Source organism: Lissotriton helveticus, chromosome 2_1 (genome assembly GCF_964261635.1).
Source record: "Lissotriton helveticus chromosome 2_1, aLisHel1.1, whole genome shotgun sequence".
Taxonomy (NCBI): domain Eukaryota; kingdom Metazoa; phylum Chordata; class Amphibia; order Caudata; family Salamandridae; genus Lissotriton; species Lissotriton helveticus.
Genome location: NC_136059.1, coordinates 1,256,323,057 through 1,256,816,639, shown reverse-complemented (window position 1 = coordinate 1,256,816,639; position 493,583 = coordinate 1,256,323,057). Strand labels below are relative to the sequence as shown.

Genomic DNA, 493,583 nt, shown 5'->3' with positions numbered 1-493,583 from the left:
CATGCATAGTTGTGCCCCTTTCCCATTTCTACTTTTTTGAAGTGTAGCCTATTGGTGTTAGGATGTTGTTCGATGGCAGATGGGTAGACAGGAGGGCGATCGGTATTGGAGGGATTTTATGGGCTTGTGAGTAAGAGAGCCCCATTGAACGTCACTATCTGACTTTGGCGTTCTGAGTCCCCGCTATTCTCAATCTTTAAAAAGATCAACCCGACAAAAAAAAAAACATGTGGGGTGGGCCTTATAAGCCAGAGGCTCGAATCGAAAAGGTTTCTTGGCAGAACTGCATCATGCATGGGCAAAGCCCCAAAAGAATAGTGCTATCAGAAGGCTTTGATGCATCCCAGGTAACTGTCTGCAAATCTTGGAGAAAGCCCCTAATGTGGCCGTGGCGTCCGCGGAATATGCACAGAAGCCTTTGGAGGTGGTCGAGCCAACAAATTAACAGGACGAGCAGTGGCGGCTGGCATGTCCCGAGGGTGGTAGGGCGGGTGGGACATTATGAAAAAAATCAATTGAAACAACTTACCTGCGAGCGCGTCCTCCTCCTCGATGGTCTTCTCTCCTCAAGGCAGGCAGACTCCAAACGCCCTTCACCATTCCTAGCGCTGCTCTCACCAGCATGAGAGCAGTGCTAGGATTGGTGGGAGCGGCCTCAAACTGGACTCTACAGCGCTCAGGAGACTTTGGCTTTCCCTAACCCAGCTCAGAGGTTTATAGTAGGCATGTGTGGCTGGCCGTCGCAAGACTTGCGTCTAAAAAGACATGCGCACTTTAAACTGAAAGTGCCCTGCTCTCTCTGCTGCTGTCATTCATCAGCGGACCGCCCCCGTCCTGACGCTTCATGCAGGACAGGGTGAATTAAAATAAAATGGTAATGAATTCACTTCATTAACTTTTTATTTTTCTCTCTGGGGTCATTCAGTGGGGGTAACGCTTCTCTGCTCAAACGCAGGAGCCACCCCTGAGGACGAGCAGGGCCAGAGCAGAGCCAAGGGTCTGGCTTGTCTCTTAGAGCCAGTGTACAAGCTGACCCCTGAAAATGTTTTCTATGTACATTTTACAACAAAAACGCGTTAAATAGGATAGTCTCTTCAAAATTCGAAAGTGTATTTCCTTAACATGTGGCAGCTTTGACATTAAATAAGTCACATTATAAAGCACTTTACGGAGAAGTGCATATTGAAAGTGATAGTTTTTAAACATCACCCACCAGTGAATTAAGAGGAAATGTAAACTATGTATGCGACCCACATTGTTATAGAACAACATTATAGTCTATTTAATCAAGCAGAATACACATTTGTACAACTGTTATTCTGAACTCAAATATTTGAAAGTGTTTCCGTGCATGATAATGAAGAAAAAGGAGTTTTGGTGGAATAAAATATTTGTCTACGATCACACAATTTAAGTGAGGAAGCCGTGATTTTTTGCCAGGTTTTCTGGATTCACTTTATACAAATCAACCAATATATGGGTATCTATTTGTCTTTCCTTATAATAAGGCTTTGTTTTTACCGTTTTGTGCCTTTTTCTGCAGTTTCTATACTATGCGAACTCGACCCAAAGGCATTGGAGAGCTTTACATAAGCACAATTTTCATTGCACAAGGTCACATTTTGTTTTTTTACATACAGAGAGAAGAAGTTATTTGCCCAGAATCACAGGATAATGACCTGATGATGAGACTCGTACCTTGTTCCCCAGTTCCAAAGTCGGTACCTCCGGCTGCAGTGCCATATCCTGGTTGGCGAGAGGGTGGCAGTCAGAAGCACCCATTTGGCGATCTCCGAGACGCACACACAGCACGCATGACACAATAGGCATCAGCAGAGAAGTCTCCGTTATCCAATTCCTCTAGCGAGAGATAGAAACCGCCTCAGCTCAACTGCCAGTGCAAACAGGACGCCATGTAGGAGTGTCTTTTTAATTCTAAATCTAAGGCCTCATCAACATGTGGACCAAATATGTGCCACATCATACACTGAATCCGATACAAATTGTTGTATCCCAGCCCGGAACCTGGAAAAGCTTAGCAATGCATGATAACTCAAAATGACGCCGGTGTTGACCTTGCGGCATTCCATATTAGCTGCATCTGAAGAAGAAAAAAAACACGTTTTCGGCTATTGTAAATCCTTTTCCATTCAGTAATTATTTACTCTGCTCTCTTATGGTTTAACTCCATTTTATTTAAAGTTTTTAGGTAGATTTGCATATGCTCACCTACAACCATTGGCCGGTGGTGTGCGTGAGCCAAGCGGTTGTTGATTTAGAAGGGACAATAATATCCTCCCCAAACTTCAATACCCCCCACCCTTTACTCTGGTGCATTACTGTAGACGATACGTGTGGTCACCAGACAGTGGACCCTGATAGGTGGTCTACATGTGATGGGTCTGGGTTCAGATTGCAGTATTGCTGCCACTCTCCCCCCCTCCAGCCGCGAGATTGTCCGATTACCTATGAGGGTCGTGTTGGCTGGAGTACTATACGTTTTTCAGCCAAGTTTGCTCCCAAAACTCCTCCAAGAGGAATTGTATGTATGAGGCCCGCATTTTTTTTATATTTAATAAAAAGAGAGCCTCTTTCCCTTCCAGGGTTGCGGACAACTTTTCCATCCCCAAGAGTCCCAGAGGCTTGTAAGCCAGGCCTGATATGTCCATACTTAGTCTTTTCCACGTTGAGTGGTAATAGTTGTTTGGCTGCGCAGAGCGCCAATATGATCTCCTGGGAAACAACCCTTACAACGCAACTATTACAACGCAGACCATTACAACGCAGGGTCCGTTACAACGCATGACATTACATAGCAGATGCTATTACAACGCATGCCATTACAACGTAAGTATTGGCAAGTATGTTATTTTTTTTAATCATTTTAAAAAAAATGTAAATTAAATAAATTAATTTAAGTTATAGTATATATTTAGTTTTGGGTTATGGGGTACAGGGGTATTTTTAGGTTTCAGGGCTAGGTTTTGGGGTACAGGGGTATTTTTAGGTTTCAGGGCTAGGTATGGGTTTTGGGGTACAGGGGTATTTTTAGGTTTCAGGGCTAGGTATGGGTTTTGGGGTACAGGGGTATTTTTAGGTTTCAGGGTTAGGTTTGGGTTTTGGGGTACAGGGGTATTAAGTTTCAGGGCTAGGTTTGGGTTTTAGGGTACAGGGGTATTTTTAGGTTTCAGGGCTAGGTTTGGGTTTTGGGGTACAGGGGTATTTTTAGGTTTCAGGGCTAGGTTTGGGTTTTGGGGTACAGGGATATTTTTAGGTTTCAGGGCTAGGTTTGGGTTTTGGGGTACAGGGGTATTTTTAGGTTTCAGGGCTAGGTTTGGGTTTTGGGGTACAGGGGTATTTTTAGGTTTTAGGTATGGGTTTTGGGGTACAGGGGTATTTTTAGGTTTCAGGGCTAGGTATGGGTTTTGGGGTACAGGGGTATTTTTAGGTTTCAGGGCTAGGTTTGGGTTTTGGGGTACAGGGGTATTTTTAGGTTTCAGGGCTAGGTTTTGGGGTACAGGGGTATTTTTAGGTTTCAGGGCTAGGTTTGGGTTTTGGGGTACAGGAGTATTTTTAGGTTTCAGGGCTAGGTATGGGTTATGGGGTACATGGGTATTTTAAGGGTTCAGGGTAACGGGTATTTTTAGGGTTCCGTTTTTAAATAAATAATTTTAAATAATTTTAATAATTAATTTTAATAATTTTATTATTTTTTAATATTAGTTCTTTAATAATAATTGTTCTTTTTAAAATAAAATATTTTTTAAAGTATATATATTTACAAATTAATTAAAAAATAATTTAATTTATTACATTAATTAAATTTTAATAAATTACATTTTTTTTTAAAATAATATACTTACCTATACTTGCGTTGTAATGGGATGCGTTGTAATAGCATCTGCTATGTAATGTCATGCGTTGTAAAAGCATTCGTTGTAAATGTATCTGCGTTGTAAAAATTGCGTTGTAACGGTGTGCGTTGTAAAAGTTCGCGATGTAACGTCATACATCCGATCTCCTCCGCGCTCTTACAGTTTTTTTCAGGAAGGTGTTAAGAGAAATGCTTACATTTCTTCTGATTGAAATGGTAAAACCAGCTGAAGAGTGCTTCAGAGTTCGCAATATGCCACAAGGTAGTGGTGCCCAGCGCTACTGTTGTCATTTGGATGAAAGGGCTAACTATCAGGAGCTGGACCTTCTGTGGCCCCTTGTGTAACAGATGTTTTCCGATAACTACGCAAAGCCACAGCTTTTTACCTAAAGGGGTTTGGCTCTTTTAAAAAATATATATATTTTCAAAGATTAAATTTGGTTCTTGGCTTAGTGCCATTTTGATTGAGCTACTGGAAGAGTCAAACCAGCCTTTCTGATTTGGGATTAATAAGCAACTCCTGCAGCAGATCATGGAGAAGCTTTCCTTATCTCTCCTGGGGCATGAAAATTCCTGGCTTGAATTCGCACCGTATGGTTGCATAACTAAGGCGTTTTCATAAGCCACTCGTAGCTTTCTTTCTGAATGCGCCTCGGACTTACAATAACTTTTTTGTGGTTTTTGCCCAGACTTAAAGCAATGGCTAATTTATTCCAAGACTTCCTTTTAACTATATTCTCATTATTTATTATGGATCAGACCATTTGTTTTATTTCCTTTGTGACTGTGTTATTCGTCCCCTTTTCTGCTGGTCTTGGTTCGGCTGAATGGGTCACCTTGTCTCTAGCTTTTGGTTCCTTCTCTGTCCACAAGTTTTCTGTACATTCATAGTCTTCCCTAATGCTGTGCCTATCGAATCTTTGATATTAGTGCCATAAATGTCAGTGCTAATAGATATTTTTCTATCAATATATTCTGATTTTAAACGTTTCCCTGAGTTGATTTTTGTGGTTGTCAAATTCTTCTCTTAGCCGTATAAGTTGGCTATGATAGGTTCCTTTGTCCTTCATAAACCAGGCTCTTGTGGTGGAGTTCATATTTGGTGGGCCAGACATTTTACTTGCCATACGTTCTTCCGGGATGTACGATTTTCGAATCCATTTTTATCTCTGTCTTCATTCACCTTACATCATCCAGAGTAATTCATTTGCTACCCAAGTCCACAGAAGCTGTGCTACTTCTTTCAAGGGCCCTGTAACCTACATCAATGTGATCTTGTGCAATGTGGCAAAGAGTTTCGATTTTTCTATTTTCCTGCAGCAAGGTTTACATTACACCTTGGGCTCTTATTTCAGTATACTCTGTTTCTGCAAATCCCTCTCTGGTACTGGTCTGAATATCTGGTTATTGTCTCCTACCAAACAATGTATTTGTTTCCTGCAGCAGAATAGGCTGTTAGTATGATGCATTAGGGAGTAGGCTTTCCAATGTTGAAGGAGGTGTGGAGTGTTTTCAAGTATAAAGCAGCTGGAACAGCTGGCTGAATCAAAGAATCTGGCAGATTCAACCTTTCTGATGTGGTCTTCATTTTCCCCTCATAAGTTGGTTGTGCTGTTGTCACGATTACATAGGCATTCTTCTAGGTTTTGAGGGGTCTTGTGCTATAGCAGGGGACACGACAGAATTAACTCCTCACCTGTGGCCGTTTGCTAAGAGTTAAAATTTACTTTCAACTTTGAGAATTAGGATGGCTCAAGAGGTCCAAGTAAAAGTGAATTTTCCAATCTTTTTTTATGGTGTTGATCATTTTCTGACACGTTGTGTCTTCTGCTTTGTCCGTATAAACACATTAGGCGGCTAGATTTATGGCCTTTCTTTCCATCATCAATTTTGTCATCTTTCAATTTCTGACCCTTGGGACAGTTTGGAAACCACTCGGGTATCTTCACTGTGGGCCGGAATTGTCCTTAAGTTTGACATGTGGCTTTTGTGGCTCTTGCATTATCCAGTAGATTGCTAGAACACTTGTATACTTCGATTTCCTTGAAGTATTTGTTAAAGCTGCTACTGTCTGATTCTGCGTCTTTATTTAGTTCTCCGTTCCCTTTTATCTATTTGAGGACTTGCTCTTGAACCAGGGAGTTACACACACCAACTCTGCCAACTCCTCATTGGCAAAAGCAGTCAAAATGGCCACAAGAAGCTGAAGAAAGCAAGAAATGAATGAAAGCCAGCAGATACAAAATGCCAGCAAATTGACGCGGTAAAAGAGCAAATGGTAGGCGCGTAGAAGGCAATGATGCTTCAGCATTAATGAGCTGCTTCTTATACACCTCTATCCTGTAGAAAACAATGGTGGCAACCCCGATAAAGGAAATGGCCAGTCGAGATTGCCAACTTTCCAAAGCACTGCGTTCAGTAGCTGGGCACCAGACATGAAATCCTGTAAACCACTGCCTCCCTCTGTACGCAAACCTATTTTGTCATATGGTTGACTGGGGAGGAGCGTCTGGTTGATTTGGAAAAGTTTACAACCCTAAACAAGTAATTTGGAGATTCTGCTACAATATGGCCTGTGTCAAGTTCAACTAAAATGCTTTTAGTCTTGAATCCAGACTATCAAGGGGATGTTCATGTGTTAAGTGTAAGACATTCTCCAGTGTGTCCTGTGATTCTTTTCACTGCCAACGATGTTCCTCCGATTATGACCTGCCCTTGGTAATAGCCTTCCAAGGGTGATCTTCAAGTTGTAAAGTTACGAACCCTACACAAGATGGCAAGCTAGTGCAACTCCTGCTGCAAACAGGGTTTGAGCAATATGTAAAGTTGTTTACAATTAACAAATGTATTTTGGATAGTCAATTTTCTAGTATTTTGGACACTGTAATCGATTTCCTAATAGCACTTCAAGAAATTAGAATTGTTTACTTCTTTAAAGGGACTTGTTTGAAGTATATTTGCAGACTTGTATAGCACAAACCTTGAAACAAAACAACTTGGTGCTATACAGTAGTAGGGGGTAGAATGCAATATATGTGGGTGTAGGGATGTGCTGGAGAGTCAGAAAAGAGGGAGCAACAGTGGTGGATACCAGAGTGCGTCTGTGAGTGGTGAGCCAACAGAAGTGATCAGCATTGTGTGCGGTGCATGGAGGAGCTGGCCTCAGAGAGTGTAAGGTAAGAGGAGAGGACCTATTGGGACATGCTTCAAAAGACTTCCCGAACCAGATTCCACTGCAATGAAGTATTGTTTGAAGAAGAGAGTCCTGAGCACTTTTTTTAAGTGGTAGAGAAGAAGTGCCAGGCGGATTTCACCTGGGTTGGAGTGCCACACCCTCAGAGCACTGCAAGAGATTTCCACCCATCTAACCTTTTACTTTCTCGACTTCCTGGATTATAATAAACTGGTGAAGTTGGGATTAGGCGTCTTGAGAAGCTCTCTGGATGACTTCTTAGCATATGTGGGAGCATAAATATGATATTGAGCAACTGTTTTCAATGTTGTGTCTTCACTGTGATTTCATAAGCCATGTACAAACCCTGGCATTTTGTGCATAGGTCAGACGAGGCTAAAAATCCGAGAACTGTTTGTGTTTGTTAAGATTCCCATTTCTTTTCAAGAACTGAAGGAACACAGAGATAAGAAAGAAAGGTAACAGCAGATGTTAAACCAGCACCTGTCTTCACACCATGAGAATGTATTCATGCTCTGCTAAGATTCCAGGTTGTGACTGTATAAGGCTTAACTTTCAAAACACCCATCTGCATACACGTCTGACTCAGTTATTTCAATGCATGTCAATATAGTTCAAACAGTATATAACAATTGGCCCAGCTGTGTCTGGCAGAGCACACTTGGAAGCCAACTGCTGTGTATCTCTCAAGCTTAAGCTTAAATAAATATACCTCCACAACTATGTTTGATTTCAGTCTCGCATTAACAGACAAGTGAACCTGACTTGTGAGTTCACACGAGACTCAATCATAACCTTACTTCCTTCCAAAGAGAACTCACCTCTTCGGAGTCCACCTATATACTATGTCTCTGTTCCCTCTTGTGCATTGTTATATTTTAGTTACGAGAACTTTAACGTGCTCTTCTGCCCAAGTTACTAGGTCCACTCTATATCGGTACCTACGATAAATAAACCATCTGGAAAGAGTGTACGTGAGGAAAAGGATACATCAAACAGACGATAGACCACAAATAGACCTTAGTACTAGCTCTAGGATGTGTGTCCTGGAAAAGCATTTCACCTTACCCTATAAAGTATGGGACGAGTAACAGTGTACAAATTGATTGTGTGCTCAGTAAGCAAGCACAGCACCGCAACATTGAACCATCTTTGGTCCAGAACAATGGCTAACTTCCAGATGATATGCCAAGTTCATCAAACACTCTGTTGGAATTAATCATTAATTCCACTACTCCTGTGCAAGTTCCAATGTGTGCAGCTGCAACTGAGGTGTTGAACTAGTCGGTCCACCATTCAATTAACAGAAGTCTACTAACAAATCAATTTCCGGTAACATGCAAATGAATAAAGTCACAGCGCAGCACAATAGAAAATCTGTAGAAAATAGACAGCTGAATAAACTAATAGTAAGCAGGCAGTCACCGTCAAAGATGTAGGGCACTTGGGTAATAAGGTCAAAGTTTCACTACTAAGGTAAATGATTTGATGGCTTTCATAAAACCAGTTTAAGCACAGCGCAATATGGGCTTAAAAGCACGTACCAATGGGAATGTTTTGTATGCTTAACCACGAATAAAAATATGCTTTTATGGTTTTGTAAAAGTCACTGGCTTGAATGTGTACATTTATGTACATCAAAATGTAAAGATCAGGGTTTCAATTGGATCTCATACACTCCAGGAAATTAACTACTGTTACAAAGGCAGATCATTAAAGTACAACAGCAACACAGATAAAAACCAATGAAGCTTTGATGACAGACTACTGTAGATTCTAAATTTAAGTACAGCCATTTTATTAGTTTTAATTCCCAGAGCCTAGCTCTAGCCCTAGCATTGTGCAATAGACTCAATATTGTCAATGAATAATAAACGCAATATAATTTCTGTAACAGATCGTATTTTTCATTGAAAGCTCATGCTGTGAGCTCCTCCCCTAAACAGAAGACTGGCAACGTGCAGTGTTTTGGGGAAATTAATCTTTTCTCTACAAGAAAAACACACTAACATTACTCAACATCCAACATAGGACAAAGATCGCTTGAAGGCCGGAGAAAAACTTAGCATGGCAAGTAAGAGTAAACCACGTTTATTGAAATTTTTTATTTTTAACACTTCTGCCAGTAAAAATGAAACTTTTCACATTGCCGTTGGTCTTTAACACTTTCTTCCTGCTGATGGGAATGGGCCAGTTCCTCAGTCCCACTGTGGTCAGGGCAACATTGCAGGATTGCTTTGCAAGCGCGAAGTGGGTTGCCTCTGAGAATGAGATGACACAGCTAAAGTTCAGGTTTTAAAAAGGGAATGCATAGAAGCAATATATTCTGCCCAAAACATAGCTTAGAAGAATGTTGCTGATTTGTTTTTTTGGAGGGGACAAGCCAGTGAGGAGTTGTGTTGAACTAAACAAAGGATTTAATTATAAAAACGAAACTTCAAGGACAAAATTTCACAAAACAAAGGAATGAGACACACATTAGTGACACTGCATTGCAAAACACTACCTGTGCATACCCATGATGCACTGCAGCACTGGTCTCTGCCTACATGTAGAAGGTGACTTGGAGTTTCTCTGGTACCATAGATCAAGTTCTGAACTCAGTCAGCGTTATGAATATCCATCTGTAATGTTCTTTCGCCTGAAAGTGGGCTACAGAGTATCTAGCAGCTGTGTAACGCCTCAGTCAGCAAAATGGCATTATGTAGAAGCAGAGGGTTAGTATTCCATGCAAAGAGGTCCCTTCATCCCTAGATTCATGGTTTTTGAGTGAAACATGCAGAAGTTCTCTGATGCTAGAAACATGTCTTTATGGCTACTTACACCACCCATTAAGCTAAAGCACATAAGGTCCAGCAAATACACTGCATCCAGTGGCAAATTATCCTGATCAACAATCAATGTTTGTGTCTTTTCTTGTACTAAGTGGAGTATGCTGGGCCTAGTACCAAACTCCAATTACCTTCCAGCCACTCAAGAAACCCTTATAAATGCAATGCGGGGCTCCTCACACATATGGCTTAAACAGTAATCCGTGCCACCCCGAAATCAAAAAGGACCCTTCCTTCGGAGAGATTCTGTTTTCAATGCAACTGGTCTATCCTCATGATGGCAAAATGTATTCTGTCAAAGACATTTGCTGTGCGAGCGTAAAAACAACTTTTGATGCAAACTGCTGGACAGAGTGGCGTAATTGATGTCCTTTTTTAGCATGCAGCTGCGATGCATAGATAGGCTAAGCGGCCGTGTGCGGCGGGGTGATTTTTGCATTGTGCCAAAAGAAGTAAGCTTTCCTGAGTGTTGTACCACTACCCAAGGGACACTGGGCAGCAGTGCTAAAACTGTGCACAGTCTTTGGTGCCTGGTACCTCACATTTCTCCTTTTTGAGCAGGTACAGAAAACCAGCCTTCTATGAGAAATTAGCTGTACTTGTGCCTTTTGTTTAAGGAGGTATAATAAAGAGTGGTTGTGTTCAATTAGTTAATTGTGTGATTTCCTACTTTTTTGTGCTGTCCTGATTTTTGTAACAATTTATGAAAGCGACGAAATGGTGATTTGTTGAAGTAATAGACCTGCAAATGAAATTCAATAAAACAGTTACTAAGTATCTGGAATACTAGGGGAGTCACAAAAACTAAGCATACATACATTATCCACTGCGCCCCCAAATATCAATGCGTGTTTAACAGATCTCCTCACAAAGCTGATGGCATAAAAGAGTACCTGACCTCCTCCTCTTTAGCAAGTATCCTTGGAGAGATGGGCAGTGGGCATCAAAAAATGTGTCACATGAAGAATAAACAGTGCTATCCCAAAAAAATGGCGTGGCTTTGATTACAATCGCACGTAAGACCACAGCTACAGTAGACATTCACAGCTCACCATCTTAAATATTGGTGATTTCCAAATAAAAATACACGAGTGAGCAGCAGGCACCTGGCTTTCCTCTTCTCAGCCCACTCCCTCCGTTCCCCAAAAAATATTAAAGTTCCGGGTGACTCCAGCATCTAGAGTGGAGTGCTGCTCCCAGTAGACTGGTACTCTTGTCCCTAGGGCTCAATGTCTGTATGGCAGGCCAGAGTTGCCACAGGATTGAAATTGTCCAGTGTTTTTTTTGTAGCTTGAGGTCAGTAAGTCTGAAGAGCTGCTTTACCAGCTGGCTCGCACTGCTTCAATGTCGCTGACCAAGTTCTGGGCTAAGCATATGCCAAATATCTGAAAAGCAAACAGACAAGAGAAAAACGATTTACTCGTTGTTGGCGGACCAGCGTTCCTGGTTTGTTGGTGAGAAACAATTAACCAATGATCTATTTCAAGACAGTGAGTGAAACTATGTTCAACAGGGTAAATGTTTGGCCAATAACCGATAGCCTCTATCTTTTGTATGTTGCGGGTCAGAGCTCGTTACTGGTGGTAGTGCCACACCCAATCAGCAACCCTTCAATGATCTGTGTTAATCAAGTTGCAGCACTCTTTATTTTTTATGGGTTCTAAATAGTACTTTGGCAAACTGAGCCGAGACTCAGGATTAACCCCTTAAGCAGTGCTTCTCAAATTTTTAAGAACCACAACCAAATTTTTATAACCACAAACTTTGGCAAACCACCTATCTTTAAGGGACATGAGGCGAGCAATTTTTTTAATGTAATTAAAGCATCATGTAGTAGCGCACTGTCATTTGCAGACAGCACATTCTCCACTGAAATGGCCAGTAAATATGCACTGACATACATGTTTAATTATAAAACTATACTGTACTCAAATGATAAAGCGTGGGAATCGGGTTTCTGAGAATAGTTGTCATTTGTGCATAACCAAGTAAAGTGTCTTGATTTGTTTTGATCCTCTTCAAATCTTTCTTTCATTCACAATGCATAATTACAATAAAAGGTGCTTCACTTTTGCTGTCCTAACTGCTGAATGAATATACATTTAGCTGTGGTTTACAAAAAGTGACATCCTACAGCCTTTCCTGTCTTTTTGAAATAGAACAGAATGCGAATGTAAGTCAGTTTCCCTTTTTTTGTGTGGCCTCATTTTGTATTCGGAAAGTTAATAGTTTATCCAGATATATTCCTAGGTATTTGTAGCTGCTCACTACTTTAAGATTCGAGTTACCAAATTTAAATGAGGTTACGTTTTGAATAGTTAGACTTATAATCAAGGCCTTGGTTTTTGCAGCATTTATTTCCTTTTTTTTTTTTTTCAGCATTTATTTCCAACAAATTCTTCCTGGCGAAGATCCCTAGCTCATCAATTGCTCTTTGGAGGCCAAGACTATGTCATCAGCATACGCTTACATTCGCATTCTGTTCTATTTCAAAAAGATGAAAAGGTCCCTCCCTCACTCCATTGCTATCCAACATGAAGGCAAAACTACTCCCCACCCTTGCATATGGAAGTGAAGTTCAGTTTGGGAAGCATGCTGGGGTTCTGGATAGACTCCAAACGTGCGCATACAAAAAAGTCTTCACTTCTGCATAATGCCTCGCCTGCGCAGGTTCGACTAGAATTTGGTTTACAACAGCAACAGCTTCATAGAAGATATGCCACGATAAGAGCATGGTATAAAATTTGGCGCAATCGAGATAATGAACTCAATAATGCACTCTGGACTACGTTACAAAATGATCCGCAGTCCGCCTAATATGCATATCTTCAAACTTCATTACAGGTCAAAAACATCGCAGCTCTTTGGCAGAAGAACCTTCCTAATTCAACTTTCCAGCAAATCCTGAAGAAGGGAGCAAAGCAACTCTCATTACTTGAGGACAAGGCCACCCAAGCAGACGGGCACACGCATAGATGGTCTTGCAATCCTATGTAAAACTGCAACCGGCGGCATATTTGGATCAGCCATTTTCTTACCATCTAAAATCTAAATTCATAGCAATACACTTTGGTAAATTGACATCAAATGCAGACCAGCCAAGTTGGAAATATCAGGGTCCAAAATCTTGTCTCTGTGGAGCACTAACGCAGGATTTTGTTCACTTAGTCTGTATCTGCCCAGTGTTAGGCGAGGATCGCCGGAAATTGTTAAGGGGGCCACTGAATACAAGAGGCGTTCGCTCTTGCAGAACTGCAATAATTAAATGCCTAGATCCGGAAGATCCACATCTTAACTGTTGTTTGACCAAATTCCTAATTAAATATGAGGAAATATCAAATACAGATTAGTGGCAAGGCTAAATGGTTACAAGACGTATTATTGGAGACTAAACAGCCTTTCCTGTCATACTCCCTGTACCCCAGCAAGATTGTCACATAATTCACTTTACTTGCTCTGACTGCAAAGTGAGAGGAGTTCGTAAACTCCAGTCCCCATGTTAAAGAAACTAGTGGAAGACAAAGCCTGACAATTGACTTCAGTCTTTGAAACGCAGCAAATGTGACAAGAACAGAATTTGAAGGCATCTTTATTTATTGCTTTTACTACTCACCAAGAATAGGCTTGTGACCCACCAGTAAGTTGCAACCCACAGTTTGGGTAACCACCTTTTAGAAAACATAGAGGCTAGTTAACTTGAGTCATCTGTCTTGACCCCCCAAACATCACTGATAGTGTGAAGGGAAGAGAATCTAAACAAATGTTAGACAAGATTTTTTTATCTAATTTCTAATATCTTATTGGGGGCAAAGAAGTGTGCTGGCAGAGAACTGTGTGACGAGGTGGGGTCCCATAAATAGCAGATCAGCATATTAAATGCAGTCTGTAACAGTAACTGCTATGCCACGTATATATACGTCTGCAAGATGCACAAGAAACCCTTCCCTATCGAGGAACCATAAATTCAACAACATGGCATAAGACAAAACACAATCACAGGTGTGACGCTCTAAGAACACACATGAAAATATAGGGCTGATGTATCAGAGAAGCAAACTGTCACTGGGCTTTTATGACGTTAATATGACATATTTGACTATGTAAGCCTCAGTAACTCTAGCAATTTTTATCTCAAAGCGACCTCCATGATAACATGCAGATGGAAGCCCTCTCGCTTTGCCGGTTACCTGTGTACCTCCCTTGCCAAATAGAGGGTTAGCACTATACATTTGGCCTCTGCATGTGTTACCAAGAATATACCAGTGTCTAAACAAGAACACTGTAACCTTTGAGATAGGCATTGTGAGATAGGCATTGTGCAACCCCGACAGCCACACAGACCAATGCCATCTAATAGGGTGGCAGAGCGCCAGCATGTGTGAAAGTGTAACATTGTTCCCGAATGGGGCTCAAGTCAAACACCCACTAGGCAAGCTTGGATTAGAACTGCTATTTTTGCCTGGTAACATAATTTCTACACATTGACTTAGTAGAGAATCAACTTCAATAAGGCAGCTGCCTCTACCTGGACTCTCATGCCCAACAAATTAAACGTACAAAACATGAAGCTCATCCTTCTGCTGGCTGCGTATTTTGATTCCAAGTGGCTCCAGCAGTAAAACAACTTCAGCTCTAAAAAAAAAGTTTCATACCCTCAGTAATATTTCTGTTGGATACAGAATCTTTCAGCACATACCTTACCTTAAGACTATCCTCCCAGGTGTCAGACTGATCTGGAAAACGTTCTTCTCCTGCAGCAACTCTCCTGTACTATTAGGTAGTGCACTGCAGCTTCAGCCCCGAGTCAGTCCACTGAACATTCTGATAGTAGCACATAATAGGGACCAGTCTGCACGCTTAAATCAATTCCTGAAACTTTTTTCATGCCCCACGGAGGTGTGCAGAGAGGAACTGAGAGCACATAACATGTTGGAATGCCTTGGGATCTTAATGTACACATCAAGGAGGGAGGTGGTGTGGTGAAAGATCTCCAAGATCATTAGGTATCCATCAGAAATAACATTACTGAAGGAAAAAAACTTTTATATCTGATGGATATACTTTTCTTGCAGATTTTTAACTTTAAGAAAGAGTCCAAAGCAATATCCCCCAGGGGTTGTGACTGAGCAGTGCTGATTAACCAAGGAATTCATGCAGCATAGCCTTAGCAAAATATCCATCGCTGTGTGCATGGGCTGTTAGGCAGTAATATTTAACAAACATATGCGGGGATGACCATGTGGCTGCCCGGCACATGTCAGCCACCAAGACACATTTGGCAAGAGCAGCCATGGTGCTTGTGGAGTGGGCACAAAGGCACTCTGGAAGGTCTTTTGTGGCCAAGGCATAGCAGATTTTAATACCTGGGATGACCCAACATGAAATGGTGTGTTTATTCGCTGCCTTTTAGTTTTTTATTTTAATAGTTTTTAGGTCTTGCTAGCGTAGGCTACGCACATGCACAGTCTCGCTGGCGAGATTTTATGTTTTTGAGGAAGTTTCACTAGCGGGCTTTAAGCCTCGCCCCTCTTTCCCATTGGTCGGCGTCACCATTTATGCTAAACGGTGGCCAGCCATTGGGAAAGAGGTTTTGATGACGTATAGTTTTCTCTTTGGCAGACGGCTCACTTGGATGGGCTCGCCTGCATTACGGCTGTCGTAAGCTATTTCTTATCTTTATTAGGCCATGTGTTTCAAACACATGGCCCCATAAAGATAAGAAATAGCTTACGATCGAGGCTTGTTTTTTTATCTGCTGTATACTCTTTCTGCACCTCGAGGTTGCTCCCAGCTACAGCTACGCTCAATACCGACTTTGCACTTTTGTTTACAATGACAGTCATGTCTAAACCTCAATCATTTATCTGTATGCACCACTCATATATATATATATAGGGCATCACATAACAACTGTTATGTTAAGTAATGTGTTTTAACTTACACCGGGTATACTGAGAAATATGCCCTTTTCTATTTTCCCTCCTTTTCCCTTCCTGCTTTCCGTTCTGCTTTTCTCCTACCCAAGATAGAGCCCGTTAATTTCCTGCTTCAGTCTAGCCCTTAGTGTTACGGCACGCATGTGCGATTTCACTGACAAGCACTTATACTTGCGCTGCATGAGACCTCTGTCTGCTTCCCTCGAGAGTGGTTCCACCGGCTCCTGTCCATTCTGCCCGATCTTCCCTTGAAGGTGAGTGCGTCTGTTTCCTTGAACCCGGTGCAACGCTGACGACCCCCGCCCTATTACTATTCTAATTTTAGCCGCTCTCATCTCCTTCCCTTAGATCGTTTATCACCATGACTGCTTCCGGTTCTATATACTCCCATGTGGTTGGAACCACAGGCAACTGACCAGACCATTGTGTCTTCTCATCACCAAACAGGTTAGCACACCCGCTACCCAACACCCGGAGTAGTTTCACCGGCCCTCCAACTCCACCAGTATGTGCTCTGCCGCCGGTAAGGTGCCTCCATGATCTTGCTCCTACATTGACTGCCGGGACCGCTCCATCGGGACCATTCTTTCCAGCCGGCTGACACTGGTAAGCCTTGCCCCCCTTTTCGTGCACTCGCCAACCTTGTTTTTTCTCGCCCCCCTCCCCGCCACACTCGAGTGAAAGATTCCTCACATAACCCGCCACTCCAGCTGTCTCTTCCTTCAGGCCGCCAGCCTGGGGAGGTGGGTCTGCACACACTTTCTGTGGCCCGCTGACACGTCAGGGCATGCTGGCCTTCAGAGGCCGCCCTCCGCTCGGTCTTTCAGTGTACTGCCTGTCATGGCCACTTTCGCTGCGGACGAGCCCGAGCCTGCCTACCTCCAGAGGCAAACACCTGTCTGTCAAAGGGCAGCCTGACCTACGAGAGCCCCCGCTGGCTCACCAACCCAAGGAAAGCTGCATCTCCCCGGGTACGAGAGAGACGTGTGCCACTCACCTCATCTCTTCCTGGAAGCCGGACTGTGGTTAAATGCGGCCGTGGGAAGGCCCCATCCTACCTCAGGTTTAAAATATAATACTGGGCGTGGCTACAAGCGTCGAGATGGCGTTCGCACCTTAAGTGTGCTCCGGACCCTTCCGTCATCCGTTAGGCCATCCGCGACCACCGGGACTCCCTGCTCACCTGTAACGAGAATATTGCTGATGGGGGGCCGTCAGAGCTCCGCTGGGGACGGTGGTGGCGGCCTGGAAAGGTGTGAGCGGCCCTGCCGCGAGGCATTCCCAAGATGGAGGCGCGTGCAGCGAGGGCTCAGAGCCCAGAGGCAGCCTGATGCTGCAGACTGCCTGTGATCGTCTGCGCGGGGGTGGCCCATGAGGTACCTGGCTCCCCCTCCCTGCTTTTGCGGTCTCTGGCTAGTCCACCCCCCCCCCCCCCCCAGAGGGTGCCAGGCGCAGTGAACGCGGGTGACCAACGCGAGCTGCCACTGTAATCGGGCGGCAGAATTAGCATATCATATTTAGGGCACCCGGCGCCCCTGCTTGGGGTCGGCCCGCAGTTTGATGGCACCTGCTGCTGTGTGGCTAGGCGGGGGGCCCTGAGCCTGTCGTCGGGGTCCTGGCAGTGGACGGGCCTGCGGCTTTACACGGGGACGTCTGGGCCTGGTTTGGCGGGCGCTGAAGACTACCGCCTGAGGCAAACCCCGCTGGGGGCAAGGATTGCTGCTGCCCTTGGTTAGACCGGCGTGCCCGGCGCTGAGAGCCTCAGACGGAGGCTTGCTTGTGTGGTTGCGGTGGGGGCCCACTTTCCAGGAATGAGGGCATTGGCTCAATGGGACCCCAGTGCATCACAGCTGTTGGACTTGCCGGGACATCATGACTGGGCACCTGGGTTGCTGACCTGGGCACCATGGGCCCCATTCCATCGCGGCGGTGGACTGGCTTGGCTGGTGCCTGCCGGGGCCCGGGCTGGTTGTAGTTGACGCCACAGTATTATGGAAGCAGCTCGAATGGGGCGGTGCTGAATCCTGGTGGAGTGTGCCTCTGCTTGCGGTTGATCCTACTGGGACTGTGGTCACCCATGGGAGGTCATCGGAAGTGCCCCGGGGCGGCCTGCTGGGAGCAGGGCTTCCCTCTTTCGCTATTTCCTGGGATTGGGCGCCATTCCTGGTGGTGGAGAGCCTGTGGAGGTCACGTGGGGTGAACTGCATGCTTCCGGACTACCTCCTGTTGCGCCTAAGGCCTGTGCTGCCGCTGCAGGCCCTGCGGGCGGTTAGTAGAAGGATGGCTGGGGGCTCCTGCGCCCTGGACTGGAGGTAAGGTGTGGGGGTGCCATGGCATCTGGGTTGGGTGGAGGACTCAGCCGTCGGTCGGGCGGGAGGCGGGTGTGTGGGGCTTTGGTTTGCATGACCTCCTTACCCCCCACCCAGTCTATTCCCCCTCCCCCCCACTCCTGGCGCAACCCCTGCGATTGAGGGGACCTGATCCAGCTGGGCCTCTCCTCCCTGGGCCCGGCGATGCCCGTCATTGTGCTTCTGAGGTCATCTGTCATGCCAGCTCTGGTGCTGCTGCTATTCCAGCGGTCGCTGTGTGTGGTCCTGAGTAGGATCCGGCAGGGGGGTCCTTGGGACCCCGTTTCTCTTCAGGGGCCAAACATGGGCAGAACAGACAGATCAACGAAGGCCCCTGCTACACAGACCAAAATGGAGGGGGGGCCACTGGGGGAGTGGCTGTGCAAGAGACACCTCCGTCCGCTTAACTGTCTACCATCCTCCAGGCCATACATACGTCCCAGACCTCGGTGGAGGGCAAAATCGCAGAGGTGAGAGTGGATGTGACTCATTCGGCAGGACCTTCGCAAAGTGAACGCTCGGATTAAGGAGGCGGAGTCCAGGATCTCCTCGGTGGAAGACGACGTGCAGCAACTCAAGGGGCAGGTGGCCCGTCTTCAGTCTCACACTCAAGAGTTGCACCACAGGGTGGAGGATGCTGAAAACAGAACAGCAAGGCTCTCGCACACAATAAATTAATAATTATACATGTTAATCAAAGTTGAAACATAACAACAATATTAGTCAAGGATAGAAGCCGAGAGAGAACGGAAAATGGCGCCGGGAAACTTAGGAGGAGGGATCACGCTCACACGCAACAACCACGTTAACGGTGGCTACATTTGTCCCAATGATGAAGAATAAGACTATACAGTGGATCCCCTCCCGGTAACAGCTTCATACACACACGTATTAAGCCCACGGGTACCGCTTTCAACTTGAAGTGCACACAACCTTTAGGAGGCATACACACTTGCCATACCTCTCTACTTACCAACCCCTGATGTAAATGTGATCTATTTCCATACTAAGTCTAATCCTAACAAACCTGCTCACGTGCAGAAACGCCACAAGCCCTGAAGAGTCGTTGTGGACTACACCTACACGACGAAACCCGTGTCGGCTGATTGTTGACGTATCAAATACAACCCACCTTGATATACACGCTCAAGACTCGGCTTCTATCCTTGACTAATATTGTTGTTATGTTTCAACTTTGATTAACATGTATAATTATTAATTTATTGTGTGCGAGAGCCTTGCTGTTCTTCAGTCCAGTGGGATTTTCGAATTTCACCTTTGAGCGGTTAGGGGCTCTTCCGCTCGCTCTTAACGCACCACTATCCAACCTAATTGTTATAACGATTAGACGTACACACTAGGAAGAGCGCTGCAATTTACTGAGTTCTTTGTAAAACCCCTATCTCTGCATGATGCTGAAAACAGGTCCAGACACAACAACCTCCGCCTGGTGGGCTTTCCAGAGGGAGTGGAGCAGGGTCGTACAGTAGACTTCCTGGAGAGGTGGCTGAGGTCGTGGGTACCCGAAGGATCTCTATCCCCTTGGTTTGCGATCGAGCGTGCCCACCGGTCCCTGGCCCCCAAGCCTCTGCCGGGTGCTCCTACCCGCCCGATCATAATGCGGGTTCTTAACTTCAAGGACCGAGACATAGTCCTGTCTGAAGCCCGCAAGCAACAACGGCTCCTCTATGACAGTTCTAACATTATGATCTTCTCTGATTACACCCGTGAGGTTCAGGGCCAGCGTCTCTTCTTTGGAGAGGTCAAACAGAAGTTGAGGGTGCTCAACATTCAGTATAGGCTCCTCTTTCCGGCTCGCCTGCGGGTTGTCATTGAGAACAAGACAGTGTTTTTCCACAACCCGATGGAGGCGTGGACCTGGGCGACGGAGGAGCGCCCTCTGCGGACTGGGGGTTGTGTCCTGGACGGGGGGAAGCGGGGAAGCAGGGGGCAGGCAGGCAGGTTCCTTAATGTGTCCCCTCTGGTTAAGAAGGCCAAGGAGGATCTCCTTAAATGGAAAACGCTGGCTTTGAATCCCCTGGGGAGGGTGGCCTTGTTTAAAATGGTGATCCTCCCCAGATTCCTTTACGTCTTGCAGAATACCCCCTTCTGTTTTTCCAGGGCATGGTTCAGAATACTGGACAGTCTAATCACCAAGTTTCTCTGGAGCGGAGGACAGACCCGCGTGGCTCTGCTGACCTGCCAGATTCCCTCCTACGACGGCGGTATGGGGATGACGCATCCGTATTTGTATTTCTTGGCAGTGCGTCTACTGGTTATCGATGACTGGTTCAATGGGGGCTGGTCGGACCCACCCTACAGGCTCGAATTGAGCGAACTGGGACTCATGGACATCCAGGCCATGATGTATGGGGGGCCAATTCCGACACGATTGTCGGATGTGACGTGCTCAGTGTTGTTGGCCAGGCGGGCATCGCTCCGGCACACCGGCTGGACGGGGAAGTTTACCCAATGTACTCCCCTCTGGCAGGGGGCTTGGCTCCGGGAAGTTAGCAGATTGCAGGGGTTCAGAACCTGGGATCCTATTGGTATATCCCAGCTAGGGGACGTATGGGCAAGGGGCCATATGCTGTCATTCTAGGAGCTCCGCACTCGCTACTCCCTACACTCATCCTAGTTCTGTAAATACTTGCAACTGATACACGCCCTCCACATACATATCACGGACGGCACGAGACTTCCTGAATACAGCCCCACTGAGGCCCAACCGATGTTGGGGGACTTGGGAAAGGGGAGGGGGGTTTCCCACATTTACCATACCCTCATTAACAACACTCCCACATCTCTAGACAAGTTACGGGAGCAGTGGGTGGGTGGGCCCCCTAGACAAGGTGGACTGGGTGATGCCCTTATGGACCCCAGAATAGTCACCGTTTCTGCCAAACTCAAGCTGGTTCAGCTCTACTACTTGCATGCGGCGTACCTCACTCCCCTTCGCCTGTTCAGAGCGAGTTTGAGCCCGGATGCTTCATGCGCAAGATGCAACTATGCTCCGGCAGATTTCATTCACATGGTATGGTTGTGTCCCCGCTTGGGACAGTTCTGGGGATCCATTGAGGTGGAGCTAACGGAGGTGCTGGGCTGGGAGGTTCCTCATGACCCACGTCACTCCTTGCTGGGGATCACTGACGGGCTGGATGGGTCCAGGAATGACAAGTTGTTTTTCAACACGGCCATGATGGTGGCCAAGTGGGACATTGCGGCGGCCTGGATAAGCCCTGACCCACCCACCCTGGAGAGGTGGCGAAGAGGGGTAGACTGGTGTGCCACCCAAGAGAAAGCTCTTTATAAGGCTAAGGGGTGCGTAAGGAAATACCGCTAAGTGTCGGGGAAGTGATGGGGAATGTGGAGGGACTTGCCTAACCTGGTTTTGAATTCCGCTTATGTATTTTTATGGGGAACGTGATTGGGGGGTACAGTGCTTGTGCAAATGAACTCATACCTGTGATTTTCGTGTATTGGCTGATATGTTCCTGTGTTTTTGAAATCAATAAAAGTTTGTTTATCAAAAAAAAAAATGTAATACTACACCTCTTGAGGGTTCCGTGATTAACCAACCAAAACCTTGCTGCCGAGCTCATAAACAGACTGAAACGGAAGCGGGGGAATTGCCGTGTGAATGCTCTCCGGAGCCTGCAAGTCAGCTGACCACCTCTTAAAAAACAAAACATCACAACTCGTCGGTGGCTCGACCTTCGAATCTCTGCGGTGTAAAGGTTTATTCATCAATTCATTCAAAGCGGCATTCTATAATCAGCCGTTTCTTGCCCGCTATGTGGATTCATGAACATCTCAGCTGCAGTTCCAGTATCTCTTTTCTCATTTGCGAAATGTGACCTGCCTGTTATACCTAACCCCCTGACGAAATCTGAAGCAAAGGCAGATATATATTCAGATTTGAAATTCTTGAATCTAAGAGACCTTTATTCCGTAATTGACCTGGACACGGAGAAGGAAAGCGTAAAAATGTCTTATTTTGGTCACTTACATGTCTGTATTTTGTCGTTCAACACATTGTGTGATGGCAGAGCTCTGTCTCCCCAGATGCTGGGGTCAGATTGTGCTAAAGTCACATGTGTGTCCACGCCGATGCTGTGGCAGATTGTGATTTAATTGGACTTGAGTAGGCAAGGGACGAAGAGAGAAAGGGAGACACAAACCAAGGCACAAACACTTACTGAAAGGCAGATGGGAATATAGATTGCGAATGATCCGAAGGCAATAAAGATACATGGGCACACACACAATCTGTTAATGATGGATAGTTCATAATTAGATTTATTAAAACGTCGTTAGAAGTCCAGTGTGTGCCCATCTCTCTATTTCTTTCCTGTGCTCTAACTGTCTTTGTAGTGTGTCCATCGCTCCTTTTCTCTGTCCTCCTTCTCTGTTTTTTCTTCCTGTAACGCTCTCTTCTGGGCTTTTAGTATGTCTCTTCCTGTCTCTTTCGCCATTTTTCTCCCGTCCTGGCTCTGTCTTTCTTAGTCTGTCTTTCTTTTGCTTTCTCTCTTTCTATGCCTCTCTGCCTCCCTTTCTCTCCTCATCTTTCTCTAGCCATCTGTCATTATGACTCTCGCTCCTTCCTTGTCTTTCTCTGCCACTTCCTATCTGTCTTCTTTTTCCCCTCTCTCTGTATCTTTGTGTATCCTTGTCTCTGATTTTCTATTTTCTCCCTATCTTAGACTTGTGTCCTGCTCTGCCTGTCTCTTATGATCTCTCTCTCTGTCCTTATCTGTAATTCCTCTTTCTGTCCCTGATTTTCTTTCTTTCTACATCTCCCTCTCCCTCCCCCTCCTGTTTATTTCTCTCTCTCTTCCAGGCACCGAGCTATGGGTGTTCTTAATGTCCTGGACAAACTACAAATGTTTGGTGCAAAGTGTTATTTTGGTGGTGCACGTATAATGAACAAGCATTTGCAATGTAATAGGTCTCGCATTTGCGAGAGTTGGAGCTATTAGCATTGCAAATGACAATGCATTTTATTAATTTGTTTTGAAAACCTGCAAGCAGTGCATAAACACGCACTTTGTACCTATAATCCTTGATTACGAGAAGCAAGGCTCAGTAAAAGACTGCCAGCTTTGCTTCTCATAAGCAAGGACTATAAGTACCAAGTTCTTGTTTACGCCCAGCTTGCAGGTTTTCAAACGCATAAATAAAAGGCATTGTCATTTACAATGCCAATAGCTCAAACTCTCGCAATTGCTAGACCTATTGCATTGCAAATGCTTGTTTATAGTGTGAACATGACCCTTGCGGATATCAGAGTGGTTTACAAATTTGCGGAGAGCAGAGTAGCAGAAACAGTAATATCAAATTCACTACAAAGATCAGGAGAGGGTAGTACACCAAAAAGGGACGGTATTACCATGTTCAGAGAGCAAGGGAGATAAACTAATAACAGAATATCATATTTCAGACAACTGCATGTACCAGGCAGTGTTGAGAAGCAGGAGGTTAATGTCGGTACTGATGAGATTAACGGACTATGGAAGCCAGTGATAAATAGTCATGCGAGCGACTGAGGAAAATAGAATCTTGGAATCTAGGGAAGAAACTTGTTCATAAGGAATTCTTTGACTTCTTTGTTGAATGATATGATCGAGGGATTTGTTCTGACTTCAGGAGGAAATGTGTTCCAGATTCTTGTGGCAATCCCAGAGAATGATCAGTTGTAGGTTTTCTCTTTGTGGAATCTTTGAGGCTTCAGAAGAAAGGTGTTGGAACTTCTGATTACATGGAGCCACCAGATGAGCTTCTGGACGAGATATCTAGTGGTATTGTAGTGGAGGGCTTTATGCGTCATGCAGGCGATTTTTAGCAGGGTTCTTGCTTCGTAAGGAAGCCAGTTAAAGGATATGAGACCATGGGGTGTTGTGGTTGTATCTTTTAGAGCCAGTGATGAGTCTAGCGGCAGAATTGAGTAAGGCCCTTAGAGGAGCCAGTTTGGATCTGTGTAGTCCAGATAGGATTGCACTACCATAGTCCAACCTGGGAATCACTAGAGGTTGTAGTGCATGCTTGAAGGGTTTGGGGGGGAAAGGGGGGGTTATTTTCTTAAAATATTCCTTTGGTTATTTGCTCCTTTGGTGGCGGCACTGATGTGCTTCTGCATGTTGAGATTCTTGTCAAGAGTTAGGCCGAGTGATTTTGCAGATTCAAGGATTTGTGGTGTGCAGTTGAGGGGTTAACTGTTTCAACCATTCTTTGATGACCAGGGACTAGTTGGGTGGGGTGATTAGGAGGCGTTCAGTTTGAATATTTAGTTTGAGGTGAATGGTTGCTAGCCAATTTCGAGTTTTTTTAGTGTGTTGAGGGAACTGATGTCTTCCAGGGCAGAGACTTTTAGGTATAATTAGGTATCGTCAGCATACATGTGATAGTGCATGTTGGATGAGCTCAGAATTTCTGTTAAAGGCTCCATAAATAGGTTGAAGAGAGTGGGTGAAAAAGATGAGCCCTGTGGGACCCCATATGTGATCGCGTGGTCTGCGATAATGAGTCATTAAGCTTCACTCTTTGAGACCTGTTTTGTAAATAAGAGGACAACGAGTCAAGGACTGGGCCTGTTAGGCCCATACGAAGTTCCCAAAGGTCTAGGAGGTTTTCAAGCTTAACCCTATTGAATGGCGATGATAAGTCAAGGAGGACTAAGAGACAAGCTTGGTTCTGATCCAGCATTTTTAGTGCATCGTCACTGTGCGTGTCATAGCTGATTCAGGGCTCTGCCCTGCATCGAAGCCAGATTGAAATTGGTCTAATAGTTGGAATTGATTAATGTGATATGTGAACACATTTTTCCGGGAGCTTTGCCAGGGTAGGAATATTGGAAATAGGTTGGAAGTTGTTTATGTCAGATTGTTCCACTTTTTGTTTTTTCAGGATGGGGGGTAACTTGACCGGACTTTAGGCAGTCAGGGATGGAGCTTGAAGGAGGGAGGCATTAACAATCTTGGTCCAGATTGAGTGTATTGCTGGTATGATTTTCTTGAAAAATTTAGAGGGAAGAGAATCATTGAAATGGTTCGAGGGTCCCAGCCTAGCTAAGATTTTATGAATGGTGCCTTCATCGAAGGTTTTGAAAGAGTTCCATGAGGCGTTGTTTTTGGTGAAATGTCCAGGAGAATACGCTGGAGCAGTAGTCCTGGAGGCAGAGGGGCTGGGTTAAGGGGGGATGAGGACATCTGCAAGTCAATTCTCATGGTTTCTGCCTTCTACACAAAGGAGGAGGCAAATTCCTCACAATTTGGTAGTGAACTAGATCCAGCCAGTGACTGATTGGGTGCGTAGTACGAGTCCGCTTTTATGAGAATAAACAATTTTTGGACTTTACTGGCTTGATCTAGTTGGTTTCTGAAGAAATTTGCTTTTGAAATTCTGATGTTTTTGTAGTATCTGTTCCTCAAGGATCTCAAGAGCTGGAGGTGCTCAAGGGATGGGACTGACCTCTATTGACGTTCAGCTAGTTTCAAGCTGCGTAGTTCTGTGTTGAGACTACCACTGTACCACGGTTTAGAGTCTTTAGTGAACATTCTTTTTAGTTGTCTGAGAGCTCTTCCGGGGGGGTCAGAATGCTGTGACTGTGAGGAAAGGGAGCATTCCCGTCGATGTTGTACAGGCTCCTTTTCCAGATTTTGGGCTTTGACCGTTGAGCTGTGTTGGCTATCAAAACTTCTGTGATGAGGAATGTGATGCAGTGGTGGTCGGTCCAATCACAGGGTAGGATAGATTCCAACTGAATTTAGTTGGGCTTTGCAATGATCAGATCAAATGTTGATCCTTTATTGTAAGTGAATTGTGTCAAGTTTAGGTCTGCAAGTAAAGTTTTGAAACTGTTGACTGTTGGATCATTCAGGTAATTCCAATGCAGATCGAGGTCTCTGAGGACGTTTCGACACCAATGCTGATCAATGTTTGTTCCAATAGTTTCCATGATTTGTTCAATAAAATCCAGATTGTCTCCTGGAGGGTGGTATATCGCAGTCAGCTTGCATAGTGATTTATTGTTGCATGAGATAACAAGGCATAGGTATTTGCAGGTCGGTAAGACGGGAGTTTGTGCGTGTATGACTGATAAGTTGATGCAATGTATGCAAGTGATGCCTCCACCTGGTTTACTGGGTCTATCCAGTCTGGTAGTATCATGGTTTGGAGGGACTAGAATGTCAATGATGGGTGCAGAGGAGTCATTTAGCTAGGTTTCCGTCAGGATTAGGAAGCCAAATTCATGTATGAGGATTAGGTCAGCAATATCTCTAGAATGTCTTGCGGCAGATCTGCCGTTGATTAGCCTGCATTTCAGTTAGGATTTTTTGGTGTACTGGGGCGGACTGTGTTATGTTAACTCGTCTGAGGTTATGTTTGTTGACAGCTTACATGCTGTAACAGTAAAAAAGAAAATATATATACATATATATATAGCGCACCAGCTATCTTAAAACTGGCTTCAATGTGCGCTAATGAAAAAAAAGTGTGCTTCATTTTCCTTTCTATGTCTGGTCTAATGACTGCTGTAGTTGCCTCACCAGTATGATTTCTTTTTTAAAATCAAAGTAAAAATAACGTAAATATGTAACAGAAGCATTCATTCAGCCATTTTCATCCACTGGTCTGTTCCAAGTGTCATTCACTTTTTGCTTCCGCCTACCAAAGCATAAAGCATAGGCAATGGGTGGGCATGCTTTATCCATACGCAGTCTTACACTGAGTGATTTCATATGTTCAGGCATCAGAAAAACTGCACTTTAGCACCAAATCCGGTGTGCCTTTGTTACTGGGCCATTCTTTTATTTAAATTTTTTTGCCGATTTGTTTAGGCAAATTGCATATGTTTGCAAAAAAATATTTCAAGCTTGCTGAGGCTTTGCCCCTGCTTGCTTTTGGTTCAGGTATGATCCCCAAAAGACGCATTTTAGGGTTGTCTAGAACTGTTTGGCTAGAGGCTGGAAAAACATTGTATACTTCCTTTTAAGCTCTCTCAGTATGAGGGTATTGGCCTATTAAATTAAATAAAGTAAACCTGGGAGAAAAGCATTTCGGGCAATTTACTCTTTCCCATGATTAGCATGAAGTGGAGGCCCAGATCAAAAGCTTTTGATATGAAATCTCAGGGAAATCCCGCCTAAGTGTCCCTAGAGCCACTGTGAGTCTTTAATATAGTACAAATTGACTGCTGGGTATTCCTATATTCCATTGCGCCTTTTGAAACATCAATACATCATTAATGTAGAGACAGTGAATGTAAAAACCTATATTTTCAACCCATTTTGGTAAATTGTTTGCAGCCTTCCTAAGGTTGACAAGACTCCATAAGGAACCCTACTGTGGACACTGGGCTTGCCAGTGATCATTTTTGTAACGCACTGCCAGGCATCAGATAGACAGGGCCCTCTTGGCCACAGATTACCCACCAAGTACCGGTAAGTAATGCTTTCTTAACATTGGGTCATTTGGGGAAGATACACATGCATACTTATATACAATCACCTGGAGTGCATTAATGCAGTAACAACTGTGGGCACCAGGCACCGTGGGAACCCAGGTCTCTCACAAGTGTCTTCCTCCTTCACACCTGCTGAGCAGCATCACAGCGGCAGCTTTGTAGGATTTAATATCTGGTGGGAAGACAAAGGGCAGCTTGGTAGGGCCAAACTGTATGTCATTTCACTTTGGTGGTAGAGGGAGCTCAGATCAGACTGTAGCCACCAAATCAAGGATGATCTCTTTACCCAGACTAGAGGGTTCATCTAGTCCAGTGATCCCTCAAGATACTCGAAGGATGGATGTCTGACTGGTTTTGTGTATGGAGGGGCATGAATATTTAAGGCAGTTGATGTTGTCATTTTAGGTATGAGTACTTAGTGGGTTTAATACAGCCATTTTGGGCATGAAGAGTTGGAGGAAATTAATCTAAGAATTTGAAAGCACAAAGTAAACTTGTTGAGGCAATTTACTAACATTTGGCAGAGTAGACACTAGGAATTTTAGAATATACATGTTGCAGATAGTGAATGTTCCCACTTTTTTGGGACATGAATATTTATGTGAAGTTTAATGTTGCCATGTTTAGCATGAGAGTGTAAGAGGATAGATGATGCTGGCAAAGTGGGGGTAACAATAGTTAAAACAAATAGTGTTGGAATGTTGATGGCATGAATAATTGGCACAATAACAGTAAGAAAACTATTTTAAAAACAAAAATATTTGATGATGATGATGATATGGGGCTTAAGCGCTAGAATGCAGGGGCGTCTTGGTGCTGGTGTGGGTAGGCAGGAGCAGGGGCGGAGCTAGATCTACTCAGGAGTGAACAACCAAGTTTTCAAGGCTTTCCTAAAAGATAGGTTAGGTTGCAATCTCAGCGCCACTGGAAGTTTACTCCACAATTTTGCTGCACAGCTGGACAGGGACATGCCCCCCCAACTGGCCCTTCGAAACTTGGGAGTACAGATCAGGCCAAGACTAGCCGACCGTAGGTTTCGTGAGGGGGTATAGAGCCCAAACATTTCCTGACAATCATCTGAGCCCCCACCATATTGTACCTTGTGCACCAGGCAGAGCGCCTTAATTCGATTCTCTGCTGAACGTGGAGCCAATGTAGTGCTCTTATTCCATAAGACGTAGGATGACCCTTAGGGAGCTATAGGATTAATCGTGCCGCAGCATTCTGCAATGATCGTAGTTTGTTAATCTTAAGTGTCTCTGGGCATTGATAAACATCGCATTACAATAGTCGGATTTGGACAAAAAAGGGCAACCATTACCGTCTTCTGTAGTTTGGGGGGGATGAAAGGGAAAATTTTACGAAGGTTCTTTAACAGGAAAAAACTGGCAGACGTTAAACTGTTGACCTGTGCCGACATATTGAGTTTATCGTCAAAAATAATTCCAAGATTACTGACTTTTCTAACAGGGTGAGGACATTCCCCGGCCTCCGACGGCCACCAGGAATTATTCCATAATGATGATGTCCCGTTGCCGAACTCAATCGCTTCTGTCTTTTCTGTATTAATCTTCAAAAAGCTTAAACTCATCCAATTCATGATGTCCTTTAGACAGGAGTGAAAACTGGCCGCTGTTATCTGAAGCCTATCCTTTGTCATTTTTTAATAAATAATTTTTCTTACCTTGTTTTCGTTAAAAATAAAGAAATACGATAACTGTTTTCATTCTCTTTTTCCATTAATTATAAATAGGTGCAGACAGTGATATCTCCATCAAGACTGCCCTGTGTTTTTAGTTGAAATTAGAATATTGCTATCCCAATATCGTATACAGATATTTGAATATAACATCTACCATGTTTTAAGTAAGTTTGCATCATTGGGTTTCAATCCTCATTAAAACTTAGACGTTATGAAATAATAGGGTTGTCATTTCTCGCAATAAGGTGTCTCACTATACAGGTCTTACTGTTGAGTTAGAGAAGCATTATTTATATATATTCCATCACTGCTGGCCCCTATGATATGAAACAAGGTTAATCCACCTTTGTTCCATTACTAATTCGATTTTATATTTTCAATACACCGTATTTACAATATCTTTACATGCGGTGCTACCTGATGACGAATGTTCCCTATATTTCATTAAATGCAGCTGCTCATTTTGTTGTTGAAATTGAATAATTTTTTTATGAAATCATTGTTGGTTATTCTAGGGGGAAAAAGGTTGTTATGTCTTAGGATGAAACTTAGGCCGGAAAAGATTTATTATAGATGTTTTTTTAAACTTTAGTTATATTTATTTTTGGGTTTTTTTCAGAATTATTTGTGGCTCCTGAAGAAGGCGTTTTTCCCCAACGCCGAAACGCGCGTCGACACTAATCTTTGCCACTGTTTTGATTTTAAATTGATTATTTTGACAAACCGTGAATTTTCTTATGTATTTTATTGTATATTATTGGATATGTTTATTATGAATTGTAATTTTTATTATATGTATGTTTAATTAAAAATAATACAACTTTTTAATATATATTTTTTGCCTCAATTGTTCTCCTCCACTGCAACCTTAGTTTCCTCTATATTGGTTTAATATGCCTAGGTTTGATTCGCACAATCTCAGGCCTATCCGACAGGGATATCACCAATTGTGAGTCGTCGGCGTACGACACAAATGTGAAACCATGTTTCCTGACAAGTCTTGCCAGTGGCTTCACATAGACGTTAAACAACGGCGGGGACAGAGCTGATCCCTGCGGAACACCACAGGGGAGATTAAAACTGTCCGATTGTAAGCTGTCCCGCCTCAAACTCTGTTTCCTATCCTCTAAAAAGGAGGAAAGGAGGGCCAAAGCCGAATCCCCGATTCCTACTTCCCGTAGTCGCCGCACCAACACTGTGTGATTCACGGTGTCGAATGCGGCCGACAAGTCAAGGAGAACAAGAATTGCCCTGCCCCCGCCATCCACCACTCTCCGAATCCTGAATAACTGAAGTTGGCCTTCTGAAGACAGGTCTTGGAAGACAGTTGATGCTGCTATATTTTGTTAGAGTTCACACAGGCATGTTTAAACTATTTCATTAAGATGTGGACAGTAAAAACTGCCATTTTGCAGTATTTTACACAATCTGGAGACAGCTACATTTGGAGTTTTGGTCAATTGATACCACTTTTGGGAGATGAAATGTTGTTCTTTGGTGGAAAATTATGCTGGCATAATATCCAACATTCTGACCTTGTTTATGCTCGCTTGATCAGGGTTGTTAAGTGAAGTATGGGAACAACAGAAAAGTTTTGTGGCATGCAAGCATAATGTAATGCTGAGGTGGGGGGGGGGGGGGGGGAGGAGTAAGGAGTTCACGACCCATCTGGGGACATTTCCTGGCCTTTTTTTGTGCAAATTTAGTAGGCTAAATGTCAGCGACTGTCATTATAGGGTAGAAAGTAAATGTTCATGCTTTGCTCACTTTACTGAGCAAAAGGTTAAGCTACTTTAATAGCCTGTAACTTGTGCAGGACTACGGTAATCATCTCATATTCACACTTAAGATTAAAAGCAGTCAGCAAGGGGGTAAAAGTACAAGAACCAGGCCCTCACTGTAAGTTCCAAAACAAGATTAGCAGTAAGTGAGGGAAAGGGACCGGGGCGAGTTGGAGTAAATATACAGAGGTTGGATAGCACAAGTAGAGGAGTGTTGGGGGTGTGGATTGACAAGATGGCAACTCAGTAGCATTTCCCCGGAGCCACCGCTGGCAAAATAAGAATCCTGCACTAATCTGCCCAATCCTGTTCACATCGGGCGGTGTTGACCCCAAAGACCGTTGCATCTGAGTTGGGGGGTGCCTTGAAGTGTACAACACCCCATAGAGTAGATACACGACTGAGAAGGGGCTGGCGTGGTAGTAGCTGGGCCCCAGACTTGTTGCTGCGCCCATAACCCTCAATCAGAGGGCAACCAAAGTGTGCGGGAGCCACCTGGTGCACGCCGAGGTCAGAGGTGCGTCCTTGAGGGCCCCCATTGTAACCTGATTGAAGCCACGGGTGATGCTAACTCGAAGGACACCTCAGTGGAGTAGCAGTGGTGCGGTCCTACAGCTGTTCGAACCAAGGTGGCCCGCAAATGACAGAGAGACACAGATTGGCCCCACTGCATCCTGAACAAGGTTGTAGGTGAAACTAGTGTCGAGGGACAACTGACTAGGGCATCAGCGATGTGGTCCTGCAACCATGGTAGAGGCGGCCCGTGAATGAATGAGAGACAGTTGCCGAAAGAGGGGCGGGAGCTGGAACTGGGTGTCAAGACGGGCCCTGTGGTGACAAATGACTGCATAATTGCTCCAGCGCAAGGTGGAGGAGTTGATCAGGCAGGCCCAGCAGCTGTAAAATCGATACCAAAGAACTGAAAAACGCATAGAGATTGACCTAGACCAGAAATACAGAACAACGCCATAAATTGACGGTAAAGGAGGCCTGGAGCTCTGGCACCGGGGGCTACAGTGGGGAGGAGTGGATTGACGTTTAGTAACCCAGTGCCACATCTTCGGAGTCACAGTCCATGGACATATAAATGAATGGCAGTGAGCAGGCCCTGTAGACTGCTTCCTACCTTAGGAGGAGGGCCCTGACAGAGTGATAGGGCCCTGGCAAAGTGATAGTTCCCTAGCTCGTCCCCTGGACACTGGGGTGTGGCCCTGTGACTCCTCATGAAAGGAAGGCATTAACAAGTTACCACTTCTCTGCGTGATGTGGCCTGTGGGTCCAAGCAACAGGGCCAGTTGGGGTCCTAGGTGTCAGTGGGCTAAGAGACGGATCCACTCACCATTTTAGACAACGTGATCCAGATTCATGACCTGAGCCATGCGTGGTGACATTGCTACATCCTGAACCGCCCTGCCTGGAAAAGTCTAGACCCTGAGGTCGAGCCCCTGATGGACATTGGACTGGGGCCAAGAATCAAGAGTATTGCACGGAGACATAATTTGGGGGTGCAGCATGGTGAAAGATAAGCCAACTAAGGCTATATAGTTCAACAAGATTGATTACTAAGCCTCAGGAAGGCACAGTGGAGGGGCAGACAAAGCAGGCTCTCCCAGAAGACTCGGGTCCTCCACAATGGTGGATATCATGGCATAATTAAAGGATCCGAGTGAAGTTATGCTGGTGAATATTGACATGGTAGTGTTTGAGGTGGGCCTGCTCCGTGCTGATTTCCGTAAAATATTAGAGAGGGTTACTGAATCAGAGGGGCATGTTTCAGAGCTACAGCAACAAGTGGATTCTAGAAGGAAACCAGTGTCCAAATACTCATGTCATGCATGAGAAGGAGTAGTTTCTGTCCTGTAACTCCAGTTCTGTAGTAGGGGTATCTCTGTTATAGTCATAATCTAGTGAATAGTCCCGCCCATGTGCGTGGACCCCAGAGCAATCAAAAATATTCTCTTAAAGTGTCGAAAAATGCAGAACTGCACAGACACTTAAGAGAGAATTAAAGACAGATAATGCAGCTTATATCCACAGGCTACACTGTCCAGTATTTCAACTATAAATTCCACCAAAAAATCTACAAACAGCAAAGCCTGTCCAGATTTCCCTTGCTTTAACAGCAAAATCCCTCTGGAATGATAGAGAGGAAGACATGAACAGACAAGCCCCATAGGCTGCCATTATGTGGCTCAGAACAGGATACTGTGCCTTTAAGAGACCTTTCCAGAACTTCACAGTATCCCAGAATGCACTGCAGGTCCCTTTTACTTTCAGTTCTTTTTGAAGGCGTAACACGCCAGTCCTACAGCATTCCTTACATGAATATCTCTCTCCACCGGGGAGGAGGGCGGGCGCTTATGACTATAACAGAGATACCCCTACTACAGAACTGGAGTTACAGGACAGAAACTAATCCTTCTAGGGGATCTCTGTGTATAGTCATAATCTAGTGAATAGAATGGCAAGCCCATCCCCACACCAAAGCGGCGGTGGAGAAAAGAGAAATAACACCACTACTGTGCGAACAGATTTCGCAGCGAGGCCTGCCCAACCTGAGCATCTGCCCTGGCATCAGTGTCCAGGCAGTAATGCTTAGCAAAGGTATGGACCGACTTCCAAGTGGCGCCTTGCAGATTTCTGCAATTGGAACATTACGGAGCAAAGCCGTCGTGGCAGCTTTGCCCCTGGTGGAATGAGCCTTAGGCTTACCCCCAGGTCTTACCAGCTTTTTGGTAACACAACTGTATACAGGACACAATCCACCTAGAAATGGACTGTTTAGAGGTAGCAAGACCTGTCCTGACTGATCCATAATTGATAAACAATTGGTCTGACCTACGAATATCCTTGGTTTTATCCAGATAAAATTTCCACACCCTCCTGACATCCAGGGAATGTAGAGACCTTTCAGCTGGAGAGGAAGGATTCTGAAAAAACGTAGGTAAAGTTATGGTCTGGTTAACATGAAAGTCGGATATAACTTTAGGAAGAAATTTAGGGCGAATACGCAGAACAACCTTAGAAGCATGAAATACAGTATAAGGTTCTTGGCAACACAACGCCTGAATTTCACTCACCCTGCGGGCCGATGTAACGGCCACAAGGAACGCCGCCTTCCAGGACAGGTGCTGCAACGAAGCCTTATGAATAGGTTCAAAAGGCTCCTTCATCAATCTGGAAAGCACCACATTCAATTCCCATGAAGGCGAAGGAAGCCGGACAGGAGGGAACACTTTCTTCAAGCCTTCGAACAAATCTTTGATCACAGGGATCTGAAAGAAGGAAGTCTGTGAAGGGCAATTCCTGTAGGCAGTCAATGCAGCCAGATGAACCTTAATGGAATGGACATTAAGGCCAGACTGCGCCAGATGCAGAAGATATGGAAGGATGACATCTTCCTTACATGTCGTCGGGTCATAGTTCTTGGACTTGCACCAGATGCAAAACCTCTTCCACTTGTAAGCATAAGAAGTCCTAGTGGAAGGTCGCTTAGCCTATTTCAGTATGTCCATGCAATCTTCTGGGAGATTCAGATGGCCATATTGCACTATCTCAGGAGCCATGCCGCCAAACTCAAAGACGAGAGGTTGGGGTGCAACATCTGCCCCCGAACTTCGTGAGCAGGTCCGGCCTGCACGGCAGCCGCATGTGAGGAAGGAGAGACCGGTGAAGCAGGTCCGTGAACCACCACTGTCTGAGCCATTCCGGGGCAATCAGTATCATCCGCGCCCTGGACTGGGACAGCTTGATGAGAACCGTCGGAATCAGGGGAATGGGTGGAAAAGCGTACAGAAAGCTGTTCGACCAGTTGATCCATAACGCATTCCCCAGCGTCCCCGGCTGGTAGTACCTGGAGGCGAAGTCTCGTTATTTGCTGTTTTCGGCGGTGGCGAACAGATCTACGTCTGGAGTTCCCCATCTTGCGAAGACTTCTCCTAGCACTTCGTCGTTGATAACCCATTCGTGGTTTTCCTGAGTCAGTCTGCTCAGTGCGTCTGCCTGAACATTCTGCACACCTGGCAGATGGGTAGCCGTTATCGTCAGTCCTCTGGCCAGAAGCCAGTGCCAGATCGCCTGCGCCTCCTGTGACAGAGTGCGCGATCTCGACCCCCCCTGTTTGTTGAGGTAATACATCGTGGTCGTATTGTCCGTCTAAACAAGCAGAGAGTTGGTCCGGAAGGACGGATGAAAGGCCTTCAGTGCCAAGTGAACAGCTCTGAGTTCCAGGAAATTGATGTGGTACGCGGACTCCGTCGGGGACCACGTCCCTTGAATCTGTAAATCTCCGGAGTGCGCCCCCAGCCGTGGAGAGACCCCTCTGAGGAGATTCTCCGCTGAACACCACCACTTCAGAGACTGAAGAGCATGCAGAGACAGTCGTATCTTGTCGTCCCAAGATCCTTTCCTCTGATCCGACTGGTCCTCCAAGCACTCCTGCAATGGTCTCATGTGCAGTCGTGCGTGAGGAAGATACAAGAGGCCATCGACCCGAGTAGAGAAGACACCGTCCTCACGGTTGTAGAGGGAGCGGTCAAAAGAGCCTTAGCCTTCCGAAATAGTGATAATCGTTGCTCCTCCGAAGGAGACATGCTTGCTGACAGCGTATTGATGGAGGCCCCCAAGTACTGTATGCACTGGACCGGAGTCGGGACAGACTTGGACATGTTGATGTGCAACCCCAGCTTGTTCAAGAAAACGCACGTCTTCTGGAAGTGCGCTTGAGCTTCCGAGAAGGAGGAGGCCTTGATCAACCAATCGTCCAAATACGGGTAGACAAACACCTTGTTCTTCCTTAGGTGTGCGGCTACCACTGCCATGCACTTCGAGAATGTCCTGGGCGCAGACTTCAATCCGAATGGCAGTAATGTGTACTGATAATGATTGGCGCCGACTTGGAATCGCAGGAACTTCCTGTGTTTGTGTGCAATGGGCACATGGAAGTACGCATCCTGTAGATCTATGGCACACAGCCAGTCTCCCTGTTGCAGCTGAGGATAAATCTGATGCAACGACAGCATGCGAATCCACTTGTTTGCTTGTCGCAAATCCAGAATGGGCCTGAACTCGTTCTTGTCCTTCTTGCGAACCAGGAAGAACCGGGAGTACAGACCTCTTCCTGTTTGAGACAGAGGCACGTCTTCTATCGCCCTTTTCCTTAACAGGATATCGGCCTCCGCCTGGAGCTCGCGCAGCTGAAACTGCGAGCTGACCGGAGGAATTGATGGAGGCGGGCTGGTGAACCGAAGACTGTATCAATTGCAAACAATATTCAGCACCCACTTGTCCTGAGTAATTTTTCTCCACTCTGCCAGAAAAAATTGAACACTTCCCCCCCACCGGAGCGGGTAACGGATGTAGGGGAAGTAACCGCTCAGGGTCGAGACCCAGCCGTGCCCTTGTTCACTGTAGAGGACTGTTTACCTCCTCTACCCTTCTGGCGCTTCTGGAAGGGTCTCCGGAACTGTTGCTGTTGTTGCTGCTGCTGTACGGAAGACTGCCCTCGTCCTCTTCCTTGTGCCCCGAACCGTCTCTGAAACGGGCGGTAGGCCTTCTTTTCTTTGGGCTTCTCCAAGCCCACAGCCGTCAGGGTCTCTGCCTCCGCCTTCATGCGGGCCATCTTATCATCGGCATGTTTTCCGAACAGGGTTTCCCCCGAGAAGGGCAGATTGGCCACCCGCTGCTGGGCCTCTGGCTTGAGTGATGTGAGCCTGAGCCAAGCATGGCGCCGCTGGTTGATCCCATGACAATACCCATGGGCAGCCAAAAGAGAGACATCCACAGCCGCGCTGATGACCTGGTTTGAAACCAGCATCCCCTCTTTGAGTATTACCTGGAAGTCCTCCCTCTTGTCTCGTGGCAGGAGTTCCATGAACTGTTGCAGGGATTCCCAGAGGGCACGGTCATATCGCCCTAGTAACGCCGCATCGCTGGATGCCTTCATGGCCGTGGATGCAGTCCCACAAGCCTTCCTACCAGCAGAGTCGGTCCATCGGCTTTCTTTATCGGGCGGTACGGTGGAGGACGGAGAGGTAGAATGTAACTTCCTGGCCGCCGTCACTATCACAGAGTCAGGCACCGGGTCTATCCGCAGGAAAGCCGGGTCCGAATCCGGGGCCCTGTACTTCTTCAGAAGTCAGGAGGGAGCGGCCTTCACCACCGCTGGCATGAGGAACAGCTCCTCCGCAGGCTCTACCAAACCAGGCACTAGTGGCAGGAGAGAGCGAGACAAATGCTTCTTGTGAAGCATCTCAAATATCACGGACGTCGTGGGTGTTGGAGCAGTCACCGTGATTCCCAATTTTGCAGCCCTCCTCAGGAGAACATCCTGGAACGCGCTGATGTCGTCCACCGGAGACACCCTTGTCCCCGGGGATTCCGACAAGGTCGGAGAATATGACTCGGTCCTGGACCTGGAGGTGTCCGTGCGGGACCTCGATCCACGCCTCCTATGGCGACGTCTTGAACTGGTGGAGGATCTACGTCGACTCTTCGATCTCCCTCTCCATCCGGAGCGTGATCTTGACTTCCTCGGCTTTGGTCGAACCGCCGGTTCCACCGGAGCGGGTGACTTTGGCGTGGCCGGGGCCCGAGGCTTAGAACGACCTCGGAGGAACCGGAGGCGGCTTGTCTGCTGGTAGCTGAGGTAGAGGCATAGTGTGAGGCAGTGGCGGTAGAGGAGGAGGAGTAGGGACCCTCGGAGGGAGACCCCTCGGCAATGGAGGCTGGGGTGTAACCGGCCTCTGTGACGGAGTATACACCATGGAATACACCGAACCCGGTGATCCGCCTTCCTTCCCAGCCTGGGACGTAGGTGAACGCCCCATGGCGCCAGAACGCCTTCTCCGTCTCCTCGGCGTCGAAGAACGGCGACCGGACGGCGAGCGTCGGTCCCTCGACGTCGAGCGTCCTTTCCTCGACGTCGACCGCTTCCCCTTCAACGGCGAATGCCTTCGCCTTGACGTCGACCTCGTTCGCCTCGACGGTGACCTCCTTCGCCTCGACGGCGACCTCCTTCGCCTCGACGGCGAACTTCTCCTCGATGACGAGGATCCCCTTGACGACGATCTTCTCCTTTTCGCCAGTGGCGAACGGCGGTGTCGCCTCGACGGCGAGCGCCGACGCCGGGCCTTTCGACGTCGATGACTCGACGTCGACTCCGACGAGGATGACGACGAAATCGACACAGGAGACCTCGACGGCGGTCTGTTCAGTTCCTTCGACGCCGAGCGTCGACGGCGCTTCGACCCAGAGCCCTGGGGAGACGGGGAACAGACTGTAGTCATCCCTCTCGACGTCATAGTCGGTGCAATCGACCCAGACGGAGAATGGTGATGCTTGCTGGTCTTCCTGCCCCTGGGGAGCCCCCCAGAGGCCTCAGCACGGGCAGAGGAAGCCCCTCCAGACCCACCTTGCGCCTTCAGCCTTCTTTCCTCAAGGCCCTGAAGCCTGATCTTCTTTCTGTCCTTCAGGGTCCTGGCAGAGAAGCCCTGACAAATCCCACACTCCTCTGGGACATGGGAAAAAGGAAGGCAGAGGATACACACCTCATGGGGATCTGATTTGGCCATCTTCCTGGAGCACTCCGGGCATTTGTCAAATAATGCAGGCATTATTATTATTATTTTTTAAATATTTTTATTGTGGCATTTGCATGTAAATACACGTAGTACAAGCACATCCGTGATCAAGTAAGCAAAAAACGAAGAGCAAAGGGCGAGCGGAAATGAAATACACAGCCTTCCGGTCCACAACCCTGAGGGCGGACGGCGTCACAGTTGAATAACTCAATGTAGGGTAAATGTCGGTGATCACGATGGACACAAATAAAGCAATCAAACCACAACTTTTGTTGGAACAGAAACAATACCAAACGAAACAATAAAAAACAGCAGAGCTCGTCAGGAAGATCAGCAGGCCCGTTGAATGGTCCAGTACTGATCGGTCGTAGCGCTTCGTGCCTGGTCCACTGATACATAACACCCTAAAAGAGAGGACCCCTGCATAGGAGATAGACATTGGATGGTCCCGACAGGGACAAGTCACAAACCCCTCAGCCCACACACAGCGTCTCTGGAACCTCCTCAGGGCATAGCCAACTCCGTCGTTGGAGAGTCACACAGTTCACCCCGGTAAGTGTTCCAGTGTCCCCATTTCCTGTCCCACACCTTGGGGCAGCCCCTCGTTTTATGAACGGTCTTCTCTGCTATCATGCATTGGTCCACTGCGGCTACCCAGCCCACCACCAGTGGTCTTTCAAATGCAGGCATATTTGACATCAAAAGAGTGCAAAAAACAAGAAGAAAGGCCCCAAAGTACTTAGAAAGCACTCAACTTGACAAAAAAGTGAAAAAATCACCAATAAACCCTTGAAAAGGGAGAGCTCAATGCTCCAGGGTCCTGCTTGCAGGAGCCGGAAAAAAGAACTGAAAGTAAAAGGGACCTGCAGTGCATTCTGGGATACTGTGAAGTTCTGGAAAATTCTCTTAAAGGCAGAGTATCCTGTTCTGAGCCACATAATGGCAGCCTATGGGGCTTGTCTGTCCATGTCTTCCTCTCTATCATTCCAGAGGGATTTTGCTGTTAAAGCAAGGGAAATCTGGACAGGCTTTGCGGTTTGTGGATTTTTGGTGGAATTTCTAGTTGAAATACTGGCAGTGTAGCCTGTGGATATAGGCTGCATTATCTGTCTTTAATTCTCTCTTAAGTGTCTGTGCAGTTCTGCATTTTTCGACACTTTAAGAGATTATTTTTGATTGCTCCGAGGTCCACGCACATGGGCGGGACTATTCACTAGACTATACACAGAGATCCCCTACTACAGAAAAGGATTGAAAACATGGAGTGGTGATACAAGAGGAACAATCCTGCCTGATGAGCCTCCGAGGCTGCCCGAATGGAGAGAATAAAGGTGGGAGTTTCTGGAGACTGGGATTGTTTAGACAATTTTGTGTGCACTATTCACAGGCAGAGACTACATATGGAGGGCGATAAGGCTGACAAACTACTTTCACACTTCTCCAGAATGACACCCGTGGTCCTCCGTGGTGGGAGTCCGCAATGCACGGGGATAAATGATACACACGCAGCGAGGCTTTACGGAAGTTTTTGCCACACACTTGCAGGATTTTTATGTGGCACCACTGAGTGATGCTGCACAGGACGGTGAAGTGTATTTTGCCGGCCTGAGGATGGCCTCCTTAACACAAGAGAAAAGGGATAACATAGACACCCCCTTGACAAGTAAGGAGATAATGGTAGCAATATTCAAGACTGCTAAGGTTCAAGGCGGAGACAGCCTGCTTGCAGAATTTTACTAACGTAGGCAGGAAGAAGGAAGACTGACTGCTGGAAGTGTACAACGAAGCATACAGGGAGGAGATGCTACCTGACTACATGAGGGAGGCACTAATAGTTACGCTGCCAAAATCAGAGAAAGATGCAGCAAAAGTAACATCATATCGCCCCATGGCGATGCTCAATGTAGATGAGAAGATCCTTAGTAAAGTACTAGCATCCAAATTTCTGAAACACATGCCCCCGTTGATAAATGAGTACTAATGTGGATTTATCTCACGTAGGAACACCCTTTGCAATTTACGCACACTATCACTGGTCATGCACGCAATCACCCCAGAGGAAGCACCATGTGTGCTGGCACTCTTTGACATCGAACAGGCATTCGATCCCCTGTCATGGGAATACATATGGAAAGTACTGCATAAGGTAAGCATTGGAGATTGCTTCCTGCAATGGGACCAATTATTATACAGAGACCTGACTGCGAGGGTGTGAGCGAGCGGAATGGTGTTGCGGAGGTTCTCCCTACACAAGGGACCAGGCCAGGATGCACTCTGTCCCCCTTGCTATTCACGCTTGCGATAGAGCCGCTGGGTTACCGGCTCCAGGATGTGCTGTGGGGATGGGGATAATACACAAGTGGTCTACCTGTAAGCTGACAATGACTTGATTTTTCTGTGACAGTCCTTTACTCAGTCCCCATCATGCTAGCTCTCTCCGCAGAGTTCAGTGAGGGGTCTGGGCTTCGCGTCAACTGCACGACATCTAAACTGTTCCTATTGGGAGAGTTGACTGGTAGACAGGCCTCTGATCTTCCTAGACTAGATCTCCCCTGGGAAACGGGGAACATCCCGTTTCTGAGGATTAGACTAACACACGGGGAGCTGGAGTTTGAGGCAGCCAATATAGGGAGGGTATTGGAAGGATTAAGGCCATCAATAAAATTCTGGAACACACTACACCTATCCTTGATGGAGAAGCTGGCGTTAAACTGATATTTCTACCCAGATGTCTTTATATATTCCAGGAGACCCAATTTGAGATTCCTAGAAAGTCATTCTCAGAGCTAGATAAGATGATTGTTGCACTCCTGTGGGCCACGGGTAGGAAATGGGTCAGCCAGTCTACTCTTAAATTCATATGGCGCATGGGTGGTCTAGAATCACCAAATCTGGAGCTCTATTACTTTGCAGCCTACCTGCAACATTTGGTGTAATAGTTGAATGATCATGATACTTTGGAATCCAGATTACTGAGGGACACCTGTGACGGCATTCAATTGCCGGAATTACTAATAATGGGCGCGAGAGTTCCAACTTCGATGCCACCACACATAATTAGCCAGGTCTACGGGACCTGGGAAAGAGCGATGCGGATGGTGCTGCATAGGGCCCCGTACGATGTCAGTGAACAAATGTCGGGATGGAGGTCTGAGACACCTTGCGGGGCCTGTACACTGACAACCGCTTGACAGGTTAATTCCTTCAGTATGTGAAAATATCGGTGACAGCCCGTGGAATTTGGCCCACATTCCCCAAGGCCCTCCAGAGTCTCAGATTCTGGCAGCTCTGTTTAGTCTGGCGGGGTGTCGACAGCTAATTTCACACATCTACATAGCACTGAAAAGGGACCTACCACAGGTAGATCTCCTGATACAGAATAAACGGCATGAAGTCATGGGGCAACTCAAGACTGCCAAGGAATGGGAGGGAATCCACATGGGGTGAAGACCGTTTCTTCAAATGCAAGAGTTAAATTAGCACAATTTAATAGAATTCACCAGGTTTACCTTACTCCTGCCACTCCACATGAAATATAGCCTGCATGTCCCCCTTATTACCGCTATTATGTTGGGTTAAAGGCAGTCTTTCTACAGATGATGGGGGACTGTCTCAGGTTCGATGGTTACTGGGAAAGAATGCTCAAGGCCATGAACAGGACTATGGGTTGGTCCAGACTTAGAGATAGGACAGTGTCTGTTATGTTAGATCCCTGTGAAGAAGAAAAAGAAATTGAGCAGGAAATGACTTTTGCTGGGGCTCATACAGCCAAGCACAGAATTGCCATTAGGTGGTTATCCCGGTAGCTTCTACGTCTGACAAATGGTTTCGGGAGAGGACTGAATGGGCGAATGCTGATTAACTGCAAAGGGGGCTAATAACATATTGTTTCCTATAACTGTTATGCAAAATGTATCCTTATTCTGCCTTAACACTATGCAAAGCAATGTCTGTTGTTCTATTCTAACACATGAGGAAGAGAGATTGTAACTTTGGAATAGGGAGGTGGGATTAGTCAAATCTCTGTAATTCAGCACGTTAGTCTGTATGGTTCTAACAATACGTCACTACTGTTCCATGAATTGTACAAATGCCGATAAAAACCTATGCATGAAATAAAGTAGAGGGGTGTTTTAAAAGTGTTATTAATATTGCATTTTCTTCAGGTGCTGTGTTACCTTTTCCTTGGTTCCCATTCCAAGAGTGAGATACAATTAACATTCCTTTATTTGTATGGTGGGATTTCATCCCGTGTATACCCTTAAGACAAAACCCATGAAGATCATGCACTCAACCGGTTGAGAAATGTTGAGGTAGTAGGAGATTGCACGCCTAGGATCTATTCGATGCAGAAACTCCTCCTCTCTGATGAAATGAGGGTGAGAGAAGAAAGATGGAAGAGTGATAGTCCTATGAAAGGCAAAACCACCTAGGCCAAAAAGGCTGGTACGGTATGTAGGTCCTATTTGTCTTACCAGCTTTTTGTCTGGGTGGAAAACTGTGAAGGCGGATAAACTGGGAGCGGCTGAAGTGCTCTGACTCTGTGTGTTGAATTGATCACTACTAACAATACAGTCTTCAAAGTAAGAAGTGCAAATGTATAACTGTTCATCCTCTCGAAAGGGCGTGCTATTAGGAAAATTAACACACTTTTATGCACAGTGAGGCGGCATTGGTGACTACAGTAGCTTGAGCAGTCAGAGAGTTGAACAGACGACCTACTTTTATATTGGGGATTTCCATCCATCCATGCAAGTCTGAGTGGACTGACTGGAATATCGGGACCTGGGCCAAAAGATTCCCTTGGTGCTGGAGTTGCTGTTGTCACAGACACCACTGTGGAACCCTCATCCGTCATGTGGCAAGTAGAAACAAAAGCATGCACAAGGCAATGTTGCTGAGCAGATGCAAGACCTATAGGACTAGTAGATGCAGTGGAGTCAAATCTCTGAATAACCTCCCGAAAACCCAAGATTCTCTGAGGGAGCAGAAAGGCCTTCATATAGGTCATGTTCAGAACCACATCTAAGAAGGTCAGTCTCTGCGCAGGAGTGAGGTGGAACATCTGTGCATTGATGGTAAAGCCTAAATCGTGGAGACGTCCTCATGCTCTGAATAAGTTCTTAAACCAGCTCTGGGGACCATGCACTCACCAACCAATCGTACAATACATGGGCTCTCAACCATGTCAATGAAGCTGCCGCAACTGCCAGAATTTTTATGAAAACAAGAGGAATGGTCATCCCCCCAAATGGCAAGATAATGAACTGACTGAATCCCATGGTGAACCTCAGGTTGATGCAGGGAGTGGGAAGAAATGGCAGATGGAAGAAAGCATCCTGAAAATCCAGGTACATCACCCAATCCCTTGCATTCTGGCCCAGAAAAACTTGACTCAGGCGCAGCATCTTTAACTTGTCCAGCCAATGAACAAGCTCAGACGTTGGAGATCCAAGATGCATCTAAAACCTCCACCCTTCTTGAAGACTACTAAATAAAGGGAATAATATCCTGTATCCCTTACTTCCAAAGGCATAACCTCTGTGGCCTACTTGTCCAGCAGGGATAAGAACTCTGCTTTCAGAATCTAGAAGTGTGTCAGAGAGCATGCCCTGGTGGAATAAGGGTGATCTGGAGGAGGAACAGCAAGAGTATGGGAAAGCCTTGAGCATCAAATGGATTACTCGGGGCCCATTGTGATATTCTCCAAACTGATGGAAAAGTGGGAGACCCACCACCACCAGAATATGATTGTGTAAAAAGGGGGCAGACAGAATAACTTTCTAGTGGATGGAAGCAACACTTAGACCCACCCCTGCCACTAAAGGAGTGGTACATTTGCTAAGGCGCCTGGACTGGTAGAAAGAGTTGCCTCTGCTACGAATGCTGGGCTCTGAAATAGCCAACAAATTTCCTGTACTGCTGATGGAAAAGCCTTGGTAAAAAATTGTATTAAACTAAATTAAAAATATATTTACAAAACCCACTAAAACCCGAGGGTGGCCAAGCACTTAGGCAAGCAGCAATAGTATCCAACAAAAGTCTGCGGGCCCAAGCCAGAATTTATGATAACAGCCAGGTTTTAAGGGCTTTCTTAAACAGTGAGAAAGAATCTAACTTCGAATTGTGAGAGGGCAGCATGCTCCAAACTTGGCAGTTGCATCCGAGCGGGAACGGCCATCTCATCTGACTTTATGAAAACTATGAATAATCACCTTTCCGCCTGAGGAAGGTCTGAGAGTTCTACCTGGTGAATACCACTTGAAGAGAGCGGTGAGATGTCTAGATCCTACATAATGAAGGGCTACAAAAACCAAGCAAAGTGCTTAAAAGAAGATACACTTCCTGAAAGGAAGCCAGTGGAGGGCATGAATACCCTCTTGACTGAAAGACATTTAGGAATGTTCAGAATGAGGCGAGCAATCGCATTCTGAACCACTTGAAGCTTGTTCAGGGATGAACTGTTCATGCTCAGATATAATGCATTACAGTAGTAAAGGCATGAGGCAATCAAAGAGATGACTACCGAAAGCCACATTTCCAACTGAATGAATGGGAAGATTTTCCTGAGAGCTCTGATTATGTAAAAACATGTACTTGTAGTACAGTTAACCTGTAACTCAAAGTTAAGAGTTGTGTCGAAGATAACAGTGAGACTTTTAGCAGACTTCACAGGAGTCGCAACAAGGCCGCTGGCCTCCGGCCATTAAGTATTGGTCCAAATAGACTCCTGTGCCCCAAACACCAGCACCTCAGTTTTTTAGTTGTTGAGCTTTAGAAAGCTGCCTTTCGTCCAGGTGCTAATGCTGGTCATGCACCGATTAAACGTATTACCTACCAAAGTCAGATATGAGAAAGAGATGCAATGATTTGTGTGTCATCCGCTTACGAAAGGACTTGCAAACCAAACAAGCGTACCCGTTCGGCAAGAGAAGTGACATACAAATTAAAGAGGGTTGGGCTAAGAGAAGCACCCGGTAGAACCACGAATAAGAGACTAACTGCTTTGGCTTTGAAGCCGCCACAGCTAACAATTTGCACCCTGTCAATACGCCCACTCCAGCTTGGTGAAGAAGTTGTACCAGGCACAGGGGTGAGACGGTGTTGAAGGTTGATGAGAAGTCCAGAAGCACCAAGACAGCCGCCTGATATGGTCAGTAGCTGCAGTAAGTGATGTCTCCGTACTGTGGACACTCTTAAACCCATCTCCTAAGGGTCAAAATGCCACAGGTGTTGATCAGCTTCACCAATTCCGGATTAAGATACTTTGCCAATATTTTAGCAGGTGTGGGCAGCAGCGAGATTGGGTGAAAATAGATCCACATTAGGTTTTTTCTGTAGGGTTACTTCCAGAGATGAGGAAAAATACCAGTGTCAATGGTGTGATTGCTTTACAGATACTCAGCAGGGAGTGCTCAATCTGAGGCCGGCTGCAGAATTATGGGCGAGCAGGGGTCAGCTGGAGACTCTGAATAGAGACTCATTAGGAGTTCCTTATTTTCTGCACTAAGATAAGGGGTAAGACAAAGCTGTGAGGGGTTGGTTAATATTACAGACACTTCAGTGGACAAATACCATCCTGCAGACGTGTTAAATTCAGAATATAAGCTGAGAGTTTGATCTCTGTAGTAGATGATGAGTTTGTCACAAACCCTTGCGAAGGATCCGTGCGGTCTTGAGTATAAGGCTGAGACAACTCTTTGACCACTTTAAAGAGTTCCTTGGAAGAATTTCCTGCCAATCTAATTTTTTCAGTGTGGAAAGCAATTTTGCTAAATTAATAGTTTGTTTATACCAAGGTCTAAGGGCTTTATGCGTTTCCTTATGTATAGGATTACAATGCATACTCCATCTCTGCTACGGTCTGCAACAGAGTTATCAAAAGTTGTAAGATCTGGGAGCCAAGGGGCTGAAGGTTTAGCTCTAGTGTAGCATTTCACTTTCAGCTGTGCCACAATGTCAAGGGCTGTTCTGATACAGTCCTGAAAACCTTCAGTCGTACAATCAAGCGGATCATCTGCATTGGTATTGGAGATATTAAATGCAGTCTCCAGACCTTGGAAGGTGATTTTCTTACAATTCCTGTTGGGTACGCTTTCGGTTTAGATGGAACCAGGGCCACCTTTGGCACAGATGGAGGGCAATGGATATTAAAAGTAACCTCCTGATGATCCACCCAACTAAGGGAAATTACTTTATCAAAAGAAAGGGTGTTTGAATTGGAAAAAAAGCCATCCAGGGTATGTCCCACTATATGGATGGGAGCCTTAACCACTTGAGTGAAGCCAACATTTATCTTAGATTCCAGCAAAGAAATGGAATACTTATTGGAAAGATCTTTTTCAGAACAGATTTTATTGGCATACATTCAAATGTTGACATATTTATCCTGTGACAAATTTTGGGGGAATGTATACACGTATAAACAAATCATATGCTTACTACAAACCAAAACTTTGCAACAAAAAGTTCCTATGCAAAAGAATGGTGAACTTTTTTTGTAAAATTTTTATTTGTAGTTTGAGGAAACAAGATAACACAAACAGGTTACCAAGGCACCATACAGAGCCCATAAGGGCGCAATAAAACATCACAAGGTATCATAAGCATAACGGAACCCAGAAGAATGTCTCAGGAGTCATCGATCAGGACCATGCGTCCAGCTATATGGACGAGCGTTGGAAAGTTCAGGCAGGCGCAGTTCCGCATTCCATAACTGCATAGGCTCCGGCCTTGTTAATATGTACCTCAGTAACCCATGAACAAGAAACTCCCCCCCCACCCCCCCCCCCCCCGGCGGCGACTCCATTCATACCCACACTCGTCCCATCAACAGTATTAAACTTGAAACAAGTGCAGGGACTGTATAGAAGACGGACATACAGCGGATGGCAGGCCTTTGGAGAGGAATGAGACTAGAGGGCCCCACTGAAACTGGAAGTTTTTAAAATTGTCGAGGAAGATGTCCGCCATTCTCTCCATGCTGAGGAGTTTCCAAAGTCGAGCATGCCACAATGATATTGCCGGTGCTTCCTTCTTTTTCCACGCAGCAGCCAATGTAATCTTGGCAGCTCCAACACACAGCCACAAGATTTTCTTATCTGCTCGTGTGTGATGTTCAAGACCGGGATCGCGTAGACCCAGTAGCACCGAGGCCATAGAGTCCTCAATAGGATATCGAAGAATGTCCCTGATGTGTGAGAGGATTTCTTCCCAATATGGGCGAATTACTGGGCAGTCCCACCAAATATGCTGGAAGTCCCCTAGGAGCCCACATCCCCTCCAACATCTATCGGAGGTATCCGGATAGAAGCGATGAAGCCTGGTGGGGCATAAGTACCATTGCATAAGGGTCTTAAGGTGGGCTTCCCTGAGATGGAGCGAGTGATTGAATGTTGTCAGATCGCGCCATAAGGCCGACCACTCACTGTCGGAGATATCTTTCCCTATCATTTCTTCCCAATGCTCCATGTAGCGTGGCCTAGGCGATACCGCTGATTTAAGCAAAAGTTGATATAAGAAAGAGATGACGCCTGTCATGGCCGACGTCCGCAGTATAAAGGCCTCGAAGGGCGACGGAGGTCTCGTAGCTGCTTCTAGCACCCCAGGCGACATAGCCCAATGGAGCAATTGTACATGGCGATAGTGGTCTGACCGGGGTACCCCATAATCCCTCATGCAGTTAGCAAATGTAAGTGGATCCCGACCATGAAACAGATGGGTCAAAGCCCTACAGCCACCCTCTCTCCAAACATCATAGGCTCCCTCCTGAGACGCCGGTGGGAAAGCCGGATTAAAATGCACAGGCGTGAACGGTGATGGGAACGTAGTCCAGCGCTCATCCGTTGCTAGGGTATCCCACACCTTGAGCGTGGTACCCGTGGGCGTGCTAATATAGGCGTTCAGGGGCCGATCCTTCTTCGGCTTCCAGGCCAGGTCCCATATCGACCTGCCCGCCACACTCCGGTCCATGTGTAGCCAGTGTTTTTCAGACATTTGCTGCGACCACTCCACCAGGACCCTCAATTGCGCCGCTTTATAATACAGCTGTAAGTCAGGCAGTCCCACTCCACCCTCTGCTTTCGGCCGGCGCAATACTGAAAAAGAAAAACGCGCCCGGCCCCCTTGCCACACAAATCGCAGAATCTGCGTCTTAAGACGCCGAAAGTAGTCACTGTCTAAAGGTATGGGCAAGGCCTGAAATAAATACAAGATTTTAGGAAGGAGAACCATCTTCACAGCGTGGATCCTACCCAGCCATGACAGGAACTTAGGTTTCCATCTCTCCAGCTCCGCTCGAAGTTTTGCCAGCATGGGTGGAAAGTTAGCCGCGAATAGTTTGCCCACAGTCGGAGTCAAATGGACCCCCAGATAGACAATGGAGGTATCGGCCCAAGCCAGAGGCGTCAGCGGACGCAAGCGGTCTATCTCAGAACGCGATAGAGTAAGGTTCAAGATATATGATTTGCTATAGTTCACCTTGAAACCCGCTACCTCCTCATATCGCCGCAGGGTCTCTGCGATGCAAGGCAAAGAGCCCTCTGGATCCGCTACGGATAAGAGAATATCGTCCGCAAAGAGCGTGATTTTATGCTGCTCTCCTGTGAACGGAATGCCCCGAATCCCCTCCTGCTCCCGTACTGCCATAGCCAAAGGTTCAATGCTTAGCGCGAACAGGAGAGGTGACAGAGGGCAACCCTGTCGAGTGCCTCTAGAGTGCGGGAAAAACGCCGACATGTGACCATTCACAGTTACGCGGGACCGAGGGTTGGAAAAATTAGCCCTTACCATGGTGATAAACCTCTCCGAGAAGCCGAAGGCTACCATCGTATGAAACAAGAAGCCCCAGTCCACACGCCTTTTCGGCATCCAACCCGACCAAGACCGCCGGTATGAGGAACCGGTTAGCTTTTTCTATCAGGTGTACCACCCTGCGTGTATTATCGTGGGTTTGACGCCCCTTGATAAATCCAGACTGGTCAGGCTGAATTATCGCCGGCATCATATCTTGTAACCGACGTGCCAGGATGGCCGAGCACAGCTTGGCATCGATGTTGAGGAGTGCTATGGGGCGATAAGACGCACACTGGGTAGGGTCCTTCCCCGGCTTCGGCAAAACCGTAATCACCGCCTCCGCCAATGAGCCAGGAGAGGAACCAGACTCCGCCATGTCATTGAAGAGGGATACCAAAAAGTCGCACACGTCAAGGGCGTATATTTTTTAAAAAGCGGCAGTATAGCCGTCCGGCCCGGGGGCCTTGTGTAGTTTTAACTGCTTGATAGCCTCTAGTACCTTGTCCCGGACAATCGGGCCTCCCAACCGCTCGTTCCATTCTGCGGATATTTGGGGAAGGGGTAAGCGCCGCAGATACTCCTTCTGTGCATCTACCTGTAGGCTGTCCCCCGTGTAGAGGTCCGCATAAAAGCGTCCGAAGACGGCCGCCTTCGCCTCGTCCCTGTGCTGCTCCTCACCCGTGGCATCCCGAATACCCCCGATGTACTCACGTTCCCGCCTATCCCTCAGATGCCTCCCCACCTTGTTCCCACCAGAGTAGGATTGCCTTCCAAGCCTCAACAGCGTCAGTTCGGCCCTATTGTTGTAGTGGGCCCTCAATTTCCCCCGGACCGCGGTCAGGGGACGGAGGGTCACCCTCGAGGGTTTGAGTTTATGCGCCCGCTCGAGGCTCGCCAATTCGGATTCCAGTTCTTCACGGTCCTTACGTCGTAACCTGTTGAGGTTAGCATTGAGACCCAGGCACGTGCCCCTGATAGACGCTTTAAAGGCGTCCCATGTATTGGACACCGAGGTGTCGGCTACGGGGTTGAGGTCGAAAAACTCCCTAATGGCCTTCCGCAATGCCTTATTAGAGGCGTCATCCCTCAGCACCGAGGCCGGGAAATACCATTTCCGTTGTCCGCCGCCGGACGACGACCAACGAAGGCTAAGAACCAGCAAACTGTGGTCAGACACCGAAAGTGGAAGAATGGTGGCATCGAGAACATCTCCTCTAAGGGCCTGGCTAATGAAAATATGATCTAAACGGGAGTAGGAGTGATGTACATGTGAAAAAAAGTGTAGTCTCGTGTGGTAGGATGGAAAAAGCGCCAGCCATCAACCAACCCCAGCTCCCCCACCAGCTGCTGCGAGGGAGCCGAAAACACCCCCGTGTCAGTTCTACGAGACCCAGAGCTATCTACATCCTTATCCCACACCAGGTTGAAGTTTGTAAAAACTGATTTTGGCCCGCATTGGGCAGGTAAGTTACCACAAACGTACTCAGCCGTCCCAGGACCAGGCCCTTCGCCATCAGCCAGCGGCCCTCCCTATCACCGCACACGTCAATAGGTTGGAAGTGCAACGCAGCGCGGAACATGAGTGCCACCCCCCTATGTTTTGAAGATGCAGATGCCCTGTATATAAGGGGATATGCCCTATGTCGGAGGCGCAGCTCATCTTTGCGTGCCAAATGGGTTTCTTGTAGCCCTACGATATCCAACTGGTGGTCATTCAAATACTTCCATACTTTCTGACGCTTCTGCGGCGAATTCAAGCCCTTAACATTCCATGACCCTATACTAACAGGCATAGTGGAACCATAAGATCAAAGCTTTCAGTAGGCATTCCAGGGACCCCCCCCCGTGTAGACGAGCCCACCCAACAATGTTGCCTGGTAAGACGATCCATCCCTCCTCCCCAAGTACCAGCACAATGATCGGCAGCCTCCAATAACGCTAACAATCCCACTTCTTGTTCCACGCACTCCCCCGACACCCCCCCAACACCACCATACATGCCCCACATCACACATGTCGCCGCCATCACACTCCCCTGCACTCCCCCCCCAGGTTCCCCACCCCCTCCCCCGCCCTCAGCCCCCCCTTCAAACCGGAACCCAATAGAAAACAGCCCAGAATGTCACATCTAAGAGCACAAGCCCCCCAACTCTAGAACCCCCCCCACCCCCTCTCCCCCAACAGAAGAACAAAAGGAAACCCATCCAGGTACTAAACCTGAGTCGGATAGTCATCATTCCAACAGACCGTAGTTCGTCAGGCCCCCTCGGATTGATACAGGAGCAAGGGGATCCACCCAGTGACCCCAGGCCACGGTTCGGGGTGTCTTCTCTAAAAGTACAATCGATCCCCCAGAACCTCAGGGCCTGAGCCCCTCCGACGGCAGTCAGCGAAACATGGGTCAAGCCGCTCCAGAGCTCTCCTGAGAATCAGCCATGGTGGCGGAGGCCACCGAAGCCACCGCAGCTCCCCTCTCCTGCTCACTGGACGTGCGGTCCGGCCGTCTCCGCTCCGGGGAGGAACCAACTCTATGCCAGGAAGAGGAGCGGCGTCGTCTCCGCGGTGACGAGTTGCGGGTCACCTGAGTCGGCGCGATGTCCTCAAGACCCAGAAGATCCTTTGCCGCTTGCAGGGATCTGATCTGGACCAGCCTATTCTGCCAGCGAAATATGATGCGGAAGGGATGACCCCAGGAGTAGGAGATATTGCGGTCCCGTAGGAAGGCGGTCACAGGTCGGAACTCTCTCCGTTTCTGAAGCGTCGATGCCGCCAGGTCCTGTTATAGCTGTGGACGATGGTCCCTAAATTAAAGGGAGGATATGCTTCTAGCCTTCCGCAAGATACGCTCCTTCACCTGAAAGTCATGCACACAGACGAGGATATCCGGAGGCGGTCCCCCCCCTCTCCTGGGCAACCCCACTCTGTGCACTCTGTCCATCCTTATTTCTGTAACATCCTCCTCATCCAGAATCTGCACGAACAAGGCCTGAACGTACCCACGCAGGTCTCCTGCCTCTCCCTCCCACGGCACCGCCTTGATACGAATGTTATTCCTTCGGGAGCGGTTCTCCAGGTCCTCTGCGTGGGACTGCAGATCCAGATTTTGCTCAGTAAGGCGGATGACATCTTGTTGCAATTGATGCACATCGCTCGCCACACTCAAATCGTGGTCTTCCAATGTCGCCACTCTCTCACCGATCCCATCGACATCCCGTCGCACCTCCCGAAGATCGGAGGCTAATTGCGAACGGAGTTCGGAGATATCCTCCTTAATGGAAGCAAAGAGCTCAGTCATTAATGCCTTCGTGGCGGGCGTCTTATCGTCCGATTGTTTCGACGAGCTACTGGCTCCTGGTGAGGCCGGTTGTTGCGAAGACTTGGAGGCACCATCCTTCCCCGGCTTCCCCCTCCGCAATGCGTTAGACATCGTGGGTCCCCCGCTGTTGTACACGATCAGGCTTCTCCTCCGCACCGGATGCCCAGTTGGGGGGCTCAGTTGGGGGGCGCAAGCAGGGCCCGCACTGGCAGTTGGCGTAGCTCACCCACCCCCGGGGGAATCCTAGCAGGCTTGAGACCACTCCTCCAGTGATAGGGCACTTCTTGTAGCTATACAGCAGGTGAACAGTTAACCCGCAAGCCAGAGAGTGTAGACGGCGGGGGGGGCTACCTCCTCCGGCCCTAAGTTCACAGGGGGGCGCACTGGAATCGCAAAGCCCACCTGACAGCAGCCCAGGCCACAGGAGCAAGCAGGGCCCGGCCGCCCGAGATGGCGCAGTCAAAATGGCGGCTCAATACCGCCACTCAGCCTCGCACGTAGAGGTGAGGCAGCCGTGCGGCCAGGCCGTTCGGGCCGCTCAGGTAGCTGTGCAGGGGCCCCCCCGATAACGGAACCAGAGTCCCCTATGGGCTTCCGCAGCTTGTCCCAGAGATGTAGGCAGATGAACGAGGCTCAGCGACCACCCCAGGCAGAGGTCGCGGTAAAATCCGAATAGGGTCCGCCCGTGCTCCAGGCCGGCTCCTGCCAAGGCGGCCCCCAAGCGTTAGTCCTGAGCCCCCAGAGCCCCTGCTGTCTTCTCCCCCGCAGTGCCGGCACGCTCAATGGTCTGGATGGGGGGGGGGGAGCAGCTCACCGTCGTCTTTCCGGCTCTTCCGATCTGCCGCTCCGTCAGCTGCCTCCAGCGGGACCTTGAGCGCTGCTCTCCGTTCTCCTCCGCTCCGGTGGGCCAGCGCCGCCGGGCCTCTCCCTGGGTGCTTATGGGAGACCCCACGGCAAGACGCGTCCTCCGCCCCTCGGCAGGACCACAGGCCGCAGCAGGAACGCCAACGCGGGTCGCCTCTTCTTCGCGCTTGGCACCGCCCAGATCGAGACCGGCCCCTTAAGCACGCAAGACCGGTGCTCCACAGGCCGCAGTCCAACTCCGTGTCGGCGAGCGCCGCAATCCCTGCTCCGCTCCTCCACCAACACCGGACCGCTCCTCCAGGCGTCGGTGACCTCCGCTGTCCGTCTGGTGTCGGACAGCACTGCTTAGACCCAGCTTTCAGGTGCTTTGTTGGGACGGCGTCGGAGAGGCTCAAAGAAGCGTCCTACTCCGGCGCCATCTTGGCCACGCCCCCCTAGAATGGTGAACTTTTGATGCACCAAAAACTCCTCCAAGACCTGATGCCCAGTTTCTAGAAAATTAGAATGTGGGACTGGTGGGCGATACACCAAGATACCATAAAGAACATGGTCAGCAGCATGTTTCAGTCTAAAAAATGCCACTTCAGCAGCCTCTAAGGAACACATCATGACCGACTCTAGTTTACAATTAAAAGAATCTTGAAATAGAATTGCCAGGATGCCTCCTTTCCGACCGAGGCGATCCAGTCGAGAGATTATATAACCCAGAGGAACTGCTGCAACCAAATCAGGTCCCAAATCTTCTGTTGTCCAGGTTTCCTTGACAAACAAACACTCACGATGGAGAGACATTATAAACCCACGGACTTCGACTTTGTGTTTAAGGAGAGACCTTTTTATTTTACCACCCTATTATTTCAGCTTTCTTAGATGGGAACGCCAAGATCTTCTCTGAACGCTGTGCCATGGTTGGCACAGGATGAACAGGAGATGACACAATGGTCTGTGGCATTTTATATGCCAACAAGAACATAGTCTTTGGAGGTATCAGGATAAGACACGAAAGGTACCAGAAGTCTGAATTCAATAGATTCAATGGAACCTAATAGTGTCCCACATTCATACTGAGACCACAAAGTTAGTCCAGAGAAGTGACAGCGTTGTGACTCTGAACTATTCTTGGAAAGAGATCATTTCTTCAAGAAAGAAAAGGATGTCATCTTCACAAGGTGCATTTCATTTTATTGTGCAAAGATTTTTAGGGCAATCGTTACCCATTAGGAGACTTACCTGTAGGGAAAGAGGCTTCTTCAGCATGCCCTTGAAGACTAGGCCAAAAATAACTTTGCTTCCCACTTCCTGATGGCCGCAGGTGCATCTGGGTAATAATAACACCTCACACTGTGGAGTTGTGATCAGAGCAAAGACAACATCGGCAGATGTTTTTGCAGATTTGAATTGACTTGCAACACTTATGATAGGGCTTGAATATTGAAACCTTTGGAAACAACATTTGATCTAACTGATGCTGAAGTGGATGAATCTGTTTCGGTGAAGCACAGAGAGAGAGACCTCCATCTAGACTGCCTCAGCAATGTGCCAAAAAACAAGAATGGATGTAAGTGCAAATGGAAGCCCAATTGCACACCTGTAGCTGGAGGCCAAACTCGTGGCTCGAGTCAAAAGGAGCCACCTGGTGGAGCAGAAGAGGTACTGCTTTGGAAGGAGTTCCAGCCAGATGCTTGCGAGCATGTTCTTAAGATGAGTATTCTGAAGGAAGATGTATCCATTTGAAGGAGCCTGCGTCATACACAAAGTCCTCCTTACAAGTGGCCTGGTTTACTGAATACCTAAATTAAAATCTTCAACCTGAGTGCTAGACTTCCCAGATACAAACTTCAAGAACAGAGGATTAAAACAAAAAGCAGGCAATACGTTTTCTTATCCCTCAACGTAACTTTGTTAAACTTGTGGCGACTCAATGCCGCGAATCTCACTGACTTCAAATATAAATCTTTAAAAAACGACCAAAAAAACGATTTCATCTTTGGGAACCATCTACCTCTCCTTCCACAGTGTCATCCTACTCACCTCCATTTTGTTAATGCTGAACTGGAACTGCATCTGTGCTACGCAGTGGCTTCAAATATGAACACAATGTAAACATAAGCCATCATCAAGCAGCACATTACAAATATAGAACAGATATTAAAAAAAACTAAACTATCATCTTTAGCATTTAGTAGGAACTGATACAAGCTTGCCACACCATGAGAATGACCAATACATCATCTACTTCCTCATCTCTACTTTGTCCTTTACCCAAAGGTGGTACCCCAGAATTTACTCGTCATGTGCAGCAATGTGAATTCTGCGTGCAGAGTTTAGAAGGAAAGGGGACCTGAAGATATATATGATAAAGAGATAGCATATGACCATTTACATACTGACTCGATTCAAGAAATCTAGTTATCCCATACAATTTGTGTAGCCAATTATATTTTTGACACCACACTAAGGTTTCAAGTTGAAAAGTTGTTAGTTTAGCATAACCTTGACTGGGGATTAAACTTGGACCCACTCTTACTCTATTTTATTATTTATACATCATGACCGAGGGCAAGGTTTTTGTTGCCAAACGTAAAGTACACAAAAAGCGGGCCCCTGTCTAGACTGGCACCGTGTGTGGGAAACAATGGATTGGGAATGCTACCCAGAGCTTTTGCAGCGATTTAGAATATTTGCAGCATTCCTCCCATCAAATTGTGTGTTTGATTTAACATCATAAGCAAAGCAACATCTTAACCCCGTTTCCCTCATCCAAAATTGCAAAGCGTAGGGGCAATCTAGTGCCAGCACCACAATCAGACACTTTGTATGGCCCTGCTTTAGTAACCAGACCTGTGTACACGCGGAGTACTCTAGCAAACAATTTACCAGCTGTGCATCCCAACCCAATATGAATGGCACTAAAGGGAAGTATTTTGGAAAAGGACAGGTTTTCCACATTGCTGTTGCCCCCCCCCCACATAATGAAAGTATGCCACTGTACCTGTAGTAATGCAATTCCTATAAAAACACCAGCCACAATTGTTAGATTATCCTGCAGCCACTTCTCGAACTGAGGCACGCAACCTTTGGTGTGAATCGTGGCCTGCTGATCCAGTTCCTATACAACACAGGAGACAACGAAAAGCAGCCTATGTAACTTCAAGTACAGGTAATAATCAGACACCCTATAAGACACCAAACCTACTCACCGATTTTTGCCGGACATCGTAGCCACACTGTGTATTTATGACATCCTCCTAGAGAGAAGAAAAATAATCCAGTGTTACTTGCAACAGTCTACAGTGCTGCGTGGGGACGAACTGTACAGATGTACTGTACAGCGGGCCACATATAACTTTGCGAGATTGGATCAGGCAGTAACCAAAGAAGGGACAGTGGGCCTTTGGACAGGTCAAGCATAAAGTCCCAAAGACAATGATTTCCACAAAAAGATTATGCTGTTCCTCTGGAATGAGAGACAAAACACAGGGAATTATGAACCAACCTGACCACTGTGATTCAAAGTTGGGAATCCATTATATTGGATTGTAATGCCCTCACACACCCTGGCGAGTGTCATGCTTCATCATCGAGCTGCTCCTCGTCGGGTCGGCGGTGCAATACCCGACGGTCTCCCTATAGTAGGGGCACTTTAGCAGAGATCTTTTTCCAACAGCCGTTAGGTGAAGTGCGGGTGGGGGGCCTCGTGGGTGGATAGATGTGTGTTAACCGCATGCGCGCTAGCGGTTTTCCCGCTGCGCTCTTCGTTTTGCAAAAAGCCGCGTTACATGACGAGCTCAGCTCGTCATCAGCGCACGGCAGGTTACGCTCATGACGAGCTGAGCTCGTCACCAGCCCCGAAGGGGTTAATGTTGGAAGTGAATGCAAAATAGGGTTTTTATCACACATCTACACACACGAGGCCCCCACCCACACTTCACCTAACGGCTGTTGGAAAAAGATCTCCGCTAAAGTGCCCCTACTATAGGGAGCCCGATGATGAAGCATGACACTCGCCAGGGATTGTGAGGACATTATAATCCAATACAATGGATTCCCAACTTTGAACCACAGATTGGATCAGGCTACATATGGAGGTTCCTTCTTGAAATCAGACATATTTAAGTGAGTCCCCTTCTTCGTCTAATTGCCTCTTAGAATATGCAGAGGTTAGTAGGTACAACGGACCGAGAACTGGCCTATGACATTTTTTGTGATGCTTGGACAGAACCTTTCAAAAACGGTATCTTCCTGTGAGTGGGGAGTGAAGTTTTAATGTGATCTATTATATGCACGAGTTCGGTTAGTGCATATAGCAAGCAGAGCACATCCACACCACACTACTTTTCACTTCCCCCCTTCGGATGCAATCTACAATGACAACGACCAGTGAGTAAGTCACTTTTTATACTCGTCTAAACCCGCAATTTCGATAAACTTAAAACCACTGTGGTCAAGGAGTAAAGGGGACGTAACACAATTGCTTCCTTTGTTACACGTTAAGAACATGTCCCCTGCTCAGTTGTTAAACTGTACAGAGCACCAACGCCAAAAGGTGCAGCCACACTATACAAGAAAGTACAACCAATTGAAGAGCTAAGAGGGAGACTGAACTGAGAACATGCCATTCTAATTAGTATTCCCATCAGGGATGCCAGCTGCTGGTCTCAGTTTTCAGTATGTTTAGCACACTAACTCGTGACGCGACTCTTGCTAACGTATGCAAGCCTGGCAGTGTGCACAACACAGTGATGCATAAGAGGAGGACAGCAGGGCGAGCTGTACAAAAAGAAAGACACAAAAGGAAAGCGGCACCTGTGTCAACTTACAGCAGGATCCTTGGTACAGCAGGAGAAAGGCACGCCACATCTTTCTCGACTTGCATTGGCATCTGTGCAATTGAAGTAAATGTTTAAATTCCAGTCGTCTGCTCCAAACGCCCCACAACACTGCCACTACAGCAGGGAACAGAACAGGAGAATACAAATCACGATGTAGAAAGTTTACAGCTGAACATGTAACAAAGAGAGCATGTGTAAATTCAGTCTGCAGCTATGGTAAGTAAAGTGCCTGGTTTAGTGCCAGTGAACAATGCAACCAGACCACAATCCAATACCCAATAAAACCTACAAATCATGCTTCCAAAGCAGTTCCAGGGCTTTGGCTCCACAGAGAGCATTTGCTTAACAATCATAAAATGACATGAATGCTCGAAGTCATATAGAGAATGTGTGATGTGTTCATAGCAAAACCAGTTTATCCAAAACCATGCCAGCTCTGATACTTCCATAGTAATCCTCCCCAAGATCCTACTGCAAACGCTACGAAATTCAGAGCAGACAGTCTAAAATGTTATAGCTTTTGAATAGTACCTATTAAACTTAAAAGAATAGTTAACAAATTCAAAAAGACTGCTTCCTGTGAGGTAAATTATTCAGATTTCTATATAGTAAGGCTTACATCGTTGCCCACACAGCTGTCTCACACTCCTGTTCTTGTTGGCTGTGACTCGAGCCTATTTTACACTACTAGCTCAGTTCCTACGGATATGTCCAACATCATTCATCCTGGGGCCCCCCTCATTTGATCCACAGCGAGCCGATTCCCAGAAGTTCTCGGATGGCTTGTTTTTTAGGTCGAGCCTAGAGCAGCGCATGTGCTGCTGCTCGACTTTTAGTAAGGGCCTTTTCAAAGTGCTACCCACAAGCTTTTCCTGGCCTAAAGCTTGCGTGCATGTGCGCGTGAACGCGCGCAGCCGCCATCTGCTTTTCTCATCTCATTAAGCCTTGTTCTAATGGCTCCTCTGCTTGCACTCCCCCCTCCCTCCTCGTCAGCTTTGATGTTCTCAGTGAACTGCGTTACTTTTACGGTCACTGCTTGTTTGAGTGGCCCTCACTCACGAGGCAACATATTTTGATTTATAGATTTTTTAAAAATTTCAGTTTACCTGATTATATCCACTAGATGGCGCAAGATGGTGAGCTGTCTCCCTAAAGATCATATTTAACATTTTGAAACAAGTTCTCCACCTCTAAACAAATGGTGAAAGAAATATATGGGCTGGGGTGATTCAGCACCCCAGAAATGCTGGAGAGGAGTGGGGGGGGGGGGGGGAATCAGCTGGAAAATGAACAATTGAGAAGCGCTCAAAGGCGTTGTTAGGTCTTGCCCATGCAGCGAGTTCCCTTTTTCTTAAGCTCAACCATGTTTACAGTGATTTTCAGTTTCCTGCTTGAAATCTGAAAAGTAAACACGCCTTTTATAGCAATTTGGAAAAATTGAATTCAATATGAAAGAGTCAAGATAGCTTTAGAAAACGGTTTCCTTTATTTTTTTTATCTTGTGTCTATTCCTAAAATGCCACCATTGGCAATAACTTAGCACTTGGATTCTTAGAGGACAGCTATTGGCGTTACCATTGCTTTTTGAAAACATTTTTTAATTCAGCTTTGGGACTTCAAACACTTTATGGCCAACCTACTTACATAGTTACCACAGTATTCAGCAGTCTTGAAAAAGGACTGACATTTTTGGTGTCTACAAGGGAGCTCCAGTAAGTGTAAGACCTATTGGCTATGCCAATGCTTGTCTTCCCAGCAGCAGAGGTTTCCTCTGTGTTCCTGCCTTCATTCCAGAGGCTAGGAGGAGGCACTCAGAACATTCTGACAGTGGGTCAGTGTTGCTCGCCTCTGAAAAAGGCAACTCTCAGTGGAACTCCTTAACATGATGTGTGACTGGATGGCTTCAATTTTCTAGTGGACATGCAGCTAAAATGGGGAAGGCTGGGTGTGCCACTGACCTGTACAGACAGAACCCCACATTCTGGCTCAACTGTATGAGTCAATGACAAGATCCTACGGTCACAGTGTGAAACCTGGAGTACCTTTAGGAAGCCAATTGTCAGTAGTCAGTTTCCTGAAGACATTGAATAAGATACTTTTCGTTTTGCCTAGAGGTTGATTCCAAGTTTGATTGTCATGTCTTCCCCATGTTGTTACTGTCAATCAACTATTTTGGAATGCCATCTACGTCCTGTATTGGTTACAGAAATTTCCAATGCCTCAACCTTGCTTCTGTGAGGTCTAGAAAGAAAAGAGCAGATCTAACCTGTCCTGGTTATCCTTGATTGGCTTGCAATCATTCCAGTTACAGAGAGGATTTTTCTTAAGACATTGATGCGATTGGTCTTTTCTTACGTCCTGGCTCCAGTGATCCACGATTTCGCACTTCATAAGACCTCGGTTATTATGACTATTACCTATTCCATGGTATTGTTGTCCCTTGACATGCAGGGTCATAACAACTGTGGAAAACACACCCTATGTATAGCAGTGAAATAGATTGCTTCCTAATATTCCACAAGTAGGCGAAGAGCACAGCAAAAACTGTTGGTCTGCTTCTGTTATGTTGGTGATCTTAATGATGAGCAAATTGTCACTAGTGGAAAACGAATCAACATACGAACACACCACAACACACCATAGCTTGTGAACCATATTACTACAGTGGGGATGTACGACATTACAACGCATGCTTTTACATCGCATGCTTTTACAACGCGAGTTTTACAACGCATACCATTACAACGCATAGTGCTTTGGGGCGCTGGATAGTAAATTATTTAATTTACTATTCCAACTCCAGCCCCCGTGGATAGTAGGGAAGGTGTTGGATAGTAAATTTAATATATTCCCTATCCTAGAGCGCCCCCCAGCGCAATGCGTTGTAATGGTTTGCGTTGTAAAAGCTGCGATGTAAAAGCATTGCGTGGTAAAAGTTGCGTTGTAAGTGATGTTTCTCCTACAGGGGACATGTTTCTCTCACACACAGCAATAATAGGGATTTATTTTTCAAAAGCACTAGAAAAACAGCCCCCAATTGTTTTTTGGGATGCTGAAAAGTATAAACACTCAAGTAAAATCTGTTAAGGAGCTGCTTACTCGGTTTCTCACTGAAAACTCTGGTCATTCTCCTGGTGCTGCTCTGTCTGCTTTGCTCTGAACTTTGATGTTTCTCTGCTACTGCTCTATGGTGATTTTGCCTTTCACCTACCTTTGCTTCCATTGTTTTGCCACTCACTAGTTTTCCTGCTCTGATCTGACCGTAAAGCATGGGGACCAGGAGTTGGAGGTTTGAAGCAGTTTGTGACTTGAGATGGGTGGATTGTGACTGGCTCAAGAGGGCACTGGCGGGAGCGGAAGATCGTTGCTTCACAGGAGCTAGGCGGTGACTGGTGCAGTCTGCAGTCCCTCAGCAGACCTTCACTTGCCTTTTCAACCTCTGCTGTGGGTCAGCTTTGGGCTAGATCCTGGCAGGCTCCTGAAATGATCTGGCCCAGATAAGAGCACCTGGGCATTCCTTACTTCTAACAGATTCATGCCTATGGTCTGGGGATCTGTAGAGTGGTGAGGAAGTGAAGAGTTGAAAAGGCACAAAGCTGAAGTGGAGGAAATATGTGATGCAACTCCAGATTGTGCTAAGTGGTGGCACTGCACCCATTTAGTCTGCTACACTAAAAGTTCTGCTGAGTAACCCAAATTCTAGCAAATGTAGCGTTGACAATGAATTGCAGAGTTGTTTTACTGCTACATATTTCAGCATTACAGCCGCGCTAGCTAAGCCTCATTATCTCCTCCTATTATAACAGTTAGTTGCGTATTCACCCACCTATAATGAAGATAGAATTAGCTGTTGTTCTCAAACTTATATTACTATGCAGTTTGATAAGCTGCAGCCCTCTGTCGCTCCGTTTACGTCTTTCAAATGCTATCACACTTCTTTGTTTTACTATTTCACTATTATCGGATTTCAACTCTAATGACTAACTAGGAGCTCTTGCTTCACTAGGGCATATTGTTATCTACACCATGTTTAACCATCTTAATGGACGAACTGCATTACCTTTGAGGTGAGATGGACATGAATGGTTCATCCACCACATTTACTTGAGAAAATCCTTCTGGTGCAATCATAAGAAAGACTGCCTTTTAAAAGAATACATTTTGAGGAAGTTTCCTTCACATTCTATTTTATTTTCTACTACTTTAAATGAGTTCCAGATCATTTTTTATCATCAACCTGCCTACTCCACCACAGAAAACTATTTAACAGACAGAAATACATTCCTTTTACGTAAGATTACACGTAAGTATTTTTAACCAGTGCAGCTTAAACTGATAGATCAATCTTGATCAGGAAAATGCCCTAAATGGCAAATTTTCCCTGTATCTTAGGGCACTCATTTTGTCTCGGCCCAATATTTCTTCAGTATTCGGAACAGTTCCAACCATATTGAATGACCTCACTGTTCACTTCATGTGTGCATAGTTGCATACATAATTTATCTAGATGCTTATTAAACGATAATGAAGATCTGGACAGATAAAGACCAACCTTTAACAAGTTATCTAGATGATTCTAAATTTGTTAGTTACATTTAAATAATAGAGTCTCCTTGGGAGCCACTGAGAAAATTTGTTATGCAGTAAATTAGAGTTATTTGTGACTCATTAAGTTTATATAGCAAACGTCCTTAGAGAGGCTGTATGGATTGCGACTACGAAACTCTATAGAGAAAGGTGTCAATGCAACTTTTGTGACTGATGCAATTTGTATAAAATCATTAGGGAAAACGTGTATTACAGTTAAGATCAATCCTATTCATTGTGTTAATAAAGGTCTGAACTTCGAATTGCTATTTGTGAAGCTTATTTTCGCCTATTTGCAATAAGAGAATGCTCAAGATTTCAATTAAAAGTGAGGAGAAAATTAAAGGCTGAACACAGTGATTACTGACCACACAATTTTGCATGAGGACTGATTCGATGGATTCATGAAGCAAGTTGCACTGCACGATTATGCTACATAATCAGAAAATATTAACTTTTCAAGGACATCTGAAAAAACTATCTTGCTTCGTATGACTGGACAAAATACAGAAAAATGATTAACCCATTAAGGCTGACGTAGAGCTCGATTTGATTGTGGTTGAACAGTGTTTCATACCCCGCGCGACTTCAGTTGCCCTGTCGTATCCCAATTTATATTTCTATTACCCACGCCCTTTAACTTATAGGTATTAATCAAACTGGAGTTATTTACACTTTATAGATTATGAATAAAAGGACCTTCTGCTCCTTACACATAAAACGTTGATGCGTCATTCATTTGTGCTGGTTTAGATATTTTGAATAAAGAAAGTTAAAAAGATTTGGCTTTTCCGTACAGCTACAGTAATCTAAAGGGCCGATATCCTCAACAAACTAAATGTGAGCAATTTTTTAAGTACTTTCATGCATCTCCTTGGTGACTTTACATAAATTGAAATCCATTGGATGTACTATATTCACACTTCCAGTGCCTATGACACAAAAAGTAGCCGTGTGGTCCTTATTGCATTAACTAGCAGTTTTGATCTTATTTTTAAATGGCAAATATAAACTAAGTCAAAAACATAACCAGCACAAACAGCGCAAAAGAGCCATGTGGAGTGAAATAACAATAAAAAAGCAGTGAAGTAGTGTTGGAATTGCTGTAAACTATTTTTTAGTGACAAAAACATATCTCTGCAAAAGATGTGCAGACACACACAAATCTAATATAAAGCACAATTGAAACAGCTGGCTAGCAGAAGTCATGACAGGCACCTGGCTTTTGCTCTGGACACATCAGCCAGGAACAGCCCTGAATGTAGGTTGAGACAAGCATTCGTAAAGACAATAGGTCTTGCCTATGCAAGAGCTATTGGCTTTGCCAATGTGTTTTGTCCATGTTGTACACCAGCATTGCTGCTGTTCAGCATGGCTTAAAGCTAGTGGTGTAGAGGAATGTGGAGTGGAGTGTTGTAGAGTGGAATGGTGAAGAGTGGAGTAGAGTGAGAGAGTTGAGAGGCATACAGTGTCGTGGTGTGGGACAGAGTAGAGCCACATACAGTGGAGTGGCGCAGAGTAGAGTGTTCTGACTTAGAGTGTTGCTGAATAAAGTCGCATAGAGTGCAGCGGCACAGAATTCAGCGGCATACAATGCAGTATCAAAGGATACAGTGGCATAGATTAGAGTGATGCATAGTAGAGTGCAGTGGCACAGAGTGGTGTATAGTGAAGCGGCATAGAGTGGTGCAGAGTGCAATGGCTTAGAGTGGTGCGAAATGCAGTGATAGAGTGCAGTGTTGCAGAGTGGAGTAGAGTGCATTGGCATAGAGTGCAGTAGTTCTGAGTAGAGTGGCATAGAGTGCAGTGGCTCAGAGTGGAGTGGCGCAGAGTAGATTGTTTCATAGTGGAGTGGTGCAGAGAAGAGTGCTTTGGCATAGAGTACAATGGCATGGCGTATAGTAAAGTAGTGTACAATGCATTGGCAGAGTATGCAGTGGTGCAGATTAGAGTGACGTACAGTGGATTGGCGAAGAGTGCAGGGGCGTGGAGTGGTATGGAGTAGAGTGCATTGGCATAGAGTGTATTGGCATGGAGTGCAGTGTTGTAGAGAGGAGTTGTGCACAGTAGAGTGGCATAGAGTGTAGTGACTTGGAGTGGTCTAGACTGGAGTGGTGTAAAGTTCAGTGGTTAAGAGTGCAACGGTACAGGGTGGAGTAGTGCGGAGTACAGGGGCGCAGTAGGGTGGCATAGAGTGCAGTGGTGTAGAGTGGTGCAGAGTAGAGGATACTGCCGTAGAGTGCAGTGCCACTGCGCCTCTGGCCTGGTCGCCCCCCCTGCCTACCTGCTTACCTGCTGCTCCTGATGCTCGCCGCTGACGCTGCCCCGGCCGCCGCAGGGCCGCCCTCCGAGCCTCGGCCTCCCGTTTTCCCGCCGCTGCGAGCCCGCGGCCCCGCCCCCCGCCAGCCGATTGGTCGGCCCGCTCCCGCCTCCCCGCAGACCCTCCCTACCGGCTCCCTTATGACGCCCCCGGAGCGACCGCGCAGCGGACGCGCGCAGCGGACGCGCGCAGCGGGAGCACCGAATGAGCGCCGAAGGTGCGCCAAAGGTAAGCCCGTCTGCGCCCGTCCGCGCCTGGACCGCGCCCAGTGCCAGGACCCCTGGCCCCCACCGTCGGAAGCCGACCCGCCGGACCTACGATGCCACCGAACTCAAAGCACTCAACACCGGCCGAACCCCGGGCTGCTACCGAGCCACACCGAGACGCACCCACGGATCCTTCAGCTGACACTCCTGTAAGTTCACCTGCAACCGGACCCACGCCACACCAGCACCCACCAAGCCGAACACCAGCACCACCCACCTGAAGTGCATCCTGATCAACACCCGCTCCGTCCACAGACACGCCGTCGAGCTCTGGAACCTGCTCGACACCACAGACCCAGACGTCGCCTTCCTCACGGAAACCTGGATGAATGACTCCTCAGCGCCCGACATCGCCATCGCCATCCCAGAGGGTTACAAGATCACCCGAAGAGACCGCGACAACCAGACTGGAGGAGGCCTCGCCATCATCTACAGGGACACCATCCGCATCAAGACCAACACCGACGACACCCTGACAACCGCCGAACACCTGCACTTCCAGATCCACACGGACCCCAAAACCACCCTCAGAGGCACCCTGATCTACAGACCCCCGGGACCACGCACACAATTCAGCGAGGACATCGCCGACTTCATCAGCCCGCACGCCCTCCCCTCCGCCGACTACATCCTACTCAAGAATTACCGCCCCATCTCGCTGCTCCCGTTTCCAGCCAAAGTCATCGAGAAGATCGTCAACAAACAGCTGGCCACCTTCCTCGAGACGAATGGATCCCTCGACCCCTCACAGTCTGGCTTCCGAGCCAACCACAGCACCGAGACCGTCCTCATCGCTGCCACTGATGACATCCGAGCCCTGATGGACAACGGAGAAACAGCGGCCCTCATCCTCCTAGACCTCTCCGCGGCTTTCGACACTGTCTGCCACCGCACCCTAGTGCAGCGCCTCAGCAACGTCGGAATCCACGAGAAGGCACTGGAATGGATCATCTCCTTCCTCGACGGAAGAACACAGAGAGTCCGTCTACCACCGTACAAGTCAGAGGCCACCGGAGTCATCTGCGGCGTCCCTCAAGGATCCTCGCTGAGCCCCACTCTCTTCAACGTCTACATGAGCCCCCTCGCGGCCATCGCACGCCAACACAACCTCAACATCATCTCCTACGCCGACGACACCCAGCTGATTCTCTCCCTCACCAACGACCCCGCCACCGCCAGAGCCAACCTTCACGAAGGGATGAAAGACGTAGCCGAGTGGATGACAACCAGCCGCCTGAAACTGAACTCAGACAAGACGGAAGTCCTCATCCTGGGCTCCTCGCCCTCCGCCTGGGACGACTCCTGGTGGCCCCCCGCCCTGGGCACCGCACCCAAACCGACAGACCACGCACGCAACCTGGGCTTCATCCTGGACTCCTCCCTCTCCATGACCAGACAAGTCAACGCCGTCTCCTCGTCCTGTTTCAACATCCTGCGCATGCTACGTAAGATCTTCCGGTGGATCCCCACCGAAACCAGGAAGACGGTCACCCAGGCCCTCGTCACCAGCCGTTTGGACTACGGCAACGCCCTCTACGCCGGAACCACCGCCAAGCTCCAGAAGAGACTCCAGCATATCCAGAACGCCTCGGCGAGACTCATCCTCGACGTCCCCAGACGAAGCCACATCTCCAGACACCTGAGAGACCTGCACTGGCTCCCGATCAACAAAAGAATCACCTTCCGGCTCCTCACCCACGCACACAAAGCCCTACTCAACCAAGGCCCAGGATACCTCAACAGCCGCCTCAACTTCTACGCTCCCAAACGCCACCTCCGATCGACCAACCACGCCCTCGCCGCCGTCCCCCGCATCCAAAGAGCGACAACAGGAGGAAGGTCCTTCTCCTACCTGGCCGCCAAGACCTGGAACTCCCTTCCGACCCACCTCCGCCTGACCCAGGACCACCTCTCCTTCAGGAAGAAGCTCAAGACCTGGCTGTTCGAGCAGTAGCAGCACCCCCCCCCCCCCTAGCGCCTTGAGACCCTCCGGGTGAGTAGTGCGCTCTATAAATGTCTTTGATTGATTGATTGATTGGCATAGAGTGGAGGGCTGCGAGTGCAGTGGTATAGAGTAGAGTGCTGCAGAGTGGAGTGGTGCAGAGTTCAGTAGCATAGAGTGCAGTGTTTCAAAGTAGAGTATCGCAGAGTGCTGTGAGAGTAGAGTGACAGAGTGCAGCGGGGTAGAGTGGCGTAGCGCACAGTGATGCAGTGCAAAGTGAAGTAGCAGAGTGCAGCAGCATAGAATTCAGCGGCATACAATACAGTCGCATAGATCAGAGTGGTGCATAGTAGAGTGCAGTGGGGCAGAGTGCCGCGGCATCGAGTGAAGAGTGGAATGATTCAGAGTGCAGTTGCATAGAGTGCAGTGATGCAGAGTAGAGTTCGCAGAGTGCACTCGCATAGAATCCAGTAGAGCTGCATAGAGTTCAGTGGCGGAGAGTGCAGTGTTGCAGAGTAGAGTGTCATAGAGAGCAGTGTTGTAGAGTGGTGTCAAGAGCAGAGGTGTAGTATGCAGTGGCGTACAGTGCAGTGTTTCAGAGTAGAGTGCAGTGGCATCGAGTCTAGTCGAGTGGTGCAAAGTAGAGTGGACTAGAGCAGCGTAGAATGCAGTGGTTTAGAGTGGATTGTTTCATAGTAGAGTGAAATGGTTTGGCAGGGTGCAGGGTAGAGTGCACTGGCGTATAGTATAATGACAGAGTGTAATGGCCTAGAATGCAATGGCATAGAGTGAAGTGGTGCACAGTAGATTATGGATTTGCGTATAGCGCATGGGCTATACGCATGAGAGGGATGGTACAGAGTAGAGTGCAATGGCTTAGAGTGTACTGGCATAAAATGCAGTACTGCAGAGTGGCGTGGAGTTGTGCAGAGTGGAGTGGTGCAGAGTGGAGTGGCGTAGACTGGAGTGGCATAGACTGGAGTGGCATAGACTGGAGTGGCATAGACTGGAGTGGCATAGACTGGAGTGGTTTGAGTAGCAAAGAGTGTATCAGCATAGAGTAGAATGGTGCAGAGTAGAGTGGTGCAGAGTAGAGTGGTGCAGAGTAGAGTAGAGTGGTGCAGAGTAGAGTAGAGTGGTGCAGAGTAGAGTAGAGTGGTGCAGAGTAGAGTAGAGTGGTGCAGAGTAGAGTAGAGTGGTGCAGAGTAGAGTAGAGTGGTGCAGAGTAGAGTAGAGTGGTGCAGAGTAGAGTGGGGCGGTGCAGAGTAGAGTGGGGCGGTGCAGAGTAGAGTGGGGCAGAGTAAAGTAAAGTGGCGTAAAGTGCAATAGAGTAGAGTGGAGTGGCGTAGAGTGGAGTGGTGTAAAGTGGAGTGGTGTAAAGTGGAGTGGTGCAGTGAACAGTGCAAGCAGTGCAGAGTGGCATGCATGGTGTAGTAGCACACAATCATTGCAGACAACGCATTTTCTATTGAAATAACCATTACAATTGCACAGACATACAGTTTTACTGATACCACTACACAGCGCACAAGCGATAATGTGCGGCAATGGCATCACCTAGTGTATTGATTTGTTTTGATCATATTAAAGTATTTGTTTCCAACAACTCTTAATTCTAATATATCCTGAAATACTTGCACAGTTCATTCAAATGTTGCTGTGTACTAGGAAAAAAAACTCCTACCTCTACTATGCAGCAAGATTTCCACATAAATCCTCTCGCTCTGAAGTCAGAGAAAGAAAAGCAAACACCAAGCTCCCTTGAAAGACAAAGCCTGACATTTGACCACTGTCTTTGAACGCAGATGTGACTAGATAAGAACAAGATTTACAGGCCTGTTCAGAGAAAGGAGCACTCGTGGAAGAATACAAGAAGAGGTAGTGTGGAAAGGCTTTGCTCCTTGGGAGGGAGGAACTCAAGCTGGACAGCCTCAAACACATAAAGCCATCTACTTGAAAGCCAGGAATGTGAGTTATAAACCCCAAAGCCAATGGTAAGCAATGTATGCTTGGGTGGAATGCACCCCCAAGGGAACCTTTCAGAATGTCCCAAAGATGTCTTTAGCAAATCAGACATCTGTGCTGTCTGGTGGACTTTGACCTACAAGGAATGTCAGATCAGAAGGAAATAAAGAATACTGCTTACATATTCCTGCGTGAAGTCTATGAGGTTTTGTAAATCAATGTCATCTCGATAAGCCCGGATGTTGCTGTTGATAAAGGACTGCAGCTGATCTTTGATCCAATCTTTGAAGACGAAGGCTAGCACCCCTGCTGTAAGCTCCAGGAAGAAAATAATCCCAAGGAAAACCGAAAACTGAAAAGAAAGGAACATGGCATGAAAATGGTTAGTTCAAGGAGTAATGCTTAAAAAGCACTGACTGGTTGTGCAGCACCAGTAATCGGCAAACAATGAGAACTACAATGGCATTGCAGTACAACAGGTATGGCGTGGGTGGCAGCAAAGCAAGATATATATATACACAGAGGACATAAACAGTCTTCCACACACACCTCAAAGATTAACAGAAAAATGAGTATCGGTGCAGCTCTGGGTAGTCTCTCTAGGCAGGTGCACCCTCACCACTATTGCGGCGATTCAGTAGGTTGCAGGAGAGAGAGCGCGCCACGTCAAGAGCTGCAGAGTGCCAGCAGTGGCACGGAATGTGGCATAGGACCCGGTGGAAAGCCACAGTGCTGTGACGCAAATGGGGGGACTTGGCAGAGGACAGAGAGAGAGAGAAAGAGATAAAGACAGAAAGGTGGCGATAGAGATTTGAGATATGAAGGGGTGGCCAAAGATGATGCTCTTGTGACGCTGCAACACTCTGCACTGGAGGGGGTGTTTAAAGTGGATATTGAGGTGAGCTGCACCAATCATGCCCGCAGTAGTGCAAGGTTGTGTGCACTTGCTTAAGGCATCTCACTGTGCCATGCTGCATTGCAAATGGATGGAATAACGTCAAATGCAGGACAATTATGCAAGAGAAGGTGTTTCACAAAAGGGCTTGAAGGAAGGATAAGGCGCCTTATTTACATAATGCTGCTTTTAAAATCACTGCAACATTTTGGGCCATCTTGTAACTGCTCTCAAAGACCAAAATGTAAAACCATTATTGGCCAAGTCAACAGGTCGTGCCTTTGGGACCGATAGGCTTTTCCAATGCTCTTTGGAGATGCGTTCAGCATCGGTAATAAATGAAAAAACAAATTTAAAACAAAACATGATGTCAGAGCCGCTGTTGGCGGTTGCATCATTCTATAGGTGCAAGTATACATCATTATGTATGTGTACGTCTACAGAAGAGCGGCAGACGCAATTTTTCGTTCAAAATAAATGCTATTTTACACATATATATATATATTATATATATATATATATATATATATATATTCACTGGAAAAAACCATAGGTTTCAGGCCTTATATAGTTAGGAATTAGCATTTAAAAAACCTTGCGAATTCACTGAAAAAACCATAGGTTTCAGGCCTTATATAGTTAGGAATTAGCATTTAAAAACCTTTGAAATTCACTGAAAAAAACATAGGTTTCAGGCCTTAGATAGTTAGGAATTAGCATTTAAAAAAACCTTTGAAATTCACTGAAAAAACCATAGGTTTCAGGAGTTATATAGTTAGAAATTAGTTTTTAAAAAAACCTTTGAAATTCACTCAAAAAACTATAAGTTTTAGTGGTGTTATAGTTAGTTGGACATTTTACTCATACAAAACCATTGAAATTGCTCCTATATAGTTAGTTGTACTAACTATATTTCGCGCACCCGCAATCCACTGCTGATGATGTCACATATTAGATCATTCATGACATGGTCAGTGACATCACTGATGACATCTCAAATGACATCACTGATGACATCACTGATGACATCATCCACGTGACAATCACATACACCTTTTCATACACTATTACAATTTTTCATCACTCTTTGTAAAATACAGAGTATCGTATTTAAATCCATTGTCACAGCAATACAAGTATCTAAAAATCCACTCAGTGATTCATAGATGTATACACACATCTAATCACTTACTAACTATATAAGGCCTGAAACCTATGGTTTTTTCAGTGAATTTCAAAGGTTTTTTAAATGCCAATTCCTAACTATATAAGGCCTGAAACCTATGGTTTTTTCAGTGAATTTGCAAGGTTTTTTAAATGCTAATTCTATTAGCGGATAACGTTTAAATATATTAATATCCTAGTGGGACCACCTGAGCAGCCCTAAGGGGTCAGGGTGTTTCTACCCTGCCCCCTTTTTGTGTTCTACAGGTTTGTTTTTCTGCTTTCTTGTGCCTAATTCCTAACTATATATGGCCTGAAACCTATGTTTTTTTCAGTGAATTTCAAAGGTTTTTTGAATGCTAATTCCTAACTATATAAGGCCTGAAACCTATGGTTTTTTCAGTGAATTAGCTAGGTTTTTTAAATGTTAATTCTATTAGCGGATAACGTTTTTATATATTCAAACTTTTTTTAATGCTAATTCCTAACTATATAAGGCCTGAAACCTATGGTTTTTTCAGTGAATTTCAAAGGTTTTTTAAATGCCAATTCCTAACTATATAAGGCCTGAAACCTATGTTTTTTTCAGTGAATTCGCAAGGTTTTTTAAATACTAATTCCTAACTGTATAAGGCCTGAAACCTATGGTTTTTTCAGTAAATTTCAAAGGTTTTTTAAATGCTAATTCCTAACTATATAAGGCCTGAAACCTATGGTTTTTTCAGTGAATTTCAAAGGTTTTTTTAAATGCTAATTCTATTAGCGGATAACGTTTAAATATATTAATATCCTAGTGGGACCACCTGAGCAGCCCTAAGGGGTCAGGGTGTTTTTACCCTGCCCCCTTTTTGTGTTCTACACGTTTGTTTTTCTGCTTTCTTGTGCCTCAGTCTACTAAGACCCAAGATGGATGCCAACACTTCCTGGTTAGAAGTGTTGACAGCCAATGAGCATGCAGCTTTCTCGGGAAGGCATGCTGATTGGCTGTCACTGTCAGTCAACACTAGCACAAGATAGATGCCAACACCTCCTGGTTAGAAGTGTTGACAGCCAATGACCATGCAGCTTTCTCGGGAAGGCATGCTGATTGGCTGCCACTGTCTGTCAACACTCAAAACCAGGAAGTGTTGGCAGCCATCTTGTGCCTTGTTAGAACCAAGGCACAAGAAAGCAGTGAAACAAAGGTGTGAAACTCGCAAAGGGGCCAGAGTAGAATCACCCTGACCCCCTAGGCCTGCTCAGGGGGTCCCACAAAGACCCCAAAGGCAAAAAAAAAAAAATGTTTGAAAAAGTCAGGGTACGCGTACGGTACGACGCGTACCCCGCGACTTTTTTAAAAAACAAATTTTTTTTTTTTTGCTTTGGGGGTCCTTGTGGGACCCCCTGAGCAGGTCTAGGGGGTCAGGGTCCTTCTACCCTGCACCCTTTTTGAGTTCTACACGTTTGTTTTTCTGCTTTCCTGTGCCTCAGTCTACCGAGGCACAAGATGGCTGCCAACAGTTTCTGTTTTGGAGTGTTGACAGACATTGGCAGCCAATCAGCATGCAGCTCGTGCACTAGAGGTACTCGTACGTGCGCGTACCGTAAGCGCACGGGTAAGCTCACGGGTAAGCTGCTATAGATATATAAATTTGTTTGAACCTAAATTACTCAAAATCCACTTGAGCACATATCTTGAGACATAGCAAAGGCACATCGGGCTACCAGTCCCTACAATTTTGCCAAGTTTGGTGGAAATCCATTCAGCCGTTCGAGCTAAAAGTGAGTTTGACCGCCCTATGGAAATTAACATGGGGAAAACACGTTTTGGGACCCCCCTTTTATCGCGGCCCCCGCTTGACGAATCCCCCCCAAACTTTCAGGGAAGGACCGGAGCGCCGCGAGGCAAAGTTAAGGAAAAATTCAGGAAGATTCCTCAACCGGCGCCAAAGTTATTCCCAATAGAATGTTGCGATTTCCCTATGGAAAACAATCCTAACTATTGAATATGCTACTTACCAGTATGCATCTGTTCTTGGCATGTAGGGCTGCTAACATTCATATCTTAGCATTAGATCGCCGCCTAGTGTTGGGCTCGGATGATCGCACATTGTTGTCCTGGAAGAGTCTTCGAAGTATCCTGAGATAGGTGGCTCCTCCCCTGGACTACAGTGCGCATGGGCATCGGCTCCATCCCCAGATTGTTTTTCGCCATTGTGGCAGAAGATGGAGTGAAAAGTGTAAAGGATGTCCATGCTAATGAGTAAATACAATAGTATATCTGCAGCTGCGACAGGCACCGGGGAGGAGGGCGGGCGATATGAATGTCAGCAGCCCTACATGCCAAGAACAGATGCATACTGGTAAGTAGCATATTCAGTTCGAGGCATGTGGGCTGCTAAATTCATATCTTAGCATAGAATACATAGCAGTCCCTCCATCAGCGGCGGTTGCCCGTGCCAGCTGCAGAAACCTGAAAAAGTGTTTTCAGAACAGCCTGTCCTACAGCAGCTTGCTGCTTGGAATGCACATCAACACAGTAGTGTTTTGTGAAAGTATGTGGTGTAACCCACGTAGCTGCTCTGCAAATATCCTCTAAAGGAATGTTCCCTAGGAAAGCCATGGATGCCCCCAGTTTGCGTGTGGAGTGGGCTCTGGGGGGTATTGTTAAAGTGCGCTTGGCTTTTTGATAACATATCTGGATGCACTTAACAATCCATCTGGCTATCCCTGCTTTGGAAATCGGGTTGCCTTTGTGTTGTGGTGCGAAGGCAACAAAGAGTTGTTTTGTTTTTCTAAAGGGTTGTGTTCTGTCTATGTAGTACATCAACGCCCTTCGTACGTCTAAGGTATGGAGCATTCTTTCTGCCACCGTTTGAGGGTTTTGAAAGAATGCTGGTAAGTCAATAGTTTGGTTTAGATGAAACTGTGACACCACCTTAGGAAGGAATTTGGGGTTAGTGCGTAGCACGACCCTATTTGGATGAATTTGAATGAATGGCTCTTGGATTGTGAGCGCCTGCAGCTCACTGACACGCCTTAGAGACGTAATAGCTACAAGGAAAGCTACTTTCCACGTAAGGAACTGAAGTTCACACGAGTGCAGTGGCTCAAATGGTGGTCCCATCAGTCTGGTGAGAACGACATTGAGGTTCCACACCGGAGCCGGTGGTGTTCTTGGGGGAATGACTCGTTTCAGACCTTCAAGGAAGGCTTTAATGGCGGGCACTCTGAAGACAGAGAGGTGCTGCCTGTTTTGAAGATAAGCCGCTATGGCGGATAGATGTATCCGAATGGAAGTGTACGCCAGATTGCACTTGTAAAGATGCAACAGATAGCAGATGATGTTGGGGATAGATGCATCCAGCGGGTTGATGTCATTGGCTGTACAGTAAATGACAAAACGCTTCCACTTTGCAGCATAGCATGCTCTAGTAGTTGGCTTCCTTGCCTCCTTGATGATGTTCATGCATTCAGGAGGTAGGTTAAGGTATCCAAACTCTAGGACTTCAGGAGCCAGATCGCCAGGTTGAGCTGTTGCGGATCTGGATGCTGAATTTCTCCATGGTTCTGCGTCAAAAGACTGGGCGTGAGGCGCAGTCTTTGATGCGGCACCACTGAGAGTTCGAGGAACGTGGTGTACCAAGCCTGGCGCGCCCACGTTGGAGCAACTAGGTTGAGAGTCATCTCGTGCTGCCTTAGCTTTCTTGCGACCAGCGGTATTAGAGGGGCTGGCGGAAAAGCGTACGCAAATTTGCCTGACCAGTTCATCCATATCGCATTCCCCTGCGACTGTGGGTGAGGGAACCTGGCGGCAAAGTGTTGGCATTTTGCGTTCTCTTTTGTGGCAAACAGGTCTATCTCCGGATGACCCCACTGCTGGAAGTACGGGTGGAGGACAGATGGGTGTAACTCCCACTCGTGCATTTGATGGCTGTACCTGCTGAGCAGATCCGCCATCTGATTGTCCTTTCCTGGGAGGTGTTCTGCCATGAGGAAAATGTTCCTCTGAATGGCCCACTTCCACATGCTCTGAGCCAGATGAGACAGCTGTGGCGAGTGGGTGCCTCCCTGCTTTTGAATGTAGTACATCGCGGTCATGTTGTCCGTCCGGAGTAGCACGACTTTGTTGCACAGATGTACAATGAAGGACTTGAGCGCCATGAAGATTGCCATCAGTTCCAGATAGTTGATGTGCATCTTCTGTTGCTGCGTCGTCCATAGTCCCTGCACTGTGTAAGTGAGCACATGAGCTCCCCATCCCTGGAGAGATGCGTCCGTTGTCAGGACAATCTGCGGCACAGGCTCTTGGAACAGTCGGCCCTTGCAAAGGTTGTGTGGAGTCCACCAATGCAGAGAGTCGTATGCCCGACTGGTAACCAACACTAGGTCTGTCAATTGCCCACGAGCCTGTGTCCACTGATTCGCTAAGCACTCCTGTAGCGGACGCATATGTAACCGTGCGTGAGGGACTATGAAGATGCAGGAGGCCATCATGCCTATCAACTGCATAAACACTCTCGCTGGAAGCGAGTGTTGTGGCCTGAACTTCTGGATCAGAGCCTGCATGCTGTCTATCCTGACCTGGTTTGGCTGAGCCATGGCCGTCAGGGTGTTGATTGTGGCACCTAGGAACTGCCGGACATGTTCCGGCTGAAGATGCGATTTCGGGTAGTTCAGGGAGAAACCCAAATCGTGAAGAAGGTGAATTGTAGTCGACATGTCTGCGGCGCACTGTTGTTCTGACTTGGCCTGCACGAGCCAGTCGTCTAGGTAGGGGTAGACATGGATGTTCTGCCTCCTGAGGTGCGCCGCTACTGTCGCCAGACACTTGGTGAACACCCTCGGGGCTGTGGTGACTCCGAAGGGTAGGACCTTGAACTGGTAGTGCTTGCCTTGAATAGTGAACCTGAGGTATTTCCTGTGTGACGGGTGTAGCGGAATGTGGAAATAAGCATCCTTGAGATCTAAGGTTGCTAAGAAATCTCCCTGGTTTAGCAATGGAAGAATTTGTTGCAGTGTAAGCATGTGGAAATGTTCTGATAGTATGTACAGGTTGAGGGGACGTAGATCCAGAATAGGTCTGAGAGATCCGTCCTTCTTTGGAATAAGGAAGTACAGGGAATACACCCCTGTACCTTCCTCTCCCGCCGGCACGAGCTCGATTGCTCCCTTTTGCAGCATCACCACTACTTCCTGCTGCAATAAGAGCAAGTGCTCTGCGGACATAGGCCTTTGCCTTGGCGGGATGTTGGGTGGAGTGGACTTTAACTCTAGGCAATAACCATACTGGACTAGTTGTCGCACCCACCTGTCTGTGGTGATGTTTCTCCAGACGGGCAGGAACTGCTGCAGTCTCCCCCCGACAGGTGTTAAGTGGTCGGGGGGCAGTGACAGAGAGTCACTGTTTGCTCGGGGTAGAGGAGCGGGAGCTGTTGTTTCCTCTGCCGCGACCTCTGTTGCTGTTATTTCTGTAACCTCCCTTGGTCTGTTTCGTGAACGAGGATTGTGCTCCACCTTTTGAGAACTGGGATTGTTGACCCATTTGTCCTCTGGTGACTCCACGTGCACCTGAGCGACGAAAATTGCTGCCGCGAAACTGTTGTGACTGTAGGGCCCCCATGGACTTAGCAGTTTCTGTGTCCTTTTTAGGTCTCGCCCTGGAACAGGGACGGAGACTTATAGTCGGCTGATGCCGGGGAATGAGGGACACAAAACTGGCACGATTTTTAGCAGTCGGATTTGGCTGCGCGAACGCGCACGTTCCGTCCTGCGCCGCCCTCCCAGCCTACTGCGCATGCGCCGCCCTCCCAGCCTACCGCGCATGCATGCATGCACACAGACACAGACACACACACACACACACATCGCAGACAGACACTCGCTCACACACACACCCCCTCCCCCACAGTCACACACACGCACTCCAAGACACATACACACACGCACGCACACACATACACACACATACACAGGCCGCCCCCCCCCCCCGCGCCTACATGCTCCTCTCCCTCCGCCCGCCCGCCGCTCAGCAACGCACTCACCGGCTTCCTCTCCTCAGCTGCAAGGCCCGGCAGCAGGACTCTTCTTCCCTCCTTCGGCACCGGGGCGCAGGGTAGGCTCCTGCCTGCTCCGGTGCTCCCTGCTCCCAACACGGCTCCAATCGCGGCTCTTCCGTGGGAGGCGGGGTAGGCTCCCGCCCTCCTACTTCCTGTTTCCGGGTGTCGCGCCGGCCTGCCTGACTTCCTGGTCGCAGGCCGGCAGAGTAACGATGATGTTTTGCGGTATGTATTTATTTATTTAATTATGCATTTTTATATAGCGCAGACTTTACCCGAAGGCGGTATTTATTTATTTATGTATTTATGCATTTTTATATAGCGCGGACTTTACCCGAAGGCGGTATTTCTTTATTCATGTATTTATGCATTTTTATATAGCGCGGACTTTACCCGAAGGCGGTAATGCTTGCCTTAGCGTAATGGTGTTCCTTCTTAATTTATTGGTGGTGTCCCTGTTAGAATTATTCCCACTTTTAGTCTAGCAATGCTTGGCATGATGTTGGCATCTTTGGCATTATTGAGCCCATCCCTGGTATAATGGGACCACAACGTATTGTGGGCATTCTTGACCCAATTGTGCTTCTCTTCACCAGCGGTGATGGTCATCCCTGGCATGCGATGGGTGTTCATGGAATTGGATGTTGATATGTAGACATGTAAAGCCAGACTCTGTCCATGGGGCAGTAATATTCATGAGTACTTGATGACATGGAGATCAAAGATACAACTAAAACTGAAAAGCCATTATTTTGAGAGACTGTCATATTTGTTTTTGGGAATCAGAAATATTTATTAAAATGAAATGCTTGTAATAACAAGCCAATGCATGATTACCAGCTGTGATCGTGTTTTCAAAATGTTTGTAAAGTTGATATTAAAGTGATAATTCATGCTAATTTCTGTAGTCTTATTTACATCTTGTTTACAATTATACTATACTACTAATGTATGTTTACTAGCCATAACTGTACTGTTATATGTTACATTTTAATTACAGTGTTTGCCTTTTACAATCATTTTCTTACAAACTACCTAGTAAAACAAAAATATTTATGGCTAAAATATTTTGCACTGTTTGCACAATATATTTGTGATGTTTACACTTACCTATTTGAAATTAAAATGTACAAATGGACATTTAGTCAATTACCATTAAAAAGTTTAACTTTTTTGCTAAGATATTCTTGTAATCTTTTATGCAAACAAATTTAAATACTGCATAAATAATTTTAACAACAAATACTTTATATGTAGCTTTTTATGTACATGAGAAAACTATAGCATAAAGCAAAAAACATTGCCATTTACAATAATAATAGCTCAAACTTAAATAATGCGAGACCTATTGCATTGCAAATGCTTGTTTATCTTCTCTAGGGTGGTGTCAACATCTGGACCAAACAGACTATCAGGATTGACTGGCTGATTAAGAATGGTTGTCTGGATATCCGGTTTAAACCCTGAGATGCGGAGCCACGCTTGTCGTCTCAGCATAACGCTAGTGTTAATCGCTCTAGCAGCTGTGTCTGCTGCGTCAAGTGCACTCTTGATGGCTGCGTTTGAGATTAGCTTCCCCTCCTCAATAAGCAGTTTGGTGCCCTCTTGGAACTGCGGAGGCAGGTGTTGTACAAGCTGTTCTAGGGTGTCGTAGTGCGCCCTATCGTAACGCGCTAAGAGTGCCTGTGTGTTGGCAATGCGCCAAAAGTTTGATGCCTGTGCAGCTACTCTTTTGCCCCCTGCCTCTAGCACTTTGGACTCCTTATCCGGGGGAGGAGCTTCACCCGTCGTCTGGGAGTTGGCACGTTTCCTGGCATTGGCGACCACAAGAGAGTCCAGTGGCAACTGTCCCCGAATGTATGCGGGGTCTGCAGGTGCAGGTCTGTACTTTTTCTCAATACGAGGGTTGACCACTCTCGCTCTCGTTGGCTCCTTAAATATGTCCCCAGCATGCTTGAGGACGCCTTTCAGCATAGGCAGTGTCTTTACTGTCCTTTCAGAGACTGAGAACGTGTCGAAAAGGAAGTCTTCCTCAACTGGGTCAGCGTGCATGTCCACATCGTGATTGGCTGCCGCCCTTTCGAGTAGTGCATGAAAACCTGCTGAATCCTCAGTCGGGGATGCACGTGCATTAAAAAGCTGCGGGTCCTGCCCCACACCTTGGGTGTTCTGGTCACCAGTGTCATCATATGAATCCGGTTGTGAATCTGGTTCATTGATGGGGAAATTGTACTGCTCGTCCTCATCATACCCCTCACCCGCAGAGTGTTCTGGTGAGGGAGTAGGGCTACGTCTTGGAGGAGGCTGGATGGGTTCTGTGAGGCCTGAGGCGTCAAGGGGCACCCTCTTCTTCTTCAGTGGGATGACATAGGGGTCCACAGGCACTGAAGTTATTTTCCTCTTGTAGAGGGTCAGTTTGCCCGTATCTGCGTCGATGAATTGCTCTGAATCATCCTCCGATTCGAGTACCCGACGTGGAGGCGGGCCAGCCGGTGAAGAAATCACCTGTTTCGGTGCCGATTTGGTTGAAAATGCTTTCGGCGCCTCCTTTGGCGGCAAAATAAATAGAAGTTTCCCAGAGTGCTTTGCCGGAGTGTCCTTTTGCGGCAGCGGCGATGGTATCGGAGCCGACGGGGCAAAGGCCTTCTCCCTGAGTCTCTGTAGCGATTCGGCTATGGGGGACGCCTCACTCACGGTTTGTTTTGGCGCCGACGAGGGTGGTCTGACCTTTCCATCGGATCCGACGTCCTTGTGGGCCTTGTGCGCTTTGGGCGCGGATCCCGTCTTCACCGGCTCCGATTCCTGTGTTCGGGGCGCAGACGTGCCAGACTTCGTTCCGTGTGCCTACGTAGCCTCTTTGGAGCCGACTTTGGCGGGCTTGGACGGCGTCGTCGCCGCTGACCCATGTCGACCATCCTTCTTGGAGGACCCCTCTTCTGGCGTCGTTTTCGATTTTGCAGCATCGGAATCGACGGACTTCTTCGACTTCTGCGGACCGGAGGTCGACGGAGTCGATGGGGTAGCGGGCACCGTTGTTTTCACCGGCACGGCAGCAATCTTAGGGACACTCGAGTCCTTAAGTTTCGGTTTCGTTTTCGGGTCGGCCATTTTAGATGTTGTCGATCCCGATGGTTTCGGTTTCGGTTTCGAAACAGTCTGCTCAGCAAGTAAGTCCTTGGCCGGGCCCGAAGGCGGGGCTGTGGCTTGCGGCAACGGGTCTTGGGTAAGGCCGACAGGCGATCCCGTGACCCGGTCGGTATCCTCGTAACCTTCGGGGCAGAGCTCGTCTCCCGAGCTGTCTGCCGCGGCCCCATAAATCTCATCGTCGTCTCCTACCTCGTCGACGTATTCAAGGCCTTGACCCACGACTCCGTCGTCGTCTCCCGGATCCGCCTCGACCTCCGTCTCGGGTGGTGAGATCTGAAGATGGTGACCCTGGTCCTCTTCGTCCTGGTCGCCGAAGATGTTCTCCGGATCCGGGGCCGCTTGTTTAGCTTCCAAGCGCACCGCGCGCCGAAGCTTGAGAGTCTTCTTCGAGCGGAACTGTGCACATGCCTTGCACTTGCCGTCGTCGTGGTCAGGCGAAAGGCATTTGTTACAGACGGGGTGTAGGTCGATGTGTGGGTACTTGGACCCACAGAGCGGGCAGTACGGGCTCCGCTCCATGTCCGAAAAGTTTTGCAGTCGTGTCGCGATGAGAAGGCCTCAAAGTTCCGAGAGCGAAGAAATGTCCGCTTATTCCGGCTCCAAGAGACGGAAGACTCGAGACCGTGCGCAGACAATACCGACGCAAGAAAATCGAGGCCTTTTGGCCGCTAAAAGTTAGTTTTTCTTGGTTCCGACAGTAAGACGTCGAGACCACATCCGAACCCAATGGCGGAAAAAAACAATCTGGGGATGGAGCCGATGCCCATGCGCACTGTAGTCCAGGGGAGGAGCCACCTATCTCAGGATACTTCGAAGACTCTTCCAGGACAACAATGTGCGATCATCCGAGCCCAACACTAGGCGGCGATCTAATGCTAAGATATGAATTTAGCAGCCCACATGCCTCGAACATATACCTACTGACTATCGCCAGTAGGTAATATTTAACCGTGAGGGTAGTGGAGAGCAATGGAAGAACAGATGAGACGAAGCAGCAAGGCAGGCAGTCAAGTCAAATCAAAAAGGAGGGCAAAAGCAACACACGAGGGAGAGAGAGCAACATGAGGTGCAGGGGATGGGGAAGGGGGAGATGAGTGGGAGCAACACAGAGAAGAATGAGGGAAGAAGGACAAGAGAGAAAGCAGGACAGGAGGGGGAGAACAACACTGACTCATGAAGTGCGTAACCAAAAAGAAAAAAAATAGGTGTTCCCTTAAAGTGAGACGTGGAATATTGCAAGTCAACCACGCAAAAAGCTGTTAAAAGATGCGGTGATCCAAGGGAGGGACAAATACAAGCCTGACAACCTAGAAGGAAATAAAGGCATTGAGTAAGAAGGAAGCAATTAAGAGTGACAATAAAGCCATCCTTGGTAAGAAATTGTCAAGCTCTAAGCCCACTAAGTTCTTGGTAAGCCCACATTAGGTATTTTACAACCAGACAGCTCGCTTTGTTAGTGTATGAAGCCTTTAAAAGGGCTCCAGGATCTGAGATTCAAGAACAGAAGTGTGCAAAGTGACAGAGCAGATTTTTGTATGGAGACTGATTACTTAACGACAGTACAATAGAATTTACCTACACATTTCTGAAATTATGAGCATACTTTCCAGACAATTATGTGCGAACCACTATGAAAGGGGCTTTTGCTCCACCCACATGACGGTACTCAGGAGTACATGTTGTGATTAAGCAGAAGTTGTGTGCTTCCACAAAAAAAGCGCTTGCCCTCCACACAGCTGTGATCATTTTGCGTTTTTATCCAGCTCCCTTAGGTTGAACTTTGAGGAGCATACATTAATAGAATGACAAAGTAATGTGTGTCTTTGATAATTAGATAATTTATGGTGTTTTTCTCTGGCAGCATCACAGATGGAAGGAGACCAGTCATTAACCTGCATGACATTTTAGGTCTTGCTTGACTGTGCATACTTAAACATGTCCTATTGGCATTGCCAATGCCTGTTTATGTCTAGAAATCAGCTAAGTTTCAAGTTTAAAATTTGTATAGCGCACTACTCACCCAGAGGGTCTCAAGGCGCTTGAGGGAGGGAGTGGGGGTACTTTACTTATCGAATATCCAAGTTTTTAGTTGTTTTCTGAAGGAGAGGTGGTTCTGTGTAAGGCGGAGGTAGGTGGGGAGAGAATTCCAGGTCTTGGCCGCTAAGTAGGAGAAGGATCTTCCTCCCATGGTGGAACTATGGATGCGTGGAATTGCGGCGAGGGCTTGATTGGATGATCGTAGTTGGCGGGTGGGGGTGTAAAAGGACAGGCGCGTGTTGAGGTATTCGGGTCCTAGGTCGTAGAGGGCTTTGTGTGCGTGTGTGAGGAGACGGAACGTTACTCTCTTGTCCACTGGCTCCCCGTCAACAAGAGAATAACGTTCCGTCTCCTCACATACGCACACAAAGCCCTCTACGACCTAGGACCCGAATACCTCAACACGCGCCTGTCCTTTTACACCCCCACCCGCCAACTACGATCATCCAATCAAGCCCTCGCCGCAATTCCAAGCATCCATAGATCCACCATGGGAGGAAGATCCTTCTCCTACTTAGCGGCCAAGACCTGGAATTCTCTCCCCACCTACCTCCGCCTTACACAGAACCACCTCTCCTTCAGAAAACAACTAAAAACTTGGATATTCGATAAGTAAAGTACCCCCCCTCCCTCCCTCAAGCGCCTTGAGACCCTCTGGGTGAGTAGTGCGCTATACAAATTTTAAACTTGAAACTTAGCTGATTTCTAGACATAAACAGGCATTGGCAATGCCAATAGGACATGTTTACGTATGCACAGTCAAGCAAGACCTAAAATGTCTTGCAGGTTAATGACTGATCTCCTCCCATCTGTGAAGCTGCCAGAGAAAAACACCATAAATTATCTAATTATCTAAGACACATTAATAGAATGACAAAGTAATGTGTATGCCCCTCAAAGTTCAACCTCAGACAGCTGGATAAAAACACAACATGATCACAGCTGTGTGGAGGGCAAGTGCTTTTTTTGTGGAAGCACACAACCTCTGCTTAATCACAACATGTACTCCTGAGTACCCTCATGTGGGCGGAGCAAAAGCCCACATGACTGTCTGGCGACAGCTGTGCTGTCAAACCAGGCCCTAAAAAAAACATTCTGCCTGGACCAGGTAGCGCCGCAGTAGAGGTGGCTCCTGACTGAAACCTGCAATACTAGTGACACCAACGTATTTATTGTATTGCAACGTCAGCTGAGTTGTAGGGTGGGTGCTGCATAATTTACATGTACGATTAGTCCCCCTTCTATAGCCCAGGTCACTAAAATGACCATGACCCCAGGGGGCTCCTATGCCCTACGCGTAGAAGATTCCTTCCACTATCAAGCATAAGTTTGACAATGTTGAAAACTCGTGCATTGATGGTGTCAAATAAAAGTAACATTTTAAAGTAAAGTATTTCAAATAGTTTACTTTATGAACATTCAGAAATTTTAAAACAATTAAGAACAGAAACTACAGTTTGTTATTCAATTAAGAAATAATAATTTACGTTTGTCGAAAGCACTTAATATTCAGCAGCCGCTCATTTGTGTTGGTTGGAGGTCAGTCTACCGAAACAAAGTCTGATGATCCTTTACTGTTCTACCTATAGAGGAACACATTTAGGCTTGAATACGTTATGTATGAATAAATCTCACATCCCAAAAATATATAAACACATTATGTACACGATGGCCTTTAGAAAACAGTTTCCCTAGCGATACACGTAGCACGACAAAGGCCCCGACATTAGCCGGCAATGCACGGGCGTGAATTCAAATAGCCTCACTTAGGAATTCACACGGAACCACTACTTACATAAATATCCACATTACAGTGAACAAAATAGACTGCTGGTGATGACTGTAATTTTGACAAATGGCAGCATAAGTGCTAATGGCCCGTCCGCATCATTAGGAGAGGCGCCAGCCAACTTGACTGTGGTTCAAAAACTGAACGCTCTTAAAACGCAATTCTATATACAGCATAGGCGGGTAAAAAGGTTTATTCTTGGCTTCCTGTTGAGTTAAAACACGCCAAGCATTCAGCAATAAGCAATCGGCACACCCTCTGTGATCTGGGATTTTAATTCATTCGTATGTGTTTTTCTTTGTACTTTTCTTCTGATGTTGCTTTTCGTTTTAAGCTTGTGCACAGGAACAGAGACAGTAACGGGAGTAGAGCCTGGCAAGAAATCTACCTTAATCTACATTAAGGTTATGGCACACCCATGGAGTAGTATTCTACCCATTCGTAAGCGCCTCGCCTGGAAAAAAAGCGCTATATAAATTAAATGACAATACAATAAAATGCCATTAAAGAATCAATGTTAATTTGTGTCTATTTAAACAAGGACGTGCAAATTCTGATAAAATACTACCATCAACTTGCTATGCACAGACAGAAAAAATTCCGTAAATGTTTCTCCATCTTTAAAGATCCACATCAATTTATCCAAAATGGGGTCTTTGGGCACAACCTAACCAGAAGACAGCAGTACTCTAGCCGAATCACTCCCTTTAAGGAGGAAGTAGTTATGAGAGTACAAGCTGGGTCTATATTCCCAGGATAGACGTCCCCACTCGCAGAACAGACGGATCCTTGCCTGTTGGATCTGAAGGCATGGAGACCCTCGCTGTCCCGAACACGCGGCTTGATCAATGAATGAATAACCAGCAGTCTCTCGTGAAAAGCAAAGCATTCTCTCAAAGTAAACTTGAGCCGACAGGTGGCATAACCATAGAAGTACTGACCAACGAGAACCAACCTACAGGGACCCAGTGCCATGACCACCAGGGAGAACCAAGTACATCTGCCCTGTAGGAACCCGGCAGAGCCCTGATGATGCTGCGGAGGCTCCCAGAGGCGACCCCAAGGCGCTGGAGGGTATCCAAAACAACTGATGTACCTGCCCGAGAAGCATCCAAAGACTGCTGGGGAGATCTCCTGGAGAAACAGAGAGAAGATCCAGTCCCCCATATATCCAGGTAGATAGAGACAAACATTTCGTCTTCTGGTTATACAATGATTACTACCAGGAGTTAGGAATGGAGTCACTGCACACCTGCCATCATCAATGCCATAGTCTGGTAACACCAGAATGCCACTGACCCTGGAGAGTGATGGCTCTGCCATGAGCGATCTCTGGGAATCTTGTCTATGTGCTATGCTAGAACAGCGCTGTGCCTGGGAACTCCTTGATGAATTCTCGCCAGGAGAAGACAATGGTCAGCCGATGTCGAAGTAATACACAAGATAGACAGCCGCACACAAAACGAATAGAGATTTACAGAGGTGCATCAGTGCAAACACAGCTCTGTAGGTGTTAAATCACATATTGGTATGCAGTGCTCTATATGTTCTTATAAACACTTGCAGACCTGTATTAAAGTCCAAATAATCAGAGCCAGCCCAAACATGTCTAACTGGAAAGATGGGTAGAAATCTCCAAACTATCTGTGATTCAGAGACTAATGAAAATTGACACAAGCGATCTCACAATTCTGCTTGAGATAGTTTGCTAGCTCCAAAGAAAACTGAAAATGAGTTCTTACACAGCCATTTTTGGAGAAATAATGTACTTTTATTTCATTTCCCCAAGGAAAACCCTTTTCTGTCTGTCTGGTGTGTATTTCAACTGCCTGCGTGAAGCAGAAAGAAAAGAACCCTACCCCCACCACCAACTCAATTTTGCATGCCATTTCGTCACATGACCATTGGCCCCCGAAGCTGCCTAGATGCTATTAAATGCTATGCTTTTGACAGAGAACCTACATTTGTACACTCTCACCCATCAAATTATTTTTAAATTAAACCCTTTAATGTCTGTGCCGTGTGGTGAAGCTATGCTTGAGAGACGGCCTCCATGATGTTCAAACAAAATGAGGCCTGGTGCTTGATGTTAGGAGAGTGATGTCTTAACATCTGCACTCAAGGTCTGATTCTCAGTCGGAAGAACAAATTACAATGTTTACTCCATTAGGATTCCAAACACATGAGTTGGAGAACAAGATGTGGTACTCGGTGAGCCATCACTATCTGATCTAGTGACATGAAGATCCACTTTTCAAATAGCACTTTTATTGCAACTTACTCTCTAAATAAGACTTCAATGAGCCACACACCAGCTCTGGGACAGCAACAAGGTGTATCTTTAGGGCTGCCTAAAAACTTAGCCATGGACTGTAGGTCTCCAGGCGATATAACCGTTAGTATATCAAAACAGCAACCACTTACCTGCTGGGTCTAGTAGTATTTAAGGAGAAAAATGACCTGATCAATACCAGAGATAGAAAAAACAGGGCAGAGAATAGGGAAGTCTTTCTGTAACCAACCACAGAGGGTCTCAAAATTAAAACATAAATAAAAAGTAAACTTTAAGGGTCTAAGGGAAGGGCTTTTTTTCTGAAGGAAAGTAAAAAGAGGGCAAGTAATTAATTTTTAATGAAATAATGCTTATAATGATGCAGCAAAGGACTTCCATAGATAGAAGATAAAAACTGTCCAGTGAACAAAAACAGCTGACACGTTTCACTACTTACAAACTTCAAAAGGTAGGTGTTCTCCCGTAGAGCTCCAATGCATCCTGCGAATCCCAGAATGAACATAACTCCGCCTACTACCAGGAAAAGCCATACAGGATCAAAGCCACCCAGGTCTGTGATCGAGGAGATGTTGGAAAGAACTCCCTAAGAGGGGGGAACATAAAAAAAAAAAGAAAATTATAACTTCCCTGTTCAAGTTCAGATACAATGTATACCGTGTTTTTCAGGAATCTCAATAATTGGCAGCATTCGTTTTCTATAAACAGCTGTCGATAGGACTATTAGAGTGCAGTTCTTACCTAGCCAGCATCCCAGACGGCTCCAACATTTTTAAAATCTCTACCACAGAGATACGGCATTTTTGAAGGATTGTAATTATTGAATAGTGCATTCAGAGCAAAATGGAGAAACTGTGTGAAAAAGATCGCCTTAGCGGCTCACGGCTGAAATTCACCATTTATGCTATAGCTGTAGTAAGATCAACCTTATTTAATATCCGCCTCTTGGACTCATGAAGCATCCCCCATGTCATTATAAGCCACTTCATTTTACTATCCCAAACAACCAACACTGGAAAAGCCAATAGGTGGGGCCTATTCAAGATTTGCCAGCTTTGTCACTGTTTCTAGCCATGTTGTACAGTGGCTGAAAGCAAAAACGAAAAAAAGTGTCCAGCCTGCACACTGACCCAAAAAAGAGCAAGCAACTGTGACAATGAAGCTAACCAATGGTAAGCAATAAGTGAGCTTTAAACACAATGATAGTAAAAAAAAAACAAAATGCCTCACAAGCGAAGACTATGCGGTATCTCAGCCTAGGGATATTTGAAAAACGATCTTTTACAGCAGTGTCACATTAGAAATAGTATACGGATATTGCGATGGTGCCAGTACATCAGATGAAAGGCGCAATATAATCAGCAGTCCACATTCGCCCAATTCACTGGTCAGACCACCACATCATTCTATTCAACATTAACCAAGCTACAGCGCCTACCAACCTAGCCCGGACTACCCATCAATGGGGCAAAAACCTCAATCCTATCCCTCTCCCTGACTAGGAATAAAAAATATCATCCCTACTCCCACGAAACACAGACAACCTCAATACTGATGAGCTCACTACCCTCTACAACGCAGCAATGAAAACTGCCCTTGACCAACTAGCCCCCCTGAAACACAAAAAGGTCAGAGATACCCCGTCGCCTGGATCAACAAAGTCCTCAACCCTTAAAGAAAACAACTCGGAGCCGCTAAAAGACTCTGGAGAGCAAACCCATCCCCAACCAACCCCCTCCAACTCAGAAAAGAATGCGGGAACTACAAAAAACACATCCTCAAAGAGAAAGCCATCTTCTTCCAAATACCCTAGACAAAACCAAAAAACACCCAAAAGAGCTCTTCAACACACGAAATCAAACCTCCAAACCTCCCAAAGAAAATCCTCCCGCCTCTAAACTACAATGCGACTACCTAGCCAAATTCTAAAATGAGAAAATCAACAAAATCGAGCTCTCCTTAGACTATCACACATAAACTCAACCCAACAACTCTTAACCCAAAACCGAAATAACCCCAACCCAAGCTCACTTCATAATCCTCAAAACTGAGACTCCTCCCCCTTAAAGAACCAGACCAACCCAATACCAAAGACCATCCTCCATACTCAAGAGTTTGAAGGTCTTCAAACCCCTCACAGAATAAGACATCTCCATGGTGATTGCCAATTCCATATCCTCACCCCACTTCGCAGATCCACTACCTGAGGCTCTGGCTAAAAACCTCAAATGCACCCTAACCCATCTATGGACCAAGATCATTAACAACTCCCTAACCAACGTGCTGATACGCGACTGCCTTAAACAAGACTAAGTCACCCCTTGCTAAAAACATGATGGAGGCCAGAACAAGCCAAAGAACTTTAGACCCATTACCAATCTTCCTTTCCTAGCAAAAATCCTCAAAAAATGTATTCTCTCCCAACTCAACCAACCCCTAGACACCAACAATTTACTTGACTCACACCAGTCGGGTTTCAGGAAGGGATGCAACACTGGCCTTCTTGACCTCCTTGACCTCTATGCGGCTTTCGATATAGTTGATCAGAAGTTACTTCTAGATGCCCTTCAAAAACTTATCAGAGCTGATGGCAATGTTCTGAAATGGTTTTCTAAATTTCTACTTAACCATTCCCAACTCGTTAAAATCAACAACTCCATGTCCGACATCTCTCCCATAACCCGAGGCGTACCACAACGTCCGGTCCTCTTCCCACACTCTTCAACATTTACATGGAGCCCCTCACCACCATCCTAAAACAAGCACATATCTCGTACCACCTATATGCGAATGGTACCCAGCTTTACCTATAAATATTCTCTCTTACCGACATTCACTGACTTAACCCCACACTCTCAAAAGTTCAAAACTGGCTATCACTCAACCACCTCAAACTCAACCAAGAAAAAACTGAAATTCTGGCCTTCTCCAATCTCAACACCACACACAGATCCAAGAATGGATAAACAACCTGGACTCCCTAAACTAGAAGCTCACACTATCCGACTCAGATAAATCTCTGGGGATCTCTCTAGATTCCAAGCTAAACATGAGATCTCACATAAGCTCCACTGCAAAGAATGCCTTCTACAGCCTAAAACAGCTCAACAAAATCAAGCCTTTCCTTACAACCAATGACCTAAAAACAGCAACACAAGTTCTGGTTCTATCCAGATTAGACTATGGTAGAGCCACACTCACTGGAGCACCAAAAGCACAAGTAGCCCCCATGAGAGCTACCCTCAATGCAGCAGCACAAATGGTCAGAGGAGCTAAGAAACATGACCACATCACCTCCCATGCTACAAAACCTAAAGTGGCCCCCAATCAAAGCACGATGTTGTTTCAAAACGGCCTGTCTCACTCACAAAGCTCTACACACTAGCAAACCAGACTACCTCGCAGCCAAACTCACAAAAGCAGGTCAATCAAGAAACCTAAGAAGCTCCAATACGCTCCTTCTCATCCCCCACAAAAGACACAAACAAAAAAAACCTTCTACGCTATTTCTCAGGCAATGCCCCTAGAATCTGGAACTCTGCCTCAATACATATCAGAACCAACCCCTCCTTCACATGCTTCAAGAGACTACTAGAAGAATTTCTCCTTAACGTAGGTTAGAAAGATGGTTGATCAGATGTGTGGTTAGAGTGCTCCGCTGCCCCGAATCAGAATCATGCCAAATACTGAAGTAGTGAGCCACACTTGAAAATAAACGGTATTAAGCAAAGACTCAAGGAGTTGCTGCCCCCGCACCCCCACCTATTGACTGGCAAACCGAGCTGTGGGCGCATAGAGGCCAGAACAATTTGGTTCGGCCTATCTATGGTGGGAGAGCCTGAGGTCTGCCTGGGCGTGGCATGCATTAGCCTGCCTCCCAGTTGAAAGTGCGTCAAACTGGAGCCTCTGATCAGTGATACCTGAGCTGCTGCTGCTGGTGGTGATCTGTGAGGCGTTCAGTGGTGGGGTCTGACGACTGGGCCCACTCAATCTCGTAGTGGGCCCGTAGCGACTTGGGCTTGCGGTGCATGTGTCGGCACTAAAGTTGGAGCTACGCTGGTGGTGCCTCCCTTGCAGGCAGGATGTGGGCACAGAGCCTGCAAGTGACCCTCTGTGAAGGACCTGTGGGCTGGTGAGTAGCCCCTCGGGGGAGAGGAAGAAGAGGCGGCAGCGTGAGCCGCTCTGGAGGAGCTGTGGAGCCCAGCAGGAGAGGGAAACATGCAGAGACTGCTTGGGCCTGAGGCAGTGAGAACCCGGGAGCTAGAGGGCATCCTGAGACTGGGCGGAGAGGAGGTGTGCAGCACGGCTCTACAGCAAATGTAAATGTAAATGTAAATGTACAGGAATTTATATAGCGCAAATCACCAAGCGGTTTCTAAGCGCTTGCTTAGGGAACCCGTCCTGGTATTCCCCTGTGAGATAACCCCGGCAGGGTATCCGCAAGGTGAAAGCCAGGCATCCCGCCGCGAGGGGCCGTTGTGCAGTCCAGAGATTTTAAAAGGTGTGTTTCTCTGACTATTCACTTCCCACCCTTCTATTTAAGGATGGCGAGGATCCGGAGCTGCACAGGACTGGAGGGGGACACCTGGGCTTAGGGGAGGAAATGCTGTGATTGGAGTGGGAGGATGGAGAACCCCCTCCTGCGATTTGGGCCTCCTGCAATGGGGAAGGACAAGGATGCCAAGGGCTCCCAAGGCAATATGATCACAATATACTACTCTGCAGGACTCAGTCACGAGGGCTGCAGGGCTGCTGGGGGCAAGTGCGCCACCACAAGAGGAGGAGCCATCAAGCGCTGCTCTGTTGGACGCCATACAGGGCTCACGCACTGCGCTTGAGAGGAAGATTGATGTGGTGTCCATAGATGTGGGCTTTCTTCGTGTGGACCTTCCGCAAGGTGGCGGACAGTCATCACAGCTGAACACACCATTATCGATTTGTAAGCTGAGGTGACGACACTCAGGGCGCGGGTGTCCCACCTACTGGCCACTACTGAGGCATTGGTAACCATAGCAGACTAAGCAGATGCCACTGATGGAGGCCTTCAAGGAAGCAAGGTGGCGAGGGCGGAAGGAAACTACCTCCTACACTCCAAGTAGGAGTGTTTAGTATGGTACTAACACTGGGCGAGGAATCAACTGATTCAGCAGCTTATAGGCCCATGACAATGCTGAATGCAGACACAACGGTGCTGTGTAAGGGGCTTGCAGAATGGGTGTGGGAAGTGGTGGGGACACTAGTGCACGAAGATATGTGTGGCTTCATTCTGGCCCAAAGTACGTCTGTGAACTTGCGCAGGTTGGCTCATGTGCTGCATGCTGTTGAGGATTGTCGTGACACACCTTTTGCAGTTGTTGGAACGTATGGGGTCTGGTCCTTGTTTTCGTGGCTGGGTGAAACTTCTTTATAGTGCATCTCTGGCCCGGTCGGTGGTGGTGGATTGGTTTCTGAAGATTGGCTGGTGGAGCGGGGTACACGTTAAGGGTGTCCCCTCTCCACACTGCTGTTTACACTGGCCATGGAACAGCTGGCGGTGAGGCTCTGCAGGGACTTAAGTGACTTTGGGGTACAGATTTTTAACAGTATGCCTTGGATATCGCTCTATGCAGACAATGTACTGTTTAATTTGAGAAACCAAAGGGAATCGGTGCCCTGTTGCTGAATAAATTCAGAGCTGTGGCGGGTTTCAAGGTCAATAGACATAAGACAGCCTTGTTTCTGCCGGGGGAGCTGTGCGAATGACCAGGGCCTGAGCTCCCCCGCTAGAGTGGTAGTGGGAGACGAAGGCCTTACGGTATTTTGGTGTTATGGTGGCGCGTAATGCAGAGGGCCAGAGACGACATTACATGTATAAGCTGATGGAGGGGCTGGCAAAATCGGTCATATTCTGAAACCTGGTGCCACTGTCAGTGGCGGGTCGGATCTCGTTTGCGAAAATGATTTTTCTTCCTTGTTGCCTGTGTATTGTGCAGAACTCACTCCATACAATTGCATGTAGCTCATTCAGGGCGCTGGATAGCATGTTGATCTCACTTGTGTGGGTTGGCAAAAGGAGCAGGTTGGTACTATCAACACAAACTATCAGGAGGAGGGGGCAAGAGATTGCCAGACACTAAGTTGTATTATTATGCGCCTCAGCTACAACACGCAACAAAGTGGGCAGCAGAGGAGAATAACTGGGAGAAGAGGCTGTTCCTGGGGACGTATGGGTTCATGACACTGTTGGGAGTTATTGACGTGGGGGGGTAAGAGTGCTGCGGCACCTCCTCTATTTGATGCGGCAGACGGAGGCGATATGGGAAAGAATGAAAAGGCTGCCATTTGGGACTGAGCTGACTTTCTGGTCGCTGGTGGCGTTTAAACGTATAAGCGAGGCCATGTCTGTAGCTTGCTGGCGAGAATGAGTCTATGAGACGTTGGGAGACTTGTACCTGGAGGAGCGGTTAGTCAAGTTTGAGGCAGTATGCGTGGAGTTCTCGGTGGGGCCGGGACAATTTCTATAGTATGCAAAAACTGCTAGTATGGCCCCGGAGATTTGAAAATGGTTTCCGAGGGCTCCTCGAGGGTCAGAAGCACTGCAATTGTTGATGTCCATGGGCGATACACGGTAGCGGGTGTCTATATTCTATGGGGCGCTCAAGAGGGACACCGGGCTAGGGGGAACTCTCCGGCTAGACCGGCCTGGGAGGAGGAGTTGGGAGAACCCATCACAGAAAGGAAATCTGTGGAGACAGGCGAGCTTACTAGGCCAGTTTCAAGCAACGCTAGGTTGAAGCTGATCCCCTTCAACTATCTGCACCGCTCCTACTTGACCCCAGTTAAGTAGAAGGTATATGGGTAGGTTGGCAGACTGCCTGTGCTGCGGAATGGTGGGAGCTTTCTTTTTACATATGGCCTAGCTGTGCCCCAAGGTGCGCGAGTCCTGGGCAAGTGTTGCGGTGGGACTGAGGCGGGTGATTGGTATTGGGATTAAGGAGGCCCCTGGACAGCGACTCCCGAGTATGGTGAAAAAGCCCCACAGAGAGGGATTGCGCTGGAAATTCTTGCTGCTGGCATTGGTCATTGACTTTTGAAGCATTGCAATCGGATGGTTGGAGCAGCGCGCTCCCCTAGTCTCTCTGTGGAGTAGAGACACAGTGGAGTGGGCCCTGCCGAAGGCGACGCACATTTGCTGAGTACAACAGATGACGGGTAGGATAGGATCTAGTGACAAAGGCGAAAATGCTACAAGACATTCAGGGTCTGAACGTGAGTGGGCAGTACTTGGTGGAGAGCACACAAGACACTTACATGGAGGTGTACGGGCCAGGAATGTAAATAAGGAGGGCAGTCAACATGATGGGGACAACGTGATTAGAAGCGCCGGGAGGCGGAGGGAGGGAGGAGCTCTCTGATGACTCTATGGACCATGAATGTGACATATATACATGTAATTATTTCTGTGGGGGGAGGGAAAGAGGGGAGGGGCACAATGGTAAAGAGGAAAGTGACCAAAGTAAAGATTGGTTGTGCCTGTGTTACTGGCGATCTAACTACTACTACTGTTTATGCAATATATCAGTGAACAAACAACACAAAAAAACACTATAAAAAGTAGACTTTTCAAGATTTACTCTTACAATGTGCTTTCCAACAAGCAGAATGTTACACCTACTGTACGCATCCGAACCGCAGAGCCAATTTTAATTGTCTTAAGGAACAAAATGGATACTGTAGATATAATCCCTCATGCACCACGTGCAACCACATTATTCCAGTGCTGAATAACAATCCAACTACTGTAAATTCTTTTTCTACACGTGAAACAAATGTTTCCACTTTATGAAGTGATGTCACACTTAATCTTGCAGATGCCATAAACCTCATTTTAAATTGCGCTGCACTAACGCCAGAGTCCTCTTTCTGACTGATTCACAGTGAACAAGGATATGTCAGGAGGCGGAGGATTAAGGTGTCCTTTGCCATATTCATAAATTTCCAGCAGAATGACAGCACACTAAGAGGAACTCTGTGAGCTTATTGGGTTTTGTTCAGGTTGTCTCTCAGCCCAGGTCTGGATAGGGCCAAAGAACCCAAACTTACGTAACATAGTTCAGACACTGTAAAGGAAACAGAGGGCCCGATTCACAAAAGTAATCTGATACAAAATCCTAACTTTACGACTTTCGGTAGTCACAAAAGGCATTTAGGAGTAGTAAAGTTCCTAACTGTACTACTCCTAAATGCCCTTTGTGAACACCAAAAGTCGTAAAGTTAGAATTTTGTCTCAGATTACTTTAATGAATCGGGCCCAGAATACGCAAAGCTATTTTGTTAGCGCATACTCAGGTTGAATCTTCAGAGACAGGCAAAGCGAGGTTCCAGCTGCAGTGTGTGCAGCCCAAGATTGCGGCCCTTTAATGAATTTGTTTGGCTTCCGCTCAAGTCCATAACTCATATGTCTAAGACTAACTTAAATTCTGCTTCAAGAATACAGGATGCGGATAAAAAAAGCCTTTTAAACTACCCATACCCTTGTAGACTAAAAGTGTTCATGTACAGACCTAAGATATAGGTGGTCAGCAAAGGCCCGGTACTGATTTAGTGCACCAAAGTCAGATCACCAAATTATAAACTGCTGTGTGAGTTTAATACACTAACTCCTGTAAGGAAGGAAGCAGCCTAGGACTTTTGACAAGCTCTGTTGTACTTAAAGCAACTTCAGACTAAAGGAAGGAGTTTATCTCGAATCTCTTGTTATGGGCATTTGTAGAAGACTAGATAAAATACACCAAAAATGCCGCATATACAACCACGCGGTGGCACCGCCAAAGCCAATATTTAGGTTTAAGAACATATTTGGATCCCATACCAGCCTCTACCGCAGGTCCTCCAGCAGCAAGTCTCCAAGAACAGGCACACATACATCTGGAACTGCAGGAAGTAACAAGGCATCTTCTTGCTTGGGGCTTTGTATATAGCCTGATGGTTACGCTCCCAGGACCAAAAAGAAGCATCCTTTAAGTCAAGATTTTTTTAAGCGTTCTGTTGCCGGTGTGCCAACTTGCTTGTAAGCCCGCCACAAAGCAAAAAGGAATTAGCACCAGGTCGGCCAAAAAAAAATATGTTTTGCCTGGCAGTATATATGTATATGAGAGACAGTTTTGACAATCCTTTGAATATTCCACCCAAAGAAGGGACGGTTTGTTCTAAGGACAAATGCTTAATTACAAAAGGTAGGTACTGTAGGAACAGGGTGAGGGTTCCATTGGATACTACATTTCAGGGCATTGTGCAGAAACATTCTTGCCTTTAAATGGCTCAGTTCAGTTGTCTACTTTATTCACAATGTTGTCACAAATCAGAGACTAATCCAAACATCATTAAAGTCAGTGAAAAGTAGCACAGGTCCTTGCTGGTAGTTCAACAATGGAGGACAAATTGCTTCAAAACCTTTCTTTCATATCCATGTGGGTGCAGACACTGGACACCTTCATTACTGGGCTGTGGTAACCATTTGAGATACTATTTGGTTTTAAAGCATCTGAGCAGGAAAAAAGATATCGACTCCTGCATGCAGATGTTACCTTTCGCTCTTGAAAAGGGTCATTCAGTTGCTGAAGTGAAAAACGTTCAAATTAAGAGGAAAGACAAAATCATGTAATTAACAATGATGCCTTACTTTTCTTCCTTAGTCTATGTTTGAAGCTCTGTGGAAAAATGTGCAAAAATTGTACTTCAATAGCCTGTTTGCCTGATCTTCAATTGGCAAAGCACTTTGAAAACAAAAAGCCACTCTGCATCCACCTAGCAAGGACAGACAACACACAAATATTCGGCATAAACAAACATGGATTGAAACGTTCTTGATCACTCCATGGGGTAGTTGGAGCTCTGAAAAGTATCTCTTGATCGTTGCATGACCCTCTGCGGTGCTTTAGTAAAACGGAAAAACTATGTGAACAAGCTGAGCAGGCGTAAGCCACACATGGCAGAACATGCTTCATGGGATAGAGATAATGCTCCCAATCTGGATATACTCACAGGGTGTATAAGTGAAAAGTGATGTATGGCTTCATTAATAAAACTAAGAAAGGGATCCCTACAGCATACCCTTCTACTCAGATGTTTCTCTCCAATATCTATGCATACACATACTTCTTTTCTGTGGTTGCCAAACTGCTGCTCCCTATGTCGCAGGAACACTGCCTCAAAGTAGAAGAGAAGACTCATGCTTTGCCTGGAACATCCCTAATGCAATTTTTATGATTTGTTCACACAGAGCTCACGCCTCTTGCAGTGGCGATGAGCGCGAGTATGGCAAGAGAAGGCAGGTATTAACACCTTCATATGCCTTCTCATACCTTCAATTAAACCCAGAGGTGACATTTCAAATCCTAGCCCAAAATCAATGTCAGACTTCTCCAACCCTGATGGGATAAAGGTACTACTTTCAATCAAAACTGTTTTTTCTGACTCCAGAAAATTGGCAGTTTTGGAAAGCACAATGAAGCCTAATTTCATCCAAGTCCTTAGGATACCCAATATTCCCCACCTCCTGTACTGGACTCAACCGCTTCATCTCTTCCTAAGATTGTAAATGAAAGCAACCTAGTCAATCATTTCCATGTCTTACAACTGCTTCTGTATATGAAGACCAAGCAAAAACAGTAGCACAACACTGGAAGCATCTTTACTATAATTAACGTCTGGATAGCAAGGTGCTTAAATTATAACTTTAATTCTAAGTTAATGACATGATCCCTCACTCAAAGTCTGCCACTTATCTGAAAATACACAACTGATCCCAGCTCTAAATTAAGTGCTCATGTGTGTCGACTCTTTTTCCATTGAAAAGCTCGATTTGATGGAAAAGGGTTATGTGTGGATCGCAAAAGACGAAAGCCCTAGACATAAAAATACAGTAGAGCTCAGAGAACCCTCATCGTAAAATCCACACAAGTAATCCGCACTAGAAAATCCACACAAAACGGAGTTCTAGTACAAACCATGAACATTTATTTAAAATGATAGAAATCATTACAGAAGGCAATAGCTAATTAAAAATATTAATGCTATATACAAGATTCAGCATAGCGGTGGACACTGTGCCCTATCCTGGTCAATAGCCAGAACCAAATACGGTCCATTATAAACCAAATAATAAATCAAAGAACTAACTAATAGAAGGTCGGAATACATTCAATGTATGTTTTCAGACAAAGAAGTCATACGGACAGTGTGGTATGAAGCGTAGGTTTCCTCCTGTCATCCAACCGTTAAATAGAAAATACAACATGAAAACGTCTTTTGTATTACTTCCTATGAATAACCATACATTATGTCCTACAATAGAAAACAAAAGCATTTTCAAACAATAAAAACAACCTCCGTTCGAAATGGGGAAATGATAGTCAATTGTGTTCCTTCCTTCAGCAACATCTCGAAACAAAATAAATACATTCTCCAATTGTTACAGCACGAACCATAAAACTAGTTGAATTAATTTTAAATACTGAAGGACTTTTGTCCAACCTAGTGTCCAGACAGAAAAACCAGAACACGTTACCTTTCAAATAATATGCAATATGCAAGTGAATTCAAAGCACAGCTAGGCCCACTCATGTCAACTTTAAAACATTGTCGTGCTAAAGCAGTCATTTCATTTGCGACCTGTTCATGTCAGTAAAAAACGGAATCATTAATTTTTTTTATTTGCTTTGTCAGCCGTAACCCTCAAGCACAAAATTAATCTTGTTGTGCAGTCCAAACAGTTTGCACCTCATATTCCACCATCAAGATTCATCCTCCTCTTTACCCTAGGGACTTTCCAGCGGTAGACGTGGCTACCATCAATTTGAGCCTTAACAACACGAACGGTCTAGCCAAAAAACAAACAACTTGAACAAATCGGTTCCAGAATCCTATATCAAATCTAGTAACTTGGAAGAAGACATGAGACAGACTCTCCCAGACAATAAGTCTCTCAAACTGACCCCTGGGTAAGCACCCACTCCACCATCAAGATCCTCTACTTTGCCCTCGAACGATCTTAACCCCTACCGCGCTACCGCGTTTTCCCGCTGTGCGCTGATTTTTCAAAATCGCGTTGTTTATGACAAAGCCAGCTCGTCATCCGCGTAGCGCAGGTAACGCCCATGACAAGCTGGCTTTGTCATTAGCGCGGACGGGGTTAAAGAATACTTTTAATTTCAATGCTGCTGTCCTAAACACTTGCTGGTTTCATCAGACGAGTGTTCTTCATATGCCCCTATCCAACTTCAACTCAAAAGGATGCATACACTGAACCAAACCCTCCTTAACACCATCTTAAAACCTACAGCCCCACTCAATGTCACAAACTCAAGAATCCTAGGCTGCTTTATAGCACCCCCATCAAATTTGAAGGACATTCTCGATTCCCAATCAAACCCCATCAAAATGTTCATAGAAAGGATAAAAATATTCAAGACAAACCCACTTGTACATATCATAAATCCCAATCCCCATGATAATAACAGGTCGCAGTCATAAATAATTTGAAACACGATAACATAACCAAGTATAGTAATCTTCATATGACCTAGGCCCGTGCATGCTGGAACTCATTCCTCAACTATCTATTGCTGGAAGAACTTTTCCAAACCGACAGGTCCAGAGAGGAGGTGGCTTATCTGTAATGCATAGATTTCACATCAACCTTATTCACAGCAAGCAAACGTATTCTGCGAGAAGTTCTCCACCCAATGAATATAAGAATGCAACGTAAGCTAGTTTGTTTCCAATCCAGTAAGTATAAAATCTGAAAGTACGTACATTTAATTATTTCCTCTCCAAGGTCATAGCTTAAAGGAGCAACGTCCCTACTGACTTTTCTTCTTCAATCTATAGGTAAATCTGATCATAGACAACAATGCCTTATCGTGCAGAGACCACTTATGAGCCATGGGACTTTAACTAGCCAAAAACCAAACTCATACCCAGGCACATATAATTATGCCTCTATGATAAACACACAAAGTGATGGGTGTAATGCTTTAACTAATATCAGCCACTCATCATTACTCGTGGCTGCACCCCAGTCCATCGCTTGGCCAACATGAAACCTCAGACAGAAATCAACCATCATCTTTGGTCGTGCTCTAATAGAACAGTCCAGCTCAAACTGCCGGATTCTCTCTGAAGAGAAATACAAGCAATAGTTAGTTGTGATCAGGGAGGTGCAGTTGGTAGTCCTGCAGCACAGTGAGGATGTGGCCAGATCTTGACATACCTATTCTACATGGGACACTGCATTGATGAAAACAAAATGTGATGGTTGCGATGTTGGAACTAATCGCAGCCACTGGCAATTACTTCAGGGCACCATCAGAGTCCACTGTTTAAGGTCACCAAGCCACACCGAAAAGCAAAACCCATGTCCACCAAGAAAGACCATATGCATAAGAAAAACACTCTTCACTTTCCCAACCTACCCTTTCATGTCTATGTGTATCATCATTGGTATCCAAAATATTTCGAGGACAAATTCTCTCAACATGATCATCCTTCAAGCTCTGTTAGCCGGAGACATGAAGTATACAATAACAAAATAACTCGTATATGGGTTACGAGTCAGTGATAGGCAGGCATCAGAAAGGCAAAAGAGCCAAATTATCACAGAGACATCATCAACGATGCGTACTCTGGCAATACAATCCACTTAAAATCTTTTTTAATTTTAAACATTTTATTGATAACATGAGGTCATAGTAGCAAAACAACAATATATAAATCCCAGAGAGAAAAAAAAAAGACAGGAAAAAGAAAAACAAAGAGAAAATGGTTTTGTGGCTCCATAATTCCATATTATACAAATTATTCATATTATACAAACTAGATACATGAAGGGATAGGAGAGTAGATCAGTAACCATAGGGAAAAAAAAGTGGAAAGATTTTATCTCTACATTTGCACAGATTCTCCCCAGATTTTTTCAAGTTCATGCAATGACTTGGTCCTCCTAGTTTTGCTAATGCTAATTCCATGCTATATAAGTCTTTGACAGTATCCCACCATTCCACCGTCACTGGTGGCGATCGTGCAATCCAAGCCCGCGCTATAGACAGCCTAGCACAAGCCAGTAAGATATTTATAAGATCTCTTTGATCACCTGTCTGTAGGCCCAATTACACATCTGATGCTGAGAATAAAACAGATTTTCCGAGTTTATGAGACATAGTTGTTTGGACCCCCTGCCAAAAAATGTTCAATGATAGACATTGAAAAAACATGTGTGGCAGGTCAGCTGCTAATAAATCGCATTTTGGGCATTTACTCCGGTCACTAATAGGATTACCTAGTGACCATTTCGATATCCGTTCAGGGGTATAGTATATTAGGCAGATAGTTCTATACAACTGCAGCCTCAAATTCGAGGAATGTACTTACTGACTTACATATATTACTAAGTGCAAATGAGATAGTGTTAGCATTAATAGTAAACCCCATTTTCTGACTCCACCTACCGGCCAATCTTCCACAGTCATCTTCTTTATGTGAGTTGAAACCTTTATATCCGGGGGGAGGAGCCAAGCTCGCGTCCGAGATGGCCGTGCTTTAGCTCGGCTCCGTCTACTTTCCTGTTCGAAACATAAATCCTGCCTTTATCCTGCCCCGGGAAGACACTTTCTGCTACGCTGTAGATCTGCGACGATCTCTAGGCACTTACCGTCTGTTCTGGTTGTCTCTGGGTGCCGTGGTTCCGGAGCTGTGCCTTCGCTCGCTTCGGGGCCTTTGGAGCGGACTGGCCTGAGTCTCCTCTGCGGCGCCCGGACGGGGCGCTACGCTATGGCCGGCCTTTGATGGCGCAGTGGGCTCGGCCGACGAGGCGGTTGTGCAGATAGGCCGGTTGCGGCTTTCTGGCCTGATCAGGCGGTCCCGCGGCCTGGAGTGGAGGCGCTGCCTTCCGTTGACGGGGCTGACCGTAGATGTGGCTTGTCCCCCCCCTTTGTTCTCCGGTCCGGCCATTTTGAGTGCCTCCGCCCGGACTCGGAGACCGGGGCCGGTGGCATTGGGGGGCCTGCGATCCTCCTTCTTCTGGTGGCCCCCCTTCTTGCTCTGGATGTACCTCTGCTGGTGGTTGGCTGAATTCTGTTTGCCCTGCTGCGGCCCGGGCCGGGGTCGAGGATCGCCGCGACCCCGCCGGGCTTCCAAAATGGCGGCCGACCCTGTATATCTCAGCCGGGCCGAGATGGGCGGCGGTGGTCCACGATGTGGCACAGAAGCCGGATACTGTAAAGGTGTTCCTACACTTGCCAACGTCCTCGCCGCCCTGCGCTCCTGGGGTGCTCCGGTGGCCGCACCCGCTGATAACCTGGAGGAGGCTCGTTTCGCTGGGCCGTTTGAGCCCCCCCTGGCGTGTGCGTCTACGTCGCTACTGGGTGCGGCTGGAACTATCCTGGAAATTATGGACCCGGTGGCTGCCGTTTCTGCGGATATGCGGAGTTCCGCTGCCCTCCATCGTGATGTGTCCTCTCCTGGGCTGTGGGTCGGTAGGCCGGGTCCTGTCCGGACCGGACTCGGTGGTTCTTCCTGTGCTTCATCTCCTCGAATGGCCGACCGTAGATCCTGTGCTGACTCCGCTGGGTCGGCTTTCTTCAGATCATCTTCGGAACTGTGCCTGCATTGTTTACAATGGTTTCTGACTGTTCCGGATCATCCAAGTGGTACACGAAACGTCTTCTGCGGATTGAAGTTTGACCTCCCTGTTCTCTGCCTCCTGTTCCTCATGGTCTGGTTCTTCGTGAGGCGGACTGCCACAGATTTGGAAAAACAAGGACAGGGATGAGACGATCTTGCCTTTGTGGACTGGTGTTTTGTAATGGTTGGATGAGCGGCTGGTAACGGTATGACCTTGTCGGATTCTTGTCGTATTCCTGTAATGTGTCCTTAGAATCTTTGTCTTCCCGTGGGCACTGCTGTTTCGGACGGGAGGGTGGGAGCCTATGATTCTGTTTTATGGCCCTCTCCCGTGTGCTTTCCTCCCTTATTCCTTCTTTTCCCCTTTTTTGTCTTTATGGTTCAATCTTGCTTTAGTTCTTCTATATTTCGGGTTCTGATTAGGGCGACAGGCACGCTGCTGGGGGGTAGGCCATAGCCTTCTGCAGGGGTGCAGGGTGGGCTTGTGGGGTGGGGGGGGGGGGGGGTCTGTCATTTCTTTGGGGTTTTTCTCCCCTCATTTTCTTATTCTTTGGTTCTATGGCTCTTGTGTGTCCTCTTTTTCGGGGCGCGGTCTCAGCATATGTCCCCCTGGGTGGGTTATTTTTGTTGCACTAACTGTTTGGTCTTACTGTGACTTGGGCTCACTACGTAATTTTGCTCCGATTACTACTGGTTCTGTATATCGATTTGTGGTTCCCGATCTCGTTTGCCATGGGGCGCATGCTTGAGGTGGCGTTCTTCCTTTCCCCTTTTGTCCCCTTCTCCCTCTTTTTCTTTCCTTCCTCCCCCCTCTCGTGGGGTTTTTTTTTTCCTTATTCTTTGGGTTGTGTGACGGAGGGCTTTATTGGATAAGCTTTTTTCGATTCTGTTTGTTATGATATGTTCTTGTTGTGGTGGGTGGGCGCTGAACGGCGGTTGCCACTGTTTTTCTGGCGAGACTCCTACTCTGCCTTTATCGATATGTGTTTGTCATTATTGCGTTATCCTGTATCTTCCAACGCAGCTTGTTCGCGGCCCACCCCGGCCCTCCGAGACTTCCTACCTGTTATTATTCTGTCATTCCCGTTTCTATATTAGAAAATCAACCTTCACGTATCCTGCCCCTGCTGGTTGCTATATGGCTTTTAGCCCTTATTTCCTGTATGCTTTGTTGTGATATTCTGTATGCGTTTCGGTGCTGTTGACTGTTTCTTATTTGTGGTGGCCGGCCCGCTGGGTTGTAGGCCCGTATTTGTGAGCCTTCTCTGTACAATAAAGGTTTTAAAAAAAAAAAAAAAAAAAAACCTTTATATCCGACCTTCATATCAGTGATCTATCTTTAACTACATATATACAGTCCCATATATCAGAATCTGATAGTTTAGCAAGTTTCATGCTACGTAAAAAATAATCACGAATTTGATAATATTTGAACCGCATGCTCTCTGTGACATTATATAGAAGTTTCAGACTGTCAAACGTTGAAAACCCGGTGGAATCATACAGATCTCCTAAACTTTTGATGTCCAAATTAGCCCATTGTCTCCCACCCCCCTCATGAAAGATACCTGGAAGAACTGGGCTGTCCCATAAGGGGAGTTTGGGGTGATACATTAATATTTTATATTTATGATAATAGCCCTCCAGATAAATGCTATGTCCCGTGCGGTCTTGAATTTGACCCGCTTAATGTAATTCGGGTCATTAATGCGATACAAAAACATTTTAGATTCTGCTCCCAACATAAATACATAATAAAAAAAGGGTTATAGCTAGGGTTTAGCAAACAGCGAATACGTCCTAAAAAATCCGACCAGTAATACCCTTTGAAATGTGGGAAATCGAGGCCCCCTTGGCTAAATGAAAGTTTCAGTGTATCAATCGAGCAACACTTTTTTATAGCTCCAAATGAAACTACTTAGTACACATTCCAGTCTTTTGAAAAAGGTGTTGTTAATACGAAAAGGAATAGACCGAAATAAATAAAGGAATTTAGGGAGTATCTTAATTTTAATTAAGATTATCCGCCCAAATATGCTAAGAGGAACCTTGTGCCATTTTTTCAATGAGTGGATTGTCTCTTAATAACAATTCGTAGTTTAATATGGCTATTTCTTCTATATTAGCTGAAACTTTAACCCCCAGATAGGTAGCAGCCTTGCACACTCCTTGTATCAGAGTCTGAGTTTTATAGTTCATTACTACTTTGGTCTTATTTGTATTCAGTCGATAGCCAGAGACAGGCCCAAATTTCTCAGCTTCCATTATGATACCTTTCATTGCTTCTACTGCATCGACTGAGTAGACTGTAATATCGTCTGCATACACGGTTATTTTAAGGATATTTAAACCTGAAACAAATGGTATTATGCATGGCTGAGTTTGTAGCGCCGCTAAAAATGGTTCCATAGATAAGGCAAATAATAAAGGTGACAAAGGGCAGCCTTGGCGGGTTCCCCTAGATACGGGAAATAGCATTGATTGCATCCCTGCATAGCAGACTTTGGCACAAGAGTTGTCATACAGGGCCTGTATCCACTGTAGATACTGCCCTTTAATCCCAAATATTTTCAGTACAGCCCAGAGGTAGTCCCACCCCACTCGGTCAAAGGCTCTCTCAGCATCTAATAATATCATACCGAGTGGGGTTGACTTAACCCTGGCAGCATCGAATGCTATGAAGGCCATGTTTATGTGGGTCGTAGTATCCCTGCCCGGGATAAACCTGTGTTGTTGTGGGGACACCAATCCCCCTATTATCGGGGTGAGGCGATTAGCCAATATTTTGGCGCAAATTTTCGCATCGGTATTTATGAGAGAAATAGGTCTACATGACCCACATTCATCAGCTATTTTATCTTTTTTGAGGAAGAATACAATCTGCTTGAGATTCCATGATTCAGGAGCTTTTCCTCCCCGCCCGATATGTTCAACTACCATACTAAATAGTGGGGCTAATTCCTCAATGCATTTTTTGTACAGATTGTATCTTCCCCAGACCCTTTGCCTGATGGAAGAGCAAAAACTGGCGATCTTATTTCGGACAATGTAACATCGTTATTCAATACATTAGATTGTTCATCCTCGATACAGCTCACCGAGTTAGTTTGTAAGTATAAATAAATATCACCCAACACCGGTCTACTTTCAGGGGTATATAGATCTTTGTAATACTTAGCAAATTGTTCGAGTATTTGCTGAGAGTTATTATATGCCACATTATTAGGCCCTTTAATGGATTTAACTAGAGTTTTGGCTCTATCATCTGCCACCTTATAAGCTAATATTTTACCTATTTTTTCTCTGCTCTCATATTGAGATAAATGGGGTTTATTCATTTTGATAAGACTTTTTTTCCTCAGCTAATTTTTGAGGGAGGATTTAAGATCGACTAAGATATAGCACAGTTCCTCTATTTCAGTAGAGCCCTGCAAAAGCGCTTCAGCCATCTGTCGTTCTGCTAAGAGTATTCTAGCAATAGTTTCATCTGTCCTTTTTTTACATTCATAATTTTGTCTGAATATATACTGTTGAGCAAAGCCCCTAATGCTGGCTTTACAAGAATCCCAGACTACAGTATGTGAGGTTGAGCCAATGTTAATTTCGAGAAATTCTCTTAAATGCAACTTAAGTTTTAATATAAAATCCTCATTTAACAAAAGGTGCCTAGGGAATGAAAAAGGACGGGAGCACTGCTTCCTAGTCTTAATTTTGAAAGAAAGAAGAATGGGGTTATGGTCAGATGTGACCCGTGGGCAGATCTCCATATGGCTTGTCTCCAAAATTCTATCAGATACCCAGGCCATATCTATACAAGAGCATAATTTATACGCAGCTGAGTAATAAGTATAGCCAGCAATATCAGGATGTAATATCCGCCAAGCATCTTTCATATAGTGTATTTTTCCTATTTCCCTAATTGCGGCCCTCGTTTTACGCATCCTCTTAGATGCCCCCCGTTTAGTAGTGTCGATATCGTAATTCATAATACAATTAAAATCTCCCATCACCAACCGTTCCCCCTCCCAACCCAATAATTCCATATTAACCTTATCAATAGCCGTAGGATCATCTATGTTTGAGACCTACACTACACAAAACGTGTATTTACTACCTTCAACAAACAGCTGAGCGATAGCATATCTCCCATTTTTATCTGAGTAGGTTTTAATAATCTCAGCTTTGAATTATTTATGCTGCAAGATTGCAACGCCTCGTATTGAACCGTTTAGCTCAGAACTGACAACTACATCATAGCCTAGTTGTTTTAATAAGTTACGGCCCTTATATGAGATATGTGTCTCCGAGAGTAGAGCTATGTGTGGATTATACATCCTTAGTTCTTCAAAGACCAGCCTCCGTTCATTCCTGCTATTCAATCCGGCTACATTCCAAGCTAAACATCTTATTCTATCCAATCCAAAGGAAGTTTCCCCCACCCTTTCCTATCCATCCTTCCTACTACATCATACATTAAGAGAGAAAAGAATAAGAAAAACAAAGAATTCCTGCCGCTTGTTTTCTCACTATATATTTCCCTCATGTCATTTTTACTGATTTTTACCCCTCCCCATACACCCCATACACCCCCCACACCGCAGCACCCCCCGCACTCCCACATCTTCTCCATAGAGGAGGATTCCTCTAACCAGCTGCCGTTGGTTTATGCAGCCATGAGACACAGCAGTGGTGGCCCCTCTCCTCCAGATTCTCATCATATTAGTGCCTTAGATAACGCTATATATGTTTTTCATAAGAATATGCATATTCTGCTTCATAAAGTAGATAAAACAAGAAAAGCCCTCCCAGCAAATTAAATTAAAGTACTATATATCCTTATACCACTTGTCCCCTAGTGGGTTGCAGATAGCAGGCATCTGTATTCTATCCTACTGCTTCCTCTGCGACCCCCGCCCGCCTTTGGGCTAACATCTTTTCAGCCTCCTGATAGTCCGTGAAAAAGTATATACGACCTTTCTTAAGTAGTTTTATCCGAGCTGGTTCTTGAAGAAACGCTTGTCCTCCGAGGGCCTTAATTGGATCAATGTACTGTCGCAGTTTCCAGCGTTTCTCCATAGTGATCTTACTTAAATCAGACCTGACAAAAAAAGTTACTGATTCTGTTGTGAATGGATTATTAGGGCATGCCTTCAGTTACACTGCGTGTCTTAGCAGGAAATTCCCCACATAAATGAAGAACGGCGGAGGGTTTTTGCTAACCTTATTCCGTTGTGTTAATGGCAGTCTATGAACCCTTTGCAAATGTAAGTCCCAATCCCAATCAGAAATGTCTGGAAATGCCTTCTGAAAAAGTTAGACCATGTGCGCTCTTGGGTCTCACCCCTCCGTCCTTTCTGGAATACCAAAAAGTCAAAGGTTTTGTCTTCTTTGTCGGTTTGCCACATTCTCTACTTTAGCTTGAAGATTTGTGATCTGAACTTCATGTTTATTTACACAGACCTCAGTACGGGAAGTCAATTTTTGATTATCCACCACCCTTTGTTGGAGATCTGCCATCACTTGCGTCAAGCCTCCCAATTTGCCTGACAGCTCATTTAATGAGCGCTGCATCTGGTCATTATCTACCCGAACCTGTGAGTAATGTTGCTGTGATTCATATCTATGCGCGCTAAGAAGCTGAACTTTCAAACCAAGTGATGCATCATCTTGACTAGCCCCATTTTCGATCCATGACCGCGCGGACAGCTTACTCAGATCCCCGGTCTGATTATCTCTATCTCACTTGTTAGTCATATCATTGGCTGAGAATATAGCAGGGGGTGTAACTTGGTCTGGCAGATCTTACTTCGGGCTCTCAGATACTGCTGCTACCGTTATTGCTGCTGTGTGAGCGCTCAGAGAGCCTCCCTCCGGCGGGCTGGTACCTGTTAGCCGAAGTACCATCGTTTTAACTCTACCCTTTGCTTGCACCCACTTCCGCAGAGGGCTATTATCAGCTATAGCTTTGGTTTTTACAGCAGATTGCACACAGCCCATTTTTTTGGTCTTATTCTTAAATGTTCCTCTGCCCTTCTTCCCTGCCAAGCCTTTACTCATTTTAGTGGGGGCTCTAATTGTGGTATCTTCCACCTCTTCAAATTGATCATCAGGACAATCCAAGAAAGTTAAATGTTCTTTACCTATAAGTTCTCCTGCCAGTGCCAGCGTATCAGTTATTGCCCTCGAATCATTGATCTGCACTTTATTTGTCTCTTCTGTCCCCTTAACAGGAGCTGGAGTTAGAGTTCGAGTTGAGACTGGAGCTGGAGCAAAAGCTGAATCTAAAGCTGAAGTGCTATTGTGGCATACGCCATTGTTGCCCTGTATGAAACTATGTTGCTCAGCTGAATTATAGCTGGAGTTATGATAGCATTAGTAGCATTGTCCCGAGTAGCAATCTTCTTTTCTTTCTGCTCTTTCTCCTTTCCGTTTTTAACACCAAAATTCTCAGAGCCCCACTTTAGAAGTTGCGGAGTACGTGTAGAAGAGTTGCTATAGGTCTGACCTGTTTTTTCCATCGTAGCATCTTCCGCTCCGTTTACACTCGTTTCATCATGAGCAGCAACCTTGCCAGCTCGCGAAGCCATGGCTGGGTTCTTTGGTGCCATCTCTAGTTGCAGCAGAGCCTGTGTTCCAGCCTCCTTCGGAATCTGCAGTATGGCGGGAACAACCGAGACCAGCAGCTGTGGCCAATCAAATGCAGGTCGTCCCGAGACTCTCACCGCCGGCAGCTGTGCAGCTTGCAGCAGCCACCAAAAGCGAGCCCCGCCTATCCGCCACATCCACCGTTTCTCCGTTCCTGCCGAAGTGCCAGATCCAATGTCCACAGGTAAAATACTGCTTTCGGGTCTCAGCTCTTGACTCGTAGCAGCAGCCGAGTATAGACTGCATCCGCCTTGGCTTCAGTCAGCCGCCGTAACAGCTTCCCACTCTTAGCTAAGGTGGCCCGCCTTTACTCGTTTCTTGCTAATATCTTCGATAGCTCAATCCCTCGCAGGTCACTTAGTTTTTTACTTCGATGCTAAAGAAAATGTGAACACAGAAAGCATTATCTTTTCTTCAGCCTCCTTCTTTCCGTGCCAGCGAGAGAGGGTCCTCCACTGCAGTTGGCCGTGGCGGCTTCAGTCCGCCATCTTGCTCCTCCCCGTCATTTCACTTAACAAAATCTTAAAGCATTTTCACTGATGGAATGCCAGCTGACCTTCAAAATATTATACAATCCTCTCTACAACCTATTTAATGTAATTTCGAGGCACTAAGCTCCATCAGTCTAAACCCTACCTACCAAAGTACAATAATTCTATTAAAAAAACTATAAATATTCTTCATCAATAAAATACTCATGATTTGTGATGACATTCAATAGAAAAGCAAACCCCCAACTAAAAACAACAAAAAGGACCCATAGAACACAAGTAAGTCACTGATAGCTATTTTTCTCTCACACACCCATCATCTAACCCATAACCATTGATCAGTCATCAGAATCCTCTAGGGAAAGCTTCATTCTCACTTATATCTTCACCACCAAAAGAACACAGACATTTTGACCCTGCTCCATAATCATTTAATAAAAGTACTAAAAACATATCTGTTACATTCAAAACAAGCCATACATATTCAAAAATGTTAACCAACACATTACCATACAACTCCTCACTGCTACCAAAATCATTGTGAAAACAATTCTTGCTGGTCTGTAGCTCTGGCAATCCTACAGTGATGACCATCAGCTGTACATCACACGACCAATAAATCAAACGGATACTGTATCCTAAAGACCGGTCTGGCAGACATCTAGCCTCAATAGCAAAGAGCAGCCTGAATCTTAATGGGAGGAAAAAAGCAAGGAGCCATACTCTTCCCCCCAAAAACACTGACTGGACCATGGTCATTGAATTGCTCTGCTCCCCCACCAACTATGACACATCACCACCAGCCATGGTGAGATCTCCATTAACTCAAGACCATGCTAACTATCTCAGCTCCAATTGTTCAAGAATGTCATGACGAAGCTAGTAGCCTTCAGACTCAAACGATCGAGAGTAACATTTTCACTGGTTGACCCATCAACATGTGCTTCATGTTCAAGATCTTCTACCTATTCCACATATACTATCAAATGACACCTCCCACTGACCAGACCATTCTTTTCTCAGTAACAAACTATAATATTAAGTACATCTACAGCAGCTACTAGAAAAAGCATTCTACACAAACCCCTTAAATCGCTGTAGGCAGATGAAAGGAAGGCATACATTTTACAGTTCAAGGACTTCAGTTATGGGACTTTCTTTTGCACATCTATACGAAAGATAACTGGTTAGCCTTCTGTATAATACTCAAGGCCTCTTTTTGCTAATCCTTCACAAGCACCCCATTAACAAGAGGCTCCTTGAAGCAATGACTTAAAATCCGTTTACACAACAACCAGGCCGGACACACTACTCATTCTGAAGGTGGCTAAGATCTCTTCATCTATGTTATAAAATACAATCTTGGTGAAAACTGGATTGTGACAGTTTTCATACAGTGCCATAATTCCCAGATTTTGGGCACAAAACAAACAAACCACATCTTAGGGAATGTGTGATTAAACAGTCATGCTTTTACTTTCTCTCGGAAAGGTTGCAGAGGTCCCTTCTACATGGCTGCCTTCCAAAAGTACTGTGTAGTTTCCAAAATATGCAACGTGGTTGTGAGAGATTACTCTCCGGCTAAACGTAGTCGGTTTCTGAGATCTTGCAGCTAGCATGGTCCAGTAATGCATCTGTTTGAAGTCATCAAGCTCCAAACTGTCTTGTGGGCAACATTGATGTCTCCGTGCAAATGGTGGACTGTGGAGGCCCTTCATAGCAGGTTAGACCTGTTTGGACACTACCTAGACCAAACATGTGGGGAAAATCTAGAGGAGAGAGAGCAGAGTGCTATTATGCTTTGTGAGGAGGACCATCGATTGGTGGTTGGAATAGTCGAGTTACGATAGACACCCTGCAGGTATTAGTACAGGTCACTTGTGAGACAGGAATGTGAGAAAAATAGTATTTAAATTAGACACAGCGGAGGCAGCCGCATTATTGGTCTTGGCATCAGATCATAGTTACACGTCCCCGTTTTCCTTTTAAGAACTGGTTTGAAAGGTGGATTGAGGCAGGGTTCCCTAAGTAGTACTATTGGTATGGATGTGCCATTATTGCCAGGAATAGCTTAACTTTGAAACAGAACTTCTCAGCATTATTCAAATAAACACTACTTATTGTACACTCATTCGATTTTCTGGACGTTAAAGTCTCACCATGGAAGTCATACATAAGTCAGTAAGTAGTCCATCATTTAACTTACACTCAATGAAACATTAATAAGAACAGATTGTTAAAATGTGTAGAGAGAAAGTTTCTCATAGCATCTTCTTTTCAGATTAGTACCAGGTAAGAGTAAAAACACTTAAGGTTATTTGGCCTTCCTGTATTTTAGAGCATTGCCCTTCACGATGCCCCATCTCCAAGAAATCCCAATTGGAATTCTCCAGGATGTTCACAAATTCCAAGTGGACCTCAAAGCGTTGCCTGATGTACTGGTCACATTTCAGAGTCACAATGTAAGGTTCGAAACAGGTATAGTTTACTAGGGAGTGCTGATGAACTATTCAGAGACACAGGCATCCACTGCCACTTTGACATGCCAAGAACACATATTTCCGTCAATGAAGTATGCAATGGAGAGACTAAGGGCAGGAGGGCAGCTTTCAGTGTTTATTGACCAGTGAGGCCCAGTCGTGAGAAAGATCTTATGTGGTTTAACTTGCTGATACAGAGGGTTCCAAAAAGAGGCTGATACCTCTAAAATGCATTCACGTTTGAAGGACTTTGCATATTCGCTCAGTAGAACTGTGAGAAATAAATGTCTTTCCACAAAGCAGTTGGAATGGTATTTTCTTAGGTAAACTCAGGAGGTTTGTTGGCCTGTTATGGTGACATTTTGCACCCAGCTTTAGTAACTCTAAGTGAACATCCGGCATTTGAGTTGTATTGGACATTTTAAAACATATTTTCAGAAACCTTAGCTTGGTGTCCAAAGGCATATCGTTTAAAAAAAAAAATCAGATGTGCTTTGCTTTTCAATTGTGGTGTAGTTGTTTTTGCTTGATGGGGCCACGTTTTAAAGGAGGAGGGCGATACTGTTAGGTGCGTTCCTACCGATTCTCCTTTGGAAGGACTTAAGGTTTGAAGAAAAGTTGGTTTAACTCATGGATACTATAATGTATGAAATCTAGACTAAAGTTTGCTCCTGGTTCTGTCTGTTAATTCTATAATGTCTACGATTTGAAACATGGCAAAACCACAGAACAGAAAACAGAGACCGGACAAAAAATACCTAGAAGAATATACCTAGGTCTCCAAAACTAGTAATTTCTTAGGCTGAAGGGACAATAGATTTCAATTATAATTTGGAAGATGCCTCCTGTTACCCCTTCATTTTTAAACGTTAATAGGATGGCCCAGGACAGGCAACGTCAGTGTCAGCAACACTTTCCATCCGCGGTGTACACAAAAGCACAACAAAACTCAAGACATGGCTCTTCCCCTAAACCCAAGTGCTAATAACTTCCATCCTGCACCACCTCAGCGCAGAGATGTCCAAGGGTAGTCATGCGCTTTATAAATCCCCTAAACCTAAACCTCTTTTCATGGAGAAAATTAATGTTTTAGACCAGTGGTTCTCAGTCTTTTGACTTCCGATTGCAAAACTCAATAAATAGAATTGGGGAAAAAAAACGTTGACTTCTGTGGACCCCCACTTAAATCACTGCTGGGGCCCCTACTGAATTATTATTGGACTCCGGGGATCCCCACCGAGTCATTACGGAAGCTGAGGATCCTGGCCTAAGCATTTTAGATGCCTTGAACTGCAAAACCATACACAAAGTATACAGAAACAAACATTGGTCAAACAAATACACAAATGATGAAATAGTTTATCTAATTCACACACATTTTAAAAAATTCAAAGTTTACATTTTAATGGGAGGATTGGAACTTTTCTAAATTCAGTTAACGCTACTCATCGTCCATACAATATTTTATTTGATGCACTGCTCCCATGAAACACTCTGAAAATACTAACTTAATTTTTAGCCCCCTATTTTTCAAAATGTATTCCCATCTACAGAACTTTCTATAATTTTCTTTTTTAGATCTTCCTTCTTTATTTATATATACTTTATTAATCGGATAACGTTAATTTTTTAAGTAGTCGTGAACCCCCTGAGTAGGCTCTGCGGACCCCCAGGGGTCCCCAGACCACAGGTTAACAACCCCCGTTTTAGACCACGGTTAAGTAAACAACATTAGGCCTTTTTAAGGCTATAAACAATGTATATTATATATAAGTGTTCTATTTAGGAAGTAGAAAGCAACATTTGTTTGAAACCTTTTTGTAAATGGATAAGTCAAGCTATGTTTTGTAGTCGGGTCTTTAATTTTTGCCTAAGTGTCATCATTGTCTATAAGATTTTACCCTGTGGGCCTTATGGAGGCTTGTGAAGATCAGCTGACCTTGTCGAACTGGTTGTCTCTACTACTGTGGCACTCCCCTAATATGGCTGGTGGTCCAAAGACAGTTGCGTCCTTGTGGTCTCTGTGGGAAAGGGCGGAACTGCTCAGTCCAATGGAACGAGATTAGAAATGCAATGAAAACAGGTAACCACATTGACTGGCCTTGCAAAGAAAATTCAGGAGCTGAGAGTAGACCAGGTAAACTTTCTTGCTGCTGCTGACAACCTTTGCATGTCTATCCAGACCCATCATATCAGACTTCAAAACTAAGAGCACAATACAGTGACGTAGCAAGGTCAGGTGGTACTCGGGGCAGAACATTTCTGGTCACCTCTGGCTTGACAAAATGTCAAAAATATGTGTTTAAAACAAACTTTTTTTCCATTTTGTCACCCATCCTCAGTGATGACACCTGGGGCAGCCGGGAACCCAGCGCACCCCTCTTCCTACGCCACTGTCACAATGACACACTAGACACCATTTACTTTTGGCTGTCTTGTATGAGAAGAATATGTTAGCTGCTAACTCTAATTGCTGACTTTGGGTGAGCTTTTTAATCACAACGAGATGACCCGCTAAGCACATCCTTTGCACTATGCAAATACGGTCAATAAATACATGTTTTTGTGCCCAATGCTGTGTTGCTTTATTATCTGAAACCAGAGATCAATTTGTTAGTTTATTCCCTTAAAAGCATTAAGTAAGAAAAGCTTCGAGATTGTGTTACTTTAAAATGTGAGGTGTTTTAGGACATGCTGTTTTCTTTTTTTACCACAGCAGAATGCTCGTCAGTCCAGTGGGTGAGCTAATGTGGATCATTATCATAGGTTTCTCAAGGGTAGTCTAGTCCAGACTACTTCTTGGGCTCTTTTTCTGGGTAACGCCAATTTAGATTTGTTAGCAGAATTGGACAGTACCACACTGAATCGAAGAGTGCACATAAATTGAGCCATAAAAGTCTGAACAATAGTCTCTATAGGACCATTTTCCAATTGTTGGTGAGCAGATGGGTTGTGCAACAAATATCAAAATATATAGAAGGTACTTAGATACATTAAAATCAAACTTGTCCTTTCTCCATACATTTTTGTTTCACACTTTCCTGAGCTATCAAACTATGGTTGCGGTAGTATGCTATTCTCCTACACTTGTTAAAGTGGACAGAGAAACGTATATGGAAGACTGAGAAGCACCAATGTTTCAGGAAACTTCAACGGTAAAGAGGAGAACATGGTAGATGGGAAAGCGTGGTTGGGACAGGATTAATTGTGGCAATTTCTGGGTAGATGTATATGAATGTAAACTAGAACTTTAAAATGGACCTGACTGTTCGCAATCTCAGAGCGCCAAAACGGACATCTTATGAAAAAAGGCACATTTCAGACCTTTTCTATCCCAATTTTGAGTAGATGGTCCCACACTTTAAGTGACATTTTAAGTTGCAAGTAAATTCATCAGCCACAGAACTGTGGGTTAGGGGAGGACAGTAAATTATATGTTTTCACTGGATACATTTTTCTACCGCACATCAAATGGTAATTGCCCTTCATTTCTTCTGCTTTTTGTGGCCACACTATCTTAGCTGATACTTAAGCTTTTTGCTCACAAATTACATCGGATATACTACTCTTAAGGGACTCAAATAAATAAAATATGTCTATTATTAATGAACATCTTTGAGGGATGCCTGTCTTTAGCAGACAAACTCATGTTTAAAGTGCTACTGTACTTGGTCCCAATGGTAGTATGAGTTTTTGCTTGACACAATGGAGCAAAAAAAGTAGTGTTTTTTGCATTAAAATGTGTATACTCATAAAATCTGCCTCAATTTATTTGAACTTTGGCGGTGATATGGAGTCCGTGTAGCCCATAAACACAGAATACTGGTCCAAATCAAATTTTTCAAGCCAGCAAAAGGTGGCCAAGCAGGGCTGTGAGACTTTTTAATAACTGATATGTCAGCAGTGTGAGAACAGACCGCCACAGGCCAGTTTTTTTTAGGCCTGGCCTTTAAGATAGTTTTGGCTGTTTTGTCAGACTCATGTTTATATAAATAAAAACATTAATAATATACATCCATAGAGGGCCTTTTGGTTAGGAGTGTCAGCTATTTATAGTTTATATTACTATTCATTTTTTGCTCAAGCACACCTCATCACAAAGCAAGGGACAATGAGTCAGCCCACTTTAGCCATTGGCTTCCTTCTCTTCGCGTAACTGCACCAAGCCTGTGCACTTTGTTCACCTCCCCTAAAAATAGCACTTTGTTCCCCTCCCCTAGAAATAGTTCCCTCCTCTTGAGTGCCAAAGCTTGTTGGGTGCATATTCGGTTGGCGATTTAATTTCGGTTTCGTTTTTAAAGTTATTATGAAGAGTGCAAGTGACGCTGCAACATTGTAGCTGCCTACAGTTGAGTAATGATAAAATGCACAGCAACACTTAAAGGCTTGTGATTGAAAATATATGACTAGTAAATAAATAAATGGGTGGCAGTATGAGGATGGGCAAGTGAGCAATGGAGGTACTTAAGGCTGGGCCAGGGGAGCCCCCACCCAAAAAAATGGAAAAAAAACCATTAAAAAACCTCCTTTACAGCTTTTTAGGTATTGTGTACCAAACCGAATTTGGTAGGTGAAAGCCTCTTGTGCACTATACCAGAATCCTAAAGTGATCTTTAAGGCGGGAGTGCAGATGCCAAAACGTAACACGTTGTAAAAAAAATTGAGCTGATCCTCACCAATAAAATTTTGAATGTTAAATATATGGATTACATTTTCTGTTTTTTAAAACAAATTTTGTCTGTAAACAGTGAATAGTAATAATACTCACTTTTTCATTCCAAGCCCACAGTCCGATACCGAGAAATGCAATTCCCAGAAACTGAAATAAAAGAAGGAAACTTAAGTATGCAACACTATTATCATAAAACAGCGAACATAACAGTAGATTAAATATACATCTGAGACCATCAAGTTAGACCAAGGATAATTAACGGTAATAGTGAAAAACACAACAGAGCTAAGATAAAAGTTCATGGAAAGGCTATTAAGTCTCAATAGTTTTACATTTCCCTTGATGTTTCAATATTCAATAAGGTAACACGCCTGCCTATAGGAAAGTTTGCATAAAATATTGAAAATCACGGTTTACACCTGGCCACTGGGATGAGCTACATTAAGTATAATGACAGGCGGAAGTGTTCAGAGGCTGTAGGGGTCTAACAAGTGCATTCATTGGAACTCGCAGGCTATGCACGTGACACAGAACCCGCACCTATCAGAGACCTTGGATTTTATCATCTACGAGTGCAGTGGGAAACAGAGTTGATTTATTAGCCACCTGTTAGCAACTCTATTCCATTAACCATTGGCTGACACCCTACCCAGCCAGGCTGAAACGTAGGGAGAAGCCTTAAGGGATATTTATACTCGCATAGCAAGGTGGCGGCTTTTCCCCAACATGGCAGGAACAGGGAAACCTCTGCGAAGAAGGTTCAAGTGATTGTAACGAAATGCATTCATTATTTACTGTTCTGTTACTGCATGTGTGGCGAGCACTAACTTATAAATCATGCGAAAGGCACAAAAAGCTATAGAAATGCAATTACAACACAAAACACGGTGCCTGCAGATTTTAAAACCACAAATATCAGCAATCGTGACCTTGTATATAAAGACGCTCTATTAGAGAGCCATGCCTTGATCAGATGTCGCCAGTCTAAAGCGGTGGTCTTTGAACTTTTTCATCCCCCCCCCCCAAAGGAAAAAAAATAAAAATCATCTGGGGCCACCCTCTGAATTTTTGACAATTATTTAATTAAAATGGCATTGTTTAAATAGGTCTAAACGTATTTAAACATGGCAATTCAGATCAGATACCCCATCCAAAAATGCAATTAAATACATGATTGCCAAACATACTTTTCTGATCAGGCAGGCTTTACTAAGGTCTAAACTAAAGGTAACCATAGTGTGATTATTAGAAATGGGGGCAGGGGCTTTGAATATTATTTGGAGTCGCTTCCCTTTAGACATCTTCTACCAGCCAGGATATAAATGACAAACAATGTTAGTGATGGCCCATTACAGAGCTGGTTACTGCCACTTATTTTTTTCTGCTTAAAACAAAGCACTGGTATCAGCATAATGGTTCTTTTGGCCAGAGCCTGTCCCGCCCGATTACTTGCGGCCCACAGTTTAATGACCTCTGGTCTAAAGTATCAAAGTACACATTTATTTGTGTCTTTAAAACAGAGTGCACTCGATTTTTTCGAGTCTCTGAAGGCAAGGTCAGATGAATAAAGGGATAACAAACCCTCTTTAGAAAGTTCCGACAGAACTTCATGTAAGTACTGCACCAGTGCATGCAAAACATCCAGAAACAGAAATAGAAGCAGGGATTTTACGAAGGTGCCTTTTATATTAAATATCACTTTACACCTCAATGTATTTGATTCAGGCACACACTGTCTAAATTTCTGGGACATTTTAATTGTTTTTTGGCAGATTTACCACTATGACGTCTACTATTAGCAAGCACCTCAAGTTGGCACCCCTCAAACCTGAACATTTTTTTTCTACAAAATATTTTTCTTTTGATTATTTCTGCATTCACTGGAAATTTGAGTTGGCCTAAATTATTAAGTTAACAAACGTAAAGAAAATTATGTTTGCGCACATATTTGCATATTTACTCCTGCTTTATGTTTTTAGGGCTCGCCTGCTGATGCGCTTCAGCGCATAGCTGGCGAAGCTCTATAGGGGCTTATCCAGTGTTTATCCACTGGCGATTCCACTGGCGATTCCTTCAAGTGCATGTGCTTTTTAGGTCATTGCGCTTGCGCAAGCCCTAAAAAGCGCGTGCACAATGCCACCAGCCGCCTGCCTGCCTGCCTCGCATTACCACATCAAAGGCAGCCCTCCGAGCGCATTTCTCACCCCCTAATTATTCACGGCCGGCCGGCAGGCACATCAAAGGCTGCTGCTGCCGTGACTCGCATTTCTCCTCCCTCCTCCCCTATCACTGCCCAGGCCGGCCGTACTTTCTCTTTACAAGGGCGCCCATTCCTGAATCACTTGAAATCTCTCCACATTATTTGCATTTTGTTAATTAAAAAAATTAACTTCAACACAGCGTTGCACATTTTTCTCGACTTCGGAAGGATGAGTCCCAATCTCATTTGTACAAAGTGTTGTAATGGGATTATTGGAGAGTTAGAGAAACGTGCTCACAAGTTACATTTTTATGCAAATCATCTGAGTAAATAAACAATAGCATGGTGCCGTTTGCGTCCTTGACTTGATCTGGTTTTTATTTTTATTTTGCTATTATTCTCACAAAGGCTAAGAAGGTCTGCCTACTTTAGTATTAAGTGCTATACGTCGCATAAGCAACAGCTAACCATTCACTCACCCACGCAACGCCACTCACCCATGCAACGCCACTCACCCACGCAACGCCACTCACCCACGCAACGCCACTCACCCACGCAACGCCACTCACCCACGCAACACCACTCACACACGCAACGCCACTCACACACGCAACGCCACTCACACACGCAACGCCACACACGCAACGCCACTCACACACGCAACGCCACACACACATGCAACGCCACACACACATGCAACGCCACTCACACATGCAACGCCACTCACACATGCAACGCCACTCACACATGCAACGCCACTCAACCACGCAACGCCACTCACACACGCAACGCCACTCAACCACGCAACGCCACTCACCCACGCAACGCCACTCAGCCACGCAACGCCACTCAGCCACGCAACGCCACTCAGCCACGCAACGCCACTCACACACGCAACGCCACTCACACACGCAACGCCACACACACACGCAACGCCACACACACACGCAACGCCACACACACACGCAACGCCACACACACACGCAACGCCACTCACACATGCAACGCCACTCACACATGCAACGCCACTCACACATGCAACGCCACTCACACATGCAACGCCACTCACACACGCAACGCCACTCACACACGCAACGCCACTCACCCACGCAACGCCACTCACCCACGCAACGCCACTCACCCACGCAACGCCACTCACCCACGCAACGCCACTCACCCACGCAACGCCACTCACCCACGCAACGCCACTCACCCACGCAACGCCACTCACCCACGCAACGCCACTCACCCACGCAACGCCACTCACCCACGCAACGCCACTCACCCACGCAACGCCACTCACACACGCAACGCCACACACACACGGCCACTCACACACGCAACGCCACTCACCCACGCAACGCCACTCACCCACGCAACGCCACTCACCCACGCAACGCCACTCACCCACGCAACGCCACTCACCCACGCAACGCCACTCACCCACGCAACGCCACTCACCCACGCAACGCCACTCACCCACGCAACGCCACTCACCCACGCAACGCCACTCACCCACGCAACGCCACTCACACACGCAACGCCACACACACACGCAACGCCACACACACACGCAACGCCACACACACACGCAACGCCACACACACACGCAACGCCACACACACACGCAACGCCACACACACACGCAACGCCACTCACCCACGCAACGCCACTCACCCACGCAACGCCACTCACCCACGCAACGCCACTCACCCACGCAACGCCACTCACCCACGCAACGCCACTCAGCCACGCAACGCCACTCAGCCACGCAACGCCGCTCAGCCACGCAACGCCGCTCATCCACGCAACGCCGCTCACCCACGCAACGCCACTCACCCACGCAACGCCACTCACCCACGCAACGCCACTCATCCACGCAACGCCACTCATCCACGCAACGCCACTCATCTATATGCAAAACGAAAAATGTCAAACTCTTCTATTGCGAGACCTATTGCATTTTCAATGCTTGTTTTAAGTTTCATTAATTTATTAAAGGGAAAAACAGAGTAAATATATGAATAAAACTACCATTCCATTAGTATATTGTTAACCCATGAAGCGAATAAACAACAGATTATGGCAAATGCAAAGCATATAGCAATAAACAAGCGAATAATAGTGTACATGAAAAGTAGCTGAGACATAATAAAGCAGATCAATGAAAACATGTGTATGCAAGGGTAATAATTTTAATAAATGATTAAAAAAAACGGTATTTTAACTCCGATTTAATTCCCTCATCCGTTTACACCTCTAGAAAGGAGTCATTCCTCCTAGGTAATACAAACCTCTGTGCACTTATTGTCCGAAACTCTGTCCCCAGAGTACAGTAGTGATATATCCCCACCCCCGGCTAACATTTAACTAGTGGCCTTAAACCTGATCTTCCAGACAACGCGCCCTCCCACTTCAAAATCTGGTTTCCCTGCTTGCTATGGTATCCTTCTCAAATGCTGTTATCGGCATGTACAAAATAGCGACTGGACCATTTCTGGGGGAAACTGACTGAAAAAGCAGCCTTAACTCAATCTATGACTTCTTCTAACAAAACAACCTCTTCTCTTAAAAACAGACTGGTTTCCATATTGCAAGGTACACCAAAAGGTATTTATTTTGGTTCTTATATAGCGCTGGAATCGACCCCAAGAGGTATCTCCTCGCTTTTAAGATCTTCCAGGATGCCAGATCAAACCATAGTCATAGGAGCCCTAGATCTTACACAGCCGGAAACAGATAATTCTTCAAGGATTTCTTAAAGGCATGTAGATTGGTAATTTGTCTTAAGGTTAGGGGCAGAGTGTTCCAGAGAGTGGGGCCCTTATAAGACAATGCACGACCTCCTTGTTTTGCCTTCTTAATCCGGGGAATCTGCAGCAATAATAAATTGCTAGATCGCAAAGAGCGGGTCGGAATATAAGGCTGAAATAATTCAGCCAGATATTTAGGGCCAGATCCACAAAGGCATCTGTGAATTACACAACAGACTTTAAACTCAATTCTCTGGCGGATGGGCAGCCAGTGGAGCTTATACAGGGAGGTGGTGGCAGCTTCTCCTGACCCCGCTTGGCGCTACAAAATCAGATAGCGGTGCTAAAATTGTAAAAGGAAACTGATTTTGAAAAACGACCGATTTATTTTAATTGATGATTGTAAAATAATGTTGACTGTGTTTTAAACTGAATAGAAGGAATTAGGTTGTGAATTACTCTGAGGCATACTGCAACAATCTCGCATACCTGCAAACACCAAAGCCACGATAGTTTAAAATCCTACCTAAGCCTGCACGCTCGTCAGCCAATCCCGGTGTGTGGAGGGCGGGGCTGAGGCAGGACATACTGGAAAGCGAGCGGTTAGCGCTCTAGACTCTGGCACTTCCTGGGCTATTTAGGCGGCGAGGAGGCAGCGCATTTTGCGGTAGGGAGGTGGTGGCAGCTTCTCCTGACCCCGCTTGGCGCTACAAAATCAGATAGCGGTGCTAAAATTGTAAAAGGAAACTGATTTTGAAAAACGACCGATTTATTTTAATTGATGATTGTAAAATAATGTTGACTGTTTTAAACTGAATAGAAGGAATTAGGTTGTGAATTACTCTGAGGCATACTGCAACAATCTCGCTTACCTGCAAACACCAAAGCCACGATAGTTTAAAATCCTACCTAAGCCTGCACGCTCGGCAGCCAATCCCGGTGTGTGGAGGGCGGGGCTGAGGCAGGACATACTGGAAAGCGAGCGGTTAGCGCTCTAGACTCTGGCACTTCCTGGGCTATTTAGGCGGCGAGGAGGCAGCGCATTTTGCGGTAGGGAGGTGGTGGCAGCTTCTCCTGACCCCGCTTGGCGCTACAAAATCAGATAGCGGTGCTAAAATTGTAAAAGGAAACTGATTTTGAAAAACTACCGATTTATTTTAATTGATGATTGTAAAATAATGTTGACTGTGTTTTAAACTGAATAGAAGGAATTAGGTTGTGAATTACTCTGAGGCATACTGCAACAATCTCGCATACCTGCAAACACCAAAGCCACGATAGTTTAAAATCCTACCTAAGCCTGCACGCTCGGCAGCCAATCCCGGTGTGTGGAGGGCGGGGCTGAGGCAGGACATACTGGAAAGCGAGCGGTTAGCGCTCTAGACTCTGGCACTTCCTGGGCTATTTAGCCCCTCGTCGGCCCTAGCGCGCCTATTCCTGCGCCTAAGACGAGCCGAAGACCAGCCCGTCTGCGCCCGTCCGCGACAGGACGGGGCTAAGGGGCTGGAGATTATGGCGCGACCATTACATGTCCTGGAAACATCGCCTACCACACGAAGATCATATACTTCGCAGGTATTGCTTACGATTCGTGTCGATATGTCCCATGCCTGTACTATTGGTATTGATACTCCGGCTGAAGGTCCTTTCTCCTGCTACAGATGCCATAGGCAGTTTGATCTTGATATGAACCGGAACAGGCATTCACAGGTAGCTGAGGTCATACCAGCAAGAAAACAAGATTTTGTTCCTATTAATATACAGGCAGATAACTCCATTATGTGGAGTAAAAATCTACTCTGTAATATTCGATCTTTAGTGAAGCACTCCACACAGATATGGGATCTTATATTGACTGAGGAGCCAGACCTCTGTTTTTTAACAGAAACCTGGCTTAAGCCCCATTTGGTTCCAGCAATCACACTTAGTGTCCCATTAGGATACAAGATTGCCAGGGTTGACCGCTTAAAGAAAACTGGAGGGGGGGTGGCAATTGTTTACAAAGAGGAATTGAACTTAACTATCCTGGAGGAAATTAGTAATCCTCAAATGGAATTACTCATTTTTAAACTCAGTCCTAATCCCAGAGATCAAAGGAAGGGTGCATTGTTGTATAGACCACCAGGTCCGATTGGGACTTTTCCAGTTGTGCTAATAGAGGCTTTAGCACCATTTGTACAAGATAATCAGGATTTCCTCTTGGTAGGGGATTTTAATGTCCATAGTGAGCTAGAGAACTGTAAGGAGGCAAGAACTCTCCTAATGGACCTAGACTCCCTAGGACTGAAAAAGATCAATGACGGCCCCACTCATAAGGCAGGCCATACTTTGGATTTGGTAATGTCCAACTCACCTTTAATTAAATGTATGCCTCCTGAACAAGTAGAATGGACAGATCATTTTATTTTAAAGTTCCATACTGCTACTAATAATAAGCCTCAAAAGCGGAGTATTCTGGCCACGAAAAGGAGACCCTGGCATAAACTAACGGTGGAAGCCTTTAGAGATCAGTACAAAGCTCCCCTGTATGGACTCACTACAGGAGATATAACAACAGAGTTGTACAGGTTTGAGGAGGCAGTTAAGGATGCAATAAATAATACTATCCCCCAGAAAATCTATAAACCCCGCCCAGCTAAAAAGCAAGAAATCTGGTTTTCTGAAGACCTAAGATCTTTGAAACAAAATACAAGAAAACTGGAAAAATTATGGAGACGGTCTAGAAGGCAGGAGGATAAAACACTCTATAAATCCTCTTTTAAGTTGTACCATAAAGCCATCAGGACTGCGCGGAAAAACCATATTGCAGCACAACTTATAGAGGCAGGGAAAGATTCTAGAGTTTTGTATAACATCTTACAAACCTTTACCAGACCAGCAGCCTGTGAGACTGTTGAGGTAGCCACCCAAGAGCTGTGCAATGAGATTTCTACCTTCTTTATGAAGAAGATAGAGGCTATCTATGAGAAGATAATGGCCTCAAAGACGGCTGTGGGAACGAATAATAACAACAGATCCCAGTCGAGTGTACTATCAGGACCACCTACTCAATGTCTCTCTAGCTTTCCTCCGATCTCTTTGGAGGAGGTAATCTCATTGGTTGCACAGATCAAGAGTGGAAGTCCCTATGATAGCATTCCTGCCCGTATCCTGCCTAAGCTGGTAGAAGTTCTTGGACCAGAAATCCAGAACTTGATTAATCTTTCCCTCTGTACAGGGCAGGTCCCTATGGACTGGAAGAGGGCGTTAGTAAGGCCACTGAGGAAAAATACTACCATTCCCTGGACGGAGTTGGCGAATTTAAGGCCCATCTCTCTTCTCCCCTTTTTGGGGAAAATTATAGAGAAATATGTAAATCGCCACCTATCCAGCTACATTGAGCTAGTAGGCGGTCTGGATCCATCCCAGTCGGGCTTTAGACCAAGACACAGCACCGAGACCACCTTGCTGTCAGTCGCAGACGATCTACGCATGTTCCAGGATAAAGGTCATTCTGTTATCCTGGTTCTGCTGGATCTGTCTGCGGCGTTTGACACCGTGTCATACGACATCATGACAACCAGGCTAGTTAACATCGGCCTGGAAGGCAAGGCGTTGTCATGGCTGAGGAGTTTCCTGACAGGTCGTACCCAAAGGGTCACCCTGGGGGATTATCGGTCAGAGGAGTTGGAGATCTCTAAGGGGGTGCCACAGGGCTCTTGTCTGAGCCCTACTCTTTTTAATATCTATGTGGCCCCCCTAGCTAACATCATGAGATCGTATGGATTTATTCCAGTGTCATATGCAGATGACACCCAACTCCTCTTTCCTTTTAAAACCCTTACGGTGGAGGTCAGGAACTCCTTTGCTCAGGGGATGAAGGCGGTGGCACACTGGATGGCATCTAACCTCCTGCAGTGTAATGTTGCAAAAACGGAGGTGATGCTGTTCGGTGAGGGCAAACTTCTGTGGACCCCAGACTGGTGGCCTCAAGATCTTGGCCCGGCTCCAGAGCCCAAGCAGGTAGTGAAAAACCTTGGCGTCCGACTTGATCAGGAGCTTTCATTAAAACATCATAGCAATCAAGTGGTGGGCTCCTGCTTCCATATCATCGGGATGCTACGAAAGGTATTCCCTTTACTACCAGACTCTACTAGGAGAACTTTGGTGCAGGCCCTAGTATTGAGTCGCTTGGACTACTGCAATGGGCTGCTGCTGTCAACAAATGAAGCGGTAATCTCTAGACTCCAGGTGGTCCAGAATACTGCTGCCCGTCTGGTCCTGAACCAGCCCTCTCGCACCCCCTCTAAACCCCTTCTGGAGAAGTTACATTGGTTATCCATCAAACAGAGGGTGAAGTTTAAGATCTGCTGTACAATGCATAAGTGTCTACAGGGAAATGGTCCAGCATATTTGATTAATAAATTCTCCTGGTACACACCGACACGCTCTTTGAGATCCAGTGAGCAGGCATTGTTACAGATTCCAAAATTTAGAAAAGTGAGACAAGGGGGAAGATCTCTTACGGTTGCTGGTCCAACCTTGTGGAACAGCCTCCCACTGTTTCTGAGACAGTGTAAGGACCACCTGCCTTTTAGGAAGCAATTAAAGACATTCCTTTTTCAAAATTGATCTATGCTTATGGTTAGGGTCCGCTAGTTGCTTTTTTGGCTGCCAAAGGCGCGGAGATACTCCTTCGGGAGGTGATCCTAGCGCGGTACAAACATGCAAATAAATAAATAAAATAAATACAGAAGAGGGCGAGACGGGGACCTATTAGGAGCGTCAAGGACTAATCTGGCCGCAGTATTCTGGACCACCTGCAAACGGCTCAATTGCTCCTCGTTGGCTGAGAGGAGCAGTCCATTGCAGTAGTCCAATCTACTGACGACCAATGTCCGAACCAGTGTTTTCCTATAGCAATCATCCAGGAATGGGAACACACGCCTCAGGATCCCAATGGTCCTGAAGCAGGTTCCCGCCACCAGATTCACATGTTCCTTTAGTAATAATGCTTGGTCAAGCCGTACTCCCAGATTTTTCACTATCTGCTTAGGGCAAGGAGCAGCTCCTAAATCCGTGGGCCACCACTCAGGCGACCATAGGAGGGGGGCTTCTCCAAAAAGCACGACCTCCGTCTTGCTCACATTACATTGTAAGCAATTGGAGGCCATCCAGTCAGTGAGCTCCCTAAAGATCGAATAATGGGAGCCCAACTTGACGGTTTGTGATCGACCCAAGAGAAAGCTTTCCAGCCTGGCCAGAGCCGAGCCGCCTATTCCCACCTTCTGCAGACGACCGAGAAGAATATCATGTGAAACCGTATCGAAGGCGGCGGATAAATCCAACAGCACCAAGATCATGGAACCTCCTCTATCCTGTGCCATCCTGATGGTATTGGTCACGGAGAGGAGGGCCGACTCAGTGCTGTGGTTAGGTCTGAACCCAGATTGAGAGTGGTCCAGACCACCCGCTGCCTCGATAAACTTAGATAGATAGGTATTCACATGTTTCTCGGTCATCTTACTGATGTGGGGAAGTAGGGAAATAGGACGAAGGTTGAAAAGGTCCGACCATGGCAAGGCTGCATTCTTTCGAATAGGGTTCACCACCGCTCTTTTCCATTCACCTGGCACATGCCCATCTCTAAGGGAGAGATTGATCACTGTTTGAATTCCAGGTAGGAGCAGGTTCCCTAATGAGCCCATCATCTTAGCTGGCAGGAGGTCTGAAGGAGACCCTGTTTTAATTAAACCAACCAGAGAAGTGACTTCAGAGAGAGTAATCTCCGGAAATTTGATAAGTGAGATATTGGCGCACATAGGAGGAATAGAAGGAATAGGTGATGTCAAGGAGGAGCTGATGATATTACTCTCAACAGTCTCTGTTTGATTGATCTTCTCATATATAAGCTCTATTTTATTCTCGAAGAATAATGATATTTCATCGCACAGGGTTTGAGAGAACTCGTCAGGGATATCGCAGGCCACAGGTTTTATAAAGGACTGTAGAATCTTATAGAGCTCTCTAGGAGTATTGCCTGCTTCCTCCAGCTGTGATGCAAGACAGCTCCGTCTGGCCATCTTAAGTTTTTATGATAAGAGGCCAGGGCATCTTTCTTATTCGTATCCCTGTGTGATTTCCTCCAAGCTTTTTCGAGCTTTCTGCACTTCTGCTTCTCTCCTCGAAGTTCTTCAGTATACCATATCTCTTGTTTGGTTACTGAATGCTGTTTACAAAGCTTCAGTGGCGCCAATAGGTCTACCGCTTCTAAAAGAGCTGCGTTATACTCCGCTAAGCCGGACTCAACATCATCTATCTCCGTAAAGATGGGTATCAAGTACTATCTTGGATAACAACAAGAATTAAGCCGTTTTCAACTAAGTGTGTGCACCTCACCCTCTTAACCAGTCATCAGTGTTTGACACTCTTGGACACTGGGCTAATGATGAAGAGGTTGATCGATAATCGATTCCAAGGCACCGCGTGTAACTGGACTACAATATACACCTTGCAGAAAGAGTTCTTACTGCTAGCACTCTCTGTTCTGCACACCATCATTGACCAAGCAACTGTAGTTTCCTAGAGACTCAACAAACGGCCCTCCCAACAACACCCAGGTCATCATAAAGCTGGAAGAACCATCAGACCGACACACACAAGGACTTACTCACTGTTTGAGACTGACACTCGGATCCCCTCAAATTCAAATCTTCAAAAACAAAGATCCTCACGTGTGGAGTGCCAAAGTATTATAATTATTGATCTCTTCTGCAGTAAGGTAGTTGGATCACCCACCAACCACATCTACACAAGTAAAGAGCTTAGATGTAAACTCGAACTGCAACCTATTTCTCTGATTATAGGTCACCAAAAATGCATTTTTGAGCAAGACAATCTCACCACCTCAGACTTTTTCACATCGTTATGGGCTATATGGTTCTAAGGTTCTCACAGCTTTGCTAGGTCAATGGGCGGTTTATCAGGCTCCTAAAATGGGTATTCAGCATAGTAAAGGGATCCATAATGCTGCAGGAATTAAAATGCTAAATTTGCATAGGTGCGATGACATAGCTGCTACCATCAAGGCTTTGGGCAGGGTCCCCAGGCAAGAGCAGTCTCATTCAGAGGTCCCTGTACTAATCACCGGGTAATCAAAGGAACAGGATCTATATTCCTACAATTAACTAGAACGTCAAAGTATGTAAAGTTGCCAATAATGCTCCTGAGTGCCAAATTATGTATCGTCTATCTGTGCCCTCCCCTCTCTACTCTTTTTTCTTTCCTTTTTCTCTTCCTTAGCCTGTCCCTTTCTCTTCTACCAATGGACGCCTGGTTGGGGTCACGGTGTCCATAAAGGCGCATTACCCAAATGCTTTATACGCACATGTAAATGTGGACACCCTCGCTTAACCGAATATATGCTATCTGTATACCTTGTGAAAATCAATAAAGTATTAGGGAAAAAACTCATGCCTTCTTTCGAACAGAGGATTCTCAAATCCAGAATGACAGCATGTTTAATCACCCCTCCACCCCCCGCCACATAAAAAAAAAACTGGGAGATCAAGGAGTCTCCGTACACACTTTCAATTTCTGGATCATCCACCTGAAGGAAATGAGGTGATAACTACACTACGAAATCAACTTGAATTAAGAAGGGCTATAAAGACCTAGCTGTTTTTTTTTAAACATAATGCCAACAGGACTGAACTCACAAGAACCATAGATCTCTCCATGCCTGCGGAGATCCCATTTCTCATACACCTTTCACTACATCCCTCTCATAACACCGCACTGCAACATGACTTCGTCTCAATGCCTGTGCGGAGCAACACTCAACAAACAATGATTACACCACCTAGAAGAAACATCGGTAATGCAACGGTTTCACCTATGAAATGAATAAAGAGCTGTTTTCATCAATCATCATCTGGAAGAAGGAAAGTGCTCCCTGACAAATAACATGGGAGTGGAGAGGATGCGGGTCAGCGAGCACATACAAAGTATGTACCTTATCTACAGGGCTTTAAGTTTGATGCAAAAACTGGACGGTCTTTAAAAGGGGTGTGGCCTATGTAATTAAGGGCTTGGCTTAAACACAAAATACATTTGTATGAGTTCCATGGTATTCCCCTCGACAAGTATTTTGGTTCCTCTCTGAGATTCCTGTTATTGGATCTAGCTATACAACACAACAACTGACTAACACCTAAAACAAACTGGGACAGCGGCATTGTCAATGGTCGTTGATTTTGTTGTGAATAATTACATCATGAACTTGGGGAAATGCCTAGAATAGAGCACGAATCTGGGACATTCAGGGTGGGACCATCCAGATATAAAATGGTTGGGGTAGCGGGTTCTGTCGGGTGGGGGGGGGTTGGGCTGAGTGCTGGAGAGGTGTTTTATGTGTTATAAAACTCAATAAAATTAATTTAAAAAAGAATAATTGATATTGACAATGTTTCAGTTTTGAAATTATGAGAATTATGAGACTGAGGCTCGTGGCAGGAATAGTGGTCTTCAGAATGTCACATTTACTCCTGTTATGTACTCTTTATGTTAGACATGTACGCCCTATTCTTAATAGATCTCACCCATATGCCTTTTTTTACACGTCCTCTCTTTCCTCTTCGGCACCCTCTTTTCACTCCCATGAATGCACTTTCTCACAACTCCTTCCCATCACCAAAGCCCCGAACACATTACACACTCACTCATCTGTAAGCACTGCACTTTGTTTTCCACTTTCTCTCTGTCAATATTTTAACAGCTGTGTACCTCGTTCAAACAGATTTGCACAAAATCACAATTGCAACTAGAATATTTGACTACTGCTCCCTGCAGCCTGAAGAGAGGCCTAGGACTGAATGGCCATGTAATAAGAACACCTTTCGGACCCACTGACAGGCTCTGTGAGAAACTCGCACTGCCTTCAGCCTCAACGCCAGAGGCATTTATAAACACAGGGAGGCGACTTAGTTCAAAGTATGCACTATACAAGAGTAATATGCTGCACTGAAAAAATTACAGAAAACAACCTAGAAACAACTGTTGATACTTTTAGGAATGCAACATTAAGTAAAACATGATCATTATAAATTGGAACTAAATCGCTTACATGGATTACTTAACGTTTTGACATTAATTCTTCAAAACTATCTGTGTTGGTTTGCAGTAAAGTTAAGGACATGAATATAGGGCCCACTAGGGATATATTTCAAGGTCTGCTTATAAATACTACTGGGTCTGAGACCCAGAAGGACCCGCCCAACTTAAAGCCCTGCTTATTAAGCAACTCCTAAATAAACCAACTATAATCCACACCCTTTCCAAACATGGACTGTAAAGAACACTCTGTAACCCAATATAATTTGATAGATATATACACACGCACACAACTACCAGTACAATAATGTAACAGATCAATTCGATGGAGCAGTTTCTATGGTCTCAAATAAAAACAAAATTGAGGTGGTGTTAAAATGAGTAAGTGATTGCTTAACTAGTTGGTAGCTATGTGTAGGTGATCTTAATAGGCACTGACATCAATTAGGCTGGGGCACCTTGAAACAAGTCCAAGAAAGGGCCTCATCTTATGACAAGAGAGTTGCAGTCATCTTAGAAATGTCCTAAAGAAGGGAAGGCTCCCATGCTACAGAACTCCGGGGCGAGAAGGAGAATAAGAGCCTATACTGGCACTGAGCTACCCAAGAACTGACGTAGCCAGCTACAAGGAATGCAAGGTCATCAATGTGGAAAGATTAAGCTCTTATGAAGCATGAAAAAGGCTGCATGATCTTTTAGAAACAAAATATCTACAAAAAGGTACAAAACAAAATGGCTACACATAACAAGAAGCCCAGAGTGGCAATGCTACATTAATAATGAGAAACAATCAAAAACATGCAGAGAGCATGTGAATTTTGACAAGACTCAATGACAGAGAATTAGGACATCTTAGAACATCCCCATCCCTGGTGCCACTATTCGTTCAGAAACATAGGACGCAAGAGTCTGAGCAGAAGCAGGAAAGAAAATGGTTCACACGTGGAAGCACCAAGTGTTTCTTTACTTCTGCAAAAAGAATCTTAACTGTGACCAACCCTCACATTCTAAAACAAATGAAGCGAAAGTGCCCAAACGTTATCCGAGGAGTGTGCGGTCCACTTACCCCACTGGTGCTTCCCGCTTCCTGCACAGACAATAGCCAATTCTAGATTGGAGCATGCCAGCCTTCCTCAGGTGGTACTTGGGCTCGGGGGCTTAAATATGAGGACAAGAAGTGCATTTTACAGCACAGTTTTTTAAAATTAACTTTGATAAAAAGTCATTGTTTCTGAAAAAGCTGGCGCTCATGCAATATTGCAGTAAATTCAAGCTCTGGTTTGAGGGGATGTAAAGTACTGAGGTATAGGATGAGGTGCATTATCCTTAGTTTCTTTAGTTCTAATAAAAAAAATAAACATACATGTCCATTATGAGACAATATAAACTAAAATGTACTCAAAACACACTGAACGACTGTATTAGAGTATAAGTGATTTCATAGGGAATAACAAACATCATATCATCAATGTAACTTATTTGAACAGCTAGCGTCCCTGAAACTTCACCTCCCCTTGGAGTTCTTTGGAAGCCTGAACCTTACTGAGGGTCATAATTTCAACAAGGCTACAAAATGGAGTCAATCTACCCTTTCATGGTCTGGCTGGACAGCACAGCTGCCACACAGCAATTATGTGAGCATCACTAGAGGGGGCTTTAGCTACGCCCACACCTTGGAAGTCCTGAGTGCATGTTTTGATTGGGCAGAAGCTTGCACTTCAACAAAACAATGCTTGCTCTATAGCAGCTGAGGTCGTTGTGTTTATTGGTCCAGCGCCCTAAGCTTGACCTTTCAGGTTCACACATGACACTAGAAAGCCATTAAAGTGTTTTAGTTAACGAGATCATTTATGTTGGTTTTCTCTGGCAGCAACACAGATGGGAGAAGGATGGTCATTAACCTAGGTCAGCCTTAACAGTGCAAATGTCGCCTGGCCTTTTAACCTACACCAATATTATTCTACAATTATTTGATGGCACACAACTATATCAAATCCCATGCAATTTACTTGCAATACTTCACATTACCATAAAACATTCCTTTAAGCCAGACTTAATGGCATTACCAATGTTTGTCTTTATTACTCCTTAAATGTCACTACTGTGCAACTCTCCTATGACCAGGCGTTCAAGACTAAGTAGCTTACAAAATGTGGCACTATGTGTTTATAAGCTTTTTAAAGACCGAAAACCACAATGGCCGTCAGTTTGACCTGTGCTAAAGCGCAAGTGTTTTTGACATTTTAGTAGGCTGGGTGTTAGGAGGTGTGGGAGGCAAACATGGCTGTGAGATGTACAAAACGCTTGCAACCTCCATCCATCATGGCCAATGTAATTAGAGGAGCTGTGTTTTATCACTACCCCCGCTGTGGGGGCAGAAAAGACGTGCAATGTCTCTTTATTGTTTTTCCGACACCATTCTAGAACATTCCTCAGCCTCGCCCGGGACCTCACACACAGCTGGGCAACCTCGCAGTCACGAATGCAAAATAGATACTTGGAAACCTGCACATTCAGGCTTAGGGCGCATTTCTGCATGCGGTACACTTCTCCCCGTTTATTTGCCTATGTGTTTGCACATTGCACTTTCTCTGCACAGAAGGAGTTGTGTGCGATTCTCCTTGTCAACCAATTGTTAAGCAGAAGTCAAGTGCTAAATGAATTTTTCAGAGTAGAAAAGCACTGCTCGTCCCATCAATTTTTACTCATGTTTTTGCCTCATGCTCCATTGGCTCAATTTTCTTTTACAGGCCAAGTTCAGATCACCTTCTGTACAGCCAACTCCTCAATCTGAGGGGCAAAGGTATTTTTATATTGCATGAAGGTTCTAGCAGGCCACATTCCTGTGATGACGTTACCTTTAATGCAGGCTTGACTCGCAGGGTGTCCTATGCGATCAGTGCGATATACTTTTGAAACTTTGCTGATCTACCTGAAACTTTCGTTCCCCTGACACTGATGAAACGAGACTCACAGTTAGGCCCCAACCAATAAACACCACAAACGTTTGTTTTCTTTATCATGTAAGTAGTAATTATTTCTTTCTTTAAAAAGAAAAAAACCTTAATTCGTGTGCAACATTACAATAAACGTAAACTGCAATTTATAGACAAGTCATACTTGCCTGTCATTCTGTTCAATATTCGGATTTATGGCAACACTAACTAAGGGGGCTTTTTAAACCTTTCATTGATACATTAAAATGCTATTAACTTTTAACATGCATGTGGGAAAAAAGTACACTGTGTTCTCGGTGGGCGCGTGGCAACCGTGCTTATGTTCGTGATTTAAGTGCATTTTTTTAAAACAAAACAGTTGAAGAGCAAAATAGCGCTATATTCCGTGAATAGTGGTAAACCAAGGTAGCATTGAACTTTGCAGCTCAAAAAAACACAAATCTGCACAATAGAAGCAAAAAATATGTGCAGAGGAAAAATTACAGCAGGGAAGGCGGTGCAATTTCAATGCAGAACCTACATCCATTATCTTATAAGAAATATTTCTGCATGGAACAGAATTACAACCTTAGAGCTAAAATCCGACGTTTGCCCTGTGGCAGGTGCAAGAAAGAGAAACTTAAACAACAAAAGATACCCCTTCCCGGTCTGTTAATACAGAATGTAGATAATTCAAACAAACAATAGCAAGGCCTCAGTATATATGGTTTCAAAATAGCAGAAATGAAAAGGAAAATAAAACCTTCCTCTGCGGTTCCTAAAATTTTAATCTGCTCATACAGTCTGTTCAGGAGAGGGTCCTACTCCCAACTTTCCTTGTTGTTGCAGCCCAAGACGAAGCTTCATTAAGGGATTTTCTTACTCGGAGAGCTGAGTGCAACAGACCAAATTGGCCAACTACTGCCAAGCACCTTCACCTAACAAAAAGCTGACCTCTTGACTTTTCAATGCTTGTTTTTAATTAGAATTTGTTAGTAGTTTTCAAGTGTGTATTGGCCATCAGCCTGGTATGTTTCCCTGCTTCCAAATCTCTCTCCGTTAATAGTACATGCAGCAATGATAAGAGAACTGGACAAGCTCCCACCAAAATATATATATCCCCCCCGATAAGTAAAATGCTGTTGTCAGCAAAGGAAATGCATCAGAGCACACAGTGTTTTTAGTGTGACAAATGTATACCCAGATCAGTTTAATCTCCAACACAATTCACTATGCTCTACATTGCAATTGCCTTGGTGGACAGAACATCCAAGAAACAAATGAAAAACGACGGCCAAATAGAGACGCCCCAAACATACTTCTTCTTGAACTTTCTGAATAATCAATTAAATTAACTTTAGAAAAATAAACTAAAACTGGCTATATCCATACCTTCAAAAAAAAAAAAAATAATAATAATAATAATAAAAAAAAATAAAAGAATTCGAACGTAGCCCATTCAGAAACTAAATATTTTTGGCTAAATCTCAAGTCACTCATCTACTCGTTTTTAAACTGATAGCTCTTTTTGATACATAGTTTTTCCTCCTTTTTGAGATTGAGTAACCAAAGTTCTTCTTGAGGTGCAGTGTTGCTCCCACCTTCCTCAGATGAAAGGGGAGATCGTTTCCTTTAATTATGTAATTCCTAATGTATTATACACATGGAGGATCAGAGCCCAGGTGAGGAACAGGCGCTAGAATGCAGCTGATCCTATTTCAGCACAGAAACATCTAGTAATGAGACAAGAAAAAACGTCTTGGGTAGAATCTCAATTCTAAAATCCAAGATGAATGGTTTTGCCAATGAGTGTTTGGATCAGGCAGAAGCAGTCAAACCGGTCGATACAACAGAGTTCTCAAGACCATTAAAGTAAGCACAACAGTGATGCAAGGAAGCACAGAGCTGGCCTTTACATAACAAATCTGCTGGCATACAGTGCCGCCTGCTTGAGAGGAACAACATAATTCAGCTCGTTACTTCATGTTAACAGATATAGTTGGCACCGGTTCAGGAGAACCAAGGGATTTATCCCACACCAGCAACAATGCATTTCAATACTTTTGTTACAGCCCACGGAACCACTGCTGCGCCTTTACCTCAGATCCACAAAATCTTCAGAATTGATGGTAGGTATCAGCACCTCAGGTTAAAGGTAGTAGTCGTTAATAAACATTAGCATTTTAACTTTTCCTTATTTCATAGTTCTACACCCATTGATACTGACAATTGTTGAGTTTAGGCCCACTAGCAATGGTAGAGCAACCATTGCATTTTGTTCTTGTATTTTATACACTATTTCAGAGTTATGATATTAGAATATCATTGGGCAATTTTATCAACAGTACTAGAAGATGCTTGGCATCAAAGACTCATGATATCTACCTGCTGGGTACCCCGAGTAACTCTCCCTTAACATTTAATCCTGTAAGTCAGAGTTGAACAAAAATATCATGCCTACAGGAAGCATACTCACGCCTCATCTGTTTTGGCGGGCATAACGTGATCAATTTTTAAATCCATAACAGAAAGAAGGACTACATTTTCACTCTAGGAGACTTTCCTCAGGATTTCTATAAATACTGGAAAAAATGTGCATGAACTTTTTGCCTCGATTTCACTTCTCAATATATCTGTTGCACAATATAAGGATCTTACTGCAGGTTTAAAGTGTAAGAGCTAAAAATGTTGTAAAAAAAGGCTTTTTTAAGCTCTTTCATGTAACCCCACGTATTGCACTGCCTTCAAAACAAACCCATACTCTACTCTGTAAAGAGGTTATCACCCCACTGAGCAAATTGCCGTATTGTGAAAAGTCTATATTTACATTGCCTTCATCTTTTTTGCCTTATTTGTTCTTTTAGACTTTCATGCAGGTTCTGATGTATCACTGCCTGCTATATCATTAGAAGGATAGGAAAAAAACTGGTGGTGTTGCACCTCACGCATGCAAGTTCAAATTTAGTGCAGTACTAAAGTAACAATCATAAAAATATAAAATTCCATGTTGATGTAAAGTGTACAATTTTCTCTAAGTAAAGCGTGCTCAGTGCAGAAATATTAAATTCCTCAATAGTGTTCTCTGAACATCACTGGATAGTGTGCTTAAGTATGTGTGGGTGTTTGGGTGTGTGGATGTTATGGGGAGATAGGTGTAAGTGTGCTGGGTGCGTGAGGGGAGGCATGTGAGTGGGGAAGCAAGTATATGTGTGTGAGCATAATATGGGGAGAGGGTCCAAACTCAAGGCCTAACATAAGACATTTCAAACAGTACCAGGTCAGTGGGTAAATTTTACGCAGATACAGCAAAAAATGTAATGAATCAAAAAATTAATTTCCAATGGACTAAGCATCTCAACCATAACACTGTCACTATCTGACGGTTCTGTGGTGGCTGGGGGAGTGTGGTTTAGGGTGCTCCTGGGTTGTGTTTTTGTTATTTGACTGTGGATTAAAATTCAATAAACAGTGCAACTATTGCGGACTCTAAGACATATGTATACACCACGAGTAATGTGACATTCAGCACTAATGTTGTTAGGGGTGGAGCCTTGAGTATCAAAAGGGGGTCATGCTGCGCCCCTGTCCTCCCTTAACAATGATTATTTCCATTTGTATGTATTCAAAACAAATTATTTAGCCAGAACCAGCGCACATATGATACAATTCATGCAGTGAGACAAAGACTCAGTACTTAACTCTTCTGAGTTTTAGGTCCTGTTATTTTCCTCTGTAAAGTGATTGTAACATCGAATTTATATGACAGTAATAAAACATTTCCTAAATTTTAATGTTGTGATAGCATTTAATTTGAACTTAACAATGGATTAATAAATGTGCAAATGTATGGTTATTAGCAATGTTGGCAAAGTGTTCTACTGGGCCAAATTCATCTCCAAAGTCACAGCATAAATCAAGTACAAAGATAGAAGACAACTTCTGATGGCTGACATGCTGAATACACTTTGAAACAAACAGTTCTACTAAATACTGGCCAGGGAAAACGACTAACTGCACAGATTGTAAAGAAATGTGTAAGTAAGTTTCAGAGCAGATAAATGTCAATAAAAATACTTTCTATGATCCTAGAGAAAAATTTGAAAGAACTCGGATTGTAGAAGAATTCAACAATTACATAGGTTTTGTACTTTTAACGGTGAAAGAATAACCACCATTTTAAATTGGGTCAAAATGAGCCAAGGGAAGAGAATAAAATAATGTCTATTTATACTTTTGTATTTTTCTAAGACATACCCGATAAGATATGCAATAGGCATATGGATGGATTAAGAAGTCTGAAAAGATGGGGAACCTGGGTAGAGGAGTCAAAAGTGAGTAAAATGGAAGTTGAAAGAGTGAAGTATGTGCCGTACGAGTAGAATAAGCAGTGAAGAAGGAATGAGTGGACTGAGGGTTCGGAGCAAAAATGATCAAATAAGATTGAATTCAGGGTAATTCCACTTGTGGATACAATGCTGAAGAGTGGGTAAACGGTAAAGTAGGCAGTATCATCTTGAGCAGTCAAAAAAAAGAAGCAGAACTGTCCGTGTTGGGAGAGGCTTGAGGTGAGAATGGTATTGAGCACGGAGTAGCCAATGAGTATTATTTGCTTTTAAGAAATTTAGAGAACTACCATAGGTTTTTAGACACAATTGTGAGGAAAATAATATGAACTGTGACATGATCGAATGAGTAATTGGTGGAGGTGAAGTGAGTATATTAGTAGGTACCCAATACAGCTGATGCATAGGTACAGGAGGAAGTAACAAGTGCAGAAGATACCAATAGGTTTGTATTCTTCATTAATGCTTGAGATTTGAAGTTGCCTGAGAAAAATAGATTTTAAGCGACAATGCTATTGTTTCCAAAGGCCATGTTCTGTCATAGCCAACACAGAATTTAGGAGAAGATTTGTAGAATCGAATAGCAGTGAGTGAAAATACAAAAGTATGCCTGGCAAACAGTTCAGTGAACCTATTGGGGATCACCATACTAGCTGACAACAAGATAAGTTAAAGACAGCAAACTGGGATTAAAAGCAACATGAATCAGAGCTATAGAAAAACACAGTAAAAAAATGAAATAAATAAAATCAAAGTGCAGACCACAAATAACAGCCATAATGTGTACCTCTCGAAGAACTACCATGTCAACAGGAGACAAAATCATAGCCGTGACTCATGGATATCCACCTTAAGGATAAAGTTGGAGCTCTTAATTATTGCTGTTAAGCAATAAACATGCACCTCCCCCCTCCCCTACACAGGAAAATGTGCACAGATGTGATTCAGCATATCTGGGAGACAGAGATGCCATCCTATTAGATGGGAGTGGGAATAAGGAAAACAACTCTGGTTTCGTGAGTTCCGGGACTGGGCCCAGCATCCCTTAAATTTCTTTCATGAGCAATGAAAACATGGGCATAGGCTACCTGTGCTATGCCTACACAACAGCGCATGCACAGGTGACACCCGACACAACCGGGAGCCAGGAGGGCTCCTTTGAGGGGTGGAAGCAAATTTTCCTTATTTTTAACTTGTGACATTATAATCATAAAGTTACCAAAGGCACCAACATTTTGGTTCACAAAACATGAAATCGAGTCACCGTTCAGCATTTATGCTCATCGCTTAAGTCTATCATTAGCGAAGTCCGCATTTTTGCCCACTGAGGATACTGTCTCATTTTCCAGGTAGTGTAATTGCTTGAAGTGGTGCAGAACTCCCTTGTTATTACACCCTTGGTGAAAGATTATGCAGAAAAAAGGGAGATTGGCCAGTAAATACACATTACAGACAATCATTGGGCTTCTTCAACAAATTCTTCTCTGCAGTTATAGGAGGAGTGGTAACGGTGAGATAAACATGGATGCCATTTAGCTCTGATAACTGGGTATTATAGCGATTATGCTCATGCAAGGCAAGCAACTACGGCCACGCTCGCTGAGGCTGCACTTTTAGCTCTTAACATTCTTCCGTTTCATTTCTAGCTTTGGCTTAATGCGCATCACTCAAAGAATTATTATTTCATGTACTTTTCGAGATATAAAATAAGGGCAGAGGTGCGCTATGTGGAATTGCTGGCTATGCGAATGACAGAGAGAAACGCTTCAGAAAAGGAGTCTGGCTATTTCGCCAAGCTGGTACACTATCAAAAGGAAACGCAGGATTTTCAGAAATTCAGTTCGAGATAGTGAGACAACTCTTCTTTTTTTTTTTTTTTAAACCACAGACCCAATTCTTCTAAATCCAATAACTGCATCTTCAAAAATTGTCAACATTTTCACCGAAAATAAGTAGGACCTAGTTAACATGTACTATGGAACAAGGAACAGAACAAGTTACTTAACTTAAGTAACACTCTTTCTGGTGGATAAGCTATTTAACCGCAGATTATTTACCTTTAGAATATTCTCCATGTGCTAGGTTGGATTTGGAAGATTTCCTAGCAGTGCTCTTGCATGCTGCTAGGTGGCACAATTCAGCATGGCACTGACTTTGTTCAATCCCAGAGAGCATATGTCAGTTTCTTGTTCAACTCTTTACACACCCTTGGACACAGAGCACAAAACAACTGGAGTGGTGGCAGCTCTGGCCCAGGTGGAATGGACCATAAGACCTTTCTGAGGCTGCTTTTTGGCCAGTGCGTATAAGATCTTAATGCAAACGACGATCCAACATGACAGAGTCCTTTTCTGTACTGCCTTACCTTTCTTTGCCCCAATGAACCCCACAAAGAGATGATCATCCACCTGATGGTATTTAGTGAAATCAATGTAAAAGCTTAAAGCTCTCTTAAATTCCAGCCAATAGAGTCTCTCCTCCTCTTTTGAGGGATGAGGTGGGGTAAAGTACGGTGAGACGAGAATGGATTGCCCCAAGTAAAAAAAAATCACGACTTTTGACAACAACACCGCCCTGGTGCTCAGTCCCTGGTTGTCTGGAAAAAAGGTGGCATAGGGTGGTTACACTGGGAGGTATTGGAGCTCACTTATGCAACAAGCTGAAGTGGTCTGATTGGCCTCCATTAAAGGCCTACTGCATTGAGGCGGAGTTTCCTAAAAATATTTATTCAGTTATAGTCATATAATTTCAAATCTGTACAAAATTAAAGTTAGCAAAATACTGTCCAACCCCTTCTATGAGGGGCCTAACAGGCATTCTCACAGGGCAAACTTTCAAACCCCTGGGTCTGTCAGACAGAGTATTCAATACCAAAATCCTTTGTTATTACAGTATTCTAAGAGACACCATGTAAACAAATGCCGGACATCAGGCTTAAACAATGTTTAGAATCAATCCACCTATAAAGGACTATTGCCTTTAACATATTTTTTCACAATAAATAAGGCTTGCATACTTAACAGTGACATCGGACATAACATTTCATAATGAATAAATCAAGCATGCTGCCTTTATCACTTGCTTGTCACCATCACTAGCTCTGGCATACTGTGTTGAGTTTACGTTTTCCCACAATGCAACCATTAACCACAGTCATACATTTCTGAGTATGTCCAGAATTACAGTTCGCTAATCAAAGTGAAACCCCTTCTAACATGGACAAAAAAAGATTTAGGACAGTGAAAAAATCTGGTCTACCCAGGGTCTGAGAGACGGTAATAACCATAAAATCTTTTCCTACTACAGTATTCCGTGAGATTTCATGAAACCTAAGCATAACAAATACCAATGTATCCATCCGTAAGTGCCTTCTGGCTTTAACATATACTTTGCACAAGGCATTTGGCCCAACGTTTCCTAACAAACTGATAAGGCCTTTAGCCTTGATCACTAGCATGTCATCATAACCAACTCAGTCCTGCTGTATTGAGCACTGGCTTTCGGATAAGGAAAAAAGTGCAATGCAAAAAAAACACTATTTTTTGCCAAGAACAATCAAGAAACCTGGCACAATTACATGAACCTTGACGGCTTTGAACCCCAACATTCACTGTATGCAAATCACTTGGATTTTCCATGGACACCAACCTCACCCGCAAAGAACACCCTGCAAAAAAGGATGGCCTACTACTACTACTACAATTTCTTCCAGAAAGAGACTTTAGAACTGCTGTTTAAGCACTTGCACTCTCGCTTTCTGGATGGTGGGCAGGTCCTGCTTCATGCATCCACACTGGGAGACTTCAGGGCACCCTACATGCCACAGCATATGTCAACCAGGACGTCAAGAAATAGGATGACATCACCCTCATCCTGATCCTGATGGCACTCCACTAGCTCCCCTTAACAGCCCACACCATCTTCAAAACCAGCACATTCTTTATAAAGCCATCACAACCAGCACTCCTGCTCTTGCAGCGGAGCTCACCATCTCTGGTGGATCTTGGCACAGCCGCAGCTAAGACGCAATCAGTGCCCAGAATCTGGCACCATTCCTGTATCTATCAGGACCACACCAATGCTCCTCCAGTTTAGGAAACTATGAAAGACTTTTCTTTAGGCAACACTACTCACAAAGCAATAACTATTCAAACCTCATCTTCCTCCTACTCATAGACGTTATGCTTGTGTTTGACCACAATAGATTTACAGTCCTTTGGCTGGGTCTGCACTATAGAAATACAACTACACAAATAACCTTTCATAGGAATCACACAACTTCGCCCCAATTAAATGCAGTACTCAAAGTCACATATGTGGGAGCACCCACAGAACCTCTCTCTGAAGTACTTCTTAAGGCTTTTTGCTCAGCTGATCAGATACAGGTCAAGGGCTAAGGATCTCTGCAATTTTCTGGATGACGCAGCAGGCTGTGGGTGCTACTCACCAATATCGCAACAGGAAGAAAAGCAACTTTTAGAGGTGGACTCTGCATTAAATGCTTGCTCTTTTCTGTCAACAGCCAGACAAATGTGTGTGCTCATGTCAAAGCCTGTTGAGGCTATAGGTGAAACATTGCCTACCCAGTCACTTCAGGGCTCAAACGCCAGTCACTTCAGGGCTCAAACGCAAAGCACAGCCATCCCCTTCACCTTCATGTTCACTCGCGTACCTTGTTGCTCATTCATTCATGTCTTATTGTTCATTCATATTTAATGTATTCAGTGAAGCACGTGTGGTTTTGCATGCGCGAAAGCCAGAATAATATATCCACCTGCTGTGAGATACAGCTGTAGGCAAACTACTCTCAAAAGGTAAGAGAGAACAAAGCAGCAAACCTGGCCAATGCATTGTTTGTTCTACCTGTACACGCTCTGTGACCTTAACCTAGTGGTCCTGGCGCTAGCATGACAAATGTGATTGCTACTACTAAGTTAGATGGTAGGCTACCATATGAAAGAAAGTTCAAAGGCTGAAGCTGAACGAAGAGAAAAATGTTCAACTATTTTCGAAAGTGCAGGTGAATTAGATTTTTTCCAAATTGATGGTAGTGGATTGTTCCACATTTTGGGAGTCAGAAAATAAGTTTTGGCCGCATAGTTATAGGAACCACAAGGAGGTTGGTGTCATTATATCTCAAAGAGTGGGGAGGGAAATCTTTGAGGCGTGATTTAAAAAAGAATAGACCTTGTTGGTCTGTGCCTTGTGACAGATACGAAGAGTCTTAAAAAATATTCAGTTTCGTATAGGTAACCAGAGAAAATTCCGACAGAAAGCCAAGAGAAGGACCCTTCTTGAAAGCCCAAGATCCACACAGGCAGCAAGATTATGAATTTGAGTTTATTTCTCCATTAAAAAATCTGGAAAATGGTAATGATTTCTCTCAGCAAACGCAGTCAGATAACAGGATCCTGCAAGCTTGGATAGCTTCGTTTTGAAAGTGAGGTGTCAACATAAATAGCAAGATTTCTAGCATGAGTCACTGGGTCGGTGGAGGGCCTAATTCCTATGACCACCGCCCTTCCCCAGGAGAAGAACTTGGCCTGAAAAACAGGATCTCTGTTTTCTCACAAATTAATTTCAAGTGGCTAGCTGCCATTCAAGAGGAGATTTCCTTAAGACAGTTATTACTTGAGAGAGTAATTGCTGCTTGTGCACACACAGCTAACTAAATGTTAATTTGGTGTGTAGGGTTGCCCCCCCCCTTTTTTTTAAAAGTTCAACCACACCTTATTGTGCAAAACATTACACGACTACACGTTGATTGGGCACCCTTGGCTAAAGCAGTTAAATCTGCTACATTTGAGCTGACATTTAACATTTCCCTTTCCCAAGAGGAATGGGGCAGTTCCGCAATCTGAGCCTTAATTATGGTCAAACAACTAGCGAGAAAAAAACACATGACTGCATGTAATATTGTGATGCATTCTAGTAGTTGGAAGTGGGCGGAGCTAGGGGGCCAGAGGAAGAGGAGGAGCGGAGACAGGAAAGGGGCAGTTAGAGTAGGGACCAGGACGAGATAAGAGGTAGCTAATAAAGCTCCATGTTCAACATACATAGTGTCTGTCATTATTGTACTCAAGACACTACACTGATGACAATATATTAAAACGTTGATGGTGTGTAGCTATCAATACTGCAGTAGGAGCAGTGGCAGCAAGGGTGTAGAGATGTGAGGGAGACCTCTTCACCCCAGTTAGTGACTGTTTTTCACAAGGAAAAGGGAGGCAACTTCCTTAATTATATTAGGGCCCAGGGGGTCCTTGCTAAGCAACTGAACGTTGCTAAGCTGCGGTGAAGTGGTCAGGGGGAGATTGAGATGAGAGCGGTGAGAGGGACCTACCCAATACCCAATTGAGGTGAAGTGATTTAGCAACACTTTGCTTAGTGCGCAGAACAGTCGTTTCCATTCTTCTCCCATCTCACTGTAAACACTAAAATCTATCCCAGTATATAAAATACACCCCAGTTGCCCAGTTTTGGCTGGTTTGAGTACCGAGATAACAGCCGTTCCAAATTCAGAACGCTTGCGTAGAAGATTGTTTTGGCTTTTCTCTGTGGGTTAAAGTCCCTTCCTAGATTGGCCACAGTGTAGCTTGCATTGCTCTTAGCGCATACTGGGCCCACATGGGAAGAAACTGGCCATCGCGACCAGTTTCACCGTTGCGGTGGAGCCTTCAGGAAGCCCCAGACCACAGTCTTCCTATTTCAATGCTCAGTACAAATTGGGTTCCAACCTCATGGCAGGTTACAAGCACAGTTCCCTTGAGGACAGTCTCCTTTAGTATTAAATATCTGTTTTCATTGCCACTCAGAAATCAACAGCAGTCACAACATCCTATACCACTCTTACTTGAAAACACACACTCTGCCACCACAATATCAACGCATAAATCCGGGTAGATAAAAACAGCCTGTGTGCTGATACGCCATAGCTTTGAAGGAGCTTACTAAGCTCAGTAAGTCTAGTAAGTGACGTGTTCCCTTACAGAAAATTCAGGTCTGACTCACTAACTGTCCTCACCACTCTCAACAACCAACAACGGCTGACCCAAACACCAAGTATCAAGCACCAACCAAAAACGTTTGGATTCACCTTTTACTCACGAAGGACAGTTGCTGCCAAAATAAGTAGTCAACATAGTCCTTGACCAGATCACGGAAAAGCATCCGGTCAAAACATTTAATCTCAAATCTTCCTTCTCTTCAGGAAAATAAAAAAATCTAGAAATAGTTCTGTTAGCGGTGCTGAGCTCATTAATTTAAAAAAAGTGTCCGGGGAAGAAAAAACACAAAGTTCTTCAAAACCACAAGAGCTGTGGGGTGACAGTGTTTAATATTCCATGGAGAATAGTATGGTCTGAGAGATCAGGGGCTCAATATATAACCATTTGCGCAGACAGAATTCATTATTGGTGTCTTATTAGAATCGCTCAGTGCTGAAGCCATCATTGGATGTGGTCCGTATATGCACACTCAAAATCTGGTGTAGAATGGCAATATGTTTTTACATAGAAAAGACAACATTCAACTGTTTTGACACTCTGAAAGGGCAGAAATCACATTGGCATGACTACTGCACATCAGACATTTCCATTACTAGGCAGACTGTTATTCCCCACAGACTAGCCTTGAACAGTAAATCTTTACCGTAGTCAATTCCTCGCACAGCTCCAGTGAACTCATAAAATTAGGATATAGCAGTAAACTTACACTTGTTCCTTAAAAGAGAGCGGCAGTCTTTACTGTATAAGTTCCAAGGCAGTGCTCTTGTGCAGCCTAGAACAGTACATAATCAGTTAAGGGGAGTCCATTGCCACACACCATGAAGAGCAGCTTAGCAGGATATGCGGCATGGTGTAGAAATGGTTGGCGTGTCCATCGTGCTAGCTAAAAATACGCACGTACGTTATTCAGTTTAGAAATCCTTAACACCATATATTCCATATGTCAACAACAGAGGTAGATAATTGTGTATGTGTGATGGGTGGTTCTCGAGTATCGCAATGTGCCATTGCCGAGGCTTGGCAGTTACAGGGCGATCCAAAAGTTTTAAACAACTAAAAAGGGCCTAGAGAACGAGGATCTTGGAGCCAAAAAGGGAAATCCTAGGGTCACTGGGACCCATTATTGTGGGGCCTGGGATGACGTAACGGTGCTCCTCAATCAGTAAGGGGACAGTTGGAACACTGAATAAACGTGGAGACTGGCTATGGTCTTGCTCTGTCTTGCGAGGAGCATGACAAAAGGAAAGAACAAAGTGGCGACCCACTTTAAGCTAAAAAGCTGTTAAGAATCTAAGCACATTGGTGTCGATACCGCCAACAAGACAGCTCTAGCTTTCTCAGGAAGGGCGTCAGCTGTTTAATAATCTCACTGTGGCCACCTGGATCGCCCGCAGGATAACTCAACTTGTGACATAATTTTATCCACAAAGATTTGACAGTGTTGTTGATTGTGTTGCATGGATGGTATTACAAGTTCTCACTTTTTCTGACATCCTCTATGGTTTAAGGGTAGCAATGATATGTATGTGGATTACAACAAAAATAATTCAACTGAGCTTCTGCCGATTTGTTGGTGATTGGTTGAACAGTTGCTAGATCCTTTACACTGCATTGTACTACTACAGGAACCACCTTCCTGTCAAGCTTCTTCATACTGGAGAACGGTGAACTCTAAGAAGCAGCACAAACCTTTAGTCCTCCGCTATGGACCAAGCTCGACCATGGAGCTTGAATGAACTCATTGCTTCATCTCAATGTACAACTTGGTTTGAGCCAGAAGTGTGCTCCCCACTATGGAGCGGAAATAAGTTACTAATGGCAGTATCTAAGAGTTGAAAAGACAACATGTGTGTGCCCTCATACACAGGAGGGCCAAGGCTGTAGTCTATTTTTTATTTTCAGATCTCTATTTCTCTGCACTCCCTATTTCTTCACTCTACATGTATCTTTTGAGCCAACTCCAGGTAACCATATTAAGCCACTTTAGCTCATGTTTTGTAAAACACAAATCTTTATTCAAAAGTAGGTAACACATTAGCTTCTGTGCAGTCAAAACTCAAAATATTGCAGCGGTTGAAGAAGTGCTAATTCTAGCAATTTCATTAATATGCGTTTAACAATTGAATCATTAGAGAACCATTCTGACAGCACAAAGTCTAAGCTCTGCAATTAATTTTGCACAAAAGGTCCTCTGTTACTGTATACGTTTAAGTACAACTGCAATATTTAAATAACAATATTTAAATAAAATCAATTTGTATGTGCACACCAGTTTCTCCTGATTTATAAATATATATATATCAAATTCCTTAGAGGAGCGAAAATGGCTACAGCATTGTTTCTCAACCAATCTACTTTAAAATAAAAGAAATAAAGAACACCCGTTCTCAGTTTTAACTCGGGGGTCAAAGTTGTTCCTAAGTCAGTGCAAGCCCCAAAAAAAGATCACGTATATAGCGGTTTAGAGTGCTACCACCATACATTTACCATGATACTATTTCCCCCACACTGACCGTAAACTGGTGTCGTGCGTGGGGGAAGAGAACACACGAGAGCAGGAGTACTCACGAAGAACTGCATGTTGCAAAACCTGTACAATGCTTGGTGAAGGTGACTGTGGCAGACTCGGCTCAACACATAAACTTCCCACAAACTTGGATAGCTCCTTGCACAACACCGAAAGCATTGCTTGTTGGAGCATGGGGTGACTATTGTGAAGTACTCATTCATCAAAATAGCCTGAGACATCAAATTTTAATTTTTTTGTGTGGGGTGAGGAAGGGCAAAGGAAAAGGTCGCTTACTCCTGCCAAAGGGGCTAAGCGAATAATTATTATTATCAAATGTTTTTTTTTTTTAAAACAGTTTTATATAGCGCGAACTAGACCCGAAGGTATCGGGTATCAGAGAGCTTTACACGAGCAACAGTTGTGTTACATGAGGACACATTAATTTTTGTTAGGCACAGGGAGATTAAGTGATTTGCCCAGAATCATAGGATGTTGTGCGACCTTGCCGAGACTCAAACCCGGTTCCATAGATTTGAGGTCGATCGCCCTAGCTATTAGCCCAACTCCTCTCTCCAAAATGAGAGCACACACAACCAACATACATACAAGGGATTTTACACGTGCACCAATGCACTAGAAATGTGGACCGCTTTCTGTTTTCCTTTATTTTTTCCAGAACCCAGAGCTTGCGCACACCAGCAATGGGCTGCAGTGGTCAAATATAAATCCGAGTACAGCCTCTACAACAGCATGGTGAAGGTAAAAGCTAAAGTGTAGAATGGAATCCCTTAAGACTGATGTTCCCCATTGCTTTGAACAGCAGAGCTTACTACGCTAGAGATGTACGCTATACTATCTATCATCAGGCACTTTGTTTTTGTGGATGACCCTGGGTTCTAGATGGAGACACAAAAACATGGCTCCAGTTTTGGCCCTTACATGGATGAAGATTTTCTAAATTAGCCAGAATGGACTAACTAAAGGTGCCATTGGTGATTGAGATGCACACAATTTGGAAAGAGACTGGATCCAATGATAACGAGCCCTCCGCTTATTCACATAAACAAATCATCTTTGCATTAACAAAGATAGACTGCAGAACTGTGGTCTTGAGTGAAGTAGTAGGAAACGCATGTCTTGAATTCATATGATAAATATGTAGTCTACACTCCACTAATCAGAATTCGGATACTTGTGTCATCAACAGAATTATCTACCAGAAAACGCAGGAAAAGTGTTTAGCTCCAGACCAGGACTAGTAAGTGACATAAAAGGAAGCAGAAAATCAAGAGGAAGAGCAGAACTGAGGTTTGGAGGAATTCTGATTAGGGGGTTTGAAGATTCATGTGTGCTGGGGTTGTGAATTGTGAAGGGAAGAAAATTGGTCTTGGAAGATGGAGAGTGTTATGTGTTGCTTAAATGCGATTTCAAGAGAAAATTCTTCAAGTTGCAATCCAATGGAAGGTAGTCAGGAGTGATGAACATTGCAGTGGTTAGGTCTTCTCAGGTGTGTGAGAATGTTCCTGGAGATGGTCTGGAAAGACTCTATACCTCGCCCATAGTTGTGCCATTTTTTCTTTCTAAGGAGATGGATGAAGCATGTGTTCACTTTATAGCATACTTGCACAAGAATATGACAGTCAGAATAAAGTTTGGTTGGAATGGCAAAGTCTCCAATGAAGTAAGTTTTATGAGGTGTGCAGCAAGGTAGCGTGATGGCATCTCTACTGTTTATATTTTATATTAATGACCTTAGCCCCTTTTTATCTATTACTCCGGATGTCCCAAAGGTAAATGGAGCCTTACTTCCAACACGATTATACACAGATGACGCAGTGTTGATGGCTTGTACTCCAAAAACACTGCGTCTGTTGGTGCACTCATTTTGAGGCTGAGCCAAGCGGCGGCATGCATGCACTGCCCGCTCAGCAACGCATGCTGTATGGGAGTATGAACTGGAAGCCCAGCCCACACTCCGCCCACATTTGTCATTGCCTTGTGTCATTGTCCTTCGTAAATGCTGGCTTCTGATTCGTAAATAGGCTTTCAGTCCCGCCTTAGTACCGCCTTGTCGGCATTTGTTAACTCCCATAACGATTGGACCTTTTACTTGGCTTCTTACATGGTGTGCAGTATAAGTTGGTGAGCACTATTTTGTTTATTGACATGATGGGGACAATGGCGGCTGCTTTTTGTATATGCAGACCGCCCACACAGGACAATGACGGTCGCTTTTCTTATGGAGCGATAGGTCGCTACAACTTGCATGCGGAGTGTGTCGCCCGCTTTAGGGACAACGCGATCAGTTTCAATTTTTTGTTTTATATTTAATGTTGAGCGTGGCGCCCACTTCAAGGACACCACACTCACTCATTTTTCTTTTTTGAAACTTTGATATTGAGCGTCGCGCCTTCTTCAGGGACACCTCGCTCTGCAATACAATAGGTATCGCTTTTGCCAAAGTTTGAACTATTGGTATTGTAAAAGACCATGCCTTTTAATATTATCAATGGCGTTGCTATTTACAAATCCAATAGCTCAAAATCTCGCAATTGCGAGACCTATTGGATTGTAAATGCTTGTTGAATTTATAGCTGTTCTTGAACTACAAACTAATTTTTCAAAATCACATATTATGGCCTGTGACCTCAAGAATATCCAGCTTTCTACCCTTGCTCTTGGCCCAAATTGTTTACAAAGCACAAGCACTTTTTCTTATTTAGGGGTTACTTTTGATGTAGATGGCTCATGGGCACCTAATATCACACAGCGTAGGCTGAGGTTATCGAGAGCACAAGGCTCCCATTTTCTTTTACCTCAGCCCCCGGGAGCAGAGCACTCTTTCCATTATTACAGATTTATGTGACTCAATGTGTCCCCATTGTAACATATGGTGAAGTACCGAAAATTATATGATCCCCTCCCAACAATAATCATTACATTACCAAGTCCCCTTACCATTACCAATAAGCAGTCGGTCGGCAGTGTAGAAGGTTCAAGCGTTTATTAGACAAACACAAAACTCTGCCAGAGGAGCTCCTTGCGACCTAACCCAAAAGGTCCGCCAAGAAGACTGCTGGCACATTGTCAGCACATCACATATATACAATTGCGTTGGCACCGGCATGGCCTAACATGGAAAAATACAAATTGGTACAAGCTAGTACAGTAATAGGAAAGCCCATATAAGGCACACAAAGAGCTCCTGATTTCGCTCAGGCAGCAAGGTCAGACGGGTGACTCCCTTCTGTCTTCTCAGAGACAAACCACCCTGCACCCCTCCCGGAATGTGCTTATCGGCCCTTCCTCGGCCAACTACGACCTTGCCGAGCCTACCGAGCTGAAACAGCAGTTTCTGCAACAGTTGATTTCTTTCCCAGGAGCAGGGCTTTTAGAGCTAAGGGAGAATAAGGCCTGTGCATGTACGATATTAAAGAAGGCCATAGTATGGTATTCATATAGCGTAACGTGGCATGAAGCTAAGTGAAAGTAAATACCGTAGATACTAATTATGCATGTCTACAGTGTGAGTTTAGTGACACCATGCTAATCCTAACATATCGATTATCAATACTACGTGATCAGGAATCGATTCTGGTACCTCAAACCCTCCTTTTAGCGTGGTGGCGCTAAATGACAACAGACATCTACTCCTCGAATATTTCTTCATCGATGACCATCATATCATGTACCTCTTTCTGCAGCATTTGGGCTTTAACAGCGATAGGGGATGGGACACACAGAGTGGTGATACGGGAAGCACAGTAAGAACAGCAGGCTGGACCACAGTGCATCAAGACACAGCACGTAAAAATGATGGCAGCAGCTCCTCCTAAAATTAACATTATCTTCCATCCCCATGTGGCCAGAAGTCCCCAAAACCAACCTGACAATGACCAAGACCCATTGTCAACATGCATTTCGGAGGCAATGCGATGCAGTTTCTGGATGGCTAGATGGACGGAGGGGGCGGAGTCAGGAATATATACACAACAAGAACTGCCGATGACGCGGCATGCCCCACCCCGATCAGCTAAGATAACGTCTAGAACCATTCGATTTTGAAGCGCTACAAGGCGAGTAGCCTGAATTTCCACCGTTAGGTTTGTTAAAATATCAGTAGTGATATTAATGACATTCTCCACTATTCTAGACAGTCTCCTAATTTCCCTACTATTGAAAATAGGCCCCCAAAAGGGTACTAGACCCTTGCTGAAATCCGTAAATTGCTGCAATGAAGTATCTGTCTGATCAACTTCAGTCATATCGAGCTGTCTACGTGCTCTGTGTAAGAGTGTACTACGGGAATGGCTCGAGGTCACCTCGGTGAAGCTTGCTATCGGTGTGCTTGTGATTGGAGCGGCGGTATTCCCATGATACGACCGCATCGGGTATAACTGATGCGTTTTATGATAGTTGGAGGGAGCCACATAAACAGGGGGAAACAGAAAGGACAGATAACAGCGTCCCCCCCAGTTTCGTGGTAGCCAAGTGTATGCATGTTCCCCACACACGAAGTACACATTGTGGGGAGTAATCAAAGGAGGGCTAATACGTTTTCGCAGTCGATAGGTATAATTGCAGATGCTATTCCCCATTTGTACCTTACCTATCCCTTGCACACAAAATCCTGCAGAAACATTCAAAATAGGGATGGGGACAGTGCGGTCTCTGGTAACATTTCGTTCGATGAAAATCTGAAAGTATTGAGTGGCATTAAAGTCTTTAAAATCATACAGTTCATCTTGTAACCAAGTTTTGTTCATTGCCGCTAAGTACAGCTGTATACAACCTTGTGGGTCAATTATCACCTTATCCCCATGTCCTGTTCTATTATAAGCATAGTGTGTTCGAACATAATCAAGAATAATATTATGCTCATTGACATCTAGATCCCTGAAATGCTCACTCCCATGCCGGTATATCGCCAGAAACAGTTTGTACCATGCTTCACAACTACCTAGATAAGACAGAGGGCGGGAGAGAAATAGATCATGATTGCGCACTACAGTAGGCAGGAGTCCACAAACCCAACAATCCGTGGCGTTAGTAACATTGTGCGTCTGATGCAACATTTCTATGAATACATTTTTAGCATATTTTTGGCGATGTCTTTCTTTGTGGGGCGCTAGGGTAAACAGGAAATGTTCGGGAGGTGCGGCAGTAGTGGGCAAAAACCTTTGTAACGGGTATTTATGTTCTAGGTATACAAACAGACTCATGAACACAGCTACTATAACAGTTATAGTTACAACAAAAGCTATTTTGACCTTCGTGGTCCATGTGGAAAACATTGGCTCATAAAAAGGTATGCGTCTAGGCGCGATAGGAAACTCTTCTTCTAGGATTACACGACCAAAAGGGTACATTGCTAGCTAAGAGTCCAGAAATAGGCCTAGCAGTCCGACCTGCCAGAGGGTTTCTTCGTTCCTGCGTCCGTCAGAGTCTCACAGGCAGACTCGTATCCCTATTCCAAGGTAGAAGCCATATCCGTTTGAACAGAATCTTCTTTCTGAACAGAGCACAATGATTGAAAAGTTCCAGCTCTCAACGAGTTCAGTCCAGTGTCTTGCTCAGCGCTCAGACCGGTAGTCTAGCAAACCCTATCTTATGCAATGAAGTCCTTCCCTATCTCCTGACAATGTGGTCTGAGGCGCCGTGTGTCGGCCTTCTGGGCCGAAGATTGTATCGCTCACGACCCAACACTTCAGGGTCAGAAAAGAGCACACCCGGGGGCTTTCCGTACTGGTGATGTTTGGTCGTCTGGGGTACTTGAAACAGAATTCAACGCTATTGCACGCTCACTTGCAACTTCAGTGGAGACCAAGTCATCTGATCTCGCCGATCCTTCCTGTAGCCTCCGCTCAATCTCGCAGGCGTCAGAAAAGGGCACGAATGCATCAGCTCTTTCAGTTTCCTGTGTTAGAATTTCCCCTGGACGTGACCGCTCACCAGGGAGTGGAAGTGGTAGCCGTTTCAGATGCGAAACATGTATCCAATGTTTGCGGCCATCCACTTTGACCGCCGTCCGGGTGGCCAACAAAATCTGCCGTGGCTCAGACCATCTAGGAGCCAAGCTGGTGTCCCGCTCGAACTTTTTGACCAGGACCCACTGGCCGGGCTGTAAACGATGACCGGGGCCCTCTGGCAGTGGCTGCAGTACAGAAGCTACCTGCTGATGAACAGAACGAAGGTCTTTAGTCAAAGCATACAGGTAATCAATCAACATAGGATATTCAATATCTGCAAAAGAACGAGGTCGAGGTACCCCCCACACGTTAGCAGGTCTCCCAAACAGTATCTCATATGGAGAGAGACCCGAACGTGAGTGCGGGGTGACACGTAAAGACATAAGGGCTAGAGGTAAAGTGTCAGGCCAGTTCAACCCCGTACTCTCCTTTATTTTTGCCATTTTCAATTTTAGAATGCCATTGTACTTCTCCACGAGCCCTGCTGATTGGGGGTGTCGGGCAGCATGGAACTTTTGTTGTATGTGTAAGCCCTCGCAGATATGCCGCACAAGGGCCCCATGGAAATGTTGCCCATTGTCCGACCAGATCAAGCGAGGCAATCCGAAGCGAGGCACAAACTCTTTCAGGAGAGCTTTTGCAGTTGCCAATGCTGTGTTCTCCTTAGTAGGGTATGCCTCAACCCATTTGCTAAATGCACAGACTACAACCAGTACATATTTGAGATTATTGACGCGGTCCATATGAATATAATCCATTTGGAGCACTTCAAAAGGCAATGCAGGTGGTGCGAAATTCCCGGCCAAAACAGTTTCTCCTTTTCCTGGATTATGCTGCAAGCAGACCATGCAATATTGAACCAAACGGACAGCCGTCCGTTGGATATTCGGATTATTCCAAACTGGATCTAAGATCCCACAGATACCTTTTGCTCCTATGTGTGCGGGTCCGTGTGCCATTGTTACCACAGCCTGTACTAATGCATTGGGCAGTAGCCATCTTTGCTTTTCAGTCAAGTCGATCCAACAATTATTTTCATCCAATCTCCCTATCTCTTGTTCCCATTTCTCTAGTTCCGCTGAGGTGGCTTCCTTCTGTAGTATTCTCACACTTTCCATAGTATTATCAAATAATCCACAGTCTCCCCCCACCCATCTAGTAGAGGAATGGACGTACATGGGTGACATCAGCGACTGTGCTGTCTGCTTGGCCACCTGGTCTGCAAAAGCATTGCCTTCTCCTACCTCATCCACAATCACTTTGTGAGCACTGCATTTGATAATAGCCACTTTCTTGGGGAGAGTGAGAGCATCCAACAACCTCAAAACCAGCTGCCCATTCTGTATTCTCTGACCGTGTGAAGTAAGGAAGCCCCTTTCTTTCCACAGCCGCCCAAAACTATGGGCTACGCCAAAGGCGTATTGGCTGTCCGTGTAAATGTTGACCTCTAGTCCCTCACTCAGCTCACAGGCTCGTAACAAGGCCATAAGTTCAGCGGCTTGGGCTGATCGGTGGGGTAGTCTAAGTGTTTCAACAACTGTTTTCAGGGTCGTGATCGCATATGCAGCTGTCGTTGTGCCATCTGTTAGTTTGAAACAGGAACCATCCACATATAGCTCTCCCTGGGGTTGATCTAAGGGTGTGTCTGTGAGGTCAATTCTACCCTTGGTCTCTTCCTCTGTGCGATATATGCAATCATGTAAATTAGTGTCCTGTTCACTCGTATGGAGTGGTAACAATGTGGCTGGGTTCAGTGTTGCACATCGAGTAATCGTAATATGTGGTGCAAATAAGGTCAGCTCATACCCAGTAAGGCGTGCACTCGTAAGATGCTGCGTTTTTGTTTTATTTAGCAAGGTGTCTACTGCATGCGGCACCATTACAGTCAAATTGGAATTTAAAACGAGTCCTTCTGACTGTCGGATGGCCACTGCTACTGCAGCCGTAGCCCTCAGACAGCTAGGAAGTGCTCTTGCAACATTATCCAATGTTGCTGATAAATAGGCGCACGGTCTTTGCTTACCTCCAAAGGCCTGCGTTAAAACAGATAATGAACAACCGTCGACCTCGTGTACATATAGTACAAAAGGTTTACGATAATCTGGAGTACCCAGAACAGGGGCAGAGCATAAAGCAGTTTTTAGAGAGTCAAAAGAGAGCTGACATTCATCCGTCCAGGGTAGGGGTTCATGCACATCTTTGGTAGTCAAATGCAACAAAGGTTTAGCCAGAAGTGAAAAATTAGGTATCCATTGGCGACAGTAAGATGTGATGCCAAGAAAAGCGCGGACTTCACGCTGCGTGCAAGGTACAGACATGTTAGAAATGGTAGCAATACGTTCAGGTGTTAGTCGTCTACCCTCCTTCGATAAGAGATGACCTAAGTAGGTCACCTCCTTTCGACAATACTGAAATTTAGATAAGGATACCTTGTTCCCCTTGACAGCCAAATGGTGCAACAATTTAACCGTAGCTTTTTTACATCCATCCTCTGTGTCAGATGCAATGAGTAAGTCATCTACATATTGCAAGAGGACATTGCCATCCGGCAATTCTAAGTCATCCAACAGAGCCTTCAGAGCCTGGCTATATATACTCGGACTTTCAGTGTAGCCTTGAGGAGCGCGACAGAAGCGGAAACTGCGTCCGGATATTGAAAATCCGAAGATCTGTCTGCTATCAGGGTGGATAGGAATGCTGAAGAAAGCATTTTTCAGGTCAATGACCGAAAAGTACTGTGCAGTCGGAGGGATCATGGTGAGAATGGTAGTGATATCGGTCACCACAGGATACTGTGGTACCACAATTTTGTTAACGGCTCGCAAATCAATCACAAAACGATAGGCAGCACCCATCTCCCCTTGGTCATGGTTCCTCTTCAAAATCGGGAGGATCGGGCTATTGCAAATATTGGCGTTTGTTTCTTCTACAACCCCTTTGTCAATCAGTTCCTGGATGATGTGCAATAAAGCCCGTTCCCCCGCCGGTGCTATTTTGTACTGTGGGATGCGTGGTAGTTTAGCGCCTTGCTTCAACGTGATGTGAACTGGGGGTATGTCCAGTTCACCCACATCTGCGTCCCCTATCGCCCAAAGGGAGGTTGGGACGCCATCGAACTCCGGTGGGAGTCGTTCATTTTTCGTAAAACATTGTTTAACAGGTGTTACAGAGGGACGTATAGTTAAATAGACCCCATCCGCAGAACAATGTATAGTAGCATTCAATCTTTTCAGCATATCCAATCCCAACAGATTCTCTCCACAATTCGATGTCAATAAGAAAGGAGTGTCCATAGTGGCTGGACCAATCGTAAAGGGGATAGGTTTAGAGATGGGGCTTACAACGGGGACTCCGGAAAAACCCACCGAAACATTGTTTTGCCCGGACAGAGCTGCCCCTGGAACCAATGATCGAGCAACGGAACTGTTCATTGCTCCTGTGTCAATTAGAAAATTTTCAGATGTCCCCAACACTTCCCCTCTGATGTAGGGTCCCCTCTGATTGACCGGAATTGACACATGGCCCCCCCTCTGTCCCTGGCTATCCTATGCTGGGGCATATTCATCATCATTCCCTTCGGCATAGTCACCATGGTAGTATTGTCTGCGTTGGGGGTTATCAAAATGATTCCTTTCTGACCTGTCTTGTTGAACGTCTCTGTGCTCGTCTCTATGCATATCACCTCGGTCGGGGCCCCCTCGTCCTCTACCTCGTCCGCGAATCGCTGCGTTCTGGGCGGCCAAGTATGGACACTGAGCCTTCCAGTGTCCCTCCTCTTTACAATAGGAACACTGGTTGATGCCGATTGACGGGGCTCCTCCTGAACCCCTTCCTGTCCCCGCCCCTCTCGTCATTGGGCCCCGACCACCTCTACCTCCTCCTTGCCCTCGAACCACTTGCTGTAACAGTACTCGAGTCTTCAGATCCTTAACCTTTTTATCCACCTTATCATTATTTTCATTTTCTCTATGCTCGTAGTACTGGGCCATGCTGAGGATTACAGACGGGGAAGAGGTAGTCCAGGTACTCTCTGCCGCCTCCAGTCGTGCTGAAATTTCCGGAGCCAGGTTCGTAACGAACCTGTTAACGAACAACCTTGTGCCCCCTTCTGTGGCCAAATCTTGCCCACTAAAATCAATAAAAACCTCTTCGAACCTGGTAAAGAAGTCGGACACACTTTCGTCCTTCTTTTGTCTACAGGCGGACAGTTTATCCCAATCGACTTTTCGGGGTGGGATCAGAGTATGCATAAAAGTTATTATTTTCGCTGGAAGAGAAGTTATTTCCACTCTTGGTTTGTCCCCTGGTTTGCGATCCTGGTCCCAGCCCCTTAACTCCTCCCACGTGCCACCAAATTCAGCATGATTAGAATCGTGCACCTGTCGCCATATATCAACCGGTACTAGTAGTCCGAAGAACAATTCAACGTCGGCTAAAGTCATTACAGCGGACGCAGCTGCTTCGGTCAATTCTTTGTAGTACGCAGTAGGATTCTTTCGGGGATCTGGCAGCTGAGATTTCAACGCCAGTACTTCACTTCTTTTCCATGGGGTATAAACCCACTGTTCCTGGAACCGAGCCGCCACCCCTTGTCGTATGATCGCCTGATTACCATCTCGTTGTTCGGGGATTTCGGGATGATAGATTGGGTGTACTTCTCGCATAGGGTGTTGCGTAGTCCACTGTGGACTTTTCAAGAATAATCTGTCGCGATATTGTACCAAAGTGTCTACATTCTTAAATACTTCTTCCGGTGTTAGGCTAAATTTATGGGCCCAATCTCTGATAGTATACAGGATCTGGGGGGCTGTCCCGTCCCTAAAGTTTATTTCCCAAGACCCAATGAGCGAATTAGACATCTCGTATAGCACATGTTGTTGCATGACCGGCTCTAAATCCTTCACAGTACTCCATATGTCAATCAGGGTATATACTTCATTCCGTACCCACTTGATAGCCTGGTCTCCTAATGCTTCTTTTTCGCCATATTCTACAGATGCTCTAGTGAACAAACGCTTGCTATCTAGGCCCCCTACAGCTCCCCTCGGGGTCGGGTCAAACCCCCTGGGTGTAATACAAACTCGGGGGGAGGATATCTCCGGCATAGGGAGACTCAAGTGCGTCTGAGGGGATGTGATCGGTTGTGTAGACTCGGGGACAAGCGTAACCAAGGCCCCACCTTGAGGAGAGGAAACACCGTTATCTTGTTCATGGGTAACGGAGCCCCGTTCCTCGGGCGCAGATGCCCGTGGTCTAACTTCTGGCTGGACAGGTATTGCAGGGTATATACGCTCCGGGGCATATGGTGGGGGAGGCCTTGCATTTAACAATTCCTCAATCTCATCTTCCGCCCCTTCTCTGGCTACATAACATTGGTCTACCTGAAGTTTAAACCGCCTGTCTGCAATTTCAATATTTTGTTCTACCTTATTTTTATCATATGCGATAGCCTTCTGGGTAATAGTCTGTCCCTGCTCTATCTTCATTAATTTTTCAGATCGAATGCGTCGTCTCTTTGCTTCTTTCTGCCATTTGTTAAGGGTGTCGAACATCGACTGCCGGCTGCGTTTAATAAAAAGACGTTCTTGTAAATATGCCAGTTTTTGTTCATCGAAAGACCCGGTTTTTGGCCATTGCAATTCTATATTGTCCTTAGTGTATTTATGCCACAAAGAGTTAAAGATGAGGGGGCCAATACCATGCTTACAATACATAAAGTGGCTAGGTGTCCCTTCTGGTGGGTTCGGTTGACTCTCGTCTAACCTCCCCTCGTCGCTACGGACACAACCAAAACACAATTTGCTAAGGCACGGCATATCGTATTATCTCGTTTCTGGCTGAAAAGGAATTTCTCCGTTAGTACAAATTCAACGAACTTAAATATCACGTTATCCTTGTGCTTTCATTCTCATGGCCATGACACCCATCATCCTCACATCCGTATTTTCCTTATACATCAGACAAACGTAAAACGTAACATATAAATTCCAGCAATTGCAATCAAAAAGTGGAGCCCGTCGGCTCCCACTTGTGGAGAACTCTTCTGCTAATTTATTCAAAAGGCTGCAAAAACACGTCCAACAACAGTCTCGTCCTCAGACTGCCTAAAGATAGTTACACAGGTTTTAAACCACAGACCGGTCTACAGGCCATCCGACAGCATTCATGGTTCACCTCCCGAACTGTTCTGGCTAAGCCCGCGTTTCAGCGCCGCTCCAGATTTGTCCGGGTGCTACCCAATCTCAACCATCGGCTTTCCCGAGAACAGTCCGGCCGAGCAGGAACCGCAGTTCCCCTAGGCGTATAATCCTTATCTTTAGTGTACCCAGAGCGTTCGCACGTGCAGTTCCACACTGCCCCCGTCGAACCTCCGACCAGATCCTCTCTGTGACAACTAATGCAAAGTCAGAGTTCCTCCGTGACCACGGGTCACCAAATGCTTAAATCCCGCTATTTAAATCTGCATATGCAATTCAACATATAACGAGACACAACACTCACCTGGTGCACGCAGGTTTGCCGGAACGTTCTTCACTGCCGACGTTTGCCCAGTATCAGCGCTGCAGGTTCTCGGGTTGCACCCGAAGGACTCCGGCGTGGGGTTACTAGCAGCTGAAGCCCTCCGGACCGGGAGGGCAGAGCAAAACCCCAATTTCCTATGCGTCTGGTCTGCAACTCTCCCGATCAAGAGGACCCCTTTCGATGTCGCCTGTGGCTACACAGGGACGACCCCAACGCGGAGTCCCGGCGGAGTCGCCAACTGAAGTACCGAAAATTATATGATCCCCTCCCAACAATAATCATTACATTACCAAGTCCCCTTACCATTACCAATAAGCAGTCGGTCGGCAGTGTAGAAGGTTCAAGCGTTTATTAGACAAACACAAAACTCTGCCAGAGGAGCTCCTTGCGACCTAACCCAAAAGGTCCGCCAAGAAGACTGCTGGCACATTGTCAGCACATCACATATATACAATTGCGTTGGCACCGGCATGGCCTAACATGGAAAAATACAAATTGGTACAAGCTAGTACAGTAATAGGAAAGCCCATATAAGGCACACAAAGAGCTCCTGATTTCGCTCAGGCAGCAAGGTCAGACGGGTGACTCCCTTCTGTCTTCTCAGAGACAAACCACCCTGCACCCCTCCCGGAATGTGCTTATCGGCCCTTCCTCGGCCAACTACGACCTTGCCGAGCCTACCGAGCTGAAACAGCAGTTTCTGCAACAGTTGATTTCTTTCCCAGGAGCAGGGCTTTTAGAGCTAAGGGAGAATAAGGCCTGTGCATGTACGATATTAAAGAAGGCCATAGTATGGTATTCATATAGCGTAACGTGGCATGAAGCTAAGTGAAAGTAAATACCGTAGATACTAATTATGCATGTCTACAGTGTGAGTTTAGTGACACCATGCTAATCCTAACATATCGATTATCAATACTACGTGATCAGGAATCGATTCTGGTACCTCAATGGGGCCGAGATATGGAGGCATTGCAAAGTGTGAAGCCATTCAGATGGTGGAAAATCATCTCTGAAGAAAAGCCCTCTCTGTCCCTCTATCCTCTCCTCCCATCTTATTAGTCGTCAAGAGCTGTGTTTGACTTATTTGGGTGAGCGCATCAGAGCAAGGCCCCTCCTGTTGTGATTTTCTATTTGGAGAACTGAGAAGGCATCTCGGACTAGAGATATTATGAATGACTGCCTTTTATGTGATAAAGTCCTCACCATCCCATGGATATCATATATGGTAAGAAACGTTTTCAAGAGATTGGGCTGTCTAACGTTTTTTTCTGATCCCAGCGCTAACAAAAGCACATGCAATTGTTATTGAATAACTAAGCCCAATTCCTCCTCAACATGGAAAACCTCAGGTCCACTGTTGAGCTTAGATAGCCCACCAACTAATTATTTGCTTAGAGCATGCAGGCGCTGAAACGTAGTTTATTGTTCCACTTTAGGGCAGATACAGCTAAGTATCTACTGATTTTCCCGCTGGGCCATCAGAAGAATCTCGACATCCGAATAAAGTTATTTGAATTTAAGCCTAGATCTCATGTGAGACTGGCACTGCACACCTACAAAGAACAGGTTATATAGCCACTAGAGTACACATTAGATAAATACATCAGAATAAATAAAATATTGCTGACCAAGTTTATCAAGCTCCTTTCCTGGTTTATTACACTTCTACACCTGTATCACTGACTAAGAACATTTAGGGAATTCACACATGGTTCTCCTAAAGTCAGGGTCTTCACATGAGTGACTTAAAACACACCTGTAGGTCGATAATTAGACTTCAGGTAAGAGTGCATAAATAATACAAAAATATAGTAGTCTTACTTATATTGGTAAATATGTGATCAACGAACTTTCTGAATCCAACAGTGCGAGGAGAGGGTTGCAGATGTTGGTTTGTGAAAAGTTACAATACGATTAATGGCGTACGCTGGCACAAGAAACGTGCGTTTTATGAATTTGGTAGTCACTTTAACTTAACCCCCCCCCAAATGCTTAATTTGAAAATGTGAAAATAAATATATATGTATTTAAAAAATAAGAATCATCTGCCAAAGGTGCCGACCCCGAATGCTGCCAAATGCCAGGCTTGTAGAATATCAATGCTTTCCATCCTTGATTTTCCATGATACTTCTGTGCATCACTACCCTACACTTCCTGTCACTTGATCTCACTCCTGCAGGTACTCACTCAACAAGGCTTTCTTCCTCGGTCTTGTTTTCCTGCATTCTCTTCCTCCCTTCTTTCTCCCATATGTTTTTCTTTCTCTTTAAATTAAGTGCCTCAAAAATGAGATCAATGCACAGCCCCGGCAACCACCTACACATGTTAAGGACTGAGCTTCCATACACATCACACTAGCATCACCAAATATAGCAGATCTCTTTTGTGCAGCACTGTGTGAGGAGAAAACTATAGAAGCAGGCTTTTGCACTTAGCTCCTTAACCGCGGCGCAAATTCCGCCGCTGTGTGGGAGTTCTAATGAGTGGGCGGGGCTGCGTCGGCCAATTGATGTGCACAGCACTAGCGAGGTAGTGCTCGCAACGACAGTTGGCCGACGCGAGCACGGACGGGGTTAGTGGCCGGCAACCGAGATATGAATTCACTACACAGTGCGACAAACTTGTCCCAGTAGCAATTTGACGGAATGGGATTAAATGGTGTTAAATAGGTTTATCATTGACTGCATTGCTAATTAAACAGTTAATTGGATTTGGGGCAAATAATTACAGGTCCCAGACTGCTGCATGATGATCAACATGCCGCATTTCATTCAGAGGTTTGGTCTTCAATTCGAAACCACACAGGAATACAAAATAAGCATGACTCATTAATTTTACGTGCAAAAATCAAATTGTCTGGCAGACTCAAGTAAGCAGTTACCATTCTATACTATTTACAGAGGTGTAAGCTCACATCCGTAAGACTCTTCATAATGAACAGAATTCAACATCATAAAAATGCCACAAACTGGATAGAAGTTAAACATCTTTCCAGAGCATGAATTGGTAGGATTTACAACATCAGTTGAGTAGGACAGCGTGAAATGGTAAATAGGTTTATAAATCCTAATTGATATTTTCCAATAACTAATAATGGTACCGCAAAAATCTTTAAGAGAAATATATTTACTGTAGAGACTGTAAGGGTCCAGAAAATAGCTGCTAAACCCTATGCAGTGATCTAATTATTTTATCTTGAATTAGGCATGATGCATTCTCTCCTTAGTTCTCTGCTCCCTTCAGCTACAGAGTGTGTATGTGTGTGTGTAATGTCAATGTTAGAATGGAGATCAACTGGAGCGAGCAGGCTAAGCAGCAGGAGGCTGCTCCTGGTAGGACATTGATTTTACATCTACATCACATCTGTAACCTGTAAAAGAGACTTTTCACTCCTAATAAATCTAATCATAAAATCTACATTACCTGACTACAGAGGTGCTTTCTTAGATTGCAACACTAATACTTGACTTAGTAGAACTAATTACTGGCAAACATCAACTTGAAAGAGTCTCACACATTATGCTCTACGTTTACCTGGAAATATGCGCTTGCCCAGCTCTGCTGCCAATATTCTCAGCGTCCCCCTCTACAGCTCTCTAAGACCACCAATTAGAGAGAACTAGAACAGTTAGCAGGAATTTATTTTGGGTTCTTGATGGTGTACACCTTGGGTGTTTCTAGTGCTCTGTCTGCGGCGCTGGAAATGGCCATGATTAATGAGGCACAACCTAAAAATAAGACTATGCTTCCGACTGTACCCGTGTGACATGCCTTGGCCATGGGGCTCAGTGTGCGTACTTACTAAGCACTTAAGAAACAAAATGGACTTTTCCTCCAGTACTGTCCCTCTTGGAACTGGAACAAAGAGTCTCCGGCTGAGTATTCAGAATGGGTATTCCAAGAAAAGCAACAAAGGATGAATCCAGGTTTGTATTTAGATTGCTTTCAAAGGCACGTTCAGTCTCTACCTGATGGTACGATGGTCAGTCTAGTGCTAATGTTCCACCTGTAGCCCATTTCTTGGGGAACTAGCCTAATCTGTTATAACTTGTGCATTTTCAGGGCCAAAATGAGGGGATACACATTATCTGGCTGTAACTTAAGAAAAATACTTGCTCCACGTTGAAAAATGATCAACTTTTATTATGGTACTATATTCTTCCCATTCCTCCTAAGACCAATGTAGCTTTAGGAGAACAAAAGGTCTGCAGCCATTAATTCTCATGTAAACCGAAAGAATGGTAGTATTATATGCTCTAGTGATCCATTTTTGGGAAATAAAAAGGATAGTTCAGGAGACATACCTAGACCAGGAGCCCTCATGAACCGTCATATTTTTGGCAGTGAGCATGATAATAATGAAGAGTGAATTGAATTAACTTGTTTGGGTTGTTCATTCCAAAGGTCCCATCCAGAGAACAAAAAAAATCTGCTTGCACCTGTCCAGCATCTCTCCCCTCCAATTCTGAGCAATAGTCAAAGACCTTAGAAGTTTGCTGGCTTGAGACCAACAGAATCAGGAGGCAAAATACCTGGTGGGCGCCCTATTCTTAACTTGTCATGATGCTTACAATTTAGGAATCTCTATTTACCTTACCTCGCCCAGTACACACCACTGTCCCAAGTACTGTTCCTGAACACTATCAACCCACGGTATTCATCATAAAGGAAGCATAAATGTTTGTAATTACCTTCATTACTACCTGCCGAGAGGTCATGCTTCAAACACAATTGCCTGTGCATTAATGTAAATAACGGATGTATTCTATTTGTTGCATTAGACTAAAAGGTTTAAATAACACACCATAATTCAAAATCCACTTTCTACTTAAAAACACTTGCACTTCAAGACTTTATCTGAAGCCATGGGACCAACTCTTCTCTTTGTATGCTACACTGCTCCTCCTTCCAATCATTCTGCAGAAGAAGGTCTTTCGGTCTTTTTTTTTTTTAACATCTACAACTAGGGCGTGTGACTCAGCTCTTCAATTTGACACAAAAGAAGGGACTCATTTCTTCAACTCTCCCCATTCTGAGCTTCTCCTCGGACCTTCCTTACTTGCAAGACATCCATATTGACCTTAGAAATGCCGATTTTACTGCCGGCTTGCCTTTGAACATAATTTCCCAAAAAAGACGGTTGCTATGCTTACAGAGCTGGATTTCTGGCACTCCCACCAATAGATCTGATACCTAACGTTCCTCCATCACTTTGTTTGGAGATTTCCACCTTACAAAGGCCTTCCAGTTGGTAAAAAAGCCAATAGCACATCACCAACTCATCTAATGTTTTCCTTTATCCTTTCAGTGAGATCTTGCAGGCAGTTTTGTGGACTAAACATCATTCCTCCTGGATAGGAGTTCCAGCCATACCTCACTTTGCATTTAGGCAAGGGTCTGTTTGAAAACAGTCTGCTTGTAAACCAGCACTGGCTAGAAAGTCAACACTTCCAAATCTCTTTAGTGCTTGATCATGGAGAGGTTAATGAACCAGAGAGCATTTAAGAAAGAGCAAATCAACTATGTACAATAATTTTAGTTGGAACTCTCCTTCAATCTAGCGTTGGTCAGTCATATTTATTTTTACTGAATGGCCACAACTGTTCTAATTTAGGCAATAACAAATGTGGGTCAGTGGACAGGAGAAAAGAAGTTTTGCAAGGGCAGCTCCTTGGTAACTAAAAATGTATATGGTTCAGCTGATCTCATTAAGAGGTTTTGAATGAAAGGCAACCACTGAGAAAAACTTCTGTTGTCACTGTTGCACTGCTGGGCAAGGCAGCACTCATCTATACTACTATAATAAAGGAAGAACTTTCAGCCTTTGAGGCGGGTAAACTCGGGAACCACAGCACAAATCCACACACCCGATACACCGTTCGAATCGTCAGGGTGTGTAGGTTATAGGCTATATAAAAAATGTTTTAAACGTGATTTAAAAAATTTACAGTAAAAAAAAAAGTAGTCCCTCCGAAGTAGCGCCGACCGCGACGTGCGTGCTCACGTCAGGAGCGCGAGGAGGAGCGGCGTCCAGGAGCGCGACGAGGAGCGCCGGACATGGCGTGGGGGAGGAGCGGTGACGCGAGGAGCAGCGGACAGGCCAGCGGCGGTGCGAGCAGCGGACAGGCAGGAGGAGCGGCGGCTGAGGTAAGGGAGCGGCGGACATGGCGCACGGGAGGAGCGGTGACGTGAGGAGCAGCGGACAGGCCAGCGGCGGTGAGAGCAGCAGACAGGCGGGAGGAGCGGCGGCTCAGGTAAGGGGACCCATGTCGGGGCAGGCGGGGATCAGGGCAGGTGGGGGTCGGGGCAGGCGGGGGTCGGGGCAGGCGGGGGTCGGGGCAGGCGGGGGACGGGCCTGGCGGGGGCCCGGGCTTCTGCACAATGTCGGGGCGGGCGGGGGTCGGGGAAGCCTGTTGCACCCGGACAAGGTCGGGACGGGCTGCTAGTTAACAAATATATATCAAATTACACCGATTATTGTATGTACTTCAAAATACACCATTCTCGATCCTCCGTCGTTTTTTTCAGCACAACCGACTCTTCAGTACAGATTCATGTGGGGAGAAAAGGGCAGCAAAATATAAATCTACATTCTATATGGGCGCATATGCGAAGATAGTACTACACTCCCAAATGTATGGAGTTAACAATATGATAGAACTAGCAGTGATAAATGAATGGACTTTTAGACAGAAAGATGAAACAACTTTGCATGTGGCCAGATATAACATATGGAATATGAAATAACTTCACTAATTTTATGGAGTGGGGGAGAGATATAATAATCTATCTGCCTGCCATGGCCTACAATGGTGTTGAACAGAGTGTGGAAGATTGCAAATCTGAGACTGATTGGAAAGGAAAGTTTTCCAGAGATATAAGGAAAGTTTAGGGAGTGGATATGCTGTAATCTACCAGCCAACTGAAGCAAGAACATGAACTATCTAAAGATTACATTTTTAGGTAACTCCAGCTGTGACAACCTTGACAAATATGTGAAGAAAAGAATGGAAATGGCAGATTATGCACCATTGGAGACCCAACTTCTCAAATAAACACTAAAACTGAAGGCAGTCTCCATCACGCACAAAATTTTAACCAACACTAGATTACACTTATATATCAGGAAAAGCTGTGGGGGAAGCTATATTGGAGGAATAGAGGAAGCTTTTAGGTCTCTTAGGGAGGTAGCAAAATGGCAGGGTTCTCGCTAATCCAACTGACGATCATACACACAACATACAATTTATTTATTTTAAGAGTTTTATATACCACTAGCAGGACCAGAGGGTATCAGAGCACTTTACATCAGTGCATGATTACATTGAGATAACAAGGTATGGCAACTCAGTGAATGTTTAAACAACAAAGTAACTAGATACATCAGCTGAAGTATGTCAGGTCAAGGCTGTGGTTACGTATAGGATAGGAGAAGTTGCGAGGGGAGTTTTGAGAAGCGCTAAAGGTGGAGAGGTTGTCTCGTTCCGCCATTGGTGATGCAGGTGTTTGGGTAGGTTACCGTATACACACATTCAAGGGGCTGTCCAGAAGAAGCATGTTTTCACCACATTCTTTGGGTTATTCCCCCCAATGCACAACTTCAGGAACAAAGTAATCAATAGAATACATAACGTAGGAGACACACCGACTGTATGGTCTCCTACTGATGGTGATATGGAATGATGTAGAGCGTATAAGCAGGGCCAGAGAAATTATGAGATTCTGTGGCCACTGCAATTTCCACAGTTCAAGGATTTGCCACACTTGCCACAATCTATGATCTGCGGCATAATCTGCAGAATTTAACTACAAAAATTATTTCTAATCTCCAACAGATCAAAAGTTATTAAAACCGTGGCTATCTGTGTTGCCACACAGTGAAAGACCCTATGCACCGGCTGGCTGGTCATCTTTTAGTTGCTTTTTACTGTGCCTTGGTGTTAGACTGGTACTAATAAGGTACCACATTTGCCTAGACAGTATTAATGTGAAAAAAATGTAACAAGTAATACCATCACAAAATGTGCTGCATTAGGTCGCGTAATTTGCCTTTTCCTGGCACATAATTTAGTCAGCCCGGCCACATAATTTGGACCTCAAGTCCTCAACTGCTGCATAATTAGAGTGACCCTGACTAGAACATGTTGTAAAAAAATATATATATTTGATTGATTTTTCTTTAGTGTGGGGTGCGTGGTGAAGCCGTTCCAACTTTCACTTGTTAATAAGGAAGAACCTGTCCGATCTAGAAATGTACTGGCTGGAACCACGAAGCTTGAGAATTCTATGAACATTCCAGGCTGTGAAAAGTGTAATATCAAGATGTATGATTTCTGCAAGAACGCAAGTGACGAAATTTTTGTAAACACGAATATGATGGAGCTTATGTTTTGATGAGCGCCAATAAAGAATTTTTTAAAAAAGATGCGATTTCTGGTTCTCTCTCCTGATCACTCCAACAGTGGGCGATGTAAGAAAAACTGAGAAGTGAGTACGTCTGTGACGAGTAGTAATAATTACCTACGGTATCTTGTATCTTTTTGGAAATAATGACGTCGGGTAAAAGCCTGTTCTTCCAGGGCTCTATAGGCCTCAGCGTGCTGGGGTGCCTCGGTGGAGCACACCAACGCGCACATGAAACGCAAAAGGTCACGGAATACACTCCGGGATGTAAAGAATTAATGACCTGCAATGGCAGTGGATTTCAACCCCCACACAGCGTTCTTCTGTGAGGTTTTTAATTTTTAATTCAAAAAACATTAGCAGCAGTTGGATTCCATTTTAGAAATCTGTCTGGTGTTGCGACCCCCCCCCCCCTCCTTTTCTGTGGAGCATTTGAAAGGATGTATTCATCCAAGTTACAAAGGGGTGAACGGTGAGGCAAGATAAAACACAAAAATACAATTTCACAGCTCCTCAGCAAGCGCAGCGTTAATCTACTGGCCGTTAGATTTTAAGTGCAAGTGTGCCTCTTTAGCCTGAAAGGGGGCAAAAGTGCAAGGCAAAATGAAAAATGTTTCTTCTCGAGGTCGTGTAATTGAAACAAGTTTGCCCGTGCTGAAATGGTTATCTGTTCTCCTTACAATGCAGTTCCAAATGAGTGCTTCCATTTCAGCATAAAAAGAATCTGAAGGACGTATGACACGGTGAGCAAGCTGCAACATATTGTTCGATCGCCATTTTGTCCTTCCTCGACAATACAAAAACGTCTAACGTACTTCGTCAAGGACGTTCCTATCCGCGATGCTTAATTGCAGCTCAGTTCGCCATAGAGCTTTTCTTCCATAGCAGTATATAATGCATAGTTAAAGATACAAAGCGGCAGGATACAGAGTTCTAGCTTATTCGTGGTATAGAATAAAATGCATGGGTACCCAGTGACATAAAAGCTTATTGTCAGTGCTTAAAATTGAAAAATAGAAGTGCAGGTACTCTGCGCCACAGTACCTGCTTGTTTCTGAGAAGTGCCTGTACACCCCAATTAAAAGTATAGCATTTCTCTTGAGAAGTGCTGGTATTCCCCCTTTCAAAATAAAAAAGTGCTGGTACTCCGTACCGGACAGGACTGGTTAATTTTAAGAGCTGCTTATTGTGATGGCCAAGAGCGTTCTATCTTGGTGCTTGAGGGCCAGATCCATAACAAATTTTCATTATAACTAGGTCGCAGGAGAAATGTAATTTTTTGTTGTTGTAATTGGTGTAATTTTGCAAATTAAGAATTACGCTCGCTACGCAATTTTCTGAAATGAAATCATTACACCACGTTGTTCCTTTCGCCAAATTTTCAACTACATTATGGTGTGTGGGGCACAGGAACAAGGCGACTGACCAGAATGCGAGCAGCTCTCGTTCACCATATTTTTTGCACTGGAAATGTGTCCTTGTGTACAAAATAGGCACAAGGGCGCATTTCATGCTAAAGTATAGCGCTACGTGCATATTTGCATTTTGCATATTTTTTCTCAACAATTTGTGTAATTATGCAAAAGCAAATTACGCAAATTTCACCCACCTATAATTATAACCATTACCTTCATGATCGCCATTTACAATTATTGCATGTAAACATATTCTGTGTGGACTTTTGGATCTGAGGAGAGGACAAACATCAGTACAGCACCAATTTTTGTGAGCAGTGGATCCGTTTACTGAGGAAGAAAATAAATGTTTATTTTCACATCATGGTGTTAAAAAAAAACATTTGCAATGCAATAGGTCTCACATTTGTAAACGAATATGCTACTTACCAGTATGCATCTGTTCTTGGCATGTAGGGCTGCTGACATTCATATCTATTGCATAGATTGCCGACGAGTGTTGGGTCCGGATGATTGCACATTGTTGTCCTGGAAGAGTCTTCGAAGTATCACGAGATAGGTGGCTCCTCCCCTGGACCACAGTGCGCATGGGCATCGACTCCATCCCCAGATTGTTTTTAGCCATTGTGGCAAAGATGGAGTGTAACACCGTGAGTGATGACCATGCTAAGAGTAAGTGTAAGCGCTACAGGCGCCGGGTAGGAGGGCAGGCGATATGAATGTCAGCAGCCCTACATGCCAAGAACAGATGCATACTGGTAAGTAGCATATTCGGTTCGAGGCATGTGGGCTGCTGAATTCATATCTATTGCATAGAATACATAGCAGTCCCTCCATTAGCGGCGGCCGCCTGTGCCAGCTGCAGCAGTTTGAAAAAGTGTTTTTAGAACAGCCTGCCCTACAGCTGCCTGCTGTTTGGAGTGCACATCTACATAGTAGTGTTTCGTAAATGTGTGTGGTGTAGACCATGTGGCTGCTCTACAAATGTCTTCTAAAGGAATATTTCCAAGGAAAGCCATGGAGGCCCCCAACTTGCGGGTGGAGTGCGTCCTTGGGGGGATTGTTAAAGTACGCTTTGCTTTTTGATAGCAAATCTGAATACACTTAACGATCCACCTGGCTATACCTGCTTTGGAAATGGGGTTGCCTTAGTGTTGTGTGGAAAAGGCAACAAAGAGTTGTTTTGTCTTCCTAAAATCTTTGGTTCTATCAATGTAATACATTAAAGCTCTTTTGACGTCAAGAGTGTGGAGCATTCTCTCTGCCACTGTCTCAGGATTTTGGAAGAACACAGGCAGTTCAATAGTTTGATTGATATGGAACTGTGAAACCACCTTTGGAAGAAATTTAGGGTTAGTGCGCAGCACCACCCGGTTGGAGTGAATTTGTATGAATGGCTCTTGGATAGTCAGTGGCTGGAGTTCACTAACACGTCGCAGTGACGTAATCGCTATCAGGAAAGCCACTTTCCATGTTAGGAACTGAATCTCGCATGAATGTAGAGGCTCAAAGGGTGGACCCATCAGTCGGGTGAGGACCACATTAAGATTCCATTCAGGAGCTGGTGGAGTCCTGGGAGGAATGACTCGTTTGAGTCCCTCTAGAAAGGCTTTAATGGCAGGCACTCTGAAAAGTGAGAGATGCTGCCTGTTTTGGAGATAAGCCGCTATGGCGGATAAATGTATTCGAATGGAAGCATATGCTAGATTGCATTTGTAAAGATGTAACAGATAACAAATGATGTTGTGCGTAGACGCGTTAAGCGGGTTTATGTTGTGGTCTACGCAATAAATGACAAACCGCTTCCATTTTGCCGCATAGCATGCTCTGGTGGTGGGCTTTCTTGCCTCACCAAACTCTAAGACCTCAGGAGCCAGATCGCCAGGTGAGCTGTTGCGGATCTGGGTGCTGAATGTCGCCATGGCTCTGCGTCAAAAGTCTGGGTGTGAGGTGCAGCCTTTGATGCGGTACCACGGAAAGTTCTAGAAACGTGGTGTACCATGGTTGGCGTGCCCACGTTGGAGCAACCAGGATGAGCGTCATCGAGTGTTGCTTTAGCTTTCGTGCCACCAGCGGTATTAGAGGTGCTGGGGGAAAAGCGTACGCAAATTTGCCTGACCAGTTCATCCATATCGCATTGCCCTGCGACTGTGTGTGCGGGAACCTGGCGGCAAAGCTTTGGCATTTGGCGTTTTTCCTTGTGGCGAACAGGTCTATCTCTGGATGACCCCACTGCTGGAAGTATGGGTGGAGTACTGATGGATGTAGCTCCCACTCGTGCATTTGGTGGCTGTACCTGCTGAGCAGATCCGCCATCTGATTGTCCTTGCCTGGGAGGTGTTCTGCCATGAGGAAGATGTTCCTTTGAATGGCCCACTTCCACATGCTCTGAGCCAGATGAGACAGCTGTGGAGAGTGTGTACCGCCCTGCTTCTGAATGTAGTACATTGCCGTTATGTTGTCCGTCCGGATCAACACGACCTTGTTGCACCGATGTACTTTGAATGCCTGCATTGCCATGAAGATTGCCATCAGCTCTAGGAGGTTGATGTGCATCTTCTTTTGCTGTGTTGTCCATAGTCCCTGCACCGTGTAGTGGAGAACATGAGCTCCCCATCCCTGGAGAGATGCGTCCGTTGTTAGGATGATTTGTGGCACAGGCTCCTGGAACGGTCGTCCCTTGCATAGGTTGTGTGGATTCCGCCAATGCAGAGAGTTGTATGCACGACCGGTTACCAACACTAGGTCTCTTAACTGTCCGTGAGCCTGAGTCCACTGATGTGCTAAGCACTCCTGAAGCGGACGCATATGTAGTCTTGCATGCGGGACTATGAAGATGCAGGAGGCCATCATGCCTATCAACTGCAAGAACACTCGTGCTGGAAGCGAGTGTTGTGGTCTGAATTTCTGTATCAGCAATTGAATGTTGTTGATCCGCACTGAATTTGGCTGCGCTGTGCTGCCAGCGTGTTTATTGTTGCGCCCAGATACTGCCGTACATGGGTGGGCTGAAGGTGTGATTTTGGGTAATTTAGTGAGAATCCCAGATCGTGAAGAAGGTGAATGGTGTGGGACATGTTGGCGGCGCACTGCTGGGCCGACTTTGCTTGGACAAGCCAGTCGTCCAGATAAGGGTAGACGTGAACGTTTTGTCTCCTGAGGTGTGCAGCCACTGTCACCAGGCACTTTGTGAACACCCTGGGCGCTGTCGTCACTCCGAAAGGGAAGACTTTGAATTGGTAATGCTGATTCTGAATGGTGAATCTGAGGTATTTTCTGTGTGACGGATGTAGCGGAATGTGAAAATATGCATCCTTTAGATCTAATGTTGCGAGGAAATCCCCCTGATTGAGCAACGGAAGAACCTGCTGCAGTGTTAGCATGTGAAAGTGTTCTGATAGGATGTACTGGTTTAGGGGTCCGAGGTCCAGTATGGGTCTGAGGGACCCGTCCTTTTTTGGGATTAAGAAGTACAGGGAGTATACTCCTGTGCCTCTTTCTTCCAATGGCACGAGCTCGATTGCCCCTTTGTGCAGCATGACGAGTACCTACTGCTGCAATAAGTGCAAATGCTCTGTGGACATAGGACGGTGTTTTGGGGGTATGTTGGGTGGAGTGGATGTCAACTCCAGACAATAACCGTACTGGATAAGCTTTCTGACCCACCTGTCTGTGGTGATGGATTTCCAGACTGGCAGGAACTGTTGGATTCTCCCCCCGACCGGTGTTGTATGGGCGGGGGGCAATGACAAGGCGTCACTGTTTGTTGGCGGCGGAGGATCGGGAGCTGTTGTTTCCACGACCTCTGCCTTTGGCGCTGTTTCCGCGATAGCCACCTCTACTTTGTTTGTTGTATGTGGTTTGCGCGCCACTTTATTGTACTGTGTTTGCTGGGACAGCTGGCCTCTGGAAACACCTCTATTGCCTGAGCTACGAAAAGAACCACCCCTGAACTGCTGCGACTGGAGAGCACCCATAGACTTCGCAGTCTGTGTCCTTTTTTTATTTTTTCCAGGGTGGTGTCCACCTCAGGTCCAAATAAGTGATCAGGGTTTACAGGCTGATTTAGGATGGTGGTTTGTATCTCCGGCTTGAACCCGGAGATTCTGAGCCAGGCCTGTCGCCGCAACATTACACTGGTATTAATGGCCCTGGCCGCGGTGTCTGCTGTGTCCAGTGCACACTTAAAAGAAGCATTTGAGATGAGTTTCCCTTCTTGTATGAGCATCTCTGCTGCCTCTTTATATTCATCTGGCAAGTGTTGTAACAGGGTCTCAAGTGTATCGTAATGTGCCCTGTTATATCTGGCTAAGAGTGCCTGAGTGTTTGAAATGCGCCAGATATTGGCCGCTTGAGCCGCCACCCTTTTCCCTGATGCTTCTAGCACTTTAGATTCCTTGTCAGGGGGAGGAGCATCACCAGTAGTTTGTGAGTTTGCCCTCTTCCGGGCATTGGAAACAACTAAAGAGTCCAACGGCAACTGGCCCTTGATGTAGGTAGGGTCCCCAGGCGCCGGCTTGTACTTCTTCTCAATTCTGGTGTTTATAACCCTGGCCCTTGTGGGTTCATTAAAAATGTCTGCAGCATGTTTTAAGACACCCTTTAGCATTGGCAGAGTCTTTACGGTCTTCTCAGAGGTGGAAAAGGTGTCAAACAAAAAATCCACCTCAATAGGGTCAGCATGGAGCTGGACATCATGATTTTTGGCTGCCCTTTCAATAAGCGCATTAAATGCCGCTGAGTCCTCAGTAGGCGATGTTTTCACATTATACACTTGAGTGTCTGGGGCAGTTTGTGGATCCCCTGGGTCAGCAGCATCTGCCCATGTGTCATGTGGATCCTCTGGATCAGTGTCGGCAGGGTAGTTATACTCATCATAGTCACCTTCCCCAGCCTCCACCTCTGAGTAAGTGGGCGAGATTGGAGCAGTGTCCTGTCCACGTGGAGCTATCAGTTCTACAAGAACGGGTGAATCCGTGGAATCCTTTTTCTTTAATGGAATTGTGTAGGACTCCATAGGCTGTGCCGGGGTGATCTTTCGTTTGTAAATAGAAAGTTTACCGGTGTCGGCGTCGATGAATTGTTCCGACTGCTCCTCAAACAGGGGTTGTCGATGCTTTGTGCCCACAACCGCAGGTGTAGGCTTCGACCCCGAGGACACCATCATGGACGCCTGGACGACCGTCTCCGGCACGAATGCCTTCGGCACCACTTTTGGCGGCAGCGTAAACTGAATGGGCGCGGTCGACTTTTGCTGTTTGGTGGCAGGCTTCGGCGTGGAAGTATCCTTCGGATCGACAGCTGAAGCTTTGTCCTTAATGCGTTTCAACGATTCTGACACCTGCTTTGAGAAGGAGGCGGACGCTGCGGTGACTCGACAGGTTCCTTTGAGCCACCACCAGGTGCGGACTCGAGGGTTGTAGTACTTTTGGCCTTGTCCGGCCGACGCGTAGGATCGACAACTTTTGTAGCTCCGAGTCCTTTGTTTGTGTCGACGGCCCTCGGCGCCGAAGTCTTTGGGTCGACGACTTTGACAAGTGCTTTCGGTGTCCCAGTCTTCGGCTCGATACCCTTGAGCGACTTCACCGGGTCGATAACCTTTTTAGGCTTTGTCTGCACCGATAGGTCTGAAGACTTGGAGCCGACCAAGGCAACACGCACTTTCGGTTTCGACGGCGCCTCTAGCCCTTTCGGTTGAGTAGACACCGAAGCTTTCTCTTTTGGTTTCGATTTCACCAGTTGTGGCTCTTTAGAAATGTCCGTAGCCGGGCCCGGAGGCGAGACTGTGGAACTCAGTGTAAGATCTTGGGTAAGGCCATGTGGCGATCCCTCGACCTGAGCCGTATATATTGTTTCAACGGGGCATAGCTCCTCGCTTGAGCTATCTTCCATGGCCCCATAGGCCTCATCGTCGTCTCCTACCTCGTCGACGATTTCTTCAGCATCGAGCATTTCTACATCAGCGTCGTAGTTGGAGTCGATCTCTGCCGCTGGATTGGACATCGGCTCCTGATCTTCCTGCTCGTCTGCCTCTTCTCCCTCTGTATCGAAAATGTTCACCGGGTCAGGTGCCGTCTGCTGGGCCTCCTGGCGCGCTGCGCGCCGAAGTCGAATTGTCTTCTTGGAGCGGAAACGAAAACAAGCCATACAGTTGGCTTCATCGTGATCCGGCGACAAGCACTTGTTGCACACCGGGTGGACGTCGATGTGAGGATACTTCGAGTTGCACACGGGGCACCTTTTGAACAGGCTCCGTTCCATGTGTCGTCGAATAAGGCCTGTAGCGTCGACCGTGCATTGATCACCGAAGAGCCACGCGACTCCTCTGGATGTCCGACTCGGGAACTGAGCTGGAACAGAACTGGGCACCGATCGCAAGACAATACCGACGATATAGGAAAGGCCTTTGGGCCAAAAAGAAAGTTTATATTGATTCCGAACTTGAGTGATCAAATATGCATCCGAACCCAATGGCGGAAAAAAACAATCTGGGGATGGAGTCGATGCCCATGCGCACTGTAGTCCAGGGGAGGAGCCACCTATCTCGTGATACTTCGAAGACTCTTCCAGGACAACAATGTGCAATCATCCGGACCCAACACTAGGCGGTGATCTATGCAATAGATATGAATTCAGCAGCCCACATGCCTCGAACAGTAAAGCTATTGGTGTTCTAAATTGTAATGTTTTATATTTATATTTTTGGGTTTGTAGTGGAGTGATAATTAAACGAAAAAAGTGCATGTGATACTAGATCATTAAAATTAGTTGGGCCGTTAAGAAGTTGGGAGGGTAGAGGGAAGGAAGACAAGCAGAGGAGGAAGGGGGGACAGCCAGTTGGGGGCAGGGGTGTAGCCGTTGGACAGAACAGAACTTCCCCAGGAAGAACATGGACTGGACTATGAGGGATAGGAAGAGGCCTGCCAGCAGTTGCGAGAACTCAAAGTACACTTTTACCCTCACTGCCTGGTGCAAGAAAGTAAGAGGAAGAAGTTGGGCGAGCCACGCGAAGAAAAGAAAGGTGCAGCCCCATTGTTAAAGATGAAGGTGGCGTGCTGCTTAAGAAACAAGCTTTGGCATAGCCAATAGGTCTCGCCTTTGGGACCTTATAAGTGTTTAGCCATGCAACACTTCATGCTGTTGCACCAAGGATATTGTGATACATAACTAAACAGTTATAAGGTCCCAAAGGCGAGACCTATTGGCTATGCCAAAGCTTGTTATGACAAACCTTTGAAGAACTGCACGACCCTCTGTTTGTATGGGAAAAAAGTTATATACATTGATACATCAATTATCGCAGAATTAAAGGTCTGCGAACATCAGACATCAGTTCTGGGTATGGCAAAGGTCGCTCAGTTACCTTTTTCGCAACAAGGCCATTTAGTTCCCAGGGTTGCTTTAAGGGCTGGATGAATACAGAGCCCTAGAATAATCATCAATCATTCCTCCTACGCTCATCCTCTCCCTACCCTAGGCCCCCGTTAATACAATCCTCTTCGTAGGCACAGTGTTAATGGCGCACAGACTGTCATTGTGCCCATGAGGGTGTTGTGAACGGATATATAAAGAATAGCATGACGGGACAGCGCTGGGGTGCAGGGTCATGGGTGGTCACGCAGGTTAATGCAGACATTAGTTATTTGTGGGTAGGATTAGTACTGTGTTTTCAGTACCTCGAGCTCCCAGATGATGTTGCGGATGACGAAAATGCCGATATCGATGGCGGTGAAGATTAGGCAGATGACGAAAAAAGCAGGTAGCACGGTACCGGCTGTCAGGAGGGGCTGCCAGGCGGGCAACAGCTGCTGCTTGAAGGCTGTATTGTCAGGCTTCTTACTCTTTGAAGCCACCCCGGACCCCGAGTCATGCCCGTAGCCATCTTCCTCCTTAACGTTGTAATTCATGGCTGGGCGGCAAGTCAAGTCTACTGTTGGACTGAAACAGAGACTCTCCTAAACTTCCGGGTGTCTCGTCTCCACTGGGTTCCTCCTGGTAACCACCGCAGACATAAAGCTCATAGTAAGTGACGACACAGCAACAAAACTAGAAAGCAGAGGCGTTTCACATCGAGCAATGATTTGTTGTTAAATTATCACATTTCTTGTGTGTTTTTCCGACTTACGTGAGCGTGCCCTGGGCTGTGTAGGAGAGCCTGGCGATGCGGGCAAGTGGTTTATTTTTTGTGGAACAAGGAATCCATACCTGCTGAGCTCACCGAGCTCTGTGGCAGTTTTACCGCGTTAATGTGTGTATTTACTTTTGGCGACTTACCTATCAAAATACCTGAACGCTTGTCAATATTTTCAGGCATATTTTGGTTAACAATGATTTTAGCTGCAAAATGAAATTGTAGTTGTAAATTGTATTTATATCACGCTTAAAATCTAGAACCATAATTTAAGAATGCAGCTAATAAGGTGTTCAATGGAAGAGGCTCCAAACGAAGCAGATAACAAGCACAGTCCACTTTCACTTTCGTCCGTCGTAAAAGCTTTCTTGTCTTTATGGGGCCATGTGTTTGAAACACATGGCCCCATAAAGATAAGAAAGCTTTCACGGCGCACGTAAGGCAGACAAGTCCATCCAAGTGGGCCGCCTGGAAAAGAGAAAAGTCTACATCATGAAAAGCTCTTTTCCAATGGCTGGCCACCGTTTAGCATAAACAGTGATGCCAGCCAATGGAAAAGAGGGGCGGAGCTTAAAGCCCTTTACTGAAAGAGACCTAAAAACATTAAATCTCGCCGAGCGAGCTGCGCGTGTGCGCAGCCACGCCAGCAGAGACCTAAAAATTACAATATTGAAAATATAGAGTTTGGCGAGCTGTGCCGAAGAAAAGAAAGGCACAGCTCGACAATCTCTTTTTCAATGTTGTAATTTTTTCGTAAGCAGTGCAGTACACTGCCTTCATTTTTAACAATGGCGCGGAAAGAAGGAATAGAAAGGTGTGTCCGCCATTGTTAAAGAGGAAGGTAGCTGACAGGGGACATGACAGCGGTGTGCTGTGCAGCTTACTAAAATCATATAATATTGAAAAAATAGAGTTTGCAGAGTCGTACCAAAGAAAAGAAAGGTGCGGCTCGCCAAACTATCTTTTCAATACTGTAATTTTTTCATAAGCAGCGTAGCACGCTGCCTTCATCTTTAATAATGGCGCAGAAAAAAAGGAAAGAAAGGTGCTGCCGCCATTGTTAAAGATGAAGGCACCGTGCCTCGCTGCTTAAAATTAGGTTATGTGTAGTGGTAGGCCCCAGGGTGATGTAAGCAGGAGAGCTTGCTGTGCCTGCAACAGCAGCCAGGAGAAAGTATTTAATAAAATAGTGCTCACAGACTGTAAATAAAACATACTGAGTAACAACAAGTCACAGGGGTAGTCCTCATGCGAGGTTACAAAAGGAGAAAAGGTGGTACTAAGGAGAGACTACTAAGCTTATTCACTAATCAAAAGCCACCATTTAAAAAGGACAGAAGGAGGAGCTAATTGAAAAGATGGGTGGAGTTTCAAGTCCATCCCTGAATACAGCATGTCTTGAGGAGACAGCACAAGTGCTGCCTAGGCGAGACCTAAAAAGCTGATTGAAAGTACATTTTAACATTTTCATACTGGGCATATACTTTTCATTTGAAATGATTGCACCTTCACTTAACACATTAAGAATACTATCTCCAAACAGAATAAAAAGATTCTGGAATATATCATTTAGTCATAAAGTACTCTTCAACGCTGCGCGAGGCCTGGGATAAAGTGTCACTGTCTGATAGGACATGCATATTGTGTAAAAGAGGGCAAGAAACAGTTGTTCAGCTTTCACTCAGGTGTAAAGCACTTTGGGGGGTTAAGTATTATACATTTTTGCTGTTCCATGATTTTAGGGATAATAGAGCACAAATGACCGAGGTAATGAATCATATGGACAGATATTAGATAGGAACATTGAATAATGTGATGGTGTTAGGGATAGGTTTATTTCAGAGTTGGGGGTGTTATTAATTGAAATTACTATACTGACGTTTTATGCTGTGAATTTTATATTTTGATACAGGGTTTTATTGAAAAATGATTTGATAGGTTTGTGTAAACAAAAACACTAAGTAAAATATCCGGAGATTTCGGATTGGGCCTTGCAGTTGGGAATCAATGTTGGACACAGTCCACGAAGGGGATTATTTGGCAGCACTTGGATTTGCTGTTCTGATTTAAGTAATATAATAGTATACATCTTCTCATTTGCACCCACCCACACAAGGATCCTTTCTATGTTTACAGGTAGCCTATGTGGAACAGCCTGTTTTTGAATTGGCATACAATGCTGGGAATCGTAGATCAGTCCAAAAGAAGCATTTTTCTCCAAGTCATACAGTAGTATTATTCTGCAACATATGGAGTGCTTGCCTTGCAATGCATGAGGGACTATTTTACATCAAAAGAATAACCTCAACCTTGCACAGAGGAGCGGCCCCTGCCCTGTTTATTCAGTCACTGCCCACAGCTATAGCTGCTGGTCTTTCACTGTTTATTAACAGCCCGCTATAATCCACGGATCCGACTGCTGTCCCGTTCTCTGGCTACTGATGTCTGTTAAACAGTGACCCCTACATGCTTATTATCAAAATGCATGTGCAAGCGGCAAAAGTATGCAAGGTTTGTTTTTCAGGATGCAATGCCCAGCTATGTGTCGTTTGGCCAAACGTTTGGCCAAACGTTTCCTATGTTCCAGGTAGGCAAAAAGACTCCCACATCAGATACTGTATTACCCTCTTCCTGTGTCTGTCTTATGACACCATAACGTTGTTGCTTTTGACTGCATGTCCAACTATATACTAAGTCAGAAAGTCAGATGGCAATGTCCTTTAAATAAAAAGTAACAACCTCTGTATCCTATTGCGAATCCAAAAGCACTTTGCAAATGAGTTCTAAAAGGTTTTACCCACCATGCAGTACAGAGACGGACTAGTCACACTTTGCATATGTTCTTGGGGCAGGCAGATTGTAAGGGACCTTGACGGATGTGTATGGTGCTGTACTTTGAGGAGTTACATCGAAAACGAGTCCATACTGATCCCTTTGGCAAGTTTTTCTGTCAAAAGTTACCTCAGTGACGTCAACCACATTTGTTCATTGCTCTTGGTAGATAATTTTGCAGAGAACCAGCCTGTGGCCATAGCTTCATTATCTGAATATATAAAGTAGTTTAACCCACAGCAGACGGTTAGCAAAATGAAAACATTTACTACTTTTAAAATATACAACATTCCCAACAATTCTACGGTGGCCCAGCCACAAAACAGATTTGCGTATAAAAAATAAAAAAAAAACACTAGCCCTAAATCTGATTAGTAGTCTATGTGCCTTAGGGAGAGACATACACAAATAAGCAACATGTTTCTTTGCTTAGGGACGAAGAGTACATAGGATCGGCATGTATCTGGGGTGGCAAGGTGAGTGAAAAAATAGAAAAATACACGTACCTCCTCGCCGCTCTGTCCCACATAGTCTCTTCTCCGTGTGCCGAACAGGAAACAGTCAGGCTCCCCTGGGCCAATCACAACACTGAAATGCAGCATTTTGTTTCAGTCCTCTAAGTCAATCACAATGCTGCATTGCAGCGCTGATTGGTCTGAGTGCCAAAATCCGGCGCTCACACAGGTACTGGGAGCCTGGGCATGTACTCCACTCGGGCTGTAATGCAGCCTGGGTGGAGAGCATGCTAAGTGTACTTGACTGTTTGGATGGACAGAGAAGGCAGGCCAAAGCGTCATGTGCACTTCAGTATGCCCACCACTCCTCCCCTGTCATGCGAGCAGAGCAGCCCCGTCCTTGCCCCATGCTGCCGCGGCAGGAACAAATAAAATGATAACATGATGTTATCATTAAATTTTTCCTTTCCTTCACTGCTGCAACGCAATGGTGCGACGCTCCTCCGCCACTGATCTGAATATTGGTGTTGTACACCAATCTCAAAGCCCTGTCACTCTACCCACCACAAAAAAACTGTAGGGAACGCACACACATGAAGTCTTATGCAGCATGTGCACACCGACTCCAAGCACTTAAATTGTGGGCCACCCACAGGGTAGGTGCAGAGAGTGACTGTTGCAGCAGATTGTTAATAGTAGAAACTACTCACCCATGCATACAAGGCGCTACACAAAGAAGGAATCAACCTCAACCAACGCCAGCCAATCAGGAATCTCAGATCTGGATCCCTAGCTGCCACCCGTTGCATTCGCCGCACAAACAGCGAAGGCCACTCCTTCTCTCATCTGGCAACCAAGACCTGGAACGACCTCCCACTGCAGCCCAGCGCCTCACCATCGCTCCAGCAATTGAGGAAGGACTTCAAGACATGGAAGTTCAACCAATAGTAGAATAGGCAGCACTATTCAAAAGTGCCTCGAGACCCTCACCGGTGAAGTAGCCGCGCTCCTCAAATCCTGATTGATTCATTAAAAGGTGCGCTTGGTTCTCTGAAGTGCAGCAGCAAGTGACAAGGCAATTTCAACTGCCAGAGCTACACAATACTGCACCTTAGTGAGAGTACGGGGGAATTCTCGTCGTTGTCCCAAACATGATATCAACGCCTGAAAATGAGTATGAGCCCTGGGAGCCAGGGTGAAAAGGTCAGTCTTTCTTAACTGTCTTACATAAGGTACACGTTCTGTTGGCTTGTGCAGTAGGATTTCAAATCAGAACACGCTTTGATGAGTTATTGTACAGCATTTTGGAAAAGGTTGCCAGTAGTTTGTAAAGATTTCTTAGTTTGTGGACCGTAACGCGTTCATATAGTGACAGAAACATGCGCAGAATGTAGAGTAGCAGCAAACTCAGAAGGTGTATAGCAATACAATAGTTGCATGTGTGTCATATATGTTAATACACCAGGACAACGACAATGCCTGACAGCTTCCTAGTAGGTGCTCACAGAGGATCTTGACTTTAGGTCAAGGGATGAGAGCAACACTGGAGCAGCACCGAGAGGGGGAAGTGTTCAGGAATCACACTAAGGTGCACAGCGATTAGTATTGACGAGGGAATGTTGTGCTCGTCACGGAATGTGGTTGGATGTGACCTGTGCTGGTAAAGGAGGCAAGGCTGTAGAGGGATTTAAAAAAAAGTTTAAGTAATTTGTAGGTGGAACAGCTCCAAATTCGAAGTTAATCCGCCCGATTTAACAAGGGGGACACAGGGTGTGTCAGCTAAAGTTGCGCTCTGAGCCTATCACTAGAGAAAGTGCAACAGCAAAAGCACCCTTCTTGCATAAATGTGGATTGCAATTTAGAAGAAAGCAATGGAACCCCCCTCCAGCCCGTTTTGTTTCTGTATTTCAGAAGACCTTTGCTCACATCATTTAGATTATTTCAAAACCTTATCCGAACAGGATCACAGCTTCCTTACTTCACTAAACAATTTATTGAATTTTTAAAACAAACACCTTTGCCTGCATCTTCCTCTTAGCTGAAGCCATGGGCCTCACATGTGATGCTGCTCGTCTTTATTAATATCTGAAGAGGTTTCATCCCCAGATTTGTTCGCTGGGAGATCAACGTTTAGTGCTGCCTAGAGAAGCATCAGACAAACTGTGCCAGGAGTGTCAGATGGAGCAACCTTTTCCCTCCCACCAATTTTTAGCCCTTACCACAAACCCCTGACACAAGCAGCTTTGCAGCTCCCCTTTTAAACATACACCCTTACCTGTTAACCTCCAAGACAGAACTTTTGAAATTCTACAAACCGGAAACGTTTTTCACTTTGTCCCCAAAACACACCAACTCTGAATTACAGCGTGGTGGAGTTGTCTCATGACCCACAGATGCAGGTAAGAATTAAATAAAGTGTGGCATGGGTAACCAGGTGACACCCCATTCACAGGGGTACTAGGTACCTGTGCCAGGCATGTATGTGGCTGGGGCCTATAGCGAGGTCACAGCAGTAGCCTTTTGCTTACCTCAGGCTCCCACCAATGAGTTTCTAACATGCACCTAAAGCTCCTATCCCCAGCACTAACAGGGTTCTGGGAATGCTGTCTGGCTTCTTTGAGGGTCCTATGAGCCTACATTTTCTTTTTTTCAGCACTCAGGTTCTATGTCTTGTTGGAGATCAAGCTTAGACACTCCAGAAGGATGCAGCTGTTTCCTGGTGGTGTACAAACAGAATGCCACACGACCACAAGACTGTTGGTGCTCTCCCTCGAGTATAGCCCTTGTGCAAGATTTGCACGTCGCAATGGGCATGTTCAAACAGGGCTTTAGGTGAACCCGGTCCCTCCGTGTCTCAGACCCGGTAGTAATTTTAAACAGAAACTGAAACAGGTGCCTATCGAGCCCTTTAGTGATGTCCTTAATTCCAATGGCAGAGACATGGATTAGTTTCTGAAAAATTAATGTAAAAATCATTAAAGTAACCCATGTCAACAATTTAGTTCCTGATCATATTTCACATGTTTTACAGAATCCTGCTAGCTATTTCCAGGATATTGTGTTTCTTTTTTTGTGTATACCATATTAATCTAGTATCGTGTATACTTTGAATTAAGTCACCGCCAGGTGGCTATAGAGCCGCGATTAAGACCTCTGGCGTTGAGGCTGAAAGCAATGCAAGTTTCTCACTGTGCCCGTCAGTGGGTCAAAATGTGTTCAAAATATCGCCATCCAATCCTTGGCCTCTCTGCAGAGAGGACAGAGCAATGATAAGGCATTCCATTTGATTTTGTGAATCTGTATAAAAGTTTGTGAAGTAAGTATGCAGTTGTCAAAATATTGATACGGTGAAATAAAATTATTATATGCAGTACTTACAGGTGAATAGGTGCGTTGTATGTTAATGGGGTGGTAAATTAAAGGAGGTGCAAAGAACTGCTAACAATAGAGAGCTAAGAGGGTGCTGAAGAGGAAACAGAGGTGGCATAATATAGACAGTTGAACAAGATGGCAAGAGAAAAGGCATGCAGGTCTAACAAGGAGTGAACATAATAGTAGTGACTGAGACACTGAAAACCACTACCACATTCACAGGCCTCAGGTAAGGTTGATTTAATAGTCTCGCAATTTCAGAATTGAACAGGAAGCAGGCAGCCTCCCCCCTCCCGCCCCAATCACAACCCTGCAATGGCAACGATGTGATTGGTAGGGACGCCGCCCAGCCAGTGGCTCATGGGGAGGCCATTTTCTCGATATAGGCTGCATTGCAGCCTACAGGGAGAAAGGGCAGAGTGCGCATGACTGGTTTGGGCAGACCAAACAGTCATTGCGCCTGCAGGAGTGGGCACACCACTTCTCCCAAGCTTGCAGAGCAGCCCCGCCAATCCGCCCGCCACCAAACCCTTGTGTTCTGCTTTCTCGCAGTGCAAGAAGCAGAAACATAAAATGGTAGTTATTCCCCATTTATGTTTCTGCTTCTCGCACTGCGAGAAAGCAGTGGGGCCGCCCCTGAGCAAAGCACACACCTCTAGACTTAGTAGCAGGATGTGGGGCATCCAAAACGTGCGCTGGCAGTGGGTAGGCGGTGCCACACCACCTCCGGATGACACCGCGCGCACTCGCACAACAGGGGTGCCACAGTGACGCATCGGAGGTGGGGCCTCCAAGTAAAGGCCTCGAGCTGAGAACAAGTGTAAACGAGATTCCTAGTAGGTGCTGAGCTCAGAAACCAGCAACGCAGTAAAGAGGAGTGTTTAACTGAGGGAGTCGTTCGTTGGTGGTTGCGTTAGTGCACGAGTGGGTACTGTCTGCAAATCACCACTTAGTCAGGTTTTAAATCTTTGCGGAGTTTGCTGAAAATGAACTAAACGCTGAATATAAACCACTCAGTTTTATTCAATGGTTTGATTTTTCTTGTACTCTTCCAATTAGTTTTAGAATTAGCAACAATTTTAAAGTTGAGGCTTCTAAACGTGTGAAGTGGTGCTCTTGAATGTTGTGCGTGAGATAACTCCAAGAATGGCATACGTAACGTCAAGTACATTTTAAGACTAAACGTAAATACCAAGTTCAAACTACAAACTGCCTCTTTTGCAAAAAGTGAGTATGCCCCTCTGCTTGGGTCAAGCGAAGGGTTGGGTTTATTCAGAGTAGAAGTCTATAAAGCCACCTGCAGCAGTCGGGCACATTATACCATAAGACAGCAGGGTAAGTCTCCTACAAGTAAAATCTCGCGAGAGCGCGAGCGAGCGGAGCGACCGTGTTTTCTAGAAACATGCCGTGCCCTTTTGTCCACTCACGACAATGTGGATCTGTTCACGGCCGCTCCGAGCGCCGACAGGCCCGCCCGTCACCGAATACACTTTCATGGTGTGTAAATCACACGCTGCCTACCTGCCACTGTCAGGCTCTTTCCCATGAACCCCTTCACACCACAACAAATGGGCATTTCTTCGTGCTCCTCCCCAGTGATTGCTCTCGGCCTGGGACTGACAAACAGGACCGTAAAAGGGACAAGCTTATTTTATTTGTTAACAGTCCCTGGCCAACAGAAGCTGTGCTGTGCACAGCTGTCTCCAGCAAAAAGTACACACGCTTTTCTAGTGCCTCCTTTTGTGCGTGTTCCACTAGGTATGCCGTAATCGTAGTCCACATAGGTCAAACACAGACGGATTCTAAAATAAATAGCAACAATTGCCCGAAGCTATTACAGTTTTAAACGCTTTTTAAAGGGTAATAAAAGCTTTGCGCTCTTGCTTTAAAGTAGTTCGCAGATTCTTAGAACTCCCTGTGTTAAATGCAAGTTAGTGGAAGTCATATTTTGCACTGAACAAGAAGGACCCACGTGCCACCAACCCACCGGATAGTGCAGGAACATCAACATTTTGCAATTTACCGAGGTAAATGTTGGATATGACGTTTAAAAAAGGAAGAATTGTTCATCAAATCAATTGCATCAAAAAGATCAATCAGCCTTTAAAGCAAGATCCTCGTGGCTCACTGTATCCAGAAGACATCAGAGCATTATCAACCAGCCGATTGGACTCTCGCCACCAAGATAATAAAAATTTAAGATCACCACAGCTAGTTCCACATTTAAAAGATGCACATGGTAGATAGCACATGTAGAACACTTTCGATTTAAGCATACAATCAAGCTGCTTAATAATACATCAAATAACATTAACGAATGTATTATTGTTAAATTATTAACAATGACTTGATGCTCCATTCAGTCTTCATTCTTGTGCGTTCACACAGAACAAAACTTTAGTTCTAAGCCCTCCATCCATCGAGCTGATGGTGTTGCCATGAAAGAGAGTTTGGTGGAGCAGACAAGGTGGCTGACTCCGGAACACGGGGATCAAAGTTCGATCCTCGGCGCCTGTGGCAGGTAAACCCAGCACCTTGTGACCCTGTGCAATAGCTCGCTTAATCTTCCCGCTAGCCCCCAGCGCCAGGACACCTCTCCAGAGATAGCTGGGCGCTTTACAAATGCTGGTGTGCAGCCTTTGAAAAATAAAAATGGCAAAACAATATCCGGACTGAAATGGAAATCTGACAAAACCTCTTGCACAACATCAAGATGCTTAGAGAGCACCACTTTGTAGTGGTGAAAAGAAACACAAGGCTCATCAGCCCTAAGAGTCAGAGTAATTATAGTGCATAACCTTCCTCTTACCTGTGACTACTTGAACACAAAAAGTCTACTCTAATTTCAGTCTAATTTTTTATTCTTTTTTTTTTTTTTTAACATTTTATTTTTCAGAACCAGATAAAGCAGGTACATACAAAAGAAAAAGTAGTCGAAATACGATAATATTGTACAATAAACAATAGCTTCCAAAAAAAAGAAATGAAAAGAAAAAGAGCAGTGAATAAACATATAAAACGACATATTAGAGTAAGTCATTATCATACTATCACACTGTGCTAAGCCTCCTTCTCCAATTAGTGATGGGTTGCCAGATCGCCATTTTTTATTCGCTGCAACAACGAATAACACTTCTCTAAAGGACTCTCGATACAGCTAGACAAATCATAAGGATTTTATGGAAAATCTTGGTTAAATACACAAAACCTTGCACTTCTATTTCTTCCATTCATAGCTCTTAAGTAGCTTTCCTGGCATCTCTTACATATTAAGATACTTTCCATGGGAAGACTTCTGCTTCATAAAACCCATGTTGCTCTACTTGCTACTTGTGCAACCTGCAATCCCATGCACTACAATAATAATTACTAGGTACAAAATACTTCTAGGAACTGTAAATACCCCCACGTCGCCTGGAACAAAGGATTTTTTTTTACAAAATCCTAATAAATAAAATAAATAGGTACACTAATACGCCGCACTGAAGAAAAGTCTTCACTTCTTAGACATCAGAGATCTCAATTGACCTGAATGACTGCCACACCACCCGCTCTTCACTGAGTGCAACACGCACACTCTATGGTGGTCTGTCGCCCCCGTGTTCCATCAGTACATTCTTTGAACACCTTGATAATGTCCTCAAATCTTTTCCCACAAATACTCCCACTATCATATTCTGGGGTTTTAGCTTCACCATGGCAATAAACTACAGAACACCATGTTCACTCAAGAATGATAAAGAAGACCCTCAGTAAGGGGAAAAGGGGCAGGTGAGGAGAGGGAGACAAAGACAATCCTGTAGGTAGGTATTCAAAAGGTGTGGACTGGATTCCTTAGGCACAGCGTCTCATGTTCAAGGCTATCAAGGTTAGGTCTCCACCTATGTGAGGCAGTAAACAATAACTACAGAACATCTTGTTCTCTCAGCTCCTATGTGACCAATCATTCAATACATACTACTCATCCACATATAACCAGGGCATTCACCTGGATTTAACTTTAATATATTAAACACTTACCCATTTCTTACCCAATATCACCTCATCCCCAGCTGACCACGGCACTTTGGATAGTTAGGTTGATATCACGCCTGCCCACTCCATCAATGCCCTTTCTTCAAATATATAAAGAGACATTTTTTAAGACTCCCTCCATTAAACGCTCAACTCTGCTACACTCTACATCATTCCATTTGAAATATTTAATGGTGTCCTGAAATAATATTTTAAAAACGCACGGTCTACACACATTCGCCACCGCAGCTTCTCACCCACACCTCGGTATCACTCAGCATCCGCTCAATCAAAACGAAGAGGAGAGTATTGACTCTGTAAATGACATAACAAATCCACTTAAAATTTGGGAAATTCTAAACAGGACTTAAACTAATTATCCTAGACCCTAAAACGAGCAACATCAGACTCCTTACAAAGCCTCGTCAACTCATTTCAAAAACATTGACAGAAAACTGCACATACAGTGAACAGTTTATTCCCCACCTCCAGGCACACCGATCAATCAATCTCAATTGCTATTCTTTTATTATTGTGTATTTTATATAGCGCGCAGCTACCCCAACGGGGTGTCCAGGCGCTTCTGAGTGAAAGCAGAGTGATAATCCTGGGGGGGTTAACAAAAGAGGAAAGTTTTTAGTGCCTTACGGAAGGGTAATTCTTCCTGAATCATCCTAATTGCGATCGGGAGTTTGTTCCAGAGAGTTGTGGCACAGACCTGGAAGGTTTTACCTCCAGAACGTGCTTTCCTGAATCTTGGTATGGAAAGCAGATGTTGGGAGTTGGAACGGAGGTTCCGAGAGTTACAGTAAGGACGGATGCTAACAGAGAGGTAGGCCGATCCCCTACCCCTAGTTGCTCGATGGGCTAAGGTCATGGCTTTGAATGCAGCTCTTTGATGGATTGGTAGCCAATGTAATGCTCTGCGATGTGGCGAAATATGGGTGCGTAGGGAAACCCCACAGACCAGCCGAACCGCCGCATTCTGGACTGTCTGGAGCCGATGTAGCAGGCCCGCGGGCAACCCTAAATACAGGCCGTTCGCATAGTCCAGGTGAGATGTAATCAATGCCTGGACTATGGTTTTCCTGGTGTCACTGGGGAGATAGGTGATGAATTTCCTAATCATCCTGATCTTGGAAAAACAAGCGGCAGAAACCGTCTGTATTTGGTTACTAAAGGAAAGATTTGAGTCCCACTTGACCCCTAGATTTTTTACAGAGTCCTTAGGGACAGGGGGAAGGCTGAGTTCCTGTGGCCACCAGAGAGTTGCATCTAGAGGGGAGGGTTGATGGAAAAAGAGAACCTCCGTTTTCGCCGCATTCATGCGGAGGCAGTTATGGTCCATCCATTTTGAAATGTCCCGCAGACAATTCTTCAAAGGATCAAAAGTAGTTTGTGTGGCACTCTCATAGGAGAAAAGCAGCTGAATATCATCTGCATAGGAAGTAGCTATAATGCCCGACCTAGCAATGAGTTCGGCCAGAGGAGAAAAATAAACATTGAACAATAGTGGGCTCAAAGCCGAGCCTTGAGGGACACCCCATTTCAGGGTACGGCTAACAGAAGTAAAAGGGTGAGTATAGACTGCCTGGGTGCGATTAGACAAAAAAGAGGTCAGCCACTCCAGGGCCTTCCCCTGAATGCCCTTCGACCGAAGACGGTCAATCAGGATGGGGTGAGAGACGGTGTCGAATGCTGCCGACAAGTCGAGCAGCACCAGCACCGCTCTGGAACCCCCATCCAGTTTCCACCGCACAGAGTCGGCCATTTCTATAAGGGCTGACTCAGTACTATGGCACTTTCTAAAACCATGTTGGGATTCATGAAGTAGACCGTGGGATTCAAGAAAACCTGCCAGTTGTTGCTGCGCTAGCTTTTCAAGGACCTTGGCAGGGGCTGGGAGCAGAGAGATGGGTCGATAGTTCACCGGCTCATTAGGATCTGTATTAGCTTTCTTTAAGATAGGGACCAGTTGGGCATGTTTCCAAGACTCCGGGAAAATTCCGGTTTTGAGCGAGTCGTTCCAGATGTAGTTGAGGAAGGGATTAAGAAAAGAGGCCAATGATTTATATTGCTCGGCTGGCCAAGGGTCAAGTGGTGAGCCGGAGCGGCATCTAGACAATTCCATCAGTGAGTGTTCCAGTGAGATTGCCTCAAAGTCTGAAAAGGTGGAGGAAGACTCGATGCAGTCAGGTAAAGACGTAGCACTCCCTAGATCATTATTCTTGGGGAAGGTGTCATAGATCTTCGCGATCTTGTCTTCAAAGAAGTCAGAGAGGCGGGAGCAAAGGGCCTGAGAGACTGGAAGACACTGTTTAAGAGCCAAGGGATCTGTGAAAGTCTTCACTGTGTTAAAAATTTCCCTGGCCGAGCCATGCGCTTTATTAATTTTCTCCTCCAGGTAACGTTTTTTATGCTCAATTATTTTCCTACGGTATTCTTTGAGGGCCAGTTTATATTTAAATTTTGTGTCAGTAGCATAGGATGACCTCCACCGGCGCTCCAACAGCTTACAAGAAGATTTATATTTGCGAAGCTCGTCGGAGTACCATGGGGCGGAGGGAGCTGCTCGAAAAGTTTTAATCGGTCGCATAGGAGCGAGCGAGTCAATAGCAGAGGTGATCCAGCAGTTGAGGTTAGTCAGGCGTGAATCTAAATCAGGGGCGTCTTTGGGAGTGGTATTTACAAGATGTAGGGCAACACTGCCAGGGGAGATCTTACTCCAATTACGTCCTACCGCCTTAGGGGGAATTCTAGGTCTCACATGCTGGCAAAAGTGAATAGTAAAAGGGATAAAAAAGTGGTCTTGGCAGAGGACTTGGCACCAACTAAAATCACTTCTTTTCCTGAAATGCTGGCTACTCTAGTTGCATAGCCACCACCACAACACTTCTACAATCCTCGAAACTCCGTCTGCACTCGGACTTGAGCTCTGCAGGTGAACGGTACTATGCAGATCTTTCATGCCTACCGCCCAGTATCGCTACTAACCTTTATCTCTTTAATATTTTTGTTAACAGCCTTACACTTTAGACTGAAGTGGTTCATGCAAGGTATTAGTAGAAACCCAGTTTCCCTGCACTCCATTCTACTGAGACTCACATTCGCAACATCATCACAGCAGCCAATCATACCACTCGTCATCCATCCTCACGCTACATGATGTTTCTGCAGGTTTAGACATAGTCGATCCTTCTACCTACCTTCCCTTCCTCAACTCCACTGCATCACTGGCACTTGCTCTGCCATTTACTGGTTCTCCTCGTACCTTTCTTATCAATCTTCCTCAGTTACCTGGAAATCCAGTTATCCTCGCCCACTGCTCTACCAATCTGTGCTCATGTGGGCCAGGGTTCTCCAATGTCAGTCCTGAAGGTCCAGATCCATGCCAAATTTTTAGCATATCCACATTTAGATAAATGTAGTTATCTTAAAAATCTGGCATAGAACAGGGGCTTCCATGACGGACACCGGATCTAGGCTAAAGGGTGGACATTGCCAACTACATATCCTCCTTACGATTCTCCTATGGTCATAATGCTAATGACACCCATATAGTTACCTCATTCACACCCCTTCTACAACTAAGCATATAATTAAATCACAGATATTCACCATAGGATTGCACAACAATAATATCATGCTGAAATCATCTGTGACAGCAGCACATCCGGAGAAATCTGGTTGTTCTTTAAATCCTACCATGAAACTCGCATCATTCACTCGTACAGTTTGATTCACAATATTGAAAAGCATAAACTCCTATACATTCTAGCCCACACAGGTGAAATATTGATAAATCATCTTGTTATCAGCAAACAGGATCAATCTATTTGCTCATGGGACACAAGAGGTACTTGTTTGCCTCTCTAGACATTGTATTAAATCTTGCCACCAGAACCCTCTACATTCTTCCCAAGCACACAATCACCTCTACCCAAAGCAACAAGGCTGGTTCTCTGCCAATGCTCGGTGAGCACCTGCCAGCTCCAAGTCTGTAGTAAGGCTTGATCACGCTTATGAGTAATGATGCCCAGGATGTTTTTGCATTAATTACAGAAAAAAGTATAATATATCCTCTAAATAACTCAATGGAAGAACATTTTTCACAATCCGTATACAGTGAGAACCTAGAGTAATTCTACACAAGAGACATATAAAATTACTTCCTGGAGAGAGAGAAGGGCAAATAAACCCGGAATAATAACTAGAGAAAACAGTGATGTTATCCTAAGTGTGTTTTAAAAGTATAGCTTTCTGAATTTACTTCCCTAGCTAGAACAGGTTAGATCATACACTTACAGTTATGAAAATAAAATGTTTACAATAAGTTGTAGTTCAGCTAAGGTTTATGAACATATTCTTGCCATGCCCTTAATCAGAAAAATACCCATGTAGGAGCCAAGGATACCACTTATGGATTACCGAGGAGGGCAGAGACAGCCAGGCACAGAGATGGCATCATCTCCCCAAGGCAACAGTGGCAGATACACTTAAGTGTTTTACCTGTGCTAACTCTGCAGAATGGGCACTCAGTTATCTCCTACCTGGATGCGACGATAGAGCTGGTCAGTACCACAATCACTACTTCCGTGTTAAAAAAACCTACAGATCACAACAACACATTACTATATAGCAGTTTCTATCCTACATCTCCGAAGAAACACCTCCCATTTTCCCAGTGTCTTAGAGTGAAGAGGATCACGTCAGACAACACTCAATATATCAAAGCTCTGGAAGGATACAAACAAGGTTTTCTAGAGCGTGGCTAACCCATTGAGGTGGTTGAGACGGCAGAAAGAAGGGCACAGGAGGTACCCAGAACAGACCTCTTAAGGAAGAGGGAAAAGACAACGGATAAAGGAGGTTTTGTATCTACATTTTCCACTCAGTCATCAGCAATTAAACAGGTGATCCTGAAACGATGGGAGCTATTGCAATCCGAGCCAGATTTTCACAACCTATTTCGTGACCCTCCCATTTTCGCTTGCAAACGATCACGCAATCTCAGAGAGCTTCTGATGGAAAGTGACTCAGATAAGAAGAAGGAACACAATGGGATGCAAAAGTGCTACAATTGCTCACACTGCAATAATGTATTAACTGGTTCTTCCATCTCTCATCCCTGGACTGGGAAACCTGTGAATCTACAATTTACAGCTAACTGTAATGAGCAAAATGTGATCTACACCATCAAGTGTCCATGCGGCCTGTATTTTGTGGGCAAGAATGAGAGATTGTTGCGAACCCGGATCACGGAGCACAAGAGCAGGATTAGAACCAGGACCACAAGTTCACCCTTGGCTAGTCATTGGGCTGAGCATCATCACACTACAGCCAAACTCAGGTTTACGGTGCTGGAAGTAGTGAGATCAGAAATGATAGAGACACGTCTGAGTTCCTAATTCAGCAAGAAAGCGTTTGGATTAGATTTCTGGATACTCTAATGCCCAAGGGTCTCAACGATAAGTTTGAACTGGCATATTTCCTGTAAGTTCTTATTAGCCTTTGAGTTAACTTTTGTTAGTTTTTAACACTTTATTTTTACTACTTGCACTCCTCACGGTAGTACACCACAATAGCGCAGCCATCAACATCACTCTTCAGCAAGATCTCCGTCCACAAAGTCATAGAAGTTTCATGTAGGCCATGGTATAGTGGATGTTCAGTCTTCCAGTTCAAGAGATCTCCGGTGAGCCCATTTCATTATGAATGTTGTGATGTAGATATTTGGGCAAATGTGATTTGCAAATTAACCATTATTCACTCCGCTATAAATGTGATATGTTAGAGTGCACAATTTAAATTTCGCAATTTGCAGTACGAAACAACTGGTGCGTTTTTATTTGACCTTTATTGATTATTACCAGCAAGATCACTTCTAGATAAGCAGCGTTGAATAAATTGTAACGTCATCACATGCGTTTAAATGCTGGTGGATCCACTGTTCAGGTATAATGTGCTATTAAGAATTTTGAGTACAATATATTGTATTAGCAGTCTCCTTAGTAGTGTCATCAAGAGTTGCTGGTATTAGAATATTTCAGCACATTGCCAAGTATACTTTAGGCTGATTGACAGTGTACTATTTACAAAATGTAAAACTACCATGTCTGGTTACTGTAGCACCTTGTTAATGTTTGTCTAACAAGATTGTACTCGAAAAGAAAGACTTGTTAAATATTTGTAGAAATAACCATGGGATTTTGAAATTTGGTAATGCACAAACATTAAGCACATTACATCACGAGCATTAGATTCCACGTTGGCAGACATGTTGTTCTGACCTTAGTTTGTTTAATAACTTTTTTCTGTCATTTGGTTATTTCGACCACTGGTGAAGGCGCATCACATGTTTACGAGTAGCGTTCTGAGAAAGAAGGCGGGTCACTTACAATCGCGGCATGACCACCATTACGGGTGAAGCATAGTGAATACTAGACGGCGGTTTGAGCCACACTCACGAGCCATTTGAGAAGTAAGTGGGTTTGTTGATAGTGGGTGGTCCAGGCGTTTAGAAGTGGACAGTTACTTATGTTATATTGTTTAACTTACAGTTGACGGTGGTCCGGTTGCAGGGGTGAATCTGGGTTTGCAATTTCATCTCTTACATTAATTGGTGTGCAAGGCGCTCAGGACGTAGGTGGTTGATACGGCGTACTTTATATCAGACAATTGGTGAGTGAGACTTACTTTGGCATTGTGTGGCACTTAATTTTCAAGGTTAATATTGGAGTTTAAGAGTTACTGTTTTACTTACAGTGCAACATAGGAAGTAGTCTTGATGAGCAGAAAGCACCACCGGCAATTTCACGTGTGACATATACTCCTGGTATAAAGACAGTTTTCAGCATCATTGTGTACCATTAGGAGATAAACCTCAGTCGTTTCTTGAGAGGATATCTGGCGTGGAGGTACTTATGGCCATTTTTAGTATATTTATACTATTGGTGTGTATGCTGGATTATAGTAATGCACGAGTGCACAGTCACCTTTTGTGGGACACACTCACTGTGTCAAGAAACCTTTGTATTACTGCATGGCATATTGTCTTGCGTTGGGGCGAGCATGCTTACTAAGAGGGTGTCACTCGTTTGGATAAGCATAGCACAATGCTGTTCTTTTTCTTTCTTCCTTTCTATACTTTTTCTTCTTCTTTTATGTTGAATTGTTTCAATGATCTTTCTCCTACAGTTTTGTGCCTAACTCTGGTTCTTCCTACCTATTTGTCATTTTCTTACACAATTACTTCACAGGACCAAGGGACTTTGATTAACACCTTGACCGCGGTGCGAATTCCGCCGCGGTGCAGGTGAATTAATGAGTGTGCGGGGTTCGGACGGTCCCTGGACACCCACTGGGCCGTCCGACGCATGGAAGGGATTAATTAAATGTATCAATGTTATTTTATCATATTTATATATTTATTGGCAGCATTATATATTTCTAGATTCCCCTGAGGAAGGGTGGTCTCATCACCCGAAATTAATTGGGATTCGTGTGATCCACGCCTGGCATTTATGATCAATATATGAAAAGAACTTTGTGTTGGAGAAATCTAACTTTGAATAAATCCTAATTAATGAAGTAATGAATTGATGGGGTCATGGACATTTGTTTGAGACTCTTAGTCATGAATTTGTTGCTCACAGTGGCAAACGATGTGTATGGTTATAAACTAGTTTCGTTGAAATATAACAAATGTGAGACACTGTGGAGTGTAGGTAGTAGTGCATTTTCTGTCTAAGACACTTTGTCCTAGTTTTCGTCTTCAATTTTGAATAGGTGGTGGGGTAGAACCGCCTCAGAAGGTGCACACTGTAATTGAATTCTGTCTGTTTCTACTGTGAACAGGTTTATTTTGTGAAAATTGAGTGCAATACAGCCGTTTTGTTGATCTCTACTGTAAATAATGTAAGAATTCTTAAATGAAATACAAGCCTCATGAGGAAACAATGGACAGAAACAAAAATCCTACACGCATCATTGAATCTTCTACTTTACACAGCCATGAACGCCGTTGTCTGGAACACAGACTTCAATGTAGTTGTACCAAGCATTGGCTTCCCCAATAGCTGTCACCTTAGGGATATTAAAAGTGTTTAGCCATAGCTATTGGCTTTGCCAATGTATTTAGGCTACGTTGCAGAGCAGTGTGGCAGCTGTGCAGCATGTTGAAAAGTTATAGTAACAAAGTGTTATAAGCTTTTTCGTTACTTTATATATAACCAAGAAGACATTATGTAGAACTGAAGGACCCAGTTAAAAAAAGTATTAACATAAAAAATGTCCTTGCAATGCTGGGAACTTCTTCCTGCCTGTTCTAATGCGGTTTTGTTATATATATTTTTGGTTATGTGGTAAATAAACAACGGGAGGTTGGTAAATAGTACCTGAATTACAACATAATCAGCAGACGGACACCAGGTAAGAATCAACAGATGATACATTCCGAAGGCAGACTGATGTGGTGGTATACTGGTGAAGAGGTGATGCAGAATGATGCACAGATAGTGCTGTGTGATGCTGAGATGGTGCTGATGAGTTGGTGTGCTGGTGCGGATGTGATGCTCAGGTGATGCTGGGTGATACTGAGGTAGTTCTGAGTGATGCGGAGGTAGTGGTGCTATACTGGTGCTGCAGTGATGCGGAGGTAGTGGTGCTACGGTGGTGCTGAGATTAAGCTGCGCTGATGCTGTGTGCGCTGATGCTGAGATGGTGCTGCACTGGTGATGAGGTGCTGCATCGGTGCTGAGTGATACTAAGGTAGGGGTGTTCTTGTGCGTAGGTGGTGTCGAGTGATACTAAAGTGGCGCTATGCTGCGCTGCTTTGGGCTGAGTTGGTGCTGCACTGAAATTGTGGTGGGGCTGCATTGTTGCGGAGTTGGTTGTGCGCAAGTGGTGGTGCACTGATGTGCAGGTGGTGCTGTGCTCATAGAGATGGTGCTATGCTTATGCAGAGATGGTGCTGTGCTGGTGGTGAGGTGGTGCTGTGCTGGTGGTGAGGTGGTGCTGCGCTGGTGGTGCGGTGATGTTGCACTAGTGATGGTGCCCTGGCTTTGCTGAGGTGATGCTGCGCTGATGAGGTGCTGTGCTGGTGCTGAGTGATATTGTGGTGGTGCTGAGGTAGTGGTGTGCTTGTGCCAAGATGGTGCACAGGTGGTGCTGAATTTGTGCTGCATTTCGGCTCTGGTGGGACTGTGCTGGTGCTGCACTGGTGGTGGTGCACTGATGCAAAGGTGGTGCTGTTTATTGATGAGGAGCGAGCTGCGCTGGTGTGAGATGGTGCTGAGTGATGCTTTGGTGGTGCTGAGTCATGCTGAGGTGGTGGTGCTGAGCGGGTGCTCGGTTGGTGCTGCGCTGATGCCGAAGTGGTGCTGCAATGATAAAGTGGGACTGAATTGCTGCTGAAGTGGGTCTGCACTAGTGGTGGTGCACTGATTCGGAGTTGGTACTACACTGATGCCAAGGTGGTGCTGTGCTGATGTTGAGGTGGTGCTGCGCTAGTGCGGAGGTAGTGCACTGATGAAGAGGAGGTGCTGTGCGGATGTTGAGGAGGTGCTGTTGTGATGCTCAGGTGATGCTGAGTGAAACTGAAGTGGTGCCGAGTGATGGTGAGGTGGCGATGCTGCACTGGTGCTCAGGTTGTGCTGCAGTAGTGCTGAGTGATGCTGTGGTGGTGCTGCACTGATGCTGAGATGGTGCTGGACTGATGCTGAGGTGGTGGTGGGGTGATGCTGAATTGCTGATGAAGTGAGGTTTTGCTGGTACTGAGATGGGGCTGCAGTGATGTGCACTGATGTGGAGGTGGTGCTTTTCTGATGTGGTGGTGGTGCTTCACTGATGCGGGATTGGTGCTGCACTGGTGGTGGTGTTAAGGAGGTTGTGCCGTGCTGAAGCTGGGGTGGTGGTGCTGCAGTTATTCTGAGGTAGCGCTGTGCTGGTAGTGAGGTGGTGCTGCACTGGTGCAGAGTTGGTGCTGCACTGGTGCAGAGTTGGTGCTGCACTGGTGCAGCGGTGGTGCTGAACTGGTGCTGAACTGGTGCATTGGTGCTAAGGTGGTGCTGCGCCCGTGCTGAGGTGCCACCAAGTGATGCTCAGGTGGTGCTGCAAGTGGTGTTGCAATGTCTACTTGCAGGATATGTTGTTATCCTCACATTAGATGCCACGTTTGGAGAGCACAAGGGAGGTATCCCTTGATATTGGTTTTATTTCACCAACGATTAAAACCTAAAAGAAAGCATCAAAAGTTGAAAGCGCACAACTTAAAGCTGCTTCCATTTTCATAAACCGAGCAATAACAGCATGTTTACCTCTTTAATCATATCTAAATAATCACGCTGTCAAAAACACAATGTAAATAGGTTAATCCTACTGCCTGCTGTCTTCTTAAACTACAGTTCCATTAAGTAAGTATATTATTTAAGGTTTGGACATTTGAGCTAATGAAATCAAAAATATGATGGGATGAAAAACAACACAGCCTCTTGAAACCAAATAACAGTGGAAAACAACAAGGACATGATTTGCAGTCCTTGGCTAAGTGGGTTTAGCAAGCCATAAGAAAAATGAGTGCGCCGTAGCAAACATATTTGGCCAATAGTGAAATGATCCATGTAACAGGGCCAGTCTCCAGGGCGAGACCAAAACAGTAACAAGCATTTGCAATGCAATAGGTCTCGCATTTAAGAGAGTTTGAGCTATTGGCATTGTAAATGACAATGCCTTTTATTTATGTGTTGGTTTTCAAAACAGATAAATAAAAGGCATCGTCATTTACAATGCCAATAACTTAAACTATAGCAAATGCAAGACCTATTGCATTGCAATTGCTTGTTCTCTTTGTCACATAAACAGATAGAGAAGTATCTGAGGCAGTGGTAATTGTTTTGCGCGGTGTGATAATGGGATGTGCTGCTTCGGATGAAAAGGTAGTACGTTTCCTGAAGTTTGTAACGGGAGCTGCATAACAGGATAATAGCAGGACTCAGTAAGACAATTTGACAGTCCCATTTCTCATACAAGAACACACTAGCCAGCAAAGTAACAACAGACACAACAATGCAAAGCATCAATACAAGTATAACAAATAAGAACACAAAATAATAGCACACTGATACTGAATTTTTGGTGTGTTGTGCTGGTGTATCATTGTGGTCTGCTGCTGATATGTGTTTTTGTGTTGTATTTTGTTGTTTTGCTATGTTGTTATAGTAGTGGTTTGTTGTGTTGATCTGTTGTTTTGATGTTGCTGTAATTCAACTGAGGCCAGTCTGCTTAGACATACAAACACCCTTGTCACACTATTCCACTGCCACAAACCTACTTTCACAATAAAGTGGTAAAATGTCTGCTTACCAAAAGCTCCACTATTTAAAATCTCTGATGCAAAAGTGTTCCTTGAACCCACAGGTTATAATTAAAAGAAGCTTAAAAACTCACGGTAAAACCTTGGGTTTTAAACTGTTGCATCAAATATCAGCATTTATAACCAGAGCCTAAAAGCGTCTGCAGTGTCTGCCTATGATATAAGCCTCAGTGTGTTGTATATGTTGTCGTCATTGCAGTGGCCCCTGCAATTATGGTCTATAAAGCGAAGGCTATAATATAAGTGCAGTCCTTTATGGTGTAGAAATCTGGGGGCACGGGAACCTAAGTAAGTTAACATGTTCCGAAAATAGTTTTCTGCATAAGCTTACCATGCTACCACAGAGTACCCCCCATGGGGCCTGTCTTTCAGGACCTAGGCATGAAACCAATCAAGATTATCGCAAACCTTCGCCCAGTATTATACTGGAGGCGAATATGGGTCACGCCGGAACTGGAAATATTCGCAAGGGGCCTCTTTGATATCATCAAAAGTGATGTCTTCCACCAGATAAAATGGCTCTCTGGAATTGGAGCGATTCTCAGAGAGCTGGGTCTGGTGGAGACATGGGAGGACCCGACGAATGCCACATTTCCGTCAAAAAAGGCCATAAAGGGCATGTATTGGGGAATGATATTCTCCAAATTGTTTAGGACCATTCCCCCACTTTCACTAACTGGGGTTTTTATGGAGTTCAAGGATGAGACGTTATTCGAGCCATTCTGGGACGACATAACCAAACAACTGGACAGAAAGCTTTACTTTCAATTGAGACTTGGCAGTATTCCTGTCAGAGCATTCACATCTAGGTGGTCTAGTGGTGGAAATGCCTCATGTCCATTCTGCCCGAATTCCAAGGAAACAATTAGCCACCTGCTCTTCGAATGTCAAGCATACTCTTCCCCGCGTAGAGCATGGTTACGTCCAGTGGCTAAATTGTTGGGCACTCGGAGTGGACTACTGGCCCTTAGAATCATTTGCACAAACCCCAGCCCCCTACTATATATATAGCAGTTGCCAAATTCTTGGGCTGGGCATGGGTCATTAGAAGTAAATGTCTAAAGGGATAAGTAATTCTATGATCAATTTTATGACTCTTGATGTACTTAGCTTTGATGAAATTTTCTTATCCTGATGAATTTTAGCTTTTGTAGTATTTTTGTGTAAATTTTATCTCTATTTTTTAATCACATGAATTGTTTTAAAATGTATTGCTTTTATGACAATCGTCGAATAAAGCTTGTTTGACTGACTGACTGTTGTCGTCATTGTGGATGCTTCTTGTCCATCATTGGTTTACAGGCATAGAGATAATTTACCCACAATTCTCTCTGTGCCGATACCTGCACAGAGCTGGTGTCGTGATTTCAGTAATTAACAACGCACTCTTGTGCACTGTATTGGACAGTTCTACTTCTATAGCACCAGATACCCTGCACGGGGCTCCGAACCCCTATTCTGTGGACGGCTAGCACGCATGTCGGAGCACACCTAATGTTAGACACCAGCACTTGGTCCTGTGAGGGCCAGAAAAGGGTTCTATTCTAAACTGAATCACTGCAGGTGCTCAGCACCTAATACAACGTTTAAGCATCGTCTTCTGGAGGGAGAGCTCTCATGAGGAAGCAAACCGCACCCAGAAAGTATCACAGCAGTAGAACCTTTGAATACAGAATCGGAAACCGAAACCAGAAAGGCAGATGCTCTGCTGAACGAGAGGATGTTTTCTCTCATGTGCAGTTACTTACATTATATTGTGTGATATTCAAATGAATCTGTGTATATTGAGTTGTGCGGTTACAGAAAGCCATACATTGTTAATAGCATCCAGAAAAATGCTGTTGTTCATAAAAAGGTTAAAATGATTTTTTTTGCTCATTTGCTGCCTTTGTAGCTAAAAATACGCTGCTCTACAGCATTGTGATCTCAGCCTGCTTCAGGCCGCAAATCAATTGTGATAAACACCACGTTTGTTTCTCCCTTGCAAGAGCGTGGGGTGTTGTGGCTGTGTTTGGTTACCTATTGGAGCAGACAGATTTATTGTAACCTAGGGAGGCTTGCCTCCAGACATTTAGCGAGGACACGCGCGTTCCCGACTCGGATTTCACCATGCTAGACCTGGGTGTTGTTTTAAGGCCCTGTTTTTGGTTACATGTGCCGTCGGGGAGCTCTAAGTTGATCTGAATAGCATTGATCTGAATGGACTGCCTCACGGTGCGGTTACAAGGCGGACATTCAAAGCCGTGAGCGCGTGTGACGTGTCGGCGATGCGTTTTCGTGGAAGGCGGTATTTGAGTTGCCACAGAGGTGAAGAATGGAGTTAGGTCACTTTAGATTAGCTAAACCTGACAGAGGTGATTATTGCGCATTAATGAAGGGATATGGACAGCCCGGGCTAAGCCGAGACATCTCAGTGCTGTCGGGTTAGCAATGGCGCTGAGGAGTAAATGTAGAAATAACCAGCCTTAGAAAAAGCATAGCGCGCCATGCGCGTGCTGTGGTCACAAAGGGACAGGAGATGTGCACGCGTACGGAGTGCACATCTCCTGTCCGCCTTCAGATGAGACGCCATGTGCGCGCACATCGACTGTCCGTGCGCGCACATAGTTTGTCTCCCTTGGCGAAGGAAAGCGACGACGGCGTTCGCTTGCGAGACCTAAAAAGAAGGACAAATGTAAACTATTCACCAACGAAAACAAAGGAATTTCGAAAGGCAGATGAAGGAACGAACGACAACGGATGGGCATGGTGAAAGCCCATACAGTAGATGCAGCATGTCCAGAGAAATAGCACATGCGCTTCCTAGGCGAGACCTAAAAATCTTGAGCCTCAGGCAACCAGGCACTGCCACCAACAATGTGCAAAAGCACCCAGAGTACTAAACAAGGATTTAGAAGTTAGAAGATGGCATTTTATTTACATTCAAGTTAATGATGGAAATATAGAAGTGCTGGTACTCACTCTGCACAGTACTGGTTTGCTCCCCGAGAGGTACTGATACTCTCCTATTAAATGTACTCAAACAGTGCTGATAAGTTCAAGTACTTTCCCTTTCAAATAAAACTGCAGGTACTTAGTACCAGACAGTACCTACCCTTTTAAAGCACTGATGATTGGACAGGTCAACCTTCTCTCTGTATGTGCCCTTAAGTACATTTGAGAATCCATGACGTAGCCCAAGACGGATGGCACCAAAGTTTACTAAGCCAACTCCATTAAGACGGACAGATGGTATATGCAAAATCACCAGAATGTCAGGGAGTAGTGAAAGTGACTTCACACACCCCCTGGAGAGATCACATGGTTAACGCGTTGCCCCATCATTAGCCACTAGTCTGTGTGAGAAACGTTACAGGATGGGTAAGGTGAGGTAAAGTGAAGAAATAAGCACTACACCTAGGCCCCTGTTTATCTTTTATGTGTGCTGCTGTCTTTGGGTCCCTCAAAACTATTTTAGGTAGGTGGAGTGCCAATTCAAGTCAGGAGTAGAAGCATTATCTTCTGACATTTTTGGGCCTATATAGGACTGCCAATGCCCTTGCAAGATTAAGAGATTAAGAAATTAAGACTTTTTAGTGGCAGTCCAGCAAGTGACATGTCTTTGCCATTTAAAAGCCAGCCTTAACAAGCCAATGAACAAACACTTCTTGCTGATATATCAGAAGCGATCCACGGGTTACAAGTAAAAATCCCAGTCTTCCATTCTTCCAAAGTGAACAAACCAGGTAACATTAAGTTGGGCGATCGTTGTGTGTTATTTAAAGCAAAAGTGCAGTATGAACCACTATATAAACAATAGTTTGTTATCATTTATGATGGTCTTGAGGCAGAACCACTTGCTCCAACTTTTGTCATCCTTTGGTCTAACAGGAGTAGGCGGATTGTGAACATTTTGAAGACGAGCTTCTTCGCAGAGTGGCAAACTTGATTGCTAACTCACTACTTTCTATGTTCATGACCACTTTTTCTGCCGCAGTAGGCAGTTCCACACATTTAAGATTGGTGCAGGCTGACTGCTCATGTTACCAACCCCTATTCTTGCCAATTCAGCATCATTTCACCAATTTAACAGCATCTCTGCCTTACCAAGGTCACATGCATTAGTAGATCTTGTCTGATCATCCATCTTTTTTGGGCCCCTTTAGATAGGATTGTGCTGTGTAAATGCCTGTAAGGTGAAGTCTTAACCATAATTATAATGTGGATGCCTCTCGCCCATGCCTCCTCTCCTCCTCTATCACACAGCTAGGTACTGAACTCTAGTCATGTATCAAAGATTTCTATGTTGTTCCTCTCTTAACCAAGTAGCTGCTTAGAGTGACCAAGTGTTGGGATCGCACTGCTCCCTACAATAGGGTAGTAGTGGGGATCCTTTTGTTGGATCTTAATGCCCTCACACACCCTTGCAGGTGTCATGCTTCATCATTTGGGCTGCTCCTTGTAGGGGCGGCGGTGCAATCCCCTACGGGCTCCCTAAAAAGGGGCTCTTTGTCGGAGATCTTCTATCCAACTGCCGTAAGATGAATGCAGGTGTGGGACCAAGGAGTGTAGATGCTGTGTGGTGAATTAAAATAGGGCTGGGAGTACCTGGAATGGACAATCTTTATTCTGGGGGTCTCCTGTCCTAGTTAAAAGAAGTGCAACAAGGCGCTACCATGTACCTCTCTGTGGGTCTATGTGCTCTTGTTAAAGTGTGTCGGTCCCACTCCACAATGTGTTCATGCAGAGCAATAATGGCAGACAGTTAGCACTTTCTGCACGCTTCTTGCTGCACTTCCTGCATCTCGGCTATAGTAAGGAGGGAAGGAGGGAGAGGGGATGCATGCAGCACAGCGCACAACCAGCTTGGCAAGAGTAAGGACAGAAGAGAAGGGACTGGATTTTTTAAGAGCAGGAAGCATCTCCTTTCTTGCAACTTCACACTTGCACCTAGTTGCCACTGGTGTAGGACCGGTTCATTCAGGGATGTGAAATAAAATTAGTAGCACACATTTATGGATTAGTAGCAAGCTTTTTTATATGATTAGAAGGTTTGAAAGTCAACAAGTCTCTACTCAACAAGCTCCAGAGAATACAGAACACCGCCGCCTGACTCTTCCTGGGGGTCCCTCGACACGAACACATCAGCCAACACTTACGCAAACTCCACTGGCTCACAGGTGAGAAAAGAGTCAACTTTAAGATACTCGCCTATGCCTACACAACACTGGACCCCAATACCTCAATGACAGATTCACCCTCCATGTACCCAAACGAAACCTCGGCTCCACAAACCTCCTCCTCGCCGAAACCCCTTGCATCCGCAGAGCAGGGGGAAGATCCTTCTCCTACATCGCGGCCAAGAGCTCCAACGAGCGCCCCCATGATATCAGAAGTGCCCCCTCCCTGAACACCTTCAGAAAGGCTTTGAAAAACTCTGACCCTCCCTCCTTCCCCCAGGGTCTCGAGACCCTCAAGGGTGAGCAGTGCGCTTATAATTTCCCTGATTGACTGATTTTTCCAGGGAAAAATTACCCTTTTTTCGCAATGTGCCTAGCTGTGGATTTTGGACTCTAGCTCAGCTAGCACCTAGGGAAACCTAGCAAACCTGCACATTTTTTAAAACTAGACACACAGAAGATTTGAGGATGGGGTAACTTGTGTGGCTCTCACCAGGTTTTGCTACCTAGAATCCCTTGCAAACCTCAAACTTTTTAAAAAAAAAACATTTTCCTCACATTTCTGAGATGCAAATGTAGGGAATCTGCAGAGAGCCACAAACTTCAATCCACCCATCATCTAAAAATATAATTTAGCAAAAACATGACAAGAGAAAACAACCACTGATAAAGCCAGAAGGCGGACGGCCAACACCAGTCCCCCTGACTTTGCCAATGCTCATCTATACAAGTCATAAAACACAACACTAATTCCTTTAAAACGGACAAGGAAATAACAGTCGAGCCATATGTCCTGCAGATTTGGGGTTACAAAGTTGCATTTTACACAGAACCCTGCAACTCTCACCTCCAGCCGCAGTTTTCGTTCTCAAGATCAGATTGCCCAAAATGGATACACCCAAGAAATATCTTCAGCCATTATCATAGTTAAGAACCTTAAAAGCCAGTTTGCAAACCTTTATAATCTGATTGACCGACAACTCTTTCTTCTCTATATATTTTTTGTGAGGACATAGCTAGTGTCCAGAGAAGTTGCAGCCATCCAACTGTATGTGACTATGCAGAGGGTCCTACAACAGAGGAGCTCATCAACGAGGTGAAATGTCATCTACAAGTTCATGTTTGAGGTGATGCGTACGCTGAGGAGAAATCAGCGTTACAGCAGCATAAATAAGGTAATTTTGCTTTACGCCTGTGCAAAATTTAGGAAATTACTGTATTATGCAACATCGCTTAATTACACGCCATTCGAGGTAAACAATTTACAGCAAATGCGTCATCCAATGTAAAAATGTATCATGGGCGGGGGTTTTTTCATCAGAGACCCAAGAATTGATTAATGATTTAGGCCTGATTGACAGCTGGAGGGCACTACATCCCCAATCCCGCGACTACACGTTTTTCTCGCATGTCCATCACTCCTACTCTAGGCTTGACCATGTTTTTACGAGCCAGGCGCTTCGAGGGGATCTTCGGGCAGCCAGTGTTTTCCCCCTATCTGTCTCGGATCACAGCTTGCTGGTTCTGACGCTCCTCTGGCCTTCCGGGGGAGATGGCGTGAAGAACTGGTATTTCCCACCGGCGCTTGTACGGGACGATGCCTCCTGTAAGGAACTACGCAAGGCCTTGAGGGGATTTCACACCCTCAATCCCTTCTCCGATACCTCCCTCTTTAATACCTGGGATGCATGTAAGGCCTCCATAAGAGGCACGTGCTTTCAGCTCAACGCCAACCTCAATCGGTTGCGGAGGAAGGAACGGGAGGACCTCGAAGCGGAGCTGACCTCATTGGAACAGGCCCACAAGGCCAACCCATCTAGGCTCACTCTGAGACCATTAACAGCGGTTAGGGGTAAATTGAAAGCGCACTATGCTAACCGTGCGGAGCTGACGCTGCTCCGGCTACGACGCACTTCCTATTCTCAGGGTAACAAAATAGGTAGCCATCTGGCGCGTCAACTGCGGGATAAACGAGAAAGGGAATATGTGGGTGGCATCAAGGACCCCTCCGGAACGCTTCACCATAGCGATGCTGACAAGGCGCGCATTTTTGGACGATTTTATGAAGCATTGTACAGGGGTGATTCCCTGGACCAGACGGCACAGGACCGATTCTTATCAGACCTCCCCATACCAAAGGTGTCGAAAGAATGGAACGAGCTTCTGGAGGCACCTATCTCTAGAGAGGAGGTGCTGGAGGCCATAGGGGAACTTAAGCTTCACAAGGCTCCTGTGCCGGATGGCTACACGGCGCTCTTTTATAAATCTTTTGCTACGGAGCTTTGCGAGTTTTTATTGCCCCTCTTCAATGAAATGGCTACCTCGGGACGGTCTTCGAGGTCTATGGCCGAGGCTAAGATATCGGTAATCCCTAAACCGGGGAAGGATCCGTCCTGCTGTTCGTCCTACCGCCCGATAGCGCTTCTCAACGTGGATGCCAAGTTGTATTCTGCAATCCTAGCGCGCAGGCTTCGAGATCTGATGCCGACCATAATCCACCCAGACCAATCTGAATTTATCAAGGGGCGCCAAACGCATGATAATTTACGGAGGGTGATTCACCTCATTGAGAAGGCCACGAGGTTTCGCCTCCCAGCGGTGTTGGTGGGGTTGGATGCGGAGAAGGCCTTCGATCGAGTGGACTGGTCCTTCTTGTTCCGCACTCTGGAGGCCTTTGGTTTCTCGCACCAGTTCCTCACCATGCTACGCGCGAATTATAGCAATCCTTGCTCCAGGGTGATGGTAAACGGACATCGATCCGCTAGCTTTGCGCACACCAGGGGTACAAGGCAGGGTTGCCCCCTCTCGCCGTTGCTCTTTGCCTTAAGCATTGAGCCCCTAGCTATTGCGATGCGGGAACAAGAACAGATACAGGGCCTCCCCTTTTCGGGGGAGCAACATAAAATTTCCCTTTTTGCAGATGACGTGCTCCTCTCGGTTGGGGACCCGGCACGTTCCCTTCCGCACATCCAAACTCTGCTGGCTGCATATGAAGCTGTGACTGGCTTCAAAGTCAATTTTGACAAGTCCTATATCCTGAACCTGACACTCCCGACGGCGGAGGCCGAGGGCCTGCGATCCCTTACGCCTTTGCTGTGGGCGACGACCTCTCTGCTATATTTAGGAGTTCGCCTGACACCCTCTGTGGGCTCCCTTTTCGCAGCGAACTTTCCGTACGCTTTACAAGCGATGTGGGGGGAATTGAACAAGTGGAAGCCGAAATACATATCTTGGCTGGGTCGGATCCACGCTGTCAAAATGGTTCTACTCCCGCGATTCCTGTACCTATTTCAGGCCCTCCCAATACCAATGGAGGTGGATTTCTTCCGACGGCTGAAAACCCTCCTCCTAAAATTCATCTGGCAAGGCGGGCGAGCGCGACTCTCCTATGCGGTTCTGCGGCGCCTGAGAGAGAGGGGGGGAGTAGGCCTCCCGGACCTGCAACTGTATTACAAAGTAGCGCAGCTCAGGGTCTTGGTGGAGTGGTCGCAGCAAGAATCTGAAAAGCACTGGCTGCACATGGATAGGAGTGTGGCAGGGCGGACGATTTGGGACCTGGCGTGGAAGCCCAAACCCGATAGGCCTAGAAATGCATACATCAGCACCCCCACGAGCACCGTTCTAAAAGTATGGGACACGGTGACGAGGGACGATCGCTGGACGACGTTCCCCTCTCCCTTCACCCCTTTACACTTCAATCCGGCTTTCCCACCGGCACTTCAGGACGGACCCTTCCGGCCTTGGCGGGAAGGAGGCTGTAGAGCTCTTACACATCTCTTTCATGGAAGAGAGCCTCTCACCTTTGCAAATTGCAGGCGGGATTACGGCCTACCACCCGAGGAACAATATCGGTATGCCCAACTGATCCATTGGGCAACTTCGCCCGGGATGAGAGAGGCCGCGACGAGACCTCCTTCGCAGTTCGAAGCCTTCTTGCTACGGACTACCACAATGAAGGGGACGATCTCCTTTTTATACAGGCTCTTGCTTGATACCATTACCTCGCCTCGCCCTCGCTATATGGACCTTTGGGAGCAGCAATTGGGTAGGGGCATTGCGGAGACGGAATGGAGGGCTCTCTGGCGCGACATTCATTCTCACAACCACTCGGCGGACTTGCGAGATGCCCACTACAAAACCATGTTTGACTGGTATCTCTACCCCTCAAAACTCCACCGCATATTCCCGGCGACCACGGATCGCTGCTGGAGGGGCTGCGGTCTGCTGGGTGATTTTAGCCACATCTGGTGGGACTGTCCGATCATTAGACCATTCTGGGCCGAAATCCTGTCTCACGTCAAGGACATGTTGGGGTACCCGATCCCAGATTCGCCCTCCTTTGTGATACTGGGTCTTCGAGACCCGCTACTGGCCCACCAGATGACCGCATATAAACGTATTATGTGGCTGTGTTTCGGGGCTGCTAAATTAACACTGGCTGCGGCTTGGAAGAAACCGATGGCGCCGGCGGTATCGTTATGGCATGCAAAATTGTGGAGACTGCTGAGCATGGAGAGAATGGCGGACATCTTTCTTGGCAACTTTAAGAACTTTATGTTCCGCTGGGGACCTTTGGTTAGGTTTCTGTCTAAGGGTCTGCCGTCAGCTGTCTGTCCACCGGCCCTACGAGCCCTTCACCTTTTCCAAGTCTGACCGCACGAATGATGAGTGTGTAGAGTGTGATGAGGAGCAGATTGGCGCTACCACCCCGGGGGGGGGGGAATGGGGGGAAGTTGGGGGGGGTTTGGTTTCGGTAATACGGCACTGCAGCAAGGAGGAGGGACTTTATACACTTGCATATGCCTTGTGACACTTCGTAGGTAGCTTCGCCTCCTCGAGGAGCAAATGACAGGACATACAATGGCTCCTGCTGGCTGGGACTCCCCCAGTTCTGTTGTTTCAGACTTTTGCTTCCTAGACTCTGATGTAGTAATTGGCTTTTCAAGGTGGCCCCTTGGGCCTTAAGAGCTCCTGCTGTATCGCTGTGCCTTTGCCGCTTGTTTTTGTATGTTTTCCTTATACCCTTTCTTGCAAACTAATAAAATCTACTTTTAAAAAAAAAAATGTATCATGAACGGAGGGGAGCAATGTGAATGACAGAGCGCGAGCATTAGTTTGTATTCCTTTTTTTGCAATTTTTTGAGGCACAAAATGTGCATTTTGCACTGAAATTCATTGGAAGTAGCCAATTTCGCATATTAAGGCGTTATTTCGTACACGTTTGCCAAAATGTCAAGTAAATTCACGCCCCCAAAAAATGTATGTAAATTTTGCACTCCCCTAAATTCGCAGGGCTGTTAGGGTTCATAACGGACCATAACCGGGAAACTGCAAGGTTTCGAACAGCAACTATAAAGTCCTTTCAACTGAAATGATTTAAGAGAACATCTGCATATGCAACCATGCACAAAAGCGCAGCTGTCATCGTGGGTATTACAGAGAAGTGCATCAGAGTAATTATTTTAATAAAAAAATTGGACTTCTGACCAGTCAGTGTAAGAAAATACGTCTGTGTAGCTTGTGAAACCGCGCGGTCCTCTCCAGTAATGCAAGGCAGCTACATACCACTTAATAGCACTTTTCCGTTTCTAAGGCAACCGGCAGAAACGCATTCAATCCCCTGTCATGTTAGGGCAACGAAGGCGCATTGGCCACAACAGTAATACATATATCACGCGGAGTCTAATGGAGGCTGGCTGTTCCGGGGCCTGTGCGAGTAATAAAAGTTGCTGCTGTTGACATATTGCGGATTTCTGCGCCTAAATCTTTCCAAGCTTCTTTTACGAACTTTTATGCTATTTACAGTGTTCGAGGGCCCCAGTATCAGAAACAATTCCAGATGCATTTCGAATCAGGAATGCATTTCATGAGATTCCACGTAAAACCCTTTCAGGAGGTATAAATAAAAAGTTCAATGAAAAGTTCTGTTTTATATGTTTGCTCACCTTTCCCACGCACATTCCAGTCCTTCACAAAAATGACCCGAGGAACCACCGTAAAATCGAATTCCCCTCCGTGCCAACAAGATTCTTAACCCCTAAAGTGCTTAAAGGTTTTACAGATCCACCTGCCAGATATTGACGTTGTTGCATATGCATCTTCAAACGTCGTCTATAAGGTGAAATCCGGGACAAATGTGTTTTTTTTCTGTTGCATGTGGCAATGGAAATGTGGGTTTCAGATATACTTTAACCAGTCCCCAAACAAATTGCAAAAATGTATACATATAAGCGTTCCCCCCCCCCCCCCCCCCCATACGCAGCCGTGTAAAGAGCTCACTTTTCCTTAAACTGCAGTAACAAAAGATCCGAATTTTCAGAAAAGCAATCTTTGGTGCTTCCTTAAACAGGGTGAATTTTTTAACATGCTTTATTCATTGCTTCTGACCTGGTAACTTTCCCATGTTTGATGGTATACACATCCTTGCACTTGGGAAACAAGCTTCGGCAAAGACAATAGGTCTCGCCTATGCAGGATCATTTGGCTTTGTCAATGTTTTTTTAGCCATGTTCTAGAGCAGCAAGGCTCAAACAAAAATGAAATAGTGCTTTTTGTTTTACTTTTTGCACAGCATGTACCTCCAAAATCATGCAAATAGTGAAAGGGCTCTAGGCGCCTAATGGAAGTAGTACTTGGGCCATGCTCCAGTTGAGGGACAAACACACAAAGAAGAAAAGAAGTCCGCATGCTCTGACCATACACAAGCAAAGAAATGAGAGGGACGAAGAAGCCAGTCAGTGGGCAGGCTCTAAACCCCTTGAAAGCAAAATAAATGTTTTGCAAGAGGCAGTGCTAACACAGGCTTTGGCAGGACATTAAAAAGGAAGAAACAAGCATTGGCAAAGCCAACCGGCCGCACCCTTGAAGCCTACTGGTTTTGACAATACTTGTGTTTTGACAATCCTTGTGTTTTTTCCCACCTAGATGGCTGTGGTACATTTGCACACATTAGCTGCAGCCCTCTTTCATCAGAGGGGAAAGTAAAAAGAAAAAAAAACGTAAAGAATACGAACCTGAGTGCATGAGCAGAAGCAATCTTTACATGATTTCATTTAATTAACCCCTTGCGTGCTCGTGACGAAACCATTCCGACACGAGCCACGGTGGGGCTATGCTGGTGACGGAATGGTTCCGTCACAGCCTGGCCGCCGCGCCTGCGCGGCACGGATTCCGTGCCTGCGCTGGGCGTTCCATTGAGCGGGCGGGCCGTGACAAAACCATTCCGTCACAAGCACAGCGCCACCGCGGCTCGTGACGGAGTCGTTCCGTCACGAGCATGGCGGCGCCATGCGCCCCCCCCTCCCCCTAGCGCCGCGGCGGAATTACCGCAGTGGCCAAGGGGTTAAAAGAAAATTAATTCAAAAGCACAAACAGTCTTCTGGGAGTGGTCAAAACCTTTTTAAAAGATGCTTGCCCATACAGAAGCAGATGGTGCTCAGAGCGCGAGGTGGGTGAGAAAGTAAACTTTGGTGGTGAAAGTGTTTATTAAAAAAGAGTTGGTTGGGTAAGAAGGGAGCAATTAAGAAGAACGAGATAAAGTAGACCTCACTTGCACTGCTACATGTTCTGAAAGCAATGGAGTTCACATGCTAACCAATCAAAATATGGTGAGACCAAAATGCTCGTTGAGTTACAAGTATTGGGAGGAAAGCAATGAAAGGAAATGAAAGGGGCGGAGCCAAAACCCATTCGCTGTATTACATTGTTCGCAACAGGTAATCAACAACAAGCAGATAAAGCTGTATGTAGGCAAGGTCTAAAAACCACAGGAGCATGGAAAACTACACTCCTACAAGTCACCACGTTCTGAATCCACAGAGGTGTCCTTTGCTTCGTTTGCCGTCTTTTTCCATACACATGATAACATAAAACAAAGTAGGTGAAAATAACACGAGCACAAAAGATTTTGTGCACACATTTACCCCCCAAACAACAATGCTTATTTATGAAGTACATCAGTATAATCACTTAACTCGTCTAGTTACTGGGGCATCCACTTTTCATGTATAATTTGAGAAATTTGCCGTGCTCAAAAACTTTCACCAGTTGGGTCCAAGTACAACCACGATTCCACCTTCGATTACCACGAAAAGGTAAGAAAAAACTGTCACCAATTAATGTAATTCATTGAAAATATAGCATTTTTAGGATGAGGTATTTTGCCTTCCTCCTGCAACTATGAGACTGCCTGTAACATTACACCATTTAACAGCAGTTTAGAAAATTGTTTACAAATATTGCACGAAATATTATTACAATCATATGGAAATAAAGTGGTAACAAATATCTTATTTTATAATTCGACACTCCCTGTAAAATGGATGCCACTTGAATGGGTTGGCATAGTTCTTCAGAAACAAAAAGGCAAAAACTTGTGGTTAAGATTGAAGCCTCTAGTCCATGAAGGCATTTCCTCTCATATTTTTGAGACATCCTTGATAATATACTGATCATTTATCATTTCAAATAACCAGGCTTTTTAAAAAACTATAAAACACTTTTTTACAACACCATTTTTTTGTGTCAAATGTGAACAAAATTTTCAGACTTAACACAAAAAAAAAACATTATCTGTTTTTCCTATGTTCTAAAGATTTGTTAACAAAACTCCTGGCGAATGCCAAGACCACAATTTTGATGCTGGGAAGAGGTGACCAGGTTGGGATTTTAGAGTGATTCTTTAAGCTATTGCCAGCAAATCCACTGTATTTATCAGCATCTCATTCTGAAGCTTCACTATGTTGCAGAGATTTACGGTCAACAACATGTCCTCTAGGAGATCTCCATAAGCGAAGGGGCTTACCAGAAGATTGATCCACGCGGAGACCACATTTCCAGCCCTCTCTTCTGGTTGGAGATTACAATGAATCAGTGAGGAATCCAAGGAGCCCAACAGATTGCGGTGGCGAGCATCTGTAACTGTAAGACAGGATACCTACTTGGATTCGTAAAAGCAGTAGGAGTGAGGGTACTAGGAGCAGCCACAGGGCTCATATTTAAGGACCCGCAGCAGAATCTGTGCGAGGAATGACAATACAGAGCTTCAGAGGTGACTGACTTCAGAAGTAAAGTTAAAAGAAGCAAGAAGGACATCTGTGGCAACAAGTGTCCTGCTCCCGCTCAGCAGCAGAAAAAAGAACCGTGACAAGGCTACCCGCAACCATCTTCCACTCCCCACCCCCTACACCTCAAAAGACTACCACCCCCCACAGTCCGAGAGTCAAATCCTAGGGTGAAGACATACACCTACACAGAACCCAACATTTTGTAGCAACAACCAACCAATTGAGGTTAAGGCTTTCGCACGCAAGTGCACATTCCAGTCTTCGGCACCGACGTCACAAAGAAGGGCCACGCTTCACCTGTGCATGCTCCTGCATGGGTGTCTTGACCAGATAACGATGATGGCAAATCAGGGACTCATCGCCCGTGGCTTTATATTACGCACAGCAGCCCACAAGGGCAGTTTCCAATGCTGAATCGGATAATGGTAAATGGACACACAGTCCGCAAAGCATGGCAGCCTTACAGCACATTCAAAAGCCGCACCAACAGCGAGGGGACGCGCTCCACCCTGGAATGGGGCGCGCTCCACCCTGGAGAAGCACAGAGAGTTAAAATAGAGACACATGGCGCAGGTATATTATGCAACTCACTAGTCTTGTGCTTTAGTAGTGCTGTAACCTGCTTCCCATTCACTCCCCGGATTCGATGTAATTCAGGGATGCCAACTCCATTCCCGATTAGTACACGTTGCAAAACGATGCGCTGCTATGAGTTCCTGTCAATTAAACACTGCCAGTCTCTTTAAAGTAAGTACTGCCAAATTCCACATTAATACAATGCAGCAAGTTCACTTGAAATGTATCAGTTTCTTCAAAGTGCACACTGCTGGTAAGCATAGTTTGATGCAGCCGCAATTTCATTCAGATGCCTGCCTGTTCAAATGCCCTGGATTGCAGGCTGTCTGGTGTAAATAGCCACTGGTGGGGTTACCAGGCGCATTACTTCCTTACACGTTTCAATCACTTTTCTTTGTAATCCTCTTAGTTTCTTCAGTAGTTTCCTCGTACGTTTCTTCAGTAATTACTTCACTTTGCTCTTTACGCGTAGTTTCTCTCCTAGATCGTCCCCATTGTTGTAATCAATGTTCAGAGGCCATAGTGTAGATTAGAAGAAGGTTTTATTAGATCTTATTTTCATGTAGGTAAGTAGAAAGCTAAGCAGTAGCAGCACCCTGCTGCTCAGCCCATATCTCCAACGGACACTCCAATCCCACAAACACTCTCTACATTCTATAAAACCTCACACACCGGTGGAGCAGCAGGGACCTGGAACACTGGGGAGGAAGGTATTAGCAGGTGTCTTCGTTTATAACCCCCCTGGCGCATCGCCCGCCTCGCCTACAGAACTCCTCGCTACGATTGCGGACCTCTCACTGAAGCACCCCCATTTTATTATACTTGGAGACTTCAACCTTCATGTGGATGTTGCTGCATGCATGAAGGCTAGATATCTCCTGGATACCCTGCAGGGCCTGAACCTTCTTCAGTAGGTTCAGGGCCCTGCACATCAAGCTGGCCACATCGTTGATCTTTTATTTTCTAATTATTCGGGTCTCACTAAAATTCCTCATTTACCCCTAACCTGGTCTGACCATTACCTGATCCCATTTAGGCTGGGGTTGTCCCAGCCATCGTACACGTCAACCAAAGCCAGGGACCTTGGCAGAAAATGGCATACGGTCACCTGCGATGACCTTGAACCCATCTTTGCCAATCTGATCGGGCAGACCTCTAATGAACACCGACGTTTTCAATTTTAACACTTGTCTTTACTCCTCTATCGACCTCATCGCCCCGGTGCAACCATTATCCTCCTTTAGAACTAAGCCCTCAGCTCCCTGTTTCTCCGCAGCATTACGTGCTGAAAGGAGTAAGTGTAAAAAATTTGAATGCAGCTGGCGACAAACGTATGACACCGTTACTAAGGCTACCTATAGAGCCGCCCTAAAAAACTTTCACAAACTCAAGCGTGCCACTATGAGGGAATATTTTGTCGACAAAATCAGTGCTGCTGAAAACTCCTCAAGAACTCTGTTCAAAATCGTTAAGGAATTTACGATTTTGCTAAACCATCAGCCCTGGCCTGTCCAATCCCTCCTAGTCAAATCCTCTGTGACGGTCTCTCAAATTTCTTTTATGATAAAATTGCGGTTATCTCTGCATCATTTAATCAGGCTCTTGCAATCCCTTTGCTAGACCCTAAGGTCCCTCAGGAGGAGGCGTTTGTATCATTTTTAAAGCCCTATCGATGGAAACTGCTCTGAAAATGCTGCGGCAGTGTAAATCAGGGTCACCAATTGACCTTGCTCCTGCCCAGGTGCTGAGCACTCCCGCACCCCTCGTGATGGACCCTTTAATCTCAATCTGGAATACATTGTTACTCTTAGGTCAGTTTCCCACCATATGGAAGCAGGCTATGCTGATCCCCATCTTGAAGAAGGTTGACGCCGACCCCTTAGTGTTCAGCAATTATCGGCTATCTTGCTCCTCTCTAAGCCAGCTAAAATACTTGAGAAAGCTGTGCAAGAGCAATTAGCCGACTATTTGGAATCTAGACAACTACTCCATGACTCTCAGTCTGGCTTTAGACCCGGTTTTAGTACGGAGACCGCCCTACTGGAGGTGTGAGACCATTCGTGAATGCGTGGACGCAGGCGAGGAGGCCATGTTGGTGCTCCTCGACCTGTCCGCGGTGTCCGATACCGTCTCCCTTGCTATTCGGTTAGATAGACTGTCCAATCTTGGGATACGGGATACCCCTTTGGCCTGGATCAGATCTTTTCTGATAGTTAAAACGCAGCAGGTCTACCTCCGGCCATTTATTTCAGAGGAAAAACCTCGTCTCTGCGGCGCCCCGCAGGGCTCTGCTCTGAGCCCCCTCTTTTTTAATGTCTCTCTCTCTCCTTTGGCTAAAGTAGTTGAATCCTGGGGGGTCAGAGTGGTCTCCTATGCTGATGACACTCAGCTTGTGTTTTCCTTCAGAGATCACTCAGACGGTAGCTTTGCCAACTTTAGACGTTGCCTTACCAACATCTCCTCTTGGATGACTTGCAACACCCTCAAGCTTAACACTGATAACACCGATGTGTTATTCTTCAATCGAAGTACTCCACCACCTTCTATACTGTGGTGGCCATCAGAGCTTAACCCCCCTCCGGTACCAGTCAAATCAGCTCGTAACATGGGCTTTCATTTTGACAATGAACTGTCTTGTAAGACCCAAATTAATAAGGTCACCTCAGCTTGCTTTGGTAAGCTCCGTATGATAAGGAAAATTCTACCTTTTCTTCCCCTTGACTCGCGCAGGACCGTCATTCATGCTCTAATCACGTCACACCTAGACTATTCTAATAGCATGTATGCGGGTGCCCCAGCATATTTGATTAAACGGCTTCAAATTGTGCAGAATGCCGCAGCTAGGCTGATATGCAACATTCCTTATCGCCATTCAATCGCTCCGTATCTGACTAAACTGCACTGCCTGCCAGTTACCTTTCGCATCCAATTTCAATCTTTGGTCCTGGCCTTCAGGGCTCTTAACGGCCTTGGCCCGGCCTATCTCTGAGGCAGGCTAAAGCCCATTCAGTCTACCCAAGCTCTTAGATCTAATAATCTTCGCCTCCTCTACTCTCCTCGCGTTCGCCGGTCTAGAACGGGGGTAGAGCTTTTGCTGTTGTAACTGCTAAACTGTGGAACAGCCTACCACTGAGTCTACGGCTGACCACATCTGAACCATTGTTCCGAAGCAAACTAAAAACCTGGTTGTTCTCCAACCTCTAGCTGCGCCTGATCTTTCTGCTACCTTTAGTCCGCAGCGCCGGGACACCCCCGTTGGGGGTAGCAGACGCGCTTTATAAGCTCCTAAATAAATAAATGAAGATACAACAGCCACTATTATGACAATGATCGCCAACATTAGGCTTAAAAAAATGCCCTATTCACCACTGTGCCAGGGATGGCCACATTTATGTCAAGAACATCTAGAAGAATATGTAAAGAGTGGGCTTCATTGGAACAGGGCAGCCCCTCGCCCAACACACACTTTGTTTAAACATCTGCTCACTCAAAGCCATGCATACCATAGGAGACACGCAATAACAAATATGAATAAAAACATACACAGTCTCTTCATATCCCTTGTCCCCGTACGCCACTTCCTACAGTGATGGTGTTGCAGTAGGTCCTCCTCCACTCACAGCTCTGGTAGAGGATAGAGCAGACAGCACAGGAGGAGGAGGAACTTGGCAAGGTTGACAGTTTTTGAACGTCCCACCAAGGTGCCCACCTCTTCTACCTACGGCTCAGACTTCTAAGCAGGCACCGGTAATAAGTAGAGGAGATGGCCTGAGGGACATCTTTGCCTATGCGATGACTGCTGCATACAGTGCACTACACACAGGTGGAGCTGCTAGCTTCTGGGTTGCATTTAGTTCATGCACACTGTATGTGGAAGAAAGGCTACAGTTCGCCATCACTCCTTCCACACCTTTCTCTCCTCCACTGGCCTCTCTTAGAGATCTTCCTTTTTTAACATCAGTTTCATTGGCTCACCCAAGTATCCCTGGAGTGACACTCAACTTAAAAATCCTAACATATGATGTAAACATGACTGTTAATAGTTTCTGAAAAGTAATATTTTGCACAAAGAAAACTGAACTCTGGTTAATATAGAGATACTAGCCCTCAGACTCCATCCTATTTAGGACGTTTCACTGCACCACGTGGATACACTCGTAATTTCATGCCTAAATAGAGTAAAGCTTTCAGCTAAAAGTGGTCAGCAAATTGGGACGAGAAATGTCATAATTGCAAAGATCTGATTGAGAATGTATCCCACATGCTGTTTGTATGTCCCCTCTATACAAGCCCTCGTAGCAAGTGGCTAAAACCAACGTGCATTAATATGGGCACCCGGAGATACATTGAGGCGCTAAGGATATTGGAGACAGATTGTTCACCTTGTATAGCGATTGCTGTTGCTAAATTTCTAAGGTGGGCCTGGATTATACGCACTCGCACTTTAAATTCTACAGAAGCCAGCCAATGAACCCTAAGACACTTAAAAAGATGATTGATCTTGTTTTATGTATATATCAGCTGTTTTCAAATATCTTTTTAAAAAACTTGTTTTTTAATTCCTAAACGACAGCCACAAAGATTTAATAACTTTTTACATTGTATTTTTTATTGCTATTTAGTATTTATAATGTTTATGTCTAATGGTTGTAATAGGATGTATAATTTTGCTTTTATGACATGCTGTCGAATAAAGCTTTTTGAAATTGATTGAGTAAAGTTTCAATGTGATACATGGGCAAGGGCAGCGACCTTCACAAGCTCTTCCCAATAAAACGTGTTTGTATTCAAGGTTGCACCTAGCGGTCATAGCAGGCTTGCACATGAGGTAACAACATTTGTTCTAGCACAGGTGGAGTTAGTGGAAATCTCCATGTTGTACAGTTAGGAGTGATTTTCTAACTGAATTCATTTGCAACGTAGTAAATGTATGAAATCCGTTGCTCAGAACACTATAAAACTGTGTTCTTTGCCTGTGTAGAGAGCTCCTTTCACTTACTGACCCTTGGAGAAGAATCCATGCCGGATTTTTCTCCCATTTTCGACTTTGATATTTGTAGACCTGAACTTTACCAAGTTCTTTAATTGAATTGTGTATTTTAACTGAGCTTCAATCTCTGATGTATTGGTTTAAAGGATCTTGACTATTTCAATTGATTACTGTAGAACAAATTCTGAAAATAAAACCTGTAAGGTTCAAGATTTCTCCGCCTGTCTTTCTTGTAGAACCAAATGGGTTTCAGGAGTTAAACTGAAATTGCCATCTAGTAAGTTTTAAATTGAGACACTTTTTTAACAGGGACCACGAAAACCTGTAAAGTGATAAACATCACAGCGGGTCCCTCAGTTGGCCAAAGTGTAAGAGTTGTAGAGCAACATCACTATCGAAGAGGAGTATCACCCAACACTATATAACAGGCATAAGAAATATTTAGTTGTTTTTTTCTTTAAACAAATGCAGTGCTGAAGACTGCTGCTCTCTTAAATCCATCTGTTGCGAAAGGGGGTGCAGAGCAGAAATGCATCTCTACAGGTTATCATCACAGTCCCTTATTCGCACCCTACCAATTGAAGACATGTCAGGTTTGACAACTTTGTACCTTTCCATAGGGCCATAATCAACTTGGGGCGGCATTCAACATTTACAGAGTTGCGATTATGTGACTTTTCAAGTTGACACCAATTCTTCAAATGATTTCATTGAACCATTAATTCTCCAGTCTTCAGACCTCTTATTTCCATCCTTGGGCCCTTGCTTGAGTGTGCTTTCCATGTGCGAATTGTTTAACCTTTGCACTTGCCAACAAGGCACTAATGTGGTGACCTGATGGCAGTTTGGTTAATGGGAAAAGGAATTCAAAATAAAAACAGGCTACGAGGAGCAAAAAAATCTGTTTTGACACAGAAACGCAGCACGCTGATATAAGCAATTTGCGATGCTCTCAGTGGCACTTATGCACCTCAAATCAGTGTTAAGTGGGCAGCCAGGTACTGTTCGGTACGGAGTACCTGCACTTATCCAATTTTCAAGAGTTCTAGCACTTCTCAGCAGCACTGCTGAAGCCTGAAATACATTTAATGGGAGACCACGGCACTTCTCAGGAGCAATCAGGGGCTCTTAAGAGCGAGTCCCTGCACGCCTAGATTTCCATTTAAAACACTGCAATAAACAGCACGCCTCGGTTAAGAATGAGCATTATGCGCGTTTGCTCTTGAAACCAGAGCAAATTTACCAGGAAGAGGCAGTGACTAGCAGGGTGTATGCCCCGTAGAAGCAGACACATGTCACAAGGCTGGTCACGCGCGACAGGGACTCCTCCTTTTAACTAGAGGTAGTAGTCTGGCTCCAGCAGAACAAGTTCTGTAAATAGTGCTCAATGATAACGCTGAGCGTTCCTCTGCTTGCTACTCTGTTCACTCGCAACTTCAGAATGGATACACAAAAATTCCTGTCAGCCGGTAAAGGCACAGACTACTCTGTTCACTCGCAACTTCAGAATGGATACACAAAAATTCCTGTCAGCCGGTAAAGGCACAGACGTCCTTGAGAGCCCGTGGCAGCCAGGGCCGGACTGGCCATTTATTCCATCGGGCATTGCCTGGAAGGCTGGAGCCATAAGAGGCTGATTTTGAAAGCCCATAGGCGTTGCGGTGGGCTGTACCCCAGCGCCCCGAGATTAACTGCAACATGTACAGGGGGGTCAAGAGAAGAAGAGAGGGGCGGAGAGAGCGCATGAAAGGGAGAGGAAAGAAGAAGTTGTTTGAATAACTTGAAGGTGAAACTAGTACAGTAACAGCCTGGTATCATCCCCAAACCGCGACTCTATGCAGCTGCCCTCCGAGGTAAGCTACCCGATCCCAGGAGTAAGTTTATTTTGAGACAGATACACCCAGTGATTTCAGAACAACACATTCAATGAATGCTGCCACTTGCCAGGAAAATCGAGGATGAAAATTCAAAAGTTCTACTTAAGCAGACTGTAACAAATAACAAGGTGGGAGGGACGGGAAGGACGGCAGCAACAACATGAGAGGGTGGGGGCAGCGAGACAACAAGGAGCGATGAAGGAAGGAAGGCGACAGAGAAGCAACAAAAAAGCACTTCCATCTGAGCACAAGAAGTGAAGGAAAACAACAAAGACATTAAGTTTGGTCCATGCTCCAGAGGAGGAATGAACAGACCAAGAGGAAGTGAAGTCTGCACGCACTGACCAAAAAGAAGCAAATATGAGAGTGATGATGAAGTCAAAAAATGGTATGTAATGGGTGGGATAAAAGCCCAATTTTTAGATTTTAGCAGGCAAGACTTAAAAAAGGCCAAGATAGGAAAACACAGTAAAGTGCTCAATTCCCATTTTTGAAATGTCAAAATGGTGATACGCTCTGGATATGGTTCTGAAGATTCAGGGACGGGTCCATGAAGGTCCAAGCAGCTTGTTCATCCTGATTCAAGGTCGTCAGAGCAGTCGTGTAGAACCCGATCGATCCTTTACGTTGCTGCAGTGTTTGTTTTTACATAATAAACTATTAAAAATCGTAAAGTAACTTTCGACTAACGAGGAATGGGCTATAGGTCCCAAAGGCAGTCCGCCCAGAGAGATCAGTTAATGCAGAGATCAAGCTCTAGATGAAGCTTTGGGCATAGGGTGGTGTTGATGGTGGGTCCACCACTCTCCATGCACTGAGCATCTGATGACAGTGCCAGGCCCAGCAAGCCATTGGGTAATAGACAACAGGATGCTCATGCACCAGGAAAAGTAGTAAAGACCTTCTGTATGGGTTTAGCCCCAAAATGTAGGGCAGGAAGTGGAAAAGGGAACTGCTACAAGTGGAATGCAAATGATTTAAAAAAAAGTAAGATGTAAGTGGAATTATTTTAGAACATAAAATGAGGTTCCCTCTTCCACTGGGCTTGGATATAGTTCTCTAATAACGAACTCTGACCTACGCATACCTGAACGGTGCTTCGGTGAGGAGACCGGAGGAAAGCGATCTCCTATACGTCACGATGTAGGACTCTGAAGGCAGGAAGGTGGCGGGGTCTCAACATCCAATGAACTACAGCCATCGGGACATCGACAACAAAGCCATTTAATTGTATTCTTAGACTCAATGTTTTCAACAACTAAAGCGCAAACAGGAAGTGTAGCATTTACATTGTTACCCCGTTCTCATATGGAGTTCTTACTTTTTTTCCTTTGGATACTTTAACACGTCATAGCCAGAAGATAACAAGTCGCTGTTAGAGAAAGTGGTACATTGAACCATGGAGCATTTCTAAAGGGCAAACCGCTTCACTCTTAAGACTTTTGTCAGACCTCTGAAACATTTAATACACCAGCAAGGTGAGCACACTGGATTAGAGAGGAATGGCCTTGAAAACTGCACAGCAAAGATTTATCTAAATTCTGAAGCGCAAGTACAACCAGTTCAAATGAAACTGTATGGACATAATGATCACATTTGCTAGTGGCAGGTGTCAAAATGAGAAACATCGTGCAAAACCGATTTCAAGACGAAAGCACAACAGGAGGTAAAGCAACTGAAATTATATTCCCACTATCCAAGTCTCAAAGAAAAATAGCTTGGGTCGTTGTTCTGAAATTAGAACCGTTTGAGAAGCGTTTGATTTTACCCAGCTAGGACAGTTGGTAGAAAAAGGAACGACTTAATAGTCCTTTGAATAGAAAGTAAAACGGAGGAACTTCACCTAAAAAATAAAAGTTGAACTAATACCAAGTGTATAAAGTACATCGAGTTTCATTTTTTATAAGGGGAGGTGTGATAGCGGTGATAAATATAAAATAGTTCTTATGGGATTCAGGCTCAAAATGCATTGATATTGGGTGGCTAGACATGCAAATGGTTCACGGATATCTAAGTAAGTGTAAGATCAACATACTTACTGGTTAGGAAGATGTATGCACATGGAACAGGGATTAATTGGGGGGGGGCAGAAAACGCATTGTGGGTTGTGAAGAGGAAGGAAGAGCTGGAATGCCAAGATAGTCACAAAGACATCGCAACCATTAGAAACACCGGGAATGAATTAACAACTCACACAGGAGAAGAGACTGGAGTGGTGTCATTACCAGACATCAAAACTTGTAGGGCAAAATAGAAACTAACAATCGAGACAAGACTATCCTAAGGTGCATTCATGCGAGCATTATAGAGAAATCAGGTTTCGAAAAACCATTAGTAAGGAGGGCCTCTGGGGATTGGTTAACTGAATGGGTGGCTCCATGGCTGGGGTGAGGGGGTAATTCTTCAAGGTAGCACTGATGCGGTATATCTTTCCAAACGACCATTGCATGGCATGCGTACAATATATATAAGGCAAATGCGACTAGTGGTCAGTGTTTCATGAACTGACTGAGATTGTGTGCTATGGGCAGGTAAGTACCTATTGTGGACTTGTGTCTGAAGGTGCTGGGTCTCCAGTCTGGCGGAAGAGAACTCTACGAGGGAACTAGGTACACACGGTGCTTGTGCTTTTGGGTCTATACGAGTATCCGAGGGAGCACCTGGAGTGCTTGATTAGTCAACCCATACTCAGTCGCTCCTTACTCATAGATGGGTGCCAGCTGGAGCACGTTCTGGCGAGAAGAAACACGGTTTGTTTGTTGTTGGTCGGGTGGAACACCATAATTAAACTAAACTATCCACTATAAGAAAAAGTGCTGATTCTGTGCATTTATTCGTTACCAGGGGTAAGCTCTGCAACTCCGGTATACGTCTGTAAGGAAGGAGGTGAACGCTTCTATAAGGCTCTTACAGATTAAGGACAGGTATTTTTAGCTCTAGAATCGCTGTGCGGGCTGTGGGAGGGTGGAGGCCGGGAGGAGACCTATAAGTACACCGGTGGTAAAAACAAACAGTGGGTGTACAAAATAACTCTATAAACCACAAGATGGCCAGAAGACAGGCAGCAGAATACACAAAAAAGTACTCCTATGCATCAAGAAAGCAAGAACACATGCGTGCTGAAGAGCGCATGCAAGAATGGTCTGTGTTGAGTTTTTGCTCTTTCTCCTGTTTCTCTAGTGTGTTATGCAGTCTGTTTACAACGATCTGTATGCCATTCACAGTCAAATCAAAGCACCGAAGGGATAAACCTTCAACGGAACAGAGACCAAGAAAATCAACAGGAGCCTCGTCAATGGAAGTAGCTCCCCAAATCCTTGTATTTCATTGTGGGAGAGGGAGCTGTCTGGGCAGGAAGGATTCATTTGAAGTGAAGAGGTAGAAATGGTTTAATTCTGTACTTCAAAATAAGACCTGGTCAATCAAACTAAAGTTCTTCTAAATGTCATAGTGCGGGAAATTTTGTAGTGGGGATCCATAATAAAAAAAAAAAAGGGGAAAATTAAGTGCTGAAAACTAATCTTAACCAATCGCGACCGGTCTTTTTAAAAAAAAAAAAAGAAATGGAAGGCAGCACTTATGCAATCAAGTTACTCTAAATCTCAGTATTCATTAATGTAAGCAGTTTTGAACCGTGCCAACATGTCACCTTCCAGTCATTTCAGAGCATGGGTTACAGATGCATCAGTTTCCATTAGGATTAGCACATCCCTGTCAGAGAACCATCCTCGCTGGTCCCAACAGGGGCCTATTAAGTTTTTAATATTAAAAAGCTATACGGAGTGGGAATGAGCAGATCTGGTTATCATTAATGAATAAAGGCAATGGGGTCCAAACTGACTTTCTCTGCAGGAGTCTGGACTGCTTTTCGCACTATCCACCTGATCTCCAAAATCAAACATCTTTAGGTTTTTTTATTGTACAAACTGGAGGAAAACTTGATCCAGCACGATTGCATCATTGACAAACTTTGAGGGAGTGCATGACCGCCAAAGACTAATGACGAGGACACCAAAAGGAGTGAGAGAGATGGCCCTTCTAAATATTGAATTGCAACTTGTGCTGCACATATCCTTGAAAATGTGCCCAGGCAAGATCAAGGCTAGTGCTAAGCACACAATAAATTGAAGAAAAAAAACGGAAGGGGCCACAGAGTGATAGCTCATTTTCTTTTGTCTGTTGGTGGGGGTGGATGTAGAAGAAATAGGGGGAGAGGTGAGAGAAGAAAGCAGGCGACAGAGCCAGCTACAATAGATGCACTCAGAGTGGCTGACTGTCGACTCTGGCTTAACATTGTGTGATTCTGGGCAAATCACTTAATCTCCCAGTACCTACATAATATGAATGTATCCTTGAGTAATGTAACTGGTGCTTGTGTAAAGCGCTCCAATACCTTCAGCTCGAGTTTGCCCTATACAGAAACTGCATGCTGTGGCAATAAATGATGGACGGAATGCTGAATAAATCAAACATTCACCCCGTCAAAAGATCTGGGTTAAATCCATCGCTTTTTTGCTCATTACGCCAGCCCAGTTTGGGCTCAGCAATATGCAAATCAGTCATGACTCTGCTCCTGATGGTAACAGTCCAGCCCAAAACTGCCAAGTAGGGTCCTCCCTGGACTGGAAACAAGCACTCTGGGACCAGTTTCAGGGTGATTATCATATGGCTGGGTCCAAACTGGCGTGGCGTGGCGTAGTGATCAAAAGAACAATGGTGTTAACCTAGATATCTTGACTTGGACGGGGGGGGGGTGTTGAATGTTTTATTCAGTATTCCATCCATCATTTGTTGCCGCAGCACTTTTCGCCCTAAGTGGGATGGGTATGCCCAGACATGGGTCCCTTGCTCGCTGTGCCACTGAATTTAAGCTATCCTGACTGATATGGGGTTATGCCCCGAAACTGGTCCCAGGATGCTGGTTTCCGATCCAGGGAGGACCCGGCTTGGCAGTTCGGGCTGGACTGTTTCCATAAGGAGCATTGTCAAGACTGATTTGCATATGCCTGGGTCCAAACTGGGGTGGCAGAGAGCAAAGGAGCAATGGATTTAACCCAAATCTCTTGACTGTGAGTGAATATTTGATTTATTCAGCAGTCCTTCCATCATGTGTTGCTGAAGCATATAGAAACTGCAAGCATTAAAAAAATAAAAAATAATAATCACACACTTTTGTTACTACAATTGGTTATACTGTAGTGCACAAAATGCACAATTTAATAAACTGTAACCCCAAACTGGAAATAAGGTGCCCTCGTGATAGAAGTCATCTGATAAAATAAGCCGATGGTGTCTCAATTATTTAGTGGTGATGTTTCACAAGCTCAGCCACTCTTGACTTTTCAATCAACAGGACATTTTAATGTCATGCCTGCAAGGATAAATTGTGGACTATAATTCCCAGAAGACACTGTGATATTGGTTGCAAAGACAGGTCTGACTCGTGATACGAAGCAGATCACGTGCCACGCGGAGTTCAATTTTTTCAATCCCTACTTTTATTTTTTATGTAAAATAAACATTTTCTCCTGTTAGTTTTTATTTTTAATCAATTCATACTGCGTGTTATTTTTCCACCGTTCTGAGAGGCTGGGAACGTTGCTGCCTGCTCCATGATGTGCCTCAGCCTGAAATGTTAACATTAGAGGGTAGAGTAGGTAGCGCGACGGCCAGAGTGGGATATAGTACTGGGAATTCTGCACCACTTATTTTAAACCTAGTTTACAGCTTTTTCATGACGCATTTCTGCACGATGTAAGACAACCGGAATGGAATGCAAGAACTGGGCAGAACTTAAGTATACTCCCAGGATAGGTTAGAAATCTGATATAAAGTAGTTCAAATACATTTAGCTATGTATGCATTTAGATGACTGGTGAAATACTCGGGTAGTTGTCAAATTATTTACGTATTCGCGCTGTACACTGCATGCAGAAGCTCCATTATGATGGAATCTGATTGGCCTTTGTGTCATTAATAAATGTATTACATTCTTTATAAATTTCTTTACCTCTTTATCACGTGAAAGCAAAAAACACATGCATTGACAAAGAGCGCAGATGGGATGGAAAAAAAGGCATAAGAAATAGTTTATGCATCACAGTGGACGGGCACTAATCATTTGGAATTCATCTGTGCTTAGTTCGTGTTCCACAGATAGGACAAGAAGTGGCACAGCAGCTGCACTAACCAATTAGGAGGCAGCAAAGAGGACCCAAACTAGAATCAACCTATGATAAGCAGAGGGCAGGACCAAAGTCCTACCCTGAAAACAGCAGTCTCACAGGTGAGAGCATGCGCTAGCGCATGCAGGCTCGACCTAAAAATGAAGAACCCTGATTACCAAACAGCAAAGACGCTCAACATTTTTTGAGGAACCTCTACAGTGATAGGAGGCATCCCGGCACTCTGGAAGATCCTGGCAGGAGAAGGCTTGTGAAGCACAGAGTGCATTCCTCTCTTCGACCAAACGGACCTATTTCCTAATTGAGCTAACCTGAGAAGTGTCATAAAGGAAGTAAACATTTCAGGTACATGTGACTGTGGTAATTAAATAAGTGGGATGGGAGGCAGTCCCAAATTATTCACATCAGATTTTTGGCCCTGGCCATATCCCCATCCACACACACTCCTTTTGTTTCACTTTTCATCCATCTGATTTTTGCCATGGCCATATCCCCTATCCACACACAACTCCTTTTCTCACTTTTCATCTGACATCATACTGAGGCTCTTGTCCATTTAAGTATCTTGACTTTGTTTTGGCCAGTCTCTAGCCCATCTTTGTTGGTTGTCTCTTCCACTCCTTTTATCTCGCCCTCTTTTCCAATCCGAGGTTCCTCTTCCTTTAGGGCCAGTTCGTGTGTTTTCATATTTGAAAATAAAGGCTATCAGACTGGTGGTTAGAAATACGGAGGTCCACCAGTGTACATAATGTTGCGGTAATTCAGCTGAGACATCACCCGTTTTATGTACAAATTAATTTTCAAGAGAAGTAGAGCATTTCTCTGTAGTGATAGCTGGAAGGTGGCATATTAATCCACCTCATTGGTTTGGGACTTTTAGCTCTGGTCGGTGTTGAAGAGGCTGTACAGGTCTTTAAGTTCGTGCTGAAGCAGGGAATGGTGTTTAGCGGCCATTCAAATGGTAGTATTAGCCGCCAACTGACAAAAACTCTTTTTTAGAAGGCTTTAAGTGAAAAAATGTTCCAGAATCCTCAAGAAGACCGGATTCTCGCAGTCAATGATTCTGGCTTTGATGCCAATGTTACTAACCAAAACCCAGTAGACATTAATGGTGAAGTATTAAAGCGCGCCCATGCAAGTAGCGCCTTCCAAAGCACAACTGTTGGCACTATATTTCCTAGGCCAAGTGTACAATCACTGTCACCTGTGATCTCTCGCTCTTATTCTGCAAGTGTATACTTCTGCATCCATACAGCCTTCTCATCAGCAAAGGGAACGAATTTTGTAGAGAAATGTCAAAAATGAATATTCCTCATTGTTAGTACCTCTCGTAAATAACGATATACAGCATCACCTTTCTCTGTAGCATGCCAAAAGATCCACCCCCTTGTAATTCTTCCAAAATCATTTGAAATCTGGTAAATTCAGGGTCTATCATTTGGGCATAGAATATCCAAAAGGCAATGCCTACTTGCAGCTGTGTAAATAAATATCTGCATAATTATGAATTTACCACTTTTTCCCCATAGCGCTCTGCCACAGGTTCTACGGAATTCGGCAACGAATGTGCATCGACCTTAAAAGCTTAAAAGTTATAAAAGACGCGGAGAGGCGGGGGATGAACTGGGTCTAACAAGAGAAGAGCCAGAGTTAGGGCGACAATAGACTCTAAACCAGGTACCCCACGAATGATCATACTTTGTTCGCACATAACCCTCAAATATTGTAACAGCATGGATATTGGTTTAATTGCCTCTGTCGTGACACCCCATGTCCTCAGCATTGTAATAATATTCTGCACTCTGCACATCTCGTATATCCAAGACTTCTCTGTTTCTACTGTTAATAAAAATAAAAAACATTTTAAAAAATTATAAAAAGCTAAATCGACAAGGGACTCTGCATCCTGCACAGATGAGCTACCCACCTTCCACCCGTTAACTGCTATATTCAGACTTTAAAGAGGTGAGAATGTTTCCCAGATGGTGTTAATGTGTTTGACGTAGCTCCAGATGAGCTCGAGAGCACGATTCCTTTGCGTAGTTTTCAGACAGAAAACATAAAATACATTTACATCAATGGAAAGAGGATATAATGTGTTTCTAACATTTGAGTATATCTCATATAGAAAAAAACAAACGTAATAGTCGGATGTATAAACATTTCATTACTCACGTGAGGCTAATATTACTGAAGCTTTCGCAAAAGTAGTTTCTTATAGGGCAGGAATAGAAGAGGAGGCGATTCCGACGCATGGGTATGAAAGGAGGTGGGTGAACCATATCCCAGAATACATCCAATCAAAACCGCAGTTTGAAGACAGTATTTGAAAGAAAGAAGTGGGCTGGATCGAAATACGAACTAACTACTGTATAACAGGCCAGGCTTCACTAACACTTCCAATGTGATGGCAGCATTTGGTACTTACCTGTCGTATTGCAGCACTACGGTCACTACCTGATCTTTATGTCCCCCTGCTACTGAATGCAACAGGAACAGAACAACCTACACGCAAAACAATTTCAGTCCAGCTCCAATGTTTTCCGAAATCAGCCCAAAAACCAGGATGGTTTAATGTGTGTAGGAGGAAACATCCAAGAAACACAAAAAAAGAAAAAAAATCACAGAAAAATAATCCTATCAATATAGATTGGTTTAAAGACACCTAACAAATTGCTGCAAATTACCAGCTGTTTCATAAAAATGCAGAAATGTTAAGTGTACAATATTTTAAACGCAATAACTATGCCTGTCCGGCTCTGTAATTGTGGCCCACTCCTCAGCACGCACAGATTATTACAGCAGCACATTTAGATCAGGCTTCAAGTAGATTCTTCAGGATACATATTTGTAATTTTAAAAGATTATAACGGAGTTCTGGCTTGGACGTCTGGGTTACTTAGCAGTCAGTTTTTGATGTACCACTGAATCATAAAAATCAGTGGCGAAGTATATAAAAGATAAGCACTGGGAAAGCCTGTAAGACTCGTCTTTATAAAGCAACTCTCAAGCTATTAGTTTTGCCAATGCTGGCTTGTAAAGTATTGTAAACATTATTTCAAGATACTGTATGAAATGCATACACGAAATGAAGGTATTGGCAATTTGATATTAAAATTAAATATTTTAATGACTGATATTGCTTTGTTTTTACATTACTTTAGCATAGGAAACTGAGAAGAATAAAAAAAGAATAAGCAAGTGTCAGAAGTTAAAAGAAAAGCCTTGACACAACTTTTACTTTCCACAGGAATTGTACCCGAGGCAAACGGTAGAGCCATTTGGTGCTCAACAGCAGCCGAAAAGCAAATTTATGGGCCTCCAGTAGAAGAGAGAACTCATTTTCAGCCATGGCTAAGAAAAACTTCTGACTCATTAGCCAGCTAAGTGAGTGCAAATGCCAACCTTCCCCTAGTACCAGAAATGCCGACTTTGTGTGCCAAAACCTGGCCTTTAATACAAAATGGGCAACACTAGAGATAAAGCAAATGCAGCTCAATCAAGTCAGCTCTACAGTCAAACCATGGTAAAATATGCCCGTTTCTGTGCTTTTATGGTCAAGTTGGGGGGTATGAGGAGCAACACAGAGCGTGGGGGTGAAGCTCTGAAAGGAGAAGCAGCACATGAAGTACAGAGCAAAAAAAAAAAAAAAAAGCATTTGCAATGCAATAGGTCTCGCATTAGGAAAGTTTGAGCTATTGGTATTGTAAATGACAATTTTTTTATTGATGTGTTGGTTTCGAAAATAGCGAAATTAATAGTTTCGTCATTTACAATGGCAATAGTTATAACTTTCGCAAACGTGACACCTATAGCATTTGTAATGCAATATGTATTGTATTTACGTGACTTAGATGTATTGATATTACAAATAACAATGGCTTTTATTTTTTTTTAATAATTAATACTTAAATAAAAGTTATTGTAATTTATAATGGCAATAGCTTAAACTTCTGTAAATAACTTTTGTGAAGATTATGTTCAGTGCATTTTATTGTGACGAAAATCCAAGAACCCAAGTGGAATATCAACATCTTTTTGTGGCATTTGTAATAAAGCTTGAAACATTGAGAGAACATATTTGAACCAGGTGTTGTTGAATGGTTGCACAGATTGATGCTGTGGTGGCGCCGAGTGATGTTGTGGTGGTGAAGAGTGATGCTGTGGCGTTCAGTGATGCTGTGGTAGCGCATACTGATGTAGTGGTGCCCCTGAGTGATGCTGTGGTGGTGGTGCTGAGTGATGCTGTGGTGATGCGATAGACAGAGTGAGGGCAATAGATAGATAGAGAGATAGATAGATAGATGGTTGTGTGTGTAGGGTTGTGTGTGGGGTTGTGTGTGTGGTTAGTTGTGTGTGTGTGGTTGTGTGTGTGTGGTTGTGTGTGTGTTGTGTTTGGGGTTGGTTGTGTGTGTGTGTTGTGTTTGGGGTTGTAGGGTTGGTTGTGTGGTTGTGTGTGTGTGCTTGTGATCGTGTGGTTGTGTGTGTGCGTGTGGTTGTGTGTGTGGGGTTGTATGTGGTTGTGTGTGTGTGGGGGGTTGTGTGTGTGGGGGGTTGTGTGTGTGGGGGGTCGTGTGTGTGGGGGGTCGTGTGTGTGGGGGGTCGTGTGTGTGGGGGGTCGTGTGTGTGGGGGGTCGTGTGTGTGGGGGGTCGTGTGTGTGGGGCGTCGTGTGTGTGGGGGGTCGTGTGTGTGGGGGGTCGTGTGTGTGGGGGGTTGTGTGTGTGGGGGGTTGTGTGTGTGGGGGGTTGTGTGTGTGTGGGGTTGTGTGTGTGTGGGGTTGTGTGTGTGTGGGGTTGTGTGTGTGTGGGGTTGTATGTGTGTGGGGTTGTGTGTGTGGGGCGGTTGGGTGTGTGGGGCGGTTGGGTGTGTGGGGCGGTTGGGTGTGTGGGGCGGTTGGGTGTGTGGGGCGGTTGGGTGTGTGGGGCGGTTGGGTGTGTGGGGCGGTTGGGTGTGTGGGGCGGTTGGGTGTGTGGGGCGGTTGGGTGTGTGGGGCGGTTGGGTGTGTGGGGGGGTTGGGTGTGTGGGGGGTTGGGTGTGTGGGGTGGTTGGGTGTGTGGGGTGGTTGGGTGTGTGGGGGGTTGGGTGTGGGGGGTTGGGTGTGGGGGGGTTGGGTGTGTGGGGGTTGGGTGTGTGGGGGTTGGGTGTGGGGGGGTTGGGTGTGGGGGGGGGTTGGGTGTGTGGGGGATTGTGTGTGTGGGGGGTTGGGTGTGGGGGGTTGGGTGTGGGGGGTTGTGTGTGTGTGGGGGGTTGTGTGTGTGGGGGGCTGTGTGTGTGGGGGGTTGGGTGTGTGTGGGGGGTTGGGTGTGTGTGGGGGGTTGGGTGTGTGTGGGGGGGGGTTGGGTGTGTGTGTGGGGGGTTGTGTGTGTGGGGGGGGTTGTGTGTGTGTGGGGGGGTTGTGTGTGTGTGGGGTTGTGTGTCCATCCGAGTTAATCTGGACATAGAAATGATATTCAGTAAAGCGAGAGCGTTTGGTTCATAGACCCACTCGCCAGCAGAGAGAGCCAAGTGAAGACCTCAGAGAAAAGATGTTCACATTCAGGTCAAAGAGCACATATTGCAATGTATTTATATGGCCTGGTTTTGGTATTTTTGCAGTTTGTGTGCGATTTAATGAAATATTGTTCCTTATCTCTGTTACCGATACTAGATTACAATCAGTGCTTTATTCGAGGGATTGCATATAGCAATAATGAATGATTAGTGCTGAAACCGACGGAGATGGTCTTTGGTAAAGACTCTCTAATTCGTAAATGTATGATCAAATCGGGAAGAAAATTATACTTCGGTGCCTCACTGGTTAAATTTACTTCGTTATACGTGCAAAGTCATGTTACACCAGAGACACGTCATCCGGTACTTCAAGAGGGTGCTCGGAGTACAGCAAGATGCCAAACATTTGACTTCTCTTTTTGAGGTCTGATGCCTTGATGTAAGAGCGCCTTCTAGGAAGACCCTGACATTGTACCTAGTAATGTATAACACTGTTCTATTGGCCTCTTAATAGAAAGTGGTGCTTCTAAAGCCCTAGTGTGAACACAAACGGAACCCAAAACTGAAAAAATCTTAAGGTAAACTGGTACACGAGGAGGTTCCCCTTTTATTTCTAGAAGTGTGCATGCGTAGGTTTGTTTTCAGAAAACACGCTATTTTACTCTTAGGGTCAGAAGCGATGGTTGTGCTTCGAGTAAAGACAAAAATATTTCTTGTTGGTTAATAACAGTTAAATAGGGCCTGGGGAATGCGGCGTATATTTCTCTTTTCTAAAAAGTTGTTGCATTCTCCAAGCTGTTTGGAATCTTTTTTTTCCTATCTACATGTGTTAAAATGACAAAATAGTGAAAAAACACTGCCAAACAAGGTAGCACTTAATTTGCCATCTCTTGGCGTATAATTTAGACAACCCTACTGCAGAGTTTGTCCCTTCCCTGCCGCATTATCCCAGTGGCTCTGCCTATAATCCCACCCAGATGGGCCCTGGCAGGGGGTGATTATCCACAGGTCTGTCTTACCTTGAATCCGCCGTCGCTCTTCTTGCAGCACGAGGTAGGCCAACATGAGGAAGATAACGGCTAGGGCGCTCGACCTCGGACCTGGGGAACTGGGTTCGATTCTCGGTAATAACGCTAAACCTCCTGTGATTCTCGGCAAATCACTTAATCTCCCTGTGCCTAACAAAAATGAATGTGTGTTCTCATGTAACGTAACTGGTGCTATGTAAAGCGCTCTGATACCCGATTCAGGTCAAGTTCGCGCTATATAAAACTGCAAAAAAAAAAAAAGGTGAAGAGGCCAGAGAAGGAAACCGCCACCACGGCCAAGGAGGAGGACCAAGAGAGCTCACTCAGAGGGGCGCCATCTGCAGGGCAGAGAGAAAAGAGCAGCAGGTGTCAGAGACAGGAGGCTTTGACGAGAAGAGAAGCAGAGGACAGAGAGGCAGGAAGGGACAGCTCTGCAAAGCCCCGGGAGAGGAACCCCGCTGTCACCTGCTGCAAGTGTGGGGCTGTGACCCCATGCCCTGGGTGGGCACTGAAGTAGTGTCAGGCTCCTGAATGCCCACACTAAACACCTGTTACTTGAAAGTGCGCCTGGAAGTCCCTGGTGCAGTGCGCCTATGCAAGTTTCACAATGTGCCTCGTGCCCACTTAACCCCCACACACACGTTTTCCCCACACTTTCATGTTGCCCTTGGGCGCTGTCACGCCATCTCGGTACTAGGTTGCGGTTGGAGGCCCAGTTTCGTGCCCTCAGCCTTTTGTCCGACTGAGGCCAGGGGTTATTAGGGGCAGTGCAGGGTAGGACGTGGTGCCTGCGGGAGCTCGGGTGGGCAAAGTTGGGTGGGTTGGGGATTGTCTAGGCTGGTCGGGAGTGGCCGTTCAGGAGTGCTAGGAGAGGTCGTCTTAGGTGCTGTTTAAAGATGATGGAGGTGGTTACGGGGCGCTGCCTATTTGTGGGTGGTTGTTGGAGGTGTGGCAGAGGGCTTGGAGTGCCTGGGCTTGAGCCGGACGTGGGGGGTCAGGCATGACGTTATTGGGGTGGTCGAGGTGGTGGGGAGGGGGTTGGGGATGTGCGGGCAGCTGCAGGGCTCATGGTTGGTCCGGGCACGTGGGGAGGACACTCCTCCTCGGGTCGCGGTGCAGTCGGAGGCGCAGGGGGGCTCTGCCGCACACGGCCAAGGATCGGGGACCAGGGGTAAGAGCTGTTGGGCGAAATGCGCAATGGTGCTCGGCCTCCGGCCTCGCAGTGGATGGTGACAAAGCTTTTTGTAAAAATGTGACTGGTGCAGGCGGCGTGTTGCGGGATGTATCAGCGCTGCCAGGGTGCTTATCGCAGCATAAATAGCGGCGGAGGGGATGAGAGTAATAACAGGGAGGGTGGGTGCGAAGTTTTGAATGGGTGGGTACACGGAAAGGCTTGGACGCGGGAAGGGCGCTCGGGAAGGGGGGCCGCTTTCGAGTGGTTGGTGGGCAATGGAGGGTTGCGGATGGGGGGCTCGGGAACACAGGGTGTGGCCTGGCAAGTCATTTGGGGGAGGGAGGGAGGGGGAGGGCCTATGCGGGTAGCTGCCGACGCGGTTGGGAGACGACAGTGCGCAGGAGCAGTGGTTGTAGGAGGGGGGCCTGTGCAGGTTTTGGGTGGGCAGCAGGCATGGGCCTTTCATCCTTCTGGGGCCGGTCGGGACGGGGTTTTAGTTCTGCGGGCGCTGGGTAGACATGGCGGGGGGTCGGGCATTGTTTGGAAGGGGTATTGCAGTGGAGGATGCGGGGATGGGTCCAGGGGTGCCGCGCGGAGAATTGCCCTCGGGGGAGGCACGGAGGGAGGGTGGCCAGGTGACCTGGAGTGGAGGATGAGGATTGTCATTTATGGCAATAGAGGCCGCTTGGGAAACCGGTTCGGCATTGCACAGCGGGCTTGTGGATAGCCGCCTTTGGGTGAGACAGGCCGGGACTGGAAGCGATGGGCGGCAGTTGCGCAGCATGTCTGGTTCTAGGACGGCTATTAGGCATGGCCGATGAGAGGGTTAGGTGGGGGATCCACGGGCGCCTAGCTTCATTGCGTGGGATGGCCTGTTCTGTGTTGCACGGTACCCTACTAGATGCGCTGCTATATGCCAGAGTGCGGGCGGGGCTGGTTGTGCGAGTGGTAAGATTTAATTTGTTTAATTAATATTTATGCGTGTTTATGTAGCGCGGACTTTACCCGAAGGTGTCAGAGCGCTTCGCAATAGGAACAGTAATGATACACAGGAGACATTTACAAGTGAACAAATTACAAAAGCAAAACGTTACAGGCGGCAAAAGTGACAATGGTGAGCAACAAATACAAGAGGTAGCAAACGGTGCATTACATGAAGAAAAAGTTGCAGGAGGCAAAAGTGAGCGGGATTGTATCCCGGGCTACGGGAGTTCAATGGAAGTGAAGGAGGGGGCGGGGGGGAGGGGGGGGAGGGAGCGCCTAGTGAGGGAAGGGATTTACAGTGGCAGTTCCTCAGGGGGGAACGAGCCTTGGGGGCAGGGCTGGATATTCCTAGCACAAACACAGACACACTGTCTAGAGGGAGAAGGCGCCAAAAGTGTGCCAGGGGCACCAATTAGATAGCTATGGAAGAGGCAGCAACAGGGCGGATGGCAGGGCAAAGTAGGGCTGGGTTGGGGGGGAGGAGGCCGTCCTGGGGAAGGAATGTCTCGGATAAGGATAACAGAGTGGGGGGGGGGGGGGGAGGAATGACCAGTTTGCCATTGCTTCTGTTAAGGCACAAATTTAATAAACTCAGTCTCTGGAAATTAAAGGTTGTTCTGTGTCGCCATGTTCTCTGTTAAGTTCTTAGTGCCAGCAAGCAGTTTTCAACGACTGTGTCCGTGCAAGGATCACAACATTATTTAAAAAAATTTTTTTTTTACAAAAAACACAGATTTTTTTTACTTTTGGAACCCGCATACATGAAACACATTATTTTACGGGGCCACGAGCTGGTTGTGACAGCCATAATAGGCAGAAGAAACCGTAAGATCCACTTCACTGGATGCGGAGCAAAAGTGAAGGCGACTTTTACTAAATTATTCTTTCCTCAGACGGTGAGTAGTCTGGGACTATTCAGTCGAAACCAACGGTTTCAAGATGCCCAGCAACCCGTAACTTAACGGTCACCACACCTTTCTGAACTGACACTAAACAAACTGGCCAAACAAAGGACGGCGACTTTGCTAAGCGCATATTTGAGTTCAGTTGACGAAAAACATATTGGAAGCTGTTGGACCATGAATGCTAAATGCAGTTCAGTTCGGCTGTGTTACAGCTCATTTCCCGCTGTGGTGATGGATTGGCCTCATGGGGTAAGCCAGGGTGAGAGAGGGCTGTGGTTTTCCCGTTTATCTTTGAAGGTCAGGATGTGTTCAGCAACGGGCAGTGGGTTACGCAGGCGGGCAATGCTGGTCTGGACAGACTGGGCACTGCTCGGTACAGAGGAAATGGGCGGGAAACATTACGGAGTCCTCGTACCTTCCGTGGGAAAAGCAAAGCACCTTCCCTGGAAGGAAGCGCATTACTAACAACATGGTCTTGGCATTGCGTGGTGGGGTCGGGGGAGCGGCTTCCTTTGAAGTCAGGGTAGTATCGGACACAGTTGTGCTTCGGTGATTGCTCTCTAAAGCACGCTCTCACGCGACTCACAGACAAACGAGTTGCTGACAGCACAACTTGAAAACAGAGAGTCAACTCCTACCCACTGTTTACCAGTAGTGTTTACTCGGAGAAACTCAGGGCTAAATGTTTAGTTGGTACAATTGTGTAACAAGCTCTGGCCATATGTTCTACAACAAGCTCTCGGCATTGCGTGGTGGGGCGGGGGAGCGGCATTGGGTGGCGGGGGAGCAGCTTCCTTTGAAGTCTGATGCAGAGGCTCAAATAAAATGGTGTTCGATGTGCGATGTGGTTGGCGATGTGCACGCGCCTGGCTCACATGCACTGTACCTAATCCGCCGTTTGGGTAGACTTTTGAAAGCCTTACTATAATCACGGAAAACAAGCATTGTTAAAGCAATGCTGTAGGCGAGACCTACAAACATGCACTCCAATGGAGTGCTCAAAGGAAAAGAAAAAAATAGTTCCCTGATGGAAGTCTCGGAAGGATACTATCAAAAGAAGCTATGCACATGGGGAAGGACAAACACAAGAAAAAGAAGGTACGCCACTGAATAAAAAGCAAGCAAATGGGATTGACAAGAAAGTCAACCAATGATACTCAACGGGTGGACCCACAGTCCACTCTAAGCATTGATATATGACTTTTGATAACACTGCCATCAGTAGGTGGGGCATACAAGCATTTGCAATGCAATAGGTCTCGCAGCATTAAAGTTTGAGTTATTGGCATTGTGTATGACAATGCGTTGCATAAATTTTTTAGCATACTTTGAATTGGTGAGCAGTTTGAGTGTGTGCAAGAGTGCTGTTGCTCACAGCTGTTATTATTCACGCAGCTCTAATGATGACACAGAGTGTATTTTCTTCAAACAATATTATCAGTTTTTAATCACTGAATAAGTTTTACTTAAGAGGGTCGGATATCCCTTTCACGACGGGAGGGGAGATTAGGAGACTGCAGCACTTAGTGAGTAGATGTGGTACGGGCAAGGAAGCAGATATGGTCTAGTGGGGTTGGGTGGAGCAGTGATAACTCTTAGAGCTCACACAGCTTGGGGTACAGACATGGTGAGGTGGGGCTGTTTAAAGCAGTGATAGTTGGAGGTCACATCGCATAGGGAGCAGTGTCTACTGGAGGTGCGTTGGCTCAGTCAGACCTGCATTCAAGCTTGACTTCCGAAAGTCAATGACTACAGAGAACCGCTTAAAAGTTAAGGACTCGGTGCTGAGAGCTACGGTCTTCCTGCATATCGCAGGTCTGGAGTCTCTCCAGACTGACTCAGCCTTCACTCCTCTGAAGTGAGGCCTTTCCTCTGGTCCTGGGGCAGCCTGTGCAGTATTCGTGGTGGGAACTCTCGCACTGTTCTAGGAAACTATTGCACGCCTTCCGCATTTTGCTAAAGAATTTTTGCTACACTTGCAACGGGAAAAAATATGCAACAAGAAACCACAAGTTCATAAAGGGACAGAAGAATATATTTACTGTTCATACATCAGTGGCGTGCCTGCTGTAGAGAGGGTTCTCACCGCACCCTTGAATACAGCGCCTAGAGCCCTAGACAGATGTGCGGTCTGCCACGCACAGTCTACAACACACAAAACAGAAGGCGAGAATCCGTGCGAGCGCAGAGATGTAACATGTTGTTCACCTTTTGGTATTACTGCTTGGGGTACAACTTGGCGAATACCGTCTCGAATCCGTGTTCACACCTATTCTCAAAACACACACTTAAGCTTAACTGACAACACCATTTATTATTTTACGTGAAATGCACAAATATTTCTTTCACCGAGCATGCATTTGGTTATCACCCCTGCCTGACGTGCCGCTGCCTCAGAGCGCCCGCCGCGCCTCCTCCAAACCCGACAATGTGTGCTAAACCCCAGGATCCCCGCCAGTCGCCTCACCCCGCCCCGCCACCTCCGAGGAGTCAGAAAGCGCTGGTTACCTTAGAGGCGCCTTCTTGGCCTTGCGTCGAGGAGCCTTGAACCACACCATGGAGAGGAGCATCGCTCGGTGCGGTCGCGGCGGGATCAGCGCTGCTGGCTGCCGGCTCCGGAGGCGGCCCCTGGATACTCATGGGAGGCGGAGGCCTCCGGGCGGCGCTGCCTATGATTGAAAGCAGGAAGTAATAGGCGGAGTCCCCGCTGCACGCTGGTCGATGGGATCGCTGGAGGTCCTCCCTCCGGCCGCACGCGGTGCAGGCTGGGATCGCGGGGGCGGCTGCGGGCCCCGGGAGATAGTAGGTGGAAAGGACTGCGGAGGACCCGGCGGTAGCCCGCAAGGAGCGGCTCACACCGGGGAGGGGGCCACCCGGCACCCAGCACCAGCGAGCGACCCCGCCCCCCCCCCCCGGATGGGAGACAGCCGGGGTGAGCTGCGGCAGCGGGCGGGGCCATAATTTAAGGTATTTATTTTATGACTGTGTAAAGCAGGAACCATGCCAGGCGTCAGAGCACTTTTCATATTTATTCCAGCGTGGGGAGCTATGTGACCCCCTCAGGGGAAGGGGGGAATGCCTGTATGTGTGCGTGTGTGTATGCGACGGCGGAGGGGTGGGGGGGGACGTCTCCCCGTGCGTGTATGTGCGCTTGTGTATGTGTGTGGTGCTGTGTGCGCATGCGTGCAGGGGGAGGTGTGCCTGTATATGTTGGCGCTTCCCAGGAGACAGCCGCGCGCGTGGCCTGCGCCGATCGCCTTTTGAGAGAAGCGCGCGGCCGGCACTGTCTCCTGGGAAGCAGAGTCAGTAACATTAGATCTCGGCGAGTACAGTGCTTACGCACTGTATTGCTACGAGACCTAAAAAAACGAAAGAATGGGAAACAGAAAACAAACTCTGGCTTCTGATTGAATCCTCAAAACTGGGGTGTGGAGGTAACTGAATTCAACAGCACTGAAATTTCATACTAATAGCAATACAGCACTAGACAGCTTTCTGTTACCATAACATAACATACAGTGAGGTCTATACCAGCATCAGTTCGCATCAAGGCCATTGGGTTGTAGGCTTCCTATTGAGAAAAGCGGTCTATTATGCTCTATGTCTTTGATCATATATTTCCTCTTTCAGGCATGAAGTCTGGATTGTTTCCTTGACCTTCCTGTTACAGAGCAAATTCCCGCTCACAGTCATCTTACTTTTCAAAAGCATTTGCCATCAGCAAGAGAAGCTACAAGTGGTTACAACTTCAATATCAGTGGTACACAAAACCCTAAGACATTAGTACAATGGATTTTGAGGTGCAAGTTTGCAATTGTATAAGAAGCTGTGCTGTCAGCAATACAATAGAATCATACATTTTTGTAAGGGTAGGTATAGAAACAAAACACGGGCCTTGAATAAAACACAACCTTGATATCCCCAGTTTTAGGTCAGTTACATTTAAGGGCAAATCCCCGTCTTTCAGGATATAAAAATAAGTGGCATTCGAATAGCAAAAGCATAAATGCATTTTTTTGTTTTACTGGTTTGCGTGGGCAGGGTTACTCTTCATCAGTTAACTTGTGAAATGACATTAGATTAAATATAAAAAAAAATAAGATGGAAAAAAAGACCCTTCAATTGATATCTTCAGAAACTGAAACATATATTAATTTATTTAGAGAGTTTTATATAGCGCTGACAAGACCTGAGGGTCTCAGGGCGCTTTACAACATGTACACATGTATATAAACTTTGAAATCAAAGATGGTCGTTGACCAGATTTACTTTATTAAAGTACCAGTTGTCCAAAGAAAGAATTTAGAGAGGAGACTGACTACATCTCTGTGGCAACAGCTCAAATAAACTCCAATTTTGAATTCTTAAACAAGAATAACAAATATGATTGCAGAAGTGCTGTTTGGGGTTTTTGGTGGAATGGTAGGAGTGAATAAAACACATTGCAACCTGCTCTAGGTATTTGAGCTAATAAGAGGGTGTGGCCATATCTAGTGACTACAGGCAATCTCACAAAGTACAAGACACACTAATTTGGAGGAGATACAGTTTGTTGCACCTGAATGATGAGAAAACAAAAATTCAGCCGATTTTGTTTTGAAGAGTTATAGTTCAGTTTTGGGAAGTCAAATACCATATGCCCATAAGAGAGGTCATGCTCAAGGGGTCTCCTTGCGAGTCAAAATCCTAGGTTTCTAGTTTTGGTTCATGGCCTATTGTGGGAAATCAAGTTTGTCAATGGTGGGCGTATTAGCTCGACTTTAAAGTACTGTAGATTTGGTATTTGTTTTCCCATAAGTGCAAGTTCATTTTATAGGTTTGGAAGCAGTGTCACTGTGGTTCGGGAAACATACTCTACAACTAAGGCGTAAGAACAACAAGCCTTTATAATGAAGTCTGCATCCCGACAAAGGCATCACAATGCTCTATTTTAATTACTGGATTTAACTCTTCACATGTTCTTTATACTTACAATACAAACTGAACCTTTTTATATCACCTTAAAAAAGCCCACAGGTTATTCGACCCAAGCGACTAATTCTACACCTTATGCCTAAACAACTACCATATCTGTAGAACCCTTATTGGTAATCTAGTGGAACTTTTTTATCTACTGCTCACTACTTCCACGTAGTAAACCAACTAACTAGACTACCTGGGTAGCATGCTACACCATGAATGGTGTGTGGATGCTGTCTTTGTTGTGATCCTACGGGGAAGTGTTTACATGTCATGTGTGATGACTGTCAAGCTGCGGCTATTGTGTTATGGGATGCATGAAGAGATGTGAGGGATAGGTGTGAAGTTTATGGTTTCAGTAACCTGGAAGCTTTAAAAAGGTCTGCAGAACCTTTTACAGTATTCCTCTTTTCTTAAACACCTGTTTATTCAATTTTTCAGAAAAGATTGAAACATTACACATAAACAGTTGGCATTGCCAAATATACTTGGTAAGCATATTCATACACAATTCTTGTACTTGGCAGCATTATACATTTCTCATGAAGGTCAGTCCTGTGTTTATTTCTTTATACTGGCGATTTCACAGTAGTCTTCTATAGTAGTGCTTCCCAAATGGTTAAAGAACCAGACCTATCTTTGAGAATTACAAACGTTTGCAACTCACCTAGATTTATTGGGCAGGAGGTGTTGTATGCATTTCTCTAACTAATGGCATACCGCCATTTACAAACAGCAAATTTTCAATTGAAATGGCCACTTAATTTGAACAGAATTGAATGTTTAATGATGAAACTAGACTGCACACAAATGATAGTGTGCATCACCAAGTAAACGTTTTATTTTGATCCTATTAAAATTTCTGCTTTCATCACATTTCTAAATTTTATAAAATGTGCTTCAGTCTTACTTTCCTAACTGCTGAAAGTGCACAGTTCATTTTCAGGTATTTACGTTTTGTTGTGTATTTCTACAATGACCATGATGCCCAGAAGTCAAGGGGCGGGGCTTATTTTTTTAATTGAATAAAGTAGTCAACTGCTGAAATCATGTGCACAAGCCTGAATTGCCAGTGATCAAGGGCGGGAGCCCGAAACGCGTTTGGCAGCTGATGTGGCTGGGTGTGTCTGCCCCACACGATGAACCCTCACGCTGGGACTGTTAACTTACCTGTGTAGCTTTCTCCTAAAGGGCACCCTTTGTTGTTGAATATATATATATATATCTATATATATATATATATATCAAAACAAAACCCTTTCAGGCATAGAGTGACGCATAAATTATGCAAAAAAGAAGGAGAGAACTCTGGGTAGTTCTCAAGTTTAGGTGGAAAGCAGCCCCTGTTAGAGCACTCTCAACACCAGCAACACTCTAGATCTGCTCACCTCAAATGTCTGTTTTTCTATCAAAGTTTTTAAGCATAGGATTAGCACAGTGCTATCCACGCCGAGATAGAAAATGACAAAGTCTTTTGCCATTTAAACAACAAAGTTTTTAAGCCAACCTGAAATGAGTAAAAGCAACCCCTGACAGTGTTTTGCTCTAATTATAGCTCTTCAGAGAGGTATAGCTTTTTCCAGACACAAGGGAGCACCCAGTATTAAGTCAAAACAAAACCCTTTCAGGCATAGAGTGACGCATACATTATGCAAAAAAGAAGGAGAGAACTCTGGGTGGTTCCCAAGTTTAGGTGGAAAGCAGCTCCTGTTAGAGCACTCTCAACACCAGCGACACTCTAGATCTGTTCACCTCAAATGTCTGTTTTTCTATCAAAGTTTTTAAGCATAGGATTAGCACAGTGCTATGCACGCCGAGACAGAAAATGACAAAGTCTATTGCAATTTAAACAGCAAAGTTTTTAAGCATAGGACTAGTACAGTGCTGTCCTTGCCGAGCTGTAAATGACAAAAGCCAAAGCTGTAATATTGTGCCTGGAGTGATAAATGGCTTTTGTCATTTACAGCTCGGCAAGGACAGCACTGTACTAGTCCTATGCTTAAAAACTTTGCTGTTTAAATGGCAAAAGACTTTGTCATTTTCTATCTCGGCAACAAGGGCAGCAAATTGCCCGAAACGCGTATGGCAGGCTCGTTTGAAAACTTTGAGAGCTGACTGAAACTGCTGCTACCGGGAGTTCGTGTGCAGTAACCCCTTCAGGTGTGACCTCCTCAATTGGGCAACCTTTGTTTTTCACATTTAGCGGCCTGCCCGGTCGCGAGGGGGTCCCGCCGCCTCTACCTGGCGGATCCAAGGTGCTCGAGCACTGCGAGCACTGACCGGAGTGAAGGAGGCCTGATTGCCGGATGATATTTGCAGGAGTGAAAGCAACTCTACCATTTTTTCGAACCCACTGGGGTAATGACACTTTGAGAACTACTTCAGGGAGGTCAGTGGCACCCAAACGGGGATGACGGAAATGAAGAGCCAAGAGCAGCAATAGGCTGAAACTACAACGACCATGATGCCACGCTTGCTCACGCCCACGTGGGCAGGACTTCGTATTTCAATAAAGGTATTTCTGCAAAGATCCACTGCCTCCGTTTTGATGTTGTAGAGCCAGTGAACAAGGGCAGCAAATTGCCCGAAACGCGTATGGCAGTCTCTTTGAAAACTTTGAGAGCTGACTGAAACTGCTGCTACCGGGAGTTCGTGTGCAGTAACCCCTTCAGGTGTGACCTCCTCAATTGGGCAACCTTTGTTTTTCACATTTAGCGGCCAGCCCGGTCGCGAGGGGGTCCCGCCGCCTCTACCTGGCGGATCCAAGGTGCTCGAGCACTGCGAGCACTGACCGGAGTGAAGGAGGCCTGATTGCCGGATGATATTTGCAGGAGTGAAAGTAACTCTACAATTTTTTCGAACCCACTGGGGTGATGACACTTTGAGAACTACTTCAGGGAGGTCAGTGGCACCCAAACGGGGATGACGGAAATGAAGAGCCAAGAGCAGCAATAGGCCGAAACTACAACGACCATGATGCCACGCTTGCTCACGCCCATGTGGGCGGGACTTCGTATTTCAATAAAGGTATTTCTGCAAAGATCCACTGCCTCCGTTTTGATATTGTAGAGCCAGTGAACAAGGGCAGCAAATTGCCCGAAACGCGTATGGCAGTCTCGTTTGAAAAATTTGAGAGCTGACTGAAACTGCTGCTACCGGGAGTTCGTGTGCAGTAACCCCTTCAGGTGTGACCTCCTCAATTGGGCAACCTTTGTTTTTCACATTTAGCGGCCAGCCCAGTCGCGAGGGGGTCCCGCCGCCTCTACCTGGCGGATCCAAGGTGCTCGAGCACTGCGAGCACTGACCGGAGTGAAGGAGGCCTGATTGCCGGATGATATTTGCAGGAGTGAAAGTAACTCTACAATTTTTTCGAACCCACTGGGGTAATGACACTTTGAGAACTACTTCAGGGAGGTCAGTGGCACCCAAACGGGGATGAAGGAAATGAAGAGCCAAGAGCTGCAATAGGCCGAAACTACAACGACCATGATGCCACGCTTGCTCACGCCCACGTGGGCGGGACTTCGTATTTCAATAAAGGTATTTCTGCAAAGATCCACTGCCTCCGTTTTGAGGTTGTAGAGCCAGTGAACAAGGGCAGCAAATTGCCCGAAACGCGTATGGCAGTCTCGTTTGAAAACTTTGAGAGCTGACTGAAACTGCTGCTACCGGGAGTTCGTGTGCAGTAACCCCTTCAGGTGTGACCTCCTCAATTGTGCAACCTTTGATATATATATATATATATATATATATATATATATATATATATATATATATATATATATATATATATATATATATATATATATATATATATATATATATAACCTACTGGCGGTCGCCAGTAGGTATATATAGTTAGGATTTTTTCTCTATGGGATTTTTGAAAATTCTATGTCTAATAACTTTGGCGTTTGTGGACGGAATTGGCTGAAATTTTCAGGAAAATGGAACATTTTGTTTCTGAGCAGCCCCTGAAAATTTGGGGGGGGTTCGTCAAGGGGGGGCCGAGAAAAAAGGGGGGTCCCAAAACGTGTTTTTAACATTGAGTTTTCCATAGGGCGGTTGGCCTCACTTTTAGCCCGAACGGCTGAATGGATTTGCACGAAACTTGGCAAAATTGTAGGGACTGGTAGCCCGATGTGCCTTTTGTAGGTCTCAATATATGTGCTCCAGTGGATTTTGAGAAATTAACGTTTAAAAAAAGATATATATCTGTAACAGCGGACCGGGCAGCGCTCCAGGACGCGTACTTTTCGCGCAACGGAGCTTTGTGAAGCGAAGCTGATTGGTTCTCCGGCGTCTGTCAACATTCCAAACAGTCCGTAGCGGCCGCCATCTTGTCTCTCGGTAGGATCGAGAGACAAGAGGAGGCCAAAGCGAAGGGGCAAATGACCATAAGGGGGAATAGTAGATCCTCGCTGACCCCCTACGTTTGATGTGGAGGTTTTAAAAGGGCTCCGCGGGGCAAAAAAAAAACAAAATAATAATAATCGAACGGCTGAATGGATTTGCACGAAACTTGGCAAAATATTAGGGACTGGTAGCCCGATGTGCCTTTGCTAGGTCTCAATATATGTGCTCCAGTGGATTTTGAGAAATTAACGTTCAAAAAAAGATATATATCTGTAACAGCGCTCCGCTTCGCGTACTTTTCGCGTTACGGAGCTTTGCGAAGCTGATTGGTTCTCCGGCGTCTGTCAACATTCCAAACAGTCCGTAGCGGCCGCCATCTTGTCTCTCGGTAGGATTGAGAGACAAGAGGAGGCCAAAGCGAAGGGGGAAATGACCATAAGGGGGCATAGTAGATCCTTCCTGACCTCTTAGGTTTGATGTACCATTTTGTCAAGTTTGGTGTAATTCCGTTCAGCCATTCAGGCTGTAGACGTATGTAAATGTCCTATGGAAAATTGCATGGGGAAAACACATTTGAAAGTGTTGAAATTTAGAACCAATTAAAATGTTACTTTGGTTTTGTATTTGTGTGTGATGAAAGTTAATTGGTTATGTATATATGTCAAATGAGAGGAAACCACAGCCATTTTGTGATACTACTGTCTGAGGTACATTTGTGAGGAATTTTTGGTGGTGAATTTCTGGTGTTTGATTTACACAGTACTAACACTTCTGCTACTTTTAAAAAGGTGAGTTGTTAATTTGTAAGGGGAACTATGTTGTACACTTGAAGATAATTTGAAAAAAAATTTCTGTTATTTATTTGCAGTCCTTCTGTTATACTAAATACTTGATAAAGTTAGTTTTATATTATGTATTACTAAAAACGATAAATGAAAGTGATTATTTTTTTCTGCAATTTACAGCAAGCAATTTCAAAATAAAATGGCTCACAATGAAGAGACCGTGGCAATTTCTTTTGAATTGTCCACTACATTGATTGAAATTGAGAGCACCAATAATGAAATATTGTCACAAGGAGGACATGACTTGTATGATTCCATTAGATTGATTGAAATGGACAGCACCAATAATGAAATTTTGTCACAAGGAGGAGATGACTTGAATGATTCCACTACATTGATTGAAATTGAGAGCACCAATAATGAAATATTGTCACGAGGAGATGACTTGAATGATTCCACTACATTGATTGAAATTGACAGCACCAATAATGAAATATTGTCACAAGGAGGAGATGACTTGAATGATTTTTTTGATCAATCTCTTGATGGCGAATTTATCGAGTGTTTGGAGACCATAGAGTTACAAGAATCATCATTGGAGACTTTTAATGAGGACATTGCTGATGAGGACATGTTACTAGTTCTTTCAAATTTAGAAAATTCTGAAGAATAAATTTATATTTAGAAATCAAAAATTGTTTGAGACATTATTCATTTTTATTTTTAATTTATGAGGTTGTAGCGAAGTGATTGTAGTATAAAATGAGACTTATAGTATAGAGTGCAACATTTTTATGTTACATGGTAAGTTTACTCATATTTACTTCCCTTCTGCCACTATATTATCTCCAATGTGTATTTGACATCTCTTCTTCATCTCCGGCCTCCTTTCTCTCACTGTGTGTCTCCGATGCATCTTATCGCTGCTATTTTGTGTAATTACAGAAGAGAGTAAAATAAAATAGTTCGGAACGTGAAAAGGGGGCAAAGTAGAGTACTCCTCACCCCCTAGGCCTTTTTAGGCGGTCCCAAAAGGATCAGTTTCTGATTTCCTGAGAGATTATGGTATGAGTTCCATATACCACAATAACTTGCATTACAACATGCAAGATATCTATCTCCTATTATCAACTTTTGGAGATATTCGCGCTAAGCGCGAATATCTCCAAAAAGTAACACCTGCCCTGAGCAGTTCTTAGCCATGTTATCCAATGGGAGGTGGATAACATGGCTAAGAGCATTAGCTCGGTAATGCATGAATATCGCTGAGTTTTTAGCGATATTCATGCATTGCGGCCGTTTATTATCGCATTTGCGATAAACCTTGATAATAGCAAGGTTTATCTTCGATAATTTCTGACGATGCTTAGTGGTAAAAAATTGGTTGGTAAGCATCGTTAGCGATAAATATCGCTTAACTTTGGTAATATGCCCCAACGTCTGTTAACGTTCGATTCGAAGGAAATGAGGAAGTGTTGAAAAACATTGTCTGCGCCATCTTGCCTTTTTTGAAATGCCACACTTTTGTCGTGCACGGCAGCCATTTTAGATGTCTTGACCAGACCCACTCTCTGCACGCTGTCGATTCGTAGCATGGCTCCTCACCCACGCAAGCATCTTCCCTAGGCACTGGTCACCACCGCTCTCTGTCTTATGCATGGGCAATAAACCTCCCCCCATCTGCGCTGCTCTTCCCTGAGAATCACACTCTGTGCCCGCCCGACACCTCCCTTTCGCCCTATTCACTACCGCACCCTCTGACACTCCTCTTTCTCTGTGTCCGATTGTCCAGGCTATCAGCTAGCCCTGCAGATGTAGTTTATGGCCCCAGCTGTAAAGAATCACCCCTCTTCAAAGGAGTTATAGTAGATCAAGGCCCACACCCGATGAGATCCGTCACACCACACGTGTTCCTACTATCTGAAAACCATCCTGTATTGTAATTGGGGAGGGGACCGAGCCTGAAGCGGAAGATTCCAGGAATGACTCTTTGTACATCAAAGTTTTTACAATTATGTGTCACATTAAAAATATATAGCACTCCAACAAAGTAGTAGGAATATAAAACTTTTATAACATAAATATATACAAGAAAACAAAAACAGTAAAAACATTTAAACAACGAAGAGACCGTGGCAATTTCTTTTGAATTATCCAATAGATTTATTGAAATTGACAGCACCAATAATGAAATATTCTTGTCAGTAGCGGTCTGTTGTGCGAATAGTTCCAAGGCAGCAGAACGCGCTGAAATCTAGATGGCACGAAAGTGATGTCTAGTAAGTTGCCGCCCAGCAAAAAACGGCGTGGGGCGCCGCGGGGGTGAGTGAGTCCAGTAGGCACCACAGCTATTCTTACCGGCATTGCAGAATTACTGCTGGGGACAATGCCTGTGCTGTAGCAGGGTCACAGCAGAAACAAAAAGGATTCTGTTGAAGATGTTGTTGGTTTTCAATTTGAAAACAGTTCTGGTGTCAACTGCTATGCTAATGTAGTGGTTAATGTTTTGTTTTCTCTAGAAAATGTAAAAGAGGGGGAGGCAGTCAGAAGTTCCGTTAAAAGGGCAAAGGAAAGGATCGGTGGTTTGAACTATCAGTCAAAAAGGGGAGGGGGTGCAATAATTTTTCCTACCGGGTCACACTGTGCTTTCACCGGAAGTGAGGTCTGCAGGATTCTAGTAATTCAAAGTGAGGCTGGCGCCAGCATGGGAGCGCCGACGTCCCGCGGATACAGTTTCGTCACTCCACGGGCGATCATGGCAGTCATTCCCCATCGGGGGTCGGAGACTCCCGCGGCTCCTCTAGAATCTTCAAGGTCGTGGAGGACTACGGTGGTGGAGTCAACCAGTGACCGGGCCATTTCTTTATGCTGGGCCCGCTCTTGCCAGGTCGACCGCCATTTTGAGAGTTCGGCAGCTACCGGCGATCGCGGGGTCACATGAGCGGACGGGCTCCACCCTGCCGGGCGAGACGTTGCAGCATGGCCACAGTGGAAGAACCCTTTTCCGGGCGCCTGGAGCGCTGAGGGTGCAGCTGGGAAGCCTCCACCTGGGGAGGCGGGAGAGGCCTGTTCGCACCGTCTCTCCCTCCCAGTGCACCCCACGGCGTCTCGCTTGAGATTTGTTATGGCCGGACCAGGCGATGAGGACGAGGGGGGGGGGGTCGGAGGCATGTGCAAGACATCCCCCCCCAGTGTTGTCGCAGCCATTATAAAAGAAAGAAGTGTCCCGTCCGTCTTCGGGCCGGGCTTCCGGTGGATGTCGGCCGGACGCCCCTGGCTCTGGCCCCATGAACGGGTTTCTTGGTTTATCGGCTGCAGCCGGATCCCGTCGGCCTCGGCCCCCCGACCGTTGGTGGCCGGACCGGAAGAGCATGTGGCGGGACTACCTGCAACTCTCAAGGGCCACCGCGGCCGGACTGGGAGAGAGAGGGGAGGGTCGAGGAGACATTCCCCCCCCCTGCAACTGTTCAGCGTTGTAAAGGCAATCCCCTGGCCGGGTCCCGCTGGCCTCGGCCTCTCCTCCGGCTACACCCTACGTTAGGATCTCCTGGCCGAGGCGTGGCAGCAGGACCTGCCTTATATGGGCTGCTCCCGGCTGGGCGTAGCCGGAACCCTGCCCCACCTTGGAAGTTTCCAGAGTGGGGGCGGATGTTCTACTGACTTGCATTTTCCCTAGTCTATCGATTTTTGTGGCGTGGCAGGCGGTGGGACAGCGAGGGGTGATTTGGTTTCTCTTACTGTTTTTCTGGTCTCTCACCACTGGCATATTTTAACGTTTTCTTGTTTCTAGGACATTAATAGGTTTTATCATTACGTTATGTTATCGTTTCTTTGTTCGTTGTTTAATAAAAGTTCATGTTCATCAGTGGCCTACTGATTTTCGTTTTCCTATTTTTTTCTTTCCAGGTTGTTTCATGGTAAAGTTTCTGTTAACAGGATACAGTGATCACTTCGTTATTATTGCATATGTCCTTTTCACTAGGGGTGCTCTCTGGTCGGGCCAGATGACGTATCTCTAGTAAATGGTCCGGGTGAAAAAGGTGCATCAATCAGTGGGGAGTAGATAGGCATGACAGATTACAACGGGGGAGAAAGGTCCGCATTACGTACCCTTTCACTACTTGCAAAGATTTTCCTACGTTTATTTGCAAACAGGGAATACCTCCAAAAAGAACTAATTCCCAAACAGTCAATGTTCGGACAATCAATCAATCAATGAGGAATGAAATAGGTACGACGTGTTAAAGGCTTGCGTTACCTACCCTTCACTATCTGCAAAGGGAGAGAGAATATTCCTATTCTTCCTCGTTTGCAGGTAGAGAAGATCCTTAAGAGAATTAACTTCGAACAATTCAATGCTCGATTGAAACAATCAACAAGGGGTACTGTGAACACAAATGAACGCCGCTTATGTACATACGCATTGCTATTTTCAACAGGTTGTTCCTAATGTTTCTATTTTAGCGAGGTCAAAAAGAGATCCCATTAGTGGCCTACTGATTTTGCTCGATTCCTTTTGTTTTTTTACACGATTTTTCGCTATCTGCAAAGACTAAACAGAGTATTGCGACTCTGTGCTTGTTTGTAAATAGAGAATGAACCAAAGAGAACAATCAATCAAATGGAGAGAGAAGCAGGCACGACGGATTACAAAGGGGGCAAAGGGCTGCGTTAACTACCCTTCACTATCTGCAAAGAGAGAGTACTCCTAATAGAAATGAGGGGTGGGGGGCAGCATTCAAAGCAGATCAGTGTGCATAAACACGAAAATGTTTTTACTTACCACGTACTTGACATTCGACAGCTTATGATATTTGCTATTAAAAAACCATTGAAATTCACTGAAAAAACCATAGGTTATAGACCATATATAGTTAGGAATTAGCATTTACAAAACCTTGAAAATTCACTGAAAATACCATAGGTTATACACCATATATAGTTAGGAATTAGCATTTAAAAAACCTTATTTTACTCACACAAAACCATTGAAATTCCATATATAGTTAGTTGCACTAACTATATATCGCGCACCCGCAATCCACTGCTGATCATGTCACATATTACATCATTCATGACATGGTCAGTGACATCACTGATGATATCACTGATGACATCTCAAATGACATCACTGATGAGATCACTGATGACATCATCCAGTCACTGTGTGTTTCTGTAAAGTTTAAATATGTTTTACATATTGAAGAATGAGTAGATGTATAAGTGTCTGGACGAAGGATTTAGTAGGTGCATGACTGAATGTATGAGTGAGTGATTAAATGTGTCTCACTGAGTGCATGGGTTAGTGACTAAACTGTCTTAATTTGTGCATCATTATGTCTGTTGTTCTGTAAACTGCTGCATGTGTTGATCAGTAGCTATATGATTAACTATATGGGTTATTGATTGATTGTCCAAGTATTTGTATAGGAGACTGAGTGTGTGTGTGGCTGGCTGGGAGGTGTGTGACTCTGTGCAGATCAATGTGTACTTGTATCAATGATTGTATAAGAAAGTAAGTATGTGTTAGTATATGTTTGAAAATGTAAGGTGCTCTATGTTTAACTGTATAGACAAGAAAATGGAAGTGTGATTGATTCTTTACAGGACTGACTAGGTGTGTGAGTAACTCCATGGATGAGTGGCAGAGTGTAAGTGTCTGTATAGGTGTATGAGTGCATATGATAGTGTTGTAAAGATGAGTGATTGTATGTATGAATGATTATATGGGTGAATGAGTGAATGTGTGTGTAGACGTAGGAATCAGTGAGTACGTATGTAGTAACTAGTATTGGTGTGTCAATGGTTTCAAAAATTATACTCTGTATTTAACACTGGGTGAAACAGAGGTTATATTAAAACGTGAGGAGATGCATTGTATTGTCACATGAATGATATCATCAGTGATGTGGTCATTGATGTCAAATGAGATGTCATCAGTGATATCAGTGATGTCATTTGAGATGTCATCAGTGATGTCACTGACCATGTCATGAATGATGTAATATGTGACATGATCAGCAGTGGATTGCGGGTGCGCGATATATAGTTAGTGCAACTAACTATATATGGAATTTCAATGGTTTTGTGTGAGTAAAATAAGGTTTTTTAAATGCTAATTCCTAACTATATATGGTGTATAACCTATGGTTTTTTCAGTGAATATATATATATATATATATATATATATATATATATATATATATATATATATATATATATATATATATATATATATATATATATATATATATATATATATATGGTATGTCAAGTTCCTTCGTCCACCAGCGCTGCAATCTGCCACACAAACGAACAGGAACCAACGAGACCCAGAGTACGGTGCAAAGTTATTTTATTGTTTTAAAACCCAGCACCAGTCCGCCACGACGCGTTTCGGCTAAACGTAGCCTTGTTCACATGTATATATAAATAAAATGTTTTATTTAATTCACAAAATTAAAAAAAATACAAATTTTAATGGGAAGGTTTGAGCTTTTCCAAATTCGATTTAGTCACTCGTCCATACTATATTCTGTTTGATGCACTTGCACTGCTATCAACTTGGAGTTTATTAACTTAATTTTCAGCCTCCAATTTCAAATTCCTACACACGAACACAACTTTAAAAATGTTCATCTTTAAATTTAGCTTCATTTATATACACTTTATTAATCTACTAATATTATTTAATTTTCGAAGAAGTTGTGGACCCCCTGAACAGGCTTTGCAGATCCACAGAGGTGTGCTCTACTGTAATAGGACATGTGGAGGATCCTAAGTTGTACTCCTCTGACACCAGCCTTGATTGCTAGCTCTTTTGGGGTTTGCAATGCTTTCTCCCATTTAACATCCTGTAGCTCTTCCGTCCATCAGCGCCAGGACACCTTCGGGTAATTGCTGCGCTTTATAAATAATGATAACCTAACATAACATCACACCCTGAGTTATTTACTCTTTTCCAATACGTTAAAGATACTGCCCTTTTATGAAAGCGGGTCTGAGAGAAGCTGGTTTTCCAAAGTGGAATATTCTTATTTCTTTCTGTCCTCTGGGAAATGGGTTGCTAGTGCATGGCTTTATTGTAAATATCTGTAATGTTCACTGTTAGCTGGTTTATACTCTACTTAAGGGCGTCAAAATGGATTAGTCCGTTATCATCCCAAATGTCTTCCAACTTGCTTAGCTCAGGGAGGTCCCATTTTCAGAGGCCCAGTAGCTTCCAACCTCTCGCTTTAAGTCACTGTCCCACAGTGGTGTCTCCTTACTTTTATTGTACTTCTTATCATCATACTCCACTACGTTGGTTACTGCACTGGGTTGTGTATTCTGAGATTTAATGTTTATGGTTCCGAATGGCACCGGAGACCGAGGGGAGAGCTATTGGGATGGACTTTGTTTCTATCATCCCCTACAGGATCGTCATGTTAGATGTCAAAAAGTGGTCAAAGTAAGTAGCTAGTTTGGGCCTTAGTTTGAGCAAATGAAGAATGTATTAAATTACACAATTGATCTGTGGATCAATAATTGGGTGTACTTAGCTACATGCATTTATAGTCTTTTAAAATAATAGAAATACTTACATGGATAATACAGTTCCATGCAGCCCAGATGGCAGGAAGGAATACAGCAAAAGTATTTCTTTTTCCTACGTTGATTAGGCTGCACTACCTTCCCACTATAGTCAGAATCCAGTCTGGAGCCTTGTTATTGATATTCCGTTCAATTCCGCAAAAAAACCTGCCACGTTAAATGCCAATATTTTAATGGTAGATCCCCAAAAATAATTTTGGGATCTGCATTGCCTGCTAAAAGTCCTACGCTATCAGAATTGCATTACATTCTCATAGCACAGAGACTGCGATCCCTGAACCTAGAGCCAGTTTCTAAGCTATCTCCTACTCCATGGAGTAAGCAAGCTGCCGATCTTTATAGCTTCACATCTATCTGCTCCAGCTGAGGCTCACCCAATCCACAAAATGGATCACTACTGACTAAAGAGCATCAGCTCTGTTCTTTACATCTGCAAACATCACATAGAAAGGTTTAAAAGGGCTCCATCCAAATTAGCCTAAATAATGTCAATACTGACCTGGACATACCACAGGATACAAGTGTTCTTACTTTTTGGTGATCAGGACCTAATGAGATCATCAATCCCTCTGATTCCAGGGTAAGTGGTGGGCCTCATCTTAAAATGCTTTTCTAAAGTTATGATTGGGTTCCAGTAGATAATCCAAAGTACAAGCACATGGATTAAGAGATATTATTTTGGGGAAACCAAAACCAACAACTTCTAAGTAACAAGTGTTCAGCTGCATCATGTACGAGTAAAAGTGATGCAGCAATCAACACTGAAGTTGTCAGCCACTGTAAGCAATCCACCGTGAAGTAAAGAGCACGCAGCAGCCTTCTGCGAGCCTAAAGTAAAATGTACATTGCAAGCAAGATCCCTGCAGTTTATTTTGAAACACTGTGTAGTATATATAAAGCCACACCTGACACTAAATGCTCCCGAAAGTCACTGCAGTCCTGCAAATCAAAACTGAACCATAATGCATTCCGCATGGAGACGCATGCAAGCCACAGCTCAATAAAAGCAATAAATGCAGTAGAAACAAAGGTGTCTGATGGTAATTGTGAGTGGGAGAACAGCTTCCCATTTATTGTGTACTGTACAGGACTGTGGCATTTGCTCATTACCCCTATGTGGGTCGCTGACGCGCTTATGGACGCGGATAGCAAGTGACACCATGTAGGTGTGGTAGGACGTTTGCGGTCTTTGCTTTGAGCATATGTGGGAAGTGTTTCCAGCTTATGCGTGATGAACACCAAGGTGAGGTTGTCGAGTCAAGGGACACAGGACTTGGTAATATGATGGATGAGGAAGTGTGAAATACAAACATTTTTACAGTTTGCTCTGATTAGCTCTGCAGGTTCCCCTATTGCGTTGGCAAAGTTTTCTCTTATGTTCTCAATCTGATTTCCTACGCGGTCTGTGGCAGGAGGTTGTCCACTCTGAGATCTCCTGAATCCGGGGCGGTGAGAGGGGTAGATCATGAGGGAGGAAAATCACAGATCCGCCTAGGTAGACTCTGGTACCTTCCGCATTTACATGGTCGCCCTTACGAAACGTTAAGTATTCTTTTGTAAGTTTTGTGTCTAAGTCGTGAAGCATATCCGCGAAGTAGTGAATAGATACACAGATTTTTTTTGATTTTTTTTTTTAAATGGTTACTCTGGAGAAAACTTTGCGGTGGCACAGTATCAAACACCAGAGTCGGCGCTATCCTCATACACTCTACTGTTAACCTGCGTTACAATCCCTTTGTACCTGCTGAATCTTGTGCTGCGACCAATGAAAAATTAGTTTTGTCTTTTTCTTTGTTTTAAAAATGCCAATAAAGTTGATTATCAAAAAAAAAAACCAATCACTGCGTTTTAGAGAACATGCAACATGGATTTTCATACCACTCGTCACTTCAATTTGCCAATTGCTCACAGCTGCACAAAACTGTAGCTGTTCTTTGACCACAATGAGCAAGCCACGGAAAATGAGCCCTGCCCTGCGTGACTGCAGACCAGATGTGCTCCCCATCCCACCCGACCATCTGTGCAGCAGCCAAAGGGGCCAGAAGAGCACGCGCTCCCTCCCCTCTCACAGCGAAAGGCACCTTAGATGTGTTCCCCAGCTGAGTGGCATTCATTCAGACCATGGAAATAGAACATTATGGAACTGCTCTCTTCTTAGAATCGCAGGCACAGGAAGAAGGGTTCTAAGAATGGTTGCTCGTAAAGTCAATACATTTAACAGAAAATGTTGCAAAGGAACACTATTCGAGTAAAGGTACTAGCTTTAAACCCTAGCTCACCACATCCCTTTCACACATTACTACAAATAAAACGCTGATCCCGCCAAAGAAGGGAACTCTACAAGACCTGTAAAGAAGCAATGGTAAAGTCAACAGGTCTGAGCGTGACAAGATGCTGAAATACTGGGGGGGGGGGGGGGGGGTTACGTTTCTTATAGCAAGAATATACAACAAAAATAAAAAAGTACAGAGTTGCATAAATGTAGTGATCACATGCTTGCCATTAAAAAGAATTTACATATAATTTTAATAGTACAGTGTGGGTGCTTCCTTAAAGGCTGGTAAACATCCTTAAAACAGGTATAGTAATCCTTTTTAGTTATAAATAATGTGAAAACCGCTAAATAGTTTTTTGGGGCAGAAACTGTTTTCGCAGCTTTAAATCTAAGCAACATGGCACCATAGTTTAAAAACAAACACATGGATAACTACGAAATGTTAGCAAGCATTGACAATGCCAACAGGTCTGGCTTTAATGGAATGCTGTATGCCAATAAGTCTGGGTTTAAAGGAATGTTGCACAGTAATGTGAAGCATTACCAGTAGGTAGCATGGGAATGGATATGTATTTCTGTGGAAGCAAAGAACTGTTGAATAATATGGTGTAGGTTAAACAATAAGGTGGCATTTTCCTGTCAAACCAGACCTAACCCTCCATATAGGCTAATGACCATACTCCTCCCATCTGTGTTGCTGCCTGGGAAAAACGCCATAAATTGTGTAGTTGTCCAACACACTTTATTAGCACTTAAGTGTCATGTCTGTGTCCCTGAAAGTTCAAGCGAATGCAGCTGGATAAATAAACTAAAAGATAATAGCTGTGAGGGGTGGCAAGCACTCTTTTGTGGAAGCACACAACTTCTGCTCAATTAAAACATGTTCTCCTGACTACCAACACGTGGGCTGAGCCAAAGCCCCTCTTTACAAATGGTCACATAATTGTCTGGCGACCGCTGCATGATCAAGTCTGTCCATAAAAATGGTAAAGGATGAAAGGAAAAAATAATTGGCAAAGTTACATACTGACGCAATGCAGTGCACGTCTTTTTAAGCAGGAGTGATCAGGTAAAATGCTGTTCCTCGCAGTGACTGAAGTGGGCCGCACCATTGCTCCATGCTGTGGTAGGCAGATGCAAAATGTCAATGAAACTAACAGACCAATGGACGAAGAGAGCTGATCAAAACTCCTCCCCTTTATGTATACAAGCACATCTTTCTATTTATAGGTTTTTGGATTAAAGGAAGCTGGTGAAACAGCTAGAGCAGTCTATAGGCAAGACAAAAACCCCTATATCAAAGGGAGAAGTTCTGTCATAGGAAGGATGCCCAGGGCCAAATAAGCAAATAAAATGGGCCCTCTAGTTCAGTGAGTGCCAAATGAAAAACGTATTTGAGACGCAGTGGGTCCCCTCACACTTACGTGCTTGCCATTAAAACACAAGCATAAAAACCACACCGTACTTCTTGTATACTCATATCTAATGAATGGAGGAAGTACCCATAAAGCGGTCACAAAGAGAGAGGACTGGATGATAACAGTGAGTGTAGTGTGCTCCTACAGTGTGGCAGCACAACCACCCATTCTCTGCACCATGATCATGGGGAGGCGGTGCCAACCCTGAGTTTGGAAGGGATGAACTCCTCAATGCTATAAAAATTTGCAGAGGCCCTGGTATTTGAACAGAATTGTCCAAGGGTATTTCTCACCTTACCCGAAATTCTCTTCTAAATAAAATAGCCCTGCTGAGGCGACATAGCAACATTTACACTCCATTAATGCCTAACGTTTTTAGGTCTCCCATGAGGCAGGGTGCATTCACTGTCACTTCAAGATCTATTGCAACTTAAATAAGCCTAAAAAAAGGGCTCAGAGCACACCTATTACTAGATGTCTTCTTCTGTAGCTGGACTGGTTTCATTTTGCCATCCGGTCTAGCGTTGGTAAGATTTGGGTTATATACACACACACGCACGCTTTCTCGCTTTGGTATAGTCTTTTTACACATACAGAGGCAGCAGCTTTGAGCCAGCACATATCACATGATTCACTCCACTCAATACCATTCTATGCCACTTTACTCTACTCCAAACCACTCGACTGCACTCTGTTCCACTCTACTGCACTCTACTCTACTCCACTTCACGACACACTATGACATTCCATGACACACTATGCCACTCCACTCGTTTCCATGACACTCCAATTAACTCCATTCTATGCCACTCTACTGCACACTTCTTTACTCCACTTTAAGACACTCTGCGCAACACCACCACTCTTCGCTACTTTACTCCACACAACGCCACTCTTCTCCATACCACGCTACCTTACTCCACACTAATCCACGCTATGCCACGCCACTATTCTACAACATTCCATTCTACGCCACTCCACTTCAATCTACAACACCACAGCCACTACAATCTACGACACTCCACAACACTAACATTTAACGATGCTGACCAGCCACCACACTGGTGTACATGGCTATACCACATCGGCAAAGCTATTATAGCTTGCACATAGGCAGTACCTATTGGCTCTGCCAAATTATTCTTATTAAGGTTATTTATTACATCGACATCTTAAACTTAAATATTCAGTTTATTAAATGAAAAATCCATAGAGAAAGTCATTGACTGTAAATATACTGAAAGGTTGTACCTTTTTCTACAGTGGTTTAAAAAAAATGACAAGTGTTTGTTCATTAAAAAAATATAGTAACCCCTTGCATGCTGGTGACGAACCCCAGCCGTCACGCTCCGCGGTGCTCGTGTGCTGATGACGGCTGGGGTTCGTCACGGCCCCACCCTGTTCGTTTGTTTACCGCACAGCGGCGGAAACGGGCCAGCAGCGAAGGGGTTAAATAAAAAGGAACAGAGTCGTGAAAATATGTGTGTCGTACATAATACCAGAAAAATCGTTAGCTATTTTTTCCTAATGTAAATCCAGCTATTTTAAAACGCTCAGAACACGCTGCTTTCAAGTGTATTCTCACCACGTATATTTAAACTAGTGCGTGCCTGTTTTCTCTCTTTTAAGTCAGTGTATACGTTTGCACGTAGCTGTAGAAGAGCAAGGGGAAGATAAAGTCAAACGAAAAGCTTTTTTAAATTTTTTGTAAGAGAGTGTTTTATATTCGGAACGCTTAATCTTAAATGCTCAAAATAAATCACACATCAAATTGTAAAAAGCTTACTTCTTTGTTTAACACAGAAAATACAGATATGTGGGAATCCAATACCATTTGTTAAAAACACACACTGAGATCAATAATGTCACATAAATGGTTTACGAATGGTTTAAATACCAAACGATCATGCCATTATACAACATTGTATCGAAAAAGAAAATTTGTTTAAAGTTGCTAACAAATGTCCCTCTAATACTTCTGAGAATGGAGGATTAAGTGTGTGATCCCAGTATCAAGTTGTAGGTGGGAGGGGCATTACAAAGATTACTTTGCCTGGGAAGGGCCAAACCGCAGACAGAACAAACATGATACCCAACAAAACATACTTCTGCAAATTCCAGACATGGTATAATAATACATTCGTGCCTCGGGAAAACTAGAAACAAAGGACATCGAGTAAGTATATATTTCTGAAATGCGGGCATCTTGGGAAGCAAGAGAAAGAGGTTACTTGCATTGTTGCTACAAGAATTTACTCACAATCAGAGAACGCTAAAACAAACAATACAGCCTGTTTAAAGATTATTTTGCCCATGTCCCTGCCTGCTGCAACACAGTCTATTTGGGTTCAAATTCAAGCCAGCCAAAAATTGAGGATGTACCTGTAGTCCTGGGGCTACTGCAAGGTGGCAGTGCCACTTAAGTTGGAAGGTGAAACGCTGCCAGTGGTACATTGATTATGGCCCTCGTCTATACTACTGGCAGAACCCCACTGACAGTAGCACGACTGGCAAACAGTACTGTTAATTTAAGTAGTTCCTTGGGTGGGATAGAATGATGGGATGGGAAATGAGGGCATACATTAAGTGCACATCCTGCAAAAAGCCCTGCCCTTTCCGGGGACAAAAGTGCAGAATATGGTACAAGTGGCTAGCGGTGGCATTGCTGGTGGGTACAAATGTCTATCATGATAGTAGGTCCGACCCCTACCGCTTAAAGTGTCCAGACCCTTGTGGCGGCTGGCGGCTCCTGTCTTGGCATGGTGCACAATATGGCAGTCTGACAGGCCAGTTACCAGTGAATTTAAAACCACGCTATTAATCGCCATTCTAGTTTCACTCACACAAACGCCTATTAATACATTTAGAACATACATGGCCTACTCTGCAGCACATTTGCTGAACGTAGTTCTCGTTGTTATCCTATCCCTTCTCAGTTTCTGGTTTACTCTCTCGCTCAGCATCTCGTAGTTGAAAAGGAAGATTAAGTATCTGTTACCAAGGTGATAACATTTGTAAAAAGTCTCCTCAATGGCACATGATTTATCACTAGAATATCAGGTTTAAAGATATTTTGGAAATTCAAACACTTTTCTTAAGATATCAGCTCACGAATTCTGAAAATAAACACACTCTCAATTTTGGTATACGTAAATTTTTTCAGCCAAACATAAAACTCGCACTGCTGATTATCCCACATCAGTCATAACATCTTCTATGACATCACTGATAATCTTACTGTAACATTCCCAGTAACATTATTGATGAGAAAACACTGCTTAATTTCTATAGTTTTGTGTTTGTAAAATCTGAACCAAACTATAATGTCCCGTCCCTGTAACCTTTGGCTTTTTAGTGAATTTTACAAAATATATATATATATATATATATATATATATATATATATATATATATATACACATATATATATATATATATATATATACATACACACATATATACATATATATTTATTTATTTTTTCGGAGGAGGTGAGAATGATCACCAAATTCAACACCAAATCAGGTGACCTAGTCCACTCCTTTAAGAAAAACTGGCACATCCTGACCACTGACAGCATTTTGAAGAGACATCTTTCTAAGCACTCTCAGATCATTTTGTGCGCAGCCATTTTTCCCCAGAGCCACAGCCCACTAATCAATCTAACCTAAAAGGGTTTTCCCCCGGTTTGCGCTGTAAAGCCTGTAAAGGGCAGAACAGGTGAAGAAAGACCCAACAGAAAAATAAACAAACTGTTAAATTGCAATTCGGATTACACCGTTTACTGTCTGGAGTGCCTGTGTAAAAGAAGATACATAGGGAGCACCATTAACCCCACTAAGCTTCTACTGTATTGACCAAGTAAACCGTCTAGAACGTGGGGGAGACAGAGAAAAGGCACTCAGGGTCTTGGAATCAAGATATATCATGGACCTCAAGACCATGACACCATGGGGCCTTAATAACGATGAGGAATTGTGGGTCCATCTTTAAACATACACATGGGATCATGTGTATTGTTAACTGTAATGTCCAAATAACAACTGAAAAACAAAGAAACAAACTCCCTGCTATCTCACTTATGTCTCTCATCCGACATCACCATACACTGAATAATAAAACAAGATACTCTTACCCATACAGGGCCACAAAACAACAGAGGAATAGGCGAAAACATTGAGGTCTTAGGTAGTTATAAGAGATCTCCATTGGGGGATACACCCCTAAAAGGTAAACAAACTGAGACAATACAATGTTATATCAGGACCACATGTTTTGCCATTAGATATCTCTGAAGGTATCAAAAGTTAATGTATGTACATGAATTAAGAATTGTTTGTTGTTGCAATGTTTTTAAATGAGCACTATGCACTTTATTTCTTGCGCCATTTTTTACTCTGTAAATAGAGGACAGATGCACGTTGAAAGATGGCCGCTACGTTGACAAAATGTACCATCATCTATGTCAATGATTTTAGCTCTGGCCGAAAAGTTTAAAAGGGCGCTGTTTTACACAAACAAACTGACAAAGCTGGAATAGCGAAACACGTCTGTCAGGGGTGAAGGGGGGTTTGCATTAAAATTACTTAAATCGGATTCCAGTGTGCTTGCCATTTCTTCGACTCTATAGTTGAATGTGTTGCAATATATATATATATATATATATATATATATATATATATATATATATATATATATATATATATATATATATATATATATATATTGCGAAAACAAGAATCACAACTTATCTTATTAATCGGAATTGATACACCATGAGGCCATAATAAGGATGCAGAATTGTTTGTACACCTACAATACTGGTAACATCTAGATTATTGAGAACATTGATTTACTTATTCCTCTACGATACTGATAATATCAAGTTCGATCAGGATTGTATACTCACCAAAATCATTTATTGGTCAAAGTAACATTCAGGGAATGAGTCTTGAATGTTTACATAAAAATGAAAGAATAGTCAGCATCATGTATTGATGAAATAACCTGGAATGGAAAATATGACTGATGGGGCACGATGATGATAATAGCACCACGCACTTTGGATTAATGAGCACTTTGTTAAATATGCAACTCGTGTAAATAAGGCTAGTGAAATTGCCCTGCACGTAGCATGTTAATTAATTTGCACTTTTCATTGTATGCTGCTCTCTTTTGGGGAAAGACACCATGATCGCATTTTTGCACTTTAATGAAAACTGCACTTTCCTTATATATGCTGCTTTCTTGGGGTTAGTATAAATACTCCTGGGGCACGTTGCACTTTAATGCATTTGCACTTTGAATTTATCGCATCATTGCTGCATAATCCACACCTTGAAAGAACGAGTGGAATGAGAAGTGAGTACCAAAAAAGGCAATTATTTATAATACTTGGGGGGGGAAATGCAGCATGTTTGGTGTAGAATGATGTTGCATTAGAGAGCATCATAGTTGCACTTAGCATTTGATTTCGCACCTTTCCCGTTTTTTTTTTTTTTTTTTTAGAAAAACGAATTAAAAAATATAAATATACTTTCTCAAAAAATGAAAAAAAATACATAAAAGACAGTAAAAAACAAGGAGGAATAACAAATATGTATAAAGGAAGAAAAAAATCAAAGGAAATAAGCAAGCAGTGGTATGAATATAATAATAATAATTTTTTAACATGATGTTATTTAAAGATGGTGGTAAACAAGAGCCAACATATGAATTTGAATGTATTGCTCTAGCAGTGAGTTGAGGGTCAACAACACTGAAAAGGGACAGAGCATTTAAACTGACACAATGCAGAACCCCCAGTGACCCAGTAGAAGGCAATTCGCGTAAGACTGTGTTAATGTGCCTGGAAGATAAAAACTAATTAATAAAAAGAAGTAAAACACTAACCAGTAAAGTGTTGCCATTTGTGAACAGTGTGCCGCTGGATCTGGAGTTCGCAAAAGGAGACATATATATATATATATATTCACTGAAAAAACCATAGGTTATAGACCATATATAGTTAGGAATTAGCATTTACAAAACCTTGAAAATTCACTGAAAAAACCATAGGTTATAGACCATATATAGTTAGGAATTAGCATTTAAAAAACCTTATTTTACTCACACAAAACCATTGAAATTCCATATATAGTTAGTTGCACTAACTATATATCGCGCACCCGCAATCCACTGCTGATCATGTCACATATTACATCATTCATGACATGGTCAGTGACATCACTGATGACATCACTGATGACATCTCAAATTACATCAATGACCACATCACTGATGATATCATTCATGTGACAATACAATGCATCTCCTCACGTTTTAATATAACCTCTGTTTCACCCAGTGTTAAATACAGAGTATAATTTTTGAAACCATTGACACACCAATACTAGTTACTACATACGTACTCACTGATTCCTACGTCTACACACACATTCACTCATTCACCCATACAATCATTCATACATACAATCACTCATCTTTACAACACTATCATATGCACTCATACACCTATACAGACACTTACACTCTGCCACTCATCCATGGAGTTACTCACACACCTAGTCAGTCCTGTAAAGAATCAATCACACTTCCATTTTCTTGTCTATACAGTTAAACATAGAGCACCTTACATTTTCAAACATACACTAACACATACTTACTTTCTTATACAATCATTGATACAAGTACACATTGATCGGCACAGAGTCACACACCTCCCAGCCAGCCACACACACACTCAGTCTCCTATACAAATACTTGGACAATCAATCAATAACCCATATAGTTAATCATATCGCTACTGATCAACACATGCAGCAGTTTACAGAACAACAGACATAATGATGCACAAATTAAGACAGTTTAGTCACTAACCCATGCACTCAGTGAGACACATTTAATCACTCACTCATACATTCAGTCATGCACCTACTAAATCCTTCGTCCAGACACTTATACATCTACTCATTCTTCAATATGTAAAACATATTTAAACTTTACAGAAACACACAGTCACTGGATGATGTCATCAGTGATCTCATCAGTGATGTCATTTGAGATGTCATCAGTGATGTCATCAGTGATGTCACTGACCATGTCATGAATGATGTAATATGTGACATGATCAGCAGTGGATTGCGGGTGCGCGATATATAGTTAGTGCAACTAACTATATATGGAATTTCAATGGTTTTGTGTGAGTAAAATAAGGTTTTTTAAATGCTAATTCCTAACTATATATGGTCTATAACCTATGGTTTTTTCAGTGAATTTTCAAGGTTTTGTAAATGCTAATTCCTAACTATATATGGTCTATAACCTATGGTTTTTTCAGTGAATTTCAATGGTTTTTTAATAGCAAATATCATAAGCTGTCGAATGTCAAGTACGTGGTAAGTAAAAACATTTTCGTGTTTATGCACACTGATCTGCTTTGAATACTGCCCCCCACCCCTCATTTCTATTAGGAGTACTCTCTCTTTGCAGATAGTGAAGGGTAGTTAACGCAGCCCTTTGCCCCCTTTGTAATACGTCGTGCCTGCTTCTCTCTCCATTTGATTGATTGTTCTCTTTGGTTCATTCTCTATTTACAAACAAGCACAGAGTCGCAATACTCTGTTTAGTCTTTGCAGATAGCGAAAAATCGTGTAAAAAAACAAAAGGAATCGAGCAAAATCAGTAGGCCACTAATGGGATCTCTTTTTGACCTCGCTAAAATAGAAACATTAGGAACAACCTGTTGAAAATAGCAATGCGTATGTACATAAGCGGCGTTCATTTGTGTTCACAGTACCCCTTGTTGATTGTTTCAATCGAGCATTGAATTGTTCGAAGTTAATTCTCTTAAGGATCTTCTCTACCTGCAAACGAGGAAGAATAGGAATATTCTCTCTCCCTTTGCAGATAGTGAAGGGTAGGTAACGCAAGCCTTTAACACGTCGTACCTATTTCATTCCTCATTGATTGATTGATTGTCCGAACATTGACTGTTTGGGAATTAGTTCTTTTTGGAGGTATTCCCTGTTTGCAAATAAACGTAGGAAAATCTTTGCAAGTAGTGAAAGGGTACGTAATGCGGACCTTTCTCCCCCGTTGTAATCTGTCATGCCTATCTACTCCCCACTGATTGATGCACCTTTTTCACCCGGACCATTTACTAGAGATACGTCATCTGGCCCGACCAGAGAGCACCCCTAGTGAAAAGGACATATGCAATAATAACGAAGTGATCACTGTATCCTGTTAACAGAAACTTTACCATGAAACAACCTGGAAAGAAAAAAATAGGAAAACGAAAATCAGTAGGCCACTGATGAACATGAACTTTTATTAAACAACAAACAAAGAAACGATAACATAACGTAATGATAAAACCTATTAATGTCCTAGAAACAAGAAAACGTTAAAGTATGCCAGTGGTGAGAGACCAGAAAAACAGTCCGAGAAACCAAATCACCCCTCGCTGTCCCAACTCATGCACTCTGAAAGTTCAAAGTTTTGAGGAGTGCTTGTAACATTGTCTGAAGCCTATTTGCAATTGCTTCATCTTCACTATTCTTAAAGTAAGTGGGGGCTGTTGTGATGCGGTGCCACCCTGAACCGCTTGACGGAGGCCCCCGAGGGACGGTGTCATGTCGCGGACTCGGAGGGGGCGCTTGGCTCCGGCCCCCTCCCCAAGTCGTGTTGCCCTGGTGTGGCCTGAGATCGCCCCCGACATAGGTGGCCGGCTCCCGGGGTCAAGCGGAACTTTTTTCCTTTTGGTGACTCTTCCATTCTTCACCTTGTCCCACAATCCGTTTCACCTAAAGACACGCTGTAGTGGGGCACCCCTTTTCCGTTTCATTTGCCATTCAGCCCGCTTTTGCTACACTGTGCCTCTTCCGCTATTCAGCTGTTTACCGCCCGCTCTTTCGACTACAGCGTCTCGCTCACCATGTACTTGAGTTGCTCCCGCTCTTGCGGTGCAGCGATAGGCGGCTGCCACAGGACTCTCAAAATGGCGGCCATCTCTTCAGATTTGGGCGTGGTCCACTAAAATGGGCCTGCGACACCTTGGAACTCGGACGCTTGTCTGCTAGAGCTTGGGCTCCATTCTCGAAAGCGTCCCCTCATCCTTGAAGATTCTACAAAAGTCTTGGGGGCCCCCGACTCCCGCAGGCTTCTGGTGGGGAGCGCCTAGCATGATTGCTCGTGGAATGGCCACGACGGAGCTACGAAATGGTGGTGCTCTCATGCTAACGCCAGCTTCAGTCTGAAACATCCAGAAACACTGTAGACTACCAATTCGATCAGTTCCGGTAGCGCTCCAACGTGACCCGGTAGAGAAGAACTTGCCCTCCCCTCTTTGACTGATGGTTCTTGTTGCCTGTCCCTTCTGTTGTCATTTAACAGAACTATTTAGCCTGCTGAAAGGGGTTGTGTGCCGTCCGCTGGTTGGTGGAGACATTTTGACTATATTCTGGACCTGCGTTGTCGCGTAATGCGTCATATGACGTGCCGCGTTAGAAAGTTTAATAAATTATTAAACACAATAAACAATCCTTAAAAAATAAAAAAAAATAAAAAATAATCAACAAAACCAACAATCAATTAACATACAGTATTTGAAAAGTCTATCATTCATTTTTCATTGCAGTACGCTGCCCAGAAAGCTTCCCGGTTCCCGGACCGGGCGCTACCCACGCAAAAAAAAAAAAAAAAATTTTTTTTTTTTTTGCCCCGCGGGGCCGTTTTAAAGCCTCCACATTAAACCTAGGGGGTCAGGGAGGATCTACTATGCCCCCTTATGGTTATTTGCCCCTTTGTTTTGGCCTCCTCTTGTCTCTCGATCCTACCGAGAGACAAGATGGCGGCCGCTACGGACTTTTTGGAATGTTGACAGACGCCAGAGAACCAATCAGCTTCGCTTCACAAAGCTCCGTTGCGCGAAAAGTACGCGTCCTGGAGCGCTGCCCAGAGCGCGCTTACAGATATATATCTTTTTTTAAACGTTAATTTCTCAAAATCCACTGGAGCACATATATTGAGACCTACAAAAGGCACATCGGGCTACCAGTCCCTACAATTTTGCCAAGTTTCGTGCAAATCTATTCAGCCGTTCGGGCTAAAAGTGAGGCTAACCGCCCTATGGAAAAATCAATGTTAAAAACACGTTTTGGGACCCCCCTTTTTTCTCGGCCCCCCCTTGACGAAACCCCCCCAAATTTTCAGGGGCTGCTCAGAAACAAAATGTGCCATTTTCCTGAAAATTTCAGCCAATTCCGTCCACAAACGCCAAAGTTATTAGACATAGAATTTTCAAAAAACCCATAGGGAAAAAATCCTAACTATATATACCTACTGGCGACCGCCAGTAGGTAATATATATATATACACATACATATATACACACACACACACACATATATATATACGTATATATACATACAATTTTTTATAGCGTGCCTTGGAAAACTGCATTATTGCATTAAAGCGGATCTTGCAGAGCGTAAAGATCAAACAAGGTTAATACTCAAAAAGGGGACTGGTGCGTCAGTCACAAGGGACTTGGTTTAATACAAACTGGAAAATTATCCCTCAAACACCAATGGGAACAAGCATTTACAATGCAACGGTTTCGCCTTTGCAAAAGTTAGAGCTATTGGCATTTTAAATGACAACATTTGTATTTATGTGTTGGTTTTGAAAACAGATAAATAAATGGCATTGTCATTTACAATCCCAATAGCTTAATCTCTCGCAAATGCCACACCCACACAGAGCCCCCCCACACACACACAGAGCCCCACACACACACACACCCACAGAGCCCCCCACACACACACACCCACAGAGCCCCCCCCACACACCCACAGAGCCACAGAGCCCCCCCACACACACACAGAGCCCCCCCACACACAGCCCCCCCACACACTGCGAGCCCCCCCCCCCCCAACATTGGCTGCTCACCAGCATACAGGTGTAGTATAATGCGAATATTTAGATGAGGGTGCAGTCTCGAGGCATAAATCAGCGTTTGAAGTTCTCGGGGGTGACCCGCAGTGCCCGGTAATGTAACGGACGTCACCGTGAATCACCGGGGGGTAGACAGGTGCAGTCTGTGGGCGCGGGGTGGGGGAGGGTCAGCCTATAGAGCTAACATTAGATTTCGCCCTTGGGCGGAGCAACTGCTACGCAGTTGCAACGCCAGGGCGAAACCTAAAAAGCTTTTAAAGAAGACATATTGGTCTTTTATACATGGTATTTCGTCCCATTCCTCTAATGTGGGATCATTGACATCACGTTTCCACCAAATAAAAACAGTTTGGAAGTTTGAGCACTTTCTGGACGAAATACAGCCGCAGCTAGCTAAATCTTTATACCTTAAATACCGCTATGGTGTCCTACACAAAGGCAAATACTGTGAAATGGGCGCCAGGCAAAACAGAGGAGGGCAGATGTGTATTATGTGATTTAGGTGCAATAGAGAATGAAAACACACCTACTGTTCTTCTGCCCATACTATTTGCAATGTAGGAAGAAATGGATTAAACCCATTAGTATTATCAGGTATTTGTTTGGCAAGGAATAGGGAAGGCCTGACACCCTAGGCTGACAAGAATTAAAAGTATAATGAGCTTGGCACGTGCACTTTATGAATATAAAATAAAATGTATAATGATTTTTAGACTATTCTTAGTATTTATTAATGAAGCAATTGTCTTTATTATATATATTTTTTTTAGAGGTAGTAATCTAACTGTACAGTTGAATCTTTTTTTTAATGACCTGTTATGTCTATTCCTCATATCTGTTTTTATTAATTTTTTATACTACCATGCAAAATTGCAAAACATTTGATAAATCCTTTCAACATCACAAAATTGGTTGATTATTCCATGTAGTATCCAGTGTGTCTAGCAGTATTGTTTCCTATGCTCGACACCATGCATTGTCAAAATTCTTGCATTGTCGAAATTGTTGTACTGTATTTTACTTTGTTAAGCTTTTATGGTCTTTTACACCGAAATAAAGATTGAATTGATTGTAACGTGATAAGTCCCGAGCCTAGTGCACCGTGGAGTCACTGCATCAAAAGAAAGCTCGCCATTCATTTAATATTACAGCCACTAAGAATGTTACAATTTGGAATATTTCCTTATAAACCATGCCTGAACCAACACGAGTTTAGTGCAACTGTTTAAACAAGGCGTCGTGTACCTGGAGGTTCAATATTGACTGCAGAGGTTATTTTGTAACTCTTTACAGAATGCCAACAATAAAACCGTCCTTAACTAGAATGCAAAGATCAAGTGCAATAAGCAAATAAACAAGGTTTGTATATTTTATCATCAACGAAAAGTAGGGGCTCTGCTTTAGAAAGGACCTACAAAAAAAATTGGCAAAGCTAGAAGTCTAGTCTTTGTCATCAAGTGGCTTTCCAAACGTTACAAAATTACGCGATATTGTACTGAAGGAGTTCCAAACCCCCAACAAAATGTAATTGTGCTAAATGCCACTCTGGCACGTTGCACTATTTTTCAAGCGTGTTATATATCTTTGCAAAGAAGGATTTCGCTCTAAAAGAGAGGGGGTTGGGGAGCACAAACGTTGCTAACAAGCATTCACGTACTATTCATTGCGTGATTGCCGTGCTCGTGAGATAAGGTCTTAACCCGAAAGCAATATCAGGCATTTCGTGTAAAAAGGGTAATGCAAAATACCAAAGATTGCGGCGGCATAAACAAAAAAGTTCCTAGGCCCAGCCTTCACATTCGCAGTCACACTACATTCTCCAGCCCATTTCTGAATGTCCACCAACCCCACCCCGCACCCACTCAAGTTGACCCATTATTCCTATTTGTCAAAGGAGTCAATCCACTCATACTGTAACTACCGCTGCTTAGCATCCCCTTCCCCCACCGCCGCAAAGTCGGTCCGAAGACCTATGTCAAGTTCAACCCTTTCAGCCAAACTTGACGTTCATGCGGAGCTTGTAAGTGTACCGGGTAGCTGTACGTGCGAGTAGATCATTGTTATCCATCCTTTCCTTTAATGTTATTAATAGTATAGTTACATTTTAATTTCGCGGCAACACACACCAAAGTGAACTTAACGGGCAACCCATGCGTGAACCTAGAGAATTCTGCAGCTCTATTCGTACCCCACATTATGGTTTTTCTGGGACTCACTCGTAGCACTATAAACCACTGTCTCGTGTGCCAGTATGCAGAGGAGCAAAAAGCCAGAACTATGAAACGTGTCAGACAGGACATGGGTCTACTTGCCAGATATGCTCGAGTCCCTTCGGTGCGCGCCCGTCCCTTAGGTGGGAGAGTGACTCTATTGAACTACAACCGACGTCACACAATGCGCTCAGCGCGCGTGAGCTCTTTCTGGTGCCCCCATTAACGAACCCTCCCTCTCGCTTTGGAAGGTAGCTTATTCCCTTTTCCATTAGGGGACCAGATATTCTCGTCCTGCGCCGACTGATTCGTGTATGAACTGCTGAGTGGTCATTCTCTAAAGGCTCTTGCACCATAAAAGGTCCCCAATCCAACTTTTTTACGTCCTCACCGGCCACTTTTAGCACTCCAGGTGCCCATCGTTAACCATACTTCCGGTCTTGAACTGGTAACTTCCTGTTTCTGTGCCGCCACGGCGGGCAATTTGCCACGAACGCTTCCCTGCAGCAGATACTAGCTGTAGTCGACTCGGGCGCGGCTCCGCCAACCGAAACCGTTTGTTTTCGTTTCACAAGCCAATTCCACCAATTGGAAGAGACATCACATTGAACCAAGAATTGTAACGAATACTAGATCGCCATGCATCAGGTTAGCCGGTCATATACCAATCAGGTGGATCTACCAGCTGAAGGGGGCGGGCTGATGTCAGAGCAGGAATTTGCAGCCGTTCGTCTGAGAAACGTCCCTCTTGAAATGGGTCATTTTACCGGCGTTCGTAGAGAAGCAGCAGCGAGCGCCATCTTCGAACGGATCGAGTGGGCCAATTTACCTCAGAGTGCGTATAAATACAGCGCTGACATCACCGACTTACTCTAAAGTTTAAACTCGAATGATATTTTTTTGCCTGGCTCTACGGCATTGTTATCCGCAAAAAAAGAATTCTACATATAGTGGACTTTTTGTCACGAGTGACTATTTTACGTATGAGAAGTACATTACAAACAAGTCAGGTCCCGGGCCGCGCTGTGATTGGCTGACATCACGGGGGTGTCCCGGCCGGCAGCCAATCACAGCGCGGCCCTGGAATGACGTCACGGGGGTGTCCCGGGCCGGCAGCCAATGGCAGCGCGGCCCGGGACAAAGGGGCGGGGCTTAAAAAAAGCACCAGAAACGCCCCCGAATCGCGTTTTCGAGAGAAAACGCGATTGACAGCCTCTGCCTCCCAATGGCTAGCCTCCATTTATGGAGCTAGCCAATGAGAGGCAGAGGCGGTTCTAACCCCACTATTAAAAACAACAGATTTCGATCTGGGAGGGGCTTCGCCCCTCGCCAGGTTACGAAACCTAAAAAAGCAGGACAGGCGTTTTACTGTGCTTTCACACAAAAAAGGCATACACCGAATAATCCCTCGGAGACCAGATCGTCTTATAGAGTTTACATATGCATGAAACGATCAAAGTGTACATTTCAGCTCAATCAAAAAAAAAAACACAGGCAACAAATCAGCACTTACGTTTTTTTTTTTAGACCGGAAGAGGATGCTAGTACTGAAGAGCATGGTTCTAAGCTAATTAACAGAACAACTTCAAAAATAAACAGTTGTGCGGTAAAAATCACTAGATTTTAGAAACTAAAGAAGCATGCTCTGAAGAGGAGAAAGTTGTGGCAGGCAAATCCATGTAAACTGGACTGTGTGGCTGAAGAAACCAATTAAAGCATAACGATTGATAAAGACTAATAGAATTTGAATAAAAGCCTGTGTGACATAGAAGGTGGAATGTTGTCTAGTAGGATGGAATGTTAAGAGATGTACATTTTCTGAATGGACACTGATTCACTGGTTTCAGAGTAGCTGGTATGTGGATCATTTTCAGCTTCTTCGAGAGTTCCTGCATGTGGAGATACTTGAAAAAAAGAATACATGCACACTACTTCCGAGTAAGCGGATGCTACAGAACCCATCAACCAGAAGGTGCACAGTCAGTTAATATAGTTTCATGTGGAGTCTGCAACATTCTAAAACATGCATTGCGATGGGTATCCGATCCAGACGACCTCCAACCAAGCGAAATTTGTTGCTGGCCTTCTGCTTCTTGACTGCATCAAGACACAAAATGCAGACAGCCCATGCCAATTCGAAGGAAAGTTGCAGTGGCCAGGCAAATGGTTACAGTTCTTTATTCAGGTGTCTTATCCCCCAGATTGACTGACAGCAACTGGCTTGTTCCAGTGGAGGTAGACACAAAGAAGCATTTCTATTCCACTGAAGAGGACCCCAATCCAAAACCACAAACACTTGGGTGACAAGGGCTGGGATGGGGTGAGGGGCATGACAGCAATGGGGGGCATGTAGTAAATGGAAGTCCATGGACATGAGACTACCACTAAAACTAACAAGTCTTCTTCAGTCTTGGAGCCACACACATAAACAAGTGCCTGAAGGACAGAACCCACTCCTTCGTGTGTCCAAGAACTTTCTAATGCATACCTCTTACAACCAGCAGGGAGATTCGGGGAACGGTCTGATACCCGACTCCTTAAGCAGGGAGAGTCAAGAAGACAGCCCCCGTCCTTCCATCATTCCGAGTTGAAATTAAAAACACCTTTACCCCACAACTGTAGTTCATCTGCTTTCAACACTTAGTTGCATCATTGCATGGTCATGGGGATTGTAATCATCCACTGTGAAACAAGCACTGGCAAAGCTAATAGGTACCGCCTTGCAAAACCATTAGCATTACCAATACTTTTTTGTCAATGCAGTGAAGAAATGTGGATAAGCTAAATGCATTTCTCAGCATTCCTCTAGCACATGTGATGACATATGCGCGCACCAGTAGAATGAAGTAGGTACCAGTTGCTTTTGTCATACTGTTTCTACGAATCAAGTAGGACTGTGTATTCGTACAATATAACCGTCAGAATACAGAGTCTGAGCCTACACATATCATCAGAGTATGTTGGCCTAATTTCTAGCTAGCTCACAGTACGTCATCTGAACCCCTAACCTTCCAGGGTACCAGATGGTATCTGCAACCTCAGAACATGACCACTCTAATTCCCCAAGGAAATCGTGGAACCAGGACAACCCTTTCATTGCTACTCAGGCATGCCCAAGGGAGGCACAGGAATGATACAAACTGGCTTTTCAAACATTTATTAAAACAGCTGTATTCTAGTGTAAAAGGAGTGAGCTGCAATTAGCAGTGGGATGAAACGAAGCATTGTAACCAGCATTACAAGAATGGTGAAAATAGATAAACAGTTTAACCATTATAAAGTTACAGTGTGATTATGATTTTACTTAGACTCCTACCTAATACTTCCTACACTATCGAGAGCATAGCGGAAGTATCATCTGCCAGATCTCTTGGGACAACTCAAACCCACCCCCCACACACTTGTGTATGATGTATCAGAAAGCTCTGCAGAGCTGTCGCCTTTAGTGTTTCTCAGCCTTGGCCAGAGTGTACAAACTACATGATAAATGCTTACTAAGAAATATACTGCAAGAAGAAGAATTTCCAAGTATGATATTGAGTAAGTGAGTTCAAGGCATGTAAAAGTCACAGTTTAGAAAAAGATGTCAAGTTTATAAATGAAACTAAAATGAAGACTTGTACGCAAGCCTGTTGAACCTTAGAACGCTATGCTTGGCAGTCACTACTTGGATCTGTAAATAAAAAGTTGCTTTTTAGCAGAAAGCACAAGAGTAAAAAAAAAAAAGCTCCACAATAGCTGCGCACCGCGCCGCCTCTCTCGGTCGCTATGTGTGCAAGGGGGGCCCGTGCCCGATCACACCCTCATGCACCCCCTCCCCCATTCACCTGGTCTCGGCTCGCTGAGGTCATCCACGATATATCTCCAATGTTCTGGCCCAATCCACGTGGTGGATCCTTCTCTCTTCTCAGGGCCCCTCTTATCGCCTCAGCCGCCTCCTGCGTCAACCAGACCTGGGCCCGACATAGCCCCTGGGTCTCCGAAGCAAAGTTTGTATAGGAAAGGGCTCCTCCTCGTCGCGTCCTGCCTCTACGTCCAGAGAAGCAGTGCCCAGCCCAGGAAGGCAGCCTCGGGAGAGAGGGAAGGGGACCCCGAAGGGGGCCCAACTAGCCCAGCAAACACCCGCACAGGTGGGTTCAGGTCCCCCCCGGCAGCACCACATAGCCCGAGGCGGGCGAGACCATCAGACCAGCCCTCGCAGGCCATCCAAGCAGGCACCTGACCGGGACCCACTATGCTTCAGCTCCCAGTCATCACCGTAGGGGAGCTAGCAGTGCCACAACAACAGGCCCCTCAGAGTCAGAGTGGGCCAGGCAGGTCCGATGTTGCAGTCTATCATTCAGGATTAAGGGCGGATAACTGGGTAGGTAGACTGAGCCTCACCGGATTGTGCCTACCATATTGGCCGGTTAGCCACAGCCCGTCATCCAGCCGCTCCTTTTCTTATTCTGATTGACCAGTTTTTTCCTGTGCTGAGGACTAGTGTCAGGTATTTCCTGACCGGACAGCCAAATGTTTTGAATCTTGCGGAGTCTTATAGTATTAAATGATAAAGGCCCACTCAAAACTTCACTTTTTTAGGTCTCCCCTAGCTGTGAACTCAAGCTGTCTGGTTGCAAAATGCCTGTTGATAGATAGCTTACTGATAACTTACGGTGGGCTTTTCAGACTGTCCATTGCTTACCATTGATTGGCTTTACAGTCACTCCCAGTTTGCTTCTTATTCAATGGCTTGTCTCCCACACCTGAAGCGTAGTCTCTTTACCATCCTTTTGTTTGCCTAAACGGTACCCTTCCAAAGCTCACTTTTAGGGAGCTATTGCCTTTTTGGTTAAGCAGTCCATAAGAGTGCATGTGTTTTTCAGCTTTCTACCCACACCAGGCATCTGCCCCAATGTTGCTCTCTCCCTCGTGTGTTGCTTGTTTTCTCTCATGTGCTTCTCCTAGCTCTGTGTTGCTCTCTCACTTGTTCATTTTTCCCTTGTGTTGCTTTCTTCCTCATATACTGCTCCATCTTGTGTTTTTTCCCCTGCCACACTCCTCTGTGCCCGTACGTCAAGTTCTCTCCTTGTGTGTTTCTCTTCCTTCACCCCTTATTGTGCTTTCACTCATTTACTACGTTTGCCCTCCTCCCCACCTGCACCTCCATTTCACTCACTCTTCATTATCATATATAAAAGGAAGTCAAATAACATGACTTCTGGATGAGCATTGTACAAAACTTTCTCCTGTGTTTGATAATAGTAACGCAGCCCAAAGAGTGCAATTAACAACTGACTTGCATCTTAGTTCACTATTGATATTACTGTCACAGCATTAATGTTTTTAAATTTATGTTTGAAAACTGTTGTTTTTGCAGATAAATTATCATATTTCTACACTTTTCTGCAAGATGTCTTTAAGGAAAAAGGTGTTTCTAAAGCTAGGATTTGTAGGATAACCTAGTTACTTCCTTTCTTTAACTTCAATTAACCTTTAAATAGAGGCATGACTTTGTTTAACTTATTTCTCAATGTCAGTGCCGAATCCAAAAAACAGCAGCCCAGTGCTGCTGTTGACCAGGGCCGCACTGTAAAGGTCAGGTGGACCCTATGCAGCCCCAGGGCCATACTTTGAGTATCACTGATAGACGAACCCTCTTGAATTTTCATGTGCTTTAACACTATGTTAACAATTTTACTACGAAGAACAAGAATATCCAAATAAAACATTCACGGATGGCATGACACCCGGTCTTGTTTGATGTTATTGAAAGTGACAGCGTCAGGAAGGATGGAAGGGCTCGCTGTCAGTTTCAATAGCGGTCTCACACTTGTACCAAGTGCATGCCCTTACTGCCATCCCTGACAGACTGTTGCACTCCAAAAGAAACGAGCCAAACGTGCTGCGCCGTCGACCGAAAGGTAACCGGAAGCAACACATGAGGAGATGACCGAACTTAAGTGAAGGCGAAGGTAATTTCAGTTAATGTCTGAAGATCTTCGAGCCCTGCAACCCTAATCTCTGCCAACGTTGAAAAACTAACTCGTCTCTGTAGCTGAACATGTTAGAAGTAGGGTGACCAGAATTTTAAAGCCCAAAACAGGGACATTTCACAAAAATAGAAGGACTACAATTTTACTTCAAGCGATGAGAGCGCTCCTCAGCAGAGAATAACAGAACAAGCAGTAAGAACATTCATAAAATGCAATTTTTAAGCCCAGTAGCTTGCCTGTTAATTAAATTGCTTTCTTGAAACAACTGCTAACTATCCCTGCTTTGTAAAACATAAAAAACACCTCCCACCGTTTTCAGTCGACCCTCTCCAAAAACGGGGACATGAGCTAAATTTCTTGAAATTTGCTGGGACAGCTGGTTAAAAACAGGGACCGTCCTGGCAAAACAGGGACGCCTGGTCACCCTAGTTCAGAGGTCTTCAAACTTTTGGATGCCGAGACCCCCCTTTCAACATTTTCAGGTGTGAGGACCCGTTCCTGACAAAAATGTCTAAACCTGTAGGCCGGGCTACTGGAATTATTGGGCAGGTGAGGACCAAATTACGCGACAGGTTTGACTAAATTGTGTGGGAAGAAAACGTAAATAATATTATGTTATTCTGCGTATTTTGGGATAGCATTGCTTCATTATTTTGACATTTTTTACACACAGTAACACTGAGGAACGATTTCACCACATCAGTACCAGTTTATAACCAAAATACAGCAATTAACATCAGAATGAGGTCTAGTCAAACTTTGTGAAGGCCACTCCACTCTGCAGGAATACATGCTGCTACATTAGAAGCCCACTTGGCCCTGGCCATGAGCAGCAGGGGTAACTTAAAACCCTGGCGGTCTTGTGCAGAGTTAAGCGGTTTACCAATTCTGCTTTCCTCTCACCCCCTCCCTTCCATCCCTCTCTTCTCTCTTCTCCCAACCCTGGATCCCTCTCTCACTTAGCAGGCCATTTTCTTTCACCCCTTTTTACAACTTCTGAACTCTCCCCATGTAACCTCTCACTTCACCTTTAATCACCCCTTGCCATTCTGTATTTTCACTGCCCTCATCTCTAGCAGACTCTCGCATTTATCGCATTTATCTCATCGCCTCTCTGGCCCCGTCACTTCTTGTGCTCCTCAGCACTTCCCATTCACCTCAAGTCTCTTAATTCAAATGTTTGTCTGTTTGTATCTTACAACTCTCCAGTCCCCCATTCATCTTTCACATCTCCCCTTTGTTCTTCCACACCTTCTTGAACCAACGTCCCTCTCCCCTGTTACCTCAGCACCAGTGCCTAATTTGAGCAGGTGGTTTCCGGTGCTCCGTACTGGCACCTAACTATCTCATCCTCTCATCTCTCCTCACGGAGCTTACAGGTCGGACTGGTATGCTCCTCCCGGCCTGTGCCATTCTGCTTATTGTTCCCTAGTTCAGGAAGGCATGAATTGTCTGTCTCACTGCTTTGGTGCAGGCCGCACAGTTATGGAACTTGCACCCTCCTTTGCTTCGCTCCACCAAGAATATATAACTAAATCTGCATATTCATCAAACTCCAGCTCTGGTCCAGGCAGCAGAACAAGTTTTGGTCCCAGAGCAGGAGTGGGCAAAAAGCATGGATTCATGGCTCTGCCAATGCCGCAGGTTAACAAACAGTTCCCTAAGCCTACATACTCAGTGCTTTAAAATTTTTACAACTCCAGCACATCCACCGGCAGGGGCGGCTGGTGACATTTGAAAGTGGTGGGGCGTAAACTAATTTGCATATTGCAGCGCAGCGAGCGAGCGCAGCGAGCGAGCCCGAACCACCTTGCATCCATCCATACATCATCCATCCATCCACCCACCCACCATCCTGCATCCATACATCATTCATCCATGCATCCACCCATCCATCCATCATGCATCCACCCATCCACCCAACCACCCTGCATCCATCCATCATTCATTCATGCATCCACCCATCCATCCATCCACCCATCCATCCATCCATCCTGCATCCATCATTCATTCATGCATCCACCCATCCATCCAACAATCATTAATGCACCCACCCTGCATCCATCATTCATGCATTTTTATGTATACATTTCTACAACTTCACACCAAAATCGGAACATACATATTGAGCCCAAAGTCATGTATACATTTCTACAACTACACACCAAAATGGCAATCCCCGCTTTCTCCCATGCGAGCTCATTTTGTAATGCGCTGATAGTCACTAAAGAGGGCAGCGTCTGATGCTGCTTGGGAGGCAGAAGTGAACCCCCCCCCCCCCCACTGGACCAAATTCTCACAAGTTGGAGTGCTGAGATGCAATGGGACTTGCATATAATGTTTTTATAAGATAAATTATTCTTATAAAAGAAATTGACAAAGGTGGAAAACACTTTGTGTACAGAAAAAAACCTTTTAAGATATATGAACCCCAGGGAATTAGATGAAAGGTGGGATATTGGTGCTTTACAAATACACAGATAAATTGTTTCATTAAGGGACAACTTGCTTATGTGCTGTTTTCAGACAAGCACTATCAATAAACACCATGTAAAATAAGTGTTACTGCACACGATCCCTGCTAAATGCCTCTCTCTTTAATGACCTCAGATAAAGGAAAGGTTGTGCAATCCCTCAATGATTTGTTCACGAGACTTGAAGTCTGTATGAACATTTATTCACTTATTTGTACAGCGCTATTTCACCCTTCTGTCACTTCTGAGCGCTAGGGCGTTAAACAATTTTTTTGTTCTTGGTAAATTTAATTTGTTGTTGAAGTGTGACATTCTTAACTTCCTGGAGTTTTATTCACAGCTGCGTTTCATAGAACTGTTTGAATGTAAGGAATAGGCAGAGTGGGGGCTCAGGGAGTGCTGGAACCTGAAGAAAAAAAACGAAGCCTTCGTAAGCATTAGAAAGGCAAGTAAATATGCAAATGGTCTTTAACGACCTGTCAAAAACTCGGGAGTGTCGGAGATAAGACTCCAGACACTGCCCAGCCAAGCCCACAGCTGCAGCAGCCCGGCTGAGACACACGAAGGGAGCAGGGGGGCTGAAGCCATTAAAGTTCGATGGGCCTGGGCAGAAGTGTGAATGTGAGCGACCCCCTTTGTATTACTCCACGCCCCCCCTGGGGGTCGCGCCCCACAGTTTGAAGACCCCTGCGGGCCTAGTTAGAAGTACAGTTTACAGCATCAACGGCCCGAAACATTTCACTTTATGCGAAAATAAGTGTACTCGAAGACATGGTAAAGGTCTCAAAGTCCTTGAGGTGTGAATGGGAAGAAGGTACGTCAAAGCAAATAGAGATGGAGGTCTACGCCCACTAAAATCCACGTTGCAAAACTGCAGCCATTCAGCCAATGTACCTGCCTAGGTAGGGTCTAGGACCTTTACCTAGAGAACTATCCAACCTGTGCTTTAAACAAAGCAAAGGTATCAAGAGAGCATTTTAGCAACTCTGAAATGGTGAAAATCTGTCTTACTATAAGGCATTGGCCCCTCTTTTTATGAGCATATGTGCACCTTGGGTCAATGTTGTAAGTTTACAACACTGCGAGAGCGTGGTGAACGTATGGGTAAGCACTGCACATTGTGTGGGTGGACAGCACTTGTAGATGTCTGTTTGGGTGTACTTTTTCAGAGGGGTGGCAGTGTCTCCCACTGGCCGAAAATATTCAAGTGTGTTCTGACAGCTCCATGCCTGAGAATTGAGAGAGCAGACTGGAGGTGCGGGGCGTCTACTTGCAATCCCTCGATAAAGGCAGGTTCTCAGCCTAGCATGTTTCTTCACAGGAGGAATGGATGGGTGAGACCCAAAAGGCTGGGCAGGTGAGTGAAATTATTCATTCCTTAGAATACTTGTAGCTCCTGGATTAGGTAAACACGATGAAGGCGAAAATGGACACATTCATGAGTTGCATTAATTGATTGGCATCGCCTATGGGTAGCACACAAATCCTGTACACGTACAATGAGCTCAGGCACCTGTGAGGCCTTTCCCATATATGACAGAGTGGGGAAAAACACACTTAAGGCACGAGTGGGTTTAATGTTGGGTGATGGGGACAAGAGACTCCCATTCCATAGCATAGTGCAGAATTTGATTAGGTTAGGGGGTAATGCCCACATGCGTGTTTGGCCCTCTCACCTTAGCGAGGGTAGGAACTGTTGCCCCTCTAGTCCACCAGGGCCTACCTTTACTCCTACAATTAAACATACCTAACTGCAAGTTCATTAGCATGTGCATCCATGCATATTTCATCAGTAAAAGTAATATTGTATTGTATTGTATTGTTGTGGTATCCTGCCATTGGAAGATAGAGAAAATGTGGAACTACAGAACTTAGATTGTAAAGACAGAATGTGCGGATGAAGTAGAATGGTGCAGTCAGTGTCTTGCAGGCGGCTGCTGTGGATGGACGTTTCCTACCTGCTGAGATACTTCAATAAATCTTCTTTTCTACGCTAGGGTGTCCTACTTCTTCACATTGGCGACGATTGTAGAAAAGAGCCAGCCTTTTAAGGAAATTGTAAACCCTACGGTGGATGAAGGGGCTTCATTACTGTTCTTTAGTGTGTCTTCGCATTTTTGAGGAAACGTCTCAACATTTTCACTTTGCCTTGGGCATATTCTCAATTTTATGTTATGTTATGTACCTACTCTTTTATAGCGCACGGCTACCCAGACGGGTGTCCCGGCGCTTTAGCAAAGAGATCAGAGACCAGTAAATCCAGACCGCAGCTCAGAAAGTCATGGCGATCACGCAGAAAAGAGCCACGTCTTTAGCTCCTTTCTAAACGTCAGGAGACTATTGGCTTTCCGTAAAGAGATCGGAAGCCCATTCCAATGGAGGGCCGCTAGATAGCGGAAGGACCGACCACCCATCCGAGCACGTTTAATAGACGGGACCACAATCGTGGCAGATGAAGCTGATCGCAGCACCCTCCTTGGAACATAAAAGGCCAGTCTCTTCTTGATGTACATAGGGCCTACAGAATGCAGGGCTTTAAAAGCCAGAGTCAGAGTTTTAAAAATAACTCTTTTAGAAATCGGTAACCAATGTAACTCTTTAAGCAAACCAGAGGCTCTGGCTCTGCGTGGAAGGTCAAAAATTGCCCTTGCAGCAGAGTTTTGGACTATCTGCAATCTTGCCACCAAATATTTCGGCAGGCCCGCATAGAGTGCATTAGCATAGTCAAAACGTGATCCAACTAATGCCTGCACAACGATTTTCTTATATTGCAGTGACAGCAACGGTAAAAATTTTCTGAGCATCCGCAGGATGCTAAAACATTTCCCTGATAGTGCATTAATCTGGGATCTAAATGACAGATCAACGTCACAGATCACACCCAGATTTTTGGCCTGCATTGACACCGCTTCTGGAGGAAACATGTCTCGAGGCCACCAGGATTTCCAGCATGGGTCCGGAGCACAGCCAAAAAAGAGCAACTCAGACTTGTCTGAGTTGCATTTAAGGCTATGTTGTTGGAACCACGAAAAAACGGAGCCAAGGCAGTCCCTGATTCTTGCCCCATCAAACGCCTCTCCCTTCCTGCAAGTAAACAGGAGCTGGGTGTCGTCAGCGTAGGATATGACCTGGGCACCAAAAGCCTCCGCCACCGCCGCCAGAGGGGCCATATAGATATTAAAAAGGATGGGGCTCAGAATGGATCCTTGAGGAACCCCCACCCCTAGCGACGGCATTTCAGCGGAGAACGGTGGTGCCCAGATCACCTGTCGGCGGTCAGATAAAAAAGATCTAAACCAGTCCAACACCGTCCCGCGGAACCCGATCTCCTGGAGTCTTAAAAGGAGACCGTCATGCGGGACGGTGTCGAAAGCCGCCGACAGATCCAGCATGACTAGTACAGCCTTACCTCCAAGATCGAGCGTCTCCCTGATAGCTTCAGTGACCTCCAGAAGGGCTGTCTCTGTGCTATAGTTAGCACGAAACCCCGACTGTGTGTCATGAAGAAGGTTGTTGCTCTCGATATAGTTGGTAATCGAGAGCTGCACGTGTTTTTCAACAACCTTAGCTAGAGCAGGGAGAAGGGATATCGGTCTGTAATTAGCATGCGTCAAGGGATCTAAATTTGGCTTTTTGATTAGAGGCAAAATCAGTGCATGCTTCCATGCCAAGGGAACCACTCCCGTAGACAAAGACATGTTCATCAGAGGGTTCAACAAACTATTAACAGCTGCAGCTACTCTGCCCAAGAATTTAGCCGGACAGGGGTCCATAGGAGAACCTGACTGCAGTCGAGATAAAAGATCAAACGAGGTTAAACAGGTCATTTGAGGAAATGTCGAAAGGGAGGGCATGGTATCCTCACTCAAGGAGGTAAAAGTAGAGCTATGTACTGGCAATGTGGGGTCTACAACAGGGAAAGACTCCTGAATAGTCTTAATTTTTTTAGCAAAAAAGACTGCAAGCTGTTTTATCCACTCTTCAGAGTGTGAGTGGGCAGAAGAACAGGCAGCCGGTGAAGTGAACTCCCTAACTATTTTAAAAAGCTCTTTACTAGTATTGCTGGCTTCGTCTATTCTATGTTCCAGATAGCTTTGCTTACTCTCGGCAATCTGTTTATGATACGTTTTGATCATATCCTTATATCTTTGTTTATCCTCACAGTCATATTTTCGTCGCCAGAGCCTTTCAGTTTTTTTACACTCTTGGCGTATTAATCTTAATGAGGGGGTAAACCATGGAGCAGAGGCCAAGTGACAGGCTGAATTAACTGTCTTCACAGGGGCCAATTCATCGAGTCTATCAGTTAGCCACTTTTGCACCACCTCCAGGTTTGCCTCCAGATCATCAGTGAACTCGCAAGGATGAAGGCGGAAAGCTTCAGTCATTGCTTCCACCGAAATACGGTGGAAGGCTCTAGATCGTCGGAACCCATTACTCTGTCCTCTCTGCCCTATAGTAGTGTGAAAAGGAATTTCAAAATTTATCAAAAAGTGATCAGACCACAGCACTGGGAGTGGGGATGATACTTCAATCAGTTTGGTAGAGAAGATTTGATCCAAAATATGCCCTTTACTATGGGTAGGGCTATTAATATAAGGGACAAGACCAAGCAATGCCGCGACATCTTGGATTTTAACAGCATTTGGATCCGTTACTAGATCCATATGAAAATTAAAATCCCCTAACAAAAGACAATGCGCCGAGCGCATACAAGGAATGGAGAGCGCGGCTTGTATATCTTCAAAAAAAGTACCAATAGGACCGGGTGGTCTGTAGACAAGCAGTCCGGTGCATGTCTGACGAGATGAAAGTGACAGCTTGAAGCCTATGGCTTCACACCCAGATATATTGTCTATCACAAAAGAGGAACAGATTAGGTCCTTTTTCACAATAAGCGCTACACCTCCTCCTCTCCCCCCAACTCTATCACTTCTGAGGATGGTATAATTCGGGGGTAGTGCTTTTGCCACATCCGGGCCTGAGCCTTCCCCGAGCCATGTCTCTGTTAGAAACAGACATGAAAGTTGAGAGTTGGAAAGCAAATCCCAGATGTCCGTGGAATGCCTACCAAGCGACCTGGTGTTCAAAAGAGCGCATTGGCAGTATTGGGAAGGGGGTGGTGTCGATAGTTCCGATGAGACAGCTGGCCGCCAGCCACAGGTCAAACAACCTTTCCTCAAAACCCGCCTACCCGGAGGTAAACAAGGGCACAGCGGATCTGGGCTTGAACTGTAAGGTACTGTGGTGTTCCACTTACTATCGGGCCATTTCTATTGGCAGTTGGTTTTTCGCTCTTGTGCCCCAGCTTGATCACCTCTTTGTGTGGTGTTGTCTTGTGCGACCGTCTCGCACCTTCGTTCTTCTGTGTCGCCCTGCGCTTCCATTGTGCCTGTTCAGCAGCCTCGCGCTTTCACGCTTGAGATGCTCAAGCATTACCACGTCCTTACGCGCGTGCATCATTCCTTTATGGTCGTTGCCTGGAAAACATGGGAAGGTAAAAAGACTCTTCACCACGAATCACGTCTATCGCTGTGTGGCCAAGACTAGAGTCAGTGGCTTTCAGGCTTTCCTAACATATAACGAACCTCTTTTGTTTCGGCTGTCGGGTAGCTTGGAGCAGAGCAGAAGATCAGCTGGAATTTCCTGCTTAAGTCACAAATTGCTATATAGTGATCCGCACACTTTTTTTATGCATATCTGCTTCAGATTGGAGGTCGATTAACAGTGATATGCGCACTCTTTGCCTTCAGTTACAAGTGTTTCGACTGTGATATGCACACCCATTACTGGATATCACTTTGCTTATTTTAATTAACTTTGGTGGACTGTAGAAGCGCTTGCACTGTCTTACTGCATGTTTGCTTGTATATATACACACAACAGTGATGCGCACATCATTCCATTTAAAACTTTAATAGCTTACCACCTTTCTTTTACATAGTGTCAGTAGGCAATTACTTTTGTCTATTACTGTGAGAGCAGTATTCCTTGTGTTTTTTTCAGCTGGATTTCCGGTGCAAACCACACTGCAGAGCTTTGGTATGCTTATAGTCTCAGGTGTGAAACTCGCACACTGGTTCTCTGACATTAACATCATGGGCTTGAGTTCTGGTACCTAACTACTGTAATCCTCATGAAGATGCAGAATGTTACGCCTCCTCCTTTCTTTTTGTCTTATCCTGAAGAACCACCCATTAGGTGGTCTAAATAGAAGAAGGTCTTCATGCACTATGCAAGCATGTGTGGTGTTTCACTAAGTGCTGAGAGGAAGACCTCCTTGTTGCTGCATTGGTTCGGTTCTGAAGACCAAGAGGACTTCGAACATTTACCGGATTTAAGTGAAAGTGATATTGACAATCTTAATGAGTTTGAGATATGTTTGGCAAAATTAGATAAGTACCATCTACCAAAAGTAAGTACGATTTTGAAAGGCTACCATTTTGGTAGATATAAGCAAAAGGTACAGGACTTTATTGAATCTTAGGTCACAGACTTACGTAAGTTGGGTATTGCAAATTTGAAGGTTTGTTGGAAGAGTGAATACGCAATCAATTTATGTTGGGTTGCAACGTAGAAAAGAATAAAGACGAATTGTGGCAAAAGGATTACCCCAAATTAGATTAAGTGCTACTTGTGGCCAAGCCTATCGAACACTCTCTTGCCTGTTTTGAAGTTTTAAAAAAGGATAATGGCTTAGAGTGCTCCGAGAAGGTGCACACTATAGCTGGGACCTCTGCCAAAAATTAGGCAGTTCCTCGTCCGTTGATAACGGGAAAATTGTTAAAGGGAAGTGTGTTTTGATGTTGGAGCAGTGGGCACCTTGCTAATAATAAATCATGTACTGCCTTTTTGGTTAAGAGCCCCAGTTGTGGCAAGACAAGACACTTTGCTAAGTACTGCAAATATTTCCAAAAAAACAAACATGTGATGGAGATGGGGGTTAATGAGAGCAGTGACCGAGTATGATGATTTGCACAGTGGTGAGGTAGTACTTCAAACAGACCATCATAAGAACAAAGGCCCCGTTGACGGTGCGTTAGTCAATTGCCAGTCTGCCTGGATGTTATTTGATTCCAGTGCCAAGATCTTGCTTGTCCAGTAAAGTTTTATGTATAGAAACTAAAGGGAAAGTTCAGTTATTAAAGCCGGACATTAAACCCTTGACTTATGGCGGTCAGCCAATAAAACTGTAAGGATATTTTTCAGGTGATCTGGGGTATAAAGGCCATTTTACTGCGGGTAAGATCTACAGTCTCATACACTGTCTGAGCAGCAAACTAAGCCACTCAGACCAATCACGGCGCTGCTGTCATTCTGGTGACAGCAGCCCCATGATTGGCATAAGGGAGTCTGGGTGCTACAGGGAGCCAGGAACAGAGGGACGACGGAGGAGAGGCAGCGGGCGGCAGGTAAGTAGTCTTTTCTTTTTTCTAAATGCCCCACCACACTGTTCCCAAGCAGCTGCCACTGGTGTCAAGTTCTCTTTGTAATTCCTAGTTCCTGGATGTCAAGAAGGCCCTACGCAATGCACCTTCTGCAAAGTTTCAACACTCAAGGCAATTTATCCTCATCACGGAAGTCAGTGCCAAGGGTTAAGGTGCGGTCCTGAAAGAGGTTAACGAGAGAAGAGACAAAACTATAATGTTCTTGTCCAGGACCTTAGTGGGGCCTAAAAACGACTACTATGTAACTGAGAAGGAGGCTGTATATATTGGGCCATTAGGAAGCTCAAGAAGTATCTCAGTGGTGGAACCTTTGTGGTCAGGTCTGTTCCTAAACATCTGAAGGACGGGTTCTCAAAAAGGGGTTTGATGCCATTTTCTCAAGCATTTGTAAGTAGGTGGTTGTGTTACAGGAGTAGGACTTCAGAGTTGAGTACATTCTTGGGACTGCGAGCAAGGTGGCTGACTGTTTGCCATGCCTTGTTTCTGCAGACTGAGAGCGAAGGTGATTGAAAGGGCGACCAGTGGGACTTGGAAGATTTTAGTGTATGTGAAATACCTGAAGGAGTGATTAACTAAGAGGTTTGGAATGAACTGTTAGCAAAAGACGTGGTGTTACAAGAAGTCATTAACCGCTTCCGTGCGGCGCCGATTCCCCCCCTGTGTTGGACATTCCAGAACAGGGTGCGGTCATGACAGAACCATTCCGTCATCAGCACAGCTCAACCGTGACTGATGACGGAATGGTTCCGTCTCAAGCATCGAAGGGGTTAAGCAGATTTCTAGTGATTAGCTATGTAAGAATGTTCCGGGTCCAGAAATCCTGGAACGTCCGTGATGAGCTTCTGTCATGGGTGATCTTCTCTGGAGGGGCACGAAATTGGTGCCTCGCTGACAGGTCCAAGATAAAATCATTCAGGTCAGACATCAAGGCACCAAGGGATTTACTAAGGAGAGAATTAGGTTGTACTTCAGGTGGCCGGAGATTGACATTCATGTTAAGAGAGCTCTGCGGGACTGTTTGGAGTGTGTCTCTAGCAACAAGGTGTGGAAGACCAGAATTCAAACTATGATTATGAGAGAAAAGCCTGTAAGGGCCTGGCAGGAGATGGCTCTGGATATTTTAGAACCTGTGACCTGCAAGGTTGGACAGTATTACGTTCTAGTCTTAATTGGCATTTATTCAAGATGGCCAGAGATTTGCATAACTCAATGTATTGAAACACAGAAAGTCATTGAATTCCTTAGCGGTTCGAAAACCTAACCTGTTTAGTAGGGAGGGATTATCTGAATGTATTTTGACAGACAACAACGTCCAATTGGCTTCCAAGGAAATGGAAATGTTTTGTCTGAACATGGTATCAGATATAAAAGGCATTCTCTCTACCATGCATAGACCAACAGGATGGTGGAAAGGTTTACTAGGGTTCCGAAGGAGTATGTACAGATAGCAAAATATGAGAACAGGGACTGGAGGTCAGAAATTGACGAAAGAGTGAACCTGTACCGGCTTACTCCTCATTCAGTCACAAGCAAGATGCCTTTTAAATTGTTCAGGGGTCGGGAACCTATCACTCTGATGTGTCCCAGGAGATTGAATTGCAAAGGAGTAGTCAAACTCCTGAACTCGAAAGGAGTGGGTGTAGTAGTTCAAGATGAGAAAGTGGCAAAACAAAAACTTAATTTTGAGGTGAAACATGCAGCCTCTCCAACAAAGGTAAAGGTGGAAGATATGGTGAGAGCAAGAGATCCCCAAAATGGGGATTTTCCCAAAATTTCCAAACCTATTAAAGTGGTCAAACTATTTCACAATGCTGTCAAGCTGAATGATAATCACATTAGAAATGTGGGCAGAGTGGTTGTTGTACCGCCTAGTGCTAAAGGTTTTGATGGCATTGGGGGTGTGTAGCATGTCTCTTCTGATCTAAGGAGAAGTGGCAGGTGATGTTTTGTCCCAAACATTTAGAAGACTTTGTTTGAAGCATCGCACATTTGGTGTGTACTATCTTTTCAACCTTTTATCAATTTCCCTTTGTCCATCGGTTAATGCTGTGAACTGTGTAAACGTTCTGTTTGTTTGTTTTTTTTAACTTATTTTTATTATAGTACTGTGTTATTTGACACAACAATTTGCACATTATGCAGTTTACAATTCTCCTGGTCTGCTCGTCGGGCTTCCAGCAAGATTACATTTCGGCTTATGTTATGTATCTGGGTCTACTCACACATGCCATAGTTGTGTGCATCATCATACAGTATTATACCTTTCTGTTTGTTAACATAGCGTTCAGCAGTGTACGATGAATATGTAAATTCCTGGTTCTGTAGGTTCTTTGTTATGTTACAATATTTTTATGTTTTTGTTTTATTAGTTTAGCAGAGGGAAGGGAAGGTGTGTGGTATCCTGCCATTGGAAAATAGAGACTGAATGTAGAACTATAGAACTGAGATTGTGAAGATAGAATGTGGGGGTGATGTACAATGGTGCAGGTCAGTTACTTGCAGGCGGCTGATGTGGATGGGACGTTTCCTATGTACTGAGATATTTGAATAAACCTTCTCTAAGCTACGCTCAGGTGTCTTGCTTCTTCACCATTCTATTGCAACTTTTGTCTAGTGCTTACTACCCCTATGTGGGACGCTGAAGTGCTTGCCGACATGAGTAGCACGATACACAATGTAGGATGTGTGGTTGGAAGGATGTTGTCTTTGTTTTGATCCTATGTGGGTAGTGCTTCCATGTTGTGGTTGAGGACCATTGAGTTGCGGTTATCGTGTTATGGAAGAGGTAGTGTGAGAGACTGACGAGCAGTTTATGGTTTTTAGTACACTGGCAGCTTTGAGCAGCTCTGGTACCCAGCTTGGCGCGCATTTATGGTTTTTAGTATGCTAGAAGCTAGAGGCTTAGCTGGTTACTGCACTGGGTTTTGATGTTTTGTTTAAGTATTATGATCCTGAACATGCACAGGTTAAAAGGAAAAGTGGTGGAGGGATCTGATGGGAAGGACATTGTTAATATCATCCTAAATCTGACCGTCATTGTGACATGCTAAGAGGCCGTAGCATGTAGCAAGTTGCATAAAAGCACTTTTTGTTTTTTAAGGTGAAGTGTCCAGGAGGAATGTGTTGCCCTGGCCCTCTCCAAAAAAAGAAAGAAGAAAAGATTTAGAGAAAAAAGACAGTGGGCAAGGGGGAGGCAAGGGAGGAGCAGGTAGAGGAAGCACACGAGGGAGAGCAAGAGGGGAGGATGGACATGAGGGGGAAATCATCATGAAGGGCTGAGGGGACAAGCATTTAGCGAAGGGGAGAAGTATACGAGGAAGAGAGCTGGAAAACAAATGCATATGAGGGAGTGTTTAAGCAAAACACTCGCATTGCTTGCCTGACTCTCTGCTTTTCACGAAGGATCTGTGCTCTGTGTTCTGAGGCTGAAGGCTGCTCCGCTTTGAGGCGCTCTCTTGGGACCTGGGAGCTCGTGTGCTCCATACCGGATTTTGAGTGTCTGCGGAGGGAGAGAGGCGTTTGACTACATCAGCGGGAGCGGGACTGCGAGGCCCAGAGGTGCTAGCGCTTGCTCATTGCGCGCACCTGGTGCCTCTTCCCGCCCCCTCCCTGAAGGCTTCTTTACATCTCGCGGCCCCCGCTCCGCGGGTGCCGCTCGCATTGCTTGCCTGACTCTCTGCTTTTCACAAAGGATCTGTGCTCTGTGTTCTGAGGCTGAAGGCTGCTCCGCTTTGAGGCGCTCTCTTGGGACCTGGGAGCTTGTGTGCTCCATACCGGATTTTGAGTGTCTGCGGAGGGAGAGAGGCGTTTGACTACATCAGCGGGAGCGGGACTGCGAGGCCCAGAGGTGCTAGCGCTTGCTCATTGCGCGCACCTGGTGCCTCTTCCCGCCCACTCCCTGAAGGCTTCTTTACATCTCGCGGCCCCCGCTCCGCGGGTGCCGCTCGCATTGCTTGCCTGACTCTCTGCTTTTCACGAAGGATCTGTGCTCTGTGTTCTGAGGCTGAAGGCTGCTCCGCTTTGAGGCGCTCTCTTGGGACCTGGGAGCTCGTGTGCTCCATACCGGATTTTGAGTGTCTGCGGAGGGAGAGAGGCGTTTGACTACCTCAGCGGGAGCGGGACTGCGAGGCCCAGAGGTGCTAGCGCTTGCTCATTGCACGCACCTGGTGCCTCTTCCCACCCCCTCCTCCTCCTACTTAGCCTTGCTATCTAACGCGAACGCGGGACGCGCGCGGACAGAAGCGCGGACTAAGACCGGACAAAGAGCGGGCCCTCTGAGGCCCTCAGTGGCTGAAGTAGGCTGGGCTGGGCCCACTTATTAATAACTGGTGATTAGATACTATTGTATTTTGCAACCCATTCATCGTGTATAGACCTTGGCTGCTGCTGCATTTTTAGTGACACAGTATACTCGCCTCATTGGTTTTGCGATTTGTTAGTATTTGTCGCATATAATTTTAACCCTGTTCACTGACACGGCATATAGTTTTACCTTCACAATTTGTTATTGCCTGCAATATGACCGCAAAAAAGCTTAGATCTGGGAGACTGTTGGGGGGGAGATCAACAGCTAAGACCAGATCCAACCCCCTTCGGAATAAGAATGTTTCTACAATCCAGTTGAAGGGCCAAAATCAGATTTTTCAGCTTTGGGAGAAATCGGGGGATAAGGCACCACTGGAAAATACTGTCTCCCATAAGGGGGTCTCCTTAGTATCATCATGTATCCCATCGCCCAATCAATCTTCGAAGGAGGTGGATTTGGGAAAGTTTAATCTAAGCCCTCACTCTACTGTGGGTGTTTTATCTACCCCTTCGATATCTGCTGTGAATGACAATTGTTCAGCCCCTAAGCCAGATAATTTCCAACTTACCAAGGCTCTTTTAACATCTGTAAATGCCTTGCATAATGGCACTCTATACCTCTCCAAGGCAAGGGAGGATACTAATGAAGACTCTCAGCCCCTGGATATTGATCCAGTGTTATGCGAACGTTATCTGGTTGATGAACCCAGGGCACTGCTAGATCTGGTAAATACCCCAATTGGTGCTACCCCTTCTGGACTCCGTCTCTATAGTAGTACCCCCTCTCCTAATTCCCAAGACCTTTCCTTCCAGACAAGCATGTCAAAAAGTCCAATGCTTAATATAACGGGGATTGAGGTTAATAATGATCCTAGTTTAAGATTATCAGAGAAACCTATATCTGAATTCCTAATTTCCATGGAACATTTGTTGTCCTCAATTCTAACGCTATTGAACAAATTTGTGGGTAGCTCAGATTGGTACTGGATTCTGTTACCCAAATTTTAAAGGCTTTATTGTCAAAAACCACTGAAAGGAGTTGTGGTTTAGACCCCCCCACCACAACACTGCCTCAAACAATTTCGTCTAATCCACCTTGTTTGTTAACTGAGAATATACGCGCTGCACCTGTACTGAAGGATTTATGTCCTACACTTAAAACGTCTGCTTATAACTGTATAAGTGATTTAGTTCCAGGTATTGGTTTAGAGGAAAATAGTGTTGTATTGGCTGATGCCACTGCCGAAAAGGCACTATACCCTATTTTCGATCCAGATTTCAAGGGGCCGGAATTGGAGGAAAAAGTGGAAAAACAAGGAAAGCATAAAGGAAAAAAAAAGAGGAAGTCTCTCCGCAGATTTAAAAAGAGGAGGCAGAGACAAATTCTATTTGAGAATTCCAAAGTTTCTTTTTATTCCTCCCCCGCTAAGGCGGAGATAGATATTGGATCTCCGAGGCATGATTCTATTAGGTTGCCATCTGAATCCTCGGGGCCTTCCACTAATACAGATGAAACTATTATTAGTTGTTCTAACCTAAATTTGAGAGAACAGGGTGCAGAAAAAGAAAGGCTCATGGTCCACTCCCCAGTGGTGGAAGCAAGAATTTCTGTCCCTGTGGCATCCCCCTCCCTTAACCCTACTGCCCCTTCTTTCCATATACGGGCAGAAAGGGTAGTCCCTGGTCAAAACTCTGCTTATAAGATGATGGAATCCCGTACTGACTCATTGATCTTGGACTTTGTCCCACTATTTGACCTTGATTTGGTACTAAATAGATATTTTTGCTGAAATGTTGTAAAGACATTGAGGGCTTAAAATTAATCAAATCAAGTGATATTGATTTAGTAACAATATTAGGTACAGGGTCTACGTCATTTATCAGGGTACGGTTCTACTCAAACTTGATAGTCAATCTTATATTAAATAAAGCAGAAATTTTCCAGAGTCGGGGGATTGATGTGGTTCCCTTTACAGCCACATGTGCTGATAACCACATTGAGAATGGCTACTATAGGGGCCCGGGTCAAGTTGGCTCTTCTCAATCTTTTGATGACTTAAAGATTCGTGTCTCAAAAACTAAAAGGATAGTTACTCATGTTATCCCCCCCCCCATTAACAATAAATAGGGGTATAACTGAGAATGATCAGCAATGGAACTGGTTACCTGGTGCTTTGTCATCCAAGGTGACAGACAACCCAAAATTGTTTTCTCACCTTTAGCACTGTCTTTTCTGTTATCTCCTGGAATGCAGCTGGCATTAATAACAATCCTGAAAAATTACTGTATCTTTTTTCTTTGAATGCCAATATAATCTGCATTCAGGAAACTTGGTGTATTGATAAATTGAATGTAGGGAAAGATTATTTTGTATTAGAGGTGGCGGCAACCCCCCCTAAAAGAGGTCATGCTAAAGGGGGAATTGCCTGCTTATTGTCCAATAAAATAAAATTGAATTTTTCCCACCATATAGACCCCAGTAACCTTTTCCAGGCAGTGACTCTCTGCAATCTAGATAAAACAGGAGAGAGATACCCCTTAGTGATAATAAATTCCTATATTCCGCCAGGTGATTCTTTTAATAACTTGCTGAAACAAGTTTTTCTCTTTATTAGGCAAATTAAAGAAATAGCCCCCCTCTCTAATTTTCTGTTAATTGGTGACTTAAATTGTGAAGTTTCGAACTACAGTTTGGAGCTTTTTAGGAATAAAGTAAAAGAGGAGGTTATGTTGATTCCCCCAAGCCCTCTTCCCAGACAATATAAAAACAAATAAACTGGGTAAAATTCTGTTGGAGGAATTATATAGTGTGGAGGGGCTTATAGTTAATGGTAGGCTTCCATCCGACATGCCTGCAAACTATACACATAGTTCCCCCAATAGTAAATCTATTTTGGATTATATAATTGTTGACCACCCTACTTTTTTTCTTTTAAGGGATTTGGTCGTTATAGAATCTACCCTCAGTGACCATAATGTTATTATGCTAACTCTCCTAGTAGATCCCCCTAATTCAGACACCTGGGTGCTTGATAGGGATGTGGTCTCCTTTCAAAAAACAGGAAGATGTTTCTGGGATTATAAAGCTATGAAGGGCCTGGAACCTATCCTTGTGAAAACTTTATCCAATTTAATCAATTGGCAGGGGGTGGAACAGTCTTCCTTTGAGGCTTTTATGAAGGAGATCATCTCTGCAGTAAAAAAATCGAATTTAATTAAGAAAAAAAAATCCCTCCCTAAAGCAGTTGCTTCCCTTAATAAGGAAATAAATAAATTGGTGAGGGAACAATACATAAGTGCAGCAGTAGAAAGATCTCAGAAAATATCTCTCCTCAAAAGAAGGAGAAGCAGGATAAAGAAAAAAATGAAAAAGGAAAAAGAGGACTTGTTATGGATTGATTTGCGGGAAGCCGCTGTTCAAGGGAACGCTAGGCAATTCTGGACTCTTATTGGGGAGGGGTGCGGCTCAAGAGTGCGCCCTCTTCCAATCCCTATTCCAGAACAAACCTGGGTCAACTTCATTTTAAGTCTGTATGCTAAGAATGATCTGCAAGTGGATCTTAGGGGAATTGGGGAAGATAGTAACTCCACAATTGAATGCCCCTCAGAATTATCCATAGAATCGGCTATTAGGGAGATGCGCCCATCAGGAGCTATGGGACCTGATGAACTCCCGATTTCAGTCTTGAAACAAGATCCTGCGTCCTGGAGTAAAATCTTATTTCCTCTCTTCAGGTTTTGCTTCATTAAAAAAACTATTCCATCATCTTGGAAGGGAAGTATTCTGGTCCCCATGTTTAAAAAGGGCGATAGAAATTCACCCATTAACTATCGTCAAATAGCCCTCTTGGACGCAATTGGGAAGGTTTTTTCTAAATGTCTTTTATTTCTAATCAACGATTGGGTGGTATTAAAACAAATCTTACCACTAGAACAAGTAGGCTTTCGTAAAGGCCATGGAACTCTGGATAATCTTTCCGCTCTTCAGACTATTACAGATAAATATATAAGGGTACGCGGCGGAAGAGTCTACGTGGCCTTTATAGATTTCTCCACAGCCTTCGACAAGGTTGATCGCCCGTTGCTGTGGAGAAAGCTCTCCGCTTTGGGAATGCCCCCTCAATTGTTGGACATGATCCAGGTGTTACATACAGACACGTGGTGTCAGGTCTTGCAAGGAGGAGATAGGGGCCTTTCCGAGATCATCCCTTCATGTAATGGCCTTAAGCAGGGCTGTCTCCTTGCCCCGTTACTTTTTTCTTTATATATTGCAGACTTACCTGCTTCACTCTCTTCCTGTGATGGTATACGCCTATATTGGGCGGAAAGCACATTTCATGTATGTTATACGCGGATGATATCATAATAATGGATCTTATGCCTAAAGGCCTCGCTAAACGCCTCCTAGCTCTACATCAGTATGCAGATTCCCATTTTTTAAAAATTAATGCATCTAAGAGCTAAATTATGTGCATCTCAGGCCGGAAAAAACAAAAATTTACGAACTTTACCTGGTCTGTGGAAGATGACAAACTTGAGGTAGTAAAGAGTTATGTCTTCTTAGGAAAATTAATCTGTGACAATTTAAGTGCTAAACCCCACACTGATAACAATGCCCGGAAGGCTTTATCCCAAGGCAGAAGCTTAAGTGCATTGTACTCGGCAATGGGAAGAAGGCATTTCTAATATTTACTGGAGGTCTTTAGGGCAAAAGTTCCTTCCACCCTTCTATATGGATTAGAACTAATTGACATTAAGCATTGGGATTTTCTAAATAAGGTGGAGGGAAAATTGCTAAGAAGCGTAGCCTCTATTAGTTCTGCCTGCTCTGTGGCTGCTTGCAGACTTGAGTTTGGGTTGCGCAGCAGTTGGGTGCAGGGCCTGGCAGCTGTAGTACGTTGGGTCGCAAGCATAGCCAGAGGAGAAGAGGGGACTATGAGGTTCCTCTTAAAGACTGAACTATTAGGAAGTTTAGGAGAACACTCCTTAATTGTTAATAACTTTAGAAAGGCTGTATCGCTCTTGCAGCTGGAAGAGAACTCTCTCTTTTCTTTATCCGCATCCCAGCTAAAGTCTGTCTTGAAAGAGGCTACTTGGGATCTTAGCTTTAGACTAGACAGTACTTCAATTCTTGCTAAGAAGGGTATTAATCCTCTCACTGATTCATTCGCAAGAAAATTTGTGCAACCTTACGCTACTTGGAACTTACCACACGGTATTCGGAGATTTTGGTTCTTATTGAGACAGGACTTGTTACCTCTAAATAATCTTTTATTTAAATGGTATGGAGTCTCTGCTGATTGCAATTTTTGTCATCAATCTATTCAAGATCGAGTGCATGCACTTTTTATATGCCCAGTGCTGCGTCCTTATCGCTGCAAATGGTTAAGACAAATATGTTTGCAAATGGGTATTGTAAATGCTAATTCTTTTATGTTTGCCCTACACAACCCTCCTAATGAGAGATTTTGTTTCTGCATCTTTAATTTTTTTTAATGTTTTTTAGATATTTTCTGATGAATGACATGCGCATTAATGTGACACTTTGTATTGCAGTAAGTGCTATAATTTGTCTTTTTTATATTATGAATGGTATTTTTTATTTTGTTCTTTTCCTTATGTGGACCTCCACGGAGTTCCAAAACATAATAAAGATTTAACTTGAGCAAAATTTAAAAAGTAGTTACCTGAAAAAGAGCAGTGGAATACTATCCCCCCTTGTATGTTTTTGGTAAGCCCACAAAAGGTTTTTTGCAAACAGACAGCTTGAGCGGTCTGGTAGACTCAACCTAAAAACATGCACAACTTTCACCACAGCATAACCTCAGATTCAAACAAGAGTCCTACACATTGTGATTATCCAGGTAACGCCAGGTCCCCTGCTGATGTCAAAGCCAAAAGAACCCTACCAGAAATGCATATTGCTTCCAGGCCTAGTACCTCACAATCTCTGCCTTTGCCATATTCCTACAGGGACCCAACCAGGTCTTCGTGTCATTGCTATACAGCAGACCATTGCGTCCACAGTGAGCAGAGATAGGGGGTTACGTGGTTGTTACATAAGCAAAGGGAGAGCGCAGTCACTTGTTTTACCAACAACAAATCAACCAGATTTGTATCAGAGAGGTCAGCTCACTGGTACAAATCTGTTTCCTTCTGCCAGATAGAATGCTGTAATATGGAGAACAAGGATGAGCAGACCCATCTGACCTTCCAGCAGGTCAAAAGACACAAGACCAATAATCAGTCATCAAAATCACCACCATGATTTCTATCTCAGAGAAAGATGAAAAGAACATGGCTGAAAGTCTACCATTGTGTTCATTCACACAAGAAATCAAGGCCACACATTAGTGGTCTCCTATCTACAAAGGAATCAAGAGCCAACAAGAAAAGGGCTGCTGTCAAAATTGGTTCCCTCCCAAAATAAACAGTCATCCAACTCAAGAACATGTTATCGGTTTTGTGGAGTAGTTGGTTCCAGCTGCAGGGTAAATCAGAGTAAAAAAAAACTCGTGGTTCAGTGTCATAAAAAATTACTGTAACATATAGATAGGGATTTAATATCAAACTAACAAAGCAAAACAAGCATTAAACACAGCCAAAAGGTCTCGCCTATCTGCGAGCTATTGCCAATGCCACTGTCATTTAGCTATGTTGTACTGCAGCATGGCTAAAAGTTAGTGGCGCAGAATAGAATAAAGTAGGCTGGCGTAGAGTGACGCAGAGTAGAGTGGCATAGAGGAGAGTCGAGTGGCATAGCGTGGCGTAGAGTGAAGTGGCGTAGAGTGGCATAGACTGGAGCGGAGCAGCGTGGCGGGGAGCAGAGTGGCGGGGAGCAGAGTGGCGGGGAGCAGAGTGGCGTGGCGCAGAGTAGAGGAGAGTGGCAAAGAGTAGAATCGAGGAGTAGAGTGGCATGGTATGGAGTAGAGGAGTGGGATGGCAAGGAATGGAGTAGAGTGCACAGAGTAGAGTGGTAAGGAGTAATGTGGCATGGCATTGAGTAGAGTGGCTCAGAGTGGAGTGAAGAAGAGTAGCATAGAGTAATATGTGGAGTGTAGAGTGGCATGGAGCAGAGTGGTGTGGAGCGCAGCGGCGAAGAGAGGCGAGGTGAAGAGTGAAGTGGTATAGAGTAGTACAGTTGTGGGTATAAATGAGTAAAGCATCGATAGAGATGCCAGAGGGGGTGAAAGAAACATAAATAAGAAGCCATATGCCTCTATTAAAAGTATGAAAGCACAACCAGGAGTACCGGAACAAGTATTAAAATGTGTTTTTAAATTAACTGCATGGCAAATTGACAAGGAAGAACAAAGACAAGGATGAAAACATGCACTTTGTCCAAGCTCCAGGGAGGAGCTGACACAAGGAAGGAAGGGAAGCCTACGGGAGCTAAGCAATCGAACGATTACAAATAAGAGTGACAACGAAAATAACCAATGGTATGCTGTTGGCAGGTTGTAAGCCCACTTAATAGTAAACATGTCTTGCAGCACAGCGCATGCCCGAAGTAGGCGAGACCTAAAAAGGGTCTAAAACATTACCCAAGACCATTAGCAAATCTCAGGAGTATGAAAACACTAGCAGCAAAAAAAAAAATTGGCAAAGCCATTAGCTCTCACTTACGCAAGAGGAATTGGCTTTGTCAATGTTTTACATTGTACGTTGTACAGCAGGATGGCAGAAAGCAATGAAAAAAAAAAAGTTTCATGACGCAGCCTGCGATGACTGCGCCATAAGCAGCTGCACTGCTGTATACCACAGCTAGGAATGAAGACTTTACTTAAGACCAACCCTGCTTTCAGGGGGAGTGTGCATTGTAGACCACTGTCGGAAAATGGCCCTCTCTGAAGTGTCACCCCAAACTTTTTGCATTCCTCCTACTCTTTTTCTGGTCACGTTTTTGTTGGATTTAGGACTATGAGCACTTTACCGCTGCTAACCAGTGCTTACGTGCATGTGTGTCTCCTCTAAACATGGCAACATTGGGGTATACCCAAGAGGCATATTTAATGTACTTGTAAGTCTATTATAAAGTGGTGTACCATATACCTAGGGCCTATAAATTAAATACTACTAGTGGGCCTGCAGCACTGATTATGCCACCCACACAAGTAGCCTTTCAAACCTGTCTCATGCCTGCCACTGCAGGGCCTGTGTATGGAGTTTACTGCCACTTTACATATAAAACCCTTTGCCAAGCCTTAAACTGCCCTTTTATTACACATAAGTCACCCCTAAGGTAGGCCCTAGGTAGCCCAGGGTGCTGGCAAGTAAAAGGTAGGGCCGGTACTTTTAAGTTTTACATGTCCTGGTAGCGACAAACCCCCAAATACATTTTTCGCTACTGTGAGGCCTACTCCTCTAATAGGTTAACATTGAGAATTCCTTAATACACTTTTAAGTTGTAATTTCTGATTTGAAAGGAGAAGCTTTGTCGTATTTTAGATCTTTGGAATGGCAATAATAAATCCTCTTTACTGGTATAGCTGAATTTAACATTACTGTTTTAGAAATGCCAGAGGACATTTCTCTGCTCTTACTGATCTTTGTGCCTGCAGAATGTCTCCAAAACACGTCTAGGGTGGGTGACAGTTACACTTTGTGCATCCACTCTATACAGCCACAAACACAGGAAAGTTAGATGTGTCTGAATATTCATCTGCATTCTGGTGGCTGTTCCTGGGCAGGAAGGGAGGGGGAGCCGACACGTGCACCAGGCTGTGTTCTGTCCTGTCCCCACACAAAGGGCTGATTACCCCCTACTAAGTCTGGAACCAGGGGTGGGATGAACGGATCTCGGTTCATTACAAAGAACATTCATTAAAGTCATCTCCACTTCAAAAGCACAACTGAGTATAAGTACTGAGTCGCGAAACTCACCAAGACAGTACACTACTAGACCTTTGAAGAACTTCACCAGGAAGGAGGACTGTTAAGCTGCACCAAGGACTGCTGCACGTCTGCTCTGGAAGAACTGCTTTTCTGCTCTGATTTACATCTGCTTGCTACCCTCTGCACTGCTACGGAAAGGACTGGACCCATCTCATTTGAACCCAGAGTTACTCCAAAGGCTTGGTTACTTGCCCCATGTTCTGAAGTCTCAGGGACATTCAAGACTTCCTACAAACCCTGCAACAGCACCTGGACTCTGCCACCTGAGAGTCCTGCCTTGTCAAGCGGTGCCAACCCAGTCCTGGGCCCTTGGAAGTGACTTTTCTGTGCTGACCCAGCAGAAACAACGCACCGATGGCTCCGAGGCAGTGCTCCTTGACAACATCAATTCGACGGACTACTCAGTTCGCCGAGGACGCATTGCCTGCATCGGAAAAGGGTTCATAGATGACGTCCCACTGACAGCGCAGATCGGAACAGCGCATTGCCTCCATCCAAGGAATCGACGTCGACCCATGGCCTCCTCTGCTACTTGCGCCGGGCCTTCAACGTCGATGCATCCTCCATCCAAGGTACTTTTTCAGCTGGACCTGCGCTAGTCCTGTATCTGGCCTGCGCTCCATCACAGTCAACTTTGAATTTACCCCGGTCTAGTACAACAAAACTTCCCCGGTTGGCACTTTAAGACTCGAAGCATAATAGTTTCATTTAATGTTTAAAAATTCATAACTCCGGTTCTACCTATTGGATTGTCATTTAGGTCTTGTTTTATTCATAAAAATATAATCTCTTTTTTCTGTGTGGAGTATTTTTGTGGTGTTTTCTTTGTGGGAGTGTGTGATGTGTAAATACTTTACACATTGCCTCCTTAGCTACGCCTGACTGTTCTGTGCCAAGCTACCAGTAGATGAGCACACGTTATCTTTTAGTGTGTATTAAGCTTACCCTCACTAGAGTGGTGGTTCCTGTTTCGACTAGGTACATACCGCTACCAATCAGAAATCCCATTTCTATCAACCACTCTTCATTTTTTTACAACAAGCATTGGTCCTAGCAATGATTTCCTCAGTTTACTTGCGGACTGTCTGCTTGCAGATGACTAATGCTCATGTGTAAATATACCACCAGCGATTGTTCATTAATCCAGAAAGCAGCAAACCAACATGTGTGACAAGCATTGCCATTGTTGTCCCTCTATCAGAGGCATGGTGCCAAATTCACACAGCTTTTTAGGTCGAGCCTGGGCAACACATGCGCTACTCTGCGAGGCATACTGTATAAAATATGGAATAGAAGCCCAGCCCATCTTTTCAATTGGCTCCTGTTAGTGTCCTTTTGAAATCTTTGCTTTTCATTCGGGAATAGGCTTAGTAGTCCCTCCTTGGTACCGTCTTGTCTGCATCTGTAACCTCCCATAAGGATTGGACTTTTTAATTGTGTTGTTACATGGTCTGCATTATGTAGTCGGTTGCAGGATTTTCTTTAATGACCCCCCCCCCTATTCCGCCCACAACGTCGCAGCACACTGCCCGCTTTTATATGTTTTTTTAGGAATGTATTTATTTAATTTACAGCGCGGTCTGCTTTAACTATAGAAGCTGCGCCTTTATTTTCTTCTGAACTTGCCCCTTTTTAGGTTTCGCCTGGCGTAGCACTGTGCAGCAGTTTTCGCGCAGGCGAAATCTTATGTTAGACAGTATGGGGCTTCGTCCCGCCTCTCTCTTCCATTGGCTAGCTCCATAAATGGAGGCCAGCCATCGGAAGAGAGATCTGTTTGTCATTGCCCGAGCAGATTTGTGGGTGTTCCGGCGATTTTTACTCATCCCGCCCCTTTTAGAACGTCATTGCGGCAGTGGGCGGTTGTTTATTTTTTTTTCTGCCAAGCTTTTTTTTTGTCATTCCTCCGAAGATGGCGGCAGGGCAGTAGCCTTCATGGCGTGGTCCGCTTGTTTTCAGAGGTAATCAATGCTACATCCCTTGCCTATTAGTAATCTATGAGAATCCACGTAACGCAAGCCAGAACTAAAAACCATTTGTTGTAAATTGGTTACACGTGTACATTTCCGCGTTGCGCTGTAGGTCTGCTGGGGTTTTTTGCCTGTCTCAGGGTTTGCTGCTCTGCCGGGAGCTGGGGGTGTAACTCGGAAGCGGTCACGAGGTGGCGGAGGCATTACTCATGCAGTCTCCCACGGACTGGAGTAGTGAGTGCCGAGTCACGGCCCCTCCTCCCCGCAGAAGTGAGGAGAGACGGCGGCCGTCCTGCTCTCGCACCGCAGTCTCCTCGGCCTCCTCCCTCGCCCACCCCTGTGCCCCCACCCCCACTCTCCGTCACCCCCTCTCGCTTCTGCCCAGCCCTTCTTCAGTGGCCTGGCGTGGGCATCTCCGTCTCGAGTAGTCAGCGCTCCACACGTGAGACGCACTTCATCTAGAAATCCCCCCAGGAGCGGGACACCCCCACCACCCCCGCCTGCGTGGCTCCCGCCTTCACTTTCAAGAACAGCCGGAGGAATCCCCCGCTGCACTCCCGCTTACACTACCGCACGGATGCATGTCTTTACTTTGACTGAGAGATTTTTCCGGCAGTGCTTGTGGACTGGTGTGAGCTCGGCGGTGGGGGCCAGCCTGAGTGAGGCATTTCAGACTGTACGCGACTCGGGGGCCCCCCAAGAGCGCAGTTGCGCCCCCCTGCTTCCCGGGTGCATTATAGTAAATAAATGCCGTGGGGATGGTCGTCACACGAATGCCTCTTCCTGACCCTGTCTGCGCGTGTCTCTTTCTCCTGGTGTCTGCCGGTATCCTTCGTGTTGTGTTTTCACTGTAAGCCCCGTCCTTTTCGGATTGAGGGGTGTGTTTTTGTTCGTTTCTTTAAAAACACACGCCCCCCAGTCTGAAAAGGACGGGGCTTACAGCGAAAACACAACGTCATGGCGAGTGCTTGCTCCGTTCCTCTCCAGCTTTACACTATGATGTCAGATCAGCCCTCTGGCACTATCAGATTCCCCCACACGCCTGCCCGACCCTGTCTCACTTGGGGGCATAGTGTTCCTAGTGTATGAGAAGCATACCTCTCTTGAGGCTTCGATGACCCCGTGTCCGAGAGATGCACCTCTCTAGCATATGAACATATCAGATGTGAGGGTGGCATCCCGTCACAAGGAACTAACCCACCTCACATGAGGGTGGAGGCACTCTGAGGCATAAAAGCAGCAGAGGCCTGATTGTGAACTACGTGTTCCAAGGGCACCGTGACTTCACAGGAGGTATCGGCAAACACAGCCTCGTTAGCCCTGATTTCACCTGGGCCAGTTGCTCCTTGGTATAGGTTCATTACTAATAGGGTGCTTGGCTTTTTTTGCGCAAACTCGACCCGAAGGTATTGGAGCGCTTTACATAAGTACCAGGTACGTTACACAAGGACACATTTACTTTTGTTAGGCACATGGAGATTAAGTGATGTGCCCAAAACAACAGGATGTTGATACAACGCTGAGGCTCGAACGTGGTTCTCCAGCTCCAAAGTTGGCAGCTCTGACCGTTAGGTCACATCCTCCCAGTCAGTGCTTCAAAAGCAGTGAATGCAAGCTCACACTACTTCAGAAAGCAATTCCATCACAAAGGAAGTCCTCCTACCAAACTCTTCGGTTCACAGGAGGAGCTGGTTAAGAAATATCAGAGTGCCATTCCTCTACTTTTGGAAGCCACGAGTCTACTGTACTGAAATTTGCTGTTACTGCACCTATTATCTCCTCAAATGGTTACAGTAATATGTGCTTTGTGGGGCTCGCAGTGTGTGGGGGGGGGGCTCGCAGTGTGTGGGGGGGGCTCGCAGTGTGTGGCGGGGGGCTCTGTGTGGGTGTGTGGGGGGGGCTCGCAGTGTGTGGGGGGCTGTGTGTGGGGGGGCTCTGTGTGGGTGGGCTCTGGGTGGGTGTGTGTGGGGGGGCTCTGTGTGGTTGTGTGTGGGGGGGCTCTGTGTGGTTGTGTGTGTGGGGGGCTCTCTGTGGGTGTGTGTGGGTGGCATTTGCGAGAGATTAAGCTATTGGCACTGTAAATGACAATGCCATTTATTTATCTGTTTTCAAAACCAACACATAAATAAAAATGTTGTCATTTACAATGCCAATAGCTCTAACTTTTGCAAAGGCGAAACCGTTGCATTGTAAATGCTTGTTGTATGTATTCTTTATTAATTTATTTTGCAAGCACTTCACACTTTTATTACAGCTGCCGCATACTCTTTTTTTTCCCTCCTGGAGAAGCAGCCAATGGCGGACCCACTGCTTTTTTTTCAACAACACCCACCCAGACCCCTTAAACCCCCCCCCCCTGTCACGCGTCATCCTACAATAGCCATCGGAACCGGAAAAAAAGGCATCGGTGTGGCAACCAGCAGCCGCGGGTAGTCAAGTTCAGAGTCATATTCCACTTCTATGGGTAAGTAGAAATGTTTGTTTCACTTCCCATCAGATACATTAAGCTTGTTCAGCCCACAAATGTGTTTCGCTGGACGACAGCAGCTTTTCAATCAGGCTTGATGCCAAGGCAACTCAGTTTGATTACACACCCCACCAGTGAACTGCATGCACAATGTCAGAAGTCTGAATTCTGGCAATGCAGTTTGTCTTAGGAAAATGAATACGGCATCCAAGTAAACGATAAAAAGATAAAAGCACTCAACACAAAGTTATATCTACATTTAGGGGGGTGTAATTACGTTAACTCTTCTAGTAGTGCATTTTGGTCTGTATGTAACGGTTTCCTTAATCAGGCCCTTGCAACAACTGTTACAAGATAGCAAAAAAATATATACGAATGGCACTATTTTTCTTTGTCAAAGGCAAGAAACTTTGCAGCAACACACTATTAGTCGATTAATTGTGAAATGAACCCATGTACTATAGCATGTAAGGCAACCACAGGCTTGGAACGGGGGCAGTAGTGACTACATAAGAACATTAAAAAGTTAAAAGAAAGCTCGGATTGTTTTGAGCTCAAAAATCAGAGAAAACGACCTCTTGCCCGAGCCAAGCACGAGCCAAGCACGAGCCTTCAGTGACCTGCCTATCTCTGCTTCATTAAATCCACACCATTTTCCTGGAATCTACAAGGATAGGTGTGCCAGGTGCAAGTTTGCATCCTGATTCCTGAAAAGTCAAGTGATTTCTAATCGGGATCCCTTTCCGCTCTACGCCAGAAAGGGGGAAATCAGATCTCCTGTGCAAATGCACATTTTATTCGTTGTTTTAATCCACAGAAAAAATATTTTTCGCCCATGCAGAAACCTCTTGCCCTACACCCCCTACACATCTTGGGCTGATTCATTCCTTTTCAACCCCAGAAAGGGCACTTAGGCCAGAACTGGGCTGGATGAAACATCCAATTATTTCCAGGTTACGTAGAGGAATGATAGGTGTTTGTGAATGAGCCCCAGCAAATGTGTTTTTGGGCATTCGCAAACTTCCAAGGATAACTATGACATGGAACACCCACATTCCCACCCAAGGGGTGGTATTTATGGGAGCAGAGAACTCTGCACTCGTCGCGGAGTTGAATGGACTTGCACCTGCCAGGAATCCCCTTTATGAATTCCTGCCAGTCGTTCGTAAACTTACTTTTGAGCCGAATTTACCTTTGTGCATAGGCCCGAATGTATGTAAATGTATCGTATATGGATATGTTAAAATCAGAAATGAATCTAGAGCCTACAATGAACAAAACCTGCTGAACAGGCACTGCTTAAACAGGTACACCGAGTGACCATCATGGACAACGGCATTTGTGCCTTCTAGTCACCCAACATAACAAGTGATGCCTGTGAACGAGCAGCTACTCTCTGTGCAGACCATTTCATCAACACGGTCATGTTTAGCAGGCAAATAACCAGACTACGCTGGTAAGTGAATGCTATAAGTAAACAAGGCAATGATAGAGGAAAATTAACAAACAATTACCAGAAAAGCAGATGTGATCTCAGCCAATGACTGCTTGAAGGATAAACTTTCAATGTTTCTCAGCCCACGCCATATGTAGCCACACACAGGCCGATGCCCAAGTGGTTCATCTTGTTCTATATAGGAGTGTGGCTTACCCATGGGTAAATAACTCCGGACTGTCTGGCCCGGATTCATTTAGCATTGTCTAGAAATAGCGGAGTCTTAGTTTCGACTTTGGAGCTGATTTTTCATCGATTTCTACTAGACGTTCTTATTGAGGGACCTGTATTCCTCCAAGAAATTCCTGAGTAATTGACACCAAAGAGAGAAGTTCTGTACTGACAAAACAAAAAACTTGGTGCAAATTGTGCTTCACGAAATAAAGTCAAATCTACGGGTAGATTGTATATATAATTTCACTTCGTTTTCCATTTGTTACACTTTCATTGGATTCCTGTGGTTATTCGCTTATCTTTTGACAGCTGGCACCAGGCCTAGGATTGTTATAACAGCACTTTAGTTAGAAAAGAGGGGCGCATAATGACAGTAAAAGAACAACGTATATGCAACAAATAAAACAATCAAGTCACGCAGTAATCAAATATCACAAAGGCATAAGTATGTACTGTGCTATCCACAAATTCTCGAAGAGAAGCAATGTCAATAGATGAATGGAGAAGGAGTTGGTTAATGGGTACAGGTAGGCGCAAAGAGGAATAATGGACGTGGCGGGTGCGACAATCTACAAAGACAAGCATTAAGCTACAACAAGGGACAGGGCAGGTATGCAATATACAACAACGGACGCAGGAAGGGGGCAGGCTACAGCAATGAAAATATGGTAAACTGCAACAACAGATATGGAAAGTTACAACAACGAAGAATGGGACAAGTTACAACAGAGCAAGAAAAGTACCACCTCAATCCCAGCCCGAAGCAGCAGAAGACATCAATAAACTATTTTATCAGTACCTGTTCCATGCGCCATTGAAGAAAGTAAGACATGAAGAGGGACTGAACACGCCAGAAGCGGACCAATGAGAGTGATGGTTTAGCCAACCACTGGTAAGTAATTAACGGTAGCCTTTATTGAAAACTAAACACTGGATGTTCTCCCTAGTCAAAATAGTAAATTCGAGCTTGCTGGTAGGAACCCTGAAAGAGTTACATTGTGAATCTCATGCAAATGTTCAAAGAATAGAAGAATAGAAAAACAGAAGAAAGGTGTGAGTGGGTAGCACAGGCAACGCGAGTCACACGAATAAGAAATCACTTCCTCGTGGATGTAAGGCAAAGGATTGTTTACAGGTGATGAGCTTTAGAAATGGGAAGATATGCTGAAATCTTAAATACTCAAACATTCATTTTATTTCATATTGTCTTTAAAGTTGGGAGATTCACATTAAAGCAAGTTTGTCTTGGTGGTTTATTCGCAAACAACTTAGTTTCATCAGGCAATGTCCGTTTCAAAATTACCAATGCATTTCGGGCATTTAATACATGTGATTACCCACATGATCGGAACACACTTTTTTTGAACTTTGAAGCGCGACCGACTTTTTCGTGCCGCAAACACAGAAGCGAGACTACGGATCACCAATCCTTGGAATCTAGCTGTCCAGGTTAGTTTCACCCCCGTCCTCATCAAACCACTTCTTAAACCATGTTCTAGACACCAGACATCGGATAGATTGTAATATCGGCCTACTTGTTTTTCCTTGTTACAGAGTGAACCTGACATCCTGAAAGGCATGTAAGTGGTACCGTCTTTACCCTTCACATTAACCGTTCTTCACTCCACCGTCATAATTTCTTTGGTAAACTAAGTTTGACAAGCCACCTCATCAGTTCACCATGCTATCCAAAATGTAAAGGTTTTTATATATGTTGCTTTAAATGCTTGCTCACTCGTTTTTTTACCGCACAGTAATGGTTATTCACTATGTATTTTTTTGTAGTGTCGTCTCCCTGATGAAGGGCATGTATTAAATGCCCGAAATGCATTGGTAATTTTGAAACGGACATTGCCTGATGAAACTAAGTTGTTTGCGAATAAACCACCAAGACAAACTTGCTTTAATGTGAATCTCCCAACTTTAAAGACAATATGAAATAAAATGAATGTTTGAGAAAAACCTTAAACGGAAGTCTTCCTCATTCAGAAGACGATTGAGTGTGTGCCCGCTGGGGATGATTCCAGACTTCGTCTAGTCTCACTATTTCATTATTGTATAGACGTCGTGGGACCCTCGACGTTACCCTCCGGTGCACCAGAAACTTTCATAACTTTTCCAGATATCGTACTAACCCTTGAGCTGTGCATCTATCCAACTATCATTAGAAATCTTAAATACAACTGTGAAGCTAGAAGAACCTCTTCATTCTTAAAGTTGTGAGTACAATAATAATTTGGAATCAGAATTTTCAAGTATGATTTTCGTCTGGGAAGCATCCTACATTATTAAATCACTCCCACTGCTTTGACGCAGAGTATCAAAAGACTTGCATGCTCAATAATCATCCCTTTGTATGGGCCTTACTTAACAACAACACTATCAAATAAGTCAGCATGTGTAAAAACCAAGCATTATTCCAATGTGACAACATGCATTAAGTGGGACCGGCCTGTTTAGCATGGGCTACTTCAAGTCCGAACAAAAAGTTGAATCACAGTTACCGTGGCGTGTGTGTAATGCACGTAAATCTGAAGTTTTCATATGTCCACGGCCTAATGATTAGGCCTATGTAAATTGTAAAAATCATCAAGTGCCCCCCCCAACGTAATATCCCTTTGCTGATACTACACTTGAATCAACCATGATAGTGGTGCATCCCATAATTCACAAATTAAATAATGTGCTTAAAAACATCTGCCAGACTAATTCCATGAACAATGATACAGGGCTGGGTACACGGAAATTAGGTTTTCTCAAAACATTTGCACCAAAGACATTCATGTGTCTATACTGCTACTTCTTTGGGGAGATGTAGGGTTAATCGTTGTACTTTCTACCTTACTACTTTACTTTCAATGTGCTCCAAATATGTTCCCTGGGAAAAACAACTTGAGCCTTCCACCCATCTCAACAACCAGATAAGAGCGTAAAGTGCCAGAGCTTATCGTTAGAGAAGCCCGACACAGATATATTCAGGGGGGTCCATGCATATTACATACCAAGTCGATTAAAAGCACTGCTCCTTTCAATGCGTTCTAAAGGGCGCCACCACATAGCTTTTGTGTGTTATCATAGAAGTTATGTTGCCAAAAAAGACCAATTTAAAAAAAAAAGGTGAACTCAATAACTCAACCACGCCGGGACACATATATTAAGATGTCCCTATCCCTGCAGTAGCCATTTAACAGGATTGCAGCTTTCTCTATATCTCAGTACAAAAGTATTCACTTAGATTCAGCAGCAGTAATAACCATTGTCCCTCAGAAATGCAGCTGAGCTAAAGGGCTGGGGTTCATTAGTCTTCTACAATCTATAAGTTATGGGACAGGTAAACTGGGACTCGTATGTATTCTAAAATATAACCGAGCAATCACAGATTTATAATTCTGTTTAAAAGAAGCTATTTATTTTGTTTACAGGGAACTTATGTGACCTGTTCAGGAAAGCAAACTAATATCCGGTTTTTGCATACTACGTTAATACAGCCTCAATACCCACAAACGGCCTGCCTTTTAGGTGCAGCAACTCTAAATGCACAGCAAAAACACCCACCGTGGAATTCTACAAGGCCAATAGCAGTACTTTTAATGACGGGTAATTGTTGCAGCTTTACTCATGTTTTCCAGCTGGAAAATGTTGAAAACAACACCTCATGCTGGTGACATGCCAAGAGCAACAGTAACAGGCTTTCCTTCCTATTATCCCCACTAGTATCTGCCTTGTGATTCTGTATCAAACAGAAAACCTTCCCCCAGAGAGCGTACATGAAGTCTGAAAAAATCTAGTGCTTCAGCTGTGCTGCAGTCTGGCAGCCTCTGAAAGAGGCAAAACAAAAAAGTTTAAAATAAAAATAAATAGACGGTGGAATGCCTCGATGCTTCATTAATCTCGGTCGCTATGAGTTACTTAAGGCTGCATTTCAGTCCAGGGGTTTTTGTCCACTGTGACACTACAGAGAAGGAGCACCTAAATGGACACTGGCTTTGGTCTTAACCCCATAAGACGAGAACACGAGCAAATCCTTACAGAAAAGGACCACAGAGGATTTGCTTATGGTTGCTTTCTGTCCGGGTTGGCACTGTGAACAAACAAATACGACAGACTGGAATACTGGCCTTATTTTAAACATTCCACACATCACATATTTGCGCTTCCAAGTGTGAAAAGTGTGGCACAACAGGAGTCATTTGTTCACTGTACCAGAGACACCAATTTGTATCTCACTCAGAAGGCTGAAACAGGTCAGAAGTCGCTTATGTGCCAATTTAGAGTGGACACAACCTGGCAGTTCAGGCTCAACTGTTCCTACGGGATGAGAACCAAGACTAAATTCCATCTGGCTGCTGCTGCCTGTCTGGAGTGGCAAAGTGAACAAGAGTGGCAAAGCCAAAAGGTCTCGTCTTTTTGACCCATCTGCTTGGCTCATTCTATCTGCAGATGCTGTTCAGCATTAGGGAGTGGAGTAGCAAGAAAAAAGTGTGAAGACTTGAACGTGCTCATGCATCATGATGCATGGGCACATAAGCATCACTTAGCTACGCTGCCCAGTGAGACTACTAATGCGCACACAAGCATTAACACACATGCATGTATATCAGGCATGACATAGCTGCCATTTTGTTTTTTTGTTACAGTTCCATGATGGCAGCTACAAATTTTGGATATAGTATAAATAAGTAAGCAAGTATATAAATAAATGTAAGCATGCGCTAAAGTGCATGGATTTCTAAAAAGGAGTGGCACAGTAACAAATGGTAGCTGCTGGGCGCTTTTAAAAGACCACTGTGGGAGAGGTGTGTGTATAACAGTGGAGGAGCATTTAGTGAATAAGTGAATGCTGGGGAAAGCAAGTATGGTTATACACATGGGGTGGCTAGTATTTGAGATGAGAAGTAGCACATGAGATAGAGAGCTAGAAAACACATGCACTCTCATGGAGTGTCGGAAGAAAAATAGTTCAGTGAATGCGAGCAGTGGACGGATACAAGTCATCCAATCAAAAGGATGGTTGAGAAGCTATGCTCCAGAGGAGAGAAACACAAGAAGAGGAAGGAAAGCCATTAAATAAGCAAGCAAATAAAAGTGACAAGAAAGCCAACAAATGGTAAGAAATTGGTTGGCTCTAAGCCCACTGTAGGTTTTTGGTATGGTCCACAAGACGTTTTTTGACAACAGATAGCTAAGAGCCAAACCTACCTTCCTGGCTGCACATCTACAATCTTGCCGCAACTGTTCTAGTGCGTCACAAAGGCTCCCAATGCTCATAGGCTAGCATACTTCAATCAGCAAAAATGAATAACGAGTTTTGGACACTTTGAAACGGCGATGGAACAGACACTGAAAACAAAAGGGGATTGCAATCTTTAGATAGACGAATAACCAGCTCCTGTGTGGAAGCTTTCACAAGTGTCGTCTGGAAGAGACTCAAAGTGACAACAGTAAAAGCACACTGATCACATCAATCTTTCCTGATCCAATTCCATGGCCGTCAAGTCTAAGAAATCAATCAACCTCACGGACTATGAGCCATCAGTCACCTGGGAGTGACTAATTTGTTCTATTTACACCAAGCCATTATTTCTTTCACTTAACATGGATTTCATTGATCTCCCTCCCAGAAAGTCCTCAGTAAATGTTTTCGGTGGCCAGTTATTGTGCTAGTTGGTCTTTAATATTAAAGGACGTAATGTGAACATCCCCTTGTTTTAGGAAGAACCAATGTCATTAATGAGTAATTTAAATGATTTACCAATGATGTCGAATAACCCATGCCAGCTCTCAAAATGCAAGCTTTACACAAGTCTTCTCGTTGAGCAGGGTTGTGTCAATTTGCTTTTCCTCTGCACTTTTATTGTTCCAATTCTTTACCATATTCCACACTATTTTTCTCCTGTATTTTACATGATTTTTTTTTATGATTTACAACACAAACATCTTCATGGCTCAGCTACTGCATGGGCTGGAAGATCAGAGTCAGGCCATTAGCTCGGCTCTGGTTCAGCTAGCCCTATTCATTTGTTATTTTGCCCACCTCCAAGTAGGCAGGGGGAAAAACAGGTGCAAGACATGATGGACAGGAAGGGGAAATTGTCATGTGAAAGTTTAGACAATTGAGACGTAAAAGGTAAGACATAAAATGGGCATAGAAAGAGGTGTTTGATGGGTAGGAGGAGGGGAGACAGCAGGAAAGTGGTGAGAGGGATGAAGAAAGTGAGGGAAAATGTATATGGACACCACATAGCAACGCGTCACCAAGGCAGCCTGTCGGAAAGGCTCTTCGTATTTGCTTGGTCTTCTGGCTACTCTAACATAACTTTTAAGCGTTTCATTGTTTGAATAGGAGTCGTGCAAAAATTCTGATGAATGCAAGCAACGTATTCTACTATGACCACCTCATACACTTTCCAGCGCCTATTGAAATGTTGTTCTGTGTACAAATATAAAGGATATTGATGCTAGGATACAATATGCTTCCAACTTTTTCAGGGAGTTTTGTTTTTATCTATAACTGTGTCAAAGCTTTAACCTTCACAACAGCTGGTCCTGTACCATGCGCCTTTCAATGGCACATTGGCCTGCCCTTCAGTTTACATACCCCGGCCATTGGGGATGGGCCTTTGCATCCTTGCTCATGACTGTGTGCATAGTTGTGCCAGTGAGTAGAGCATCGGCTTGAGGCCAGAACCAAATCTGTAACCTAGGATAGTTAAATCTATTGGGCATCCTCAACAGTTCAGAGCTCCTGAGTTTCACGAGGTCTACTTTGCGTGTTCCACTTAGGAAGAAACACTTAAGCTCAATCAGAACGTCATTGAAAGTGAGCTAATCTAAACATTCTCCAACTTCACAACCATTTATGTATTCTCTCTCTCCACCTTCTGAAATGTCTCTCCTTTACTAACTTGCACCGAGGCAGCTTGTCTGCTGCCCTTAAGATCTGCCAGTCGCCTAACTAGAAAAGGTTTATGGTTTATCATTTTGCAGGTTCCTTTCACAAATTGCATACAATTGTGCATATTGTTAAAATACAAATGTGGCATGTGCCATATGTGCAGAGGCAATTTTCTCACATGAAATTTAAAAATTACATAGACAAAAAGAATACTCTGCAGATGGCAGAACTGTTTCTGTATCATTATGCACAGTTGCACACCTAGAAAATCACACATGAAATGGTGATCTCCTAACCATGCCCTTGGGCCTGGCCTCAGTTCCCGCCCCTGGCCCCTCTGCTAAATTTCGTAAGCACCTGCACTCATTTTTTTCCATTTAAATCACTGCCACGGACAAGAAACCCAAGAGTTCAGTGAATATTTAACTCACTTGACTAATTTACAGCAGACGCCGGGTCTGCATAAATACATATATTTTGATCCAAGTTGTATATCCGATTTTTTTTTTTATCTTAACTGCACTAAATACATTTTACCTGCTGCTTGATACACATGCCGTGAATGAAGTTTCCTGGCGGGCATCTTGGGAGAGGAGGACGAATTGGTGGTGGGCAATTTTTTGTTGCCTGGTGTAGCAAATTACAACCACGCCAGATTCCTTGCCACCTTCATGAAGCTGCAGATTGTGCAGCGCACTCCTCTGGTACAAAGAAGCGAATGTCAAAACGATCCAAGGGTTCTGCGGCGGGCCCTATGGGTCCACTGAAGTGGCATGGGTGGGGCGGTCAGGGCTCCATTACAGTCTGCACTCTATTCAGAAGTAAAGCTCTCTTTTCCATTCCCTGCTAGTGCTTCAAGGGTGTCACTTACATTCCACGTCTCACTTTACCACTCAGACCTCGGGGATAAAGTTCGCCACAGTAAAAGATTTCACGGTCTCTTATTAAAAAAAAAAAGAAATCTTAACATTCTGAATTTTTCAGCTTATAGTGTTTTTGTGTAATTATACCCTTTATGCTTATACTGGAATCAGGGCAGGGACTCTGTACAGCACGATTGGTGACCCCAAAAAAATACAACAAGAACAGGCTCTACATCAGGGGCAGCAATCTAGATGGATTACATTGGAAAAGTGGAGAGAGAAATGAAGTTTTTGGCTTGCAAGTCCACGAGGAAGAGATATGCAAAACAGCTTTGCTGCCTGCAGTTAGACTGAAGTATTGCCCGCTTTAGTGTTTAATGTGTGTCCGTGGTTGCAGGTGGTGGGCAAAGGCACTAATTCTTGGGACCAGAACTTATTTTTCCATCACCACATTTTGATCCAGGGCATGGGGGAGAAAGGCTAAAAAGGAAGGGGGAAGAGAAAAGTAGTCAAACAGTGACAAAGGGAGAAAGCTGGAATGAAAACGAACCCACAAGAGTGAGATAAAGACACAATGAGAGTAGGGTGGTGGAAGAAAGAGGCACGAGGAGGACATCAAGACGAGGCAGCCCTAGTGTATGGCATCCACAATATTTGGCTGCATGAGCAACTAGCTCCTGGGAAAAACATTGGGCCTATGGACATTTAGATCGAAGTCTACCAGACAGCATATCTGTCTGGTTTGCTAACGACATCTTGAGGACATTTGGAAAGCTTCCCTGAGAATGCATTCCACCTATTGCTTACCATTGGCGTTGTGGTCTGTACCTCGCATTTGCATGCTTTATATTTGCTGCCTTTATTTGTTTTAGGCTGTCCAGCTTGTGTTCATCGCTCCCCTTGCCCAAACGCGATTTATTGTATTCTTCCACCAGTACTGAATTTCTGTAAACAGGCCTTTAGATCTTGTTCTTATCTTGTCACATTTGCTGTGCTTTCAAGACAGAGGTCAAATATCAGGTTCTGTCTTTCAGGGAGCTTTGTATTTCCTTTTCTTTCTCCAAGTTCAAATTGAGGGGATTTAGGTGACAATCATGCTGGCTACTCTGGGTGCGCTGTACAATGTTAATTTTTTTTCTACCATAAAACAAAATGAAAATGTATGTAAATGAACTGTGCTGATATTTCAGAATATGGAAAGCACAAATGAAGCACAATTTTTGGTAATTCTCAAGTGTGGTGGAAAGAAATATTTTAATACGATCAACACAAATCCATACCTTAGGTGATGGCATTTCCACACATTACCATTTGTGCGCTGTATACTTTTATCAGCAAAACAGTATGTCTGGGCAATTGTAATGGTCATTTCAATTGAAGATGTGTTTTATGTAACGGCAGTGTGCTGCATACTCCACTTAACCCCTTCCACTCTCCTCTACACCACTCCACGAACACTGCATTCTTCTCTGCACCACTCCATACTACACCACATTGTGTCACTGTACTCTACACAAATGCTCTCTACCTCACACTACTTTACTATGCACCACTATACGCTAAAGTACTCTACACCACTCTACTCTACGATGTGCCACTGAACTCTAAGCCAATGAACTGTAATATGCGCTACTGAGGTCTGTGCCAATGCACTCTGCACGACTCTACTCTATGCTAGGGCATTCTGTATCGGTCAATGACACTCCACTCCACTAAACCCCACTCCAACGCTCCAAACCATTACACTCTACTCCACTCTAAGCCCCTCCACTGTACAACACTACTCTATTCCATGCCACTCTAAGGCACTACTCCACCCTAAGATGCTCCAGGCAACTTCCTCTTAGTCACTATTCTCCACGCTATTCTACAACACACTACTCCATTTCTACTCCACTGCTCCACCCTATGCCACTCCACTGTACAACACTCTAAACTATTCAACTCTCCTACACTACTCCACTCTACGACAATGTACTCTGCTGTATTTCACTTTACTCTACACCACTCTGCGCGACTCTACGACACTCTAAGCCTCTCCATAACATGCCACTCTCCTCTACAGCCCTAACTTCTGCCATACTAAACACCAGCAATGCTGGCGTACAACATTGCTAAAACAGAGTGGCAAAGCCAATAGGTCTTGCATGTGCAAGACGTATTTGCTTTGCCAATGCTTTTTTGTTTTTTAAAGTTCAATTAAGCACTGACTGCATGCTTTCCTAAGCAAAGGGCATAGTGGCTATCCTCCTAGAGCGGCACACCAATTGTTCTGTAATAAATATAGCTAGGAAAGAAAAAGTTGATGTTCGTCTCCAACTTTAACAGCAAGTTTCTTACAGACTAACATAAGCAGCATGTTCTGATTTACAGGGGCAGGAAATGATTGGCATCAGTATAATGGAGAGAAGTGATGGGGCGATTTGTGAAAATTTGCACTCATCAAACTCCTCCCTCAAGGAAGAGCCAGGAATAGATATATCATTGCTCAGTCCTACACCTCAACCTCCCACTAGTTAAAGTTAATGTCTGACCCTCACTTTTACGATTCAGAAAAGGGGGTGGTGATGAACAGAGTGTCTGAATTAAGCAGACCACTCCCAGTGTAAGAATTGGCTTTTGTAGTCTGGTCTTCCCTGTTCCCATGATGCACTGGGCCAGGGACAGACTAATTTGCATACAGCCAGGTTCTGAAACTGGGATGGTGCAATGAGCTAAAAAACGGTGTTGGATCTAGCCCTGATCTCTTGACTGGGTGAGAGTATTCTGCTTAATTCAGAGACTCTGTCCATCACCACCCCTTGTTGTAAATATGACCCTCACTTTTAGGCACACACAAAGAGTATGGCAGCTCCTAGTTCGTCTTAACAAACATGCCAGGCCGAGCACAAAGATATAATAATCTTGTTGACGCATGAGTGTTTAATAGAGAAAAAAAAAACTTTCCGCCACACATAGCTCCTGTTTGATGTGTAAGTCCGTCAAGTCTATTGGGTGCCCAAGATCTAAAAGGAGCACAGCCAATTTTTCAGCCTAACATGAAAAAGACGATGTGTGTTCAGATGTCAAAGATGTGATCAGATAGAACTGCAGAACCCAGTGATATGAGCTGCCTTGAACCTGGATTAAATCACTGGAGGTCAGTCAAAAGAACCACTTTTGGACTGACCTGCCTGTAGTCAACATATCCAGCAGAAGCATTTATGACAAATACTTCTCTTGCGGGAGAACGGGGACCCACAAGTTTGCATGCTGTACCGGAAGAATTTGTGCCCTGAGTGATGTATTTATGCCCGGAATTGAGCCCAGGGGATCCTGGACAACAGAGGTTTACCATAAATGTCATGATAACATCTTCACTAAACCTCTCCGTAGGCTGCAAACAATCTCTCTACTGTACAATTTAATGTGATTCTCAAGAGTAACTATCGAATATACAAACTTCACACCATCCTAAATAGTCAAAGCAATTGACCAAGTTAATTTTACTCTGAGGCGGCCCTTGTTTTCCTCACAACAATGGATATACATGAAAGGTGGGTAGATACCAAGAGACACTACCCTTTTAGTGTGTAAAAAGTTCAAAAAGTAAATAGCCATTAAATCAGCTGCCAAATGATTCATCAAAGATCTTTCTAATCTGAACACAGCAGGTAGAAACCGTTTACGAAGCGGAGGGATGGTCTTAAGAGTCGACACACAAGGCCAACAGTCAAACGATCACCTAGATGGAAAAACGCAGCAATCAAGTGTTAATAATATAGACTTCCTCTTCCTGCACTTCATTAAAACAGCACCCATCAAATCAAACTCCACTAATATAGGAACAGACAACCTGGTCTTGAAAAGTATCAAGTAACGGCCTTGAGAAGTTCAACTATGGCACTATCCCGAACCTTCTCTGCTCTAGAATTATAATTGCAAGAGCCATAACAAAGCAGCTTCAGAGACCAACACGCTACCCGGAACCATCAGTTAGCTCCAAACTCTTAAAACAAACAGAATGTTTGCCCAAGACATTTGTGAACACGCCTACATTGTGCTAGAGGAGTATCAGCAACCAACCAAAGTGGTCTTCAATTTGTCTCCAGACTACAACACAGTAGATCACCAAATCTTGCAATGAGCCATTCATATTTTTTCGTATCAAGTTATACTGTGGGTGAATCACATGGCTGCTCCCAAACAGCAGGCTAACAAGTAGACTGTTCTGCTCTAACAATATAAAATAATCACCTGCTGTAGCCATTGCAACTATTCAATGGATTTATGCACCATTTGCCCAACACACAGCTTTAGTCCAGATGTATGCAGAAGACACCAAGATTCTCTTCTTATTGGATGGCATACCTGTGATCCGACTCAATGTCTCATTTCCGAGAGGCCATTCTTCTGGATGAGTGAAAGAATGAATCTATTAAAGAGTAAAATGTTACTGGTAGGGAGCCCTGCTACCCAGGCAAAGTTGCAATACCTAAGCAAGCTAAAATTCTGGGTGCCATGCTTGATGCAGTGATGTCCTTTGGCACTCAGATACAGTCAGAAGTAAGGGGACTCCGTTTACAGTTACTACTTTTGCTTCTCCTGGCAAATCAGTACATAAAACCAAGCATGTTCCTAATATTATTATGATTTGACTACTGCAATACTCTACAAGCGGGCCAGCATAACACTGAAATCCATTCAATTCAAATGCTACCGGGGACCCAGAACAATGTAACCAGGGTGTGGTTAAATCTGAAAACAAATATGAGCACGTAATCTCCCACCTTAAAAATCTATCAAGGGAGCAGGATTCACCATGCTCTCACTAGCAAGTAAGTAAAAATGTATTGTTTTTGATTAGTTAAAATCATTACAAAAATACATTTATGATAAAACATTTTGGTTAAATTCCTATTCAATCAATAGACTGTAAAAAAGGCTTTATGTGCCAGGGCATGCATAAATGTTAAAAAAAAAGTGCAGCAAGTCCATGGTTCGTTTTCCTTGGAGCTTCAAGGGTCTATGTTCGAGTTTCAAGTCCGCTGGACCTTTGCTTAGCAGCAACTTGAGATAGGAACTTGACTCTCACTATTTCAGATCTAGAAGGAACAAGGCACCAACCAGCTTTCATTTAATAAGGAAAAACAAAGATGAAAATATAAGCCTCTGACCAGAAAAGCACTAATTCTAAAAGAATCTGCAAAGCCCTGATGTACCCACCACTTAACAGAAAGTTCAGGAAAGACCTCAATACTGTTGCATTGAAAAAGGCATATGAGGACTGGCTTGGAAGAACCAGAACAGACCTTCTAGTTCAGTCTCAGCATCTTTGTCAAAGTATCTCTCTGCTTTAGACACAATAAATACACAGACTAAGCAATAAAGTACTTCGAAAATAATCGAAATTTTTTCAAGTAAATATTGCCAAATTGAAGGATTTTCTTTATCCTTTAAATGTATTATTAGTTGCCTATTTTCCCATTTCAGGTCAAAAGCTGCTCCTCAATTTAGAGGTTACATGAGCAAAATGCAGGCCTCTTCCTGCTCTGGTAGGTTGCATTTTAAAAATCTGAGTATTCTGAAGAAGCTACAAATTATCTTGGGAGAACAAGAGAATCTTAAATTTGATCTATGGCAAAGAAAACCAGGCTCATAAGTGCAGAACATTTGAATGATGTACCCGTCGAGAGTTTTCTTAGCAGCCCTACATTACAGTGCACCTAGTCTTGATACAGTAGTGTGAGGGAACTACTATGATAAAACTTTGAACCTAAGCAGGCTCTTGTGATACTAATAGTCATAATATGTGAGGAAAAGGCTATACCTCAAGATCCAATTTAGATAACAAGAACCTCTGATAATCACTTGAATGTGACCTACCATCGAGAGAGTTTAATATTGCCAAATGATCTGATATTGGAATATTCGGCATGGGCTCTGTTCACCTAGTATTTTTTCTTTGATAGGATTACAAATTCTGTTATATTAAATCAGGCAGAACCCATCTGACTCATACTCATTGTAGTTAACACAAGTTAAAGATCTAAACGTTTGCCCACATCCAGCATTATCGATTATGGAATGGTTGTGCATACAGACTGCTAAACACCACAGAAAGGAATCAGGAGATATTCTGCTTAAGACTGACCAATCATCAATTTGATTCCATCATAGATGGCACCAGAGACTACATGAATGAAGGCAGAAACAGAATCGAAACTAAGGCAACCCACTAGGGCTGTCTCTGAAACTTCTGGTCCAATTACAGCTCTCTACAATGGTTAATCTTCATGAAATGTCTATCACTGCAAGGAATTATCTTCCTTCAAAGGGAAAATAAGACGTAGGCATTAGCAATGGACTGTATGTGTGCAGCTATGTAAGATACCTGTAGATTTTATTATTGGGGAGGGGAGCTTGGAACAGTGCAAAGGCAAAATATAAATATATTTTTTTCAAACGTTCACAAAATGATTATGGGAAACAGTGCATCGCACAGCCATGAAGTGGGGTTCAAGTTCAACATAACGTCCATGATATCCGCACGTCATCTCTTGAAGAAGAAGGTGGGACCAGCAAAAAAAACTCTCAGTACAAGATTTGAATTTCTTAAAACCGGTTCTGTGTGACAGTACATCCAGCAGCGATGATGCCTCTGAGAGTGTTAACTCCAGAAGCAAAGAAACATCACTCTTCTTTTGGCACAGGTAGTTTTGTTAGTGACAACTAGTAAATATTTTTTTTCAAGTTCAAAAAATTCATAAATGTATTCTTAGCTGTTGAGACATTTATATGAAAGGATAACATGCTTGTGAGCCTTTAAAACTGCATTTCTCTATTTGTTCTTTTCATTTCAAGTCTCCCTGTAATATTTTACTGTTAACATTAGTTCGAGTTAAACCATTCTTAAGAGCATATTTAATGCATAATAACCAAGGATTATAACGGCACAATAGGACTTCAACTGCATGCTAGAGTTAAGGATATATGCATGACTCGGAAGAGATGAAAAATTGCAGCAATTCACTATTAAACAAGATATAGAGGTTATTGGATTTAAAGACACCTTTGCCAACAAGTTTTAGAAAAATATTGATAGTCTTAAAAAGCTATCAAGTTCTTAAAAGCAAAAAGGGGCTCAAGACCACGCCCATTAAAATAAAATAAAAAAGCCCCACAAAACGTTATCACTGATTTAATAACGTCTCGTTTGATTTTGGAAACCGCAAACACCGCAAATGTATTCATTTCACGCTTCTGGTTTTGTGTACTTGCAAAACTGGCAGTTCCTTTTGAAAAAATCTGCACCATCAACCAACACTCCCGAAAAAACGAGTCACATCTGAGACCGAATGTGTGACAAAAAAAGGGGAGCTTTTATGTGGGCCATGTACAGCTAAATGCACGTTCTAGTCAATTACAATATACATGCAAGTGTGTCAACCGAACCACGCACTTAAAGAGGAAACGGGATAAAGTATGTTTTCAAGAACAATTCCCTTGCAACTATGACACGTTAACCTGTTAATTGCAGGTAAAAAAAATCCCCACACGAGAGCTGCATGCAATGCAGTTATGTAAACTCTCCACTGAACCAAGAAGGACCTGGAAAGTTCTCCTGACACGGATGTACTTCGCCTTCATATGTGAATCTATGTCATATAATGGCCTTAACACTGCATGATGCAGGAATGTTTATTAAAATTGTTTATAAAGTCCCTTTTCATACGATGGGAACTACACACGCATCCCTTCTTAGCACGCAAGTGTGATGGTCTCCCTGCCTCGCCATCCTCTCTTCACCTCGGTGGGCAGAGGGCAGTGGCACGCGACAGGAGAGGCAAGCATCCCTGTCCGGGGGCGCCCCCTCCCGCCTCTGTGCTCCGGTTAAAGTGAGCCAAAGTCACCGAGCTAAACTCCTCGCGCCTCAGCAGAGGCCCAGGCACTCCAGCGCGCGCCATCCGCGTCTCCACGCGCCCTGCGTCTCACTTCACGTCACTTCTTCTGCATTACCCAGACAATGACATGCGCCAGATGGCTGCCTTCGCTCCCAATGAGCAGATGCCATCGAAGAGTCAGGCCCACCTCACAGAACGCCGACGCCTCCAAATATTCCAGCATTTTGGACGCCCAGGCTTTGATAACGTGCTCACGGCCCTTCCTTCAGTTTGCTATACAAGGCCGTAAGAAAAAGCGTTCTCATTGGAGGGCCACCGCGAAAAGCTGGACATACACTCGCTTACGGTTTTCAGTCACTTTCCACCGTCCAGCAATTGACATACAGCCGATTGATTGGTTTACGCATAAAACACTACTTTTGTGTTTTGAACATTCGCACCTCTGCAAATCTGAATAGGGCCATTTGTCTTCATCCTCTGTGCTATGACATCAGTGGCACAGGACACAATGGCTTTTGAATGTATGCACAGCGCTGGCCAAATCCCATTCAAGGCCAGGAGAATAATAACCGCGGCGGCCATTGTTCGCCTCCAGGCACAAGAACACTGCTCGCAGCCCTTTTATTATATGGTGCGTTAGCCTGGGGGAGGGGTTCCTTTCACGGCCTTCACGCCTAGCATTTTGTATTCAGAATAAGGCCAAGCCGCATAATATTTGAGTTTTACGAATCCGCCTTCAAACTTCCGAACCAACACAGTCATTTTCTCAAAATCCTTCGGCTCTGGCCGGAGGACAAGCCAATGACACTACGAAATAACTAGTAATAAAACATAAAAGCCATAAAACGGATGCAATTTCTAATAGTATCCTTGGAGAACTAACATTTGCATACCAAGATGCAAACGTAACACGAGGTATTGTGCGCAACCAATAAAAAAAAAAACCTAAAAAAAAACAGCCGCGGTTCAACCACTGCTCAAGTGTCTTCAAATAGGCCTCGTGTGGGCTTTTTGGTAGGCCAGACACAAAGCTGCTGTGGCGAGAGGAGAGAATCTCTGACATGTCACGGATGCAGTCACTTTAGACTAGAATTAAGAAACGCTGCATTTTCGCTCATCATGACTGCTACTTCATTGTTTTAATAATAGCAGGGCATAGAAAGACACTTTACTACTCACATAGTAAGCACATAAACCTGCGTGTGCATATATGGCTTTGTCACAGAGGTCTCTTTTTTTTGTGCAGTTTGAATCTTGAGATCATAATCTGAATTTTGCTTCAAAAGTTGCTTATTTGCAACTATGTTTTTAGTGTCTATTTTTCAAAATCTTAAACCGAAAGACCAACTATTGCCATCAGCCTTCGCCTGTCTCCCTTTGGGCTCAGAATGAGGTGCACCTACCATCATATGTGCGGCTGTCCAACCTCTTACAGTTGTGTCTGTATGCAGGTGAATGATTCTGGACACATGTGCCTGCTTCTAGAAGTACCTAGTGATGCAGGCATGTGGACACTTATGCACGAGCTTGTACTGCCATATATGTAGGCATTTGGTGTGCCTTCATCCAGACCTCAAAAGGAGGCGGGAACAACCATTTGCAGCCTCTGGTACATTGCGTGTACCTTAAACAAAATTCAGCCATGTTCCAACAAGGGGTTACAAAAACCTCCTGTTCAAGACCAAAAATAATATTAAGTTGGGGGATGGGTTGAAGCATTGTTTAGCATAGGGGCAGCAAAAAAATAGCAGGTGGGAGCAGAGAATAACTGGCAGCTTGTGGGGATAGAGAACGAGTGGAGAATATGGATGGATGCAAAGAATTTGCATGTATAGTGCACGTGACCCATGAGGGCGCCCTGAGGAAGGCCGAGGCTAGAGCTTCTGAAACAGCCATGTCTTAAACTGTTTCCTGAGGCGTAAGGGCTGGGATAACACGAAGAGAATTCCAGGATTTGGCAGCAAGGAGAGCGAAACATTGACTGCCTAGGAGACTCCTTCTGACTGGAGGTATCTGAAGAAGGAATGCTGAGCGGATGGAGGGTGAAATTTAAGTGAGAGTGAGCTACATGGGACCCGTTTGGCTCTATAATTGAGAGAGGGCCTTGATGATAACCTGTTTCCTGATTGAAAGCCAGGGAAGGGCTTTCAAAAACAGGGAGACGGACTGACGAGGAGGTAGATGCAGAATCAGACAAGCAGAGACAATTATAAGGACTTGAAGCCAATGTAACATAGTCTGACAAGGCCAAATAAAGGGAGTTGCCAGAGTCGAGTCCAAAGAAATGAGGTCGGGACCAATGATTTGTGTGAGGATACTGGTAAAAAAGAGAGTTTTAGTAAGCGTCCACAGGATCAGAAAACAAACCGCTGCAGTATGGTTAAACTGGGGCTTAAAAGAAAGATCAGTCAAAGAAAATTTGCAGGTTTTGGGTTGGTTATTGGGTATAGAGAGACAGCCAAGATTAGCAAGCCACCAGGAGGAAGTCCAAATCTAAAACTAGCAGCCAAAAGGGAGGCTCTCAGTCTTGTCACTGTTGAGTATTAAGCAATTATTTCTCATCCATATGGTCAACATCTTACCTGATCACAGGGCGTCTACAAACATGATTCTAGCATAATGTTTTGGCACAATCACGTTATGCTATATATTAGGAAAGCATGTTTGTTACCAGCTTGGGGCATCCTGCCACTGAGAACAAAAGAGGTAAACTAGGTTAACTAAGCCATTTGATCACAAATAGTTATAAAAAGAATTACCAGTGAAGCAATGTTTTTGCCGCACACAAACTCTTCTTAAAAAAATGGGAAGTATTTTGTCAAATCCGATACATAAGAAAATGGTGAGGCACTGGCACACCTTGACTTTTAGCGGGAAATGGACCTCTATCTGATAGTTGTACGTTATAGCGGTATGTGGCTTGTGGGAGATAGCTTAAAGATTGTAAGCATATAAGCCATGTGATCGTAACAATGGGGGGGAAATGTGACAATTGACTAGAGGAGCTGTTATGATGTACACTGAGTATTAATAATGCCGTACTATCTGCCAGATGTTTGGAAAATTAATTAAACTTTTTTTTTTTAAACATAAGAAAATAGTGAGTCCATATTGCTATGCATGTTACGGGCAGATGTGAAACTAATAATCATTTTGAGCCAGATTGGTTCATGCTGCAGTGACGGCTGGATGCACAACACTAGTTTCAAGCACTTTTATTTTATTTTATAGAGGCACATACAAAACAAGCAATTTAATTAAGTACACTTCAAGTACAAGGAACATACCCATTGGTGCTGTGGTGGTAGTTAGTTCAGCCCGTTGGACACACTGTCATAGGGACTGCCCCAAGCATAACACCTACTAATGGCACACTGAGCACCTTACACGTTCTGGGAGCCCACACCAAGACCCACTGACAAGGGCAAAGAATCACTCGGAATGTACTACAACTTCCATTTAAGTTAGGGTATCTGTTTGGGCCAGAGGAGGTAATCAATAAAGGCCTTCATCTTGGCATTCATTAGACATCAAGCACAGCAATGTAACAACTGATCATATAAGGAGTGAAAGCATTTTGCTTTATCACCTTTTGGAAGCATCTGCTTTTGGGCAGTCACCCACTCAAGTTCAAGACTTTGCTGAGATTCCTTTTCTCGGTCCTATGGACACCAGCAATGCTTGTCACAGGAACTACACAGTGCCAAAGATCCTAGACAACCGACTTATTATTGGCTAACAAGAGGGGTGCAATTCGTTCCTAAACATATTAAAAAGCCTTTTTTTTTGCAAACAAGATTTTTTTTTTCCAAAGGGAGAGGTTGTTGTTTCAACGTAAAACAACATGAATGGCATTGGGGAGGGGACGAAGCCAGGAGAGGTATCCAGAGCCAGTTTTAAACCATAAAGTGCATTTCTGCTAGTAAACAAGACAAACACAAAACTGATGCTGGTATTATATCAGAGAAGTAACAGAGGGCTGCTTCTTCAGGACCAGACTGAAGACAGCAGCACTGAAAAGTATCCGGGAAAGGAGAGGTTTAGTTGTTGATGGTCTCCTGGAGAGAGAGAAGCACTTTCCAACACAGCAACTGAAGCGGTTAGTAAACTCCCCTGGGGCGAACCGAGGATGGGACGGAGAAACACTGAGGTGGCGAAACAGATGTTAAGGAGCTCTGATAGGTCACCCAAAAGACTGGGGGGGGGACAATAATTCCCACAAATAGTCCGGAAATTACCCCAAGAAAGGGTATGATGTTTGAGACATGAAAGGGAGTCATCTCCGCAATGGCTGCAGCAGTGAGGCTGGACCACGGTAGTGTGCAATTAGACTTCGGTCTCTGAAAGATCTTCTGCATGATCACTTATTGGATGCAATACAAGAGGGATGTGCCACATCTTTTTGGAAATTGACTGGCAGTTTCTTGGATGGATGTGCCAGACGATTTTAAATTTGAGAGACGAGGCAACATTTGGTGAAACTGAGTACAAGTCAGGAGATCTGTTGCCCAAATCCACGATTAAAGAGCTCCAAAAAACAGAGCAACCTATAGCAGCAAAGAACATGGCAAGTGAGAGTCGTCACCCAAAGAATATGGCAGGCAAAATAGCATCAGAAGAAAGGGAGTTTTCTGGGATTCAGTGAGAAGACTGAAGACACTATTTTAAAAGCCAAAGGAGTGGAGGCATCACAGAGGAGGGGCCCAATTTCAGAAGTGTGCTGTCAACACCATTGTGCGCACTTAGGGCCCGATTACGATGTCGAACGGACCAGAGTCTGCCCGAAATCGCTTAGGAACTGGGACAGAATGACCGGTCATTGGTCCCAACCCAGCGATAAGGATGCGACCAAACACTGTTTAGTCGCATTCCTATTCTTTACAAGGTGCCTGCCAACGGGTGCAGAGATCAACAGGGGGTCACCATATGTCACCATCCTGAGGCTTTGCACCCATGGGGGCCCTGCCGGGGACTCCAAAGTCGGATTCCCACAACTTTTCTGTGTCAGAAAGGCCGGGACAGGAAGGCTGAAAGTAATTCCTCGGGCGGAAAGAGCCGCCCGAGGGATTACTGGAGGCTTTCCGAATGGCAAACGGGCTCTCTGAGCCAGTCGGAGGCCATTTGGAAATCCGGTTCAGATTCCTTTCCGACCAACCCCATCAAAATGGGTCGGTCGGAAAAGATTCTATACAGCCGATTACGATGCTGTAGAACGGCTCCGATCCAGGGTTGGAGTCGTTTCCTACGGCATTGTAATCAGGCCCTTGTATGTAAATACAGAGAGGAGTGAAAAGTCCATCAGAGCACTTACCTCAGAATTTTAGAATGCCCACACCTTTAGAAGGCAAAAAATGTATCCAGTAGGTTTAACAATTTAGCAGATGCCAAGCTCCTTCCTAAGGACAGTATCAGCGCAGAAGACTCCCCACAAATCAATGAGAATCCCTACCATTACATCACTGCAGATTTGGAAAAAAACATGATAAAATGACTACATTGCAGATGACAGCTAAAAAAGAAGTCTATAGCTACAGATAGTCAGAGGAGTGTTCTTCCCCTACCCGAGGGGAGAAAGCCAACAGAAAGGGGACAAGATCCAAAACTTAAACAGGTAATGACATCGAAATAAGGAGGCTGCAGTTAGTTATTCAGCCAGGATAGAAGTGACATATGATGAGAATGTACATGTCTGTACACTAGTCAAGGAGGCACATCTGCTTTTGGAGACAATCAGAAGAGAAAGGAGTCCAAGAGAATACAAAAACGATGACTGCACCACATTTGCAGTACCAAGTGGACTGGAAGTGTCCGATGTTATTAGCATTTCTACAGTTAACTTTCAGTCATTAATATGGCCTTGTAGCATTTGCCGGGTCATTTTGCACATGCTTCCTGGGTTAGCATCACCCACTTGAGCCTGTCTCAGCTTGTAATAATGTGCTACATGCACTGTGTTTTGGTCATTTTCTCTGTTAGGTATGACTTGTTCATTAAGCTTTGAGTGTATGATTTTGTCATTTAAAGGTTATAGTGGTTGCTAATGCATCTTCAACCAAGAAGACATGCCCACTGGCTGACGCAAGACGTGGTGTGTGGTGTTTCATGGGGTAACGCTCTGTACACACACAGATAATAGGGAGGATGAAGGACATGAACCTTAGACATATGGAGCATTAAGTGAAAACCACTGTGTAAACGTCTCTCTTCCCTTTACTATTTGCTAAAACCCTATTTGGCCACTTCAGAAGGGAGACGTCTAATCAATGGTAAATGTGACAGAAGATTACTTACAGTGAGATTTAGAGTTCGGCAGAGCATCAATCAATAACATGCACATGTCTAGTCTGCGCCATTGTAAAGTGTATAAACCTGTTATCCCAAAAGACTTAACCTGCAGACTATTTTTCATGCACTGCTAATGTATGTATACACTTTGCAAGTATATTCTAAAAGAAATACAAAAAAATTGGGGGGGGGGGGGGTGATATAGAGAGAATATATATATATATATATATATATATATATATATATATAGCTGGTAAACACTGTAAAAGTGGCCCGCTTACGTAAAATCATGTTATCTTTTTTAATGGAATGAACATTTTCCAACATTTGTTCACCCAAATCTGGCGGGAAACTGCATTCAAAACAGTTGCAGTGCCCTAAGAGAAACAATATGATGAGATTTCTGTATGATGAGCTTTTCAATAGATTACTTACACTGATTAGGAGACTTGTTGGTGGCATAGAAAGCACATCGAAAAGGTTTCAAAATCTAGCCCTTTAACATGCAGGTTCCGCCAAACTGGACCTAAATTATTAAGCGTAGTTCTCTCTTGTACGACAAAACAGGCCCACATCTCGTTTGTCATCATAAAATTGTAGTCCAGTATAACCAAAGTATTATTTTTATCAGCTGTCCTCCAAGGGCTTTGTAAGCATCAGTACTTAGGCACATGCTTCAAAGTAGGCGGTTGAAGAGACATGCTGTCGGTCTCATTAACCTCAAAGGTTATTGCAATTGGAAGTAAAGTATGCTAAGAGGATTAGAAAGCTGCAGAAGATTACTACACCGAGGTGCACATGAAGAGCAATATTATTAAGAGTATATCATTATTAACCAATGACAGGCGGTCCATGGGCTTGTAAACATTGCATTCAAAGATGGACTGTGAAATAGAAATAACAAAACCAGATGTATGACGTTTCAACGCATGCTTTTACAACGAATGCCATTACGACGCAGGTCTTACAACGCAAGTCGTTACAACGACTTGCGTTGGGGGCGCTGGATTGTGAATAGTTTAATTTACTATTCCAACTCCAGTCCCCGTGGATAGTAGGGAAGGTGTTGGATAGTAATTAAACTATTCCCTATCCTAGAGCGCCCCCCAGCGCAATGCGTTTTAATAACTTGCGTTGTAAAAGTTGCGTCGTAATGGTAGTGTGTTGTAAAAGTTGCGTTGCAAAGGATGGTCCCCAACAAAACCCAATGAGGATATAAGAAAAACACAGGATAATATACTAATGTCAAAGCAAATTTTCTTACACTGATACATTCAGATGGCAAACTGCTCTTCCAACACACCAAAATCAATTATATGTAGGAGAATACTGCTTAAACAAGAGTGAATTATACATTTGTGAGAAAGTTTGCTAGAAGCATGTGTAGATTCTGCAGTTGAGCAAAAGAGCAAAGAACTTTTAAAATGTTCTTGGTAGAGGAAATCTTTCCATGCATGAGTTGTGCACTTTCTATGGCATTTGCATGGTCTCCCCTGGGGATGGCCTGTGTCATACACTCATTGTCCTTTGTTTTCAATGCTCAGTGTTTCTATACCCTTAGGAGTGTGACCTGCACACTACGAAAATATTTCATATACAAGTTTACAACATTGGCAAAGGAGGACTATTTCACATGGACAAAGGAGATATTAATATTTGTTTTGCTTTTATTGAAATACTGTCTTGAATTAACGTTATACCAAGACAAACAATGAATAATGTCCATGACGAGATTATGGCGGAGTGAAAGATCCTCCCACAGACTAAAAAAATCATTAACCCCTTTGATCAGGGATGTGCATTAAGCGCTTGTGAACCTTTACGTAACTAGATCTTTCAGGTGATACACTACATGAGATGACATTGATTAACTACCAAAAATATGAAGATGGAACTATATTGATAGATAGAAAATATATATTTTAATACTACAGACTTAGGGCATCCCCCAACACAAAATTGAAAGAAATATATATTTCCTGAAATGTTCAAGGATGTCTAGCAGGCATAATGTGATGTAGAGCGAAGCATAAGACAAGGTGGCTGCTGTCTTAAATATGGTTCTCCAAGACCAGAGGGCATTCTCTTTGGTGAACAGTGCAAGAGGACAGTCACTCATGTACAGGGTACCAGTTAAAAGCCGACGCCTACAGTGTGCCTCATCACTGTCATGAAGTAATCTCTCTCCTCCACACTTAGTGAGCTACTTAAAGGCTGGCACACGCAGTTATCCCCTTCAGCCCATATCAACATGGGGGAATCACCCAGGCAGGTCTCCTGTATACAATGCGCCAATTAAAACTGCCAGCTTCCCTTGTTGCTGCAACCATGCAAGAATAAATTCCTCATCCACAGATTTGACTGTTTAATTCAAACACTTGACTCCACACACCGGGCCCCCACCACCACCAAGAAGCAATCCTCATATGGCACACAGGCTCGACTATACCGTTTTTAGGTCTCGGCCTGTAATCGCATCCGAAGGATGCGTCAGGCTGGAGACTTATAGCTAGCTGACACCGGGGAATGAGGGATACAAAACTGTCACGCGCTTCTGGCCGGCTGGATTCAGCTGCTTGCACGCGCACCAACATTCACGCATGCGCGAAGGCACATCGACTCGCTCACACACACACCCCCTATCCCACAGTCACACACACGCACTCCAAGACACATACACACACACGCACGCACACACGCGCACACACACATACACAGGCCGCCCCCGCCCGTACATGCTTTCCCGCCCCTCCGCCCCTCCGCCTCCCGCCCTCCCGGCCGCCCGCCCGCCCTCCCGCCCTCCCGCCCGCAGCAGCAGCTCAGCAACGCACTCACCGGCTCTCCTCAGCTGCAGGGCCCGGCAGCAGGACTCGTCTTCCCTCGTTAGGCACCGGGGCGCAGGGTAGGCTCCTGCCTGCTCCGGTGGTCCCAACACGGCTCCAATCGCGGCTCTTCCGTGGGAGGCGGGGTAGGCTCCCGCCCTCCTACTTTCTGTTCCAGGGTGTCGCGCCGGCCTGCCTGACTTCCTGGTCGCAGGCCGGCAGAGTAACGAGGATACGAAGGCGGTATTTATTTATTTATGTCAACACGGCTCCAATCGCGGCTCTTCCGTGGGAGGCGGGGTAGGCTCCCGCCCTCCTACTTCCTGTTTCCGGGTGTCGCGCCGGCCTGCCTGACTTCCTGGTCGCAGGCCGGCAGAGTAACGAGGATACGAAGGCGGTATTTATTTATTTATGTATTTATGCTTTTTTATATAGCGCGGACTTTACCCGAAGGCGGTATTTATTTATTCATGTATTTATGCATTTTTATATAGCGCGGACTTTACCCGAAGGCGGTAATGCTTGCCTTAGCGTAATGGTGTTCCTTCTTAATTTATTGGTGGTGTCCCTGTTAGAATTATTCCCACTTTTAGTCTAGCAATGCTTGGCATGATGTAGGCATCTTTGGCATTATTGAGACCATCCCTGGTATAATGGGACCACAACGTATTGTTATTTTGTGGCATACGCGTGCAAAAAAACATAAATAGCCATTACATCAGGCTTGCCAGACCTGTTGGCTTAGCCACTTCTTGCTTTATGTGCGAATGGTTGATTCCTAATGTATGTTTACTAGCCATAACTGTACTGTTATATGTTACATTTTAATTACAGTGTTTGCCTTTTACAATCATTTTCTTACAAACTACCTCGTAAAACAAAAATATTTATGGCTAAAATATTTTGCACTCTTTGCACAATATATTTGTGATGTTTACACTTACCTATTTGAAATTAAAATGTCCAAATGGACATTTAGTCAATTACCATTAAAAAGTTTAACTTTTTTTGCTAAGATATTCTTGTAATCTTTTATGCAAACAAATTTAAATACTGCATAAATAATTTTAACAACAAATACTTTATATGTAGCTTTTTATGTACATAAGAAAACTATAGCATAAAGCAAAAACAAATTGCCATTTACAAGAATAATAGCTCAAACTTAAATAATGCCGAGACCTATTGCATTGCAAATGCTTGTTTAAGTAGATTATATTAGGATTTCTGCTCAGCCCAATTACAAGCTTTTGTTTTAGTAAGAATCTAGTCTGCATATAGGCAAATGTAAAGGGGCAGCAAATAAGAGTTAATGAGCGGATGGATTCTGCAAACACCCTACAGCAGGCAGCTCTTTGAGTCAGGGCTCGGCGCTCATGCCAAGGTATAAAAGGGGGTGCTAGTATTGCAGAGTCCTTGGGATGACCCATCTCTGGAGCAAACCGCTCTTTCAGATGTATCTCTTTTTTTGGTCTGTGTACATTTGTCACTTGAAAAGGAACCGGTCTGGGCTTCATTTTGAGTCCTGGCTAAATTATTTATAAAAAAGAACCGGTTGCTGTGAACATATAAAAAAAGTATTGCTCACTATCAAATGCATCTATAAGATATAGAATGTAATGTCTGATGATCAAGTGTACTTTTGAAATGTAATATAATACATCCTGCACTACAGAGCAGGCACTTGATAGGATGAGGAATGATTCACAGAAAAAAACAGTATGAGGTGAGAGGGTGGTACTCTCTGGGGGCGGAGCCAAAGCACACAGTGTATATGTTAAAGAAAGGCTTGGCAATAATAGATTCCAGAGACCTGGTATGTCGATGCAGACCTAACAAAATACAACACCAAGGCCCGAGTAGCCAATAACACAAGGTACAGGCACGTAGACAACTCTAAAACCGTTGTTGTTGTGGAAATTATATAACTGAACTGCAATCTAGCCCATCATCCCTACACCAAAGCACCTCCCTGTTCGAGGACCGATCTGGATTTCACTGTCTGTTGAGTATTTAGGTAATATCTAACTAAGACTTACAGCGTCATAAAATTAATGCAAGTGTGTGTTTTTCTAGAGTTTTAGTTTAACGCTAGTGTCACCTGGATGTCTCCACGCTCAACCCCCCCCCCCGCCCCCCCCGCGCCCCCACAGGCCCCCGAGAGGAGAATCGGAGTCACCGTTTTGAAAACAAGCCTGCCCAGCAGCAAACAATGAATTCGCATTGCAGGGAGCCACTGAAAGCCGGAGGAGGCAAGTGGGGACGAGGGGATGGGAAGAGCTCCTGATTCCTGGGCAGCTACTGAGCCTCCGAGAAGGGCAGGGTCGGGAACCCCTGGGGCACTCAACACCCAAACAGAATGCTTGCAACACAACAGGGGGCTGACCGCCCCGAAAACCGAACTTACCCAGAAAATGACGTTGAAGCCGAAGATGAAATACTTGATGCAGCAGCTAACCTCGGGCCCCTTGTAGTGCTTGCCCGACATGCTGCGGGCTCAGGGGGCTCCCGCCCCCGGGCTGGCATCAATGGCTAAGGGAAAGGGGTGTCGAGGCCTGGCGGCGGGTCATCCAGGCCAGAACCACCCACCCGCCCGCACACACCGGGGGCAGCGGCGCTTGCTGACGAGCAGAGGGGGGATCACAACCGAGGCGCTCCCGGCTCCTCCATCCGGCTGCTGACACCGAGGGCGGGACCCTCCTGGCTCACAACTCGCAGCCTCCTCCGGGATAGGGCAGGCACGGGCAGGAGGAGCCTGGGAGGAGCGGCTCGTCACGGGCGGACGGGGGAGGGAAGAGGCGCCTCCTCCAGGCGGGTCAGGCCGGGGACGCAGCCTTGCCACCTGCAGTGCTGAGAGAAGCGCTTAGAAACATCTTATTATTATGAGAGACTTTTCTGCGGAAACGAGCGGGGTTTCAGAGATACTTTTGGAATGCCACGAAACAGTTAGTTTTAATCGTACTTTTTTTTTTTAGCGACGTCGGGTCTTCCAACGTTGTAAACGGATTACTCCGTATCACCTACTTTCCAGCTCAGGGTTTTGTGTGCAAGGGACTAGTGCATTGAGGTAATTATAAACCGTTAAGTCCGAATTTAGAAAGCTGGGCTAACACACTTGGAAAAATGCTTTTCCAAAGGAAACACCAGGACCGTGAAAATTGTGTTATGAATGACAGGGACTTCAACATCCCGCAGAACTATTGGTGCCATTAAAATATTTTGGGAAAGGCAGAGACCGCGGAGACAGGATGTGCCTAGTAGGATTTTCGGTCCCTACAGACACGAGTGTCTGTTCTGTTATGCCTATGGGAGATGAACTTGTTTTTTACATTATGCCCCCCCCCCCCTTTTTGAGCCATAGTCGGATTGGGAACAAAATAGGCCCAGGCACTCAACAAACAAGCATTTACAATGCAATGGTCTCGGCATTGTTAAAGTTAAAGCTATTGACATTGCTCATGGCATTATTTTTATTTGTTTTTGTTTTTAAAACATATACATAAATGGCATTGTCATTTACAATGCCAATAGCTTAATCGCTCACAAATGCGAGACTGTGAGACCTGTCTGCTTTTGGGGGTCCTCTCACAGCTATGATTTATTTTGTCCCCTTTGGCCTCCGAGTGTTATTATCTTTTTCTTTTATGTCCACCCAGATTTTTGGTTGTCAGCATTGACTGTGGGGCTAGGTGTTCCTTGAGTAGGACGTCGTACCTTATCCTTGAGGCCTAGTCATCTACCTGAAAATTTAGTGAGAACCCTGAAACCTAAAATGGAGTCCACCAACTGCCATAACAGACAACACAACCAAGCTGACCCATTGAGTTGCATGAGGAAGGTTCTGGAACCATCTGGCAGGTTCCAATGGACTAGGGTCAGCCTATAAAAGGCCAGTACTCAGGTGGCCATTTTGTGTAAGTCTGAGACCAGAGACAAAGCATTGTCCAGTGTGGAGGGAGGCGAATTGCAGAGGAGAGCTTTTGCACCAGCAGGGGCACAATTGACCTGTGGCCAATTGTGTTCTACTCGGATGTGACCCCTTTGGATCCGACCAAACCCCACTGAGACTGGGTCTTTCACCTCAAAATCACCGGAGATTTCCTTGGTGAACTTTGATCCGAACGGGGGTTCATACACCCCGGGGACCTGTCCTCTGCTAATCTCCCTCGGTTTCCCTGTGGACTCGGCACCCTGGTGATGAGGTTGTGAGCGGAAGGAGCAAGCGCCGTGTTACCAAGGCACACTCACCGGGTGAGGAGAGCAGCAGTGTCTGCGGCAGCTGCCGAGCGGAAATCCCACCAACTTGCGGGGAACTCTGTGAGGTGGCATTGGTGGTCCCAAGTTGTTTCTGTACTGCGGAGCAGGCGGAGTTGAAGACGGACCAGCGACAACAAAGGCGGAGCGAGTGAAGAGTTTCCGGAGCTGTGAAGGTGCGCCTGCGCAGTGGAAGGAACAGCGCCCGCCTTGGTGAGGAGATCGTGTGGAGCCGTGAAGGTGCGTCTGCGCAGTGGAAGGAACAGCGCCCGCCTGAGTGAAGAGATCGTGTGGAGCTGCGAAGGTGAGCCTGCGCAGTGGGAGGAACAGCGACCGACCCGGCGCGGAGATCGGGAAGAGCTGTGACGCGTCCTGCTACCGCCGCTGCCGGGGAACGTCCCATTCTTGACCTGGCCGCTGTGGGGGAGCGTCATCTGCCGGGCCCTAGGTGAGCTTGGTTCTGAGACTGGTTTCCACAGTTCGACGGACTCCGGCAGTGCCCAAAAGTAAGCTGGGACCTTGCTGGGGGGAGAAGGGTGGAATCGGCTCTTGGAGGAGCAGTGCTCGAAAGGGGTGACGGGCGATTCCCGTGTGAATTAGAAGCCGGCCAGAGTATTTCCCTGAACTTGACTTGCACAATATGAGTAAGCCTGTAAAGGACCAAGCCTGATAACTACGAGGAGAGGGAGAGAAACGAGTGGAACTCGTAAGGGGCTGTGGGTTAGAAAACAAGGAGTTGTGGGGAGATAGGTACAATCTCCTTCATAGGGAAGTGTGTAGATACCATCCTCCAATCTGAGGTGACAGTGTGATCAGAACCTACCAAGCTGCCTAAAGGTTAGCGGGGGTAATGTTACTTGGGCCAAAGTGAAATGTGATGTTAATCTGCCCATTCTTTCCTAGTGTAACAGCAGTGCCAACCCTTGTGAAGTATTGTGTACAGTGAATGTTAAAAGTGAACCGTACCTGAAGCAGCGGGGGTGAAGTATACACTGGTTCCTTCTTGGGAAGCCTTTATTAATCTTTCTGGAAGCAACTGAATTGTATTGATTTCTCTAAAAAGTAGAAGGAGGGTCATGTAAATTGTAATTGCAACGTGTAATGTAACGAAACGTAAGAAGTGATAAGAATTGCATTCATTTAAAAGGTGTTGTACTAATGTATTAAGAAAGCTATCAAACCAAAGAGAACAGAGTCTATTTTTATAAAGTACGAACCTTATTTTCCTAACAAGGTGTAGTGTTATTTTTGGAATGGATGGGCGCTGAGTTCCTGAGAGGTTTTACGCAAGCCTACACATTAGCCTTTGGAATTAGTCTTCCCCTCTGTGCCATTCTACCCACATGTTGGCTAGGAAAACCCTAGGTCTAACATATTGGTGTTTCAGCGGTGGGATACTACTTGTGCTTGCGTATACCTTGCAGTAATTCAGGGTGCACCATAAACCTACACCTGGAGTTTTCTCCAAGCGGTCTCCCAAATTTATATTTTGATTTTCCAAATTTACTCCTGGTGGTGGGTGGAGGTTATCCTCTGATTACGCTTCTTGGTTTTCTCCTGTGTGTTAATTTTATTCCATAGTGAAAGATGGAATTGAATTTTAAAGAGCTAGAATCCCGTACTGTGGCCCAACTCAAAGAATGGTGTCAGCAACAAGGGGTATTCTTTAACAAAGGTGCCAAGAAAGGCGAGTTCCTGACAAGCATAAGGGCATGGGTGGAAGCTCATTTAGTGGAAGAACCAGATACCGAAGAGAGTGACGGGGACACTGTCCTTGAGATTGCAATGTTGAACCAAGCTGGAAGGGGGAATCTGCTGACAGGTCCCAGGACACCTTCGAGGGAGGGCAGCAGCGTCTCAGACAGGGGTTTAACTGACGCCGAGCTAGAAGATAGGAGGGAGGAGAGGAGAATGAAGTTGGAATTAGCTAGGATGGATATGGAAAGGGAGGACAGGAGGTTAGCCCATGAGCGAACCATCAAAGAGATGGACCTACAAGCCTTAATACAAAGGTCTCCCAATCCAGATAATGGTGGCAGCGAAACTAAGGTGAACACCAGAGAACCCAGACCCTACTTACCCAAGGATGTCATTGCTAGCTACACCCCAGGTGATGATATTGCAAAATGGCTAGCCGCCTATGAGGTCTCATTGAGGGCCCATGGGATCTTGGAAGCCCACTGGGGGGGTGGGTTGTATAAATATATGCCACCTGCTGGCAGGGATACCTTGTTGGCCCTGGAGCAGGATGAGCAAACCCACTACCCTACAATGAAGGTGGCGCTGATAAGGAAGTTTGGACTAACTCCTGAGAAGTATAGGCAGAAATTCAGGAGTAGCCACAAACTAGGCACACAGAATTGGGTGGACTTTCTTGATTACGCCAGGAAGGCCTTGGAGGGTTGGGTGAAAGGCAGCAAGGTAGGGGACTATGAAGGTTTATATGACCTCATACTCAAGGAACACCTACTCGAGAAATGTTTTCCCGAGCTGCGACAGCACCTGGTGGACAGCAAGCTGACCAGCCCCAGGAAGCTTGCTGAGGAGGCGGACATCTGGGCTAGTACCCTGGTGTCCTCGAAGGGGACTGGAGGGGATTCTCAAAAAGCCGGACAGGGCGCCCCCCAGAAGAAGGAGGGGGGAGATAAAAAGAAGGAGTTCTCCAAAGGTCCCCAAAATAACTTCCAAGGTAAGGGAGCAGGTTTCACCCCTAGGGCAAACCCGCCCAGAAACCCTAATCCTGGCCAAAGCCAGCAGCCAAGGGTTCTCCACTGTTTTGAATGTGGTGGTGTTGGACATTATAAGGGAGATGTCAGATGCCCAAAGAGACCACCCCCTCCCACCGGAGGAAAGTCACCGGGAGTAGCTAGTGTAGCGCTCGGGGAGGAGTTGCCCTTAGATAAGGGGGGTGAGTGGGCGGGTGTCACCTTAGTGTCCCTGGGAGAGCGGGAGATGGTTCCAAAGATCCAGGTGCCCCCAAATACTACAAAGTATGGGCAATGGGTTATCATCAATGGCCAAAGAGGGGAGGCTCTGAGAGATACAGGAGCCAGTATGACTATGGTGAGAAGTCAACTGGTGTCTCCAGAGCAGGTTGTTCCTAATGTACTCCACCCCGCCGCGATGGCTGACGGCAGAATGGGCCACTATCCAGTGGCTGAGGTTCCCTTTGAGTGGGAGGGGGTTGCAGGTTCACTTCGAGTTGCCGTAAGCCCTGCCGTGCCAGTTGATTGTCTGTTGGGGAATGACATGGAGCACAACACTTGGAGAGAGGTGGAATACCGGATGCATTCTGCGATGCTGGGTACACCTGACTGGGCCTGTGTAAGCACACGGTCTGCGACTGCCCGGAGAGGGAGTTCCCCTGGGTTGGAGCCTGGAACAATGGCCCAACCCGCTGCCAAAAAGGGACAGATCCGGAGACAGGAAGAGCCTGCTTCGGCTTCCACGCCCCATGTGACAGATCGGCCACCTGCGGTGGTGGGCCAGGAGTCCATGGAGGGGGAAGTAGACTCTCTGGAGGATTTACCCATCCCTGCTGAGTGGCATGTGGAGGGAGGACCTACCGGAGAGGAATTCTGTAAGGGGCAGAGGGAGTGCCCTACCCTTGAGGGACTGAGGCGTCAGGCTGAAGCCCAGGCAGCAGGTGATGCTACGGGACACCACCATATTTACTGGGAGGATGGACTCCTCTACAGTGAACCCAGGGTACCCCTACCTGGCTCATCAAGGGCCTTGGTGGTCCCGCAGCAATACCGAGCCTTTCTGCTGGAATTGGCTCATGCAATACCCTTGGCAGGACACTTAGGCCAGGACAAGACCTTTGCTCGGCTTGTCCTCCACTTTTACTGGCCTCAGATGAAAGTGGCGTCCAACACTTACTGTCGGATATGTGTATCCTGCCAGGCCAGTGGGAAAACAGGGGTGAAGCTAAAGGCTCCCCTGGAACCACTTCCAGTCGTTAGCACCCCCTTTGAAAGGGTGGGCATCGACATTGTAGGGCCATTGGATCCACCAACAACAGCTGGTCACAGGTTTATCCTGGTCCTGGTGGATCATGCCACACGGTACCCAGAGGCAATTCCTCTGAGGACAGTCACTGCACCTGTGGTGGCTAGGGCCCTGATGGGAATCTTTACCCGCGTAGGATTCCCCAAGGAAGTTGTGTCCGACAGGGGGACCAACTTTCTGTCAGCTTACATGCGGACAATGTGGAAGGAGTGTGGAGTGACCTACCGGTTCACCACTCCTTATCACCCCCAGTCAAATGGACTGGTTGAGAGGTTTAATAAGACCCTGAAGGGCATGATAAGAAGTCTGCCTGAGAGCTTACGGAGGAAATGGGACGTCCTCCTGCCTTGCTTGCTGTTCTCTTACAGAGAGGTGCCGCAGAAGGGAGTGGGCTTCAGCCCTTTTGAATTGTTGTATGGGCACCCTGTGCGTGGACCTCTCAGCCCGGTGAAGGATGGATGGGAGAAGTCTCCCAGGAAACCTCCTCAGGATGTGGTGAGCTACATGCTGGCCTTCAGGAGCCAGATGGCCAAGTTGTGGAAGCAGGCTTCTGACAACTTGGAGGCCAGCCAGGCAGTAATGAAGGAATGGTACGACCAAAATGCTCACCCGGTGGAGTTGGAGCCTGGCCAAAAAGTATGGGTGATGGAACCTGGAGAGCTAAGGGCCCTTCAAGATCGTTGGACAGGCCCATTTGAGGTGTTGGAAAAGAAGGGTAAGGCCACTTACTTGGTTGATCTTAAGACCCCGCGACAGCCCCTACGGGTGCTGCATGCCAATCGCCTCAAACCCCACCATGAGAGGCCAGAGGTCATCCTGATGTTGGTGACTGATGGTGCCGAGGAAGCAGAAAGCGAGCCTCTCCCGGATCTCTTTTCATCCCAAGAGAAGGATGGGTCGATGGAGGGAGTGATTCTCTCCCCATCCCTAACTCCTGAGCAACGAGAGGATTGCCGCCAGGTATTGGAGCAGTACTCTTCGCTGTTCTCCCTTGTCCCGGGAAGAACCCACCTGTGTACCCATGATGTGGACACAGGAGACAGCCCCGCAGTGAAGTCAAAGACCTACAGGCTGTCAGACAAGGTGAAGGCTAGCATCCATGGAGAGGTTGCCAAGATGCTAGAGCTAGGAGTGATAGAACCTTCCAACAGCCCTTGGTCCAGTCCGGTGGTGCTAGTGCCAAAAGCCGCCCCACCAGGCACCACACCAGAACTGAGGTTCTGTGTGGATTACCGAGGACTGAACTCAGTTACCAAGACTGATGCTCATCCGATCCCTAGGGCGGATGAGTTAATTGACCGGCTAGGAGCTGCCCAATACCTAAGTACCTTTGACCTCACTTCAGGGTACTGGCAGATCTCCTTGACAGATGGAGCAAAGGAAAGGTCAGCCTTCTCCACGCCTGAGGGACACTTCCAGTTCTGTGTGATGCCCTTTGGGCTCAAGAATGCCCCTGCCACATTTCAGCGGCTGGTGAACCAGGTCCTCTCTGGAATGGAGAGTTTCTCTGCTGCCTACCTGGATGACATTGCTGTCTTCAGTAGCAGTTGGGAGGACCATTTGCAACATTTGCAAGCAGTTCTCCAGGCCCTGAAAAAGGCTGGATTGACAATCAAGGCCAGCAAATGCCAGATTGGGCAGGGGTCGGTTGTGTACCTTGGACACTTGGTGGGTAGGGGGTCAGTGCAGCCCCTGCAGGCAAAGATTGAGGCAATCATGGCCTGGGAACCCCCCAAGACACAGACTGAGGTCCGAGCTTTCCTGGGCCTCACAGGCTACTACCGTCGCTTTGTGAAGGGGTATGGCACTATAGTAGCGCCCCTCACGGAGCTCACCTCCAACAAACAACCTCGACGGGTAGTTTGGACAAAGGCTTGTCAGCAAGCCTTTGAGAAGTTGAAGCAGGCAATGTGTGTAGCACCGGTCCTGAGGGCCCCAGACTTCTCCAAGGAGTTCATTGTCCAAACAGATGCATCAGAACATGGCATTGGGGCAGTGTTATCGCAACTAAATGAAGAGGGCCTGGATCAGCCTGTAGTCTTCTTATCCAGGAGACTGCTTCCCCGGGAGCAGAAGTGGAGTGCAATTGAGAGGGAAGCTTTTGCGGTGGTGTGGGCTCTGAAGAAGTTGCGGCCATACCTCTTTGGCTCGCACTTCCTGGTTCAGACTGACCACCGACCCCTTCGTTGGCTGATGCAAATGAAGGGGGAAAATCCCAAGCTGTTGAGGTGGTCTATCTCCCTACAGGGAATGGACTTCCGGGTGGAACATCGGCCTGGAGTGGGCCACGCCAATGCAGACGGTCTCTCCAGGTATTTCCGCCTTAGTGATGAGGACTCCCAAGGGGTTGGGTAGTTCTCCCCACTTTCAGCTGGGGGGGACGCGTGTGAGACCTGTCTGCTTTTGGGGGTCCTCTCACAACTATGATTTATTTTGTCCCCTTTGGCCTCCGAGTGTTATTATCTTTTTCTTTTATGTCCACCCAGATTTTTGGTTGTCAGCATTGACTGTGGGGCTAGGTGTTCCTTGAGTAGGACGTCGTACCTTATCCTTGAGGCCTAGTCATCTACCTGAAAATTTAGTGAGAACCCTGAAACCTAAAATGGAGTCCACCAACTGCCATAACAGACAACACAACCAAGCTGACCCATTGAGTTGCATGAGGAAGGTTCTGGAACCATCTGGCAGGTTCCAATGGACTAGGGTCAGCCTATAAAAGGCCAGTACTCAGGTGGCCATTTTGTGTAAGTCTGAGACCAGAGACAAAGCATTGTCCAGTGTGGAGGGAGGCGAATTGCAGAGGAGAGCTTTTGCACCAGCAGGGGCACAATTGACCTGTGGCCAATTGTGTTCTACTCGGATGTGACCCCTTTGGATCCGACCAAACCCCACTGAGACTGGGTCTTTCACCTCAAAATCACCGGAGATTTCCTTGGTGAACTTTGATCCGAACGGGGGTTCATACACCCCGGGGACCTGTCCTCTGCTAATCTCCCTTGGTTTCCCTGTGGACTCGGCACCCTGGTGATGAGGTTGTGAGCGGAAGGAGCAAGCGCCGTGTTACCAAGGCACACTCACCGGGTGAGGAGAGCAGCAGTGTCTGCGGCAGCTGCCGAGCGGAAATCCCACCAACTTGCGGGGAACTCTGTGAGGTGGCATTGGTGGTCCCAAGTTGTTTCTGTACTGCGGAGCAGGCGGAGCTGAAGACGGACCAGCGACAACAAAGGCGGAGCGAGTGAAGAGTTTCCGGAGCTGTGAAGGTGCGCCTGCGCAGTGGAAGGAACAGCGCCCGCCTTGGTGAGGAGATCGTGTGGAGCCGTGAAGGTGCGTCTGCGCAGTGGAAGGAACAGCGCCCGCCTGAGTGAAGAGATCGTGTGGAGCTGCGAAGGTGAGCCTGCGCAGTGGGAGGAACAGCGACCGACCCGGCGCGGAGATCGGGAAGAGCTGTGACGCGTCCTGCTACCGCCGCTGCCGGGGAACGTCCCATTCTTGACCTGGCCGCTGTGGGGGAGCGTCATCTGCCGGGCCCTAGGTGAGCTTGGTTCTGAGACTGGTTTCCACAGTTCGACGGACTCCGGCAGTGCCCAAAAGTAAGCTGGGACCTTGCTGGGGGGAGAAGGGTGGAATCGGCTCTTGGAGGAGCAGTGCTCGAAAGGGGTGACGGGCGATTCCCGTGTGAATTAGAAGCCGGCCAGAGTATTTCCCTGAACTTGACTTGCACAATATGAGTAAGCCTGTAAAGGACCAAGCCTGATAACTACGAGGAGAGGGAGAGAAACGAGTGGAACTCGTAAGGGGCTGTGGGTTAGAAAACAAGGAGTTGTGGGGAGATAGGTACAATCTCCTTCATAGGGAAGTGTGTAGATACCATCCTCCAATCTGAGGTGACAGTGTGATCAGAACCTACCAAGCTGCCTAAAGGTTAGCGGGGGTAATGTTACTTGGGCCAAAGTGAAATGTGATGTTAATCTGCCCATTCTTTCCTAGTGTAACAGCAGTGCCAACCCTTGTGAAGTATTGTGTACAGTGAATGTTAAAAGTGAACCGTACCTAAAGCAGCGGGGGTGAAGTATACACTGGTTCCTTCTTGGGAATCCTTTATTAATCTTTCTGGAAGCAACTGAATTGTATTGATTTCTCTAAAAAGTAGAAGGAGGGTCATGTAAATTGTAATTGCAACGTGTAATGTAACGAAACGTAAGAAGTGATAAGAATTGCATTCATTTAAAAGGTGTTGTACTAATGTATTAAGAAAGCTATCAAACCAAAGTGAACAGAGTCTATTTTTATAAAGTACGAACCTTATTTTCCTAACAAGGTGTAGTGTTATTTTTGGAATGGATGGGCGCTGAGTTCCTGAGAGGTTTTACGCAAGCCTACACATTAGCCTTTGGAATCAGTCTTCCCCTCTGTGCCATTCTACCCACGTGTTGGCTAGGAAAACCCTAGGTCTAACAGAGACCTATTGCATTTGCACCCACACACAGAGCCACACACAAAAAGCCACCCACACACACATATAGAGCCACCCACCCAGAGCCATCAACACAGAGCCACCCACACAGAGTCATTCACATAGAGCCACCTACACACACACAGAGCCACCCACACAGAGCCACCTACACACACACAGAGCCATAGGGTGACCAACTGGCATAGGTGCAAATTCAGGAAGGTGAGTGTAAAAATTCAGGACAAAGGGACAAAATTCAGGATACAAATTCACGACAAAAGGTCAAAATTCAGGACAAAACTTCGGGACAAAAGGTAAGTTTTACAGACACGTCAGAGGAGGTTGCGCAATAGTATATAAGAAAGTAAATAGACAACCACCTCAGTACAAATCAAAATAACTTTATATTAGGTGGAGACAATCGTGTACTTTAAGTTTTTTCAGTATGGCCGCAGATTGCTACCTTAAACGATTGAAAATTTGCATCTTGCACCAGCAGGTACATTAGTCACCAGACAATGGTGAACCACACCTGAATATAAGTGAGGCCGCTTTTATTGTTGATTGAAAATACTGGATATACAAGGAACTTTCCAGTGCCATCCCCCAGTAACAACCCCCCCCCCACCTTTATAGCCTCCCAGGGAAACACCGGATACCCAGTTCGGCCAGTCCGGCCTTGCACCACCCTCCAATGGTGCCCCTCATCTTCACATAGACCGTCGATCATGTGTATTTAATTTCTTTTATAGTGTTACTTATCCCAAGTATGTAGGGCAGGGTAGTCAGAGTGCATGACATCACACGCACATTGTATAGAGACAATGACTCATATTAACGTGAAAGCCAATGTATAGGAAATGTTACTCAGGATAATGTGTGCTACATGGTGTAACCATTCTTTTATCTATCATTCAGTCTTTCACCATTCATTCTGTCCTTCCATCTATGAGCCCATCTATATCCAAACATATTCAACCATTTGCAAACATATCCACCATGTATCCTTCCACCCATCATTTCACTCATCTACCCTTTCACTCATCCATCCATCATTCATGTACCCACCCTTTCACCCCATCCATCCATCCAGTCATCCATTCACTCTTCTACCCATCCATATATTCACTCACCCTTACCCTTTCACCCATCCAGCCATCCTTTCACTTACTCATCCATCCACCCAGTCACTTATCCTTCCACCGATTCACCCTTTCAGTCTTTCATCCTCCCTTTCTCTGTACGTCCCCTTTTCACTCATCCATCCACCCACCCATCCATCTACTCATCCATGAATCCATCCATTGATCCTATTAATCATTCATCCTTTTACTTACCCATCCATCCGTTCTTTCATCCATCAGCCCTTTCACTTCTTCACTCATCTATCTATCCTTTTGTCCATCTACCCCCTTTCACTCACTCACCAATCCTTGCATCCACCCTTTCACTCATCCATCCATCCATTCATCAATCCATCCATCATTTCACTCATCCATCCACCCATTCACTCACTCATCATCTACCTTTCACTCATCCATCCTTTCACACACCCACCCACCTACCCTTCCACCCACACATCCATCTATTTACCTTTTTTCTCATCCATACTTCCACTCATTCCCTCATCCATCCATCCTTTCTTTCATTATCTATCCATTCACCCTTTCATTCATCCATTCATCCATTCAGTAATCCATCCAGCCATTCACACATTCCTTCACTTATTTACTCACCCACCTTTTCACATTGTGAGCTGAGCCTTTGTCTCCCGAGTCGCAGACAGAAGAGGCCCATTGAGAACTTCACATTGCTGTAGTTCCTAAAGAAAGGGGTGGGGTAAAGTTCACTATGCCCCTGCCCATAGGCAATCTGAAAACGTAGAAGTCATGAGTCATGCATGATGCACAGTGCCGGATGTGAGGTGACTGTGACATGGTGTTGTTTCCATGGCTTTAAGTGGTGTAAAAACCTGGGGGTATCTTCAAAGGGGATGTTCGATGTAATTAAGGGCGTGGCTTAAAACACCTAGGCTAAAAATCTGCGCTTAGCATAGTGTTCTGCCCGACTGGTATTATGTTGTTTCTGTCATTGCATCCAGATATATAATACAGCAAGTATAATTACACCAACAACAAGCCAGGACTATTTTCTTTGTCAATGGTTGTTTGTTGCTTAAAATAAAAAAGCAGCAACCATGGCTTTGTTGAATATAATATTAAAAATACTTAAGTTATAAAATGATGAGATAACACGTACGTTTTAGCTTGTTTTACAGGCTTCTTTGTATACACTGTTTTCTAATGTTGCAGCATGGGCGTTTTACCTCGTATCTAACCGAATGCCCTGCTGTACACTGAGGCAGGAGGAGGCCACCACATGCTGTCACACCCCAGATTGCCCCATTGTCATTCTGTATGTGGCAATTACCCGGCATACAGAATGACAATGGGCAGGTGGGGCTGCTCTTGAGCTCCAAGAGGAGTGCGAGGTGGCCCCATCAGCGGGGGGGGGGGGTGAGGCCTCTCACAGGGGAGCAGTGCTGCTCCCTGTGATGGCCAAAATTACAGACAAAAGGCGTCCGTAAAAGGAATCCTCACGTACAACGGACCTGAGGTCCTAATTACGGCTGGTCCGTGAAATTTACGGACGGTTGGTCACCCTACAGAGCCACCCTCACACAGACACCCACCCACACATAGAGCCACCTACAAAAAAAGCTACCCACACAGAGCCACACACACAGAGCCACACACACACAGAGCCACACACACACACAGAGCCACACACACACACAGACAGAGCCACACACACACACAGAGCCACACACACAGACAGACAGAGCCACACACACAGACAGACGGAGCCACACACACACACACAGAGCCACACATACACACAGAGCCCAACACACACAGAGCCCAACACACACACAGCGCCCAACACACACACAGAGCCCACACACACAGAGCCCAACACACACACACACACACACACAGAACCACACACACACACACACAGTGCCACACACACACAGAGAGCCACACACACACACACAGCGAGCCACACACACAGAGAGCCACACACACACAGAGCCACACACACACAGAGAACAGAGGGCTGAAAAACAATCACAATGAGGGAACAGAAGGCAGAAAAACAATCACAACGAGAGAACAGAGGGCAGAATCACAATCACAACGAGGGAACAGAGGGCCGAAAAACAATCACAACGAGGGAACAGAGGGCAGAAAAACAATCACAATGAGTGAACAGAGGGCAGAAAAACAATGAGGGAACAGAGGGCAGAATCACAACGAGGGAACAGAGGACAGAAAAACAATCACAACGAGGGAACAGAGGGCAGAATCACAACGAGGGAACAGAGGGCAGAAAAACAATCACAACAAGGGAACAGAGGGCAGAAAAACAATCACAACGAGGGATCAGAGGGCAGAATCACAATGAGGGAACAGAGGGCAGAATCACAACGAGGGAACAGAGGGCAGAAAAATAATCACAACGAGGGAACAGAGGGCAGAAAAACAATCACAAGGGAACAGAGGCAAGAAAAGCGAGCACTCCACAAGGGGGCACGGGGTGGAGGGAGAGCTTACCTGCGTTATCCAAGCTGCGGGCCGGGGGTCACATAAGTTCCTCCTCCCTCGGATCCTGCGTGCGGGGCAATCACAGCGCTCGCAATCCAGGAAATGAAAAGGGAAAGCTCGGCCGAGCCAGCACCCGGGGCGCGGTAAGGCACGCGGGCGGACGGGACAATCAGCTCATCAGACAGCGGCAGCCCGGGGAAATCTCGGCGCAGCCTTCCCTGGCAGCGCCGCCCGGCCAGCGCCAAGAAGCCAAACAACAATCCACACAAACAGTGACAAACTGTGCCTGCCCCCGGCGCCAGCGACCAGGAGAGACTCATCGCCGGCTCGGGCCCTGCAGGGCAGAGGGACACGTGCTGCACTCGCTGCTCCCAGGCCTGCTGCACCTTCCTGCCCGCCTCCTTTCACTCCCCTCTCCGGTGCGTGGTGCGCTCCCAGCTCCGCAGGAAGGACAGCGACAGCAGGCCCCCTTCGGAGCTGCAGTTACAATCTCCCCAGTAACATGGCGGCCGGCCTGAGGAGCAGGAGAGGGAGGGAGGGAGATGGGCTGCCATGGAGCGGGAGGGAGCGGGTCAAAGGGAAAGTGCTGCTCCTGCGGGGGTGATCGCCGCCCGAGTCACTGGAGCTTGCGTCACTCCACCCACTCCTCTCCCACTGTGGCAGCAATGATCGCATCTCCCGCACACTTCCAGGGAGATGTCATGACATCAAACAGCAAAAGTTGACTCTGCAGTGACAGCCAAACAAAAACAAGCACACAAAGACGCGGGCTGACGGGCAGCAGGAGTCTGTAAGCCCCATCCTTTTCGGATTGGGGGGCGTGTTTTTCTTTAGAGAAAGAAACGAAAAAAACACACCCCTCAATCCGAAAAGGACGGGGCTTACAGCGAAAAGAGATCGTCACAGAGACCTCTTCTCCAATGACTGGCCGCTGTTTAGGAGGCCAGCCAATGGAGAAGAGGGGCCGGTTTAAGCCTCGCTAATCTGAGACATAAGATCTCGCCAGCGAGACTGCGCATGCGCAGCCTACGCTAGCCTAGACCTAAATAGTGGCCCATATTTGCGGATCGCAACTTCTGACATTGCTTAGTTAGTGTCAGGGGCTAATTATAGGAGAATTTTGTGGTCAAGACATTATTTTTTAGCCTGTAGTGCCATTAGACATTAGGAGGGATTGAAAACTTAATTATTTAATGCATCTCACGTTCATCTTCCGGTCCATGAATCTACCTTTGCCAATTAAACCCCTGAGTCACCTTCCTGCCCATAGGCCTTAAAGCTCCTACTCATTCATGGGGATCCTCATTGTACACTGACCTACAGGTCCCTAAAGGATCATGTTCACCCGTAGGCCTAGCTTCTGTTCATTCTCAAAAACTTGGATGCCGCGTTCACCCTAAGACACTCAGGTTCTTGCTGATCATCAGTTGGTCTCAAAATTATACACTCTTCCTCAGGGCCCTACACTCATTTTTACTCTATGGTCGGGTCCTACGAGGCTCCTGCTCACACTCGCATCTCTGAGGCTCCTAATCACATTGAGAACCCAAGATGCTCCTTTTCACTTTCAGGAGCCCTTTCAATTGTGCTCACTCCTAGGTGCCTTGAATACTGCTTGTCTGCCAGTCCACTGAGATACCGGTTGACCCGTAGGCCCTGTATATCTTGCTCATGCTTACCCAGAAGCTTCTGCTCACTCTGAAGTCAGTGGAAGCCACGTCTACCAGGAGCTTCCCTGAGGCTTCTGTATACTGTCAGCCTGGGCACAAGTCCGAAAACGAAAATAGAGGGGGCACCCTGCAAAGTACATGCAGGGGGCCCTCATGCTCCAGATCCAGTTCGGAGGTCTCAGGCCAGGGACTTGCCACTGCCAGAGCCCCCCTTCCCCGGAGCTCAGCCGCCCACCACTGTACACATGAACCTTAATGTTTCGCAAACTGTTTACCATGGGTATTGAAATCTTTAGAAACATAATCAAAATGTTTCTTTTGATTTCTCTCTAAGAAAGATTGGGTAGATTTTGGTAGAGGGTGATGCTCCTGACACCGTGCTCAAGGGCATCAGTTTACTGAAGAACAAGGACACAATGCAGCATCCGAATGTAGCACACCTAGAGGGACCGCCCTACAGCGCAGTGCCGAAAAATAGTAAATAAGTGTAATATAAAAAAATAGTAAATACATGAATTGATAAAGTAGTGGGGTATGGCTGCACCTTGGATATGTCTGCAAAAGTGACCTTTTTGTCCAGAATTTTTATCCCGAATTTTGACACTTTGTCCTGGATTTTTTACAGTTGTGTCCTGCATTTGCATCCATGCCAGGTGGTCACCCTAAGAAACACCTTCACAGCATTTTAGTTTTCCGTCGCGTTCGGTGATTTCAGCCTCAACATACACGGTCCGTTTGGCAAAGCCAAACGAAAGAGACTGGGTGGGGGATTTCTGTAACAAGGAAAGCTTTACACAGGATGTTTATTGCATTACACAGAGCCCTGGCGAAGCTCGCTTCTCTATGAGCAGAGCGGGTTGGCTCTTCTGCTGTATTTTATATCAAGCAATTACAGAACAATAAAGTGATGTGTGTTACTACCGTCTCAAAATCTAGGGAGCATTTGTTGGACTGAATGAACTAATTAATTTCGTGATGGGCTTGCACTGACCAAGCTGGCACCACATTTATTTAAACCAGTAGATGGCACAACATTAATCAAATTAACACTGCTTTAATAACACTATACCGCACAGGTGAGGCAGACACTGGGCTCTAGACGTGTATGAATGCAAGTGTGAGTGCCAAAGGCTCGTGACAGCACGCGTGGAGTGGCGCTGGCACTTTAAATTGATATTGATAGTATATATAGAGCGCAACGAAAGCCCAGGGGTGTCTAGGCGCTAGCATAGATAGATGGCATGGTGCTGTGTATGATAGCTCTTGGAGGCTGGCATTGGCACACGCAAGCATGGGCGACGCCTATATAAGTGACTGACATGTAGGATAAGACGTAGGAGAAAAGCATTCCGATGCAATAATGACAGGTAAATTCCTAATGATGAGGACACTGGAAGTCGTCATTTGAAGCCAGCATTTGAAAATGCCCACAGGCTAAGGGCCTCAGCTGTAAAGGGAAACATGAAGAATGAAAAAGATGGATTCGAGCGATACCATATATAAGATGAAAAAACCTTTAAAGTCGGCCATCAAGCAAGAGGCGCTGTGCATATGACATAATGTGAGACTACAGACCAAAATAATAAATACTTGATTTCAGTATGCCCACAACCTACAGCGCGGCATCAGAAACGAACTGGGAATTCACTTACCGGGCGTGTTTGTCTACAAAAACTGGACTGTCCTTGTGTAATGTAACCTATGCTCAAGTGAAGTGTTCCAATAAATTTGAGTCGAATCCCTGCAATATAAAACTGCAAATAAATAACAACAAAATAAGCCCCTGGATGAAAGTTGAACCCTCTCAGTTGCCCCCACCACTTCTCTTTGGGAGTTCAGCATGCTTGCTCAATGAAGCATCACCACAGGAAGCCTCCTTGTAATGCCCTACGTCCGAGGCGCACCCCATGATGTGGCTGTTCAGGCTAGCCATTGTTATTCTGCATATAAAAATGGGTCGGCCTACAGTCTGTACAGGGAAAGAAAATTGCCCACATCTAGCTTCAAGCAATGGGCTTTGGGCACAGGCCGAATGCCCGCCAGCCCAATCCGAGCCTGTTTCGAGTTGATGCGCATAACCAACTTAACATAATTAATAATCAATTAAATAATCATTTATAGTTGATGAATAATTACTTAATTAAGTCCCCGCCCTACAACCCTACAAACTAAGCAGCCTGCACCTAATATGTAACTTAAAATATATAATTACTACATATTTAAATATTTATGTCACGAAGCGGAGCTTCCTGACTTAGACGAACTCCCTGACTCGGACGGACGGGGTGTCCTTGCTAATGCCTCTTCCTTTCCACCCCGTCCGCAGGATCCTTTTGACGTTTCCTGGATCTCCCCGGCTCTGCCTCAGGGGAGTGTACCTCTGTATCCAGACCCTGTGACGCTAGGGGCATGTCCACCTGCACTCGCCCAATCAGGTCAGACGACGTCACCCGATACTGACCAACCGGAGGAGGCGGGGGCGTTTAAGGAAGCTCCGTTCTGGATTGCCGGCGCGAAACCTTCGGAACGCCAGCTGGAACCCGAGGAGGACGCCACGGAGGAAGACGGAGCCGCTGTCGTGGAACCGCTGCTGGGACCCCTGAAACCGAGTGACGACAAGCCAGGAGGCCAACGATACTACGAGCCGCCCCGCCACACTTCCAGGGGAGAAGTGTGGCTCCACAAGGTACGGGGGCGTTTTCAAGGGTTGTTCAAATCACGGGGTGGGACGGGGTAGTCTGAGGGTGGTCACTACCGTCGTATCTTGTCGGCCGCCTACACTCCCTGACTGATAGGTTTGGTGTTGGTAACCTGGTGATCCCTCACTACCCTACCCTCCTCCCACATTTGTATATGTCGAGCCCAGCCCCTAACGTGGCTGTTTTTCTTTCCTTTTCTTTCCGAGTGAACTCCAGCCCTGTGGTCAACTCCCGCTTCCTCAAGACCGGAACCGAAGAGCCGGACCCTTCCCCAAAGGAGAGGACCCTCGTGCATTATTTGTTTCCCAAGAGACTGTCCTTATTATCCCTGAACTTGTCTCGGTGTTGTTAAACCGAATAAAAAGAGTTACAGACCTGCTTCAACTCGTGACGATTCTCATTCCACCGACCCCGTTCCCCACAATTTATTAAACAATTAATTAATTAATAAAAAGTTAATAATTCATTGTTAATTAATTATTATGAATGAACTTCCCACCCTATACTCCAACAAACCGAGCAGTCTGCATTTAAATTATAACTTAAAAGTATAATTATTACACAATCTACATAGTTTATAATCAATGTAATAATGAATACTCAATTAATAAATACTTGTTAATTAATAATACTTAATTAACATCCCACCATATTCCTCTACAAACCTAGCAAACCACTGCAACACTATAAATTAATAATAGCAATTAAAGTAAAAATTAAAAATCACTTAAAATTGCAAATATTAAAACATATTATTAACAATTATACAAACATTAATAATATATGAACCAAATACATAAAGATTATTAAAAAGCAATATTTTTTACAACATTATTGAAAACAACATTAACAACAAGACTCTTGACAACGATATTACTAACGACATTCTTGACGATATTTCTGTATAACAATACTTTTGTATCACAATATTTATTTCTCAATATTTCTATAACTTGATATTTATTTCATCCAGATACCTTCTATACACACTTTGGGGTTAGATTCAACAAAAAGGCAGTTATCGTGCTAAACTACCATTGCTAAAACTGAAAACTGCTTCTTAGGCAGATTAGTTTAACCAAGGGTAGATGGAGCAAGGGCCAAAGGTCTGTCTGCTTAGGCTTACGGTGCCATGGCAAATCCAGTAGATCTCTCAAGGTGATTGGGCACTGAAAAGGGCCTCTTATTCGGAATCTTGTTGAGATTGCCTAACTCCACACCACAAAAGCAAATTAGATTGGTGTTTAGTCTGACCAAGCAAAAACTAGGAATGGAAGCTTGTTTTGCTTGCACCTGGGAACAAACTAGAAATTAAGAAATAGGCATGCTTCAATCACTGCTTTGGTCGGAGCTGCTTGGCTGCAGTGCTTCCCTCATACTCCAGTGGTTTATGTACTTATACCAAGCACTAACATAAATGGAAATTCAGGAGCTATGGAAAATGGGAATGGCAAATCATACATTTAAAAGGGTATTGATGCAATTTCTAAAAGACAAACCAAAAAACCCTGATCTTATGATCGCCATCTACGCCTACAGAGGTATATGTTAGAACTTCTACCCATCTCTTGGAAAGTTACGCTTTTATATTTGGATGTAGGTTTATGGTATTTCTGTAATGCAAACCTAGAATAAAAGGTGCAATACACTATCAGAGACAAGCACAAAGTTAAGAGTGAGAGAAAAGGTAACTTTGCTATGGACGGTTAATGCCTTATGATGGAAGAGGTGAGTCTTCAACTCTTTCTTGAACTAGAGCAGCATTGGAGTGGTCCTGATGGAATGTTGATGGGAATGTTGCTCCAAATTATGGGAGCATAGATGGAAAAGGCCTGCTGACCGGTATTTTCTTTTTTTCAATTTTTAGTCTGCAGTAAGATGCCTCCATCGCTGCAGGTGTGCTGAGCCACACCAGAAAAGGTGTTCTTTTATGCATTATAAGCGTGGGTCCTGGTTGTGATGACTTTCTAAATGATGCAGTTGGTTTTGAAGAAGATGCGGCGGCAACGGTAGCCAATAGAATTTTATCAGGATGGTGGCAATGCGATCATATTTCTTCAGGTCCTGGATGAGGTGTGCTGCAGAACGTAAGATGCCCTTAAAGTGAGCCTGTGTGGAGCATTGAGTCTGGAAGTCCATGGAGCAGGGCATTAACCTAAGGTTTGGGCTTTTCTCACTGGGGAAAAACTTCATTAGATTGTCCATACAAAACCATTGTTTGGCAGTAATGTTTTCCTTTGGCAGGCAGGACCTTCAACTAACAAGTGGTTCTGTGAAATTAACTGCTGCATTCTTGAAATCCAGGATCGAAGAGGACACCCATTAATATAACAAATAATCAAGTTTATAATATTTATTGCAGATTACCTGTGACTAACAATTATTTTGAGCTTTTGTGGTGAGGCCTGGTACTGCCAGACGGTTTAGTTGAAACTGTGAATATTTTTACTGATAAGCATATATATGTTTAATTAAATGAGTCTGAGCTATTTAATCTGCAAGCAAATCAAGAATTAACAATTTTATAGTTAACATTTCCTGCATTTTATGATTGTGTTGACATTCACTTCAAATTGATAATACATGCGTCTGAACCCATTCTGTGGGCTACAAGGCAAGGAGGAGTTACTGGGCTTCAACCGTACTGGTTGAGGCCTTCCACCACTGCTGTCCTGGTGTTCGTCCTACTATGGCATTGAACATTGGGCCAGAAACAACAGAAACTGCACTTGACTCTCACAGTATCGGTGGCGATTGTTCCAAGACATCTCAGGGAAGGTAGTGTGTGAGTTAAGAACTTAGAACTCACACACCACCTCCCCTGCAACAAGCAATCACACCATAGGCATAATAAGTGAATGCCCAACCCAGTGCTTTTTTTTTGCCGAAAAAGAATTGCCTTATTCACAATAAAACCTAAAATGATCCATAGAGATATAGACAGCACTACAAGGCTGCCTAGTACAGGATCTGCGGGGTTCACTACAAAGAGAAACAAAATGTCTTAGTTCAGGATCACTACGATGAAGTGGAGCAGCTTCTCTGTATCCCCACAACCACCACCTGAGGTGGCTTGTCCATCCAGGAACAAAGGCGAATATAAAGCCTCCACATAAAACAAACTCTGCACCACTAAACCTAATTCTACTAAATACCCCTTTGGCAACACACCTGGCTGACCAATTACACCAGCAGCAGCAAAACCTAAAATGGTCCATGAGCGTGGTGCAGGATGAAAATATTTACTGCATTAATGAAATGAAAAAGAAATTTATAAAGCGCAAGACATTCACATGGTGCAGATGGCAACGCGCCTGCACTTTTAAAAGGGATTAAAGATCCCCTTGCAGGCAGGTGCAGTGAGTCATTGCATTCGCCTGCAAGGGAATTTCTGATGGGACCCCTTTACCTCTCCAGAGGGCTGCCATCAGGGGTGCACCTGCCAGCGCACCTCCTGACAGCTTCTTTGACTCTGCGCCCCTGTCCATTATAAGGCGGCGGCGTAGACTCAAAGGGAAGATAGCGATGGCACTTTATGTGCACCAGTGCTATCAGTATTAGAGAAGAGCACGCTCATGTCTCTGCTGCCCCTTCTGGGGCCATATTATACAAGTGCCCCAGGGGTGCAACAGGCTTTTGCGATTGTTTTGCGTGACCCCGGGGGACTTTGGTATTACAGAACGGGCCGCAAATGCTTGTCCGCCCCGTTCTGTAAAACCGATAGTTCTGGTGCACATAAAGCGCCAGCGCTATCTTCAGATGGCGTTCCCTCATTTGCATGGGGTGTGCCCTATGCAAATGAGGAAATGCCTTTGTCTCTGCCCCCGCGCCGCATTACAGACGTGGGCGCAGAGGCAAAGAAGCTCCCAGAAGGTGCACAGACAGTGCGCCATTTAAAAGGTGGCGCACGGTCAGTGCTCCCTCTGATTACAGCCCTCTGGAGGAGGGAAAGAGACCCCTCAGACATCCCCTTGCAGGCGGGTGCAGTTATTCACTGCACCTGCTTTCAAGGGGATCTCTAATCCCTGTTAAAAGTGCAGGCGGGTGCTGCCTGTACTGTGAAAACACGGAGTGGCTTCAAAGCCGCCACCCCGTTTTTCACAGGAATGCGCTGCCCTGAGGGCAGGCCAAGTTCGCAGTGGCCCTAGGGGCTGCACATTCCCTCTAATATGTCGCACTTTCCTTGACAGCGTCGGACGCACATTTTAAAAGGTGTGCTCGGTGCAATCAAGAAAATATGCCATATATGTAATACAGCCCTTGTAATGCCAAAATGCCCCAGGGGCATACAAAGCAGACACAAACGTCCGTTGCGCCCAGGGCGCAGTTCCATAATACAGCCCATGGGGCATATGGAAAGCGAAGCAGTGGAAGCCTTTCTCTATGCACACAACCTGAAAACACCTTTAGCTCATCTCTTGCACACCAAGCAATCCATTGTATAGTGCCCACACAACCAAAAATCTCAGGACCTCACCCGGGATCCCCCCACACATCAGGTAATTGAAGAACAGGAGTAAACCTGTTGACCCAGCTAAGACCCGGGTAAAGTATGTATCAAAAGAACAATGTCTCAACCGGTGATCATTAGGGCGGGCAAATTAAAGGAGCGTATAGATCACTGGGGGGACATGAAGGAAAAGGAGACCACAAGAAAGTAAGGTGTAATATGGATTCTTGTTCTTATTTGTAAGTAGTTGTATCAGCACTACAGTACAATTTATACAAAGTAACCAAAAAACACAAGTGTGTACTGAACGTGCTAGTGACAGTGATCGGCGCAGGGACACAGGAGTGAGACAAAAGCGTAATCGATGCAATGAGAATTGCAAGAATAATTGGGTGATCAACAATACAATGAAAATTATATACAAGATACGTTTCTTGATTTGGACTGATTATATTGACCGCGAAATCGACAAGGTTCACGCTGGATAGTTGACGGCGTTTCGACCTGTTCAATTCCAGATCATCAACAGGACAGTGTTTACTGATTTGAGTATAGTGCTGTAAGGGTAGTTGCGTGCCATTCCGGTCGAGGGATTCATGAAAGCCCATTGTCAAGGGTGAAGGTGTGGCGGTTCCGGAGGGGACCACTGTAAGTTAAGAATCTGCAGGGAATTCTGTGTTCCGGAAGCGGGGTAACTAGTTACCGGGATCCGTATTAGTTGGATCTGGTAGAATTGAGGTCTACGATCCTCGGTGGGGCCAAGTAGTCGTCATGGGCATGCTAGGTAATTCATGCTATTTAGACGGGCGGGCGAGTCAAGCGCCTGCTTACACAGCCGACTCGTTACCCCGCAAATGATGGGATGGAATGCAGCACCAAATCGTCCTTGTCTATATGAACCACCAATACATCTTGACTGTGCCTACCCCTGTGAAAATGTGTTAAACTAGGCAACGGCTTTCCACAACCCAAACCTCCTCTTCCACCTCAAATGCACATGAATCTTTTTAACATTAAAGAAATTGCTCCTAGATGCAACCCATGACTGACTCGGAGGAGTAGAGTACCTAGCACAGAACATATGTGACCACTTCCACTGACTATTGAAATGATGACAATAACAAATAATGAACAGAATGAGAATGGAGAATGTACATGTGACAACTGTGTAACCCCGAACTGTGGAAGATCTGAAAAAGGCAATTCACGTACACATTTCTGCATCATCATACAAAACAGTGGGAGGTTTTGAAACTTATGATCAGGGAATACATAATTTCAAAGCCTATGAGAAAATGGTGCAAGAAAGAAAAAGCTTTTGTGTGGCTGCTGAAGTGAAATTACAGAGTGAAGAAATTGTGCAACCGCAAGTATACTTTTAGAAGAGTATCTAGGTCAAAAAAGAAGAATACAGCCCTTTGGTTAACAATGAGGCTTTGGCTATGTACTTAAATACACAGAGAGGGGTTTACAATAAGGGCAGTAGGAATGGGAACATGATAGCCTGTTTGAGTAAACAAAATGAGGACACAAGACATATATCTGCAGTAAAAAGGGGTTGACAGTGTTTTAATAACATGACACGAGGCATTGGCATAAGTCTTTGTAGATTATTTTCAGGTTTCCTATGAAACAAAAAAATGAGGGAATTGAGTTGATACTGCAAGATTTGTAGCTGAGTGTAGAACATTAATGCTTGGATCAGAGGCTATAACTCTATATAAAGAGATTGCCCTGGACAATGTGGAAAAGGTAATTTCACTGCTTGAGTCAAAGAAAATGTTGGTACCTGGGCTTTCCCATGGAGTTCTACGAAAGATTTTCCAGCAAATCTCCAAAGCAATAATGACCATGCTGGTGGCAATAAAGGCAGAAGGCATTTTCCCGTCAGATTTAAGACTAGCTGCCATAGCACTCATTCCCAAATGAGGGGCGGAAAGGAATGATTGTTCCTCATGCTGTTCCATCTCTCTGTTAACCTAAGAAACAAAACTAATCGCTAAAATGTTATCAAGTAGGTTAATTCCAATGATAAGGGACTGGATTCAACCTGAACCGCCAAACAATCTGGGTTCATGCCACATCAACTCACCAAGCTCAATGTTTTAACAAAACTCTGGAATATGCAGAGAAGGCTTTGCCTTTTCAGTGTTTATATGTTGGATAAGATGGGAGTTAGGAAAGTTTTTATGTTATGGATCGGACTACTGTATACAAGCCAATGGCCCAAAAATTTGTAAATGACACTTTATCATAATCATTCAAAATTCTAGGTGGAACCAGACTGGACGGCCTGTATTGGCTTGTTGGATAAAGGGAGAACCCCTAGATAGGTGTTTCAGATCATGCAGGAAGTGGGACAATTGGACAATTAATATGCCTCAAAGATTGATGTATTTCCTTAACGTGCAAGATCCCTGGCTTCAAGATTAATTGGATGAAGCCTGTGCTACTCCTCATGAAGAATAGTCCCAATTCCCAAAACTGAGCATATAGTTTAGGATATAAAGACAACATTTGAAATATCTTGGTGTGAGATTATTGAGAAATGAAGATTGATTCAACATAGACAACAAGTGATATGGATTGCAAAGTTCTAGTATGGATGTAGAGGACAGGAGAAAGCTCTTACAGTCCCTCTTACGGTGGGTGGTACTGTTTAAAATGATCACTCTCCCTAGGCTGCTGTATATGCAAAGTATGATGGGGGGCATATTTCTAAGAAACATGAGCTAACCTGATCCCTACTTTGGACAGGCAGAGCACTTAATATTCTTTTCTACATTGTTCAACTTCAGAAGCACCTACGTGGGTGGGATTGCCTTGCCAGATAACCAGAAGTACTACATTACCAATAGCACTACAGTACCTCACAACTATTTATAATGTATTCCGTGGCATTTGGCCCATACACAGATCCAGCTTTCATGGTCAACAGACATGTCTTAGGAATAGAGAAACACCCAAACATGACAGGTGATGGATAAAGACAATATTACAAGCAAAAACACTAAAGGCCCGATTCCGATCTCAGTCGGAAGGGCTCCGAATCGGATTTGGTTTTACCTAAACCGATCCGGAGCCCTTGTTTCCGACCGACTTGTTCCCAATTCCAAACGACCAAGTACTACACGGATGAGGCCAATACATGCCTGAACACGGGCAGGACGCCGCGAGAAGCGAAGGGACCCAGAATTGAAGGGAAAATACAACTTTGGACCTAATAACTGGCCACTCGAATTGAAGTTTTACTTCTATACTACTGGATAATATATGCCAAACTGAAATATTGGAGGCGTGCTGCCTCAGTATATTTGATTGAACAGCCAGGGCAACACTGCATTTTCAAATACCTTCTTAGTATTGGGAAGAATATACACATCAGTAGGGAAACATTGACAAGGAGTGATCCTGACTTTGTGCAGCCTTGACGAAGCCGTAGGTGACTTGAACCTAGGCGAAACGCGTTGGCGCAAGGAGTGGATTTTGTGGAATAAAAAGATTTCTGTTGCAAACACCGTTACTTTGGAGTGGAATTTTGGACTCACAATTGGCAATTGCATTTAATTTCTGTGTGCTCCGAGATCTTGTGTTTTATGCGACCAAGTACGATGCCTGGAAACCCTTAGCACTGACCGAATCGGTTCTGGAAGGCATACGGCGAGATAAAGCCCTCCAGAGCCAAATCGTACAGCCCTATGGAGTAGGTTTTCCAAGCGAGCAAGTACGATGAACGATTCGGACAGCCTTTACAATTTGTTTTGCCCGGATCAAAAAGGCTGCCGGAATCAGCCTTTGGGGGTCCATAGCAGGGCCCACTTCACCCGGGGCCCTCCAAATCGTGCCTGCGGGGGTACCCATGGGTATCCCCTTTCAGACCATGCACAGTGTGGCAGGCATCAAGGGGCGCACGATGATCCCCAACCAACCCTTTTGTCAATGGGAGCCTGTGTATGCTTTCGGTACACGTGCTCCAATTGAAGACAATAGGAGTCTGACCGAATCGTATCCGGATGCATCGTACTTGTAATGGTCGGACTCCCCTGACACGAGTCGTACAGAAAGCATTACGGACATGAGTCGTTCGGGTTGCTTTCCGAACTAGATCAGAATTGGGCCCTAAGTGATTATGACATAGAGCTCCACAACTAAGAGAATTGACTGAAGAGTTAGACTAACACAAGCAACACAGTTGTAAATGGGAGACACATTTAAATATCTCACCAACCTCAACGGGTTTAAACTATTAGATACTATATGTATCTTGACCCTTGGAGGCATAGGATATAAAACTACAATTAAAGCATCTGTTTACCAGCTAATAGAATTTCAATTAGGTAATACACTAACCTTTATTGGCTTACAATTGAAGCATGTAATTGGAAAATGCATATCTAACAACAGTATCAGACAAGTGATGTCCCCACTAGAAAGTAGGTTGCTAGAGGTACAGTTGTCAAAAAAATGTCTTTAATGTACAACACGCACACACCACAGATGTTAAACAGTTTGAAGAACCACTAGGAACAACATTTATTTATACAGGACACAGTGGTTAACTAGGGACTTATTTCAAGTAGTGTTTTCACTTATAGTGCTGTCATTTCCTGTGCAGATAAATGATGGAAAAATTAACCTTAGAAGAGGTGCAGTACAGAAAATGGTGTTATATCGCATGAGAATACTCACAAATGTACACTAGCGTAGGAAAGCTGAAATAGTGATATGACAGTAAAGGGTGCCCTTGGAAATTTGTAAAGGTGTAAGATCATGGAGTAGATTTCATGATCTAAGAAATTGCCAAAACGTAATGCCATAATTCCACTTAAAAATCGTTAAGACGATTGAGTGCAAGAATGCAGAATTTAGGATGCGATGGACTTTTTATCTTTTTGAAAGAGTCAGTTGTGCAAAATAAACCACTTAATCTTGGTGATGATGGAATCATAACGAATTCCAAATGGCTGTGTGTTATTGGTCATTTGAAAACTGTTCTGACAAATCTGTAAATGATTACCCTTGCACAGTACAAAAATAAAATAGCGTTAAATACATAGCTGTCAAGGTTTCAGATTGCTTATGTGCGACATTTTGATATTTTTATTGTTCTTATGAGTGACATTCAACAACTATGTCTGACACAAGATTACAAGTTTGAAGGTGCAGCGGCAGGACTGGCCCGCTGCCGCACCGCCAAACCTGCATGAGGACCGGCTGCACTTAAATGACTTATTTAGTCATTGGCAAGCATTTTCTTTGCCGTTTCCACGGCAGTACCTATAAAATAGACACCGCAATGGGAACATCAAAGGAAGTTCCATCACAGCATGGAATTTTCAGTCCATGTGGTGCTGGAACATCTGTGCATGCACACAGGGGGCACATATTGTAGTGCAATCACACACACTGCTAGAGCAGTGCATTGTCCGCAGTGCTCGCTCAATCTTGAATGGTTGGGCGGCTCTCCCATCCTGTTTGTGTGTGTCTGCCTCAGTGCCGGTGGTGTCAAGGAGGCTCTATAAATGCTTAACTAGACGTTTTAGTGAGGTGATGTGGACCACCACGCTAAACCGCATTAGTCTAACCCCTGATGCGTGGTACTTGGCTGGGCTGAATATAACAACCGGCTTCCGCAAGGGCCACCTCTCTCCCTATCATCCCCATTTCACAGACAAATGCCCCCACAGTAGTTGGGGAGAGTTGTAATAACAACCAGTTGTAATACACAGATTAAGCGTTTATACTACTAACAGCATCTAGACCTTACACATAACAGAACATTTCCAAGATATCCCCATCCCTCCAACAATAAGCGGTATGCAGTCCAAGCATCTAGTCCCTGCCTAAACAACTCTCACCTAACACCCTCAAACAAACATAATATCTAAAGGCCATACACTGGCAAATATGAGTTTCCTCAGTATTCACAGACTCTCTCAATATCAGCACATCTTTACTCATTTCCTATCTGATCTGTTTTAGGTTTCCTCAGATTTACCATCAGCTCTCCTTACTAATGTGTCATCTGTTAACAAATCTTGTTGCTCTTTCCTACCAGTGACTACAAACCTCCGAAGGCAGTCAAATCACTACAACCATACATATTTTGCATAATGACTTGTCCCTTTTAAGAGAGGCAGTAATCACACCAATATTTCTGTCACTTGCCTCTTATTCTAATTCTGCACCATTTTTCGTTTGATCATTGTTCCAACAACCTACCCCTCTTTCCCCATTATAGCTTAATAACCTCAAACTAACTTTACCATAAAAAGTGACACCTGCTATCTTACCCACAGTTGTTACTGGAAACAACTTACCAATCAAATCCAATACAAATTTTACAACATCCACCTTCCCTGATGGATTGGTATCTGTTTCACGCATCCCCTGGCAACCTGCTGCACTAAACCCCCTGACACATTTGTCTATATATCCCCCCTGGTTGAGTCCCATAGGGATTCTTCAATAAGGCGGAACTCCCACACCATTCAAGCTCCCAAAGCTCCTGCAACATCAGAATCTGTTCATGTTACAGTTCCAGCATCAGTCCACTGAACTTCTGCATCCCTAATGTCACTAACCACGCCAGGAATTGATTTCACCCTGAAAATTATGTTGGTCGTCATGAATCTTAAATCAAAAACTCTCGCCTAGTACACCTTAATCATTTTGAATAGCATAAATGAGTGCTCATAATACGGGCACTAGCCATAATATCGAAAAAATATATAGAATGGACATAATATCGAAGTAAAAATATAGAATGGACAAAATATCGAATGGACACAATATAGTAGTTAAAAATATCGAATTGAAGGTAAGTAATATCGATTGTCAAAATATAGAAGTTAAAATATTGAAGTATATAATATAGGCATTAAAATATATCGAATTTTTAATAATATTGAATTTTTTAAAGTGTTTTGTATGTTAGTATATGTTTGAAAAGTGTATATTATTTTTGTAATGTATGTTTAATTTATTTTAAGTAATGAATTTTATGTTTTTTAATTTTTGCGTAATTTAATTCTGTAGTGGGTTGTGGGTTTATAGGGGAATAGGATGGGAAGTAATTTAATTATATTAAATTCAATAATAATTTTTAGAAATTATTAATTATTTTTTATTTAATTTTACTTGTTAGTTCTGTAGCGGGTAGTGGGTTTATAGGGGAATAGGGTGGGAAGTAATTTAATTGTAATTAATTAAGTATTTTTATTTATTTGTTGGTATTCATTTTGAATTTATTGGTAATTCATTTTTAATTGGTAATTCATTTTTATTAGTTGATTAATTGATAATTATGTTAATTGTATTAATTTATTTTCCGTAGCGGGTTGTGGGTTTATAGGGGAATAGGGTGGGAAGTAATTTAATTGTCATTAAGTAAATAATTATTTTTTATTCATCGGTATTGATTTTTAATTTATTGTTAATTAATTTTTAATTGGTAATTCATTTTTATTAATTGGTAATTAATTTGTATTAATTGATTAATTGAGAATTATGATAATTGTATTAATTTATTTTCCGTAGCGGATTGTGGGTTTATAGGGGAATAGGGTGGGATGTAATTTAATTGTAATTAATTACATATTAAAAATACTTTTTGTGTATTGATAATTAATTTACAGTTAATTAATTATTAATTGGCATTCATTTTATTATTAGTTTTTGTTATTGAAAATTGATTCGTTGTTAATTAATTGTGAATAGGTAATTAATTTTAAATAACTGATATATATATATATATATATTTGTATTTCTAAATGATTAATTATTATATAATATTACATTGGTAATTAATTTTAATAAATGTTTTATTGGTATTGATATTGAATTTATTTTTATTAATATATTAAATCAATACTTTCCCTACTGTTAAACTCACTGGAGTGGGAATAGTAATTTTTACCCCTACGCTATCCAACGCTTTCCCTACTGTTGCACTCTCAGGAGTGGGAATAGTAATTTTTACCCTCCCGCTATCCAACGATTTCCCTACTGTTGCACTCACCGGAGTGGGAATAGTCATTTTTACCCCTACGCTATCTAACGCTTTCCCTACTGTTGCACTCACTGGAGTGGGAATAGTAAATTTTACCCTCCCGGTATCCTACGGTAAAAATATTGTATATTTTTTATTAATATTACTTTAATATAAATATATATATATATATATAAATTAACAGACAGGGTCCTTCCGGGATCCCGCTACCGTGGTCAGGTGGCACGCTATCGGCGAACCCATATGCCGAAAGATTAATTTTCAATCCACAGTATGCTTATAAGCATTACGCGCACTCGGTAGTACAGATGCAAATTCTTTATTTTCAAAAAACGTTACGCGTTTCGACACCCAGTGTGTCTTGTTCACACGTTACCTAACACAACATTTTGCTTGTTTAAATAAACACAGTTACTGGAAGGTGTAATTGACAGTGAAAAAGTCCACAAATTAGGCATGTTGTTATTCAAGGTAAAGGGATCGGCCATTTTAGAGTGGTGTATGTTACCTTTTAAACATTCAATTACATATCTAAGTATTATAAATACATACTTTATAATGCACGTGCACTGAATAATATATATGTATTGAATTATTCAACTTGCGAAAGCAATTATATACAGAGGTCTAGTGCCTGTGATCATAACACATGCTTTCACTACTCATTGTAAATAAATGAAAATATGATGGTGCCCCTTTTAAACCCCCAACACCTACACCAGTCCTGAGGAAGACCCCACAGTAAGGTGGCAACTAAACCTACATCTTAGAGGGGTCGAAACGTCGACTACATCACCTGTACCTATCCATGAACAACAGACTATTCTCATTGTGTTCTAATACATGGCCTAGGATCTGTATAATCTTCTAATGTGGCTTGTGCCAATAAATGCATAAGTGATGTCAAATGATGGATTCTATGACCTCACTGGATCTGTAAAAACCCTTCTTAATGAATCCCCAACCCTCACATTTACTCTACCCACCTCCCCTTCCTTTCCTCTGGGCACATTGTATATATTCATAAAACGATTTATGTAATAATGTATATAAGAGGATGTGATTAAATAACATTCCTCTTTACATTGCCTTTTTATTGTCTTAGACTTGAGATTCAGTATAAAGGTTTGTTTGTTTGTACAATATGTGTGCACTGGGACCACTTTCCCTGTAACATATAAATACCCAGGTCCCAGTACTCTTTGGGTTAGCCCTTTCTATGTAACATCTTTTGCTGTGGCATCATTGCACACTGACTATGCTAATTAGCACAACACTCATTTTCTAGGAGTTGTGACTCTTCACACTTTATGATCCAAAAACAGTTGTCTTAGTCTGACAACCAATTTTATATGATCTATGTGACACAGAGAAACATATATTCAAAATACAAGGCCCAGTCCTGAGCATCTACTTCCAGTCATGTCACAGGTGTGCCATGGGCTTTTAAGCAAATAAAATGGGCCACATGCCCTACATCAGAAACTTAAAAGACAGCCATAATTGGGTTGCAGTAGGCCCTTACACCGTGGGCCCTGTAACCTCTGAACCTACTGCACTATTGATAGCTAGGTCCCCGTGCACTTCCTCCTTTGCTTAGGACAGTAGGAGATGTTGAAGTGTTAGTGGGATTAAATCTGCAGGGATTCACCGTTTAATTTAGTGCTCTAAAACATCCGCTGGCAGCCTGTAGCACTAAATAAGAGTATTAAATAAGGCACCTGAAAAAAAGAACTTGTAAATCTCGCAGGAACACACTAATTAAGCAACCACCACTGAAATACTCAAAGTGTTCCTCCGCTTCCTCATCAGAAGATCTTTCTGAGGTTCTAGTCATGTACATTTCTTAGCATTTTTTAAAATACCTGCTATTTTCTGCAAGTGAGAAAAGATAAAGGTAGTCATTGAAAATAGCAATGCTTACACCTCTAATGTTTTGCATAATGACTCATCTGACATTCCCCTAGCTTTCCACCTTGCTGTGACAAATACCATCCACCATGTAAAGTCCTCTCTTTTGACCATCCCTCTTCAGAAGCCAATTTATTGTTTCTCACTTTTATGTGAATACTCGAGGTGATACTATTTTATTTTTTTGTGTGCTAATTTGCACTGCCCTGCTAAATAACATCCTAGTACATATTTGTACATGAGCCGATTTGTTTCTTTTATTTTTGTTATCGTGAGCGCTTAGGGGCTAATTATGAGTTGCTCGTTAAATTCGTGCCATGCATAAATCCCTGTTTACACACCGTATGGAATTACGAGTTTGGTTTTATGGAATGCATCCGATATAACCCAACATTTGTTACATTTTAGCAGGTCAAACCTGCTGAAATTTAACAGGGGAAAACTTATGGTAGTTAATTGTGTTATGCGGATTTGATGCGCTCAAGACCAATATCTGCATGTTATTCCCCATAAACTCATAATAGGTGTTGTTTATTGTACCAGATGAATAACAAACCCCGTGGCATAGTTATCAGGACTGATAAATAACACACCAACTTGTAATCAGGACTTTGGTATTCAACTCGCAAGAGACAGTTCGCACATTGACTTTTGTTGCTTCAAAAAGAAATGGAGCATAAAGATTCTGGTGCAATTTAGCAAGAAAATACTTTTAGCATTGCTTCTTTTTCCATCCCATCTTCCTGCTGAGAAACCAGCCTGAGTTGCATCCTATTTGTCACCCGAAAATATCCTTGCCTTTTTTTGTAATTTTTATTTCTACCAAACAGAGAGCTTTAGCTATCTCTTGGTTGAAAATCTATTGTCTACAATACAATAATACATAGAATGGGCTTTGGGTGAGCCCCTTGCTCGTGACTTGGGTGTCTTTATTCCTAATCACAGTTTGATGCTCATGAATCAATGGCTTTCCTTCATATGTGGTTTCTGCCCCACTCCTGCAGCCTAGCTTCTTTAATATCATGACTTCCACTGCTGTTGTGAATTTATTTTTTCATTTGTCTTTTAGCACTCCATGGGAGCATATGGATTCCCTTGACCTCTCCCCTTCTGCTCAACACTCCCCTACCCTTACCCAGTCATCCTTTGCTCTCCTGCACAGTTCATTGTCTTTTTTACACGAAAATATATATATAGGTTAAGATGATGTTATTGTTACGTGTTAAAATATATATATAGGTTAAGATGATGTTATTGTTACGTGTTGAGTTGATGTAGTCATTTCAAGATAGTGTTTAAGAAACACTGAAATTCATCAATTGCAGTTTACTGAGCTAAGTATAAATAAGGCCCCCACCATCCACTCCGTATAATTTCACATATCATATCACCCATGACATGTTAAACGACATCACTGATGACAACTCAAATGGTGCGGGGTGTGGGGGTGGCCGAAAAGCCTGGCCTGTGTTTAGGCTCTCTTCCCAGCCCTTTTGAGGGAGAGCAATACCCCCAATAGTGCCTACCCCACAATATCCTTTATTTTATATATATATTTTTCAGTGTCATGGGCCTCCCACTCTACAGCAACTGAACCACAATCTGCAGTCAGAGAGAGCACACATTGTTCACTGGAGTCCTCTAATGGTAGCCACAACATTTTTCTTCATGTTGCCGCCAGCCAATCAGATCGCTTTGTCAAGACGGTAAAAACAGTGATCTTGGGCAATCAGACCACACTGATAGGTATACCCTGACTCCCTGGAGTCCCCCTGGGACACCACCAGGGCAAAAAAGCATTTTGTTTTATTTGCGCCAAAAATCGCGACAGATCCTTGAATCTGGAATAATAAAAGCAAGTGTGGTCTCCCGTGCTTGTTTATACTGTGGCCCCTGGGTGGGCCAGGTCCCGGGGGTGTGTGACTTTCTTATTAGAAGGAGGGGCTGCAGAGGTCCCCCTCCTAAGGCTTTAAAAAGCCCAGAGGCCCACCACCTCCCTGAGGCTTTATTATTAAAATGGAGCGGGCGCCGCTTAGTCTGCCCTCCTGGGGCTGGTTAAAGCCCAGGGGACGACCACCTCCCTGGGGCTAAAATAAAATAAAATATTTACATGGGGGCCGTGTGGACCCCCAGGACCACCACCTCTCTGGGGCCTATCAAATGTGTTAAATAGGAGGGGGACCGCATGGTCCCCCTCCGGGCCATGTACGGCCCGGGAACCACCACCTCCCCGGGGCCGGCCCATGAAAATGAAAGTAGGGGGGCCACGCTGCCCCCCTCATTGAACCAATTATGACCTTGGGGACCGGCAACCCCCAGGGCCAGCTCCTGCTATCTCCCGAGGTGCCTACTCTAGGGAGAATGCTGTTTGCTCTTGCTTGGCAGAAGCTGTCACAGCTCCCACCAAGCAAGAGTAAACACCATCTCTGCTTCCAGCAAGCGGGAGGTGTCAAACGGGAAACATCCTTTACAACGCAACTTTTACCACGCAATGCCTTTACGACGCAACTTTTACAACGCAAACCATTACAACGCATTGCGCTGGGGGTGCTCTAGGATAGGGAATGTGTTTAATGTACTATCCAACACCTTCCCTACTATCCACGGGGACTGGAGTTGGAATAGTAAATTAAACAATTCACTATCCAGCGCCTAAAAGCACTATGCGTTGTAATGGTATGCGTTGTAAAAACAGCGTTGTAAAAGCATGCGATGTAAAAGCATGCGTTGTAATGTCATACATCCGTGTCAAACTGCTCCTACTTGCTGGGAGTGCAGTTTTTTCTGTTTCCCTGCCAGCTGTCACGTGGGCAGGGAAACAGATGAAAGGATTGCTCCCACACACAGTGAGCTGCATATTTACCAGCTCTCTACATGTGGAAGCAATGCCGTTTCCCGCAAGAGGCTGGGAGCCAGCAGGGACCGCTGGGGCATTCAGGCTGTCCCCAACATAGCACACTGGGTGCCCTAGGTGGGGCCAAGGCACCCAGCATGACAATGCCTGGCCTCCCTTGTATTGTGCCCAGGCCCCGCGAAATGGGGTCTTCGGGCCCGAAATCAGCCTGGGGAGGGATACTGTTTTAAATATGTATTTGGCCCCAAGGAGGTGGTGGTCCCTGGGACCTTGGGGGGGGGGGAGGGGGGGTTCACGTAACTCCCTGCCTATTTTGTAAATTTAACTCTGGGGAGGTGGTGGTCCCCGGGGCATGGTAATGGCCCAGGAGTGGGGGGGGGCACCAACACTGGGTGGGACCTGGGCACCCACGTAAAAGTGTCCGGGCCCTCTCAGTATTATTATTTATTTAGTTTTAGTTTTAAAAACCTTTATTAAAAACAAGTAGCATTGAACACAGCATGGTGCCTACAACCCTGGCTGAGCCAGCAGCTTAAACACTGAAAATGACACCCAGGCATTAAGCCGGGAGATATACAACTAGTCGCCTACAACCACTTTGGGCCGGCCATGTAAACAGAATCATTGCTGCTCACAGAGTAAAGGGGTTTGAGGGGTATCAAACCATGTAGAGCAGGAGGACCTGAGCCATGATCTGCAGCAGTAAATGTGATGTACATATGTCCCTATGCTGGCATTGTCAGGGCGCATGCTATCCTGAATCCCAACTGTGTTCCTAATGAGGCGTCTGCTCCCAAGTATCCCTACTATGCATGCAAAGGTGCAGTGTCAGGGGCATCACGCAGCTGAGTGTGCAGTAGTTCCGAAGGCCAGGGTTGCTCCAAGAGAAGGAAAAAAGAAAACACCAATCATGTCAAATATACCATACAACTAAACAGGCTATGATGTGATACATGGTGTAGGTCATCTAGCATGTACCATATAATGGTGCACAATAGAGGAGGGTCTCGCTCAAGCAATAATGAGGGTGTGTCATGTAAGCTGAGCGTGCACGTTATTCAATCGCTTGGGAAAAGCTGGAGGGCTCCAAGTTTTTTGGGACTGAAGCATGTGAACTCAATGCGCATTGGATTGGATATTAATGGCTGCCATATGCACTGACATTTCTTTTCGGTGTTCGCCAGGCTGTGGGATAGTCGTTCCATCGCCAAAATGTGCCAGATTCTGGCAAACAATTGGGCCACAGCAGGAGGAGAGGTGCGCTTTCATGTGCACGCTAAAAGTTGTTGTGCTGCTAGCAGTAAATGGCTGATTAGGGCCCAGTCCGCCCCGGTCATTGCCTCTAGGGTAAGGGGGGGCATATGCCTATGGTTGGTAACGTGATGTAAGTGTGGAAGCGGGTATCCCACGATGCCCTTGATATGTCCAAAGACTTCCTTCCAAAAAGTGCCTATAACCTGGCATGACCACCAAATGTGATAGACTGTGCCTTCGTCCTTTCCACAACTCCAGCAGAGGCTGGGGACCATGCGGAATATAGCCGCCAGACGAGAGGGTGAATAGTACCATTGGAGCATTAATTTGTATGCAGTTTCATGGGAGGCAAGGCTGCAATATGTTTTGGGGATGTCCTGCTATAGTGTGTCCCACTGCTGGGGGGATATGCCCTCCGGTGTCGCTTGTTGCCATACAGTCTGGTATTTGTGGGTGCGGTTCGGGGTCGAATGCTGTAACACCTGATAAGGTTTGGAGATCCGTCCCCTAGTGCCTGCAAAGGCCCGCACTACTTTCTTGAATACTGCCGAATGGATCCCTGGGGTGGACAGCCAGTGTCGTAGATGTATGTATTTAAACAGTGGAAGTGTAAATTCCACCCTTCAGGCGTCAAACATCTTCATAGCATCTCCTACTAGTAGATCGCGGGACGTCCGACAATCCTCATCGCTCCATTTCCTGAACACGAGTATCGGTAAGCCCGGCCGGAACTCCGGGTCATGCAAAAGGGGTATTCGGGGACGGAAACGTAGTTAAGCCCTTTTTACTGCTATTATATCCCAAATGTCCAGTACTGTTTTGGTGGGAGTCGCGACATATGCACCTCAGGGGCGGGGCTTACTTGGGCAGCCAAGCAAGGTCCCACAGTGGCTGGCATGCTACTGCACGGTCCATATGGGACCAATGCTTTTCACTTTCGCGCACTACCCATTCAGAGATATACCTTAGGTGAGCCGCCCAGTAATATTCTAGCAAATTAGGGCAAGCTAACCCCCCCTATCCCGCGGGTGCATCAGTAGTGAGTGTGCTATCCGAGGTCGCTTCCCATTCCACACAAAGGCACGCAGGTCTCCCTGGAGGCGCTGAATGTCTTCCTGCGGGACCGGCGTTGGAAATGTCTGAAACAGGTATAAGACCCGTGGTAAGACATTCATTTTAATGATATTAATGTGCCCCAGCCAAGAGATATGTAGAAGCCTCCATCTCTGGCGATCACCCAGTACTGAGCGGCGAAGAGAGGCTCAGTTAACACTAGACCAGGAGGTAAGCGAGGGGGTGATATGTAGTCCCAGATACTTGATAGAGTCAGAAGTCCAGTGAAAGGGGGTCAGTCCCTGCAGTACTCCAGCCTCTGAGGCCGGGACGTTAATATTGAGAACGGAAGACTTTGAAAGATTGATCTTTAAGCCAGAGATGGCTTTAAAGGCCTGCAAACTATCGACCACACAGGGTAGTGAGAGTTCAGGTTGAGTCAAAGTGAGGAGAAGGTTGTCCGCACCCAAGTTAATTTTGTGGGTCTGATACCAAACAACAGGCCCCTTATTCCTTCCAGTTCCCTCACCGTATGGCCAAAGGCTCTACCTCTAATGTGAAGAGCAGGGGCGAAAGAGGACACCCCTGTTGCGTGCCCCGATGGAGCGATATCGGCCTTGTGGTCCTCCCATTCACGTCCGAGGCCTATTTTATCCAGGACGGAACGGCGGTAAGACCAGTCCACCCTGTCAAATTCCTTCTCCGCGAGAGAAGGCAGGTGGGAATATTCAGGCACCATGCCTTTTTGACTAAGTGAGCAATACGTTGAAAATTATCTGCACCCTGTCTGTGGCGGACAAACCTCACCTGGTCTGGATCGATGAGGCCAGGGAGGTAGGGGTGGAGTTGCGTGGCTAATATTTTAGTAAAAAGCTTAGCATCGGTGTTAAGCATGGCTAGGGGATGGTAGGAAGAGCATTGTGCTGGGTCCTTGCCGGCGTTTGGATGAGGGAGATCTCGGCCATTGCCACGGTGGGTGTAAGACCTACATCACCCGAGAAGGAGTTAAACTAGTGCAAGAGGTGTTCCTGCAACTGAGGAAGAACGAAACTGTAAAAAAGCACAGGGAGCCCATCTGGGCCGGGCGCTTTACCTGGGGGAAGACTTTTGGCAGCTGCATGCAACTCCTCCACTGCAATGGAACCATGTAAAAGAGTTGCATGATGCATGGGCAGGGGTTCCCACTCACAATCGGCAACGTAAGAGAGGGATCTTCCCGAGAGTATAGTTGTTGATAATAATCGCGGAAGGCCTCAGACTTATCCTGTTCCGCTGTTGCCCATGAATCTTAGCAATGTGTGCCTTAGCCTGACACTGGTGCAGTCTACGAGCCAACAACCTGTTCACCTTGTTCCCACCCTCTTAATACTTCCACTGCAGAGTCAGAAGAGCACGCTCCGCTATACCTGTGCGTGCATGTGCAACTGACTGCGTAGACGAGCTAACTGTTGTTTGGTCCCTCCAGTTGAGGCCTCTTTGTCCACCCGCTCAAGCTGCTTAATCTCTGCCGTGGGTTTAGATTCCACCAATTTCACCTCCCTCCCCCTCGCGATGGCAATAGACGTTATTGTGCCCCGTATTGTGGCCTTAAATCCATCCCACAGTGTGTATAGGGAGATGTCAGGGGAGGCATTGAGCTGGAAATATTCGGTAATCCCCTTCCGAATCTCCTCTACATCCACCGGGTCATGCAGTAGATGCAAGGGCACATGCCATTGGGGGGCGCTGGCCGGGCGAGTGGCCCGATCTTCCCATGTGAGTTCGAGATGAGCATGATCAGAGATGGATATATCTGAGAGTTCCGCGGTGCGAAGGCATTTAAGAATGGAGGGGGTGACCATGGCATAGTCAATGAGCGTACAGGAGGTGTGTACATGTGAGTAGAATGAATAGTCTCTAACATCGGGGTGTTTGTATCGCCATGCATCTACTAGCCCCTATTCCTCAATGTCTTTCTTAAGATGTGCCGACTCCGACATGGCCCCAGTATTTTGGAATATCGCGCTGGTTCTGTCCAGGGAGGGGTCCCAGACTAGGTTAAAGTCTCCGCACACAATGATGTCCCCCTCCACTCCGGTGAGCTGCTCACGCAGAACACGTCTGCGCAGTGTTTGGGGTGTAAAGATTAAGCAGTGTCAGCTGACGCTCCCCCAGTAGCAGCTGTAGACGTAAGTATCGAGGTATAAAAGTTCACCTTACATAGCACCCCTACCCCCAGACTTTTAGAGGTTGTATAAGCCCAGAGCGGATGAGGATATTTCGGGTGAGACATATGGTGCAAGCCTGCCTTCATTAGGTGGCTCTCCTGGAGCATTATGACATCTGGGTTGTGATGGAGAATGTAACACCATATTTGTTTCCATTTGTTCGGAGAGTTGAGGCCCGTACGTTTAGTGAAAGCAGCTTGATGTTCCCCATGGTGACAATGAGGCATCTCCGAGCGGCGTGTAGACACCCACTTCATAATTCTAGCATGTGGTGTGTTGCAAGCCAGATTTCCCGTGACCGTGACCTGCGGCTGCCCCCTCCCCACAGCCATTTCAAGCGAACCCAACCAAGCAGTCCCCATAGGCAGAGGAGACCCAGCTTAAAAGGTAATGATTGCCCAGCTATCTGTGTCCCCCCCTTTCCCATAGCAGGAAGTGTGCCATCAGTATCTCCGCAGAGAATATCATAGGTGACCTGCGAAAGAAACCAAAGGAATACAAAAAACAACAGCCGGCCCAACAAGGTCCGCGGAGATCAGCACCGAGGTGCCCAAATCCCGCTGGAGGAGTCACCCTCTAGGAGAGTAGATCCCGGGGAACAAGCAGTCGAAGGCATAGCCAAAACGTCAGAGCATCATCAGGACGAGCCCCAAGAGCCCACCGACCATAGTTACAGTTCCTGGGGTGAGGGCCCATGGTCGTCGCTACCTGCATTTGTGTCCTCCGGTCAGTCACAACAGGCTCTGAGTATGTTGCAAGCAGTCACTTCAATGGTATTCCATCCTCATAAAGAGCCCGTAGTTGAGAGGGCAGGGGAGGAGCCCGCTGAGTGATCGATAGCGTCTTTTTTAGCCTCTTGAGATGGTAGTCCTACATGCTGTCTATTTGAGTGATGTGGGGGAACTGAGGCCCACCTGGGCTTAAGATCACGGCCTGAGGCACCAAGGGAGGAAGAGCTTTCATCTGCCGGGGGTTCATCAGGTAGTACTAGTAATTCCTTGGCCTCTGCCAGCATGTGCAGCAAGCTGGTAGCGGAAGCCCTGTGCTCATAGTTTATCAGTAACATGCCTAAAGTCTTGCCGTTTACGAAGGGTGACAGCGGAGAGGTCTTGGTAGAGCTGGATCGTGTGCCCCTGATATTTGATCTCTGTCTTGTTGCGGGCCGCCTGCATGATTGCTCCCTTTTTCGTAAAAAAATGTTCCCTGGTGAGGATATCCGGCCCACTGTCTTTGTGAGCCATGCCCACGGAGACTCTGTGAGCCCTAAGTTGGGAGGGTATGCCCAGACATGGGTCCCTTGCTCACTTTGCCACTGGATTCAAGATAGCCTGGCTGATGAGGATTATGAACCTGAAACCGGTCCCAGGATGCTTGTTTCCGGTCCAGGGAAGAAATGGCTTGGCAGTTCGGGCTGGACTGTTCCCATGAGGCACAGGGTCAGACTGATTTGCATTTGGCCATGTCTGAACTGTGGTGGTGAAGTGAGCTAAAGAATGATGATGGATTAAACCCAGATCAGTTGACTGAGGGTGAGTGTTTGATTTGCTCACACGCTCCGTCCATCATCCCTTTTGGTATCACTTTGGGAGCATAGCAGTGTTCTGAAGGCGCCAAGATGTGGAGTCCCACGTGGAAACGTCACTGCGCTGGAGTTCGCCCACTCAACGTGCCGCCAGGAGGCCCTGGGAGCAGCTCTCACTATGGTGTATGTTCGTGTGCCTCAATCTGGCTGGAATCGACATGAGGGGTTCGCAGTGATAGGGATGCTCCACGCCTCTCTCCGCGTCGGGCCCTGTTGTGGTATGTGTGCCCACCTTGCTCTCAGCGATGTCCAGGGGGTCCACCCAGACCCTCAGATTTCTTCTCTAGGCTGGCACGCCCGTTGTTAGGCTGCCACTAGTCTCTGGTGCACCAGAAGCTTTCACGCGACCAATGCGCGCTGTAGTGGTGGGCTCTCTCCGCAGCCGCACGGCCCTCAGTACCACACCTGCCGCTAGGGGAGGGCGAGCCCACCCCCAAGGCCCACCGTGTGGGCGCCCCTGGTGTGTCAAGGGGGAAGAGGGCTGTAATCCGGTTCAGGTTAAGCGAAGCCCAGCACGAGGTGCGTGGGGCCACCCGCTCTCACGACTCAGACCTCATGTGGCAGTGAGGAACGATGCAAGCCGGGCCTTGGTGCCAGCGGTAGACCCAGGGCCTAATCCAGGCTTATACAAATGGCCTCCAAGCAGTTCTGCCCTCTGCAGTCCTCGCAGTGGAAGAAGCCTCTCCTCTCAGTTGTCTAAGCCGCCGGAGTGCCCCCAAGGAAAACGGGCGCGAGTTCATCCCCGGTGTATCAGCACAGTGCCTGTGTAATAGGGGAGGGGATTGGCTCGCTGTGGGCACCTGGGTGAAGCTGGCGGCCGCTGACCCCCCCCGCCGTTGCTGTAAGTCCAAAAGTGTAGGCCAGTGTGAGTGGGCATGCATGCAATGCTCAGGCAGGATGCGGCAAGTTTTGAATTGCTGCTCCCAGTAGCGTAGCACCCCCGATGGTAGCCGATGTAGATCTGGCAGTACAGGGTGCAATTAATGATCCGGTTTGCCTCCACAGGTCATGGGGGCAGGAGTCAGGGTCCCAGGTGGTCTCCTCTTGAGAGACAGGCGCAAACTCAGACCGGGGACACCAGGCAGGCGGGCCGCTGTGGTGGTGCGATGGAGGAGGGGGGCAGCAGGGAAGCTGCAGCAAGATCCTGAGGGCCCTCGAGAGCACCAAAGGCAGTCAACGCTCCTCCGAGCTCGTCTGTGAGCCTCGGGTGGCAATCTCAAAATGGTGGCAGTCACCGCTTCCACTCGTCACTGTCCTCAGCCGGGGATCTGGCCTCCCGGGATATGATCGGGGGACATGTGAGCCCCTACAGGCTCCAAGTGTAGGAACAAGCACCCCAGGTCTCCACCTCCGCTCCGGTACCGTCAATCGCAGTACAGCGGGCCCCAGGGAGACGGAGCACATCAAAGGCACATCTCACTCCATTGCTGATGTGGCCACGCCCCCTAAGTATTATTTTTGTAATGGGCTCCCGGACCTGCGGGGCCTATGCAGCCTCCTGCTTATTTTGTAAATTTAGCCCTGGACAGGTGATGATCATTGGGGCAAGGTGAATCTCCAGGAGGGGGGCCCGTGCAGCCCTGGGGAGGTGCTGATCCCTGGGGCTCCAAGGAGCTCTAGGAGGGGAGCCCCATGTGGCCCCCTCCTTTTGTTAGTGTGCACCCACTCACAGACTCACTCATGAACACTCACTCACAGATCCCTTCAAGCACTCATGCACCCATTCACAGACCCACTAAGAGACTCACACACACACTCACAGACCCATTCAGAGACGTACACACCCAGTCACAGACCCACTCAGATACTCATGCACCCACTCTCAAACCCACTCAGAGACACACACACACTCACAGACCCACTCAGAGACTCCCACCCACTCTCAGATCCACTCAGACACCCACTCACAGACCCCCTCAGAGACTCACCCCCGTCACAGTTCCACTCACACTCCCATTCACAGACCCACTCAGAGACTCATGCACCCACTCACAGACCCATGCAGAAACTCATGCACCCACTGACTAACCTACTCAGACACTCACTCACCCACTCACAGATCCACTCAGACACTCACACACACTCACTCTGAGACTCATCCATACACACACAGACTCTCTCAGGCACTCATGCACCCACTCACAGACCCACTCTGAGACTCACACACTGACTCACATTTCCACTCAGACACTCATGCACCCACCCACAGACCCACTCAGACACTCACGGACCCAGTCACAGACCCACTCAGATTCTCACACACCCACTAACGGATCCACATAGGCATTCACGCACCCATTCAAATAGCCATTTACACCCCCATGTAGTCACTCACACATCCACTCACAAACCCATACAGCCACTCTCGCACCCACAAAAACACTCACACACCCAATCAGAGACCCATACAGCCACTGGCACACCCACTCTCAAAAGTACAAGGTTACAGTAAGGAAAAAAAATAAAACCTTTGGAATTCCCGGACTAAAACAAAGGTTACAGGGACATTATATTTAGGAAATCGAAATTTAAGAAACGTAGAAATTCACAAAAAAACATAGGTTACAGGTACTCTAGAGTTTGGAAGTGAATAAAAAAACTTTGAAATTCACTGAAGAAAACAAAGGTTACAAGAACATTATGGTTAGGCTCAGATTTCACTCATACAAAACAAGTGAATGTCAGCAGTTATAATTACCTAAGCTTACAATAACTTACACCCTGCAATGCACTGCTTATGACCTCAGATATTAAATTCCTCGTGACCTGGTTAGTGACATCACTGTTGACATCACTAATGACATCTCAAATGATATCACTGATGACAATATTGATGGTAAATTACTATACTTCGTGTACTACTAATGAGTGATACCTTTTCTAACATATATTATGTGAGTGACTGTGTATCCAAGCGTGAGTGGATGTCTGATTGGCTGTATAAATGCCTGTTTTTATGGGAGTACTATTGCCCTTAACAAAAGTATCAGTCATCCGTGCTTAATTTGAGCCGGTGGCTTCTGGTGCTCGGCACCATAACTTAATTGTCAACACCAGTGCTTGTGACAGCCTGCCACAAGGCGGCGCTGTCTGGCTAGTTCAGAGATGACCACAACAACAGGTAATTATGAATTGAATATACATAAAAAATTACTATTACCTGCCACCCAATCCATTCTTACAGCTTTGAGGGCCTGAAATAGTCCACATCGGCACACTTATGGAAGTGTGATGGTTAGTAGTTGTGTTGTTACTATCATTGGCAGCATAGCTGGGGCAATGTGTGGTGCAAGCTGCGGTGGCCTCCTGATGAAAACCCTGGCACTTATTTTCTTTTACAAATGAAATACTGTCAATCACTGACTAATAAGCACTGACAAATAATGGTACGCTTGGCAGACTGTGTCTGCTGTGGACTGTTTGAGCCTTACTGCCATGCTTAACACTGTGCATCTTAAAGACTGAGCACCAATAAGACTAAGTAAAATTAGTGTAGAGGCAGTGAGCGACAGACGCCTCTAGGGCTCTCATGCTATTTAGTAATTTGCATCTCAAACCATGTGTGCAATTTCAGGACTGTTTGTGGTGTCAGAAGACTGAGTCATGGAACACAGTAAAGATAAGGCAGTGGGTAACTAGTCAGGCGGAGAGCAATGCAGCTTATTTGCCCTCACAGCCAAGTAACTGAGTTTTTAATCAAACGGTGGAAGCACACTGTGGTAATTGAAGGCTAACGAAGGCATCTTCAAGTTATTTATATCTCAGGTTAAGACACACATTAACCAACTTTTCAGTCCCCTTTTTTTAAATGAGGAGTTTGTTAGCCCTTTTCTATGTGCTAATTTCAGAGACTATAAAGCACTATTGGTGTAACTAAGCCTGGTTGACACGTCAAATACATACAGTAATATGTCAAAGACAGTAGACAGAGAAATATTTCAGTTTCAAACCATGAAGGTTTATTAAAGGTTAATGGTTTACAGAAAGAAAAAAATCAGGGTACCATCAATTAATAATCAGAATACGTCTGCTTCAATTAAAATGCAACATTTTAGGCACCTCCACGAAGTTATCATAAGACTGTCCAATCAGGTTAAAGCGAGATGATACAATTATGTGGTTGTACGGTTCTCAAGTGTTTTACAATACAAGCTTCTTTCTCCGGCCTTCAAACTACAGTATCTGTAACAGGATAAAACACATGAAGTATGCTCCACACTGCAGGTGTCTTCTTGAGAGCGCAATTCATTAAAACATTCCACGATTTTTATAAAGAAAAGGAAACGTCTTCATATGGATAGCAAGGAAAAAGAATATGTTTTCTTTAGTTAGAACTCCAGCTCGCCTACAAATAAAATGTCCTTGTGTCACAAAGAAATGTGGCAAACAAGGTTAGTGTGAGGAGACCCGAGGCAAGATGAGAGAAGCATACATTGGGTGGCGCTCTAGAGCAGTGATACTCCAAGTACGGCCCGGGGCCGTTTGCGGCCCGTTTGTTTACATGCGGCCCCCCTGCTGAACAGCAGCACAAGCTGCTGTTAAGTGGCTGAGCAATAATATTCAGAAAATAATATTAAATAAATGGGCAAGCATTTATTATCCTGAAAAGAAATGTTTGCACGCTTATTTAACATGTTTTAACACCTCTTTACACAATCCATGACCCACCCAGAACCCCTCCTACCACCCTGCTGGCATCAGTGCGGCCCTCGGTCACACCACAGACTGTACTTTGCGGCCCCTGGGAAAATGTTTGTGAGTACGCATGCTCTAGAGCGATCAGCCAATGTATTCACTGGGAATCTGAAAATATCAGATGGGTAGAATACATGAAAGGAAAAAAGGACATCATAAGAGAGAAACACCAGAAAGGGCAGTCAGACTAAGAAACGGGGAGGCAGGCCAAACAAACAAGGAAAGGGGAGCAGCAACATTAAAAAGTAACTGGGATTTTCCACGAGGAGAATGCAGAGGAAGCAGAGTGCCTGGGTGAATCGGGAGAGAGCAGATGGATCAAGTGCCTGAGACCCCAGACCTGGAGACCAGCACTGATACCGGTAAGTAGGAGAGTGAGGAGGACCCCGAGGACGTGTGGAGAGAAAATTGATGGATGTGGTAGATGGAGGCTCAATAGTGTGCCACAGTCCACAACTGTGGCCTTTCAGGTGAGTGAAAAGGGGATAAGCTGAAGATCCCTCATGGGGCCATTTCTTTTTTCTCTTTAATTATTTTAAGGCAGGAAGTTGTTTTTCCTTTATGTTTGTTGTTTTCTTTCATCTATCATTTGACTCCATTGAGTCATAATCTGGGAGGGGAGGTGAACATAGAACCGCCATTATCCTGCACTATATGTATTTAAGTAGAACTGCATTCTAATCAACCAAATATATAAAAACATTTTCCACACTGGAGGGAAAACCTTTTTTTCCTTCTCAGATGTAGGGAAACCTGAACCACATCTTCCCTTTTCTAAAGAACGGTAGGCTAGGGACTTTAGGGGTAGACCAAAACCCTGCGGGGTCTTACAGGAAAAGGAAGGGATCAGGAGAGCTCCAGTGAGGAAAAAAACCCAGCATAAGTTCATGGTGGTTGGACCAGAAAGTGACGCAAATAAAAGGACTGAGCAGAGGCGTAGCTAGAGCTTGTGGCGCCCGGGGCTATCCCTCAGGTTGCTGCCCATGGCATCCGCAGCCCTGTGATTGTGTAAGCTTAAGTCTCGGACTCGAATTTTGAATCTCACCTCACTGTCAAATTTCGGGCACAAAAATTTCTCACATGTATCATTTGAATGTTAGTTTTACATTGGTCTATTAACTAGTGCAAGTAAGTGTTAACTATCTGTACTCGCAGTTGTAGAGGGCTGCGCACAGCACCCTGGGCCACTCGCTTAATTATACTGGTGTGATTTTTTTAAATACTTTAAAAAATATTTGTCATCCTGGCTGACTGTGACCTATGTGTGTCGCACAAGCTCTCCCGAGGCTTGCCCAGCAATCATGCTATTACACACATGCTCACTATGGCGGCCGGAGTCCTTAAGTCAGCTGACTCTAATGAATTCATGGTATAGGCCTGAGGCAATTGAGATTTGTGTTAGGGCCTCTCACACCCTGTTATAGTCTGGGCCCAGGTCCCATGTGGGACAGAGAGCAGCATGGAGTTTAGTGATTCTTCTCTCCTGGTTTATTATTTGAGCTCTCTCCAAACAGCCGCAATGCCACATGTTCACAGACCGGTGCTCTCATCAGCGTGCGTCGTGACTGTCACTCGAGACAGACTACTTTTGCACTCACCTGGATCTGAAGGTAGGGTGTTGGAGTTAGGGGTCTTTCGACACTTGCTGTGCTGTAGGCTTTAAACAGCAATGCTGGATGGACTGAATACCCGACTGTAGACCAAGCTGCTTCTGTGCCACGGGCAGAAAACAAAATGTCAATCTTTGTTTGAAGTGTCGTCTGGTGTATTTATACTTGGTCTGTAACTTGTCAGTCGCTGTGTGACACTAGAGATCTAGAGATATTTATGCCAGGTCATCAGGGCAGGCTCTGGTGATGCTTATGCCACTACTACTCTGAATGCCTTATGTGCACCCAGCAATACCCTTTCTACATTGGTGGGGTCCAGTAAAGATCTGTGTTCTCTACTAAACTGTTGATTTGTATTGTCAGAGGCACAGCTTCGCTCCAGTGGTTATACAGCCTAACCGCAGGACCTTGCTCTTTTTGGTGTTAATTCTTAGTAGAGCCATGTGACCTGCTTTCTAGATGTCCATAGCTGTCCTTTTAATTATAGTCAGCTGCAGCAGGCGTTTGCAGCAGTTTTAGATCTTCTGAGAGTTTCTCGTTACTCAAATGGGTCTAATTTCTTATATTTACGTTTCCTCATCTTTATTGCATGATTTTTGCTCACAAGAAAGTGTCAAATGTCACTCATAACCACATTGAAATTATGTACGTCACACATAGCAATCTGAAACCTAGGCAGCTATGGATGGCACATGTCATGATGTCATTTGCTGACTGCCTAACTTGGTTAGTCCCCCCCACTTCTTTTTAAAGGACCACTGCCCTCCCACTCACCAAAGATCCTTTCCTCCCCTCGTGACAACCGTTTAGCTTACCTTTCCCAGGCTCCAGTACTCTACAGTGGTGGCAGGGTCTCTACTGTAGGGGTTGGTTCTGCTGCAGCCTTTCGCCCAGCACTGCTACTGCCACTGCCACTGCCCCAGACTCGACTCATAACTGCCCAGGTTTCAGATTGCTATTTGTGACATTTTCATAATTTTAGTGTAATTATGAGTTACATTTCAATAACTATGAGTGACACTTTCTCCCGAGCAAAATCAAGCAATGAAGACAAGGGAAACATATACATATCAGAAATTACTCCCATTTGAGCAAAGAGAAACTCTTTTTTTTAAGTTTGATTTTATTGAAGAAAAAAGGGGTGGGAAGGGGGGGGAAGGAAGAAACAGGAAAATGGATATGACAATAAAATACAACTTAAGGGAGAACATTACCAAGTGTAAAATACATAAAGATAATAAGCAATGCATTAAAATCTCATAAAAGGCAAGTAGAAACGAGCATGAAATGACATGAACAAAATAAATAAATAAAAAGCAAATGTACTGTGTGAAAACATTGGAAACATTTGAAGGAAAGGCAAAAGGAGAATCATGAAGGCTTGCGGACCTCAACTGCGTCAGGATCCAGGGAGGAATGTACTGAAGCAGAGGAGGAGAGATAAGTTACCAAAGGAAGCCAAATGAGATCTCGTTTAATTGCCAGGGAGATAGGGGATACATAGTTGGTGTCTAATCGATGGTGGAAACAGACTGCATTCCACCAAGAGCGATAGGAAACATTCGAGGCTTGTTTCCAATTGGAAGTCACGATATGGAAAGCAACAGCTATCAAAAGGTCAGGGAGTTGGTAATGACGTGGAGATTGGGGAAGGTCAGGAAGAGAGAACCTAGAAAAACATGGGCGAGGGAGAAGGGAATCTGAAATTGAAAAATCTTTTGTATTTGGGTCCAAACTGAGTTCCAAAACTTGGATATAGGAGGACAATCAAACAGCATGTGTTTTAGGTCTGCTGAAGGACAGGGGCAAGACCAACAGATAGAGGGAGTCTCTGACGAGAAACGTGACAGAGCAAGTGGGGTAAATAAAATCCCGTTATAAATAAAGTATAAAGTTTGGGTTTTGTGAGCAGCTCTAGAGGTCTTATGAAGTTTGGTCCAAACCTTATCCCAGAGAAGAACCGACCAGTCTTCAGAGAGATCAGATTCCCATGCAAGTTCTATTTTGGATTTTACTCTAACAACCGTATGACGGAAAGAATTAAAAAGAGATGATGCAGAGGGAGTAGATTCTAGTAATGAGGAAGTGGGTTTGCGATCCAAAGGAATATCATTGGAAGGTGATAAGGAGTGGAGGTACGATGTGAGAGCAGGATAGAGCAAGTCATATTGTGAACGAGCACTAGAGGGTAATGAGAAAGAGGACTTGAGTTCTGAGAAAGTAAGAGGGACACCATGCGAAAGCAGTTGAGAGATACAACACAATCCTCGAGAGTGCCAGACCTTCCAGTAGATAGTACGATTGTGGATTTTAAGAAGTGAGTTATACCAGATGGGTTGTTCATGAGAGGAAAGAAGGGAAGGGTACGACGAGGATAAGAAGGGGTGAAGAAGAGTACGACAATGAGAGATAATAGGGGTATGAAGACGAGCAGGGTAAGACGTAAAGGACAGAAGTTGAAGGGAGAAATAAAGAAGGATTCCATAGTTAACCAGATGGGAGGATAGCAAGGAAGATCCGAAGAAAGCCATCGAGTTGTTTGTTTCAGAGAAAAAGCCCAATGATATTCTCTAAAATCAGGAAAACGAACACCGGCCTGAGCTTTATATCTTCGTAAAGAGGTGATCGCTATCCGAGGGCGTTTATCATGCCAGAGGAATTTGAGAAGCAAAGAGTCAATCTTTTCAAAGTAAGAAACCGGAATGCGCAATTGGAGCATAGAAATAGTATAAAGAAGGAGGGGAGAAAGCATCATCTTTATAGAATTGAGACGGCCCCACCAGGACAAAAAGAGTGGGTGCCAACGTGTAATTGCTGCTTCCATTTTTTTAGAAATATAATCAAAGTTCAACTTGAGAGTTTCAGATAAGAGAGGCGCGAACCAAACACCCAAATATTTAATTTTAGAGGGTTGCCAAGAGAAACCAGATTGAGCAAAAAGGTGCTTTTGACAAAGAGAGTTCAAAGGAAAGACTTCACACTTATCGACGTTTAGGCGATAGCCAGATACAGCGGAAAAAGAAGAGATTTGCTGCAGAAAGGGAGAAAGAGAAGAGAGAGGATCGGAGCAGTAAAAAAAGAATATCATCCGCATAAACTGAAAGCTTAACCTGATGAGAACCAAAACGGAAACCAGTTATATTATCATCCTGACGAATCTTAGTGAGAAAGGGTTCTAAGGCTAAAACAAATAATAGAGGGGATAAAGGGCAACCTTGTCGAACCCCTCTGTGTAGAGAGAAGTAATCTGATTGCATCCCATTGACAAAAATGGAAGCTTGGGGGTTAGAATAAAGTAAGGAGATAATAGAAAGAAATTTGGAAGGTATGCCAATCCAACGGAGAGCCTGAAACATAAAATCCCATCCAATCCTGTCAAAAGCTTTCTCCGCATCCAAGGAGATAGCTGCGAAAGGAAGGTCTAACCGCGAGGCTCTGCTGAGAATGTTAAGAAAGACTCGCGAGTTGTCGGAAGAAAGACGGCCTTTAATAAAACCAGATTGTTCGGGACCAATTAAATCCGGTAAGAGGGGGTCCAATCGTAATGCAAGAATCTTAGCTAGTATTTTATAATCTGTGTAGTTCTTGCAAAGAGAATGATCTTTATCCTCCTTGGGAATTAAGCAAATTAAAACCTTTTGAAAGGAACCGCTCGAAGCTCCCGCTGCGAGAAATGATTGAAATAAGAGTAAAAGATTAGGAAGAAGAAGGGAGGCAAAATGATTGTAAAATTCGATGGTAAAGCCATCAGGGCCAGGAGCTTTCCCATGTCTTCGCTTAGAAACAGCAAGAGAAATGTCGGAAAGCGAGATATCTATATCCAAGGAGTTTAGATTAACATGAGATGATGGAGGAGATGGGAGGGATTGGAAGTAAGAATGAAGATCTGTCGGGGTAGGGACCTGTTCAGGGGTATAAAGAGTTTCATAGAACTTGACAAATTCTGTAAGAATTTCTTTGTCTTTAAAACGAGATTCACCGGAGGAGGTCCGTATAGATTCAATTTTTGTGCGCTCCTTTCTGATTTTTAAATAATTAGCAAGAAGCTTCCCCATATTGTTTTTTCCACCATAATAACGGGACTTGCATTTTAATAAGAGGTTAGAGGCAGCTTCAGTAGTAAATTTATTGAAGGAAATTTTCGCCTTGTTAAGTTTTTTAAGAGAAGTGTCCGAGTTGGAAGAGTGATAGTCAAGTTCTAGGCGCTTAATATCAGCCAACATTTTTGCCGATTTGGCTTCCCTAAGTTTCTTCCGTCGTGCTACAAAATTGATAATAAAACCTCTAGAGGCTGCTTTAAAAGAGTCCCAAACCATGACAAAAGAGGAGCTAGGGATGTGATTGAGAAGGAAAAATTCAGTGGCAAAAGTAGAGAACTCAGAACAAAAAGTGGGATCTTGAAGTAGAGCGTTATTGAATCTCCATCTGCCTGAGTGAGGGGAAAATGGAAGGAGATCCAAATCTACAAAGACAGGGGCATGGTCAGAGAGCAGAATGGAGCCTATTTCAGAACGGATGGCATGCTGGGATAGGGGTTTGCTAAGGAAAATATGACCAATGCGGGATTGGGATTGGTGAGGGGGGAGAAGAAACTGTATTCTCTAAGGTCAGGATTACATAATCTCCAGATATCAACTAAAGCATAATTCCGAGTAGCTTTAACAAATTGAGAATGCATCTTGGATGACACAAATTTGACTTTCGAGTGGCGGTCGAGGAAGGGGTCCATAATTTGATTGCAATCCCCACCGAAAAGGATGTAATCCCCGGAGAGTGAAGCTAATTTAACAGAAATAGAGGGCCAAAAGGATCTGTCAACTCCAGTAGGGGCATACACATTGAAGAGAATAAGAGGAATATTATCTATAAGCAATGTAACAATGACCCAACGACCATTAGCATCACACTCATGAGAAATTGAAGAAATATGTAACTTTTTGTGTAACAAAATCACAACACCATTTTTCTTATCAATAGTAGGGGAACAGAAAACATAACCCACCCAACAACGTTTAAGCTTTAAAGCCTCTGCCTCCGAGAGATGAGACTCCTGAAGGAGGGCAACATCAGTGTTAAGTCTAGCCAGGTGTGATAACACCCTTTGCCTTTTAATGGGATTATTTAATCCCTTAATGTTCCATGACGTAACACGGAATGGAACGGTAGATGAAAACAACTAGCAACATCATGCTCATTAAATGCAAATACAAAGAAGAAACTGGGAAAATATAGAGTGAGTAACGTGGAAGAGAGACTAGGAGGAGAAAAGAGAAAAGGAAAGAAAGAGAAACAAGTAGGGAGAGAAGCAGATATTGCAAAGATAATACTAGATCAGATAGAAAAGGAAAGAGAGGAGGTGGTGAAAGAAAGAGAAGAGGGAAGAAAAAGGACAGGAACAAAAAGATCAAGAAGACAGTACATGTCCAGAACGAATGACTGAAAGACATACTTACGAAAATAGAAGATACAAACGAAGACGAGGGCGCCAAGAGATGACGACGACAACAGCAAGAGCGGACGCCAGACCTCAAATATCACAGTTCCAAAGGGCAGTATACAGAAACAGTGGTTACACCGGGAAGGATAAAGAGAGGGGAGCATCTGTAGATATAAGAAAAGAAAAGGGGTAAGTGTATGCGATGAGGAGGAAACATAAAATGAGGACGGGTTGCAACAGAGATAAAATATATAGGGGTAAGAGGACAACAGTGATAAGAATTACAAATAAGGACAACATCAGCAAAATAGAAGAGTCTTCAAGTCTAATCAGCCCGGTCTGGAAACATCTATAACATCAGGGCCATGTTGACGAAGGAATGCTTGAAGGACGGCAGGATCCTCATAGGTGGTGGTCTTGTCTTTGTACGTAACCTTAAAAAGGCAGGGGTGAAGAAGTCTGTATCGAGCATTGAGGGCTCTGAGTTGCGGATGTAAGTCCAAGAACCTCCTCCGTCTATCCACAGTGGCTTTGGAGACATCTTGAGAGAGATAAAGACGGTGACCTTCCCATAGGATTTGCTTTTTGAGCTTGGCGGCTGAAAGAACCTGCAAGAGATCCGTGTATTGGAGGAACAGCATGATGACTCCTCTAGGTTTAGCAGAGATTTTAGGACCAAGGCGATGTGCTCTCTGAATATTGATAGAGGCTAAAGTTGGGGCATCCAAGATCTTTGAGAGAAATGTGGGGAAGAAAGCAGTAGGGTTGGACCCTTCCGTAAGTTCAGGGAGACCATACAAGCGGAGGTTGTTCCTACGGTTTCTATTTTCCAAATCCTCTGTCTGCTTTTTAAGTAGAAGAACTTCAGTCTCCAAGGAAGGGATGCGAGAGCAGGAGGACTGGAGAGAGTCCGTTGATTGTTCCAGGATTAGAACACGGGAGTCCAGGGAAGCCCATTTGTCTTGCATAGCCTGCATATTTTTAGTAGTAGCCTCCATGAAAGGATTAAGTGCCCGCAATTCTTCTAAAACGAGATCCATGGACGAAGGAGAAGTAGCGGTTCCAGGAGAGGGGGGATCTTTTTTAAGACGTTTGGTGGAGGCTAAGGTGGAAGATGTTTTCTCGCCAGTTTGAGACTTAGGGATAGCGCCATGTGGGATGTCAGACTTGGACATTGTAGCTTCCTCCATTTCTTGAAGAGGAGAGTCAGAGCCGATAGGTGCTTTGATGACTGTAGACAGCTTCAAGGTGCGGAGTCTCCCCATGTAAAGACTCAAAAAGAACAGTTGAAAAAGGGGGCGACTGAGCAAAACAAAGAAGCAAGAAGCTCAGCAATGGACAAACATGGGAGAAACCTGAAGGATGTATTTGAAGAGGTAAGTGAAAGGCATTAATTCCCTAACCAACGGGGAGAAATAGTCCAGAACATTTTACTGCTGACAAATAAGACAGCATATCAAAAATGGGAAAGCAAATGGGCTGATAGACATGAGCACGTAGATAACAGCATCCAATTGGCAAAATGGAAGGGGGGACCAAAGTCACAGAGTCAAGTCATGCAGCAAAAGCAAGAAATGAGTAGGCATATTGGCATAGGTAGCAGGCAGGCGTAGGAAGACAAGTGATGGAGTTGTTGTTTTCAGAAATGGTAAAGAAAACAACAGACCAAGGTATGCAAAAATAAACAAGAGCGAGCATAAGCTTTCCCCCACAGTGAGGCTCACTCAAATAGCCAAAATCAGGAGCACACAGCAAAAAGCCGCAATATTGGAGGCAAAGAGAGGAGTTAGTCACAAAATGGCGGCATAGGTAGAAGATTCCAGAACGCGGCAAAAATAGGGTGAAAACAAGCCTCCAGAGGGCCTTCCCTTGCTTGTTTAACTCACCGCATGTTTAGGCTGGCTCATTCAGGCTTGCGGCAGGTCTGTATAGGTCCGCATGAGGCCCGGACATTTGTGGTAGCAAAATGCGCAACGTGCACAAAATGGCGGGCGGGACCGAGTCGCCCGGCCGAAACGAGCAAAACTGTCCAAATTGCTCAATCCTTGAAAAGAGTGAGGGCGCTGGGCTCTCCTCACATTCCGGTCTTCAGTGCCGTGTGTGGGTTAGCTGAACTCTCCCTAATACCGCCGAAAATCGCGGTAAGTTGGAGTTCGGCTCCGGAGCTCCCGGTCTACGTCGCCATCAGCGTGACGCGCAAGCCACGCCCCCAGCAAAGAGAAACTCTAACAGCCGCAAAGCACCAGAAATGGAAGGGAACTACCCTAGTGCCCATGTAACCTGACTGGACAGTGGCTTCAGACACTCGCCTCAGACACTCTGCATCGGGCAAGTCTCAGGGGAGTGAGGGGGAGGCAAACATAAGTTACAGCCAGTCAGGGCAGTGCTGTGTGTAAAATGGTATGTCCCGTTATGAGAAAATCCAAACATGGCAGACGCTGACACACAAAAAGAGGACGGGTTAATGTTTGACATAGGCAACAAAATGGGTGTGCAGTTTCATTTTTTTTTTTTATTAATCCACCATACGTTTTGGCAGGAGGAGCACTTTATCAGTTTCCCAGCTGACGACGTATATCCCATTAATGTTAAACACAAAAGCCTGGAACAATTAATAAAGTCAGAAAGACTAATGGTAATAATGTGGAAAGAGTCTAGACTAATGGCTATTCAGAAAATTACATTCCCCATTTGTAACGTTGAAGAGATGTCATGAGCACAAAGAAAGCTATATATAAATGTACTGTAGCACATAAACAGGTAAGCGCTTTCAGCCAAACAGAGAGAGAGAATAAAAGAGCTGCATTGGAGAGACAGTGAGTTCAGGTACCTAATGTCTGTGGACTGATGCTGGGCTGCATCAGTTGCCTTAGGTGATAAAATATAACATGCACTGTTTTAAATCACTTTCTGAGCATGTATTTGACAAGAAAAACTATCATAAGGCTATCCGAGCTGCCAGGAAACAACACATAGCAGCTCAACTATCAGCTGCTGGCTCTAATGCAAAAACCCTGTATACAATTTTGCAGACGTTCACCAAGCCCACTGCCTGTGACACTGATGGGATTGAATCCCAAGAACTCTGTGACAACATCTCACAGTTTTTCGTAAGGAAAATTGACGCCATTTACAATAAAATCCTAACGTCAAACTCCCTCTCTAATAATCCAGTGACAACTGACTGCCAATCCCCGTTATATACCACGACTTCAGACAATGAGGCTAAGACGCTTATCGCCTTCCCATCCATTTCTATGGAAGAGTTGACTGCCCTTGTCATGCAAACAAAGAGTGGGTGCCAGTCTGACATCATCCCAGCACGTATCATACCACTTTTGCTGGAGGACTTGGGGGCTGGAATGCGGCATATAGTCAACTTGTCTTTGCTTACTGGGGAAGTACCGTTAGAGTGGAAACAGGCACTTGTGAGACCTCTGCGCAAGAACAACTCGATCCCTTGGTCTGAGTTGACAAATCTGAGACCGATCTCTCTCTTCCCTTTTATAGGGAAGCTTGCTGAGAGGCATGTGAATCAGCATTTGTCAAAATTTATTGAACACGCAGGAGTACTGGACCCCTCCCAGTCGGGCTTCAGGCCCAGGCACAGTACGGAGACTGCCTTGTTGTCCGTTGCTGACAATCTCCAGAGGCTACAGGACAGGGGTTATTCCGTTGTTCTGGTGCTCCTGGATTTGTCAGCAGCGTTTGACACTGTGTCACACGACATCATGACCTCCAGACTAGTTGACATCGGTCTGGAAGGCAAGGCCCTGGCCTGGCTCAGGAGCTTTTTCAGCGAACGCACCCAGAGAGTCATCTTGGGGTCATACCAATCAGAGGAGGTGGTGATCTCAAAGGGGGTGCCACAGTTCTCTTGTTTGAGCCCTACGTTATTCAACATCTACTTGGCCCCCCTAGCTAACATCATGAGATCCCACGGGTTCATTCCAGTATCATACGCGGATGACACCCAACTCCTCTTCCCTTTTAAAACGATGACTCCTGAGGTGCGGGACTCCTTCGCCCGAGGGATGAAGGAGGTGGCACGTTGGATGGCAGCTAATTTTTTGCAGTGCAACGTCTCCAAAACGGAGGTTATGCTTTTCGGAGAGGCCAAACGATTGTGGACCCCGGACTGGTGGCCTCAAGATCTTGGCCCGGTCCCTGTGCCCAAAACCGTGGTAAAAGACCTGGGAGTTAAACTGGATCATGAGCTTACCCTCACACAACAAACTAATCAAGTGGTGGGCTCATGCTTCCATGTCATCGGGCTTCTCAGGAGAGTATTCCCCCTGCTACCAGATACCACCAGGAGAACGCTGGTCCAGTCGCTAGTTTTAAGCAGGCTGGACTACTGCAATGGATTAATGCTGGCTGCCAACGAGGGCATTCTTTCTAGATTGCAGGTTGTGCAAAACACGGCTGCACGACTAGTTCTGAATGTCCCGCCCCGTACTCCCTCGAAACCATTGTTGGCCAAACTGCACTGGCTTCCAGTTAGGCAGAGGGTGATGTTTAAGATCTGCTGCGTCATCCACAAATGCCTGATCGGAATGGGTCCTGGTTACCTCACTGAGAAATTTATCCCTTATGTGCCGTCCAGATTCCTGAGATCAGGAGATCAGGAACTGTTATGTGTCCCCAGGGCCATGAAGGCAAGAAAGGGGGGAAGGGCCCTATCGGTAGCTGGTCCAAAGCTGTGGAACTCACTCCCGAAGGAAATTAGAGTATGTAGGGAACATTTCCCTTTTAGGAAAAAACTCAAAACATTCCTCTTCAATCTCTAATCTGATCTCTTGCTTATTTCATTAAAACGATGACGAGTGTCTGTTCTCTGGTTGTGGCCTAAGGCGCGGAGATACTCCTTCGGGAGTCGATTCACAGCGCCATATAAACTTGTAAATAAATAAATAATAAATAAATAAACTTTCTGGATTATGTTGCTCAACGACACTAATGTATGTTGCGATTTTCAGTGCTACAGGACGGTGAATACAAAGGCAGAAGAGCTAATAAAACATAAAACAGATTATGCTTTAAATTAATTTAGGAAACAGTCACTGTATGGGACATCTATTCCGGAAAAACACAAACTTTCCCTCCCAAAGCTCGAGGTTAGCACCTCTCAGTATGTAAGTCACAGTATCAATTTATGAAAATAGTGTCTTACCATCATGAAGTATACACGTCAAGTGCCTGCTGACGACACCCTAAACACCTTCTATAGCTGCCAAGGTTTCAGATTGCTTATGTGTGACATTTTCATAATTTCAATGTAAATATGAGTGACATTTCAATGACTATGAGTGACACTTCTGCGTGGGCAAAATCAAGTAATGAAGATGACTGAAACATATAAATGTAGGAAATTGCACCCATTTGAGCGAGAAGAAACTCTAAGAAGATCTGAAAACTGCTGTTAAATGACCTGTGGCTTTGCTGTTACTCAATATTTGGGACTCTGTAATTTCTATTTTTATGCTCTTTGTCTATCTTATATGGCCCAACGCCATTGTAAGGTTTCATGTATATGCCTTACATCTTTAATTGTAAATCACTCTAACATCTTTCAGCCCCTCTCTCACAAATTGTTCATTTGTTTTCTAGTGCTGCTCATATCAATGTAGGGTGCCAGAGCACTTTACATCAGACAAAAATTATACCAACACAAGGACTCTTTTGTGGGTATTCCAGTCTAGCATTTTGCCTGGTGTACTGCAAGAAATAGAGCACACATTTGAAAATAGCAACTGGGGGCCCAAGCCAGCAGGATATTTGAAACTGAAAAAATCCCGCAGTGTCACCTTAGTACTAACACAGGCAGGCACGCACAGGCTTTAACCCACCGAGCTATCTCACCCATACTATTTTTTTTTGCCTAAATCTAGATGCTTATATGGCGTGAGGCTTAAGGCTGATTGAAGAGATGTGTGTGTTGTGTCGTCGTGGTTATGCTTTCTAATATACATAGGTCAATTCAAATGATATCTTCAGTATCCTAATGACCATTATTAAAACTTCAAAAACCATTTCTATTTTGGCCATTTGATATTGGAAATTTTGAACGTGAAAAAGACAAAAAGGCGCCAGATATAATTGTTCACTGACTGAGAAAGGGTTCAAACATAATCACCTCACATTGATCTCGCTGCCTGACCGCGCTGCCATTTATTGTGTAAATCAGAGAGGCTGGTGCCACTTACTTGGGCAGTGGTCGCAGAGTCCTGAAGAGTGAGGCGGTGGCGCTCCAAGATTTGCTTGATGACACACCGTCTCTCAAGGCAGTGGCTGCAGGCTCAATTAGGCCGCTACTGCATTCTGTTGTAATTGAAGACATCCATCGACTCCGGTCTGCACTCTGCAGAGGTGCAAACAAGGCTGGCTGCAGGCAGGTTCAGGCCGTGAGTGAAAGCGGGCCCCAGCCACGGCAATTTGAGTTTGCCGCCCGGGTCCGGCCCGCCTCCAGTGATAGGCGTGCTGGCGGCCGCTCACGAGAGGTGAGCGCATGCGTGGTGGTGGAGCGCGTGACTCGCGCGAGGGATGGCCAAACATAATGATTGGTAGCGCTTTCGCGCGCTACCAATGACGGCCCTGGGACGGGATCCGATCCACTGCCAAACACAAACGGCCCGGGAAAGACGCGCATGCTGCACTGCAGGCGGCATTTACAAGGTGCACTTGTTCTTCATACGGGGGCCGCGCGGCACTGGTGGCGGCCTTTATAATTTATTTTATTATAGAATTTGAGTGTCCTCAAATAAATTATAAAGGCCCCTGTAGAGTCGCCGCTCTAGTCGTTCACGCTGCGTGATGACGTAGCGTGAACGGCGGCCATTTTGGGATCGCGCTTCCCGAGCGCGACCATTCGAGTGCCGGAGCTGTGTGAGGTGAATACGCTCGGCGCTCTGTGTGCGCAGAATAATTAATAAAGAACCTTGCTAATAACTACCAAGGCCTCTGTCCATCTATAAATAAAGAGTATCCTTACAATGGCGACGAGGTGAGCCGGAGCACGACGAGGACCCACAGGGAAGAACTACTCGAACCTTGATCATCTCCCCACAGCACTCCCACAGGTCAGAGAGGCCGTTTGAGCAGGCTGCATTATTGGACAAGAGGGGGAACACACAGGGAGGCACACAGAGCGCGGCAGAAGCAGTTTATCCTAGGCAAGCACATACTGGATGTCGAACGGAGATGCAAGGGGCACTACTGTGACAAGCCACGTGCTAAAAGGACGGCAGGGCATCACAGGCGTCACATCCTGCTAGATCACCCGGCTGGGTAGTAGCACTGGCGGATCCAGGGGCCACAGAAAGTGGTGAAGAGGGAAATACCCAGCCCGGACCGGGCGGAGAAGAAGAGAACAGCGCACCGGGCAGCCCCAGAACCCAGAGCGTTGAGCCAAAAAGGCGGGAGACCATGTGCACTCAATCATCCTCGGCGACGGCACCGGTTCCATTCCTACCGAAACCAGGAGAGCCCCTAATGAAGTGGGAGGACTGGAAAGAATACATCACCAATTACATTGAAGTCCTGGAGGATGAGAATGAAGAAGCCCTCACGAGCGTCAGAAAAAGGAGAATTTTACTACATAACTTGGGCCCGGAGGGGATCAGGGTGTTCAAGAACCTAGTACCCAAGCAGAGACAGTCGAGCGACGATGATGTGTATGCGCACGCCCTAGAAGAGCTCGATGAACATTACCGACCGGCGGTCTGCGTGTCTATAGACCGATACAATTTCCAGCATCGGAAGCAAGAACAGGGCGAGTCTATTGATGAATATGTAGCGGCACTGAAGAAGTTGGCATCCACGTGTCAGTTTGGCGGACTCCATGATGATTTCATCAAAGACCAAATAGTGATGCACACGACAATGAAATCGGTACAGGACAAACTATGGTCATGCGGTGACACCACGTTGAAAGAGGCGATTGCGATGGTGAAGAAGGCAGAATTGGCACGCAGATGTGCGGACGAGGCGAAAAGGGTGATCCAGCGCCCCTATAGAAAATATGCCATAAGCAATGCTACCCAACTCCACAATACTCACCATTAATCATAAATCATTCACAAGGCCCATAAACTAACATAACATATTTTGAGCAACTGAATCATGTGACCTAATTAATAAAACCCTATTCACAATTTATATACGCATTTATATACAACTGCAGAATAATAATTTCACCATGGTATCTGAAAAGCTTTGCATTTAATTAAGCCTCATAGGCAAATGGATCTGCTAATGGTAACGACTTATGAAATAACAAGGCCAGCTTGTCTTTCAGAAAATCTTATTTATTAACTATTTATTCGAGGAAAGTGCATTTTTTATTAGAATCTTTTATTCAAGCATTTTTGTTGAGGATTAGCAAATAGAATCAACAGTTTTAAGCAAAATCAATTAGCATGTTTTAAAAAGAAGAAACAGTTTCTCATCACCTAAGCCCTAACATCCCTGTCTAAACCCACTTCACCTAAAAGAATAAAGTAAAAGTCATTTAGCCCTATTGATTCTTACGTGCTCCAAGAAAGTCTGTCAGCACGTCACGCCCAACCGGTGTCAGGAGAAAATGAGCAGCAAGAGCGGCAAGAATGAAGAACGAAGCGCGCCCTCCCTCCCAAGGGGAATAGTTTTTATACCTTTCTAACTAACTAAAGTAACATTATCGTATGTTTTTTCTGTCAATCCAAACGTCTCATTGGTTAAGCCACGACAGTCCACTCTGAGGTCACACGCTCATGACCAAGTCCGGGGCTTCATCATAGCCCTTATTGTTCTTAGTCTCACCATCCTCTTTGCTTCCTCAAAACGATACTTTTGACGGGGGAAACTTTTACTTCCTAATCTTGGCAGGCCTAACAGAATCCGTCCTGTCCTTGGAAAATGTCACCAAGAACACATTCAATTCGACCAGGATTTCTTCTGCATAAACATTGTCAGCTCAGCAAAATGTTCTGCGCAAACGGGAAAGTTCACTCTGGTCAAGTCTCGAAGGCTGCAGTGCTGGCAGCCATCTTCTTTAGGCCCACTCACAAAACTAATGCATAAACAAACACAAAACACCGATTAATGTGAGAAATAAAGTTTGTTCTGTTACCCACCCACCTTTGCTAATTATTAACCCATTAATCTATGTTACCTAGCAGAAGCAGATGAAGCAACGAACAGAAATGTGCACATTTAAGACAGAAAAACAAAACATGAGCACACAGAAATAAGCACATGCCATTATAAAGCAGCCGCATTTAATTCTGACAAAGTCGATAGACAAAATTAGTTTATTATTTTACACAAACATGCATTTGCAACATAAAGCACATATATGAGCACATATATCAGTTTCCAGCGTGTAATGATTTGCAATTTTACTCTAGGTTGGTTAGTAATATTCACTTCAATCACATTAGTACTATTATTTTATTATGGAAGTTTAACTTTGCGAGTTGAAATAAATATATTTCCAAATCTCGCTCCATCAACTCCCTCATCTGGTGATTTCAAAATCACCAAACCACACCCAAAAATGTAGCAAAATGTTATCTTATAGATGAACATGCTTCGATTTCACTGTGTTAGTATTTCTAAAGACTTGTCCCAGCTGTTGGCTGCAACTCTCATATTGAGTTCTACGGAACTCTTCCAGTTCTAGCTCTCTCTCCTGTTCCTTTCTGATCTTGTATATTCTCTTCTTTTCCCTCAGGTATTTCTTTCTCTTGTGTAGCATGCAACTAATCTTTAACAACAGTATCACAAAAACTATAACTAATAAAAGAATTGAACCACCAATCTCTTGAAACCAAGTTCTGATTGCTGCAAATCTTTTGAATAAACGTTCTGAAAAATCATCTTCTTCCAAGGGTACAATTTCAGTTTGCAACTCAGTGATGTTTTTGATATACATTTCAATGTTTTTGCTTTCATCTGGGATATTGGTACAGCAGTGTTGGACATGCAAGATGCCACAAACTCCTCCCTCTTTTGCTAGCAGAATGTCTAAAGCAAGACGATTCTGCATTACCATGGACCGTATAGCAATGACCTCAGTATCCACTAATTGGAAACCACTAGCTGTGTCAGTTGACAATCTATCAACAATTGTAGACAGTTTTCTGATTCTACCTGCATTTAGGGTTATACCTACTAAAGGTATTACTGCTTCAAAAATGTCTCTCAGAATTTCTGAAAAACTTTCTCTTTTAAACCTGTTTACATGACTGCTGATTTTAAATGAACCTTCTGCATTTCTGTCAACATGAAATATTTTTGGAAAAACAAGTCCAACAAAACACGTCCCATACCAGTGATCTGGGAGGTTATAGTAGGCTTTGTCTCCACAAACAAAATACATTCCAGGAAAAATTGGGTCTTTGCCACCCTTGAATCCCCAACCCCCCAGGATTTGATAAGTGTCCTCACAATGGCTTGCTCCCACAAAATAATTGTCAAATAAAGTATTATCTCTCCTAATACAAAATTTACCACTAATTGGTCTGTCTATGTGTGTAGCAACATTCTCAAATGATTTACCATTAAACTTTTCATCCTCTAACTGCCAGAATTTGGATTTGGTCTGCTTGATCATCTCATTTCTTTTATAAATTGCTCTTCTCTCCTCAACTAGATTCAGGAAATACTTTTCCTCAGCTCTCAATTTGCATGTCAAATTATTTCTAAAAGCATACTCATAGGTGAGTTCATTTGTTACAATGAAGAATTCCCTCATCTGTTTAGCTTGTTTGTGCTTGTTTAAGCTTTTCTCAATTTTCAGGTTTGCAAAAATTTCATCATAGTTAGAGTAATAATACTCCAAATGGCCAGTCTGATAAAATAAGCTAGCTATTACACTACAGGTTATGCCATAAGTAAGAGGAAGCATATTATATGTCACTCCCTCTGAAACAGAAGCAGGCAATTTCACACAAAAATAACAGTCTTTGACTTCCATGACCTTCACATATTCAGCCAGGAGTCTCGAAAAAGTGTTGCTAGAAAAATCACCAACAGATCTATCTTGATGAATCTCTGGTTTGTGATCAATTACTCTGTTAGTTTTGCTTGATGCACAATGTTTATCCTGTTTAACTGAAGCTTTGCTTGTCATATTGACCTTATACTTTTCCTTATCAATTCCAAAAGGGAAAATGACAGCTAAAACTAACCAAAGCAAAATTATTAGAATCACACAAATTGAAGACATCTTACAACATCTTTTAAAAATGGAACACCTTGAACTATTATTAACAAAAACATAAGGCATTTTCACTCTTTTAAACAAAGCCTTAAAAGAAAACAAAATAAAAATTAAAAATGTCTAAATTTTCTACATTTCTAACACCCCCCTATTTTAATTAAAAAAAAAACCAAACCCTACTTTCTAACATCTTTTCTTCGACCTTGCGTCACAAATTGTTTTCCAACTAACAAGATTTATTCGACCTTGTGCCACCTAACACAATTTCTTCAGCCTTACGCCAAAAAAAACCAAGAACCCTAAATTTTAACAGAAAATATTTCAATCGTTGTCACTATTGTCTTCTATCTCTTCCTGACTACTGCTGTTGACCTCCACTACAAGTGGAATAATGATATAAGTCCACTCAGGGGACTTATATTTCTGGTTTGGCTTTACAATTCTTTTTACCCTACCACTAATGACTTCTATTTTCTTCCCTGCTTCACTTTTCTTTTCAGGATCCTTTTGACTTGAAATTTCGTTTATTTGCTCTTTTGATTTCTTTATCAATTTGAATTTCAGACCTTCATTATCACTTGGCCAGTTATCACCTTTTCTCAGTAATTTCTTCTTTGGCTCGGTCACATTACACTCTGTTCTCCAAGCCCTTTTTCTGAAGTTTCTTATCTGAGAATCTTCATCACTCTCTTCAGTTTCACCTTCAGAAATTTGAATTCTCGACTCAGGTACTTCTTTACTCAGCAACTTCACTCCGTTAGGAACTCTATCCTTATAGCTGGTACTTGGTAATTCGTCTTCTTCTTCTTCTTCAATTACCTTCAACTTCCCAGTTTCAAGATTGTCGTTCCTGCTTTCAGAGTTTTTCTTCTGCTTTTCAATACTCTCCTGGTCTTGAATCACAACTTGGTCATACTCTTCTTCTGCTTCTTTTTCTAGCAGATCTTCATCATTTTCAGAGTCTAAAATCACAATTTACAAATCTTTTTCATTCAATTCTTCATTCACAGTTGAATTTTCCAGATGTCGACCTGCCTGTCGATCTTCAGGATCTGGATTTCTCTCAGGTTCTTCCTCAGAATCTGAATCAGCTGTGGTGTCACTTTCTTCATCAGAATTTTCGGGAGTAGGCACACGAATCGTATGGCTTGCATGGATCCACCTCTTCAGACCCTTGCACTTTACTGCGTTTGTTGTGACCAAAATGACTTGTCTTGCTTTCTGCCACCTGGGTACCAGACAATTTCTTCTTCGATTAATTTTTGTCCTTACCCAGTCACCTGGTAACAGCACTTCAGTTCCCACCTGATTAGATACAGAAGTCACGACGTCAGACAAGTTCCTGCAGTACTCTAAAACGACGCTATCATTAATAGTCATCAATATTCCTACTGGTATGAATATCTGTCTCATGACCCTGCCCATAAGAATATCATGTGGGCTTAAACCTGTCTTTTTATCAGGAGTACTTCTTAGAGACATCAAAACAAGTGGAAGTGCATCAGTCCACTTTATACCTGTAGCTAGACACATTTTTGCTAGTCTATTCTTAATTGTTCCATTTACTTGTTCAACAACACCTGATGCTTCTGGTCTGTATGCACAATGTAATTTCTGCTCTATGTGTAAAGCTTCACAAATCAATTTTAACAACCTGTTTTCAAAATGTGTTCCCCGATCACTTTCCAGAGTCACCGGAAAGCCGTATCTTGGTATTATTTCTCTTAACAGTAATTTTGCAACAGTAATTGCATCATTATGGCGTGTAGGAAACGCTTCAACCCATCTTGAAAACAAACAGACTATTACGAGAACATAACGCAATTTGTTATGTGGTGGCATTTCAATAAAATCCATTTGCAACCTAGTGAATGTACCACCCTCCCGTCCTATGGTTCCTGTGCCCACAACTGTTTTTCTGATAGGGTTAATTTGTTGGCAAGTCAGACACCTTTGGCAAAGGGACTCTGCAATAGTCCTAAATTTTGTATTGAACCAAGTCTGTCTAAAAAGCCTGATCATAGAATCTCTTCCAATATGTGCCTGACCATGATACATCCTGGCCATGTCAGCAATCATGCTATTTGGTAAAACTATTCTGCCATCTTTGTAAGTCCAAATTCCATCTTCATCTCGCTGTCTACATTCTGCTTTCAACCATGTGTTTTTCTCCTCATCACTTGCATCATCTTGTAAATCTTTTATTCCCTGCCATGTTTCAACTACTGATGTTAGCATAAGTGAACTCAAAACATGTTCATTATTTTTCTCCCGGTTCAATGAACAATTATTTTTCGCGCAATACCTAGCAATCTCATCTGCATAGGCATTTCCTTTTGTGATAAAATCTTCTCCCTTTTTGTGTGCTTTTTGTGTGCTGCACATTTTACGTCAGCAATCTTTTCTGGTAATTGAATGCCATCGATCAGTCTTTTAATCAATTTTGCATTTCTGATGGGAGAACCAGCAGAGGTTAAATCCGTATCCGTACTGGCTGTCTGTTATTATGGTAATTTTTAAATTTACTGCTCTTTCACATGCACGAATCAAAGCAATCAGTTCCGCTACTTGAGCTGAACTAATTCCTTCAAGACACGATGCTTCTACTACATCAGCAACTGTGCAGACCGAATATGCTGCTCTCAGAAAACCCTCCTCCGTTCTTAGGCAAGAACCATCAACAAAGTAAACATAATCTGACTCAGACAAAGGAACATCTTTAATGTCCTGCCTTGGCTTGGTGCAATATTCCAAAACATCCAAGCATTCATGATCAATATCATTTTCATTTCTGAATTCTGTTACAACACCATCAGGCAATAATGTGGAAGGATTTAAATTCACACATCTTGCTATCGAGACATTATCTGATCCCAGAATAATTTTCTCGTACTTAGTAAGTCTGTTACTTGTGAGATGCTGCGTTTTGCTTCTGGTAAGAAGAATTTCAACTGAATGGGGTACATAGACTTTTACAGGAAATCCCATTATAATTCCTTCACTTTGCTCAAGGCTCACACAAGTTGCAGCTACTGCTTTTAAGCAGCCTGGTAATGCCTTTGCAACAGGATCAAGCACTGCTGAGAAATATGCAATTGGCTTTCTTAGATTTCCATGCCTCTGAATTAGAACAGACAATGCACACCCTTCCCTTTCACTGCAGTACAGCTCAAAATTCTTTTCATAGTCTGGCATACCTAAAGCAGGTGCTTCACATAAGCTTCTTTTCAGTTTTTCAAAAGCTTCCATCTCAATTTCTGTCAAAACAATAGGATCTTTTATATCTGATTTTGTTAATCTCTGTAATGGTTTTGCAATTACTGAAAATCCACTAATCCATTGACGACAATAACCAACCATTCCTAGGAACATTCTGACCTGTCTCTGTGTTTTTGGAGGTTGCATTCCCTGTATCATTTTGATTCTCTCAATTGTCACTTGTCTAATTCCCTTTGCAATCCTGTGACCAAGATATTTTACCTCTTGTTTGCAAAACTGTAATTTTGCAGGTGATACTTTATGTCCCTCATCTGCCAGATGATTCAAAAGAGTAATTGTATCTGTGACACAGTTATCTTGTGTTTTTGCTGCAACCAGTAAGTCATCAATGTACTGGACTAATGTTGATCTTCCAGGTAAATTTAGATTCTCCAATGATTTCTTTAGCAACTGATTAAAGATAGATGGACTCTCTGTATACCCTTGAGGGATACGACACCATGCTAGTGTGCGACCTTGGAATCTAAACGCAAATATTTGCTGGCTGTCTTGATGCAATGGAACAGTAAAGAACGAATTGCAAAGATCAATGACAGTATACCATTCTGCATCATGGGGAATCTGGTAAAGAATCACTGCTGGGTTTGGAACAACTGGGCAACAAGGAACAACTATCTGGTTAACTTTTCTCAGGTCTTGAACTATCCTGTACGTTCCATTTGGCTTTTTGATCCCCATAATCGGTGAATTACAAGGACTGCTCTCAATTTCTTTCAAAACACCTTGTTTTATGAATTTGTCAATTACAGGAATGACACCTTCAATTGTCTCTATTTTCATCTTGTACTGTGGAATGTTTGGAAAATCTATTCCTTGTTTCACTGTGACTTTAACTGGGTCTACATTTTTCATCAAGCCCATCTCACTGGTATACAACCTTTACAACGCAACTTTTACCACGACCTACCATTACCATGCATTTTTTACAACGCAGGATCCATTACAACGCATACCATTACCACGCATGTATTTACAACGCAGGTACTTTTACAACGCATACCATTACAACGTAAGTATTGGTAAGTATATTATTTTATTAAAAATATTATTTGGGTTTTTTGGTAAAGGGGTATTTTTAGGGTTCAGGGTCAGTTTGGGGTTTTTGGGTAAAGGGGTATTTTTAGGGTTCAGGGTCAGTTTTGGGTTTTTGGGTAAAGGGGTATTTTTAGGGTTCAGGGTCAGTTTTGGGTTTTTGGGTAAAGGGGTATTTTTAGGGTTCAGGGTCAGTTTTGGGTTTTTGGGTAAAGGGGTATTTTTAGGGTTTAGGGTCAGTTTTCAGTTTTTGGGTAAAGGGGTATTTTTAGGGTTCAGGGTCAGTTTTCAGTTTTTGGGTAAAGGGGTATTTTTAGGGTTCAGGGTCAGTTTTCAGTTTTTGGGTAAAGGGGTATTTTTAGTGTTCAGGGTCAGTTTTCAGTTTTTGGGTAAAGGGGTATTTTTAGGGTTTAGGGTCAGTTTTCAGTTTTTGGGTAAAGGGGTATTTTTAGGGTTCAGGGTCAGTTTTCAGGTTTTGGGTAAAGGGGTATTTTTAGGGTTCAGGGTCAGTTTTCAGTTTTTGGGTAAAGGGGTATTTTTAGGGTTCAGGGTCAGTTTTGGGTTTTTGGGTAAAGGGGTATTTTTAGGGTTCAGGGTCAGTTTTGGGTTTTGGGGTAAAAGGGGTATTTTTTGGGTTCAGGGTCAGTTTTGGGTTTTTGGGTAAAAGGGTACAGGGTAAAAATTAAATATAATTAAATTTAAATTACATTAAATTAAATTGATTAAATTAAATTAAATTAATTAAATTAAATTAAATTAAATTAAATTAAATTAATTAAATTAAATTAAATTAAATTACATTATATTAATTTTAATTAAAATAAATATTTAAAAATATTATATACTTACCAATACTTACGTTGTAATTGTATGCGTTGTAAAGGTATATGCGTTGTAAATACATGCGTGGTAATGGTATGCGTTGTAATGGATCCTGCGTTGTAAAAAATGCGTGGTAATGGTAGGCGTGGTAAAAGTATGCGTTGTAACGTCATACATCCCATCTCACTTCCTGTTAAATCCCAAATTTCAGCCTTGACTGTCTTTTTTAGTTCTTCAGGAAGATTATCTTTGTCAAATGCAGGAAATAATTTGCTTTCCACCGCTTCAACCATTAACATTGTTAATCTGTAAAGCCCATCTTCCTCTAGTGTTTGAAGCTCAATACCCTCCAGTGAACAATATATTTTGCAATTCATTTTGCAAAGGATGTCCCTCCCTAGCAAGTTTACAGGACTGATGTTACAAACTACAAATCTGTGTTTATCTTTGAACTTGCCGATCTCAATTTTAACAGGCTCCGTCAAACTTGTTTTAATCTGCTGATTTGCTACACCAACTACTTGGATGCTTTCACCAGAGAGAGGCAGGTTTTCTATTTCCACTGACCTAACAGTAGAACGGGTAGCACCAGTGTCCACAAGAAAAGTGATTTCTACATCATTCAGTTTATCATTTACAAATGGACCTGACTGGTCAACCTCAAGAGTGGCTCCAAGCACACACTCTTCCCCCTCTCTCAGGCACCGTCATAAGTAATCCTCAGAATCACTTCCACCACTTTCTGTCATCAAAAATTGTCGAGAAACATTTGGCACATTCACTCTTTGTTTTCTTATTACCTGATCACCTTCACTGAATCCTGTTTCCGAATTATACCTCTGACCACTCATACAACTCGGGAGAGGAGGCTGTGGAATTTGACTCTGCTGATTCGCTAACTGTCGCTGTAGCTGTTGCTGAAGATTCAGCTCATTTATTTGTCGCTGTAGCTGTTGCTGCAGATTTGCATCATTCTGCATCTGTGGATTTAATGATTGATGCGGATTTTTACACTCACGCTTCCAGTGTCCAATTTCTCCGCAATTAAAACAAGGCAGCTTTTGTTTCAGCTCTTCAATGTTAACATTAAATGTTGGTTTATTGTAATTGCCCTTAAACTTTCCCTGACCCTGATTCTGGTTAAAGTTAACATTTTTATTTTCTAAACTTGCAATCTGCTGTTCAGCTACTTTTACCTGAGCCCACATTGCCTTTTCCTTAAGTTTCTTCTGCCTAGCATCTATCTCATCACTGCAATATTTTGCTTTCCTCAGTATGTCGTCAACTGAAAGTGATTGCCAGCCAACAATCCCATTTCTAATCATCTCACCAATTTCAGGTCTCAGGCCATAAACGAATCTCTATATAAAGTGGCTCATGTCCTTTTCACGTAATTTTTCATAGCCACTGTACTGTTTAAAAACCAACAGTAGTCTTTCATAGAATGAATGCACTGACTCTTTTGGCTCCTGATTTGTTCTGTCAATTTTAACCCAGTCTACTTCTTTTGGGGGAATCTTGTTTTTTAACCAGTAAATCACCTTATCATACAGACCCATGACTTCTGATGATGGAGCACCTGTTACTGCATCTCGAGCAAGTTCTACCTTTGGCCAACTTACAGAAACTTTACATTCTGTCCAAAGATCTGACGGGACAACAATGTCAAACAATCCATCTAGATCAATCCACAGAACTTTTGAGACTTTTATAAACCTGTCTACTTGCCGATACCATTCCACTGGCTTTTCTCTCAATCGTGGAAAATCATTTGTGAACAACAGAATGTCCTGTCTAGACCAAGGAACATGCACATAACCACCTCCTGCTATTTCTCTCATTGGGTACCGACTAGTCAACAAGCTCCTTTCTCTTCGTTCTTCCTCTCTCTTTTTTGTCCACTTCACTCTCCATTTACTCAGATCACCTAATTTTTTTGATGTACACAATCAAATCTTTAATATGCATAATTCTTCCCATCGTATTAAAATTCCCAATATCCTTTTCAGTAAAATCTAATCTGTAATGTTTTGTCAAATTTTTCTGCTTACTCAAATCAATTTCTAATTCTATAGCTAATTCTTCTAACTGTTCATATTTATTTTTCGTTTTCCATTGTATGCTTTTGCAAATGAATAACAATTCATCATCTTGATAATGCTTTAAACTGTCAGGACCAATTGTGCCAATAATTAATTCCTCCAAATCTGCTTTAAGTTTTGCGACATCAAGCTTTGAGCTTGAATCTGTTTTCTCAACACTCTTTTCTGGAGACTCAGTATCTGATTCTGCACCTATTGGTGTTCTGCATAATGAACCTGGATTAAAAGTTAAATCAGGCATCATCGTTTTCTCTCGATGTATTTCAGTTAATTCTGAGTACATTTTTTTAGCCATCTTCTGAATTTCTGCATTTAATGGGATAGTCAAACCCCACCTGCGGGACATCATCAACACCTCCTTCGACACCGCCAACTTCCCCGAGAGCTGGAAGCACGCCGAACTCAGCGCTCTCCTCAAGAAACCCACAGCGGACCCCACCGAACTCAAGAATTACCGCCCCATCTCGCTCCTTCCGTTTCCAGCCAAAGTCATCGAGAAGACCGTCAACAAACAGTTGGCCGCCTTCCTCGAGACGAATGGATCCCTCGACCCCTCACAGTCTGGCTTCCGAGCCAACCACAGCACCGAGACCGCCCTCATCGCTGCCACCGACGACATCCGAGCCCTGATGGACAACGGAGATACAGCGGCCCTCATCCTCCTAGACCTCTCCGCGACATTCGACACGGTCTGCCACCGCACCCTAGTGCAGCGACTCAGCAACGTCGGAATCCAGGAGAAGGCACTGGAATGGATCATCTCCTTCCTCGACGGAAGAACACAGAGAGTCCGCCTACCACCGTACAAATCAGAAGCCACCGAAGTCATCTGCGGCGTCCCTCAAGGATCCTCGCTGAGCCCCACCCTCTTTAACGTCTACATGAGCCCCCTCGCGGCCATCGCACGCCAACACAACCTCAACATAATCTCCTACGCCGACGACACCCAGCTGATCCTCTCCCTGACCAACGACCCCGCCGCCGCCAGAGCCAATCTGCACGAAGGGATGAAAGATGTAGCCGAGTGGATGACGACCAGCCGCCTGAAACTGAACTCAGACAAGACGGAGGTCCTCATCCTGGGCTCCTCGCCCTCCGCCTGGGACGGCTCCTGGTGGCCACCCGCCCTGGGCACCGCACCCAAACCGACGGACCACGCACGCAACCTGGGCTTCATCCTGGACTCCTCCCTCTCCATGACCAGGGAAGTCAACGCCGTCTCCTCGTCGTGCTTCAACATCTTACGCATACTACGGAAGATCTTCTGGTGGATCCCCACCGAGACCAGGAAGACCGTCACCCAGGCCCTCGTCACCAGCCGACTGGACTACGGCAACGCCCTCTACGCCGGTACCACCGCAAGCTCCAGAAGAGACTCCAGCGGATCCAGAACGCCTCAGCCAGACTCATCCTCGACATCCCACGAAACAGCCACATCTCCGGACATCTGAGAGACCTGCATTGGCTCCCCGTCAACAAAAGAATCACCTTCCGTCTCCTCACCCACGCACACAAAGCCCTGCACGATCAAGGCCCGAGCTACCTCAACAACCGAATCAACTTCTACGCTCCCAAACGCCACCTCCGATCAGCCAGCCACGCCCTCGCCGCCGTCCCCCGCATCCGAAGAGCGACAACAGGAGGAAGGTCCTTCTCCTACCTGGCCGCCAAGACCTGGAACTCCCTCCCTCCCGACCTGCGCCTGACCCAAGACCACCTCTCCTTCAGGAAGAAGCTGAAGACCTGGCTGTTCGAGCAGTAACGCCCCCCCCCCCCAAGCGCCTTGAGACCCTATGGGTAAGTAGTGCGCTCTATAAATGTCATTGATTGATTGATTGATTGAATGTCTAATTTCTCCCTGATCGAATACAGGTTGAACAGGACCAATCGTTACTGGAACTGTTACGGCTTCCATACCTTTAGTCAATTGCCGAATTAATTCTTCTTTTGATTGTAAATATTCTGAAGTACCTGGAGTTTCCTCATCGCTTCCAGTACCCATTAGACCTCTGGAGGGAGTTTCATTTCTAGAAACTGGAGTTTCAGGAAAATTTCTGCTTTCACCATACACACTAGAATTGGTTCTTGTTTCTAATCTTTCAGGAGTTTCTGTATTATTCTGGTAAAATCTGGGTGATTCTTCATTAAGTGGAGGTGCACTCGGGGTGGTTCCTGTAGAAACCATTGGGGTAGACCATGCACAAGCTGGTTTCAAGGGAGTCTGTTTTTTATTTGTAAGGTATATTTCTTCTAAAACTAGATCATCCAAATCATTTTCTTCAATATTCTTCTTCTTTTGGGTATTCTTTTGACCTGGTATTTCAGTAATCATTACTCTCACTGGGTAGAGACCATCACACATGTCTGCCTGTCTCCATCTACGCATTCTATCCTCATGAGTTTCTCTTTTAAAATTTTATTTTGGAGGTCTTATTATACCACATGCTTCCCGTTGTAGTTGAAACATCTCATCCTCCCATTCAACTAAAGCCTCAAATTGTGTTGGTCTAGGCTTTGGTACAAGAGCCGTCATTTTTTCTCTCAAGATTTTCAAAATTCTCATGTTAAATGAGCCCTCCTCTGGCCAAGCTAAAACACCATCATCCTTAGTATAAATCATCCAATTATCAAACCAGAGGCAAGTGTGATAACCATATTCACCTTCCATATAGGCTGCAGGCGTTTTGTACTTATGAAGTAACTTTCCACCTCGCGTCTCAATTTTCTTATCAGGTGAAAGGAATTTTTTTAATTTCTGAAGCCATGTAAGCTCTTTCTCCTCTTTTTTGTAGTAATAACTCATGTTTTTATCAAATCCGTTAAATTCAAAATGCTCGTAAATGTTTCCTGGTTGTTCCGCAAAACCAGCCAATCCGTGCGCGAAACACACCAACAAACCAATCAGGTTAAGCTACGTCACTACCTTGCTCAACCAATAGAATTGCTGCTTTCCGAAAGAGCCAATCAGTTAACAGCTCATCAGAGTCACGTGAGCCAATCAGTGCGCTAGCTGTAACGTATGCTAGCCAATCACAACGCGGACCCTGTGACGTACACAGCCGCTGCAGCTTCTCGCCTCTCACTCCCAGCGCTCACCCCTCCTTCACAAAATATTTTCACAGCGCCATTTTAAGAAAACTTTTTCAATGGATTTCAATTAATAACTACAAATAAACAAACCATTTGTCTGTTTCACTAGAATAAAGTGACAGTTTATACAACCATTCAAGTATTCTTTGCGTGGAATAGACGACGCTATTCTCACAGAATATACAATCGTTGATAAAGTAAACTTTTACTCTACCCTTCTAACAAGTAATATCGAACTCGTTTCCCTCTGAATGCACATATAGTAACAATTCAAAGTTTGACTCGAACGAATTTACAAAATCATTTACGTTCTTTCAAACAGAAAGTTTCCCTAACCATACATACATGAAATCTTGGTAGGACTTTAACCAACCACAGAAATCCACATTCACCAGTAAGAATAGACGACGCTTCCTTACTCTTCACACAAGCTCGTATAAAATTCTACTACTCTTTTCGCAGTGAGTTTTAAAACAGGCTCTTATTCCCTATACTCAAAAGCTACAATTTCATAGACAATCCTCACTATACATTCTACCTAACACACCTAAGGTCCCTAAATTCGTTTTGTATGTCCGCAACACTAGTGATAACAATACCACTATTTTTTAAACAGAACAAATGTACTGTGCAACTTCACTTCGTCACACCACTCATATGCAGGCACAACTAGGATTTTTTCACACTGCAGGAAAAAACCTTTCGACTACATGTAACAAGTGAACAAACTCAACATATGGTAAACATCGATCCTATGTAATTACCATGTAACATGTTGGTTACCATAGCAACCGGACTCTGCTACCAGAGAATTGATCCAGCGCCCCTATAGAAAATATGCCATAAGCAATGCTACCCAACTCCACAATACTCACCATTAATCATAAATCATTCACAAGGCCCATAAACTAACATGACATATTTTGAGCAACTGAATCATGTGACCTAATTAATAAAACCCTATTCACAATTTATATACGCATTTATATACAACTGCAGAATAATGATTTCACCATGGTATCTGAAAAGCTTTGCATTTAATTAAGCCACATAGGCAAATGGATCTGCTAATGGTAACGACTTATGAAATAACAAGGCCAGCTTGTCTTTCAGAAAATCTTATTTATTAACTATTTATTTGAGGAAAGTGCATTTTTTATTAGAATCTTTTATTCAAGCATTTTTGTTGAGGATGTTATGTTATGCGTTTTTTATTTGGCGCACAGATGCTCCAGCTAAGGAGCGTCCTGGCGCCCGACAAGGCAGCTGCACAACACAACTAAACAGAAAACAGACAGTGTAAACAACTAAGGGAATAAAAAGGTTTTCACCGCACGGCGAAAGGAAATCAGATCCCTCATAGCACGAATCGCCGGGGGCAGGGAGTTCCACAAGACCGCCGCTCGCACTCGAAAGGAGCGTCCTCCAGCTCTACTCCGCTTGAAACGCGGCACCACAGCCAATTCTAGGTCCGCAGATCTTAAGGGTCGAGCTGGGGTATAGTGGGCGAGGAGGGCCATGAGAATCGTTGCTGGGGACCCCTTCAAAATTTTATAGGCGACACAGAGGACCTTAAACTGGATCCGCTGAGCCACCGGAAGCCAATGCAGTGACCGCAGGGTACCAGAGGTGGAACAGAATCTGGGGAGGCCTACCACCGCTCTAGCTGCGGCGTTCTGTATCCTTTGTAAGCGCCCGATCTCCGCCTGATTCAGACCAACCAGTAAGGAACTCGCATAATCCAGCCTGGAGGTGACAGTGGCTTGGATCATGAGTTGCCTGGTGGAGGCATCGAAGAACTTAAGCACTGGACGGAGCCCGCGCAGGATGCCAAAGCAGCATGCTGCCGTGCGTTTGGTATGGCAAACAAACGTAAGGGAAGGGTCCAGCCAGACCCCGAGGTTCTTAAGCTCGGCGACTGGGATGGGAACAGGACCCAGATCCCCAGGCCACCATCTCTCTCCCCATAGATCCGGCTGTCTGCCAAAGACCATGACCTCGGTCTTGCTAGCATTCAGCTGAAGACAGTTGGACGTCATCCAGCTGGCGACCACCCGCAGTCCTTGTTGAAACCTGGGAGCATCGACTTCGGCGTCCCCGCTGATCGTAACCGCTAGCTGGGTGTCATCGGCGTATGACACCATCGTCATACCCCATTGCCTGACAACCTCAGCTAGCGGCCTTACGTACAGATTAAACAACGTAGGGCTCAGCGAGGAGCCTTGGGGGACCCCCAGGTTCAACGGATGGAATGTGGACTGGTACGGTGGGACGGTCACGCTAAAGGCCCGGTTGGCTAAAAACGACCGGAACCACTGGAGAGCGATACCGGTGACACCAGCCTCCTCTAGGCGCCGCAGAAGGATCGGGTGCGAGACGGTGTCAAAGGCAGCGCTCAGATCTAATAGCACAAGCGCTGCCGTTTGTCCCGCGTCAAGCACGGAGCGAAGATGCTCCACCATGTAAAGCAGAGCCGTCTCCGTGCTATGACCAGCCCTAAACCCATTCTGCGTATCGTCGAGGAAATCTGCGCGGCGGAGATGTTCCGAGAGGACAGCATTTACATGCGCCTCCGTAACCTTAGCCGGCCACGGCAAGAGTGAAATCGGCCGATAGCTCTCAGGCTTGCTACCGTCCAGACTGGGTTTCTTGAGGATAGGCCGAACCATGGCTCGCTTCCACCTCAGTGGAACTTCGCCCGATGTTAATGACGAGTTGATCAAAGAGCATAGCGGTGAGATATCATGTACCGCCAGGTCTTTGAACACATCTGGGCAAAGTGGATCCTCTGGGGACCCGGACTTCACTTGACGGGCCAATGTGACTAGACTATCAGATGTTAAAGTAGGCAAGGAATGCAATCCCTCAGATGGTAACGGCTTAAGAGATGGATTAGCCGAGGGAGTGGCCGAAGGAAAGGCCCGATAAATGGCATTCACCTTTTCCAGGAAGAACTCTGCCAATTTTTCACAGTGCTCAACAGAGCTCTGGTACGTCGTTGTTACCTTTTTGGCAGTAAGGTCTTTCAGTACCTTAAAGATAGCCTTAGCCGGGTTCGAGCTCATCCTGAATTGTGCAGCATAAAATGCGGCACGAGTTCTGCATACCGCCCGGTGATACACTTTCACAGTAGACAGGTAGAGAGCTTTCTTCGTGCTATTGTAGGCTTTACGCCAAGCCCGCTCTGCACGCCTACAAGAGACCTTCAGTGCCCGCAGTGAGTCGTCGTACCAGGGGCTGGCTTTACCGGCTCCAGATTTACAGCCTACCAAGGGAATAAGAGTGTCCAAAGCCCTGGACACCCACTTACAAAACCTGTCATACACCTGATCAGGTGATCCCAAGATGTCAAATGGGTCAGCCGATAGGAGGTGGAAAAACTCATCCAGCTTAAGTTTGTTCCAGCGGCGTCTTGGAATCGAACACACTACTGGCTTAGGTTGAATAGCCGGAGTAGGGCAATGGATCTGTATCAAATGATGATCGGTCCATGCTAGAGGTGTGTAGCTGGTAATGCAGGCTTCCGTAAGATTAGTAAAAAACGGATCAAGGGTATGACCCCCTGAATGGGTGGGCTGTGTCACCAGCTGATTCAGCTGGAGCGCCTCAAGGTCTGCCACAAAACTGGACACCGAGGGACTGGTAGAATTGTCAAAGTGCAGATTTCAATCTCCAATGATAGAAAAATTGGAGCACCCCGTAGCCAGATTACTAATGGCATCAGGTAGCGCCGCTCTAAAGGCCACTTCGCTCCCCGGGGGCCGGTAAATCAATAGACCCGACAGGGTGAAGTTTGATGTAATAGCTACCTTAGGATTAGCAAATAGAATCAACAGTTTTAAGCAAAATCAATTAGCATGTTTTAAAAAGAATAAACAGTTTCTCATCACCTAAGCCCTAACATCCCTGTCTAAATCCACTTCACCAAAAAGAATAAAGTAAAAGTCATTTAGCTCTCACATTTTACAAAAGTCATTTAGCTCTATTGATTCTTACGTGCTCCAAGAAAGTCTGTCAGCACGTCACGTCCAACCGGTGTCAGGAGAAAATGAGCAGCAAGAGTGGCAAGAATGAAGAACGAAGCCCTCCCTCCCAAGGGGAATAGTTTTTATACCTTTCTAACTAACTAAAGTAACATTATCGTATGTTTTTTCTGTCAATCCAAACGTCTCATTGGTTAAGCCACGACAGTCCACTCTGAGGTCACACGCTCATGACCAAGTCCGGGGCTTCATCATAGCCCTTATTGTTCTTAGTCTCACCATCCTCTTTGCTTCCTCAAAACGATACTTTTGACGGGGGAAACTTTTACTTCCTAATCTTGGCAGGCCTAACAGCATCCGTCCTGTCCTTGGAAAATGTCACCAAGAACACATTCAATTCGACCAGGATTTCCTCTGCATAAACATTGTCAGCTCAGCAAAATGTTCTGCGCAAACGTGAAAGTTCCCTCTGGTCAAGTCTCGAAGGCTGCAGTGCTGGCAGCCATCTTCTTTAGGCCCACTCACAAAACTAATGCATAAACAAACACAAAACACCGATTAATGTGAGAAATAAAGTTTGTTCTGTTACCCACCCACCTTTGCTAATTATTAACCCATTAATCTATGTTACCTAGCAGAAGCAGATGAAGCAACGAACAGAAATGTGCACATTTAAGACAGAAAAACAAAACATGAGCACACAGAAATAAGCACATGCCATTATAAAACAGCCGCATTTAATTCTGACAAAGTCGATAGACAAAATTAGTTTATTATTTTACACAAACATGCATTTGCAACATAAAGCACATATATGAGCACATATATTAGTTTCCCACGTGTAATGATTTGCAATTTTACTCTAGGTTGGTTAGTAATATTCACTTCAATCACATTAGTATTATTATTTTATTATGGAAGTTTAACTTTGTGAGTTGAAATAAATATATTTCCAAATCTCGCTCCATCAAGGGAAATGGCGGCAAAGCCCATGGTCAACAGAATAGAGGACGAAGAGCCAAAAGGCGGGAGCAGGAACACAAGCTCAACCTACAAAGGACTCAACAAGTGGCAAGGAAAGCCAGGACCGCCAGGGAGGCAGGCAAAAGGAAGTAAGTCATCATGCTACCGATGCGGCAGCTGGACCCACGAGCCGAACGACAAAAGGTGCCCGGCCTTCCGGGCTAAGTGCATGTTCTGTGGAGTCATGGGACATTACGAAAAGGTTTGTCGGAAGAAAATGGCCCGCAACACGGTGAAATTTGTTGACTTGGACCAGGAAGATGGGGAAGGAAGAAACCAAGTGGAAGAGAATGAAATACCATGCATCGAGGACCAAGTTCTGATTGTAGGCACCAGGAGATCGAACAAACCCGTGCTCGACATGTTGATAGGTGGCGTGATGATAAGCATCGTGGCGGCCTCAGGTTCACCGTATACGTTAGTACAAAGGGCAGTGTGGACAGAGAAATTCATGCCCCTTCTAGGCCCACATCTGGAACCACCGGACATCAGACCAGTCACATACCTGGGAAACCGCATCCCCATAGCAGGCTATCGACCATTAACATTTGAATTCAGAGGACGTAGCGCGGACTGCAAACTATATGTGACGGAGAAAGGCCCATCGCTACTAGGCTGGATGGATCAGGGAGATTTAGGCATCAAGCTGGACCCTGGCGGTGCAGTGCAGGTACTACTGACGGAACCAGAACAGTGGCCAGACATGGAGAAATGGAAAAGAGACTTTCCCAAAGTATTCGGTGGAAGAGTGTGGAAATTGGAGAAGTTTTCGCACAAAATCATCCTCAAGACGGATGCCACACCGGTGTCCCATAAAGTGAGGAATGTACCGATAGCTGTGAGGGAGGCGGTGCAGCAAGAGCTGCGCGATTTGGAAAGAAATGGCATTATTGAACCCATCACATGTGCGGAGTGGCTGGCCCCCCTGGTGGTGGTGATGAAACCAAACGGCAAGGTCCGGCTGTGCGTGGACCTACGCGAACTAAACAAAAATATCGTAGTAGAGAAGTTTCCGCTGCCCCACATCGAGGAAATGCTGGCAAAGACCAAAGGAAAGAAATGGTACTCCACCATCGACTTGACGTCGGCGTACCACCAGATAGCATTTGTAATCCCCTGGTTCCTCAGGATCGGGTAATTACGAACACCACCCTGACGATCTTGTCAGTGCAATGATACAGGACAGACTTGTTGAGTTGCGTAAACCCGATTTAATAAATCAAAGTACTGCCAGAGGGAAACAATACAGCAATGATCCGTTACAGGGTTGAAGACACCCCGTGTTGTTTCGAGACCTATCCGTCAAACCGTCCTCTGCACGAATGCCGGTCCCGGCATTCACCAACAGAGGGCACCGTGCTAAGCAGTGGCCGACAATGCCACTCGAGTACTCGTGTAGGGCGTCCACTTTACCTTAGGTCTTTACTCCCGAGCTCGTCCACCGCATTAGTGTTGGTCCCGACACTCTCCAACGGAGGGCAAAACTCTTAAACAACGGCTTGCTCTGGTCCTGCTCGATTACCCTCGAACTGGGGCTGTAGCAACCAACGCAAATAGTTAAGGCGTCCAACACGCTCGAGTAACCCTCGAGCGGGGACTGTGACAAACTGTACAGTGATGTTCTGCGTCCTACACGCTCGAAAACCCTCGAGCGGGGACTGAGGCAAACTGTGCAGTGATGTACTGTGTCCTGCACACTCGATAACCCTCGAGCGGGGACTGAGGCAAACTGTGCAGTGAAGTTCAGTGTCCTGCATGCTCGATAACCCTCGAGCGGGGACTGCTGTGACTTGGAGGCAAGGAGCGAGTTGCTCACTCGAATACCCTCGAGCAGGGACTGCGGCTCCGAACCGCTGGGTCTCAACAACGGATAGCGGGACCCATAGCCAGTAGAGCGCGGTCGCTTCCCCTGCTTCGCTAATCGCGGGTAACAAGAAGTAAGTCCAGGAATCAAGGTCTCACCTTGTCAGATGCTCAGGCGCTGTGTTCCGAAACCGCGAACACGGAATATCCAACGCCGTCCTCTGCCTCCATGGTCCGTTTTATGTCGGCGCGAACTGCGCATGCTCCGTGCGTTGCCCTCTGGTAACGTAGTTCTTGGCGAGGTTGTTCTGGGGGTTGTAGTTGAACGAACGGAACGATCCTAAAAGCGTGTCGTGGACGATCCGGTTTGTGTCCTAACAGCATTACACCCGGAGAGCAGAAGACTGACATCACCTTGCCATTCTGCCGTGAGGTACACGGCCAGCGCAAGAGGGGAATCCGCTGTGAGGGAAACGGCCAGCATATCCACAGCATCGAGGGCCAGGGACTACATCCCCCAGCAGCCCCGGACCCACGGCGCTCCCGTGACGCTCCTGCAGCGCCGGCTGGCGCCATAACACCGCAGAGCTTCTCCCGCCCCGCGGGACGCGCGCGGGCAGCGCCGGGCTGAGCCCGGGCAGAGGGCGGGCCATCTGTGGCCATCAGGGGCCGGGCTGGGCCACCCCTTCTGATCAAAGTAATGGGTAAGCGCAAACATTTGGGGCCCGAGGGACAGGGTGTTAAAGATGCTAAGGTACCCCGCAAGGCAGACACTATTATTTCATACCTTACATCGGCGGTTGGCGCTATTAGTCAGAAAATAGCCAACGCCGAAAAGGAATTGGAGCTGGTAAAAGCTGATTCATCTAACATTGATCCCTATCAGCCCATCGAGGTAACCCCTGAGTGCCTTTTGGTTGAGGTACCCTTTGTTATTAACTCTGAGACTAATGTTCCCCCAGAACTGTGTACAGTGAGTGAGTCTTTGGGTCAAAACGTGTCTCCTAACAAGTTTAAAAAGAAGTCCAAGAAAAATGGGGGGAATGGTGGAAAAGGCACTCCTGCCTCCCCTCACCAGGAACTTGTTCGTGATATTTGCTTACTCATGGGAGATAAATTGGAAGAGTTGATTAATGCCCGACTAGAACCAATACTTGAAGAAATTGGTAAAGACATTGTTGACTGTTTGAATACCTGCTTGGCTGGGTTACTAAAAAGATGTGAGAAAATTGATTTATTTATTAATGATTTTCGCTCAAGAGAACAACTTTTAGGAAATAATCATAAGATGATTGAGACTCACAATGCGGAGCCCATGGAATGTACTGCAACACAACTTGCTCTTGTGAAGGCTCGTTCGCTATCCACACATGCCCCATTAACTCAACCATTAATTTTACATCATAAGGTGACTAAGTCTGGTATTAGCGAGGCATTGCCACAGCAGAACCCCATCCCAGCCACAAAAGTGACTACTACCGTACGTTCTAATATCCCCCATGTTCCATCCTCCCCTAGTTTTCCCAGTACCGCTAGACTGCACCTACCACCAGAGGCGGTCCCCTTCGTGGCAGTAATAACTGGGGTTCCGTCCTTACACCGACACGGGAAAGAGTCCACTAGGAATCTATTAGATAAATCTAGGGAGTGGTGTAAACAATACTCATGTGGTGAACCCGATATATCCCGCTCTATCATCATGGCCAGAAGGGTCGGGTGGGTGGGACATGGGGAGAAGAATATTGCGGGAGATTGTATTGTCGTTAATTTCTCAGAGATAGAAATGGCAGACAAACTTTTCTGGGATGGGTCTCCCACTGTAAATAACGGAATTAGACCGCTCCCCCTGGGGTATTTTTACCCTCCCCGGGTGAGCAAAAAGGCCTACTCATATTCGCAGAAGGCAGATGGGAATAAAATTACAACTACTCTAGGGCCATGCCAGTTTGCCATGACACATGAAAGTGGAACCTCAGTCTTTGTTCCTCAGCACTCATCATCACTAATGACATCCACATCGATTCTGAATAACAAACAGTCTGAGGGCATCTCCTTATCCAACCGTTTTGCACCATTGCTATACACAGACAATTCGGATTGACTACACAAGATAGATGACACTAATCAGGCTTCCCCTTTGACTTGCAAGAAGACGTGTAGTATTCTTAGCTGGAATATTGCAGGCTTAAGATCGAAGAGCGAAGACGAGAATTGGCTGAGTTTTATCTCATTGTTCGATATCATATCCTTCCAAGAAACGTGGGATACAGCTAAAAGATTTGAACTAGATGGATTTGTTCACTTTAATACTCCGGCTATATCAAGCCTGTCAGGTAGAGCAAAGGGTGGTCTATCTATATTACTTTCACTCAATCTGATAGGGAAAGTTAAACAGTTAGAGACCTCTTCCCCGTATTTTTTAGTTGTAGAACTATCAGTGACAAACTCACTTACAATTCTACTTATTAATTTTTATATTTCTCCTGAACTTGTCAGTACAAACCAACTTATAGCATCACTCGAGGTATTTTTGGAAAGTTATAAATTAATTAAAAGTAGCTTTGAGATTACCCTTATGGGCGATTTTAACACCCACCCTTGTTGCTTGAATTGCACTTCGGAAGATAAAGGGGGCCCACCTTTTTCAATGACTAGGCATTTTGAGCACACTAAACATGGGGAAGCACTGGAGAACATTTTGGCATCATACGATCTCTATGAATCAAGTTGCTGTCCAAAAGGTCCTATGCCACCAACGTTTAAAGGAAAAGACACGGGCTCGATTATAGATTACATTTTTATTACATCCTTTATTTTGGCCTCTATCTTAAGCTATAGAGTAGTAGACTCTATTTTTAGTGATCATAACCCTGTGGTATTAGAGGTTACACAGGGGGGGTTATTTGATTTTAAAAATCATAAAGATTCTGCCACGCGTTGCGTAACTGATTTGATAACTAAGGACCAGGGCCGAAGATTGAAATGGTCAAATGTGACCCCGATTAGTTTTTTAAAAGAGGTGTTAGCAAAGGTCGAGGACGAGGTTTGCATTTGTTTGGACCCCCATGCCACTAGTAGTAGTATAGTACAGGGTTTCACTCAAATATGCCAGCAAGTAAATAACGACCTAACACTTAAAACCAAATCAGGGGGGCAGAGAGGTAAACGGTGGTTTGACACAACCTGCTCAAGGGCTCACTCTGCCCTGTTAAAGGGTTTAAAAGAGATTCCAAGAAACAAAATAAAAGTAGCCCAGCTTAGGAAGACATATAAACAGGTCATTCTCGCCCGGAAAAATTACATCAAAGAACAAGCATGGAATGATCTTCAATCAGCAGAGGTCCTCCGTGATAGCTCCAAATTTTGGGAGGTGATAAATCACCCCTACTTCTCAGGGGCGGAGAATAACACAGCGGAATGTGTTATACCCCATGACCAATGGTTATCTCATTTTGGCAATATTTATAGTCAGCCTATACCTGATGACATGCAGGACTGTCTTACTTATTCTCATACTGAATTAATTGAAATATTTGAACCTGAGGATGTAGAAAAAGCGATAAATGATACACTCAAGAATAAGGCGCCGGGCCCTGATGGGGTCCCTGCAGATTTATACAAAGCGGCACCCAAATTTTGGGCTAAGATCCTGACAAATGTGTTTAACTGTGCAAGAGAAAATAAGTTTCCTCAATCCTGGTCAAAATCCATAATTATACCAATTTTCAAGAAGGGCCTAAGGGGTGACCCTGCCTGCTATAGACCCATTTCCCTAATTGACTCTGCCGTAAAGATCTTGGGCAGAGTCATTTTGGGTAGGATAACATCGTGGTTGGGGGGGCAGGGGAATCCTATCAAATGCACAATATCGATTTAGGCCCAAACGAAGTACATTGGATCAGTGCCTAAATTTGCATTTGATAATCAGCAAATATACAACAGTCAAAGAAGGGGCGCTGTATATGGCATTTATGGATCTCTCCTCAGCCTTTGATCTGGTCAACAGGTCAAGGCTGTGGGGAGTTCTTTTGGAAATGGGCATGGAGAGAGCGCTGGTGGGATTTTTAGCAGACCTCCACCAGGGGCTAGAGGCCTCTGTTAGAGTAACCCAGGATGGAAGGTGCACTAGACTCTTCAAATCACAGAGAGGGGTGAGGCAGGGATGTATCCTTGCCCCTCTCCTTTTTACCCTATATATAAATGCACTCGAGCCAGTGCTCTCCACTCTGGGGACTGACGTTCCGCGTGCAGGAGAGATTAACATCCCCATCCTCCTGTACGCGGACGACGCAGTCTTATTGGCCCGAACGGGTGTGGCGCTAAATAAGTTATTGGCATCCTTTGGGGATTTTATGACATCTTTAGATTTGAAAATTAATACACAAAAATCTCATGTCATGATCACAGGACTCAAGGGTAGGAAAAGGAAACCTATAACTTTCAGTTGTACAGGAAAGGAAGTACAAAGGGTTTCTTCCTTTACCTACCTGGGCGTGGTCTTTGATGACAAAGGAAATTGGGGCGCCCAACACAAGTCCAAATCAAATGCAGTCACTAGATCGGCTGCAGCCCTTCTGAATTTTGCCAAAAGAATGGGGTCACGCCCAATAGAAGCTATCCTTAAGGTATATAATGCTAAATGTCTGGCAATCGCCACTTATGGAGCTTCAATATGGGGATATACCAACCCAGTTAACATCCAGAGGGCGGAAAATAGATTTTTTAGATCACTACTCTCCGTCCCCCAGTCTACTCCCACTTTTACCATCCACTCAGAGTTAGGCAATGGGTTTGTTTCAGACAACATACAAATTGCTCCTGTTATTGCCTGGTTAAAAACTTGGCTAAATGAGGAAATTTCTTTAAACCATCAAATCCTCAAAGATTGCCTGGCAATGGATGGAGCCTTAAAGATCCCATGGCTGACTTATGTAAAAACTATGTTATCCCAGGTGGGACGCATTGACCTTTTTGATTCCCCCGATAGCATACAAAAGGAAGACGTCAAGATGATTAAAACATCATTGATTAGTACTTTTACTGCAGAGCGGAAGGAAAAAGAGCTTAAAAAATCAACCGTTAGAAGAAAGTATGCCCTCATTACTGTCCCAGGCCCAGAACCCTACCTAGTCTTTGTTAACAAACCTTTTCATCGTTTTCTTTTAACTAGATTTCGTCTAAACCTAATACATTTTTTGTTAGGCACCTACGCTAGATGGGACACACCTGATAATACAAACCCTTGTGATTGTGATCATTTTTCATCTCAGGACACTTTACATTTTATCATGTTCTTCGAGAGGCTGGCTTCTTACAGGTTAGGCCAGCACTCTTATATTTGCAACTTTTGCATAATGTACGAATAACCTTTCACGTTGCAAACTTTCTAGTAGCAGGAGTTCGTATAAACAAAAGACGTATTAAAGAAAGATAAGGATAAATTGTACCTCTTAAAAACATTTTTATAGACTGTAATGTTTTAAATCTTTTATATGAATTGATCTTTTTTATTAAGGCCAATCTAGTATGATGCATATTTTGTATATATATATTTTTTTAATAATCAATGAAGCTTGTTGGATGTATGATATATGATATATTATGTAGAGATATTTATTGTTGTATTTTAATGAGTTTTCTTTATCATGATGATCTGTACCCTGTGTCTTTTTATGATTCTCAAAAATCGAATAAAAGTGATTGATTGATTGACATCGTTCATCACCCCTTTCGGATGCTACCAATTCTGCAGGATGCCATTTGGGCTAGCATCGGCAGCGGCGGTCTTCCAAAAGCTGATGCACCGTCTCTTCAAGGACTTGGAAGGGGTCAATACTTCCAAGACGACATTTTGGTTATGGGGAGCGATCAACGGGACCACGACGCCAAGTTGACCAAGGTACTGAGGGTGCTGGAAGACAAAGGGCTGACCGCTGAGTGGGAGAAATGCCACTTAGGCATGGCATCCGTCACCTACCTGGGGCACGAAATTGGAGAACTAGGGGTCACATCGAAGAAGGAGAACGTAAAAGCAATATGTGACGCCCCGCCACCTGCTAGCAAAGAGGAAGTCAGGTCCTTCCTAGGCATGGCCGAGTACTATAGCAAATTCATATAGCATTTCGCATCCAAAACCCATCACATGCGGATGTTGACAAGAGAAAAGATGGCGTTTGCATGGACAGAAGAAACTCAGAGGGAGTTTGAAGGCGTCGGAGTTTGAAGGCGTCAAGAAGGATGTGACTCAAGCCATACCCCTCCGAGGGTACGACCCACAGGGGCGGACAGTGGTAACAACAGACGCCAGTGACAAAGGACTCGGCGCGGTCCTTATGCAAGACAGAGGTGGAGGAGCGATGGAGACCCTCAGTTTTGCGTCCAGGGCCCTGACAGACACTGAGAAGAAGTTCAGTGTTATCGAAAAGGAGATGCTGGCAGTGGTTTGGGCTTTAGGACGATTTCGCCAGTTCCTATGGGGTACAAGATTCCGGCTAAGAACAGACCACAAGCCATTGGTGCGGGTCCTCACGTCCAGTGGGCATGCGAGTGCCACCCCGAGAATAGCGAAAATGACTCTAAATTTGCTGGAGTATCGCTATGATGTAGAGTACATCCCGGGAAGCAAAAACAAAGTCGCCGACTATTTGAGCAGGGTGGCACCAATGGAGTTAGCGGAAGAAGAGAAGGAAGAAGGGGATGAAATGGTGGCATTGATGGAGGACCCAGAGAAGGTAATCAGCAACCAAGAATGGAAGGAAGCATATCTGGCGGAGAAGAACCTACAAGAAGTGAAAGGGTACGTCACAGGAGGATGGCCGGAAAAGAAACATCTGAGCGGAGACATGAGAAAATACTTTGAAGTGAGAGAGGAGCTCTCACTTGGCGACAAGGGAGTCTTTATGTACCGAGGGGACAAAGTGGTACCCCCAGAAGGACTTGTCCCCAGACTATTAGCAATATTGCATGAAGGCCATTTAGGAATCGGGAAGACCAAACTGAGAACCAAACAGGGTTACTGGTGGCCAGGCATGGACACGCAAACGGAACGACATGTAAGGGAGTGTAACCAATGCCAACAAGCTGACAAGACCATGACACCATTGAGGCCGTCCATAGGAAAATTCGACACACCGAGGAATCCATGGGAAGAACTCTCCATTGACATTTTGGGACCCATCCTGGATGATCAAGGGACCCCTAAATACCTATGTGTCCTAGTGGACAAATACTCGAAGTGGCCAGAGGTACATGTCAATGAAGAGATGGACACGGATACCATATTAAAGTTCCTTACCACCATCTTCCTCAGAGAAGGCATTCCCAAATTTATATTAAGTGACAACGGCCCGCAATTCACTTCAGACAAGTGGTTAAAATTCATGGAGAGAAATGGAGTCTGCTCCAAACACACGGCCATATATCATCCGGCAGGGAATGGACAAGTAGAACGGTTCAACAGAGTCCTGATGGGCTCCATCCAAGCAGCCATCATGATGGGGAAGGACTGGGAGAAGGAAGTGCTACATATGATATGGGCGTATCGCATCACCCCCACAGGAACGGGGTACAGTCCTTTCCAGATTCTTAGAGGAAGAGATCCATTTACAAAGGACAATATGGCGTGGAAAGACAAGACGGTGACCAGTAAGTGGTCTCCGGCGATAGTACAAGCAAATTTGGAAAAGGCCCAGAGAATATATTCAGAACACTACAATAAGAGGAGGAATGTAAAGGACACACTGTTGGAAGAAGGAGAATGGGTGAGAGCCAAACTGGCCACACTTCAACGAAAAGGGGACAGGAAAAATACAGCAGGCCGCTCCAGGTTAGAGAAGTATTTGGCCGAGCAGCTAGGTTGAGTGATGGGAATGTGTGGTCCCAGGATCGCATGGCTCGATGTAACAAAATAGTGCAATGGGCCCCGGAGGCGCGAGAACCAGAAGTGATGGACCACGGCACATCGGGAAATGATACAGACAAACAGGAAGGAGAAGGGGACAGCACAGAACTAGGATCGGAACCAGAAGACGAAGGTACCCCATGTGCGAACATTACAAGATGAGTAGAGAAAGAGCCAGTGGACAAGGAGAGGGTGTTGGTCCACAAAGATAAGGAGGCGGAGTCCAGAATCCAGGGTGAGAAGGAAGCAACATCCACTCCGGTAAGGTGCACCAGAGGTGGGCGTTTGGTGGTGAGACCCTCCAGATACCGGGACTATGAAATGGGCGATGGGCTCTAAAACTCCCATAGACTATGTTACTTGTTTGGACAAAAAAGGGGAGATATGTAGAGTCGCCGCTCTAGTCGTTCACGCTGCGTGATGCCGTAGCGTGAACGGCAGCCATTTTGGGATCGCGCTTCCCGAGCGCGATCATTCGAGTGCCGGAGCTGTGTGAGGTGAACACGCTCGGCGCTCTGTGTGCGCAGAATAATTAATAAAGAACCTTGCTAATAACTACCAAGGCCTCTGTCCATCTATAAATAAAGAGTATCATTACAGCCCCCACCAGTGCCGCGCGGCCCCCGTGTGAAGAGCAAGCACACCTTGTAAATGCCACCGCCTCTAAAATTGTGCCGCCTGGGGCGGACTGTACTCCCCTCCCCCCCCCCCCAGCTACGCCACTTGGACTGAGATTTCAAACAAGGGTTGTTACACTTACCTGCATTTGTTTCTCTCCAAGAGTCTATTGGATGGGCGCACACCCACGAGAAGGGAAAGCGGTGAAGATAGAGATCATCAAGCTGGGCTTTGGACCCATCCCACACACCCAACTCTGCGAAACCTTAAAGCCATTGAATATTAAGTGCCTATGGGAAAATAATTTCTGTATCTATAAAGAACTATATATTAAAGCACCATTGCTTACTGCAAGCCTGTAAAGCTTCTGAAGCCTTATTTCTAACCCTCCCTCATACAGTTAGCCATTTTAAAATTCAGATCTACATTAGCTATAGTCAATCTAAACGTGATTAATTTCTCACTACAAGCAACACTGCATGGCTGTGTTAATGTCAAGTTAATTGAAACATTTAATATAAAGAGACGAAAGTGTAAAGGGGGTGTTAATAAAGGTGACCAAAATGAGTAAAACAGCCCTGTGCTGTAGTGAATTCCGTCAAATGTAGACAATAGCCTTAGAAGACAAAAACAGAGATGTAGTATTGTTCTATACACATGATCCTTGGAAAAGACAGCCACTACCAGTCCACAACTAAAGAATGTAGGGGAGAAAATGGTGGAAAGTATTTAGGGGGCGTGGCTAGCAGCCGGCGAGAATGGTCGCAGCCTAACGAGGCTCCCGACCCCCGCCCGATAATCCGGAATATTCTCCTTCACCTGGCCTCGGATCCCCGTGAAAATCCGGGTGATCCCAGAAACTACATCGGTGCCTGCTCCGGTTTGTGCGGCGCGTCAGTGGCTGTGCCAAGCGGAGTACAAATCAGCGGGAGAAGCTCGAGAAGCCGGGGCACAAAATGGCGGCACCCTCGAAGCCTACAACGAACGGATAGCTGCGACAAAGGCCCTGGCGCTCAACCGCGGCAACCACGTTAATGCCCGGGAGACCGGAGGAGAGCGAGACCGTTTGGTGAGGTCCCCGACCGCTACTATTGGTGCAATCGGGACCGCGCCCCACGCTTCAACAATCCCGGTGAGACCCCTCCTCCCTGCCCGGGAGACGAGAAATCGACACCCCGGCTTCCCGAGGCCTACTGCTGCTGCTGGCGTCGAGGGGTGATCCGAGGACATCTTCAACGGTCCTGACGGGCTAGGACTGCTGCGACGGGCCTCCGGCGGTGGGGTCTGTGGAGTTCGGTGGCCCCGGAGCCCCCTCGGCCTGACTCCATAACAAGGCGGTGACCTGGGGAGCGGCCATATTGCCTCCACTGGCTGCACGGGGGACATCCAGCGTTTGGGCCTGGAGGAGCGGAAGGCCTGCTGGGCCCGCCGGCCCCCTGAGGAGCCTGCTGCCGCCCGTTCCGCATGCGGAAGAGAGTGATCCTCCACCGTGCTACTACGTAGGGATGCCCTGGGACTCCGGACTGCCGGCACTAACGCCAGCTGTGTAGCGCAGAAGGACCATCGATGGCGCTAGACGGAGCCCTTACCCCCCCCCCAGGTGTTGTCACGTGGGACCCGACCTGTGGATGCAGCTGAGACCCGCAGTGAGAGCGCGGACATCTAGAGCTTCGGCCTGTGCTGGCCCCGGCTGTGGATCGGCCAACTTTAACGCGGCAACTGGTGATTGGGGCCTGATAGTAATCTCCTACGCACTGGACCACTGCCACAAACACCAAATCGGTGCAGATTTGCGGACACACTGGGGGCGGAATAAGGGGAAGTCGTCCCTTCCAGTCATAGGGAGCACAACAGTGGGAAGCGCTGGACACAACCCCATGTCGAGGGCTGAGGAGCGCTGACCTGGGCGAGCGGGGATTCCCGAGGAGCCAGGCCCCTAAGTGGGCGGATGAAACTGATCCCGGGGGGACCGACCGACCTGGCCTGACTAACCGCAGACCCGTGAAGTGCTGACACGCCTGTGGAGGTACGTCTCTACTGCCGCCGGCACCAGGGGAGGCCCAGACCACACACAGTGACGCAAGATGGGGAAGCCCAGAGGTCCGAAGGGTGAGGGGGGCCCTAGCTCGGAGGTACCTGATGACGCAACGCAGCCCTCGACGGACCTACAGCAGATGCAGGACCATATCCTGGAGGCTATTGCTGCCACAAAAGACGCCCTCCATCAGGACATAGCGCAGGTGGCAACGGGTCTGGGACTACTGCGGGCAGACCATGGGAAACTATCGGACAGGGTCAAGGAAACGGAGATCGCCCTGAAGGACCTGGTGCCTGCACACAAATCCATGGAGGGTCGACAGACAGAGGCGCTGGACCGCAAACAATCCCTGGAACGGCGGGCGGAGGATGCCGAAAACCGCAGCAGGCGCAACAACGTGCGCCTAGTGGGCCATCCGGGAAAAAAAGAGGGCCCTGACATCGTGGAATATTTGACCAACTGGCTGAGAATGGAAGTGGCACCGGAGGGGCTTTCGCCCTTCTTCACGCTCGAGCGCGAGCGTACCGCGTACCAGCCAGACCTCCCAGTCCGGGACGGCCACCTCGCCCAGTGGTAATTAAGCTACTGCACTATAAGGATAGGGACTGGCTGCTGCAGAGAGCAAGAGATGCAGGCCCCTTTCAAGTGGACAACAGCAGGGTGACGTTGTTTCCGGATTATACCTTCGATACCCAGAAGCTACGAGCATCGTTCTTATCCATCAAAAGAGAACTGAGAACAGAAGGCATACAGTACTCGCTCCTCTTCCCAGCCAGACTGCGGGTGGTGGTAGATGAGAAATCGATGTTCTTTCCTACTTCAGCGGAGGCGTGGGCCTGGTGGGACACTTATAAAGCAGGCACGGACGGAGCACGGTTCAGGGCGGAGGAGGCACGACAACAGTTGCCGGTAAGGAGATCGCGGAGGGTCCGGAGACGTACGCAGAAGGCCGGGAAACCAACGGTCTCCCAGACGGAGGATGAGCGGAGAGATGCTCTACAAGCTGTAATAGACTTGTCAGGCACAGCTCTGACTCAATCGGGGCGGGCCTCGGGCTCCGAGGACCAGGCGACGGGCTCAGAAACAGAACTATCGGAACTTGGCAGCACAAAAGGCCCAGAGGTCACGCCGCAAACATCGGGGGAGATTATTGAAGGCTGAGAGTGGTACACTGCCCCTGTGCTAACCTTCGGCTACTGGAACTTGCCATGGCGGCGACCGGAGCAGGCAGCTATTGGACTGTAATATCGTGAGTTGCAAAAAGTATTGTGGGGCGGGGGGATGGGACTGAGGTTCAGGTCCTTGAAGCCAGATCACGCTCCTTAGGGCCCATAAGGCCTCCGTAGAGCAGACTGCGGATTAGGGGGGTTGGAGAGCGCGGTTGCTCACACACAGTTTGGATGGGAGCAGCTTTCGTGAAGTTAGGTCCTGTTCTGGGGGGAGGGGGGGCTGAGGAAGTTGGGGTGACCCGAGGCACAATCAAGGGTGGGGGGGAAGGGGACAGTTTTTGGAGGGAAAGGGAAAAGTGTCACCACAAGCGCCTGGGCACGCACCTATGTTGCAATGCACCGAACAGTATGGGACAATGGCTAATGCAGGAACGATAAAATGTGTGACTTGGAATGTGAGGGGGCTTCACACCATGACAAGGCGACACAAGGTCCATGCGTATCTGGTTCGCAGAGGGGTCCATATTGCGCTACTACAGGAAACACACTTGACGAAAAAGGAGGGAATAGCGCTACAGCGTAGATGGAGGGGACACTTGTTTCATACCACGTACTCGGCCTTTGCTAGGGGGGTATTGATCTGGATAAGAGCGGGCACCCCTTTTCAGGCAATTAGACAGGTAGTGGATCCGGAGGGGAGGTTTGTGGCAGTGGAGGGGAAACTCAGAGGCCGACACATAATGCTTTGCTGCGTATATGCACCCAATGTGGATCAAGCGGCATACTTTGCAAAGCTATCTGGGGAATTGGCTAGTTACTTTGCAGGTCCTATCTTGATGGGGGGGACTTTAATTCAGTGGCAGATATCGAACTAGCTAGATCGCACCCGCCACTACATGCTTCAATAGAACGTGATTACTCGTTCCACTCCAGCCTCCATGACCTCCACGTCCGTATTGACGCCTTTCTGTGCTCACCGCTTGTGCTCCCTGCGGTGGCCCGCACCGAATACCTAGCGCGCACGCTCTCAGACCATAACCCTCTACTATTGTCACTCGATTGGATGACTGAAATATCCCGAGTCCCGACATGGCAACTGAGGCCAGACACATTGGATGACCCACCATTCCGCGAAGCACTGGGGGAAAGAATTGACCAATATTTTGTGGAGAATGTAGGCTCCGATGACTCCAGAGCTACGGAGTGGGACGCCTTCAAGGTAGTGGTGAGGGGACACTGCATAGGAAAGTACGCAGGGGCTCGTAGAACTTTGCTGGACGACTTGGCCAGAGCGGAACCCGCGCTACGGGTGGTTGAGCTAGCGCGCCCTAATCGTCCAGAGCTCCAGGAGAGTCTCTGCGAGGCGCGTGAAGCGGTGGCGGTGGAAATTGAGCGCCTCCGCAGTTATGATTACAAGACTTACCTAACGAAAACGCATGCTGAAGGTGATAAGGCTGGGACGCTCCTGGCTTGGCTGGCCAACCCCACCAGACGCAGCCACCCGATCCTAACCATTTCAGGGGAAGGGGGTCACACGAGTACCACGCAGCCGGAGATCCTTGATAGTTTTAGATCCTACTATGAAAAGCTGTACAAAAGTGCGCTAGGCGATAGGGAGGAGGACATAGATGCATTCTTGGATGGCCTGCATTTACCACACTTGGAGCAGGAGCAGGCGGATGCCTTGGGCAGACGAATAGAACTAGCTGAAATCAGAGGGGCAGTGAAACGCATGGCTCGCAATAAGACCCCAGGGTTAGATGGACTGCCAATAGAGTTCTATGGGCGATACATAGAACAGCTGGCCCCGCGGCTTCAAACAGTTTACAACGAAGCCAAAGATAAGGGACGGCTACCGCATTCTATGCGCGAAGCCCTGATGATCCCCCTATTGAAACCGCGAAGGGAGAGCACCAACACGGCATCATACCGACCGCTATCAATGCTGACAACCGATTATAAGATTCTGAGCACAGTGCTGGCGTCCAGGTTGCTACAACACATGCAGGGACTAGTCCACAAGGACCAATCTGGGTTCATATCCACGCGTAACACCACTCACAATATCCGGCGGTTAACCCGATTAGTGAATAATCCACCACCGGAAGCTAGAGCGCCCCTAGTGCTGGCAGTTGATATAGAAAAGGCTTTCGACAGCTTGGAGTGGGGATACTTGTATAAGGTGCTGCGGCGCTTTGGCCTAGGGGAGGGCTACATACAGTGGACGAGGGTATTGTACACGGCGGCGAAAGCAAGAGTGAGGGTGGGCACCCTAATATCAAATCAATACGAAGTGTGCCGCGGAACCAGGCAGGGATGCGCGCTATCCCCACTGCTATTTGCCCTGGCAGTGGAGCCTCTCGTGGCGATGGCTAGGAAGGGTGGCTACTACAGGGGACTGTAACACAGGGGAAATCGCCACTTTATCTCGCTGTACGCGGACGATCTCCTCCTCTTTTTAGAGGATGCCGAGGAAGCCGTGCAGGGGGCGGAAAGACTCCTCGCGCGCTTTGGCGAGCTGTCCGGCCTGAAAGTCAACTGGGCCAAGACCTGCCTGTTCCCCCTACGGAAGGGCGAGATGCAGCCCTTCGTCTGCCCAATGCTTAGGTGGGAGCCTAACTGTTTGGAGTACCTGGGAGTGTACGTGTACCATGATGCCGCGGACATGCTGGGGGGTAATGTGGGCCGCTGTCTCCGCACCCTGAAAGGCAATATGTCCTTCTGGGCTACTCTCCCGTTATCAGTGACAGGCCGCATATCCCTACTAAAGATGATAGCCGTACCCCGGTTGCTGTATTACTTCCGGACGTTGCCTATATGGGTGCCGAGTGCGATATTTCGGCAGTTGAAATCGACGATTATATCCTTTCTATGGGGTACGGGCAGACGCAGATTAGCACTGGCCACGCTGACCCGCCCGAAGGACGAGGGAGGCCTGGCAGTCCCTGATTTTGAAATCTACTACCTAGCGGCCCAACTACAGACCTTTACGCAAGAAATTGCGAGGGGGTACCGCGGTCCAGAGCAGGACAGGGACAGCGGCTCCCCCGACATGTGTTGGCCTATATTGCCCTACAGCAAAGATTGGCACTCAGAGACCTATCCCTGGAAGAAAGAACTTTCCGTCTCTGCTGGAACCGAACACAAAAACGGGCGGGAGTTAAACACCCATACGCACCCGAGATCCCACTGGGCATGGTGACAGCGCTCCCACATGGCGGAGATTGGTCGCGCCTGCAGTGCTGGGAGGAGGCAGGGCTACAGATGCTGGGGGACTTGTACGACGATGGGGCACTGACCCCGTACCAAACACTGCAAGAGCGCTGCGGCCTTCCACGGGGGGACTACCTACTGCACGCGGCAGTGGTGCGAGCCATTCAAGCACATTGGGGTGAGGGGCTGGCGGAACCACCAACGACGCTGGCCTGTGAGTACACTATGATATCTGTGGGTACCTACAAGGCGGTCACATGTCTCTATTCCAGAATACTGAATGAAACCTTGCAGCCCTTGACCGGGCTGAAGACCAAGTGGGAACTGGATCTGCAGAAAGAAATCCCATACACCACATGGGCGCAGTTGGTGAGACGAGCTAGAAAGAGCACGAGGAACGCACGATTCCAGCTCATCCCCTTTTATATTCTCCACAGGGCCTACCTTACCCCAAGCAAAATAAGGAAATACTTTGGGGCGGAGGAGGCAGCTTGCCCACGCTGTAATAGAATAGGAGCGGATCTGACCCACATGCTCAGAGACTGCCCTCACCTACAGGATTACTGGAGGGAGATTGGTGACACACTGAATGAAGTAGCAGATAGGGACCTCCAATACGATACAGCCGTCAGCATTCTGCACTGGTTCCCACACACGCCCAAAAATAAGATGTCAAGCAAATTCATTAAAAAATGGGCCCCACGCATCGGAGGTGGCTGAATGAGTTCCTGAAATGGGCGGCGAGCGAGAGCACAATCAGGTACCAATTGGCACGCCGCAGGGCAGACGAGAGGGCTCAGGAGGCAACAATGGAGTGGGAAATCTTGGTGCAAGCCCTGCGAGATAGCGCGGTCGAGGAGGAGGAAGAAGAGGGGGAGGCGCCAGACAACGCAACCGAAACACACATGGCAATAGCGCCCCCACCAGTCACACACACCCAGTAGACGTTTATGATATCCTGCTAGTCACTGCACGGACATACATATTCTGGCTAGGCGCAGTGGGGACACTTGGGGGGGAGGGGCAAGTAGGGGGTGGGGGGAATTCTAGATCAGGGTAGAGCAGAAGAAGCGAGTACTACATGAGACACGGGGGGGGGGTGAAAACCTAAACGCAGGCAGCGGATCTCCTCATACGACACACACAGCGACTGACGAGTGTAAAGATTTTCTTGGTTATATGTATCGCCGCCCGGCCTTCGGGGTGTGGGCTGAATGGCTGTGTATAACGTGCAGATACACGGACAAGGGAGCGAGATCTCCGCGCTGATGACAATACTCCTGGTTGAAGTGCTGTGACTTTGGTTCTGCAATAAAAACGTTTTTTTAAAAAAAATGGTGGAAAGTATTCAGCCCTCTCTGCGTTGGTGTGGTCCTGAAGCATGGTAAGAGATCTTCAAGCTGCTAATTCCAGAGAGCAAGAGAGAGTAAAGGAATAGAGACTATCCAAGAATGAGAATGAGACAAGGGAGTCAGACTCCATAGTTTCCAAACTTTCCCAAGTAACAGCCTCTGGAGGAGAATATCCTAGTTTTTCCAGCAAAAGACAGTTTACCCTTGAAAGCAAGGCTGAAATACCAAGACAGGCCTCTCAGAATGAGCTTCCCAATTTAGATAGGAATGTTAAACTGGCTCTAATAATTTATTAGTGAAAAGCTGCAATATAGAAATACTATTGCACCAGTAAATATTACGCTCTCAACATCACAATACTCAGTAAGGAAATGAACAAGCGAATCCCAAGCGAACAACGGATGGAATTTCCTTCAATATGGTTCAGGCTCCTTCAAAACTAATAGTGAAGGGTCGCAAAGTATAGGAGGAAGGACGGGTAGACTCTAGCCCGAGTATCGGTTGGAGTTCCATTGCGACAGGAGATCTTCACAGAGGTGGTCTGAGTAATAGCTAGCAAAACGTCCTTTGAATAATAGACCCTGATATCAGTAGGGAATATGTTGTTATTGTCTAAAAACTGTATGAAGACAGAGAAGGAAGTTCAAGAGGATCAATTAGGCTGAGCCTCAGAAGATCAAGCAGAAAAGTCAATACATTTGATCTTGGAGCACATATTGCAAGAAACAAAGTGATCTAAATCTCCCAACTCACAGCCTTAAAAGGTCCAGGGCTTTCGTCAGGGCGAGTTTGCAAATATGTCACTCCCTCAATGACGTGTCTTACATGTTTTTATTGTGCGTCATGGGATAAACTCGAAGCATGCACACAAAGCCTGGGAGCAGAGCCGAGTAGGTCTCTTGAAGTTGGGACCCTTGAGGAAAGTCTGATTTTAGGGCTTCCCACTCTTGCCTATGTGAGGATATTTATCTCTAGCACTACAACCCTGGGGTTACAACCCTGAGTGGTAAGTATTACATGCTACCTGCATGCTTTGAGGTAACTGCATGCTGCACAATAAAAACAAGTAAGACACGTCATTGGGTGAGTGACCTATTTGCGAAACCACCCTGACGAAAGCCTGGGAGCTTTTTAGACTATGAGTATAGAGCTAAGACATGTTGGTGAACAAGGGTTATAGGACCAGTACATCCTAAATACCCCACATAGTCTTTGTTTTTAACCTTCCCTTCCACAGCACTTATAAAGAGATACCTTAGGAGTGGAAGAGGAAATGTTATCTTAAAAGTTACGCCCCCTAACTAACAATCTTCATAAGAGCTCCCTCAAATATGGTCATGCCACCCTGTCCTTCAGGAGTCAGGGTGAACTTAATGATGATTAATCACAGCAGTTTCATTACTGTGTTATGTTTGTTGATGTGTCCTTTGCTCTCATTTCTTGTGAACACTATAGTATTTTGTTGTGTATTATGTACATATTTTATTGTCTGTTCACACTGTCCCTGTAAATATCACACATGGCATAGAGGTGTATGTCTTAAACCATCTTTAAAAGAAGGGAAAAACTCTTAAAAACAATATAAAGAAAAAACAAGTAATTAACCTTGGAGTTAATAAATGTAACTTCTGAGTTGAATTGGTTTATGTTTGATTTGTGGTTGGAGAGGTATTGTGTATATTGACACCTAATGATGAAGCATCCCACTATTAGAGAGGGTGAAGGTCGTATTTAAAAAGGGGTTTTCCCCTTCCTTACTCCATTAGGAGTGTTGCAGAGGGATGGCACATAACACAATACCCCCCTCCTTATCCCTGTGTATGCGTCTGTACTCTAAAAGGGATAATCTTTGGTTATTGGTATTTATATAAGGAGGGCGTATCCCTTTATGTCAGGTCTGTCAGATTGAAACACCACTGACCTTCGGAGTCTTCCAGCGGGGATGATGGAGAGCTGTGGGCTCTTTTGTTTCTACTGGAATTGGGCATTGCCATACCTCCCATCTCTGGTGGTCGAATTAGATAGCATGGCCCCCAACCCTGTTGCCCTCTGTTATCGCAGCTCAAACCGAGTACACAATTAGAGTGTGGGGATAAACTGGCAATAAAACTGGGACCTTGTTACATCTACTCCCCTTGCATCGCTCTCGCTCACTCGCTCTACTCCTGATGATACATGACGCTTCTGCTATGAAACAACTACACAATAGAGGGTCAAAGACATGGAAGACATCTATAGAAATGGTTTCTTCCTCACGCTGGATGACTAAGGGGTAGAAAATCCCTGTACCCCCTCTTGATATTTTCCTGTGCTATTGACTACACAGCAGCTGCAGACTTGCACTCCCGGAGTTCCTAGCAGAGACGACCCCCTCACACGCTGGCCACACCGTTCAACGCAACTGCCACGAAACATCTTACAACAAAATTGTACGGTGCTGCCCAGGGCAAAGTTACTATACAGACACATTTAGCAAGATGGTTTGAGAGCCGAATTGGGGCAAGAAATTCCTGATGAACAATGGAAATGTTTACTGTATCCAAACGGGCATGATGTCCTTGACTAGTAGGCTTGGTAGCAATCATTACAAATTCCTGCTATTGGTCTACTATACTCCCGCAGCTCGGTCTCCGTGAATACTCTTAATTGCCACAGTTGTGGAATGTAAGAGGTGTTTTATTTTCATTTAACACAGGAATGTAATGAAATACAACAGCAATGGGTGGAATTGCTGTCAGCCCTGTACACTATGGTGGAGTGCGAGATGTAGGCGAATGCTATTACTGTGCGTGACGATTGGATAAAGGATATTAAGACTCCACATAAAAAATTCCTTGCAATTGCATTGCTGCTGGCCAAGACACAGGTGGCCGGCAGGTGAGGTAGTGGCAGAGCCATCAAATTTAAACAATGGCTGCCTGATTTAATGCACTGCAATGCACATATGGAACTATACGCCAACCTTCTGCCCGTTTCCTCCCCACCCGAAGATATTTGGAGTCTGCTTAGGGCGTATGTATTACTCCAAGCAGAGGTGTCCACAACCACAGCCCTGGAGATGGACTGAGAAGGGGTTTGGAAGCCCTATGACCACCTGCGTATGTCCTCACAGATTGAAGCCTGCATTTTGAACTCGTTGAGGTGGACTATGAGACTTGAAACTTTCTATACCATATTTTCCTATCTGTCTGAGTCAGTTCCTGTCCCTCTAAATGGACATGTCTAACAATAACTACCATCAATAGAACTTGACGCAGGGGGAACTGTCTTCAGCTAATTTCAATTTATGTCCTGGTATTGTGTATTTCTGTATATTTTCTCTGTACTGAAAAACGTGCTGTCAAGGGAACGATGTTGTGTACAGTTGATCAGTTATTTACTGTACTGGTTTCCGTTTTATACAATAAAAGCAAAAAAAAAACTATTCTAGATGTACTCCCAATAGTTTTGTATTGTTGAATCCCGAGCCACCTTTATATAGCAAGGTCATCTTGGGATCCCAAGATGACCTTGCTATATAAAAGTGTATCGGGATTCTAACAGATATAAAACAGTCTGGCTATTGTCGAGACTAAGGGCCAGATGTAGGAGGCCAAATACCGGTCGCCGACCGGTATTTGGAGTTTCAGATGTAGGGGGCCTTAAATTTACCGATTCGGTATATTTACAGATTCGGTAAATATACCGATTCTGTAAATTACCGAATCGGTAAATTTACCGAATCGCAAATATATGATGTAGGTGGCACTGAAAACAGTGCCACCCGCCCTTAAGAATTCGTTATTTACCATGACATACTATGTCATGGTAAATAACGAATTCCTGTGTACATGCACATCTGTGCATGTACACCTGTGCCATGTGGCACACAGACATGCCCTAAGGGCATGTCTGTGTGCCACATGGCACACAAGCCAGAATCAGGGGTGCAACAGGGTGTCAAAGTGACACCCTGTCCCCCTTGCAAATATGGTAATTTTACCGAATCGGTATTTACCGATTCGGTAATTGACATTGATTCCTATGGGCCTCAAGGCCCATAGAAATCAATGGCAATTACCGATTCGGTAATTACAGAATCATACAGATTCGGTAAAAATTAGCGATTTTTTTCCTACATCTGATTTACCGAATCTAGAATAACGAATCGGTAAAATTCGGTATTCTAGAGTCGGTAAATCTGATTTACCTACATCGGGCCCTAGGTTTGGCAAATGGAGAAATCACCAGGAATTGGGAGGTCACTCCATACCTGTCCCATCAATTAGAGTAAAACCCAGAGGTCTTAGTCCAGAGATCAAAGTATCTACCGCCTTCATTAAATATATCAATATAAATTGGTTTGTGTTAAAGGAAATATTATTATCATAAACTAGTAAAAGACACACAATATCCCATGCCCGAACCATTTACAGTCAGTGAATAAGATCCACATATTTTGGCTAGAGCATCAGAGGCTGTTAGCTTACACCACACCTAGTAAATGCCTCTGAAACAGAAAAGTTACTTTTGAAACATTGCAAATTACGAAGGGTTTCCAGAACTTATGGATTCCTAAACTCTTGCTGCACTGCTAGAGAACAATTAAGATCTACTTCGCTCTTCCCTGAAGGCCGGTGGCTTATGGAGAAGGGAATCTGAACCACGCATGAGATGTTGGCAACCAGAAAAATTCAGCTTTTCTGCCAGATGTGTAGATGTGTGTTGGGTTTTGTGGGCGAAACAAGCCATTTTGTATTGTACTGCAGGTTCAATGGGAAGCCACTGAAATGATAAAAGCTCGAGAGATATGTGATCAAATTTTTGGCATCCACATAAAAACTGAGCTGCTGCATCTAAAACAGTTTGAACTGTACCATATGGATTCAAGGTAATTTTGTGAGTGCATTACCATAATCTAATCTAGAGAGAACAAGAGGTTGGACTAGGGTCTTCAAATCTTTCTCAGGAATAAACTGTGTGATAACCAATAGCAATCTCAGTTGAAAGCCTTTGTTCTTGAAGGAATTGTTTTGTGATTGGGTATTAAGTCTGTAATCTAGGATAAACTCAGTGATTTTTGCATTGTTTACTACAGTGATGTTACACTCCAGGATATTACATAAATCACATCAATTACATCAAACAATTGTACAAGTAACATCTACTACTTAGGTGAAATTAGTTGGAATTCAGCAGTTAAATCTCAGGCAGTGGGAGGTCATACATCTTTGAGCAGTATCCAATGCTTTAGATAGGAGAGAAATAAGCTTAGGAGAGGAATTATTGAGATATAACTGTATATCATTAACATATTGAGGATACTAGATTGCAGATTTACAATTTATCCACTTGAGACTGGTTAAACAAGTAAGAACTGCACCCTAGGTACACATTCAGGCTTTGAGGATTTTTATCAGAAAGGAATGGTCAAAAGCAGAAGGTCTAGAAGGGGTGAGATTTGACCAACTTAAGGCAATTGAGGAACATTTGATAAGAGCAAATAGAAGGAATAGTGTTCAGTGCCCTGGCAGTTAGAGTTTTAATGTCAAAGGACTGTGTGTCATGTAACCACATAACGTTTTACTAGATTTTCAGAAGATTTTGTTGTGGTTGGTGTGTAAAGTAAAAGGAAGCAGTAGATGGTCAGACCAATCTACTGGGATGGGGATCCTTTGTAGTCACTAACGTGTGGAGATGATGAAGTCAAGAATGGTTTCTTTATTGTGTGCACTGTAAATGAAGACAGAGACTCAGGAAAACCCACAGTAGTCTATCACAGGTTTAATAAATAAAAAATGGGCAACAAGCATTATAAAATGTGGTATACCACGTCAAGAGACAGAGATGTGCCTCCTTGTTACTTGGAGAATGTAATGCTAAATTCTATACATTTTTTTTAAGAACAGATTTTATTTTTCAAATAACAAATATGTTGCAGAGTACTGTAACCCAGCACCTCATGCATGCAAAATGTACATTGAAATGACTTTGACAATTTCAATAATAAAATAGGACAATTGAAGAGAAATACCTTTGAAATATTGACACAAATTAAAGAAAAATAAACCCCATAACCCACCCCCGTCGCACTCACACCTACCCCAGAGCATCACCATACGAGAACAGTCTCATCCACCCCAAACAATTCTATACATTTTGATGTTACATTTATACACTTTTTTTCAATCCAACTGAATGGAGGAAACAACTCATACTACTAATGAAACTACAGATAGGCACTAATGAACAGGTGCCAGACTCTTGTGGTTAGAATGCAAGATTATATACACTAAGCTTGAGTAAAAAAGGATGATTTAACTGAATCTGAATTCTCACTTCCTTGTGCCAACTTCAAAACGAGGCTATGCCTACTACAACAGTTAGGCTAAATGTGCATTGTATAACACGAAATACCAAAAAGGCAGTGCATTTAAAATGTGGGCAAATGTGCAAAAATACTATGGCTTTACTTTGCTTTAAGCTGATATGAACCATTTTGGAAATGTTTATACAAATGGAAAGGTGTATGAAATCTGTTGTTGAAGTTAGCTATCTAGCAGGCATGATTACAGTACATTTGCTGTTGCATACCTGCAGTCTCTCCAGTGAAGGCTAAAGTCTTCATAAAAACATTGGACTCTGAGACCAATGGTTGATTTATAATATGCCAAAGGCATTCTTAGAGGAAGGCTTTATTTTCACTAGAGGAATGACAGACTTAATGACTTCTGCTTTTGGGAGACCTTGATAAAGAAATTTCAGGGGTCAAGCACTGGAAATGATAGATAGAAATCAGCAAGAATCAACATGAATCAATGATGCACTAGAGTAATACATCCACTGACCTTGTCTTCACAATTGCATCTAAGAATTCAGTAATGAGTAGGATGAAAGAGATTCATGATATCCTGTGAAGTGTCTGACAGCATATCTCAGTCAAAACAGAAAGATCAAGATCGACGATAGTGTTAACCATATCTAGTCTATTCTTTCCATCTAAATGACAGAAGTGTAACATAATTTGCAGTGAGGGCTCAACAGTTTTGGAGCGATTAACATAGCATGGTTATTAAGATCAATCTTTTTTGGCATGTCGTTAGTGAAACTCTAGGATCCCGGAAATAAGAAATGTAGGAAAGGTCTGGTCAAGATAAAAGTTGGGAATGAGAGGTTTGTGGTCATCACTTAAGCAGTTCATGAATTTCAGAATCAGCAAGACAAGTTAGTTTTCATACAGGAAAATGTACATGATCGTTTTTGCGTCTGATGTACATCACAGGGCAATTATTCCCTCAGGGTATTAAATGAGTGATTCAATGAAGAGCAATTGTTGAGTTTAACAATGACTTGTGCTAACTAATTAGTCATCTTAGAGAGATGATCTAATTTGAAGTAAAGGTAAGACAGGGAGTTCGAGTTGTCTGAATTGAGACGTTGTTGAGTTGAGGACTGTAAGACCTTTTGATAAATTAGGATTTTGATTTTATGAGTTTGCCATGCCAAGTTTGCATGCGAGTCCTAAGGGGAGCATCCTATCTTGATGCATCTGGTTACCAGGTATGAGTGTAGGATAGTTGAATGCATGATTTAACACACTAACTGCTGATGGACTATATGGCAAAACACACAAGATGATGGACGGAATGTTGCACAATGGCAAAACATTCACCCCCAGTCATAGATCTGAGTTTAATCCATCGTTATTTTGCTCACCAAGCCACCCCAGTTCAGACATGGCCATATGCAAATCAGCCTTGACCCTGTGCCTCATGGGAACATTCCAGCCCGAACTGCAAAGCCATGTCTTCCCTGGACCGGAATCAAGCATCCTAGGACCGGTTTCTGGCTATCAGCCGTCTTCAGCCAGGATAGCTTGACTCCAGTGGCATAGTGAGCACGGGACCCACGTCTGGGCATACCCTTCCCACATAGGGTGAACAGCAAAACACACAAGATGATGGACGGAATGTTGCACAATGGCAAAATATTCACCCCAGTCACAGATCTGGGCTGGACTGTTCCCATGAGGCACAGGGTCAAGGCTGATTTGCATACGGCCATGTCTGAACTGGGGTGGCTTGGTGAGCAAAATAACGATGGATTAAACCCATATCTGTGACTGGGGGTGAATTTTTTGCCATTGTGCAACATTCCGTCCATCATCTTCTGTGTTTTGCTGTTCACCCTATGTGGGAAGGGTATGCCCAGACGTGAGTCCCATGCTCTCCACATCACTGGAGTCAAGCTATCCTGGCTGAAGATGGCTGATAGCCAGAAACCGGTCCTAGGATGCTTGATTCCGGTCCAGGAAAGACATGGCTTGGCAGTTCAGGCTGCACTGTTCCCATGAGGCACAGGGTCAAGGCTGATTTGCATATGGCCATGTCTGAACTGGGGTGGCTTGGAGTGCAAAAAAACGATGGATTTAGGCCCAGATCTCTGTACTGGGGTGAATGTATGACATTGTTCTACATTCTGTCCATCAACTGTTATTTTTGCGATGGACTATATGGAGCATGAGTTAAGGAATAAGAGTACAAAGAATTGGGGAAAAAGGCAAAGGAATTAGGGGAAATGTGTTGGGATGTAGATTGAGATATTTGGAAGAAAGTATAGAGGGTTAGTTTGATGCCAGTGGAATAGTATAGACAATTCTAAGATGACACTGTTGATGATGCGCGATTAGATGTGAGAGGGGTGGGATGATACCAAGAACATCATATTGAGAGCTGTTAGTTACCCACACTGAGGAGGTACTCAGTGGGGTATGTAATGTGAAGATGTGGAGGTGAATTCAGTGTGATGGATCATTGTTGTGTTCCAGAGCAATTTAAATGGGTGTGGAAACATGATGGCATCCGCAGTGGGGACGGCTAGGTGTCCAGAGCGAAGTCTCAACAGGAGAGGTGTTTTTGATGAAGTCTGCATTGGTAAGAGGATCATGGTAAAGGGAGAGGATATTTTAGGGGTTAGAAGGACAAAGGGGAAAGGTCGGCAGAGAGCTGGGATCAGTGGTGCTAGAACCATTTTAATAGTGGAGGTGCTACCATCAATGTTACATCAATGTTAGATCCCTAAAGTCATAGGGATGGTCAGTAATGCACTGAATACTGTATTCTGTTTCCACCTCACCTTTTCCATCTGATTTGCCTTTGTCCTTTACAATTAACAACAGAACACTTCCAATACAAACCCAAGCATCACAGAAAGAACAATTTAGCAAATGACCCATGCCAATTTAGCAGGAGAGTGGCAAGGGTGTGGTATGAACCGGTGGTGCATTTTGGAGCACACTGTCACAAATATATTATTAACGCATGGTATGGTACTGCACTATCATTTACATATGGTAATTGGGGTTGTGAGGAGCACTCCGGGTTTAAACAAAAGTTTTAAGTTCCTCGAATGGTGCAATGATTAATCAGGAGAGTCACTCTTGGGCACTTAAATGAATGATAATGGTGAGTTTTAGCCCACCTAATCATGCACTGTTCACTTGGTGCTCCGCACCTTGAAAAATAAAAAATTTTAAACAAACTCTTTTTGGTTGATTTTTACAATTATTTGTGCATTTATTATACACTTCTTCTCTGTTTTTTGCTTATGTTATTTTCAATATTCATAACAATTGCTTTAAACATTAGTAAATACATATACATCAAAACTTATATACATGGCATTATTTTACAGACATTTGTAAATAGGCACACATTTGTGAATAGGCCCAATGCATTTCGGCACCCGAAGTGTGCCTTCGTCAGGGGCAATGCTGCAAGAAATAAAAAAGTATTCAATGTAAGGGTGGAATATAATATATATGGTTGATCATGAGGGTGTACAGTTATATTAGATCAATAGCGTACCTGGTATCAACTGAGGTGCTATAGTTGGTATGCTTAGATGGTAATCTGTATGTCTGTAGCGCTATGTGAATAAACAACAAAAGGGTAATAATGAGGACTGATGTTGTGAAAACTTTTTAAGGACGCTATGCCTATGGTAGTGATCTCGACATACCTGGTTATCTTGCTCTTGATAAGCTGTAACAGCAAGCGTGTATTTAATGAGAATTGAGGTCATGAGTTTGAAACAACAATACCGTGTTTCAGTGAGATAAAGTACCCTACCTTGTCTTCGTTATTGGGATTCTTAGTCTATAAGATCAAAAAGATTGTGATGCCATTACTAACACGTGAGTAAAAAACAACTCCAGTCTCACGCTCTGATGTTCCTTAATGTTAAATACCTGTCTTGCGAGGAAACTCGACCGTCATGAAAACTGCCGCTGCTCGATGAGTGTTTGCTCGACTGGGTCTCGGGAGAAAGTTTCATGTGAGCTCAACCGCTACGTTACGTATGGGCGGTGTGGAAACTAAAAGCGGACTCACTATGTGGAGATCCCTAAATGCGGTAGTTATTATGCGCGCCATCTTTGGATGGTGATCATGCTGATACAACCGGCTCTATCCCTTGACATAGTTCTGGTGAAGCATGCGATGAACGCCCTTATGCCGATAAGAAGATGTTTCAAGGTGTTCGCGATATTGGTGACGATCGCACAATTGTTCAACTATGGAAATATGGGTGTATTAATTGTTTGGAAAAATGTAGATGCACGTGTGTGTTCATTTCTCGTGGCGGTCAGGGCAGATAGTTAATGAAATGGATCGGTTGATCAGTGTTGATGTGCAGTGTGGTATAGTCACAATAGTTTCAAAGAAACGTGTTCACAGTAGTTACAACAAGACAAGTTAATCGTGAATCACCAAAACGTATAAGTTAAATACATGCTCACAAATACGATTAGTAAAAAGACTACATTTACATCACTGTGGCTGAAAAATTGCATATGGATCGTTCAACATTTGAAATATCAGAAATCCTGGTTTAACATATCTACCACTAGTGTGAACTCTTCTAAACAATGTTATTACATTGCATTTATTAGGGTGAACATTACCAGTCGGACATGCCATCACTATGTGCAAATTGTGCATTGCCTATAGGGTTTTTAGTTGAATGCAAACGTAATGCTGATATTAAATCATGAGTCCTATAGGAAGCAAGCCAGATCATATTTGTCATTAAGACCTGTTGGTGTCAGGGTTCTTAAGTACTTAATCCAGAATAATTCTCGCTGCAGTAACCTTTGGTGGTTATCTATATCACATTGGATTTGTACGTGTTCAATGACGAAAAATCGCAATTGAGCAATAGTATGGCGTGCTTCTCTCCAGTGTGTCACCAGTGGTGAAGTCATGTTATCATTGCGGATGCGACTTTTATGCTCAGTGATCCGTACTTTTATTTTGCGTTCCGTCTTCCCTATGTACATCTTGCCGCATGGACATTTAATGGCGTACACCGCATTTTTGGTGTTACAGTCACTTGAGTGTTTTAGGTTGATGGATTTACCCGTGGTGGGGTGTCTGCACGTGTTCCCAGTGATTACATTGTTACAGTTGGTGCAGTTTAAACATCTAGTAGTTCCCTTGTAGTTGGTCGGTTCTGTGGGTTGTTGTTTCCGTTTAAGTCTTTCCCTTAAATTTGGACCACGCGTGTAGGCATGTAGAGGTGGATATTTAAAAATTCCATGAAAATCAGGTTCCGTGGATAAAAGTTCCCATCTTTTATTCACAATTTTTTTGATCCTGGTTGACAGGGTTGTATATTTGGTTACAAATACCATCCTATTCTGAGATGTTTTTTGACGTGGTTTTAACAGGTCCAATCTGTTCATTTCTTGTACTCTGGCCATTTGTGCTGCTAATTCATCTGGTGCATATCCTCTATCTTGGTACTTTTGTGCCTGATGCTCCAATGTGGTTAAACATGTTTGTTCATTTGAACATATACGTTTAATCCGGATGAACTGGGATACTGGTAGGTTCCTGATGAGATTTTTCGGGTGAAAACTTGTGTATTCTAGTGCACTGTTGCGGTCTGTGGACTTGGTATACAGCGATGTTTCGAATCCATTAGTTGTTTTAGTAATTCTCACATCTAAATAATCGATGGTGTCCTTGCTTATTTTGTAAGTGAATTGAATTCTAGTGTCCACTTGATTTAATTGATGGATTAATTGTTCAAGTGATGCAGGAGTGTCGTCCCAAATTAAAAAAATATCGTCGATGAATCGACTGTACATTTTCACATGACTCCATTCAGTAGATGACATCAAGTTGTCTGCTTCGTACTGGGCCATAAAAGTATTCGCGTACGCAGGAGCCCCTGCAAAACCCATGGCTGTTCCATTCAATTGTGCGTAAAACTCATCCTTCCATATGAAATGGCTGTTGTGTAGACAAAATTTCAAAAGCTGTAATAGAATTTTTTTTTGGGTGGTAGGTAAGTCTTCCATTTTGAGCAGTGCCCATTCTGTCGCTTCTAATCCAGCTTGGTGAGGTATGGAAGTATAAAGTGCCACCACGTCTATGGTGCACATAATCCAATGCTCTTGATATCTTTCCTCTAACCACTTTAATTTGTTTAAAAAATCTGTCGTATCCCGTATGTAGGATCCCCATTGTTGAACAAATTTTTGTAGATGATGGTCAATATATTTGCCAAGATTAATCATTGCACCATTCGAGGAACTTAAAACTTTTGTTTAAACCCGGAGTGCTCCTCACAACCCCAATTACCATTAGTTTTCAACCAGTCATATAGTCATATAGTGAGGAGGCACCCATTGATCAAACAAAGATGCAATTTGACACAATCACTGGCATAACTGACAATAGGGCCAGCACGTTGGCCTATACAAATGATCAGGCGGATCAAATTTATGCTCTCATAAAAGAAGTGAAAAATATGGATGTTCATGGGGGATCCATTAGTCAGCAACTAAAACAATTGGAGTACCTCACAAGGCGTCAAGTGAACCAAAGGATGCATGCTTCTACACTTATCCAATATCACCGAGCTAAACGGATACCAAGAGGACTACGTTTATCAATAAAACCGATGTTATTTCGTTTCAACCTCAATTCAAAGTTCATGGACAAATGGTTTAGCATACTGAACAAATGCTCTCTGGATTTGATTCTACTTATAATTGAGGAATTAGCCAAAACAATACGTGATTTGGAAGAAGAGATTCACACACTAAAGTCAGAACTAGAGGCCAGAATGGAAATAGATACTTGGAAGATCAGCCTGGATAACATCAACATCAAATTGGATAAATATGAAAAAGAACTACAGGAGGGCAAATTGCGTAAATATAAACGTGACACTATAGACTATAAACTCAACGAAGTATATACATGGGCTGACATCTATGCCCGGCGTCAATTTATCCCCAAGAAAACACCACCATCAAATCGCTCTTCGGAAGAAAGTTTGGTTACAGACAGAGAAACATCAATACGCAGGGGACCAATATCAGCTACACAAGAGGGCGTCATACTATCCACCGAGGCTAGCATTCAAGCAACCACTAGCAGAGACCCAGCTTTTTTGTCACAGGCCCAGACTCAAGGACAACCACCAACGCTTCAAGCAGAAACACCAGTAACAAAAGGAAAACAAGGCGAGGAAACGGCCGGAAAAGAATTGAGGAGCAGACGAACTGTGGTTTGATCATCAATATATCATCATTGACACTCACAAAGGCACAAACGAAAGTATTAAACAAAGGCCTAACATTTGTTCCCACAGTGGTAACTAATGAAATAGAGACTGAAGGTGCGTTCTTTAGATTTATGCGCACATTAAAACTCAGACATTACTTTGAGAACGTGGTGGAACCTACAGAACTGAGTGAACACACCACAGAGAGAACATTTAAACCAAAAAGCGTGTTTCAAGCACCAGTATCTCACAAAATGCTAGATACATTTGAGGAAATGGTGAAAAAAGACTTACAAGCATTAAACTATAAAAGGACTCACCACAACAATTTAACCAAAGCAGAATTAAACACCATCAACAATTTGACAACCAATGCAACAATTACGATACAACCGGCAGATAAGGGCGGCGCCCTTGTCCTTATGGATACAACGTTTTATGAACGTAAAATCAATGAACATGTGGCCGATCAGGATGTTTACTTTAAACTATCAATGGACCCCACGACAACATTACAACAAATGTTAAACACCATTCTACAAACGGCCAAAGAGAATGAATGGATAGATCTGCAAACATTGATGTATCTCACACAAAAAATCCTAGACGACCCACCTTGTATATGATCCCGAAAATCCACAAACACCCCACAAATCCACCCTTCAGACCGATAGTGTCAGGCTGTGGGTCAATTTTTGACCCCCTTGGCAAATATATTGACCATCATCTACAAAAATTTGTTCAACAATGGGGATCCTACATACGGGATACGACAGATTTTTTAAACAAATTAAAGTGGATAGAGGAAGGATATCAAGAGCATTGGATTATGTGCACCATAGACGTGGTGGCACTTTATACTTCCATACCTCACCAAGCTGGATTAGAAGCGACAGAATGGGCACTGCTCAAAATGGAAGACTTACCTTCCACCCAAAAAAAATTTCTATTACAGCTTTTGAAATTTTGTCTACACAACAGCCATTTCATATGGAAGGATGAGTTTTACGCACAATTGAATGGAACAGCCATGGGTTTTGCAGGGGCTCCTGCGTACGCGAATACTTTTATGGCCCAGTACGAAGCAGACAACTTGATGTCATCTACTGAATGGAGTCATGTGAAAATGTACAGTCGATTCATCGACGATATTTTTTTAATTTGGGACGACACTCCTGCATCACTTGAACAATTAATCCATCAATTAAATCAAGTGGACACTAGAATTCAATTCACTTACAAAATAAGCAAGGACACCATCGATTATTTAGATGTGAGAATTACTAAAACAACTAATGGATTCGAAACATCGCTGTATACCAAGTCCACAGACCGCAACAGTGCACTAGAATACACAAGTTTTCACCCGAAAAATCTCATCAGGAACCTACCAGTATCCCAGTTCATCCGGATTAAACGTATATGTTCAAATGAACAAACATGTTTAACCACATTGGAGCATCAGGCACAAAAGTACCAAGATAGAGGATATGCACCAGATGAATTAGCAGCACAAATGGCCAGAGTACAAGAAATGAACAGATTGGACCTGTTAAAACCACGTCAAAAAACATCTCAGAATAGGATGGTATTTGTAACCAAATATACAACCCTGTCAACCAGGATCAAAAAAATTGTGAATAAAAGATGGGAACTTTTATCCACGGAACCTGATTTTCATGGAATTTTTAAAGATCCACCTCTACATGCCTACACGCGTGGTCCAAATTTAAGGGAAAGACTTAAACGGAAATAACAACCCACAGAACCGACCAACTACAAGGGAACTACTAGATGTTTAAACTGCACCAACTGTAACAATGTAATCACTGGGAACACGTGCAGACACCCCACCACGGGTAAATCCATCAACCTAAAACACTCAAGTGACTGTAACACCAAAAATGTGGTGTACGCCATTAAATGTACATGCGGCAAGATGTACATAGGGAAGACGGAACGCAAAATAAAAGTACGGATCACTGAGCATAAAAGTCGCATCCGCAATGATAACATGACTTCACCACTGGTGACACACTGGAGAGAAGCACGCCATACTATTGCTCAATTGCGATTTTTCGTCATTGAACACGTACAAATCCAATGTGATATAGATAACCACCAAAGGTTACTGCAGCGAGAATTATTCTGGATTAAGTACTTAAGAACCCTGACACCAACAGGTCTTAATGACAAATATGATCTGGCTTGCTTCCTATAGGACTCATGATTTAATATCAGCATTACGTTTGCATTCAACTAAAAACCCTATAGGCAATGCACAATTTGCACATAGTGATGGCATGTCCGACTGGTAATGTTCACCCTAATAAATGCAATGTAATAACATTGTTTAGAAGAGTTCACACTAGTGGTAGATATGTTAAACCAGGATTTCTGATATTTCAAATGTTGAACGATCCATATGCAATTTTTCAGCCACAGTGATGTAAATGTGGTCTTTTTACTAATCGTATTTGTGAGCATGTATTTAACTTATACGTTTTGGTGATTCACGATTAACTTGTCTTGTTGTAACTACTGTGAACACGTTTCTTTGAAACTATTGTGACTATACCACACTGCACATCAACACTGATCAACCGATCCATTTCATTAACTATCTGCCCTGACCGCCACGAGAAATGAACACACACGTGCATCTACATTTTTCCAAACAATTAATACACCCATATTTCCATAGTTGAACAATTGTGCGATCGTCACCAATATCGCGAACACCTTGAAACATCTTCTTATTGGCATAAGGGCGTTCATCGCATGCTTCACCAGAACTATGTCAAGGGATAGAGCCGGTTGTATCAGCATGATCACCATCCAAAGATGGCGCGCATAATAACTACCGCATTTAGGGATCTCCACATAGTGAGTCCGCTTTTAGTTTCCACACCGCCCATACGTAACGTAGCGGTTGAGCTCACATGAAACTTTCTCCCGAGACCCAGTCGAGCAAACACTCATCGAGCAGCGGCAGTTTTCATGACGGTCGAGTTTCCTCGCAAGACAGGTATTTAACATTAAGGAACATCAGAGCGTGAGACTGGAGTTGTTTTTTACTCACGTGTTAGTAATGGCATCACAATCTTTTTGATCTTATAGACTAAGAATCCCAATAACGAAGACAAGGTAGGGTACTTTATCTCACTGAAACACGGTATTGTTGTTTCAAACTCATGACCTCAATTCTCATTAAATACACGCTTGTTGTTACAGCTTATCAAGAGCAAGATAACCAGGTATGTCGAGATCACTACCATAGGCATAGCGTCCTTAAAAAGTTTTCACAACATCAGTCCTCATTATTACCCTTTTGTTGTTTATTCACATAGCGCTACAGACATACAGATTACCATCTAAGCATACCAACTATAGCACCTCAGTTGATACCAGGTACGCTATTGATCTAATATAACTGTACACCCTCATGATCAACCATATATATTATATTCCACCCTTACATTGAATACTTTTTCATTTCTTGCAGCATTGCCCCTGACGAAGGCACACTTCGGGTGCCGAAATGCATTGGGCCTATTCACAAATGTGTGCCTATTTACAAATGTCTGTAAAATAATGCCATGTATATAAGTTTTGATGTATATGTATTTACTAATGTTTAAAGCAATTGTTATGAATATTGAAAATAACATAAGCAAAAAACAGAGAAGAAGTGTATAATAAATGCACAAATAATTGTAAAAATCAACCAAAAAGAGTTTGTTTAAAAAATTTTATTTTTCAAGGTGCGGAGCACCAAGTGAACAGTGCATGATTAGGTGGGCTAAAACTCACCATTATCATTCTATCATTTACATATGGCATATTTTCCATTGAAATAGCCAATAAATGTGCTCAGACATGCAGTTTTACTGATAACACTATATAGGGCACAAATGATAGATGGGGGTTTTACCGAATATTTATCATTAGTGCATCTCCAGGTACGGTGTATTTACTGTATTAAAATATGTGTTTCCATTACACTTTGGCATTAGAAAACATGTGCTTCATTTGTGCTTTCCTAACTGGTGAAAGGTTTTTCAAATATGTGTACAGTTTATTTAGAGGCAATAATCAAAATGTGTTGTGTTAGAAAAATAGACATCCTACAGACATACCTTTCATACTCCCAGTATGCCAGTTAGATATTCACAAAGTTCACTCTACCAAATCCTCTTAATATGCAGTCAGGAAAAAAAGTAAACACCAATCATGATGTTAAGAGAATAAGCAGCAATTCTGTCAGAAGGCATGGCCTGATATTTGACTCCTGTCTCTGAATGCACCGCACATGTGACAAGAGAAAAACAAAAGTTAAAGGCATCTTTATTGCTCATTCACTTAAGGAACTACTGCCTATTTATTTTTGGAGTGCTGCAGGACAGCTATTGCACCGACTTCCAGTGCCTATAGCTGGAACCAGGTATTGGGTGGTTAAAGGCACAAATAAGAAATTGAAAGTGAGAGTAAAAAATAACAAGGTTCCTAACAGTCAATTGAACCACATTGCCACTATTATAAAAGAGATGGGAAGGTTATCCCTAAAAAGTGGTGGTTAGCTTTCACCTGAAAAGAATATTGGACAGAGCAAAGGCATTTAGTTCTATTGGGAGGGTTTCAATGCACTGATCAATGTTGTTTGTGAAAAAGATCAAGTCAGCTTTGATACTTTATTTTTGACCAAAACTATGCTGTTTGGCTACAAGTGTGCCAAGGAACTATCTCACAATCATACCTCTATAGATAGGTTGAGAGGCTAGAAGATTTTGAAGGAATGATCCATTATTAAATTCAAAGCTGAAAGGAATGTAATAGTTGGCAGAAAAATATAATCGGAGACAGGAGAAATTGAAGTGGGAGGTGCCTCGGAAGGAACTCAAAAATCCAATGAAAAGGGCCAACTTTTTCAGCAGCCAGAGAATGTGACAAGATTTAGAGAGAGATCATTACAATGTGTTGGCACCTCCTGATATAGACAATAGCTGCAGTAAGTATAGCTGCAATGCTCATATGTTGCAAAAGAAGACAATGATAATCAATTATTTCAAGATACGTGTAAAAGCATTTTAAAATAAAGTAATTTTAAGGCACTCCTTGCAAATCAGATTCAGTGGCAAACTGTCTAAATGAATAAAGAGAACGGTCTTGTAAAAAGAAAAGTTGTGGGCAGAAAATGACTTGTTCTTTGACAGCTCCACTTAAACTGTTTTCTAGACAGACTCCACAGCATAGAGCAGGGTGTCTGTTTGAAGCAATTGTTTCATTAAAAACAGCACCATGCGCCAGACGAGAACCAAAAAGGTTCACATTTTGGACTTGAGTGTATCCATTTTTACAATCAGCATTATTAAACAACCTTCAGAGAAAGGGTATGTCTACTACAATGCTAATTAAGGAAAGGTACCCCCTGAGCATACTTTGTAAGTCAAGGAGCTAGGGGTAAAAACCAGAAAACACTAGAATACACTCACGTATGTCCTGTATTGCTTCCTTATAGGCTAACTAGAGCTCAATGGGCTGTCCATCGTAAGAATTATTAGGTCAATTCAGGTTTTCAATTTCAATAAACTTTATTCAGTTTTATTACAATTAAAACCATAAAAGTCAAAATAATCAATAACATTTCCAAGAGAATACAGGGGTAGTGCAATGCGATCAATATAGTTACATAATTACAAAGCTAAAAAGGAGAGGCACTTCCAATAACATTAATCACAGGTGGACCTAAGCCTGATGGCAGCCCTTAAAAAGCTAAGCGTGTGCAATGAATCACATGAAAGCAGTTGTAAAAAGATAAAAGCTGGTTTGACCCTCCTAAAACATGCTTTCTTAGGAAAAGGAACAATAAAAGACCTTCTAGGGACCTTAGAAAAACTACAAAACATTAAAAAGTGCATCATATCCTGTTGAGACTGTCTGTCGCAGCCACAGGGTATAAAACACTTGCCTCTATGGGCACCACGTGGTTGGGCCAAAAGGTAGTGGAAGAGGTCAAGCTGAAATCTAATCAATAAAAAACGGTCATGATTGCTTTTGATCCTTAAAAGATATGGTTCAGTGGTTGGCACAGTTTTCAACATAATATACCTGTGCATGCTCGTCTTTCTCAACTCCACTTCTTTTCTTTCCCCACTGCACCTTTTAAAAAAACACTCTTTCAGCCAGGATAAATCCCTCCTACAGATTGTTTGCGGGTTCTCGAATAGGTCTGCCCTTCCTAAATTGCTAAGACATGTTCTAACATGTTTTATTCATCTGATGCGGTTCATGCAATCTGGAGAAAGACAGTCCCTTAGAATATCCTTACTAAGGGAGTTTTCTTTCGTGATCCATATCTTCATCCACAAGGCAAGGGGACGATAGGCCACCTCATCTGAAAGGTAGGCCATTCCCAATTCTTTGTGCACTATGTACGACGGGATGTGCTGCGGGACAGATAGTAACCGTCTCCCAAAAATATTCTCAGCGATTTGCAGTGCATCATGCCCGGTGTAACCCCATATCTCACTCCCATAAACAATCTTCGAGAGACATTTGGCTCTATAAATCTGCAGTAAAACCCCCATCGGTTTTGCCACCCAATCTCGAAACGAAGCTAAAAACAGCAGTGGTCGCTCTAGCCAGGTCCCCTTTCTTGCACCTGATCATGGGGCCCCATCCCAGAGCTTCATCAAATACAATTCCTAGTGATGAAAAGCCATTGGTCTTCGGAATTTATGTGGTTCCTACCTTAAAGGTGTAATGCTTAGCTGTACGAGGACCCACCTGCATTACATATGATTTACTCTGGTTAACCAATAGGTCCAGGTCCTCCATGAAGTGAATAAAGGAGTTCAACAAGAGCTGTAAGCTCCTAGCTGTCCTTGCCATAAGGACAGCATCGTCTGCATACAAGAGAACCGGCAGACTACACTTGCTCACCTGAGGGCAATCAGCTTTTAGATTTGAAAGGACCTTCTCCACGGAGTTGATATATAGGTTAAAAAGAAATGGAGCCAGAATGCACCCCTGCTGCACCCCTCTCCTGATGGCAAACTGCGGGTCACTTTGAGATCTTTCGAATAACGAACAACTTCTTTCCATTCCCTGTGAAGATCCATTAAAAACAAAACGATGTCCCTGTCTATGCCCATTGAGATCATCATCTGTCATAACTTGGATCTATTTACACAGTTAAATGCCGAGGGCAAATCCATAAATGCCGGGTGAATGGAACCAGTGCGAGCTACAGTGTACTTGTTCAGGACCATATATAAGTTTAAACATTGGTCCACTGTTGAAGGACCCGGGCGAAAGCCATATTGTACCTCGGCTAGGATGTTATTTTCAACAGCCTAAGATACGAGCCGATTTAAAACCATTCGACCCACCACCTTTACCACAGAATCCAGAAGGGAGATATGTCTATAACAGAAAGTGCTAGCTCGGTTCCCCTTTTTGAACACAGGCACAATTATCGATAAAGCCCATGAATCCGGGTGCCCTGCCTTGACTGCTGCTTTTACAAACAAATTTGGCTTGATGGAGGGAAGAATTTTGTACGCTGAGGCTGTGATGACTTTTAAAATTGTGACTGTCTGATGTATGATGGTTTTTGTATTGCTGTGTAAAGGTGAGCAGTAGTATGATAAATGGTGTTTGTTTCTATGATGGACTGCATTTATGTTTTTTTTTTCAGAACAAAATTTTTATTGTTTTCTTGAGAGAGATTGCAAATAAACCACAGTACTCCGAACACCGGAGGGTCTGTGAGCATATAATCCAAATGCACCGAATAGCGTTCAATTAAGCATAATGACTACAACTCTCCCATCCCCCTGCCCCGTAGTAACTACCCCCTCCCGGATCCCACCCTAGCCCCTTGCACGATGTCCTTACAGGTCCAAGAAAGAAAATAGTTATGAAACAGGTAACGCATACTCTCCCTCACCCAGGTTTTTAAAGCATCTGTCCTGCATCCACATCATGTTGCGCTGGCGGCTCCAACCACAATCCCCTGTACTCCGCCCATCTCTTCCATATTTTGTAGTGCTTCCTGGGGCAACCTCGTGCATTTATGTTTTTGATGATATTTTTGTTTGTCTATAACTGGGGCTTTTCTTAAATATGATACTGGCTGTTGTAATAGGATGGGAACCCCTGTGACATCAAGAAAGGAAAAATAGCTTGCTCACTTGTTATGATCTTCCTTCTTCCAACCAGAGAATGTACCCAGAAGTCAGGCATGGCCAAGATCATTCTCATCTGAAAGTCAGGCAACGTAAGCGGACCAACAACACATACACGCAGAAAAGAGACAGCTGGTGGCAGTGGTGGGCAAGTAGACGGAGCTAGGATAACAAGAGCAAGTGGTTGAATTCCACAACACCGGGACACAGAAGTGTGGAAGAAGCAGGAACAAGCAGCCTGAGCCCACAATGCCCGGGAAAAGGAGAGGTGAAAGAAGACAAGGAAGACTGATTTAATGAAACAACAAAAGAAGTGCACAGAAAGGCATGCTAAAGAAGGAAAACATATTCTTTGGCAGAGAAGAATCTCATAATGGAAAGAGGCTGCTGCCTCCTGTGAGAGATGTACCACTCATCTCCAATTGTCGCGACCCAAGTAGAGGGTCATGGCATGAAGAAATTGCTACAGGCTTGTTGGGTTGTTTTTCTCCAGTACTAAACATTCCTTTCCAGCATTCTGTCACAAAATGGACTAGCCACACTTTTGAGACGTATTTACTTTGCCCATCTGCTTATCCCTGTACACAATGTTCAGTTGATGGGACATCTAGCCTCACTATCTGCATAAGTAGCCCACAACGGTGATGGTGGTGGTATTCCTTTATTATTGTCTCATTTGGCCTTATTGAATATATTTGTGTTTGTTCCTCAGTAGGCTGCCAAAGTGAAAGGAACTCTAGAGCCTCCCTGGAGGACAGTCTACATTTAGATCTCTGGAGTTGTACAAAAGAAGTTTTAGACTACCTAAATATTTTCTCATAACTGAGACTCTTAGTTAACTTAGCTTTAACACACCTACCTAGATATGAATGCCTGTCTAACTCGTTAAACTGTTTATCCTGTATTTTTTGTCTCTTACTGAAAATTATTGCTTTTATTATTGCATAAACGGATGTATCATATTAAGATTAACTTGTACTAATAGTGTATAGTATATTTAAATGGGGATGTATGACGGTACAACGCGTACCGTTTCAACGCGTGCTTTTACGACGCGTATTTAACAACACAAGTCGTAACCACGACTTGCGTTAGGGGGGCGCGGATAGTGAATAGTATAATTTACTATTCTAACACCAGTCCCCGTGGATAGTAGGGAAGGTGTTGGAATAGTAAATATACTATTCTTTATCCTTTAGCGCCCTCCAGCGCAAGTCGTGGTTACGACTTGCGTTGTAAAGGACGCGTCGTAAAAGCACTGCGGGGTAACATCCGCGTTGAAAAGGATGTTCCCCTTTAAAGGGTGACCGTGTTGGCCTATATCTGTTGTGTGGCATGATGGTGGGTGTATTGTTCTATTATGGTTGTTGTGAGCATGTACTGTAGTGGGTGTTTGCATGTTTCACAGTAACTGTGTCTTGATATCATCAAGCCTGTGTAGACGTAGAAAGGTGGGTGTATAGAAGTATGGTGGTTTGTATGGGTGCAAGAATGTGGTATTGTATGTGACAATACATCTGGTTGAATAGACATATATATTTAGTTGTATTTTAACATTGTATGTTAGGTGAATGGTAGTACCATGCTTCTCTCGTAATTTAATTGCGAGTTGACGCTTGTCTGAAGGTGAATGTGTTTACATATTTTGGTTGGCTCATTAATGTATGATGTTGTTGATTGCGTGGATGCATATTTTAGTCTGCTAGTCCCGTATAAATGTAGGATGGCATGTCCAGATCCGTGTACCAGGCACTTCTCACTGACTGGTGCCAGATGATCCACGGCAGTGGATGGAGGAAGATTTTGGAGGTTCAAGGGCTCATATACAAAACATTACTACCCACGGGTCTAAACAATTGAATAAAAACAAAAGAGACTTGAGAAAGCGTGATCGCTGACCTCTCTAACTCTAACAGACTGTGAAAGAACAGAAGCTAAAAGAGAAATATTCTCTTGAACACATTTTGTAAAGTCCTCCTGAAAAGGATGGATTCCCATCACTCACCAATGTTGACATGCTTCATCATCTAGGTCTGCTCCTAGTGTCACACTAGTGACACTAAGGGCTGCAGCCCTTTCAAAAGGAAAAGGGGAGCTTTTTCCTGAGCCGCAGCTCAAATGCATTATCTGAGGCCTACAGACATTAAAGCAACGACATGATGGTATCAAGGACATGTTTAAAAAAAAAATCCCACTACTCCCCACCTTGTCCCTAATCCCAAACCCATGCCCACACCCACCTCTGCCTCCCACCCTCCCCCGGGAAAGGCTTAGCTACACTCTGGATATGCTTAACCGGAGTGCACCCCCGGCCCCAACCCCAAATCTCGGCCGAAATCATGATCGTCCTATAACTAAAGATACAGACCCCTTTTTAATGGTGTCAATCAATGCATCTACATCCTCCACAGCCCAGTAGTTATGCATTTGGTTGTTCCACATGATACAGAGCATTGCCGGGAACTTTCGTTGTACCTTTGCCCTCAGTTTGAGCAGCTTCTCCCTTCTCCTGCCTAACTCCCACTGCCTCGGATCTGGCGTTTAGCATACATCTGATCTAATAGTAAAAGAAAACCCTCCAACCGAAAAAGGACCATTCCTTAATTTTATACTCAGTATTGCCTCCTTCACTAAATAGAGAGAAAATTCACCAGGATCTTCCTTGGTTTCTGCCTTTGAAGGTTCTTTTTAAAAGGGTCTCTATGTACTCGCTGTATCTCCTGCTCAAGATTAATATCTGGCCTGGCTTTTAGGACTGTGTCCCACAACAAAGAAATTACAAAAGACTTGATATCGGCACCATCCTCAGCCTCATGAACATTCAAGATCTTAAGATTATTCCTCTGGAATGATTTTCAATCTTCTCGAGATCATCCCTTAATCCTTGATTTTGCTTAGTCAACAAGCTTATCCTAGAGGTGTTTTTTGCGACATCCTGTCTGATCAAGACTACCTCCTCCTCTAATGCTTCAGTATGTGCAGCCGGACCCAGAAGGTCTGCCAGGAGAGTATTTCCAGGCCTTTGCGAACTTTCTGCTCACTCACCTGCTGGAGACACTGCCGGAGGCTAAATGGAAGGCAATTCTACAGCCATCGATGAGGGAGGCCCAAATCATAATCTTCCTCAAACTAAGTAAAGACCCTCATATGCCTAGCTCCTATCAGCCCTTATCAATTCTAGGTGTCAACACTAAGATATTGGCTAAAGTATTGACGATGAGAATGGGTAGAGTAGTGACCCACTTGGTCCATGGGGACCAATACAAATTGATGCCAGGCTGGGGAACGCATAACCATCTACGAAGATTATCTCATGTTCTGCACACGACAGAGACCATAAATATATGAGCTGCCGCCTTAGCTTTGGATAATGAAAAAGCCTTTGATACCCTGCGGTGGGACTATCTGTGGGAGGTTCTGACACAAATGGGCCTTGGTAGAGATTTTATTTCCTGGGTGTGCCTACACTATTGATACAAAAGGGGATGATGGACGGAGCGTTTGAACAAATCAAACACTCACCCCCAGTCAACTGATCTGGGTTTAATCCATCACCATTCTTTAGTTCACTCAGCCACCCCAGTTCAGACATGGCTATATGCAAATCAGTCTGACCCTGTGCCTTGTGGGAACAGTCCAGCCCGAACTGCCAAGCCATGTCTTCCCTGGACGGGAAACAAGCATCCTGGGACCGGTTTCGGATTCATAATCCTCATCAGCCAGGCTATCTTGAATCCAGTGGCCAAGTGAACAAGGGACTCACGTCTGAGCATACCCTGCCACACTTAGGGCGAACAAAGCGATACAAAAGGGGATGATGGACGGAGCGTTTGAACAAATCAAACACTCACCCCCAGTCAACTGATCTGGGTTTAATCCATCACCATTCTTTAGTTCACTCAGCCACCCCAGTTCAGACATGGCTATATGCAAATCAGTCTGACCCTGTGCCTTGTGGGAACAGTCCAGCCCGAACTGCCAAGCCATGTCTTCCCTGGACCGGAAACAAGCATCCTGGGACCGGTTTCGGATTCATAATCCTCATCAGCCAGGCTATCTTGAATCCAGTGGCCAAGTGAACAAGGGACTCACGTCTGAGCATACCCTGCCACACTTAGGGCGAACAAAGTGATACAAAAGGGGATGATGGACGGAGCGTTTGAACAAATCAAACACTCACCCCCAGTCAACTGATCTGGGTTTAATCCATCACCATTCTTTAGTTCACTCAGCCACCCCAGTTCAGACATGGCTATATGCAAATCAGTCTGACCCTGTGCCTTGTGGGAACAGTCCAGCCCGAACTGCCAAGCCATGTCTTCCCTGGACCGGAAACAAGCATCCTGGGACCGGTTTCGGATTCATAATCCTCATCAGCCAGGCTATCTTGAATCCAGTGGCCAAGTGAACAAGGGACTCACGTCTGAGCATACCCTGCCACACTTAGGGCGAACAAAGCGATACAAAAGGGGATGATGGACGGAGCGTTTGAACAAATCAAACACTCACCCCCAGTCAACTGATCTGGGTTTAATCCATCACCATTCTTTAGTTCACTCTGCCACCCCAGTTCAGACATGGCTATATGCAAATCAGTCTGACCCTGTGCCTTGTGGGAACAGTCCAGCCCGAACTGCCAAGCCATGTCTTCCCTGGACCGGAAACAAGCATCCTGGGACCGGTTTCGGATTCATAATCCTCATCAGCCAGGCTATCTTGAATCCAGTGGCCAAGTGAACAAGGGACTCACGTCTGAGCATACCCTGCCACACTTAGGGCGAACAAAGCGATACAAAAGGGGATGATGGACGGAGCGTTTGAACAAATCAAACACTCACCCCCAGTCAACTGATCTGGGTTTAATCCATCACCATTCTTTAGTTCACTCAGCCACCCCAGTTCAGACATGGCTATATGCAAATCAGTCTGACCCTGTGCCTTGTGGGAACAGTCCAGCCCGAACTGCCAAGCCATGTCTTCCCTGGACCGGAAACAAGCATCCTGGGACCGGTTTCGGATTCATAATCCTCATCAGCCAGGCTATCTTGAATCCAGTGGCCAAGTGAACAAGGGACTCACGTCTGAGCATACCCTGCCACACTTAGGGCGAACAAAGCGATACAAAAGGGGATGATGGACGGAGCGTTTGAACAAATCAAACACTCACCCCCAGTCAACTGATCTGGGTTTAATCCATCACCATTCTTTAGTTCACTCGGCCACCCCAGTTCAGACATGGCTATATGCAAATCAGTCTGACCCTGTGCCTTGTGGGAACAGTCCAGCCCGAACTGCCAAGCCATGTCTTCCCTGGACCGGAAACAAGCATCCTGGGACCGGTTTCGGATTCATAATCCTCATCAGCCAGGCTATCTTGAATCCAGTGGCCAAGTGAACAAGGGACTCACGTCTGAGCATACCCTGCCACACTTAGGGCGAACAAAGCGATACAAAAGGGGATGATGGACGGAGCGTTTGAACAAATCAAACACTCACCCCCAGTCAACTGATCTGGGTTTAATCCATCACCATTCTTTAGTTCACTCAGCCACCCCAGTTCAGACATGGCTATATGCAAATCAGTCTGACCCTGTGCCTTGTGGGAACAGTCCAGCCCGAACTGCCAAGCCATGTCTTCCCTGGACCGGAAACAAGCATCCTGGGACCGGTTTCGGATTCATAATCCTCATCAGCCAGGCTATCTTGAATCCAGTGGCCAAGTGAACAAGGGACTCACGTCTGAGCATACCCTGCCACACTTAGGGCGAACAAAGCGATACAAAAGGGGATGATGGACGGAGCGTTTGAACAAATCAAACACTCCGTGGAGAAGTGTGGCTCAGGGTGGAGAAGTGTGGCTCAGGGGTTAGAGGCAGCAGACCCGGAAGCTGAGATCGGTCCTGGACCAGGGTTCAATTCCCCGCCTGGCGGGTCTTGGGCTAAAAATTCCACGGACTCGATAATTCTCGCCCCGGTGCCTCCTCGACTCACCGACTCACGGGTTCACACTCTGCGACTCTGGGCAATAGCTTGCTTAATCTCCACAACGGCCCCTCGCGGCGGGATGCCTGGCTTTCACCTTGTGGACACCCTGCTATCTCACAGGGGAATACCAGGAAGGGTTCCCTAAGCAAGCGCCGGGAAACCCACTGCAGGTAGCTGTGCGCTATATAAGCTCAACTACATTTACATTTACATTTACTTGGCCACTGGATTCAAGATAGCCTGGCTGATGAGGATTATGAATCCGAAACCGGTCCCAGGATGCTTGTTTCCGTTCCAGAGAAGACATGGCTTGGCAGTTCGGGCTGGACTGTTCCCATATGGCACAGGGTCAGACTGATTTGCATATAGCCATGTCTGAACTGGGGTGGCTGAGTGAACTAAAGAATGGTGATGGATTAAACCCAGATCAGTTGACTGGGGGTGAGTGTTTGATTTATACAAACGCTCCGTCCATCATCCCCTTTTGTATCGCTTTGTTCGCCCTAAGTGTGGCAGGGTATGCTCAGACGTGAGTCCCTTGTTCACTTGGCCACTGGATTCAAGATAGCCTGGCTGATGAGGATTATGAATCCGAAACCGGTCCCAGGATGCTTGTTTCCGGTCCAGGGAAGACATGGCTTGGCAGTTCGGGCTAGACTGTTCCCATATGGCACAGGGTCAGACTGATTTGCATATAGCCATGTCTGAACTGGGGTGGCTGAGTGAACTAAAGAATGGTGATGGATTAAACCCAGATCAGTTGAATGGGGGTGAGTGTTTGATTTATACAAACGCTCCGTCCATCATCCCCTTTTGTATCGCTTTGTTCGCCCTAAGTGTGGCAGGGTATGCTCAGACGTGAGTTCCTTGTTCACTTGGCCACTGGATTCAAGATAGCCTGGCTGATGAGGATTATGAATCCGAAACCGGTCCCAGGATGCTTGTTTCCGGTCCAGTGAAGACATGGCTTGGCAGTTCGGGCTGGACTGTTCTTATATGGCACAGGGTCAGACTGATTTGCATATAGCCATGTCTGAACTGGGGTGGCTGAGTGAACTAAAGAATGGTGATGGATTAAACCCAGATCAGTTGACTGGGGGTGAGTGTTTGATTTATACAAACGCTCCGTCCATCATCCCCTTTTGTATCGCTTTGTTCGCCCTAAGTGTGGCAGGGTATGCTCAGACGTGAGTCCCTTGTTCACTTGGCCACTGGATTCAAGATAGCCTGGCTGATGAGGATTATGAATCCGAAACCGGTCCCAGGATGCTTGTTTCCGGTCCAGGGAAGACCTGGCTTGGCAGTTCGGGCTGGACTGTTCCCATATGGCACAGGGTCAGACTGATTTGCATATAGCCATGTCTGAACTGGGGTGGCTGAGTGAACTAAAGAATGGTGATGGATTAAACCCAGATCAGTTGACTGGGGGTGAGTGTTTGATTTATACAAACGCTCCGTCCATCATCCCCTTTTGTATCGCTTTGTTCGCCCTAAGTGTGGCAGGGTATGCTCAGACGTGAGTCCCTTGTTCACTTGGCCACTGGATTCAAGATAGCCTGGCTGATGAGGATTATGAATCCGAAACCGGTCCCAGGATGCTTGTTTCCGGTCCAGGGAAGACATGGCTTGGCAGTTCGGGCTGGACTGTTCCCATATGGCACAGGGTCAGACTGATTTGCATATAGCCATGTCTGAACTGGGGTGGCTGAGTGAACTAAAGAATGGTGATGGATTAAACCCAGATCAGTTGACTGGGGGTGAGTGTTTGATTTATACAAACGCTCCGTCCATCATCCCCTTTTGTATCGCTTTGTTCGCCCTAAGTGTGGCAGGGTATGCTCAGACGTGAGTCCCTTGTTCACTTGGCCACTGGATTCAAGATAGCCTGGCTGATGAGGATTATGAATCCGAAACCGGTCCCAGGATGCTTGTTTCTGGTCCAGGGAAGACATGGCTTGGCAGTTCGGGCTGGACTGTTCCCATATGGCACAGGGTCAGACTGATTTGCATATAGCCATGTCTGAACTGGGGTGGCTGAGTGAACTAAAGAATGGTGATGGATTAAACCCAGATCAGTTGACTGGGGGTGAGTGTTTGATTTATACAAACGCTCCGTCCATCATCCCCTTTTGTATCGCTTTGTTCGCCCTAAGTGTGGCAGGGTATGCTCAGACGTGAGTCCCTTGTTCACTTGGCCACTGGATTCAAGATAGCCTGGCCGAGGAGGATTATGAATCCGAAACCGGTCCCAGGATGCTTGTTTCCGGTCCAGGGAAGACATGGCTTGGCAGTTCGGGCTGGACAGTTCCCATATGGCACAGGGTCAGACTGATTTGCATATAGCCATGTCTGAACTGGGGTGGCTGAGTGAACTAAAGAATGGTGATCGATTAAACCCAGATCAGTTGACTGGGGGTGAGTGTTTGATTTATACAAACGCTCCGTCCATCATCCCCTTTTGTATCGCTTTGTTCGCCCTAAGTGAGGCAGGGTATGCTCAGACGTGAGTCCCTTGTTCACTTGGCCACTGGATTCAAGATAGCCTGGCTGATGAGGATTATGAATCCGAAACCGGTCCCAGGATGCTTGTTTCCGGTCCAGGGAAGACATGGCTTGGCAGTTCGGGCTGGACTGTTCCCATATGGCACAGGGTCAGACTGATTTGCATATAGCCATGTCTGAACTGGGGTGGCTGAGTGAACTAAAGAATGGTGATGGATTAAACCCAGATCAGTTGACTGGGGGTGAGTGTTTGATTTATACAAACGCTCCGTCCATCATCCCCTTTTGTATCGCTTTGTTCGCCCTAAGTGTGGCAGGGTATGCTCAGACGTGAGTCCCTTGTTCACTTGGCCACTGGATTCAAGATAGCCTGGCTGATGAGGATTATGAATCCGAAACCGGTCCCAGGATGCTTGTTTCCGGTCCAGGGAAGACATGGCTTGGCAGTTCGGGCTGGACTGTTCCCATATGGCACAGGGTCAGACTGATTTGCATATAGCCATGTCTGAACTGGGGTGGCTGAGTGAACTAAAGAATGGTGATGGATTAAACCCAGATCAGTTGACTGGGGGTGAGTGTTTGATTTATACAAACGCTCCGTCCATCATCCCCTTTTGTATCGCTTTGTTCGCCCTAAGTGTGGCAGGGTATGCTCAGACGTGAGTCCCTTGTTCACTTGGCCACTGGATTCAAGATAGCCTGGCTGATGAGGATTATGAATCCGAAACCGGTCCCAGAATGCTTGTTTCCGGTCCAGGGAAGACATGGCTTGGCAGTTCGGGCTGGACTGTTCCCATATGGCACAGGGTCAGACTGATTTGCATATAGCCATGTCTGAACTGGGGTGGCTGAGTGAACTAAAGAATGGTGATGGATTAAACCCAGATCAGTTGACTGGGGGTGAGTGTTTGATTTATACAAACACTCCGTCCATCATCCCCTTTTGTATCGCTTTGTGCCTACACTATTGCCATCCGATGGCAAGGATTTGCAGTGGTTGTGTGATCTCCAACATTTGTTCTATAGAACGGGGCACGAGACAGGGAGGCACTTTGTTCCCACTTCTTTTTGCACTGACGATGAAGCAGTTGGCGATCCGGCTACGACGTGACATGGCACGCTGGGGTGTTCTTGTGGACAGCCGTACCCATGCCATTTCCTTGTATGCGGACGACGCATTGATTTATGTAACTCACCCCAAAGAGGCGATGCCTACTCTTTTAGACGTCTTGGAGACATTCGGAGAGGTATTGGGGTTAAAAGTCACTATTCAGAAGTCAGTTATTCCCGCTGGTGACGCTGGTTGGGAAAGAGGTTGCAGACCTCCAATTGCTGGAGTTTAGGTGGGAATGCGACCATTTCCGATACCTGTGGATCCAAGTTGCACACTCAGCCAAGGCTCAATACACCTTGAATATGGGAGTGGTTCTTAATGGGCTGAAGTCCTCCATTAGTTTCTGAAATTGCCTTCTACTGTCTATTATAGGACATGTGGCCTTGGCCGATATGGTCCTGCTGCCGCGCTGTCTTTATGTCCTCCAAAACTCATTTGGCTTAATTCCTAGGACCACCTTCGACACCCTTAAGTCTCCTTATTTCTTTGGTATGGGCTGGGAAATGTAGCAGGGTAAAACTAGACATTCTAAACCTGGAGATGGATATAGGAGGGTTGGGTCTCCCAGCCCTGAGCCTCTATTATCTTGCAGGTCTCCTCCAATATGCAGCACAGTGGTGCACAGAAGGCCCAAATATGGAGAAGGAACTCTTGGCGGACTGGGGACTGGAGGCTGATCTCCCAAGATGTCTTATGATGGACTTCCTGGACTCCCCTGGATTATCCATTCATGGTTCGACAGGTCGCGTGGGACTGGGAATGGGTGGTCACCTTGGTCTTTGATAAGGCTTTTTATGCATGGACGCTCTCCCTCCAGTGGCTCCATAGTTTCCGCCATTTACAGTCAGTGATGAATTTGACAGGATGGTTTGATGGTGGTTGTCTGGCAGCAGGTGATTTATACCACAGCGGGACCTTTCTCTTTCTTTGCTGATGCAAGGGAATGCTTTCAGATCCTGGAGGGACAATGTTTGCAATTTACAAAGCTATCCTGCACAGCTCCCAAAATATGGACCTCTTCTTCAGATCAACTTGAAGAATATCGTACCTTGTTGGTGATCCTGGACGCAGGCTCCCTGAGGAGTCAGATATTTCACCTGTATGGGGCTCTGAAGGTGGACGGTAGAGTCGATGTCTCTTGGGCCCAGGATAGGTGGTGAGTGTGCCTACCAGTACCTCTTAGTGAAGGGGAATGGAAGCAAGCATTTTCACAGGTTTGTGAAGTGGCAAGCAATGCTTGCTTCAAACTCACACAGCTTCAATACCTGCAAGGCACATACTACCTGACCGCACACCGGTTGGTACAGCATCTTCCCAGGCATGACTCTGCTGTTGCGTCGACCCCACAATGTTTACCATTTGGCATGGAATTGTGCCCAGTTTCGAGTCTACTCCACAGGTGTACTGGGGACGCTGCAGAAGGCCACTGGAATCCAGGGCGAGGTAAAGGTCAAGAATTGTCTTCTCTGGGTTCTACCGGTTCCCAAATCCAAAACCTGAATGCAACACAAATTTACAGTACTGGGGCTTGAGCTAGCCAAACGATGTATCGCTATCCATTGGACGCACCCCGCACCTCCTAGACTGACTAGATGGAGGGCCGACATGTGCGAAGGGGAGTAGCAGAAGAGCGATGTTTATGCTTAGTTTGCACTGACGAAAATGCCGACCGGCATCGGGAGATGTGGGTGGGTCATGCTGGAGAAATTACAGGCAACTGGAAACCGGGAGGAGACGTGGGTGCCTCGTCCCAGATGGGCAGCTCCGGGTCACAGTTGGAGTCGACACCCAAAACCCTGTCGAATGAACTATCGCCGGCTGTGGGGAATGGACGGATGTGTGCATTGTGAATAGATGGTTGACCCCATGGGATTAGGATGGGACGGGCCAGATGATTGGGAGACCCCCCCTTTCGAGGAGGAGCAATGTTCTTCATGAAAGCATGACAGTGGCGGTTGGGACCCCGACAAATCAGTGGCACCAGATGGTTATGGATTGGAACAAATGCCACACAGTATAGCCTCATCGACCTGTTACACAGTACATTATGGGTCCATCCGGAGGGAGGAGTGGAATGGACTCTGCTATATGTTGAGTTGTCTATATCTCTTAGGGATGTATAGGAAACATTGATTCTGCCAGCTGCGGCCTAGGTTTTCCTTTCTTTCTTATATCTTGAGTGAGGGAAGGACGCCTGGCGGCGCCATCTTGGCTGACGGTCTAGTCGCCAGAAGGACGCTGGACCCTCATTTAAGGCGAGTGATTGTGCCGATCAGTCCTTAGAACTGACTGGTGACATGAGTATGCATGTAGAGCGTGCAGCGCTTATTTGCTTAAATTTGCGAGGCTTGTAGAGACAATTTTTTAATATTCCCGTTTTTGATATTTACTTTATTGTATTTTGTGCCTTCTTCCCTGCTTTTAATATTCTGCCCACTTGCCTGCACTGTAATTGTCTTTTCACCGCTTTTTCTGCGGGCCCCCTTGCCGAGCATTCCCATTTCGGCAGACATCTTTAGTGAGGGAAGGACGCCTGGCGGCGCCATCTTGGCTGACGGTCTAGTCGTCAGAGGGACGCTAGACCCTCATTTAAGGCGAGTGATTGTGCCGATCAGTCCTTAGAACTGACTGGTGACATGAGTATGCATGTAGAGCGTGCAGCGCTTATTTGCTTAAATTTGCGAGGCTTGTAGCGACAATTTTTTAATATTCCCGTTTTTGATATTTACTTTATTGTATTTTGTGCCTTCTTCCCTGCTTTTAATATTCTGCCCACTTGCCTGCACTGTAATTGTCTTTTCACCGCTTTTTCTGCGGGCCCCCCTGCCGAGCATTCCCATTTCGGCGGACATCTTGAGTGAGGGAAGGACGCCTGGCGGCGCCATCTTGGCTGACGGTCTAGTCGTCAGAAGGAGGCTAGACCCTCATTTAAGGCGAGTGATTGTGCCGATCAGTCCTTAGAACTGACTGGTGACATGAGTATGCATGTAGAGCGTGCAGCGCTTATTTGCTTAAATTTGCGAGGCTTGTAGCGACAATTTTTTAATATTCCCGTTTTTGATATTTACTTTATTGTATTTTGTGCCTTCTTCCCTGCTTTTAATATTCTGGCCACTTTCCTGCACTGTAATTGTCTTTTCACCGCTTTTTCTGCGGGCCCCCTTGCCGAGCATTCCCATTTCGGCGGACATCTTGAGTGAGGGAAGGACGCCTGGCGGCGCCATCTTGGCTGACTGTCTAGTCGTCAGAAGAACGCTAGACCCTCATTTAATACGGTCATGTTAACGCGCAGCGGTCACGCGCAGCGGTCTCGCCGGAGTCGCGCCAGAGTCCAGCCGTCTGCGCCCGTCCGCGCTCGGTCGGGGTCAGGGGCCTGGCCCTCTGGTTGGCGACAGGTATTTTCCTCTAGAGATCTACTAGATCTGGACACCGGTAGGCAGGTGTTAGATCTCACCATCATGACTAAGCTAGAAGATTTGAATATTCTTCGACCTCTCAGGGAGAGGGTTGGGACAGCCCCGCCTTCTCTGAAACTAACCAGACTAAACACAAGGTCGCTGCAAAAGCACCCTCTTGAAATTTTCACTCTTCTTCAAGATGAGGACATTGATGTTTTAACTCTCTCTCACGGAGACATGGTTGGGCGAAAATTCTCTACCTGACATTATAGCTGCCCTCCCCAACGATTATCATGCGGTATGGCACAATCGTGCGGATAACGCCCGGGGTGGGGGGGTAGCAATCCTGTTTAAAAAAGACCTAAAGGCTGTTAAAATAGCGGCTGAGACTGTAGATCTCGCTGACATACTTGGAGTGAAGATCACTCTGAACAATTTATGTCTAGTGATTCTTACAGTTTACCGCCCTCCAAACTCCACCTCAGCATTCAATGATCTATTTGCCCCTATTATGTCTGATTTATGTACAAGATACCAAAAAATTGTGGTAACCGGGGACTTTAACATGCATTGGGATAAAGCCCAGAAAGACCCGGCAACTCGACACCTCGAGAATACTATGTCCTCACTTGGTATTAGACAGCTTGTAGATGTCCCCACACATGTTAAGGGGTACATCTTGGACCTTATTTGGACTTCAGACTCAAAGGTAAACTTTGTGGACACTTTACCCTGTATCTGGTCGGATCATTACTTGGTGAACTGTGAGATCCCAATTGTAGGCTTTCCGTCCCAAAAACCTCCAAAACTGAAAAAAGTCCGGCAATGGATAAAAGTTGATTCACAAGCCTTGATCAGTAGTCTTCCTGACCGGGTTCAATCATTAGCCCCTAGTGGGATTTAGAACTGGATTATAAGGACATAACACGGAATCTGAGTCAGGCGATTGACCAGATAGCACCTGGGAGACTACAAAAAGCAAAAGGAGTAGGGAAAGGTGCCCCATGGTTCACCCCGCTCCTGAGGGACCATAAAAAGAAGCTTCGCCATCTAGAAACGAGTTGGAGGAGAACAAAGGACGGGTTAGATAGGGAACAATATAAAATCTCACTTAATTCGTATAAAAAACTGATTATGGCAACAAAAGCAGAATTTTATGAAACCCGGATAAAACAGGCTGAGAATATTCAGAAGGAAACGTTTAAAATCTTAACTGAGTTGAGTAAAAAAACAGAAATGACGGAAACAACAATAAATGTCGATAGTTTTCAACGCTTTTTTCTGGAGAAGGTGGAGATTATTCTTTCTGAGATTAAGAACAGTGCCCTGAAGGGCCCTCTTCCGTCACAGGAAGCTCAAATTCCCTTGGGAGCCTCTATTTCAAAGTTTCCTGAGATAGACTCTCTAAGTCTTGAGCAGCTTATGAGTAAAACCAAGTCAGGCTCTCCGGCGGACCCGTGCCCCCCTAGGGTTTTTCGTCTGGCGCGTTCTATCTTAGAAGACCATATTATCTCCCTTCTTAACAGCTCAATGGAGACTGGCCATTTACCATCAAGTCTCAAGGAGGCACGTGTTAGGCCTCTGTTAAAGAAGTCTGGAGCCGACCCGGCTATTTTAAAAAACTACAGGCCGATATCCCAATTGCCTTTTCTGTCCAAGGTTTTGGAGCAACATGTGCTGAAGTCCCTTTCCTCATTCCTGGAGTCACACCATCTACTCCAGGAGCGTCAGGCAGGGTTTCGTGCACATCACAGCACCGAGTTGGTGATGCTCTCAATGCTGGATGAGCTGAGAGGTATGGCTGACAGTAAGAAACCGAGTGCCCTGATTCTCCTGGACCTATCAGCGGCGTTCGATACTGTCAGCCATTCCCTGCTACTGGACAGATTGGCCACTTTTGGGATAAGGGGTTTGGCCCATCAATGGCTTCAATCCTTCTTGACGGGCAGGACGCAGAGGATTCAACTGGGGGATTGTATCTCCGAGGTGGGTATTCTGGAGTGCGGAGTCCCTCAGGGCTCCGCATTATCCCCACTACTATTCAACCTCTACCTCCAACCGTTGATTGACTCTCTAGTGAACATGGGTTGTCGTGTGTTTAACTACGCCGACGACGGGGGCGTGGTCACGGAGGCGACCAAGATGGCCGCTTTCGAGTGAAGCTCCGCCGTCCGGGCGACCAACCTACACCATCCTGACAATTTGAGGCGGACTTGACCCCGTAACTCGGCTCCATCCTACAGCTGCGGCGACCCGCCGCCATCCGACGCCGTTTTTGGGGCTGCGGGGGCACCAGAAGGGTGTTCCAGGCAGAGGAGCGAGGCCGCCACCCCATCGGCGTCCGCTCTAACTGCGCCCGGCTTGCTGGTAGGTGCCGCGCTGGGGGCGCGCCGCTGGTCTGCTCGCGGCCTCTTGTGGCGCTGGGGGCTTGGGGCTGCTCGCTGGGGTCTGGCCCGGGGGGTTGCTGCGCCGTCTCCGTGACTCCGCGACTCGCGGCGGCCTTCGGGCCTGTACGGCGAGGCGGAACCGGGGCCTTGGGTGACGGCTACCCCGGGCTGGGCACGAGGGACGTTCCGACCCGGGTGCCGCGGGGGGGGCGAGTGGGTGGCGGTGGGCGCCCCCGGGGCTGGCGCTGCTGCACGGCCGAGCGGCCCCGCCTTCCCTTGGTGTCCCCCCCCTGATTCCCACTGGAGAGAGGGGACGGCTGTTAGCGAGGCCCAGTACCTGCAACCCTGGCCGGCCATTTTGGCTTTGGATTGCGCTGCCGCTGCTCGACGAGTCCTGGAGCCCAGGAGAGACACATTGATACCTGGCAGTCACGCAGTGACGGACGACTGCCTCCTTGCACGAGAGTTGCGCCCGGTGCCACCAGCCTGAGCTGTACCTAATTGCTGCATCCACGAAGGCGATCTGCTCGCGCCTCTTGGCGCGTTCCTGTTGGCCTGCCCGCCCGAGACCCAGACAGTCGCCCTGCTCCTAGGTCTCTGTTTGCTGCCCACTTCAGACCCTGTCCACAATGGGAAAACGAGACCCCAATCAGCGGAAACTCAGTTTTGACAAGACCTCCATACTCTCTGCAGACACTGCAACCGGCTCCTCATCTGACGCCATGCCTCCCCCTCCTCAGGAAAACGCCGCTGCATTGGTAGCCACCATGATGGCTGAGATGAGGGCTGGGTTCAAGTCCCTCGACGGTAGATTTGACACTCTGGAGCAAAAGCTAGCCGATCTGGGCTCTAAGGTTCAAGTGCATGACCGCAGACTGGATGTGGCTGAATCCCGCATCTCCGACATCGAGGACTCTGGCGCCAAAACGCTGAAGCGCCTTGAACGCGTTGAGAAGATACTGAAAGAGGTCGCCATTAAGAATGAGGACTTGGAGGCACGTGGACGACGAAACAACGTTCGCATATTAGGCGTGGCGGAATCGACCCAGACTGGCCGAATGGACGTCTTTGTGGAGAACCTTCTTATTGAACTGTTTGGCAGGGACCAATTCACTTCAGGCTTTGTGGTGGAGCGGGCCCACTGGTCTTTGGGACCCCGACCGAATCCGGGATTGCCGCCACGGCCCATCATCGCACGGATTATGAACTTCAGGGACCGTGACGCAGCCGTCCGCGCAGCTCGAGAGAAGGGCGAGATAAGATGGCAGGGCGACTCACTTTCATTCTACCCAGACTTCACTGCCATGGTGCAAGAAGCGCGGCGAAAGTTCACTGGGGTTAAAGCTGCTCTGCGTAATCTAGGCCTTAAGTATGGCATGCTTTACCCTGCGCGCCTGAGGGTGGAGGTGGCCGGCAAGGCCCGCATATTTGACAATCCGACGGAGGTGCAGGAGTTCTGTCATTCGTATAAAGCCAGAAGGGACCAGAATGCGGGCGAATCCAGGGCTCAGTCGCCGTTGCAGGATGACTCTCAGAACAGCGTCGATCTATTCTCCACCTCAGGCCAGGGCTGACACTTGCACTCTAGCATGCGCATCTGCCTCCGCAGCTTTGATGTTTGACATTCTGACTCGAGTCTCATTGGATTGATCATTTGCATCTACAACCATGGTCTTGCCCTGAGGACGGGGCGTTACCACCCCCTATGGCGGCTGCCCTTCTGTTTGGGGACTTTGTTGATTTTGACGTGCTGGGATGGGGTTCCATTCCGTATGTTCAGTTAGTTAGATGCTATCCTGCCGCCACGATGGGTTGGGTGTTCCTCTTTGGGGTTACTGAGAGGTTGGGTGGGGGGTGGGCTATGGGGATTGTTTGGTTTTGTATTGTTTGGAAGTGTCACGAAGTCTTCATAATTCCGATTGTTGTATTGAGCTGCTTCTGTCATAGGTCACCTACACTTACTTGTCACTCATGGCTAGATTAGGATTGCAGGTGGGCCCCTCGGACCTATCATTAATGTCCTGGAATGTGACGGGATTGAATGACGCCAGGAAATGCAAACAAGTGTTTAATTATATTGCCAGGCATAGGATCGATATAGTCTTCCTGCAAGAGACTCATTTGACTTCGGAGTCTGCTGCACGCGTAGCCAGGAGTTGGGGTACGCATCGTTTTTTTTCACACTACACTAGGTATTCCAGGGGAGTGGCTATCTGTATAGACAAGCGGGTTCCTTTTGTGCTCACCCACTCCGTCTTTGACGGGGAAGGCAGATATGTTATCATCTCAGGGACCCTACTGGACCACAAGGTCACGCTTGCCGGTATTTATGGTCACTGACACCCCTGCCTTTTTCAGTGACTTTCAGCTACACCTATTACAATTGGACCCAGAATTGCTGTTGCTTGGTGGTGATTTCAACCTTCTATTTAATTTTTCGAGAGATAGTACTGCAGCCACCCCAGACACCAGACCTCACTCACGCCGTGTTTTGCTAGACATATGTACGCACTTCTCTCTCGTTGACATTGAAGCGAAATTACACGCCTCCACCCCTGCTTATACACACTACTCTGGGTTCCATGACACATGGACGAGACTTGACTATTGGCTTATCTCCCCGGAAGTGGTTGGGTGGGTAGACAAACTCCTTACACTTCCCCGTACACTATCAGACCACTCACCTATAGTGCTTAGAATGCGGGTCCCTCGGGCGGGGGGCTACGAGAGGCAATGGCGCTTTCCCGGGAAGGCTTTGTCGGACCCAGTTTTCACCGAGACTATCAGGGACGCCATTGAGGAATACTTTGAACTCAACACAGGCACAGTCGACACCTGGGCTGTCCTGTGGGAGGGCTTCAAGGCAACCACCTGGGGAGTCTGCATTGCAACACACACTGGGGTGCTGCGTACTATACGTACGACCCTCTCACGGCTTGAGCGGGACATAGCGACACTGGAGGCAGAACAACTCCGTCTACACACTGCGGAGAGGGACCATAGGCGCCTACAATTGCTAATGGAGTTTAGGGAGGAAGCGGATAGGGAGCTCAGAATCCTGACTAGAGCACACACTGCTAGGCAATATGGGGAGGGAGACCGACCCGGCAGGGTACTGGCACAACTACTTCGCCCACCACGCGCCTCTTCCTACATCACAACACTAGTGAGCCCGGCGGGGGAGACGCTACACACTACCCCCGAGATATGTGATGCATTTTTATCCTACTACACTACACTGTATACATCTACACTAACTGACGATGCCACTGACCGTGGTGATTACCTCAACGAAATTGCAATGGTATATTTGGATAAGTGGATGGTCGACTTTCTTGCGGACCCCATTACATCAGATAACGTGGTGGAGGCCATAGACTCCATGACGGGATCCTCGGCCCCGGGGCTGGACGGATTCTCGGCCGACTTTTATAAAGCCTATAAGGATGTACTGGTTCCCCGCCTTGTGGAAATGTATGCTGAAGCATTAGAAACAGGTTGTCTTCCCCCTACACTCAGAGAGGCAGTCATTGTGCTCCTCCCCAAACCGGGTAAAGATGCCACTCTCTGGGCTTCCTATCGCCCACTATCTTTACTAAACCTAGACTACAAAATTCTGGCGAAAGTGCTCGCCATCCGACTTTCGCTTTTAATGGAATCCATAATCTCCCCTGCCCAATCAGGCTTTGTCCCGCATCGCTCCACTTCTCTTAACCTTCGCACCCTTTTCTCCATCTTACATCGGGTTGATCCCGACGTCCCGGCGGCAGCGATACTACTAGACGCCGAGAAGGCATTTGACTCTTTAGAATGGCCTTTTCTTATGTCAGTGATGCGCCGTATGGGGATACCTGAGTGTTTGGTTAACACGGTGGAGTTATTATACACTCTCCCGGTGGCCCGCCTACGCCTAAACGGAACGATCACTGCGCAGTTCCGCCTGGCCCGAGGTACGCGACAGGGTTGTCCCCTGTCGCCGCTCTTATACATATTGGCAATGGACCCGTTGGTCGGGCACTTCCAAGAGAAGCATTTACACCGTGGCCTCCAATTTAGGACGGGCCCGCTCTTGATTTCGCTATATGCGGACGATACCATCCTCTATGTCCGACAGCCCCAGTCCAATCTTGAACCATTGGTATTAGAAATCACCAGATTTGGCAAGTACTCTGGCCTCCGCATCAACTGGCATAAATCCGTAGTATTTCCTCTCACGCCAGTCACGACTGAGTGCTCGTGCCCCTTCCCCCTCACATGGAGCCAGGACTCTGTAAAATACCTGGGCATCCACGTACATTTAGACACGGAATTCATTATTAGATTAAACTACGGTACGGCTCTCACGGCCCTAGAGGGACAGATCGAAAGATGGATTCGTCTGCCATTATCCATGGTTGGGCGTATCGCCATCATTAAAATGATAGCACTGCCACGGTTCTTATACTTATTCAACAATATACCGGTGCCCCTCACGAAAACATTCTTCACACAACTACGCTCACTGTTGTTGAAACTAGTGTGGGGGAATAAGTCGCCGCGAGTGTCCTGGCAGGTACTGACGCTCCCCTATGGATGGGGGGGTCTTGGCGTCCCTGATTTTTATCTTTATTTTCTAGTGGCACAGTGTTCCTATGCGCACCCGTGGTTCCACCCAGATGCCCGGATACCTTATTTGCGGCCAGAGGCCGATCTGGTCCTGCCGGGATCGCTGTCCACCACCCTGCCGTCGGGCTTACCTAGAGATCCTCGAGACATTCAAACGGTTTCGTCGACCTGCTGGGTGTGGGGTAGACTGGGCCGCCTTGTTGGCCTTCCTCAACTGTATTCCCCGTGCCTCCCGTTGCCTAACCCCACCTGGCTACCAATTACTGGGGAAACAGTGGTGCAACACACGCTGTCCAAGTTTCACATTGCTACCATTGGGGATCTGTTCCCTGATGGCCATGCGTTCACGCTTACGGAAGACCCCCGATTCCTGGAGCGGACCGTCATGGACTCCTTCGTGCTGACCAGACTGCGCTCCCTCCTGCGTGCGTCTTTCTCTTCCTTCCCGCTCCCTCCAGAGAAGATGGCTCCCCTCACATTCATTATTCAACACACTTCGGTCACACATTTGGTATCCAAGCTATATCAAATGTGCTGCGAGCTCCTCCCCTCCAGGGATCATTTGGTGCGTGCCGCCTGGGAGGCAGATTTGGGTACCACCATTACGGACGACCAGTGGCAGTGGTGTTGCAGAGCGACCAAAGACATTTCCCTTAACAGTAAACACAAACTTCTGCACTGCAAATTTCTACGCAGGTTGTACTTCACCCCAGCGAGACTACACAGGATAGACCCCTCGCGCCCCCATGCTTGCCCCAAGTGCGGCGGCCCATTTGCTGATTTTGCGCACCTTTCATGGTCCTGTCCCGCGCTCCATAGTTTCTGGTCCCAGGTCCACGTCACACTCAGCGCCATGCTACACCTAAACCTGGCTCCGATCCCTGAGATCGCCCTTTTGGGGTATATGGCCGAATTCCCGAAAAATGTACGCAAATTGGCTGCACTCAGTTTCTTATTGGCTAAACGGGAAGTGGCACTGCGGTGGTGTGACAGACGCCCCCCCCGTCACACAGCTCCTGGCTCCGAAGTTTGGCGCAATGCAACACCAATAGTACTGAATACTCGGCCATGGTTCCCTCTTCATCCAGACCTATTGACATCTGGGGTCCGTATCGCACATATGTAGCTGGCGCAGTGGATGGTACTCAGCCTCCGTCCACTCCTTCGATGGCTCCTGAGGGGATTGGTTGAGGGGCAGAGGGAGGTGAGACTTATTCAACTCTTGTTTTTTTTGTGGCTTGATGTGCGGTGTTCTGCTTCCTCCCTACTGACTATGCAATGACCTGGGGTATATTGTGCTATTGTTCCACCGCGCTCCTAATCTTTTGTTTTGGTAGTGTCCTTTGACCATGCTCGTACTGCTAAGATTTTGTATATATGACCTTTGTAATGACACCTGACTCAGATATATATTGCAACATGTATGCTTCCTTTTTGTTTGTGTAAATTTCTTTTGGAAAATGATAAATAAAGATTAAAAAAAAAAAAACCTACGCCGACGACACCCAGTTGCTATTGAGTGTTGACAACACGGTTCTGGCGCAGACGAATGCCCAGAACATTCTTAGACACACGGTTGGTTGGATGACTGCAAACCTGTTGGAAATAAACCCGGAAAAAACTGAGGTTTTGGTGGTTTCGACTGTAGCCTCACCCTGGAGTGACCTATATTGGCCCCAGGAATTAGGTCCCTCACCCATACCGTGTGATAAAGTAAAAAGTCTCTGTATTAAGATTGACAATGAGTTGTCAATGGCCAGTCAGATTTCCTCAGTAGTAGGGATGTGTACTGGTTTGATTAGACAGCTGCGCAAGTTGGCCCCTCTTCTCTCCTTTTCCGTACTCCGTATGGTTGTCTCAGCCACCATCATCTCGAGGCTGGATTACGGGAATGCCCTTTATTTAGGTCTGCCTAAAATCCTGACCAATAGACTGCAGGTGGTCCTGAATGACGCGGCGCGTCTGATCTTCAGGTTCCCTAGAAGAACCCATGCCTCTCCTCTACTGCTTAAGCTACATTGGCTCACTATTGTGCAGAGGGTGGAGTTTAAGAGCTTGTGCACGGCCCATAAGGCTATCTATGGGCAAGCCCCTGCCTATATCAAAGAACGTTTGGAGGTCTACACCCCCAAACGAGTTTTGAGGTCTGCTGATTCCCAGTTACTGGTCTGCCCTCGATATATAAGCTAAAAACCAAAGGAGGGAGATCCTTCTCGGTTCTGGTTCCGCAGATATGAAATAAATGACCAGAATCACTTCGGAGAGAAGCAAATCTCCTGCGTTTCAGGAAGCTGTTAAAAACTCTTCTATTTAGGGAAGCATTCGGCCCATCTAAATAAGTTGCACTATAAGTCTTCTTCTGCCTCTCTTAAATTCTCAATCATTGCTGTTGTCATCGGTCTTGAGCGCCTAGAGACCTGTAGGTGAGTTGGCGCTATAGAAACCTAAGTTAACAATAACAATAACAATATGTCTGTGTGACGGGGCTGGTGCGGACGATGTCCGGGACTGGTGGTCTGCTGTCCCCTTGTCACCAGTTTGTCTCTCCTCTCAGCAGCAGGGCTTCCCGTACCCACAGGAGTGGAACTACGAAGCAGACGGACACCTTTGGGATTGTATGTCCGAAGGACGCTGCTCCTTTAAGCCTTTCTCCCAACACGATGAGACTCCTCCCCTCTACCACGTCACCGAAGCAGCCGGGCCAAAAGAAGGAGGAACCCGGAACATGACGGAGAGCGTTTCGGACGGAGCTGGTGGCGAAGAGAGAAGGTGTTTACAGAAGAAGCTGGACGGAGTAGGGGAGGACGCGGAGACGAGCCCAGGCGAAAACAACAAGCCAGGAGGCCAACGGTCCCACGCATCGCCCCGCCACGCTCCCGCGGGAGGAGCGTGGCTAACAGAGGTACGGGGCAAGCTAGCGGGTTGGGTGGGCCGGCGTGTCCAACCTAAGGAGTAGAAAGTGTTTGTAAATACCTGTACAGTCTCCTGACCTCTACCCAGCACGAGCACTAGAGCACCCCGTGATAGTGTAGAATACACAAGAGCATGTGGTTTCCCCCACTCCCAGTCCCTTAATACGAGCCCCGGACACACAACTGAATCTTGTCTATTTTCAGTTCTTCTCTTTCATTTCTCCCGGAGCGGACCTGTTACCTTCCTCACTCTGGAGTCCCTTGGCAGTCGGAAGACGGACCCAGCAGAGTTCGCAAGGGAGAGACTTACAAGCCGGAGGAGGAGAGCATACATGAAAATAAAGCCCTCTTTAAAATCACTAATCAAAGTCTCTGACTCCGTTCCTCGCACTCCAGTAGCCCCGCCACAGTCTGGTTACTTTTTTTTATATAATTCATGCATGATATGTTTACGTTCAGAAAGAAATGTGTAATGATGTTATATACTCTGCAATAAAAACACGTTTAAAAAAAAAGCTGAGCTAGGGCAGAACAGGAGGTTTGAATGCCCACCTGGTTGGCCTCCGATACCGCAAATCTACTTTTCATCTAATTTTTAAGGTCGTGGAGAATTGCAGCCAGCGATTCCTCAGGTAGTGCCCCCGCTGCTCCACCTTTATCCATCACCTGCTGACAGTGCTCATCTATCAATCCTGGCTATTCGATTACTGCAAGAGCCTCAAACCTGTTGCTTGTGAGGACCTGAGCTATACTGCACAGGCCTTCATTCAAGCTACTTACTGCTTCGATGGTGTTGATTTTACCGGCTTTTGCATCTATGCCAGCAAGAAAGGCAGTAGTAACATTCACCATGTTTTAAACCTGCTGGCTCGCGTCCTTTTCCAAGCCTCGCTCCACGCTTTGTGAGGTCGGTAGGGTAAAAACTTTAAAAAAGGATTTAAGAGAAGGGATAACCTTGATCTGCGGGACCAGAGCATTTCTTTCTCTACCACCAGGGCGCTTACCAGGTAGCCTTATGGGCTTTCCAATTTAGAAACAATGGTCTTGATGCAGCGGAAGCGTTGGGGGATTTTTGTCAGCTCAACTATCCACACCAACCACTATAATATAATCGGAAGCGTAACTCTAATGATGGGCCCACAAGTCATTATCACTCAGTAAGCAATGTCAAAGGTCCTCCGATGAATTTTTGGTAGAGCTAAATGGGACTAAATAATTAAAGACGGAATGCTATTCCCTCATGTAGACCTACAATGAAGAAATAAGCTAAACTTTAGTCATTATAAACATATCCAAATCACTCGGTAACTCAGTAATAAAGACAAACACTATTCCTTTCTAATAGTTTTTCTTGTCATTTCATAATATGAATGGTCAAGCACAAAATATAAGTTAGAATGTCATTATTTGGTTCATAAAATAAAGATTAGATTCACAAAATCGTTACAGTACATTTATAAAAACATCAGAACATCAGGTATAGAGGAGTGAGAGGGAGAGAGAAACATCAGTAAAACACAGTTCACTTACAGAAATGAAATACTAATGCACAGTGTGCAATTAGCCTGAAAAGCTAAACCCCACGGCCGTTAGGGTATAGCAAGAGCAGCCGATGATGTGCAAAGGCTCTAGGAAAGTCTCTTAGGAATAACAGGATACGGCAGCCAGAGAATCAGGAATCATCACTGCATTCAGCATACCACAAATGCAGGGACAGGTCATCAATCTTGTGAACGAGCCGAGGAACGCTTTCCCAAAGGTATCCTTATAGTAGGCTACTTCCTTTCTTCCGTTAAAATGTTGCATTCTCATTCTTCAGCAAGCCTCTCTATTGATTATTCTCGATGGTATGATAATCTACTGACAGTGACTTGTCTACATTTTGTATAACTTCCAAGAGACGAAAAGGAAAATAACCTGGTTACAAATGTATTTTATCTAGAAATAGTTACATTTATGTCATCTACAACCCTTGCCTAAACAGGAAAGAAAACACAAAAATGTAAGCAAAATATCTGTACTCTAGGAAACATTTGAAACATTTGAAGGACAGGAGCAAGGAAAGCTCATCCCCTAACATATCTAAGGCCTACATTATTTTAGAAAAACAGAGAATAATTTCTAAAGCCTACACTACTTTCACGAAGAATAAAGCTGTTTCTTTTGTCTTTTATGTTATTAAAGCATGCATTTAGGTGAATTACATTGAGCAAATTTTATTTACAAAATTCATGCTCCATCAATCCCCCATCTGATGGCATCCCAAACCATCACAATAACCCTTATCAGATTACTATCTGATAACATAATTTTATAATGCAGTTTCCATTGTTCACATCTGTTTTAAAGTAACACCCTCTAAATCTTTCATCACACTATAATAAACCCCTTTTCAATCCTCCCTTTCTATTGCTTCTCTCTTCCTTTTTCTCGCTCTTCGCTTTGCATTTTTTTGTTTTATTCTTACAGCATTTATAAAGCAAAAATGCCATTAGTATGCCAATAGCAATAGCAACTATTGGTGTTAGTATCCTCCCTAATAAGCTGTTAGCAAATGTTGAAAACCAATTACTTATAGAAGAAAAACCCTTACCAAGTTTCTCCCAAGCACCATAAACTTTCACTTTTGCTAAATCATCATGTAAATGAGTAATGCTGCTGATATATCATTCTAGATCTCTATTTTTATCAGGAATATATGTGCAACATTGTTGAATTTTCAGCCTACTACAGACTCTGCCCTCTTTTGCCAATAATACATCTAGGGCAAGTCTATTTTGTAAAACCATGGGTCTCATAGCAACCATTTCCATTTCCCTGTCAATCATTAAAAATACACCAGCAGTATCTGTTGGTAAACGATCAACCACCAATTTTCTAATCTTTTGAGAATTTAGAATCACCCCAACTGAAGGTATCAATGCTCCCAAAAATATCTCCCACAATTTCTGCAGCACTCAAACCCCTATTACTCTGTGTTAGTCTTTTTTCATTGGTTCCATGTTCATCACCAATGTGGTAAATCTTTGGAAAGACTATACCCATATAACAACAACCATACCAATGGGGTGGTAACCTATAGAAAGCATTTTTTTCCACACACAAAATAGACTCCAAGGAATACAGGATCATTACCACCTCTTAATCCCCAACCCTCTGTTTATAAAAAAGTATGTTAACATTCACTGGAACCAACAAAATGAGTATTATAGTTAGTCTTCTGCCTTAATAAGCAAATCTTCCCTCTATGAGGCCAATCCAGAGTCATTGCAGCATAAGTCTCGACCTGCTTAGAATTACCTTGTTTATGTGCCCATGGTGGTTCTATACTTTGCTGCTCTGCAGCTCTTTGTAAAACATTTTTATGTCTATCTTCTACAGTTTTAATGAATTCTATTTCTACATTATGCAACTAGCAAGTCAGATTATTTAGATGTGCATATACTGTGTCTATAGTTTTAGTAGAATGGAAGAACTCTCCCATGTACTCCGCATACCTAGCACTATACACTATATTCATATTCTTTCTAATAGGAACTTCTTAAAATACTAAGTCATAATTCGAATAATAATATTGAAACATCTCCTTGCCATAAAATAAACTTGTTAATACACCACATGAAATACCATATGTTAAGGGAAGGTGATGGTAAGTCACCCACTCAGACATAGGTAACTGAATGCACACGTAACAATCTCTGGCATCCATAGTATCCACGTATTCATACAAAAGTTTAGTGAAGACATTTAGTGAAAAATCATTAATTGATTTGTCTAAGTGTAGAACACTACCAGTTAATTCCTTAATATTAGTCTCTCGATCTTCTTTCAGATCTCTTTTAGCATTAATTGTTACATGCTCATTATTATTAGTAACATTCACTACATTAATAAACATAAAATATGGTACTATAACTGTTAATACCAACCCTACATTCATTGTTAACATTACACATGAAAGACAAACATTAAGACATCTTTGCCTAAGTATGCACTGATTCCGTTTACCAGTCTCAGTTCTAGCTCTATCCATTCTAAAAATGTGTTTAAAATGTCAAACATTTTAATAAAAAATTACTAACCTAAATCCAAAAATTACTTTGCTAAACTATTTAATCAAACATTACTAAACTAAATCCAAAAATTACTTTGCGAAACTATTTAATCAAAAATTACTAAACTAAATTTTTGTTAGACTAGTTTTAGGCTGTGCACCCCACACCTTTTAGAGCCTTCAGCTGATTGTATGACGTTACAAAGCATACTTTTACAAAGCATGCATTTACAATGTATTTTTCACATCGCAACATCCTTTACAACACATTCCAATACATCGCATGACATGACATCGCATTTTAAGAAACTACCTTTACAACGCATTACATTACATTGCATACTACCTTTACAACACATACCATTACAACGCATACCATTACATTGCATTTATGGTAAGTTTTGGATAGTATAGGGGTAAAAATTACTATTGGAACTCCAGGAGGTTCAACAGTAGGGTAAGTATTGGATAGTGTAGGGGTAAAAATTCTATTCTAACTCCAGGGGGTGCAACAGTAGGGTAAGTGTTGGATAGTGCAGGGGTAAAATTTACTTTTCTAACTCCAGGGGGGTGCAACAGTACGGAAAGTGTTGGACTCCTCCCAATCCGGCTTCAGAAAAAACCACAGTACGGAAACCGCCCTCCTCGCCGCAACAGACGACATCCGCACCTTACTGGACAAAGGAGAAACAGTAGCCCTCATCCTCCTCGACCTATCAGCGGCGTTCGACACAGTCTCCCACCGCACCCTAATACGCAGACTCTACGATGCAGGAATCCAGGACAAGGACCTCGACTGGATCTGCTCCTTCCTCTCCAGCAGGACGCAGCGGGTCAGACTCCCCCTTTCCTCTCGGACCCCACACCTATCACCTGCGGAGTCCCCCAGGGCTCCTCCCTCAGCCCGACGCTCTTCAACGTCTACATGGCTCCACTTGCCCCCATCGTCAGAACCTACGGACTCAACATCGTGTCATATGCAGACGACACCCAGCTCATCCTCTCCCTATCCAACGAGCCCAACACCGCCAGACACAACTTTCGAGAAGGCATGGAAGCCGTTGCCAAATGGATGAAAAACAGCTGCCTACAACTAAACACCAACAAAACAGAAGTACTCATCATGGGCCCAAACCCCGACGCCTGGAGTGACACCTGGTGGCCCACCGCCCTCGGAAACCCGCCAACCCCCACAGACCACGCACGCAACCTGGGAATCATCCTGGACTCCGAGCTCAAAATGGACCGCCAGATCAACTCTGTCTCATCTTCCTGCTTCCACACCCTCCGCCTCCTTCGTAAGACCTTCAAATGGATCCCCCTCGAACACCGAAAGACAGTCACTCACGCCCTGGTCACCAGCAGACTCGACTACGGCAACGCACTATACGCCGGAACAAAAACCTCATCCGCAAGCTACAGAACATCCAGAACGCCGCCGCAAGACTGGTCCTCAACCTGCCAAAACACTGCCACATCTCCCAGCACCTGCGCACACTCCACTGGCTCCCCGTCGAGGCGAGAATCACCTTTAAGATGCTCACCCACGCACACAAGGCCCTCCACGGCACCGGACCAGCATACCTGAACAGCCGACTCAAATTCCACGCACCCCAAAGGACCCTACGATCAGCCCAGCTTTCCTACGCTGTGGTCCCCCGCACCAGAAAGACCAGATCGGGAGGCCGCTCCTTCTCCTTCCTCGCGGCCAAAGCATGGAACGCCCTTCCGCTCCACCTCAGACAGACAACATCGCTCCCCATCTTCGCAAGAAACCTCAAAACCTGGCTCTTCGACAGACCCCCTCCTTGATGGAATGGAACCTGCACCCCCCCAACCCCCCCCCACCCCTAGCGCCTTGAGACCCTTACGGGTGAGTAGTCGCGCTTTAACAAACTCCTGATTGATTGATTGTGTAAGGGTACTATGCGTTGTAATGGTATGCGTTGTAATGGTATGGGTTGTAATGACTGCGTTGTAATGACATGCGTTGTAATGGTATGTGTTGTAGTGTCATGTGATGTAATGGTTGCATTGTAATGGCATGCGATGTAAGGGATGTTGCGATGTAATGACTGTGTTGTAATGGTAGTGCGATGTAAAAGTTGGGTTGTAAAGGTTGTTTCCCCCTTCAGCTCTCCTTCAGCTCTTCTTCTTCAGCTATTGCTTCAGAACTTTTCAAAATTCATTTATTTTCATAAATCTCTCTCTTTTTCTGCACCCTTTCCAGCAAAACACTTCATCTAGGGTGGCTTGTATGAGCAACTGCTTTTTTAACAGAATTCAAGAAATTCTTTTTCCCAATCATTTGTTGCAGTAGTCGCCACATATGTCCATTCAGGTGCTCTGTATTTCTTGTTTGGTACTTTAATTATCTTTGTTCTTCGCACTTGCTCTTCTTCATCTTCCAGTTAACTTGGTTCAGATTGGATAGATATTTCAATTACTGTTTCTGGAACTTTTTTATTTAGAGTATATTTTACTCTTTTTACTCCTTTCGGCAATTTGTCTCCCTTCTTTGTTCTTTTTTCATTTTCATTGTCAATGTCATTTGTAATTGATTCAGTGCTTTCTTTTGATGAATCCCTTTTCCTTTTTTCTTTGTTGTTGCTTATAGGGATCACTTCATTCTCAGCATTGACAATCACAGCATCATTTTCATTAGTCCCAGTAACTTGTGCCCGCTCTACTTGATTCTCAACTTGCCCTGGAACACTTCTTTGTTCTCCTCGTTCCTCTTCAGCAATTTCTTCACTTTCAAGTGGCCTTGGGACTCTTCTGGTGTGACTTGTGGGCATCCAATTTGGCAAGCCTCCAAACTTAACAGCAATCGTCGTCACCAGTATTACTTGATAGGGACCATGCCACCGTGGTTCTAGGGAAGACTTCCTTACATGCTTTTTCACAAGCACCCAGTCCCCAGGACACAGATCATGTCCCTGTTCTTGCTGTGTTGTTGTTACAACTTCTCCAACCTGGTGAGACACAGAATGTACCGCATCAGCTATTCCTTTGCAATAATCCAGTACCAAATCATCAGTAATGGTGGTCATTAGTTGATGTGCTGGGACTGTTGGCTGTCTCATAGCCCTGCCCATCACAATTTTGTGTGGGGACAGTCCGGTTCTCTTTTCTGGGATACTTCTCAAGCTCATGAACACCAATGGCAGTGCATCAGGCCATTTCAGTATTGTGGATGAACAAACCTTAGCCAGTCTAGATGTTATTGTGCCATTCATCTGCTCAACAACACCTGAAGCCTCAGGTCTGTAGGCACAGTGCAACTTCTGCTCAATTTGTAATGCTGCACAAATCATACAAATGATTTCATTGTTAAAATGTGTTCCCCTATCAGATTCCAAAGAGACTAGGAAACCGAATCTAGGTATTATCGCTCTACAAAGCAATTTAGCAACCGTTAGACTGTCATTGCATCTTGTTGAATATGCCTCTACCCAACGAGAAAACAAACAAACAAGCACAAGAACGTATTTTAGTCCCTGGCAAGGAGGCATCTCAATAAAATCAAGTTGCATTCTTGTAAATGGACCTGCAATTTTGCCAATCCATCCCATACTAACCACTGTCTTTCTCCTGCATTTTGTTGCTGACAAATATTACATCTTTGACAGAGGCTTTCTGCAATAACTTTGAATTTAGGGTTAAACCATGCCAGACGAAACAATCTGATCATTGCATCTCTACCTATGTGTGTTAGTTCATGGTAGACCCTTGCCATCTGTGATAACAGACTGTCTGGCATTCCTGGTCTCCCATCTATGTAGATCCACACTTCATCATCTGATCTGCATGTACATCCTGATTTTATCCATCCATTTTTCTCTGAATCACTTACTTCTTCCTGCAGTTCTCTCACCTCATCCCAAGTTTCAACAGATGAGAACATCAACCTGCATTCTGTTTGGCCAATTAGTTCAATTTGTTGTTCCACATTAATCAGATATATATTTAAAGCACTGTCGGAGAGATAGGTGGAAATGAAAGCTAGGAGGCAATATAGGTTTATCTATGGTGGATTTGTTTTATTGAACGTTAGTAATAGAGCTAGTATTAGGTGGTAGATGAGCTGGATGACAGGATGGTGGTTCCGTCCCTCTTGTGGTTGGCTTGGTTCTGGATGGCCACTCCCCAGGATACTCGGGAAGGGATAAAAGAGAGTGGTGGTCAGTCACCTGAACTACAGTTCATATACTGTTTTGTACCCTTCACCACACCCAGTGAAGATAGTGCTCAACTGCTGCTGTTCGAGCGGTGCTTTCTGTGGAGGATGGGGAGTGAGGAAAGTCCTGTGCCAGGGTTAAAGTGAACAACAAACAAAAACAACAGAGGATAGACTTTCCTCTTTATAACAAAAGAGGGGTTTCTGTTTGCACCCCTTATCCTGGTTGCCTTTGGAACACCTCTAACCGTCCTAGTTTTGAGGCTTCCTATAACCTCAATATTGAGGGATCTCGCGTGTTCTCCGGGACTTTTAGTCCAAACTACTCATAGTGCTCTCCTTTTGTGAATATCCCCCCCTGGTGCACCCCCCCTTCCCTGTTCTGATCGCTTACCACCAATGCCGCAACTATCCTGAGTTACGACGGCGAACACGTGTCTCCTGGGGGCGTCCACCAGTCCTCGCTCCACGCTTCAAGTTCGTCCTCCGTGGCAGCGTCCTGCTTCCTCTCAGTCTCCGGCTTGGATCCTTCCGGCTCTCTCGGCTTTGGGGATTCCCTCAGCTCTGGCTTGGATCCTTCAGGCTCTCTCTGCTTAGGGGATTCCCTCCACTCTGGTTTCTCTGCGTCTCCCTGGTCCGGGTCTCCTTCTTCCGGGTTTCCTCCTACTTCCCCCAAGAGTCTTCTTTTCCTCATCGCCTCTGCCTCTGATTGGCTCCCAGCGGAGGTGGATTCCTCTTCACTCTGTAAGGGAGAGGACATGAGGACATTTTTAACCCTGTAGTTGTTTTCCTAATTTCCCTCATAGGCGTTGTGTGGAGTGTCGGGGCAGGTTCTCATCCGGGCTCTTCCCGACATCCACAAAATTGTGCAATCTCATCAGCATATCGGTTACCAAGTGTGATATACTCACAACTGTACCTATGTGCTGAACATTTCACCATACCAATTTGTGCCTGCAATTGTATTGCCATTAGTAGATCTTTACACACTCTCCGTTTCGTATTGGTGAACCCGAAGGGGTCAAATATCCACGTTGTGTAAGGGACTGTCCGGGACTATGTTGGGAACACAGTCAGGGACTTGGGCAAGGACTGGGGACTGGGTAGAAAACATACACAAAAAGAGTAGTACAGCGCTGCCCAGGATCACACAGAAGTCAGAGGAGGAAAAGGGATCCAAAGGGGAAGCCTATACAAGTGAACAAGATGGCTAAGACTCAAGAGACAATTTAGCATTCAGAATAACTACACCCAGGATGGATGTGCAGACATATATACATACATATATATATATTCCTGATTTCGCCTCTAGCACACAGGATTCGAATCCCAAGAGACGATGCAGACCCAATATCGTGCTGAATATTCTTTATTGTAATTACTCGCCCAACACCACCGCCATGACGCGTTTCGGTCCCTCTCGGACCTTGATCACATGACACATTACTTGGGCAGAACAACACTTTTTAAAGTGACAGTGCAATTACCAGTGTGCTAAACATGGATGAAAGACTCAGTTCCTGCTTCAATAAAGTTATAGCTGTGTAATACATTTCTAATTAGCTATAGCCTATACAGCTACCCTCCAGTACTTTACAATAAATATTTGCTACATCGAATAAAAAACATCTAAATATAATTAAATTCATTATTTCAGATAAAACCAACCCATTAATAAGCATCAACCATAATAAACGGGGACCTTCTAAAATCAACGCATGATTTAAAAATCTATGCTAAAAGAGTCCTCCACGGCTGCTACTAATGATGGGTCTAGTTCACTCGAGCACATGAATCCCGTCCGTAACTGGCACTTGAGGAGGGTTGTATTTAATCACTGCCCCTGCATGAACATGAGAGTGATTTTTCTTGAATACAGCCCAAGTGGGCATATTTCTAATCATCCACCCACACAAAATCTATCAAAACAGTGTATTCAAGACCCCAACCCTAGAAATTTAAACAAAAAATAAGAAATATAAAATACTTAAAATTCATTTTACATGCGGCATATTGACTTATTCATTTTCGACGGACACTAGAAGATATATACAACTTTAAAACCACCTTAGGCTTCAGATATGGATTTATAAAAACGTATAAAAATCTTCCGTTGAGTTTAACCCGTTAGGGCTCTTAGTGTCCATCTCAAGAATGTATTTTGTTTCCAGTCTCCTTAGTTTAGCATTTCTGTCTCCACCACGCCTCAGGGGTAGGATGCAATCAACAATATAGTATTTCAGCAGATCAGGATCTTTTGCATGAACTGCTGAAAAGTGCCGTGCTACGGGGTACGACTCATCCCCATTTTTAATAGCCCGTAAATGCTGCAGGACTCTCTTGTGACATTGGGGTCTGGTGCTCCCTACATACTTTAATCCGCAGGGGCACTCTAATACATAAATTGCGTATTCCGTTTTACATGTAAGTTTTTTATCTATCTTCCTAGGTGTACTATGGAATGGGCTATAGTATTCAGTCTTGTTAATGCCTTGCTTACATGCTTTGCACACCGCACATTTAATAAAACCCTTACTTTTCGTCAGCCAGTCCGTAGGGGATTTAATTTCAGGACTACTGGAAACCAAGGTGTTGCTCATGGAGTTGGCTTTTCTGAAAGTTAAATTAGGGGAACGTGAGAGTTTCTCCCCCAAAATTGGATTGTTCTTAATCAGAGGCCAGTTCCTGGTAATAATTCTACGAATAGCCTGGTGCTGGTCACTGAAAGTTAGAATGAGTCTCAAGGGCTGTTCGTCAATGGGAATGTTTCTGATTTTTTCTCTGGTTACCAATGCCTGAGATCTACTTTGCGTATTGGCCCTTCTAATCGCATTATCAATGATCTTGGGGCTATACCCTCTTTCGATAAATCTTGTTCTACATTCCCCCTGTGCTTTAAGGCAATCTGTTTCCACACTGCAGATTCTCCTGATCCGCAACATCTCCCCATAGGGGATGCTGCGGATCAGATGGGCATGATGGTTGCTGTCTGCATGTAGCACTGAATTGCCCGCCGTGCTTTTCCTATGCAATTTCGTGTTCAGAGAGTTCTCGCACACAAATATTTCAACATCAAGAAACATGACCGAGGACTTGCTAATGTAGCTGGTAAACATTAAATTCATGTCATTGGTATTGAGTGAGTTAACAAAATCAAGTGCTTCATTTTCTGTTCCCCGCCATATGAACAATAGGTCGTCTATGTATCTAAACATGTGTGCTACATGATTGTTAACAAATGACAGATCAGCATCTAATAATGTCTGTCTTTCCCAAAAACCCATGTGCAGACAGGCGTAGCTAGGGGAAAAACAAGCCCCCATAGCTACGCCCCTGATTTGTTGGTATATCTGTTTGGAAAAAAAGAAATAATTATTCTCCAAGCACATGGTGATGATTGCTATTAGCATTCTATTGTGTTCCATGTAGCACATAGGACGCTTCTGAAGAAAATAGTCTACCGCTTTCAAACCGTCCCTATGGTGTATACTGGTATACAGTGACGACACGTCCATAGATATGAGCACCATGTCCTCACTCCATACTACGTTTTCCAGGTTCCTCAATAGGTCACCTGTATCTAATATAAAGGAAGGCAGTGTCCGTACACAATCCTGCAAGAAATGATCTACATACTTGCTTGCATTTTCCATCAGGCTCCCACAGGCAGAGATTATTGGCCTGCCAGGTGGGTTTGAAGTACTCTTATGTACTTTTGGTATGAAGTACAATAACGGCATTATGGGATTATCATTTTTCAGAAATTTGTGTTCATCTGCTGATAATAATCCCGCACTTCTCCAGGCCACCAAACATGAGTAAAATTTGTCCCAAGCTGCTCTTACCGTACTCATGTCACAACGCCTATAACACTGCTTATCACCCAGTTGTCGCTCTGCCTCCTCACAGTACATTTTGCGGGGCCAGAGGACAATGTTGCCCCCTTTGTCTGATTGGCGTACGACAACTTCATTATTCTTGTTAAGCTTGGCCATAAGTTTGAAATAAGCATTGTCTTTGGCCGTGTATCTCTTTTTAGCCTCATTCTGTTTTTTGTGAAGGTTTTTTAATTCCTGTGTCACCTTATCATGGAAGATGTCCACATTGTCACGGATCATAACAGGGCAAAATTTAGACTTCACCTTGAATGCAGTAAGGGGTCTTTGTGTTATAGTCGTTGGTATTTGACTCAAAATGTCATCTGTGACATTACCCTCTTCACGTAGCTGATATAAATCCTGCATGAGGCCGATATCATGTACTGCAATACCTGGTGTTTCATCCACCGTTTCCATTATTGCTGTTTTATTCTTAGTGCTGCCCTGGAGTAGATGAAACTTTTTAAGTTTAATTTTTCTCACAAATTTAAACATATCCACTCGGCAGTCAGCATAATTGAATTTCCCTTTAGGACAAAAGGACAAGCCCAATGTTAAGACGGATGTTTCAATTTCTGTCAATTGTATATCCGTCAAGTTTATTATAGTTTTGGATTTTTCATGTGCATTATACAACTCCATCATTGATTCCATTGTTTTTTTGACTTTCTGGTATACCGTTTTTTGGAAATTGTACCGCTGTTTGTGACATTGCCGGCGCTCCCGCCTCCTACAGTTCCTTGACTTGTTGTTTGTGCACTTTGTGCATTTTGAGCCCTGGAGCGCAGTATATATATATATATATATACACACACACACACAACAACAACATTAATAATAAAGGGAATGTGGGGTAAAGCACTCTGGAGCTCCACACGGTAAGACTGAAGCTCAGTAAGTTCCTCACCCACAATTGCTATTACAGATACTGACTGCAAATACCCACATATAGGATATGCATGCAAGGGCTGGTGCTGTGGAGCTGATACCTATGGTGATGTTATAAATGTAACTCAAAGACAATACGCACAGTGAACAAGAAACACCACCTAGGTTGTCAGCTGGGCCTACGGATCCTGGCGATCAAACAGGAACACGCAAGGCAATAACAGCAAGGGGGTAGAACTACATACAAGCACAATAGACAAGGAGCTAGCAAGGAGGAGTGCTTAACAGGAAAGGAAGGAAATCATAGGGCACATTTGGCAGAAAGCAAGTAACAAACATACAAGGTAATAGAAGCAAGACAGCAGAAATAGAAAGAAAGCTGACTAGGAACTGGAACCAAGGAAGCGAGAAGAAAGGCAGGGACTAGAAAAGGTAAATAGAGAAGGAGAGGCTACAAGGGGACACTGGAATAGAATTGAATCAGGAGTCAAGAAAACACAGTAGCACTGAAGGCTGTGCCTGAGCAGAAACAAGAATTGAGCAAAAGCTCAAGAGCCAAGGTAGCACCTCAGGCACTGCTAGTTCAGGAGCATGACATTACTATAGCTCAGGAGTCAAGGTAGCACTGCAGGCAGTGCTAGTTCAAGAAATCAGGAAATAGCTACAGCTCAGGAAAAGGAGTCAAGAGAGCACTGCAAGCACTGCAAATCAAGAACAAGAAATAGCTGAAGCTCAGGAACAAAGAATAACTATAGTTCAGGAACTCATGAAACAAGGTAGCACTGCAGGTAGTTATAATTTAGGTACAAGGAAGCGCTATAGTTCAGGAATTCTAGAAACAAGGATATCAAAGCTCAGGAAACACTGAAAACAAGGGTCGGTCTCACCAGTACACAGCTACAATGACCAACCTTGGCCTGAAGGGAGCAGGGGCTTAAAAGAGCTCACAGTAATCACATGCATCAGGTGTGAGCAGGCTAACAGCAGCCAGCCACAGGTGAGCTGAATTCCTCCACCCATCCTTGGCCTGCAGGGGTGGAGAAGAAGCAGTGATTAGGGAATTCTAGGTAATGGAGTTTCAGGCATGAGCAGGCTGGCTTCCACAAAACCCGGCATGGATTGGGACTGGATGGCAATTTGCAAGTAGCATCCAAATGACTGTAAGTCCGTATATGCATGAAGGGGAGGGTCTGGAAGCCTATTAGAACACTGGAGAGCCCCTCAATTTAGCCCACTGGTGGTGGACACGAGAATGCAGGGAGCGAGTCGTGACACGTTGACACCAGAACTGCCTAAAATCATGAACAACCCCAAAGCCATACTGGCTATCAGTGTATTTTGTTACTCTCATTTGTCTGGCTAAGCAACATGCTCTAGTAAGAGCCACCAGCTCAGCCACCTGTGCAGAACTCACTCTCTTCAACCATGATGCTTCAATCACATTTGCCACTGTGCCAATTGCATATGCAGCTCTCAAACATCCTTCTAAATCTCTTAGACACGATCCATCAACAAACAAAACAACATCAGACTCAGTCAATGGTGTATGTTTGATATCAGGTCTTGGTTTGGTACACAACTCAGTCACATTCAGGCAATCATGATCAACTTCATCCATAACCACTTCACAGGCTGGTGTTGGTAACAATGTAGCTAGATTCAAAGTTGTACATCTTGCTATTGTTACATTCTCAGCTTCCAATATGACTTGTTCATATTTTGTTAGCCGACTGCTTGTAAGATGCTCTGCGTGAGTTTGTGTTAACAAAATTTCAACTGAATGTGGCACACTTTCAAAGCATGTCCCATTACAATTGACTCACTCTGTTCAAGACTCACACAAGTAGCAGCAACTGCTTTTAAACATCCCGGTAATGCTACAGTAATTGGATCCAATGTGGCAGACAAATAAGCCACTGGCGTTCATGCTGTTCTGTGAGTTAGAACTGACAGTGCGCAACCATCACGTTCATTACTGAACAATTCAAACTCTTTGTCAAAATATGGCATTCCTAATGCTGGTGCTCGACATAACCTGTCTCGCAACTCCAGAAATGTTTTCATGCCTTCCACATCAAGATGTATTAGATCTGGCACATCTTTGTGTGTCAATGTCTGTAATGGATTGGCGATCAGTGAAAAAGGCATAATCCACTCTCTGCAATATCCAACCATTCCCAAAAACATTTGAACTTCTTTCTGTGTTTTTGTGTTGTGTACTATTTTTATTTATTCAAAGGCAATAGAATGTACTAAAACCTTCTCTTATTTAGAGATTTTATTCGATCAATCAGGTACCTGGTGCCAGGCGATTAAAGCCAGAAGGCTGTTATTTATTAAATCTCTGATGGCCTTATTAAAATTTAGCAGAAAACTAGATAGATGTTCCCCTGCGGAATTGCTACAGATCTATAGGGCAAAATGTGTGGCTATTGCCACCTACGGAGCGGGAATCTGGGGTTATGCTGGGGTAAATCCATTACAGTCCGCAGAAAACATGTTTTTTAGGTCCCTTCTGGCAGTCCAAGACAGCACTTCAACTTGCATATGCCATCAAGAACTGGGTATGCCATATCTAGAGGACATAATGAAGATTCAGCCAATCCTTATGTGGCATAGAGTCTGGACCTCAGAAGAGACAGACTTTAATAGGCACATTTTGAAAGATGCATTGGTGATCGACGGGGTCAATCATATAAGATGGCTAGAATATGTTAAAATGTTCTTGTCTAAATTAGGCCACTCAGAATATTATAAAGATCCACAAACAATGTGTAATGTGTCCAGGAAAGATCTTAAAGCTAGCTGTATGCGCCATTTGGACGAAATCAGAACCTCATCAGAATTGAAGAAACCAACGGTTCAAACACATTATCTGGCCCTGGCGACTCAATCTATTCAACCATATATCGTATTAATAACTAACGATTATGAAAGGTTTCTGCTAACAGGCTTCAGATTGAATATTTTACACAGATCCTTACGTTTTCCTGTACAAAATGATTGGTCGAGAGTTTTAAGAAATTGCCGTTGCGATGATGTTTCTGTACAATCGACGATACATATATTGTTTTTCTGTAAATTTTACTCAACCCCGAGAACATGGATTATCCCTGTACTGAAAAGATCTAGTATGAGACAGTCACCCAGCATTCCTGACCCTGTAACTTCTAGAAAATGAATTTACTATTGCCTCTGTTATCGCTTTTAAAAAAAACGTTTTTAAATATCGTAAATCAATCTTGATGTGATCTTAACAACACTGTGTTTACATAATTTTACGGTGTTTTAATTGCTTAATTTTGATGATGATGAACTGGACTAGTGTCTCACACAACAAATTTGTGTAGTTCTTGGAAATTGCCAATTTGAACTTTCATTGG

The 493,583-nt window shown here is 45.1% G+C and overlaps 1 protein-coding gene across 1 annotated transcript; it reads right to left on the bottom strand.

Moving 5' to 3' along the window:
* Positions 1–9,142: 9,142 nt before the first annotated feature.
* TSPAN5 (tetraspanin 5) lies at positions 9,143–334,931 on the bottom strand. The gene is made up of 8 exons (XM_078676212.1): positions 334,573–334,931; positions 116,999–117,049; positions 87,394–87,540; positions 69,776–69,946; positions 58,503–58,628; positions 56,883–56,930; positions 56,675–56,791; positions 9,143–11,283 (listed from the first exon to the last, which is right to left on the bottom strand). The coding sequence occupies exons 1-8, from the start codon at positions 334,651–334,653 to the stop codon at positions 11,218–11,220; spliced, it is 807 nt and encodes a 268-aa protein (XP_078532338.1). The 5' UTR covers positions 334,654–334,931; the 3' UTR covers positions 9,143–11,217.
* Between the last annotated feature and the right edge of the window lie 158,652 nt (positions 334,932–493,583).

What these genes read in the sequence shown, in the direction of transcription:
- TSPAN5 (XM_078676212.1), bottom strand. Translation starts at nt 334,653, where the DNA reads ATGTCGGGCAAGCACTACAAGGGGCCCGAGGTTAGCTGCTGCATCAAG. An exon ending in ACACCTACCTTTTGAAGTTT is followed by an intron (nt 69,947 to 87,393) that starts GTAAGTAGTGAA and finishes CTTTCTTTTCAG; the next exon opens with TTTTCGGTTTTCCTTGGGAT. An exon ending in GCTGTACCAAGGATCCTGCT is followed by an intron (nt 56,931 to 58,502) that starts GTAAGTTGACAC and finishes TCTTCTCTCTAG; the next exon opens with GAGGATGTCATAAATACACA.